The sequence below is a fragment of the Schistocerca nitens genome, chromosome 1 (genome assembly GCF_023898315.1).
Source record: "Schistocerca nitens isolate TAMUIC-IGC-003100 chromosome 1, iqSchNite1.1, whole genome shotgun sequence".
NCBI classification, from domain to species: domain Eukaryota; kingdom Metazoa; phylum Arthropoda; class Insecta; order Orthoptera; family Acrididae; genus Schistocerca; species Schistocerca nitens.
Window position 1 is genome coordinate 619,509,013 of NC_064614.1, and position 576,716 is coordinate 620,085,728.

The 576,716-nt window shown below is 42.4% G+C and overlaps 3 protein-coding genes and 2 non-coding genes across 7 annotated transcripts; 3 read left to right on the forward strand and 2 right to left on the reverse strand.

Moving 5' to 3' along the window:
• The first annotated feature begins 1,568 nt into the window (after window positions 1–1,568).
• LOC126257301 (mesoderm posterior protein 1) lies at window positions 1,569–95,433 on the forward strand. 3 transcript variants are annotated; one of them, XM_049955552.1, is made up of 4 exons: window positions 1,569–1,760; window positions 62,111–62,352; window positions 83,351–83,483; window positions 91,995–95,433. In XM_049955552.1, exons 2-4 carry the CDS (start codon window positions 62,130–62,132, stop codon window positions 92,260–92,262), a joined length of 624 nt encoding a protein of 207 aa, XP_049811509.1. In that variant the 5' UTR covers window positions 1,569–1,760; window positions 62,111–62,129; the 3' UTR covers window positions 92,263–95,433. The 3 variants fall into 3 exon arrangements, with proteins under 3 accessions (XP_049811509.1, XP_049811510.1, XP_049811511.1); XM_049955553.1 differs by having other exon boundaries at window positions 62,144–62,352; XM_049955554.1 differs by having other exon boundaries at window positions 62,147–62,352.
• Window positions 95,434–99,847: 4,414 nt separating this feature from the next.
• On the reverse strand, window positions 99,848–368,384 carry LOC126263161 (pancreatic triacylglycerol lipase-like). The gene is made up of 12 exons (XM_049960238.1): window positions 368,315–368,384; window positions 321,514–321,665; window positions 295,928–296,137; window positions 286,752–286,892; window positions 277,596–277,704; window positions 251,032–251,148; window positions 214,975–215,222; window positions 190,285–190,423; window positions 166,385–166,511; window positions 138,772–139,062; window positions 101,726–101,836; window positions 99,848–99,866 (listed from the first exon to the last, which is right to left on the reverse strand). Exons 3-12 carry the CDS (start codon window positions 295,931–295,933, stop codon window positions 99,848–99,850), a joined length of 1,308 nt encoding a protein of 435 aa, XP_049816195.1. The 5' UTR covers window positions 295,934–296,137; window positions 321,514–321,665; window positions 368,315–368,384.
• Window positions 368,385–374,533: 6,149 nt separating this feature from the next.
• Trnas-cga (transfer RNA serine (anticodon CGA)) lies at window positions 374,534–374,608 on the forward strand. The gene has a single exon. It is a non-coding gene; the product is annotated as a tRNA-Ser (tRNA).
• A 94,190-nt stretch (window positions 374,609–468,798) lies between these two features.
• Trnas-cga (transfer RNA serine (anticodon CGA)) lies at window positions 468,799–468,873 on the reverse strand. Its single transcript has one exon. It is a non-coding gene; the product is annotated as a tRNA-Ser (tRNA).
• Window positions 468,874–546,288: 77,415 nt separating this feature from the next.
• LOC126257337 (electron transfer flavoprotein subunit beta) lies at window positions 546,289–568,907 on the forward strand. The gene is made up of 6 exons (XM_049955555.1): window positions 546,289–546,446; window positions 546,601–546,759; window positions 547,373–547,531; window positions 547,967–548,047; window positions 566,999–567,139; window positions 567,339–568,907. The coding sequence occupies exons 1-6, from the start codon at window positions 546,396–546,398 to the stop codon at window positions 567,507–567,509; spliced, it is 762 nt and encodes a 253-aa protein (XP_049811512.1). The 5' UTR covers window positions 546,289–546,395; the 3' UTR covers window positions 567,510–568,907.
• Window positions 568,908–576,716: the final 7,809 nt, after the last annotated feature.

A 576,716-nucleotide genomic window follows, 5' to 3' on the forward strand; every position in this document is an offset into this window, starting at 1 on the left:
AGTGGCCTATCATGTGCTTACATTAACCTCCGATGTTGCAATATTTATCACTTAAATATGTCACATAGGCAAATGTATTCCTTAAATTTCTTTTTGAGTGTTGCGATTTTTTCCGGCAGTGTAATTATTTGGCCATTTAAATTCGAATCGTCCGCACTTCGGTCGACCCTTAGCCGTACGTTAGCGACTTACGTTATTTTTGCGGGCATACCAAAAATACAATGAACTAAATGAACTGTGCGGCTCATCCCGGCGGAGGTTCGAGTCCTCCCTCAGGCATGGATGTGTGTGTTTGTGCTTAGGATAATTAAGCTTAAATAGAGTGTAAACTTAGGGACTGATGACCTTAGTAGTTAAGTCGCATAAGATTTCACACACATTTCAACATTGGAACTAAATGAAAATGAGACCAGTAGTGGAGAGTCAGGTAGGAGACAAATCGATCAGCCACTTCGACTGATTACCGAAGAGGCAAAGGTTTATATTTCTTTTTTGAGCAGTTATATATATATATATATATATATATATATATATATATATATATATATATATATATATATATATACTGGTAGCAGTTACTTCTGTAAAATATCTGGGAGTATGCGTACAGAACGATTTGAAGTGGAATGATCATACAAAATTAATTGTTGGTAAGGCGGGTACCAGTTTGAGATTCATTGGGAGAGTCCTTAGAAAATGTAGTCCATCAACAAAGGAGGTGGCTTACAAAACACTCGTTCGACCTATACTTGAGTAATGGTCATCAGTGTGGCATCCGTACCAGGTCGGGTTGACAGAGGCGATAGAGAAGGTCCAAAGAAGAGCGGCGCGTTTCGTCACAGGGTTATCTGGTAAGCGTGATAGCGTTATGGAGATGTTTAGCAAACTCAAGTGGCAGACTCTGCAAGAGAAGTGCCCTGCATCGCGGTGTAGCTTGCTGTCCAGGTTTCGAGAGGGTGCGTTTCTGGATGAGGAATCGAATATATTGCTTCCCCCTACTTATATCTCCCGAGGAGATCACGAATTTAAAATCAGAGAGATTCGAGCGCGCACGGAGGCTTTCCGGCAGTCGTTCTTCCCGCGAACCAAACGCGACTGGAACGGCAAAGGGAGGTAATGACAGTGGCACGTAAAGTGCCCTCCGCCTCACACCGTTGGATGGCTTGCGGAGTATAAATGTAGATGTAGAATCGTATTGCAGTTAGCATTTGAACGCAATCGGTAACGTGCGCTACAGTGTGGAGCCGAGCGACCGCTACGGTCGCAGGTTCGAATCCTGCCTCGGGCATGGATGTGTGTGATGTCCTTAGGTTAGTTAGGTTTAAATAGTTCTAAGTTCTAGGCGACTGATGTCCTCAGAAGTTAAGTCGCATAGTGCTCAGAGCCATTTTTGCAACCGGTAACGTGCGCAAGTATTCAGAACCGAATTGGCCATATTTTTGTTTGTACCAGCGGCAGCGTTATTGGACCGTGGTGTCAACAGGCGGGGCAAGCGTCGCGTGTGCGGCTTATTTGCGTGGGAGGCGATTGGCTGAGTGACGGCAGTGGAGGCGCGCGAGCCGCGGCAGGTGAGGCGCCGCGCCGGCTTCCTGCGTGGCAGCTGAGCCGACCGGACGACACACGGCACACGACACGACACGCAGCAGCCACGAGGTGCGACGCCCCGGCCACACCACACGCAGCTGAGGGCGGCGGCGCGCTCCTACCTGCTGCCACACCCCACCTGCCGCTGCCTGGCTGCCCGCGACCGCGCGCTGGAGGTAATCGCTAATTATTTTCATCTGTGGGACATCATTATAGCGACCGTCCAGCGTCTTAACTTGAGCAAATGGAAGCGAACACACACGAAGCAACATTCACTGAAGACTTCGCTAGGGTTGCTTATCATTTGCTTGTATCGGTAAATGAGCGTTTTCAGCGGAGGGAATAAAAGGGAACATGGGAGGATAAGTATCTATATGTGCAAATTCTGTGAAGGCCACGTTTTTTTTTTCTTTTCTTTTTTTTTTTTTTATAAGGTAGCTGTTTACAGCTGTCAAATATTTGAAGAAATGCATCACTGAGCCATGAGCTGTACAAATAAACCTTCATTCTCTACGGCAGTGGTTCCCAACAGGTGGCCGCGGACCCCCATGGGTCCGCGAGCTACGTCAGAGGGGTCCGTAAGATGCTATTAGAATAAAAAATATATTAAATATATTTCGTATGATAACAGATTTTTTGTTTTGGCCGTTCAATATTTTTTCAATAATGAATATATCAATGTTTTTTCTAAGTACCAAAAATAGAAAACGTATAAAAAGACTCTTAATTTGGCTTTTCTAGGTACTTGATACTGTGATATGACAAGGTACCAATCATGCTCGATGAGGGGGTTATCGACAAAACTTTGTTGGGAGCCCCTGATCTACGGGTTTCGGTTAAATAACCATCTTTACAGGAGGCCCTTATTTCAAGTGTTTCCTCAAGTGAAAAGTTTAATTTTTTATTTTCAGACAATTATTATCTGTCCGTCCGTCCGTCCGATGCGAGGTAACTGCGCCGTAGTATGGGGACGCTACACCTAAACAAACATCAGGAAAAGTGGAGAAAAGACTAGTGAAAGGCTTTAATGAACGTGTGATTGCTCCTTACGCGGACAAAGATTTTGCCTTACTCCTTGACAGCTATACAGGAAAAAAGGATCAGGCATTGTACAATTTTAGTGTGGGAGTAGACGTGATTACCATTCCTCCAGGTTGTACACCTCTTGTGCAACAGTTAGATGTGTTTGGTTTTCGGCAAGTGAAATACTTTGTGAAAAGATTCTATGATTTTGCGAAGCTGCACAGGTACACAGAGCAGTATTGTTTACGTTATCGTGTGTTAATTATCAAAGTTCAGGCACTCACACATAATCAACTTCGCTCCCCAAAATTCCAGGACATGTTCAGATTTCCTTGAACATATGCAGGATTTGACGGTCTACACACGGAAAAATTTGAAAACGTTAAAAACATATGTTTTGACAGAGCACAGGGAAAACTGTGCGACTGTGAAACTGTTGCATTCATTTTTTGCAGTTTATGTGACAAACTCTAATGTTTTCATCACTTTTTTGGGAGTGATTATCACATCCACAAGAAAACCTATATCGGGCAAGGAGAAAACTCTTTTTACCCGTTCGCCAAGCGTACAAGTTAGGTAGGTTGACAACATATTCCTGTCATGTGACGCACATGCCGTCACCAGTGTCGTATAGAATATATCAGACGTGTTTTCCTGTGGAGGAATCGGTTGACCTATGACCTTGCCATCAAAGGTTTTCGGTTCCCATTGGAGAGGCACGTCCTTTCGTCTACCAATCGCACGGTTTTGCGGTGCGGTCGCAAAACACAGACACTAAAATTATTACAGTGAACAGAGGCGTCAATGAACGAACGGACAGATCATAACTTTGCGGAAATAAATAACGTTAACTTTTCACTCGAGGGAAGACTTGAACCAAGGGCCTCTCGCTCCGCACCTGCTCACGCTAACCACGGGACCACGGCGCTACTGAGCTTATTTTATCCTTGATGTTGCCTATCTTACACATGAACTGCTCAGTTTGTATATTTTCCTTATTTTTTTCATAGTTCCACACAACTTCTTCCTGTTTTCTCGATTGATCTGTGTTCAGTTTTTCAAGGCCTATCCACTGTGCCAACTTACAACTAAATCTGAGGGGGGTGCGATGGGAAGGTTCCCTTTTTATGAATGTGCAGCAATGACTCCTGCTACTCTTTGAAACTGCAGATTTAAGAGTGTTAGGTGTGGCAGAAATAGCCACTGTCCACTGTAAATTGTGACGACTCTTTGATGAGGGCCGGCCGTTGTGGCCGAGCGGTTCTAGGCGCTTCAGTCTGGAACCGCGCCAACGCTCCGGTCGCAGGTTCGAATTCTGTCTCGGGCGTGGATGTGTGTGATGTCCTTAGGTTAGTTAGGTTTAAGTACTTCTAAGTTCTAGGGGACTGATGACCTCAGATGTAAAGTCCCATAGTGCTCAGAGCCATTTGAACCATTTGAACCTTCATGTGGCGTTGGATTCAACAGATGCAGTTGCTGTGGTTAAATCTTTCATTCGTTATTACATCTTTGGATGACCCGCTCCCGTCTAGATGTATCACTTCTCTCCCCCACCGGTTTAACGGTACGTACGTAAACGGCCACAAAATAAAACTAGAAAACTGAAAGCCGAAAAACGGTTCCGCACATTTCTTCTCTTCAGTTGAAATTTTCATCACAAATACTCCGCATATGTTTTGCTTTTGTTGGTTTACGTTTGACACCAATTGTTATTCACGTTGCAAATAATAGATTTTAAGCTATATTTGTTGATGTTCGTGGCTGATTTGTGAAATTTCCTTAAACAAATATACAGAAAATATTCCCAAATCACTAGAATGTACTGTATATTATTATCGGGTAGTTTCAATTTTTCCAACAACTAATGTATGAGATGTAAATGCTATTGCTTCCACTAATGCAATAAATCCAAGAGAATTGTGGCTCCATGTCAGTAAGGTCGTACAAAAACATCACTTTTTAAAACCAGAAAACGATTTTAAAATTTACGTGAAAGATAGTCAACCTGCACATTTTATGCAGTTTTACGTTGTAAAATTACGCAGAACTGTTAAATTGATTGTGCCAACACTCCAACTTCTGTTTTCCTTCCGTTGGTTTACCGTTTTGGGGTTCTTTTCGTTCACTTTCCCTTTTAAATACCTGTATGATTAAAAACTACAAGGCAGTTCTGGTAAACGGGGCGGCCACAAATCTTTGCTTACAGTCAGTTTTTCCGTGAAGGGCTTCACAAATACTGGACAGCGATTAACGACACGTGTGACACGTAGCTCCATCTGCCGGGAAAAAAGTAATGTCTTTACGGTTCCTTTACAGAGGGCAGTCGTCCTAGAAAATTGGGAGGTAACAACCTGCATCGACTACGATATCAAAGACCATCGGGCCCCATAATCTCCTACCACAAACCGCGCACCCAGTTCCTTTTTGTGTGTGTGTGTGTGTGTGTGTGTCAAAGAGGAATTCTTTGCATAATCTGAAGGTTTTCGGTGGACCAGTAGCAGTTAGTCTGCCTATTCAGATGGCCACGGAGGTGATAAGCCAAGCTTCAGCACTCTTAAAATATGGCGTCGAGACAAGTTCGCTATCCACAATCTTTTTAAGCAACCATTTGCACTAATGAAACCGTTTTCTCCTACCTCTGGAAGCAATGCTTGAAAACATGAAACACAGTACGGCTTCAGGTTTAAGGACTTAAGTACAGAATGACAGGATGTAAGTACTTCGCCTGTCCGCTGTAGCGGAGTCATTTCGAGAGTCTTCTTAAATGAACTAGTCTTAGTTTAATCGTCAACTATACGTACACCTTCATTCACGGAATACAAAGTAATTTACTCGAACAACTCAGAGGAGGACGAAAATACATTCATATCATTTTCAAAGCAACAACTGAAGCTATTGCCGGCCGGTTGGGCCGAGCGGTTCTAGGCGCTTCAGTCTGGAACCGCGCGACCGCTACGGTCGCAGGTTCGAATCCTGCCTCGGGCATGGATGTGTGTGATGTCCTTAGGTTACTTAGGTTTAAGTAGTTCTAAGTTCTAGGGGACTGATGACCTCAGATGTTAAGTCCCATAGTGCTCAGAGCCATTTGAACTGAAGCTATTAAAATCAAGCAAGCCCATCACGTATCTAAGCGAGTGGGAAATCGCAACTTGCTTGGGGAGTGGGCCCGCTTTCGTCTTGCATACACTGTATTTCTTCATGTTTTTATTAACATTTTAACAATTCTTGTCATGTTCAGTTATCATCCCGAGCTGCTGTAAATGTTGGCTGCATTTTGTGGCAAAACTGCTACTCCCTGCAGACCACCAGTATACGTAACCCACACCGTATGTCACTCTGCCAGCGAACAGATTGGGAGAGAACTGTTTGTCCACGTACACACCACAGCTTGTCGTGCCTTATTCTCAGCTAGCCCTAAGCGAGATGTGTACACGAATGAGGCAGAGCATATGGTTTCTTGATAACGACGTCTCCTACATATAAGGACTAGTAACTAACTAAATCGCAAATGTCTTGTGTTTCTATTGGTGGTGATCGGTCTCTGTTATCATAACCATCATCTGACCCCAGTTAATTCACCACACGAGGAACCGGTGATCGGAGCCGCGGCATGTTACCGAAGATAGCTGTCACTAACTACGGTTAATGTTTACGATAATCGAAACCACTCGCCAAATCAAAATCAGATTAAGTTCCAATATATTACCAAACTTTCTTAACGTCTCCCTTTTACCAACGATTCCCATTGAGGTCTGTTAAACATTTCAGTCATAATTTACTATGGACTGCACTGACGCGTTACAAGCCTAACTGTGCATCACTGAATTTTTTCGGTGTTGGTTATCAGAATCATTTTACCCCGGAGTGTGACTATTCCCTTTTTATTGTAGTTGTGGTATAAGGTCGTCATATCTAATTTTATCACAGTGTGGTAATAATTTCCTTTTATTAGATGTTCTGCATAAATGGAGTGGGTACTTCACTCTTCAGCGCCCTTATACGTTCTTAGCACCTGACATTAAAATTTCTTGCCGTCAGCTCAATAAATTTGAATTGCTGCTTCTACATTTTAATTCATATATTCACAAACTATTCTATTTTTCTTACTATTCTGTCAAATGTATTAATTTCTTTTGTATTGTGCTATTTGTCCTGAAGGATACGTTTGTTTCGTGTTTTTGACTATGTTATTAATTTTGTATGTGCATTGCTTGTGGTATGTATGGCGTGCCATTTTCTGTTTGTGCTGGCAGATGAGCTTCCTGCTGTGAGTGTGCATTATCTGTTGCTGTTATCTTTTAGTATATTTGGATAATTTTTATTTTTAGTGTCTGCTGTCTTTATCCACATTGTAGTGCTTGTGTGTAGGCGGTATATTATCTTGCTGTTGTAACCATTGTTTTGTCCTTTGTTCATGATCATGTTTAGCTTTTCTTATTTGTTTAGTGTTCTGCATAGTCTATATGCCACGTACGCCACATATCTGATGGCTCCATTTTTTTTATTGTTAGTGAATTAATGTCTGTGCAGTGTTGTATTCACATAACTCCCCACCCAACCGCATAATGTGGAATTATAGATATTTCCTTACATACCGGCACACAATATCGTAGTACTATGGGTAGAAAACAAGGATTACCAACACCTCTGCTTCAGTATGTAAAGAAACAGGTTGTTTGTTTCTACAATATGCCAAAGACAAACTGTTAACGAACGAATCTCCGTACGAAGTAGAATTGCCGATAACTGGTGTGTTTGTACGTTGTGATTGGTTAACAGAAAATAGTTGTTTTTAAGGCATTAAAGCTTATTTATCTGAACAACGTTTTCCAGTACATAGTGACATTAAATGTTTTCAGTTTTCTTTCAGTAACACATACAAGTTTAACAACAATGCTAAGTTACATACAAAGTTTACGAGCTCAGCCTCAGCAGAGTAGAGTACCCGTCAATGACCGTTAATGACTACAAAAGATAGTGCGCGCTATACAGGGTGTTACAAAAAGGTACGGCCAAACTTTCAGGAAACATTCCTCACACACAAAGAAAGAAAATACGTTATGTGGACATGTGTCCGGAAACGCTTACTATCCATGTTAGAGCTTATTTTATTACTTCTCTTCAAATCACATTAATCATGGAATGGAAACACACAACAACAGAACGTACCAGCGTGACTTCAAACACTTTGTTACAGGAAACGTTCAAAATGTCCTCCGTTAGTGAGGATACATGCATCCACCCTCCGTTGCATGGAATCCCTGATGCGCTGATGCAGCCCTGGAGAATGGCGTATTGTATCACAGCCGTCCACAATACGAGCACGAAGAGTCTCTACATTTGGTACCGGGGTTGCGTAGACATGAGCTTTCAAATGCCCCCATAAATGAAAGTCAAGAGGGTTGAGGTCAGGAGAGCGTGGAGGCCACGGAATTGGTCCGCCTCTACCAATCCATCGGTCACCGAATCTGTTGTTGAGAAGCGTACGAACACTTCGACTGAAATGTGCAGGAGCTCCATCGTGCATGAACCACATGTGTCGTACTTGTAAAGGCACATGTTCTAGCAGCACAGGTAGAATATCCCGTATGAAATCATGATAACGTGCTCCATTGAGCGTAGGTGGAAGAACATGGGGCCCAATCAAGACATCACCAACAATGCCTGCCCAAACGTTCACAGAAAATCTGTGTTGATGACGTGATTGCACAATTGCGTGCGGATTCTCGTCAGCCCACACATGCTGATTGTGAAAATTTACAATTTGATCACGTTGGAATGAAGCCTCATCCGTAAAGAGAACATTTGCACTGACATGAGGATTGACACATTGTTGGATGAACCATTCGCAGAAGTGTACCCGTGGAGGCCAATCAGCTGCTGATAGTGCCTGCACACGCTGTACATGGTGCGGAAACAACTGGTTCTCCCGTAACACTCTCCATACAGTGACGTGGTCAACGTTACCTTGTACAGCAACAACTTCTCTGACGCTGACATTAGGGTTATCGTCAACTGCACGAAGAATTGCCTCGTCCATTGCAGTTGTCCTCGTCTTTCTAGGTCTTCCCCAGTCGCGAGTCATAGGCTGGAATGTTCCGTGCTCCCTAAGACGCCGATCAATTTCTTCGAACGTCTTCCTGTCGGGACACCTTCGTTCTGGAAATCTGTCTCGATACAAACATACCGCGCCACGGCTATTGCCCCGTGCTAATCCGTACATCAAATGGGCATCTGCCAACTCCGCATTTGTAAACATTGCACTGACTGCAAAACCACGTTCGTGATGAACACTAACCTGTTGATCCTACGTACTGATGTGCTTGATGCTAGTACTGTAGAGCAATGAGTCGCATGTCAACACAAGCACCGAAGTCAACATTACCTTCCTTCAATTGGGCCAACTGGCGGTGAATCGAGGAAGTACAGTACATACTGACGAAACTAAAATGAGCTCTAACATGGAAATTAAGCGTTTCCGGACACATGTCCACATAACATCTTTTCTTTATTTGTGTGTGAGGGATGTTTCCTGAAAGTTTGGCCGTACCTTTTTGTAACACCCTGTAGAAGTGGTGAACACACTATCGAAGCATGCGCTGACCAAGAAATGTAGTTTTTTTCGTACACGATTCTCTGCGTTACCAGTTGTTAAGTTGTCGATACGATTATGTTGGGAACATCAGTGTTGTTGAAGCTAGTGTAGTAAAATCTTTGTTTTAAGAGCAAAGAATACATCGCAAACCAAACGTGGCAACATTTGGAACCACTTCTACAAAACACCGCTACTAGAAAAATTCTATCCTTTCAGGCTGGGAAAACGGATGATCCAACACTGTTGGCGCCGCTGCTGTTTTCAAACAATAGAAGCAGTACTGCTAATTAAAATCACCTTTGATGGGTCCTGAACTAAAATGAACGTCTTTATTGACACATGATAAGTGACAGATTGCTGTCAAGTAACGAAAAGTTAATGAAGCTACAAAATTTCAACTTTTCTTTCTTTATTTATTTATTTTACACGACGCAACTTCAAAATTTCTCCTAACTGTGGAAAGTGAACTAAGTCGTAAATCGAGACTTCGTTCGATGGAGAAATGTTTTTGGTTATTATACTGCACCAAAGAGGACTGTGTCTTCTGTAAGTGGTGTGCATTTTTCGCTAAGACAAGTTCGAATAAAGGTACTCGTCAAAATGTTGGAGCCCTGGTAACCTCCTAGTTTTCGAAGTGGAAGCATGCTCTTCAGTATTTCAACTTCCATGCAAGCAACGCTTATCATAAGGCTGCAGTAATCGATGGAGACCGTTTTGTTCACACGATGATGAGAAAGACAATAGGCGTAAAACATTGTCTGGACCAAGGCTGGGTGGTTCAGGAAGAAAAAAATAGAAAATGGACGTCAGGAAATTGCATCAAGGGGACACGAGGACATCGGCCTTGTTGAAGTCTATATACAAGATAACAAGAACATGGGCAACTTTCGCGCCATTCTAAAACATAGCGCGAGAGGTGACGAAAACCTGTGAGCAAGTTTCGAAGAACCTGGTAAACGTGACAAGTACATTAGTGCACCAATCCAAAATCAGATCGTCAGTTGCAGCGATAACCAACTCCTGCGAAATATTATTCAGCGCATTAATGACGCCAAAGGTTCCACGGGTCTTCTGGATGAAACTGATGATGTTGCTAGAATAGACCTACTCTTCCTTTGTGCCCGTTAGATTTCCCCGGATTTGAGGATTCGTGGAATTTTTTCCAGTGTTCAACGTGACTGGCAAATAATTAGGTGAAGGTATAACAGAAAATTTGGTAAAATTTGTCTTGATGTTTCATTTTTACGAAGAAACGGCTATAACAGTGCTGCATCCATGTTCAGAAAATCCCGTAGAGCTCAGGCATTCATACAACAGGAGTACCCTTAACTGTATATTCTCACTGTGCAGCTCATACTTTCAATTTGGTAGTCGTCGACACACGCGAAGTTGTACGTACCATTTTTTTTCACTAGGAACACTGGAAAAGATACATAATTTCTTTGGGTCACCAAAGAGAAGGCATTTAAATGACGCCCTTGAATCATTAACCGACGTTCGAGCAAGGTCTTTGAAACGTACCACATTTAGTAGATGGATTGAGCGTCTTCGCAGTGCACAAGACTTGTGTTGTTTCGGCTGTAGTGAAGATTCAAGAATTTGACAAAAAGACCACACCTCACGACCCCATGATTCTGTTAGCAGTCACCACCAAGGGAGATTTTGTCGTCTGCTCGGTTACACGTTCTGTACAGTTTGCGCTGGGTGAGTCCATCTGTCGTCAACTTCAGCTCCAAGATATGGATTTTGCAAAGCCAATCAACATCGCCAGGGATCTCAAAAGGGAATTGCTGGCCATATCAGAAAACGTTGATTGTACTTTCAGCTGGGTTTTCTTTAGAAGCCAAGGAACTGGCATTGGCCATTGGAGCTGAAATCAAGCAACCACGCATTTCTACAAAGCAAGCACATCGTGCAAATCAGCCTAAAGTGTCTGTCTTCATACCCTTTCTGGACGCCTTCATTAGTTCATTACAGGATCTGTTCTTGACATAGTGCGAACTTTTAACAGCTTTAATTGCCTTCTACCACGAAAAAGTGAAGACATAAGTATCATTGATGGAGCCACGAAAGCCAGTCTGTCTGCGACCGTCAGATCTTTTCCAATATGTTTCGGTCTCTACAGCCCCCGGCAACTCTACCAGTGACAGCGGCAACGAATGAGCCCAGTTTCTCCATCCTGAAGAGAATCAAGACATACCTAAGGAACAGAACTAGCGAGACACGTCTGATTGGGCTCACCATGATGAAACTCAGCTAGAAGAAAGGACTGACGTCCAAACTGTGACAAGTGATATGACAAAACAAGGACACTGCCGTTTTCCTTTTCTCTTTTAAATTTCTAGTAAATGGTACTGCGAACGGCTGAAAGCAAGGGGAAACTACAGCCGTAATTTTTCCCGACGACATGCAGCTTTACTGTATGATTAAATGATGATGGCGTCCTCTTGGGTAAAATATTCCGGAGGTAAAATAGTCCCCCATTCGGATCTCCGGGCGGGGACTACTTAAGAGGATGTCGTTATCAGGAGAATGAAAACTGGCGTTCTACGGGTCGGAGCGTAGAATGTCAGATCCCTTAATCGGGCAGGTAGGTTAGAAAATTTAAAAAGGGAAATGGATAGGTTAATGTTAGATATAGTGGGAATTAGTGAAGTTCGGTGGCAGGAGGAAACAGACTTCTGGTCAGGTGACTACAGGGTTATAAACACAAAATCAAATAGGGGTAATGCAGGAGTAGGTTTAATAATGAATAGGAAAATAGGAATGCGGGTAAGCTACTACAAACAGCATAGTGAACGCATTATTGTGGCCAAGATAGATACGAAGCCCACACCTGCTACAGTAGTACAAGTTTATATGCCAACTAGCTCTGCAGATGACGAAGAAATTGAAGAAATGTATGATGAAATAAAGGAAATTATTCAGATAATGAAGGGAGACGAAAATTTAATAGTCATGGGTGACTGGAATTCGAGTGTAGGAAAAGGGAGAGAAGGAAACATAGTTGGTGAATACGGATTGGGGCTAAGAAATGAAAGAATGGTAGAATTTTGCACAGAGCATAACTTAATCATAGCTAACGCTTGGTTTAAGAATCATGAAAGAAGGTTGTATACATGGAAGAACCCGGGAGATACTAAAAGGTATCAGATAGATTATATAATGGTAAGACAGAGATTTAGGAACCACGTTTTAAATTGTAAGACATTTCCAGGGGCAGATGTGGACTCTGACCACAATCTATTGGTTATGACCTGTAGATTAAAACTGAAGAAACTGCAAAAAGGTGGGAATTTAAGGAGATGGGACCTGGATAAACTGAAAGAACCAGAGGTTGTACAGAGTTTCAGGGAGAGCATAAGGGAACAATTGACAGGAATGGGGGAAAGAAATACAGTAGAAGAAGAATGGGTAGCTTTGAGGGATGAAGTAGTGAAGGCAGCAGAGGATCAAGTAGGTAAAAAGACGAGGTCTAGTAGAAATCCTTGGGTAACAGAAGAAATATTGAATTTAATTGATGAAAGGAGAAAATATAAAAATGCAGTAAATGAAGCAGGCAAAAAGGAATACAAACGTCTCAAAAATGAGATCGACAGGAAGTGCAAAATGGCTAAGCAGGGATGGCTAGAGGACAAATGTAAGGATGTAGAGGCTTATGTCACTAGGGGTAAGATAGATACTGCCTACAGGAAAATTAAAGAGACCTTTGGAGATAAGAGAACGACTTGTATGAATATCAAGAGCTCAGATGGAAACCCAGTTCTAAGGAAGGAAGGGAAAGCAGAAAGGTGGAAGGAGTATATAGAGGGTCTATACAAGGGCGATGTACTTGAGGACAATATTATGGAAATGGAAGAGGATGTAGATGAAGATGAAATGGGAGATACGATACTGCGTGAAGAGTTTGACAGAGCACTGAAAGACCGGAGTCGAAACAAGGCCCCCGGAGTAGACAACATTCCATTGGAACTACTGACGGCCTTGGGAGAGCCAGTCCTGACAAAACTCTACCATCTGGTGAGCAAGATGTATGAAACAGGCGAAATACCCTCAGACTTCAAGAAGAATATAATAATTCCAATCCCAAAGAAAGCAGGTGTTGACAGATGTGAAAATTACCGAACTATCAGTTTCATAAGACACACCTGCAAAATACTAACGCGAATTCTTTACAGACGAATGGAAAAACTAGTACAAGCCGACCTCGGAGAAGATCAGTTTGGATTCCGTAGAAATTTCGGAACACGTGAGGCAATACTGACCTTACGACTCAACTTAGAAGAAAGATTAAGGAAAGGCAAACCTACATTTCTAGCATTTGTAGACTTAGAGAAAGCTTTTGACAATGTTGACTGGAATACTCTTTCAAATTCTAAAGATGGCAGGGGTAAAATACAGGGAGCGAAAGGCTATTTACAATTTGTACAGAAACCAGATGGCAGTTATAAGAGTCGAGGGACTTGAAAGGGAAGCAGTGGTTGGGAAGGGAGTAAGACAGGGTTGTAGCCTCTCCCCGATGTTATTCAATCTGTAAATTGAGCAAGCAGTAAAGGAAACAAAAGAAAAATTCGGAGTAGGTATTAAAATCCATGGAGAAGAAATAAAAAGTTTGAGGTTCGCCGATGACATTGTAATTCTGTCAGAGACAGCAAAGGACTTGGAAGAGCAGTTGTATGGAATGGACAGTGTCTTGAAAGGAGGATATAAGATGAACATCAACAAAAGCAAAACGAGGATAAGGGAATGTAGTCGAATTAAGTCGGGTGATGCTGAGGGAATTAGATTAGGAAATGAGACACTTAAAGTAGTAAAGGAGTTTTGCTATTTGGGGAGCAAAATAGCTGATTATGGTCGAAGTAGAGAGGATATAAAATGTAGACTGGCAATGGGAAGGAAAGCGTTTCTGAAGAAAAGGAATTTGCTAACATCCAGTATAGATTTAAGTGTCAGGAAGTCATTTCTGAAAGTATTTGTATGGAGTGTAGCCATGTATGGAAGTGAAACATGGACGATAAATAGTTTGGACAAGAAGAGAATAGAAGCTTTCGAAATGTGGTGCTACAGAAGAATGCTGAAGATTAGATGGGTAGATCACATAACTAATGAGGAAGTACTGAATAGGATTGGGGAGAAGAGAAGTTTGTGGCACAACTTGACCAGAAGACGGGATCGGTTGGTAGGACATGTTCTGAGGCATCAAGGGATCACCAATTTAGTATTGGAGGGCAGCGTGGAGGGTAAAAATCGTAGAGGGAGACCAAGAGATGAATACACCAAGCAGATTCAGAAGGATGTAGGTTGCAGTAGGTACTGGGAGATGAAGAAGCTTGCACAGGATAGAGTAGCATTGAGAGCTGCATCAAACCAGTCTCAGGACTGAAGACCACAACAACAACAAGAACAGTAAATGGTTCAATCATCTGTTCTACTTATGTGTATTTAATTACCAGAAATGGGCAGACTTTATATTCTTCAAAGTAAATTAACAAGAGATTATAAAAATAGGCAGTTAATAGAATCGGTGCAGAAAATTCTCTTAGCAACTAGATCATGTTTTATTAACATCGTTCAAACCTCGAAACCTTACAAAATTGATCTCATGATGTAATTCCTGACTTCAATAAATCGTTTTCGCAATTTTATTATTGTTTCAACTAAACAAATGTAAAGCAATGATACACCTTATTCTTATAATTTTGCACATTAAATTAGTACGGATCAGTAAATTAGTACGGATCATTAAAATTAATTTTCAGTTTCAGCTGTTGTAAAATGAAAGGTATACCGCCCCACCGAAACAAAATTGTAAATACGTCACTGGTCTTGTGTGTTATCATGCCTGTAGCTATTTCTATTCTGAAAATACTGAAGCTGTGTTGTTTTTGGATTTTGTAATTTTGATGTTGTAAAAGACGTGACTTTTCTTACTCACACAATAAACATAATTAATGTCCTAGAAATGTTGGAAATTATAAACAAAACACGTAAAATGAACTGCCATAAACTGGAACAAATACAGTTTATTTGCCAGTACTGGGTAGTAACAGAACTATTCACGTAAAATAAGGACCCAAAATTATTCCAGTGGGGTCCATAGTTTAATGTCAGACAACAAGTCCAAAGATGTGGGAGCGGTCTTCATATTTCATATGATGTTTCCAAGAAGCCACAGAATCTACACCCAAAATTGTGTCTGTGGACCCATAGTTTAATGTCAGACAACAAATCCAAATATGTGCGAGCGATCTTCATATTTCATATGATGTTAACCCATCACAAGCAGGTTTGTTGGTGCCTAGTCTTCAATACTGAGTACGACTGATACGACGCACGAAGTCCAAAATGGAAAAATAGGAGGATAAAGCTAAAAATAATGGGAATATCTTTGGATTTGTAGGCTGACATAGTTTAATGTCAGACAACAAATCCAAAGATGTGCAGCATTCTTCATATTTCATGATTTCGCAAAATCTATAAATAATGGGTCCTTTGAAAGGGCACTGCCGATTTCCTTCCCAACTATTCAAATTCGAACTATTCCTTGTCACAGTCGGGTCGTTAATCCCTGATTCAGCTAGGTGATTAGTTCCAAGTTCCGTAGATCATATGCACAATAACCACTTATATTGGAAGATTATCAACGACTCTTATAACTATATATTTCACTCTTTGCTGTATCAGAATCAGTTTTAGTTGGAAGGGGAGACCATTTTTCCCTCTAGCATAATATTTATGAATATTTGTGTCAATATCAGACAGCAATATATGAATCAGGAACCACGATTTCTTTCCGCGCGCTGTACGAGATTGGAATAATATAGAATTGTGAAGATAGTTCAATGAACCCTCTGCCAGGAACTTAAATGTGATTTGCAGCGTATCCATGTAGATGTAGATGAGGGAACACTCTGTATTCATATGTGGGAGGATGTTGCTTCTAACCGCCATCCGGTCACTCAGAATTAATTTTTGCATGATTTCCCAAAATCTATAAATGCTGGGATGGGTCCTTTGAAAGGGCACTGCCGATTTCCTTCTCAAATTTTCAAATTCGAATTGTTCCTTGTCGCAGTCGGGTCGTTAACCCCTGATTCAGCTAGTTGATTAGTTGCAAGTTCCGTAGAACATACGCAAAATGACCACTTCTATTGGAAGCTTATCAACGAGTCTTATAACTAAATATTTCACTCTTTCCTGTATCAAAATCAGATTTAGTTGGAAGGGGAGATCATTTTTCCCTCTAGCATAATATTTATGAATATTTGCATCAATATCAGATAGCAATATATTGATGATAATAAATGTCGTTTCTGAATAAATCTACTGTGAAACTGTGGCTAATATTTCCTATTGCTCAAATACAGGTCTCTAAGAGGTACGAGTGTGACGCTCAAAAATAATACTAAGTCATTTCTTTTATGCTATGAACATGTTTTGCCTATGTGTGGAGTTCCTCAGAAACTTATGCCACAGGACGTCAATCAAAATAGGCTAAATATTTTAAGTTTCCGATTTCTATGTCCCCAAAATTCGTAATTATTCTTATGGCAAAAGCAGCTGAAGCTAAAAGTATTTGCCGATCACCGATATGGTTTTTCCCTTTTATGTTTTCGTCAGTATGCATACCCAAGAACTGGCTGGTACACTAGATTAACAAGAGGAGCGGTACTTTTGATAGTTCAGAACAAACTTTTAAATAGCACATTTGTGCAAAAATAGTTCATAACTGTAACAAAAACATCATTTATTTGTTTTTCGTATGGATATTTCTTTACTCGATTTGATAATAACACTTGTTTTACCAACTGAGACATGGTCGCGTGTACAAACAGTGATCCAATAGTGTCAAATGTTTTTTTTTTATTTTACCAATCTTCGATCACACTATCAATTCTTTAGAAGATGACCGGTTTTAGTCCGTAATGACCATCCTCAGATCTTTTTTACACCATGCCCTAAAGTGATAGGGCCATAATGGCATCGTCAAAACATATAAATATAATCAACACAGCATCGTCACATATATCTAAAATATACAAATATAACAAAAAACAAATAACACTTGTATCACCTACCAAAACGACTAATTCTGTCTCCTGGGTAAAATAAAAACGATAGGAACAGTAGCAGTCCCATCAAATAGCCCTGGGATGATGTGGTGTCCGCGTTTGTACTATTCGAACATCATGTTTCTGCATCCTCTTTCGTAAACAGGAAGTAAATGAGGCACATTCATAATGGAATGTTGTGGCTGACGCAATCAAATCGCTTCGAGAAGTGGCAGGATACCCCAACTGGTGCTATTTTATCATATGAAAATTTTGAGTGAACAAATAGTTGCCTCAGTACACAAGTTCTCATGAAATCGAAACTGTGATTTACTATGTGTTCCGTTAGCATACAAGTAGGTTACAGCCCTGCAGCACATTACCTTCACGAAAGGTTTCGAAAAAGTATGTGAGGAGTGAGACAGTCCGGTAGATATTGATCTCTCTGGACCCACTTTTCCTATAAAGAGGCATAATAGTGGCACGTTTTAATCTCTCTGGGTAATACCCTGAATCAGTTATGTACTACATACGCGACTGAGTCGCAAACTTGTTGTATCTCACTGCAGTTGTCATCAACGCCATTTAAACTTTAAAATTTGAGGGCCATTGTGATTGTCCGTATTTCGGAGTGAGATGGGTGAGAAACTTTCATTTGACTATATTTTCCCTGCATTGCTTCTTCTTTTTCTCTCAACTTCCTCCTCATTTTCCTGCAGAACCTAATTATTAAAAATATATGCCCACATGAAACGCATTTTATCATGCTCCCATTAACTGTAATATAAGCAGTGCCGTTTCTTTCGATGTCTATCTTTTAACAATATTCCGTATTGATTTCAATTTATTATATTATCTGTATTAATTTCTAAAGAAACAGAGAGTACTGCGCGATAGTTGGAAAACATTATGTAGAGAAATGCTCAAGGAAACACGTTTGACTGCTAAAAGGGCAATGCTTGAAGCCTTCAGCGACTAACTTACCAGATTCTTATCCCAAGACTTCTCAAGAACGCAAACAAATTCTGGTGATGTGAAAAGGCTGCCAGAGGCACCATAGTTAATGGCCAGACACTGCGGTATGACACAGGGAGTCAAATGAAGAATATCAGACCAAAGTGGAAGTTATGAACTGTTTCCAAACTTCCTTTGCAAAGGAATATCCAGGAGTACTGCCCCTGTATAAGTATCGTTTCACTGCTCAAATGAATGATATGCAGACGAGTGTCAGTGGCATTGGCAGATAGCTAGAACTGAACAAAACCCCAGAACCCAATAGACTGTCTACCAGATACTGTCTCCTATACAGAATTTCTGGTTGAATTATCTTCTATTTTCACAACAACCCTCAAACGAAAAATTATACCAAGAATTAGGCGTATACAAGAGTTAAAAATGTCTACAATAAGGATAGCAGAAGAGATCACAAAACTCCTGGTCACTTCTTTGACCTCCATCTGTCGTAGAATTTTAGAAAATAATATCTCGTGCGGAACGACAACATCCACCCCATTCAACATGGGTTCCCAAAACATCCGCAATTCGAAACCAACCTCGCGCTTTTATAACACTACAATCTGGAAACTGTGGGTCACGCTAATCGCATGGACGTACATTTCTTCTCTTCCGAAAAGTATTTGACAGTCCAATGCTTACTAACGAAAGTATATCACATCGGGTATCAAAAGCTAGAAGCGAGGACGTCGTAGAAGGTAGGACGCAGCATGTTTTCTTGAATGGTCATCAGTGGATGTAAAAATAACGTCACTTGTGCCCTGGGGAAGTGAGATGCGACCTTTTCTCTTCATGTTGTACGTTAGTTACCTGATATACAATATTAATAGTAAGCTAAAACATTTCACAGATGATTGTTATCTACAATGATTTACAATCCGAAAGAAATTGCACAAATAATCAGATTTTGATAATGTGATTCTTGAGTTTCTCCCGGCGTATTTGATAATCAAAATATCCACGGGTGTACTGCCGGTCTATAGTGTCCAACGGGCACAATATTTTGGCAATCATACATGTCGCCATCATCAGGTGAACAGACGGACTGATCTCCTGTGAACGTGCCGGCACGGAGATCCGTACGCTATGGCTGCTTAGAGGGAACTGGCTTCGGTCGCGGCGGCGGCCGATTTAAATACCCTCCGCCCGCGGCGCGCTCCCTCCGCCGTCCGCGCCCCGCGCCACGGTCGCGCGGTGGAACAGATTGCGACGGCGTCTGAGATGACATCGGAGTGATGGCTCTGTCCGCCGTGGTCGTCACAGCTATACGTTTGCTCGATTTACTCTTGATTAACCCAATCGCTGGTTCCCAAGCCTTGCTAAGATTATAGCCACAGTCACGGTTTATGAGGTCGTCATTGGTGAAACGGAGGCTAAATTACCTTTCCTTGACGTCAAGAGAAGGGCTAACGGCACCCTAGGTCATGGGGTGTATCGAAAGACAACGCACACTGATCTGTATTTGCACGAAGACAGCTGCCACCACCCTTCACAAAGAAATGGGGTACTTAAAACTCTAGTACATAGGGCGCGCACTATCTCTGACGCAGAGAGTCTACCCCAGGAATTGGAACATCTGAGAACTGTATTTCGAAAAAATGGGTACTCAGAGTGGCAGATTCAACGTGCTCTCCGCCCAACCACTACAGCACAACCGGTGGAGATGGATGAAATCACGAGGGAGGACGTAGGCGCTGCGTTTATTCCATATACAGGCGCACTCTCGAGGAAAATCGCCCGCATTCTGAAGAAACACTGGGTCGGAACTGTGTTTTGTCCTCCGAATAAAACTCGTGCACTGGTGGGGAGCGCCAAAGATGACCTCGGTTTGAGGAAGGCCGGCGTGTACCAGATTCCGTGTCAATGTGGCAAGTCGTATATTGGTCAGACGATGCGTACCGTCGAGGATCGATGCCGTGAACACAAGAGGCACACTCGACTGATGAATCCGAGCAAGTCGGCGGTCGCTGAACATTGTTTGTCGGAAAATCACGCTATGGAGTATGAACGCACGAGGATTCTGGTACAGACGTCGAGATACTGGGACAGCGTTGTTAGAGAGGCCATCGAAATTCGCACCAATGACGACCTCATAAACCGCGACTGTGGCTATAATCTTAGCAAGGCTTGGGAACCAGCGATCGGGTTAATCAAGAGTACATCGAGCAAACGTTAAGTTGTGACGACCACGGCGGACAGAGCCATCACACCGACGTCATCTCAGACGCCGTCGCAATCTGTTCCATTGCGCGACCGTGGCGCGGGGTGCGGACGGTGGAGGGAGCGCGCGCGGGCGGAGAGTATTTAAATCGCCCGCCGCCGCGACTGAAGCCAGTTCCCTCTGAGCAGCCATAGCGTACGGATCTCCGTGCCGACACGTTCACAGGAGCTCAGTCCGTCAGTTCACCTGATGATGGCGACATGTATGACCGCCGAAATATTGTGCCCGTTGGACACTATAGACCGGCAGTACACCCGTGGATATTTAGATTTTGATAATATTTCAAAGTATTGCAAATTTTGTGAAGCTGGCTTTAAATGTTCAGGAATGCAGAACTGGGCACTACGCAGTACCAAAACTATAATATAAAAGAGACACAGTTGGACACATTCAACTAATACAAATACTTGAATGTAACACTTTGCGGCAATATAAAATGATCAGTAGTAAGTGAGTAAGTGGACTAGGATATGGACTTCGGTGTTTGGTAGGATACTTGGAAAATACCCCAAATATGCCGCGAAATCTACTTACAGTGTGTAAAAAAACCAGGTTTAAGTGAGGAATCTAGGAAGATTCTTCAGCCCATTACGTACCACTGTCTGGACAAATTCACCCAAATTGCAGCTCGCATACAGGTGTACGAGCAATCATTCTTCGAACTTTCCACGGGTGGGAAGAAGCCATAACAAGCTGTACAGTGGAATCCCCTCTTCCAAGCACGTTGCAGTGCTTTCTAGAGAATATATGTAGATGTACGTAAAGGTAGATGAAAATTCTTGTTAAGAAATAAGTTGAATTTATAGTTGGCAATAGGCTCATTGTAAACTTAACTTCAGCCAATATTTTTTAACCTTTTATTGAAACCCTCATTACTTTTCTCTTACTCACAGTCATTATCTTTTTTCTGTTTCTGGTCTGGACATGGAGCTAAGTTCTGTATAGTGCATGAATACATTGTATGAATACATTACCCCAAAGCGTGCAACTGTCTTGAGCTATTCTTGAGTGGAAGTTTTTCGTTGAAAGTAAATTGTAAGTGGCTAATAGCATATTTCGATAATTAGAAAGGTCAGTGTTGGTCGTAATATTCATGGTTTATTGACAGCAAAATCGATTTTCATTCACATAGTGATCATCTTCAGTGTTGTGATCGTTTCATAGCTTTGGTTAGTGATAATAACTTGACACCAGTTCCTATGAGTTTAATTTGTACACCATAGCACTGAAGATGATGACTATGTGATTGAAAATCGATTTTGCTGTCAATAAACCATCAATATTACGACCAACGCTGACCTTCTTTCTAATTTCACGTATATGGTCGTTGTGCACACAGCACTCTATGGAGTCGCCAATCAATATTTAGATAACTTTTCATGTCATATTATTTTAAAAACTTTTCATTGAAGTCACTGAAAATTGACAATCCCTTCTTTATGTATGGGAGATAGCACAGTAAGACATCAACATTTTTTCGTGGAAATTTCCCAGTTGCCCAGTGGTGACCGGTAACAATAGAAATAACTTTAACAAGTACTACATTAATTCACAAGCAGATGCTTCTATATCGTGATCTACACAAAAATTAATTGTTTATATGTTCTTTTTCCAGTTCGCAGTCACTTTCCTTAGGACAGTTGAAACGTCCCCTTATAAAAATTTATGAATGACTGTGCTGATAAACCTCTTACATTATTTGCTTTTCAAACAGCTGAGCAAAACTGAACGTACTCAGACATTACTCTCTTTACTTATTCTGACCAACACTAAACTGACACACAATAATTTTAGCGCAACGCAATCTGACTTTTAATAATCCTACAAAAGAATGGCCCTGACTAACAATAACCTATACCTTTCACGAATCACTTACCTCACAAAAATCTTCGTTACTCAAACTACTGCAATACAGCGAGCACCAACACTGCCACCTAAATAAAAGATTCTAACTACTGAAGGCACTAACTACTGATAGGCATAGCTAGCAAATGAAAGATTTTGATAAAGAACAATCAATGTATTTACCTTAACATTGTTCAAAAGTCATATATATATATATATATATATATATATATATATATATATATATCAGTTCATGACATCCAGTCTTACAAATTTACTGTCTGTGATGGACACGTCCAGATCATCCGCTCTCAAAACTCCGCCATCTCTCTCCCCACATCCACCACTGCTGGCAGCTCACCTGCAACTGCGCAACGCTACGCGCTGTTAACAGGCAACTGCCCAACACTACAATAGCCAACAACAATGCCAACTAGCCACAGACTGCACACAGCACAGCCAGTGATTTTCATACAGAGCGCTACGTGGCGTTACCAATAAAAAAACCTATACAGCCTACTTACACAGTGACAATTGTTACATTGCCTATTATAGACCTACATTGAGGTGCCAAAGTGACGGGGTGCCTCCTAACATCATGTCGGACCTCATTTTGTCCGGTGCGGTGCAGCAGTTCGACGTGGCATGGACTCAACAAGCGTCGGAAGTCACCTGCAAAAATACTGAGCCGTGCTGCCCCTATACCGTCAATAATTGCAAAAGTGTTGCCGGGGCTAGATTTTGTGCGTGGACTGATCTCTCACTATGTCCCATAAATATTCTATGGGATTAGTGTCGGGCGATCTGGGTCACCTAATCATTCACTAGAACTTTCCAGAACATTGTTCAAACAAATCGCGAACATCTGTGGCCCCATGAGATGGTGCATTGTCATCCACAAAAATTCCATTGTTGTTTTTGAACATGAAGTCCATAAAAGGCTGCAAATGGCCTACGGCTAGCCGAAAACAATCGTTTCCAACAAACGATCGGTTCAGTTGGACAAGAGGACCCAGTCCATTCCATGTAAACACAGCCCACACCATTATGGAGTCACTACCAGCTTTCAGAGCCTTGTTGAGTACTTGGGTTCATGACTTCGTGGGTCTGCGCTACACTCGAAATCTACCAGCAGTTCTCACCAACTGAAATCGGAGCTCCCACTGATTTCCAATCGTCTAGCGTCCAACCGATATGGTCACGAGCCTAAGAGAGGCACTGCAGGAGATGTTCTGCCAGCAAAGGTACTCGAAGGGTTCCTCTGATGCCATAGTCCATTAACCCCAAATTTCGCCACACTGTCCTAAAAGATACGATATTCGTACGTCTCACATTTATTTCTGTGGTTATTTCACCCAGTGTTGCTTGTCTGTTAGCACTGGTCTGGGTCGTTAAGTGAAGACCGTCGGCTACTGCGTCGTCCGTGGTGAGAGGTAATCCCAGAAATCTGGTATTCTCGGCACACTCTTGACTCTGTGGATCGCTGAATATTGAATTCCCTAATGATTTCGGAAATTGAATGTCCCAAGCGTCTAGCTCCAACAACCATTCCGCGTTCAAAGCCTTTTAATTGCCGTCGTGAGGCCATAACCACGTCGGGAAAGTTTTCACATAAAATACAAATGACAGTACCTTTTTATCTCTTGTGCACGCGATACTACCGCCATCTGTATATACGCATATCGCTATCCATGACTTTTTTCACCTCATTTTATATTAGTGTACAGATAATTTACAACCACTTACTTCGCTGTTTGCTAGCCTGTGGTTATATGGCCCGAGACAAACAAGGTGCACCACTTCCCTTCGCACACCTGAGATCTTCCAAACAAACTAACAACTCGTTTACTCTCTTTTTAGCCTCCTTTATACTGAGACTAAGCATGTTGATTTCCCCTATCCCTCTATTCTTCTGTGGTAAAGTGACAGTCTCAGCCAATTTAATTTTCGTTAATATCATCTGACTGAGTTTTGTAGTTAACCGAAAATGTTTTCCTTCTTCATTCTGCAAGTGATGAGACTTAATGCGAGCACTGTTGCTTATGTTATTCAAAACGGATAAAGATAATAATCAAAAAGTGCGTACTCGATAAATGTTAGTGAACGTGGAATAATCCTTAAGGTACGTCGTAGCAAGAAGGGTGTGTTTCGATAGCCTAGTGGTTATCTGGCAAAGCCTGGGGTTCGACACCAACGACACACAGTGAAGACCGTCAGTTAAGACTCCTTCTAAGTCTGTCAATGATTTCTTAATGTAGAAAAACGATAGATCAGTTCAAAAGTCGGAGGAAGGCAATAACATATCTTTTCCAATAGGACCATGACTAGCGAAAATGTATTATGTTGAAACCATCCTGCGGATTGTAGCCAGTTTTACTTTAATACTTCATGTAACACACAGAGTTAGGTAGAAGCTTCCACTCGTTGCTTAGAAGTGTTCAGAGGAGCCGAAACAGATGAAATGGTCGTGATGATTACGCAGGATGAATTAAGTGGTATATACAAAGGGAACTACACAAGTCTTGGCGAACAAATAAATTTCCCCGCACTGAGGAAAACAACAGACATACATTTCATTTGAAGGACAGAAGTATACAAGTGTGATTAGACCTTCATAGATTATAGGGTACTTTGAACCCATTGCTTTATAGAAGAAGGAGATTAAGCTCGCTTTCCTGACAGGAACTGTTTGATCCCTTCAACCCCAACCAACCGGACAGGAAGTTGTGTAAAATAAAGCGTTAATTTCAAGTATCAGTCAAGCAACGCCGCGGTCTTCTTGAAATATTTAACTGGTCCGTACTCTACTAATATCCACTATTTTTTGTTTGACATTTCTCTAGAAATTACAGAGTACTTCAGTCCGATTTTTTGCAAGAACTTACTTTAGTTGCCTAGGTACAAAGAATAATTGTACCCTATAAGAAAGCACAGTCAACTGTGAATGACACGTTATTTGGGAGGGGGGGGGGGGGAATTCTATGTGGTGAATGTGAATGTGTACGTACAATATACATAAAAAAATGGTCGTTCTAAAAAGGATTTTGTTCACCAAGTATCAAGTTGCAGAAAATCCGCAACTGTAGTGTTGACTCGTCTGCTGCATTATTGTACACGCCACATCAAGGAGAAAGACGCTTTATCGAAAGTTACTGTGATCAAGAACTGTCGTGGGGTTTAGTATGTAGGAGGTTTTCCACGACCACCTTAAATAGCGATCCACAACAAGATTTGACAGAGCTAAATAGTATCTGTCTTTACTTTATACTGGCGGAAGTCTAGCAGAAAACGTGAGTAGAAAATTTAAAAATCTCACCGGTAAAATCTATGTATGATTATCACTACCACATCGTAGTTTCATAGTTCTGGCGACTGTTTTAACAGCAGCAATGTAAAGCAACCAATGAAAATGTGAGAGACGGCAGATAACGATCGTGTCACTATATGTGACACTCCATTAACATCAAAAACTGTGGTCAGTTACCTTCTGTCTCGATGTGAAACAATGTAAAGTACAGTGTGAATGCGTACAGAAATACTATATCTTAAAAGCTCTAGCGCTCCTGAAAAATGAGTTTTTTATCTCCCGCCTAGACAAATTATCCGAAAATTAGGGCCCCATGAATTATGGCTGGTAAAAGCACCCTGCCACGAAAATAAGAAAAATGAGCTTTTCATATCAATAGAAGAAATTGAAAAATCTAAAAGGATTTCTACAACCGTGCTATGCGTAACAGAACATCTGAAGTCACAGAAATTAAACAGATACACCTTGATCGATACAAGTTAGTATCACGTTATTGTAGACATAATATGATGAAAGAGGGAATAACTGTATACACAAAAAGCGGAATGAAGTCTCAGGCCATACACATCAGTGAATACTGTACTGAACAGCTATTTGAGTGCTGTACTCCAATAACAGACCTGCAACCAGACACAACTGCAGTTCGCTCTATTGGCCCCAGGTATGAAGGGTTTTGAACTTCACTAATCAAGTGGAGGGTACAAGTAAGACTTAATAGAAATGACTGGGAAGTGATTGTATGGTGAGATTTCAAACTGGATTTCATCTCGGGTTGTTCTGATCGAGGGCGCCTAGAGTTGATGTCGAGCTGAAACGGCCTCCATAGTAATATTTCCAACAAGAATAGAAGGATATAATGGGACAGCGATGGTTAATTTATTTTCAAATGCAACCGTCTTTAATTAAATAGATGTGAGTACCATAACAAATGGTCGTAAAATGAAGCAATGAAACATTCCCAGCAATCAGGTTTAAGTATGAAAGCAAAAGTCAAATTTCATAGAATTGTGAATGTTGACTCAGTTACACAACTCAGAGAGAATTAACAGGACAAGGAATGCAAAGACTTTCACCAAGGACACACACTAAAGGAGCAATTTCATTCTTTCCTAAAAATATTGTTATAGCATTATTAATACAGTTGTTCTTTACAGTAGGTCAGGGACGTTTACAGTAGAAGTCTGGAAGAGGGTGGCTAACACCTGAGATCAATGTATCTTTACTACGAAGAGAGTGTTTCATTTAATACAAAGAACTAGCTCAAATCAAGAATTAAAAATGGAGTACAAGCACTATTTCCAAATTCTTCTGTATGTCACCAAAAAGGCAACTACCATGTACTATGCGCACAAAAAATCTAAGAACAAGGCAAGGACTATTTAGAGCATTATTAGGCTTGGAAAGAATGAACTGAGCAAGGTAAACGATACTGAATTCTCAGATGATACCAGTGAGACAGATGGCATGAAATTCAAATCACTGCCGACTTAATTCGACGACTTCTTCATAACAGTAGATAGGCAATAAATATATCATCACCGTTATCACACATCAGTTGTGATAATTCATCTGTTAGAGAGATCACAAAAATCGTTAGGTCACTGAAAGGTAATAACTCCTCTGGCTACAATGCTATCTCATCCAAACTACTAAAATCTTGTTTTATGTTGTTAGTGCCACATGAAAAACTGAAGTAGGCCGTATAAATAACGATATACAGAAAGGGAGACAGGCAGATGGCCTCTAACAGTAGGCCGATCTACGTGCCTCACGTGTTTTCAAATTTTTTTGTAAAAGTAGCTTACAGCAAAACAGTGAATTAAATTTCTGAGAAAAACCTCTTAATATCAGCTTAATTTGAGTTCTACAAGACTTTTATTCTGAGAATATCTCACGGACTCGGAACTGAACAATAAAAATCACACTGATGGTTTTTCTGCGACCATGCCGATACCTTTTGATTGTATGGGTACACAATTTTGCTGGGGAAACGAAATGGTATCTCACTTAATGTCTACCCCTTAGATGAGTAGAAAAGAAATCTGTAAGTCGTACTGGCAAATAATACGACAGGCATAAGATTAAATTATGGTGGAGGGGGGAAGGGAGGTTACATTAAATATAGTGTGAAGGTGGGTTCGGTGCTTGGTCCGCTCCTGTTGTTGGTGTACATAAATGATTTACCGGAAATATTGGAAAGCTCTTCAAAATTACGATTTCCGCTGATGATGCAGTCTGTTGTTACGAGGTGCAACCAGGTCCACACAGACACGGCCAGGAGAATAGTGGAATACGCGTGCGTCTGGGTCACAGACAACGGCTCAACACTTGATCTTACAAAAACTCATGTTACGTAGCTCCAAAGAAATGAAGCTCATTTTTCAGATTCTATAAGTAGAGGCCAAAGGGTGTGCAGTGGATGAGGATCCTTGTGTAAAGTTAAAGGGTGTTCGCATGGGTATGAACTGAATTGCCGCCTGCATGTGTTAAGTTAACCAAAAAGCTCAGTTCTGCCGGCCTCCGAATCGGGAATCATGGGCACGGTTAACCTGGAGAAAATATTTCTGCCATACGTTGCATACCTTCACTCATTTCTGTCTTATGGCATCACCTTCTGAAGGATTTTAGTTAAAGGAAAAAATGTATTTATTAAACAGAAGAGTAGGATAAGAAAACTGCGTAACGATGATAACTAAAACTCTTGCAGAATCCTTTACAGGGTCCAAGAAGCTTCTTACACCTACATGCCAATAAATATATGCCATAACGGTATTTGTGATTAATAACAAGATCAAATTCAGGATTAATTCAGTAATTCACAATCACAAACGAGGTAGAAAAATGGTTCAAATGGCTCTGAGCACTATGGGACTCAACTGCTGAGGTCATTAGTCCCCTAGAACTTAGAACTAGTTAAACCTAACTAACCTAAGGACATCACAAACATCCATGCCCGAGGCAGGATTCGAACCTGCGACCGTAGCGGTCTTGCGGTTCCAGACTGCAGCGCCTTTAACCGCACGGCCACTTCGGCCGGCCAAACGAGGTAGAAAACTGTACATAGATAGCTGATAACTGTCTGTGTAAAGACAGATAAATATTTTCAAGTGTTAGATGAAAACAGCTACTGATTAATGTTGGAGGAGAAGCAGTGGCATTTATCAGAGGAGGGATATTTTCTCCTAAAATACTTACACAGGGCGTATGAAACCTACGTACACACAATTTTAGAGCGATAAAGAGAAACACTTTTTATGTGACAAAAATGTCACAGGTGCACTGTTCACCCGCTAAGGGTCAATAAAAGTTTTGAAGCTAGTAATGTTCAGAAACGGTGTTCAAATTACCCCATGATGAATATTGTTTTAGAGATGTTGCTGAAAATGTCGTCTGTTTACATTAATGTACAACTATCACCTGTTTCTAATGATTGTGTAACGTGCTCCGAACAACCAAGTGACAGAAGAATAATGGGTGCAGCTACAGCCAAACGGGAAACCATCTATTCTGGAGCATCTGTCTGTGTCTCGCACATCAAACGCTTCATCCCCTCGCAAAAAGAGATTGATAGATGTGAGTTCGGGAGAAAGTGGTGGCCACGCTACTGAACACCTCTCCCTCCAGTTGGTCATGTGGTACAGTTCGTACACACAGGGACAGGGAAATGATCATGCAACTATATGGGAGAAAACTAGAAACAAGGAGCGAGGTTCTCACTGATGAAACTGAATTAGAGAGAATATAAAGTGAATAAAAATTCGATACGCCGCTCTTTCCTTTACTCAGGTGCAGGCTACCCTGTGTAAAAGATTCAAGGTTAACAAAATTTAATGCGGCAAGTGAAGTAAATGTAGTACTGAGCTAATTTGGCTGGTATCTCGTGACAGACAACCTCAGGCAGACAGAGAGCAACACCCCCACGTTCAGTAAAAATTTAAATGATAACACATAAAATCAACAAATCAACTTCACCCTTAAAAATCCTTCATAAATTACCTAAAATTATTACTACGTATTGACCGGAAGAATACACAAACAGACGGAAATACACAAACACCTTAAAAAATCATCCGAATGGCTTATTAAACGAACATTCAGACTTGAGAAATAAGTTAAGTCATTATTTTTGCTAATTAGAAAAGGTAACAGACGAGACGTTATCCTCAAGTTAACCCTCCCGCCCCCTCTAACCCATTAGCATTTCAGCCTTTATATTAGGTCTCTATCTCAGTGTACTGATGCTGTTGTCAATTATGTCGTTCCGAAGATCATTACACGGCGCAGAACGAAACAACTGTTAGTTTAATCATAAGTCGGTGCTCATTATAAGTAGCATCCTGGAACATTCTTCTATTAATGGAGTAGAAATATGAACATATGTAAACACTCAATTTTATACCGATTTATATTGCATCAAGAATGATGTTTCGTGTACTGTTACACAAAGGTATTTACGCAAACGACCAAAATATGTTGCACATTGTACTACGTTGATATAGTTTTTATTTATCGAAATACATACAAAGCATGGTACCATGTATTGTAACAATAAGTTAGCTATTGTGAACTGACTCATGAATACCACCACTCACGAAATGTAACTGTAGATACTGAAGCAGGTGTACTCCGGTTTTGTAGTTAGGCCATGATCATTATGTTTTACTACTCCCATCTTCTACGTGACAACGAAGGAATCTCACGTGTTCACGAATGTGTGTTCTACATTCACAATGTTTCTGTGTCAAATATAAGTAATTTATTTTAGTAAATTACCGGAAATAATGTAATTTAAATTATTTTTACCGATGCAACACACATAACGGTTTCTTACCATTCGTTTTGAGAATCCTGAGGTTACCTGCATGCGTGTCATACATTTCCTCAAGTTGTGGTATGTGCTGAAGCACAATGTGAGTAATGTGTAATTTTGTAACGTTACTGCCTTGGGTATGGCATTGTCTAAGCGCAGTTCCGCACATATATCCTGAGTTTACAGTTTCACAGTACGCCGCTTGAGAATGGCCACATGACAGAAATTACAGTAATGGTTTTTATGACTAAATAATTTTATAATCAATGGAGACCATAATGTTCTTTAAAAATATCTGTTACCTATACTGCTGGCTAACTTAGGCAAAAGAAGAGTACTTAGTAGGCATGTTGGACGAAAGTTAGTCTGGAAGTTAACAATATGTAAGAAAACTACGCCTTAGCTTCTCTGGGAAAACCACCAGTAATTCGTGCCGTACGGAGAAGGGACAATCGAAGGCTCGCTAAGGAAATACCTACCGGTATGTTCTTTGAATTTTCCTCGTTAATGGTTGACTTGATGACTTCACATGGCAGCAAGGTCTCAGTCTGGATGTCAGCCTACGAAGCAAGGGCTCTGAAAATGTTCACCAGAACAGGATTGCCAGGAGCAAAAGATAAAGAACGACAGTTTATAATCTCTCAACAGAAGTGAGTTAAAATTTAAACTTCTTTACAGGATCTCCAGCAGCGAAAGCATGAGGCACCGTTGATTATTAATCTGCAACCTAGGTGTTGTGGTGTTAATTGTGAGTAATACGCTCTACGTCGGTACTTATTCTGTTCCTCAGTTTTACAGTTATCATCCATAACAAAAGACGACACAGCACTAAGACTGACTGACTAAGACTAAGACTAGACTAGACTGACAGACAGCACAAACACGTTACATACCTCGCCGATGAAACAAGAGGGAGACCTTTTAAATAGTGGTTGCTGGTGATTTCAATGTGGATTTATTAAAAAGCTCTGTCACTGAACAACTATTGCAGTCAGTAACACTATCATTCAATTTAGTTCCTACTGTGAACTTTGCAACTGGGATATGTAAATGTCCTGAGACTGCTATTGATAATATCTTTGTAAACAAATCTAGGGAAAAATGTCATATCACAAAACCAATTGCAAAGGGCTACCTGATTACGATATGCAGCATCTTGTGTTAAATGTTGAAACTTGTCACAATAAAAAATCTATTAAATCTGAATACAGGAGGGTAATAAATAAGTCAAAAATGGACAAATTCAGGAAATTGCTCAAAAACAGGAACTGGACAGATGGAAAATACGAAGCATTCATTAATAAAGTTACCTCCACTTTATAAAATTGTTTTCCCCAAAGGTAACTCAAATCACATAGAGGATTACACAAGGAATAAAGATATCATACGTGGCAGAAAGTACATTCTATCTACCATCTAGGAACAGCTCTGATGGTAACATTATAATGCATTACAAAGAATACTGCAAAATGTTGAAGCAAGTAATCCAGAAATCGAAGCAACTTTAGCTCTAAAAATAAATGAGACTATGGTAACAAATGCACGTAGTGTTGCAAACCTCTTAAACAAGTACTTCATTTCTGTTACTGACTGTTTGGGGTTGTCAGGTTCGGTGAACAGTGCAATAGAGTATCTGAGACCAGTATCTAAAAATGACTTCACTAAAATGGAAATGACACTCACGTCTCCAAAAGAAGTAGCATCCATCATAAAATACTTAAAATCTAATTAGCACTATCAACGAAGTTAATCAAAGAGTGCTCATGCGAGTTTATTTCTATCTTAAATTATTTGTGTAATCAACCTCTTATCAGCGGAACATTTCCAGACCAGCTAAAATATGCTCAAGTTAAGCCTCTTTACAAGAAGGGGGATAAAGAGATATCTACATCTACATGACTACTCTGCAATTCACATTTAAGTGCTTGGCAGAGGGTTCGTCGAACCACAATCATACTATCTCTCTACCATTCCACTCCCGAACAGCGCGCGGGGAAAACGAACACCTAAACCTTTCTGTTCGAGCTCTGATTTCTCTTATTTTATTTTGATGATCATTCCTACCTATGTAGGTTGGGCTCAACAAAATATTTTCGCATTCGGGAGAGAAAGTTGGTGACTGAAATTTCGTAAATAGATCTCGCCGCGACGAAAAAGTCTTTGCTTTAATGACTTCCATCCAAATTCGCGTATCATATCTGCCACACTCTCTCCCTTACTACGTGATAATACAAAACGAGCTGCCCTTTTTTGCACCCTTTCGATGTCCTCCGTCAATCCCACCTGGTAAGGATCCCACACCGCGCAGCAATATTCTAACAGAGGACGAACGAGTGTAGTGTAAGCTGTCTCTTTAGTGGACTTGTTGCATCTTCAAGTGTCCTACCAATGAAACGCAACCTTTGGCTCGCCTTCCCCACAATATTATCTATGTGGTCTTTCCAACTGAAGTTGTTCGTAATTTTTACACCCAGGTACTTAGTTGAATTGACAGCCTTGAGAATTGTACTATTTATCGAGTAATCGAATTCCAACGGAATTTCTTTTGGAACTCATGTGGATCACCTCACACTTTTCGTTATTTAGCGTCAACTGCCACCTGCCACACCATACAGCAATATTTTCTAAATCGCTTTGCAACTGATACTGGTCTTCGGATGACCTTACTAGACGGTAAATTACAGCATCATCTGCGAACAACCTAAGAGAACTGCTCAGATTGTCACCCAGGTCATTTATATAGATCAGGAACAGCAGATGTCCCAGGACGCTTCCCTGGGGAACACTTGATATCACTTCAGTTTTACTCGATGATTTGCCGTCTATTACTACGAAATGCGACCTTCCTGACAGGAAATCACGAATCCAGTCGCACAACTGAGACGATACCCCATAGGCCCGCAGCTTGATTAGAAATCGCTTGTGAGGAACGGTGTCAAAAGCTTTCCGGAAATCTAGAAATACGGAATCAATTTGAGATCCCCTATCGATAGCGGCCATTACTTCGTGCGAATAAAGAGCTAGCTGCGTTGCACAAGAACGATGTTTTCTGAAACCATTCTGATTACGTATCAATAGATCGTTCCCTTCGAGGTGATTCATAATGTTTAAATACAGTATATGCTCCAAAACCCTACTGCAAACCGACGTCAATGATATAGGTCTGTAGTTAGATGGATTACTCCTACTACCCTTCCTAAACACTGGTGCGAACTGCGCAATTTTCCAATCTGTAAGTACAGACTACAACTATCGACCAATTTCACTTTTGCTGGCTTTCTCAAAAATATTTCAAAAGGATGTGTTCAAGCGTCTCCATAAGCATCTCACTGCAAATGACATATTGTCCAAGTCACAGTTTGGGTTTCTTAAGGGTTCTACTATAGATAAAGCTATTTACACTTACAGTGAGAATGTATTTAATTCATTAGGATAATAAATTAGAGGCTACTGGTATTTCTGTGACCTGTCAAAAGCCTTTGACTGTTTGAACAACACCATACTCTTCAATAAATTAGAATATTATCGTGTCATCGGCAGTGATGCGACATGGTTTGAGTCTTATCTATCTAACAGGAAACAAAGGGTGTCGTTGCGAAATACCTGTGCAGTAAGCAGTCAGTCTTCATCTGATTGGGAATTAATTACATGTGGTGTTTCTCATCTTGTGTCCATTGCTTTTTCTTGTGTGCGTTAATGACCTCTCCTCTGTTACATTGCCAGATGCTAAGTTTTTTTAGTTTGCAGATGATGCAAACATTGCAACAAGTAGCAAGTCAAGTTCAGATTTGGAAATAACTGCTAATCAAATTTCTCTGACATTAATAAACAGTTTAAAGCTAATTCACTGTCATTAAACTTTGAACAGACGCACTATACGCAGTTCAGAACTTGTAAGAGATTTCCTCCCAGCATGTGTATAACATATGAAGACATGCAGATTGCACAGCTTGACTGTTTTAAATTTCTGGGATTACAACTCGATAGTAAATTCTGCTACGAAGGGCATACCACAGAATTGCTTAAGCGCCTAAGCAAGTCTGTATTTGCAATGAGAATGATGTCAGATGTAGGAGACATGAATATGAAAAAACTTGCACACTTTGCTTACTTTCATTGTATTTTGATATACGGGATCACATTATGGGGTAACTCATCTAACCGAGCAAAAGTTTTTAGCGTGCAAAAGCGTGTGATAAGAATCATCTGTGGTGTAAATTCAAGAACATCATGTAGAAACCTGTTCGAGAAACTTTGTACTCTAAACACCTGCTTCTCAGTATATTCATTCCTTAATGAAATTTGTTGTCAGCAATAAAGTTCTGCTTTCCCCCCGTAGCTCAATACATAGTATCGGCACTAGGAATAAGATCAGTCTACATGAAAGGCTAAAATCACTTACCTTGGTCCAAAAATGGGTCCAATATTCAGGAACACACATTTTCAATAAATTGCCAGTAACCATTAAAAACTTGGTTTCATATAAAGCACTGTTTGAACAGAGTTAGAAAGACTTTTTGATAGGCAACGCCTTCTACTCTATAGATGAATATGTGTTAACAGAGACTGTTATGCCAGCTTAAGTAAATGTGTCTGTTATGTTTCAGTTTTGACAGCACTTGGTCGCAACAGTCAAGATTAGGTATTTTGTGTATAATAAATTTATTAATAGTGCATAATAATGTTTCTTTTTGACAGCGTATTAATCCTGTAAATATTAGTTGTTCCAGTTTAGTGTATCGTATTCACCTATCTTGACAATCTCCTGACAAATGATCAGGGTAGTAGGTCTTGTATTCAAAGGTTTTAGGTGTTTTATGTTATACTTTCTGACATGTTCCACATCCACGAGAATCTTCTCATTTTCTGGGTCTATGGAACGGAAACTGAATCTGATTTAATCTTTCCTCAGTATTACGGCATGTGCGACGAACAGCCACGAAATTGGGTTACAACGTTCGGCTTCACATTAGTGGCAAACTGCGGACTCTGCAATCCCTGACAACGTTATGTGTCTTGTGGGACATGGGAAAATGGTTTCAGATCTTCTGAATATATCATTCATTCGTCTGGCAGACACGTACCTATTATCAGTTATTTCCTAACAGGTTTCATATACGGCACACATGAGCGGCACAAACATGAACAGCACATGGATTATCAGTGGTTTGCAATTCTTAGTTTGATAAATCCAAACCATTATTCTGGGAATCTGTAAATGAAGTTATCTTGACGTACCTGCTCAGTATCAGAAAAGTCTCATCTCTTAATCTTCAGTGCCAACAACACAAATAGAACACACTAGAAGCAATAAACTCGCCTACGCTGAACAATTCATCATCTTCTAAATGTTATAACTCTTGTCCTGAGACCACTCTCCCTTGCTTTGTGCTGTCTTCTTCAAATGTTGACAATTTTGGCACTTTGTTAATTCCAGTAGTTTTTCGAATATTTTCTTTCTTAGGCATAAGCTGGTACTTTGTCACAAAATTTTCCTTCGTGTCTATTAGAAGCTTATGGTGTCGAAATAAAAATCCAAAAAGTTTTGTTTTCCCTTTTGAGTAGTTTCTCTGCGCTATCTCTGCTCACTGATCAAATTAAAAACATATTTGTTTGATTATCCTTCTGTCCATCTGCCCCCATTAGCCTTCTCCAAAACGACTTCTCCATTTCGCCTGTATGCACAGTCTGTCTGGCTTCCACAGTGTCCTGATTTCGCAGCCACATAGGAACACTCTCCAGATGAATGTCATGACAAATTGTTCTTTTTCTTTTCTACACAAAATTATTTGTTCATTAGCAGCTCTCATCGTTCGCGCTTACTGTACTAATTTTGTTTTCTGATTTACATGCTGCATCTGCTGTCTTAAAATGCCCAAATAACAGGATTTATGAACTTTTGCTTTTTAAATTCTTTCAGTCTGTACAATTGTACATACAAAAGTCAAATTTCACGAAAGAAAGACGCGGCTGGACTTAGCGCTCGAAGTCTCCCACCCTAAAACGTAACGAGAACTCACTTTGCTCTGACTTAGAGCCATTGCCCTAGAGACAAGCGATGACTGCAACTGTATAGTAAGTCAGCCCGTGCAAGTCGCGCGCGGGCCGTACAACTGTTCAGCAGCCGAAATGCGTCTTCATGCTGTGTTGCTGCACGTCTTTCGTGTCCACTTAGTCGTTACATACGTAAAGGTGCTTATCAATGAAGTTATTAACGTAAAAATAATTTTCATGTTTGGTATTACAGTTAATACACTGACATCACAGCCAAGCGGAAAAAAATAATGCGATCAGTTATAATTCTTGTCGGCGTGCCCACTGACCTAGAACATCATCAACATCACAATCGCCTTCAAGGATTAGGCCTTTTTGCCAGTTCCGCCATCTCTTTAAGGGATATCCTACGTTTCTCTATGCTGTTGGATTATCCTGTGTCGCAGTTTCAGGTATCCTGTGAGTAGACATACGTTGGACATTGTCTTGCGTGTTCAGTCGGTATTTTTCATTTATATTTGTAATGAGTTCACCATCTAGTTCTTGGGTAATATCCGTGTTTCTTTTATGGAGCAATAATGAATATTACACAACAAAGAGGAGGAACTTCTTATCTGATGATTCGACTCGTCGTAAATGATCTGATGTGAGGGTCCAACATTCGCTACCATATAGCAGCAAAGGTAACACTGTTACTTTGGAAAGTTTAACTAATGTTTCCTTCCACACTTAATGTTTCAATGCACATTTTATGGTTCCACACAAGTGTCCGAATCTGGCTAATTTTAGCTGTACAGTGTCTGACTACGGGGATTTAGAAATGCAAGTTAAATATTTAAATTCTCTTATTTGTTCAATTATTTCCATCTACAACAATTTTGGCTCTTACGGGTTCCAGTCATTGAAATGTCACCTCTTTTGTTTTATCTGTCGATACACTTATTCTGTTTTTGGTGACAGTTTCACTCAACTTATGTACTGCAGTTTGAACCTTCTCTTCAGATCCTCCTATTGTAGGCTCGTCATCAACAAATAGCATTTTCATGAAATTAAATCTTAATGTGCCGTTTAATATAATCAACCACTTACGAATATCGTCAATATAAACATTGAAGAACGTGGGGGACAGAGGACAGCCTTTGTCTAATCCCTTGACTAATATCGGAAGATTCTGTCCCATTCCTTATTTTATTATTTTTATACAATGACTGAACTGCCGTATGAGATGTGCTGGAACTCCCATTTCCTTTAGTTATTCCCACATCATATTCCGCTTTAGGATGTGAAACGACTTTTAATAATCAATAAAGACGTAATAAGTTGGTAATCTAAATGGTTCAATTGGCTCTGAGCACTATGGGACTCAACATCTTAGGTCATAAGTCCCCTAGAACTTAGAACTACTTAAACCTAACTAACCTAAGGACATCACACACACCCATGTCCGAGGCAGGATTCGAACCTACGACCGTAGCAGTCGCGCGGTTCCGGACTACGCGCCTAGAACCGCGAGACCACAGCGGCCGGCTGGTAATCTAAATTAACTTCTTTTCTCGTTTACTTGTGCCTAAGAGAAAAGACGATCAGATCATTATCGGCCTTTTCTAAAACTATTTTGTACCTATAACATAAGTGCTCCTACTATTGGTATTAATATATTGTTGATAATTTCAGCACAAAGTTTGTAGCAGGAATTTAACAGACTTATTCCCCTATGATTTGAGCATTATGATCTAACGCCTTTCTTGAAAACAGGACATACCAAAACTTCATTCTATTCACCTGGGATATATCCACTCAGCCAGAAAAAATTCATAGAATTCGAAAGTGTATGCATTAGTTGATCGGATGGATGTTTCATCATCTTCATGTTTATATTATTAGTGCTCGGAGACTTTTTGTTTTTTGTTTCTTGGATCACATTTTGCAGTTCTTCCATTGCTGTCAGACCTACAGAGTCGCTGCTATTGGTGTCTATTTCTGGTAATTCTTTATTATCAGCCCAGAAACATTTAAAGTATTTTAACAATTCCTTTTCATATATTTTATTTAGTTGTAACGTATCTCGTCCTTGTTTATTGAAGCGCTCAATAAATTTGTATTCTCTGAATTGTCTTCCATGAATATCATGTTCTATATAACTCACGTATCGATTCCAACTTCCTCGATTAATTTTTCGTACTTATTTTTTACTAAAGCAGATTTAGTTCTATAATTCTCTCTGTAATTCATATTAATAGGCAATGACAAATAATTCATATTATTAAGCAAACTTTCAGTTTGCTGATACGATCGTACCAGATCGTTATAACCTTTTAGAATACTTCTTATTCGTCATACGTAACGCTTCAGCGGCTGCTTGCGTTATAGCTGCCTTAGTAAGATTCCATTCTCCATTTATGTTGTTACTCAACTGCTTTCACTTGTCGTCATTTTCCTTTTAGTTTCTTTTGACATAATAGTTTGATGTTATATTCCTGGAGCAGGTGCACGTTATAAGTTCTTACATCCGACTGGATGTTTATGCAAGGTTTCTTCCATCTTTTTATAAAAGTTAGGCCTATGCCATATCTTACTAAAAAGTGGTCTGATAATACATCCAAGGTTCTGAAAACTCTTGTGCCATTTATTTTTGCACATGCCTTTTTATTTGCGAGAATATACCTCTAACTGAAACTGTTTCTCGAGGTACATGTGTAAGTATATGGATGTCACGATGTCCAGAAAAGGTGTTTGTTCTTACTAATTCATTTTATGTAGCAAACTCTATTACCTTCACGTTCAGCGTATTTTGACCCCTTGTACCTATTATATCCTTAACGGGTCTCTTACCCACTTGGGCGTTTACGTCTCCCATTAGAAGTACATATATAATCATTCTTATTAATTTTTTGCATAGCGTACTCTAACAGCTCTTAAAATTGATTAGTATTTTCAGCTGTTCCTTCCTCCGGTGCATACAAAGACTATATGGAGACGTATGCGCTGTCAGCTTTAAGACGTATTACTTCATTTATAAAAATGGTTCAAATGGCTCTAAGTACTATGGGACATCTGAGGTCATCAGTCCCCTAGACTTAGAACTACTTAAACCTAAGTAACCTAAGGACACCACACACATCCATGTCCGAGGCAGGATTCGAACCTGCGACCGCAGCAGTAGCGCGGTTCCGCACTAAAGCGCCTAGAACCGCTCGGCCACAGCGTCCGGCACTTCATTTATAGAAGTGTACGAATGTGTTCTGTTCTTTAACGCTTTCCGCAACCAGATGGAAACTTCAGCAGCAGCTCTTTGTCCTTGTGATACTGTGCAATAGGTCATCATATAATTCTGAAATTCGATCGTTCCCTGCAATTTCTGTTTCTTTTTAGTACTGCCAGCATACTGATTTTTGCCTTGCCTCTTTCTTGTTCCAATTCGGTTTCTTTATTTTTTAATTTTTTTAATGTGTCAGACGTCCTACATTGTATGTTGCTATTTTAAACGTTTCTGATGTATGTGATGTGTCCTTACTGTTTACCGTAATTCTTTCATGGCTCAGCATATAATTATATCCGGAGATAAATTTTGCTCGGATTTTTAGTAGTTCGAGAGTCACCCGGCCGCCTGTCAAAAGCTGTGCAGGGTAATGACAGTGGCGGGACTACTACCTTTAAGCTTACGTCTCAGCTCCTATACAGATTGCCTTGTCAACGGCTTCGAGATCTATCCTCCTGTCTTGCTAGTTTTGGTCGGCCCGGATATTTTATTTCTCCAGTGTCTGCCATATCTGGTGACGATCCCCTATCTGCTACCTGGGGAGGCGCCCGATGGGAGACTAACTACCCCACAGCGGCCCAGAACAGTTGACGGCATCTGGGGCGAGTGTGTGCTCCGGAAGCGTGCTAGGCCTGTCACAGGGCTGTCGTAGGACGCCGTGGCCGTGTTGCGCGTGTGGGCAGGAAGCGGCCGCCAGCTAAGCCGCAGGTGGCGTCTGCCGCAGCCGCGCCAGCAAACAGACACAGCTGCGGACGGGCGCCGCTCTCAAAGGCTGCTAATTGTCTCGCGGAAGCCGCCCAGCGCCAAACACCGCACACCTTGACACGCGCCCCAGCGCACTCCGCCACGCTATTCTAATAGCAGTCGCACTTACCCCGTGGTGTATTCATTACAGAAAACTGCGCTGCGAGAGGAGCGTTTTTCTGAAAGCAGGTTGGTTTTATTAGGATTCCAATGGTTCAAATGGCTCTGAGCACTATGGGACTCAACTGCTGAGGTCATTAGTCCCCTAGAACTTAGAACTAGTTAAACCTAACTAACCTAAGGACATCACAAACATCCATGCCCGAGGCAGGATTCGAACCTGCGACCGTAGCGGTCTTGCGGTTCCAGACTGCAGCGCCTTTAACCGCACGGCCACTTCGGCCGGCTAGGATTCCAATACAACATATTATTCCCGACTCTTTTGGCTACAGAGCCCTATTTCTCAACGAAATCTCTGTTGAGTGCGACGGATTTACGCCACCTTACTGGGAGAGCCTGTGTTCCAGCAAAGTACCAGTCCACTGGTCGACGCCGAAATCAACGTCTTGCTGCATCAATAACATCCCTATCATCCACGTATACTGCTTCCCGCGGATTGCGTCCTTCATTGGGCCAAACAGATGGAAGTCCGAAAGTGCGAGATCTGTGCTGTAGGGTGTTCGAGGAAGAATAGTCCGTTGAAGTTTTGTGAACTCTCTAGGAGGCGCAGACTTGTGTGAAACTTTGCGTTGTCGTGGAGAAGGAGAAGTTGCTTGCATTTTTGTGGCAACAAACACGCTGAAGCCTTTTCTTCACTTGCCTGGGGGTAGCGCAACACACTTTGAGCTGATTTTTCGACCATGAGGAAGGACATCAACCAGAACAACCCCTTCAGAGTCCGAGAAGACCGTCGCTATCACTTTACCAGCTGAGGATGCAGCTTTGAACTTCATCTTCGGAAGGGAGGTGGTGTGGTGCCACTCCGTGGATTGCTGTTTTGTTTCCGGTTCGAAGTGATGAACCCACGTTTCGTCGCCTGTGACGATGATCGACAAAAAATTGTCACGATCAGCTACGTAACGCGCAAGCAGTTCCGCACAGATGGCCCTTCGTTGGTCATCTGAACGACGGGTACACAGCTTTGAGTGCCCCAACTGGTGAACGAGTATGTCAGCACTACTAACACACCAGCAGACGTCCAGTTGTGCAGCGAAGTGTTTGACTGTGATCCGTCCATCACCTGGAATGAGATTGTGCGCGCCGGCCGAAGTGGCCGAACGTTTCTGGGCGCTTCAGTCTGGAACCGCGCGACCGCTCCGGTCGCAGGTTCGAATCCTGCCTCGGGCATGGATGTGTGTGATGTCCTTAGGTTAGTTAGGTTTAAGTAGTTCTAAGTTCTAGGGGACTGATGACCTAAGATGTTAAGTCCCATAGTGCTCAGAGCCATTTGAACCATTTTCTTTTTTTTTTTTTTTTGAGATTGTGCGCACTTCTCAACATTCCAGGAGCCACAGCTGTTTGCGGTCGGCCGGCGCTAGGGAGACCGGACAGGTTTGCGCGTCTTTGTTGCAGTGATGACAGAGTCTCGCCCAACGACTCACCGTGATTTTGTTCACTGCCAGGTTGGTGTAGTCATTCTGCAAGCGCCTGATTTTCCACAACAGAACCTCAATGACAATTCTCTACTTGGAACGCACCTCCGTTACATTCGCCATTTTGAAGGCTACATGTAACACTACCACCTATCAGAACTTCAAGAAACTATAACGACTGAAGTATGAATATTCCACGATGTCCCACAATAAATTCCGCATTTTTTAACCTCAATTGGCCGAGGAAAAAACGTGTTACATATTTTATTCAATGCCCCTCGCAATTCGACGTTTCGCATCAGCTCAAGCTGCATGTACCCTCATACGGCGAGAGGTGGGAACCAAATCTTTCCAACAAGATTCGGTTGTCCAGATGCTATGCTGTGAGGAGGCATAATGTTTTTGGCCGTACCGAACTCCACATCTTTGAACACTCACCGGTAGACTTTATTGTGACACGGTTTTCCTTCCACTTGTACATCTTTCCAGGGGTGCATTCGGTACTGACTTCATTTTTATCGATGACAACACGCGACCGCATCCGACAGTGCACGTGAAGCAGCTCTTGGAATGGCAGCTTATTCGACGAATGGACTGGACTGCCCGTTCCTCCTAATTAAATCCCATCGAGCACGTTTGGGAAGCATTGGGCAGAGTTATTGTAGCACGTCCGCATGAACCAACGACCATCCAGCTGTTGTGAACCGCGGTACTGGATGAATGAAACGCCCTCGCACAAGATTCCTTGCCAACCTAGTGGCCAACAATGGAAAACATTGTCGAGTATGCATTGCCACCCGTGGCCGTCACACACCCTATTAATAACCGTGTCCTCTGCCTTTTACAATGTCCGTGTGATCACCATGAATCATGGTGACTTCAGTGTAGTCATTGTCTTTTAATAAACGAGTCATTTCAGTTCACCTAATTACTTTTTTTTTCGTTTATCTTCTGTACCATAGTGTGGTAGTTCTTTCTATGTAAACCCAAGTCGAGGTACGTTACTTGACAGTGAGGCATCATGTGAAAGTCACTTTCGTCCTTAGGTTTTATACACCAGTGTACACAGAGATAACAACAGTCATGGGAATTGACATGCACATATACATATGACGGTAGCATCGCATACACAGATATAAAAGGGTAGTGCATTCTCGGAGAAGTTATTTGAATTCAGGTGATTCATGTGAAAAAGTTTCCGTTTCGGAAATCGTTATGGAGTTCAATATTCCGAGACCCACTGTGTCAAGAGTGTCCCGAGAATACCAAATTTCAGCCCTTACCTCTCACCATGGACAACGCTGTGGGCTACAGATTTTGCTTAACGACCGAGACCAGCGGCGTTTGCGCAGAGTTGTCGGGGCTAACAAACAACCAACGCTGCATGAACTAACAGCAGAAATCAGCGAGGGACGTACAACTAACGTGTGCGTCAGGGCAGTGCGACGAAATTTGGCGTTAATGGGGTATGACAGCGGACGACTCACGCGAGTGCCTTTACCAACAGCACGACATGGCCTGCAACGCCTCTGCTTGGCTCGTGACCATATCGGTTGGACCCTAGACGACTGGAACACCGAGGCCTGGTCAGAAGAGTCCCGATCGCAACTGGTAGGAGCTGAAATAGGGTTCGATTGTGGCGCAGACTCCACGAAACCATGGGCCCAACTTGTCATCAAGGAACTGTGCAAGCTGGTAGTGGCTCCATAATAGCGTGGGCAGTGTTTACGTAGGATGGAATAGGTCCTCTGATCCAACTGAACCGATCATTGACTGGAATGGTTCTTCGTGGACTACATGCCCCTGAAGGACGGTGGATATTATATGGATGACAATGCGTCATGTCAGAATATTCCGGACAATTCGAGAAAATGATCTGGCCACCGAGAGCGTCCGAGCCGGCCGCGGTGGCCGTGCGGTTCTAGGCGCTTCAGTCCGGAACCGCGAGACTGCTGCGGTCGCAGGTTTGAATTCTGCCTCGGGCATGGATGTGTGTGATGTCCTTAGGTTAGTTAGGTTTAAGTAGTTCTATGTTCTAGGGCACTGATGACCTCAGATGTTAAGTCCTATAGTGCTCAGAGTCACTTGAACCATTTGAGACTGCCCGACATGAATTTCATCGAACACTTGTAGGACATAATCGAAGGTCAGTTCATGCACAAAATCCTGCAGCGGTAACGTTTTGCCAATTATTGACGGCTATAGGACAGTACTGCTCGATATTTCTGCCGGGGACCTCCAATGACTTGTTGAGTCCACGCTCTGTCGAGCTGCTGCACTACGCCGGGCGAAAGGAGGTCCGACGCGATATTAGAAGATGCTGTCCCACGAGTTTTGTCACCTAAGAGTAGATTAGTAGCACATCGGGAGCGTAGATTTGTAGACAAAATTTTACATTATTAGTGGCACTAATAAAGTGCCAGATAATCAGTGGCAGTACCAGTGGCAACGCTCGGCGTGCTCGAGGCGCCACGTTAACCTCTTTCAAGCTTCATGTCGATGTCGGATCTCAGACCTGCAGGTTTTTATCTGTGCTGCTCATTTTCTCGAGAAGACGTAAGTGAAGCGCCCACCGCCGTCATGCATGTTGTGACGCACGCGGCTTCACTGCAGTGTGCAGTCACGCCACAGATCGTAAAGGAAAGTGTTATCGGCAGAGTAGGATAAACTACTCTACGTATGAAAATGTTCTGACAAGTGTCGCTAGCGCTTCTTTGGGCCACAGAACAAGATTAAGTAGACGACCGAGACATTATAGCTAAACTGTATTAAAAAAGCATTTTGCAGTTCCATAGGACGTGTGTAGTCTTAAACTGAAGGGGAGAAGGGAAGGACAAAATAAGCTTTACAAAACTAATCTAATTTCATTCTGAAATTTAAAACAAATCAGTAACCAAAATATAGGCAATCCGTTCGAAAGTCCACGACTTTGCGCACCTATGAAATCAAAATCTGCTGCTGGTTAATAATTGTCATGTTACACTATCCTGCATATTATAGTATGCTTGGATACTCCTCGGCGCACTGTAGACAAGGTGGCGCACAGCCCTTAAATTACCCTCCATAGGAACAGGACATGTTCAACAACTGTGCGTGGTACTTTCGCAAAATATGGTGGCTCACCTTCCTGCTGAGAAAATGCATGCCTGAGAAATTCTTTGGCACCGCATTCACGTTCTTCTACGATGATAATCACGGGTTAGCTATTTCCAGAAGTTGTCGGTGTAGAGAACCAGACACAATAGATCGAAGTTCCATTCCAAGTGTTTCGTTGTGATGCAAATCCCTTCCATGAGCATCTTCGATTGACTCCTCAGTATTGCGAGGTCAAAGTAACTCCTGGAAATTGCTGAGCATTCGATCTTTTAACGAATGAGAGGCATGATTATAGATGTGTTGCTTTTGCGCCACAAATGGCGATTCCCATCGGTTCTGTCCGCTCTTCCACTTATTTTCCTTCTCAGCATCGTGCTTCCTCCTGGCAGGATCTCCAGTTGCTCTTGTTTACATCACTGCCTCCTGAAACGTTCTACTGAAGTGACGGAAAACATCTGTTATACTACGGAAAAAGCGTTCAACTTGTACGGGAAAGTTTGTTGCAGAAACATCTAGCAGAATGTCTCGATGTATTTCGACAAAAGGAGGACACACCTTGTAAGGTGGCTATAATTTCGCCCCTTACAAGCACTCATCCACATACTTTGCCGTGAATTACAACCACAATTAGATATCATTTGATGGGTTGTACATCGTATATATTAATATTTAAAGGAGATTGACATTGTCACGTACGCCTTGTAAATAATTGTTAACGCTTATTGCTTGCATGAAATCTGACAGAGTGCCTTCATTATAAAAACGGCGTAATGAATGATTGCCTATACTAGTACAGGTTGGAACGCCAGTGGAGATGAAACGGCAGGCAGAACACAAGCTCTGGGTGGAAGGCCCGCACCAATGTTGATCCTGCTTAAACACAGGAAGTAGCTAGACGGACATCGTGGCACCTGAGCTCTGGAGCACAATAGGGTGACGGCCGGCCGCTATTGTAATAGGGGCCGGAAGGATAACCGGATAATACTTCCGAACTTCGCAAATCTTGGACGCAGGTGAGAGGAACGAAGAAGCGGCATCTCAGAAACCACGCAGGCTGGGTTATTTCCAAGGATTTTTAATCAGAAGCGTAGCATTGTACGAGTGTAGGTTTTTCCTCGCAAACTTCTAGCGCTGGACGACAAAAGACTAACATATGGTTGGTCGGCGTCCGGAAGAATCTGTAGAGAGAGAGAATATTCCGTGGTTTCGGGAATATGATTCGTTTTCGGAATTACATTGGTGGGGATATGAGCCTTGCTGGGAAGCCAGCAATGGAGAGACGAGGTCTTCCGTTGTGAGAGCCAGTGTTTGACGGCCGCTAGATATCAGCTTTTCTTTGTACAGACGGACTTGCTGTCTTTGCTCTCAGTAGAGTTTATAGTTAGAACAGTTAGGAACTGTACTGTTGCGAACCTATACGATTCTGGACTTCACCTCCGGTTGGAAGTCGTCGTTGAGTACGCAGCGTTCAGTAACTGAGAGCACTTCATCTGCCTATACTTACGTTGAGACGGTATCTGAACTCCGTCCTTATGATTGGGAGTTCGCGTTTCTCGTCTGTAGAACACAGAGAGGAGAAGACAGTATTAGAGCCTATTAGTCAGAGGACCGCCTTCTGCCGTCCTAGTGTTTGAAAGAGTTTATTTGTGTCTGGAGTTCTTCCATAGTAGCAGACGAGCACGACAACCATCACTTCGACGCACCGGACGCAGTACATACGGTGATATCGCAAATTACTTCGGCTTATTAGGGCTATAAAAGTTAAGCAGCTGTGATCACGTTAGTTTATCTCCACTAAGGTTCCACACCACCGTAGATCATTTTTTTAAAGTAGTGTCTTCTAGTGTTTGGTAAGAAGATGTCAGTCATTTGGCTTTATTGATATCAGACCGCGCAGTCATAATAAGCAGCAGAGTTGGGCAATTGATCAGTAATTTTACTTAGGAAATGTAAACTTTGTAATATAAAGGTTTTTTAAATCTATAATAAATATATAAGCAGGAACAACGTTTATCATTTAGTGGTTCAAATGGCTCGGAGCACTATGCGACTTAACTTCTGAGGTCATCAGTCGCCTAGAACGTAGAACTAATTAAACCTAACTAACCTAAGGACATCACACACATCCATGCCCGAGGCAGGATTCGAACCTGCGACCGTAACGGTCACGCGGTTCCAGACTGAAGCGCCTTTAACCGCACGGCCACACCGGCCGGCTATCATTTAGTGGGATTAGTTGCCTTCATCATTCATTTATGTTTAGATTGTAATTTGTAGAATTAAGAAATCCTAAGATCTGCTTCAGGGGGTAATCAGACAGGGCCAAATCATCATTTTAGCGTTTATTATTTTCCGTTGCGCACATTCATTTTACACCTGTCTGAAGTAGCATCTTGGAACCTAACATAATGCAGACAGATTGTGCCTTGTACAGATGTTCATCCGACGTCGGCGAACAAGTTGGAAATCCTAATTACGCCGCAGTGGTCTCTAGTGCAGCATTTCACGCACACAAAATTATTCTCCGAATTAAGAGCCTAGTCGTACGGAGTTGAAAATTATTTCAGTTAAAATCAATAAAATAAAAAAAAATAGCGAGCATATTCCAGAGAAACAGACCAAATTACATTTGTCATTGTGATACATTTATTTCGGTCTGAATCAATCAGTCTGATGTGTTACTCTGAGTTATACGTTGCGTTTTCTTATTAACACATCGAACACTAGTTTCTTTGATTCCACGAGCGTGTGCCGTTTTAAGTGCTGAATCTGTCCTTATTTGCGATTTAAAAAAAAGAGTGGTTTCGGAAGCCACATTACGCCGTGTTTCCAATTATATCATGCAGTAGCCAGCCACTTCCCATCTTCGGTTTGCAGTTACATGATTTGACTTCTCCAGCCCGAGTGTCGTTTTAGTATATCAGATTCAAGAAACCTAATACGCACTGCAACCATGTTTTGGATGTTGTAGTATCTCGAACTGGCTTGTTTATGTGTTACAGGATGAAAAATTTGTCTTTTATTGCGAAAGGTATTTTTGTTATATTGATGTTGTGATATGTTAGCGTTTGTGTGAATTAGCATTTTGGTGATTTAATTTTGCTGAGTTTTCTGTTTTCTTTCTATTACTATATGTTCTCACCCTTGCAATTAATAAAAAATCATGGACATTTTATAGGCTTTTCTAGTTCTATATCCTGTTTTATAATTCAATATTCAATGCTTTTTTTAAAGCAGAATACAGCGACCAGATTTTCCACTTTACACACCTGATTTGAGTTTTATATTTTGTCTGTAACAGTGTAGACGACATACGACATGTTACGTACAGTTACTGCTACATGGCTAGGAATTATTTTATAGGACAAACATACTTTGTCCAATTATATATATATATATATATATATATATATATATATATATATATATATATATATACGTTATTTAAGGAAACAGGAAGTCTTCAGCCACATGTGAAACGTCATCCACGACCTGCAACAAATGATGTTCAAGTAGGTGTTTTAGCTGCTGTCGCGGCTAATCTGCAGATCAATAGCAGACAAATTGCGCCAGAATCGGGAATCTCAAAAACGTCGGTGTTGAGAATGCTACATCAACATCGATTGCACCCGTACCATATTTCTATGCACCAGGAATTTCATGGCGACGACTTTGAACGTCGTGTACATTTCTGCCACTGGGCACAAGAGAAATTACGGGACGATGACAGATTTTTTGCACGCGTTCTATTTAGCGACGAAGCGTCATTCACCAACAGCGGTAACGTAAACCGGCATAATATGCACTATTGTTCAACGGAAAATCCACGATGGCTGCGACAAGTGGAACATCAGCGACCTGGCGGGTTAATGTATGGTGCGGCATTATGGAAGGAATTATAATTGGCCCCCATTTAATCGATGGCAATCTAAATGGTGGAATGTATGCTCATTTCCTACGTAATGTTCTACCGATGTTACTACAAGATGTTTCACTGCATGACAGAATGGCGATGTACTTCCATCATGATGGATGTCCGGCACATAGCTCGCGTGCGCTTGAAGCGGTATTAAATAGCATATTTAATGACAGGTGGCCCGCTCGTTCACCGGATCTGACGTCCCGGGATTTCTTTCTGTGGGGAAATTTGAAGGATATTTGCTATCGTGATCCACCGACAACGCCTGACAACATGCATCAGCACATTGTCAATGCATGTGCGAACACTACGGAAGGCGAACAGGCGAACTACTCGCTGTGGAGAGGAATGTCGTTACACGTATTGCCAAAAGCAATGAGGTTGACGGACATCATTTTGAGCATTTATTGCATTAACGTGGTATTTACAGGTAATCACGCTGTAACAGCATGTGTTCTCAGAAATGACAAGTGCATGAAGGTACATGTATCACACTGGAACAACCGAAATAAAATGTTCAAACGTACCTAGGTTCTGTATTTTAATTTAAAAAACCTAGCTGTTGCCAACTGTTCGTCTAATATTGTGAGCCATATGTTTGTGACTATTACAGCGCCATCTATCACAAAGCGAAAAAAGTGGTCCAAATAAAACATTCATATTTCTTTACGTACTACACGAATATGTAATAAAAATGGGGTTCCTGTTTTTAAAAAACTCAGTTGATATCAGTTTGACCTATTGCAGCGCCATCTAGCGGGCCAACCATAGGGCCACCTGGTTTTCCCCTTCAAGCTAGACAAGTTTCGTTCTTTCTAGTTTTTTCGTTTGACGCTTATTTCGTGAGATATTTGGCCTGGTCACGATCAATGGACCAATATATATACAGGGTGTTAGAAAAAGGTACGGCCAAACTTTCAGGAAACATTCCTCACGCACAAAGAAAGAAAATATGTTATGTGGACGTATGTCCGGAAACTCTTACTTTCCATGTTAGAGCTCATTTTATTACTTCTCTTCAAATCACATTAATCATGGAATGGAAACACACAGCAACATAACGTAACACCGTGACTTCAAACACTTTGTTACAGGAAATGTTCAAAATGTCCTCCGTTAGCGAGGATACATACATCCACCCTCCGTCCCATGGAATCCCTGATGCGCTGATGCAGCCCTGGAGAATGGCGTATTGTATCACAGCCGTCCACAATACGAGCACAGAGAGTCTCTACATTTGGTACCGGGGTTGCGTAGACAAGAGCTTTCAAATGCCCCCATAAATGAAAGTCAAGAGGGTTGAGGTCAGGAGAGCGTGGAGGCCATGGAATTGGTCCGCTTCTACCAATCCATCGGTCACCGAATCTGTTGTTGAGAAGCGTACGAACACTTCGACTGAAATGTGCAGGAGCTCCATCGTGCATGAACCACATGTTGTGTCGTACTTGTAAAGGCACATGTTCTAGCAGCACAGGTAGAGTATCCCGTATGAAATCATGATAACGTGCTCCATTGAGCGTAGGTGCAAGAAACTAAAATGAGCTATAACATGGAAATTACGTGTTTCCGGACACATGTCCACATAACATCTTTTCTTTATTTGTGTGTGAGGAATATTTCCTGAAAGTTTGGCCGTACCTTTTTGTAACACCCTGTATAATTTCATGGTTGTGTTTTGAAATTTGTTGAAGAACTTCGAAGAAACTACATGTCCTGGCGTAAAACTAATCATCTTTTCCATATTTTACTTCTTCTTATTTACTGCACTTGCTAACGCCAACTGAGCAGGCACTTCAGCTTATCCTGGACACCATTTTACAGTTTTTTTTATACCTAAACATGTTTCAGCAGTTCATGTGCCACAATCGGTGATATTTGTTTTTTATTTTTTCTTAAAATAAATTATTAAATGTTAATGTCTTGTGTGCTTTAAATGAATGATTGGATAAAATGTTCTTAAATGTACAAAGGAGCGATTATTAAGTGTCAAATACTTTACATTAATTTACATACAGTATACAGTTAAGACTGTCACTGAGTCGAGGTGTTATACATAGTTAAAGTATTCTTAGAAATTTGAAGCTAGGTTACTGAATTTGGACTGCTTCACATGACACTATTAATTGTGCATGCCGGTTGCTTCATATCTACCATGCTACTTGTCATTCACAAACAAAAATGTTTTCTATTTTTCCGTTATGTGTTCATTTGACTGAAAATCGATACACATCGCGTTACTTAGCACGTTACTTAGGGATTTCAAAGTGTTACTGCTCTTTGAAACCAGCTTGTCCACGTTTGTTTGTTTGTTTGTTTGTGTGTGTGTGTGTGTGTGTGTGTGTTTGTGTTTGTGTGTTTGTGTGTGTTTGTGTGATTGTGTGTGTGTGTGTGTGTGTGTGTGTGTGTGTGTGTGTGTGTGTGTTTGTGTGTGTGTGTTTGTTTGTGTGTGTGTGTGTTTGTTTGTGTGTGTGTGTGTTTGTTTGTGTGTGTGTGTGTGTGTGTGTGTGTTTGTGTATGTGTGTGTTTGTGTGTGTGTGTGTGTGTGTGTGTGTGTGTGAGAGAGAGAGAGAGAGAGAGAGAGAGAGGGAGAGAGAATGCATGTCTAAGTGAGGGGTAGAGAGAAACAGAAAGAGAGAGAGAGAGACAATGTACATATAGAGGGAGAGGCAGCTAGTGAGTGGCATGGAGGATGGGGTGGAGAATTTAATATAAAAGGTAACCATATCCTGTTCAGGGAGGGTTATTTATACAGTTAGTCTTTTGTGGCAAATAGCGTTTTATTGCGCCATGATATGCGTCCTTTAGAACTTACCTCTCTTATTTTACTTTTCTTTGGAAGGGGTAATTCCCTTCTTTCGATAATTTCGGATACAAGCTGTTGCTAGTTTTAAGAAGGCTAACCGATCACAAAGTAATCACACATTTCACAAAACGAGTGATTAATTTAACACACATAAACTTATCTGAACAAGAAGGGAACCTGTTAGAAAGGATAGAATCAGTAGTGCACCACTAAACAACGAAGAACTCCATAACACGAACTGAATACATCATAAGCAACAAGAAAGACTGAACACACCTCTATTCAGTCCAAACCGAACCACAGAAATAGTCGGTGAAGAAAGAAAAATATAATCACAGAGAACAAAACCATCATAAGAACAAAACACAAAGACAACCAAACAAAAAAAAAGCTAGAAAAGACCACACAAAAACTAAAGCAGGGTATACCATTATCACAAATTCTGACAAAGCCTACATAGTTGCAATCATGAAAGAGGAATACATTGACAAAACAATGAAACTCATCCAGAAGAACAATACGGAATTAACAAATGATCCTACAAACAGGTGTCAAAGAAACTTACAGAAAACTCTGAAAATCACAGAGATGATCTTCACAGACAGGCAGATAGAAAGAATAGCATGGAAAAATCCCGAGCTCCCCACTCTGAAATCATTACCTAAAATTCAAAAACAAAAAATTCACAGAAGACCTATGATCAACTTGACCAGTGCATTTACCTACCATTTAGCCAAGCAAACACACACGTTGCTACTGACAATATATAAATACGTTGAAAACAAAAGCTCAAAGAATAAAAGTGACGTAATACAAAAAATAAGAAACGGAAATACGCCAAACACAGCAACAATAAACTCATTTCATATAATTTCCATGTACACTCACATTCCAACAGATGAAACCATAATTAACGTAGAATGAAATCTACTGCTACAAGGAAATGCATTTGTGACAAACATGCAAGAAATATCAGATATTCTCAAGCTCATTGCAGTACAAAACAGTCAATAAGATGGAGTGTTTATGGAATCCACAGTCAGTAACCTCCTAGCTGACGTATTCATGAATCATACGGAAAATCAAATCTTTGACAAAACTGGAAAACCGAAGCAGTACAACATAATATATTAGTACAGATACACAGATGATACAATCTGTCTGTCAGTTGAAGTATATACTCTTACAAAAGAACTTCTTCATGATATAATCGCTATCCTTCCACAAACAGTTCATCGTTCAGCCACTGACCAAAGACTTAATTTGTTAGACCTCACCAGACACAAAAGGAAAAACATACGTGAATTCACAATATACTAGAAGCCCATAACTACTAGCAAAAGTATACAAAACCAGTCGAATCACTCTATAACATATATAGAAGCCACTTTTACATACTTTCTACACAGACTGAACAGAACACATATGAACAAACATGCCTACACAATATTATCAAATTACAGCAAAACAGACTACATAGAATGCTGGCTATAATGGATAGACAGTAGATAAAATAAACAATAAACACAGAAATACAAGCTTTATAATTAAGAAACACACACACACACACAGATAAAATTCAACACACAACAACAAATCAGCAGACTGTAAGCAACACGTGGTACATAATGATAAACATGTCGTATACGAGGTGTGCAACGTACTGAAGAGACAAGGACTTAGAATATTATACTGAACTAACAACACAATACAGAACAGATGTGGAAGACAAACCACCGAAACTGATACACTAATGGAATAAGCCAAGATGGTATCTACCATTTAATTTGTAGTTGCTGTCAGTCTGTATATGTGGGCCAGATATGTAGCGATTTTAGAACCAGATGTACAGAAAATCTCAGAGCATTAAAAAGTACTAGCTCCCACACAATATTTGCTGAGCATTGTACAGAGAACAAAGAGACTGTAAGAGTTCGTCAAACTAGCAAAAACGAAAAATTTGCAGTAGAAGAGAATTATCACATCCAAAAAGCAGTAGCCCAAGAGAAGAAAGTAATAAATGAACTTACATCACGGTGCAGTGAAAGACTATTTCCCACATTGGAAGAAGTATAAATAACTTCAATTCAAAAAAGCGTATGGCTACACTCTAAATTAAATTCTCAAACACGTCCACCATACCACTCACTCTACCAGCTTCTGAATCTCTCTCTCTCTCTCTCTCTCTCTCTCTCTCTCTCTCTCGCTCGCTATTCCTCTCTCCTTCTCACTCTCTCACGCACACTCACACACACATGCACAGAAGCTGAAAATCTTAAATGTTAACAACACTTTGAAATCGTGCACAACTCTCCAGGTAAATAGTAAACGGAATAAATAAACATTACATAGGTATAATAACACATGACAGGATCACACTGTAACCCCCAGCATGGATGATGTTGACCATGTGTGCTCACAGCGGGTCCTCCGTGAAGATAGCCATCGCAGATGCTAGACCCCTTATGGATGGACTGATGTTGTGAAGGCACCAAGTAAGCAGCGTCCAGACTCAGCACAGGCAGTGGCCTGCAGCTACTGACAACAGGGTTTGACGGCTGCAGCAAGCTAATTCCTCTCAGATGGCAGATGGTTATAGAACTCTGCTTGTGACTAGCGGCTGGCGATGCCTGCGTAACTGAGAACACGTGTCTGAATTTGGCAATTTTCAGGGTGATTCAGGGGGAATATCACATAATTTGTAAGGTGATTCCACATATGATAATAAAACGAAAACATCCTATGAACATGTGCCTGATTTTAGATCATTACAGAACTGGAGTAAGTACACACATCCCTGAATGATTATGAAGACAAGTGTGAATATTGCTTACCGAAATGCTGCGTATTCGTTATGGTGGGGCAGAATAATGGTGAGACAGATGACTGATCCATCATCCAACAGGTGTTCGAGAAGTCTCCCACCCATCTCAGTCCACTTGTCAACGCATTGGAGGGTATGTTGTGTTGCACATCGATCATCATCTCGGCAGTGCCTGTGATGCGAGCGACAAGTTCTTCATGTGTGTCCACCTTCGTAGCGTACACATCCTCTTTAAACAGCTCGACAAGCAGAAGCCTAGTCGAATTAGGTCAGGTGATCTGGCAGGCCAGTTAATGGGTCAGTCATGACTAATACTACACTGAGGAACTGTGTTATTTGTCTCGTAAAGTGAATCAGGGATCCATCATGTTGCAGGTAGGTATGATGTCATTGCTCTATTATCACATCTTCAAAAAGTGCAGGTAGATGTTCTATCAGGAAATGCGCATATGCCGTGGCTATTATGCGATTTTGCAGAAACACATGTCCTCTTAGGTGGTCATCAATCATACCACACCAGATGTTCAATGAGACCCTAACTTGGGATCTTGTTTGTCTAGTGGCGTGTGGGATCTCCACCGTCGATGTATGAGAACTGAATGTGTTCGTGATATCATTGCATATAAATGTAGCCTCACCTGTAAATGAAGTGTATTTAACAATGCCACTATGTACAGCCACAAAATTGTCATCTGCTTACCGAGTCACCTAGAGACATACGTTGCACACGCTGTACATGGAATGGGTGCAAGCCCTCGAACTGCAACATAAGTCACACTAGCATTTGTGGAATATCAAGCAGACATCTAATGTGCCATGTACTGGTGGTGGGACTCCATTGTACCGTTGTAATGACGTCTTCCACTTCCACAACTGACTGGATGGCCACACATTCTGATGTTATGTGTACACTGGGTGGTGTTCTAGATCCATGTAATGTTTGGAAAACCGTGGTACAGAGGATTCTCTCATCAGGAAAACTCTTTGGTACTCTGTCACAACCGCACAGGCACTGCCATTACAGTACACAAACAACATGTCTGCATACTCTGCATGGTTGAACATACAGTATATGGCATGATGGTATTCATGGACACAATGTACTTGCTCAGTTATACAACACTCATGCACAACACACACATGACTTCACGATTGCTCACCGAAGCAACCATCAATTGCACACTTGCAGCATTTTCCTCACTGCAATGCCACAGTGCTGCCATCTGTTGGAGAACCCCCACACCTGTTGTAGAATGAATCACTCATCTGTCCCATCATTGTTCTGACCACCACTGTGCCTACACAGCATTCCAGTAAGTAATATTCACACTTGTGTTCGTATTCATTCATGAATTTGTGTAGTCTCCAATTCATTCCAGTTCTGTAAAATCGGACACATGTTCACATGACTTTTTTGATTTATTTTGATATGTAGAAACAACTCGCAAATTATGTGACGTTAATCCTGAATTACCCTGTGTGGACTGTTCTAGGTGAGCTAGCGATTCTGAAATGGCAGCTGTCATGCCAACTAAGTTTCAAAAGGCCAGGGGTGCTGAGTCTAATTGTTGGCCAATCTTGGCATCATTTTCCCTAGCTTTACCATCATGTTAGTGCTTCCGTAAGTCTTGTTGGCGCTGTAACGTGCAGCAATATCTCCTTTTAGAGACTATGAGCTGAAATGTCAGCTCATCGAATAGTTGTCTTTGTGTACTGAATGCATGTCCTTGCGACAGGATGCCTTGTTACTTATGCATATTGTGGTGCCCTTCTCATAATGTCGTATCCCTGTTTCAGTCACTAAAACCATTCATTACACCAGCCAAATTGTAGCGTAACGCTCCTCTCCTCTTTCGGAAATCTAGTCCTCTCGATTTTCATCCATTTACATTTCTGGGAATATCAGGCAACACGTTTCACGATTTGACATAAATGTACAACATTCTATTATTTTGATTAGTATAGTTCAGCATGAACCACATTTGTCAGTGGCTGCTTATTAACTAATTACTATTTTCTAATATTTACCCAGTCTTCTGGCAATTGATGCACTGGGTGCTCAAGTGGTTGGGCTGTTTTCCACTCAAAGTAGACACATATTGTAAAAAGTAGAGTCAGAACCACGAAGTATCAGAAATTGAGACACTCGTTAGGAGGACTTTACTTCTTTTGTTCATCAAAAAAATGGTTCAAATGGCTCTGAACACTATGGGACTTAACATCTGAGGTCATCAGTCCGCTAGAACTTAGAACTACTTAAACCTAACTAACCCAAGGACATCACACACATCCATGCCGAAGGCAGGATTCGAACCTGCGACCGTAGCGGTCGCGCGGTTCCAGACTGAAGCGCCTAGAACCGCTCGGCCACACCGGCCGGCTGTTCATCAAAGTATTGCTGCACGTGCTGGAGTGCCTGCCACATGGTAATGCGCCCTATTTGCATTGACATCAGCCCACTCAGTGAATTGAGGTCAGTTTTCAATGTGTTGCTTAGGTAGGTTAGGTTCTGGGCAGGAAGTATGCCCAGCGTTTTATCTAGCCAGCACAACAGTGGCTTTGTCACATTCGTGGAAGTGTTCCCTGTGATAGTATCTGTGAGACAAAAAGCTGCTCCACACATGTCATAAGTTGTGTCATTAACCAATAACCCCCCACCTTGTAGCTCTAGTTGTGCCATTAATCAGTAATCTATCACTTTGTAGTTCTGGTCTCATCTTTTCTTGATCACCCTCAGTATTAGTGTGATAACCATTTTGGATCTAAATATGGAATAGATCTAATGCATGGAAGACCTTTGCAAGTAAGGGTGCAGTGCTTGTATATCCCGTGGGCATCCTCATACTCATGCTTTCCCTAAAACCTGTTGTACCTCACTTACCTCTGTCTGGACTGCTTGGGTCAGTCTTATCGTACCTCACAATGACGACGTTTGTCTGCCAACATTAAAACATAACTTCCCCTTCGTTTGGAGATCAACAGCTTCTCTTGTGTGCATCATCAGATTGTGCCTTGTGTCACAGAGTTTCTTAGTTATGCAGTCATCATTAGCCGTTTGTCACAAGGAGAGGTCTGTCTGTCATCAATAGTTGCAGGCTGTTGTCTGTGCTGACTGTGGAAGCTGCTAACTTGGCGCCTTCACACCCTTGGGACACCCACTGGCTGACTACCATCTGCTGACAGCGACTTTCGTGGAGGGGATCGTTTTCTGTGCGGGCCATCTAGTCGCCCAGCTGTCAGTCCCCAAGCAAGCAAACACTGTCGCTGTACATCGTTCCGTGTGGGGATAGGTTGCCGCTATCCGCCATCTGGCACATGCCGCACACGTCATCCGTGCTGAGTGTCACAGTTTGATGCTATCTGCTTCAACACACAATGAGCAATGGGGGCTGGCCAGCTACCTCGAGACACGCAGTGTCCACCTGCTGTGCACCACGCAACAGCGCTCCTGAGTAAGCGTCGGTGCCGCTGTACCGATAGCAGCGCCTAGCCAGCTGCAGCCATCACCTGAGGGAGAACGCAGCATGTTGTCTTTCTAGTAGACTAATGCTGGCGCAGGCAGACTGCTTTGCCAGCTCTGTCTCCACTGCTATAATTGTTATGGAGCGAAAGAGTAATTCAACCAGCAGTGTTTACATGGCGGTCTGCGACCACATCACTCCCGCCGTGTACTGGGAGGTGAACTGCCATACATCCTGGTCTACCACACCGAGCTTCACCTGCAATGGTAGAGGCTCCACACCCGAGAATCTGCACGGCATAAATAAGGAAGCAAAATCACAAAACCACAAAAACACTTCATACGATAAATAACGTGATATACAAGGTGGGTCACGTAAGACCTAACACATCCTTTATTTCGTGAACGGTTGCACATATCGAAACACGGTTTCTGGTAAATGTTAAAGCGTCGAGGACGACGTATGTTTTTGTTTGATTAATGTTTTTAGCACTGTTATCAACGGAGATATCGAAGCAAGTTCGTTTTCTTGAATGGAACCGTATGCTTTTTATAACTACATTCTATAGCTCCTGAGAAGATAATTAGTGATATAGTGTTTCCTATTGTTGATATTGAAACTTTTCGCAAAAAGTGCGAGAAATGTCTTAGAATGTGAGCTCACCGTGACCGGAAACGGCATTTGGGTGTAAACACTGCCAAGCAGGCGTATCGGACGAGCCTGTGTACTTGTATACCGTAAGGAAGGCCTGCACTTCGAGAATAAAGCTTTACTCCCCCTTGACCCAACTTACAACCAAGATGCGGGTTCATCTACGAATGTTGTATATGGAAATATAATCTAGCGTATCACAAAGTTCGTAGGAAAACTATTTCACATTTGTGTATCCTCACAGATTTACGTGAGCTGAAACAGAGAAATCAACTGCTCATTCTTCAAACATACGTTGCAAAAAGCAACCACTGTATTAAATATTTAAATGTTTGAAGGAAGATTTCACCTGCTTTTTCTTATACGTGGCTTTTGTGCTTCTTAGAGGTAAAATTCATGATGTCGGACAATTGTTTCTACCTACGCTGCTCTAAATTATATCATATGGAATACATTCGTCGAACTAAACATTTTATTGAAAATACTTTAGTGACCACCTGCAAACCGCAAAATAAATATTCTTCTTACCGAACCAACGTTTCATTCTGAACGCAAGCTCGTACAGCTACGTGCAATAACCGCCGTCGAGTTGTCACTGCAATGCAATTTCGTACATAGGTAAATTAAATAAACAGTTTTCTAATAATGATGAGGTTCAAATGGCTCTGCGCACTATGGGACTCAACTGCTGTGGTCATAAGTCCCCTAGAACTTAGAACTACTTAAACCTAACTAACCTAAGGACATCACACACATCCATGCCCGAGGCAAGATTAGAACCAGCGACCGTAGCGGTCGTGCGGTTCCAGACTGTAGCGCCTTTAACCGCTCGGCCACTCCGGCCGGCTGATGATGAGGTAACCACCCAAATTACACTACATAAATTTTGTCTTCCAAAAAATGACCTTATCCTTTATTTAAGCATGTGTTAAAAGTGTTGACCATGGACGGAAAGGCAAATTTGCAATCCCTGTTCGAAAGAACAATGAACAGATGTAATTGCCGTGGATTACTGGTAAAGCAAGCATTGGCACGTAGACGACACATATCGTCTGGCGTAGTTGGGGCTTTTCCATAGACTGCATCTTAGAATGCTCCCCAAAGAAAGAAATCAAGATAATTCAAATCGGGGGACCTTGCAGGCAATTTCACAGCAGAATTTCGTCGTATTCATCGTCCAGGATAGCTCCCATTCAGTATTTGCGTTGCAACACTGTACAAGTGAGCTGGAAACCGTCGTGTTGCAACGACATATACTGTCGAATATCCAGTGGTACCTCTTCTAGAAGAACAGGCATAATGTTCGTCTTAATGTGTGCTCACGAGTGTCCATTTAGAACGCCTGAAATGCAGCCCCTGAGTGTAACTTCCTACGATGCCGCACAATATGTTCACGCACCACGGCCGTTTATGTTGCACCTGACGAAGCCAATGTGGATTTTCGGGTGCCCAGTAGCGCATATTATACAAATTTAGATTAGTGTGGCTAGTAAATGTTGCTTCATCGGTAAAGAGCTAACGATGGTAAAATGTAGGGTCGTCTCCCATTACTGAAGGGCAAACCGACAAAATTCTGTATTACGTTCTAAATCACGGTCATCGACTACTTGATGTAGTGACAGGTGATAATGATGCAAATTCTATAGATGAAAGATGCGAATGACACAAATCTGCCTGGTTCCATATTCCTTGGCAATATGTCTCGTACCACTTTTCGGATTCATTAGCGTTAAAGCCAGAAAATCTTTTTCGTCTTCTCTGTCAGTTGCATTCTTCTTTCTTGTCCTCTTTTTTACGTCCAAGCATCTTGTCCTCACTAGCGTCTTAATAATTCATGCAACTGTTTGGCGCGACGGACATCGGCGATCCGATCCGAACAGATATCCCTATACCGCTGTACACTTTTTACAGCAGTGCTTTTACATTCAACATACAAAGCTAGTATATCCAACTTCTCCTCTTTATTATACATATCTGGACGCAACGAATGTTGAAGCAGAAACGAGTAGCCTGCCTTTTTTTAAGACCGGTTTCAACGTCAACATTAACAAACGCTGTATCACTGTAACTGTCTTCTCAAGATCTATCGAATGCAGTTATAAAAGGTATACGGTATCCGTTTATAAACACGTACTACTTCAACATCTCAGTTGATACCAGCGCTAAGAACATTAACCATACAAAAACATACGTGGCCCTTAACGCTCTAACATTTGCCGAAAACCGCGTTTAGATATGTGTAACTGTTCACGAAATAAAAGGTATGTTACGTTTTAGGTAACTAATCCTGTGCAGCGGTTATGAATCTAAGATCAATCAAAAACCAAAAAATGGAAACGGTTCTTTCTTTGCAAATGACAAGCTGTAGAATTTATGGTGGACTTCTAGTTACCAAAATACAAAATTAATAGTGCTATGTTTGGTATGACAACAAATGTATTATTACGTTATTTCCAAATTTAGTATCCTAGATTTTTACTTAAACCTGATAACTCTCCTTTGTACATATAAAAATACCTTTGTGCCTACAACTCGTATAATCCACGTGAGAGATTAACATGGAATAACTAGAAATAAAGAAACAAGACCCATAAGGATTAGTACATATAGTGCTGAAATATTTTTGGGTGATAACAAAGCTTTATACAACGGTTTCTATAAGGTGGCATTTCTCTGTAAAATACACACAACATCCATTAATTGCAGGTGTAGTCAGAACTGTTGAACATGTTCGTTGGGTTTCAATAAATCTATTACGAACGTCCGTTATTAAAGTTTAGACGAGAAAAATTGAACTTAAGTACCAAACACTGTAAGTACTCCTCTTGACCCGCCAGGTTAGCCAAGAGCGCTAATGCGCTGCTTGCTGGACTCGAGTAGGCGCGCCGGCCCCGGATCGAATCCTTCCGGCGGCTTAACGACGGAGGCCGGTGTGCCGGCCAACCTGGATGTGGTTTTTAGGCGGTTTACCACATCGCACTAGATAAATACTGGGCTGGTCCCCACGTCCAGCCTCAGTTGCATGGCTCGCAGACATCTGAACACATTCACACTATTCCATGGATTACATTAGACACAGACATTTGGGGTACACTAATTCCCTCCTGGGGGGTACGGTGTGGCGACCTTGCCAAATCCGATTAACCATGCCGACCCTACGTCATTACGGGAAAAATCACAAGCAAAAGAAAAAGAAAGAAACTGTAAATACTCCTGTTGTTAATGGTTGGGTGGTTGGTTTGGGGGAGGAGACCAAACAGCGTGGTCATCGGTCTGGTGCTAATACTTGCTCGTCTTACTCGTTCGTCTCTCGGCAGGAAGCTGCCTGACTGACGGATGTTTTGCTGCAGCAGTGCCGGCGAGCTCGCCATGTCCGCCGACTCGGACAGCGGCGGCTACGAGAGGTGCTCGGCGGACGGCGGCGGCCGCGTGCTGGCCATCCGCGCGCCGGCCGCGGTCCGCGCATGCGCGCTGTCGCCCCCCGGCGCGGACCCCGTGCGCATCTCGGCCGTCCCCAACGTCGCCTGGCGGCCGCAAGTCGCCTCGCAGATGGAGAGAGGTCAGTCAGTCAGCATACCGGCTGTGGGCTGCTGGCTGCGCTCCGGTCTTCCCTCACTCTGTTATTTTAGCGTAGCTGAATGTTCGAGGGTTATTCGGAAAGTAAGGAACGATCGCTCGCGAAATGGAAAATACAGTGATAATCTGATCATGCTTTGCACAGATATGTTGGGCACTGTGTCTCGTACGTCCGTCGATCGCATCATGTCGCTCTTTTCAGTTCTGAGCTCGCAGTGAGAACATAAAGATGGCTAGAAATTAGCGTCTCCCGCCAAGTAAACTACTGGCCATTAAAATTGCTACATCACGAAGATGACGTGCTACAGACGCGAAATTTAACCGACAGGAAGAAGATGCTGCGATATGCAAATGATTAGCTTTTCAGAGCATTCACACAAGGTTGACGCCGGTGGCGACACCTACAACGTGCTTACATGAGGAAAGTTTCCAACCGATTTCTTATAAACAAACAGAAGTTGACCGGAGTTGGCTGGTGAAACGTTGTTCTGATGCCTCATGTAGGGAGGAGAAATGCGTACCATCACGTTTCCGACTTTGATAAAGGTCGGATTGTAGCCTATCGCAATTGCGGTTTATCGTATCGCGACTTTGCTGCTCACGTTGGTCGAGATCCAATGACTGTTAGCGGAATATGGAATCGGTGGGTTCAGGAGGGTAATACGGAACGCCGTGCTGGATCCCAAAGGCCTCGTATCACTAGCAGTCGAGATGACAGGCATCTTATCCGCATACCTGTAGCGGATCGTGCAGCCACGTCTCGATCCCTGAGTCAACAGATGGGGATGTTTGCAAGACAACAACCATCTGCACGAACAGTTCGACGACGTTTGCAGCAGCATGGACTATCAGCTCGAAGACCGTGGCTGCTGTTACCCTTGACGCTGCATCACAGACAGGAGCGCCTGCGATGGTGTACTCAACGACGAACCTGGGTGCACGAATGGCAAAACGTCATTTTCTCGGATGAATCCAGGTTCTGTTTACAGCAGCATGATGGTCGCATCCGTGTTTGGCGACATCGCGGTGAACACACATTGGAAGCGTGTATTCGTCATGGCCATACTGGCGTATCACCCGGCGTGATGGTATCAGGTGCCATTGGTTCCACGTCTGGGTCACGTCTTGTTCGCATTGATCGCACTTTGAAAGGTGGACGTTACATTTCAGATGTGTTACGACCCGTGGCTCTACCCTTCATTCGATCCCTGCGAAACCCTACATTTCACCAGGATAATGCACGACCGCATGTTGCAGGTCCTCTATGGGCTTTTCTGGATACAGAAAATGTTCGACTGCTGCCCTGGCCAGCACATTCTCTAGATCTGTCATCAATTGAAAACGTCTGGTCAATGGTGGCCGAGCAACTGGCTCGTCACAATACGCCAGTCACCCCTTTTGATGAACTGTGGAATCGTGTTGGAGCTGCATGGGCAGCTGTACCTGTACACGCCATCCAAGCTCTGTTTGACTCAATGCCAGGCGTGTCAAGGCCGTTATTACAGCCAGAGGTGGTTGCCCTGGGTACTGATTTCTCAGGATCTATGCACCCAAATTGCGTGAAAATGTAGGCACATGTCAGTTCTAGTATAATATATTTGTCCAATGAATACCCGTTTATCATCTGCATTTCTTCTTGGTGTAGCAATTTTAATGGCCAGTAGTGTATGAGGGTCTGGCGAAAGATTTCGCCTGAAGCTATGCAATCCACATAACATAACTGTCATGCAGTTTGTTCTACACGATAATTCTCTCCCGCACTCTGCAGGGGCAATGAAGATGCTCCTGCAGCGTTTTCGATGGGAAGTGTTTGATCACCCACAATACAGCCAGTAATTGGCTACCCCTGAGATTCAGCTCAGCTCAGATGAACTGCTGGCTATGGAGACAATATTTTGACACAGGCAACGAGTTGCAGTCCACAGTAGAAAATCGTCGAAAAGTACTGGCGGCTGTCTTCTACAGGGTAGTCCATTGATCGTGACCGAGCCAAATATCCCACAAAATAAGCGTCAAACGAAAAAACTACAAAGAACGAAAGTTGTCTAGCTTGAAGGGGGAAACCAGATGGCGCTATGGTTGGCCCGTAAGTGGCGCGGCCATAGGTCAAACGGATATCATCTGCGTTTTTTAAAAATAGGAAACCCCTTCGTTATTACATATTAGTGTTGTACGTAAAGAAATATCAATGTTTTAGTTGGACCACCTTTTTCGGTTTGTAGATAGATGGCGCTCTAATAGTCACAACCGTATAAGTACGTGGTACATTACCTGTGTTAAAATGGACCGTTTACCAATTGCGGTAAAGGTCGATATCGTGTTGATGTATGGCTATTGTGATAAAAATGCCTAACGGGCGTGTGCTATGTATGCTGCTCGGTATCCTGGACATCATCCGAGTGTCCGGACCGTTCGCCGGATAGTTACGTTATTTAAGGAAACAGGAAGTTTTCAGCCACATGTGAAACGTCAACCACGACCTGCAACAAATAATGATGCCCAAGTAGGTGTTTTAGCTGCTGTAGCGGCTAATCCTCACATCAGTACCAGACAAATTGCCCCAGAATCAGGAATCTCAAAAACGTCGGTGTTGAGAATGCTACATCAACGTAGATTACACCCGTACCATATTTCTATCAACCAGGAATTGAATGGCTACGACTCTGAACGTCGTGTACAGTTCTGCAACTGGGCACAAGAGAAATTACGGGACGATGACAGATTTTTTGCACGCGTTCTATTTAGCGACGAAGCGTCATTCACCAACATCGGTGACGTAAACCGGCATAATATGCAATGTTGGACAAAGGAAAATCCACGATAGCTGCGACAAGTGGAACGTCAGCGACCTTGGCATGTTAATGTATGGTGCGGCATTATGGGAGGAAGGGTAATTGGCCCCCATTTTATCGATGGCAATCTAAATGGTGGAATTTATGCTGATTTTCTACGTAATGTTCTATCGATGATTTTATAAGATGTTTCACTGCATGACAGAATGGCGATCTACTTCCAACACTATGGATGTCCGGCACATAGCTCGCGTGCGCTTGAAGCGGTATTGAATAGCATATTTTATGACAGGTGGATTGGTCGTCGAAGCACCATACCATGGCCCGCTCGTTCACCGGATCTGACGTCCCCGGATTTCTTTCTGTGGGGAAAGTTGAAGCATACTTGCCATCGTGATCCACCGACAACGCCTGACAACATGTGTCAGCGCGTTGTCAATGCATGTGCAAACATTACGGAAGGCGAACTACTCGCTGTTGAGAGGAATGTCGTTAGACGTATTGCCAAATGCATTGAGGTTGACGTACATCATTCTGAGCATTTATTGCATTAATGTGGTACTTACAGGTAATGAAGCTGTAACAGCATGCGTTCTCAGAAATGATAAGTTCACAAAGGCACATGTATCACATTGGAACAACCAAAATAAAATGTTCAAACGTACCTACGGTCTGTATTTTAATTTAAAAACTCTACTTGTTACCAACTGTTCGTCTAAAATTGTGAGCCATATGTTTGTGACTATTACAGCGCCATCTATCACAAAGTGAAAAAGTTGTCCAACTAAAACAACCATATTTCTTTACGTACTACACGAATATGTAATAAAAAATGGGGGTTCCTATTTAAAAAAACGCAGTTGGTATCCGTTTGACTTATGGCAGCGCCATCTAGCGGGCCAACCATAGCGCCATCTGGTTTCCCCCTTCAAGCTAGACAAGTTTCTTTCTTTGTAGTTTTTTCGTTTGACGCTTATTTCGTGAGATATGTGGCCCGGTAACGACCAATGGACCACCCTGTATAACGAGGGAATTGAAAAGTTGGTACAACGCTACGACTGATGTCTAAGTCTGTGCGGCGACTGTGTTGAGAAGTATCTGGAAAGTGTAGCTAACCGTTGCAAATAAAACGGTTTTGATTTTCACTGTGGCTTCCATTTCGCGGCCTATCGTTCCTTGCTTTCTGAATAGCCATCATAGATACAATGATCAACCGAAGCATTATGACCACCGACCTAGTATGGATCTAAACCCGTCTAGGCGATAGCAGCGCTACCTGGCTAGTAATGACTGCCAGTCAGACACACGCAGGGTGCATATAGTACCAGTGAGCGTGCTGTCTGCGTGTAGAACGGGGAAGGCGCGCGACATATCTGAGTTTGGCGGAGGGCATATTGTGATGGCCTGGAGGATCGGCACGAATATTACGGAAACTGCACGATTTTTCGGGTGCTCGAGGAGTTCCATGGTGAGTATCTTCAACTCGTGACGAAACCAACCTGAAACCACGTACAGAAGTCGTGGGATTGGGCGGCCACCGCTCATTATAGATGTCGGACGTCGTAGGCTGGGCAGACTGTTAAAACCCCGACAGACGGCGAACTGTGGCGGAACTAACAGCAGACTTTAATGCCTGGCAAGGAACAGGTGTGTGTCGACACACAGTGCACCGAACACTCTTAACGACGGACCTCTGCAGCCGACGATCCATGCATGTGCCAATGTTAACACCAGGATATTAGCTACTACAACTGTAAAGGGCGTATGACCATCCGCACTGGACGTTGCCGCATTAGCAGAGCGTTTCATGATATGATGCATCCCGACATCTTCTTCATGACGCCGATGGGAGAGCGAGAATCCGTCGTCTTCCAGGGCAACAGCTCCTTGGTACCTGTACTGCAGGATGGAGACAAGCTGGCGGCGGCCCCATTATACTCTGGGGAACATTCAAGTGGCCATCTGTAGGTCCAGTGGAGCTCGTGAAAGGCACCATGATGGCCAAGGAATATCGTGCACTGGTCTCAGGCCACATACACCCTTTCATGGGGAACATGTTTTCCGACGGCAGTGGAATTTGTCATAAGATAACACTCCATGTCACAAAGCCAGGAGTTTGGTGGAGTGGTTCGTGGAACACAGTGGCGAATTCCAGTTGTTGTGCTGCCCCCCCCCCCCCCAAATTTGCCAGATCTCGAATCCAACGGAACACATCTGGGAGGTGACTGAACGTGTCGTCAGAGCTCATCGCTCCTCTCCCCTGAATTTACGGGAATCAGGTGACTTCCGTGCGCAGATATGGTGTCAGCTCCCTCCAGCGACCTACCAAAGCCTCACAGTCTCCACGCCACGACGTGTCGCTGCTTTCAACCGTTGCAAAGGTGGACATACCGGCTGTTAGGTAGGTGGTGATAATGTTCTGGATGATCAATGTATGAGTCAGCAGAGCAGTTATCGTAAGTGAGGGTAGATGTTATGAATAATGTTCGTGTTTTCGTTGGATGTAACTTACGGAAAGTGATTTAACACTCGTAGATGTTTAATATTATTTTACAAAATAAACTGATTCCAAGCAAACTGCACAGCCACAAACAGCGTTATTTACTATAATCTGATGTAGCAAATACATCAACCAGCTATGATCAAGGACTCATCCCTGTAGACATTCGTAAGACACTGAAGATACATTTGTTGCAATGTTACAGATATATCGACGCTGGCATCAAAAACGCGTCAAGAACCATGAAAAGACTTTCATGGAAACCATAAATTCTATTTCCCGTTTGCTGCACAATTTCCAAATGTTGTGGTCACCAGAATTGATGTCTCACCCATATGGAACCAGCGTGAGGAAACTACGAATGTAAATTGTGATCATAATGTATTTCTGGAAGTATACACATTTCGACACATATTTTTCGCATCACCAACTTAAATCTGGGGACAATCACAATCCAAACCGAGTGATTTTCTTGTCAGTGGGACCACGGCGAGTAACAGTTTGAATGTTTCCATTACGCATAAGATAAATATAGCTACTAATCAGTGCAGCAGCTGCTTACTATTTAGACTTCCAAAGTACCTTCAGTTTTCAACATTTTGTCTTCTGCCCAGCGATGAGCTGCAGGAGGTCTTACTGGAAATCCCTGTTAGTTGTTTTTAGATTGATAGACTGGCATACCTAATCCCTAGCTCATCAGCCTGGACACAGCAAACATCTATTCCTAGATAAATACTGTGGCAGCGCTTAACTACAACAAAGACGTTGGTTGGAACCTAGCTGTTTGTTGGTGGAATCTTTCCGTGGCAGCTAATCACTGAAGCAGTATAGCCCTTGGATTCCACCGCATTTTATTTACATTTGTGACGCCACGTGATCAGGTCACTGCCCTACCCATGACGTCACAAGCCACGCCCCCTTATTTATGATGTCATAATCAAACGTGACAAGCCACGCATCCATTCAATGACGTCACGTTAGTGGGAAATTTTAAAAAACTTGCAAGATGGCGCTGTCAGGCAAGTATTTTTTAATTTTTTAACATCCTTTGAAGACGGAACATTAATCACAGTGCTTAAAAACAGAAGGTGGTGCTTGTTGGAAATCATTTTTAAATCTTTTAAGATCCATGAAAAGTGGAACAGGCGATCACAGCGCTTAAAAATGCAACATGGCAGCGGAGGGAACTCCTTAAAAATCATTAGCATCGATTAAAAATCAAACAATCAATAACACTGCTGTATTTTTTTTACCTAAAATGAAAGAGACTATTAGTATGTAACCCACTATATTCAACAGTATCCAATTATACACCAGTATTTCCACATCAAATGTTATGTAAGCTTCACCTTACAGGGCAGCATGTTCAAAAAAGTACCTGATTGATCTTTTATTAAATCTTTATTACCACATACACATGCACATACACATGCACATACACATGCACATACACATGCACATACACATGCACATACACATACACATACACATACACACACATATACACACACACACATACACATACACATACACATACACACACACACACACACACATGAATTTTGCTATATGCTTATGTGTATTCTCTCTAACAGTATTTGCAACGTGAAAATTACGTAAGCACCTAAGTTTCTGCCTCGTCAGTAAATTAATCTCAGTATCATACCTTGTCTCTCTCTGTAATGGTAACTTGAATAACGCATCTAAATTATAATACTTTACAGAAGGGGATGGGAAGGAAAATTTAACTAAGCAAAATACTCTAAATACAGATTTTATTACAAACAATTACTAATAGTAGCTGTCGTAGTAGTATCATTAGTGAATATTAGACGGACATTTTTGTAACTCAGTGATGCATGCACAGAGGACACCAGCAACAGCAGTGGCAGTGTCAATGACTTACTGACTGACAGCAACTGTTTCGTTTCTACGGCTGTTTCTCCTGTTCATTGATCAAGTCAATACTTTTGCAATCTCCAGAGATGCCATATTCCACCAAACTGACAAGGCAGTACAAGTTGTGTCGTGCCCCAAGAAGCAAAACATTTAGTCGGCGGTTCAGGCTTGCCGATGTCTGCCAAAGAATCATGCATGTTATATTTCGCTGAGCTGAGAGTTAAATGTATTGGCGAGCCGCCCAATAAACTGAAATGCTTTATAGAAATAACAACCATAATTTTGTCAATCATCAGTTATGATAGCGTACATCCATAACGTAAGTACTGTGATAGTTGATTATGGTAAATAATGTAGCGTTATTAACTGCTTGTCGACTCGTCCGGGGCGGAAGCCTCTGCATGTATATCTCTTTCCCCTTAAGACAGACCGGGGATAAAATCTGAGCCCATTTCGATGGGAAGTTGATCCAAAAGCTTACACTTCAAATACTTTTCTACTAACTAGGGCAATACTTCACACTGACGTCCGTGACGGTTCCTAAATTCGCATTTACAGTCATCTTGCAAACGGCTCGTTTACAGACCCACGTTGCTGGAAATAGTTTTACTTTCGTATACTTTCATTCGTGTCAGTTTTCGCTATTAATTACGATACTCGCTGTGTATAGATAACATGTAATAACTTGATATGAAGAAGTCATACCTCAGCTGAGTGGGTCGTTTATGGGGAATATCTTTTGATTGCGCCTGCAAGTAACGAAAATTGAAAACACTTGCTTGATGTTCTGCAACTATTATCTAGTTCACAACTTCGGAAGCTCCTTGTGGATATTGGTGACAAAGCTGTTATCCTTAAGAAAGTAGTGACGGCAGGAGACTGCAAAGAAATGCAGAAAAACCTACAGTGGATCGACTATTAGTGCAGATACTGAGAGTCGACCGTGCACGTGAATAAATAAGTGTTGTACATAATTCGGTGGGAAGGTCTACACAGCATTACTTCATATACGGAGCTGTTATATTTCCATCTGTCTAAAAGTGCTGTAAGCAAAGCTATTAGCCCCTGTTTTCTAAGCAAGATAAGAATTTGCGTTTGGCATATGGGCTGAACATGGCATAGAACTTGAATAAATAAATTCAAGTGTAATTCGATTCTTTGCAACAATTGTCACAGCTCAAATGGCGTATTTTTTATGTTGCACAATAATAAAATAGTGTCACTGTTATTTTGTGGATATTATACCGTAATTTATCGTATTACTAAATTTCTGTATCATTATATTTTGTTGTGGCGACACTGAAAAATGGCTTCCTAATATGTGGCAGTGCATCCACTCTCGAAAATGAATTTGGAGTTATGACATGCAGCAAATTTGCGATTTATCACACTCTGAAATATTTTTCCGGGATGAAATCCTTCCGTTTTTATTTTCTGACGCGACGTTCTAAATCCTCGTTCATATGCAAAATGAAATATTACTTACACACAATCACTCTCCACGTCATATGTACTAATGGTACAGTTTCCAGTTGTAAGTAGTTTTAAATTAGTTATGTCGGTTCGAGTTCTGTATAATAAGAAGAAATCACTCGTATTGTCATATATAAATCTCACCTGTAGTTGCAAATTGCTTGAAATGTATATAAAGTCAACGGATTGACTGGCAGCACACTCCAAAAGTTATCTAGACAGCACTTGTTTTGCAAATATATAGCCAGGCAGTCACTTACGTTGGCCATATAATATTAACCATTTGCAACAATTTGTCCCGAGCGACCGCTACGGTCGCAGGTTCGAATCCTGCCTCGGGCATGGATGTGTGTCATGTCCTTAGGTTAGTTAGGTTTAATTAGTTCTAAGTTCTAGGCGACTGATGACCTTAGAAGTTAAGTCGCATAGTGCTCAGAGCCATTTGAACAATTTGTCTCGATATTTGTCACCACATATAGCTTCTCCTATTAGTTTGATAACAATAATTAGAGCTTGGTGGTACTTATGCATGGAAAGTATTTTTTCTCTTTTGACTCATTTAGATTCTCATCATTGCTGTTACCAATGAATAAATGTGAAAAATAAAGACGTGGAATTTTACAGTTGATCTCTTAGAACAAAAAGTAAACAAACAGCGTATACAAAGGTCATGCAACAATCCTAGTTGGATGTTGGCGGCATGCCCAGTACACTAATAGATATTGCTAGTGCGTGATAGCAGTGGATACTACTAATTGGCTACATCAGCACTGCATCATCACTACCTAGCCTTCAGTGAAAGTCGTAAGAATTTGTAAGAAACCCCCACGGTGCACTGCGTTAGCTACCGCTGTCCAGTAAGCACAGTGGCTGACTTGTAGATTATAGCAAATTATACACAAAAGCATTGCGAGATAGGTTAGCTGCGCTCTGTGAAACATGCACCACCCAGTGATAAAAGCCAGAGTGGGTAGAACAGTGTCAGCACACCAGGGCTAGAACCATGTTATGAGCTACGTGAATGGGTGCTGGGAAAAAGTGCAATATATGCACCACAGAGCAGGTATAAATAATTGTGAATTTTGGGACAGATCGATTCGCATTCCATCAGTACTAACACGACTCCAGGGATACCCAGACAACAAGAATGGGTATCACCAGCTGCAGCGACGTGTTAGAGACCAGGTTTTAGCAGCCACACCTCGCACTAAGCCCACCCTGTGCCGCAGTGCAGCAGACCTGCGTCTGCGCCAGCCGACACCGGCCTCCTACCAGGACACAGTGGGCCGTGTCCCGTACATGGCAGCTTCACTGTCATTGCAGAAGAAGCGAGCCACTGCTGAGGTGACTGCGCATGGGTGTTCAACTGCAGAAGCCAGATGCAGGATGAAGAAGTGCACCACTGACGTCAGCCAATTTGTTGCCCAGCGTAATTTCAGCATTGCAGGCTTCATATACTGTCCCTCTGGGCAGAGGCGAGCCATCTGCTGACCACTGCCAGTTCTTTGTGCCTGAGTGCTTCACATTCTCTGCAGAGAAATGTCCCATCACTCAGCCCCTCACACCCCACCCCCACGGACCACAAAAGAGTGGCGCCAGAGGTCGTGTCCTCCCTCAACAGAGAGGGAGTCAGTAGCTCTGACGTGGTCTCCAGTGGACAGCGGAGGGTGTGCCACGCCTGCTGTGCAACATGCGAGATCCGACGACAGTATCTTCAATGTAGGTAGAGTGAAATTGTTGTTTGTGTTCTGTGGCAGACATGGGTCGAAAATTAAGAGTTATCGTAACAGCAAAGTTACTTCCGTGAGGCCAGAAGAACTGGTTGATGACTTCCTATTTAGTGGCAACTGTAAGGATTAGTGTGGTAGTTACCTGTTTTATGAGACATTATTGTGGCCATATCACAAGACGATGCAGGGACTCCAGATTCCCTATGATTAGACACAATGAATAAATATGGTGGTGTTGTCGATTAAGGATTGTTCTGTTCTTGTTATTGTTGGATTGGTAAAATATGAGTAAGGGTAGGGCAATGGCAGCATCAGGGATGCAAGGTGTCACTGGTCCGGAAGCTGTGCAATCGTTAGTTAATGAAGTAGTACGGTTAAGAACAGAAAATACTTTTGCGAATTATGGACTGACAGCGAGAAATGTGAAGTCGGGACCGTTAAGATCACAGAGTCTGGGAGTAGATCTAGCTCTTGCGAATCTTTCACTCCTTTTTCTGGTAGCTCATCTGAGAATGTGTTCTCGTTCGTGGAGGATCTCGTCTCCTCTGCTGAGATATGACGTTGGTCGGAGACGCAATTGTTGAAAATATCGAAATTACGCCTTTCAGGACAAGAAAAGTTCTTTATATATTGAACTGAGACACTACACGAAAAAGAGACTTTCAAGCAGCTGAAATAAGGATTATTGAAAAGATATAAAAAGCATGATAGTACACAGTTCTTCCATGGGCAGTTAAGTGTGATTCCTAAGAGGTCTAATGCAGCCACAGATAGGATTAGAAAAACTAATGTGTGTGCATCTGAATTAATACAGCACGATGAGGCGAACAAGGTGTTGTTACAGGAAGACGAGCAAAGGGCACTCGGTGCTTTCCTGAGGGGTTTAGTCCCAAAAATATCTAGGGTGGTGCAGACTGGGGCACCTAGGGCTCCCTATTCAGCAGTGAGGCTAGCGATGGAATCTGAGGAAACTGACTTTGCATCAGGAGTAAGAGACAGAGGAAATATGTTTGTAGCGAATGTAAAACATTTCAATTGTAAGTGTGTGGGACATGTGCAGAGACAGTGCTGTCGGCTACTGAAGAACGGGGGTGGTATGAACCATCAGTAGTATCATGAGAACAATAGTTACGGGTGTCTAGGTGGAAATAAATAAGCACTCGTTAATCTCAAAAGGAAACCCCAGAACCACTCAAAGGCGTTCTCAGTAAAAACGAATGCAGGAAATACGAACGCAGAGGGAGACTGTACTATCGCTGGTATAGTAGCTGGAGAAAGGTGTAATTTTCTGTTGGATACAGGGGCACATGTATCAGTGGACTTGATAGATTTAGTGGGTAGAAAGCAATGGGGCACATCGCATTATAATTTGTGTGGGACAGGGGATAACGATATATGACCACTGAGATCGATAATGGTGAATTTTCAATTGAAGGTAACCAAGTTTCGGCAATGTGTAGATGTGGTTAGACTTTCTGCATCATCATCATGCCATAATTGTCCATCGACGACGCGTGGAACTTAGTGGGAAGACATTCCGGCTAGGGGAAGCTGTTGGCAATGTTGATCAGTCACATGGAGTGTCTGGCGTAGTAGGCCATCCAGTTAAATAAAGGCTTAATTCGCTTGATTGCGTGTTGAGTGGCACAAGGAAGTCGTTGTGGGTGAGCGTGGAGCCTGTTTTACAAGTTAATAAGTTGTGTAAAGTGGAACCGCAGGAAGGCAGTGATGTACTGGGTGCAGCATGTTGTCAAATGAGACAAAGTGCTGTACTTGTACAAGAAAAGGTCTGTTATGATTTGTCCCTGCAGTCACGTTGTAATCAGGAAGACGAGCGAAGGCTGAGGGTGAGTTGCCCAGTACACACACACAGACGTCAGTGAGGCAGTGTTACCTGCAAATACATTGCTGTCAAATAGACTTTACAAAGTTTTTAGCTTCTTCAGAATTGCAGAGCGGCCGGGTATGGGACCCACATGCCGCAAAGGAAAGCTGATGTCTCATCAGCGTGTCGTGACGTTCCTACTGCAGATGAGTGAAGAGGATGAGCGTAGAGTGGGCACTGGCAGCAGGCAGAGCAGCCGTGGCCCGCCTGAGTCGGTCTGGTGACCCCGCTCCGCTCCTAACACAGCATTCTCGATGATCACCATGTCCTGTGCTCAGGTGGAGTCTGCTGACACTGCTCCAGGGTTCTGGTTGTCGTGCAAGGAGACACCCCCCCCCCCCCCCCCCTCACACACTGTGTACTGACTAAGACTGCAGCAGATGTTCATGAGTCAGTAAGGAGGCCGCACAAATGCGCTGCAGCTGGTTTATTTGAAGAAGGCAACTTGCAGAATATCTGCAATGACCCAGTGGAGAAGGAGGGCTGGGCGTCTGTCGGTCTTCTCATCTGTGATGATCCTCTGGGCAGCCGTGGCAGTCCACAGCTTTGGCATGCATCAGGTGTGGCTGTGCTGCTGCTGAAGTCAGCTAGCAGGTAGCAGGTTGGCCAGCCAATGTGTGAACTGCCTATGAGTTCTTGGTAATGTGCTATCTCGTAAAAACAATAGAATACTATTATGCATTATTTGCGTTCACTTTGTGTTACAGTCACAGACGCTGTGTAGTGAAAACGACTATCTGTAATTATATGTTACTATATGCCGCCGTTCTTCCTCAGTTCCTGTTTCAGTGCTGTTTATGTTCTAGATGACTGAATTTTTAAATTTATCTTTAACCAAATAAAATTCACCTCATTATTTTAGATATTTCAGTTAACTTAAAACTTCTGATGTGGAAGACCACGTAACTCATAACAAAATAATCATAAGTCAGTAAACGGTTATTTCTTTGTTGACCACTGAAAATGCCTGAAACGATTAGGGGAACATAGTTGGTTAAAAACAATAATAATAATTCAGCTGAAAAGACCCGTAAGAGCTATCATTATCCGTAATATGAACAGACTATCTAAAGCTTTCTTATGTTGTGGACTGCATCTTATTATTTTATTGTGGCGCTTGTGTGATGTGTGTTTGGGAAAAAATGTTGTAGACGTCGTTAGCCACCATCAAATTCTTGTAATTCTAAGAACGACAGTTACTGATAGCCTTAAAATTTGAGTTAGTTAAGCATATCGGGTAAGCTTTTGAACTAACTAACAAATACGTCAAAAATTAGATGACTTCTATATTATTTTTCAAAATTAATCTAGTATTCAGACCACGCAAAATAAACAGTGCTCGTATTTCTTCAGCTACGTATTCTTGAACATCATATACATTACCTCTTCCATTTGTACCTGCGACATTAGCGGAGAGTGGCCAAAACTGCATAACGAAGAGGTTCACGAACTCTATTCAAGCCCTGACATAATCAGTATTATTAAATCACGTGGGCTGCGATGGGCGGGTCACGTAGCTCGAATGCATGAGGGCAGGACAGCGCACAGAGTACTGGTAGGGTACTTAGAGGGAAAACGTCCTGTGGGGAGACGGAGGAGTAGATGGGAGGACAATGTGAAGGCTGATTTGAGGAGCCTAGGTATTGAAAGTGAATGGAAGGAAATAGCCCAAGACAGGGACAATGGCGAAAATACGTTGCTGCGGTAATGAACTCTCGAGTCCGGTATGACCAGTGTGTGTGTGTGTGTGTGTGTGTGTGTGTGTGTGTGTGTGTGTGTGTGTTGCGTATTTGTACCTATGCTTAGCTGTTGATAAAACGGACTACCATTCACGTGCTGCTTCACATAGCAGTTACAGTTATTTGCGAGCATACAAGAAAGAAACTGCTCATTGTTTCGTTACAACGCGACTTCTTCTTACGTATCCATTTCATACCTGAATTTTTTCTGCAGGAAGAAAACTTTTTCTTTATGCTCTAATGCTCTTAGGTGATTTTTTAATGATTTTAGAAGCATGATATATACAAATATATGTATCCGTTTTCAATACATACTTTGACCATTTGGCTTCTTTTTATGTACTAATATAAATAATTTTGAAATATTTGCTGTTGTAATAAATTAACTGATAGTTGAATAATTACCATCCAAAATAACAATAATAATATTCAGTTATACAGTGGAGTATAACTAACCCACAGCTCTCGTGAATTCTGGCGGCCACAAGCTGCTGCGCACTGTTACATTCACTTGCTGGCATTTTTATTGTGATGTCCAACAGGTAGAGCACTTGTGCATGATGAAAAGGCTGAACATTCACAGATGTGCACATGAGGTTTCCATTGAGGAGAAGTATTTCTGTTACAGCTGATATATACTAAATATTAATGTATACAATTGTAGCCAGAGGGTCTGAAACGGTTAATGAATTGCGTTCCACTCTTCCTGCACACCCACTTCCCTTTTGGTTTGTGAGTACAGATCTCACTTAAGGTTGTGTAAAGATGTCTAAACGTTTCAGAGACCCTAGAATTGTATCTCGTCAGTACAACCGTGTTTATCCTTGCTAAAGGGGAAGCTTAGACAAGTTGTATTTGATAACTTTTGACACTCACGTCTTCGAAATCAGCAATAATATTCAAAGAAAAGTTTCTGAAGTTAAATTTTCACGGAATTTGTAACAGATAGAGCCCAATAAAAATTCCTATAATAATGCTTTCCGGAAATGTTGCCGTAATTTTTACTGTCTTTCATTTGTTTTATTATTGAAGTTAAATACTGTCTTGAGCATGCTGTTAGAATTATGGTTTGCCGGCCGAAGTGGCCGTGCGGTTAAAGGTGCTGCAGTCTGGAACCGCAAGACCGCTACGGTCGCAGGTTTGAATCCTGCCTCGGGCATGGATGTTTGTGATGTCCTTAGGTTAGTTAGGTTTAACTAGTTCTAAGTTCTAGGGGACTAATGACCTCAGCAGTTGAGTCCCATAGTGCTCAGAGCCATTTGAACCATTTGAAGAATTATGGTTTTTGTATCTAGTAATTCAGTTACAGAATAAAAATCATTTTCTCTGTTCAATTTCATGTACTGTTCCTAATGTTCGTGCATGTGTAGTAGACTGCGTTCTGATGGTTATGACATTATCAAAAGGAGTTCTTTTCGATTCATCAGTATCAGACTGGAGTTCACAACAATAATAGAAGTGGATATAATATTGGACCCTGTTGTGTACCTTTAGTGATTTGTACCTGTAACTGATGTACCTTAACTGATGGAGCTGCCTAACATGATTTCCTACTTCCTGTTACTTAATTATGAAGTGAAGAAACCATGAAATATTTCTTCAGTATCGGAAATTTCACTTTCACCATATAAATGATGTTTTATCCAGCCAGATACCTTAGACAATAGAGAACTTCGAATTGGTGACATTTCATCTTTTACATATTTGGTTTTGTGTTCGTTGAATTGCTAGAATTCACGTCCAGGAGAATAGCCCTTCTGAAATAAAAGTTATCTGTGACTCAGAATCTTGCTGTTGAAGCTATGCTGAACTGTTATTTAGTACATTAATTTTTCAAAAATACCCTCTGACAATGATACATAATGTGTACTACTGAGTATAACAGATACGTCAGATGAATCTGTTTCATCATTTTGTTTGAAATATTACGAACCTTTACTTTTTAGAAAGTACGTAATTTCTTTAGAAGTTGGGCTGACATAAAAACGAATACATCAGTTTTCTATGTTGCATGTGTTCCAAAATATTGGAAATGTTCACTATATTTGTGCTATCGTGAGTTAGTCTGTCACTTCCAACAATAGCTGAGGCATTCTGTTCCTTTAAAAGCATAATCATTCCCTACCTGTTGTTAGTAAAGTGACATTATCACATCAGTCACTTAGTTACTGTTGTTTCGTATGTGTTACATTAATTTAATAAAACGTCATATTCCGTGATTGCGTAAATCTGTTACTGCAAATAAATATATATTTTAACTTTTCAGCGAATCACTAGAGATACTCTGTATATTCCTGCCTCCATGGGCACTCGGAGGCAATACGAAAAGTACCGAACCGAGAACTGATATGGTACCGATATCAAGAAATTTTATTTTTGTTATGTTTGTATACCCCCCCCATGAACCATGGACCTTGCCGTTGGTGGGGAGGCTTGCGTGCCTCAGCGATACAGATAGCCGTACCGTAGGTACAACCACAACGGAGGGGTATCTGTTGAGAGGCCAGACAAACGTGTGGTTCCTGAAGAGGGGCAGCAGCCTTTTCAGTAGTTGCAAGGGCAACAGTCTGGATGATTGACTGATCTGGCCTTGTAACAATAACCAAAACGGCCTTGCTGTGCTGGTACTGCGAACGGCTGAAAGCAAGGGGAAACTACGGCCGTAATTTTTCCCGAGGGCATGCAGCTTTACTGTATGATTAAATGATGATGGCGTCCTCTTGGGTAAAATATTCCGGAGGTAAAATAGTCCCCCATTCGGATCTCCGGGCGGGGACTACTCAAGAGGATGTCGTTATCAGGAGAAAGAAAACTGGCGTTCTACGGATCGGAGCGTGGAATGTCAGGTCCCTTAATCGGGCAGGTAGGTTAGAAAATTTGAAAAGGGAAATGGATAGGTTAAAGTTAGATATAGTGGGAATTAGTGAAGTTCGGTGGCAGGAGGAACAAGACTTCTGGTCAGGTGACTACAGGGTTATAAACACAAAGTCAAATAGGGGTAATGCAGGAGTAGGTTTAATAATGAATAGGAAAATAGGAATGCGGGTAAGCTACTACAAACAGCTTAGTGAACGCATTATTGTGGCCAAGATAGATACGAAGCCCACACCTACTACAGTAGTACAAGTTTATATGCCAACTAGCTCTGCAGATGACGAAGAAATTGAAGAAATGTATGATGAAATAAAAGAAATTATTCAGATTGTGAAGGGAGACGAAAATTTAATAGTTATGGGTGACTGGAATTCGAGTGTAGGAAAAGGGAGAGAAGGAAACGTAGTAGGTGAATATGGATTGGGGCTAAGAAATGAAAGAGGAAGCCGCCTGGTAGAATTTTGCACAGAGCACAATTTAATCATAGCTAACACTTGGTTTAAGAATCATGATAGAAGGTTGTATACATGGAAGAACCCTGGAGATACTAAAAGGTATCAGATTGATTATATAATGGTAAGACAGAGATTTAGGAACCAGGTTTTAAATTGTAAGACATTTCCAGGGGCAGATGTGGATTCTGACCACAATCTATTGGTTATGACCTGTAGATTAAAACTGAAGAAACTGCAAAAAGGTGGGAATTTAAGGAGATGGGACCTGGATAAACTGAAAGAACCAGAGGTTGTACAGAGTTTCAGGGAGAGCATAAGGGAACAACTGACAGGAATGGGGGAAAGAAATACAGTAGAAGAAGAATGGGTAGCTTTGAGGGATGAAGTAGTGAAGGCAGCAGAGGATCAAGTAGGTAAAAAGACGAGGGCTACTAGAAATCCTTGGGTAACAGAAGAAATATTGAATTTAATTGATGAAAGGAGAAAATATAAAAATGCAGTAAATGAAGCAGGCAAAAAGGAATACAAACGTCTCAAAAATGAGATCGACAGGAAGTGCAAAATGGCTAAGCAGGGATGGCTAGAGGACAAATGTAAGGATGTAGAGGCTTATCTTACTAGGGGTAAGATAGATACTGCCTACAGGAAAATTAAAGAGACCTTTGGAGATAAGAGAACCACTTGTATGAACATCAAGAGCTCAGATGGAAACCCAGTTCTAAGCAAAGAAGGGAAAGCAGAAAGGTGGAAGGAGTATATAGAGGGTCTATACAAGGGCGATGTACTTGAGGACAATATTATGGAAATGGAAGAGGATGTAGATGAAGATGAAATGGGAGATACGATACTGCGTGAAGAGTTTGACAGAGCACTGAAAGACCTGAGTCGAAACAAGGCCCCCGGAGTAGACAACATTCCATTGGAACTACTGACGGCCTTGGGAGAGCCAGTCCTGACAAAACTCTACCATCTGGTGAGCAAGATGTATGAAACAGGTGAAATACCCTCAGACTTCAAGAAGAATATAATAATTCCAATCCCTAAGAAAGCAGGTGTTGACAGATGTGAGAATTACCGAACAATCAGTTTAATAAGCCACAGCTGCAAAATACTAACACGAATTCTTTACAGACGAATGGAAAAACTAGTAGAAGCCGACCTCGGGGAAGATCAGTTTGGATTCCGTAGAAATACTGGGACACGTGAGGCAATACTGACCTTACGACTTATCTTAGAAGAAAGATTAAGGAAAGGCAAACCTACGTTACTAGCATTTGTAGACTTAGAGAAAGCTTTTGACAATGTTGACTGGAATACTCTCTTTCAAATTCTAAAGGTGGCAGGGGTAAAATACAGGGAGCGAAAGGCTATTTACAATTTGTACAGAAACCAGATGGCAGTTATAAGAGTCGAGGGGCATGAAAGGGAAGCAGTGGTTGGGAAGGGAGTAAGACAGGGTTGTAGCCTCTCCCCGATGTTATTCAATCTGTATATTGAGCAAGCAGTAAAGGAAACAAAAGAAAAATTCGGAGTAGGTATTAAAATCCAAGGAGAAGAAATAAAAACTTTGAGGTTCGCCGATGACATTGTAATTCTGTCAGAGACAGCAAAGGACTTGGAAGAGCAGTTGAATGGAATGGATGGTGTCTTGAAGGGAGGATATAAGATGAACATCAACAAAAGCAAAACGAGGATAATGGAATGTAGTAGAATTAAGTCGGGTGATGTTGAGGGTATTAGATTAGGAAATGAGACACTTGAAGTAGTAAAGGAGTTTTGCTATTTGGGGAGCAAAATAACTGATGATGGTCAAAGTAGAGAGGATATAAAATGTAGACTGGCAATGGCAAGGAAAGCGTTTCTGAAGAAGAGAAATTTGTTAACATCGAGTATAGATTTAAGTGTCAGGAAGTCATTTCTGAAAGTATTTGTATGGAGTGTAGCCATGTATGGAAGTGAAACATGGACGATAAATAGTTTGGACAAGAAGAGAATAGAAGCTTTCGAAATGTGGTGCTACAGAAGAATGCTGAAGATTAGATGGGTAGATCACATAACTAATGAGGAGGTACTGAACAGGATTGGGGAGAAGAGGAGTTTGTGGCACAACTTGACCAGAAGAAGGGATCGGTTGGTAGGACATGTTCTGAGGCATCAAGGGATCACCAATTTAGTATTGGAGGGCAGCGTGGAGGGTAAAAATCGTAGGGGGAGACCAAGAGATGCATACACTAAGCAGATTCAGAAGGATGTAGGTTGCAGTAGGTACTGGGAGATGAAGAAGCTTGCACATGATAGAGTAGCATGGAGAGCTGCATCAAACCAGTCTCAGGACTGAAGACCACAACAACAACAACATGTTTGTATACGTTGCGCATAAAAGTAATTCAAATGTTACTCTGGTTTGTGACATAGTTTCCTTTATGCTGTTATTCAAAGTAACAGTGTAGTGTGTCTGTAGTTCAAATGAATGTACTAGAACGTAGTGTAGAAACAAAAATATATTTTTAACATTTTATTGGCAACAGAAATCAATCTAAAGGTGGTGTTTTTGACAACAATCTACTTGAAGGGCGTCTGTAAACTCTTACCAGAGAGGTAAACACTGAGCGCAGTATGATACTCCTATTGTAAGATCAGTAAATATAACGTACATACAGCTGACGACATGGGTACATCAGACGCACGAGTATGGCACATATTAAACCAAAATTCGCTATGATGGAGTTTTATGGTAAATATGAGACAAATTTGTTGACCGTTGAGCAAAATAAAATGCGAAAGTTAATTTCGCAGCAAAGAAAAACTCTGATGATATGTTGCTGTGAATACTATAGGGTCACCACTTGACGCCGGAGATGCAACAACAGTCAGAGCCTTGGGTATAAGTGATGTCGGTTATATATGCTGGATAGATTTTGGCCAGTGTTTACTGGGGTACTTTTTATTGATTATCGTGCATAATAATTTACGAATAATACGCGAATGTCCTGGGCTAAGTTATGGCGAAGGCAAAAGATTTAGACTACACAAGAAAAAAGCCGTATTTCACGCCCAAGATAAAACTGCCCGCAAAATGAGAATAATGAAGGATGATGTCGACAATACATCGTTAGAAGAACCAACGCATTCACCAGATTTGGCACCCTCTGATTTGCCGGCCGGTGTGGCCGTGCGGTTCTAGGCGCTACAGTCTGGAACCGCGTGACCACTACGGTCGCAGGTTCGAATCCTGCCTCGGGCATGGATGTGTGTGATGTCCTTAGGTTAGTTAGGTTTAAGTAGTTCTAAGTTCTAGGGGACTGATGACCACAGCTGTTAAGTCCCATAGTGCTCAGAGCCATTTTGAACCCTTTGATTTCTGTCTGTACTCACATATGACTGAATAAATGTTGGACGAAGTGCATTACCCAGAATATTTTACTTAACTAACGGGTTCCTAGGCCTGCAACTTCTCATTCTGCTCTCATATTGTTTCCATAGAAACTGTACTCTAAGACTGCCAAATTATATTTGTTATATTTTGTACGGTATGTTCGTTCTTGTAATCTTACTAAGTCTTTTGCCTTTTTAGTGTATATGTGCCTCCAAAGAGTGAGCGGAAATTTATAAACCCCTTTTTACATTGTTGTAGATTACAAGAAGTCTGCATGCGATAGAGAGAGAACGCGCATGCGTGACATGAACCGAGCCTTCGACCTGCTGCGGGAGCGACTGCCAACGTGCAAGCCGCAGGGCAAGAAACTCTCCAAGATAGAGTCCCTCAGGTACGTGGCAGCAAGCACACAATGCAGCGTCAACACGTGAGTTTGTTGGATAAAATATTTTTAGGAATTAGATCCCGCCCGGCTAGCCGCACGCGTTAGCATCCACTTCCGGGATTCAGGGAGTCGCGCCGGTCCCGGATCGAATCCGAGCGGCCCATTAATGACGAGAGCCAGCGTGCGGACAGCCTGGACTTGGTTCTTAGGTGGTTTCCCACATTCGTCTAGGTGAAAATTTGGCTGGTACCCACGTCCCGCCCCAGTTACGCGATTTGTAAACATTTTGCAAACATCCGCACAGTTTCACATCGGATAACACTAGACGCAGAGTTGAAGTAAACAAATTCCATCCCAGAGGAGGAGGTGGTGGATGGAAGGGTGGTGGGGAGGGTGTGGGGGAAGAAGGAGTGGCGAAAACTAGAGGTCTTTCCAGCAGCCTCGACAGAATCCAATTTGGTTGCCCTGAAGAGCACCGTTGCAAAGAGGGCCGAAGCGTTGGTTCTATAACTGTTTTTAATTTTTCAAAAAGACACAGCTCAGTACACAAAAGGAATTTATTCAGACTGAGCCCAGCCGAGGAAGCCCGTGGACTTGTAGTAGGAACTGATGATCTACAGGTAGGTGTCATAAGTGAGATGTGATGGACAGATATTAGCGGTTTAACATTCCGTGGAAGCGGTTTAACATTCCGTGGAAGACGGGATGATTAGAGGCGGAGCACTTGTTCGGATTTGGAATTCTGTTTAAGCGATTCAGAGAAAAATGCAGAAAATCTATAACTGGATGCTCGGATAGTGATTTAAATGCGACTGCAGAACCTCTCTCAGTATACGTGAGATGTTGCTAACGACAGTCAAGTGCGAATTACAGAGCAGAAAAATTTCCACATTAAGTATGTTCAATGAAATTCTTTACAAGTGGCAGTTCCACTCACTATGGCCAGTGTTGAAAGAACACATGGAGAAAACTTCCTCTTTTAATATGTTCAGTGTCTGTAATATAGCAGAATAGCCTTTAGGACCTATCTTGCTCCATGCGTACCCAGTAAGATTTCCGGTTCGTCTCCTGTTCGAAGTGCCATAGTGTTAAAAATAAATAAATAAAGACTTGAGTTACATCCACGAGGAACGGTGTTCACATTATTATTCAGTAAAAGAGTTAGTTTTTGTGTGGGATCCGGAAATTAGAGACAGGATTTGTTCTCGCTCGAGATTTCTCGAGAAAACGTCGTTAGTCCTGCGCCCTCTAAAAGTTCACATGAAACAACTCTACCGTGAAGCATCTGACGAGACAAAGTGGACCTTAATCAAGACACTTTTAGAGGGCTTGTTTTCAATTCACAGTTTCTTCCTAGGACTTTCAAGATAGCACGCACGCTGTTCATTCGATATTAATGTGCATTGGAAGCTGAGAATACAATGTGACAGATTTCCCTAGTCAATTTATTTCATAGTGATATGCAAACCCGCCGCGAGCGGATTTCTGGGAGAAAAATGTCGGGAAGCAGTGAGAAAATACGATATGAAGTAGTTCTTTAGGGAGATAGATGATTTGATAGATGCTGACAAAAATGGTTCAAATGGCTCTGAGCACTATGGGACTCAACTGCTGTGGTCATAAGTCCCCTAGAACTTAGAACTACTTAAACCTAACTAACCTAAGGACAGCACACAACACCCAGCCATCACGAGGCAGAGAAAATCCCTGACCCCGCCGGGAATCGAACCCGGGAACCCGGGCGTGGGATGCGAGAACGCTACCGCACGACCACGAGATGCGGGCTAGATGCTGACTAGAAACGTTTTATTGAACGGTAAATTGAAATCCATTTGCGATAAAGAAACAAAAGCAGTCGTACAAATAAACGTTTACAAGGCAGGGTACGCTCAACATGACGTCAGAGTACTGAAGCCCCACTACTTATTAAACATAGATTTGCACCATTATACTACTCGTATTCACAACTTTGTAACTTGAACTTGAAGAAAGCTTACATTACAGTTGGGAAGCACCAAGCAGAAGGCATTTAAATGGATATTTCAGAGTAAGAATTGAGCCCCAGTCTACATGATTACAGCATGTACTCGAAATGTGAGCCACCCATCATAAACGTGGATCCATTACATTGTACGTCCCTTCACCATAAGTGAGATGTATGAGTTCTCAGTTCCTCGTTGTCGCATTCCAAGGCACTCTCAGAGGAGAAAACTAAACCGAAGTGGCAAAATTTATGGGATAGCGATATGCACGTATGCAGATGGGGGTAGTACCGCGTACCCAAGGCGTAACAGGGCAGTGCATTGGCGGAGCTGTCATTTGGGCTCAAGTGATTCGTGTGAAAGGGTGTCTGACGCGATTACGGCCGCACGACACGAATTAACAGACTTTGGACGCGCACTCGTAGTTGGGGCTAGACGCATGGGCCATTCTATTTCGGAAAAATCGTTTGGAAGTTCAGTATTCCGAGATCTGCAGTGTCAAGAATGTGCCGAGAATACCAAATTCCAGGCATTACCTCTCACCACGGAGAATCCAGAGGTCAACACCCTTCACTTAACGACCGAAAGTAGTGGCGTTTGCGTAGAATTGTCAGTGCTAACAGACAAGCAACACTGCGTGAAATAACTGCAGAAATCAATGGGGGACGCACGACGAACGTAACCTTCAGGACAGTGAAGTGAAATCGGGAGTGAACGGGCTATGCCGGCAGGCGGTCGACGCGAGTGCCTTTGCTAAGAGCACGACATCGCCTGAGGAGCCTCTTCCTGGCTCGTGACCGTATCGGCTCGACGCTAGACAACTGGAAAACGGTGGCCTGGTCAGATGAGTCCATATTTCAGTTGGTAAGAGCTGATGAAGGGTTCCATTGTCCGCAGACCCCACGAAAAATGGCTCTGAGCACCATGGGACTTAACACCTGAAGTCATCAGTCCCCTAGAACTTAGAACTACTTAAACCTAACTAACCTAAGGACATGACACACATCCATGCCCGAGGCAGGATTCGAACCCGCGACCGCAGCAGTCGCACGATTCCAGACCACCAAGAAAAATGGACCCAAGTTGCCAAGAAGGCACTGTGCAAGCTGTGTGTATCCATAATGGTGTGGACAGTGAACCGAACACTGACTGGAATTGGCTATGTTCGGCTATTTGCAGAGTATCTGCAGCCATTCATTGATTTAATGTTCCCAAACAACGATGGAACTTTTGTGGATGGCAATGCACCATGTCAACAGGTCACAACTATTCGCGATTGGTTTGAAGAACATTCTGTACAATTCAAGGGAATGATTTTTCCACCCAGATCGTCCTACATGGGACATAATGGAGGGGTCAGTACGTGCACAAAATCATACACTGCCGACACTTTCGTAGTTATGGGACGTCCATAGAGGCAGCAGGGCTCAATATTTCTGCGTGGGGCTTCCAACGACTTGTTGAGTCCGTGCCACGTCGATTTGCTGCAATACGCCGCCCACAAGCAGGTCCGATACGATATTGGGAGGTATCCCACGACTTTTGTCTCCTCAGTGTCTGATGTGGAAACCACTATCACAATGCCAACGAACAGTATTCTTCCCATCACTTGATACCATAGGAAGAAATATTAACTGAGAATTTTGTTCGCAGAAAATTCTCAGGACTCAGGATAGGGGCATCAACAGGACCATCAGTTTACATGACACGCTCAACAGAAAATACGAAAGTTTCGTTAAAATATACAAGACAGCATTCAGTTCCCATTCCATCTAAAAATTAATGCAAAATCTGCTTTACGGATGAGGGTCCGAGAGTTTACATACACGTCCAAAAAGTTCCTAGGATGATCTTATTCCTGGTGTACAAGCGCCGTCAGCGCAGCAACTACTGTGCTATCTTGAACTAAGAACTGTAAACAACATGTCTGCATTAGAGCAGCCAGTTGCGAGCAGCCACTGTTAATTACTGGGCGTGCTATCGTAGTGTGTCAACGTTGTGCGTCACGAATCGCAGTGGAGCAACATCTTTGTGTCAGTGTCCAAGACATTTTCTAGAATGTTTTCAGGAAGGAAAAAGTTTAGCAAAATTTCTCCGGTACACTTTGACTCCCGAACAAAAACAACGATGCATCGACAGCTGCCGCAACTTGAGTGAAATGCAAAACACAGACCTTATTGTTGCGTAAAAATATTATCACGGGTGACGAGCCTTGTTATCAATGCAACCGACCACAATAGGACAAAATGCAGAAAGGGTCAACGCTTTGACGACATAACCGATATTCAAGCCAATGTGACACGCGAGTCGAACACATTCCGAAGAAGCACTTTTCTAACAGTTCCGCACAGCTGTATGAACATTTTGTGCCTTTCACTCAAGTGAGACGTGACTACGAGGAACACCTGAAGCATTAAAGTCACCATTCTAAGTTTTCCAAAGTTTTTATTATTCCAGCCTTAAAAGCTTTTTGGACGGACGGGGTACACGAGATCTCTTACTGTAGTTTTGCACACTGCCTCCTAATATAGACCATGGTTATCAAGCCCTTTTGCTGTTTCAGGGTACAGAATCGTGGTTAACAAATGAAGAGACTTAGTGTCTATGACGCCGTGTTGTTTAGTAAAACAATTCATGAATATTTGTCTGTATGCTTTCCCTTGCTTTATCAGAAGTGGTTTCATATCTATCTTTCAATGAAACCGTTCTTTCCACGTGATTTTTTCATACGCTTAAATATTTACAAGTTTTACTTGTTTCTCTTGTTTCAATTATAATAAATACAGTGTTGCCCAGAGGTTGCGAAAAATACTTAGATATATTTTAGAGCTATATAACAGACTAATTGTATCGGAAGACTTTTACAACTTTTGTGAAAAATAGCATATGAATTTTGCTTTGATTCAAGGGTAGAAGGTGTTTTGTTGCGGACACCTGGCCTGTCTGCTGGAGACCCGTGTGAACTTGCGCTGCTGGATAAGGCTGGGCGGCGATGACGAACAAACACAGCGTGTTTGAAATAGGCACTACATGACGCAGACGGTCAACTCTTATTTCGGCCTGACAAATGTCATCAAGTTCTCCTAAAATACTGCGATTAATATAGACATACCTTCAATTACAAAACCAATACCAAATGAGGCTGCCCTCTGCCCAGTACCAACAGCGCCTGCAAAGTACACTGTTCGTTGAGAATTGCAACAAGAGAGTGCTCAACGATTCAGACTTTGATTACAAGAAAGACGCCCATTTTCTGAAAAATAACGAAAAACCGTGAAAACCTACATTAAAAAGAGTAAACACCATGTCAGATATCTACAACTTGTTTGGTTGTGTAATGTTTTAGAGAATGTTTCGTACTCTTTCCCTTCCATGAAGAAAGTTGCATCTTTCTATTCTCTGGTGCATACTTAGAACCAAATATACACGACTAAGATTGGCATGTTACGAAATGGACCGTAGATCGAAGATATTGTGGAGAATGCCGTTAATCTCAAAAAGAAGAAAGCAACTGACTGTGATAAAATATCAGCTGAACCTCTAAAGGCCTTATGAAGTAGGGAAATAGCTGTAATAAACAACTTCACCAATAGAATATACTGACGAGAGCAGTTTGCGTGAACATATAGTTAAAACATTTCTAGTTCCCTTACTAAAGAAATATAACACCAAAAAATGCAAAGATTAACGAATGTTTACCATAAGTAGTGTTTTGCTCGAAAAGTTGAAAAGAAAAACTGAAGATAATGTGGTAGTGGGTCGCTTTGGCTTGATGAGAGAAACAGGAACACGAGATGGTATTGAATGTTTGATGCTAGGACAAAAACTACTAGATGGTTACACGAATACGTACATAAATTATGTTGATTGGGAAAAAGCGTTTGGCAGAGCGGACTGGAGTATCTTTTTGTGAAGAACTTAAAGGATGATGGTGTGGCTCTATGCAAGACGTATAGTGATAGCAGACATTAGCACTGAGTAAGCGGGGGGGACATGTACTGGAAGTTGTTTGCCAACAACGCTTTTCAATATTTATGCTGAGCAACTAATAAAAAAAGCGTTAGGAACAGCAAGAGGCACAGTAGTAGATGGAGAAATGATAAAGCCAGTTAAGTATGCAGGTGGTCAGAAAGTGTGGGCTCAGAGGAAGAACTACAGTTATAAAGCAAAGGGTGGTAAAAGCCGGAAAAACGAATGATTATAAATATGGGAAAGAACAAAGTGGTGAGACTCGGCCAATACACTGTCCACGCACATTAATCTGACCACATTTCAGAAGTCTGAATAACCACTGTTGCATTTGGGGGACCACTGCGAAATATGCAGGAATGGAGTCAATGAGGTTCTAAAAGGTACCGAGAGGGATTTGTAGCCATATCGACTCCAGAGCTGTGGCCAGCTGCCGTGGGTTTCTCATTTGAGGATCCATGGAGCGAGCAGCCTGATCAAGGTGGTCCACAGATTCTCGAGTGGATTTAAATCCGGGCAGTTACGTGACCAGGGGAGTACCCTAAACTGCGGCCCATGATCTGTCGCGGGGCGCCGCCCTTCCCCCACCACCGGCCGCGGACCGCTCGGAAGCGCCCAGACGGAGGCTGCGGGAGAGGGATTATATAAAGTCGGTATCCATCAGAGACCAGACAGACACCAAGAACGCCTGAAGATGGCAAGAAGTCGGCTTGCCGAAATATCGCGCCTTTTGGACGACGCTACGTGGCTGAATACCCGAGAAATTTTCAAGATTTCTGTACGCCGGGAAAACCTCAGATCACACATTCTGATTCTCTTCGAACCACGAACGTACACTGCGAGCTCCGTGACACATTGCATTGTCCTGTTGGTAGATTCTATCATGCCGAGGAAAAAAAGCTTTGTGAAGGGGTGGACATGGTACTTAAGAACAGATGCATGCTTGTGGTGATCCATTGTGCTTTCCAGAACGACTACATCACCCAACGTATGCCACGAAAACATGTCCCAGACCATAATACACCTACACTGGCTCGTATCCTTCTGACGATTGTAGCAGGTATTTGCTTCCAGACTTTTCACGCCGTACGTCCCAACAGCTATCTGTCCGATACAGCATAAAATGTGATTAACTTGAACAGCGCTCCCGTCGTCACGTCCAGTTGCGAGAGATGACGTGCAAATTTTTGTCTTCGTCGTCAATGAACAGCAGTCATCATGGCTGCGTGAACTGGGCGCCTGCTGCAGAGGCCCGCATGAAAAGAAGTTTACCGAATGCCCGTTGAGGAGACACTGTTGGTAGCTCCTCGGTTCGTCTGGCATTCAGATGCCCAACAGTTGCATCCATGTTCGGCCGTACGCAACTCCGCAAGCATCGTTCACCTTTGTCGTCTAAGATCTATGGTGCACCAGAGTTGTCTTGGCGCCAGTTTTGGATACCACCATTTTGCTGTGCTCGGTATACTTTAACCATAGCGGCAGCCGAATAGTTTACAAACTTACCCGTTTCGGAAATGCTTCCACCTTCGGCCTGAAAGGCAATGTTCGTGCACCTTTGGACGTCGGATAAATTGCTCTGTTTCTGCATTGCAACAGTGACTGCACTGAAACTTCCTGGCAGATTAAAACTGAGTGCCGGAACGAGATTCGAACTCTGGACATTTGCCTTTCGTGGGCAAGTGCTCTACGAACTGAGCTACCCAAGCACGACTCACACTCGTCCTCAAAGCTTCACTTCTGCCAGTACCTCGTCTCCTACCTTCCAAACTTTACAGGAGCTCTCCTGCGATCCTTGCGATCCTGAAAGAAAGGATATTGCGGAGACATGGCAAAGGTCCCGAGTTCGAGTATCGGTCCGGCACACAGTTTTAATCTGCCAGGAAGTTTCATATCAGGGCACACTCCGCTGCTGAGTGAAAATGTCATTCTGAATGACTGCACAGTTTTCCGCTTCCTTCCAACATGCTTTATGTGCCCTCCACAGCTAGTGCTGCAACCTACCCTCAGTGAATGGTTGTTTCACCTTGATTTCGACCATAGGTATTGGTCACATTAATGAGACTGGGCCGTGTATGAAGCTTTCGTGAAAATATCATTGGAAGCAAAGATCTCGGAACAATCAAGTTTTTTTAAGTACTAGGAAACTTGGTCGTTGAAGGAAGGCAAAGAGGGAGAGGAAGTGGAAGAGTAGTTGTGCTGGATGACACTGAAAGCAGATCAAGAAAGAAGCAGAGAGTGTGCAGATACGTAGAACTGAACAGCTATCGTAGATGTGGTTTGAAAGTCACTGGATCAGAAGACTTATTTGTTCTACCAGCCGGAGTGGCCGAGCGGTTCTAGGCGCTACAGTCAGGAACCACGCGACCGCTACGGTCGCAGGTTCGAATCCTGCCTCCGACATGGATGTGTGTGATGTCCTTAGGTTAGTTAGGTTTAAGTAGTTCTAGGTACTAGGGGACTGATGACCTCAGAAGTTAAGTCCCATAGTGCTCAGAGTCATTTCAACCATTTAATTTATGCTATAAAAGGGAGTGGCGTTGTGAGTGTGTTCTCTGGTGTGTGTCAGGCTGGCGATCCGCTACATCCGGCACCTGCAGGCGCTGCTAGAGGAACCACTGCCGCCGCCAGAGCCCGCGGGCCTCAGCTTGGGGGTGGGCCTGGGCCTGTCGCCGCAGCCCGCCCCCGCCGCCGCCCCCGCTCCCGTCGGCTGCTACTGCCCGGACCCCTCGTGCCAGCCGCCCCCGCACGCCTTCGGCTACGGCTACTACCTGCCCTCGGAGATGGCTGCCCTTCACCAGCCCACCGTCGACTACTCGTTCCTGCAGCACTACTGATCGCCGCGCCGCCACCTCACCGACCGACGCTGCTGGCGCGCGGACAAAGACAGGACCTGAATGCCAGCAGTTCTCGGACTCCATCCCCCCCTCCCCGTCTCCTTGTCTGTCTCATTGCTACTACTAGTCGTCAGCGTTTCATAAAACCCATTTATTCCACACACAAGGTTAAGGAAGATTTTGCGACAATGTCATCCGTAGTTAACTATGGAACAGATTCGTATCTAACTGTTTTGTGACAAGTGAGTGTTTAGTATTTTTAAGATACATATAGGCATATACGACGCATCAGTGACAGAAACTGGATGTATCTACCACATGAACAGTCCTCACTAACTATCAATTCCTTTGTTGCTTTGCCTTACAATACACTGTCATTTCTAGAGTTTATTATCACAGGATACGAGTTACAATTTATCGTCTAAAGTTGTGAGTCTGTTCTCATAACTCTAATGCTTTCAGAGTCCGTCCTTAGACGCATTCCACAACTTTTCTTTCTTATTTCAGTCGTACAAGGAAGACTATAGCTGGCAGACCTAAGAAAAGACAACGATGAGATTACGCGTCCTAAGGTCCAACTGATCATGAATTACGACAATCCCAACGAAGGTTACTGCAACGGAATAGAGTATGGTCCAGCAGAACAACCTAGATAACTTCAACTTGCGATGAGTGGTTTCATCTGTTAAAATATATAAGAAAATCATACCGCTCGGACAAAAATTAGTTTCCTCTTACGTCAAAACAGATAACAGGTACTTACGTTGCACCATTTTTTTGACCCTCATACAGTATTTAATGCGTTTGTTTTACAACATAGTAGGAAATATTTTCCACAGCCCCACAGTAATTTCAGAGAAAATGTTGTTAATTCATCAGCTAGACATACTTCTCATTCATGTTTCCATCGGATAACAAGCCTTATTAGTTTACGCTTTATTTAGGAGGTGCAAATAAAAATCTAATCATTCGTAATTACGGTAACGCCGATTCGGGAACAGAAACAGAATGGGATGTAATGGCTGCCACAAAATAGAAATCTATTTGTACGAGGGCCGTTCAGAAAGTAACCTCCGGTTTATTTAAAAAATACACCAAGTTAAATAAAAATATTTTAATATATACATCTTACAACTACATCTTTGCACTATTTTTCTACATAGTCTCCATAGCGATTGAGGCACTTATCGTATCTCTTCACAAGCTTTGAAATTCCTTCTGCATAAAAATCACCCGCTTGTGCCTGGAGCCAGCCTGTGACCGCATCTTTGAGCTCTTCGTCGTCATCAAACCGCTGTGACCCGAGCCATTTCTTCAAATGCATGAAGAGGTGATAATCACTTGGCGCCAGGTCTGGGCTGTAAGGTGGATGGTTGATAACGTCCTATTGAAGGACTCAAGAAGGGCCGTTGTTCTGCGAGCAGAGTGAGGACGGGCGTTATCGTGCAAAAAAACGATACCGGAAGTCAGCATACCACGGCGTTTGTTCTGTATAGCCCGTCGTAACTTTTTTATTGTTTCACAGTACACGTCTTGATTAATGGTCGTACCACGTTCCATGAATTCAACCAACAACACCCCTTTGGCATCCCAAAACACCGTTGCCATCAGTTTTCTGGCAGAAAAATCTTGCGAGGCTTTTCTTGGTTTGGTAGGCGAATTTGAATGTGCCCACATCTTCGATTGTTCTTTTGTCTCAGGGTTCACGTACTTAATCCAGGTTTCGTCACCGGTCACGATTCTGTTTAACAATGGTTCTCCTTCGTCCTCATAACGTGACAGAAAGTCTAATGCAGAGGCCATTCTTTGAGTTTTGTGGTGGTCGGTAAGAATTTTGGGCACCCATCGTGCACAGAACTTACGGTAACCCAATCTTGCTGTCACTATCTCGTACAAGAGAGTCTTAGAAATCTGTGGAAAACCAGTAGACAACTCCGACATTGAGAAACGTCGATTTTCACGAACTTTTGCATCAACTGTCTGAACGAGTTCGTCAGTCACCAATGATGGTCTACCACTCCTCTCTTCATCATGAACGTTTTCTCGTCCACTTTTAAGTAAACGTACCCATTCACGGACAAATTCTTCACTCGTAACTCTTGGTCCGTACACGGCACAAAGCTCACGATGAATAGCTGCTGCAGAATATCCTTTGGCTGTAAAAAACCTTATGACAGCACGCACTTCACATTTGGCGGGGTTTTCTATTGCAGCACACATTTCAAACTGCCACAAAAACTAAACTAGCGCAGGTACGACGTTCACTCGACCACGGCTTGATGCCGACTGACCTGTTGAGTGCGTGAACGCACAGATGGCGTCGCTACTCCCTCCACAAACCGCACTGTGACCAATCGGAGGTTACTTTCTGAACCGCCCTCGTAATTCTTCTTTCCGTTTATAATTTCTTTTCCTTTTGTATTCCACATGAAAGTAGTCAGAAAGTCGAAATATACCTTATAGGTGCCAACCAACCAATATACAGATTCCCATTGCACATATACATTGCCTATACGTTGCGAGAATCGTGTTTACACGAAGCATCTGAAATAGATGGACCACTTCTATACAGTAGTATAACTCTAGTCAGAGGGCAACACATACGTAAAGCATAACCTGGATCGCTAGCGTATACTTTTATCGACTGACAACGACGTAGTCATAATAAGGGAAAGCTGAGGTTCTCATTCAGCACTGGAACTTCAGTGTTGCATCTAACGATTGAGAACGCCCCAGATCGAACCCATAAGCTGCTAGTAAACTTTGCATAGAGTTATTTTCTACAGAATTATCTCTTCACAGCAACGGATATATTTCTGTTCCATTTCACATTAGATCCGTGGGTGGCACAATGCTTAGATATTCCTACAAGTGGCTATCCAAAAATGCATGAAACTAGTCACTTTACTCGTGTGTGCAGTCGAAAGAGGATTTTGTTTGCGTAGTCCATAATTATTTATACCTTGCAGTGATTCTTGTTCTTGTAGAATATAATCACTAGTCTTAACTACCAATGTGGTTCTGAAAATGCAGAAGCACTTACAATAAACATGTAATACATGTACTTCTATTTACTTACGTAAGTTATCAACTCAAAATAAAATATATTGCAACATAAAATTGTTTTCTACTGTGGTCAAGAATTGCACTATGACAACACGCTAAAGTGTATATCGTTTCATACATAATTAGGAGAATAAAATGCATCCGTCGAAGAATTAGTATAATGCTCAATTTTTTCAGCACTTCATCTGAGCTCTCTGGTTGCACTGAAGTAAGGGAAAACAGATATAACACAGTAAATTTTCTAAATACTTTACGCACACATCTCAATGAGGGATCGCTCTACAGGATTTGAATCCATCACCGCTGATCTCCCGTTCATACTTTTACATTTTATACACAATCTATCTCTTGACACATAGTTTATTTGAATGCTGAGTTGTATTCGGTAGCTCCGAGTGAAAAGCCAACCGCTTGCAACAAAATTTTACTTTTACGGGGTTTCGTCAACGCCTATGGGCATCTTCACTAGAAAATCCACAATTGCATGTTGATTTTCTGGAGAAGACACTCATAGTCAGTGTCGAAAGACAGTGAAAGTAAAATATTGTTGCAGCCGTTGACTGTGTTATACTTATGATATTCTTGAACTTTAGCTGCCTCACAGCCGTGTTTGAAGTCGCTGTACATATACTGAAATAATCACTATTACTATACACAGTACTGTAATTACACGTTCTCTTGGTAATTTTCAGTATAAGACAGATGTTACAAAATTTTTGGATTGTGCACTTAATAGATATTTCACCGAAAATTCTTTGGTAGCAATGTATGAACATGTCATTTGTTATATGAAGGAGTTAAAAACGTCTAGCGTATAGCTGATCTCCTGTTCGAGCAGTGGAAACGTAGCTATCTGTGTGTTCTGCTTTTATCAACACTGACTTCGACTATCCGGAAACCACGTATATGGTTCACAAAAAAATAAAAAAGTTTATAAACAGATGAAGATACGAATGATGATGGGAACGCAAGCAGTTAGTTCAGAGGAGATCAAATTATAAAATTATTGGTTTTTGTTCGGTTATGAGGCATCATGTGGAAAGTCGAGCAAAACGATTTTGCAGAGATAAATAAAAAGCTAGATTTTTTTGTGTAGTCAGTAAACGACGCAGTTATCTTGCATACGTCGATAATATATTATTAGGGTACGAACAGCACAGCGAGAGAGCAGATGGCAGAGTTATCAGCCAAACATTAAAAACTACACTCATGCTCATAAATTAAGGATAATGTTGATACATGGTGAAACAAAGCTCTGGTGGGCGGTTTGAGGGTTTAAATCACCTCGGGGTATGACCATGCGGTGCATTTGACCTGCGGTCGTCGCATGGTGGCGCTGGCTGCAGTCCACATACGAAGAGGTGTGTTGGTGCATGTCAAAGTACGGTGCAGCGAGTAAGTGTGGAGACGTTTTCAGACGTGATAATGGTGACTGTGTGTTGAAAATGGTTCATAGAACACATTCTGATGACGTCATGAGGGTAGAATACTAGGGCAAACACAACAGGTCGTAGCAAGGGCCCTCCGTGTGCCACAAAGTGTGATCTCAAGATTATGGCAACGATTCCAGCAGACAGAAAACGTGTCCAGGCGCTACAGTACGGGACGTACACTGTGTACAACACCACAAGAAGACCGATAGCTCACCATCAGTGCCCGCAGACGGCCACGGAGTACTGCAGGTAGCCTTGCTCGGGACCTCATCGCAGCCACTGGAACAGTTGTCTGCAGACACACAGTCTACAGACGACTAAACAAACATGGTTTATCCGCCAAGAGACCTGGAAGGTGCATTCCACTGCCCTTGGTCACAGGAGAGCCCCTAAAGCCTGGTGTTAAGAACACAGTACATGGTCATTGGAACAGTGGTCCCAGGTTATGTTCACGGACGAGTCCAGGTATAGTCTGAACATTGATTCTCGGCGGGTTTTTATCTGGCGTGAACCAGGAACCAGATACCAACCCCTTAATGTCCTTGAAAGGGACCTTTATGGGGGTCGTGGTTTGATGGTGTGGGGTGGGATTATGATTGGTGCACCTACGTCCCTGCATGTCTTTGACAGAGGAACTGTAACAGGTCCGGTGTACCAGTATGTCCGTCTTTCCAGGGGTACAGTGGGTCCCACCTTCCTCCTGATGGATGATAACGCACGGCCCCATTGAGCTGCCATCGTGGAGGAATACCTTGAAACAGAAGATATCAGGTGAATGGAGTGGCCTGCCTGTTCTACAGACCTAAACCCCATCGAGCACGTCTGGGATGCTCTCGGTCAAATGTATCGCTGCACGTCTTCAAACCCCTACGACACTTCAGGAGCTCCGACAGGCACTAGTGCAAGAATGGGAGACTATACCCCAGCAGCTGCTCGACCACCTGATCCAGAGTATGCCAACGCGTTTTTCGGCCTGTGTACGTGTGCATGGTGATCATATCCCATACTGATGTCGTGGTACATACGCAGGAAACAGTGGCGTTTTGTAGCACTTGTGTTCCGGGACGGTTTTCTCAACTTATCACCAATACCGTGGACTTACAGATCTGTGTCGTGTGTGTTTCCTATGTGCCTGGGCTATTAGGGCAAGTTTTGTGTAGTGCCACGTTATGTGGCACCACATTCCGCAATTATCCTTAATTTATGAGCATGAGTGTAGTTCCAAATATCTTTGGTATTTCTATGAACTGGAATGGAGTATAGCTTATTGCTTCAACTGCCCAGATGTTCAGGAAGCACTTCACAGAACACTTCAAAACCGCTTCGAGTGTTCAAAGAAAGGGAAAACGGTAGCATGATAGCGAAAATAGTGTCATATCTACGAGGAAGGAGACAGACGAAATCCGAAACTGCTTTTGGCTCTTCGCCTCCTATTGAAAGCTCCTCTGAAAAGAGTCAGACAGCACGGAGGAACTACACAAAGGCTCCAAAGTGACCAAGTTGAGACAGGTGCTGGTAGAGACGACGTGGCTTGTTTCTCACGGCGCGCCCTGTGGAAGTGGAAGAAACAGCCGTGGCGAGTGTGCCCGCGGTAACTCGCGGCTGGCTGCTGTTACCCAGGAGCACGCTTCGGCTGCAGGTAAACGTCTCAAGTTTTGTGTCTTGGAAAGGTTTGCCGTTGAGGGAACTGAAGAACCACGGCTATCACATGTATGTTGCTGATCTGACATGGAGAGGAGAGGCCTGCCTCAGGTCATGGGCCGCAGTCGAGCTGCAGACAGACGATGGTGCCTACGTGGCGACCCTTCCTATTTAAGAAAAATTATAAGAATAAACTCTCGTGGAAGCAATTTACAATTAAATAAACATCTATTTCGCTCCGTAAATAAAGTAAGAGGTCGCAACAAAGCATTTTAAAGTCCAGCTTTTTCTGAAAGGACGGTAGTTTCGCTGTGTTCATTTTGTACATACGTTTCTGTAGTTGTGCTGCTCAGAAAAACAGAAGTGTGTGTCGTAAAAGAAGCCGTTTTAACACATTCTTCCACTTTTGGTAACGTAGCTAAGGCGATTATCGATGCCTGTCACAGCGTCGTGTGTCAGTCGCGCGGCGCTCATGGTTGTAAACATTAATCCGTGTCCAAGTCTGCCATTGTGTAATGTGAAAAGAAACGATACTGTGAGATAAAACAGTATATTTTTTTAAGAAGTATGATTATAAGCTTGGGAATAAAATGTAACTAGTGCTAAGTCGTGTAAATCACGTACAATCTGAAAAAGCCGGGAATATGCTCTGTACGCGTCTTAACGATAATAAAGGCTAATACGACTTCACTGACACAGCCAGTGCCACTACGAATCCAAATTCCTAAGAATGCTCGAATGAACAAGATGAAAGATATTAGAAGAAATAAACGTACTAAGATCAGTCGTAGACAAAGAGAAAATAAGGCATAAAATAATGATAATGTGGTAACAGAAAGGTGCAGGGGGTTAACAGGTGCCAGACGGGAAAGACCCATTACAGAAGTTAGCAAGACTCGGTAACATTGTGTGACCAGAGCAATAAAACGTATGGAAAAGAAATTTCGTACAGGAGGTTATGAGTAAAGAACAAAAATGACGATGAGCGATAATGGGATGTTACCGAATAGCAGATGTGATGATGGTGGTAATACGGTTGGGGTAGCCGCACAACAGCAAGGTCCCAGCACCCCGAAGATTAAATACACGGCGCACCCGAATACAGGGACACGATACATGCTACGTGCGACCAAGCGAAATGTGTGCCTGGCGTAATAAGGGATGGTTTTCGAACTAAATGCTGCCATGAATCGGGTACATTCAAAAGTGTTGAACGATAAGAATTTCGGGCAGCAACAAAAATAAAGCAGTTGGTTGGATATCAATGTACACTTGCATACCCTCATTCTTTTTCAATACTTCATCTTGCATTCACTAATACCAAGCTACCAATGCTCCTTGCAAACTTGTTTCCCATCTTTCTGAAGGAGAATGCTTTGAAACATTTCCCAAAAGTTATCGGGAAATATGACAAAGTTGAAATGTAAAGGTGTCCCATGCTCCAGTCACTGGTTACCAAGAAGCCTAAAACAAAACATATGCCTGTCTTATGGAATGATACACAGTAAATCAATTTGACGATGGAGGCTGAAACCTCCGAGAAGCATAGTGAAAATAAAAACATCGTGACTGACGGAACTACGTGCTAAATTTCAGTATAACAGAAGGAACTTGGAAAAACTATTTCAAATGTGCCTACATACTGCTTTTCAGGGTACTAGTTTTTGTGATAGCAAATAGACAGTCAGAAGGCGTGGTACAACGGACAGAGCCTGGCGCGAGAACTCGAGTTGGCGGAGTTCGTACCACAGTAGTCGATTCTGGTAGGCTTGCCTATCAATTTTCGCACATTTCTGCCTCATTTTTATTAAAAGTTCGATCGCAAATGTTGACGTTTTATCACTCATTTTCAAGAGCTTCCGAATGCTGTTAAAAAAGTGCGTCATCGCAATTTTAACTTTTTTCTGTATTTCGGTGGATACAAGAGTTAAGAGTGGTCTGAAAAACAAAATAGTGGAAATAAGAAAGATATAGTAATTGATAAGGAAGAATTAAAAGTAATTGTTGACGCCAGTGATGTAAACCTCTGGGTGCCCAAAGAATCAAAATAAATGTTGACATAGAATTGGATCCCCCTGTCGCAAGAGTCACTAGTACAATTAAGAAGCTTATTTTACATTTGAACCACAGTGTAACGGAAGTAATGCATGGAAACTTCGTAAAGACTACATTCGTGGCAGAATTGCTGTTTTGATGCAAAGAAGAGGCTTCGTTGATGCTAGGAGCACAAGAAGTAGCCTCCCGACGAATGTAAATGTACAGATTTTTAAAAATGTATTCCACCAATCTTCGAAGCATTGTGGAGATAGTCTCGAGAGACAGATTGAGGACAGAAATCCGAGTCCGGAAACGTCACCCAAAGAGTTACTTACATAGCGTCGACGTTAGAGGGGAAAATCTACCGCTAGGTCATGTCTTCGGCAAAAAATATGAGTTGTAACACTGAAGACTTCATGCCGAACTCATTGCAATGGCCCTGACAATGTTCATTAGGGCAGGTTGCGTCCGTCCCCGGTAGCTGAGTGGTCAGCGCGACAATCCTAAGGGCCCGGGTTCGATCCCCGGCTGGGCCGGAGATTTTCTCCGCTCAGGGACTGGGTGTTTGGTTGTCCTACTCATCATCATTTCATCCCCATCGACGCGCAAGTCGCCGAAGTGGCGTCAAATCGAAAGACTTGCACCCGGCGAAAGGTCTACCTGACGGGAGGCCCTAGTCACACGACCCAAAAAAAAAAGTCAGATTGCGTCTGACGCATCGGCAGCCATCACGAAAATACTACAGAGACTGCTACGCGCAGTGATGGCAGAGACGTCAGCGTTACAACTCATTCACCGCCGAAGGGGTGGCCTATTTATGTGCGCTTTTCCACCCTAATTAGGTGCATCTCTACGTGGTATCATTTGACGAAAACATTTTTTATTTCCTCAACAGGGGTGAAAGTCTTTCGTGAGTTTATTGTTTAGTGAGCCACACCCACCAACCGAGATTACCGAAGGAAAGTCACAATAGCAGAAGGTCGTAAACAATATTGACCTCGAAGAAAGTTATTTACATGACGCATAGCACACCAGAATCGGAAAGGAATGCACGACCAGTGATTTTGTCGACGATAAAGAGTCTGTGTGGCGCTGCAGAGCTGGGAGCGCGTAGTCAGAAGGGCGGGCGCGGCAGCGGCCTGTGGAGCGGCGGGGCGCCCGCGGCCGGCGGCTGCAGCACGTTGGGCGGCGGCGGCAGCGGCTGCAGCGGCGGCAGCCCCCGGCCGCGCACCTTCAGCGTGTGCTGCGGCAGCTGCGCCAGCGCCGCGGCCCGCGGGTGCTTCCGCGGTCGCTGCTGCTGCCGCCCCTCGCAGCCCACAGCCAGCGTGGCCGACGAGCGCGAGTCGATCTCCACCACGTCCTGCCCGCCCTCGGGGCACAGCTCGTTGTCCACCTCCCTGCAGGCAAAAGGGCCGCCACGCCTTATCGGTGATTTGGCTGGAATGCAGGATCTCATCGTTCGAGATTGTATCGTCAACATGCAAGAGCTGGAATAAGGGCTGAAACAATACCCATCATTGCACATGATGAACCATTATTGCATAAACTAACCAAAATACACTACTGGCCATTAAAATTGCTACACCAAGAAGAAATGCAGATGATAAACGGGTATTCATTGGACAAATATATTGTACTAGAACTGACATGTGATTACATTTTCAAGCAATTTGGGTGCATAGATCCTGAGAAATCAGTACCCAGAACAACCACCTCTGGCCGTAATAACGACCTTGATACGCATGGGCATTCAGTCCGAGCTTGGATGGCGTGTACAGGAACAGCTGCCCATGCAGCTTAAACACGATACCACAGTTCATCAAGAGTAGTGACTGGCGTATTGTGACGAGCCAGTTGCTCGGCCATCAATTGGTGAGAGATCTGGAGAATGTGCTGGCCAGGGCAGCAGTCGAATATTTTCTGTATCCAGAAAGGCCCGTACAGGACCTGCAACATGCGGTCGTGCATTATCCTGCTGAAATGTAGGGTTTCGCAATGATAGAATGAAGGGTAGAGCCCGGATGTAACGTCCACTGTTCAAAGTGCCGTCAATGCGAACAGGAGATGACCGAGACGTGTAACCAATGGCACTCCATACCATCATGCCGGTTGATACGCCAGTATGGCGGTGACGAATACACGCTTCCAATGTGCGTTCACCGCGATGTCGCCAAACACGTATGCGACCATCGTGATGCTGTAAACATAACCTGGATTCATCCGAAAAAATGACGTTTTGCCATACGTGCACCCAGGTTCGTCGTTGAGTACACCATCGTAAGCGCTCCTGTCTGTGATACAGCGTCAAGGGTAACCACAGCCATGGTCTCCGAGCTGATAGTCCATGCTGCTGCAAACGTCGTCGAACTGTTCGTGCAGATGGTTGTTGTCTTGCAAACGTCGCCATCTATTGACTCAGGGATCGAGACGTGGCTGCACGATCCGTTACAGCCATGCGAATAAGATGCCTGTCACCTCGACTGCTACTGATATGAGGCCGTTGGGATTCAGCACTGCGTTTCGTATTACCCTCCTGAACCCACCGACTCCATATTCTGCTAACAGTAATTGGATCTCGACCAACTCGAGCAGCAAAGTCGCGATACCATAAACCGCAATCGCGATAGGCTACAATCCGATCGTTATCAAAGTCGGAAACGCGATGGTACGCATTTCTCCTCCCAGCACGAGGCATCACAACAACGTTTCACCAGGCAACGCCGATCAACTGCTGTTGGTGTATGAGAAATCGGTTGGAAACTTTCCTCATGTCAGCACGTGGTAGGTGTCGCCACCGGCGCCAACCTTGTGTGAATGCTCTGAAAAGCTATTCATTTGCATATCACAGCATCTTCTTCCTGTCGGTTAAATATCGCGACTGTAACACGTCATCTTCGTGGAGATAGCTGACTCGCAGCAAAGGTTGGAGGGACTGCGACATACCGATCACGTGTCCATCAAATTGTACATCGCTTCTCGTACGGCCTCGTAGGCAGCGGTCGGCCAGTCAGACTGGGCATAAAGCCTGATCCGTGAGTGATGGTAGTGCATAAACGGAGGAGAACGTCAGATTCACCACGAAGAGTTAACCCCACCCTATAAAATATTAGACACCTCATCGAATGGGTGCACTTGTCGCGTTGGAGCACCATAGAAGGTTGTAATGTCACACTCCATCCCTGGCAGTGAAGTGTGTATGTGACATTTGGTGGTACGGAATCAGTGGAGTATGGAGACGTGACAGAATGACGGAAGGGAGTTATTATTTTTGCACATCGTGACTACACCATGCATGAAGATTCACAAATCATTCCTGTATCATCACGGACTGTCTAACGCAGGGATAGTAGAGAAATCGGCATGCGAGCAATATTCTTCCTCGCATGCCGTAGCTCTCGTCTGGCTGCACATTTCCACCACTCCCACACCACACCGTCTGAGCGTGAGGAAGGTGAAGAAGGAAACTGCAAAAGTGCCGCATTTAAAAGACAATACAGCCACACTGCACACAACTGTATTTCTTGTCAACAGCATACGAAGTGTGTTCAGCAAGTAATGCAACACATTTTTTTCTGAAAGCTGGCTGGTTTTATTCAGGACCAATAAACCACATTATTCCCCACTGTTTTGGCTACAAAACCCTACTTTTCAACACAGCCTCCGCTCAATGCGACAGCCTTACGCCACCTTACTGGGAGGGCATATATGTCCGCACGGTAAAACTCTACAGGCTAGCTTTAGAGCCACCGAATTGCTATATCAATAAATTCCCTACCAACTATGTACTGCTTGCCGTCAAATGCATTCTTCGTTGGGACAAACGAATGTAAGTCGAAAGGTGTGAGATCTGGGCTGTAGGGCGCCTGAAGAAGAACAGTCCAGTGAAGTTTTGTGAGCTCTTTTTGGATGTGGAGACTTGCACGAGGCCATACGTTCTAAGTGGAGAAGGAGAAATTCGTTTGGCTTTTTGTGGTGACAAACATGCTGAAGTCGTTTCTTCAATTTTCTGAGAGTAGCACAGTACGCTTATGAGCTTATCGTTTCACCATGAGGGAGGACATCAAAGCGAATAACCCCTTCAGAGTCCAGAAGACCGTTGCCATGCCTTTACCAGCCGAGGGTGCGGGTTTGAACTTCTTCTTCAGAGGAGAGGTGGTGTGACGACACTCCATGGATTGCACTTTTCTTTGCGGTTCGAAGTGATGAATCAACGTTTCGTCGCCTATGACGACATTCGACAAAACATTATCACTATCAGTCTTGTTGCTCACAAGCAATTTCGCACATATGGTCCTTTGTTGCTCTTTGTGGTCTTCTGTTAGGCGGGGAGAAACCCACTGGGCACACACCTTTGAGTACTCCAACTGATGGACAAAAGTGTCCTCACTAACGACAGAGACGTTCAGTTGTGCGACGAACTGTTTAATTGTGATCCGTCGATCATCTCGAATGAAAGCGTTCACATACTGCGACATTTCAGGAGCCACACATGTGCATTGTTGGCTTGCATAGGGCTTGCACGACCTTGTTGCAATGATGATAGACGCCTCGCCCAGCGACTCACCACGCTTTTCTTTGCTGCCAGGTCTCCGTCGATTTTCCGTAGCGCCAACTAGTATCTGCGATGCTCAGGTTTTCCGCCAAAAGAAAATGAATGACAGCTCCCTGTTTGGAATGCACTACTGTCGCAGAAGCCGTTCTGAAGGCCCCTTACAGCGCCACCACTTATCGGAACTTCATGAAACTACAGTAGCTGAAGCGAAAATATGGTCCGATGTCCCACAGAAAATTCCGCATTCTTTCAACCGAAAATGGCCGAGAAAAAAAAGTGGTGTATTAAGTATTGAACGCCCCTCGTAGATCACAACTAAAACAGGTTCTCAGGATTATTGAATTATTTTCGGCACGCTGAAGACATATTGTAATTTTTATCTGGTACAGAATGTAGGAGTACAGAAAGACACAGACAGTTCACAGATTTTCGCACGTGACCATGACTTATATGCTTTCATAATCGAAAAAAGCTGTTTTTGACACACATATGTTGATCGAAATATTGTATGACTTTTGCAACCTCATTTTCGAGACGTGGAATTCTTTCCAAAGACAGTTTTAATGTAAAATAATTTGACTTTTAACTGAAATCACGTTGCAGATCAATCATTTCCATCTGCACATGCACTTGGGCGCTTTGAACTGAAGCGGTAAATTGTCTTGAAAATAGCTCGAAATCAGATATAAGATTAGCTGAGTCCTCAAAACATTTAGAAAACTATCGTAATTCTTTCAAGACCACAATGTTTTCGTCAGACCTTGCCCTTTCTGTAGCACCATTGATCTTAGGGAAATGCCAAGCTGTTTTTTTTTTCAGAATTTTTACCTTCGACAAACCGATTTCCTAAAAATGCATCTCGATCAAATCAGAATTTTATTCCCCTTACTATTTTTTACAATGGGCAATGGACAGTCCACTTAAAAATCGAAATATGTAATCCAGTCAGGATGCTCTGATTTCCATTCACGCTCTCTTTTTCCGTTCATAAACTCAACAACAGCGGGTTTTAAATCGAAATATAGTTCCAGACATACCTCTTGCCTTAACTAGCGTACTTGGCTGTAATATATAAACTCTACTCACTCTTCGTTCTATTCCATCGAAAACTGTTGCAACTGACAGTGGGATGGGGCGTGCGACACCAGAAAATTTACTATTCATCCCACCAATTTCGTCATTTGTTCTACGTCTGCAAATTTAGCTCAATGTACTTTTTGATATACAGAATAGTGAATTCCTAGTATACATCGATGTAATTTTTTTTTCTCTTCCGTAGTCAACTAATTCTTTACTTTCTTTCTGCACTGCCGGCCGAAGTGGCCGTGCGGTTAAAGGCGCTGCAGTCTGGAACCGCAAGACCGCTACGGTCGCAGGTTCGAATCCTGCCTCGGGCATGGATGTTTGTGATGTCCTTAGGTTAGTTAGGTTTAACTAGTTCTAAGTTCTAGGGGACTAATGACCTCAGCAGTTGAGTCCCATAGTGCTCAGAGCCATTTGAACCATTTGAACCATCTTTCTGCACTGTTTTTTAATGTCGTTCAGTAGCAATTTATACTACTGCAAAGTAGATATTGAGCATTCTCACCCCTCTCTTCTGTCATTCCCATTAATTTTAAAGGCTTCTGACTACAGAATGCTAGACTGCCTCTTTTTGCACCGCAGCCACTGGAAAAATGAACTTCTTTTATACAATGCACGAATAGCGAAGGCTAAGCAAGGCTGACATCACGACCCTGCCGAATTGACGAAAGTCGTGCCGACCGAAAAATGATCCACGTGTCTGTAAGCAATAATGTGAGACTTGCAGTCATGCAACACGGCGAAGGAAAAGTGACCGGAAAAAGATACTAACCAACGAGTGTCGTGCACTGTCTATGACCATCACTTTCAAACGCGATAAGAACTGCTACTGTAAATGAAAACGGTGCCTTCTGTATCACTTTCCGAGTGAATATTGCAAAGGAGTCTGCAGAAAGTCGACATTCTGAGTCTGGAGCCTCGCAAAACGTCATTTCTTACAGCGACATATAGAATTCCACGTCTTCAGTAGGTCAACCAACACTGAAGCTGGAAATCAGCTAATTGAAGGCGTGTGGTATGGTATCACGAGTCGCAGTTGTTCCTCTCGAAGCGAGAGGTGCATTCAAGTTCTAAGGCCTCTGATTTATTTTCTCCCGACTGGAAAGAGATAGAAACATGCGCATTGTTTTAAAATGAGGCCGTGTTCATTGTCAATACGTCCCAGAGATGGCAGCACCGGACGGCAGATGGAATTTTACCGCCAGCGGCGAGAATGACAACTGTTTTAAATACTTAAAATGGCGACGTTTTCCTTACTTGAACAGCGTGCAATCATTCGTTTTCTGAATTTGCGTGGTATGAAACCAATTTAAATTCATCGACAGTTGAAGGAGACATGTGGTGATGGAGTTATGGATGTGTCGAAAGTGCGTTCGTGGGTGCGACAGTTTAATGAATGCAGAACATCGTGTGACAACAAACCGAAACAACCTCGGGCTCGCACAAGCCGGTCTGACGACATGATCGAGAAAGTGGAGAGAATTGTTTTGGGGATCGCCGAATGATTGTTGAACAGATCGCCTCCAGAGTTGGCATTTCTGTGGGTTCTGTGCACACAATCCTGCATGACAACCTGAAAATGCGAAAAGTGTCATCCAGGTGGGTGCCACGAATGCTGACGGACGACCACATGGCTGCCCGTATGGCATGTTGCCAAGCAATGTTGACGCGCAACGACAGCATGAATGGGACTTTCTTTTCGTCGGTTGTGACAATGGATGAGACGTGGATGCCATTTTTCAATCCAGAAACAAAGCGCCAGTCAGCTCAATGGAAGATTCACCGCCACCAAAAACATTTCGGGTAACCGCCAGTGCTGAAAAAATGATGGTGCCCATGTTCTGGGACAGCGAGGGCGTAATCCTTACCCATTGCGTACCAGAGGGCACTACGGTAACAGGTGCATCCTACGAAAATGTTTTGAAGAACAAATTCCGTCCTGCACTGCAACAAAAACGTCCGGGAAAGGCTGCGCATGTGCTGTTTCACCAAGACAACGCACCCGCACATCGAGCTAACGTTACGCAGCAGTTTCTTCGTGATAACAACTTTGAAGTGATTCCTCATGCTCCCTACTCACCTGACCTGGCTCCTAGTGACTTTTGGCTTTTTGCAACAATGAAAGACACTCTCTGTGGCCGCACATTCACCAGCCGTGCTGCTATTGCCTCAGCGATTTTCCAGTGGTCAAAACAGACTACTAAAGAAGCCTTCACCGCTGCCATGGAATCATGGCGTCAGCGTTGTGAAAAATGTGTACGTCTGCAGGGCGATTACGTCGAGAAGTAACGCCAGTTTAATCGATTTCGGGTGAGTAGTTAATTAGAAAAAAAATCAGAGGCTTTAGAACTTGAATGCACCTCGTATTTCAGGGATTTTCCGCGCCATGACGTGGGCCCCTTCATTCACGTTACCATGAACATGAACCAGGACGTTGATTTCAACACTGTCGGTTATCAATTGTTTCTCTTTTTTCCACATTTTTATAATAAGTATATTTCAGACACTCCCATCTTCCAAGAAGACAACAACCGTGTTCACAGGGCTGATTGCAAACGTTCATGGTTCGAAGAACACTCACGCATCCTGGTGGTAATGGTAAGTTCCTATGGACCAAACTGCTGAGGTCATCGGTCCCTAGGCTTACAACTACTTAATATAACTTCAGTTAACTTACGCTAAGGACAACACACACCCATTCCCAAGGGAGGACTCGAACCTCCGACAGGGGGAAGCCGCGCGATACATGAGAAGGCGCCCTAGACCGCGTGGCTAACCCGCAACCTGTCGCAATATTCGCTGGGAAAGGGATATAAACGCACCTGAATTAATGTACAGCAACAATTTATGTCTTGTTTCAAACCGATTGTTATCGGTAAGGCACGACATTCATCTCTGATCCCTGTCAGTTAGCATCTTTTTACGATCATTGTTCTTACGCTACGTGCGAGTGATTTATTGTTCGTAGTAGATAAGTTGTACAATCCACAGTGATTCACCAAGAAATTGTAAAATTTCATACACATTGTTGGTCACGTCCAAGTCGTAATGCAATAGGTCCTTTTTGCCATTCTGCCACTTCTCCACTTTTATCCATCTTACTGCGCTGATTCCGTACAACCAACTGGCACAGTCACAACAAGTCACTAACGTGACTTACGTCAGCGAGGGAGAATGACATGGCTGCACAGTGACAAGATATACACCATCTTTGTGGAGCTCCAGTGCGACCAGTATAACTACCCGTGACTATATATATACAGAGTAGTCCATTGATAGTGATCTGGCCAAATATCTCACGATCAATGGACCACCCTGAGTGAGTGTGTGTGTGTGTGTGTGTGTGTGTGTGTGTGTGTGTGTATGTATGTGTGTGTGTAGTATTTCATAATACGCATTTTATGATTGCTAATTCCTAAGACCAACAAGCGGAGGAACAGTTGCGTGGTTGCAAACATGGCTGTTATCTGACAGCCAGCTGCGTAAGTTGTTGATACTTTGTGTGACAATGGGCAATTCCAAGGTCGCTCTTCATATTCTTGTGTATCAAAGCAGGTAGCTGTCACGAAGTAAAATGTTTCTAGCGACATCTGTTGTTACATTATCATATGTAGCAAAACTCAAACAAAGTTGAAGATGACACTAAACGTCACCACTTTAGAAGGCAGGAAAAAGTGGGTTTAACCTCCTGTCGACGATAACACCATTAAAGACGGAGCACAAGCTCGCATATGACTTGGAGAAGCGAGGAGATTAGTCGTTTTCTGAGTCATATACGCTTTCGGCATCTAAACGAAAGCGCGATGTGACTTCTCTTCTGGTAGCCAAGCAACGCTCTGCCCCGCGAGCTGCCAGGTGGCACGTGCACCGTCTGGTGCGTCGGCTTAACGCCTCTCTAGATAGACTCGGCCTCAGCCTTTGCTTACCACCAGCAAGAGGAGGGCAGTCGAGCAGCTACGATTGGTGGTTGTGTGTTACCTGACGGCTGCAAACACCTGCCTGAACCGGGTCGTAATCTGAGCAGAAGTCAGGGTTGCCAAATTCATTTGGCTGGGAAACATGGCGTTCGAGTTGCAATACAGCTTTGGGTTCATCCTGCTTGTTGTTACCTGCAGAAACACGGGAAGAGTAGGGAAGCGTATGGTCTTGTTTGGTGAGCATCTTATTCTGTGCTGTAGGGTGCTTGTACTCTGTGCTTCAGGCGACCCGCTCGCTAAGACGTTTTTATTGGTAGTTACGTTCGTGAATTTGTTTTTACCTTACGCTTATGTGCGAGTGTGTCGCCTTTCCGCTTTGTGCATGGTGGATAATTTACGAAGATTATGACTTGTTCCTGTTCAGCGTTCAGACAAGGACTGTTTTCTCACCTTAATTCGGCCCACTGTGGTGTTTTGGTTCTGTTTGTACTTGCAAGCCTTCTATGAAATTATCAGTAGCACAGGTGATACTATTTACTAAGAATTTTATCCGTTTATGTTACAAATATTCTTGTCCTGATGGAACATTTTTGTAACGTTCGCATAATGTGGTGTCTTGTTCCTGGAATGTTTCGCTGCTTGTGTTCGTTTCCAGTTCATTGTCCATGAAGTATAATTGAAATTTTTTTGGTTGATAGTCATTTAGTGGCAATAGGGAATATACGTTGTGGAAATCTGCTACAGTACCATAAATGTAGTGGGAAATGCAGCTTACTCAGAGACTAGTGTTGCGCCAAAAGATATCATTTGAAAGCCTAACGCTGTACAGGTAATTTTTTAATCCAGTATAGGTGAGACGTTCAGTCAATGGAGGAAGCATCTGATCAAGTTTTACTTTACTGTTCCTATAGCATTGACCAGGAGGTTCTGTTGCAGACTTCTTGGCCCATATTGAACACACAGTGCATCCAGTTCTCCAAATGTAATAGATTCACGCAGTGAGTAATCTTTATGTGGCTCACAGTGAAAGCCTCCCATAGCTGTGATGAGAACTGCCTGCTTGTCTGACAGTCTTTCAGCGCTTGCAGTCGCTCCTCGCGCTGTTGTGCAATCTCTGAGGCTCTGGGTACAGTCACACTGTTTGACAGTCTCGGAGGCTCTGCTTGTGGAAGCAGCAGCGTGCAGCATACTCTTTCCTGGGCACTTTAGTGTCTGTGGTCGAGTTTACGTTTACAAGCAGTTGGACCTGGTCAAATTCATTACGTTACCTTCCTGTCATTTTCCTAGTCGTAGGTGGTGTAATATCACAATACTACAGGAGAAAGCTTATGGTATTACCTCACAATTATGTCCGTAGATGAGGTCTGTTGAGATGTCGGATAGGAGTCCTGGCTTTACCTCTTTCATGTATATGGCGTGATACTGTCATCTTCCTGGAGGAAGCGCCATATACAGCTGTAGCGCAAAATACACCAGTGGTGCAGGTAGTGGACTCCAACAGCAGACTCATTCAGGGTAATAAATCAGTTGTTTATTACTGTCCATGTAATCATGCTCTCTTGGGGGCATCATATGAGTGTGAAGTGAACAAGCTTGCAGCATGGTACAATCTTACACACAAGACGCATGGTGCCACATATGACAGTGTTGTGAATGCGTTAGCTTTGATGGCCGATAAAGCAGGCCACTACTATTTCCACACTACTGGTCTGTCATAGCAGGGCGACCTACATAGCAGGAGCTGGAAACAACATTCCTTCCCCCATCTCACCGCTCAGTATAGATTAGCACAGTTGTGAGAGAGTGAGGGTGGAGAAGAATAGTGAGAGAGGGAGACAATGTGGTGAACAGAGAAAGGGAGATGAGGTGATAGGCAGAGAGGGGGAGAAGGAGATGGACAGAGGGGCTGTGGAGGAGGATGAGATGGACAGAGACAGGGGCTGCCTTCGTGTTTGCAGCTGAAAAACCATTTGTTGCCCCTGGTGTCTAGGCTGCCCTGCAAACTAGGTTGATATGGCAGGCTGATACTATTCTCATAGACCCAGGCACAGCAACGTGTTTGACAGGGGGTGAAAGAACACATTTTTGTCTGATATTTCCAACCTATGGAGCTAGGATGCAATAAACTCCACAATGGTCATAAATGTGAAGTTTGCTGTTTTCTTTGCCAAATTTGGTTGGAATCGATCCATGGGTCTGGAAGCAGAGCTTAGACATATGATCAGCTGCTTTATATTTATACTAGCATTTTCCTTGTAGCTCACGCATGTTCTTGTTGGGCATGTATATTGCACACATTTCCTCCTCATTTCACACTTGATCCATCTCCTCCTCCTCTACTCATTTCCTCCCTCCCTATCTCTCCCTCCACTATCTATGTTCATACCCTTATCTCATTTCTGCCTATCTCCTTGCCCAGATCTCTACCCATCTCCTCTTCACCCCTGTCTCTGCCTTTCACCTCTCTGGCCATTTCTTCCTCATCTTCTCTGCCCATCTGTTCTCACCTTCCTCGCCATTCCCTCCTGCCCCCATCTCTCTGACCATCTCCTCCTACCACCTCCCTCTCTGCCTATATCCCCTTCTGTCCTGTCTCTGTCCATCTACTCTTCCTCCTCCATCTCTCTATTTCCATCGCCACTCCCTTCTCTCTCTGTCCATCTCATAATCTCACATCTTCCTGTTGATCTCCGCTTCATCCCTCTTTTTCTCTTCATCACTTCCTGCCCACTACCTCTGTTTATCTCCCACTAACTCCTCTAATTATCAGTGAGCTCCTGCCCTCCTCCTCCTCCTATTTGTTTCCTGCTGCCTCCCTCTCCCTACCCATCTCCATCTAACCTCTCTCCCACTCTCCTTATTTTCCACTTACCCTAAGTCCATCCGCTTTCCCCCTTATCCCTATCAAGCTCCTCCTCCCCCTCTCCCTAAAGATCTCTTCCTCCTTCCCTCTCCTTATCGATCTCCTCCTTCCCCTCTCTTTGTCGTCCAATCTGTATCCTCTCTGTCTGTCCCCTCTTGTCCTCTCTCTTGGTCTATCCTATCCTCCCTCTTCTCTCCCTACCCATCTTGCTCTTCTCGACTCCATCTGTCCAACCCCTCTTCTGTCTGACATAACCTTCACCAGGTATGACCATCAGCATGTGAGGCCTCTGCACAACAGGTCGATGAAACAGGCTCATACTACTCACATAACACAACTGTCATGCAGGGCAGCCTACATGTCAAAGTCTTGAAAATTGCCTTTTACCCATGACATTTCGGTGTCCATGCAAAGTAGAGCGATAAAGCCTGCCAATACTACCCCAAAATAACATGTGCGTTGTGTGTAGAGCATGCTATGTAGTGGGGGCTAAGGAATCTCTGCTCATTTACAGCTACAAGATTATGAGACTCATAGTGATGATACTTGCAAAGTATGCTTCTTGTACGCATAATTTGGTTAAAACCGAACAAGGGGTTTGGGAGGAGATTCTAGATAGTGGCAGGCAGGCGTGTTTCTATATCTGAAAGACGATATTTATTCAAATTTCCCGCCAGTCACATAAGAGCGGAGCTAGTAACGCCTCTATGAGGATACAAAGCAGACTTACTTTAAATATATGCTGTAACGGTCATGAGCGTTAGTTATCTTGAAGCTGGACATGGTGAGATGATATTAGTCAATAATGCCTTTAAGGCGACAAAGACGCCATCATTAATACCTCACTTAATTTCAACGAGGTCGTGTAATAGGACTATGAGAAGCTGGATGTTCCTTCTGCGATATTGTAGAAGCACTTGGCAGGAATCTAGCGACTGTACATGACTGCTAGCAGTGGTGGTCACAATGCAAAAGTTATGGTGTTATAAAACAGCAGACACAACAGGCTCCCTGTTTTTATCTCATCAACACACAAAGCGGAGTGTATCAATTCTATATCGATCATGTACCCACAGCCACTCGAAATCTGAATACTCAGTCAATGAAATACAAGAACTAGAAAACGTTTTAGATATTATAAATATACCACAACTTTAATTGGAAACCTAACTGCTTGGAATTTATGAAACTCCTTGTTTCAGCTACATTTATTGCAAATGATTATTGTTACAGCTGACTAATAAATAAAGGCACATCTCCATTCATCGATAAGTTATGGAGTTTTTTTAGGGGGAGGAGAAACTGAAGTTATAGAAATATTATTTTTAGAATACAAAATTGTGTTATAAGCATTATATGTTTTGTAATTCTAGAAGACCCCGAGGAAATCTGTTCAAAAACCTTGAACTTACACATCTGCTTCACAATATGCACAAATTCTTAAAGATGTCGTAGAGTTAAAATTTGTATGAAAAGGAGTCAAATACATAGACGCAGATATATTTAACAATCTGATAATGCTGTGAAGTTTAACAGTGAATTAAAGAACATGCTGTTTACTCACTCCTTCTACTCCATGGAAAAGTATCTTCAAAAGGAGTCTTAAAATTTATATTTTAGTTCTTATTGCGATTAATATTATAACTGTAAGGCAATAAAATTGCAGATTGTGGACATTTCACTTATTACACTTAAACAAACTGTACATTGTTGACTTTTTCAGCATTTCAGACGTGTCTCTCTCCTTGAGCCACGAAAAGCGATTATTGTAATTTATTAGCAGGAACCAGTTCACAAAGAAGGCTTGGTTGCGTTACTTGAACATTAAGCAATAATTATCAAGGACATGTTTTACTGAAAATTTCTCAGACGTCGAATTACCCATCATTTGTCTGGGTGTAAACAACAATGAAATGGGAGAGTATTGGAAATACCCTTCTACCGATCGACTAAGAAATTGTACTATACTATACTGCTCCTGTGTACAAAACGTCTTATTTAAATTGCGTGGAATTTGGACTTTAAAAACTACAAAGTCTTACATTTAAGGCTCTTGTTTGCTTGTCACCGATCAAAATATTGCAAGAATTCCATGTGTTTAGTACATCAAACAAATAGTAGGTGAGATTCTGGTAGTGTACACAAAGAGTGTAAGAGGGCAGTAACCGAGGGCTATATTCATCGGAAAACACGTAACATAGTGATCGAAAATCGTTAAAGAGGATTGTTACAAAGAACTGTCTGACTAGTGTAGTGCATGTGACAACAAAAGTCAAAACATAGGCTAAAGAATAGAAAAATTTCAGCCAATGAGGGCGTTCCGCGATTGCTTTTCTGTTACTATAAAAGCACGAAGGAGAATTTGTTGATCTGAATGGCAGTATAATCATCTCTGTTGTTCAGAATACCGATATGACATACTCATTACTCTCAGTGAGTACTAAATAGTACTAGAGGATAAGGTGCACGTCCTGGTACATAGGTCTTTCGTTAACAATGTTGTTATTTTCCTAGATTAGATGTAGATCCGACAATTACAGATTTCTGCTGTGATCTTCCGAAATCTTCAGATCTATAAATAAGGAAACAAAACCATGCAAAACTAAAAAACGTACAATAAAGTTATAGTAAGGAAGATTAATATTTCATACCATATGAAACCTTGTAGAAAAATAGGTTCATGCGATGAATTACTGCTTAACGTAACTTGAAGAACAGGTTGTTTAAATACATATAACATAATAAAATTCTAGTGATAAAACTGTATTGCACATGCACCTGCGATCGGAAAGGCATACATTAATGGACATTAATAAACATTTGAATATTCTGTATAGAGTCAGAAAGTATACATTTTCGGATGTCTTCTTAGAAAAACTACAAAGTGGCCACCTTTCTAAAACAAAAGCAGTTAAAGTACGTAGTAAGAGATGGAAGGGAAGAGGGGGAGGGGGGGGTGGGATATCTCACAGGCAATGTTACAAACATGACAGCAATTTTGGAAGGGACTCGTAATTTTTTAATGGGAAGGGGGCAAGGTTCATTTGAACATTACACCAGAAAAATAATGATGCCTCTCATTTGAGCATATCCTAATTGATTCTCGAGTTACGATTGATATTTCTTCCTTACCGTTCAAGCAAAACCTGATGGCGTTAACATAATAGAGAGTAGCACGTGTGCTATCACAACTTCAACCAACGAAGCCTAGACAGCCCGCTCATTGCCCACAGCGCGCCATATTCTGGGAAACTGTCTGTTGTAAATAAACAGAAATCTAGATGACCTAAAAGGGCTGCAGATGAATCAACATTATTCGCCGTTCTGCCAGCGCTCAGTAAGAGATCAGAGTCCAGAAATTGCCGCTTCTTGCAGGACAATGGGGTTAGCTATAAATCAATAATGAGGATGTTGTGCAAACGTAAAAGACATCCTTTAAAAATTTGAATGTTGAAACATCTCACCGAGGGCTAACCAGATCATTGGGTTCAGTCTGTAGAACTGGCGACACGCAAGCTGAAGAAAAACTATCACGTACTGTTTACAGATTTCTATGTGTACAGGGAGCCAAATAAACAGAATTACAGATATTGCTCAGAAGTAAACCTCCACTGGATGGATCCATCGATTGTAGTTTGCGCATCGGCATTGAAAGTTTGGACCAGAACATAATATTTCTCATTTGTTGAGACCTTCGTCATTAATAGTACAATAACAACTGTGAGTTCTGCAGTTGTTAGACGGAGATGTGCTGCCTTCGTTGCCGTCTGCAGGAGGGACATTTCCAACTTTCTTTCAGTACAACAGCGTTCTGTCTAATCATGATGCAGCTGTCCAGTCATATCTGGATATCCTGCTTCCGGAGATTAGTAGATTGTAGACAACCGGTAGAGAGACCTCCACTTTCCGCGGATTTAGGCCCTTAAATTTTTATCCTTGAGGACATGCGATGGAAAAATTGTATGCAGTGAAGAGCAGATATCTTGATATCTCAGGAAGCGAAGTGTTGATGTTCGTGCTCGCATCTTTGTAGATGTGCTGTTTAAAGTCTATGAGGAATGGGTGAAGAGGATAACAAGTTTACAACGTGCTGAAGAACACGGCGAGAACACCCTGTAGCCTTTAAGTGTTATCACCTGCATTTGTCGTGTTGTGTACAAAAAGCGATATAACTCGAGAATGAATAAGAAAGATGAAAGATACCATTGCTTTTTGTACGATTCTCTATTGGTTCCATAAGTTACACGACCCCATTTCGATTTGGAAATCATTAGTCGTATCCAAGAGGGCGTCTTTGTAAATGACCGCATTGTTGGTAACACAGAGTCGCAGCTCCCGCCCCCTTACCTCTGCTCCCACGCCTCCACCGAAAGTCTCATACTATTTGACTTCATAATTCTGTTTGTTCACCTGTTTTTGTTCTAGAATGTAGCTTGAATTCACGGAAATAGTATCGGCAGCAATTGAGAGATTGGTACCGAATAAATTAACAAACGACGAAGCTGATCCTCCATGGTACACAAAACGGGTCAGAACATTGTTGCAGAAACAACGAAACAAACACGCCAAATTTAAACAGACGCAAAATCCCGTAGATAGGTGATTTTGTACAGAAGCTTGAAATTTAGCGCGGACTTCAATGCGAGATGCTTGTAACAGTTTCCACAACGAAACTTTGTCTCGCAACCTGGCAGAAAAAAATGCAAAGAGATTGCGAGGTGTCAGGGCTAGCAGTGTATTTAACACTAAATTCTTCTAGAATCTTCATATGGAAATGATGCTCTAGCCCCCCCCCCCCCCCTCCCCTTTTTCTAACTCAGACTTCTGCTGTTGCATATGGATTAAGAAGAAACGCGAACTGACTGTAATCGACCCTGCAGGTGGAGTAGTAAAGAGTTTGACACCTGAAATAATTTAATATGGTAGAAATTAATTTGATAAAGTTTCATTAACATAGTGAGAAATGAAAGGGTTGCTTTACCGATCCACAGAATGAAAGTTCTGTCCAAAATAAACAATTTGATTTATTATGACTAAACTCAAAATAATAAACAAAACACATGAAACATTTACAATACGTCAAATTGGATACTCAAATAAATGCTGTGAAGGTGAAGTTGTCCATAAACTAGATTGTGACATTTATGACCAAGTGGTATGTGGAGCCAATTCCTTGCAACTCAAATCTTAAGAGAAACACCCAGCCAACCCAACATTAAATGCTGCTACTGTAGTGAGAACTCAGACAATGAACACCTAAGACAGAACCACGTTAGAAACGACGGGAACAGGCGCGCTCTGCTGAACTCTGATTATCACGTAGCTAAATTCCCTAATCTGCCAGTGCTGCAGACATACATTACCAAGCTGTCTTCTTAAATGCAAGGACACGATCTGGCATACCGGAGGCGATGGCTGGTTGCTCCGACATCCTGTGGTGGTGATGAGCATATCCCGAAACAAATTATACTGGACTGGTTGTTCCAGACTAAAGACTTCCTAGCAACACAAATGCGCCTCTGAGGGAGACGAAGGTGGCACGCTACACAATCACTGACAGTACAGTGATTGATTTTAACAATCGAAGTCACACAGTAACTCCGATACAGTCAACTTTAGCCAAAACAGTTCAAGACGAACAACCTAGGCCGCTTGTACACAGAACGCTCAGTTGCCATCTGTACTCGGAAAGTTATGCTTCATCAAATAGTTACAATTAAATGAAAGTATATTAGACAGCTAACGGAAGGCAGGCTGTCCAGGGCAGCGAGAGCTCAGTCTTGTAACCTACTCCGACCGAAAGGCGAGAGCCGACTCCCTCAAGAGCACTCGTACAAGCCGAACACAGAACATTCCCGCCCCCTCGACAGTGGCCGTGGTTAAACGTGCCAATCAGCAACTCGAAAACCGGCGGAAAATTCCACTCTATTGCCGAACCACTACTATTCCACCAATGGACACACTTGGCGCCAATTTCTGAGGCCGATTTTGCTACGTCACGGAGCTATCCCCTGAGAAAGCCAATCACAGTAATGATTTTGCAGAAAACGCAGGAATTTGCCCGCCAAGACTGCCTGGGAACACAAGTCATTCCCACGCCTCGCTGGTAGCCCGTCAGAAAGTGTTTTCACTAACTTTCTGCCAAGTAACGGTATCTCTAGCCCCACCCGTTCCTACAGGCCCCTGTGGGCGTGTCGCCCCCGCTCTTATGACAATGTCGGCGTGTGGACAGCATTCACTCGACTCCCTCACACCGGTCGGCATAATCCTTTCAAGATCAGCAGAACCTGCCTGTCACCGGACCACCTGGGTGATGAGAGACACTGCGTGGGAACTCCGTGTGTGAAGGAATAGCAACTTTTCTCCGCATGCAATTAGAGAGGAAAATATTCATATCTTCTGAGTTCTCAATACTAGCCTTGTAATGACCATACTCGGCTATACTTCCCCAAATCGAATTACTCAGAGTAAGATAGAAATATGAGAAGGGGGCTCATGCCACCTCTCAAGATTCTGGTCGTATGTGAAGTACGTTAGTGGCAAGAAACAATCAATGCCTTCTATGCGCAATAGCAATGGTGATACTATCGAAGACAGTGCTGCCAAAACAGAGTTACTAAACACAGCCTTCCGAAATGCCTCCACAAAAGAAGACGATGTAAATATTCCAGAATTCGAATGAAGAACAGCTGCCAACCTGAGTAACATAGAAGTAAATATCCTCAGAGTAGTGAAGCAACTTAAATCACTTAATAAGAGCAAGTCTTCTGGTCCAGACTGTATACCAATTAGATTCCTTTCAGAGTACGCTGATGCATTAGCTCCATCATTGACAATCATATGCAACTGCTCGCTCAACGAAAGATCCGTGCCCAAAGACTGGAAAGTTGCACACGTCACACCAATACTCAAGAAAGATAGTAGGAGTAATCCACTTAATTACAGACCCAGATCATTAACGTCGATATGCAGCAGGCTTCTGAAACATATATTGTGTTTGAACATTATGAATTACTTCGAAACAAACTGTCTATTGACACAGAGTCAACATGGGTTTAGATAACATCTTACTTGGGAAACACAACTAGCTCATTACTCGCATGAAGTGTTGAGTGCTATTGACAAGGGATTTGAGATCGATTCCGTATTTATGGATTTCCAGAAAGCTTTTGACACTGTACCACACAAGTGGCTTATAGTGGAATTACGTGCTTATGGAATATCGTTTCAGTTATGTGACTGGATTTGTGACTTCCTGTCAGAGAGGGCACAGTTCATAGTCATTGACAGAAAGTCATCGAGTACAACAGAAGGGATTTCTGGCGTTCCCCAAGGTACTGTTATAGGCCCTTTGCTGATCCTTATCTATATAAACGATTTGGGAGACAATCTGAGCAGCTGTCTTTGGTTGTTTTCAGATGACGCTGTCGTTTATCGACTAGTAAGTCATCAGAGGATCAAAACAAATTGCAAAATGATTTAGAAAAAATATCTGAATGGTGCGAAATTTGGCAGTTGACCCTAAATAACGAAAAGTGTGAGGTCATCTACATGAGTGCTAGAAGGAATCCGTTAAACTTCGGTTACACGATAAATTAGTCAAATATAAAGGCCGTAAATTCAACTAAATACCTAGGAATTACAATTACGAACAACTTAAATTGGAAGGAACACATAGAAAATGTTGTGGGGAAGGCTAACCAAAGACTGCGTTTTATTGGCATAAAACTCAGAAAATATAACAGATCTACTAAGGAGATTAGGCTCGTCCGTCCTCTTTTAGAGTACTGCTGCGCGGTGTGGGATCCTTGCCAGATAGGACTGACGGAGTACATCGAAAAAGTTCAAACATGGGCAGCGTGTTTTCTACACTCCTGGAAATGGAAAAAAGAACACATTGACACCGGTGTGTCAGACCCACCATACTTGCTCCGGACACTGCGAGAGGGCTGTACAAGGAATGATCACACGCACGGCACAGCGGACACACCAGGACCCGCGGTGTTGGCCGTCGAATGGCGCTAGCTGCGCAGCATTTGTGCACCGCCGCCGTCAGTGTCAGCCGGTTTGCCGTGCCATACGGAGCTCCATCGCAGTCTTTAACACTGGTAGCATGCCGCGACAGCGTGGACGTGAACCGTATGTGCAGTTGACGGACTTTGAGCGAGGGCGTATAGTGGGCATGCGGGAGGCCGGGTGGACGTACCGCCGAATTGCTCAACACGTGGGGCGTGAGGTCTCCACAGTACATCGATGTTGTCGCCAGTGGTCGGCGGAAGGTGCACGTGCCCGTCGACCTGGGACCGGACCGCAGCGACGCACGGATGCACGCCAAGACCGTAGGATCCTACGCAGTGCCGTAGGGGACCGTACCGCCACTTCCCAGCAAATTAGGGACACTGTTGCTCCTGGGGTATCGGCGAGGACCATTCGCAACCGTCTCCATGAAGCTGGGCTACGGTCCCGCACACCGTTAGGCCGTCTTCCGCTCACGCCCCAACATCGTGCAGCCCGCCTCCAGTGGTGTCACGACAGGCGTGAATGGAGGGACGAATGGAGACGTGTCGTCTTCAGCGATGAGAGTCGCTTCTGCCTTGGTGCCAATGATGGTCGTATGCGTGTTTGGCGCCGTGCAGGTGAGCGCCACAATCAGGACTGCATACGACCGAGGCACACAGGGCCAACACCCGGCATCATGGTGTGGGGAGCGATCTCCTACACTGGCCGTACACCACTGGTGATCGTCGAGGGGACACTGAATAGTGCACGGTACATCCAAACCGTCATCGAACCCATCGTTCTACCATTCCTAGACCGGCAAGGGAACTTGCTGTTCCAACAGGACAATGCACGTCCGCATGTATCCCGTGCCACCCAACGTGCTCTAGAAGGTGTAAGTCAACTACCCTGGCCAGCAAGATCTCCGGATCTGTCCCCCATTGAGCATGTTTGGGATTGGATGAAGCGTCGTCTCACGCGGTCTGCACGTCCAGCACGAACGCTGGTCCAACTGAGGCGCCAGGTGGAAATGGTATGGCAAGCCGTTCCACAGGACTACATCCAGCATCTCTACGATCGTCTCCATGGGAGAATAGCAGCCTGCATTGCTGCGAAAGGTGGATATACACTGTACTAGTGCCGACATTGTGCATGCTCTGTTGCCTGTGTCTATGTGCCTGTGGTTCTGTCAGTGTGATCATGTGATGTATCGTGTGGTGTCACTGCCAGACACCACACTTGCTAGGTGGTAGCTTAAATCGGCCGCGGTCCATTAGTACATGTCGGACCCCCGTGTCGCCACTGTGTAATCGCAGACCGAGCGCCACCACACGGCAGGTCTCGAGAGACGTACGAGAACTCGTCCCACTTGTACGACGACGTTGCTAGCGACTACACGTACGAAGCCTTTTCTCTCATTTGCCGAGAGACAGAATAGCCTTCAGCTAAGTCCATGGCTACGACCTAGCAAGGCGCCATTAGCCTTAAATAGCTTGTATTTAAAGAGCCTCACTTGTATCGCCACAATCTCCAGATGTCTCATCTGGAACGATGTATACAAGGACGGATTAAAAGTTAAGTAGTCCAGAAGCTACGTACTTTTCTTTATAGCATTCATTAAGTGTCCTGTTTCAGACCTCACTCCATCCTTCGTGAGTTAGCGCGTGCATCTTGGCCGCCTCTTTCAATTAGTGTGCGTAGTGTTGGCAAGTCTGCCGACACTACATATCTGACCCCAGGAATGTGTCAATAAAGTTTCCCCTTCCTGGGACAATGAATTCACGGTGTTCTTATTTCAATTTCCAGGAGTGTATTATCGCGAAAAATGTGAGAGAGCGTCATTAAAATGATATAGGATTTAGGCGGGACATAATTAAAACATAGGCGTTCTTCGTTGCGACGGAATCTTCTCATGAAATCCCAATCACCAACTTTCTCCTCCGAATGCGAAAATATTTTGTTGACACCGACCTGCATAGGGAGAAACGATCACCACGATAAAATAAGGGAAATCAGAGCGCGTACGGAAAGATATAGGTGTTCGCTCTTTCCGCTCGCTAAACGAATTTGGAATAATAGAGAATTGTGAAGATGGTTTGATGAACCCTCTGCCAGGCAATTAAATGTGCTTTGCAGAGTATCCGTGCAGATGAAGATGTAGGTGTAGAAACGTGGTTCCACATCTATGGAGCACACTATAGAGAATTATTTAGTGAACAAGAAGGCAGTCGCATTGTTGTAGTACTTTATATACGAAACGAGCAAAGTAGCGACCGTATTTTTAATATTTACGAGGGTCTGCTTCATTAAATCTCGCGTACCTACTGACCGACTTATCAGCTGCATGCTGTTGCTGCTGCCTCCCTGAGACGCTCGCCCACACTGTTACGGTTCCCTGATATACACAACTGGTCAGGACTCAAGTGGACGCGTACACGCCTTGTGAAAAGTTGTACAGCCTGGTGGACGACGAATTACTTAAGTACTTCAAAAGTAGTTCAAATGGCTCTGAGCACTATGGGACTTAACATCTGAGGTCATCAGTCCCCTAGAACTTAGAACTACTTAAACCTAACTAACCTAAGGACATCACACACATCCATGGCCGAGGCAGGATTCGAAACTGCGACCGTAGCAGCCGCATGGTTCCGGGATGAAGCGCCTAGAACCTCTCGGCCACAGAGGCCGGCATCTGTTTTGCATCCCCATAAAAGCGCTACTAGCACCACTCTTATGTGAGTGACGCGAAATTTGAATATACATAATCTTTCAAATGTAGAAGCACGCCTACCAACTTTCGTTCATGTCTTACAACTCTTTCTTGGCGTCGTGCTTCTTTTTTCCGTCACTGCAGATACACTACTGGCCATTAAAATTGCTACACCAAGAAGAAATGCAGATGATAAACGGGTATTCATTGGACAAATATATTATACTAGAACTGACATGTGCTTACATTTTCACGCAATTTGGGTGCATAGATCCTAAGAAATCAGTACCCAGAACAACCACCTCTGGCCGTAATAACGGCCGTCATACGCCTGGGCATTGAGTCAACCACAGTTCATCAAGAGTAGTGACTGGCGTATTGTGACGAGCCAGTTGCTCGGCCACCATTGACCAGACGATTTCAATTGGTGAGAGATCTGGAGAATGTGCTGGCCAGGGCAGCAGTCGAACGTTTTCTGTATCCAGGAAGGCCCCTACAGGACGTGCAACATGCGGTCGTGCATTATCCTGCTGAAATGTAGGGTTTCTCAGGGATCGAATGAAGGGTAGAGCCACGGGTCGCAACACAACTGAAATGTAAAGTCCACTGTTGAAAGTGCCATCAATGGGAACAAGAGGTGACCGAGACGTGTAATCAATGGCACACCATACCATCATGCCGGGTGATACGTCAGTATGGCGATGACGAATACACGCTCCCAATGTGCGTTCACCATGATGTGGCCAAACACGGATGCGACCATCATGATGCTGCAAACTGAACCTGGATTCATCCGAAAAAATGACGTTTTGCCATTCGTGCACCCAGGTTCGTCGTTGAGTATACCATCGCAGGCGCTCCTGTCTGTGACGCAGCGTCAAGAGTAAACGCAGCCATGGTCTCCGAGCTGATAGACCATGCTGCTGTAAACGTATTCGAACTGTTCGTGCAGATGGTTGTTGTCTTGCAAACGTCCCCATCTGTTGACTCAGGGATCGAGACGTGGCTGCACGATCCGTTACAGCCATGCGGATAAAATGCCTGTCATCTCGACTGCTAGTGATACGACGCCGTTGGGATCCAGCACGGCGTTCCGTATTTCCCTCCGGAACCCACCTATTCCATATTCTGCTAACAGTAATTGGATCTCGACCAACGCGAGCAGAAAAGTCGCAATACTAAAAACCGCAATCGCGATAGGCTACAATCCGACCTTTATAAAAGTCGTAAACGTGATGGTACGCATTTCTCCTCCTTACACGAGGCATCACAACGTTTCACCAGGCAACGCCGGTCAACTGCTGTTTTTGTATGAGAAATCGGTTGGAAACTTTCCTCACGTCAGCACGTTGTAGGTGTCGCCACCGGGGCTAACTTTGTGTGAATGCTCTGAAAAGCTAATCATTTGCATATCACAGCATCTTCTTCCTGTCGGTTAAATTTCGCGTCTGTAGCACGTCGTCTTCGTGGTGTAGCAATTTTAATGGCCAGTAGTGCATCAGTATTGGACAGATACTTGGAACACGCGTTACCATGTTCTACACATTTTAACCTGTATTAAAGGCAAATATCTGCACATTTAGAATCAATATGGGCTAGATGTTCGTGATTAATCTAAAAGGGACTCAGCGGCGCTGCAGATTGCAGTTGATGATCACAACCAGGGGCGTGCCTCACATTTTGCATTGATAGAGAAACTCGCAGCAACGACGACAGACTGGTAGCCATGATTCAGTCTAGGACATCCCTATACATGAATTACGGTCAATCAAGCCACTCTGGCTGTTTGATTTTGACTGTGTATTGTACCTGTACTTTCTTGTTGTCATATTTGGTTTTCATTCAGTTTTTTACGCTCAACAAGTTGGATTTGTTTACAGATTGTGTATTAGTATCAGCAGCACTTTCACATGGAGGTCCATATGTTGCCAAGGTTTTGTCAACTATGCTGCAGAAGTTTCATTGAGAAGTCCTTGCATATCCTTCGATACTGTCCCGATCTCTCCATATTTGAATTTAAATTTTTGGTGCCCTGAAGAAAGACTTTCATGGTCATCGATTTGCTTTGGACGGAAAGGTGTATGCCTGGGTACTATCATGATTCCATAGGCCACTAATAACGTTTTTTCACGAAGGCATTGCCCTCCGTGTCTCATAGTGGAATAACAGTATCAACAGTTCCAGCGGTTACTTTTGAAATAATAAACATTTTACTTACTCTTTCGACATCTGTCTCGTGTTTATTTCACTTCTACTTCTACGTTACCGAATAACTTCTTTCAAAACAGAATTGTACGTTAGGGATAAACCAAATATCATAGTGCTGTTCTAAATAGAGTGCCTTATACTCACGAGGATTAGGGTGGGGGGGGGGGGGGAGGGCTGCTTTCCACTGAGTAATATATTTACCGACTCTTTGGCTCACTTTCTTTACATTGGCCACTCGGGTAAACTAAGGTCAATGACTTAGCGATGTCATCGTCCTATCAGTGATGTCATCAGTGACACCATTGCCCTTATCAATGACGTCATCGTCCTTATCCGAGGGAAACGCGACTCCTTTTTACCTCTCCCCCTAATTATCTCCACCAAAACATAGCACTGTATTAAAAATGAAACAACCAATGAAAACTACAAGCCTGCAGAAATAGACCTGCTGTGTTAATGGAACATTGAAAACCGTCTCCCCCCCCCCCTTTCTCTCTTCCACATGTCCACCTTCCTTTTCATCATCCAATCATAGCACAGTATTAAAATGAAGAAAGTCGAAGATGATATAAACAGACGATTTGTGCTTTATACCCTATTCATCACCTCTTCCCATTCAATCAGAGCATAGAATTAGAAAATAGCCCATTTGTGCTAGTGGGAATTGAAAGCCCACTGCCTCTTCCCTCCCGTTCCCTCACCCTATCAGCAACCAGTCATTAGCGTTAAAAAAAATCGAAGATGACGAAAATAGACCGTTATTGTATTTTACATGCTTCTTCCTTCTAGTCAGTCAGAGAGTAGTATGCAGGAAAAAATTATGTACCCTCAACTACTGATGCCAAGACATGTGCCATTTCTTTGATATGTATTCATGATTCCTGAAAGATATTTACATACCTATGTATTTAATCAAAGTATTATTATTATTATAGTGAATCATAAAGATGGTGTCAACTTATAATATTTTCTTTGAACACACACATACACACAAACACGCACACACACACACACACACACACACTGTGTACTGTTCCACCTCCATTGCCTCTCATCCAATAAGAGTCTAATATTAAAATGAAAGAGCCAATTACAATGTACCTCCATTTGTACTCAAAAATATCGGAAAGACCTCAATTAATTATCAAAATAAAATATGTTGAACGCTTCTCTCGCTTTCCCTCCAGTCAGAGCCATTTACACTGCAGCCCCATCTGGCTGTGCTCAAATATCCATCTCCTCATTTCCAGTCAGAGCCTATTAATGAAATGAAAAAGCCAGTTGCAATGTGTCCCTGCCTTGGCTGTGCTTCGACGTGTACAAGATGTTTATCAATAAATACGTCAAACTATATGAATTATTTAAAAAAGTAACTGACTATGTTTTCATTAGTTACTTCCAAAAAATCGTTTATGGACTCGCTCATCAGTTGCATTGGTAAATCTCATTCAAAGCTATGGAGTATTGGTACGAGTATATAACATACACTCTATAAATAATTAAAAACCCAAGTTTGCTTATAAAATGTATCTAATGAATTAGTTAAATGTAGCTGTCGAATATGAGTTTTATTTTAAATCCTATTCTGCAGACCCTCAAAAATGCGAAATAGAATCAGCTCCTATTTTATGTTCCCAGTGATTTACTGTCACCAACAGAAGGCTGCACACTTAAAAAGTCAAATGTCCGTTCTTTGTATCACTGGTTTCTTATAGTCACCAACAGATGTCTGTAGCAATAAAAACCTTAAAAGTTCGGCCTATGCACAACACTTGATGTAAGACACAACAAAGAGTTAAATTAATTATTTTCCATATATATGATGCTTGTAAATGTCAAAACATTCTTTCCAAATTTAAAAGGGATGCAAAAATATGTCTGTAACACAGAAAAAGGACGGTGTCAAAGTCAAGTACCATAATGTTAATTTCCATGTATACATATAGTCGTCAAATTAGTTGCTAAAACATCATTATCAACTCTAAATCAAGGTCTCTGATGCTACTTCCATGCCTAAATAGTTAAAAATAGCAGTTGACATTAGAAGTTAGACCTAAAGAATCGATGTCATAAGACTAACCTGACCAATACTATAACTGTAGAAAATGCGTTAGTATTGAAACATATGAATTGTTCTCATTCATATTTTTTAGGAGGGGTAATGATAATGCATCACTGCAAAAATATAGTCAATGATACACAGTCTAAGTCGATGGTACTGATTGACAATAATTGATTTTATTATAAGTCACTCAGGCCTACTGGACATTATGCACAATAACAACATTCGATTATGTTTGCAATCATAACTAAGTTGCCAAAGCTTTCTAAAAGGTTTATATAGTGAATAAACTAATAGATAACACCATCCTCTAAGAAAAACACGTGGTACACACATAATAATCAAAAGATAAACAAATACTATTTTAGGAAGAAAGGAAGGAGGTATGCAGGTTTACGATTTCAGAAGGAAAGAATATGTCTGATTTTAGGAAGGACTAACGGGTTTTATTGTAGTATATAGCTTAGGCTGCAGGACGACATGCTTTCTTTATACACGCTGAGGAGACGAGCAAATGCAGTAACGAAAGTTGTGACATCTCCAAAGACGACAGAGTCGACATCTTGAAAAAAAAAGTGATTTATTATTTATCATTAGCGTAAGGTACCACACTCGCAAGCTCTACAGAACTTCAAACGAAATACGAGTATTTCCCTTTATAAGTTGTCAGCATAACTTATTAAAACACAGGTAGCTTGCATATTTATCATAATATGCAAGATCTCAACGAAGCTTTGAACAAAATAAAGTTTTATCATATGTAAAATTTTTCACACCCTGAAAGCACGAAGGAGCTTCATATAAAATATTTCACACCCAATATCGTCTGTATTACTTATTAAATTACACAAAACACTAAATTCATCTAGAGCACTACTGCAGATCTAACTTACAGTTTCTAGTGACACAATAGTAATTTCAGATCCAGTGACTGACATGCATCTGATGTTAGAGCACTATTTAGGACCCAATAAAACATAAAGCACAACAGTTATTTTACAAAGTGTCCACCATTCACCCTGGTGTCATCATTCCCCTCCTATGTGTCCACCCTTCCCCTCTTAAGCGTACAACATATCTCCTAGGTTTCTATCAGCCATTAACACGTAACATGTAATGCCTAATGCAGAATGCCTTAAATATTTCTGCAGCTAAAATAGTTTGTATTACTTATTAAAACACATACAATGTTAAATTCGTCAAGATGACTATTGCAGATCTAACTTAAAGCCTCTAGTGACACAGTACTATTAAAGATCCAGTAGCTGCAACGACCTTGTGTTAGAATACTATTTAAGATACCTAAGTGTCCACGATTCCCCCTAGGTTTCCACCTAGCAACAGCTGACGCCTAACACCCAATGCCTAACACAGTTACTTAACAGGGTGTCCACCATTGCCCTAGGTGTCCAATATTCCCCTCATAGGTGTCTACCATACACCTCCAAGATGTCAGCTAGGTATCCACCAAGTAACATCTCATGGCTAACACTTAAAAGATAATGTCTGATGGCTAAATCCTAATGGCTAATGCGTAACACCTAACAGCTACTGCCTAATGGCGGTCTAACACCTATCAGCTAATGCTCAATGGGTAATGCCTTATGGTTAACACCTAATACAAAATGGCAAATGCTTAGTGCCTAGTACTGGAAACTTCTCTTTAGAATGAAAGTAGCACAAATATCACTCACATATGCTAATGAGGATTAATAGTACCACAAACCAGTCTCCAAAGTAACAGTACGTGCAGTGGATGTCAACTATAGGTGGAGGCAAATAAGTATATTTTTCAGACATTTTAGAATATTCTGACACTTGACAAGCATCATATACGTTACTTGATATTTGCAACAATTTAAGCATGGAAATGGCATTGGTGTACTTACTTTAGGAGTTGTGTCAAAGACACTTACGTGACGGCTGTGTGTGAAAGCAGAAAATAATATTACGATACTGAACAGAAACATTTCACTTTCTTTTGATTGCTAAAATTTTTGTAGCCATTTTCGATTTGGAAAGACTGTTGTGACATTTGACAAGCATCACTGATGTGGAAAATAATTAATTTTAGGCACTGCTGTGTCTTAAACGAAAAACTGCACAGAGCTGGAACTTTTAACGTTTCTCACCAGACATCTGTTGGTGACAGTAAGTAACTCCTGGTACGAAGATCAAACACATAACTTCATTAAATTACAGACATCTGTTAGTGACAGTGATCAACTGGGACACAAAATAGCAGATGACTTTATTTTGCGTTTTCCTGGGTTTGCAGAATAGTATTTAGAGTAAAACTCTTGTTCAACAACTATGTATTACTAATTTGTTAATTATATTCTACAAACAAATGTTTGTTTTTGTTTATTTATAGAGAATAGCTATGAGTGAAATTTACCGAAGTGATTGGTGAGCAAATTCATAAACAACTCTTTGGGAGTCTGTAATGACGTAGTTCGTCATTTTTTCGTAATTCAGATATTTTGACGTATTTTTTGATAAATATCTAAAAAACTTTTGAGTATAGCCCAGATGAGTGCTACACTCTGGTTGGCTTTTTCATTTCAGAACTAGACTGCGACTGGAGATGGGTAGGGGTGGTGGAACACTGCATGTGTGTGTGTGTGTGTGTGAGAGAGAGAGAGAGAGAGTCATTTAAGTAAATAATGCATATATCTGACCTTTGAATTATTTTAATACTACACGAGAAGTATATTTATCTGCACAGTCTTCTTTCAGTTCCACACAAATGACGATATTTGTGTGACTGATAATAATAATGCCGGCCGCGGTGGTCTAGCGGTTCTAGGCGCTCAGTCAGGAACCGCGCGACTGCTACGGTCGCAGGTTCGAATCCTGCCTCGGGCATGGATGTGTGTGATGTCCTTAGGTTAGTTAGGTTTAAGTAGTTCTAAGTTCTAGGGGACTTATGACCACAGATGTTGAGTCCCATAGTGCTCAGAGCCATTTGAACCATTTTTTTATAATAATAATATTTACACTGATTAAATGCAGATCTATGTAAATATTTTTTTGGAAAAAAGGAATATCTTTCAAGCATGTAATGCATAACTTCGGTTTTGTAGTTAGACTAATTAATTTTTTCCTCTACATCTGGTATGTTATTTTAATACGTCTCTAATTATTGGAAGGAGGATGGGTTTGAGGATAAAGCAGAATATTGGACTATTTCCATAATCTACAATTTTTAATAATGCACTTTTATTAGTTGGCGATAAGGGAAGGAGGAGGAAGTTTCTAATTCTCCACTAGCATAACTAGGCTATTTTCTAATACTATGCTCCAGTTGTCCAGTTGGCTGAAAAGAGGAGATGGAGGAAGTATATAGCACAAATTATCTGTTTCCTTCATCCTCAATTACTTTTCATTTTTATACTGGGCTATGATTGGTTGGACATAAGGACGAAAAATGGAGAGGAAAAAAGGAGGAGAGGGATTCAATTATCCAGTAAAACAAATGAGATATTTCCATCATCTTGGACTTTTTTGGTTGTTTTATATTTAACACTGTGTTTTGATTTGGCAATGATAAATTTGGGTAGGGGGAAAGGGGCATGGCTTCCCACAGATAATAATGATGATGTCACTGATATGGATGATGGCGCCGCTAGGTCTTTGACTTCATTATACCTGGGTTGCCAATGTAAACAAAGTGTGTCAGTGAGCTGGTAGCCTTAATATTCCTTTGATTTCTCTAAATTACTTCAACCACATGCTGCGATGCTTCCTACAATAAGACCACAGCTGACTACCAGCCCCATTCTTGTCAAAGTAAAACTTGAGCCATTAATTCAACATCACTGACAATCCAGTATCTTCAGGCGTTCATGTTTTGTCTACGAACCCACATGCCTGTGCAAGGAAAAAGTATTTTAGTAAGCTATTTCAGCATGTGAGGATCCTATATTTACCTATGTCGATAAATTTATCATACTTCCTGACTGTGGTCGTAAATGTATCCATCTGCTTCATAACAGGGTGCATATTACGTCACCGGTTAACTGAGTCCAGTATTCCAGAGTAATCACTGCCCAATGACAATCCTTTCAGTAGTAGTGATTGTTGTTGTTTGCCAAAAGAGCGTAGTGTGGTAGTCAGTGCAAGATAGACAGTGGAATTCAGACGGTCAGCGATCTGGCATTGCTTGGACGTATGTATTTGCTAATCTACTTCTGGTATTATTCTTTGCACCCCATTCTGATTGCTTTTAAGCTTTCGTGTGAAACGATCAATGTCGTATAGTGGCACGCGGAATATTGCTAAAACCAAGTGTATTTAAAAGTGTTTAAAATGATTAATGATTTCGGTAATAAACCATACAGTCTGTACTCCCCTAAAATTACTGTTCTTAATCGAACCCATCGTTATGTGCCTCTTCAAACTATCAGTAAATGAAATAAGTAAATAGTTAACATCTTGGAGTGAAGAGAGGCAGCATTTCCTATAAAAAAAACTATGTAAATAGGATAAAACTGGCTATCCAAGCATGCTCACAAATTAGGTATTTGGGATTGGTACGATTTAATAACGTGTTTGATGATTATGTTAGCTTGTATATTTAAATTCTTTACCTCAGTATGAATGTGGCCCAGTTTCCACCTTTGTGCATCGATATGGCTCATACTTTCCCAATGAGATGTGGAAACTTTCCCAGTTCTGCTCTGGACCTCACAGATGACCCTTGAACTTATAGCAAATACTGTAAATCCAATTCTCAGCACTCTTACTAAATTTGGTGAAAGTTCTGAGTGGTCCTTCAACTTGAAACATGTTGCAACTGGGGCAATGAATGTAAGTACTATACTGTAAGTCGAGTTTTAGTGGTTACCTAATGCTGTTATATACTGTAATATCTAAAGATCTAGAGATGCCCACACCTGTCAAGGAATCAGTCAAAATACTCGTAAATCAAATAATGCACAGTCTGTGAGTGTATCTTAATTATATTAATTGTTATCATACACGCATACATGCCAACTACAGAGTCATATGCCAATGAAACTGATGAAACGGATGATCATATAAATGAACTCTTGAAATAAATCAAAGGAGGTGAAAATTTAATTACAATTGGAGACTGTAATGTGGTCGTACGCGAAGTCAAGGAACAAAGAATAATGGGTAATTTTGTTCATGACAAGTGAAAGGAGTGGGGTGAAAGCTTAAGAATTTTGCATGGTGGGCTCGAGTTAGTCATTTCGAATACTCTTTTAGAGAACTACTTGAAAAGATATTATAAACGGAAGACTCCAGGGGATCGTACAAAATAACATATTCGGTACATTTTAGTAGAATAAGGTCCTAGAATTCAAGGTAAGAGATACAAAAGTTATCCAGATGCTGAAGTTGACAGTGACGATTAGTACTAATGAAATTTCGATTTTAATTTAAGAAATTAAGCAGAAAGCAACTGAGAAATTGGAGCTCAGAGGAAGTTGAAGGAACTGCATATTCAGTGTTATAACAGCAAATGACAGAGTAAATAACATATAAAGCAGTTACTGGTGTAAAACACCGATGGAAGACAGTTAAAAGTGGTGCAAATGCAGCAAAAAGAATAGTAATAGCAACGAAAAAGAGAAAAGAATGATCATCTTAGACAATACTTGAGATGCTGAAATTAATTCTAGTACAAAAGACAAAAATGTAAAATTATAGGAAATGAACAGCAAAAATAAAAGTCACTCAGAAATTACATTATCTGGAAATCAATAAAAGGTAAAGAAAAATGGAGGGACGATATCATTAGACAGATACAAAACTAAAACAGGATAGATGCTGCGCACTGATTAACAATCTCTTTAAGGAACACAGAGTAAGGAGCACAATTATTACATCTGAACAGGTTAATCTGGTAATTGAAACAGAAACTAAGGCGATAAGATGGACTTGGAGGAACATTATAGGAAAAATTAAGACAACTGAAAGGAGGACACAGTGCAAGAAGGTGACACAGGAAAAACAACACATCTTTCTGAAATTGAAAAAGCTTTCCACGAACTCTAGTGGAACTAATCCCTAGGTCTGGATGGAAAACTAGCGGAGCTCTTGTGCACATCAGACCGTAGGGCGAAGCAGAAACTATACAAATTCCTGATAGAAACTTCTGTAGCTGCGGAAGATCCACTATACTCTGAAAAGAGTAAGATTGTTGCATTTCCGAAGAAACCAAGTGCAGATGTGAAAATTACCACCCACACAGACTAGTGTTACATTCACCAAAATTACCCACAAGAGTACTCCATCGAATGGGAAAACTGAAAATAGATTAGGAATGGAACAATTTGATTTTAGGACAGGCGATGCATTAGAGAGACTGTGCTTGGTAATTGGTAATCGAGGGTAGACTTAATAAAAACAGGAGGAGATTCTAGGAGGCTTTTGATAATGTGAACTGGGATAAAACGTTTTCCGTTTTCAGGGAGAGTTGTATCAACTACAGAGATAGAAGGGGAGACCACCCTCTCTGCAGTAGCTATCATGATAGAATGATACAAGAGGCAAAAATCAGAAAAAAGTTGCCCATCATCAACACTGATATTTATTTTGTGTATAGAAGAGGAAACGAGGAAGGTAGGGGGCTGTCTCAATGTAGGAGTTATTTTGCCGTGAACATGAATAACATACGATTTGTTGAATGACGTGTCAGTAGTCATTATAAGTGGGCAGGAATGAAATTGAGTACTTAATGAAATGGAACATGTGCTGATAGCTGCAATATGCACACAAATAAAAATAAATAGAAACAAATTAAACAGTGCAACAAGTTTAACATGCTGGATTGCTAAATGTTAAATTTTTGCAAGAGTTTCTTGAGGAGATAGACGAATTTTTCCACATTTGGAGTAGAATAGATTAAGTAGGACGATCTAAGAAATACAACAGTAGTAAAAATTCAAAAAGACAAAGGACCTTTCTTAAAAAGGAACAGCGACTAAGAAACAGCTACTAGCATCCAAAATATAAACCTTGTGAAGAAAAAAATTCGTGAAGAGGTATGTTTGGAGAATAGCTGTGTTTGAGTCAAAAGGTAGAAAAATGGGACAAATACTGCATAAATGTGATTAAGCTTTTTGAAAAAGTAATTGATTGATCACCTAGGGAACGAAGATTTGCTTTAAGTAGTAAACAAGGAAAAAAGTCTAACAAAATACGTAATGAACTGAGGAAGTGCTAAAAGGAAAAAAATTGTAGGCGCAGGACTAGATACAAGTACAAGGCGGATCTTTGGTGATATAGACTCAAACAGTTCTGACGAAACGAAGAGGATATTGTGGCTGCACCACGATTTGTCCACAGTCAGACGGATGATAGGTATTAGGAAAGTGACCTGTAAACTTCAGTAACACATAGCGAAATGCTGGGGACAACCATTAGCTGTCTCATTGTCAGTGTGGTAAGTGAACCAAAGTTTGTAGTTCAGGCTATAGATCGACACCTGTTGTAAGGCCCACAAGCAACTGCAACTACTGCAATGCATTAAGTGTAACTGGTGGACCACACCATCCGCACGTTAGCAACATGCACTACACCTGTGCATTCTGTGATTTTGCAACTACGCGCGAGAGGCAGCTGGTGCGTGAGCGCCGTGTGACCATATGCTCAAAGTATGCTGCTGTGTCTTTTGGCAAGGTAGCATCGGTCATCTTCGGCAACTTCTCGCAGGCTATGCAAAGTCTATTTGCCCTCTCTCGCATGATATACAGCCAAATGAAGTCTACATAAATCGTCGCTTGCCTGCAATGCTCTGAGAGGGGAATGGGAGACTGTATCAAACAAGCTTGAGGTCGATATACAAAGCAACTCATTAGCAGTACTGATGGCCAATATTTTATACAACCTTTCTACTATGTCATTGTATCTATTACTCTCATTTACAGAATGTAAGAAACCTATGTAAAAAAAATTAGAGTGTACGGGGGAGATAAAAAGAAACGCTTGTCTTATTTGACAAAAATGTCACAGCAACACCGTTTCTCCACTAGGGTTTCTCGAAATTTTGACACTAGAGATGGGGCTGAAATTGCCACGAGATGAATACTGTTAGCTGTTCCTGAAAATGTCACCCACCCATTTACATTAATGCACAGCCAGCATCATTATGCTCAAATCAGCTAGGTGTTCGATGGATAATGGGGGCATCTTCATTCATGAAACATCTGGTTGTTTTGAGTGTGTTAGGCAATCATTAGCATATACATCCCAGATGTGCGTTAATGTAGAATAATATCACCTTACAGTTTCATTACCAAATGGCGTCATTTGTAACACACTGTTACCTTCTATGTTTGTAAATAAGGCTCTTTACACATTACGTTAGCTGGTGCGACAGTGCTTGCACCTCCATGTTGTTAGGGTTGTTATGCTTCAACAGTGGTACTGTCCTAAATTTTACTTTTACAATGTCAGAAAGGTAATGAATATTAGAGACTGTGGTAAAAGAAAGAGTCCCACAAGATCGAAACTGGTACTTCTACTTTATACTAGTGTTATAATAAATCCTATTAAAGAGAAAGCAGCAGAAGAGTTAGTGAATGATATATTCGAAAGAATTATTGAGTGTTTGTCTGAAAATTGAATCTACCTAAATTTTTTTACAAAACAGGACATTCAGTTCTGTACAATAAATAGGACACACTAACAATTAATGTAGCACGTGAGCAGGAGTCTGTAAGTAGAGTAGAATGCTCCACATTTTTTGGTGTACATATTGATGAAAACTTGATCTGGAGAAGCATATTACTGAGCTTCTCAAACGATTAAGTTTGCCTACTTTTGCTCTTCACATAATTGCTAATCTTGTAAAGAAACATATCAACTTTCTGATATATTTTGCATACTTCACAAAAATGTCCTAAGAATAATTTTCTGGGGTAACTCGTCACTTAGAAAGAGAGTATTGATCACACAAGAGTGAGCAGTAAGAGTAACATGTGGTGATCTGCCAGGGACGTCATGCAGGTACTTCTTCAAGAAGCTAGGCTTTTTAACTGCGTCGTCACAATACATATTTTCGCCAATGAAATTCGTCACAAATAATCCATCACAATTTGAGAAAATCAATGATGTACATCCTACTACACTAGAGAGAAAAATGATCTCTGTTACCCATTTTTAAAGCTGTCATTGTCTCAGAGAGGAGTTCAATAAGCAGTAACAAACATTTTTAACCATTTGCTCAGAAACATAAAATGTCTGCCAGATAGCTAAGCAAGTTTTAAAATCAAATTTAAAATCATTTCTTAATTTGTGAATGAATCTTCTCATTTTGATAAGATCGAAGAGGCGATCTGTTCTATTTGCTAAAAAGATTCAACACCCTAGATAGTATAAATATTTCTCTATTTGAGACAACCAGTATCGACAGTCTTTGCTGTCAGCTTCAGGTTTGTAACAAATTCCATATACATTGAGTACATATCATGAGTTAAGACCTAATATTTGAGATAAAAGTTTTAGTTTGGCATTACAAAAAAACGTAAGTGAAACTGTACATCACATAAGTTAAAAATCTTTTTCTTACGAAACGTCTTCAATTTATGTTGGACCTCACGTGAAGTTATCTTGTGAATAAAAATCAGCACATTATAAAATGTATATCATAGCTAAAATATTTTAAAACATAAAGCACCTTGTGCAAATGGCCTTATCTATATATAAACAGCTCAAAGATGCTTGTTACATCACAAAAACACAGTACGCAGTAGCACATCTGTTTACACAAGCTGGACATATTTTAAACATTGAAAATCTACTTTAAAAGGCGTATAAGGTACAATTGACACATAGTATTGCAAAGAAAACATTTGTGTAGAGTGTTACAACCACTAGATGGCTCTTTACATCGCTACCATGTAGCAGATCGTAAATAATTCTATTTTTACATTTAAAATGAACTACGTTTGTGAGTGACGTTGCAGAATACTGTCAATTACAAAACCGTATTTGTGAGATTTAAAAATATGTTTGAATTGTAAGTAAACTATAGTTTTGTAATCGTTACTATTCTTAAGGGCCACTCACTAGCCTTGTTAATTTTAAGTGTGAAAAGAGAATTATTTATTGTCTATTACATGGTACCGACATAAGAGCCATCTAGTGGCTGTAACATGCTATACAGCCGGCCGGAGTGGCCGAGCGGTTCTAGGCCCTACAGTCTGTAACCGCGCGACCACTACGGTCGCAGGTTCGAATCCTGCCTCGGGCATGGATGTGCGTGATATCCTTAGGTTAGTTAGGTTTAAGTAGTTCTAAGTTCTAGGAGACTGATGACCTCAGAAGTTAAGTCCCATAGTGCTCAGCGCCAGCCATCTGTTATCTTTTCAATATTATCTGTCAGTTCTACCTTATTCGCCGTTTAAAGTAGATTTTCAGTATTTAAGACATATACAGCTTATGTAAACAGATGTGCTCCTGTGTACTTTTTTTTTTATCTATCAAGGATCTGTGAATGGCCATTTACACCAGGTATCACAAACCTTTTATGATGTGCTGATTTTTATCCACATCATGACAACTTGACGTGAGGTCCAACGTAAAATAAACACGTTTCATAACCAAAAATATTTTAAGGTACGTAAATGTGCAGTTCCACTTCCGTTTTTGTAACGCCAAACCAAAACTTTTATCTCAAATATCAGGTCTTAACTCATGTTGTGAGACATATTCCGTGCGTATACACACTGTTACAGACAACAAGACGAAAGCAAAGTCCGTCGATACCGGTTGTCTTGAAAAAATATTTATGCGATCTAGGCTGTTGAATGTAATTTGTTTATACATTTGAGGAAGGTAACGCGTCACAGACGAAAACAGCATTGTAAAGTAAAACTAACGATTGTGCTTCTGTTATTATGAAGAAAGAACCACGTGAAGAACGAACGGGTGGCTGGGGCGCCGGACTCCGGCCGTTACTCACCGCAGGGGGTGCGGGAAGGTGCGCACCACGATGCGCGCCACGGACAGCGGGTCTGCGCAGCGAAAGAAGCAGGGGATGAGGCGGCGCAGCGGCGACCGGTCGACGCTCTCCCATCGCAGCGCCGCCGACAGCACGCGCTGCCCCGTGAAGTTGCGCGCCCAGGCGACCAGCAGCAGCGGCTGGCGCGGCGGCACCTCTCGCGGGCCCGTCGTCGCCGCCGCCGTCGCCACCGCCACGCGCCGCAGCGGGTTCGGCAGGCGGATGCCCACCAGGGGCAGAGGGCCCGTCAGGCTGCAGCACCACACAGCCACAGCTGCTGCATTTCCGTCTTCACTGCAGGCGCGATTACACTGTAGTCATTCTACGAGCAATCTTCACTCCGGACACTGGTGTATCTGGTGATGTTCTCCACAATATACTACGCAAGTACCTTCTTCTACTGCAACCTATAGCCACTTTAAACCACGAGAGACGTTCAATAAGTAATGCAACGCGCGCGCGCACACACACACACACACACATATATATATATATACACTCCTGGAAATTGAAATAAGAACACCGTGAATTCATTGTCCCAGGAAGGGGAAACTTTATTGACACATTCCTGGGGTCAGATACATCACATGATCACACTGACAGAACCACAGGCACATAGACACAGGCAACAGAGCATGCACAATGTCGGCACTAGTACAGTGTATATCCACCTTTCGCAGCAATGCAGGCTGCTATTCTCCCATGGAGACGATCGTAGAGATGCTGGATGTAGTCCTGTGGAACGGCTTGCCATGCCATTTCCACCTGGCTCCTCAGTTGGACCAGCGTTCGTGCTGGACGTGCAGACCGCGTGAGACGACGCTTCATCTAGTCCCAAACATGCTCAATGGGGGACAGATCCGGAGATCTTGCTGGCCAGGGTAGTTGACTTACACCTTCTAGAGCACGTTGGGTGGCACGGGATACATGCGGACGTGCATTGTCCTGTTGGAACAGCAAGTTCCCTTGCCGGTCTAGGAATGGTAGAACGATGGGTTCGATGACGGTTTGGATGTACCGTGCACTATTCAGTGTCCCCTCGACGATCAACAGTGGTGTACGGCCAGTGTAGGAGATCGCTCCCCACACCATGATGCCGGGTGTTGGCCCTGTGTGCCTCGGTCGTATGCAGTCCTGATTGTGGCGCTCACCTGCACGGCGCCAAACACGCATACGACCATCATTGGCACCAAGGCAGAAGCGACTCTCATCGCTGAAGACGACACGTCTCCATTCGTCCCTCCATTCACGCCTGTCGCGACACCACTGGAGGCGGGCTGCACGATGTTGGGGCGTGAGCGGAAGACGGCCTAACGGTGTGCGGGACCGTAGCCCAGCTTCATGGAGACGGTTGCGAATGGTCCTCGCCGATACCCCAGGAGCAACAGTGTCCCTAATTTGCTGGGAAGTGGCGGTGCGGTCCCCTACGGCACTGCGTAGGATCCTACGGTCTTGGCGTGCATCCGTGCGTCGCTGCGGTCCGGTCCCAGGTCGACGGGCACGTGCACCTTCCGCCGACCACTGGCGACAACATCGATGTACTGTGGAGACCTCACGCCCCACGTGTTGAGCAATTCGGCGGTACGTCCACCCGGCCTCCCGCATGCCCACTATACGCCCTCGCTCAAAGTCCGTCAACTGCACATACGGTTCACGTCCACGCTGTCGCGGCATGCTACCAGTGTTAAAGACTGCGATGGAGCTCCGTATGCCACGGCAAACTGGCTGACACTGACGGCGGCGGTGCACAAATGCTGCGCAGCTAGCGCCATTCGACGGCCAACACCGCGGTTCCTGGTGTGTCCGCTGTGCCGTGCGTGTCATCATTGCTTGTACAGCCCTCTCGCAGTGTCCGGAGCAAGTATGGTGGGTCTGACACACCGGTGTCAATGTGTTCTTTTTTCCATTTCCAGGAATATATATATATATATATATATATATATATATATATATATATATATATATATATATATATATATACCGGGTGATCAAAAAGTCAGTATAAATTTGAAAACTGAATAAATCACGGATCAATGTAGACAGAGAGGTACAAATTGACACAAATGCTTGGAATGACATGGGGTTTTATTAGAACCAAAAAAAAAAAAAAATACAAAAGTTCACAAAATGTCCAACAGATGGCGCTTCATCTGACCAGAATAGCAATAATTAGCATAACAAAGTAATGTAATGTTGATGCATTAAGTTGTTCTGAAAGCGGTGCTGATATTCAAGACAATAAAAGCGGGTTAAAAGCTGTGAGCTCTCTGGGGAAGTTAACCTTGCATACTGAGCAACTGTTTCAGCAGGTATCCAGTCTGGCTTACCAAATTCCCAACCAGACTAACATTAATTATAATCTTTTAATAGTCATCTTACGACAACCGGATATATATATATATATATATATATATATATATATATATATATATATATATATATATATATATATAAAGAGAATTTAAATAAAAAGAAATAAATCAGTTTATATTTGGACATTTATTTTAACATTGATCATTGTTCCGTTAAAATTTCAGCATATTAAACTTGATTCATAACTAAACTGGTGCCTTATTTAGGATTGTGAAAATGTGAGTTTGTAATCTTACGGAACACATCAAATATGGAGCCAAGATTGGAAGACTGCATACAACACTGCATTCATAAAATAACACACGAAGAGCGTTGAAACATTTGCAAGAGGAAATTAACCACAACCAACCAATTCAATTTTCACCCAAAGAAATTAAGGTCGTAGCGCAATCCTGTCCGTCATGAAATTACCACACACTGGTATACTAAATTCATACTAATTGTCTGTGAAATCTTCTCGAAATAAATAGCTGAGGGCTACTTTGATGATTACACCACATGCTTCACGTGGTCAACTTGGTTTACACAAGGAGTGTAACTCCACAATAATTTTGATAATTAAAATAAATTACATCAAAACGCAATTTACAAAAGAAAAACCTCGAACTGGTTACTGTCGTCATACTATTAACTTGATGGGTCAAACAATTATATAAGCACGTGGTACTGGTCTCACAAAGTACACCCCACGTGGTTTGAACATAAAGAAAAGTTGCTATATTGAAAAATATTGTCAAGACGAGACGTTATAATCTCACGCACATTCGCATTTAAGATTGATGATCTTAGTTAGAGTTGAGGATCATCAACGCGTGGTTCCACTTTATTCACAAAGTAGTGACAAAGCAACTACTAGAAGATATTCTGAACTTCACACTAGAATTACACTGCGTTGCAATTTAAGATAACATTAGATATTTTAGATCTAAACCTGAAATGAAGGTGATTAAATTTTCAGTTAGGCTGAACTTAAGAAATCCAGTGTCCTACGGACTTAGCAGAGACGCGCTTAGCCGGAGATCTTACCACTTCAGACAGACTGGCCTGGGCATCTACCGAGGGTACCTCACAGATACAAACGGAAGTGACCAGAGAGGCAGATTCCTATACCAATTGACAAGGGGCGGACAGGACCATACCAAGAATAGGAACCTCTTTGCTTTTAGAAAGCGTAGCTACCTGTTCCGACGTTGGTCCTACTATCTCTAGCAGACACGCTTGTCTGCTACCATCAAGCATGCAACTAGAAATATATTTGCTCATTCATCCTTTCACACAGAAGGGAAGGGGGATGACAGTATCTTATCATATACAGTATATAAAAGAAAGCTGATGTAGGTTCCGTATGAGTCTGTGTGACATGAATTACATATAAACTGTGTTTTAAAGTGTAGTAGTCTGACATATCGTTCTTGTTTATATGTAAAAGTAACGTGTTCCACTGCTCAGTCTCCTCTCAGACAGAGTCAGAAACACCACAGTAAATTTCGAAGAGGAATTTATGCCGTAAATGACAACAGATTCAACAGATTAACATGAAAGGAATCCAACAGAGACCTATCAGTAAGACAAAGCAAAGATGATGTTCTTTACAGGAAATGCTCAATATGTCCACCATCATTCCTCAACAATAGCTGTAGTCGAGGAATAATGTAGTGAACAGCATTGTAAAGCATGTCCAGAGTTATGGGGAGGCATTGGCGTCGGATGTTGTCTTTCAGCATCCCTACAGATGTCGGTCGATCACGATACACTTGCGACTTCAGATAACCCCAAAGCTAATAATCGCACGGACTGAGGTCTGGGGACCTGGGAGGCCAAGCATGACGAAAGTGGCGGCTGAGCACACAGTCATCACCACACGACGCGCGCAAGAGATCTTTCACGCGTCTAGCAAGATGGAGTGGAGCGCCAACCTGCATAAACATCGTACGTTCCAGCAGGTATTTATCAGCCAGGTTGGGGATGATGCGATTCTGTAACATATCAGCGTACCTCTCACCCGTCACGGTAGCAGTTACAAAACCAGAATCACGCATTTCCTCGAAGAAAAAAGGCCCGATAACGCTAGATGTGGTAAATCCAACCCACACCGTGACTTTCTCGTCGTGCAATTGAATTTCCACGACAGTTCTAGGATTTTCGGTAGCCCACGTTCTGCAGTTGTGGGAGTTGACAGACCCTCGGAGCGTGAAAAGGGCTTCGTCGGTCCACAACACGTTACTCGGCCAATCGTCATCTACCGCCATCTTTTGAAACGCCCACACCGCAAATACCCTTCGCTTCACTAAATCGCCAGGTAACAGTTCATGATGCCGATGGATTTTGTACGGATAGCATCGGATGATACGCCTCAGTGGCAACCAAACAGTAGTGTATGGAATGCCGGTGTGATGTGCGACTGCCCGAGCACTGACTTCCCCGTGCATAGACGAACCCGCTACAGTCTCCATTTCTTCCTGAACTGTCTCAGCAGCATTACGCCTTGTGCTCGGTCGGCCACTACGGGGTCTATCGTCTAAACAACCCGTGGCTTCGAACTTCGAAATCATTTTCGCCGCAGCTGAATTTGTCAACGGACCTTTACCCATTCGAATCCCCTTCCTCTGGCGATAGGATCGTAACGCTGAACTAGCACATTCCCCATTCTGATAATACATCTCACTAAAAGCGCCTTTCCAGGTAATGTCAACATGCTGCGACTGCTGGCGCATCTGATTCTCTCTCTCATTACAGCTCCTTTTATACACGATTGTCATGCGCAGTCACTGACGTTTTGGTGTCCAGCGCCCTCTGTCGGACATTTTGTGACCTTTCTTTTTTTGGTTCTAATAAAACCCCATGTCATTCCAAGCATGTGTGTCAATTTTACCTCTCTATCTACATTACTCCGTGTGGTTTATTAAGTTTTGAAATTTATATTGACTTTTTGATCACTCGGTATGTACCTATATAGATGGTCTGTATAAAGGAAACAGACACGAGGATAATATTATGGATAAAAGAGGAAGTAAACAGAGTTTAGATGGGAGATGTAATACGATGAGAAGAATTTGAGAGAGCACTGAAAGATTCAAATGAAAACAAAGCCCCCTGAAGCAGATGACATTCTCTCAGAAATATTGAGATCCGTGGGAGAGCCAGTCGAGAAGAAACTTTTTCACTTGGTGTGCAAGATATGTGAGACAAGGGAAATACCCTCAGACTTCAAAAAGAACTGAATAATTCTATTTGCAAAGCAGGCAGGTGCTGACAAGTATGAATGCTACTGTATCATACGTTTTGAATAAACGGACACAAATTATCTGCAGAAGAATTTAAAACTGTTAGAAGACTGAGTTATGGAGAATTGTAGGAGCACGTGAGGATATATCCACCCTATATATTATCTTAGAAGAAATGTTTTACAGATTTACAGAAACTTTTGACAATGTTGATTGGACTACACACTTTAAAATTTTGATGGCAGTAGTGATGAAATGAGGGAGTGGAAGTTAGTAACAATTTCTGTATAAACCATACTGCAGCTGTTAGAGTTGAAGGGCATGGAATGGAAGCAATAGTTAAGAATGGAGTGTGACAGGATGTCTCCAATGTTATCAAATCTGAACATTGAGAAGGCAGTAAAGAAAACTAAGGAAAAGTTTGAAAAGCGATTTGAAGATATGGTGAATAAATTAACAAATGGAAAGTCTGTTGATGACATTCTGAATATGTCAGAGATGGCAGTTTTAATTTTTAAATTTAGTAAAACATGCCTATAGTACAATATGTAGAGCAAAATTTGTAGAATGCATGTGCAGGTGAAAGAGATGGCCTGATCGCTTTTATCTCGCCAGGTTAAAAAAAAAATCAAAAAACAAATAAGTGCCCATGGAAGTAATCAAATCAAATGGCTAGTCTCATGAAAAGAGATGTAAGAGGAACATCAACAAAAGTACAAGAAGGGTAGTGGAATCTAGTCGAATTAAACCACACAATGCTGAGGAACTAGATTAGGAAATTAAATATTAAATGTAGATTAGTTTAGCTGTTTGAGCAGAAAAACAATTAAAAATGGTCAATGTAGAAAGGATATAAAATGCAAACTGGAAATAGCAAGAAAAGCGTTTCCGAAAAAGTGGGATCTGTTAACACATAACATATATTTAAGTGTTAGGAAGTCTTTTCTGAAAGTATTTATCTATAGTGTTGCCTTGTGATGAAGTGAAATGTTTTTACCTTCTATAGTTTCCTCTAGGGCCATGGAAGTTATTACCTGGCATTTTAACTCAAGTCCTATCAGCCTGTCCTTTCGTTTTCCCTACTTCAACATTTATGCAGGAAAACCTCCTTCTTCTTTACCTAATCAGTCCACCTAACTTCTCTAACACTACATCTCAGACACTTCGATTCTCTTCTATTCTCTTTTTCTCGTGGCCCATGATTCACTACCATATAATTCTGTTCTCCTAAGGTATATTCCCAGAAATTTCTGCTTCAAATTAAGGTAGATGTTTCATATTAGCAGAATCCTTTTGGCCAGAAATGCTCTCTTTGCCCATGTTAATCTACTTTTTTTATGTCCTATTTGCATCCTCTGTCATGTTTTATTTTGATGTGCGATTTAAAACTGCCCCTGCGTACATATTGTACCACAAAATTTCGGGAGAACTGCCGGATGTTTGTAACTTCCTGCCACAATATTTCGGCGCAGAGTCTTTTGGCCATCTTCAGGCGATACTGGCGAAAACACAAAAAAATGGTTCAAATGGCTCTGAGCACTATGGGACTTATTATCTATGGTCATCAGTCCCCTAGAACTTAGAACTACTTAAATCTAATTAACCTAAGGACATCACACAACACCCAGTCATCACGAGGCAGAGAAAATCCCTGAGGCGAAAACACACTGAGCTCTGGTATTTAGAATCGGTAGCAAGACTGTCTACGTTGTCTTGGGACTGGGTGGATGGTGTGACATGGGCCAAAGCAAACTGGAGCCACGACAAGGCTACGACGAGGCCAGTAGATGCTGGAGGAAGTTCCTACTCGACGATCCGTTATCAATTTGACGGGGAAACCTATAGATGATGCGACTACGTCTGTGTTAGCAAGACCTCTCAATTTTGCTCCCACACCTGTTTCACCACCACTACTGGACTTCGTCAGTTCCATCGAAGAAGCTGTGTGCCGTCTTGCTACAGATGAAGCTGAGGAAGTGCGCCGGAGTCTTGTCGTGTGTTGACAAGAGCTACACCGCCGAAGAACAACGTCTCGTCTATGGAAAAGGCAGCCCTCCGGAACTTGCAAGCAGACCCGGATACAGTGGTACTTAAATCTGACAACGGTAACGCTACTGTTTTAATGCTACAGGAGGACTATATTAATAAGATTAATGTTTTATTAAGCGACTCAACATATCGCAAAATCGATAAGGATCCTACTATCCGAGTGTTGAGTAAAACAGCAGAAGTTCTGACTAACAGTTTCCTTACCTAAGGAGGTAATTAAGAAACTGAAATCCAATAGTTCAGTTGCACCTAGGCTATGTGGATTGCCAAAGATCCACAAGGATAACGTGCCATTACGTCCATTTGTGAGTAATAATGGAGCAGCCGCCTACGACTTAACATAGTCTTCGCTCAAACCAGTGGTAGGAAAGTGTTCACATCACGTAAAGAATTCTAGTGATTTCATCGGCAGACTTAAGGTATTGCAGCTGCAGAATTACGACTTGTTGGTCAGTTTTGATGCAGTTTCGCTTTTTACAAAAGTACCTCTTGTGGACTCACTACATACATTTTTTATTTAACAACGAGTTTTATGAGCAATCAGACGGTGTTGCCATGGGCAGTCCTATGTCTCCCCTGGTGGCCAATCTTTTTATGGAAGATTTTGAGGTGCCAACACACGCCTCAGCCACTTTTAAATCAACAGTATTTTGGCGATATGTTGATGATAATTTTGTAGTTTGGCCTCATGGTTTGGATCGTCTGCGAGAGTTCCTACAACATCTGAACTCCATACACGAAAACATAAAATTTACTATGGAGTTGGAGAAGGAGGGTAGCCTGCCGTTTTTAGACGTTTTGGTTGGACGTCAGAGCGATGGCATACTTGGTCATTCAGTATATACAAAGCCCAGTCACACAGACCTTTACTTGCAAGCCGCTAGTTGCCACCATCCGGCACAAACTATGGGTGTTTTGAAGACATTGATTCACCGAGCCCACGTCATCTCTGACACCGATAGTTTGCAAACTGAACTGGAGCACCTGCAGACTGTATTTCTGAATAATGAGTATTCATTCCAGCAAGTGGAAAGAGCAAACCTGTAAACGACGGAGCAAATAAGAGGAAGAGGCCTTTAAAACGACTGCCTATTTACCATATATTTGTTTCAGCACAGATAGGCAGAATACTAAGAAAACATAAAGTAAAGCAATCTTTCGCCTTCCTGCAAAAATTTCGTCGCTGTTGGGATCTATTAAAGACGACCTAGAGCTGCACCAGGCAGGCGTTTACAGGAATCCGTGTGAATGCTGCAAATCTTACATAGGGAAAACGACGCGTACTGAGCAGGGTCGCATTGTAAAACATCAGCGGCATATTCGCCTTCTTCAGCCTTGTATGTCTGCCATCGCGGAACATTGTATTTCCACTGGTCATGTCATGAATTACAGTGAGACTAAAGTTGTGGCCCATACGTCTAATGTTTGGACTTCTATTATTAATGAATCCGTGGAAATACGACTGCCTGAAAATGAGTCACTTATTAATCGAGACACCGGTTTTCAGTTGAATTTGCCATGGAATCCAGTCGTTAAAAAACTTCGTGTCCTCCGTAGCCGGCGTAGTTCTGTGATGGAACCGCGGGAAGACAATCGAATTGATATCGATGCGGCGAGTTTTCACCACGGAGACCGCGCGGCGCAGCAGAATCGAACGCGCTCAAGTGGCGCACGCGCAGCGCCAAGTGGATTCACCACGCATGTGCCGGCGGGACCTTAAATACCAGAGCTCAATGCGTTTTCTCCAGTATAACCTGAAGATGGTCAGAAGACTCTGGGCCGAAATATTGTGGCAGGAAGTTACAAACAACCGGCAGCTCTAACAATATTTTATTTTGCTTACATTCTTAATTTCATCTGCTCTTTGGGCACAATTTGAGTTTATCGCTAATCTCATTTCTGCTGCTTCTCACTAGTTTCATCTTCCTTTGGTTTACTCTCAATCCACATTTTGCACTCACTAGACTGTTCATTCCGGTCAACAGGTCTTCCAATACTTCTTCACAGGCCGGCGATACTTGCACAAAATCTGATCAGTTTTGTGTGTTAAGCCATTATAATTGAAGTGTTCTACTGTTGTGTGCTTCCATGATATATCACAAATGTTGCAGTGTCTGTTAAATTTTGTAACCAACTTTTTGAGGACAGTGATTTGTGTTTCAGTGTGGAATTAGTTATCGTCGTTTGGACAAGCAGCATGTGCATCGAGCAACCTGTTTGTCTGGCATACAGCTGGAGAGTCACCCTTGGCACTGTGTCGCACTGGTGCTGTGAGAGAGTGGGCTGAGCACACACGTGATGACACGCGCGTTACTGGGGCTGAGGTGGAGCGGTGGCAGACAAAGGGAAGTAAATTGCTCTGCAACCAAGAATGGGAAGTTTTTTCCAAGCTGGTACACACAGGAGCTGTCTGCAGGAACTTTCACCGTGAGCTGCTGTGTGAATACAAAAAGTCAGTGGAGTGGTGGTGCCGTTTCCTGGGGCCAGGAGACAGAGATCCCATTGGGGAGGGAGAAAGGTGCTTCTGCATCTCGAGAGGAGCACTAGCTAGGTGATTTAGTAGCCGACAGCTGAATCTTCGTGGTTAAGTTTATTAATATAGTGTACAGTGCAATGTGTGTGTATGTTAACAAGTAATATAACGTATGGAAAGACAATGGTCACAGTGTGACACGTTACAGTTGTTGTGTGACGATCCTCTAGGCATGCAAAATTGTTTTCTAAAGGCAATATCCATTTGGATTTTGTTAATTACACATTGTGAGTGTCATTAATTGGTATTTTTTGTTGTAAAGAAAGCGATTTTTGTTTTTGTTATGCTATAAGTGTGGCTAATTCGTACGTAGAAAGTTATATCTATATGTTTTAAGGTACAGAAGATTGTACTGTTATACATGCATAGGCAGTCATGTATGTAGTTGGTAGCAGTTTGTCGTAGTGACTAGTTGGTGACGCAAGTGGTCATAGACCGATGTTGTGCTGTGTGCTGTATGGTGACTTTAATTAAGTCTAAGAGCGGTCTTAGGGTCCTATGGTTAGTTACAGAAGTTATAATTTTTGTTTTTGCTGTCCATGGCCAAGGACCATATACTGTAATTATTATTGTTGTTGCCCAATTCTGTGTACTGTGGCAAAAATTATCTTAATTTTGTTTCACTGATTTTTTTCAGTTTTTTGAAGAAATTTTAATTGTTTCCTTCTCGGTTGAGTTCTGCTTTCAGGAACGGTACTGGGCTTCAAATTAAGTTCTAATGTAAAGAAGATTTTATGTTCAATAAAATAAGTTTTAAATTTATCTGACATCTGCACAACACCCAGTCTGAGCCCCACTCCATCCAAATCCTATGCTACAGTTAGTAACAGAACATGGTTGCTTAATTGTTTATTAAGCAATAGGTCGAATTAACTATACTGTGCCAATGAGGAAGTGAGGAGATTGGCATATTATCTGTTGCCAACATGAGTGAACGAATTGAAATGTCTAATATAAGGAAGATATTGCAACAAGGAGTTATTTGCCATTCTGCACCACCTTATTAATCTCCCGTATTTATTGTGCCTAAACTGCCTGGAAAATTGAAACCCATAGTTGATTAGTGAGAACTTAATAACTAGGTAGTCCACTGCATCAGTCCGTTGCCGGACTTGCATACCGGTTTTGGATGGTTAACAGATGCCTTTTTTTTTACCTCATTGGTTCTACGAGACATACTACCAATTCCTCCCGGCCGGGGTGACCTGAGATGTTAAGTCCCATAGTGCTCAGAGCCATTTGAACCATTTTGAACCAATTCCATTGGATGAAGAATCAAAACGTGCCACATTTGCCATCAACTATAGTTTGTTTCAGTTTAATACCCTGTCTTTTGAAGTCGCCATTGGCACAAGGTTGTTACTGATGCTCTTTGATACGTTGTTTCTGAAATCAAGTTCAAATTCATGTTCTACCATTATGTGGACGATGTGATTTTCAGTAAAAATTGGCAGGAGCATATGGAAGACTTGAGGAAAGTATTCAAACCTTTAGAAAGATAGAATGCACAGGCAAACCTAAAATGATGAGGGTTTGGCTCCCTCACATGTCGTTTTTATAGCATGTTGCGTCACTGAGGGGAAATCAGAACTGATCTTGAATGTAGCAAGGCCATGAGAGAATACACCTGTATTACTTCAAAAGTACCCAGAAAGAAATGGGATCGAGCATGTCCTTGCAGACGGCTTGAGCCACATGCTTCACTGGCGAACAGGTCAGGGTAGTAAAATACAGGGAGTGGGTCATATTTTGGGGGAATTACTGCTTTTTTAATATAACTGCCAAGGATTAGGAAGAGGATGAGTCTTTGAGAGCAAGTGAACAGAAAGAGGAGAAGTGATTCTGTAAGGAATGGTATCCTGTTTGAAATACTTGGCGTAGTACTCAGCCCAGGACAGTGGTACCTCCGCGAGTTGTACCTATCTTACTTGCCTATTTTCACCAATTTCCAGTGACAGGGCGATTTTCAAAACATATACCATAATACACAAAGAGATCACATGGAAGAGTGTGGATGGAAATATTAGGACTGTGTTCTGAAAGTGCAAAACCTGTTCTATTAGCAAGTTGACAAGGGATATTAAACATTATATATTGGCTTCTTAACCTGTAGAACGTCAGATGGAGAAGTTTTATGTCGATTTTGCGGATCAGTTTCCCAGATAACAGGAGGAACACAAGTCGCTCTGCCTATGTGTGGATACCTTTTCAAGGTTTTCTTGGTTGTTTCCTATTAGATCGTCGACCACACAATTTGTGATGTACTGGTTGGAAGAGAGTTTTCGATACCTTTGGTCCTTGCCGAGTCTTACTTTATGATCATGCCGTGGTATTTGCCTCCAAAACCTTCAAGGAGTTGGTGTAGGCTTGGGAATCAGGCATTCTTTTACTGTAATGTGTCACCCAAACCCTCTTTCGCGGAGAGAGTAAGCCATAACTTAAAAACAGCCTTGACTGCTTATCACCGCTCCAGCCACGCTATGGGGAACACTACCTATGTGCTATAGTGAGCGACGTCCACATTTTTGTGGTTAAATAATCCAGTGTACGCTACAGTGCACAATGCAAGTGATACAATGGGCGTATTGATTAACAAATAATTTTACGTACAGAAAATGAATGGTTATAGTGCCACATATTACGGTTCTTGAGTGACGGCACACTGAGCATGCGAATGTGTTCTCTAAAGGTGACAGTCATTGTAATTTTGTTAATTACCCATCATGAGTGTCAGTCATTTGTATGTTTTATTCTAAAGAAGGTGATGCTGCTTCTATTACATTGTGAAGGTCATTGATTTGGTTTATGCCATTTTTACGAAAGAGGTTATCTTGTTACTTCGCTCTGTGATATGTTTTATAATGCAGGAAATTGTACTGAGGAATGAATCTGCTTATGTAGTCATAAAGGTAGTTGGTAGAGTGTTTCATACTGACTTGTCGGTGATGGAAGTAGCTGTAGAACAGTATTTAGCTGTATGTTATGTGGGTGATCTGTATTAGACTGAGAATCGTCTTAATGTTCTATGCCTAATTTCAGAAGCTATAATTCCTACAACTCTTTCCTCACAGTGGACAAGGACCATGTATTGTAATTACTATTGTAGTTTCATTATAATGAGCTGGGCAAAGTTGATTTTAATTCTGTTTAGTTACATTGAAGTCATTGTAATAATTATTCTCGTATTTGAGCCCCGCTTTCAAGAAATATACTGGGCTGAAAATTAAGTTCTTTTTAATTGTTAGTGTTTGATTGTCCAGGAGATTTTACTTGTGATAAATTCGTTGTTAAACTGAGTCTATGCCTGGAAAACCAGCAGATGGAGTCCTGTAATGTTAGAAGCAACATTTCACATGTACATATTGTTTACTGCCGGTGAGATTGGATCTGAATCATTTTCTGGCCGTTGCAAAGGACGGCTGAAATAAGCAGAGGGGAGCTCGGTAGCGAACCGTAACGAGAGCTTGGGTAGTAGCAGTCAGCAGTCTGGAATTCGCAGCTCGTTAAGAGCCCCCAGCGTGCTTAAGCTCGCGAGCAAAACGGTGAGAGAATGTTACCCCCGATATGCGAATATTTAAAATGTTCACAAAAACAGTAAAAATATTTCCGGACTAACTACAGCAATTATAATTACACTGTTGAACTTGCAATAAAAGGATGAGTCCAATAAAGTGTTCACTACTCACGGAAATACCAATATAAGGGATGTTATTAATGCATATACAGGGTGAATCACCCAAAACAGCCGGCCGAAGTGGCCGTGCGGTTAAAGGCGCTGCAGTCTGGAACCGCAAGACCGCTACGGTCGCAGGTTCGAATCCTGCCTCGGGCATGGACGTTTGTGATGTCCTTAGGTTAGTTAGGTTTAACTAGTTCTAAGTTCTAGGGGACTAATGACCTCAGCAGTTGAGTCCCATAGTGCTCAGAGCCATTTGACCCATCACCCAAAACTTGAACCGCAAATATTGCGTAAGTGGAAAGTGCTATTGAAGTGTGGTTTCCACAGAATGGATTGGTAGTCAATCGACAGATTGTAATAATAGTTAAAAAGCGTATTTTTTGTGCAAACATACAGTTCTTTAAAGGGAGCAATACCCATCGACATTAAAAAAATGAAAAATATGGTAAACTATAATGCCGGTGGTGTTTGTTGCAGGATTCTTGTATGAATCGTTTACAAGGTATCGTATTTTGTGAAGTTGCCACACTGAGACTTGTACAATGCCTGTGGTAGTACACACTAAAGAGCAACACAGGTGCACACAATAGTTACTGGAATTCTGACCAGTAGCGAGACAACTGACCATCACGGGTTGTGTTCAAAAAGACAGCAGAAATATATGCTTCATGCCTGATATGGAATGAGCGCTGCGCACCTGCTAGGGTTTCAGCAAAGATATCTGAGAAGGCTGCAGTAACACGTCCTTGCATATCACTGCGTGTAGTTGGTATGTTCTTGTAGATAGCGTTTTTCAGATTTCCCCACAGCGAAAAGTTTACAGGTGCCAAATCTGGGGGCACCAAATCTGGGGAATGGAATAGCCAACGTACACATCCTCTGCGTAGAGTCGAACAATCTGGAAACAGTTAGTGATGACATGCTGTAGCACTTTGTGCACTGTGGGGTTGACAGCCATCATGTTGCTACCACAGGTTCTACATAGTTTGCACAGGACTGCCTAACAGCATCTGCGGAATATGGTCTTTTAGAAAGTTGCGATACTTGTGCGCGTTCAGGGCCCATGAGCTGATGGTTCACTATCCCACACCACACATTTATACTCCATGTACGCTGACGTTCGACCTGTCGAGGGCAACGTGGATTATTAACAGGATAATAGTGCATATTTCGGTAGTCTACTTGGCCATGATTCGTAAATGTGGCATCTTCAGTAAACAAGATTCATAATACATTTGGAGCATCCTGTCGTAATGCCCATTCTCATTAATTGTTTCCATGCAGCTCTTGATGAAGTGTCGTAGGGATGGAAACTATCTCGATGGACAATGCGACTCATGCCACATTCTTACGCAATTGCGTGGAAGCTAACGTGTGTAACTGCAATAGTAGTAAGAACATTAATTTCCCTCTCTTCTGTCACCGCTTGTTTCCTTCTGTCGCGTTATCTAGGTGTTACACTACCACTTTCACATAAATGTCTGAAGAGGTTGGTAAATAACTGCCGATATGGTTGACGTCTATTGGAATATCTTCACGTGTAAATTATCAAGAACAAATTACATTCCTCCTGTTCTCTCCATACAGCATCATGAGCACGTCGGCTTTTTCTGCGTTGGTAAATCCTATTGGCCACTCTTGACATACTGTTTGGACTGTCACACGCTAACTGATTAGCAAGTCACACCACACTCAAGGAACACACAAGCACACTGCAAGCAAACATAAGAACATTGTACCTAGCAGCTATGTAGGTAGAATGGCACAAGCAGGAGTCAGTGTGGAAACTTCTCAAAATACGATAGCTATTAAAGAACTCACGTAACAAACACAACTGATATTCTGATTTAACCCTACATTTCGTCTGTTAACACCAGTAGGCACTGCTCCATTTCAAAAAGTGTATGTTTCCATAACAATACACCTTATCAAATCTGTTGACTGGTTAATAATATGAACCCCTTACTACCACTCCAGTTTATGAAAACCACTCATCAATAGCACTTTCTGTTTCTGCAATATTTGTGGTGTAAGTTTTAGGTGATCCACCTTGTATACTTTAATTGTTTAGATTAAAACTATTCACAATTACACACACTTTTCATAAGAAAATAACATGCCTTCTAAAAGAGAATGACGACAGGTACAGAATGCCCCAATGTGACATATTTTTCAAGAAAAGAGGAATTGGTTATAAATAAAATATCATATAACTGTTAAGGAGTACCGAAAAAGGAAGTTCTCGACAGCTACACGAAAGAATAGCCTCTACATAAATTATTGACACCATTAGCTTTTATTGTTTGTCTATTAATAAGAAAATTTGGTAACATTGTAAGAATGTTAGTTGGCCGGTGTTGTACTGCAGGGTGATGACGTAGTAAGTTGCGAGCATCACTAGGTTTCGATTTGTAGTATCAAAAACTTATCTAAAATGTATTTTCAACTATGCATAAGTTTAGTATGTATATTAAAGGGATGCAAAAGAATTATACAATATATCTTGTTTGTCTAATGTGACATAAATAATTTCAGTGGTGCCTTAGAAGTTAAGACCTGACATGACTACAGTGATAGTCTTGTGACAGAGTTGAGAGTGGAACGAGCAGAGCATGTTAGAGGTTTCTCCGTGGCTGTCCTTGGTCTGGGTAAGAGCTCATGTAGCCTAAAAGCTGCTTATGATAACGCCATGTGCTCATAGTTGGACTTAATCATTTATATGTGTTGGTGAACACATCTTAACATTTCTATCTCATATTTCTTCAACGTATATCCATAATGCCAAACTACAAGATGCATGGCAGAAATATCTTAAATAGTCATTCCAACAGCTGTTGGTTTTCTGTAATCTACCTCAGTCAACAGCAATTACATTTTCCATTAATATGACAATGCTTTCGAAACTGATTCTTCAGATTTAAAGCACGAACACCATATCAATCCTCCCATCTCGTTAGTAGCTTCACATGTCTCATTTTTCACAACTTTTGCATAGTTTTACCACAACATCATTAGTCACTAATTTCAGATCATTGTTTTCAGTTCCTTGCAGACCTTGCAGAATCTCCACGAAGGGAAAACGGGCAAAAATTGAGATCTAAGTAGATTCCTTCTCAACTAAAATTAAAACATTTTATTCTCTACCAGCAGTAACAAATGTTCTTTATTTGTTTTAATTTGTAACACCCCACCCGTCACCTATCTGGTTTTGGTGTGTGTTCAACCCAGGTAATTGACTAACAGATCAACAGAGAGTGCAAAAGTGCCGCAATGTCGGATAACGCAAAGAAACTGCGATGGCAGTGTTGCATTAATTGATTCAGAATTGATCCCTTTTAATTAAAAAGGGGTGCACATTGACGTTATATTCAGCTATTGAACACCAGATGCAAATGTTGAACATAATATTAATTAAGAAAGTGACTTGGGATTTCAACTGCTTGATTGAAAACAGATGCAGTCGATTAGCACAGATTTATTTTAACTCACGACCTTCAATCATCACATTACATGACTCTCCTAACAGGCAGTGGTAATAAATTGCGTTTGTGTGGAGTAAAGCGCGATTAATCAAAAGTAATTCCTATCGACTGACCTAGGCGTAATGCGAAGTGCGAGAAGAATTCTACGATACACGGCCCATGAAACCCTCGTGGAAACTTTGCCGACGTGATCCAACAAATTAATCAGTGGCCAGAGCGGGCGCAATATCGCCGAATTCAGCGTGGTGGAGCGGTGTGGACGTCGGCCGACCTCATGGTGCTGCAAGGCTGCACTCGTCTATTCACTCCTAGCTATCTTACTCAGTACATAGCTGAAACAAAACTTTCTATCTCCAAGCTCAATCGTTCCATTTGCTAAGTCCTAAATTGCAGACATGCTCACTCTTTGTCAGGCAAGCTGAGTAAAGAACGCCACATCCGCACTCTAGGCAAACTGGGAATGGAAGACTTCTACGGGGACTTCTCCCAGTTCGCTCTTTGCCTCGGTTTCCCCTCCAGCAAAATCACTTACTCCAATTGCAGCGCAAGTCGCGTTAATTATGCGTCGCTTCCCAGCGCCGACCAATGCCTGCTCTGGGAAGTGAACAAATTCCCCCAAAATTTCCCTTCCTCTCAACTTCTGCTATTTAGCTCCTCCCAGGCCACACATCAAGGTTAGCGTCTGCAGAAAACACCAATTTTTCCGGAATTCTGACTCCCAGGAGAGTACTTCAAATCCCTTGGTCCTATGTTCCCATCAGAGGCCGTCGTATTACGTTCTGTTGCTCTTCACCTGATTTACTTCAGACTCTGCAGACCGTGAATTCAGTGTGAAGTTGCTATAGTCACGAACACGCATATTTTGGCCTCTGTTGACTGCTCCACCGTAGCTTTGCATGGCTTTCTCTCATATTTCACTGAAAACGGGACGACGGACATTTATCAACAGGCATACAAGTTCTCCGTCTGCTTCCCAGTACACCAGCATGGGGTCAACCACGCTCACTGTCACTCATCTTAAGGCAGCTGGAGGCTGCGCCCCGTTACCACTTTCTCAGAGCTTGAGCCGCCCTAAGCTGCCTATTGTCGCTTCCCTTTGCCACTCCCCAGCCGGCCACGGTCACTCGAATACTTCCCTGGGATGAACTAGCCTCCAGTAAATCGACGCGTTTCCACAAAGTTTTCATGTTGTGTGAATTACTTTAAAACCATCACCTGACATTAATTATACCAATACGTCCATACTATACCTTCTACAAGATGCATTGTGCCTTGTCAGTCATTTTTGTTCAGCCCCACTGTTCGCTCAACGTGAGTTAGGTAATCTTTAATGACTTCATGTAAGGGGCACAGTTCTTGCCATCTTACAAATTAACCTAATCTAAGCCTATATAGTTCCTCAAACTCCCGGTAGCTATCAACTCCTACACCTGATAATGGGCCAATTGTGATTAATTACCTAAAGCTGTAACACTCCCCTATAAAAATTGGAAAGAACCGCTCAGTACTACTTGCTCATGCGTGGATATGGAGTTAAACATTCTTGCAACATTTCTCTAATTTCTGTAAAGTTCTCGATCAACGTGATTCACTAACTCCCGACTACAGTAATGTGAAACGTCAACTGCGTCAACTGCGCCACAAGAGCTTATGACTCATCTGATACACCTCGAATACATCATCTGACACTTAAATTTCACAAGGTCCAAGCAACTCCAGGTATTCTTTATGTATAAAGGCCTGACATGTAGACAGACACTTGACTCAGAAATAAGTTTTCTCACTTTTTACTACTCCTCACCAAACCCCCACCCCGTTTCTCCTTTTAGGAGTATTACTCTGAATATCGCTGCCTCCTCTGAGGACTCCACGGCTATTTCTAATTTAATAGCGTGGACAAATAACACGTTATCTTTTAGGAGTTTTCCACACATGGAGCACTTCATTCAGCGAGCACTGACTGTGTTAGGAAAAACCAATTCATTAGAAACAGTCCGGCATATAAAGTAGAATGACGCTCACAGAAACTCCTCCCGACGCTGGCTCTTGCATATTTAGCAGACGTGAGTGCACTGCACAGCCTTCAATTTGGATATACTAAAAATATTTCAAATACCTACCCAAATTACAATCCGAATCGGTTGATTACACCTTCGAACCCTCCTATCAACAGGTTTGGAAATGATAAATTGATCTTCACCTTCGTGAGGCGACAGTTTGAGGGATGTCCTTTATAATCTCTCATCTCCCATGTACTCTGTTTCTATGCAGCTTTCTCTCGAGACACTTTCTTTGCTATTATATGTGAGACACACTGATCGACTTCTGCATATCCACGGCTGATCGGCTGCACAAATGTATCTGTCTGAGGTCTTTGAGGCGAGAGTAACTTCAACTTCTGTCTAGCGAGGTCATGGTCGTCACATGTGGCTCGCTTGTCTTGAAGGAAAATAAGACGTTTTGCTTCAGTCTGTTTCGCTAGGGTTGCTCTGTAGTGAAGGTGTGGTTTGCTCGAATGTGACATGATGCGGTAATGAGCCTGGTTGCATTAACATCTGCTGAGACAAAAGGAGGAAGCCATCTATAAAACCGCAGTGGGTTTGTATTGGCTAGGTGATAATAACAAGCACATACAGTTGACCTCTAAGCAACTATTCTGCAACGCCTGCCGAGTTGTATTGGAATAGTGTACTGCTCATCCAAGGTTATCGCATGAGCAGCAGAGTGACACTTGCGGTTACGATCAATGTGGGGCAATTCCGTCATGTGTACGCAGTGTTTCTGATTCGTGATCGGGTTTAGCAAGCTGGTATTTCATTCACCAAAAGCGTTTGCATCTTACATGCTTTTTCACATCTACTTTATGGAATAAGTCTTTGCATCACGATGCTGAGGGCTACATAAATCGTGCAACATTTATCTCTTTGCTTTCTGTAGAATTCTTGTGCTTTTTGGGATCAGCAGACTTTATAATATCGGTATCCGCAGCTGAAGATATGCATTCTTAAAAAATAAAGGATAAACATCTGTTATATGATCCTTTATAGTACCACCGCTTTCACAACGTTACAGTTGTATCTATAGCTACATCTAAATAAAGAAGAGTTGGACATGACGGAATCAAAAATTATAAAACATTATGAAATTATTTTGAAAATTTACAATGGCAGTAATCTAGGGAGAAGAATATACCACATACAAAGGACGTAACTGACAGAAGAAAATCTAAATATAGTAGTCGACTGAGTTATTTTCAGTCATTTATAGGTCAAAGTTGAGCCAATTGGATGTCCCATCATTCACAGCAAAATTGCAGTAACTCGTCACAATAGTGAGAACAGTCAAAACAGGCGGAATGAAGAAGATGAGCAATGAAATTGTAAAACGAGAAAAAAAGGGGGCTTATAGATGGGGGCGATGGACTGTTCTCACCAACAAACATCAGACCCATTCCGTGAAGACTTTAAAATAACAGGTCTTATTTTGCACCTTTTTACTGTTACTTTATTCATTCTGCTTTTATTCTGCTGCCCCCTATTGGTGTTTTCCACGATGTCCTGTCTTTTATCACGATTTGTGTTTAACTTCGGTTTCAACAATAAGTCCCCCTTTTTTGTAGTTTTACAATTTTATAGCTCCTTTTATAGCTGATTTCGTTCTATGGCCATCTTCTTCATTCCGCCTGTTTTGACTTTCGTCACTACTGTGACCTATTATTACAGGCTGACTGGGAATGATGGGACTTCCAATGCACTCAAATTTTGACTGTAAATCTTCTGACAGAGTTTACCAGGGGAACATTCACACATGTGCTGATCTGAAGCGCAGCGTATCAAGAGAGGTAGCCAGCATACCTATGGACATGCTTCGTTCTGCTGAACCGAGTGGAATCCTGCACTTTCAGAATCTTCTTGAAACTGATGGTCGCCGTATTGAGCCCATTTTGAAGCAGTAATGGTACCGGTATATAATGGTATGATATACCGTAGCAGCACATTAAAAGTGTTTCAGCTGAATTGATTCTGCATCATTTCTCTTCCCCATGTACTTGACATTAATGCTACCAAGGCTGTTACTCGTCCGGTAATTAGTTTCCGTGTTATAACGTGTTAAACAGGGAAAGTTAAATTATAACCACCCGATATTTAAGGATAAGATATTTAAGGAAAATCAAACAGACTTAACATTGTTTTCGACAAAGCCATAGCTGTAGGAAAGGCTGTGTTAGATATTTCCAAGGCACTTCTTGGAGATTTGAATTATAGGCATATGTTGTAGAAATTTGAGACAAAAAACGTTAAAACATGTTACACCGACACAGAAAACTTTATATATCATGTAATTACCTTAGAAATTAATGATGTCATTAAAGTGATGTGCATAGAATGTTTGACACTGTGGCGATCCTGAAAATAATATTTCATACGTCTATAGTAACAGAACGGATATACTGAAAGATTAATGTTTGGGTGACATTATTACAGAATTCATTGGTCAGAAAACAAAAATCATCCATCCCAAAGAAACAAAGTGAGTAACGCACAAAGCAAAAGACGTTGCATTGACTGATTGTTACGTCGGTTCTTGGTTGAATATTTTATACACTGTGAATAAAACATAATATGGCGTAATATTCTACATTATTTATTATTTGTTACAAGAACCGGTTTTCCGCAGTTACGACATCATCAGGTACAAAGATAAGAATGTGGTGCAGAGAAATTTTGTTGGATCAAAGATTTTAAACTAGTGCATGTACAGAGTATCTCTCTTTCCAGAGATAAAAAATGTAATGTTAGAATTAGGAATAAAACAAGAGGGATTATTTAAGTGTAAATGTTATTTAAGATTATTTAACTGAAATAAATCATGTGACAAATTAACTAATGAACTATAGACAAATTACAACAGTTGTACACAGAAGAAAATAATTTAACAGAAGCTTTGGTGACATATTACCAAGATGTGTCTGACAAAATAATCTTGTCTAAATAGGTCCTAAGCTACAAACAGATTAGACATAACAGTCATATTAAGCACGTGAGTGAAGCAGGTGTGATTATATGAATTAAATTTTTTTTTACACAAGACAAAAATTATAGTACCTAAAATAAAGAAAACTGAGCTTTTCAGTAAGATGAGCAATTTACAACAGGGCCTGGATGGGATTATGAGTAGTATCTGCAGTTACAATTGCCAAGTACTGTTTGGTCATTCAGTGCTAAGCCTGGGTCGATAGAGACATGTTTATTAATTTCCATTATTTCTAGACAGCTCTTCCTTCCTCTATGTATGTGATATAATACTACACGCTTCACCTTCTAACTATGGCCTTCTTTAAATAGATGGTCTGCAAAAGTAGTCTCCTTTTCTAAGATTCCAACTTCTTGTTCCTTCCAACGGATACATACTGCCCTGCCAGACTGGTCAGTATAGAATTCGGCACAATTGCATGTAATTTTATATATTGCACTCTTTAATAAAGCTAGTGTGCAGTCTTTACCATTAGCAAAAAAGTGTCCAACAGTGTTGGGCACATAAAATGATATTTTTACGTTCCTGGATTAAAGCTTTCTGTCTGCATCCAGTGAGACTTTTCCTCGGTATGGAATTGAGCACCATTTATTGCATTCTTGAGGTGATGGGTCAAGGACACGGTATAGAAGAGAGTACACCTGTTGTTTCTGATTTTTGTGCACTATGGAATCCACTAAGGTAGGAGGATAGCCAGTCTTTAATGCTGTTTGTCTGATTGTATTTAATTCCATTTGGAAGTTGTCTTCACTTATGGGGATAGATATTAGGCGATGTATAATAGAATGAAAGGCAGCATGTTTATGGGTGACTGGGTGTTGAGAACCGGCCAGTATTACTATATCTGTGGTGATAGGTTTCCTGGAGATCTTGAAAGTATGAATATGGTCATTGATGCCTATGGTTGGATTTAGACAATTTATGTAGTTAGCCCCAAACTCTATTGTGAATTTTATACTGTTGTCTTCAGAATTTAGTTGCTTGAGGAAGTTTTTTAAATTGTCTGGTGGTTCATGTCCATGAGCACAACACATCATCTACACATCTAAAACAGTACCAAACCTTGGAAGAAAGTGTATTACTTTCCAAAAACTGTGTTTCATGATTTCAGCAAGGACTGGATTGAGGAGGGGATCCCATAGCTAGGCTATCCAACTGTTTGTGTATCTTGTCACTGAAACGGTAATACATTTATATTAGACAAGTTTCTGTATCTAACCTTATGTCATCTGTGACAACTGTGTTACTTCGTGATTTATCTAGTAAGTCTGTGAGAATGTTAGGCACTCCTGAACAGGTATATTAGTGAATAAGTTGCTAACATCAAAAGAACCAGCTCGGTACTAGCGGTATTTGCATCTCTTTTATCTTGTTCACAGAGACAACTGAATTAAGGATACAATGACTAGGACTGAACTTGGTTTTGGTCTTGATAAGGTCATTTAACACTAGCTAATTTGTAACGTGGTGCTGAGACTGAAGATAGCAAAGGACGCATTAGGGAGTTAGAGGGCCATAAAGTCTGGGTGCTGGAGGATTTATAATTGTGGGGAAGTAGGTGTCGGAGTCTGATATTATATTTTTACACAGTTTGATAACACTATTAACTTTAACGTTATAGGATTGTTTGGGGTCTTAATGTATATGGTGGAAGTTTGTGGCATTTAGGAAATCTTCTACTTTGTTGCCATAGTCACATTTGTTCACTAAGACAACAGCATTTCCTTTGTCTGATCGGACTGCTAAAACATCACTGTCAATCATTTTCTTCTTGAAAATGTTTACTACTTGTTGCTCTTTAGGTTGTGGGGCATTATAAACGAGGTTACGAGTAGATACTTCCAGTTCATGGGCTACGAGATGTTTAGTGGAGATGTCCTCACCTAATGCACATTCTGAGTATATTTTTATTATTTCCAGTTGTTTTTCGCAGACTTTTTGTGGTGGAGCATATTTGGAGCCTGTACTCAGTATACTGAGTTCTTCGTCCGAAAGATTATTTACGCGATCTAAAAACTTAAACTTCTGAATTGTTTTTGAAAATTGTTTACCACTGAATGGTTTACTAACTTTAGCCTTCTGTTGTCCACCGTATTATTTTCTTGTGTCACTTCACTGTCCGATGTACTGAAAACAGCTACGTGTAAAATGGCCGAATTACGTTTGTGCGTTAATTTCAGGTGTGTACATGGGTGATCACGAATGTTGTGCCACGATTTCATTTCTTCTTTGGTCCTTGTTTTTTGTGCGTCGTCTACTGCCTTTTTAGAAGCAGTAGTCTTCGATTTTAGTCTTACACACGCACCTCTACTGCGTTTTCTGTTGAAATTAGACTGAAAGAGACGGGGAGTAAGATTTTTTTTTCTTAGGCAGGGAAGTTTCTTATTGTCGTGACAGGACGCTGTCGTGCGGAACTGCAGCAGGACAAAAATTTTGTCAGGTTGGCCGTAATTCAGAAACACCTGAAGCTGAGAGTTGGTGGAGTCAACTACTAATGTTTGCTGAATAGGAAAGTCCTGTATTTACTACTAATTCTGTCAAGTTTAGTGTTCTTTGCAGTTCCCTTGATTGTTGAACAAACACTTTCTATACATCCATTATGCAAGATTTTATTCATATTTTTTGTGATGTGACAGTAACTGTACATTAAATAAGTCAATCCATTTGCATGGCAAAGGATACTTCCCATTGTACCATTTATTAGGGCTTCTGTCTATTTCATTCGAGTACGGGGCTGCGACAAAACAGACTTAGATGCATCTGATTCCGTTGAAATTAGTTTGCTCTTATCCTTCCAGCCTCTATGCGAGTGACAGGTGTGTTGTAGTACATTCATAAGTACCTTACTTAGAGTTTCTTCTTGAAAGTTTTAGAGTAGGCTTCCGCGGAATAACTGGCGTCTATCTTTTGGTGTCTTCCCCTTCAGATTTTCAGCATTCCGGTGACACTGTGTCATGGGTTAAACAAACCTGTGACAATCCGTGCTGTCCTTCTTTGTATAAGTGCAGTATCCCTTGTTAGCGCTATCTGATACGGTTTACCCACGTTTGAGAAGTATTCTAGGATGGGTCACCCAAGTGTTTTCTAAGCAATCTGCTTTGTACAATAACTGCATTTTGCCAGTATCCTACTAATGAACTGCTGCCTCCATCAGCTTTATATATGGCTGAGCCTATGTGCTCTTTCCATTTCATATCCCCACAAGTTGTTATTCGCAGGTATTTGTATGAACTGACTGATTCCACTTGTGACTCATCCATTTGTTCGCTGTATAGAATTAACATAACGCAGCCAGTAGTAATATTTGATGGAGTTAGAGAGGAACGGTAACTAACATACATTGGCACACCAAAGTGATTACGAAATGTCCTATGTGCCGCAACGATTCATTCTACGCAACTGGCCATTAAAATTGCTACACCAAGAAGAAATGCAGATGATAAACGGGTATTCATTGGACAATTATATTATACTAGAACTGACATGTGATTACATTTTCACGAAATTTGGGTGCATAGATCCTGAGAAATCAGTACCCAGAACAACCACCTCTGGCCGTAATAGCGGCCTTGATAAGCCTGGGCATTGAGTCAAACAGAGCTTGGATGGCGTGTACAGGTACAGCTGCCCATGCAGCTTCAACACGATACCACAGTTCATCAGGAGTAGTGACTGGCGTATTGTGACGAGCCAGTTGCTCGGCCCCCATTGACCAGACGTTTTCAGTTGGGGAGAGATCTGGAGAATGTGCTGGCCAGGACAGCAGTCGAACTTTTTCTGTATCCAGAAAGGCCCGTACAGGACCAGCAACATGCGGTCGTGCATTATCCTGCTGAAATGTAGGGTTTCGCAGGGATAGAATCAAGGGTAGAGCCACGAGTCGTAACACATCTGAAATGTAATGTCCACTGTTCAAAGTGCCGTCAATGCGAACAAGAGGTGACCGAGACCTGTAACCAATGGCACCCCATACCATCACTACGGGTGGTACGCCAGTATGGCGATGACGAATACACGCTTCCAATGTGCGTTCACCGCGATGTCGCCAAACACGGATGCGACCATCATGATGCTGTAAACAGATCCTGGATTCATCCGAAAAAAATGAAGTTTTGCCATTCGTGCACCCAGGTTCGTCGTTGAGTACACCATCGCAGGCGCTCCTGTCTGTGATGCAGCGTCAAGGGTAACCGCAGCCATGGTCTCCATGCTGCTGCAAACGCCGTCGAATTATTCGTGCAGATGGTTGTAGTCTTGCAAACGTCCCCATCTGCTGACTCAGGGATCTAGACGTGGCTGCACGGTCCGTTACAGCCATGCGGATAAGATGCTAGTGATACGAGGCCGTTGGGATCCAGCACGGCGTTCCGTATTACCCTCCTGAACCCACCGATTCCATATTCTGCTAACAGTCATTGGATCTCGACCAACGCGAGTAGCAATGTCGCGATACGATAAATCGCAATCGCGATAGACTATAATCCGACCTTTATCAAAGTCGGAAACGTGATGGTACGCATTTCTGCTCCTCACACGAGGCGTCACAACAACGTTTCGCCAGGCAACGCCGGTCAATTGCTGTTTGTGTATGAGAAATCGGTTGGAAACTTTCCTCATGTCAGCACGTTGTAGGTGTCGCCACCAGCGCCAACCTTGTGTGAATGCTCTGAAAAGATAATCATTTGCATATCACGGCATCTTCTTCCTGGCAGTTAAATTTCGCGTCTGTAGCACGTCATCTTCGTGGGGTAGCAATTTTAATGGTCAGTAGTGTATTATCTAATTTATCGGTTCTCAATAACTAGTGCTGAAACTATAGATTCACTGTGATAGCTGTAGTAGTCAATATTTATATGCTTTAACAATGTTTACACTCTCAGTCTTACTGTTATAGCTTTAGCAGAAACATGATCACCATTGGAATAGAAAAGAGGAAGGAGGTGGGAGGCTTAGACACCTTTGCTGCCACCTCCTCCCCTTACCGTAGCATCCTAATGGCTACTGATGACCATGCTGTAGTGCATCGCGATCTAAGGAGCAATACCCACATTACACTGCAAAATCACTTACCACATTCACACGAATCATACACACATGTAACTTAGCACGCTGAGGAGAGGAAGGCCTTACTTCAGTCAACCAGGGTGTCTCACGAACATGCACAAAACGATCACAGTGAGTCGGCAAGCAGGATACTGACTCGTCATTCTCAGTGAGGGGGAGTTCCTTGACGAGGCCGCTAATCCCACGCAGCTCCACGGAGAGGTGGCCCCAGTGCGACGTGTTGTGTATGTCCGCCGGGAAGATCCTCACGGCGTACGGGTGTTCTGCACAACAAGAAGACGCTTGGATGAGCGAATGCGTATTTCGCCACTGGTAGCAGTTACTTCTGTAAAATATCTGGGAGTATGCGTACGGGACGATTTGAAGTGCAACGATCACATAAAATTAATTGTTGGTAAGGCGGGTGCCAGGTTGAGATTCATTGGAAGAGTCCATAGAAAATGTAGTCCATCAATAAAGAAGGTGGCTTACAAAACACTCGTTCAACCTGTACTTGAGTATTGCTCATCAGTGTGGGATCCGTACCAGGTCGGGTTGACAGAGGAGGTAGAGAAGATCCAAAGAAGAGCTGCGCGTTTCGTCACAGGATTATTTGGTAAGCGTGATAGCGTTACGGAGATGGTGCAAACTCAAGTGGCAGACTCTGCAAGTGAGGCGCTCTGCATCGTGGTGTAGCTTGCTGTCCGGGTTTCGAGAGGGTGCGTTTCTGGATGAAGTTTCGAATATATTGCTCCCCCTACTTATACCTCCCGAGGAGATCACGAATGTAAAATTAGAGAGATTCGAACGCGCACGGAGGCTTTTCGGCAGTCGTTCTTCCCGCAAACCATACGCAACTGGAACAGAAAAGGGAGGTAATGACAGTGGCACGTAAAGAGCCCTCCGCCACACAGCGCTGGGTGGCTTGCGGAGTATAAATGTAGATGTAGACGACATCAAAGTAACACCAACGAGAAGAACGAAACCACAGCCCGATTTCCGAGGAAGTTTGCTCAGCGGAAGAGACTTCATAATATCCCTAGATACGCGATTCTGAGGAAAACTTTGTGATCCGTGTTCGATACCCTATTATTAATTATACTTCTGTTTTTCATTTGGCTACCGGTGTATATAGACGATTACTCCTCGAATATTTTCTATTGTATTTCTATTGTATATTAAAATAACGGTGTCCTGGTGCATGAATTTTGAAAAGAAGAAAAGAAACAATAAATCCTTGAGACAATTACTTGAAAGTGTTTTCGGCGAAATTCCTGTAGTCCATTTTGATATATAGTTAATCACAAGCGCCAATTTTCACTGAAGTTATCCGCCGTGCGTGGATTACCGCGAAATCATTGCCAACGCATGAGATCTTCACCAGTGTTGATGACATTTGTTTCACGAGTAAGATTCATACGAAGAAATGTCACTGAGGCAAACCTGCCTTCACGTGATACTCAGGGGGTGTTCGGAATTTCTGTGTTTCGATGTTTTTCCGATCGGTATCAAATGGTTCAAATGGCTCTCAGCACTATGGGACTTAACATCTGTGGTCATCAGTCCCCTAGAACTTAGAACTACTTAAACCTAACTAACCTAAGGACATCACACACATCCATGCCCGTGGCAGGATTCGAACCTGCGACCGTAGCGGTCACGCGGTTCCAGACTGAAGCGCCTAGAACCACACGGCCACAGCGGACGCCCAATCGGTATCATTCAAGGGAATGGACTAAATCTTCCTATGGAATAAATGAAGGAATAAAATATAAGAACTAATATAAGAATTGAGATAAAAAGGTAATATAAGAACAAGAGAGTTTAAAAAGATTGTAACCCTAGAAAATATCATACCCACATATGTTACATATTAAATGTGTGACACTTATTGTGAAACCCAGTCGTAATTTTACATTTTACATAACGCCCTTCTATCCCCTAACTTGATAAGAAACATTCGTGTAATAACCTTCTATGGCCATGAGAAAATAAATCTACATCTACGTGATTACTCTGCAATTCACATTTAAGTGCTTGGCAGAGGGTTCACCGAACTACAATCATACTTTCTCTCCACCATTCCACTCCCGAACAGCGCGCGGGAAAAACGACCACCTAAACCTTTCTGTTCGAGCTCTGATTTCTCTTATTTTATTTTGATGATCATTCCTACCTATGTAGGTTGGGCTCAACAAAATATTTTCGCATTCGGAAGAGAAAGTTGGTGACTGAAATTTCGTAAATAGATCTCGCCGCGACGAAAAACGTCTTTGCTTTAATGACATCCATCCCAACTCTCGTATCATATCTGCCACAATCTCTCCCCTATTACGTGATAATACAAAACGAGCTGCCCTTTTTTGCACCCTTTCGATGTCGTCCGTCAATCCCACCTGGTAAGGATCCCACACCGCGCAGCAATATTCTAACAGAGTACGAACGAGTGTAGTGTAAGCTGTCTCTTTAGTGGACTTGTTGCATCTTTTAAGTGTCCTACTAATGAAACGCAACCTTTGGCTCGCCTTCCCCACAATATTATCTATGTGGTCTTTCCAACTGAAGTTGTTCGTAATTTTAACACCCAGGTACTTAGTTGAATTGACAGCCTTGAGAATTGTACTATTTATCGAGTAATGAAATTCCAACGGATTTCTTTTGGAACTCATGTGGATCACCTCACACTTTTCGTTATTTAGCGTCAACTGCCACCTGCCACACCATACAGCAATCTTTTCTAAATCCCTTTGCAACTGATACTGGTCTTCGGATGACCTTACTAGACGGAAAATTACAGCATCATCTGCGAACAACCTAAGAGAACTGCTCAGATTGTCACCCAGGTCATTTATATAGATCAGGAACAGCAGAGGTCCCAGGACGCTTCCGTGGGGAACACCTGATATCACTTCAGTTTTACTTGCTGATTTGCCGTCTATTACTACGAACTGCGACCTTCCTGACAGGAAATCACGAATCCAGTCGCACAACTGAGACGATACCCCATAGTCCCGCAGCTTGATTATAAGTCGCTTGTGAGGAACGGTGTCAAAAGCTTTCCGGAAATCTAGAAATACGGAATCAACTTCAGATCCCCTGTCGATAGCGGCCATTACTTCGTGCGAATAAAGAGCTAGCTGCGTTGCACAAGAACGATGTTTTCTGAAACCATGCTGATTACGTATCAGTAGATCGTTCCCTTAGAGGTGATTCATAATGTTTGAATACAGTATATGCTCCAAAACCCTACTGCAAACCGACGTCAATGATATAGGTCTGTAGTTCGATGGATTACTACTACTACCCATCTTAAACACTGGTGCGACCTGCGCAATTTTCCAATCTGTAGGTACAGATCTATCGGTGAGCGAAAGGTTGTATATGATTGCTAAGTAGGGAGCTATTGTATCAGCGTAATCTGAAAGGAACCTAATCCGTATACAATCTGGACCTGAAGACTTGCCCGTATCAAGCGATTTGAGTTGCTTCGCAACCCCTAAGATATCTACTTCTAAGAAAGTCATGCTATTAGCTGTTCGTGTTTCAAATTCTGGAATATTCCATTCGTCTTCCCTGGTGAAGGAATTTCGGAAAACTGCATTCAATAACTCCGCTTTAGCGGCACAGTCGTCGGTAACAGTACCATCGGCACTGCGCAGCGAAGGTATTGACTGCGTCTTGCCGCTTGTGTACTTTACATACGAGCAGAGTTTCTTCGGATTTTCTACCAAATTTCGGGACAATGTTTCGTTGTGGAACCTATTAAAGGCATCTCGCATTGAAGTCCGTGCCAAATTTCGCGCGTCTGTAAATTTTAGCCAATCTTCGACATTTCGCGTTCTTCTGAACTTCGCATGCTTTTTCCGTTGCCTCTGCAACAGCGTTCGGACCTGTTTTGTGTACCATGGGGGATCAGTTCCATCTCTTACCAATTTATGAGGTATAAATCTCTCAATTGCCGTTGCTACTATATCTTTGAATTTGAGCCACATCTCGTCTACATTTGCATAGTCAGCTCGGAAGGAATGGAGATTGTCTCTTTGGGAAGGCTTCTAGTGAAACAAAAATAATCTGTTTTCGAACACGGGTTGCAAAACTGAGCTGGCCACTGCGGTGCCATTCGGCCTGAGATTACTGCAAGCTAAGCGCTATCTGAATTACGTCGAAAACTATGGGGGTCGTTTTTCACAAACGGTTGAGTATCTGCGGATAAGTCGAAACATGTGTTCACTAATTTTAACTCCTCTTGCGCTGACCGAAGTTTCTGGGGAGTCGGATTGTGGCACTTGCGCGTTCTTCTAGTAAGTGGTTCTCTCTGAATTCATGTGAGATTGTTAAGTAACTGATTAGGGAAGTAGCGTGTTACAGTGAACATGAAACAAAACAACTGGGTGGAATCTTGTGCAAGCAGAATTTAAGAGCCTATTGCAATATGCTGATATCGACACAACGGATCTATACTTGGAGGGAAGGAAGGTTGGATTTGCGTCCCGTCGACATCTATGGAAACAGCGCACAAGCTCGGATTGTGTCAACGACAGGGAAGGAAATCAGCAGTGCCCTTTCAAAAGAACCCTTCCGGCGTTTGCCTGGAGCGATTTACGATAATCACGGAAAACTTAAATCTGGATGGACAAACGCGGGTTTGAACCTTCGTCCTCTGGAATGCGAGTCCAATGTGCTAATCATTGCACTATCTCGCTCAGTATCTGTATTTCGCGTTTCATGAATAGCGAAGTCTCTCAAGTAAGGAAACAAGCTTGACGAACTTCAACATATTGTACAATATTTTCTAATAATCTATGGTTTTCCCCTACAACTAGTTAATTCACCCAGCTCAGTTGCTGGAAGAAGACGACAGAGTATCGCCTCAAATAGGACCATGGCCACTAAAGCTGATGACAGCTTTACCTAACGTCAAGGTATAAACATTTTGTTTTCATGTTCACAATGTTTAGAGAGCTATATGTAGCAAATGTGAGATCACTCCTGTGAAGAGCTTTTCTGTAATTCGTCGAATATCTTAACATAAAATTTTTACACTATCTGCAGATAGAAGGTTAAAAACTGGCCCAAACATGTAATTTTAAAGGCTGAAGAAGATCCTAATATTAAAGTTGCCTTTGTACACAAATACATAGAGTTACTGTAAATTTTGTCAAAAAGTCATTGAAACTCTCAGATTGTGAAGCGTTTCAAGAAAGTCACGATCATTTGAAATAGCAGAGTGCATACAATTGTTTAGTTAGGAATAAGTAAAAAACTAAAAGACCATGTCTAGAAATCTGTAGGTATAGGAATTTTCCATGCAAGCAAAGCAGTGACTTATTTAAAAACTGAGTCCTAAATTTCCAATGGAACGGAAACCGGCAGACGTGATGTATCTGTACATACAAACAAATAATTACAATTTCAAAACAACTGGATGATTCGTCCAAGAGAAAGAGCTTCACAAATCAAGCAAGTCAGTAACGTGTTGGCCCATCTCTGGCCCTTATGCAAGCAGTTATTAAGCTTGGCATTGATCGACACGTTGTTGAATATACTAATATGGATACGCAACCGTCTAGAACGAAATTAGATTATATTAATACCTTCAGCTGTTGACAGGCGTTGATATATATCAACGGGGACAGGTGAAAATATGTGCCCCGAACGGGAATCGAACCCGGGATCTCCTGCTTACATGGCAGACGCTCTATCCAACAGAGCCACGGAGGACATAGTGCACAGTGGGAGTGGAGGGACTCTCTCGCCGACGCCTCCCGCGAGACCCACATTCTCACCTTGTATGTCCACACACTACATTCGTAGTGCCCCAGATCCTGTCCAATTGGCGGGTTAGAGGGTCAAAACTCCGAGTCTGTTGGAGGGTCCAGCCCATAATACTACGAACGTTCTATATTTGGGAGAGATCGGCAGCCCTGATGGTCAAGGTAGGGTTTTAAATGCCAAGCCGAATAACTGCTTGCATAAGGGTCAGAGATGGACCGACACATTACTGATTTCCTTAGTTTGTGAAGTTTTAGAATAAATCATCACATTTTTTTTAAACTCTGAGGATTTGTTTATCTGTACATATACACTACTGGCCATTAAATTTGCTACACCAAGAATAAACGCAGATGATAAACGGGTATTCATTGGACAAATATATTATTCTAGAACTGACATCTGATTACATTTTCACGAAATTTGGGTGCATAGATCCTGAGAAATCAATACCCAGAACAACCACCTCTGGCCGTAATAACGGCCTTGATACGCCTGGGCATTGAATCAAACAGAGCTTGGACGGCTTGTACAGCTACACCTGCCCATGCAGCTTCAACAGGATACCACAGTTCATCAAGAGTAGTGACTGGCGTATTGTTACGAGCCAGTTGCTCGGCCACCATTGACCAGACGTTTTCAATTGGTGAGAGATCTGGAGAATGTACTGGCCAGGGCATCAGTCGAACATTTTCAGTATCCAGAAAGGCCCGTACAGGACCTGCAACATGCGGTCGTGCATTATCCTACTGAAATGTAGGGTTTCGCAGGGATCGAATTATCGGTAGTGCCACGGGTCGCAACACATCTGAAATGTAACGTCCACTATTCAAAGTGACGTCAGTGCGAACAAGAGGTGACCGAGACGTGTACCCAATGTCACCCCATACCATCACGCCAGGTGATACGCCAGTATGGCGATGACGAATACACGCTTCCGATGTGCGTTAACCGCGATGTCGCCAAACCCGGATGCGGCCATCACGATGCTGTAAACAGGACCTGGATTCATCCGAAAAAATTACGTTTTGCCATTCGTGCACCCAGGTTCGTCGTTGAGTACACCATCGCAGCCGCTACTGTCTGTGATGCAGCGTCAAGGGTAACCGCAGCCATGGTCTCCGAGCTGATAGTCCATGCTGCTGCAAACGTCGTCGAACTGTTCGTGCAGATGGTTGTTATCTTGCAAACCATCTGTTGACTCAGAGATCGAGACGTGGCTACACGATCCGTTACAGCCATGCGGATAAGATGCCTGTCATCTCAACTGCTAGTGATACGAGAGCGTTGGGATCCAGCACGGCGTTCCGTATTACCCTCCTGAACCCACCGATTCCATATTCTGCTAACAGTCATTGTATGTCGACCAACGCGAGGAACAATGTCGCCATACGATAAAATGCAATTGCGAAAGGCTACAATCGGACCTTTATCAAAGTCGGAAACGTTATGGTACGTATTTCTCCTCCTTACACGAGGCATCACAACAACGTTTCACCAGGCAACGCCTCGTCAACTGCTGTTTGTGTATGAGAAATCGGTTGGAAACTTTCTTCATGTCAGCACGTTGTAGGTGTCGCCACCGGCGCCAACCTTGTGTGAATGCTCTGAAAAGCTAATCATTTGCATAACACAGCATCTTCTTCCCGTCGGTTAAATTACGAGTTTGTAGCACGTCATCTTCGTGGTGTAGCAATTTTAATGGCCAGTAGTGTACATCACATCTTCCGATTTCTGTCCCACTCTGACGATTCCTTTGTGGTGCATCGTTTATTTATTTTTTTCTCATTTAGTGTACACTGTCCGCTAGACCAAGTTCGATCCAGAGAGAAGAAGCTACGATTGAACAGCCAATCGTTATCGCTAAACAGGAGTGAGAAGTGCGTTCTCATCTCTGGTCAAATTTGGTGTAGCTTTCTTGATGTCAGAAATCGTTGGCACGCCTGAAAACAACAGGAAATGCAATATCCATTTGCCTTCAATCTACCAGTGGTCCTCCAGGACGTTTCATCTGATAAATGATGCCTCGTCGCCATTTGCCAAGGAGGGTGATCCTGCTCTTTCCTCTCAGCTTCACGATACTATTTGCCTATTCACAAACACAACCATTCCTTAGGTACAGGTGGTGCAAGTGGCTCTGAGCACTATGGGACTTAACATCTTAGGTCATCAGTCCCCTAGAACTTAGAACTACTTAAACCTAACTAACCTAAAGACATCACACACATCCATGCCCGAGGCAGGAATCGAACCTGCGACCGTAGCAGTCCCGCGGTTCCGGACTGCAGCTCCTAGAACCGCACGGCCACCGCGGCCGGCTTAGGTACAGGTAACGAAATCATCTGGATGTAAGCAGACTGCAATGCTGCTGGCTTATTTGTACTAGTCTACTACTATGTTTACGCTTCACTGTCAAATAAGTTTATTTTCACAGTGTTTATATTTTTTGTGATTTTTCCGTAATTCGCGGAAGTCACTTTTATTTTTGTTGTCTATCCAGCTGTTCCATGCAGTTGTAAACGCAGTTATTATGTCGTTCAGCACTTATAGAGGACTTTCAGATGTCACGATTGTTCCTCCACCTGCCTCATCTTTTTGTCTTTTGTCCTCGCACTCCGGCATCTCAGATACTACCTGCATCATCACAGACGGTTATGAAATACTCAGAAAGATCTAGGCGAGGTATTTTAATAAAGATTTGGGCATCTTTCATGTTATTGAACAGTTCTTGTTAGATGCAGATCTATTCGTGAAGGGTATAAGCGCAATTTTGCAACATTGGGTACACAGCGCATCGCTAAGTTCCGTCAGTAACAGTGAGGCAGGAAATCGCCAGCGATATTTTTGCACCCAAAACTATATCACATGTCTACAATAGCATGCCCTTTTTGTGACAAGGCTATGTGTGACAATGTGTTTAAGACTGCCTGCATCTGCACACTCCTCGAGCAATATCTCGGAGAGAACACTCTTGTCGTGGGAGACGTTTCTTCTGCGAATCAACGTCTGTACTTTAAAACAGCGTTCATCACCGAGAATTTCATAATAATTTTCACAAAGTTTCTTCGCCAATAATAATAACAATATATTCGGCTGAACGCAACCAAATGCCGGCCGGAGTGGCCGAGCGGTTCTAGGCGCTACAGTCCGGAACCGCGCGACCGCTGCGTCGCAGTTTCGAATCCTGCCTCGGGCATGGATGTGTGTAATGTCCTTAGGTTACATAGGTTTAAGTAGTTCTAAGTTCTAGGGGACTGATGACCTCAGACGTTAAGTCCCATAGTGCTCAGAGCCATTGAACAATTTTGAACGTAACCAATCACCATGTTTAATGTTTTGAAGTAGAAATTCCGGTGAAAATTTTGTGTACAATACTCAACAGTTCGGAGGACATTGTCAAACACAGAAAGTATTCACTTTCTATACGAGTGGCGTTAGTTCTTTCGCACACGTCCGAAAGGACTCACCGGTCATATAGATATACAGTGACGGGTAAAAAATTTCGACACCAAAAGGTAATTAATGTAGACTAATGAAATTTCGGGAATACATTTGTCTAGGTAAAATATGTAAGTGATTGACATTGCAAGCTCACAGGTTAATGTAAGCGCGGGATAAGCCGCTGCAAGTGTAAAATGCTGGTACATTAACAGGTGTAACCGCCAGAATATTGAATGCAAGCATGAAAACGTGCATGCATTGTCCACTCCGATAGTTGAGTGGTCAGTGGAACGAACTGTTACGCCAAGGGCCTCGGGCTCGATTCTCGGCTAGGTCGGTGATTTTCCTCCAGTCAGGGACTGGGTGTTGTGTTATCTTTATCATCATCATCATCTTATCCCCATCGACGCGCAGGTCGCCGAAGTGGCGTCAACTCAAAAGACTTGCACCAGGCGACCGGTCTATCCAACGGGAGCTTTAGCCACACGACATTTCCATTTCCGCGCAAGCATTGTGTTGTACGTGTGCTGGATACCAGTTTATGTTATGAACTTCCATGCCTGTTGCACTTCCTCGGTCAGTGCTAGTACGTTTAATACTGTCTGTGGGTGACGCTGAAGTTGTCGTCCGGTGATGTCCTATATGCTCTCCATTGAAGACAAATCTGGTAACAGAGCAGGCCAAGGCAACATGTCGACACTCTTAGGGCATGTTGGGTTACAGTAGCGGTATGTGGACGAGCGTTATCATGTTGGAGAACAAATCCTGGAATGCGGTTGATGAATGGCAGTACAGTAGGTCGAATCACCAGACTGAAGAACAGATTTGCAGACAGGGTGCATGGGATAACGAGGAGAGTACTCTCGCTGTCATACGAAATCGCACGCCAGACCGTAACTCCAGGAGTAGGTCCCGTGTGTCTAGCACGCAGACAAATTGGTTGCAGGCCCTCAACTTGCCCCCTTCTAACCAACACACGGCGACCACTGGCACCGAGGCACAACCAGCTTTCATCAGAAAACACAACAGACCTCCTTCCTCCCCTCTAACGGGCTGTCACTTGACACAACTTAAGTCGAAAATGACAGTGGTTTGGGATCAGTGAAACGCACGCTACAGGGCGTCAGGCTCGGAGCTGTCCTCGAAGTAACCGATTTGTAACAGTTCGTTGAATCACTGTGGTGCCACCTGCTGCTAAAATTGCTGCTGCAGATGCAGTATGCAGCGCCAGAGCCATACGCTGTACACAATGGTCTTCCCTCTCGGTAGTTCGGAGCACGGTCTTCTTTTGACCGTACATTCTCGAAACCACCGCTTCCAGCAAGCATCTACATTCCTGCCAAGTCCTTCTGAAGTATTGCAGAAGGAACATCCAGCTTTTCGCAGCTCTACTACGCGAACTCGTTCAAACTCAATGAGGTGTTGATAATGGCTTCTTTGTCGCCTAGACACTGGAATGGGGGAGGGGTCAAAATGATCCCTGTAATACATTTTTCTTCAATGTCGTATCCAAATCGTTCATGAAATCATTTGACTTTTCTTCATTTTTTTCCTCTCATTGTAATGTTTTATTACGATGCACAAAACATTTATATTTTCTTGGTTGTTTCGTTCGATAAGCCTAGACCAGTGGAAGAGATCACTTTGAAACCGCGGTAATTTGTCTTCTGAATATACACTCCTGGAAATTGAAATAAGAACACCGTGAATTCATTGTCCCAGGAAGGGGAAACTTTATTGACACATTCCTGGGGTCAGATACATCACATGATCACACTGACAGAACCACAGGCACATAGACACAGGCAACAGAGCATGCACAATTTCGGCACTAGTACAGTGTATATCCACCTTTCGCAGCAATGCAGGCTGCTATTCTCCCATGGAGACGATCGTAGAGATGCTGGATGTAGTCCTGTGGAACGGCTTGCCATGCCATTTCCACCTGGCGCCTCAGTTGGACCAGCGTTCGTACTGGACGTGCAGACCGCGTGAGACGACGCTTCATCCAGTCCCAAACATGCTCAATGGGGGACAGATCCGGAGATCTTGCTGGCCAGGGTAGTTGACTTAAACCTTCTAGAGCACGTTGGGTGGCACGGGATACATGCGGACGTGCATTGTCCTGTTGGAACAGCAAGTTCCCTTGCCGGTCTAGGAATGGTAGAACGATGGGTTCGATGACGGTTTGGATGTACCGTGCACTATTCAGTGTCCCCTCGACGATCACCTGTGGTGTACGGCCAGTGTAGGAGATCGCTCCCCACACCATGATGCCGGGTGTTGGCCCTGTGTGCCTCGGTCGTATGCAGTCCTGATTGTGGCGCTCACCTGCACGGCGCCAAACACGCATACGACCATCATTGGCACCAAGGCAGAAGCGACTCTCATCGCTGAAGACGACACGTCTCCATTCGTCCCTCCATTCACGCCTGTCGCGACACCACTGGAGGCGGGCTGCACGATGTTGGGGCGTGAGCGGAAGACGGCCTAACGGTGTGCGGGACCGTAGCCCAGCTTCATGGAGACGGTTGCGAATGGTCCTCGCCGATACCCCAGGAGCAACAGTGTCCCTAATTTGCTGGGAAGTGGCGGTGTGGTCCCCTACGGCACTGCGTAGGATCCTACGGTCTTGGCGTGCATCCGTGCGTCGCTGCGGTCCGGTCCCAGGTCGAAGGGCACGTGCACCTTCCGCCGACCACTGGCGACAACATCGATGTACTGTGGAGACCTCACGCCCCACGTGTTGAGCAATTTGGCGGTACGTCCACCCGGCCTCCCGCATGCCCACTATACGCCCTCGCTCAAAGTCCGTCAACTGCACATACGGTTCACGTCCACGCTGTCGCGGCATGCTACCAGTGTTAAAGACTGCGATGGAGCTCCGTATGCCACGGCAAACTGGCTGACACTGACGGCGGCGGTGCACAAATGCTGCGCAGCTAGCGCCATTCGACGGCCAACACCGCGGTTCCTGGTGTGTCCGCTGTGCCGTGCGTGTGATCATTGCTTGTACAACCCTCTCGCAGTGTCCGGAGCAAGTATGGTGGGTCTGACACACCGGTGTCAATGTGTTCTTTTTTCCATTTCCAGGAGTGTATGTAAATAGTCCAGCAATGAAGTAGCAACAATCAACAATAATACAGAGGTGTTGCTGCTCATTGTTGTGCCTTGGTACGTGCACATTCCAATCTTCCACAGTTTATTGTATGATTCAGATTATATGCATTGTCCATGAAAAGTTTTTATAACACATCATCATGGACTTTCTGGTGAATAAACGTTACGTCTCTTGGAGAATTCCGACGTTGAATCGGAAATTGACTTAATTGATGAAAATGAGGATCTTATACGAGATATGTGAAGACGAAGACATTATGAACGAGAAGGGATTAGCGGAGGAGGATTCAGATACTGATTTACTGATCTACGTAAATCATCGTCTCGTCCATTACAGCAGGTCCAGCTGAATGCCTCTACAATGATGGTCAGTGGGGAAGGAACCAAGTGGGAGAACGCCAATTTTTCATCTTGTGGAAGGAAGACAACTGTGCACATTCTAAAGGAGAGGAGGTCCCGCTACTTGGGCTTTCCAACGAGTTGATGACTCCGTCATCAGTGCTTTTCATCTTATTTTTGACGAAGCAGTGTTATTCTCATGAAGAAATACACAGAATGAGATGCTGGAAAAGTACCAAAAATCAATGATTGGACTGTGTCACTTGAGGAATTGGAAAAACTGATAGCCAACATACATGCTCAGGATCTCATTTGTCCAAGACCTATATCTGCAAATGAACTTTGTTCGCATTCCTTGGGGACTGCTGCTATCGAAGACGTTATGTCAAGGGTCAGATTTCAGAAGCTTCTCAAATTTCTCAGTTTAGATGAAAAATCAGCTAAATCTGAACCCCTACCAGCCAATAAATTCACTTTTCTACCTAAAAATTCGGGAAAGTTCACGGGAAACATTATTCGCTATTACCAAACTGGAGAAAATATTGTCATAGACTGGCAACTATTACCTAGAAAGCAATATACAGATTCATTCAATCCTTGGCCAAAATATGTTATCTCAAGTTTTGGATTTCTGCTGATGTGGCGACAAAGTATATATCTAATGCTTTCCCGTACCTCAGAAAAGAGGACACGCACAGAGAGAAGCAACTAGTCAGACGTTACGTGTCTCTCTTCTAAATGGAAGATACGTGATGACAGACAACTTCTTCACCTCTCTTCAACTTGCTAAGAAACTTAAAGAAAAGAAAACTTCATTAGCTGGTACCATGAACAAGACCCGTAATGAAATCCTTGATGAGGTAAAAAGCCACTTGCTGAAATACACTCCACCACTGTCTTGCCCCATACTAGTAACACAGACCGCACCATAACTGTTTACCAAAGAAACAAGAATAAATATGTCATTCTTCTCAATGCACTGTATGCTGAAGTAGCAATTAGCACACAAGGCAAGACGAAACTGAAAAAATAACATTCTATAAGGAGCGATCAAAAAGTTTCTGCTCGAAGACCACACTAATCCATTGCCTAAATATCGGTGCTTTTATACCCGCATCGTTGTCGCGTTGGGTTGCATGCAATCTGCCCTCAAACGGTAACCTTTTGATCGTCCTTTATACACTCCTGGAAATTGAAATAAGAACACCGTGAATTCATTGTCCCAGGAAGGGGAAACTTTATTGACACATTCCTGGGGTCAGATACATCACATGATCACACTGACAGAACCACAGGCACATAGACACAGGCAACAGAGCATGCACAATGTCGGCACTAGTACAGTGTATATCCACCTTTCGCAGCAATGCAGGCTGCTATTCTCCCATGGAGACGATAGTAGAGATGCTGGATGTAGTCCTGTGGAACGGCTTACCATGCCATTTCCACCTGGCGCCTCAGTTGGACCAGCGTTCGTGCTGGACGTGCAGACCGCGTGAGACGACGCTTCATCCAGTCCCAAACATGCTCAATGGGGGACAGATCCGGAGATCTTGCTGGCCAGGGTAGTTGACTTAAACCTTCTAGAGCACGTTGGGTGGCACGGGATACATGCGGACGTGCATTGTCCTGTTGGAACAGCAAGTTCCCTTGCCGGTCTAGGAATGGTAGAACGATGGGTTCGATGACGGTTTGGATGTACCGTGCACTATTCAGTGTCCCCTCGACGATCACCTGTGGTGTACGGCCAGTGTAGGAGATCGCTCCCCACACCATGATGCCGGGTGTTGGCCCTGTGTGCCTCGGTCGTATGCAGTCCTGATTGTGGCGCTCACCTGCACGGCGCCAAACACGCATACGACCATCATTGGCACCAAGGCAGAAGCGACTCTCATCGCTGAAGACGACACGTCTCCATTCGTCCCTCCATTCACGCCTGTCGCGACACCACTGGAGGCGGGCTGCACGATGTTGGGGCGTGAGCGGAAGACGGCCTAACGGTGTGCGGGACCGTAGCCCAGCTTCATGGAGACGGTTGCGAATGGTCCTCGCCGATACCCCAGGAGCAACAGTGTCCCTAATTTGCTGGGAAGTGGCGGTGTGGTCCCCTACGGCACTGCGTAGGATCCTACGGTCTTGGCGTGCATCCGTGCGTCGCTGCGGTCCGGTCCCAGGTCGAAGGGCACGTGCACCTTCCGCCGACCACTGGCGACAACATCGATGTACTGTGGAGACCTCACGCCCCACGTGTTGAGCAATTTGGCGGTACGTCCACCGGGCCTCCCGCATGCCCACTATACGCCCTCGCTCAAAGTCCGTCAACTGCACATACGGTTCACGTCCACGCTGTCGCGGCATGCTACCAGTGTTAAAGACTGCGATGGAGCTTCGTATGCCACGGCAAACTGGCTGACACTGACGGCGGCGGTGCACAAATGCTGCGCAGCTAGCGCCATTCGACGGCCAACACCGCGGTTCCTGGTGTGTCCGCTGTGCCGTGCGTGTGATCATTGCTTGTACAGCCCTCTTGCAGTGTCCGGAGCAAGTATGGTGGGTCTGACACACCGGTGTCAATGTGTTATTTTTTCCATTTCCAGGAGTGTATAATGCAACAAAGTACGGGATGAGCGTCGTTGATCAAATAACCATAAATATATAGTATAAGGGTGCAATGTAGGAGATGGCCATGCTTATTTTCTACAACATCTTGAAAAATGCCAATAAACGCTTCTTTCATCTACCAGATATTAATTAACAAGAAAATGGAAAGGAAGAAGTTCATACTTAAGCTGGTGAGTAAACTAAAAGGAACAAAAGAGCAGTAAGAAAAACAGACTAAAGAAGGAAATATGGGACCAAAATCGTCTATAAATTGGATGTAGTGGCCAGTCAACCGCTGCAAAGACAATACCAGTGAAAATTTTGCCAAGTGCCATAAAGCCCTGAGCGGATAATGAGCGCATAAAGCCCAAATCACCTGTGCTAACAGACTGTAGCAGATTTTAATGTGTAAAAAGTACAACAAAGCCCTGAACAGAACACATGCGAGTGTAACATCGGCCACATATACATTAAAATAAATTGCGTTAAAGCAAACCTGATTTGCGCGTGCGACTGGTGCGAAATTGGAATAGACGTCATCTTTCAAATGTAGAAGCACGCCTACCAACTTTCGTTTATGTCGTACAACTCCATCCTGGTGCTGGAATTTTTTTCCGTCAGTGTATATGCGCTGTGAAGGCTAATACGATCATTCAGTGCAGAGCACTCTTCGGCCGACATCATGCGGGACTTTGCGTGATGCAATGAGCAATCAGCGTAACAAGGGGTAAGGGACACTATTTTGACAGTGTGCGGCAAATGTGAATGTGGATGGAGTGGGGAGATATGCTTTGTCAGTCCGTGCAGTTAGGTATAACCACTGTGCCGAGGGGGCCTAGATGGTTAACCCATCTCCTTACTTGGCAGGAAACCCTGGTTCGAATCAAAGCCGTGGTAGAAATTTTCATCTATCACCAATGAATTCTTTCATAGTTCGAATGCGGCAGACATCAAAATTTCTGTTTTCTGAACACACAGAAAGTATATATTATGCATTACGGTCACCAGCCACAGTCATCCATGTTCGTTCTGTAACTTTTCTATTGGTGATAACAAAACTAGCGTTAGGTCATCATCTCGGTCTTTTCTTATCTCTTGAAATCCAGTTCTCTACATGTGTTCTCCACATCCAGTTATTTTTGTTACTATGGTAGCTACTTCTATTCCAGTTGAATACGTCATCTACTTGGTTCTCCCATGTCTCCCAACATGCATCTCATCATTGCTGACTAGCTAACCCTTAGTTTTTAATAGCTTTCAGCATAATTTTCCATTTCAGGCTGCCAAAAGTCAAACCTGACTACACAGACCGATTGTAAACTTTCGTTTCAAATACTTTAGAAACTTAGTATTGAAAACTGTATATAGTTTACCAAAAATCACTACAGATCAGTATAAACTTTCTGTTTTTTCTCTACTGTCCTGAATACATCCACTGGTATTGCGACTTCATTGTTAATTTGAACAATTTTGGTTTTGATATATTGATTAAGCATCATTTTGAGACTTCTTCTAATTGATTTTGGGCCTTCTTTCAGATTTACTCTACTAAGGTTTCTTCAAATGTTTTAAGTTTATCGTAGCAGGAAACAAGAAGGAAAATATCGACAGAAAAAGAAATTAGTTTAGATTTTCATGGATGTAAGTTCCGTCTTTGCAACTAAATGAATGGCACTTTGTTTTTTGTCCTGTACGTTTCGATTCTTTTATGAAACTACTGGTGCTGCTGATCTTCGTTGAATCTGACAGACGCCATCTCTCTGACATTAGCATCACTTGTTGATGCTGGATCAGCCAAACTAATGAGCGGTAGTGGTAACTTCTTGAACCGCGAGTTACCCTCTTTCCTTTGTTATAAGCTACACAACTCTCAAATTGTAGAAGAAATCATTTAAACTTGCTATTCGAGGGCAGTTCGGTTCCAATGATTGGAATGCAGATGTAGGCAACAATAGATGTAAAAATATTTCCTTAGTTTGTTTTAATAACTGCGTTATCCACCAAAAATATCATCTTTGGTTTGGAAGATTTTTTATTGTTCGCTAAATTTATTTTGTACCTTCGTTTTTTAATATTATGTGCTCTGTTTAATTATTTTCCAAATAGTGGAGAAGTGAGGTGTAAGCAACCAAATCGTGATACAACATTATACAACACAGGTTGACTAAATGGTATATCTAGACAACTGTTCAGTTGCGACCTGTTGTACATCCCTTGCCGTTGGCACATTTTTAAGCTAGGTTTGAGGAGCATTTTAGAGTCATGTGGCTAACTTCTGATCCGGAGATAGCACTTTTCAAGAGATTTAGAGAAACGTGATCAAAGAAGTTTATATACATTCTATCACCAAAATAAATCAGCACGGATGGGACTAAAATCGGTAGATGTGATGTACATGTACACACAAGCAAATGCTTATAATTTCAGAAGGAATTCGATGATTTATTCAAGAATACTAACTTCACAAATTGAACAAGTCAATATCACGTTGGTTCACCTCTGGCGCTTATGCAAGTAATCATTCGGCTTGGCATTTATTGACAGAGTTCTCGAATGTCTTCCTGAGAGATATCGTGTCAAATTCTGTCCAACTGACGTATTAGGCCGTCAAAATCACGAGCTGGTTTGAAGGACCTGCCCATAATTCTCCAAACGTTCTCAATTGGAGAGAAATCTGGCTACCTAGTTGGCAAACGTAGAATTCGGCAAGCACGAAAACAAGCAGTAGAAGATCTCGTCGTGTGCGGGCTGGCATTATCTTGCTGAAATTTAAGCTCAGGATGGCTTGACGTAAAAGACAACGAAACGGCTCGTTCAATATCGTCGACGTATCGCTGTGCTGTAAGGATTCCGCGGATGACAGTCAAAGGGCACCACTGTGAAATGAAATGACACGCTGAACGATCAGTCCTGGCTGTCGGGTAGTATGGCGGGCGACACTCGTGTTGGTGTCACACCGCTGTCTGGGTCGTCTCCACACACGTCTTCGCTGCTGATAGGGACTCAGTTCGAAACGAGAATCGTCACTCAAGACGATCCCACTCCACTCACTGAGATTCCAGGCCGAATGTTCCCAACACCACTGCAGACGGGATTGTTAGTGTAGATAGGTGAATAGTAATCGGTGTGAGGGCGCCGTGAGCTCAGCCCCATTTCTATGAGCCTCCTAGTAATGGTCTCTTGAAGCACCAATTGCACTTCAGATCGATTGTTCGGTCCTCACGTTATGTCGTCTCTCCAGGTAGATAGCTTCCTTCTTAGCTCTGTGTTCGTCCACGGTTTACTCATTCTTGCCAACATCGTCGAGTAGTGGCATTGTTCCTACTGAAAACGTCGAGTGATACGCCAATTACTTCAGCTGGGTTTTTTGTGTCCAACTACACGTCCCCTCTCAAATGCTGACATCTGCGTACATTGTTTACGCGCCTGTCTGCGAGTCATATTTATTGTCCAGCTGAGTACACGGAATGCTATTCATGGGGACTTAATGGACAGGTATCGAAATATAACACACCACATGTCATAAAGAAAGCGTGTAAACCGTCTGAGGATGAATCACAACGATTCGAAACCGGTAACGGTATTCTTTGAATAAAGGAACTGGAAGTAAATTTGTGGCCCGTTACTGTCCAAACACCATCAACATTTGTCTTCAAACAACAGCCACGGTCTCAATCATGTCATCATATGACAAAATTACATATCCCCTGATTACCAGCCTTGCCAACCGAGCGGTGAAACTGCGTTGCAGCATCACATATTCATCCATTGACTTGCGAGTGTATTTGGTAGCAATGCAGTGTCTTAAAATCTACAGCTATACCCTGCAAACACCGTGAAGTGCATGGCAGAGGATGCTTCCCATTGTACCAGTTATTAGGGTTTCTGTCCTGTCCATTCAAATACGGTGCAACCTGAGGAGCGATTGCCTAAAACGTCTGTTCTATGCGTGCTGTAATTAGTCGAGTCTTGTCAGTCTTCTCTTCGCGAGCTTTACTGGAGCAGTGGATAGGAGGATGCTGTACATTCTCACATTTCCCATTTAAAGCTATTTATTGCAACTTCTTCGTATACGTTCCGTATCCCCTGTTATGCCCATTTGGTACGGGTTGCACACACCTGAATATTATTCTACGGAGGGTCAAACGAGTATATTGTAAGGAGCCTCCTCCGTAAACTACCGAGCGAGGTGGCGCAGTGGTTAGCACACTGGACTCGCATTCGGGAGGACGACGGTTCAATCCCGTCTCCGGCCATCCTGATTTAGGTTTTCCGTGATTTCCCTAAATCGCTTCAGGCAAATGCCGGGATGGTTCCTTTGAAAGGGCACGGCCGATTTCCTTCCCCATCCTTCCCTCACCCGAGCTTGCGCTCCGTCTCTAATGACCTCGTTGTCGACGGGACGTTAAACACTAATCTCCTCCTCCTCCTCCCTCCGTAAACTGATCGCATTTTCCTTGCATCCTGCAAATGAAACGAAGTCTGTCACCTAGTTAGGACTGAGTTCAGGTGATCATTCCATTTCACATCCCTACAAACTGTTACGCTCAGGTATTTGTATGAGTCGAACGATTGTAAATGTGATTCACTGATATTGTAGTCGGATAACACTACATTTTTTCGTTTGGAGAAATTACACAATTCCACATTTTTAACACCTTGTAGAAAACTTTCTTCAGAGTATTTTCTGTCAACACCAACTAACTTAATGGAAATCCTTCAACATGGAAGGATGATCCTGATTACAAAAGCGGGACTTAAAAATAACAGAAAATAGTTGTTGTAAACGGTGTTGCGGAGAATAGGCATCAAACTCAATCAGTGTAACAATATTCTCACAAAAGGTGAAACCAAGGTACAATTTGTTTTACAGACACCTGAGGGTGTGAAAAATATCCAAGTGCTTCTAAATTCCCTTTTATAAGAAACTCATGTTTAACATATTTTGGTGCAACTTATGTTTCGATTCCACAGTAGTTGCAAATAAAAACCACGAACATTACTTAAAATATAAATTTTTCATGTTTCTTGGAAATTTCTGAAAAATACTGTTTGGAACTTTTTGTTCAAGGTTTTGGAACTTTTATTCAGATTTTTCGTCGTGGCCTTCATGCGTCCCCATAAATTTGTCCTGTGTTAGTAACGTCAAGGAATATGGCTTAGGAATTGTCTGATTGAGCAGAAGTTGTGCTTAACTTGTTTTTTCTTACGTGGAACAAAATTGGGGGAAGGATGTAACAAAATTTTATCCTTCGAAAAAGTTCTCATGGCGACTTTAACAATCTGATGATATGTATTGAGCTAATTAGAAAAGGTCTTCTTCCTTTTTTTTCCAACAGAAAAGATCAAGGTCTTCCAGATTTTTGTTCCACTCTGAAAGCCTTGCATTTATGGACAATTTGTGTGAATTCGTCTGTGTTATTATTTATATCTTTCCGCATTATTTGTTTGTTGCAGATCCTTCGTGCATTCTTGATTAGGTATCGCTTTTTTGTGCGGAAGGCGAGCATGTTGGGAAGTTACATATCCTCTTATTCAACTGTTCATTGTCCTTCATGTTCATATACCCAAAGAACAGGTTCTAGGCGCTTCAGTCCGGAACCACGCTGCTGCTACGGTCGCAGGTTCGAATCCTGCCTCGGGCATCGATGTGTGTGATGTCCTTAGGTTAGTTAGGTTCAAGTAGTACTAACTCTAGGGGACTGATGACCTCAGATGTTAAGTCCCATAGTGCTTAGAGCCATTTGAACCATTTTTTGAAACACGTGCACACCGACCCACCTGCTGCCAAACGTTTTCTTTGTGTAGTGTCGGCAGACTTGCCAACACTACGCACACTAATTGAAAGAGGCGGCCAAGATGCACGCGCTAACTCACGAAGGACGGAATGAGGTCTGAAACAGGATACGTAATGAATGTTATAAAGAAAAGTACGTAGCTCCTGGAATAACTGTTAATCCATCCTTTGTATACATCGTTCTTGATGAGACATCTGGAGATTGTGGCGATACAAGTGAGACTCTTTAGATACAAGCTATCTAAGGCTAATGGCGCCTTGCTAGGTCGTAGCCATGGACTTAGCTGAAGGCTATTCTAACTGTCTCTCGGCAAATGAGAGAAAGGCTTCGTCAGTGTAGTCGCTAGCAACGTCGTCGTACAACTGGGGCGAGTGCTAGTAAGTCTCTCGAGACCTGCCTTGTGGTGGCGCTCGGTCTGCGATCCTGACAGTGGCGACACGCGGGTCCGACATGTACTAATGGACCGCGGCCGATTTAAGCTACCCCCTAGCAAGTTTGGTGTCTAGCGGTGACACCACACTTTGTATCTTCTGCTCTCTTTTCATCGACATAATGTGCACAGTCGAGGTCTGTGATGTATATAACCCTTCTTACTTGATAATAGTGCCACAGTGTCTTAACCTGGCTACAAGTCTATGTGCCTTCTTGTTAGTAAGGTTTTTCAGCAGACGGCGGGCCCTGTCTCATTTTGAGACACTAGGGCTGAGACCATCTTCTTCCAGTACCGTTCTCCTGTATCACCTGAACTTAATATTTCAATTTCTTGACCTGTCGATTTCTCCAAAGTCAATGTCCATCCATTTTGGTACATGACTGAAGTCGTAGGAAATCTATAGATAAAATATGCCCCTTCTTTTATGTGACTGAGTATTCAGTTGATAATATGATTCTCCTGCTTAAGACTGGTATACCATTGGCAACAGCCAGACAGTTTTCGTACACTTCAGTTAAAACTTCCGGGCTCAGAGGCCGTGGTCGATGTGTAAAATTTCCACCTGACGTTTCGTCTCCATCTGCGGGAGACATCTTCTGAGGTCGTCCGGCTACGAAATTTTACACATCGACCACGACCTCTCAGCCCGGAAATTTTAACTGAAGACAACACCGGCCGTGAAAGCCTACATTGTAAGTTTACGTACAGTTCTTTGAGTTCGGAACTCAACCATTTCGTTCTTGGCTTAGTATCTTTTCTCGTCCCCGGAAAATGTTTTCCAAACCATAACGAGTTTTGTTCTGGATTTGTTCGGATATTTCAGTAGACAGTACTACTTTCGAGATGTGTTCTCAGAATGTCTTGTAGCACGTTGTTGGATAAGTGGTGCACTCTTAACTCTTCCAGAATGCTAAAGAATGGTGCCCATCAAGTGAGTCATACACTTCTTTAAAATAAAACAAAAAATTATCATATAGGCCTACACTCTGACTGCCTTGTATCCTTCGATGTTTTCAAATTGAAAATCTGTTCTAGATAGAAACGACCTTTTCTGGAACCACCTCCTATTCGCAGAATCGATTTACGAGGTGATTCTAAGTAGGAAAGCAAAAATTGGGTAGGCACATAACTCGACCTCGGCTATCTAATGGGTCGCAGTTCTCAGTTCTGGAGAGGTTGACATCCACAAAATTTCGTCATATCTGGTCATGACATAAGATGTAAATAGATGATGATGATATTCATTCACTTTCTCTTAATATGACGACAGATTTTGAAGTGAAACCAGGAAGTTTGAAGATATAGTGCCATTCTATTGGCGCTGCTGAGACAATGTTCGATTTATCAGCAAAACAAGAATTTCACGAAATCGTCTTTCGTCTCAGAGTTGTACTACGGATTGGATAACAAAATTTCTCTATCTGGGCGAGTATTATCACAGGGCTGAAAACTAAAAATAAAAATGAAAAAAGATTGGTAGCTCGTGCACGTTCTTCCATTTGATTTATTTATCGCTTCTAAGCTCTACACAGGTGTAGGTAAGGCTAAATTTCATAGGTGCGCGTAAGACTTCTAATACTATCAGTATTATGAAAAGGATAGCTGCTACTCACCAAAAAGACTATCAGTAAGTAAGCTTTCGGCCACGAAGGCCTTCATCGGAAATAGACAACAAACACACACACACACTCACGTAAACGCATCTAACAAACACACACACACTCACGTAAACGCATCTCACACACACACATGACCAGTCTCTGGCTGCTGGTCTGGGCTCAGCATCCAGGGACTGCTGTCATGTGTGTGTGGGTTGGCTTTGCCTGTGTGTGTGTGTGTGTGTGTGTGTGTGTGTGTGTGTGTGTGTGTGTGTGTTGTCTCTTTCCGATGAAGGCCTTGTTGGCCGAAAGCATAATTTCTGACAGTCTTTTCGTTGTGCCTATCTGCGACTGAGCATCTCCGCTAGATGGTGAATAGCAACTATCCTTTTCATAATATTCACATTATTCAGTATTGGATTTTCCAATATTTGACTATACTATGTAAGGCTACTACTAGATACTCTGAAATAATAGAACGCCAACGTCGATGAAAAAATATCAGAGCTCTTCGTCTGTCAAGCGACAATGTTCTGGGACGCACTGAAAACCTCTCAGCAGTGTGTTGCACGGTGTAGTTATGTGACACTGTAAATGGTAACACACTGTCACATTTATGGATTTGACTGTTCAGCAATGACTCATCCTTGTTACTGTTTGAGAAGAGTAGAGACTATCTCAATACATGGTTTATACCGTTTCTTTCTATTTATTCTCCCAATCATCCAAAAAACATAAACATAGCAGCAGCCTTCACTCATCAATGCAGTACAGGCTACATTGAGAAATGAAGAAAGATTCGACCTCAGAATTTATGTATGTCCCCAAACACAGTTTACGATAAATTAATGGCAAAGATCGCGTTTATAAACATACATCAGTTACACAGAACGCGAGAAGTACTTCCAGTGAAGCCAGTGCTGCATTAATGTCACTGAGGATCTGGTATACATACGGCAGAAGGGCGGCTCGTTTGCGGTCGTCAGGAAGAAGCTTGAGTTCCGGGAGAAGCCCTCAGCTGGCATGAACTTGTCCGCGTCCATTCCCATGACAGCACATCGCTCCATGTTGTTGCCACATGAAATACACTGGCCCTGCAACAGGAGAATCGCGTCTTCCGGTAGGTTTACTTCCTTTGTCATTCATACATGCATACACTGACGGGAAAAAAATCGCAACACCAAAAAGTAATTAATACAGAGTAATGAAATTTCTGGAATGCATTTGTACAGGTAGCATATTTAAGTGATTAACATTGCAAGGCCACAGGTTAATGTAAGTGTGAGATAAGACAGTGCAGGTGTGAAATGCTGGTACAATAATAACCGGTGTTAACGCCACAGTGTTGTATGCACGCATGCCGACATGTATGCATTGAAACTTCCTGGCAGATTAAAATTGTGTGCCGGACCGAGACTCGAACTCAGGTAGAAGACGAGGTACTGGCGGAAGTAAAATTGTGAGGAGGGGTCGTGAGTCGTACTTGGGTAGCTCAGTTGACAGAGCACTTTCCCGCGAAAGCAAAAGTCCCGAGTTCGTGTCTCGGTCCGTCACACAATTTTAATCTGCCAGAAAGTTTCAAAATCAGTGCACACTCCGGTGCAGAGTGAAAATTTCATTCAGATGTATGCATTGAGTTGTACTGATGCCGTATGTCAGTTTGTGGGATGGAGTTTCACGACTGTTGCACTTGGTCGGTCGATATATGGACGGCTAATACTGTTTATGGATGAAACTGGAATTGTCGTCCGATGATGTCCCGTATGTACTCGATTGGAGACAGATCTGGTGATCGAGCAGACCAAGGCAACATGTCGATACTCTGTATAGCATGCTGAGTTACAACAGCGGTATGCGGGCGAGTGCTATCCTGTTGGAAAACACCCCCTGGAATGCTGTTAATGAATGGCGGGACAACAGCTCGAATCACCAGACTCATTTGCAGTTAAGGTGCATGGGGTAACCACGGGAGTGCTCCTGCTGTCGTATGAGTTTGCACCCCACATAATAACTCCAGTGTGGGTCTAATTTATCTAGCACACAGGCAGGTTGGTTACAGGCCCTCAACTGGCTTCCTTCTGACAAACACACAGCCGTCACTGGCATAAAGGCAGAACCAGGTTTCATTAGAAAAGAAATAGACCTCCACCCTAGCCTCCAATGAGCTCTCACTTGACACAATGAAGTCGAAAATGGTGGTGGTTTGGGGTCAGTGGAATGCAAGATACAGGGCGTGTGGCTCGGAGCTTTTCGACAGTTCGTTGTGTCACTGTGGTGCCAATGTCTGCTCACATTACTGCTGCAAATACAATACGAACCACGAGGACCATACGCCGAACAAGATTGGCTCCCCTCTCGACGGTGCCACGTGGCCGTCCGGACCCCGGTCTTCTTGCGATAGTACTTTCTCCTGATCACCGCTGCCAGCAGCCACTTACAGTGATTAAATTCCTGCCAAGTTTTCCTGCAATAACGAAGAAAGAATATCCAGCTTCTCGTAGCCCTATTACACAACCTCGTTCAAACTCAGTGAGGTGCTGATGATGGCGTCTCCGACATTTTGAAGGCATTCTTGACTAATGTCAACTCGTCATGTCCAGTCTCAAAGGTAACTAATGCTTACGACCGTTATAGCATATATTTAAAGTAAACCTGATCCGCATCCTCATCGTGGCACTACTAGCTAGATTAATTGAGTTATGAAACAAAGTATCTGCTCAAGCACCAATGCAACACTTTTATTGTAGTTATTTACTGTGCAAGTAAAATTTTGCAAATAAAAGTTCAATGGTTTACCATTAAGGATCTCTGTGTCCGAGCAAACCTGTCCCATGGTTAAACCTCTACCAGCGTATCACAAATGTATCCGCAAACGAGCTGTTTGCGAGATAATTGCGGACCTCAGTATGAAAGATGGCTCTAACTAGAGGGTGTCTGGGGAGTAGGGACGAATATTAAAGTGCTATAAAACCTGAAAAACTTATTTAAAATGTATTTTTTTTCCAAACACATTAAGTAACTTCTCCCTTTCCTGTATGAAAAAGTATATCCTCCATATGACCACACAAGGCCGCGCGGTAACGAGAAATGCTTTCATTGAAGTTCTCGATGATCAGTTCATAAACATCCGGTGGGATGCCAGTTGTAACATTCTCAATTTCATCCTTCATTTGGTGATTTGTGGTTTGTTCGCGTACTCTTTTGATTTCACAAATCTCCACAAAGATCGCATGATCTGGCAGGCCATTCCTGGTTGCCAGGCAAAGACATAACTTTTTGAGGAAACTTTTCATTGAGCAGAGCAATCGTGTCACGGTATGTGTGACTGTTAGTCCCCATCGTTTACAAGCATCCAGTATATATAAAGTGCTGGAACAGTGGGTATTTCCTGTCAAGGTCGACCATGGGTGAGCCCAATTAGAAGGATGACGTAATCGGAAGTTCGCATTTCAAACACATTTCTACTAACTAGTGTATTATTTCATAAAGAATTCAGTGGCAGATCGTAATCACACATTCACAGTTATATCGCAAACCCATCATTCGCTCATCTGTACTTATCGAAATGTTTTTATTTCTATTTTTGCAAATTTTCTCCCCTGTCTGTTTTTGGAATTAAATATGACACATCTTGTATAGTGGCTGCCTAAGATAACGTGGCCATTCCTGCCACACTCATATCTCCGAGACCAACGAAAAAGACACAACGTCGAGGCCACGCTTTGCAGACCGAAGGGTGGCAGGACAACACAGAAACACGGCGCACGAGAACGGGACCCCTAGCGCTCGGGACAGTCCTTGTGGACAAATGTCTTGAATACTATGCTTCTGAATGCGTGTCGTGTGCATCTGGCACAGCAGTGATGTCTTAGGATAGCAATACGGCACAGTGAATATATTTAGATAATGCTAATGCGAGGCCGGATCATTGGCAGATCACAGGCTGGCCACAGTAAGCGCGACCTGTATCCAACTCTATACCCTACAAACCACTGTGTCGTTCACGGCAGCCCATAGTTCCATACAGTCGTAATCACGGATACTAGAATACACGGTAGAGGTTACGTGCAGGCGAGCTGCGAGCTGTGACGTCACCATAAATTATCTCGCCACGCCGCATTGCACTGAAGCTTGTAGGCACACAGGGCGCACGTGTTTAACTCATACGTACATATGAGTGTTTTCGACATTTCCTATGTTTTAGTGTACTGTTATTATTGTTATCATTATTAAGTTTTGTATTAGTTAGACTATATTCTTCTATGATCGGTGAAATGCTAGTGTTAAGTTTCCGAAGGACGTCAACCTCTTTCACCATCTTGGAGGGCACTCCTTTTTACCTGGGGGAAGAGACTCACACAGTTTTATACTACGTACCCTATAGTAAGGAGAAACCTCATAGAATGTCACTTTACACTCTAACTGTATTATCAGGTTTCCTTTTCCTATTCTGGGAAGTTATGCTACAACCTTTTTCCTTTTTTTCCTTAGTTTTTCCTTTTGTTCACTTTCAGTTCGCTTACTACTTTTGCATTTTATTCTTGTTGAAAACTTGCATACTGATGAAAGTTCATGTCCTTTCGAAACACATTACAGCAAAGTTCTCCATCCCTGGATAATTCTCATTTATTATGTCCATTAATATTAAAAAGAAACTTCTGGGTTACGGTCAATGTATTGCCATGGGATCGTTGAAATTCCCTTTCCACTTTCAAAGCAAATTCTACAAACTTTTCAGTTTGTTTCATTATAGATCCACTTGAAATTGTTTGAAACCAGTTCTTTCAAATGGTTCAAATGGCTCTGAGCACTATGGGACTCAACTGCTGAGGTCATTAGTCCCCTAGAACTTAGAACTAGATAAACCTAACTAACCTAAGGACATCACAAACATCCATGCCCGAGGCAGGATTCGAACCTGCGACCGTAGCGGTCTTGCGGTTCCAGACTGCAGCGCCTTTAACCGCACGGCCACTTCGGCCGGCAAAACCAGTTCTTTCCTGAAACATTTATATGATCAGTTAGTTTACCGTACAAATATGCTACTTCGGTGTGTTTGCAATTAACCCTATAAGCGACATAACCTGCAATCATTTTTGACTGCTCAACATTTTCCTTCAAATCTGGAACATTTTCCCCTTCGTATTTGGTGCAGTTCTCAAAATTTTCTCCCACCTCTCAAATGGACTCTTAAACTTCCTTGTTGACGCATTCACTTTCCTGTAGACAATAAGTGTCTTGCTGCTTCTATACTCGTAGTTCGAGTTTCTTCCGATATATTAGTAGTTAACGTATCATATTTTTTCCCATTCTTTGATGTACTACCTGATTGGATTTTGCTCGCATTAAGGCTCAAAATCAAAGCTTAATTTTTTTGGTGGTAGACAAAGAGTGGTCACAGATAGGCAACGTGAAGATGCAGCCTTTGCAATATTTTCACAAGACGGTTAGTACACGGTGCTTTCACAACCACTTTTGTTGATGGTCATAAAAAAGGCCCTTAATAGCTTCTTGAACACGTTTTAATTTCAGTAACTCAGTGCTACATCGACAGACGATGCGTCAAATCTTTATTCTTATGCCTAAGGTCTTTTATTTATGTTTCCATAATTTCAAATTATTGACGTGAGCACGCAATGTCGCATCACAGCAGTGCTTGTTTTCACCGTTAAAGTCTCATCAAGTACCAATTTCTTCATTAGTTGTTAGTATATTTACCTGTCAAATATCTTTATCTTTACAGCAGCTTCGTTTCTGTGCCCAGTAACTTCTCTCATTATTAGGCTCATTACTACGCTAGAGGATTGTAGGTTTAGAGCTGCAGCAGCATCAGTCTTCAACTTGCGTTTCGAAGGAATATTCGACAGTCCACTTTTGAAATCGCTTTCGTAATCGGAATCAGTAAAATGTGTTGAGCAGACATGAACATTTTCAACTGAAAACGAATCTGCACGTTTACAGTTATCCATTTTTGTTTCGTCTCATTGTTTTTAGGAAATATATGAGACTTAATTCCTGACCTACTTAGTTGTCTGCTCTGCTTAGTGCAACTGGTGACCGCGCAGACAGCCGTTGTTTTTCACTTAAAAACTTACTCTAAAAAATCCGTGAGTAAACTGATAATTACAGCGTAACTCTGTATTGAATCACCAGTCACTAACAAAAATTCACACTGCCGTAAACAACCTTGTTGTCGCTAGTGAACCAATTACAACACAAAACGTTGTCGCAATTTCGGGCTACAGAGCGCTGGTTGGGTTCACTCTGAAGTTAGCGGCTCCTCGTGGTACCTACCGTGTATTCCAGTATCCGTGGTCGTAATAAACAAAGATAAATCAAAGCTCGCATGCAGGTATTTACTTATTCGTTCTTTCGTGTGCTATTCGAGAGTGGAAAGGTCGAGAAATGCTATGGAAGTGGTTCTGTGAACCCTCTGCAGCACCTTCATGTAAACTGCAGCGTATTAATTTAAATGTTGTAAATGTAGGTGCTTTTACTTATCATATTCCATTTTCATGAGGACACCAAAGGACCGTTACGCATAGAATAACATTTATGTGAAACTTGATGAGAATCTATTTCTTTTTCTTCTATTTTCAACACTGAACTAACTTTTCTTTGTGTATCACACTGCTTTTCCCTGTCTTCATTTCTTTCTACTATTATCGCTCTAACATTCAGATGGATACCTACACGCTACTCTACAGGAAATTTTCCGTTGGCATTTTTTCCGCTCTATCAGTTGCGTGTCACTTTACTTTGACAGAAAAAGAGACATCGGTTTTCGTTATTTCAGTTTCGACTGACTTTACTTTTCTCTTTACACCTATGACATTAGTATATGACAAACAGTACAACTTTACATGTATAAAAAGTATCTATTATTACTACCAGCATCCTGATTTTTCTGCAGCAACAACCACTGCTGAAGATTCTTACTAATACCAATACGATCACGGAAAAGTTAGTCACTGATCCTTGCAGAATAGTAAAAAGTATGCTACCTTGTGTGAACTCAGTGTTCGTCTTTAGTGTAGTCTAAAATGAACACATACACAGCCTTTTCACTGCTACCGGAATATATCTCGTTTTTCTGTACGCTTCGTACCAGATCGGCCACGCTGCCAGTTCCAGCAATATCCTGCTGCCCCCAAATAGCAAGGCGAAAGACCAGAGCGCATAACCTATCATTCAATGATTCTTCTAGTTCCTTTTAGGTACGCTTGTGGGCATCTCCCTCACTCTTCCCCTACTGGATCAAGCAATCGTAGAGATATCGGGCTTCCTTTTGTTTACAGACCTCACTCGTCTCTGCTGTGGTGTCTGTTGGCTACAGTTAAGCCTTGCTTTTCCTGAGATAGCATCATCTAGAAATTTAGAGTATCAAAGTGGTCTTTTACTGTACGTCGTAAACAGTTTTACTCCTTACAGCCTGCTTACCACTCCATGCCATATCACCAAGTAATGGACATTACCATTGGACATGAACTGCAAGGACGATTTCACCACAGCCGCACCTGATCGTTGCCCTTTTATCAATTGTATTCAAATATATAGTGTGTGTCCCATGCCCGGAAACGTAGTGAACCGGTCCCATACTTGGCTCAAAATGTGTTATCTGAAGTCTCTCGTGTACATAAGGAAGAAACAGAAGCACTTTGCATCATGTACCTGAGGAATTCCATCTCCGCTGCCATTCCTCAAGTATTAAATTCTTTTTTTACTCACGGATTTGTTGCTCGTTCCCCAGAGCTTCGCCCGTTTTTCCGTGTTATTTTTTGTTCAGTCAACAAATGGAAACATTTTTATGATTTGTATTTCCTAGGAGCACTAGCCTATTAATATAGTTAGGACGTCTGTAGATGTACTACTGAAGGCTCCATTGCATCTTAGCTGAATTCCTTGCTGTACGTCCCGCAAAAGAAGATTGAGGATGTGTTAAATGACGATCAGTTCGGCTTTAGGAAAGATAAAGGAAGCAGAGGGGCAGTTCTGACATTGTGGTTGATAATGGAAGCAGGATAAAGAAAAATCAAGACACGTTCATAGGATTTGTCAACCTGGAAAAAGTGTTCGACAATGTCAAATGGTGCAAGATGTTCTAAATTCTGAGAAAAATAGGGATAAGCTATAGATAAGTCGGGTAATACACAATGCGTACAAGAACTAATAGGGAATAATATGCACAAGAATCAATAGCGCACAATAAGAGTGGATGACCAAAAACGAAGTACTCGGATTAAAAACTGTAAAAGGATGAACTCTATTGCCGCTTCTGTTCAGTCTACACATCGAATAAGCAATGATGGAAATAAAAGGAAAATTCGAGAGTGGGATTAAATTTCAAAGTGAAAGGATATCAATGACAAGATTCTCTGACGACATTGCTATACTGAGTGAAAATGAAGAAGAAGTATAGGATCTGCCGAATAAAATGGTTAGTCTAATGAGTAGAAAATATCAACTGAGAGCAAATCGAAGAAAGACGAAAGTAATGAGAAGCAGCAGATATGAGAATAGCGAGAAACGAAACATCTCGTTTAGCGATCACAGAGTAGACGAAGTTAAGGAATTCTGCTACCTGTTTTTGCTGTGCTCTTCAATCCAGAGACTGGTTTGATGCACCTCTCAATGCTACTCTATCCTGCGCAAGACTCTTCATCTCCGAATAACTACTGCAACATACATCCTTCCGAATCTGCTTACTGTATTCCTCTCCTAGTCTCCCTCTATAATTTTTACCCTCCACGCTGCCCTCCAGTACTAAATTGGTGATCCCTTGATGCCTCAGAACGTGTCCTGCCAACCGATACACTCTTCTAGTCAACTTGTGCCAAAAATTACTCTTCTCCCCAACTCTATTCAGCACCTCCTCATAAACCATGGACATTGCCATTGATGGGCAGGCTTGCGTGCCTCAGCGATACAGATAGCCGTACCGTAGGTGCAACCATAACGGAGGGGTATCTGTTGAGAGGCCAGAAAAATGTGTGGTTCCTGAAGGGGGCAGCTGCCTTTTCAGTAGTTGCAGGGGCAACAGTCTGGTTGATTGACTTATCTGGCCTTGTAACACTAACCAAAACGGCCTTGCTGTTCTGGTACTGCGAACGGCTGAAAGCAAGGGAAAACTACAACCGTAATTTTTCCCGATGGAGTACAGCTTTACTGTGTGGTTAAATGATGATGGCGTCCTCTTGGGTAAAATATTGCGGAGGTAAAGTAGTCCCCCATTCGGATCTCCGGGCGGGGACTATTCAAGAGGATGTTGTTGTCAGGAGAAAGAAAACTGGCGTTCTACGGATCGGAGTGTGGAATGTCAAATCCCTTAATCGGGCAGGTACATTAGAAAATTTAAAAAGGCAAATGGATAGGTTAAAGTTAGATATAGTGGGAATTAGTGAAGTTCGGTGGCAGGAGGAACAAGACTTCTGGTCAGGTGACTACAGGGTTATAAACACAAAATCAAATAGGGGTAATGCAGGAGTAGGTTTAATAATGAATAAAAAAAATAGGAGTGCGGGTAAGCTACTACAATCAGCATAGTGAACGCATTATTGTGGCCAAGATAGGCACGAAGCCCACGCCTACCACAGTAGTACAAGTTTATATGCCAACTAGCTCTGCAGATAATGAAGAAATTGATGAAATGTATGATGAGATAAAGAAATTATTCAGGTAGTGAAGGGAGACAATTTAATAGTCATGGGTGAATAGAATTCGGCAGTAGGAAAAGGGAGAGAAGGAAACGTAGTAGGTGAATATGGATTGGGGGTAAGAAATGAAAGAGGAAGCTGTCTGGTAGAATTTTGCACAGAGCACAACTTAATCATAGCTAACACTTGGTTCAAGAATCATAAAACAAGGTTGTATACGTGGAAGAAGCCTGGAGATACTGACAGGTTTCAAATAGATTATATAATGGTAAGACAGAGATTTAGGAACCAGGTTTTAAATTGTAAGACATTTCCAGGGGCGTATGTGGACTCTGACCACAATCTGTAGATTAAAACTGAAGAAACTGCAAAAAAGTGGGAATTTAAGGAGATGGGACCCCGATAAACTGACTAAACCAGATGCTGTACAGAGTTTCAGGGAGAGCATAATGGGAGAAACAAATACAGTAGAAGAAGAATGGGTAGCTTTGAGGGATGAAGTAGTGAAGGCGGCAGAGTATCAAGTAGGTAAAAAGACGATGGCTAGTAGAAATCCTTGAGTAAAAGAAGAATATTGTATTAGTCGATGAAAGGAGAAAACATAAAAATGCAGTAAATGAAACAGGCAAAAAGGAATACAAACGTCTCAAATATAAGATCGACGGGAAGTGCAAAATGGCTAAACAGGGATGGCTAGAGGACAAATGTAAGGATGTAGAGGTATGTCTCACTAGGGGTAAGATAGATACTGCCTACAGGAAAATTAAAGAGACCTTTGGAGAAAAGAGAACCACTTGTATGAATATCAAGAGCTCAGATGGAAACCCAGTTATAAGCAAACAAGGGAAAGCAGAAAGGTGGAAGGAGTATATAGAGGGACGATACAAGGGCGATTTACTCGAGGGCAATGTTATAGAAAGGGAAGAGAATGTAAATGAAGATGAAATTGGAAATACGATACTGCGTGAAGAGTTTGACAGAGCACTGAAGGACCTGAGTCGAAACAAGGCCCCAGGAGTAGACAACATTCCATTAGAACTACTGACGGCCTTGGGAGAGCCAGTTCTAACAAAACTCTACCATCTGGTGAGCAAAATGTATGATACAAGCGAAATACCCTTAGACTTCAAGAAGAATATAATAATTCCAATCCCAAAGAAAGCAGGCGTTGATAGATGTGAAAATTCCCGAACTATCAGTTTAATAAGTCACGGCTGCAAAATACTAACGCGAATTCTTTAGAGATGAATGGAAGAACTGGTAGAAGCCGACCTCGGGGAAGATCAGTTTGGATTCCGTAGAAATATGGGAACACGTGAGGCAATACCGACCCTACGACTTATCTTAGAAGCTAGACTCAGAAAAGGCAAACCAACGTTTCTAGCATTTGTAGACTTGGAGAAAGCTTTTGACAATGTTGACTGGAACACTTTCTTTCAAATTTTGAAGGTGGCAGGGGTAAAACACAGGGAGCGAAAAGCTATTTACAATTTGTACAGAAACCAGATGGCAGTTATAAGAGCCGAGGAACATGTAAGGGAAGCTGTGGTTGAGAAGGGAGTGAGACAGGGTTGTAGCCTCTCCCCGATGTTATTCAATCTGTATATTGAGCAAGCAGTAAAGAAAACAAAAGAAAAATTCGGAGTAGGTATTAAAATCCTTGCAGAAGAAATAAAAACTTTGAGGTTCGCCGATGACATTGTAATTCTGTCAGAGACAGCAAAGGACTTGGAAGAGCAGTTGAACGGAATGGACAGTGCCTTGAAAGGAGGATATAAGATGAACATCAACAAAAGCAAAACGAGGATAATGGAATGTAGTCGAATTAAGTTGGGTGATGCTGAGTGAATTAGATTAGGAAATTAGACACTTAAAGTAGTAAAGGAGTTTTGCTATTTGGAGAGCAAAATAACTGAGGATATAAAATGTAGACTGGCAACGGTAAGGAAAGCTTTTCTGAAGAAGAGAAATTTGTTAACATCGAGTATAAATTTAAGTGTCAGGAAGTCGTTTCTGAAAGTATTTGTATGGACTGTAGCCATGCATGGAAGTGAGACATGGACGATATGTTGTTTGGACAAGAAGAGAATAGAAGCTTTCGAAATGTGGTGCTACAGAAGAATGCTGAAGATTAGATGGGTAGATTACATAACTAATAAGGACGTATTGGACAGAATCGGGGAGAAGACCAGTTTGTGGCACAACTTGACTAGAAGAAGGGATCTGTTGGTAGGTCATGTTATGAGACATCAAGGGGTCAGCAATTTAGTATTGGAGGGCAGCGTGGAGGGTAAAAATCGTAGAGGGTGACAAAGAGATGAATACAGTAAGCAGATTCAGAGAGATGTAGGTTGCAGTAGGCACTGGGAGATGAAGAAGCTTGCACAAGATAGAGTAGCATGGAGAGCTGCATCAAACCAGTCTCAGGACTGAAGATCACAACAACAACAATAACAAATTCCTCATTAGTTACGTGGTCTACCCATATAATCTTCAGCATTCTTCTGTAGCACCACATGTCGAAAGCTTCTATTCTCTTCTTGTCTAAACTAGTCATCGTCCATTTTCACTTCCATACATGGCTACACTCCATACAAATACTTTCAGAAAAGACTTCCTGACATTGAAATCTGTACTCGATGTAAACAAATTTCTGTTCTTCTGAAACGCTTTCCTTGCCATTGCTAGTCTTTACTTTTCATGCAGGTAGTATCCATCTTACCCCTAGTGATACATTTCTTCTCTAGGCATCCCTGCTTAGCCATTTTGTACTTCCTGTCGCTCTCATTTTTGAAACGTTTGCATTCCTTTTCGCCTTCTTCATTTACTGCATTTTTATATTTCCTCCTTTCGTCAATTAAATTCAGTATCTTTTGTTACCCAAGGGGTTTCTACTAGCCCTCGTCTTTTTACCTACTTGATCCTGTGCTGCCTTCACTATTTCACCTCTCAGAGCCACCCATTCTTCTTCTACTATATTCTTGCCCCTTTTCCTTTCATTCGTTACCTAATGCTCTCTCTCTGAAACTCTCTACTGCCTCTGATTCTTTCAGTTCGTCCAGGTCCCATCTCCTTGAATTCATACCTTTTGCAGTTCCCCTGATTTCCAGTAACCCACGATTGACAGCCCAAGGAGGACGTTTAAAAGCAGACTAGCGCTGGCAGAGAGGCATCCCTGTCCAAGAGAAATCTACTAGTACCAATCATAGACCTCAACTGTAGGAAGAAATTTCTGAGAATGTCCGTGAAAGAAAAGAAGATAGCTAATCGTTCCAGTTGCAAATCAGAGGCGGTGGTACACTCTGTAAGTCCTTAAGTAGTTCTTTATATGATCAGAGTATATTTCATAAATAATTTACATGTAAGCATTATTTTGAATATCGTCGCTATGTACTTTGTCTTGCAATATCGTATCTATTAATAATGATGCACTTTTCAGAGATTAAAAATAATGGTCGTGTTAATGCGGCTATAGTAGGTTTTTAAGAAAATAAGTTCCGTCACCTGCCACAACGTCAGCGTACAAAAGTGCCAGAACTGCACAATGGTTAAAGTGGTAGTTTTGTAACACTGTAGGTAGCGCTTTAGAATCATCCACATCTCAAGAATTTAATTCACTGGAAAGAATGAATATAGGGGGACAACGTCTATTGTTGCGTTCAAAGTATACGTAATAACGTGTATTGTCGTTGTTGTGCCTTCAGTCGAAAGACTGGTTTGATACAGATCTCCATGCTGATGGATACTGTGCATGCCCCTTCATCTCACAGTAATTACTGCAAGTCACATCCTTCTGAATCTGCTTACCGTATTCGTCTCTTGGTCTCCCTCTACAATTATTACGCTCCACATCTCCCTCCAATACTAAAATGGCCAACTCTTGATGTCTCAGAACTTGTCCTGTCAACAAATTCCTTCCTCTAGTTATGTTGTACCACAAACGTTTTTCTCCCTAATTCTATTCAGTACCTCATTATTAGTTACGTGATCTACCTATCTAATTTTCGGCATCCTTCTGTAGCACCACATTTCAAAAGTTTCTATTCTCTTCTAGTCTGAATTGTTTATCGTCCAACTTTAACTTCCATTCTTGACTGCACTCCATATAAATACCTCCAATAAAGACTTGATAACACTTACACCTATATTCGATGTTAACATATTTCTCTTCTTCAGAAACACATTTTGGCCGGCCGAAGTGGCCGTGCGGTTAAAGGCGCTGCAGTCTGGAACCGCGAGACCGCTCCGGTCGCAGGTTCGAATCCTGCCTCGGGCATGGATGTTTGTGATGTCCTTAGGTTAGTTAGGTTTAACTAGTTCTAAGTTCTAGGGGACTAATGACCTCAGTAGTTGAGTCCCATAGTGCTCAGAGCCATTTGAACCATTTGAAGAAACACATTTTACATCCTCCCTGATTCGGCCATCATCAGTAATAATACTACCCAAATAGCAAACTCATCTACTACTTTTAGAGTCTTATTTTATAATGTTATTCCCTCAGAATCGCCTGATTTAGTTCTACTACTTTCCATTATCCTTGTTTTGCTTCTGTTGAAGTTCATCTTATGTCCACCTTTCAAGACACTGTGCATTCCATTCAGTTGCTATTTCCAGTCCTTTATTGTCTCTGACACAATGACAGTGCCATCGGCAAACCTCAAGGTTTTTATTTCTTCTATCTGAACTTTACTTTCTTTTCCAAGTTTTTTTTTTTCCTGCTTGCTCTGTGTACAGACTGAATAACATCTGAGATAGGCTATAATCCCGTCTCTCTCCCTTCTCAACAACTGTTTCCCTTTCATGCCCCTGGACTTTACAACTGCCTTCTGGTTTTTGTGTAAGTTTGGTCCCCGTATTTTACCCCTCCTACCTTTAGGGTTTCGAAGATGTTACTCCAGCAAACACTACCAGAAGCTTTCCCTAAGTCTACAAGTGCTATCCTCTAACATAAATCGTATGGTCAGTATTGCCTCGCGTGTTCCTACATTTCTCTGGAATCCAGACTGATCTTCCAAGAAGTCGGCTTCTACCAGTTTTTCCATTCTTGTTAGTACTTTGCAACCATGACTTATTAAATTGATAATTCGGTAACATTCAGGACTGTCAGCACGTGCTTTCTATGGAACAGGAATTATTCTATTCTTCTGAAAATCTGAAGGTATTTCACCTGTCTCATATTATTTGCACACCTAGTGGAATAGTTTTGTCAGGGCTGGCTGTCCCAAGGCTATCAGTAGTTGTGACGAAATATTGACTATTCCAAGGGCCTTGTTTCGACTTAGGCCTTTCACTGCTTTGTGAAATCCATCTCGCAGTATCATAATTTATGTCCCATCTCATCTCTTCCCTTTCTATAATATTGGCTTCAAGTTCATTTCCCTTGTATAATATATTCCGTCTACCTTTCGGCTTTCCTTCCTTTGCGTAGTACGGGTTTTCCATCTGAGCTCGTGATACTCATACAGCTGTTTTCCTGTCCTCCACCTCCGCAGTGAAGTGGGAGATTTGATGTTTCACCGGATTCCTAATATTCATGGTACAATCGTGAAATGGTCGCACGGGAATATCCTCACTTCATCGCTACCTCGGAGACGCTGTTTCCCACCCCTCGTGCGCCGACTATAATATCACGTTCCAACTCACTTAAATCTTGGTACCTGCAATTGTAGCAGCAGTATCTAACAACTGCGCCAGACACTTTTTGTCCCATATAGGCATTGCCGACCGCAAGGCCGTATTTTGCCTGTTTACATATCTCTGTATTTGAATACGCATTCCTATACCAGTTTCTTTGGCACTTCAGTGTAAATGTCGAATGAAATCGACTCTACAGAATTTTGAAGAACTTAAGTACATACCAGGTAACATCATTATATGCATTGACAAGTACGTCGAATAATGCCCGTACAAATGGCAAGCGAAACATGTGCTGTCTTACACAAGAAGTAGACCTGACCAGTAGCTGACTACAGCGATAGCATCAAGGTAACGCTAACGGAGCCATACCGTAAGCTCGTATCGCCATAAGGTAGCATTTCTGTTGACGTGTAAAATGGAAATATTAATATCAAATAATAAATGCTCAGTCAGCACTAATGTGCAAGAAGGTCAATTGTAAAATGCAGTATAATAGTACAAGGCACACCATTTACGACAATTTCATACAGGAGCTCATTGGGTAAGATTTGTTCAAAATTTCAATAGGGGACATCACAGTTAATGCAAAATAAAACAAAGTTAATTAAAATAGTTAATTCGTTTTTACCAGCACAGCTGTGCAAGAGAGTAAACAGTAAAACTGAATGCAATAGTACAGGTTTCGTTAAATAAATATACTGTTACATGTCGTCTTTACGTTTTCAATATGACTTATGAAAACAGTTCATTGATAAAATTAGACGTGGTAATTAAGATTTTCATCAAACAAAGAGAATGTTAAACGAAAGGGTGGTTGGATGGGGACTCATTATTTTTTCCTAATCACAAGTAAACCATTGAAAAAATTAAAGAACAACCCACGATTGCTCGAGATCTGCTCATATGTTAAAAGTTCTCACATATATTTGTTTCAAAATGAATGATAGTAAATCTATACCATTGTTGAACTTCTATTATTTTATTTTAATATTTCCATTTTACACGTCACGAGAAGTCCTGCCATCCAGTGATACGAGCTTACGTTAAGGCTCCATCAGCGGTGTCTCGACGCTCTCACTGTAGTCAGCTACTGGTTAGGTCTACTCGTGTATACGACAGCGCACGTTTTGCTTGACATTTGTACGGGTATTTTTCAGCGTACTTGTCAGTGCATATATTGATCTTATATGATATGTACTTATGTCCTTCAGAGTTGAGTAAAATTAATTTCATTGAAAATTTATGTAATCTCATCTCTTTGGTTTGGCTGTATTGCATGATATTATTATTTGCACTTATTTTTCATCAGCTCACCTGATGGTGGGCTATGACCGAAACGCATCATGAGCGTAATAAAGGATTCAACACCATCTGGATGCGTATTACTTAGATGACTTACTGGCATTTTTAAATTCACTTTCATAATTACTATGAACAATATAAGGAACTATCGACTCTGCGACAACTTCACAGATCTTGCACCTTATACTGGACCCGAAAGCTAACAAAGAAAAAAAATGGTTCAAATGGTTCTGAGCACTATGGGACTCAACTTCTGAGGTCATTAGTCCCCTAGAACTTAGAACTAGTTAAGCCTAACCAACCTAAGGACATCACACACATCCATGCCCGAGGCAGGATTCGAACCTGCGACCGTAGCGGTCTCGCGGTTCCAGACTGCAGCGCCTAGAACCGCACGGCCACTTCGGCCGGCGCTAACAAAGAAACTTTAAGACAGTTATTTAGTATGTGGATCCATTTTAAAAGTGCTAGCATAAACTAGTGATTATATTCGGACAAGATATAGCTAGGAATACTGCGTTAGATTTTTACGATAAACGATGCACGTAATTCGCGCAGAGTCCTCAGAACAGCACTAACGACTTCATCTTATGAACAACAAATGACACAAAATTAAAACAATGTACAGTGGAACAAAAGATTATTATTTCACAGAAATTACACTCGGTAATGTATGAACACAGAGGTGGAAATATCTTCGGAAAAAAGGTCTTCCGAGCGAAATAAATAGTAATTCATTACAAAACTGCATCCCATAGAGGACAAATTTCGAGACACAAGTAAACACAAAAAATCAGAAAATTTATCAAGTCGACTGTGATTACCGCAAGGCGACGTACGTTTACTAAACAATTATAAGCTTCGTAAAACGATAGTGACACTTGAGAAAACTACAAGCAAATGAACCGGTGAAATAACTGTTCCTGATCACGAGAATTTGCGCCACTGTCTCTGATTAAATTTCAAACATCTGCACAGCGTCTCCTGATTTCAGGGCATGTCACACTATTGATGTTGGTTCATCTGTTGGATGCGGACGTTCAGTCTGGTGGTTACACTGGTGTTATGTAGGCTGTGAGCTGGCACAGCGTCTCATTTTCTCTAACACATCATCATACAACAAAAACATGACATTATACTTAGCACATACGAGGTGCGACAATAAAGTAATGAGACTGATTTTGTTTGCAAGATGTGGCAACCCTGCAGGCTTGCGTAGTCACAATATCTTTGACCTTGGTCTATAATCTGCTTCTAGTCCAAGTGGCACATCGATGTAACTGCTCAGTCGTGAGTTGTGCTGTATTAACATGTGTTTGTGTCTCTCGTCACGGAAATGGAACCGCATAATATTGTGCAACAGCATGTCATTTCTTTTGGCGTTAAATTGGGTGAAAACGCGACGACAACCTACAGTAAGTTTCAGAAGGCTTTTGGAGAGGAGGTTATGTCAAAAGCTCAAGTTTTTTGTTGGCATAAAATGTTTAGTGAAGGCAGAACGAATGTTGAAGATGAAGACCGCAATGGACGACCATCAACCTCACGCACAAATGTCAACTTGGCCAGGGTGCGTGAACTCGTACGATTTGATCGAAGATTATCCGTGAAAATGATTGCAGGAGAACTGAACATCAATCGAGAAACAGTTCGTCTAATAATAACTAAAGATCTTGGTATGAGAAAGATTGGATTCTGCATCACGAAAATACGCCATCCCATACTGCTCTGTCAATACAGAAATTTTTAACCTCAAAACAAACTTCAGTACTACCACAGCCACCTTATTCACCAGATATCGCTCAGTGCGACTTTTTTCTATCTCCAAGAGTCAAAACGGCGGTCAAGGGACACCATTTTCAAATAACACAATATGTCCAAAAAGCTGTGACGAGGGTCTTGGAGGATATTACAGAAGATGAGTTCCAGAAATGTTACCCTCAATGGCAAAAGCGCTGGAAAAAGTGGTCGCAATCAGAAGGGAACTACTTTGAAGGAGACAACACTAAACTTGACTAAAACCGTAATCAACATTTTTTTCACATCAGTCTCATTACTTTATGGTAGCACCTTGTATTCATCACAAGCACCTAGTAGGAAGTGATATACCTAACATACAATACTCGTAGACCGTGTCCCAGTAATCTTTTTTAGTATTCAGACTAGTATTTTAAGAGATTTTCAAATGGTTTCTCACATAAATTGTGTTAAGTTGCACACAGTACATTCAACACTTCCAGCGGATTTCCAATGGTATTGCCTTTTGAGATTGAACATCAGATGGACTGCGAAACATGGAGCTCAGTATCACCCCAAGTAAGATGAACATAGATACTTTATGGAAGCCTCTTGAGAGTAGAACTGTCTTGCTTAGAATAGTGCAAACACGGATAAATGGAAGATGTGCTGTTCTTGATTTCGGTCACTCTATATTTCTGAGATCGCAGTTTATAGCTTAACATAAGCAGAGCGAATGTCTTGCATCCACAGGAGTTGCAAATAGCTCTAGACACGATCTATAATAGATCAACAAAAGTCTTATCAGTGTGATTCAGTTGGTAGAGTACCAGCGGTTGTTATAGTAGTATATTTATTCGACAGATTCAAACAGGCAGTCCCTTAGCGAAATCATTAAGATTGTTGTCGGCACTCCATGCCAGGGTGGTTAAATAAAGATGCAAGTGCATATTTCTCCTAGTATTGTCCCACTACGCATGACAGTAACAAGAGTTTGATAACCATACTTGATGAACCAGTGAGCTACACAGTTTAAAAGTTATGGTCAGTGGTCTTCTCCTGGCAACCAGAGAGCTTCCTGCCATTTTACACTTGGAGTAAGTTAATGTCTCGCCATTTTAAACTTAGGGTAATCCAGCTCATGGTTTCTAAACTGAAGTTACGGGATGGGGAGAGTTTGTTTAGATCTCTATTTACACTAATAATAAATCTGTAAAAACGTAGAGTTCGTACACTGAAACTGCTGTTGCAGCCTTCAGTCCAAAGATTGGTTTGATGCTACTCTATGCTACTCTATCATGTGCAAGCCTCTTCATCTTCGAATAACTACGTCAACCTTCACCCTTCTGAGTCTTATTACTGTATTTATCTCTTGGACTCCCTCAACAATTTTAACCTCAGACACTTCCCTCCAAATCTACATTGTTGATCCTCGATGTCGGAGAATGTCTATCAACCGATCCCTTCTTTTAGTCAAGTTTTGTTACGAATTTCTTGTCACCCCAGTTCAACTCAATACCTCCTCATTAGTTATGTGACCTAACCAAGTAATCTTCAGCAGTATTCTGTAGCATCATATTTCGAAAGCTTCTATTCTCTTCTTGTCCAAACTGTTTATCGTCCACGTTTCACTTCAATACAAGGCTACACTCTGAACAAATACCTTCACCAAAGAATACCGAACATCTAAGTCTATATTCCATTATAACAAATTTCTCTTCTTCAGAAACGCTTTCCTTTTCATTGCCATTCTACATTTCATATACTACTTAGGCCATCATCAGTTATTTTTCTGCCCAAATAGCAAAACCTATCTACTACCTTAAGTGTCTAGTTTCCTAATCTGATTTCATCAGCATCACCCAGTTTAATGCCACTACATACCATTATCCCTGTCTTGCTTTTTTTTATATTCATCATATATCCTCCTTTCAAGGCACTGTCCATTCCGTTCAACTGCTCTTCCAAGTCTTTTTGCTGTATCTGACAGAATTGCAATGTCATCGGCAAATCTCAAGGTTTTTATTTCTTTTCCCTGGACTTTAATTCCCACTCCAAATTTTTGTTTGGTTTCCTTTCCTGCTTGCTCAGAGTTCAGATTGAATAACATCGGTGATTAGTTACAACCCTGTCTCACTCCCTTCCCATCCACTGCTTCCCTTTCATGCCCCTCGACTCTTATGACTGCCATCTGGTTTCTGTACAAATTGTAAATAGCCTTTCGCTCCCTGTATTTTACCCCTGCTACCTCCAGAATCTCAAAGGGTGAATTCCAGTCATCATTGACAAAAGCTTTCTGTAGGCCTACAAATACTATAAACGTAGATTTGTCTGTTCTTAACCTATCTTCTAAGATAAGTCGTAGGGTCAGTATTGCCTCACGTGTTCCTACATTTCACCGGAATCCACGTTCATCTAACACTGGCCTCGCATTCGGGAGGACGACGGTTCAATCCCGCGTTCGGCCATCCTGATTTAGGTTCTCCGTGATTTCCCTAAATCGCTCCAGGCAAATGCCGGGATGGTCCCTTTGAAAGGGCACGGCCGACTTCCTTCCTGTCCTTCCCTAATCCGATGGGACCGATGACCTCGCTGTTTGGTCTCTCCCCCAAAACTACCCAACCCCACGTTTATCTTCCCCGAGGTCGGCTTCTACCAGTTTGTCCATTCTTCTGCAAGCAACTCGTGTCAGTATTTTGCAACCATGACTTATTAAACTGATAGTTCATTAATTTTGACTATTGTCAGCAACTGCTTTTTGTCGATTCGAATTATAACATTCTTCTTAAGTCCGAGGGGTTTTCGCCTGTCTCATACATCTTGCTCACCAGATGGATGAATTTTTTCATCGCTGGGTCTCCAAGGCTACCAGTAGTATGTCTACTCCTGATGTGTTGTTTCAGAGCTCTGGCAAATTCTTCTCCCAGGACCATATCTCTCATTTCATTTTCATCTACATCCACTTCTGTTTCTATAATATAGCCTTCGATTTATCTATCTTGCATAAACCTACTATATACTTCTTCCACCTTTTAGCTTTCCCTTCTTTGCGTAGGACTAGTTTTCCATCTCAGCTCTTGACATTCGTATAGCTGCCACACTTTTCTCTCAAATGTCTCTTTCATTTTCCTGTAGTCGGTATCTATCTTTCCCCTCGAGAAATATGCTTCTGAATACTTGCATTTGTTCTCTAGTCATTCGTGCTTATCCATTTTCTGCTTCCTGACAATCTCATTTTTTAAACGTTTATATTCCCTTTCACTTGCTTCATTTTCTGCATTTTTATATTTTCTCCCTTCATCAGTTAAATTCAATATCTCTTGTGTGATCCAAGGATTTCTACTAGCCCTTATCTTTTTACCTATTTGATCCTCTGCTACTTTCACTATTTCATCCCTTAAAACTACCCATTCGTCTTCTTCTGTATTCCTTTCATCTGTTCTAGTCAACCGTTTCTGTCTCTGAAACTCTCGACAATCTCTCGTTCTTTAACTTATCCAGATACCAGCTCCTTAATTTCTTACTGTTTGCAATTTCTTCAGTTTTAATCTGCCGTTCATAACCAATAAATTGTGGTCAGAGTCCACATCTGCCCCTGGAATCGTCATGCAATTTAAAATCTGTTTCCTAAAGCTCTGTCTTACCACTATATAATCAATCTGAAACCTTCCAGTGTCTCCAGGTCTATTTCACGTATAGAACCTTCTTTTGCGATTCATTAACCAAGTGCGTGCGATGATTAAATTATGCTCTGTGCAAACTTGTATCAGGCGGCTTCCCCTTTCATTCCTTTCCCTGAGTCCATATTCACCTACCAACTTTTACTTCTCTTCCTTTTCCTTCTATCGAATTCCAGTCCCCAATCACAATTAAATTTTCATCCCCTTTAAGTATCAGCATAATTTCTTTCATCTCATCATACATTTCTTAAATCTCTAGCTCTGCCTGTATGAGTGTGAATAATAACAGACATATATAGCCCGTGACAGGACGATTCTTATGGACTGTATATATAAACGACCTAGAGGAAGAAGCTTCATGAGGTTGTTCGTGTATGATGCTGTTACATAAAAGAAATTGCAACGCTAGAGAAGTGTAACGAAATGCAGAAACACCTGCAGATCGACGCTGGGAGAAGGGGTCTGCAGATGATCCTCTGCACAAATAAATGTAACATTTTGCACATAAATTGTTGGAAATACCCATTATTGTTTGATTAACGATTGCAGAATAATATTGGATGTGTTCACATGTGTTAAAAATCTGCGCACGGAGCGTAAAGTGGAACAATCACGAAAAACTAATCACAAGAAAGATACAGGCCAGGGTGTGATTCACTGGAAAATCCTCAGGAAGTGCAGTCCACCAACGAAGGAGGGCGCTTACAAAGCTAACACCGATCGATGCTCGAATATTGCTCGTCAGCATAATACACATACCAGTCAGGATTGACAGAAGAAGCACAGAAAAGCCAAAGAAGAGCAACACGCTACGTGACAGGTTCGTTTAGTAAACTCGAAAACTTCATGAAAATCCTCATCGAACTCCACTGATAGACGCTATAAGAGAGGTGTTGTGATTTACGTTGCGGTCCACTGTTAAAATTCCGTGATAGTATTTTCCTTGAAGAGTCAACCAAAACATTGCTTCCTTCAATGTATATTTCCCAAAAGACCCTAAAGGTAAAATTACAGAGTTTCGAGCTGAAACGAAGGGTTATCAACAATCTTTCTTCTTGTATACTATTTGCGACTAGACCAGGAACCACGGAAAGTGAGAGTGGTGCACAAGATAACCCCCGCCGCACTCCATAAGGTGGTTTTCTGAGTATAGACGAAGAAGTACTAGACTTTTAGTTTTGCCTTTCGTTTGGTGGTTCATACCTTTTCTTCAAGGAAAGCAGAAGCCAAACGACGTGTAGCGTGTATTCCACTAGCCCTAAACCGCCGCCATTTGACAATTAAGTGGTGTCAAGCGAGAGCTCATTGGAGGGCAGGGTAGAGGCCTGATGTGTTTTTTAATGAAAGCTGGTTCTGCCTCTGTGCCAGTGATGGCTGTGTGTTGTTTAGAAGGGGACAAGTTGAGGCCTGCAACCAGTCTGTGAACGGACGCCCAGAGTTATGATCTGAGATGCCACTTCGTGTAACAGCAGGAGCACTCTCGTGGTTGTCGCACGCACCCTGACTGAAAATTTGTACGTCGGTCTGGTGATTCGACCTGTTGTGCTGCCAGTAACGGACAGCATTCCATCCGGTGTTTTCCAACGGGATAACGCTCGCCCACATACCGCAGTTGTAACCCAACATACGAGTTGACATGTTGCCTCGGACTTCTCGATCACCAGATCTGTTTCCAGTCGAGCACATATGGGACATCATCGAACGACAACTCCAGAATCATCCACAACCATCATTAACCATCCCTGTATTGACCGACCAAGTGCAACATACATGAAACTCCATCCCACAAGCTGAAATCCGGCACCAGAACAACACAATGCATGCACGTTTCTATGCTTGCTTCCAACTTTCTGGCTGTTACACCGGTTGTTAATGTACCAGCATTTCGAATTTGTAATGTCTTATCTCTCTCTTACATTTACCCTTTCAGACCCTCTAGCTACAGTTGTGTACATTATCTTTTACTGTGTCTTAGGTGCAACAGAAGGTGCATAATTGTAATGCTGAATCTTTTCATCATGACCAAGTACTGCCAAGTGTTTGAATGAAAAAATTAGAAAGTGAATGTAGCAGTGCGCGGCACCTCGTGACCACCAGAAAACAGCGCTGTTGTTGGTTCGCTGTATTGCATTGTGTAATTGAATATTTTTGTTTTTATTTTGCATGTTAATTGTTGAATGATCATTTTACTATTTATTACAATAGAGAGAATTACATAATTAGTTATTTTAGTCCACAAAATGAAGCAAGAGTACAAAGTACGTTTTGATAAGGGGTTCACATTTTTGTATAAATCTTGCGTATAAAATCATTAAAAAATCAGACCTGAAATGGTTAACCTGTAGTCTTGCAATGCTAATCATTTAAATACACTACTGGCCATTAAAATTGCTACACCAAGAAGAAATGCAGATGATAAACGGGTATTCATTGGACAATTATATTATACTGGAGTTGACATGTGATTACATTTTCACGCGATTTGGGTGCATAGATCCTGAAAAATCAGTACGCAGAAAAGCGACCTCTAGCCGTAATAACGGCCTTGATTCGCCTGGGCATTGAGTCAAACAGAGCTTGGATGGCGTGTACAGGTACAGCTGCCCAAGCAGCTTCAACACGATACCACATTTCATCAAGAGTAGTGACTGGCGTATTGTGACAAGCCAGTTGCTCGGTCACCATTGACCAGACGTTTTCAGTTGGTGAGAGATCTGGAGAATGTGCTGGCCAGGGCAGCAGTCGAACATTTTCTGTATCCAAAAAGGCCCGTGCAGGACCTACAACATGCGGTCGGACGTTACCCTGCTGAAATGTAGGGTTTCGCAGGGATGACGTTTTGCCATTCGTGCACCCAGGTTCGTCGTTGAGTACACCATCGCAGGCGCTCCTGTCTGTGATGCAGCGTCAAGGGTAACAGCAGCCACGGTCTCCGAGCTGATAGTCCATGCTGCTGCAAACGTCGTCCAACTGTTCGTGCAGATGGTTGTTGTCTTGCAAACGTCCCCATCTGATGACTCAGGGATCGAGACGTGGCTGCACGATCCGTTACAGCCATGCGGATAAGATGCCTGTCATCTCGACTGCTAGTGATACGAGGCCGTTGGGATCCAGCACGGCGTTCCGTATTACCCTCCTGAACCCACCGATTCCATATTCTGCTAACAGTCATTGGACCTTGACCAAAGCGAGCAGCAATGTCGCGATACGATAAGCCGCAATCGCAATAGGCTACAGTCCGACCTTTATCAAAGTCGGAAACGTGATGGTACGCATTTCTCCTCTTTACACGAGGCATCACAACAACGTTTCACCAGGCAACGCCAGTCAACTGCTGTTTGTGTATGAGAAATCGGTTGGAAACACTCCTCATGTCAGCACGTTGTAGGTGTCGCCAGCGGCGCCCACCTTGTGTGAATGCTCTGAAAATCTAATCATTTTCATATCACAGCATCTTCTTCCTGTCGGTTAAATTTCGCATCTGTAGCACGTCATCTTCGTGGTGTAGCAATTTTAATGGCCAGTAGTGTATGTTACCTAGACAAATTTACTCCCGAAATTTCATTACTTTACATTATCTTCTTTTAGTGTCGTGATTGTTTTCTGTCAGTGCATTCGGGTGTAGGAAGAGCGGCTCACCAAGTGCAAGGCCATGTAGGAGGCGCAGCGGAAGGCGAGGAAGCGGCAGTGCGAGTTGATGGACTCGGTGAAGAGGCGGGGCGCGCGCGAGTGCGAGCACACGGTGAAGTCGGCGGCGGCCGACACGACGCCCCTGACTCCCTTTCTGAGCGCCGCCTCCGGCACCTTCCACAGCTCGCAGCCCGGCTGGTAGCGGCCCGCGTTCGGGAAGAAGTCCAGGTGGCCCACCGGCTGCCGCATGCCCAGGCCTGCGGCAGTCAGCACGCAGCCGCAGTGAATTAACGACGAGGCTGCCACTGCGTCACCGGTCAACTGGTAACACTTCCACCACTTAATTGCTCCTGTTGTAATATTCAGTGTTAGTCTGTCCTGTGCAAGCATCTTCATCCTTGCATGGCAGCTGCCACAAACATCCATTCAGAGTTGCTTACTGTATTCAAACCTTTGTCTCCACGATAACTTTTGCCGCCCCCCCCCCCCCCCCCCACATACACACTTGTTTCTACTATCAAACTGACAGTTCCATGGTAGAGTACGTGCAGAATATGGTGGCCAATGCACACTGACCAGTTTTCGTCCAAATCGCTGAGCGAGTTCAGTCGTTTGTTCAGAAGAGGAGGCCGACATTATTTGCCGGATTCCAACGGTCGGCGACGATTGTGTCGGGACGAACGCCCTGCAGTCTTTCTAAAACGATTTTACAAAAAGTATTACATAGAGAAAATTCATTTTTGCGTTACTTAAAGCTCCATATATCAGCTTCATAATGACGTGCCCTTCATTTCGTTAATGGTCTGTGTTATTTGCATTTAAGTAAGACATTTCGCGAAATTCCAAAAAGTTTGCAAAGAAAAATAAAGGTTACTATGATTTTGCGTTTGGTGTACATAACATGATATGAGACTTAGGTACCATTTTTCTTTAGACTTCAGTGGAAGTTTCTGTCACTAATCTCGAGAAAACTGAACTGTTGTAGCATACTCATTTGCGATAGCACGGCCGGCCGAAGTGGCCGTGCGGTTAAAGGCGCTGCAGTCTGGAACCGCAAGACCGCTACGGTCGTAAGTTCGAATCCTGCCTCGGGTATGGATGTTTGTGATGTCCTTAGGTTAGTTAGGTTTAACTAGTTCTAAGTTCTAGGGGACTAATGACCTCAGCAGTTGAGTCCCATAGTGCTCAGAGCCATTTTTTTGCGATAGCACGCGGCAGCAATAAGGCCAGAATGAGATACCAACAGCATTCCTTATATTGCATAAAGGGTTTGAGATATCAAAATGAGATTTTGGCAAATGACAGGACGCTAAAAGGAGAGTATTTTTCCAGATGTTTGTTATGTAAAACTTCATTATCTGCCGCGTTATTTATCTAACATCAGATTTTTTCAATGAAATAATGTAATTTTTAAGGGCTATCGATAGCTGTTGAAACGAGAAATGTCGGTTTTGGAACAACATAAGTGGAGATATTACTCGTTTATTTTTGTTCAGATAATGTGCTTTCTCATAAGCTAGTGACCTTACATTTGCTCAGTTCCTCACTTAATAAACTTAATAAACCACTATTTCAGAATTTTCTCGTAGTTGCGTCTCCAAAAAATGTTAGTTAGACGATATTGTGTAAACTCCGCCGTGTTTTGTCACAAGAAGCATATTTTAACATGACAACAAGAGAAATGTAGATTTTAGTAAAATTTGCCACTCATGACCCTTCTCTGAAAAATATAAATAGTTAACAAGCCATATGAAAACAAATCGCTGGTTTTTAGATACTAACGAAAGCAGAGATAAAAGTAGATCTTGCAGAATGGTCACCATGCAGGTGTGGGCGTCGAGGGACTGCACTTAACATTTACAAAAAGTGTGATCGTAGGTTTTAGTTTAGAACGGCACTTCCCCTTCGGCGCTCGGCATTTCCCTGACAGAGCCGCCACTACTGCTCTTGCCACACGTGCCCTGCTGGTTGCGCATCTACCGGCCACGTTATTCTCCGTGCACATTACCCCACGACGTGTCCTATCAACCACTTCTTTCCCCTAGTGAAGATCTGTCGAAAATTTCTTTTCTCTCACATTTTCATTCAGTACCTCTTTATTACCTATCTGATACACTCATCTGTTCTCCAGTATTCTTCTGTGACACCACATTTCAAAACCTTACATTCTATTCTTCTCTGAACTGTTTACCTCCCACTTTCCACTTCTGCATAAGGTTACACTTCAGACAAATATTATAATAAAAGGTTTCCTGACATATAAGTTTGTATTCAGTGTCAACAAAGTCGTCTCTTTCGGAAACGTTTTTCTTACTATTGCCGATGTCAATTCTATGTGCTCTCTGCTTCTTTCACCGTTACTTGTTTTACTGGCCGAAAAGCGAGACTTGTCTCATTGCTTACCGTTATTCCCTCAAAATCGCTTCATTTAATGCAGAACACGCCATTATCGTTGTTTAACTCTCGTTGATGTTCATCTTAAAAACTCCTTCAAGACACTATCCCCTCCATTTACCTGATTTTCGACTTCCTTTGCCTTCCTTGTGTAATGACGCAGTTAATTCGACCTTTTTATACATAATTTCTTTTCTCTTGCTCAATTTATTACACAATTCACTTTAAAACATCAAACTATATGCCAAATGTATTATAAAAGTAACTACCAGTACCACCGGTCTTGTGCAGTTTTTGTACTGTCTGTGCAAAATTTTTATTTTATTTTTACTTTTCAGTGGTAAAGACTTAAAATGTTAAGCAAATATTAGAAATTATAGTATGAAAGGCAATACTTTTTGTTTCTAAGTATTTTGTTAACGTTTGAGAGAGAACTACGCTATGTATCGAAAATACATTATTTCTTATGAGCAACAGGACTACCAGGTTATGAGTAGCTGAGAGAGACTGTGAACAACAGTGATGTGTAACGACGGTGCTCAGCATAAGATTCAGTGTCTGATCAAACGTATATGGACACAAATTAGCATCTGATACTATGGTGTCTGTCCACCTTCACCTTTATGATGATTTGATGTCTGTTGGGGACACTGTAATGAGGTGTCAGTCTCTGGAGGAATGACAGTACATTCTTCCTCAACAGCCAAAACTGGGAAAGGTATTGATGTTGGACGCTGGAGTCTGGAGCGAAAGCGATATTCTAACTCATCCCATAAGTGTTCCACTGGTTTCAGGTCAAAACTGTGGGCAGGTCAGTCCATTTCAGCAGTGTTATTGCCCACAAACCGTTACCTCACAGATGCTGCTCTATGACAAGGTGCTCTCTCATGCTGATGCAAACTGTCACTTATCTGAACTTTTCCTCTAGTGTACGTAATACACAGAGCTATGAAATGTCTTGATATCATTCCGCATTTAGCCTTTTCATAAGTGCAATAGTGGGACAACACTCCAACCACGAAAAACACCCCTCTGACTGTAACACAACATCCTCCATATTTCACAGTTAGTAGTACACATGATGGCTAGTAACGTTCTCCAGGTTCTTTCGTGAGTTTGTGCATGGCGCACACGGGGCCCCGAGCTAATGCAACCCATTCTGCCTTCCTGGGCTGCATTTCCTACGCTGTGCCCCTCCCTCCTCATCCTCACTCCTTTCCCGCTGCCCCCTCCTCCCTCTCTCTCGGTTTTCTTATTTACGTCGACCTGGCTATCCATCTCGTTCCCTGTACTCCTGACGATTTTTCTCTTTCATCCTATCTGGCGTTTTTGGTCCTCCTTTGGGTTTGACCTCCACTTCTAAATTTTCTACCTTTATCGTAAGCTATTTTTGGAAAAACTTCCTCCCTAGCGTCTTCGGCGTCGATTCCGCTCCCGTTCTTCCTCCCGCTCTGAGAGCTGTTTTCTCAGGATGGAGCAGGATAAGGTACGATTGTGGACGGGGCCGTAATCAGTTAACTCTCGCTTGCACAACAAATACGTAAACTTTATTTAAACAAAATAAAATTTTAAAACAATCTCTTAAAAAAACACAATTGACTATATGACGGCTGAAGGCCTTATCACAGAAAAAAAAAATTCCACAATTTTGGGGCAGAAGGCCACCAACAATAGCCTCAAACAACAAACTGCTGAAGGCCAGAATTAGAAGTCAGAAGAACAATTCCCAATAGCATATAATATACTACTGACCATTAAAATTGCTACACCACGAAGATGACGTGATACAGACGCGAAATTTAACCGACAGGAAGAATATGCTGTGATATGAAAATGATTAGATTTTCAGAGCATTCACACAACGTGCTGACATGAGGAAAGTTTCCAACCAATTTCTCATACACAAACAGCAGTTGACCAGCGTTGCCTGGTGAAACGTTGTTGTGATGTCTCGTGTAAGGAGGAGAAATGCGTACCATCACGATTCCGACTTTGATAAAGGTCGGATTGTAGCCTATCGCGATTGCGGTTTGTCGTATCGCGACGTTGCTGCTCGCGTTGGTCGAGATCCAATGACTGTTAGCAGAATATGGAATCGGTGGGTTCAGTAGGGTAATACGGAACACCGTGGTGGATCCCAACGGCCTCGTATCACTAGCAGTCGAGATAACAGGCATCTTATGCGCATGACTGTAACGGATCGTGCAGCCACGTCTCGATCCCTGAGTCAACAGATGGGGACGTTTGCAAGACAACAACCATCTGCACGAACAGTTCGACGACGTTTGCAGCAGCATGGACTATCGGCGCGGAGACCGTGGCTGCTGTTACCCTTGACGCTGCATCACAGACAGGAGCGCCTGCGATGGTGTACTCAACGACGAACCTGGGTGCACGAATGGCAAAACGTCATTTTTTCGGATGAATCCAGGTTCTGTTTACAGCATCATGATGGTCGCATCCATGATTGGCGACATCGCGGTGAACGCACATTGGAAGTTGTATTCGTCATCGCGATATTGGCGTATCATCCGGCGTGATGGTATGTGGTGCCATTGGTTACACGTCTCGGTCACCTCTTGTTCGCATTGACGGCACTTTCAACAGTGGACGTTACATTTCAGATGTGTTACGACCCGTGGCTCTACCCCTCATCCGATCCCTGCGAAACCCTACGTTTGAGCAGGATAACGCACGACTGCATGTTGCAGGTCCTGTACGGGCCTTTCTGGATACATAAAATGTTCGACTGCTGCCCTGGCCAGCACATTCTCCAGATCTCTCCCCAACTGAAAACGTCTGGTCAATGGGGGCCGAGCAACTGGCTCGTCACAATACGCCAGTCACTACTCCTGATGAACTGTGGTATCGTGTTGAAGCTGCATGGGCAGCTGTACCTGTACACGCCATCCAAGCTCTGTTTGACTCAATGCCCAGGCGTATCAAGGCCGCTATTACGGCCAGAGGTGGTTGTTCTGGGTACTGATTTCTCAGGATCTATGCACCCAAATTCGTGAAAATGTAATCACATGTCAGTTCTAGTATAATATATTTGTCCAATGAATACCCGTTTATCATATGCATTTCTTCTTGGTGTAGCAATTTTAATAGCCAGTAATGTAAAATAAATACTTCATTTTAAAACAAACTGTAACACAGCTGAAGGCCTCATTACGAGTATAAAATAAGTGAAATTATTACTCGGCTGAAGGCCACAAACAATTTAAAATAATAAGGCCTGAATTAAAAATCAGGAAAACAATTCCCAATAGCACTTTTAAAATAAATATCATGCTTTTAAAACAAGTTTGCTTAAAAAACTTACAATAACGTGACTGAAGGCCTTATCACGAAAGAAGTGAAATTATTGCTCGGTTGAAGGCCGCACCAACAATAATTAGAAAATTACAAATATCCTTAAAACAAACATCACAATCTAAGGAATCAGGACAAGCGGTCCTCAACAAGTGTTCCAAGGGTCGGCCTGGGAAGGTAACTTAAACATAAGGTAAGGTGAGACAGGCAGCCAAGAGTTGTACTCACATAACACGCTGGCAATCAAACTGGGGGCAGCTTAAGCACCGACCGACCGACTAACCAATCCGCCTAACGTCCGATCACCAGTACAACGATGGAATATTTTTAGGCAAGGGCGATGAGACAGCCAGCACTACGTCTTCAGGAAACACCCAAGGCCGAAGGATACACTAGAACCATAGTAGACCTCCCAAAAAATATGCACAGTACAATACAAGAGGCTGTCGAACTACACTCCGCGTCGGACAGCATCAACACGACGAGGAAAGGTACACTGCTGGAAAAGTACGCTAACCTCTAGGGCAGGTAAAGCGTTAGCGGCCACAAGGCAGAAAATATCGCTGGTTGCACTTCACTAATAAGAATAATACTAAATTCAATGATGAATAACAAATAGAGAAAGACGGCTGCAATATTTCACCGCCTCGAAACACTTCACTCGTTGCCGCCAGGCTCAGCGGCTCTGGGAGCAACAATCCACCGACCAAGGGCGAGATCTCAGAATAGTCGAGGTTGCATTAGCAGTTAACTCTTCACTCAACGTAAACGTCCAGGGTTCGGTGTACAACGAAGTCGTTGCTCTTGCAGCTACCCCTCTTCGATACGGCAGTGGCAGCACACTGCCAGCAGCCCCGACTTGCCCTCATGCTGCACGGACCTGCTCGCTGCTGCACCCCAACCGAACCGATGTCCGTTCACAACTTCTTATCCACACAAGCGACCCGGAAATACCAGCTGTTGCTCTGAAAATAGTACCACACTACTCGTATCGATAAGCGCTGCTGGTGCCACTCATGGGCAGGCAAGCCAGCAACTTAGTGATGCCAGTAAATCGAATAAGAAACGAAATGCCATAACCGCAATGACAAGGTGCCAAGCAATAAAAGCATGAACACGAGCCGCACACGGCTCACGCTCTTCCTTCCTCGCCAGAGACCCGCTCCGCCCCGCTACGTCACCAACACGTGTAGCCAATCCGTGTGGTGGGGCTTTTGTGTGCCCATACCACTGACAACACAGGGATTCCACTACTGATACCTGAGCTGTTGCCTCCTCATGTATGCCAAGGAGTGGTTGCTTGTCATCCTTGAGCTTCAGAACACCCGGAAAAGGCTGCTGTGACAGATGGCCCTTGCTGTGGCTGGGTGGCGTCCATGGGGGGAGCCACTGATCAGAGTGGATGGTATCAGGACGGATGCTTGGCGCATGAAGCGTATCAAGCTGCAAAAATCTGGCCTTAAGAATAGTAGCAGGTCATTTAATGAGGCTTCTTATGACCCTGCAGCCTTCCCTTCCCTGGTTACACCCTGGGAGGAGAGCCACGCTCGCCATCTTGGGATGAAACTCTTTTCCCAATACCGGCCTGTACTAGGACAAATGGGGACACATTAGCCAACACAAAACTGTTGTTTTTTGTGGAGAATATCGAGAACAGTTTTGGCGAAGTAAAGTCTGTCATTAAGATGTGGTCAGGCTCCCTGCTGGTCAAAGCTTCTTGTGCTGCCCAGTCTGCAGCTCTTTGCGCTTGGGGTCGTCTTAGCGATGCCCCAGTTTCTATTACTCCTCACCAATCTCTTAATGTGGTCCAGAGAGTGAATTTTCATAGGGACCTCATCCTGAAAACTGATTAGGAACTCTCGGCTAATCTTCAGCGATGCAGCATGCTTTTTGTTCGAGGGTGTAGAAGGGTCATGAAGACAACGACAGTGATACCAGTGCCTTTATTTTGGATTTCGAGGGGACACCCTCCCAGAGAAAGTCAAGATTATACTGAGGCTCGCCAAAAATATGACCGACTCCACCCAGTGTCGATATTTTGCCTCTGTTATATCCTTTCCCCTCCTACCTCTTCCAGACCCCTGCCCATTCCCTTCTCCTTTCACCCCCCTTCCCTATGAGTCCAATGCCCTCACCACTCCCCTTCCCTGGCCGAAACATGCTCCATTCTTTGGCATCTCCGGTGATAGGGCACCCCCCAACCCACCCCCCGAGAGCCCCTCCTGCTCCCCAGCATTCCTCAGGCCAGGGGACTGCTACTACAACTCGGCCACTGGACGCACTGTCTGTATGCCCCAAGCTCACCTGCTCTCTTTCAGTCCCAGATCTTGCAGAAGCCTGCTCTCCCTCTGTGCCCTGCCCTCCTCAACCTCGAAAAGATAAGAAGGACAAGGCCCTGCCAGTGCCACCAGTGGAGCCATCTTCCCCTTGGAACCTGAGTCTGCCGTCTTATTTATGAGTATCACACCATCCTCGTCGGTGACAGCCACTTACCCAGTGATATGACCTCCCTCGGCTTCCTTATGGCTATCATGGACTTTCACCACATGATAATCCAGTGGTATTGCAGTGGATGTTATCGTCACCTACTGGAAATACAACTACTCATTTCCTCTTATTCTGCATTCTGTATTGCTTTTCATGAAATGCACTTCCTTGATGATGTCTGCAACGTTTCGCAGCTATTGGGCATTCTGTTGGAACCATGCTGGCCCCAAAATAGCAACTCGAGGGGTCTGCACTTTGGTTCTCACCAGTGTCATTAGTGACTGGAACCCCCAACGTACAAACCTTGAAGCAACAGCGGTACGAGCGTGTACGACCCCAGCAATCACCATCTGCAATGTCTATGTCCTTCCAAGTAGGCCACCTTCTGATGTTGACCTGCCTACCTTAATACAACAACTCCCACCCGCTTATTTCCTCCTTGGAACTTCAATGCAGGTCACCTTGGGAATGGGACTTTGACAAGTAGGGGTCTTCTAATTCACCGACTTATTACGTACTTGGATTTGTGTCTGCTCAATGATGGTTCCCCTACCCACTTCAGTGCCACTCGTGGCACCTTTTCTGCTACCGCCTTACGATCTCCTCCCCTGCTCTTGTGGCTTTCCTAAGTTGGTCAACCCATGATGATATTTGTGTCAGTGACCACTTTCTGCTGATTCTATCGTTCCCCTGCCGTCGTCAAGCAGATGGATCAACAAATTATGCATTCTCCAGAACCAGTTCGCCTTATATATGTCTGCTGTGCACTTCAACGCCTCTCTGTCGTACAAGACGACTCTGACACTACTCTCCACGCTGCTGGCGCTGCTATCCCACTATCTACAGGTTCCCCTCGTTGTCGATTGGCACTGTGGTGGACAAAGGACATAGCAGACGCTACCCAGGATAGCCAACAGCCGCTGCGACGATTCAAACGACACCCTTCACCGACCAACCTTATCAGTTTTAAGCATTACTGTGCTAAGACATGCAACGTTATTAAGCAGAGAAAAAGGAATGCTGGGAGCGCTATGTTTCCTCCTTGAGGACGTAAGCCTCTTTATCACAGGATTGGTAGAAGCTGCATAGCCTTCTGCGGTGCCAGCGACTATCAACTGCCCAGGGTCTTATCCTACAGGGTGCTCTCTATAGTGATCCATCGTTCCTTGCAGAACACCTCACGACACACTATGTGACAGCATAGGCGTACTCTTCATATCCTACTATGTTTCTCTGGCATAAATGATGAGTTGTAGAAATCCCCTCCCCCCTATTCCAACTGGCACCAAGCTGGAGCCTGTAATGAACCCTTCACTGAATGTGAATTCTTGCAGGCTCGTACCTCTTCACGTGACACTGCCCAGGCTTGGATTCCATCCACAACAAGATGATTGAACACTTCGACGTTACCCAAAGGAAACATTTACTCACAGTCTTCAACCGCATTTGGCTCATAGGTGCCTCCCCTCACATTGTCGAGACAGCATCGTTATTCCCATCCTTAAGTCCAGGAAAAACCCAAGGTCTCTCGACAGCTACTCATAGATTGGCCTGACCATCATACTTTGTAAACTGCTAGAGAGGATAGCTTCAGATTATGTTGGGTACTCGAATCTCAGGGCCTTTAGTCCCCTTATTGGAGAGAAGGACTATTTACAACTTACCATTTACTCAGACTGGAAACAGCAATCCAACAGGCTTTTACTAAGCGCCGACACCATATCGCGGTCTTCTTTGACCTACATGAGGCATACGACATGGCTTGGCACTGTCACGTTACCCTCCATGACTGGGACTTTCACTGCCCCCTTCCAATTTTTGTCCGCGAGTTCTTATCCCCCCCGGCTTTTCAAGGTTTGAGTTGGGACTTCACTCAGCATCCCTCAGATTCAAAAGAACGGTAACCCACAGGGTTCTGTGTTAAGTGTCACACTCTTATCATCGCCATCAATAGGCCTGTAACCTCTGTTGGGCCTCTGCTTAACCCAGCGTTGTATGTCGACGATTTTTGCACCTGTTGCAGCTCCCACTCAGTAGCTTCTGCTGAATGCCAGCTCCAAGGCACCATCCAAAGGGCCTCTTCGTGGGCCCTTTCCCATGGCTTCCAGTATTTTCCCTCCAAAATGAGGGTTACGCATTTTTGCCATTGACCCACAGTACACCCCAATCCAGAACCTTATTTAGGCAACCAATGGCTAGACGTCATAGCACAGTCCCATTTCTTGGGCCTTCTTCTTGATAAAAAGATGATGTGGGTGCCCATATTCACCACATGAAGACTACCTGCATCAGAATCTTAATGCTCTCTGCCTCCTGGCCCACGTATCTTGGGGTACACACCACACTACTCTTCTCCATCTTTACTCCACTAAGGTTTTGTCCAGACTAGATTATGGTTGTCAGGTTTATGACATGGCAGCTCCTTCCACGCTGAAACTACCTGGCCCTGTTCATCATTATGGGGAACATCTGGCTGTCAGTGTCTTTTGCACTAGTCCTGTTGACAGTCTCCTCGCAGAAGTGGAGATTCTCGTTCTACAAGTAGGATGGAGCCATTTCCTGGTTTCTTAAGTAATCGCTATTCGATGATTCCCTGACTGTCCCATGTATCCCATCCTCTTTGCAAATGAGGGATATCTCCCTCCTGATACCCGCCCTCAGGTGGGATTGTGGTTGGGAATGCATCTCACTTCCCTCTGTTGGGATCTCCATTTCGACTTATTGGAAAGTGTCCCATGTATTTCCACCTGTTCACGCCTTGGATGGTGTCTCGACCACGAATTAGGACCGACCTATTCTAGAGTCCTAAAGTCTCTGGCGCCCCTATGATATTCCAGCATCCTGTACGTTGCGTCCTTCAAGAATTCCAGGGGCCTTCCACCTTCTATGCTAATGGTTGTAAAACGAGAGATACGGTGAGATACACCCTTACGTCTCCTACTGGTATGGAACACCATTTACTGCTGGGATCATGTAGTGTGTTCACAGTAGAGCTGCTAGCCATTAAGAGGGCCCTCCATTTTGTTACTCAGGCCTCCCTCCATGGTGTTTTAATGCATATTGGCTCAATGAGCAGGTTGCAGACTAGAGACTGATGCAACTCTGGTCGTGTTTGGTCTCTGCTATCCATGACCTTCTATGTGCCCTTTTCTGTGTAGCCCGCTCAGTTGTCTTTGTTTGGATCCTAAGTCGTGTGGCCATCCCAGGGAATGAACTGGCTAACCGTTTGGCTAGAGAGGCAGATACTTATCCCCCCCTCCCCCCCCCCCATTCCATTTTTTGGTTACAGGTGCGGATATGCAGCAACACATCAGATCTCTCTTTGCCCAAGAGTGGAATGACATCTGGTGCAGTACTGCTCTCAGTAATAAACTCCACACAATCAAGGAGATTACCACAGTTTCGCACTCTGCCTTCTGCTCCTCTCAGGAGGAGTCCACTGTCTTACGCCGTCTACACATCGGTCGTACTAGGTTCACCCATTGTTTCCTCTTGCGTAACGATCCACCCCACAGTGTTGTTGTGCAACCAGACTGATGGTACATTATGCATTTGTGGAATGTCCCTTTATTTTGGCCCTTCGAACTAAGTACAGCTTTCCAGATACATTGTTTTAATATTAGCAGATGATTCATGGATGGCTGAACTTGTCCTCAGTTTCCTTTATCAAAGTGGTTTTTATTTTCAGTTATGAGGTATTGCTTTCCTCCTGGAGCAGGGGGAATATAATTTTTGCGGGAATGACGAAATTTGGAGGGAATTTCAAAAATTATTGTAATTTCTTTGTCCCTGGGATGTGCTGACGTTCCACCACATTCCCTACAACATAAATTGGAGGTAAATGCAAAATGACGGTTCCATTTCCGGGAATCTAACCCTGGTCCTTCTGGCCAGAAAGCCCAAGTGCTCCCACCAATACATGCAAACTGCCCAGATGCATGATGTGAAGGTTAGATTAGTGTACTTTATTTATTTTGATTGGGAAACTGAAGGAACGATCGGTCATAATTACATAATTAATCACAAAGGCCTCTCCTAATTACAACTCTATGCATAGTGTTACACAAGGAGTGCCTGAAATCGCAATACAGCTGAAAAATTGACTATGTTATACAACTGGTGTTATCCTGCTGGGAAAAAATTTCGCAGTACTACTTGAAACTAGTTGTAGATGTTCTCAAACTCTACCCTTCACCTACAAGCTGGCTGGACAAAGGCTACAGTGGAAGGTACTACTGTATCTTCATTTTTTTATGGGAAATAAGATGCTAGTGTTTGACTGCGAGGAGTTCAATAAGAGTATTCCTTAAGTATTAAGGACAATAATCAATGTAAGATAGTAGACCAATGCCACATACATCACCTTCAATAGTCTTCGGAGAGGGTTGGGGGGGGGGGGGGGGGATCGAGAGGCGTGGTGTTTGGACGAGATTACAGTATTATCCTACATATGAGCAAAAGTACCTAACATCAGACCAGGACTTCTTTGCGCAATGGGAATGCTACCAGAGCTGTGGTGATGCTGCTGTCAACAGCAGTAAGACTGTTACATCTGCCTTGGCTACTGATCGTAGTACTTGCTCCCTCGTAAGAAGTTCCTGCTTCTTTGTGTGTATTTTCGTGCGTATCAGCTGTCGAAAATATTCATGTCGGTTTTCCTCGCGCTATTTCTTAGTGAAACATAGCTACATCCATCAAAACCAATACTACTTTCAATAATAGTCACGACTGACATAGGAAGTGTAATTGAGGGTAGGTACATTTGTGCCTTAAAAAGATGTATAAAATACATTAATTTTCTAAGAGACAGAACAGCAGTCCTCTGACTTCGTTCTAAATGGTTTATAAGCAGCTCAGCAGCAGACAGACACTGACGATGCCTCCTTGGACACCAGAATAGTGTAGAAGGAAGTAGTTTTATCACTTTAAAGTTTTTCACTGTAGTGATTGAGATTGGACAAAATGTTGGACAAAATGTATCCTGCATTAGAATATTAAGAGCGTTGCATTCTGCATGACTAATATTTCGGAAAAAATATGGCTTTAACAATATAGAATTTTTAGGTGCAGAACTGCATAGCCGTAGGCATATGTTTTTATGCTCTATGATCATTTCACTCATGCTGGTACCGTCCTGGTACTGACTCCAGACACTGGAATAATACTTCAGAATTGATAGCTTAGTTGATTTACATCAAATGTTTCAAACTCCATCCGCCTGGAGCTCCATTATGTATAGACCACATGTTTCTTCTTAACCATCACTGCAACACTCTCATGTGTAATATACACCGATAAGAGATGCTACTCTCCTTGACATGCACACAGCTGAAGAGGTATTGTGCATTTGGTTGGGTGCTGTAGGTAAGATTGGTGCAGAATCGTCTTCATTGAACAGCAGTTATGGACTCAGCTAGCCCTGTTGCTTCACGAGCTATGGAATGTAGTGGGTGTAGGATCTTCATATTTCTGGTCAGTAGCAGGTTAAATTGGAGACCGTGTTTCAGAGACGATTGGTCAGGGACAATGTGTGAGGGATCTGTCAATCTCCAACTTAATCCTACGAATGCAAAAACGCTCTGAGACATCCATGGGGGAAGATTGCCAGGCGTAATCGTAAATTTTGCACTATGATCGATGTGCTGGAAAAATGTAGATAATCTAATTGCATCAGTATAGGATGCTGTTTGGAATACTTTGCCGTATATAGCCGAATGGTCGCGCTGCAAGGTCATCTATCTGCATTTTCAGTCTAGTATATGGTGTATATCTGACCAAATGGATGTACTGCACAGTCATCTATCTGCATTCGCAATCTGCTGTGCACATTACAGTACAGCGTCCCATATCAATGGTGTCTTTCCCACTCCATCTGTCCACTGGTATGATGTTGATTACCACATAATGATTGACTGACACTACTTGGTTGGGATGGAGAGAGCCTTGGCAGAACACCAGATATTTGCTACTTGTCACTGTGGAACAAAGGATTAAATGGTCAACACAGGAACAATAATCATGTACATGACTCCAAAATGAAGATACAATGCTCTTTGAAATAGAACACCAAGCCATCCGCTACCCTTCACTGTGAAAGAAGAGATTAACTGTATAGGTCATCACCTTCAGATGGCTATTGGAAACGCTCAGCAATGCCGCAAACTCTTGTAATTTCCTTATGTTGCTATGTCTTCCATATTTTTTTCAATGAGAAACATCGCCTCTGTGCTTTATTTCTACCGTCCTGTGTGTTGTGGGAGCTGCATAGTTAACACCATGCACTGTTCAGCTTTCTGTGAGAGCCAAAGGACCTAAACTTGTTAATGCCAGTTTAGCACCTGACACAGACTTCGAAGACATGGTAGAAAAACAAATTGTACGGTGGTGTACAAAGCTGTAGTCATACACTGCTCAGATGTATTGCAGCCAAAAGACAAAGTATTAAGCTGCTTATGAAGTAATAATACAGGAACCTTCTCTTGTGATTGATAGTCTGTTGGATATGGTCATACTCCAGTACAATCGACACAGGTCTGTGTAAGTGACTTGGACCACTGGCCACCTGCACCAATGGAGTGATAAGTGTATATGTAAGATGTTCGATGTCAACATGCAGACGGTATTTGTTCTGCAGACTGGAGACAGTATACCACTGTCACGAGAAGGATCTTTTTGTGGACCATCAGCAGCATCTACATCTACATCTACATCCATACTCCGCAAGCCACCCGACGGCGTGTGGCGGAGGGTACCCTGAGTACATCTATCGGTTCTCCCTTCTATTCCAGTCTCGTATTGTTCGTGGAAAGAAGGATTGTCGGTATGCTTCTGTGTGGGCTCTAATCTCTCTGATTTTATCCTCATGGTCTCTTCGCGAGATATACGTAGGAGGGAGCAATATACTGCTTGACTCTTAGGTGAAGGTATGTTCTCGAAACTTTAACAAAAGCCCGTACCGAGCTACTGAGCGTCTCTCCTGCAGAGTCTTCCACTGGAGTTTATATATCATCTCCGTAACGCTTTCGCGATTATTAAATGATCCTGTAACGAAGCGCGCTGCTCTCCGTTGGATCTTCTCTATCTCTTCTATCAATCCTATCTGGTACGGATCCCACACTGTTGAGCAGTATTCAAGCAGTGGGCGAACAAGCGTACTGTAACCTACTTCCTTTGTTTTCCGATTGCATTTCCTTAGGATTCTTCCAATGAACCTCAGTCTGGCATCCGCTTTACAGTCGATCAACTTTATATGATCATTCCATTTTAAATCACTCCTAATGCGTACTCCCAGATAATTTATGGAATTAACTGCTTCCAGTTGCTGACCTGCTATTTTGTAGTTAAATGATAAGGGAACTATCTTTCTATGTATTCGCAGCACATTACACTTGTCTACATTGAGACTCAATTGCCACTCCCTGCACCATGCGTCTATTCGCTGCAGATCCTCCTGCATTTCAGTACAATTTTCCATTGTTACAACCTCTCGATACACCACAGCATCATCTGCAAAAAGCCTCAGTGAACTTCCGATGTCATCCACAAGGTCATTTATGTATATTGTGAATAGCAACGGTCCTATTACACTCCCCTGCGGCACACCTAAAATCACTCTTACTTCGGGAGACTTCTCTCCATTGAGAATGACATACTGCGTTCTGTTGTCTAGGAACTCTTCAATCCAATCACACAATTGGTCTGATAGTCCATATGCTCTTACTTTGTTCATTAAACGACTGTGGGGAACTGTATCGAACGCCTTGCGGAAGTCAAGAAACACGGCATCTACCTGTGAACCCGTGTCTATTGCTCTCTGAGTCTCGTGGACGAATAGCGCGAGCTGGGTTTCACACGACCGTCTTTTTCGAAACCCATGCTGATTCCTACAGAGTAGATTTCTAGTCTCCAGAAAAGTCATACTCGAACATAATACGTGTTCCAAAATTCTACAACTGATCGACGTTAGAGATATAGGTCTATAGTTCTGCACATCTTTTCGACGTCCCTTCTTGAAAACGGGGATGACCTGTGCCCTTTTCCAATCCTTTGGAACGCTACGCTATTCTAGAGACCTACGGTACACCGCTGCAAGAAGAGGGGCAAGTTCCTTCGCGTACTCTGTGTAAAATCGAACTGGTATCCCATCAGGTCCAGCGGCCTTTCCTCTTTTGAGCGATTTTAATTGTTTCTCTATCCCTCTGTCGTCTATTTCGATATCTACCATTTTGTCATCTGTGCGACAATCTAGAGAAGGAACTACAGTGCCGTCTTCCTCTGTGAAACAGCTTTGGAAAAAGACATTTAGTATTTCGGCCTTTAGTCTGTCATCCTCTGTTTCAGTACCATTTTGGTCACAGAGTGTCTGGACAGTTTGTTTTGAGCCACCTACCGCTGTGGCATAAGACCAAAATTTCTTAGGATTTTCTGCCAAGTCAGTACATAGAACTTTACTTTCGAATTCATTGAACGCCTCTCGCATAGCCCTCCTCACACTACATTTCGCTCCGCCTCTATCCCTACCTATGGTGAGGAGACGGAAGGATGAAGGGTGGTAATAGAGAGAGTAAGATTGCATCTGCGATGGTTAGTTCATGACCATCACCAAGGAGGACACAGCTGCAACTGTCAGTCCTCTGCAATCTTCTGGGGTCTGTTTTTGGGATCGTTGTTTTATTACAATGATTTTTCCCAATCCCTAGCACATGTGTTGCATTATGACTTGTTAACCACGAGTGCTGGTTTCTCTTTTCACGACAATTTCTATGTGTAATTAGAACAGTGAAGCATTTTCCATCAGCTGTGGTAGCATGTCTTAGCCTCGATTACCTGGGCTGCAGGGTGACTGTGGAGCAGGCGCCTGTAGCGAATTCTAATGTAAAACAGCGATAGATACAGTTCTCAGTTGTAGGCTTAAATGTAATACACTTATTAAACTCCTCTCTGCCCAACACCAGCATTTCATCAGTTGAACATGTTTACCACAAAAAAATTAAAGATGGTGCCTTCCACTTCAGCCATTTTCCAGCCAGTTTGTAGACGAAAGGTAGAGTTTGAGAACATCTGCCAGTAGTTTCGAGTGCTATTGTAAATTTTTTTCCCAGCAGCATAACACCAGTTGTATGATTTTTCAGCAGTATTGCGATTTTAGGCACTCTTCGTGTAGCACTATGCATATAGTTGTGTAATCAGGCACGATCTTTACGATTAATTACATAATTACAACCAATCTTTACTTCAGTTTCCCAACCAAAATAAATAAAGTGCACTAACCTAACCTTTCTCTCGTGGATTTGGACATTTTCCATGTGTTGAGGGGTGCACTTTGGCTTTTCATCTAGAAGGACCAAGGTTCGAGTCCCAGAAAGGGCATCGCCATTCTGAGTTTCCCATCAGTTTCTGTGGGAGGGGTGGGACATCAGCACAGCTCTGGGAGAAAGAAATTCCAACCCTTTTTGAAATTCCCACCATTTTTGAAATTCCAATCAAAATGCATCATTCCATCAAAATTCAAAATTCCCACCAATAGGGTAGGTGTCGGAAGGGGAGGGTGTGGGATGGGAATGGAGGAGGGAGTGGGGAGCCCAAGTGCTAATTGGGAAAACACATGACATCATGTGGTGGTGGACGTGGAAGTGGGTCAGGGAGGTGGAGGTGGGGATAATTAATTCATCGATTTAATTAATTTGAATATGACTTTGATATTAAAAGTGTCCTAGCACCACCATTTTCCTACTACTGCCATTTAGTCTCATAACCCTCTTAATCATTCAATCAATCAGTCTTTCACCAAACTCAAACCCCTCCATTGGACTGCCACAGGGTGTAGCATGATTTTTCACTCCAAGTCACTCATTTCTAGTCATTCACTATCCAGTGGCGTCGCTCTTTACATCAGCTTGAGCATCACTAAGCATTTACTACAGAAATGTATGCCTCATAAGACGCTGCTCGACTGCCATACCCATTCTTTTTAATTCCCCACGCACAGTCTTTATGGTAGCTGGACCACTGGTAACAGCTTGGAACTCACGAGTAATTCCTCCCGCTGATTCCATGTGACATAACGCAACCATCCCCTGCAGTGCTCGACAGTCCCTGTCTGTCAGAACAATATGTCTTCTTGATCTTGGTTTATCTGTGGCTGTTCCTTCGCGTTTCCACTTCGCAATCGCATCACTGAAATGTCCCGATGAGTTTGTTACTCAGGTGACGTTAACAACTGGTCCACGTTCGAAATCTCTGAGCACTCCTCACCGACCCATTCTGATGTTACTGTTCCTCCTCTGACAACATAATAATCCCCGCCTTCTGTTTTACTGGCTGGTTCGCTCTACATCTAGTGGTCAATTCCGCATCACGTAGTAGGATTTCCAGATACTTTTGACCAGACAGAGTACATGGATCGTCATTAATAAGCGGCAACATGTTGAGAGGAGGAGGAAGCTGTTTAATGCCGTGAAGCAATAGCCGCAAAATTTTGTCAGAGCCTTTGGGGTAGATACAGAGAGAGGAAAAAGCCAGTCCATCACTAAAATTACGTCATCTATTTTGACAATGCTTATGTCCAGCTACACAGGTAAGTGCAACGAACATTAAGTGCAGAACTTGATATTTCTTGAACTATTTCAATTTTCAAAGTAAACTGCTGCAAGTGATGAAAGCATAACTCAAAGTTTTGCAGTGAACACATAGTGCGTAGTGGGGCGATCAGACTGTTGTAGAAATAATCCAAAAGCCAAGATCGCTTAAATACTGTTTACTGGTTATGATGCGGCAATGGTGGACAGGTTGTATACAAAAATTAAAAAAAGCAAGGATAAAAAGGAAAGGCCATCTAACAATAGTACGGGTAAAAAGTATGTTCCAATGACATAGCAAGGGCCGGTTTCTGGCAAAATAGACCGACAGTTTCGTAAGTCCGGCGTGGTCCTGGCATTTTGCACAAAAAATAGTTTGCGCTCGAAACTTAAGCATACGACTGAAGACAGCACTGATAAATTGAGAAACACAGGGCTATACAGATTACAATGTGGCAGGTGTGAAGGCTTTTATGTGGGGCAAACAGGGAGATCGTTTTTTACGCTTTTTCGTGAGCACACTAGTGCCCACAATAACACCGCTTTGGGTGACCATCCGCGAGACTCGAACCATAAAATTACTGACATGCAACAGTGTATGAAAATCTTGCATAAAGCACCTAAAGGAAGCAAACTCAACGTTTTGGAAAACATCGAAATTTACAAAAACAGAAAGAGGTTTCCAAGTAAACTGTTGAACGACCAATTACAATCGGAGGACCATAATTTCTTTGACATATTTGATGCGGTGCTCTAGAGATCCTGTGTGGCCTATTCACACACCATGAAGGGTGTTATGTATCTATTATGCTCGGAAAACCACCTATAGAATACTGATAATGTCATTATTCGGTCACATTTTTTGCAGGGCGTGGCCCGCCATGTTAAGGTAAATGCTTGTTATGAGGTTTGACGCGTAGTTGGTCATCCTCGCCAGTAAATCTTCGCTTGATGATTACCATTGCCCGCCAAATGTGTCTTCGTCACGTTTCTATATTCCACAGATATATTTGTGTATGGCCTGCTAGAATGGGTGTTTTCTTGGTATCGTAGTAATATGGTTTTCCATTACTCCCCATTGGGTGAGCTGAATGGACGGAACGAGAGGCATGTCGATGGGAGCGCATGTGGAGTGCCTGTGCATCCTGTTCCCGTGCCCCCTCGGTTTGTTTCTGACCTGGCACTCCTTACTTTCATGTGCCTATGCAGGTATTCATAGTGCGTTCTACGTTCATAATGAGTGTATAGATGGTGAGAGCCTTTTATAGCAAGTTAGTACTGTTTTGGCGCTTACAATATCTAAGACCGTAGTGCCCATACAGGTAAAGCCCAGCATACAGGTTTTAATCACTCGTCACATTATGTCTAAGTCGCGTTATTGCTTTTTTTTTTCTTTATTGTTATTTGACACCTGACAATAAGGTGGGCTGGCAGCAGCACACTACGCTGCTCTTCAACCACAAGTTGTACAGAGAAAATGCAATGGAGACACAGAGAACAAAGTGGGGGGGAGGGGGTAAAAAACAGTAGACACAGAAACAAAGAACACGAAGCCGTTCACAATCGACGACAAAAACACTAAAAACTGACGGTGCTGCAGGCAAACACTGATGACTTAGACGGCACAGGTGAACGAAGGAGCGTAACGGCGAAACACTAAACACAAACACGATGGCACACACCCGAGAAACTGATGGCGATGATCTCCGGTGCGCGAATGTTCACTTAGCGTGTGCGAGTCCGGGGATCTGCCAAGAGGGGAAGAAGGTGGCGGGGGGGGAGAGCAAAGATGCCAAGGGCAGAGGAGATGGGGGGGGGAGGAATGAAGGTATGGGGAGGGGAAGCCCGGGGGAGGAGGGGGGAGAGAGGGAGGAGGGAGGGAAGGGGGAGAGAAGGGAGAGAGGGTGCCCATAGGAACAAAGACAAGAAGAGGGAGGGAGTATCAAAGTTGGTAGGATGGGTAGATGGAGGGGAGGAGGGCATCATCAGGGAGGGGGAGCTGGCGGAAGCCACCTTGGGAGAGGGGTCGTGTTATGAACAGCTTACTATGTGTATATTCCTGACTTCCGTGTATGAATAAGGGTAAATTATAATATGTAGTTTTGTATGTCGCTAATAGGGATAATGCCTTTGCTTCAGATGTTTTTACATATGTATAGTATGTGAAAGTATTCTTTGCGTGGGTATCTGATTAGCAATAATAGTAAAATTGTATTATAGTAGTAATGAGTGGTTATATCCTGGGACTGTGTGTGCACTCCTTGGACAGCGCTATCAGGTGGCCGGTTGTGAACCACTAGAATCGCAGCAGGTATACCTGTGCAGAATAGGGCAGTGTGATGCCGACCGTTTTTAGTGGAGCAGCAGTCATGTACCAAATAGTTTTATCTTGTGGCTGCGGTTTTACATATCTTGTGGAAAAGAATGGCCATGAGAGCAGTTGTCTTTTTATTTTTTGTGACAATGATTTTGTATCAGCTGGTCTGCCTCATGTATCGTTATATCCGAATGGTTTACAAATGTTAATCTACGTTCAGATCTGATGATGGCACCTTTAGTGTGTTGAAACCGGTTATCCAGTAAACAGTATTTAAGCGATCTTGGCTTTTGGATTATTTCTATTAGTCAAAGTTTTAATGGATATTTTACCCATTACGGTAAAGTTAGATTTGTCTTCAAATATTAGAACTGTGGTTGAAACAATTAACTGATGCATTGAAATGAAATGGGAATTTTTAGTAGCGTCTTTTAAATTCATAATTATCTTTGACAGTAACATTTATTTTTGGGACACCACTAAATAATTCTGATAGCATTTCCTATTTAAAAGTAACCAGTCATTGCACAGTATTGTTCTAGTCACAATATTTCCTGATATTATGCTCTTTTCAAACATTTGTAATGCTACTTTTGTGCATGCTTAATAACATCGTAGTTTGCATCAGTGTACGTGTGAATGCTTTTCTGCAGCCATGTCAAGTTACTTGTTATGTAAATGCAGTGCTGACAGGTGTTACTACAATCTGACAACATCTCCGAGAACCTTTGCTGTACCCTATGATTTATTTGACTCATTGATTTTGAAAAACAGGTACGTGAAGATTCAGTGCCAGTGCTACGTGAGCTAGAAATTTTATGACACTATGCTGAGTGCCTGATTCCCTGTATTCAATATTCCTTGCTAGAGAGTGTATTAAAGAACCTATGGACATGTCACACGTGATGGTCTTACAATTTCAGCAGCAAATCTCACAGGTTTTATTTTTTCTCCCTGAACATTAAATTCCCTTCAAACATTCTTCTCTTTCTTTACCGCTTGCTCAATGTATAGACTAAAAAACATCGTGGATTGACTACAACCAAGGTTAGCATACATCCTGTCTCACTCAGTTCTCTAATATTGTACCCGTTTCATAGCCTCCGACTTATCACTGCTTTCTAGTTTCTGTACAAACTGTAGTCAACCTTTCGCTCCCTATATTTTATCCCTGCTATCTTCAGGACTTCAGTGAATAAATACCACTCAATATCGTCAAAAGCTTTATCTAAATCTAAACGTATAAATGTTTGCTTTTCTTCACTATCATCTAAGGTAAATAGTAGGGTTAGTATAAACTCTCCTGTTCCTATATTTCTCTGGAACCAAAACGACCTTCCCCGAGGCCGGCTTCTTCCAGTATTTCCATTCGCTTTAAACAATACAATGTCTATCCTCAGAGTGGGCTGGACCTAGCAATACCGGAAGCAAACTGACTCTTGTTGTAACGATATTGTGATGCGTGACGTCAGACGATAGCCATCAGAAATGGAAAGGAACAATGGCAGTGTTTTACTTCTTAATTTATTTTTTAAATGTAGGTTGTGGCGACATACTGGCCTGCAGCATAGCGCGAGATATATAGATTCGAATGAAGATGATGGTTTGGTTCCGTGTCATGTGTATAACAGTAAATCTTGTTCTGGCACGTATTTAACAAGTACTGGATGTGGATAAACGACCTATGACCGCCATTTTTATTTCGTCGTGGATCAAATCAGGTAAGTGGAAAGGGCTGGGTCAACATTTTTTCCTCTGTAAGATACTGTTGTGTAATATATTCATGGAGTTCAATTGTAGAAGACAATTGAATATTTGACTAACACAGCCAGTGCGTTGTACTGGACAGTGAACGGTCAACAGAAACAAGGTAACATTGGATGTGCCCCTAGGAAGCATCATAGGACATATATTGTTCTCAATACGCATAAACAACTTATTCTATAGGGTCAGCAGCTGACAAGAAAGTAACGTCGTTGTTCGACCGTAAAGAAACACAGAAAGATTGGGACAAAAGTTCCACTTGATGTAGCGAATGAAGAGACTTCTCGATCACGAAATGCGGGTTATCAGTCCCCCAAATGCGACAATTTTGCTTATTGACGAACCCATCCAAATGCAACTGAGCTTCGTCGATAAATCAAACCACACAGCATATAGCAATTCCCATCATGCTCTGCGACCGACCGTGCAGTTTGAACGTCCTAACGCAAACCTTTCAGAAGATATGACGATTTTATTTCTTACAGTGCAATAATTGTCACCCTGTATGTTCTGTTTCTTTTCTTACACCTTACTCCTATTTTTCTCTGAATATCGAACATCTTACATCATTTTACATTGCCGTACGTTTTATCTAGATCGACATGTGCAGTCTTGCTTCTGTTACTGAGCGCAACTTCAGAACTGCCGCTTTGGTGCTCTTACCTTGCAGAAAAGTAAACTGAGCCTCACGTAACATATCATTTTTCACCATTTTTTGTATATTATTATTGTTAGAAACTTGGACGCATGAACTGTGAAGTTGATTGAGTGATAGTTCCTTCGTTCGCAGCTCGTGGTCGTGCGGTAGCGTTCTCGCTTCCCACGCCCGGGTTCCCGGGTTCGATTCCCGGCGGGGTCAGGGATTTTCTCTGCCTCGTGATGACTGGGTGTTGTGTGCTGTCCTTAGGTTAGTTAGGTTTAAGTAGTTCTCAGTTCTAGGGGACTGATGACCATAGCTGTTAAGTCCCATAGCGCTCAGAGCCATTTGAACCATTTGATATTCCCTCAATTTTCTGTCTTTGCTCTCTTCAGGATTATGTGATGATATTTTTCCGAAAGTATGATGGTATGTCTCCAGACTCACCATCTTGGATAGTCGCTTCGTTGCCACATTCCCCAGCCTACATCTACATCTAGATCTATACTCCTCAAGCATCCTTATGGTGTGTGGCGAAGAGTACTTTGTGTGCCACTGTCACTTCCCCCTTTCCCGCTCCAGTCCCTCTAATTTTATCTTCATGGTGCTTTCACGAGATATACGCAGGAGGAAGCAATGTATTGGTACGCTCTCTGACTTTAACAGCAAACTGCACCGTGGAGTACGACGCGTGTCTTACGTTGTCTGCTACTGGAGTTGGCTGAGCGTCTCCGTCACCCTTTCGTGCTTACTAAATGAACCGGTAACGAAACGCGCTACTATTCTTGTAGTCATCTCTGTTTTCTCTATCAGTCCTGTATGGTACGTATCTCAAACTGACGAGTACTATTCAAATCTCGGTCGAACGCGGTTGCACTACCTCCACTGTCTATGCACTACCCTCAGACTGGCATCTGCCTTACCTGCGATTAATTTTATGTGGTCTTTTTACTACTAACTACTCCGTACGCGTACTCTTGAATATCTTACGGATGTGATTGCTTCCGGTGATTGTTCTGCCACTGAAATCAGAGACGTCGAGGAGTTAACGCAGCGCGATTTACTGGACCGATCCGTTCAGTGGAGGTAATAGTGGATTGCGACACTGTGGTTTATTGTGAAGTATTGAGGTTTCATACTGAAGTTATAAAAATAGTGGGATAACAGTATGGGAGAGGTATAGAGTACACAAGGTATAAAAGGGCAATAGATTGGTGGAGTTGTCGTTTGTACTCAGGTGATTCACATGAAATGGGTTCCGACTAGATTATTGCTGCACTAAGGCAATGACTAGTCTATGACTGCGGAATGGTACTTGGAGCTAGACGCATAGAACATTCCAATTCGGATATTTTCAGGCAATTAGATATCCCGAAATCCAAAGTGTCAAGAGACTGTCGAGAACACCAGATTTCAGCCATTGCCCCTCATCACGGGCACCGCAGAGGCCAAAGGCCTTCACTTAAAGACCGAGAGCAGCGGCGTTTGCGTAGAGTTGGCATTGCTAACCGGCAAGCAACACTGCGTGAAAAAGCAGCAGAAATCAATGTAGGATGTACAACGAACGTATCCGTTAGGACATTGCGGCGAAACTTGCTATTAATGGGCTATGGCAGCAGACGACCGACGCGAGTGCCTTTGCTAGCAGCATTTCATCACCTGTAGCGTCTCTCCTGGGCTCGTGACCACATCAGTTGGAACCTAGACGACTGGAAAACCGTGACTTGGTCAGATGGGTCCAGATTTTAGTTGGTAAGAGCCGATGGTAGAGTTTGGGTTTGGACAGCCCCCACGAAGTCATGGATCCAAGTTGTCAAGAAGGCACTGTGCAAGCTGGTGATGGATCTGTTAATGGGCTGTGCTTACATGGAATGGGCTTGGTCCTCTGGTCGAACTGAACCGATCAGTGACTGGAAATGGTTATATTCCGTTACTTGGAGATCATTTACAGGCATTCATGGACTTAATGTTCTCCAACAACGATGGAATTCTTATGGATGACTAGGGTCTATGTCACCGGACTACAGTTGTTCGCGATTGGTTTGTACATTCTGGACAGTTCGAGCAAAAGATGTGCCCACCCAGATCGCCCGATATGAATCCCACCGAACATTTATGGAACGTAATGGAGAGACCAGTAAGTACATAAAATCCTGCACCTGCAACAGTTTCGCAATTATGGAGGCCTATAGAGGCAGTATGGCTCAATATTTCTTCAGGGGACTTCGAACGACTTGTTGATACCACGTCACGTATACTTGCTGCACTTGCCGGGTGAATTTGGACTAACACGGTATTAGAAGGTACCCCGTGACTTTTGTCGCCTCTGTGTATAATGAAGATAATGTGTTAAGTTTACGATTACTTTATATTATGGGAGTTCTTGAGGTATTATGTGTTTCGTTGAAGTACTGGGTGTACGATGATAAAGTTTATAAATGACCTCGGTCATTATGTCTGAAAATGAGGTCACAGCGATGCTAACACTGACTCCCCTCTTTTGTAAATAGTTTTCCTTTTCTCATAGTGATAAGGTAACGGGGTAGTGTGCTTGCCTATACGGAAGATCGAACAAATCGAGAAGTGGCTGATTTTAATTCTCAGCGCGTGATATTGTTTCTGTAGGACAACGCAGGGCGTGGTTCTACAGAGAATTTTATTCAGGTTTTTCCTGTTAATTAGGTGACTGTGTATATCAGACATTTGTGAAAAGTTAGTAGTGTTAGGGTAGGTGTATTACTTGGTGGAAACGGCTAGTAAGGTTACACTGTGTGGTGTTTCCTGAATTCCTACACTCTTATCCCTACGATATGGTGTTGCCAAAATGGACGAGTCACAGCTATAGGCTGAAAGAGAGTTATGTACTCCTCGGTGAGACAGCTTTCTGAGTAGTGCAGACCGGGACGGAATGGCCCGCCTAGCGTTTGGAGCAAATTTTTGAGATCTCAGTGATAAGAAAAAAAATTAAGAAGAATTGGGAACCGTTTATTTATACATTTTTATATTACAGTTTGCAAATGAAGAGAACATAAAATAATATGTTTCTTTTGCGTACCAATAAACGAAGAAAGTATCTTTTTACTTTTAATTTCTTTGATGATACATCTCACAAATGAGCGGAGCTCCATCGACCTCACTGTCTATGTCAGCTCATACCATATCATAGCCATAACAACAGTACGCGACTCAGTTGCGGCTTCTGGTTTCCTGAACGCTAATCAGTGCAGTTCTATCATATTCGTATGAAAATGTCGCTCTTGCACATCCTTAACATATTTAACAAGTTATAACTCTTACTCCTTATTGAAAACACAACGATACTTTTCGTACGATCTGTCATTTGTTGAAAAGAGATTGTTCTTTTTATTTTTTATGTATCGTCTTAAAGTTGTCAAAGGCACGACAAACTGTTTCTATACTTTTTCGTGGTTCATTGTTTTATTAACTATCGATTCAACAGCTTGTTCCATATTTTTCGTGGACCTATTTTACCTTTCCGTTTTCCATACATAATGACGTACCATCGGCAAACGAAAAAGAGAAAACATGCGGTATATTTCGTCAAATGGAGAGCAAAAGGTGACAGGGGAAGAACGAACTATACCAGTAGATCACATCGCCCCAAACGCATATCGATTGAGTAAATATGCAGTAACTACCGTAAAGTATTTTTTTCTCAACTGCGTTGTACACAAAGATAGCTAAGAACAAGCTGATTGAACTGATTTAGGTGAACTAAACGTTTATTGTGAAAAGAAAAGTATGACAGACTTACCTCAGTTGGGAACGGACGAATTCGCTCACTTTAATGGGCAGACTACTTAACACCGCTCGACAACATCTGCAACCTTATTAAACCATACAAACATTTGTTTGGTAAACACTTGTCAATCTGAGCACATTCTAACGCTTCTAGGCGAAATTAGACCTCTGAGGCCGTTCTGACTCGGTAGTCCATTCCGCTTCAGTTCAGTCTCCCCTACAGCTGGGAGCAGCGAGTGGACCATGAAAAGGGATCTAAGTGTGAAGAACTGAAGTGAGATATAGCAGAATTTTTGAATATGTTTGACATAAATGAAAACCACCTATTCCTTTATGTCTCCCTCTACTAAAATATTCTCTAACTATATCTTGATTTTCAAGAATGAAGTCATCAAAAACTACAACTGAGTTAACTTCAATTCATTTAATAGAATAATTTCATCATTATTTTCAATAAAATTACGAAATTTTTATTAATTAATTTGTCAATTTTTCTCATTTTTTTATAAGTTCTTAATGTTTCAGCTGATATAAGCTTTTAGAATAAACATACAACTGTTTAATTTTTTCCCATTTCAACCACCTGGGAGCTAGAATATAATTATCAATCATTAATGTTGTTTTTCCACAACGACTTGGTCCAATGATTGCACATTGAATTAAATTTGGTAAAAGATTACCATGTCTGTTTTTAACTTCGTTTGCTGAATTCTTATTCTTTGTTCCAGATCTATCATTTATTTACATAATTCTTACTAACATAAATGAGTAGATTATTTCAAATAAGTATTATTCTTCTATTCTGAAAAATGTTTAACTGATCCAATAGTGTTTCACTAACTGGTTTTCATTCATAATTTTTAATTCCACATATTACACCAAAAAAGACAAACTTTACTTTGATGGAGAAACAACAGAGATTCCAAATGGTCCACATAGTTTGAATAATTTATAAAAATGTATTCATTTAAAAAATAAAAATATACATATTAAAGCAGATGAAATTTTAGATAGAGCTGTCTTTCAAACTGATGTAAAATTATACATGGACATAAAAGAAAATAATATTGCAAGTGTGTTAGGATTTAATAATCAAATTATTGACGGGAAGAAAAAACTGTTCTTAAATATGTTCTTAAAATTACTTCATGCAAATTAAATAATAGAAATTTTAATTTGGCTTATGATCATTTTCATAGAGAAACTAATATTATTGCTTCATTTAAACCAAATGCTGAATTTGGTGGTAGCAAAATACTTTATGAACCAAATCATCTTATAAAAATTCCAGTTCTTGATACTGTTCTAAATTTATAGTAAACTGACGAAAATGACAATTTAATTTACTTTAATGGTGCTTATGTAACAGTTGATTTAAAAATGAATTTTTCAGTTAATAAATAATGAACCAAATCAAAAGTTATTAATTTCACTCAATTCCTGTTAATGAGAAAACAAAACATAATTTCAATCTTCCTAACAAGGACACAGAAATTAATATTAATATTGGTGATAGTTGGGTTCATCCGATTTTTCACAACTTTACATAACTTTTGATGTTATTCTCACAGATGGAAATGCTTTTTCTGCATATAACAGAAAATCATATTTTTAACTAATTGATAATTGTATTTTAAATATGTTTGATGTTACTACAATTAAAAAAGAAATATCATTGAACCTAGATCGAACATAATTTTATTTCTTCTCCAAACCTTATTCATGTAATTTCTTCCCTTTCGAATGAATCAAGTATGGAAGAATGTATTCTTAACAATGGAAATATTAAAACTATTCAGACTGAAGTTCTTTATCCATTAGAATTATTTGGTGGATTTTTTAAAGATAATTTCTTTAAAATCTTTGAAGGTGATTTAACTATTATTTTTAGTTGTAGTTCAAGAAAAGATTAGGAAGATTCTACTCTTCATTGGACTACAGAAAATGATAATTCTACTCTTCCAAAGGAAGGCAAAATACTTGAAAAAGTATGCAAATTCATGTTCCTGTTGTTAAATATAAACCAGAGTATTCACTTGAATTAGAACAAGAAAGACTCAACAATCCAAAAATTCCAATTTCTTTATTCAAACTTCAAACAATTGAATTTGATGGCTAACTGGGAAAAAGAAATTTAGAACTAATATTACTAATTATTATAATGATACATAAATTGATATATCTTACTTTATATTTATTGTTCTCCAAACTAATAGAAAAAATAACACAGGCCAACAAAAAATTTTTTTGAAATACCTTTTTTACTTTGATAGCTGATCTTTATAGATTTTTATGATCTGAATCCAATTCAAGCAATAGTTTTTTGTATCACCCATAGTTTTGGAACAATATGCTTATTATTATATAGTATAAAAATCATATGCTATATATTAAATGAGGAAATTAATGAAATGCTTTGTTACAACATAAGCATGGTTTGTATTTACAGGAAGCTACTTAAAAGAATGATATGTGTGAATAGAGGTTTCACTTGTCAGCTGGGATAGGTTTGTATTTTCTTTCTCTTTTTTCTTTGAAGCTTCTTGTACAGTTTTTTGTATGATGAGTCGCTTGCTGAACTTCTTGATGAAGTGACCAACAGTAGTCCCCCATCATGTTGGTGTTCCAACAGTCTTGGTTGCGTTTGTCCTTCACTTTAATGTCCTAGTGAAAACGCTCTCCTTGCTCCTCACTAGCATCTCCCATATTGCCAGGGAAGTGATCAAGGTGACTGTTCAAAAAGTAGACTTTCAGGCTCATTAAACATCCTAAAGTTTTAAACTTCTTTAACATTGTAGCTATAATAGAAACATATTCTGGGTCTTTCTCATGTCCTAAGAACTTTGTTACGACTTGCTTGAATGATACTCATGCTTCTTTCTCATTTAAGGTCATTGTAGATTCAAAGTTAACATCAAACATCAATTTTCTGAAAGGTGTGGAAACTTTTGGCAGAGATACTTAAAACATGGTCCATCTTTAGGCAAAGCCTTTACAAACTGTTTCAGTAGGCCTAACTTCATATGTAGAGGTAGCAGGAGTACCTTTTTTGGACCTGCAAGATTTTTGCATAGAATGTCCTTCTTGACAGGTTTTAAAGACTCCCTCACGGGCCAGTTCGTTCTGCAACAATATTGATCCCTAGCTCTACTGTTCCATTCACATAGGAAATATGGAAATTTGGTAAATCCACCTTGGTGACCAAGGAGCATGAATGATACTTTTAGATTGCCGCCATATATCATCCAACCATGAGCAGAATAGCCTATTTTATTTAATAATATTTCGAGGTTTTCATAGCTTTTTTTCATATGTACAGAATGTCAAACAGGTATAGAGGCATACATGTTACCACTGTGTAATAAAACAGCCTTTAAACTAGTTTTGGATGAATCCATAAACAGTCTCCAGTGTTCTTTTTTGTATTCAATATGAAACTCATTCATCAGACCAGGAATGTCTGAACAGTACACTAAATCACCTTCTAGTTGAAAAAACTTGGAAAATTGCTGCTCTCTATTTCTATACAAGTATATGCTGGTTCCAGCTGCCAATAATTTCTTTTCTTATAATCTAGAGCCAAGCAATTCAGCTTTTTCTTTTGTTATGCCCAGATCCCTAACCAAATCGTTAAGCTCAGACTGAGTAAACAATTTGGGCTCTAGACTTTCTGTATTACAATGGAATTCATCATCATCTGGTTCATCTAAATCAGATTGTACATCAGAAAATACATCTGTTGGAATAAAATTTAAATCATCTGGAGGTTCAGGAACTGCAAATTTACACCATGCACTACTAGGCATATGGCAGATGAAAGGTTAGGGTAGCTTATTACCTTCCTGTTTTTCGAATTATGACTTGTAATATCAACACTGCAAAAGTAGCAATCATCAGAATGATTTCTTGGCTCCCTACATATCATAGGAACAGCAAATCTAAAGGCTTTTTTCTCCTTTTTAGACCATTTTCTCAGATCTTCAATGCACACATAACATACTTCATGCAGCAACCGAGATTTATCTCGATCACGAAGTTTAGATCCAAAGTATGATAGATAAACCTTTTTCACAAAGTCTGTAATGTTACATTGGTGATTTTTAATCACAAATTCACCACAAGTACAACAAAAACTCTCAGCAGAGTTTTTACAACCACGATTAGACATTGTACTGAGCACATGTACAGGAAACGTGAAAGTGAGGTTAGGTTGACACCATCTGTTAACATAAAAATAGACTCGTCCTTTTCTTCGCCAGCAAATATTTTCCAGCAGTGCTACCAATGGCATCTACATTCATTACATCTCCTATTAAAATTATTTGAACTATATAAATTCTTTAAAAAATCGCTAAATTTAATAAATTGAGCTGTAAAATGTGAAGAAATGGTGGGTGATACAGTTTTTAAGTATCACATTGGGATTTCCCCACCTTAAAAACATAAGAATTACACATTTTCCACAAAAACATTTTTCCACTGTTGGCCTGTGAACTCAGTTAATTGATTCTTCTTTATTTGATCATGTTAAATTACAAAATATCTATGTTAAAAATGGAAGAAATGAAGTTTCCCCACAAGAATTATGGAATCTTGATCCACCAAACAGTGTTTCAAAGCTTATGAATCCTTTAGAGATTTTAAGAGAATAACTCAGTTAAATAATGACGTAAATGTAAGTCCATTCAATTTAATCAAAATTATTCATTCTATGTAATTAATTTGACTAGAAGAATGAATGTTTTAACTACTAAAAAAGCAACAATGAAATTATGTGCACCATTTAACAAGAATATTCAAAATGATACTATTGCATTTTTATTATGTATATGTAAAAATAATTTAACTTATGATTCACATCATAGAATGCTTACTGAAAATTTCGATTAATTAAAAAAATTAAAGAAGATAAGATAAAAACTGAAAACTTTAATTCTTCAAAAATTAAAAGTTACCCTCTTTGTACATTTTAATTTTTTTCATTCTTTAAATTTTTTCTTTACAAATAAAAATTGTCCACAAATGGTAGCACTGAAAATCTGTTAAGTGTACATATCGATTATATTAATGGTTGTTCAGAAGTGTTCACTAAGTTATCAGAACTTAAAACAATATAAATGTTATATAATTTCAAAAGCTGAACTTTTACCTACTAAATTTTGGGATAACATTTTATTACTTTGTGATGAAAAATGTAAAATTACTCTTCCCGATCATTATACTAAAATCTTCAAAATGATGTTGATAAAATAGATAAACTTGTAAATTTACATTTTGTTTATTGAGGTAAAGAAGTAAATAAAGCTTGACCTATTCATGTTATCGAATTTGAATAAATTTTAAAAATTTTGATGTTTTCTTTTCATTAAACTAAGATTTCCTCTACTATAATTTCCTAAGTTTTTTAATTAGCTGTGCTTTGTTTGCCATGTTTGTTTCAATTGTATTTATGTGACATTTAGTTTATCAGTACATGCAAATGAGATTTTTTGTTTGGGGAAACTTCAATCTTAAATTGTTGGTCAGAATCCTGCTAATTTAGTTTTTCGGTACAGGCAAATGAGATTTTTTGGGACTCGCTTCTCAGGTGGGATAGACTAAAATTTTAACTGTGAAATTAAATTCTTGGTCGGCATTCTGGAAATTTGACTCGGAAATGCTCTTTGTTCCAGAACTCTCTCAGACACACTACTCCAGTGAGGACTGTCTACAATATTAATATATGTGAAACCATTTAATGCTACCAATGTTTGTGGATATAGACTCATCAGAAAATATCTGTTAGAAGGTAGAGACTTTGTTACTTATATTGATCATGCCCCTGTAACATATGGATTCAAGCAGAAGAATGAGACAGCAACGTCAATCTAATTATGTTATCTCCAATATATTTCATAGTTTACAACACATTTGCGACATATTTCTCGTAAAGCAAATTTTGTAGCTGATAGCTGTTTCTAGGCTTGAAGAATTGGTTCCAATTAACCATGAACAGATAGCCCAAGCACAAGAAGCTGATAGCTGTTTCTAGGCTTGAAGAATTGGTACAATTAACTATGACAGATAGCCCAAGCACAAGAAAAGGACGAAGAGCTTCATCAACTGCAATCTGGCAACAATACTTCGCTTGAATTAAAATACTATTTGACTCAGACAGGAATGCAATTGTGGTGTGATGTCTCGACTCAAAATATTCGACCTTATATTCATGAACAATTTCATTACACTATTTTTCAACCTTATCATAATTTGGGTCATACAGGTATCAAGACAATTGTAAAAATGATTACCTCAAGATGTGTCTGGATGAATATGAAAAGGGCCATTGCAAATTGGTCACGAGCATGTAATGCTTCTCAAAAAAAAACAAGATATCACGACATGTGCATTCACCAATTGGGAACTTTCCCGACACAGATGAACGTTTTAAAGTAATTCATCTGGATTTGATAGGGCCAATACCTCCTTCTGATGAATATACATATTGCTTAACATGCATCGATAGAGTTACGAATTGGACAGAGGTAATACCACTTCAGGATATACAGGCAGAAGCTGTAGCTCAAGCTTTCTTCAATTGTTGGATTACTAGATTGGCACACCTTATCAAATAGCAACCGATCGCGGAAGACAATTTAATTCTGAGCTATTTCAAGCACTGTCAAAATATGTGGTTGTAATCAAACTCAGATCACTGCATATCATCCTCAATCCAATGGAAAAATAGAAAGATTTCATCGCACACTTAAAGCAGCAATTTTGTTCACATTCAACTACAAAATCGACTCAAAGAATACCTGTAATCCTTGTTGGTCTTCGTTGCTCAATCAGAGAAAACACGAATGTTACGATAGCAGAAATGGTTTATGGTTCACCCATCAGGATACCTGATAATTTTTTTCAAGAAGTCGGAACAAAAAGTGATTCAGACTTACCCCAATTTGTTTCACAACTAAAACAATATATGAACTAGCTGAAACCTGTGCAAATAACTCACAAAGTAAAACAGACACCATTGGTATACAAGGACCTCAGCACGTCAACGCACGTATTTATAAGGGCTGACAGAGTTAAAAAAGTCGTTAGAACCTCTATATGAAGGCTCATACGAAATCGTGGAAAGAACACCAAAATTTTCAAAATTAACGACCAAGTAAAAAACATTTCCTTCGACCGATTGAAACCTGCATATTTGCTGAACGAAGACGTTAGATTGCCGGAAGATACTCCAGTTTCACCACCACCCCAGGACATACAACTTGAAGATAAAAAACCACAAACATCAAGAACGGGTCACGCAATTCGATTTCCCTCAAGACTAGTGGACGTGGTAAAGTGAATTGTGACTGTCTTACTGAGAAGGGGGTGATGTGGGAGCAGGTTGCTCTTCCATATAGTGTTTTGGTGTGTTAGTGAGTGTTTTGACATCGATAATGTTGGCTTCAGAGCTAAATGTTCTGTGATATCACAAGAGACAAAAGAAGATTGTTTTTGAGAGTTGTAAAATGTATCGTTGCCTAAGCAACACGCCGATTCACGTCTTATAAAATGTTATAACAAAGAAGTTTTAAGTTCTTATTTGGGTGTTTGTTTACCTGTGTTAGACACCACCGGCACTCTCATATATCTTCCTGTCTTCTGTCCGCTTCTTTCCTGTTTTCTTCTCGTTGGGCGTTTGCCGAAATTTCTGTTTTCTGATTTTTTTTCCCGTGTCCATGTCTTATGAGGAGATGTTCAGTCTCTTGGGGTCTTCCATGGTTTCTTTTACCCATTTCGTTTTCACTGTATTAGTTCTCACTATTTAAAAATTTTCTTGGTAAATCTATTTTCGTTCAACTTATGTACGTGTCTGTAGAACTTTGCCATTCTTTTCGTGATGTTGTTTCTAATGAAGAAACCCTCACCATCTTGTGAAACGACCTCTGCAGCTCCAAAGATTTGCTGGAAGGACAATTATTGTTATCTTAACGCTTTAGTGATGGTTCAGAATTGCGTTCACGTAAGCTACCATGTTTGCTAGGCATACATCATTCGTAAAGGATATTTTTACCAGTGGTTTACAACCTCCGCAAGTAAGCTACTGACTCTGTCCCCATCGCAAAATTTCTTGCAGAAAATTAACGGGGAACGATGTCAGAGCAGGTGGGAACATGTGTGATAATTTCTCACCAAAATGAGTGCTATGGTGACATTGCAAATAAGCGAACGTTCAGATTATGTAGAACGGTGACCAGCATAATTTCAAACAACGGAGCCGACTACTTCATTTACCTTCTCCTTGATTAGCTCTTAAGCTGTACCTTCTTGCTCGAATGTTACTTACTGTTTTCTTTCATTACTTGTTGTCTTCGTTCTCTCACGGCCTTTTTTTTTCTGCAGATACAGTTGTACAACTTTTATGCGTAACAACGTCTTTTGTGACTAATAAAAGTATTTCGTTCTCTTTTAAACCACCGTCAGAGGTCACAGTACCCAAACGCGTTTGATTATATTTTTAAAGCATTTTCAATGGTCAGTATAACAATAATACAGCGACCACTGAAGATGCTTTATAATAAAGCGAAACGCTTTCAGTCTTAAGATTTCTTACAAAGGGACGCTTCTTCCCGCTGCTTTTGGCCCCTCAACCTAAAACCATGTAACTCGTTTTTGTGATTATCCCCTTACTTTTTAGTATGTTGACCTAGTATTCTCTAACATGAAAGTGGTGAAAAGCTACTTTAAATCACGTTGTGTAGAACTACGTGTAAAAGTAAATGTAATTTCGACTGTTTAACTGAAAGAGAGATGAAGAAGGTTTCACAGTTTCTCACCGTTGCCGAGAATGGACTGCGAGTCGGTGTGGATGACGTCTACGAAGTCGGCGTCGCTGGGGTCCAGCCGTACGAACTCCGGCATGTACGTGTAGGACGGATCTGCCGGGTCCAGACCTGAAACCACGCCACGCACCGCTCAGGTCCCAGAGGTCTTTACTCACTTACATCACGAAGGAACAGGACTACATGTGGAACACTTGGAAGACTTAATACACGACATGTGCTTTATAACTGCATGGTGACAATGGCGTACAGTTCGTTGTATTTTATCTGACTGTTAGCGAGGTTAGTCTTAGTAAATAAATCATTACCGTAAGTGTTAAGTATAATGCAAAACACGAGAGGTCTGCCTATAGGTCAAGACATTTCCTGCAAGAAGGCAATTCTAAGGAATTATCTTAGTTTTTAAATTTATGTACCACGAGGTTTGCCTGGAAAGTAATGCACCGCATTTTTTTTCATGAACAATTCCTTATGAACTTAATGAGAATTACACCCACACGAAATAATGGTGTTTTATCTACACACCCTATTTTTCCACGTAATCTCCGTCCCGTTCTGTGGCCTTCTTCCAGCGCGAAACAAGGGTGTGTGTGCCCTGTCGGTACCAAACCCTGTCCTGGTGACGGATCGTCCTCAAAATGTCTTCCACGAATGACATCCTTTAATGGCGAATGCCAACATCAATTCGCTGCAAGATGTCAGGTGTGACAACCGTGGGTGGTCTTCCTGACCGCTGCAAATCGTGGAGCTCCACCGAACCGCCTTCTGATGACGACACCCTCCGTGCCTAGCGACTAACTGTACTTCTGTCGACAGCAGATGCTCCATAGACTTTGCCCAAGCGTTTGTGAATATTCCCCACCGTTTCTTTCTCTGCAGGGACAAATTCAATGACGGCACGTTGATTGTAACGTGCATCACGTACAGACGTCATTTTGAAACCGTCCTGCACCTACGCTTATCTGTCGGAAGTGACGGTAACTTGGCGCGCTCACTCAAGGACACTTCAGATAATACAAACGTAACGTTCAGCATTCGTAGCATTGTTTTCAGCTGAGAAAAAAAATGAGGTGCATTACTTTCTGGGCAACCCTCTTAGCATTTCACTGCTGACTATACTACTATCATTTCACACCTAATCCAAATTACAAATAATAAATATCTCAATTCTTCATTAGAGAAAAGTTGCAAAAAATAATAGATTTAGTATCATAAATATTATTAAGCGCTGTAGTTTATTTACTTTACAGTAAATACTACAAATGATTTCCCTGGAGGCAGTTGTCTTGAAACTATCTTAAAATTAATGCTTATGCACAACACAGTACTTACCAAGTCCACTTTCTGTTTGTTTTCTTCTATAACAATGTTTTGCTAACATACCAGTTCTCGATATATCCTACAAACATAAGACATCTGTCGTTTCTCCTTCTCTCCTGACCCCATCGTCGATGGAAAGTTAAATCCTACACTTCCTATATAATACGAAGGGCGTTCAGAAAGTAAGCTCCGATCGGTCGCGAAATGGAAACGACTATGAAAATCCGATAAAGCTTTGCACAGATGTGTTGGGTAGTGTCTCTAGTATAACCCCAATTAGCATCACGTCGCTCTTCTCATTTCTGAGCTCGCAGTGAGTGCGTAAAGATGTCTAGAAAATAGTGTCTGCCGCCAAGTACGAGGGCCTGGTGAGAAATTTCGCCTGAAGCTATGCAGCTAACATTACATAACTGTCGTGCTGTTTCTTCTTCAAGACAATTCTCAGCCGCATTCTGCAGGGGCAATGAAGATGCTCCTGCATCGTTTTCAAATGGAAATGTGAGATTACCCACAATACAGTCCGCAATTGTCTCCCCCTGAGTTTCATCTCTGGTCACATGAACCGCTGTCTTTGAAGACAACATTTTGACACAGACAACGAGGTGTAGGCCAGCGTGGAGAATTGGCGGAAAGCACTGGCGGCTGCCTTCTATGATGAGGCTATTGAAAAGTTGGTACAACGCTATGACAAAAGTCTAAGTCAGAACGGCGACTACGTAGAGAAGTAGCTGAAAGGTGTAGCTAATTGTTACAAGTAAAACATTTCTGATGTTCACTGTGGTTTCAATTTGGCAATCGATCGGAGCTTACTTTCTGAACAGGCCTCGTATCTGCAGTTCGTCTAGTGCTGAAGATGATGGTTCGAACGTTTCTGGCTTTTCATCAGGATGGTCGTGTCTGAGTGGCTCGTTCCCCGTGATGCACTGAGCGTTGCTTAGTCACATTGCGTGCGTCAAAATCCACGCCCTCGTTTGCGTCCGTGAGCGTTCGCAGCCGGTTATTTGTGTCTCACGTCTCCTCTGCCACCAGAGAATGTGCCAAAGAAGCGCAACCTTCATTTTTACCGCTGCTTGACTTCAATCGTCTCCTTAATGAGACTTTCACAGAACCTAGGTATCTGTGCCTAGGTATAGATATTGTCGTAAGTTAGACGGAGGTGACAAAAGTCATGTGTTACCTCCTGATATCGTGTTGGACCTCCTTCTGCCCGGCATAGTGCATCAGCTAGATGTGGCATGTACTCAACAAGCCGTTGGAAGTCCCATGCAGAAACATCGAGCCATACTGCCTCTAAAGCTGTCTATAACTGCAAAAGTGTTGTCGGTGCACAATTTTGTGTATGTTTCATAAATGTACTTTCGGATTCATGTCGGGCAATCTAGGTTGTCAAACCATTCGCTCGAAGCGTCCAGAATGTTCTTCAAACTAATCGCGAACGATTGTGGTCTGGTGACATCGTTATTTGGGAAAATGAACGCCATGCATGACTGCAAATGAAGGGCTTATTTCAACAGTGCTACAAGTCCATTACCTCCACTTTCCTATCTATAATGCTTCTGACATTAATGGTCCAAACAAACAGAGAGAAAGGTTCATCTCTAGCAAGAATCCATATCCTTGAATATTTCTGGTATCTCAACTACAGATTTTTCAGAGCTCATTTAACTTAGGCCATAAAATTTTTAACGTTCCACCTAACAAATTCGCAATTTAAATTATAAATTATAAATAACTGCTTTAATAAATAATATTCAATTTGATTACGATGATAAATAAATTTATTTATTGCATCAGAGGTTTTATTCGTTGTATCATTCTTTTGAGCTTTTTTTTAGTAGAACACTAGCATCAGTAGAATAACGTCTTATCTATCGACAGTCGTTAGACACTTTTTAGTTAAAGATTGATTTCCTCGGTCCAGTTTTTCACAGTAAAGATGTACATTTACAGTCTGTCCAGGTTTCAGTGCTTCGACATGAATGATTCCGCAAATACTCCATCAAATACCTTTTTGACGTGTAAGCCTGGCTTAGTAGTGCTTCTTGGTTATTCATTCAGAGAGAGCTACTGCCTTTTGCGTTTTAGAATAACATCGAGTCCCATTTTTCATCTCCAGTGTTCCAGCGATCAAAAAATGTTTCTGCAGTGTGCCGCTGAAGCAATAAGTTGCATGTGGTGAATCGGTTAGCTTTTTTGTCTTTACCAATCTGCTGTATATTTTCTTGCATGGTCGACCAAAGTTGGTAACGTGCTTTTGTCAGTTTCTCGATTGTCGAACATGGCTTTCCTTCCACTTCCACCCTTAATATTTAATTGTCCAAAGTTGTCAGTTTTCCTGATCAGTACAAGCGGAAAGATGAAAATTACCAGATTCAAACTTAGAAAATCACCTTTGACATTTACGAACGTCTAATGCATTTGGACAAACATCACAATTAATGTATTCGGTAGCAACTGTTGTGTTACTACCCTACCGAACCTAAAAAAGTGTACCCCTTCTGGTATTTGCCTGGTCATCTTACCATAAATATCAAAAACATCAACATTTAATTATTTACGAGTAAACGAATAACTCTAGCCTAAAATATCTTTGACATGACTCTGAAGCTGATTAATGACAAACTAATGTCGACATATGCCGAAACGACATTACCTTCTGGTCCTCCTAGAAGTAAGTATTAGTACCGATGATGAATAAAAAGAATTCTGTCGATAATACATAATATGGTTAACTAACGATTTGATCTTTTTCCTCACAGACGAGGCGCAACTGACGCAGCAGCAGCGATCGCGCAACACGGAAACAGTGTTATTTAACCACACACACAGTTTAATAAATATGATACTAAATGCGTCAGTGTGAGTATAAGATGGCTCGTGAATTCTACCCAACGTTGCCCGAAAACTCACGATTTAGCGACGCCCTGGACAAGTGTACAGCTTGTATAACATCGCAGTCTTGATAACAATATATGATTGAATAAATGATCTCTAGCCTGGAAACCATGCGTTTCCGGACATAAGTTCATTAGACCTTTCTTGTTCTGTATCCTCTCATCGATCAATCCCTAGAGTCTGTACACAGTGGAAAAAATCACGCGTATACAGAAAACATAAACCTCATACCTTGACATGAGTGTTAACAAGTACATCATACGTGGCAGTGGTATTCTCAATACATTGCCAGTTGAATATCAGATCCCCGGATAAATTATTTTGGACCTGGAACGGTGATGAAAAAGCATCCATCTTGTGGTAATAAAGGATTTAAGATACTAGACAATGCCTGCTAGGAGCATGATATTTCCTATGCTACAAATAAAGAATATCATGCTGTAGATCGAATAATTGCTGATAAAGCGAAGCAAATACGCAGGAGAAAGGACGCAGGCGTAGGAAAACACAGTGAAGCAGTTGTAGTTCACAGAGCAATGCGGGCCAAATTTAATTTGAGTTGTGGAATAAATTTCAAGCAAATTATAAATATTGTTCGTCATACCCTAAAGAAAAAACCATAAATGTTTTTAAAAAAATTACATCCAGTCAGCAGTGGCAGCGGCTAAAAGTGCCTGAAGTGAAAAAGAAGAAAGAGCCATTTTAAAACCCGTAGGGTTCTACTAATACCTAGAACATCGGGAGAAATCACTCCGTTTCTAATCCCAGCACTGACCAGATTGTCAGTTATGGCAGCTGGCCACATGAGGTGCTGCCATAGCCCAAACTAAAAAAATACACAGAATGTAGGGGAATAACTACAGGAGTCTGAAAGGCATAATAGAATGAGCGAGGCTGTCGCTATCAGAAAAGGATTGCTGACTCAACTTATAAATTTCACCAGTATTATTCTCCAACACCTGGCTCCTCGAGAAATATAAAATCACCCTTACTATATTATCAGATAGACCGCTTACCTACATAAATCTAATAAAACTCGTCAAGAAACTCGAACTAACAACATTTCATGGAGTGTTTATGCAGAATACATTGCCAAACACAATGTGGAAATGCTAAGAATATGAAATTGTTACGTCAGATGTTATACAAGGATATGCACTCACTGGGTTGCATATGTTAAAAAATCAAAATACCATCCCCTACTTTCACTCGTTTGGCTATATGAGACCACTTTACCTACAAGGACCATGTGTTTACAATTTTAGACGCTACCATGACTTCAATTCATATCTTTGTGATCATCTCTGTCTAATGTTTCTCTGATGGATGCATAAATGTTTCTCTGATGGATGCATAAAAACAAGCTGTAAGCATATTACTGTGGCAGTTGAGTTTTAGTTGTGACGTCGTACACTCTATTAAGAGCTTACTACGTTTCCCCAACAGAACCAAGCAAGCGGAGTGGAGCATTGCATGTATCAGTCTGGAAATATATACGCAACTACATAGCTAACATCACTGAGGCGATCAATAAACTACATCTAGGAGGTAGTAAAGTTGTTGAAATACCTCCTAGTTCATACGATGTTAATGATTTAGAAACGTACATAAAGCAATTTGTACAAGGCTTTGAGCTCTGCGCTAACATTAAAATGCTTAAAATGGAGATAAAAACAGCAAAATCTGTCAGAAGACTTTAGACAAGAAGATTTATTAGGACTGTTAGTGCACTTCTCGAGGAACCACGTGTTGGAGCATAATACTGACGAAATTTATGAGTTGAATCAGCAAGTCGATATTCTACCTGTTAGCACAATTCGCATTGAGTATATCTTCACAACAAATTCGTACCTTAATGATAGATTAATTCATAGAACCCTACGGAATTTTTCCTACAGTGGGTCAAGGCTACATAAATGGGAAGAGTCCAGCAATCCAATATACCAGCCAGTGACAATTCAGACATAATATCATATGGAGTTGAATATCATACATCAGAACAGGAATCTTGTCGAGTTATGAGATGAAGAAATAATAGTACATCGTTATCTGAAGTAGCAGCATGCGTATAAAGTATAAATACAACACATTCATGCATCGATCAGAAGACGAGTTCATAGTGGAAGCAAACACAATAACATATGAGAATTACGAGTTTCTTAAATCGATACAAGTGAAACCTCACAATGACGTCACTCACTATAAAAACTCCAGTTCAATATGACAACTGGATCGATTGTTAGGAATATTTCTCCCACAAACCTATGGCTTCGATGACCTTTAATAATAACAACAAGATAAGAATTAGCCTTCAACAACAAGATGAGTTGACACATCCAAGCAACAGTTTCCTGCTTTTGGGAGGAAGATTTGTCCTCACAAAGAAAATGTAATGAATTCCCCTTTCTGGTTTAAGCAATATCATACGAACTTTATATCTGTAGTTTCGAGCTCAACCGCACAGGAAATGTTGGAATCACATCAACTTTGGACCTGAATGCATTAGGAAATGCTGGATGGTTCATAGTTCATGCGACATGACCGTTTTAGTGTCTGTATCCAACTCAAAATGTTAATGGGTTTCTCTGAGGATAATAAGTAGTTCATTATGAATGCCAGACAGTAACTGATTCTAGCACAATGTACTACAGACAATAACTCATACATTCAAGGAGTGTCATCAGAAGAGACTAAAACTGTGCTGGATAAATTGGTGTTAAAAGTACCCCTGTGTCAGTATCAGAATAAAAGCATCTTAAAAATAACGCTTTTGTTGCTTGTGGCTGCTTGGCTGCTTCAATACCGCGAAACACCATGTACAGTCTTACACTGCGGTGTGCAAAAGGATTGAAGGACTTTTCTGTGGGGAACAGCGTCTCAGGACTTGTTGAGACGGTGAAATAGGAAATTGAGAAAGTTTTGCAGCAAATGCTGGTGCTGGATATAAATAAGTTGGTCTGATCAATTCCTCTACATTTCAGCCTGAGCATCATTGACAACTGCATTGTGAATATGAAGCATCAGTCTGGCAGTTCTAGTGGTGATGGCATGGGTAGCCACCCTCATTTGTCAGATGACCTTGACATACCGTAAAAACTCTTTGATGACCAAAGCATGCTTTCCTCATGAATAATTCACAGGCTTGTAAGTAGACATGTTTATCTATTTATGTATGTATGTTGTACATAAATTTTTTAAGTCGTTTAGGTAATCTAAATATCTTTAAATATGTTGTGAGCGAGATAACAGCATGTCGTCACTGCACCTTGATGATGTAACCACGGCCACAACAGGCCATGACGCCATTTTGTACTCAGATCTCAAGAGTTTTCAGTCACAGTGTATGCGAGCAAATGTGTCCTATTGACTATGAGATATTACAATCATAGGCCATGATACTGTTTTCCAATTAAAGCTCATAGTGAACGATGCCCATCATTGAGGAGCAGATGCGTGAGTCTTATTATTACTACTTTTATCAACAGTACTAAGGATTTCCGCTTACATAGAATGCTTATGATGTGTCCATCTTTTTAGAAGTACTTGATGACAAGGTAGCCACAGATATGAGTGCTTTATTGAATGAAAAAATATCAGAATATACATGCCACATGATGCAGATAACAAGTGGCTAAAATCACATATTAATGGTGGTGAGCCTCACTGTATCAGAAATAATTACTATTATTTCTTTCCTTTCTCAGACGTTATGTCTGGTTAAAAATGGAAAGTGACGCGGGCCTTGATCAAGCATGACTTCCTTTTAAGTGTACGGTATATGTTACATTGCATTTAGGAACTTTCGGTTAATTGAACATGTATCAATAATTACAGATTTCTGTTTTTGTATATGTAAGTTTGGATGTAACTGTATTGCGTTGATGTACTGGTGGATATTGTGTGGTATGATTCCTGTAGTTGATAGTATAATTGGTAAAATGTCAACTTTATCCTGATGCCACATGTCCTTGATTTCCTCAGCCAGTTGGATGTATTTTTCAATTTTTTCTCCTGTTTTCTTCTGTATATTTGTTGTATTGGGTATGGATATTTCGATTAGTTGTGTTAATTTCTTCTTTTTATTGGTGATTATGATGTCAGGTTTGTTATGTGGTGGTGTTTTATCTGTTATAATGGTTCTGTTCCAGTATAATTTGTATTCATCATTCTCCAGTACATTTTCTCGTGCATACTTGTATGTGGGAACGTGTTGTTTTATTAGTTTATGTTGTATGGCAAGTTGTTGATGAATTATTTTTGTACATTGTCGTCTTCTGGTGTATTCTGTATTTGCTAGTATTGTACATCCGCTTGTAATGTGATCTACTGTTTCCATTTGTTGTTTGCGAAGTCTGGATTTATCTGTTGTGGTATTGGGATCTTTAATAATATGCTTGCTGTAATATCTGTTGTTTATTGTTTGATCCAATATTGCAATCATGAATCCTTCTGTCTCACTGTATATACTGCCTTTTCTTAGCCATTTGTTGGATGCGTCTTGATTGATGTGTGGCTGTGTTAGATGATATGGGTGCTTGCCATGTAGTGTTTTCTTTTTCCGATTTACGTTCTTCGTGTCTGTTGATGTTACGTGATCTAAAGGGTTGTAGAAGTGGTTATGAAATTGCAGTGGTGTAGCCAATGTATTTATATGAGTGATTGCTTTGTGTATTTTGCTAGTTTCTGGTCGTTCTATAAAGAATTTTCTTAAATTGTCTACCTGTCCATAATGTAGGTTTTTTATGTCGATAAATCCCCTTCCTCCTTCCTTTCTGCTTAATGTGAATCTTTCCGTTGCTGAATGTATGTGATGTATTCTGTATTCGTGGTATTGTGATCATGTAAGTGTATTGAGTGCTTCTAGTTCTGTGTTACTCCATTTCACTACTCCAAATGAGTAGGTCAATATTGGTATAGCACAAGTATTTATAGCTTTTGTCTTGTTTCTTGCTGTCAATTCTGTTCTCAGTATTTTTGTTAGTCTTTGTCTATATTTTTCTTTTGGTTCTTCTTTAATATTTGTATTATCTATTCCAATTTTTTGTCTGTATCCTAGATATTTAAATCCATGTTTTTTCCATCGCTTCTATGCAGTCGCTGTGGGTATCCAATATGAAATCTTCTTGTTAAGTGTGTTTTCCCTTGACTTTGCTATTTTTCTTACATTTGTCTGTTCCAAAAGCCATATTTATGTCATTGCTGAATACTTCCGTTATCTTTAGTAATTGGTTGAGTTGGTGATTTGTTGCTGCCAGTAGTTTTAGATCATCCATGTATAGCAAATGAGTGATTTTGTGTTGGTATGTTCCAGTAATATTGTATCCATAATTTGTATTATTTAGCATGTTGGATAGTGTGTACAGAGTAAGGCCTAACCAGAAAGGACTTAACGAGTCTCCTTGCTATATTCCACACTTAATCTGTATTGGCTGTGATGTGATATTATTTGAATTTGTTTGGATATTAAGTGTGGTTTCCCAATTTTTCATTACTATGTTTAGGAACTGTATCAATTTAGGATCTACTTTGTATATTTCCAATATTTGTAGTAACCATGAGTGGGGTACACTATCAAAAGCTTTTTGGTAATCAATGTATGCGTAGTGTAGCGACCTTTGTTTAGTTTTAGCTTGATATCTCACCTCTGCATCTATTATAAGTTGCTCTTTAGATCCTCGTGCTCCTTTGCAACAGACTTTTTGTTCTTCATTTATAATTTTCTTCTGTGTTGTATGTGTCATTAATTTCCATGTAATGACTGAAGTTAATATTTTGTATATTGTTGGTAGGCATGTTATAGGGCGATATTTAGCTGGATTTGCTGTGTCTGCTTGATCTTTAGGTTTCAGATAAGTTATTCCATGTGTAAGTGTATCAGGGAATGTGTATGGGTCTGCAATGTAACTGTTAAATAATTTAGTTAGATGTGAATGTGTTGAGGTGAACTTCTTTAGCCAGAAATTTACTATTTTATCTTTTCCAGGGGCTTTCCAATTGTGAGTAGAATTTATTACTTGGGTGACTTCATGTTGCAAAATTATCACTTCAGGCATTTGTGGTATCATCTTGTATGTGTCTGTTTCTGCTTGTATCCACCATGCATGCCTGTTATGCTGTACCAGGTTTGACCATATGTTGCTCCAGAAGTGTTCCATGTCTGTTATGTTTGGTTCATTGTCTATTTTAATGTGTGTGTTATCTATTGTCTGGTAAAATTTCTTTTGGTTTGTGTTGAATGTTTGGTTTTGGTTCCTTCTATTTTCACTTTTTTTGTATCTTCTAAGTCATTTGGCCAATGCTTGTAATTTCTGCTTCTTTTCATCTAATTGCTCTATCGCTTCTTGTTGTGAGATTTTACCTAACCATTTTCGTTTTTTGTCTGACATTTCATTTCTTATAAATTGTGTTAGCTGCCCAATGTCTTTTCTCAGTTTTTCTATTCTGATCTGTAGCCTGTGTTGCCATGCTGGTTTTGTGGGTTTCTTCTGTGTGTTGGTTGGTTCTGATCTCTGCCTAGTGTGTATATTTAGTGTAGTGAGTGCTCCTATATAAACCAGTAGTTGTAACTCTTCCATAGTTGTATTTTCATTTATTTTTTGTGTATGATTGTGTCGATAATTGTTATTGTTCTTTCGACTTGTGGGTTATTTGGTGATCTATGCAAGAATGGGCTAATGTCTATATTTGTGTCTTTGTATTCTATATATGTCAGCTGAAATTTGTCTTCTATATCTAACATGTGTGTAAGCAGCTGCAGCAGCAAGTCGTATACTCCTAGCACACTCATTTCTTACATAGTTTAATTCTTAATTTCTTTGCGTGTTTTTGGTACTTGCATTGTTGGATACAAAAATTTCGGGCGTATTATAGTATTTGAGAGTTGTAGCATCGCGTTTTAGTACCTGAATAGTGTAAATTCGCGTAGTCGTTTGTCTTCTGTTTTTGTTTTGAACGGCCAGTGTCGGTTGGTCACAGTGTGCTCCCTGCCGCCGTTGGATAAGCAGCTGCAGCAGTAAGTCGTATACTCCTAGCTCACTCATTTCTTACATAGTTTAATTCTTAATTTCTTTGCGTGTTTTTGGTACTTGCATTGTTTGATACATAAATTTCGGGCGTATTATAGTATTTGAGAGTTGTAGCATCGCGTTTTAGTACCTGAATAGTGTAAAATCGCGTAGTCTCCTTCCGCTGTCGAGCAGTGTGTCAGCAGTGCGCAAGTAGCAGCATTACTGCATTTACTAGGCAATCTTGTATTTTAATAACCGTTTAAATTTTGTCGATTTGTTTGCGCTCTCTGTAGATTAGTTCAGACGTTCTTTGCAAAACAGTTTTTAGCATGGATAGGGACTGCAACTGCTGTGTTCGGATGCAGGCTGAGTTGGCATCCCTTCGCTCCCAGCTTCAGGCGGTGTTGGCTTCGGTCACACAGCTTGAGGCTGTTGCCAATGGGCATCACTGTGGGGGTCCGGATGGGGGTTTGCCGGGGACGGCCAGCTCGTCCCACGCATCCCCCGATCGGACTACGACTGTGGTTGCCCGGGATACTGCTCGCATTGAGGCTGATCCCTCACCTGTGGTAGAGTGGGAGGTCGTCTCAAGGTGTGACAGGGGGCGAAAGACATTCCGGAGGGCTGAACGGAAGGCCTCTCCAGTTTGTCTGACGAACCGGTTTCAGGCTCTGTCTCAGGCTGATACTGATCTTCGGCCTGACATGGCTGCTTGTCCTGTTCCAGAAGTTGCCCCTCAGTCTGCAAGATCCGGGCGGTCGCAGAGGGTGGGCTTACTGGTAGTTGGGAGCTCCAACGTCAGGCGCGTAATGGGGCCCCTTAGGGAAATGGCAGCAAGAGAGGGGAAGAAAACCAATGTGCACTCCGTGTGCATACCGGGGGGAGTCATTCCAGATGTGGAAAGGGTCCTTCCGGATGCCATGAAGGGTACAGGGTGCACCCATCTGCAGGTGGTCGCTCATGTCGGCACCAATGATGTGTGTCGCTATGGATCGGAGGAAATCCTCTCTGGCTTCCGGCGGCTATCTGATTTGGTGAAGACTGCCAGTCTCGCTAGCGGGATGAAAGCAGAGCTCACCATCTGCAGCATCGTCGACAGGACTGACTGCGGACCTTTGGTACAGAGCCGAGTGGAGGGTCTGAATCAGAGGCTAAGACGGTTCTGCGACCATGTGGGCTGCAGATTCCTCGACTTGCGCCATAGGGTGGTGGGGTTTCGGGTTCCGCTGGATAGGTCAGGAGTCCACTACACGCAACAAGCGGCTACACGGGTAGCAGGGGTTGTGTGGCGCGGGCTGGGCGGTTTTTTAGGTTAGATGGCCTTGGGCAAGTACAGAAAGGGCAACAGCCTCAACGGGTGCGGGGCAAAGTCAGGACATGCGGGGACCAAGCAGCAATCGGTATTGTAATTGTCAACTGTCGAAGCTGCGTTGGTAAAGTACCGGAACTTCAAGCGCTGATAGAAAGCACCGAAGCTGAAATCGTTATAGGTACAGAAAGCTGGCTTAAGCCAGAGATAAATTCTGCCGAAGTTTTTACAAAGGTGCAGACGGTGTTTAGGAAGGATGGATTGCATGCAACCGGTGGTGGAGTGTTTGTCGCTGTTAGTAGTAGTTTATCCTGTAGTGAAGTAGAAGTGGATAGTTCCTGTGAATTATTATGGGTGGAGGTGACACTCAACAACCGAGCTAGGTTAATAATTGGCTCCTTTTACCGACCTCCCGACTCAGCAGCGTTAGTGGCAGAACAACTGAGAGAAAATTTGGAATACATTTCACATAAATTTCCTCAGCATGTTATAGTCTTAGGTGGAGATTTCAATTTACCAGATATAGACTGGGACACTCAGATGTTTAGGACGGGTGGTAGGGACAGAGCATCGAGTGACATTATACTGAGTGCACTATCCGTAAATTACCTCGAGCAATTAAACAGAGAACCGACTCGTGGAGATAACATCTTGGACCTACTGATAACAAACAGACCCGAACTTTTCGACTCTGTAAGTGCAGAACAGGGAATCAGTGATCATAAGGCCGTTGCAGCATCCCTTAATATGGGAGTTAATAGGAATATAAAAAAAGGGAGGAAGGTTTATCTGTTTAGCAAGAGTAATAGAAGGCAGATTTCAGACTACCTAACAGATCAAAACGAAAATTTCTGTTCCGACACTGACAATGTTGAGTGTTTATGGAAAAAGTTCAAGGCAATCGTAAAATGCGTTTTAGACAGGTACGTGCCGAGTAAAACTGTGAGGGACGGGAAAAACCCACCGTGGTACAACAACAAAGTTAGGAAACTACTGCGAAAGCAAAGAGAGCTTCACTCCAAGTTTAAACGCAGCCAAAACCTCTCAGACAAACAGAAGCTAAGCGATGTCAAAGTTAGCGTAAGGAGGGCTATGCGAGAAGCGTTCAGTGAATTCGAAAGTAAAATTCTATGTACAGACTTGACAGAAAATCCTAGGAAGTTCTGGTCTTACGTTAAATCAGTAAGTGGCTCGAAACAGCATATCCAGACACTCCGGGATGATGATGGCATTGAAACAGAGGATGACACGCGTAAAGCTGAAATACTAAACACCTTTTTCCAAAGCTGTTTCACAGAGGAAGACCGCACTGCAGTTCCTTCTCTAAATCCTCGCACAAACGAAAAAATGGCTGACATCGAAATAAGTGTCCAAGGAATAGAAAAGCAACTGGAATCACTCAACAGAGGAAAGTCCACTGGACCTGACGGGATACCAATTCGATTCTACACAGAGTACGCGAAAGAACTTGCCCCCCTTCTAACAGCCGTGTACCGCAAGTCTCTAGAGGAACGGAGGGTTCCAAATGATTGGAAAAGAGCACAGGTAGTCCCAGTCTTCAAGAAGGGTCGTCGAGCATATGCGCAAAACTATAGACCTATATCTCTGACGTCGATCTGTTGTAGAATTTTAGAACATGTTTTTTGCTCGAGTATCATGTCATTTTTGGAAACCCAGAATCTACTATGTAGGAATCAACATGGATTCCGGAAACAGCGATCGTGTGAGACCCAACTCGCGTTATTTGTTCATGAGACCCAGAAAATATTAGATACAGGCTCCCAGGTAGATGCTGTTTTTCTTGACTTCCGGAAGGCGTTCGATACAGTTCCGCACTGTCGCCTGATAAACAAAGTAAGAGCCTACGGAATATCAGACCAGCTGTGTGGCTGGATTGAAGAGTTTTTAGCAAACAGAACACAGCATGTTGTTATCAATGGAGAGACGTCTACAGACCTTAAAGTAACCTCTGGCGTGCCACAGGGGAGTGTTATGGGACCATTGCTTTTCACAATATATATATAAATGACCTAGTAGATAGTGTCGGAAGTTCCATGCGGCTTTTCGCGGATGATGCTGTAGTATACAGAGAAGTTGCAGCATTAGAAAATTGTAGCGAAATGCAGGAAGATCTGCAGCGGATAGGCACTTGGTGCAGGGAGTGGCAACTGTCCCTTAACATAGACAAATGTAATGTATTGCGAATACATAGAAAGAAGGATCCTTTATTGTATGATTATATGATAGCGGAACAAACACTGGTAGCAGTTACTTCTGTAAAATATCTGGGAGTAAGCGTGCGGAACGATTTGAAGTGGAATGATCATATAAAATTAATTGTTGGTAAGGCGGGTACCAGGTTGAGATTCATTGGGAGAGTGCTTAGAAAATGTAGTCCAGCAACAAAGGAGGTGGCTTACAAAACACTCGTTCGACCTATACTTGAGTATTGCTCATCAGTGTGGGATCCGTACCAGATCGGGTTGACGGAGGAGATAGAGAAGATCCAAAGAAGAATGGCACGTTTCGTCACAGGGTTATTTGGTAACCGTGATAGCGTTACGGAGATGTTTAATAAACTCAAGTGGCAGACTCTGCAAGAGAGGCGCTCTGCATCGCGGTGTAGCTTGCTCGCCAGGTTTCGAGAGGGTGCGTTTCTGGATGAGGTATCGAATATATTGCTTCCCCCTACTTATACCTCTCGAGGAGATCACGAATGTAAAATTAGAGAGATTAGAGCGCGCACGGAGGCTTTCAGACAGTCGTTCTTCCCGCGAACCATACGCGACTGGAACAGGAAAGGGAGGTAATGACAGTGGCACGTAAAGTGCCCTCCGCCACACACCGTTGGGTGGCTTGCGGAGTATAAATGTAGATGTAGATTTAGATGTGTGTCACATCGTGTTTTATTTGTGCTTGTTCTGGTGGCTGTCTTAAGATTTCGTTTTCCTCTGATTGTTTGATTGATGCGTATTGTTCTTCGTTTGTTTGCTCTGGGATGTTTGAGTCCATTACTGTATTTTCTTCTTCTGATTGCACATTATTTTGTTCCAGTATTTGTTGTACTTGCTGTTTGAGTTTTATAATTCTGACTGGGGTATCCTGTTATTTTTGATTATTACACGGATCTGATCAGCTAGTCGTTGTTCTGTTAAAAATTTTAATTCTGGGTATCTGGTAATAAATGTTATGTATACTTGCGATCTGTATCCAGTTGTGTTGGTTCCTAGGTTTGTTGCTTGGTAATAACAGAACATGAGGTGTCGGTTAACTTCATCTGACCATCTCATCCTCTGTCTTTGTTTTCCTTCTAGGGTGGTTGCAGGAAGCATATCCTGCAAAACACTTCTATTTGGATTTAAATCATTTACCAGTTGGGTAGCAGTGTCGTTACCATTGTGGGCGGGCATAGGGTTCAAGCGTCGTCCCCGACCATGACGGCGCTTGTCCGAGGCTTCTTTAGTTCTGTCCTGAACCAACTAATCACACTAAAAGGGGGGTTAGCCCTATTAGTGGTTTGTTCTTTTCGTCGCCTTTTACGACTGGCTGAACGTACCAGAGGTCTATTCTTTTCTCGGGCCTCCACAGGGATTATTATTATTATTATTGCTGGTTATATAATTCTATTGTATGTGTGTGTGAGAGAGATACTTATCAATCTCACTTCTTCCTTTGCAGAAGTGTTGGAACTGTCTGGCGACAGGCTTAGCACATCACAGCTGGACCTGCCAATGATGTGCTGATCACCACCCCAAACTGGGCTGTCAAACTAGCAGCTGCAAACACCGCATGCACTAGCACCATCGCCATGGCCTGGGTCATCACCCTCGCCATGGTCACTTCTTGTGATCCTGTCACCACAGCTGCAAACACCACTTCTGGCAACAATCTCACCCCAGTCCAGAGTATCGTCCTTTCCACAGTCACTGTGTGCAGTGCCATCACTCCAGTATGAACTGTCATACTCACATAGGCCGTCAACTCCAGCAGGTTTGCTGTGGTTACCGTGTACTACCCAGTCATCGCAGCCTAGACTATTACATCTGCCACATTCTTTGTGCAATAGGTTGCCACTACTGCCACGACATCAACCTGTGTCTAATAGCAATAGCTGTCACCAAACCTCCTCTGTTATGGATAACCAGGCAAATTATGCAGCTGCATTGGACTACTCTATGGTTGCTGGAGCTTTCAGGGGAATTATCTTGCAGTGCCACATGGTTAATACTAGTGCAGGCTGTCAAGATCCTGCTACCTTCCTTCATGCTTGCCAAGCATTGTTTGAAAGGGAGATCCCTGAAGTCCTCAATGACCTGTAGTATACAGCCATTAGGTCTACTATGAACTGACGCATCACCCAAATAAGGTATTAATGCTGTGGAGAAAAGCACTGTCGAAATTTGGAGGATTCAGTGTCATTGGGTGGGCCAATTGCAGAGTGGTATGGAAATTTTACTGAGAGCGTCGTATGAGCCATTTTTCTTATATACAGGAGAGAAGGTTTCGTAAGGTGCTCAGCAGTGTACTCCATCTTGATATGCACTCCCAAGTTTTTGATCCAGTTAATGGAAGACAGTTTTATCCCTCTTCCTGCAGATAATGTTGCCAAACAACATGTATTAATGTCCAGAATACTGACGATAGGATTAAATATTGCTTCTCGTTGTTGTTGCTGGTATGCAACGGAAATTAAACAAAACATGCTCAGTGTCTGGATGCATACCAAACGTTTAATCTCTCTACTTTTAATTGCATCTCATTCCTCATCACAGTCCCAGACCTACCAAAATCCGTGAGGCAAAACCCTGATTATTCAGTTCATTTACATAGTCTGCAGGAACTTACAAGTTCACGTGGATTTACTGCTATTCTCCAAGGGTGAGAGGCGTCACTACATCTGGATCAATAACATTTTCTGTCTACTCTCCTCTGAACGGAATAGAAATAAAGGGACAAGGCATTTCTGCTACAGATGCCTTCGCTCTTCCACTAACCGTAAGTATTTAGAAAGACATCTAACTGACTGCTTGAGCAAGGAACTTGTACTTGTGAAAATGCCCACATAATCATAGTCAGCTTCAAAATGTATGTATTAAAGATGTTACTACGAATAGTATCAGTTTGTACTTTTTTTTAGCAGAGTGTTCTGGAAATCTATTTCTTTATTTCTTCTCACTCAGAGTTGCAGGCAGCCTGATTATGAACAAATTCAGAGCGGTGGTCGTCGTTCATCTGAAGGACTGCAGAAGACCAGAGACTGAATTGAGTTCTTGTAAAGGCAAAAAGAGAAATTACAAAAACAAGACAATCGCACAACGCCAAAAGAAACATATATCGAAGCATCGAAAGAAGTACTAGCTAGTTCTTCACCGAGGGAGGCTGCTAACAAATATGGAATAAATGTCATTACATTACAGCAATCCTGCCGAAAATGAGAACTGATTCTGCTGATAATAATATTGAATGTTACACATTGTTCTAGAGTTTAATAGTTAAAAAAGTTGTTTCATTTAAAGTAATTGAGTGAATGTTTTAATATGAATTAATATGAATTAATGAGATTCTCAGTTTCAGGACCTTGTCCAGTTGCACCTAATTTTGTATACAAAATATCTGGCTGGGTTTTCTCAGACAAGAATACAGTCACAGTGTATTCAGATTAAAGAACAACAGAAATTCTTCTACTTCCATGTTGCAAAACATGAGGTCTTTGGGTGATGGTGGAAGTGCAATACACACTGCAAGACTGCCAGCATTGGAGAAGGGAGAAATATATCCAATCTCGAGCGCAAGACACATCAGCACCAAATGTGGAGTGGCACTGCTGGCCTACCTGAAGGAGAACAAGGTATATCTACCAACAGGATTCACAGCTCTCAGCAAAGATGAATTTGACTTTCTCAGCAGTAGAAGCACGTGCATGATATACCATGGAAGAATGAACAACACGGACACATTTGATTACGAAATAATGATACGACCAAACGTTTTTGCCTACTTCTATACTGTGTAAAAATATAGTCTGAGTCATAAGGTATGACATAGTGAGAGTATTTTTGTAGTGTAGAAGAAATGTAACAATTTAATCTCTGATTATTCCTTCTTGTATGTAAATTTTCACAGTTAACCACGTGGGTTTCCGACTTTCTTGGAATGATATAAATTTTATACCTCGAGTATTTTTAGTTAGGTTTTTTGTTTCCTTCCCTGTTACCTCTGTTGTATATTACAAAGATAGAGATGGAATTTACTGACGATTAAGCGTACAGTATTTGATACAAAATGCACTAACTATGAGATATTACAGTATTTTGTCAGAAAAAATGGTTGGGATATAATAACAGAGAGAGAGAAATGAAATATGACATAAACATTGACTCAGAGAGATGAAACGTACTGATTTGGTAAATAATATAGTAATTCTTGCCGCTGTGTGTTTGTGTGTGTGTGTGTGTGTGTGTGTGGCGAATATCTTTGCCATTTAACATGAACTTGTCACTTTCATGCATTGTTTTACTACTATGCTGTGACTGAATGGCTGGAGAGGCAGAGGGGAGGGGGAAATGGGGCGTAGCTTGTTTCTTCTTTAACTTCTCATGCTGGCTCAAGTGGGCTAGTTTTATCATCTTGGATTTTTCATTGGTTGTTTCGTTTTATTACTATACACTCATTTCCTGATAAGTGGTAAGGGAGGGGAGGGAGTGTGGCTTGTGTTTTTAATTTTCGCACTAGCACAGTTGGGTCAGTTGCACCACTTGGATTTTTGATAGGTTGTTTCATTTTAATATTATGCTGTGGAGGGTAGAGGAAGGGGGAGGGGGGATGGGAGGGTTTGGATGAGGTGAGGTGGGAGGAGAGAGGTGGTGTGGAGGGCATATGGATTGATGAAGTTATGCATTCAAGATCATTGCCCTCCCTCTGTGGCTAGAAAATCCCAGTGCATAGGTCAAAGTGGGCCAGAATGCCCATAGGCGTGCTTACTATTTACGTTCCTAGATTTTTCTGGAGTTTTTGGAATATCTAGATAAACAATATATTTTTTGTAGCACCAAGGAAAAAAGTGCGGAATGTCAGTAGAACAAACAAATCAATCCACGCATCTCCATGACCATTCAATTTGGTAAATACCTTTTGTTTGGGAATATGTGCACAAATGGCGTTATATGGTGGACATTCATCTTGTTAATACCATGTAGGCATTCTGGTTCTTAGCAGCACTTCATCCAGAACACATGGAAAAATTCGTGGAGAAAGTTGGGATAGGTGACCATTGATGAAATAAGGGCCAATGATTGTGGTACCAAGCATCCTACAACAGACATTAACTCTCCTTGATTCTGCAAGTCATTTCCATGCAATTCATGGCGTAAGTGTAAATGTTACACACAGAATTCATGATGCGTTAGATTGCGACGTGCACTGGTCTTAGGAATGCCAATCTCGGGTTCAAGTTGTCACTATCTCAGGAGAGGATTCATTGCAACAGAAGGAAGAGCAGTAACTTCTGCGGCTGCCTCTGAGCAAGTTCTGCGACGATATGATTGTTTGGACTGAAGCTTCTCATTTCCTGCACCGTTGCAACAAGACGAGAAAATGTCCATTGGGAAAGTGGGTTCTTCCCAGGATACTGCTCTCTGTCGAGTTCCTCTTTCTGATTAGCATTACGTTTACCTTCAATCACAACAAAACAGAAGTAATAATGATGCAGTTCTTAATGAAGGGCTGCCTTTACTGTAAACAACATATTGTTTAAAAGTACAGTATTGTGCTACTTGTACCTTACATTCTCCACAGATGAGTAGCGTTTCTACCCTCTCTTCATTGGTTTACAATGTACTCACGCAAACATTCAACTGATGATGGTTGACTGAATGACCAATGTGCCTTGTGTTTCCATTTGTTTATTGTCAACTACAGCAAGTGGACGAGTTATGTTACTCTGAGTAACTACAGAGTCAAAATCAACTTTGTGTTACATTTTTATTAATCTCGTGTTTACGTGAATGGTACACTTTGTGCTAAGTCTTTGTGCAGGTCTCGAGGAACGGAAGCAGATTTCTGAATGAAAATATAGGGTGCTATTTAAAAACGACGTACTGTTGCTCATATCTACTTAACGAACAAAGTTTCAAGAAAGTCAGTAATGTTACTTTAGCTTGATTCTTTTTCTTCCTTCTTCTGAGCAAATAGTTATTTGGGGGTACCAAGGTAAATGCGACACCCTGTATATCTATTTATGGTGCAGGATTTTAAAATTCTGAAGCCTAGCAGATGATATACTAGTTGCAGAACAATAAAGCGATTAGCAGCTTTGTGGTCGTCGTTCTCCTAAAAATGTCTTTCATGAAACCTTTGAAGCACAGATTAAATAAGATTTTGTGAAACTGGAAGCAGTTTAAATGTATTTTGTAAAATAGTGTTGATAGTTAGAGACCAAATGAAGTATGAAATGATGAGGTGTCACAAATAATAGGCGATGAAAGGAGTTTGTGGAAAATCCTTTACAAGAAGAGTCAGGGTTGTGGAACATGTTCTGTATTATTCAGGAGTAATTAACTTTATGACGGAAGTAGCAATACAGGGGAAAACTATGTTTGCAGATAAATACTTTAAAAAAACTAAATAGGTAACGGGGGATGTAGGACGCATTTGCCTCGTACGGATGAAAACGTCTGCACGAGCTACGTGAGATGGAGAGTAGAGCCAAGTTTAAAAAACGGGGGATCCGCATATTCAGAAATTAAAAGTTAAGTCGTAACACATTTCTCACGTAGTAGGCACTAATTTACAACACATACTCTCAGTGGCTGTCGACTTTGTAAATTAGCTCACAAGTTGTCAGAACTGCATTTTGTTTAGAGTTGATGTAGCACGACTAATTCAAGCTGAACCTAACTTAACAGTAATTCTGAAAGCCAGGCTGAAATATAAAATTGGGAAATGAAGAGCAAAATATCTCTTTTGCATCGCAGATCCCTCCCTCTCCTTACTCTTGCATCAACTGACTAAATACTCATGACCATAAATAAAAAACGATGTAGTACACACACACACACACCATGCATGGATCTTTAGACAAAATGAACGATGAATCTAAAGGACATGTTGCCAAAACTACACACCAAAAGTACACATTCGTACGTTTATTTAGAGAAATGTTAACAAACATTTACGTGTAATATTGATGCAATATTGAGTCGTGTGTAAAATCTGGAGCCCCCGTCCCCATGAAGCAAGGACCTTGCCGCAGGTGGGGTGGCTTGCGTGTCTCAGCAATACAGATAGCCGTATCTGTAGCCTTTTCAGTAGTTGCAGGACAAGAGTCTGGCGTTCTAACATAAAAAATGGCCTTGCTGTGCTTGTAATGCACACGGCTGAAAGCAAGCCGTAATTGTTCCCGAAAGCATGCAGCTTTACTGTATAATTAAATGATGATGGCGTCTACTTGGGTAAAATATTCCGGAGGTGAAATAGTCCTCCCATTCGGGTCTCCAGGCGGGAACTGCTCGGAAAGATGTTGTCATCAGGAGTAACGAAACTAGTGTTCTACAGATCGGACCGTGCAATGTTATATCCCTTACTCGAATGGATAGGTTGAAGTTAGATATAGTGCGGATTGGTGGAGTTCCTTGGCGGGAGGAACAGGACTTCTGGTCTGGTGAATACAGAGTTATAAATACCAAATCGATTAGGGATAATGGAAGGATGAGTTTAATAATGAATAACAAAATAGGAGTGCGGATTTGCTACAATGAACAGAATAGTAAACGCCTTATGGTAAACAATGTGGACATGAAGCCTACACGTACCGCAGTAGTAAAAATTTGTATGCCATCTAGCTCCGCAGATGACGAACAGATTGAAGAAATGTATGATTAGATAAAAGAAATTATTGAGATAGTTAAGTGAGACGAAAATTTAATTGTGATTTAGGACTGGAATTCAATAACACGAAAGTCAAGAGAAGAAAAATTGTAGGTCATTGTGGACCGGAGGAAACGAATGAAATAGGAAGCTGCGTGGTAGAATTTTATGCAGTGCATAATTCAGTCATTGCTAACACTTGGTTTAAGAATCATGAAAGAAGGTTGCATACGTGGAAGAGACCTGGAGGCACCGGAAGTTTTCAGATTGATTATATAACGGTAAGGCAGAAACTTGGGAACCAGGTTTCAAACTATAAAACATTTTCCAGGGGAAGATGTGGACTCTGAGCACTATTTATTGGTTGTGAATTGTAGATTGAAACTGGAGAAAGTTTCAAAAAAAGTAGGAAATTAAGTGATGGAACGTGGATAACTTGAAAGAACCCGAGGTTGCTGAGAGTTTCAGAGGCAGCAATAGGCACGGTTGACTAGAACAGGGGAAAAAATACGGTAGAAGGCAATTGGGTAGCTTTGAGATACGCAATAGTGAAGGCAGCAGAGGAGCAAATGAGTAAAAAAACGAGGCCCTGCAAAAATTCAAGGGTAACAAAGGAAATACTGAATTCAACTGATGAAATGAGAAAATGTAAAAATGCAGTTAACGAAGCAGACGAAAGGGAATACACATGTCTAAAAAATTAGGTTGACGGGAAGCGCAAAATGGCTAAGTAGACAGGCCAGAGAACAAGTGTAGGGATTTGGAAGCATATTTCACTAGGGGAAAATTAGATACCGCCTACAGGAAAACTGAAGAGACTTTTGGAGAAAAGAGCAGGAGCTGCATGAATATCAGGAGCTCAAACGGAAAACCAGTGTTAAGCAAAGAAGGGAAAGCTGAAAAGTCGAAGGAGTATATTACTGAGGGTCTATACAAGGAAGATAAACTTGAAGACAGTATTATATAAGTGAAAGAGGACGTAGATGAAGATGAGGTCAAGATGTGATACTGCGAGAAGAATTTGATAGAGCTCTGAAACGTGTAAGTCTAAACAAGGACCCTGGAAAAAACGTCATTCGATCAGAGCTACTGATAGCCTTGTCATCCATGACAAAATTCTTCCATTCGGTGTGCAAGATGTGTGAGGCAGGTGAAATACCCTCAGACTTCAAGAAAAATGTAGTTCCATTTCCAAATAAAGCGGTTGCTGAGAGGCGTGAATGTTGATGAAGATCATTTTAGTAAGTCATGCTTGAAAAATACTAAAACGAATTCCTTATAGACGAATGGAAAAACTGGTTGAAGCCGACCTCGGGGAAGATCAGTTTGGTTCGGAGAAATGTAGGAAAATACGAGGCAATACTGACCCTACGCCTTATCTTAGAAGATAGGCTATGGAAAGGCAAACCTACGTTCACAGCATTTGCAGACCTGGAGAAACCTTTTTACAGTGTTGACTGGAATATTCTTTCTGAAATTCAGGAAGTGGCAGGGTTAAAATACTGAGAGCGAAAGGCTATTTAAAACTTGTACAGAAAGCAGACGGAATTTATAGGAGTCGAGAGGCATGAAAGGGAAGCAGTGCTTGAGAAGGTAGTCAGGCAGGGTTGTAGCCTATTTCCGATATTATTCAAACTGTACACTGAGCAAGCAGTAAAGGAAACCAGAGAAAAACTTGGAGAAGGAATTCAGGGAGAAGAAATTAAAACTTTGAGTTTTGCTGATGACATTGCACTTTCGTCAGAGACAGCAAACAACTTGGAAGAGCAGTTGAATGGCAAGGAAAATGCAGTCGAATTAAATAAGGCAAGCACAGGGAATTAGGTAAGGAAACGAGACTCTTAGAGAAGCAAATGTGTGTTGCTTTATGGGCAGAGAAGTAATTGATGATGGCCGAAGTAGAAAGGACATAAAAAGTAGACTGTCAACGGCAAGAAAAGCGTTTCTGAAGAAGAGATAATTTCTAACATTGATTGAAGATTTAAGTGTTAGGAAATATATGAAAATGAAATATGGACGATTACCAGTTTATATAAAAAGAGAACGGAAGCTTTTGAAGTGTGGTGCTACATAAGAATTCTGAAGATTCGATGGGTAGATCTAACCAGTCCTCGGACTGAAGACTACAACTACAACAATATCTGGAGATTCGTAATACTGCCTGTTAAAAACAAACAGTCCAGTGCCAAAGACAGGGATACCTGGAAAAAATGCATGCATGCAGCCTACAAGCAGAAAATAGGTGGAAACACAGTGAGTAAATAACCACACTTTAATAGCTTACTAAACGAACTACGCTGCCTGTTAAAAAGAAACGTAGCACGCAGAAGAGGAAGAGGAAACAAAATGAAACTTTCATGGATTGAGGGATTAAGTGATGTTATTTCAGTGATTAGAAAACTGGGTCAAATTTACAAAGAATTTGGCATTATAAGGCCACTTATCAGTATGACGTAGCACCCACTTGGGCCTGGATGGATGCACTTACTCATATGGAAAAGCTGCCTTAAAGGCTTTTGTATGCTCTCCTGAGGCTTCTGGCTCACAACTGTTGTAATGGGTTCATGACATCCTTGATACTGGCACTGGGATGGACTTGACGCCCCAGCTGATCCTTGACATGGTCATTTGGGGTCAGGCAGGCCCGGGTGGCCGAGCGGTTCTAGGCGCTACAGTCTGAAACCGCGCGATCGCTACGGTCGCAGGTTCGAATCCTGCCTCGGGCATGGATGTGTGTGATGTCCTTAGGTTAGTTAGGTTTAAGTAGTTCTAAGTTCTAAGGGACTGATGACCTCAGAAGTTAAGTCCCATAGTGCTCAGAGCCATTTGAACCATTTTGTTGGGGTCAGACCTGGGGATCCTGTTGGCCACGGTAGTACCTCAACATCATGCAAAAAGTTTATGGAGACACGAGCCTTGTGTGGAAGAAAAGTGTCGTGTTGAAAGAGGACACCACGATACTGTCGCAGGAGAGATGATACATGAGGACACGGGACGTCCATTGCGCTGTGAGAGTTCCCCCAGTTTACTATGAGCCGTCGCCTGAAGGCATGTCCGATGTCTCCCCAAGCCATGACGTCATGGTGCCCCTCCAAAACAAAGTAGAATGGGACCTCTCCCCATGTTGCTACCATGGTTTCTCAGGGTAGCTCATCACTGAAAACAATTCACCTGCAGTGTATGCTTCCTGGTCACATCGCCGCTGCAAACCCAGTCGTTTGTACTGTGGTGTTACCGGCAGACGGTGCGTGGGATGATAATTCCATAGTCCGACTGCCGCTAGTCCCCACAAATTTTTCAGGATAACACAGTGTTGCGGGGACTCATTACTTGTGTTCGGATGGCAGACGAGCATGTGAAGAGGTTAGAGTCTATTTAGTGCTCGATACAGCAATTCTCCTCCCTTGTTGTCCGACCGGAATCTCGACGACTATTGTGCCTGCCCTCACATTCCAACACCAGTCCACTGCCTTATCCCAATGCCTCTGGATATTGCGGCTTCGATCAGCTGGCCACATGTAGACCAACAATGAGGCCCCTTTCAAACTCTGTCAGGTGCTGATAATGCTTCCTCACAAACGTAATAAACGCTAAGTTAATAGTAGAAAGAACTTAAGGAAGCAGTCGAGGAAAGCTCCTAAGAGACGAAGGGAGTAAGTCGTTTGACATTTCCTGAGATACAAAGGATAGATGACCTGGCATTCTAAGGAGCGGGACAAGGGAAAATCTTTAAGTGATGTGGAGTGAATTACTCAGGATTCGGAGAGTTTTCTCAGAGCACCGAAAAACAGAAAGCACCGAAGTAAATTTGGATTATAACAACTAATACCAGATACGTGTTAGAAAGGACTAAGACTGTGATTGGTGTAAAGAGCTACCTTGAGATATTTTGGTAGGTTCCGTCACCGACACACATCATTTCTCCTGACGGCTTACAGCCATGACGAATTTCACACTAAGTTGTTGCGTCACTTTGAAAACACAGGAGAACGCTGAGTGGTTGTTAGGGATCGGGGATATAACCACGTTGTTCAACAGACAGAATTTGAAAGAAACATGAGCACTCGGGATAGCTTCGATTACAAGGCACCGTGACTTGGAGGAAAAAGATCGTCAGCTATGACTGAAGGTTGAAAGCAAGCAAACTCGTAAAAAAGCCTGACCTGTGATGCGGCCGACGCCGGGCACGTGCTGGCCCACGTAGCCGCACGTGTGGGCGCCCAGAGAGTGGCCCACCAGGTGCACGTCAGACCCCCTCAGGCCGCACTTCACCTGCCAACACAGACACACACAGCTGCACATTCCGAAGTATCCACCCTACTGACACCACCCGGCTGCCTTCGCCTATGAAAACATCGAAACGGCACACATTAACCACTAATCGTAAAGCAATATGGGCAACTTGCGTGTCTTGATAAGACTTCCAGTTATTCTCACGACATCACGCGTTTCACCAACTCACAACCAGGCTGGTATCTTCCTAACCTCGACCTCGGGCTATGCTGTACATCAGTCTGTCACCACAAAAAAAAAAAAAAAAAAAATGGTACTAAAAACCCAAACAAATATTGCTCGTGTTGTGTTCTATCACTGGTTGCACACATATGAAGTCATATGGAAGAATAGTATTATTTCACGAGCCGAAGCCGACGTCGAGTGTCGGTAGGTTCAACTCATTCGTAGGTTCTCCTACGTATAGCTAACCCGCCGGACCGGTTATTAGGTCGGAGGAAGCCAATCGCATACTGCCTCGAAAAACAGCGTGTTATGTAACGTACTGTGCTGTTCAAACCGACCTTTAGTTTTCAATTATCGACAAATGTTCATCTTGAGTATAAATTAACGTAAACTCACACTTTCATTAGTATTTTATTTTTCTTCTCCACCCTGCACACTTCTATTCCTTTCTCGTACGGTCTTCGTTTTTGTTCTAATGTTTACCTTCACTGTTACTTTCCCTATCAAATAGCTACTTCGGTATTGTTTCAGAATATCCAATCAACCCTCCACTTCTTCTGATGACAGCTTTCAGAAATTCCATTCCACATCTGTTCCTTGCAACACCTCAGCATTTAAACTTACCTTTTCCTCCTGTAACATTTTAGATGCTTCCAATTAACTTTCTCTGGCTTTAATCCAGTTTATTCCGATACTCCATGACACATAGTCGAACAATAGCCTTAAATACTAGAGTCACATTCGTGAGAAAAGATGTTAAAATTCCAGTCCAGCTACATCGGCTTCGTCTTTACAGCCACACCTAAATACACTCCTGGAAATGGAAAAAAGAACACATTGACACCGGTGTGTCAGACCCACCATACTTGCTCCGGACACTGCGAGAGGGCTGTACAAGCAATGATCACACGCACGGCACAGCGGACACACCAGGAACCGCGGTGTTGGCCGTCGAATGGCGCTAGCTGCGCAGAATTTGTGCACCGCCGCCGTCAGTGTCAGCCAGTTTGCCGTGGCATACGGAGCTCCATCGCAGTCTTTAACACTGGTAGCATGCCGCGACAGCGTGGACGTGAACCGTATGTGCAGTTGACGGACTTTGAGCGAGGGCGTATAGTGGGCATGCGGGAGGCCGGGTGGACGTACCTCCGAATTGCTCAACACGTGGCGCGTGAGGTCTCCACAGTACATCGATGTTGTCGCCAGTGGTCGGCGGAAGGTGCACGTGCCCGTCGACCTGGGACCGGACCGCAGCGACGCGCGGATGCACGCCAAGACCGTAGGATCCTATGCAGTGCCGTAGGGGACCGCACCGCCACTTCCCAGCAAATTAGGGACACTGTTGCTCCTGGGGTATCGGCGAGGACCATTCGCAACCGTCTCCATGAAGCTGGGCTACGGTCCCGCACACCGTTAGGCCGTCTTCCGCTCACGCCCCAAGATCGTGCAGCCCGCCTCCAGTGGTGTCGCGACAGGCGTGAATGGAGGGACGAATGGAGACGTGTCGTCTTCAGCGATGAGAGTCGCTTCTGCCTTGGTGCCAATGATGGTCGTATGCGTGTTTGGCGCCGTGCAGGTGAGCGCCACAATCAGGACTGCATACGACCGAGGCACACAGGGCCAACACCCGGCATCATGGTGTGGGGAGCGATCTCCTACACTGGCCGTACACCACTGGTGATCGTCGAGGGGACACTGAATAGTGCACGGTACATCCAAACCGTCATCGAACCCATCGTTCTACCATTCCTAGACCGGCAAGGGAACTTGCTGTTCCAACAGGACAATGCACGTCCGCATGTATCCCGTGCCACCCAACGTGCTCTAGAAGGTGTAAGTCAACTACCCTGGCCAGCAAGATCTCCGGATCTGTCCCCCATTGAGCATGTTTGGGACTGGATGAAGCGTCGTCTCACGCGGTCTGCACGTCCAGCACGAACGCTGGTCCAACTGAGGCGCCAGGTGGAAATGGCATGGCAAGCCGTTCCACAGGACTACATCCAGCATCTCTACGATCGTCTCCATGGGAGAATAGCAGCCTGCATTGCTGCGAAAGGTGGATATACACTGTACTAGTGCCGACATTGTGCATGCTGTGTTGCCTGTGTCTATGTGCCTGTGGTTCTGTCAGTGTGATCATGTGATGTATCTGACCCCAGGAATGTGTCAATAAAGTTTCCCCTTCCTGGGACAATGAATTCACGATGTTCTTATTTCAATTTCCAGGAGTGTATTTGAGGCGAATTTACACTTTTTATTGCTCCCTATGTACTGATCCAACTCTAATGGTGACCATGTCGACCAGACAGTAAAATCCAAACCACCTCTTCCTGCAGGCACTATGAATGTTGACCGGAATCATACGCAGACTTCTTAAATTGTGTCCAACGCTTGCTTCCCACTTAGCTCTCTACAACTACTGCACTGTCTTTATCAGATACTGACGTTTTCCACACAACTTCTCCCACATATACATTCGACACATATACTGAATACCCTCAGCCCCTTTTCCCTCCGTCTATCTGTCCACTCCATCCTCCAACCTATAACCTTCTGTCTCTTCCTCGCCACTCTCTCTGTCTCTTCGTCTCCTCCTCCCCTCTCTTTGTCCAATTCCGCCACCCTTCTCTCTGACCATGTCTTCCTTAACTCCCTCTGACCATCTCGTCCTTCCCCTCTCTGTTTCCTTCTCCGCCTCCCACTCTCCCTTTTCCACTTGCCCATTACCCCTCTACACTTTCCATTTGACTCATGCAATCCCCCTCCCCCTCTCTCTCCGTTGATTTCCTACTCGCCCTCACCCTGTCCATCCTCCCCTATGTCAATCTCATCCTGTCTGCAGCCATGCTCATTGTCATATGCAGTCCCTGCAATATGTTCAATAAAGCAGACCAGTATTACTCCCACTACATGCCTGACATATAGGGCAGACTACACATCAGGGGCTTGAAAATCATTTATTTTCCTCTGTCATACAAAGCTGGTAGAGAAAATAGGCCGATACTACTCCAAAAAGCATGTCACGTAGGGCAGCCTATATGCCAGAGGCTTGAAAAATGCGTTTCTGCCATATCTGCGCTCATTTTGGACCTAGGAGATTATAGAACATACAATGCTGATACTCGTGCGGTCTGCTGTTCCTGTGCCAAATCTGGTTGAAATCGATCCAGGGTTTGGGAGGAGATACCAGACATACAAACATACACTCTGCTTTACACAGATCACAAAGTAATAATCTTATTTAACAGTGTGTGTGAGTCACTCTATTCGCATCGGAATTCAGAATATTATGATACCCTTTATATTCTCAAAGCTCCTTTGTGCCCACTGATGCCATTATGATATGCCAGTTTTTGTTATTTTTCCTTCCATTACGATGAGAAACACAGTGTCTCTTCAGTCTTTCTGTTGTTATATCATTAACATCTATGCATATGAGACATGAAATAAATTATTAAGGGTCTGTCACATAACTTTTTTCTTCTAGTGTAAGGACTATGACTGTTTGAAAACCTGATGGAACCTCCATCTAAAACCTTCCTAAATAAAAGTTTTCTTTTCTAAAACCACTGTTGAATGATCTCCTGCAAACTTTTCAATACTGTATGCTCGTAGAATTTTGAACGTAACTTTGTGTCACCAGCATCTCCAACATCAACTGGTTTCTCTCTCCGTCTCAAGGCATTGTTTTGACGTTAATTCTGTTGTGAACTACATATCTGTAAGTGTGTACAGTCAATGTACTGCTGTAATCTGCAAACAAAATGTTATAAAATGGCCCAGTTAACGGAGTTCGCGTAGGCGACTTATCTTTAATGAAAGGTTGTCGCCTTGACTGCTTTGGCTATCTGAATATGCTTTTCATCTGACCCAAATTCTCAACTTATTGCATACTACTTAGTATTGTCCCTGTCCATTTTCCTTCTTTGCTCGTATTATTTCCTGTATTCGGCCTAGAGGTTTGGACGCTATCGTGCGTCTATACTGACGATATCATAGCATTCAAGGTTACAGACATACTACACATGATGGTCAGAAAAATGCCGCAAAGCTTGTAGGATGTTGTGGGGAATGTTGTGCTGAAAAACAACTGTTAAGAAAAAATTCGGTGGGTTGCGTTGTTATCGACTTCATGATGATCGACGTTAGCCAGTCAGGCCATTGTGCATGCAAAGTCAAGTGACCCACCAGATTCAATTAGTGTTAGTTTTTATCATATCATAGAGGATGCCACAGTGCCAGATAACTAGGAAACGGTGCAACATGCCAAATTATTTTCTTAACGATTATTGCTGAGGACAACCTACCCTGCAGCACCCTTACAAGCTTTACAGACTGTTTCTGACCACCCTGTATATATGTCATGTGTTCTGTCACACATGTCCTGCTGAACTGACAACAGTAGTATTGCAAAGCCAGCACCACCCCACTCTGCATTGTTGCCATATTCATTCAAGACGGAATGGGGCACCACCCCACTCTTCGTGGTTATCAGATTTATAATCCCCCCCCCCTTAACCTATTGTTCTGTTCCATGTTACACCTTTTCTTAGCTTTAATATATTGTTCAGTTCTCACCCCACTCTACATTTCCAAATTTATAACCCCCTTTAGCCTACTGGTCAGTTAAGTAGCTCTACATCTCACCACCTCGGCCTCTGGGAAATTCCCAGCCTTCTTCCCTCCCAGAAACCCTGAACAAGTTTTGATATCAAATTAATTGACTAATTATTTAAATTTATCGAAAATTAGTGGGAAATAGCTCTTCTGCTTTACAACATCATGGATTTTCCTTGCACAGTTATGTCAAAATCCTTACTGCCTGCGCTGGGATTCGGTCCCACAATGCTTCAGTTCTTCAGCCCTTCTGGAAATACTGACACACGTTTGATTAATATAAATGTCTCATCAAACTGAATGCAGTGTATGGAATACTGTTTATTTAAACAATTTGTGGAAATCAAGGCAGTGTGAGGAATATGTAACAATTTGTAGCATTATTTTTTCTGATCTCACGAAGAATACTATCAACACAAAACACTCACCATTTTCATTTATTTCTGCAAATACAATACTTGCACTGCAGCTGCACCGCAAGTGGGCCATGCCACACCACATGCTTCAAAACTGTAGTCAGGCTGCACACCAAAGAGCCATTCACTGGGCTCCACCAAACAAAAGCAGCTGTTGCTGACATCTCTTTGATACCAGACTCACTTCCTACTTCTGCGCCCCCCCCCCTCTCTCTCTCTCCCCTTCCCTCCCTCTCCATCCATCCTCGTCCCTATCCCCTGTCACCTATCATGCATACGTGGTGATTATTGTTGGTGCTTATCTCTGTTCTCACTCTTCAGTTGCTATGGAACAAAAGCATTCCAGACGAATTAGGTAGCTTCTGTCATGTGCTACCAGAAACCACAATAATCTCTCCTTTGTACTGGACAAAGTAGGGGCTACCTGGGAAAACGCCAGATCTTCAGAAAACGCTGGGCTGCAGATGTTTTGGAAACAGTTCCCTTACTCTCTCAAATTGATTGACTAATTAATTAAAATCTTTTTAAACCACTATGGAAATATTAAGTTCATTCTCTCTGGAGAAGAAGACGGAGGACGAAATGTCTACTGTACGATAAGACAGTAACAACAACAAATACCACAGCAAGACAGAGTCCACTGGGTTGTATTGAGAAACAATAAACACAACGCACTTAAACCATGATCTAATCCATAGCAGTTATCATGATGAAATGCTGGAAATTGCGAATACTTCCGCAGGCCACTGCCTCTGTTTGTCTTCATAAACACATCTCCTAGCATCTGTACTCTGGTCAGTTAACATGGGGGAATAATCGTTCAGCCCGCCGCTGTGACCGAGCGGTTCTAGGCGCTTCAGTCCGGAACCGCAGTGCTGTTGCGGTCGCAGGTTCGAATCCTGCCTCGGGTATCGATGTGTGTGATGTCCTTAGGTTAGTTAGGTTTAAGTAGTTCTAAGTCTAGGGGACTGAAGACCTCGGATATTAAGTCCCATAGTGCTTAGAGCCATTTGAACCATTTGAATAATCGTTGAGTTCAAACACTCGCCATATAGAATATTCTCAAAGCCCACATAAAAATCAGAGAATACTCGCTACACACACGATCGCGAAGGCTGCCCAAAACACGCTGAGTACATTAGTTCACTATTCACCAGCCCTAAGCACACAGTTAGGTCAACTGCACGCTCGTAGCCCGTCTGCCTTGTTGAGGAGGATCGGTAGTAGCTAGTGCCTTAAGCCAGAAATGTCAATTTGTTCCAACCACCGGCTACCTCCACCACACACCCAGACATAAAGCAGAATCGTCCTAGGAAACCAGCCACCTATTTGTCAGTGTAATTACAGTTAAGTAGTACGATCACAGCGTCGAACTGGTGACATTCGATGATGAGTCAAGAATCGGAAATACTTCCTCCTGACGACACTGGTACTGGAAATATCAATTTCCCACATAATTCTACATCCTCCCTACGACTGAATATGATCTTTTATTTAAAATCTTCCATACCCCTTACAGCTATGGATGCAATGAATTCACAGTTTTCCATATCAAATCTATACATCCACCCACATCATTTTCTATACACATGCCAGAACACTGACCACAGTAATTTCATGTTCCAACAGGATAACAATTCCAACTATCATTTATGTGTGTAGCATCTGGAAAAGCTACAGTATGTCCACACGCACATCACCTATACTCAGGCCTCAGGCCACTGAAGCTTTGCACTTGACATACACGTTTCAAGCTGTCATCGTAACGGGTGGCCGAACCGCACAATAACCCTGGGTTCGGCGGCGGTGGGGTGGGTGGACTGCTGTGGCCTGTCGTGGGGTTGTAAACCGCTGAGGGCTACGGTGGGACGAAGCCTCTCTGTTGGTTCTAGGTCCCTGGTTCAATACACAACACACAAGCTTTCTGACTGACCCAAATTCTGAACTTAACATACATCGTCAAGTAGCCTCCCTGTCGAGTTCACTCATTTCCTCGCAGCATTTCCTGTACTCCTGCAAGAGGTTCGCACCCTTGTGTGCATTTGCACTGAAGATATTTGCATTATATCTGCATCTACACACATACTCCGCAAGCCACCATACGCTGCATCGTGAATGATACCCTGCACCACTAGTAGGCATGCAGAAGCTGTCAAACGTACAGATATACTACACTCGTGTAGTGTCTGTTCTGCAGAACATGTCATGATACTAAAGTGAGTGTTTGTCGTGAACGTCACGCTGTTATTTACTAAATATTTTTGCATGATAAGTAAGTGTGTTTTTGTAGTGATAGTGAATGTAAATGTGTGACCCTTCTTTATAGATTCCAGCCTAGTATGAAAGCAGTACTTTTCAGTAGTAAGACCTAATTCCTTTATGGTCCTATTGCGCATACAGTTGACCAGAATCTGAGAATTTTAAACTGTTACTCACACTTATCCATTATGATAAATACAAATATCTTGCATGTAGATTGTAGTGATCTTCCAATTCTTCTCGGCATGCAGCTTACCCAAAGCACTGGTGCTTTCTGGCTGAGTGTGACAGCATTGGCAGAAAAAGATGCTGTTATGGGAAAAAGTGGTCTCTTCGGTAAAGATTCCGGCATGGGTAGAAGAATAAGATGAACGATTCTTTTGTTCACCCCACTGTTCTTTTGTTGACCCAGCTGCTAATTAAATTGGGTCTCGTCAAAAACTTTGTGAAAACAGTAGGTAAAACTACACACGGATTTATGAACTTCCGAGAGAATTTGGCAAGGATCAGAAAAGCAAATATGAAGAGAGAAACATTTCTAGGCCTAAAAATGATGGATTTAATGTGTAATGAATATTTTATGTAATTGTTAAGTCATATTTAAAGAATGGCACAACTATCTTTGAAAAGTTTTTGCAAGAACCTTTTAGGCAACCACAGGGCAGAGAACTATCGCGTTATTTTGCAAACACTATTGAGATCATACTATCTTATGGGATGTAGTGCGTCATTTAAAATGCATTTCTGTATGATCATTTGGACTTATTACCAGGTACGCTTGCCGTCTTTACTGACGAACATATGGAACGGGTTCGCCAGGGAATTTCTCAAATGGAAGAATGTGATCGAGGCAAGTGGAGTACTACACCGTAGTCCGACTACCGCCGGTCCTGAGGAAGCGAATGTCCTGAGGCAAACAGTCGCATGAAATCGCTAAGAAAATATTTTGAGGTATGATTCTTTACTTTCCCCTACTCCAGTTTTGATCATTCCCTTGACTCGTTTGTGAACTGATGTCTTAAAAAAATGTATTCTTGCGTTATCGTGTCATTTTTCCAGATACGAGTAAATAGGCTTTATAGCATTGACAAAAACCATTATTATATTAAAACTGAAGCCAATACAAAAATTAGATTTGGATTCAGTGGCACATTATTTTTCCAGACGTGGTGCATATTATTTCTGTAACCAAGGAAAGATTTATTTTTGTTGGCCAGTGTGTTTGCAATTTGCAGTGGAATATGTACGGTTCTGAAACTTCCTCGCAGGTTAAAACAATGTGTTAGAACTGGAGTGATATCTCATCAGGTTATGGCGCAGAGCTTCTACGATGTTTCGAAGGTAGGAGGGAGGTACTGGCGGAAGTCGTGAAGGCGGCTTGTGAGTCGTGCTTGCATAGCTCAGTCGGTAGAGCATTTGCCCGCAGAAGACAAAGATTCCAGGTTCGGGTCCTGTCCTACAAGTAATTTTAATCTGCCAGGAAGTTTCAGGTGTTTCGCGTTCCAGTCTTGATTAACGTAAAGGTGCAACTATTTCCGAGCAGAAAGAGTACTGTGGGCTATGGCTGACCACGAGGTGTTTGATCAGGGCGGCTATCTCGAGCGCCACGACGCGGATGTCCTGCGTCGCCTGGAAGTAGTTCACCTCGCCGTCCCACTGCACGATGAACACGTTGCTCGGCTCGCGCTTCAGGAACTCCGCCGCCATCTCCTGCGGAAAGAAACAGCAGTCAACAGCTGTCAGTTTCACTACTCCTCAATCTTGCGCAGTTCATTACACATTGCTAACGTAGGGGTTGCAGCGGCGAAGACGGAAAGTACTTTACCAGCTTTCGTTACAAACAACAAAAATACTGCCTTCTCGTCTTTTCTGTTGAGAAATAACACTTTATCATGACTTCTTTGAATATCGACAGATCACGATTTGAAACTAAACTGAAGCACTCGCATAAGTTCGCACTTGAGTCGGCTTAGAGCCAAGAGGGGCAGGAAATGGACGAATAAGCCTTAAGAATCCAAAATAAACAGCTTTAAAGTGAATACTGTGTTGCTCCACTCCATATGGTCTAGCATGCACCTCCGTGCTACACTGTCCATGAGGTGTCTGGGATACTGCCTGCCCCATTCTTCGATGGTGACCTTCTTCCGTTCAATCAGTATGTTCAAATGGTTCAAATGGCTCTGAGCACAATGGGACTTAACATCTGTGGTCATTAGTCCCCTAGAACTTAGAACTACTTAAACCTAACTAACCTAAGGACATCACACACATCCATGCTCAATCAGTATGTGAGGAAGCTTCCTGTGACTATGCAATGCAGCTTTCAACTCGTACAAAGAATACTCAGCAAGGTTAATCTTAGTAGTTCCATTTAGATGAATCCTGCCTCGTGCTGGAAAGTGTTTACTGCGGTGGGTGCAGTTTGATCGTATATTATCGCATGGAAAGACGAACCAGTCGCCGAAATGTTGACTGTAGCTTTGGACCGTAACTTGGAAGATCCTCCCTCGATACTGCAGAGCCCTCAAATTATTATCGACAGCGATGAGAGTCGTCTGCCATCTGCACACAATATCAGAGAAAAACATGAAAGAACCCGAATGGGAATGAGATTTTTACTCTGCAGCGGAGTGTGCGCTGGTATGAAACCTCCTGGCAGATTAAAACTGTGTGACGACCCGAGACTCGAAGACGGGACCTTTGCATTTCGCAGGCAAATGCTCTGCCAACTGAGCTGCCCACGCACGACTCACAACTCGTCCTCACAGCCTGAACTCTGCCAGTACCACGGCCCCTACCTCCCAAGCTTCTCATAAGCTCTTCTGTGAACCTTGCACAACTAGCACTCCTAGAAGAAGGTAGGAGGCAGGGTACTGACAGAATTGAAGCTGTGAGGACCTGCCGTGAGTGGTGCTTGGCAGAGCACTTGCCCCCGAAAGGGAAGGTCCCGAGTTCGAGTCTCGGTCTGGCACAGTTTTAATCTGCCAGGAAGTTTCATGAAAGAACCACCTCCCACCCGAATCCATAGACTGTTGGCCTGACACTTTCATTGTTACTTGGCCCACTCCACAATCTTCTACAACAATCAACATACATCTGAAACATCTTGCCCTTATCAGCGAAGGCAATCCTGCACCGTTAATATGGTTCCATTCCACGTGTTTCCTTGCCCAATTACTTCCTTTAAAAGGTGCTCGGGAATTTGTACTTTTTTTCATAGTGGTCGCCTACAAGCCAAAAAGGTCCTGTGGAGATGATCCATACTGTCAAGGTCAACACAACCCACAATGCTCAGATGAAACAGTGAAAGGTCATTACACTGTAGACACTCATCACATTTCTAGTTAATAAGTTAATTAATTAAAATAATGAAGGAGAGAAATAATCTGGTGCGATGATGTGTAGAATTTTATCGCCATGCACATGGTAGATCATGGGATATTTCAATTTTAATTAAGAACTGCAGTTAGAATTCTGGGGGCCGTGCAGAGGCAGGTAGCTTCCACAGTCGAATTGGTGGGCTGGAGGACGCCCAAGGAAGCCACGTCGTCATGGCAGGCTTCAGAGCGCGTTTAAGGAAAGTTTTGAAGAACTGATGTAAGGATACAAAAACGCACAGGACAGATATCCCTTGGATTTCAGAAGATGGACGAGTCCAAGGAATGGACGACTGCGGATAGAAAATACTCCAGCAGTAAAACGCGTTTTCATAAGAATAATAGTGAAGCGAATTTTTTTATCAAAGATAGTTCCTAAAGTGTTACCACTGGAGGAACCGATGTAGGACTCTACTATTTTGGCAGAAAAGTAATTGATATAGTGGCTTGTCTGATGTCGATTCAAAAGTTAAAAGTAGGACTGACAGACCATTGTGCTGAGTAGAGCATGTCGAGATTTGACAGAGATAAGACCCATATCAGATGAGAGCCCAATTTAGTTACATCATATGCTTTGTATCTGTTTATTTCTTGTTAAATGAACAATGGCATACATTCACGTAGACAGTCCTTTTAATAGATGTGCTGGTGACAATATCTACAGGCCTAGATGGATGTGGTTTAACTGAACAATTCTAATCGCGCGTCAAACATCATCAGACGACCAACTGTCAGTAAGTGGGATGCAGCTAATTATTCATTTGTGTACTGGTTCGGTGTTGCTCCACATTGTCGACAATGGCCACGTAGTCAAGACTGGAAGGATTAGCGTAGTTTGTGTTCTGGAAAAATCGTCTGCCTTATTGCCAGCAGATTCCAAAACTCTCCTCATGGGTCGTGTTTAGGTCCCTCGTGGCAGAACAGCAAAGTGATGGTAATGTTATGACCGAGTAGGCTTTCGACACCGTTCCTCACAAGCGTCTTCTAATCAAAAAGCGTGCCTACGGAGTATCGCCTCAGTTGTGCGACTGGATTCGTGATTTCCTGTCAGAAAGGTCACATTTCGTAGTAATAGACGGAAAGTCATCGAGTGAAACAGAAGTAATAGCTGGCGTTCCCCAAGGAACTGTTATAGGTCCTCTATTGTTCCTGACATAGGAGACAATCTGACTAGCCGTCTTAGATTGTTTGCAGATGATGCTGTCATTTACCGTCTTTTAAAGTCATCAGATGATCAAAACGACTTGCAAAATGATTTAGATAAGATATATGTATGGTGCGAAAAGTGGCAATTGACCCTGAATAAAGAAAAGTGCGAAGTTATTCACATGAGTTCTACAAGAAATCAGCTAAATTTCGATTACGCCATATGTCACACAAATCTTAGGGCTAACAATTCAACTAAATACTTAGGGATTACAATTACAAATAACCTAAATTGGAACGATCACATAGATATTATTGTGGGTAGATCAAACCAAAGACTGCGATTCATTGGCAGAACACTGAGAAGGTACAACAGGTCTACCAAAGTGACTGCTTACACTACGCATGTCCGCCCTATTCTGGAGTACTGCTGTGCGGTGTGGGATCCGCATCAGGTGGGACTGACGGATGACATCGAAAAAGTACAAAGAAGGGCAGCTCGTTTTGTATTATCGCGAAATAGGGGAGATACGTGAATTGGAGTGGCAATCATTAAACCAAAGGCGTTTTTCGTTGGGACGGGATCTTCTCATGAAATTTCAACCACCAGTTTTCTCCTCCGATTGCAAAAACATTCTGTTGGCACCCACCTACATAGGGAGAAATGATCATCACGATAAAATAAGAGAAATCAGGGCTCGCACGGAAAAATTTAAGTGCTCGTTTCTCCCGCGTGCCGTTCGAAAGTGGAACGGTAGAGAGACAGCATGAAGGTGTTTCATTGAACCCTCTGCCAGGCTCTTTATTGTGAGTAGCAGAGTAATCACGTAGATGTAGATGTAGCTAAATTCGGCAGGGTATAGTTGTTACGTCAGTAGGAATTAGTTTCTGTCTCGTAACCTCCCTAAATTCTGCTGAGTGCTAGTGTCTACTTTGCATTAATGCTGTAAATTCTGTACACCAAGTTAACTGGAAGACAAAGGGCCTCGGAAATGTGATGAATTTTATCATATTAAGTTGTTTTTGTAGTTAGGAAGGTTTAGTTAGGTGCACAGACGGGTGTAGGGCTTAACTACAGCTGCATCATAAGTAAGGACAAACGAGGGACGCGGTATCTAGTGGTGGGTCTGTATTGAGAGAAAATCCTGCACAGCTGTTAGGTCACTGCTTACCGCCACACGCAGGTTGTTCCATATTGTCTTGCAGAAGTGACGTGGAGCTCCTTGAGTGCGAGGTCGCATAGGGGCAAAGATGTTTATGGCATTCGACGCCGCACATATTGTCGACCATGCAAGAGCAATATTGGCTGCTAACGGCAAAAGGGGGCGAGACTGGGAGGGGGGAGCGTATTGAAATGTTGAGCACAGCATGAGGCTACCGAGTGTAGTTGAGTTGCTTAGTCGACGTGTAACTCACAACAGTGTTACAGTGCTAGAAGTGCTGATACAAAGCAGAGCAATGACAACAATAAACAAAACAAACACTGCATTATATCTACACCAACACTTGCTGAAGTTGAAATTTCGTCAGAAGGGAACCCGAGGAATTTCGCAGAGTGAGAGAAAAGTGGCAGATGAAATATTAGCGTTTCTGCAAGATGAGTCAGTGGAAAGTGGGGTGTCCTATACGCTCAACTGTACGGGCAACGTACCTGAGGATTACAATGCTGATGATACGTACTTCACAAGTGAAAGTGATATTGAAACAGGTGTCGAGCCATGTACTTCATCGTATCGGAAAGGGAGCCACAAATCGCATCTCCAGTGAAACGTAGTAAAGGATAATCATTGTCCAGGGGCCGTCCGGTGTGGCCGAGCGGTTCTAGGCGCTACAGTCTGGAACCGCGCGACCACTACTGTCGCAGGTTCGAATCCTGCCTTGGGCATGGATGTGTGTGATGTCCTTAGGTTAGTTCGGTTTAAGTAGTTCTAAGTTCTAGGGGACTGATCTCCACAGCAGTTAAGTCCCATTGTGCTCAGAGCCATTTGAACCATTGTCCATGGAACGGGTACTAAACATAATTATGTCCATGAAAGATCATCTGGAGTATAGTAAAAAGAAAGTTATGAACAGATTCAGAAGAAGTCTGCACCAGTATGACCATGTAGTGCATAAGGAAAACTATGAATATTCAAGGGACGACCAGGCGCTCTTGTTACAGAAACTGGTGTTTGCGCATTTCGAGGATTGTCTATACAATTTGCAGGATGTGCTTGATAGTTAAGCACAACAAACTGCGCACAGCATAGATTACAATGACGTCAAGGGAAGCCGTGGATGGTTGCATAGCTTCAAACAGTGCTACAGAATTGGAAGACATAAGAGAACGAAATTTCAAACAAAGCATCAACTTGACGATGCTCAACAAACTGCGGAATCGGCTTGAAAATTTGCACATGAGATAGACAAACTCATTACATCGTTCAGTAAGGAATTTGTTTCCAACTCCGACCAATCAGGATTTAAAGAGGAAATGCAAATAAAAGGAAATTAGGGGTATCAAGAGAGGTGAATCAAAATCAAGTAACATCTGTACCTTAACACACGCGTATAGAATTATGCCATCTGTTAATCTGGATGCCAAATTAGCTGCAAAGCTATTTATTGTGCTGTGAGAAGTTGGGGGTGCTCTGTCCCCTACGATTACTTCTCGTGTGCGTGATCCAGAAAAGGCAATAGGGAATACTTACGTCGTAGCAAGCAAGAGTGGGAAAACTGGCCTAAGAGAACTACAACTATGGTATGAGCACTGCTCTTGACCAATAGGTGGTAAATATATCTTGCTCTTGCTTGATTCCTAGGCTACGTATAAAGCGTGTAACATTGCAGTTCATACCATCTGGACCATTGGACAAATTCAGCCTCAGTATGTTTATTTCTTCTGTGCCTACAAAATTCTGCATCCACACCTTACAGAATGTCCAGTTTCACGATAATCTCCACGACAGACTGTTTCGCATTCGGTTGCATGCCATCACATTCCATCAGTTCCCATCACCCCCTTACACGAATATCATTCTACATGCACTCTTTAAGTGTGGCTACCTAACTGAACGTCCTGCACAGTTTGTAACTCCCAAGGGCTCCGCCTCCGATCTTGATGGTGCGAACCTTTGTGATCACTATGGCGCGTTCTTTTTCATTCGGTGTCCATGATGCAAGTTAATGTTTGATTTGAACATTTCTTGAATGTTGACGATTTACATTTTGCGAAGTGTAATACATACGTCCCAGAGATGGTTAATCTCTGCACCTTCCGGACACATTTTTTGTCGCCCTACTGATGCACATGGTGAGCCATTAGCAGCTAATATTTTTCCTGTCATAACTGTTATAACAACTCGCGGTTCTAGGCGCTCAGTCCGGAATCGCGCGAGTGCTACCGTCGCAGGTTCGAATCCTGCCTCGGGCATGGATGTGTGTGTTGTCCTTAGGTTAGTTAGGTTTAAGTAGTTCTAAGTTCTAGGGGACTGATGATCACAGATGTTAAGTCCCATAGAGCTCAGAGCCATTTGTTATAACAATACTTTCAGATGACCCCTACTAAAGCCTGAGCCTGCAACCTCGGACCCAAAGGGTTCCTTTTGAGTTTTTGGCTGGTCCTGCCTCTTAGTGTAAACCGATGCATTTAAATTGCCAGAACAAAGCATCCGAGGAGGTTTGTGCAAGGCTAGTTTTATTTTTATTAGTCTCAAATTGGTAAGCCGTAATAAACTGTGAGGAAATCAACCATGTTTCATAGTAGGCTTCTAAAAGGCAGTGCGCAGTTGTATTGAATTCTCTTTAGACTGCGTACAAATCATAAATTCTAGATAGCGGTCATCAGTCGATGTCATTAGTCACGGACAACCGCTATGAATGTACTCCTATTCAGAGGGTAATTACCAGTGCGGGCAATCCTTCTTGCCGTCAAATGACAATGCGTGATATATGTATGCTTCAAACGACACTTCGAAGGATGTTGGTTGATTGAACAATGGACGCAAGTTACGTTGGCCCGTTTATTATGGAGACAAAGCGCGATCTGTTCAACTGCTTTGAGAATGTAGATCTAATTTTACATCCATTACAGACGTGGTTCTGCGTAGTTATTTCAAAAAGATGTTGAGAAAGTTTACAATAAAAACACAAGCAATGCATTTCATGTGTGTTATGTAAAACTCTTTCAGGAGTTTATAACATTTAGCTAAACCGTAGCCATACCGCAGCCATAATGCAGCCGTAACGTAATTCTACCCACGCATAGAGAAAATACACTACTGGTCATTAAAATTGCTACACCACGAAGATGACGTGCTACAGACGCGAAATTTAACCGATAGGAAGCAGATGCTGTGATATGCAAATGATTAGCTTTTCAGAGCTTTCACACAACGTTGGCGCAGGTGGCAACAACTACAAAGTGCTGACATGAGGAAAGTTTCCAGCCGATTTCTCATACACAAACAGCAATTGACCGGCGTTGCCTGGTGAAACGTTGTTGTGATGCCTCGTGAAAGGAGGAGAAATGCGTACCATCACGTTCCCGACTTTGATAAAGGTCGGATTGTAGCCTATGGCGATTGCGGTTCATCGTATCGCGACATTGCTGCTCGCGTTGGTCGAGATCCAATGACTGTTAGCAGAATATGGAATCGGTGGGTTCAGGGGGGTAATACGGAACGCTGTGCTGGATCCCAACGGCCTCGTATCACTAGCAGTCGGGATGACAGGCATCTTAATCCGCATGGCTGTAACGGATCGTGCAGCCACATCTCGATCCCTGAGTCAACAGATGGGGACGTTTGCAAGACAACAACCATTTGCACGAACAGTTCGACGACGTTTGCAGCAGCATGGACTATCAGCTCGGAGACCATGGCTGCGGTTACCCTTGACGCTGCATCACAGACAGGAGCGCCTGCGATGGTGTACTCAACGACGAACCTGGGTACACGAATGGCAAAACGTCATTTTTTCGGATGAAGCCAGGTTCTGTTTACAACATCATGATGGTCGCAACCGTGTTTGGCGACATCGCGGTGAACGCAAATTGGAAGCGTTTAATCGTCATCGCCATACTGGCGTATGGCCCGGCATGATGGTATGGGGTGCCATTGGTTACACGTCTCGGTCACCTCTTGTTCGCATTGACGGCACTTTAAACAGTGGACGTTACATTTTAGATGTGTTACGACCCGTGGTTCTACCCTTCATTCTATCCCTGCGAAACCCTAAATTTCAGCAGGATAATGCACGACCGCACATTGCAGGTCCTTTACGGGCCTTTCTGGATACATAAAATGTTCGACTGCTGCCCTGGCCAGCACATTCTCCAGATCTCTCACCAATTGAAAACGTTTGGTCAATGGTGGCCGAGCAACTGGCTCGTCACAATACGCCAGTCACTACTCTTGATGAACTGTGGTATCGTGTTGAAGCTGCATGGGCAGCTGTACCTGTACACGCCATCCAAGCTCTGTTTGACTCAATGCCCAGGCGTATCAAGGCCGTTATTACGGCCAGAGGTGGTTGTTCTGGGTACTGATTTCTCAGGATCTATGCACCCTAATTGCGTGAAAATGTAATCAAATGTCAGTTCTAGTATAATATATTTGTCCAATGAATAGCCGTTCATCATCTGCATTTCTTCTTGGTGTAGCAAATGGCCAGTAGTGTATTACGGTTATGACACTGAGTTTCATAATTCTCTTAAGACAGGCCGTCATCACACTCTTTTACACTGTTATAGCAATGTTCAAACCATAGTTTCACCTAATAGTAATGTCGTGGTGCTTGCACTCTGCAGCTGTGCATCTGCACGACGTATACACGGACCCTCTCTGCACACTAAAGACTATTGTAACGTAATCGGCAACTAAACTAAAACCGCGGCGCAAATACCGAGTTGCACTTAACAGTGTGAGCACATAATTTGAAATGTTCAAAGAAGGATAAGGCTGCGAGGGAACGATAGTAAAATTACGGTAGACTGTTTTATTGTGCATAAGTTTTAAAACAGGCACACTCTGCTGCTGAGTGAAAGGTTCATTATGAAAGCAGTAGTGTAGTCTTAATATTCAGTGAGGTCTATAAATGGCTGTTTCTCAAGTGAAGGTGGTACCCGGGAACCAATACAGAGCGCAAAAGAACAGGTGTATTACAAGGACAGGAAGACTTAGACGGCGGCAATAAACCAGGTAGAAGCAGATGGCCACACAAACAGCGATCGTGGTCGCTCACCTTCATCCAGGTGGAGAGGGCGCCCCTCCAGCCGTGCACGATTATCCTGGTGGGCAGCGAGCAGTCCACGTTCTCGTACAGTGCCTCTGGCGATGCCCAGTTGATCTCCAGCTTGGACTTCTCCTCTGTCTTGGCCGTCGTAGTGGGAGCGGCGGTAGCGCCGTCTCTTTCTGCAGGCGGATTCAGTAGTAGCGGCCAGACTCGGACACCCTGTGTATTGAACGACAAACGCATTTGCTTCAAACTTCCATCATTTCAGCCAACTGCACAAGATGAAGTACCACAACAGGGACTTTACATTTCATGAAATGTATAACTGCGAATACGGCACATTTTATTGGAAACAAATGAAAATCTGTGCCGGATCGGGACTCGAATACGCACTACCCAATTTACGTGGGCGGTCGCGTTAACCTTATTATCCGAGCACGCTTCACGGGCAGACACAAACTACCATACGTCGCTGTGCCTGCTACCCACAGTGCTCGATCGGTTATGTGATTCTCGCACAGCGAGAGATTTATTTAGTTTCCTGGTCAGGTTGGCTTGACTTTGGCATGAAATACACTGACGGGAAAAAACCGCAATCCCGAAGCACGATTTGAGTATAGTAATGAAATTTCTGGAATTCTTTTGGCTAGGTAACATATTTAAGTGATCAACAAGGTATGATCGCGAGATAAGTTATTGCAAATGTGAAATGCTTGTACATTAATAAACAGTGTAACCGCCAGGATGTTGAATGCAAGCATGCAAACGTGCATACATTATGCCGCACATGTGCTAGGTATCAGCCAGCCGGGGTAGCCGAGCGGTTCTAGCGCTACAGTCTGGAGCTGCGAGACCGCTACGGTCGCAGGTTCGAATCCTGCCTCGGGCATGGATGTGTATGAAGTCCTTAGGTTAGTTAGGTTTAAGTAGTTCTATGTTCTAGGGACTGATGACCTTAGAAGTTAAGTCCCATAGTGCTCAGAGCCATTTGTGCCAGGTGTCAGATTGTGGGATGGAGTCCCGTGCTTGTTTCACTTGGCTGATCAATAGAGTGACGGTTAGGGCTGTTTGTGGATGATGCTGGAGTTGTCATCAGATGATGCCCCATGTGTGCTCGAGTGGAGGCAGATGTGGTGATCGACCAGGCCAAGGCAACATGTTGACACTCTGTAGAGCACGTCGGGTTACAACAGCGGTATGTGGGCGAGCATTATCCTCTTGGAAAACACCCTCTGGAATATTGTTCATGCCGCGCGGGATTAGCCTAGCGATCTCAGGCGCTGCAGTCATGGACTGTGCGGCTGGTCCCGGCGGAGGTTCGAGTCCTCCCTCGGGAATGGGTGTGTGTGTTTGTCTTAGGATAATTTAGGTTAAGTAGTATGTAAGCTTAGGGACACATGACCTTAGCAGTTAAGTCCCATAAGATTTCACACACATTTGAAGAACATTTGAATATTGTTCATGAATGTCAGCACAACAGATCGTATCACCAGACTGAAGTCAGGGTGCGTGGGACATCCTCGAGAGTGCTCCTGCTGTCATACGAAACTGCACCCCAGACCATAGCTCCAGGTGTACATCGAGTGTGTCTAGCACGCAGACACGTTGGTTTCGGGCCCTCAACTAGCGTCCTCCTAACAAAATACGACCATCACTGGCACCGAGGCAGAACCGACATTCATCAGAATACACAGCATACCTCCACCTGCCCTCCAATGAGCTCTCGCTTGACACCGCTGAAGTCGCAAATGGCGGTGGTCTGAGGTCAGTGGAATGCACGTTACAGGGCGTCTGGCTCGGACGCAGCTGCAGTACGATGTGCCAGAGCCATCCGACGAATACTACGGTCTTCCCTCTCGATAGTGGCACGTAGCCGCCCGGAGCACAGTCTTCTTGCGACCGTACATTCTCGTCACCACCGCCGCCACCAGTCATGTACAGTTTCTACATTCCTGTCAAGTCTTTTTGCAATATCGCACAAGGAACATCCAGCTTCTTGTAGCTCTGTCATACGAGTTCGTTCAAACTCTGTGAGGTGTTGATAACGGAGTCTTTGTCGCCTTGAAGTTACTCTTGACTTACATCAACACACCACGTCCAGTAGCAAAGATAAATAATCCTTTCGACGGCTACAGTGTATATTTAAAGTAAACCTGATTTGCATCCTCGTAGTCGCGCTACTAGCGCCACTCTCATGCAACTGACGTGAATGTAAACAGACATCATCTTCCAAATGGAGAAACACGTCTACCAACTTTCCTTTATGTCACACAACTCCTTCGTGGTGTTGCGATTTTTTTTTTTCCATCTGTGTACTTCAGTGCAGTGTCTGTAAAGTTCGATGTAATTTTCCTTCGCACATGCATGCATGTCGGAAGATACAGATACATTAGGCAAACTGTGAAATGATTATTTTGAAAGGACTTGGGTGAATTCCTTCCTCATCCTTCTATAGTATGGGCTTGTGCCCCGCCTCTAATTACTTCGTTGTCGAAACACGCTGAATACGGCTCCTTTTTATTTTGTGACTCCACTGCTAAGATCTCTTCGTCGAGTATTTTGCGAAATCAGTGCACTTTCTTGTTGAGAACGTCTTCTTGTTGTAAAGTGCCGTGAAAGCATGCAAGTATCTACACTTACATTCACGGTTCATATCGCTGGGATCTTAAACCACTGTCAGTCACTACCTTCCCTGTCCCACTCGCAAATGCAGCTAGGAAAAAGCAATTGTCAATAAGCTCCCGTACGAAACCTTGACTTCTCTCGTCTTCAGAGTCCTTGCAGGATACGTCTCTTAGTGACAGTAGGATCGTTTTGTAATCTATCACAAATGCCAGTTCTCCAAACTTTCCTAACAGTGTTTCCAGAAAAGAATTTCTTCTTCTCTCCTAGGTACCCTATTTGAGTTCACGCCATGTTTCCTTAATACTAGCGTATTAAGAACGGGAAAGGAAGATTAGGATCTAACGTCTCGTCGACATCAAGTTCATCAGACACGTAGCAAAAGCTGGAGTAATTCAAGGATGGGGAAGGAAATCGATCGTGCCTTTGCAAAGGAACCATCCCAACATTTGCCTGGAGCGATTTGGGGAACTCACGGAAAACCTAATCAGTGTAGCTGGACACAGATTTGAACCGTCATCCTCCCTAATGCGAGTTCAGTGTGATAACCAGTGCACCACCTCGCTCGGTCCTCGCGTGCCGATCGAACACACCAGGAACAAATCTGGCAGCACTTCTCTGAATTGCTCCGATGTCTTCTTTTAATCTGACGTCAGCGGTATCCTAAACACTAGAGCAATACTCAAGTACGGGTCTAACAAGTGTTCTGTATGCTGCCCCCTTTATAGATGAGCTACACGTTCCTATAATTCTCCCAAAACATCGAAATCGACCATTCGCTTTCGCTACAACCAATCTTAGGCGCTAATTTTATTTCATGTCACTTTCTAACATTACACGTAGATATAATGGACTGTCAAATTAAAGTGAGACAGATGGAAAAAGGTATGTAAATGGTTTATTTTCTCAAAACTAATAACCATAGCTGTTTATGCATTTAGCCCACTGTGAAACATAACAGTCAATGCCTTCATGGAATAATGTTTGCAGTTGCCTAAGGAACCATGATTTTACCGAGACTGCATCCCTTCGTCCGAAGCAAATCAAAAGCGGGGTGGAAGAGAATTTTGAGGGAAGCTGGTTCTTGGCCGCCACACGACTCGATCGCATACTTTGCTGCACTTGTCGCAGGGTAATTTAATTCGTAGTTTCACTTGTCTGGCCATCGTGACAAACAATTTTTTTTTTGATCGGTCTCCATGGCGGAGCCCATCTCCATGCAATGGAACTGACAATGAGTAGCAGCTGTCAGCAGCACGCCGCCTTGCGCAATACTATCGGTAATATGCGCAGCTCTGCCCTATAGGGTTTCATTTGAATTTTTAGGAGCCCAAAATTTGAATTGAGGTTTCTCAGTGGTAGCATCCGTAGAACCACTTTGCCTTCTTAGGTGATTTCGTGGTACGGCTTCCGATTACCCTCTTGTTTAAGGATATTATACATTTCACCTGTTCTTTTTGCTTCCCCTTCGCATAATAGAGAACCACACTAGATTCCATGCAGTGTCGTCTGTAAAGTTTCTTGCCAACACCTCTACCAAGCGAGGACTATTTACAAATTTGGTTTACGTTAATATACATGAATGTTCTTTGTATAAATTCATGATCAATTTTGTGTTCCATTAAAACTTTTGGATGGCATTTATCTGTTAACAGTCACACTCACCGGAATCCGTCCCAATCATCATTTTGGGAGGAAAACTTTGATCAATTAATGTATGAAAAATTATATAAGATGCTTGCCACCGCACGTAAGATTTATATCTGGGCCATTATAAGATTCCGTTACATACCTTACGCAGATTCAATATAAGCACAAGTCGGAGTGTTTTGCATAACATCGTGATTCAGCCCCATAACCTGCATATCAGTTATGGGTCGCACGATAGCAAACACGTGGCTAGTTTCCATATTTGTGACCCTTCCCTTAGGATTCGTACCACACGGATCACAATGATACACTTTATGTTCTTTTCCTCTCCTTCATTAATTACCTAACTTATTTTTTTTAATCCACATTAGATTAAATCTGGGGGCGCCTGTGTGCTACTTCTTATGTTTCCTTTATCTTTTCTTTAGCGAGTTACCTTCCATGGTGACTCAAGGGTTTGTGATTTCTCCACCACATCCATGAAGATTGTCATATATCAGCATTGTGAACAGTGTCATTAACTTGTATCAGATTTCTGTTTGGGTAGGTGTTATTCTTAGAGAAGAAAAGTTTCTTTGATTATTGTCTCAAGAAAAGAATGGTAGATTATTATATCCGTTCTGTGTTATTCCACTAACTACAGCCAATTCCGAATAAAGAATGTAATCTTTAACGGCCATCAACAGCTGATGAAACGGAAAATGCTATGAGTATTGTAACAACATAAGTGAAGTCATTACACATTTATTTTGTACCGACGATGTGCTTTATCACACGATACTGGCCTTACTTTTCCTTAGTTTCCCACTTCATAAACGTAGTAAACCACTGTTCCAGAATTCTCTCGCAGTTGCGTCTGTAAAACATGTTAGTGAGGTGAGACTATGTAAACGCCTCTGAGTTTGGCAAAAGAAGCAAATTTTAACATGGCAACAAGAAAAACGTGCAGGTTTTACTCAAAATTCCCCCTCATGACACTTCTCTGAAAGCTACAAATGGTTAACAAACTAGGCGAAAATAAATTGCTGCCTTTCCGGTACCTCAAAAAACAGGTGACAGATCTTTCTGAATGGTCACCATGAAAATTTGGGTGTGATGGTGCCCTATCGAATATTTACATAAGATGTGAGTGTAGGCTTCGGTTTAGAATGGCACTTCCCCTCCAGCACTCAGCATTTCCCCTACATCCCCCACCACTACCACTCTCCCCACACGTGCCCTGCTGCTGCGCATCTACCACTACATTATTCGGTGTACACCATGACAGTTAGCGATAAATAATGCTAGGGCAGCACGTGCCAGAGCCACTCCCGTCGCGTGACAGACAGCTTTTGACATGAATCGGGCGACTTTCACTGTGCAACGAACTTCATTTATCGCGTAACGAAACGAGCGATTCGCTGCCATGCCGCATATGCTAAACAAACTGCTACGAACTTTGAAGTTTCACCTACAATCCGAATAAGGTCGAATAATTTCCAATAAAATTAACATTGATAGTATTTTTTCTAACCAGTTGTGAAAGGATACACAGGTTATCAGTAATGTGTTGTTCACTAGCGAAATATTTTGTGGCTGTACATAGTGATGAAAATACAGAGACATATAACATTTTCTACCACTTTTGATGTGATGAAGAGGCTGTTAGGATGGTAGTTGTGTTGACTGGAAAGAAGAGTAATGGGTATTTTGATAAGTGATTTTCTGGAAATTGCTGTGAGGTAGTTAAGTTTATTTTACTGAAATGAAATATTTATGATTATAGCTATGAGGTGTTGTTTATGTGGAAATAAGTGGACGAAAACAGAGCAAGGAATTATTATTTGAAGTGTATACTGAGATGAAGATAGTAAATGTGATTAATGTTGCAAACGGATAATGAGATTTATGTTGTTTGTATACGAGAGATGATAATTATAAAATTTATGATGCATACTATAATAGAATAAGGCAATGGTTATGATTATTCATGTACAGAAAATGTAAATGAGTAATGGTTAGAGCATAGGGACATTGTTTCTTGTTATAGTCAACTGTTATGCCATGTGGACGCTTGATTATAACTGTATAAGATACGTTTTTTAAAAGATGTGGCTAGATGACAATAATAAATGAAGGTAATGTGACTTGAGACAACACACTTACTTCGTTAATGTGGAGTTTATAATTATCTGATGAAAATTATTCAAGCTTTTTACTAAACATACAGTATCATTTTCTTTAACAGAACAACATCATATGTAACAGTTAAGCAAGTTTTACAGTAATTCGAGAAGTGTACATTTTTGTCTCTGTTTCTGCATGAAAAATGTTTTCCAGTGATTTGCCTCACCATTGATTGCTACTCTGTATTGTGACACTCTCTTTTAACATATGGTATCTCACTGAACTTTTTGTAACTTGTCTTTGTGTAGTGTCTATTTTCTTGCTTATATTCACAAATGACATTTTTTTTATTTGTATATACCTACATGCAAACAAAATTTAACTTCTGCTGAATCCCGTAGAACTAATTTGGCTTTTCTCTGTCTAACAGATAAACTTTTCATATTTGTGAAACGATACCATAACAATATTGTCAAACAGTTTAGGTGTTTGAGAAATATTGGAAGTGAAGATGACATGTATAGGCAATACACTCAGAACGAGGGGAAAAATCACTAATAGAAAGGAGATGCAGGAAGTATGATGATGATTTTTTACTTTTCAGCTATATTTTTCTTTTTGTTTTGCCAGGACATAGGATAGGGTTCTTACATATATTTTTTTCTATGAACATATGTGACATTGCAGACTGCCTTCTAGCATTTACATATGGTGCAACATAATAAAATGCATTGCTTTAGTTTAAACAATTTTCTGGTTGAGTTTACTTGTTACATTTATGTTATTTATTGCGATTTTTTTTTCTAATGCATGTTCCCTGTATAAATTGTTACTACAGGATTCAGTGCTGTTGATATAATAATTATGTTAAGTGTAGCAGTGTAGTCAGCTCTGTAGAATCAAGAAAAATGTGTAGCAAGTCATGAAAGATGTGTCTGGAGACGGCAAACAGAAAAAGGTAAGAGGGAAACTTGTACAACATATACATCAGCAAGAAAATAGTTGTTGTTGTTGTTGTGGTCTCCTGTCCTGTTTGATGCAGCTCTCCATGCTACTCTATCCTGTGCAAGCTTCTTCATCTCCCAGTACCCACTGCAGACTACATCCATCTGAATCCGCTTAGGGGATTCATCTCTTAGCCTCCCTCTACGATTTTTACCCTCCACGCCACCCTACAATACTAAACTGGTGAACCCTCGATGTCTCAGAACATGTCCTACAAACCGATCCCTTCTTCTAGTCAAGTTGTGCCACAAACTCCTCTTCTCCCCAATTCTATTCAATACCTCCTCATTAGTTATGTGATCTACCCATCTAATCTTCAGCATTCTTCTGTAGCACCACATTTCGAAAGCTTCTGTTCCCTTCTTGTCTATACTATTTATCGTCCACGTTTCAGTTCAATACATGGCTACACTCCACACAAATACTTTCAGAAACAACTTCCTGACACTTAAATCAATACTCGATGTTAACAAATTTCTCTTCTTCACAAACGTTTTCCTTGCCATTGCCAGTCTACATTTTATATCCTCTCTACTTCGACCACCATCAGTTATTTTGCTCCCAAAATAGCAAAACTCCTTTACTACTTTAAGTGTCTCACTTGATAATCTAATTCCCTCAGCATCACTCGACTTAATTCGACTACATTCCATTATCCTCGTTTTCCTTTTGTTGATGTTCATCTCATACCCTTCTTTCAAGACACTGTCCATCCTATTCAATTACTCTTCCAAGCCCTTGGCTGTCTCTGACAGAATTACAATGTCATCAGCGAACCTCAAAGTTTTTATTTCTTCACCATGGATTTTAATACCTACACCGAACTTTTCATTTTTTTCCTTTATCGCTTGCTCAATATACAGATTGAATAACATCAGGGATAGGCTACAACCCTGTCTCACTCCCTTCCCAACCACTGCTTCCCTTTCATACGCCCTCGCTCTTATAACTGCCATCTGCTTTCTGTACAAATTGTAAATAGCCTTTCGCTCCCTGTATTTTACCCCTGCCACCTTCAGAATTTGAAAGATAGTATTCCAATCAACATTGTCAAAAGCTTCCTCTACGTCTACAAATGCTAGAAACGTAGGTTTGTCTTTCCTTAATCTTTCTTCTAAGATAAGTCGTAGGGTCAGTATTGCCTCACGTGTTCCAACATTTCTACGGAATCCAAACTGATCTTCCCAGAGGTCGGCTTCTATCAGTTTTTCCATTCGTCTGTAAAGAATTCGCGTTAGTAATTCGCAGCTGCGACTTATTAAACTGATAGTTCGGTCATTTTCACATCTGTCAACACCTGATTTCTTTGGGATTGGAATTGTTATATTTTTCTTGAAGTCTGAGGGTATTTCGACTGTCTCATACATCTTGCTCACCAGATGGTAGAGTTTTGTCAGGACTGGCTCTCCCAAGGCTGTCAGTAGTTCTAATGGAATGTTGTCTACTCCCAGGGCCTTGTTTCGACTTAGGTCTTTCAGTACTCTGTCAAACTCTTCATGCAGTATCATATCTCCCATTTCATCTACATCTACATCCTCTTCCATTTCCATAATATTGTCCTCAAGTACATCACCCTTGCACAGACAGAATTAGGTTTCTGTCTAAGCTCTTGATATTCCTACAATTGGTTCTCTTTTCTCCAAAGGTCTCTTTAATTTTTCTGTAGGCTGTATCTATCTATCTTACCCCTAGTGAGATAAGCCTCTACATCCTTACATTTGTTCTCTAGCCACCCCTGCTTAACCATTTTGCACTGCCTGTCGATATCATTTTTGAGACGTTTGTATTCCTTTTTGCCTACTTCATTTACTGCATTTTTATATTTTCTCCTTTCATCAATTAAATTCATTACTTCTTCTGTTACCTCTGCTGCCTTCGCTATTTCATCCCTCAAAGCTACCCATTCTTCTTCTACTGTATTTCTTTCCCCATTCCTGTCAATTGTTCCCTTATGCTCTCCCTGAAACTCTGTACAACCTCTTGTTCTTTCAGTTTATCCAGGTCCCATCTCCTTAAATTCCCACCTTTTTGCAGTTTCTTGAGTTTTAATCTACAGCTCATAACCAATAGATTGTGGTCAGAGTCCACATCTGCCCCTGGAAATGTCTTACAATTTAAAACCTGGTTCCTAAATCTCTGTCTTACCATTATATAATTTATCTGATACATTCCAGTACCTCCAGGCTTCATCCCTGTATACAACCTTCTTTCATGATTCTTGAACCAAGAGTTAGCTATCATTAAGTTGTGCTCTGTGCAAAATTCTACCAGGCGGCTTCCTCTTTCATTCACCTATTACGTTTCCTTCTCTTCCTTTTCCTACTATCGAATTCCAGTCACCCATGACTATTAAATTTTCGTCTCCCTTCAGTACCTGAATAATTTCTTTTATCTCATCATACATTTCACCAATTTCTTCGTCATCTGCAGAGCTAGTTTCTATATAAACTTGTACTGCTGTAGTTTACGTGGGCTTCGTGTCTATCTTGGCCACAACAATGCCTTCACTATGCTGTTTGTAGTAGCTTACCCGTACTCCTATTTTGTTATTCATTATTAAACCTCGTCCTGCATTACCCCTATTTGATTTTGTATTTTTAACCCTGTATTCACCTGACCAGAAGTCTTGTGTCCTCCTACCATCGAACTTCACTAATTCCCACTATATCTAACTTTAACCTATCCATTTCCCTTTTTAAATTTTCTAACCTACCTGCCCGATTAAGGGATCTTACATTCCACGCTCCAATCCGTAGAATGCCAGTTTTCTTTCTCCTGATAACAACTTAATCATAGCTAACACTTGGTTTAAGAATCATGAAAGTAGGTTGTATACATGGAAGAACCCTGGAGATACTAAACTGTATCAGATAGATTATATACTGATAAGACAGAGATTTAGGAACCAGGTTTTAAATTGTAAGACATTTCCAGGGGCAGATGTGGACTCTGACCACAATCTATTGGTTATGAACTGTAGATTAAAACTGAAGAAACTGCAAAAAGGTGGGAATAGTTACAAAGATGAATTTGTGATGAAATGATTAGGTAGGATACGTATCAGATAAGAAATGATAAAGTTCAGCCTATATGAGAAATGGTTAGGTAGGGCAGTGGAGCTAAAAAATATGAACTTAAAAGCATACATGAATTGTATGACAGAAAAAAACAAAGAGATAAAGTAAATAGTGGTATTTGTTGGAAGTTTGATGAAATTACGAGTAAAATGATTGGGAGGTATAATAGTAGACAGACGTTTGACTGACTGCATAAAGTATTCTTTGATGGGACCAAGATTTTTCTTATTGTATATTTGTGTTCTCCTTATCTGTATGCGTGACCACTATCCCCATGTGTTTATTTCTTGTGTGTGATCATTGTCCTTATATGTCTATTTCTACATATGTTTGTGTATTTTATTGACTTTATGTATACATATTTATTTGAATATATTTAGAATTTTCTGTAGGTCATTCTGTACACGTGTATTAATTGCCTCTTATCATGCCTATTACTTTACACTGCTTCATATAAGTTACTTGTCTGATGTTTCTTTAATTCATTAGTAAAACCATGATGCCATTTTTTCTTCTTTTTATCCATAGAAATCTGTTGTAACCACTATAGTACATGTGCAATCCATATTCACAACTACATAAAATCTTATTACTCCTATCTTAAAATAAGTAACTGAATATTGTAAATGTATAAACTGTACTGATTGTCCATTCACCACAAATGATTGGGACTTGTCAGGGCAGAAGAAATATGTCTGTTTCTTATATACTGAAATATTCTCTGCCAAATGTTGGCATACATTGCTGATACTAGCTGCAGTTGAGTTTTATGAGGGACTCATAATTACTAAAAGATGGCGTTGGAGTTATCAATGGATTTATAGTATGCTTCAAGCAGATATTACTACGTATTTTACTCTTTGTGCATTTGTGGAGCTGTCAGCTGAGAACTGCTTAGTCTCACTGAGTCTGCTTCCACATAACTTCACACAACGGTGTCATAACTGCAATGAGCTAGAGAAAGTTTGGTCATTTGTGACAAGGACACTCTTCCAACTACTTTCCTCATGCAAATTACATCTGTCATATGCGACTGTGCTCCAGAAATGTAGGCCTTGTGTGATATAGACACCCTAATCTACTTCCTGTGTCCTACAAAAACAGTGTAGATCACCAGTACTTCTAAGTACAATACATAATGTGACATCTATGTGGACGTGTGTCAGAACGCTCTCACAGATATCACAGAACATGGTAACCTATCTGTGATGAGTTCTATTCATTACTTCAATCACATCTTCTTGAATTTTGTAAATAGTCATTACTTTTAGTTCGTTAACTCATATTCTTGTAAAGCTATTTTTCTCTTTGTATTTGTAGCATATTTTGTATGTTTCTATCCATAATGTTTAGACTTTTTTCCTCGTCCCATTCCTACCTGAAATGACCTTCGTACAAAATTCTATTCAGGGAAGGTAGAGGATATGTAAGATAGGCATATCATTTTGATTTTTATAAATTATCAATGTGCACGTCAGAGAGACAGAACGCTATGTTACTGTTAATTTTTGGTCTTGTTGTAGCCCAGTCTTTGCCTCTGTGCAATCTGATACAGTCTTATAGTGTGGTAGGTGACGGACGTATTCAGTAGTCCTGTGTTCACATGTGGTTGTATCTGTTAGATGAAGAAAGATTTATTGTCAAAGGCAGCAAGGATGAATATATATATTGGAAGGTGAAAAGAATATCAATTTTGAATAACATTATTATCTTTGTAAACTACAAGTTTGAGGTAAGATTGCAGCACTTCATGGCTACTTTGTTGAAATGATTATTGTCATCTAGTTAACTTGCTCCAAACTGAGAGAAAGACTGGCCCACTTTACTGAGTCATGCATTAAGATATCAACTGACTAAGCTGTTTGGTTTTTATAGACATCCTCTGTTAACACTGATCCCTTTAAAATTATTGTATTTTTCAGGGCAGTGTTATGTGCGAAGGCTATGTGAAATTTTACTCTGTCTTTTTGAATGAATGCTTCATTCTAAAATCGTTCTCTAGGAATATCATTTCATACGAATAGTTAATCTCCCCATCACACTGTTTAAAAAAGCTGTATCATTACGCATTACCACATTGCACCATATGGTACACAACAGTCTGAATATTGTTTGGAAATTTTGTTTAAGAAATCTAGCTTTGACCCAGCTCTCCATGCTTCTCTATCCTGTGCAAGCTTCTTCATCTCCAAGTAACTACTACACACTACATCCTTCTGAATGTGCTTAGTGTATTCCTCTCACAGTCTTAAGTGTCAGGAAGACTTTTCTAAATGTATTTGTATGGAGTGTAGCCATGTACAGATGTGAAACATGGTCAATAAATAGTTTAGACATGAAGAGAATAGAATAGAAATGTGGTGCTACAGAAGAATGCTGAAGATTAGATGGGTAGATCACGTAACAGTGAGAAGGTACTGAATAGAATTGGGGAGAAGAGGAATTTGTGGCACAACTTGACTAGAAGAAAGGTTCGGTTGGTAGGACATGTTCTGAGGCGTCAAGGGATCACCAATTTAGTATTGGAGGGTTGTGTGGAGGGTAAAAGTCGTAGAGGGAGACCAAGAGATGAATACACTAAGCATTATGGGACACTGGCATTATGGGACTCCTCCACAGGGAAGGCTGGTAAGAAGGGTCGGTTCTACATGGCCAGATGTAAGCCGCCTGTAACAGCCTATGTGTCTAGCCCTCCCATTGAACACTGGCCTGGCGGCACTGCACGAAGTATCCGCCTCAGGGTGATGACTGAACTGAAGTAACGACTATGCAGCGGAACCAATCAGGGCACGCCTCACTAGTCAATTTGTGCACATGGCTAATAGCGTACCACATGGGAAATGCACACATCGACATGTGATACAGACAGTAATCAACGCAGAAGTGAGCCATCTGTTCCACAGTGGATCCCCATCGAAGAGCTGCCTAGTGGTCGTGTGACGAGAGTCTGTGCAGTTGACAGCCACATCGTTGCTAATGCTCTCCAGCAGTTGTCATACATGTGACCATGTGCCATCTCCTATCTCCTCTCTCTCTGTCACCACACCCATGAGACAACACTCACATTTTACCTGAACAAACCACATTACACTCAAGACTCTGCATGTAACAAATGTATTGTGTTGAACTATCTGTGTGGAACTTTCTTTACATTACAGTCATTATGCCAGTCGTTTGATTGTTGCAACAACTAAAAAATAACCCAGTGTCAGCTCATATGTATATACATAGTATACTCACGTGTACAATCAGCAATGGCCCATTCTTACTGTATTATATTTTCTAGTGTGTCCTACACTAACCAATTCAGCGTTTTTCTCATTGCAGCAAGACAGTCGTCATTTGCATTTTATCTCTTTCTGTTTGTATGTATTTAAAACGTTTATAAAGTGTATGTGTTAGTAATATATTCAATTCTTTTTTCTGATAAACTCTTTGATTATTTTGATAGATAAATACAATTCTGCGCCAGATATCTTTAGCTCACCGATACTAGTGATTTGTTTTCCATTACAAGTAGATCATACATTATTTAATGAACACTAGACTTTGGTCTTTTTTGCCTTGTAAACTCTGCATTGTTTTATTCATTTAATGATTAAATGTCTTTTCTTTGTTCATATTCTCCATAAAATACATGGATACTCAATGTTTTCATAAATATGATGAACTTTGCTCTGATTGTTATATGGTCTTATAGATGTTAACACTGACATACAAGACATTCACTTTTTGTAATAATGTGCATTTCTACATACATCATCCTCTATTCGCTTTGAGCTAATCTCCTTTCCAGCATTATGCGTTTTACTATTTTACATTGTTCTACTTTTATGATGTGTATGTCTGGGGTATGACTCTTGCCCTATACATTTTTCGAATGAGTTATGTGATTGGACATTAGTTGAACTTTAATTGATTATACACTAAACATTTGTTGTTCTGGGACCCAATTTGTGTGTGGTACTTTCATTAGACAGAGATACAACTAGACTGTTTGTTGGTTCCCATTTTTTCTTTGTGGGTCACTTTTTCTTACTGGCATGAGTAGGCATTTTGACATTGTAATTTGTTATTCTGCACATTAATTGTAAGAATCTCAATCCAGTCTGGCACACATACTTCAACTATCTTAGGCAGCAGCCTGGTATCCAGTTGTCCAAATGTATGTAATGAATGGTGTCTCAGAAGATGTCTCCCTGTTGTCTGCCTTAATTGTAATGAATGGATAGAGGATTGGAAATTCTTTCCTCTCTTGCTCTGTTTCCTTATTGAACCCTTTCGTTCTTTTGGGCGTGTTCTGAAATGTTTTGGGTACGTGTGACCTCTTTCTTGCTATTGTGCCATACCATCCCCATTTCTGCAGTGAGGCACATACTCTGAATAAAAAATCTCGTGTTAGTGGGGTAGTAATGCAGAATGGTAAGCCCTCAGGCCCCCTTATTAAAGCCCATCATCCAGCGTCTCTTGTGTATCTCAAACCTGAATTTGTACACATGCAAAATAATGTCATTTCACTACCATATTACACTGTCGTACAAAGCAGTTAATCGAATGCTATGTACTGGCATGTATATGGTCGGGAGTAGGATGCATTCATATCATAATTCTGTTCATGTAGGAGACGAGTCTTAATTTTTTGGGTCTGAGGAGCCCAACCGTCCACAGTAGAAAGTGGTAGGAAACATTTGGTCACATGGCTCTCTCTTTTCATGGCCGGTCTTAGCGGCCAGAGCGATGAGCGTTTGTTATTTTTACAATGGTTGGGGGTCGCTTTCTCTTGAAAGCCTCGTGTTTTAGGCAGGAGGACGTCAGCTCAGCGTCACAGCTGTGTTATGTTTGGGATATCCAGCAGAATGCGGCCACATGTCTCATCCCAATTATCATATTCCATTGGTACCAGTCGCCAGAAACCTTCCCTCATGAAGTCCTGTCGAAGTCTATGATTGGTTGCTTGACTGTTACACTAGAAAACGTTCGTATTCAACGTTGCGAATTGGCGAAAAGTAAAGGTCTTGACGCCTAAGTTGATTGAGTGCGATATTGAACACCTGGGCGAATTTGCTACAGGGAAATAACTGATGAAAGCTTCGTTTATTGAAGACGAATGGGCGATTTCTGCCCCAGCGGAGCGGTCACTCTCTGGCCGCTGGGCGGAGGAGGATATCGAGGGGAGATGGTTCCTGGCCGCCATAGCACTCGGTCATGTCTTCGCCGCAGAGTAATTTCATTCACAGTTTCACTTGTCCAGCTCACCTAAAAACCTTTTTCTGGAGCTAACCCTTTGACCAGCATCCAAGCCGAATCCCATCTCCGTGCAGCAGAGTCAACTTTGAGTAGCAGCCATCATCAGCACACCGCTTTGCTCCGTACTGTCGGTAACATACGCAGATCCAACCTGTAGGGTTTTAGTCGATTTTTCAGCCCCCAAAATTCGAAATGAGGTTTCCCAGCAACCTTAGAACCACTTTCCCCCCTTAGGTGATATCATGATACAGCATCCGATTACCGACTTGTTTATCGATGTCATAAATTTCGCCTGTTCTCTTTGCTTCCCCTTTACGTAGTAGAGAAGCGCACTAGATTCCGTAGAGTGCCATTTGTGCAAGTTCTTGCAACCACTTCTATCAAGTAAGAACTGTTTACACATTCGGTTTACGTTCATATATATGAGTGTTCCGTCTACAAATTTATCTGTTAAACAGTCACACTCATTAGATACCTATCCCATCATCATTTCTGGACGAGAACTTTGATCACTTAATTTAATGAATAAATTATATATGAGAGTCTAACCACCCACATAGGATTTATATCAAGGCCATATCTTTTCAGGTCTTGATGTCTTTTTCTCGTTGGACGAGATAAGAGTATTTTTTAATTTTTCTGGTCAAATTCTTTACCTGACGATAAAAATGGCTTTTGTCCCACTCGACCCACACCAAAAATGTTATTTTTTTTCTAAACGCTTGGCCATTTGGAGCTCCCACTTCTCTCACTATATTTCTGTCCAAGCTCTACATGTACCATAAACGTGGACAAAGTTGGTGATGACGAGTAGAAGCGTCCAGAAACGTCCAGAAATGGGAAATAGTTATTCTTTCTCATCTCCATCGTGGGATTATGGCAGAAAAGTTCTATTTTTACCCAAATACAAGTATATCGCTACATACCGATATCAAAATAATCGAGTAATGAGAGAGAACGAAAACACAAAATCTCGTTGTCCAGAATCGAAATACATTTATATACTGAAAAGGGTAGCTTGCAACTGTTATTTTCACACCTGGTGCATTTCATAGGTTGACCTTACCAATGAGAAGTGGACTGTGTATGCTGTATTTTATTGTACCCTTTCGGGCAATCTGCAGACATACGACGCCCTCAAGAAGAAATTGGAAAATAGAAAAAATTTTAAATTTTCATTTTTAATGTTTCTCTTGGTAGGTAGAGAAAAAGTGACGATAGTGTCTCGTAACGATATCGACGACAGTCACTTAATGCTAGATAAAATTAAATCTATTTGATAGGAGTGAACAAGATAGCGTGAATTCACAGGGAACGAGGTCCTTTGAAATGTGGAGATCGTCTTGGAGCATGTGGGGGGAGGGGGAGGCATTTGAGAGATCGAACAGATTAGCTCATATGTTCATAGAGTGGTTCAAACATTTTTGACACCACACAGGCAGGTGGCACGTCGGATATCTTAGTGTAAATGACTATTATTTTGTTGTTGTTGTTGTTGTTGTTGTGGTCTTCAGTCCAGAGACCGGTTTGATGCAGCTCTCCATGCTACTCTATCCTGTGCAAGCCTATTCATTCCCTGTACCTACTGCAACCTACATCCTTTTGAATCTGCTTAGTGTATTCATCTCTTGGTCTCACTCAACGATTTTTACCCTCCACGCTGCCCTCCAATACTAAACTGGTGATCCTTTGATGCCTCAAAACATGTCCTACCAACCGATCCCTTCTTCTGATCAAAGTGTGCCACGAATTTCTCTTCTCCCTAATTCTATTCAATACCTCATCATTAGTTATGTGATCTACCCATCTAGTCTTCAGCATTCTTCTGTAGTACCACATTTCGAAAGCTTCTATTCTCTTCTTGTCTAAACTATTTATCGTCCATGTTTCACTTCCATACATGGCTACACTCCATACAAACACTTTCAGAAACGACTTCCTAACACTTAAATCTCTACCCAATGTTAACAAATTTCTCTTCTTCAGAAACGCTTTCCTTGCCATCGCCAATCTACATTTTATATCCTCTCTACTTCGACCATCATCAGTTATTTTGCTCCCCAAATAACAAAACTCCTTTACTACTTTAAGTGTCTCGTAATCTAATTCCCTCATCATCACCCGACTTAATTCGACTACATTCCATTATCCTCGTTTTGCTTTTGTTGATGTTCATCTTATATCCTCCTTTCAAGACACTGGCCATTCCATTCAACTGCTCTTACATGTCCTTTGCTGTTTCTGACAGAATTACAATGTCATCGGCGAACCTCCAAGTTTTTATTTCTTCTCCATGGATTTTAATACCTACTCCGAATTTTTCTTTTGTTACTTTACTGCTTGCTCAATATACAGATTGAATAACATCGGGGATAGGCTACAACCCTGTCGCACTCCCTTCCCAACCACTGCTTCCCATTCACGTCCCTCGACTCTTATAACTGCCATTTGGTTTCTGTACAAATTGTAAATAGCCTCTCGTTCCCTATATTTGACCCCTGCCACCTTCAGAATTCGAAAGAGAGTATTCAAATCAGCACTGTCAAAAGCTTTCTCTAAATCTACAAATGCTAGAAACGTAGGTTTGCCTTTCCTTAATTTATCTTCTAAGATAGGTCGTAGGTCAGTATTGCCTCACGTGTCTCAGCATTTCTACGGAATCCAAACTGATCTTCCCCAAGGTCGGCTTCTACCAGTTTTTCCATTCGTCTCTAAAGAATTCGTGTTAGTATTTTGCAGCCGTGTTAAACTGATAGTTCAGTAATTTTCACATGTATCAACACATGATTCTTTGGGATTGGAATTATTACATTCTTCTTGTAGTCTGAGGGAATTTCCCCTGTCTCATACATCTTGCTCACCAGATGGTAGTTTTGTCAGGGCTAGCTCTCCCAAGTCTATCAGTAGTTCTAATGGAATGTTGTCTACTCCCAGGGCCTTGTTTCGGCTTAGGTCTTTCAGTGCTCTGTCAAACTCTTCACACAGTATCATATCTACCATTTCATCTTCATCTACATCCTCTTCCATTTCCATAATATTGTCCTCAAGTACATCGCCCTTGTATAAACCCTCTATATACTCCTTCCACCTACCTGCTTTCTCTTCTTTGCTTAGAACTGCGTTTCTATCTGAGCTCTTGATATTCATACAAGTGGTTCTCTTTTCTCCAAAAGTCTCTTTAATTTTCCTGTAGGCAGTATATATCTTACCCCTAGTGAGATATGCCTCTACATCCTTACATTTGTCCTCTAGCCATCCCTGCTTACCCGTTTTGCACTTCCTGTCGATCTCATTTTTGCATCATTTACTGCATTTGTATATTTTCTCCTTTCATCGATTAAATTCAATATATCTTCTCTTACCCAAGGATTTCTACTAGCCCTTGTCTTTTTACCTACTTGTTCCTCTACTGCTTTCACTATTTCATCCCTCAGAGCTACCCATTCTTCTTCTACTATATTTCTTTCCCCCATTAATGTCTATCGTTCCCTAATGTTCTCTCTGAAACTCTCTACAACATCTGGTTCTGTCAGCTTATCCAGGTCCCATCTCCTTAAATTCCCAACTTTTTGCAGTTCCTTCAGTTTTAATCTACAGTTCATAACCAATAGATTGTGGTCAGAGTCCACATCTGCCCCTGGAAATGTCTTGCAGTTTAAAACCTAGTTCCTAAATCTCTGTCTTACCATTATATAATTTATCTGATACATTCCAGTATCTCCAGGCTTCTTTCATGTATACAACCTTGTTTCATGATTCTTGAACCAAGTGTTAGCTATGATTAAGTTATGCTCTGTGCAAAATTCTACCAGGTGGCTTCCTCTTTCATTTCTGCCCCCATACCATATTCACCTACTACGTTTCCTTCTCTTCCTTTTCCTACTATTGAGTTCCAGTCACCCATGACTATTAATATTTCGCAAACATACTGACGATTAATTTCATCCCAGTGTAGCCATCCTGCTACCAGAATACAATTATCAATCATTAACTTCGTTTTTCCAGAACAGCTTGGTCTTATGATTGTGCATTGAATAGAATATGGTAAAAGTTTACCATGTTTATTCTTTGATTTCTTCACTGGAATTATTTTAGTTTCCCAATCAGGTTTCATTTAATTGAAGTTGAGTGACAAGTCATCTGTTCTCAAAAAATGAATGGCTGTACCTATATGAGAAAGTTATAATAAGGGTGTTTTAGTTGATTTTTATCCAACTTTTTAGCTCCAAATAATACATCGAAAAATAATAAATTGTATTGTGATGGAGAAAAGATCGAAATTTCTGTTGGTCAATGTAGTTTTAAAAACTTGTAAAAATTTATTCATTCAAAAAAATTTAACACATTAAAGCTGATCAAATTTTAAATAGAGTGAATATTGAGAGTGATGTTAAATCGTACATGGACAAAAGGGTAGTATTGGACAAATTTGAGGTTTTAGTGGTCTAATTCTTGAATCCAATAAAGAGACCAGAGGTAAAATTGTTCCTAAAATTCTTGCATTTGAGTTAATTAATACAAATTTCAATCTAGTTAATGGGACATTTGTAAAACATACCGATCATTTGCATTGAGAAACTAATATTATTTCTTCATTCAAGCATAATGTTGAATTTGGTGGACCAATAATTCATGAACCAAATTATACTGTATATTTTCCAATTTTTGATCCTATTCAAGATTTAGAAAATGCAGTCACCGATGAAAATGATAATTTGATTGACTTTACTGGTGCCTGATTAACAGTTGTTTTAGAAATATTTTAGTCAGAGATTAAAGTTACAGACTAAAGTCAGCTATTTGGTGATGCAAAAATCTGCTTTTGCTCAGGCTTAATACAATTTTTTCATTAATAAATCATGAACGAAATGGAGACTTATCAGTTTTACTCATTCCCTGTGAATGAGAAAAGTAAAAATAATTTAAATGTACCCAACAAGAATACAGAAATTAGTATAAATATTGATGATGGATGGTGACACCCTAACTATGCATAATTATACATGTTCTTTAGTATTACTGGAGCTGATGGTACAGATGATCCAGCATACATGGAAAGTGAAATAAAAAATCGAACAATAATTATGTGCAGAACTGTTTGGTTTTATAACCATTATGAAAGGTCATTATTTTTATCTTGAATTGAGAATCCTCTTTTTTCTTCATGAGTTCTGTTGAATTTGACTTCCTCTGTTACTGATAAGAAATGTTCGAAGGTCATATCCTTACTAATGAAAAAACGAAGAATAAGAGAGCTGAAGCACTTTATCCACTTTGAATACTTGGTGGATTTCTTAAAGATTATAGGGAAATTACGTGCAAAGATAATTAGACTGCAATTTTTACTTGGACTTTAAGTGCTGGAGATGTTATTTGGCGATGGTCTGATGTCAACCAAGCTGAAGTTGAAATAAAAGACACTCTTCCAAAAGAAGGTAAAATGGTTGTAGAATCTATGGAAATTCGTGTACAGTGGACATGTCATGTTAAAAACTATCTTTCGTTAAGCCACCTATTTGCATGCGAACCAGTCAGCCAAACTCCTCTGTCAGGGTGGTCTGCCCCAAAATGTTCACGTTTGTGGTGCACAATTTTATAGCAGTCAAGACGTATCAGCTCCATCAGTGCTTCACTAACTGCCAGCCCTGACCTCCACCTGCTATTCCACGCTCTGTCCTTTTCCCTTCTGTTTTGGTACAGCGGAAACAGCCATGCTACTGGGCGCAGGTAGGGTCCACCGGCCAGTCACAGTGTGCCAGTGTGCTCACACACAGACAGCTCAGAGAACCGCTCAGATGGAGGGGCCGGGGGGGGGGGGGGGTTGGGAGGGGCGAGGGGATTAGGTCAACTAGTCGGCCTGTGACTGCGCAGCTTTACTCAACAACTTTCCATCGCTTAGAACGCAAACACAAAGGATGCCTTCCTGCAGACCTCAGCCCACACGCAATATACTGGGCCCAGTGGTTTCTACCTGGCTTCTCCTCATTCCCGCCGCAGCAGCGCGTGTGTTTTGAATTGGACTGCAGCCCCCTAATGACCCGACACTGGTTCTCTCCCACCTTCTGCTAGCCTCTGCCCAACATGCATTCAAAGGATTCCCAGTTATCAATTTAAACATTCCTCTGAAATAAGAAACTAATGTCAAATTTTAGTAGATGTATGTGGTAATCATTGGTATTAAGTTTAACTATATTTGCAACCTCATGTCCATCTGGGAATTAATTTAAATTAAGTGAGTTTATAAATTTAATTAATTCTGATCACACTAAGTGGCGGTTTTGAGAGAAACTGTAGCGTAACAGTGACTTCGAGAAAAATATTGAAAAATTACTAAACGGTAATGTTTTATGAGAGGGAGCACGAAATTTCAGCGAATGTATATGTACATAAACACTATTTGAGCATAAAGCTGATTAACAGGAATGGATGGCGAACACAAACAGTATAAGACAGAGGTCAAATTTCGGGTCAATGAAGCTGTCGCAAACCACTGAGAAACCAACCTGCTACCTACAGGTCGATCGTCAGTCCACCACTGTGCTGTAGATCCCTTGACTGTTCAGGCACGCCGGCCGCGCTGACCGAGCGGTTCAAGGCGCTTCAGTCCGGAACCGCGGGACTGCTACGGTCGCAGGTTCGAATCCTGCCTCGGGCATGGATGTGTGTGCTGTCCTTACGTTACCTCGGTTTAAGTAATTCGAAGTTCTAGGGGACTGATGACCTCAGATGTTAAGTCCCATAGTACCCAGAGCCATTTGAACCATTCTTTTGCTCAGGCATACCAGGGTAACGCGATGAACCGGGAGTGTGAAACAACAATGCCACAGTCTGTGAGACTAAACGTTCAGAAGGTCGGGCAGTGTCACAAAATGTGGAACTATCACACTCACTATCCCACTTCAGTAACACATGTTGACGAAAGCGAATAATACTGTATTTTATATTCGGATTAACCACTTTAAGGCCAATGAACTGATCCCTCACTTTCTTTCCTGATGTGTCACTCCACTGAACAAGACAGACCGCTGGAGAGTCTTAAATGTGCAGTGCAAGTCTGTGATCGCGAGGACTGACTTCAGGCGACTGCGCCATCGTTGGACATTGTTATTTTGTTGGTATAATAATAAATGTAATGATCGATTAGCATTCATATTCAGTTGCTGTTTAGTTTGCCTTTTAAAAGCTGTTGTAATGAGACGCTGTTCATTGTATTTGAGATCACACTATTCTGGTGTTGCAACTATGGTTGAAACTTTATTCAGTAAAAGTTTTTATTTATCTAGTGAAAGTACGAACTTAAAACATACAGTCACAACAGTTATCCTCATTTTAGTTATATACTGCGACAGCAGCGCTCAAAATGGACTGAAAGACGCACTTCTGCACAATATTGCATGAGTGTGAATAGTATCGTTGTATTGATTTCTAACATCGTTTTTACAAAAGCGAGTATGAAGTCTCATAAAAATCGCTACTAACTAAAAAGCAGCACCACATTTGTCTTTCTGCTTTTTCCTAAGGACCTTGTAACGTATTGAAACAGAATAGTACAGAATATACAGCTTATTCTCTCGTAAATTACTGATACTACTGGAGAAATGGCTAGATGTGATCTTTTGCAGGAATATGTCGTGTTTGTAGACAACAACGTGAAGTTTTCCTTCACTACTCTCCGTCCGAACAGGCCTCAGAATGCGCAACAGTACCGATCGAACGCAGTGTTATCCTAGGCCGATCGCCATTACTGTATGTGGACATGGAGCGGCATGTGGTCAGCACATCGCTCTCCCGGCCGCTGGTCATGAACGGAACCACTACTTCTCAATCAGGTAGCTCCTCAATTGGTCTCACGCGGACTGTGCGCATGCTACTTGACAAAAGTGAGTGGCAGACCCGAATGGTCACCCATTCAGGTACTAGCGAAGCCCAACAGTGCTTAACTTCGGTGATCTGATGGGAACTGTTGTTACCACTCCAGTAGGCCACTGATGCTTTGCTACACTATAATTCCAGGCAAATCAATGAATGTGGTTTCTATTAAAGTGGAATTCAATACTTACATTATTTAACATATCAAATAAGACAACACAACTGTAGCTGAAAAGAAAATCAGACAGACATGATAAAACAAGTCAAAACAATAAAATAGTTTCCCAACACAGAAGAAATCATTTCCACAATTGTTGTTATATTTGAGCCCCAAACAGCAAGACTCTTAAACACATTCGCTTTTGACGCAAAGTAATTACATTCAAAAATATTCATGTATTAGAAAATCGAGTGAAAGGTAAGAATGTGAGAATTTCTAGACTCCATACAGAATTGTTATCTGTCAAGAAAAAGGCCAATAATAATAAAAACAAACATCACGAATATATGCATTTCATGCATGAAACTTGTGTTTATATTACCTTGCTGTCAGCAGAGTAAGCAGCAGTTATACGATATTCGGAAGTATTTCCTCATGGTTAAGTTGCAGCTCATGTCACTGAATAAGTGAGATTCTGCTGTTTTCACACACATAATTTTAGAACACTTTATTTGGAGCGAGATATTGTGATTTTTATTGCATTTTTTAATTGTCACTCAAGTACAGCAGAGAGCATGCAGCAATGTTTACCATTATTAACCAACAATAAGCTCAAAAGACAGATCTATCTAAAATTATGATCAATGACTTTCTCTTTTAAGATGTACGAAACTGAATCAAGACAGACAATAAAACGGATTTCGAAATTATGATCTGTTAAGAAACTGAAAGACTAATCGACAGATATTGACTAATCAGTGCCAAAATTATTTTCTTGCTATAAAAATTCTCTTTGAAACAAAAAAAACACTCAGTTTAGACTGTATGAACATAGGAACTACAGTAATTTCACCCCATTGATGCCAGAACACACTGAACAAGTAACTGATTATAATGAATTTAGTGAGGATACGACAATATTTCGACAGATTGCTGAAATTAATACATCACACGGAGACTGTGTCTGTAGACATCAGTGGACGGAACCCACCAGGTTCAGCAAATGCAAAAGTAGTCCAAATCTAACCTTTTATATATTTTGCGAATCGAAAATGTTAATACAAACTATTTTATTGCACTAATGACTTGACTGAAGTTGACTGAATAATTAAAATTCCTCAGTACATTGGTAGTCGTGATTACAAAATACTAACAAACATGTTACATTAAATGAACAATTCATGTTTTAACATCGAATTTCGTCAATTTAGTTTGGTGACATCTTTCATGATAATTTGTAAATACACTGAGATCTTCACTAGCTGAAACGTGATTTCTCGCGGCACTTACAATCGGCTTTCGATGCCAGGTTGCGATCGCTCCTTCAAGTAGCTCTTCATTTGGCCTCATGGAGATAGTCATGTTGATCGCTGACCTCAGAGGGGACGAAATCCTTAATTATTGCAACAACAGTTTTCCGAACTTTCGTTGCAGAAAGAGAAAATAGGCACAGAAAGATATTAGAGTGTCGTGTCTTGTGGGTCTTCTCTCCTCAGAATTATCATTGCCAAACCATCGTTCCTTGGAACAGTTACACTTTTTCAAAAAAAATCACGCTAATTTCTTTTATTTTCATTCGAATACACTGTGCCACTAATTTGCTGCAGCGTAATTGCACCTGGAAAGACGAAGCACTCACTTGTCGGTTCCCACATGGTCCATCTGGTGGTTCAGTTACCAAGTGATGCGTACCCAGAGTAAGGTTTGACAATCTGCGAATTTTTTTTTTGCTTTCCCAACATTTGGAGTTTAAAAAAAGTGCTTATTACGTAGGTGCAAAGGTTTCACAAGTTGCACATGAAGCAAACATTAGGACACACACAGAAGGCATTGGAGGTGTGCCTCGCAGTAGTTCGTACCTGCTCCGCCAGATGCCGGGTGTAGAGAGTGATGGTAGCGTTGACCTCCCCCCGCGGCCTCGGCGTCGGATTGAAGACGCGGTAGCGGGGGTGGTACCAATCCCGCGTAGTCGTCACCCTCCCCAGCTGCTCATAGTGAATCGTCTCTGGAACTGCACAAATACCGTGACTACAGGTCAATCACATATTTGTGAATCTAGTTGATAGCGTCATGTCTTGGTCCCAAATTGGCCATGTAGTACAGTGTGGAACGCCCATCGACAGTGTTGGAAGACAGAATTTACTTGTTCAAATATGTCTATTATTTATGTGTGTGACCATTATGTTCCTCCATTAAGGGAAATAGTGCTTCCTGAACATGTGCTGCTTTTGTGGTAGATCTCCTTATCGTCCAGACATTTCATAGTGATGGAACTTTGAATATAGTCTAGGATCCTGTAACAACAGACATCCATTCTATTAATTTATCTGTAAATGAGAGTGACCTTACATCATGTGCTCACAAGACATTATCATCCACAAAGCATACTGGAAAGAACAAAATGCAACAGCATCTCTAATAAGAATACAACACAGCTATAGTATGTAGTGGCATTGCTGTCCCATGAAGTTCTGTGCATAGAATGCAATAAGTGCAACCCTTAAATGGCTTTATCATCGTAGTAGCAACCACGACATTGTAAAGTACACATATAAGACAAAATACAATGACCTCCCACTTTACAGTGTCTTGGTTTACCTACAATGCAACAGTGACTTTGTGTGGCGTGGAATCAATAAATCCTTGCTAGTTGGCCATTTGTGCTCTTACCCAGTATTTATTTAAGCCAAATTTTTGACCTAATTTCTTATGTTACAGTTTATCATTTATAGTCTACTTTATCTTATTTAGAATAATTTATGGCCGATATAAGTAGTGGAAATCAGTATAAGGGCATCGATATTGGCAGGAAAATTAACACTTTTGGTTGGAACAGCTTGCATAGTGTATAAGCAAAAGTATGAGATCCAGTATACTGACAAATGCAGTCGAATGGTATAGCAGTTGATGGCAGCAGTACACTATATAATTAGACATCATCAGTTCAGGTAGGATAGGATGGAACTAGGTATAAAGGCAGTCAGCTCTGTGTGGTGTTAGTGTGTGTGTACATGGTTTTACTGCAGACAGAAATCACGCCTTTAGTCACCTTAAGTAACAATGCCAAGTGGAAAGCAGTAATCATTCGATGAAAAAACACAAATTTGTGCTTACATGGAAATGGAGCACTCTAAACGTCAAATCGCCAAGAAGTTGAACCTTTCAATACAGTGATTGATAGTTTCGTTAGACTGGGTGCACGATATGTGCAGAACTGAAAATATGGACAATGCAGAAAATTATCTGAGGTATCAAAATTATTACTGCTGTGCAAAGCAAGAACCACAAACTAATCTACTCAGTTTGGTGCTGATTTATTGTTGCCAGTCACTACCAGCCGAGGGTTCCAATCAATTATCATTTATTCTAGAGAAGCTGCATGGTCATCAGTGGTATCTGCTTTTTCAAAAATAGTTACTATCTTCATATATAGTTAAATGGCTACCCAGCCATCGACCTTCATCTGTGCGAATGCGCACAGGTTGCCCGAACTCTTACGGGAATCGTCACCTTAGTGGGCGCGAGTAATGAGTGGATGGGCAAAGTATCTATCAGGAACATTATGTATGTAGTTTGTGGACAGTTGGGAATGTGGGTCTCACGGGAAGTGTGTGAGGGATAAGTCCCTGAAGTCGCGCTACTCATCTGTGTCCTCGGTGGCTTAGATGGACAGAGTGTCTCCCATGTAAGCAGGAGTTCCTGGGTTCATGTCCCAGTTGGGGCACACATTTCCAGCTGTCCCCATCGATGTATGTCAACAACAACTATCTGCAGCTGAGGGTTTCAATTAATTATCATTTAACCTACTATCTTCTTATATACTTAAAGAAAAGATGTGGAAGGAACTTGCTGTTCAAGGAAAATATAAATGCATTGACTTAGTTTCTAAATTACTGAGATGAATTTAATAGTACTAAACCATCGACTATAAAAATAAACCCAAAAGACGAAAATAAAGAAACTGAATAAATCAGATAGAAAATTGTTTTAGTAACTAATTTTTTAGATACTGAACCTAAGTACAAAATTATGATAAAGTAAAAACAAGTCAGAAATATTTGAAACTGAGGATGTTAATCATTCGAATCCAATCACACATAAATTGAAAGATTTAAATGGTGAACAGATGAAAGGAAATTTTTATGAACAAGAATTATTGAAAAGGAATTTTTCAGGTGTTTGAATTGTTGAGAAAGTTTTAAATAAGAAAGGTAATAAAGTTTATGTTAAATGGATGGGTTTCAGTAATTTACAAAATAGTTGGGTAAATAAAACAAAAGCACTTTTTATACTATAAGAAAGAAATATTATACATAAATGGAGTTCAATTATTCAAAACGTAAATGTTTGATATTGAATATTATATTCATTATGTTTATTGTTTCATTAAAGAAGATAGAGCATATTTTATACTCAAATAAAGCACTCTGCTGTCACGCCATGAGTAACCTACCGGGATCATCAGACCACCATGTAATCCTAAGAGAAGGATGCAGATAGGAGGGGCGTGGGGTCAGCACACTGCTCTCCTGGTCGTTATGATGGTACTCTTGACCGAAGCCACTACTATTCAGTCGAGTAGCTCCTCAATTGGCATCTCGAGGATTAGTGCACCCCGAAAAATAGCAACAGCGCATGGCGGCCTGCATGGTCACCCAACCAAGTGCCGACCACGCCCGACAGCGCTTAACTTCGTCGATCTCACGGGAACCGGTGTATCCACTGCAGCAAGGCCATTGCCCATATTCAAATAAAGTTTAACAAAAATTTTGTAATGTCAAAATTATTTGAAGATTTAAAATTTGTGTTCCTGGAATCAAATAACGGGATAAGTCAATTATGTTTATTAGATACATTATGAAAATAGTGCTTGGAAAATTAGCTTTATATTCTAACAACGTTTGTAAATTTATTTATATCTTAGGTCAGTAGTTCTCATGAGTAATTACCAAAAATATTGAAATAATTTAGATGGTAATCAAATATTACATTTTTTCATTACATTATATAAATTTACTGAATTTGGTAGAAAATTCTTAAAAATTCTTCACAGTTTGGTTGTGTATTTTGGATAATACCTATTTGATATTGTAAATTATTAATTGTGTTTGAATAACATATTAATCAAAATTAAAATCATTATCATATTATCTTAAAATAACAAAAGTTGATCTTAAATTTTCGTCATTTAATTGAGAAACAACGTGTGGTAATAATGTATTTATTTCTTCATTTCTTTCGTTTTCACTTCTGAAGCATTTTAATTGTTTCTTAGAAATTTAAATGTATCTATCTTAATGTTAATCCATCTTCAACATGTTTACCAACTCCATCAATATCTTTATTAACAATTGTTAATTCTTTAATAAACAGATGAACATCGTAATTTGTTAAATTATGAATATAAACTGGAATAAATTTAGGATTTTGGTAATTAATATTGCAATCTTAATGTGCAGCTTCTCCATATTTTCCTGTTAAATGACAATGATCTCTTACTTTCTTTTCTCCACATTCAAATTCCTTTTTACAAATATCACAAGTTTCTGAATTTTTATAATTAATTATATCTACTATAGTCGAATTCATTCGAACATTTCTTTTATATATTCTAGCTATTTCTCTTGATTATTCTTTTAACATTTCAATGAATCTTTGTACTGCATCTTTAACTTACAAGTAATAGAATTTTCCATCAGAATATTTAACATTACAACTGAATGAAACTGGAAAATGTTTTTGTTATTTGTTAATCTTATTTTTCAGGATTTGATAACAGTTTTTAATATCTTTTAATAAATATTCGAAATCTGCATAAATTACAAAACGAACATATTAACAAATGATTATAATTTTTAAATTCAATTTTTGACTTTAAAAGGGATATATTTTTTTTTACTTTTTTATGTTCTTGTCAATCGATTTCACGAATGTCTGATTTCTCTTGTGAAGAAATGTGTCTTAAACATTTTTAGTTGTTTGCATTCGAATGAAACTAGAAAGATTTTTAATCCAACAATCATGTTAATTATTTTCATTTCGAATTAAAAGAATATTAACATGTGTTTATTTCGTGCATGGTGAAGAGGATATAGAATTAGAACTTCACATGCATACAGATCAACTGCAATATTTGATTTCTTCTCAAATTTTGGAATATCTCATGCAGTATTTTTATATATACTAAATCTTTCTACCTCACCTTCTAAAGGTTATAATGCTGATTTCATTGAACAAATAAAACAGTTTTGACTGTCGTTTTTTACATCAACTGCAGCTTTTTCAACTTTAATTACTTTTGGTAAATCGATGTAAGAAGAACCAAAAATTATTATATCTATTAACATTAAATTCTAAATTATCTATATAAAATAAAGACCAACCAGATTTTTTTCTTTCCATTTCTACCATTTCAGTTAATATTTTATTTGTTTTTTAATACAACTTGATTAGATCTTTTAATGTTAAATTCTTATGTTTCCACTTGTCTTTTAAAAACACTATAAAATTTCATGTTAACTTTAACTGCTCTTCCTGAATTAAAATATTTTTTAATTTGGTGATTATTTCTGCATTAATTTGCTTAAAAAGCTCTTGTGCTTCTACAATATTATCAGTATTGTTAATTCCTCATGGTAATGTGCATGTGTGTCAGTGGAAAAGACCAATAAAAAGGTGTCAGCATGTGGACGTAATGTGCTGTTCCAGTCTCTTCTGTACCTAAGGTCCATCACCGTTCCCTTTGGATCCCTATGTAATTCGGTGCCCTCCGATACACACGATCGAACAGCGGAGGAGTGGTACTCAAGCGTCAACTTTAGGTTACAATATCTCCGGATGTAATTAACATTTTACAATGCAACAAACGGAACTGATTACGTATTTGTTTATATGTTCAGCTGTGCTAACAAAACTAACGGGGTTCCATTTTAAAAAAACCTAGGTTTGTGTTAAAAAACATACCTCCGGGCATTTTTTTATGGTTTGTATTAACCAATTACACTAGCCCCTCTCCTCACATTCGGTCTGTGGAATCGATTCGTCAGTATTTGATGTGGTTTACGAAATATATCCAGCGGTAACGTTAGGTGACTCCTGGAAATTGAAATAAGAACACCGTGAATTCATTGTCCCAGGAAGGGGAAACTTTATTGACACATTCCTGGGGTCAGATACATCACATGATCACACTGACAGAACCACAGGCACATAGACACAGGCAACAGAGCATGCACAATGTCGGCACTAGTACAGTGTATATCCACCTTTCGCAGCAATGCAGGCTGCTATTCTCCCATGGAGACGATCGTAGAGATGCTGGATGTAGTCCTGTGGAACGGCTTGCCATGCCATTTCCACCTGGCGCCTCAGTTGGACCAGCGTTCGTGCTGGACGTGCAGACCGCGTGAGACGACGCTTCATCCAGTCCCAAACATGCTCAATGGGGGACAGATCCGGAGATCTTGCTGGCCAGGGTAGTTGACTTACACCTTCTAGAGCACGTTGGGTGGCACGGGATACATGCGGACGTGCATTGTCCTGTTGGAACAGCAAGTTCCCTTGCCGGTCTAGGAATGGTAGAACGATGGGTTCGATGACGGTTTGGATGTACCATGCACTATTCAGTGTCCCCTCGACGATCACCAGTGGTGTACGGCCAGTGTAGGAGATCGCTCCCCACACCATGATGCCGGGTGTTGGCCCTGTGTGCCTCGGTCGTATGCAGTCCTGATTGTGGCGCTCACCTGCACGGCGCCAAACACGCATACGACCATCATTGGCACCAAGGCAGAAGCGACTCTCATCGCTGAAGACGACACGTCTCCATTCGTCCCTCCATTCACGCCTGTCGCGACACCACTGGAGGCGGGCTGCACGATGTTGGGGCGTGAGCGGAAGACGGCCTAACGGTGTGCGGGACCGTAGCCCAGCTTCATGGAGACGGTTGCGAATGGTCCTCGCCGATACCCCAGGAGCAACAGTGTCCCTAATTTGCTGGGAAGTGGCGGTGCGTTCCCCTACGGCACTGCGTAGGATCCTACGGTCTTGGCGTGCATCCGTGCGTCGCTGCGGTCCGGTCCCAGGTCGACGGGCACGTGCACCTTCCGCCGACCACTGGCGACAACATCGATGTACTGTGGAGACCTCACGCCCCACGTGTTGAGCAATTCGGCGGTACGTCCACCCGGCCTCCCGCATGCCCACTATACGCCCTCGCTCAAAGTCCGTCAACTGCACATACGGTTCACGTCCACGCTGTCGCGGCATGCTACCAGTGTTAAAGACTGCGATGGATCTCCGTATGCCACGGCAAACTGGCTGACACTGACGGCGGCGGTGCACAAATGCTGCGCAGCTAGCGCCATTCGACGGCCAACACCGCGGTTCCTGGTGTGTCCGCTGTGCCGTGCGTGTGATCATTGCTTGTACAGCCCTCTCGCAGTGTCCGGAGCAAGTATGGTGGGTCTGACACACCGGTGTCAATGTGTTCTTTTTTCCATTTCCAGGAGTGTATATATATATATATATATATATATATATATATATATATATATATGTGTGTGTGTGTGTGTGTGTGTGTGTGTGTGTGTGTGTGTGTGTGTGTGTGTGTGTATGTGTGTCGTTATTAAAACACAGCATCCTCTAGATTTATGTCACACTTAATTTATGACTCAATATGGTCACCACAGAATCCACATTAGTGAACCGAGGTTGGCTAATATGAAGCAGAATGTATCACAGACTCTGGTGGATGCGCAGCTGAAACACATTGTTGAAGAACACACAGTTTGTTTCGGATGCTGCTGCAAAAGCATCCAATGATCACTCTCAAACTTAGTCTCAGAAAGTGCTGATTGTGCCATTTGAAGCAGAATCATTTCATTTCTCTGCGAGCAGAGGAACAAATTGGTGACTCCACACAGAGTTTTAGGCATTCTGAAGTACTCACTTACGACCGTGCACATGAGTCAAGTGTTTACTCCTGGAAATTGTGCGAGCAGTTAATCTTGACTGATGAATGGACTCTGTACTTGAGGAACATCGAACGTAGGAGTCTGCAGATGCAACCACACACACTGAAGAAGGCTTCAGAGATTTAAAAATATTGACGTGCACTCAATATATTTTGCAATACATTGCAGCATGTAAGAGTGATACTGTGCAACAGTGTAACACACAGCAGTCCCTGCTACGATTTGGAGACCTTTGGACATGTTAACAACTGATACAGCAACGTCGTGTGAATATGAATACATCAAGAGAGATAGGTGATAGGACTCATCTTTCCAAGTACATTCAGATGACTAGTTTGATTACACATTTCACTTACTCAGTAATTAGTTATATAAACATTCGACACAATTGTTTAACTGAAGAGAAATAATGCAGCAACTGCTTCATTGTTCGCTGTGGAGCCTTGAATTATTTATTGCAGAAATACATAACAGCACTTCCTACTGATGCTCTACAAGAATGTATCTTCTTACTCTTTTCACGTTTATACACTGAAGAACCAAAGAAACTGGTACACTTGCCTAATATCGTGTAGGGCCCCTGCGAGTGCACAGAAGTGCCACAACACAACATGGCATGGACTCGATTAATGTCTGAAGTAGTTCTGGAGGGAATCGACAACCTGAATCCTGCAGGGCTGTCCATAAATCCGAAAGAGTGCGAAGGGGTGGAGATCTGTTCTGAACAGCACAGTGTAAGGCATCCCAGATATGCTCAATAACGTTCATGTCTGGGGAATTTGGTTGCCATCAGAAGTGTTTAAACTCAGAAGAGTGTTCCTGGAGCCACTCTGTAGCAATTCTGGACGTGCAGAGTGTCGTATTGTCGTGTTGGAATTTCATAAGTCCGTCGGAATGCACAATGGACATGAATGGATGCAGGTCATCAGACAGGATGCATACGTATGTGTCACCTTTCAGAGACGTATCTAGACATATCAGCGGTCCCATATCACTCCAACTGTATACACCACACACAATAACAGAGCCTCCACCAGCTTGAACTGTCCCCTGCTGACATGCGGGCTCCATGGATTCATGAGGTTGTCTCCATACCCGGACACGTCCATCTGCTCGATACAATTTGAAATAAGACTCGTCTGACCAGGCAACATGTTTCCAGCCATCAACAGTCCAATGTAGGTGTTGATGGGCCCAGGCGAGGCGTAAAGCTTTGTTTCATCCCATCATCAAGATTTCGTTGAATGGTTCACACGCTGACACTCGCTGTTGACCCAGCAATGAAATCTGTAGCAATGTGCAAAAGGGTTGAACTGTCACGCTGAACGATTCTCTTCAGTTGCCATTGGTCCCGATCTTCCAAGATCTTTTTCCGGCCACAACGATGTACGAGATTTGGTGTTTTACCAGATTCCAGATATTCGCGGTACATTCGTGGAATGGTCGTACCGGAAATTCTCCACTTCATCGCTGCCTCAAAAGTGCTGTGTCACATCGCTCGTGCGCCGACTATAAAGCCAATGGCGGCAAGCGGCAGAGACCACTAGAGGAGGATGGAGGATTACCTTGTAAGTGCAGATTCGAGTCGAAAACTGCAACTCTTGTTTCGCTAAGAATTTCGCAGTATTGAATACATGTTGTCTTATTGTTTCGGCGTACATCCACCGAATCGTTGATGAACGAAGTGCTCAGATGCGTCAGCGGCATCAACAGCAGCAGTTATATCGTCGTAAGTATGTACTTTCTTCTTCATTTTAGTAGCATACGTAATATGTTGCGACCGTAGTGTCTGAGGTGGTTGTAGATTATTTCAAGGGACCAAAACAGATAAATGTAACTTTTTCACAAAGAATTTAGTATTATTGAATACATGTCGGATTGTTTAAGAAATTTTCCAGCGGCTAATTGGTGATCTAGATGCTGAGAAGAAACAGCAGCCGCAGCAATATCGTTGTAAGTAAATATTTTATTTTTTTCATTTTCGTAACATACGTAATGTGTTGCAACCAACGTGTCTGATGTGGTTCTAGATGATTTCGAAGGATCAAAATCGATAACTGCAACTTTTTCTTCTTCTAAGAGTTTCGTTGTAGTGACATTAAACCCATTTTGTCTTACTGTTTCAGTATTTGCCCAACGGATAATTAACCAGCTGGATACGGAGAAGCAGCAACAGCAGCAGCATCAGCATTGTAAGCAATATTCATATTTTTCTTCTTCGTAGGGCTGTGCATACTTAATTTACTGCTGTCTGAAAAAATTTCATTTTATATGTATCATGGTGCATATTCTTTTGTTGTTGTCGTTGACAATTTCCTGGTAGAAGAAGGACAGGGAGGGGTATGTGTCGATGATAAGCAGAAGTTATCGCAGATTACCTGTAAGTGCATATTCTAAAAAATATTTTTTCTCCTAGTTTTTCACGTGTGTTCAGCTTTCATTATTTAAAAAATCAATATGTGCTTTTAGGTTATATCAGTGAGATGGACAGATGGCTCTTCCTCATTTCAGGCGAGGACGAAATGCCACAGTGGGTGGAGGATATAGAGGAAGACCTCCTTTGGCGTGAAGAGGTGACGGATGACCTGAGAGATGCCAGAGTGAAATAGGTAATTTATATACATGCACTCATACTACTTAGAAATAATTGGTGTTCTTTCTTTCGTTGCAGCAGAAGCAGCTCGGGATGTTTGGAACATTGTGCAAAATTATATTCTATATTCTTTCTCTACAGCACCAAAGTCCATTCAATACATGCTAATGAGGGTACTGAGGACCGCTAAGCCTACTCACCAAAGTGGGGCCTGGTGAGGCATGTCGCGCCGGCAAGTTCGCGCTAGTTGCTGCACGTAAAGCTACCGCTGCTGCCGCTGCCGCTGCCCACACCACCACCTCCACCCCAGCTCGACTCTGGCGTCCATGGGCCACCCTCACTCTGGCAAGCAGGTCAGCGCTGCAGCAAAAGCAGCCACAGCCAGGCTGCTTACACTCGCCCGATACCGCAGCATCTCCTCCTCCTCGTCCACCATCTCATCCTCACCGATCTTGCAAAGTACCAAGATACGGCATGTACCACCCGACACCTCGTCACAAGCAGCTTCATCACTTAGTTGTTGTATTCTTTGAAGTAATCGTGTGGCTAGTGGCAGTTTACTCTCCCATCCCCTTAGTGAAGGACATCAGGTTAGTAATACTATACACAGTTAGAATAGTCAATGATTGCAGACGCCTTTGAGAAGCGAATCTTATTCACTAGAATCCGGAATCTGGCAGGAGGGTGCCGTGACCCTGCTGGGATTCTAAGAGTGTGCCTTCCTGTCGTGTAAATGGCTCTCCTCAAGGTTGTTAATGATCTTTGGCATCCCCCCATTAAATGCAGTGCTGTGTATCGAACTGTCGCAGCCCCCCCCCTCCCGCCCCCACAGCCACCTAGCCCCGAAAGTCGCCTGTGGTGTTGAAGAGACAAGTCTCCATTATCTTTTGGGGGACAATGGCATGATAATGCAGAGCACATCAATCTCCAAGTGGTTTCATGATCCACATTGAGAGCTGTAGTGACCCAGTTTTCCGAGAGGAAAGTTAGGTGGTCAACTAAAGCACTCAGCCAAATACTACATCTGGACATCCATACGCATCAATACATCCAATAAATGGAGGGTCCTGCCATATAAAGCTTCCTAAGGATATAGTAGACAAGAAGGCCTGTACCAATGTCGAAAAGAAAACCAACCAGGTTTGTTTTGTTTGGCCAATCCCGGTTTTCGAGAGAAATTACAACCAAAAGGATCATTCGCGGAACGCATCTCGATATGGCAGTAACTTGGAAATTCATAAGTGTATCAAGCTTCCCATCAATATTTAGGACATACGTAAAATTTGAAGCTCAGAATACCGGAATATCAATTCATGTTTAAGGCGTGCAGGAACGCAAGTCAGATGAGCAGAATGAGCAAATAGTGGTCAGTCCTTTCTATCTCTCAAAATTTGCCAGTGAGCATAAGATTCATGTAAATATGCTCTTATTCTCCGATGAGAAAAATAAGGAGAAAGGCAATTATTATTATGTTCGCGTCAAAGGCATGTACCGCCTTCTCGCCTCCCAGATGAATAAACATAAGGGTAAAGAACATATTTGCTTAGGGTGCCTCAGTGCCTCATCCTCAGACAAGTTATTAGCAAACCATCTAGTAGATTGCACTTCCAAGGACCCAGTACATATTGCTATGCCTACAGAGGAAAGCAAACTCATAAAGTTCGCTTATCAACAGGAGCGATGTCCGCTTGCGGTGTACGTCGACTTTAAATGCCTCCTCACTCCCGTGATCTGTTGCGAAGGTGAACCTACAGCTTAAAATACCATCTTTACAGAAAAAGATGTACCATATGCGGCAAAGAAACAAAACAGAGTTAGTCCTTATTTCTGGCCGGCGTAGCTTCGTCTACGTTCGCTTTAATGGTTTTAATTTTGACAGACATAACCTTATGATTATGCGTCTTTATTGTTTTAATTTTTAATCTGTGACATGGCCAGTGTTTGGCTCTCAAAATAATTTAATTTTTGTTCTGAAGAAGATTCCATTACTGGAATCGAAACCTAAGTAAACGAGTAAAAATTACCTTGCAACTGAAGGCTGTAAAAATTGTTTATTTCTATACTTACACGGTTGCTGACGTGCTGCAATATGTTAAAGATTTGTATAATCCTATGCTTCAAGTCTAATCGATACAAATCTTATGTTAGGGATAATCCTGCTCTTTGGCTGATCACTGAACTCGAAACCTTTCATGGGAAGTTGATAAACTTTACAGCGACAACGTTCCCATGGTCAAATCGAAGAATAATGAAGATATGTACAACACAGTGGTTTTCTGTCCTAGTTTTTGGGCTGCCATTAGATGGAAAAACGGAAACTCCTCGCAGGGACTGTTGTAATCTTATGAGGAAGTTCAGTAGCGCAGCTCACAATACATGCAACGTGAAGAACCAGTTACCAAGGCATATATCGATTTTCTTCGATAATTTAAGCGTTTATGATGCTCATTTTCTTGTTCAGCACTTGAATAATTTTGGCAGGGAGAAAGTGTCCTACGTGAGAGCGTTGAGAAATACATTTCGTTCTCCAAACGAATGATGCCGAGAATTACGCTTCGTTTGCTTAACGCACTACGTTTTATGTAGGCACCTCTCCAGACACTCATTGAAACTCTACCTCGGGAGGATATACATATCACTCGAGCTGCATTTCCCGATGAAAAATTTCAACTTGTGACTAAGAACAGGGTGTTCCCACAGGAATATCTGGATAGTATGGCAAAACTCAACGAAACCAGGCTACTTAACTGCATTTTCCAGCAACCTTATAGTAAGAGCAGAGAATGATGAGCGACAAAAATCGAACCCCCGAAAACTGACTTTTTTTTATAAATAAACAACATACCCTTGAATTTACCTCCGTGAGATCCTTCCTCTAAGCCGCAGAGACGCCAATTTCCAGGTAGAAGCGGGGAGGGAGAGAGGGGAGGGGGAGAAGGGGAGTGGGAATGGCGTGGCGCCGAGGAGGGGATCGATTTCCTCAAAAATCCTTTAAGTAAATAAATTATATTCCATACACTGCCTAGAATCCGATAAATTGTTTAAATAAACAATATTTCACATGTCTAAATTGTTTAAACAATATTCCATACACAGCAATCGATTTCCAGATAAATTCTTTAACTAAATAAATAAACTATATTCCATACACTGCAATAAATAATTAAACAATATTCTATACACTGTCTAAATTGCTTAAACAATATTCCATACACTTCAATCGAATTCCCTCCAAAGACCGATCAACTGAGTCTATTTCCCACCAATTTCCAGGAGGGAGGGTGGGAAGTGAGGGGGTTTACCAAAGGGGAAGAAGTTAATTAATTGATCAATTTAATTAAGTAGTCAATCAAAATGATAAGAGTGATAGGTCTATTCCAATAAGTCAGACCTGAAAGTGTACCTGTAGCAGTGAGGGGGAGGGGATGGGTTGGAAGTTTCCTGAGGGGTTGGGAGGAGGGGAGGGGGTGGAGTAACAATAGCATAAGGACCTGTCAATCAAAAGGAAGGATCTCTTAGCATAAGAATAGATTAACGACCTGTCCAAAGGAGAACAATAGCTTAATGACCTGTCAATCAAAGGAGAACAACATTTTTGCCTCGGACTGCATACCTGCCCTTGATGTAGGCAACCCACAATGACGGGTGATGTCCTTGTTGCGCTAATACTCATTCTATCTGTTCTTCTGGAAGAGCTACCACTGAATAAGCGACAATGTACATAGTTCCAACGTGATGGCTGGACAGCTCACTCTTCTCCTTTTGAAACGCAAATGGTGAGTGAAAAGTTTCCATTCGATAGGACGTAATGCAGCAGTACAATGACTGACCAGGTTCCTTACTTGACTCCCTTTTCTTTCCATGACAAGCAATGAAAGATGCAGTGTACCATGAATCCCCAACTACACAGACGACATTTGCCACCGAAATTTAACAGCAAGCAACAGTATATCATCCATTTCACTTTCATCTGTTCAAACTGTCACTCAAACAGCGATATCAAATGTGCCTTGCAGTCGGCAGTACTTTAGCACGTACTTAAGTATAAAACTACGTTTCGATAACAAAGTATTTATTTTGTGGGTGATATGTCATCAATCATTCTGAATAAACTGTTTAGTTTCTTTAGAGTGTATTCCATCTAATTAAAATTTCGAGTATTATTTATAGAAAATGGTGTCTGACTGTAGGTGGTTTATTTTAAAAAGCATTCAGTTATCTCCAGGCAAAGACAGGTTACATATTATTTTGTTTTTCAAATGTAAAAAATTTAGTACAGTAGCTTCGTTTTTCTCTTGAATAGGGCCATTTACTGTTACAAAGTATGAATGACCGAAGTCTGTGTTCCAGCTTTGACAAGTAAGCAGCAACGGGAAGTGTTTAAATGAAAAACTGCCTGACTAAACTGTAGCTGTTTCCACCAAAACCTGGAAACGTACACACATTTGAAACAGTTTTCTAAGCCCCATCGTATTAGGAGACAGCATATGCTGTAGTTCTATACAAACAAATTGTAGATAACTCTGTATCTTAAATTGTGTAGGAAATGGAGTTTTATCCTAGTGGTGTAGGCCTGACTTGCTGCATATAACGACGCAGCCTCGCATGAGAGCTCTGCTTGGCGGTCTCTACAACTCCACAGCCAACGCTGTCCACATTGCTACCCAGTTTTAGTACATTTCTCTGATTCTTTTGCGAAGAGTTTAAACCTGAAAGATAACAACCATTATATCACTGTTCTCGTCTTTTCAAGTGCTTTCAGATGCATTTAAAAAGTATATCATTCTATTTTAAAAAACTATACTTGCTTCCGTATCTCCATTACTATAACAGTTAAAAGATTTTATTACATACCAAAGAACATGCTCTTTAGCTTAAGACCATTTTCCGAAAACTTCCTTCGAAACCTGGAACTGTTCATGTAATAAAAGGGGTATTATGTCTTAAGTGACTCACCCTGCAAATTCTCGATATCTGTGAAAGATGTATATTTATACAAATACATATTTAAACAATGCTATATTAAAGTACAAATATGTGGTGTCATCTCCCATTTATATTGTACGGGAGTCATGTGCTTCCATCATTTAGTGTTATGTTTGGGTGTACTGAGGCCGGTAGAGCTCACGAACCTGATTATATCGGTACGTTTATACTGGACCTACCCAGAATTCCAAGACTCCGTGAGAAACTTAATAGTGTTTCTATTGAATCTTTATATCAGCAGTGTAATAGCTATTATACTGTTTTATCTTTGTTTCAAACATTATTATGCGAAGCAAACTGTGTGTGTTTTGCAACTAGTGGTTGCGCTGCGTCAGTCTCGCCTCGTTCTTTATGTTCAGATGGATACAGACTTTTTCAGCTGTAAAAATAATTTTTATTGCACCCACTGGCCAACAGAGGTGGCGAGGTATCAGTGATAACCAATAACATAATCAGATGTGTAACATAGATTTTCCTCTGTTCCATGAAGTGTGTATCGACTCATCGACAGTGCATCGTATAGGAGCTTAAGTTAGTAATAATTATACTTTGCTTAGTATAGCATCTACAGACCAGCATCTACAGACCAGCATTAGATGCACCACACCACATTCCTGCAATATGTAATGCACACTACAGAGATATTTCAAAAGTTCAGAAAAATTTGTTAATTTTTTCCACATGCTGCTTGAGAGTGGAATGGTCGATATGACTAGGTTTGATATAGGATTTTGACCAGGTTACCGTATATCTCATCGCACATGGGCAGCGTGAACGTATGTGGTAGTAGAGCTAATTACAAAACATATGCATTGTAAAATTGCTATACCTCAAAATCAAATGCAACAAAGGGATTTTGTATATGAATTATGTGAAGTTGATACTGCATAGCCACATGAGAATTTGTAGGAATGTGGAACTAGACAAATGTGCATGTTATAACAATGGAAGCTCTACACAGCTTTCCCAAACTATGTTAGTGTCTATATGAGGACTGTAACGATAATCAAATGCATAACATCTGCATTCCACTATACAGATCGTCTAAGAGGGTACATTCTTCATTTAGCCCTCATCTCTGTTCCATAGAAAATATGGTTGTCAGTAAACCCTCATATTAGTTCTAATTTCTCATCATTGTCATTGCTAGAGACGGATGTGAGAGGATTTTTTATTCCATAGTAAACCTCTCTGTGATGCACTCTCTTGTAGCTTTGACGACAGGAGTGTGTTGTTTAGCATCCTCATATCACTTTAGTGCCAAAAAATAAAAACGATGCATTCTTTTTACCGTTTACTACACCTACAAAGCAACACCATGTCTATGTATACATTTTTGCACCATTGACACTTATTGGGACTGCCCACCTGTGGATCTGGAGTTCCGGTAGTGTTGAACGCTTGATTATTCTGCCCCTGCGCATTTCGTTTTACACTCCTGCAGTATTGCTGCTGCTGTCCAACTGCTCCACATTTCCTACATTGTTGCTGACGAAATTGCTTCTGCAGATGACCCGAACACCCTCGTTTATAATACCTTAGATCACTATACAACACGCTCCTTATGTCCTATACTCCTGAGATTACATCTGTATCTGACCAGACGGTAGACCAGGTAGATCCTTCAAGGTTCCTGTCCATATCCCTTTAGAAAGGCATCTAATACTGTATGTCCCACCTCATGGAATAGCTTTGTTTGCTTTCTCCATTTTTAGTCTTTTCGTATGTATCTGCATTGATTTTCCTAGCTTCTATGGGCAAAATTATTTAATGACTCGTTCTACCTCTGCGACATCCCACTTGGCCTTTCCCAAAAGAGTTTCCAGCCGTTATCCTTCTTACAGGCCTGTACAAAGCCTTCCGCTAGCTGTTAAAATGTAAGCACATTCCTTAACACCTAACAAATGTATATGCTTCCTCTGTCAAACGGAGCTTGATAATGTGCAGTAATTACTCATCTGTCCAGAAATCCAGCCAGGTGGCTACCAATAGGTCATCTACAAATGATAGCACAACCTTCCTTACCCAAAAAGGGGTTACCAAGTTGGCGGCAGCTGAACCTAATAAAGGAGCTGTGGAACTGGATGGAACCCCATCCTCTTCCATAGCAAACTAGCTGCCTGTGCATCTTTGCGTTATCCTTCTCTAACTGCGCTTGCAGCTGCTTCACTGCTATGACCAATTCAATCAGTAAACCATCTACACATCTGCACATACAAGACTACAATACAGATCGCACTTAAATGCCTGTCAGAGGATTCCTTCAACCACCTTCAGACTATTTCTCTATTGTTCGACTCCCTAACAGTTTACTGGAAAAATTAACACTTAAATCTCCCCTTAAGAGCTCTGATTTCTCTTATTATATAACCATGATCGTTTTTCCCTATGTGTGTTGGCGACAATAAAATATTGTCGCATTCAAGGGACAAAGCTGTTGACTGAAATTTCATAAAAAGATATCACCACAACGAGAAACGCCTTCCTTTTGATGGCTACCACCCTAAATCGCATATCATATCCATGACATTCTCTCCCATATGAAACAAAACAATCTCCCATTCTTTGCACTTTTTAGATGTCCTGTCTGGTATGGATCCCCCTATAAAGAACAGATAAGCACAGTGTATCCAGCATCTTTTGCAGAACTGTTGCATCATCTAAGTGTTTGCCAATAAAACCACAGTCCACAACATAAGTGCCAGTATGTGATTCGCGTATATTTTGTAACTGCTATAGAACAAATAAGCTACTACAGTAGTGCCACATGAGTTTTGTACTACACGAAATAATGTATATTTTGATAAACAATGTTGTTGTTGTTGTGGTCTTCAGTTCTGAGACTGGTTTCATGCAGCTCTCCATGCTACTCTATCATGTGCAAGCTTCTTCATCTCCCAGTACCTACTGCAACCTACATCCTTCTGTATCTGCTTGGTGTATTCATCTCTTGGTCTCACTCTACGATTTTTACCCTCGACGCTGCCCTCCAATACTAAATTGGTGATCCCTTGATGCCTCAGAACATGTCCTACCAACCGATCCTTTATTCTAGTCAAGTTGTGCCACAAACGTCTCTTCTCCCCAATCCTATTCAACACCTCCTCATTAGTTATGTGATCTACCCATCTAATCTTCAGCATTCTTCTGTAGCACCACATTTCGAAAGCTTCTATTCTTTTCTTGTCTAAACTATTTATCATCCATGTTTCACTTCCATACACAGCTACTCTCCATACAAATACTTTCAGAAACAACTTCCTGACACTTAAATCTATACTCGATGTTAACAAATTTCTCTTCTTCAGAAACGCTTACCTTCCCATTGCCAGTCTATATTTTATATCCTCTCTACTTCTACCACTGTTAGATATTTTGCTTCACAAATAGCAAAACTCCTTTACTACTTTAAGTGTCTCATTTCCTAATCTAATTCCCTCAGCATCACCCGACTTAATTCGACTACATTCCATTATCCTCGTTTTGCTTTTGCTGATGTTCATCTTATATCCTCCTTTCAAGACACTATCCATTCCATTCAACTGCTCTTCCAAGTCCTTTGCTGTCTCTGGCAGGATTACAATGTCATCGGCGAACCTCAAAGTTTTTATTTCTTCTCCATGGATTTTAATACCTACTCCGAATTTTTCTTTTGTTTCCTTCACTGCTTGGTCAATATACAGATTGAATAACATCGGGGAGAGGCTACAACCCTGTCTCACTCCCTTCCCAACCACTGCTTCCCTTTCATGCCCCTCGACTCTTATAACTGCCATCTGGTCTCTGTACAAATTGTAAATAGCCTTTCGCTCCCTATATTTTACCCCTGCCACCTTCAGAATTTTAAAGAGAGTATTCCAATCAACATTGTCAAAAGCTTTCTCTAAGTCTGCAAATGCTAGAAATGTAGGCTTGCCTTTCCTTAATCTAGCTTCTAACATAAGTCGTAGGTCCAGTATTGCCTCACGTCTTCCAATATTTCTACGGAATCCAAACTGATCTTCCCCGAGGTCGGCTTCTACTAGTTTTTCCATTAGTCTGTAAAGAATTCGCGTTAGTATTTTGCAGCTGTGACTTATTAAACTGATAGTTCGGTAATTTTCACATCTGTCAACACCTGCTTTCTTTGGGATTGGAATTATTATATTCTTCTTGAAGTCTGAGGGTATGTCGCCTGTCTCATACATCTTGTTCACCAGATGGTAGAGTTTTGTCAGGACTGGCTCTCCCAAGGCCGTCAGTAGTTCTAATGGAATGTTGTCTACTCCCGGAGTCTTGTTTCGACTCAGGCCTTTCAGTGCTCTGTCAAACTTTTCACGCATTATCATATCTCCCATTTCATCTTCGTCTACATCTTCTTCCATTTCCATAATATTGTCCTCAAGTACACCGCCCTTGTATAGACCCTCTATGTACTCCTTCCACTTTCCCTTCTTTGTTTGGAACTGGATTTCCATCTGAGCTCTTAATATTCATACAAGTGGTTCTCTTTTCTCCAAAGGTCTCTTTAATTTTCCTGTAGGCAGTATCTATCTTACCCCTAGTGAGAAAAGCCTCTACATCCTTACATTTGTCCTCTAGCCATCCCTGCTTAGCCATTTTGCACTTCCTGTCGATCTCATTTTTGAGACGTTTGTATTCCTTTTTGCGTGCTTCATTTACTGCATTTTTATATTTTCTCCTTTCATCAATTAAATTCAATATGTCTTCTGTTACCCAAGGATTTCTACTAGCCCTCGTCTTTTTACCTATTTGATCCTCTGCTGCCTTCTCTACTTCATCCCTCAAAGCTGCCCATTCCTCTTCTACTGTATTTCTTTCCCCCATTGCTGTCAATTGTTCCCTTATGCTCTCCCTGAAACTCTGTACAACCTCTGGTTCTTTCAGTTTATCCAGGTCCCATCTCCTTAAATTCCCACCTTTTTGCAGTTTCTTCAGTTTTAATCTACAGGTCATAACCAATAGATTGTGGTCAGAGTCCATATCTGCCCCTGGAAATGTCTTACAATTTAAAACCTGGTTCCTAAATCTCTGTCTTACCATTATATAATCTATCTGATACCTTTTAGTATCTCCAGGGTTCTTCCATGTATACAACCTTCTATCATGATTCTTAAACCAAGTGTTAGCTATGATTAAGTTGTGCTCTGTGCAAAATTCTACCAGACGGCTTCCTCTTTCATTTCTTAGCCCCAATCCATATTCACCTACTACGTTTCCTTCTCTCCCTTTTCCTACACTCGAATTCCAGTCACCCATGACTATTAAATTTTCGTCTCCCTTCACTATCTGAATAATTTCTTTTATTTCATCATACAATTCTTCAATTTCTTCGTCATCTGCAGAGCTAGTTGGCATATAAACTTGTACTACTGTAGTAGGCGTGGGCTTCGTATCTATCTTGGCCACAATAATGCGTTCACTATGCTGTTTGTAGTAGCTTACCCGGATTCCTATTTTCCTATTCATTATTAAACCTACTCCTGCATTACCCCTATTTGACTTTGTGTTGATAACCCTGTAGTCACCTGACCAGAAGTCTTGTTCCTCCTGCCACCGAACTTCACTAATTCCCACTATATCTAACTTTAACCTATCCATTTCCCTTTTTAAATTTTCTAACCTAACTGCCCGATTAAGGGATCTGACATTCCACGCTCCGATCCGTAGAATGCCAGTTTTCTTTCTCCTGATAACGACATCCTCTTGACTAGTCCCCGCCCGGAGATCCAAATGGGGGACTATTTTACCTCCGGAATATTTTACCCAAGAGGACGCCATCATCATTTAATCATACAGTAAAGCTGCATGCCCTCGGGAAAAATTACGGCCGTAGTTTCCCCTTGCTTTCAGCCGTTCGCAGTACCAGCACAGCAAGGCCGTTTTGGTTATTCTTACAAGGCCAGATCAGTCAATCATCCAGACTGTTGCCCTGCAACTACTGAAAAGGCTGCTGCCCCTCTTCAGGAACCACACGTTGTCTGGCCTCTCAACAAATACCCCTCCGTTGTGGTTGCACCTATGGTACAGCTATCTGTATCGCTGAGGCACGCAAGCCTCCCCACCAACGGCAAGGTCCATGGTTCCTTTGTGGGACGGGGGGGGGGGTGATAAACAATAGTGAAGACAATTTTATTTTGACACGAGATAAAATTTCCTTTGGTCATGGTCAGAGAGCTTTGTACACACTTGCATGTTATGATAAGCACCTTCTGTTTGATTTCTTTGCATATTGTTACCCTCTACCCCAAAACACCTACTTATGGAGTAAATTTAGCAGAGCATACGTATTAAAGTCCCCCCCCCCCATGAACCATGGACCTTGCCGTTGGTGGGGAGGCTTGCATGCCTCAGCGATACAGATAGCCGTACCGTAGGTACAACCACAATGGAGGGGTATCTGTTGAGAGGCCAGACAAACGTGTGGTTCCTGAAGAGGGGCAGCAGCCTTTTCAGTAGTTGCAAGGGCAACAGTCTGGATGATTGACTGATCTGGCCTTGTAAGAATAACCAAAACGGCCTTGCTGTGCTGGTACTGCAAACGGCTGAAAGCAAGGGAAAACTACGGCCGTAATTTTTCCCGAGGGCATGCAGCTTTACTGTATGATTAAATGATGATGGCGTCCTCTTGGGTAAAATATTCCGGAGGTAAAATAGTCCCCCATTTGGATCTCCGGGCGGGGACTAGTCAAGAGGATGTCGTTATCAGGAGAAAGAAAACTGGCATTCTACGGATCGGAGCGTGGAATGTCAGATCCCTTAATCGGGCAGGTAGGTTAGAAAATTTAAAAAGGGAAATGGATAGGTTAAAGTTAGATATAGTGGGGATTAGTGAAGTTCGGTGGCAGGAGGAACAAGACTTCTGGTCAGGTGACTACAGGGTTATCAACACAAAGTCAAATAGGGGTAATGCAGGAGTAGGTTTAATAATGAATAGGAAAATAGGAATCCGGGTAAGCTACTACAAACAGCATAGTGAACGCATTATTGTGGCCAAGATAGATACGAAGCCCACACCTACTACAGTAGTACAAGTTTATATGCCAACTAGCTCTGCAGATGACGAAGAAATTGAAGAATTGTATGATGAAATAAAAGAAATTATTCAGATAGTGAAGGGAGACGAAAATTTAATAGTCATGGGTGACTGGAATTCGAGTGTAGGAAAAGGGAGAGAAGGAAACGTAGTAGGTGAATATGGATTGGGGCTAAGAAATGAAAGAGGAAGCCCTCTGGTAGAATTTTGCACAGAGCACAACTTAATCATAGCTAACACTTGGTTTAAGAATCATGATAGAAGGTTGTATACATGGAAGAACCCTGGAGATACTAAAAGGTATCAGATAGATTATATAATGGTAAGACAGAGATTTAGGAACCAGGTTTTAAATTGTAAGACATTTCCAGGGGCAGATGTGGACTCTGACCACAATCTATTGGTTATGACCTGTAGATTAAAACTGAAGAAACTGCAAAAAGGTGGGAATTTAAGGAGATGGGACCTGGATAAACTGAAAGAACCAGAGGTTGTACAGAGTTTCAGGGAGAGCATAAGGGAACAATTGACAGCAATGGGGGAAAGAAATACAGTAGAAGAGGAATGGGCAGCTTTGAGGGATGAAGTAGAGAAGGCAGCAGAGGATCAAATAGGTAAGAAGACGAGGGCTAGTAGAAATCCTTGGGTAACAGAAGAAATATTGAATTTAATTGATGAAAGAAGAAAATATAAAAATGCAGTAAATGAAGCACGCAAAAAGGAATACAAACGTCTCAAAAATGAGATCGACAGGAAGTGCAAAATGGCTAAGCAGGGATGGCTAGAGGACAAATGTAAGGATGTAGAGGCTTTTCTCACTAGGGGTAAGATAGATACTGCCTACAGGAAAATTAAAGAGACCTTTGGAGAAAAGAGAACTACTTGTATTAATATTAAGAGCTCAGATGGAAATCCAGTTCCAAACAAAGAAGGAAAAGTGGAAGGAGTACATAGAGGGTCTATACAAGGGCGGTGTACTTGAGGACAATATTATGGAAATGGAAGAAGATGTAGACGAAGATGAAATGGGAGATATGATAATGCGCGAAAAGTTTGACAGAGCACTGAAAGGCCTGAGTCGAAACAAGACTCCGGGAGTAGACAACATTCCATTAGAACTACTGACGGCCTTGGGAGAGCCAGTCCTGACAAAACTCTACCATCTGGTGAACAAGATGTATGAGACAGGCGACATACCCTCAGACTTCAAGAAGAATATAATAATTCCAATCCCAAAGAAAGCAGGTGTTGACAGATGTGAAAATTACCGAACTATCAGTTTAATAAGTCACAGCTGCAAAATACTAACGCGAATTCTTTACAGACTAATGGAAAAACTAGTAGAAGCCGACCTCGGGGAAGATCAGTTTGGATTCCGTAGAAATATTGGAACACGTGAGGCAATACTGACCTTACGACTTACCTTAGAAGAAAGATTAAGGAATGGCAAACCTACGTTTCTAGCATTTGTAGACTTAGAGAAAGCTTTTGACAATGTTGACTGGAATACTCTCTTTCAAATTCTGAAGGTGGCAGGGGTAAAATACAGGGAGCGAAAGGCTATTTACAATTTGTACAGAATCCAGATGGCAGTTATAAGAGTCGAGGGACATGAAAGGGAAGCAGCGGTTGGGAAGGGAGTAAGACAGGGTTGTAGCCTCTCCCCGATGTTATTCAATCTGTATATTGAGCAAGCAGTAAAGGAAACAAAGGAAAAATTCGGAGTAGGTATTAAAATCCATGCAGAAGAAATAAAAACTTTGAGGTTCGCCGATGACATTGTAATTCTGTCAGAGACAGCAAAGGGCTTGGAAGAGCAGTTGAACGGAATGGATGGTGTCTTGAAGGGAGGATATAAGATGAACATCAACAAAAGCAAAACGAGGATAATGGAATGTAGTCGAATTAAGTCGGGTGATGTTGAGGGTATTAGATTAGGAAATGAGACACTTAAAGTAGTAAAGGAGTTTTGCTATTTGGGGAGCAAAATAACCGATGATGGTCGAAGTAGAGAGGATATAAAATGTAGACTGGCAATGGCAAGGAAAGCGTTTCTGAAGAAGAGAAATTTGCTAACATCGAGTATAGATTTAAGTGTCAGGAAGTTATTTCTGAAAGTATTTGTATGGAGTGTAGCCATGTATGGAAGTGAAACGTGGACGATAAATAGTTTGGACAAGAAGAGAATAGAAGCTTTCGAAATGTGGTGCTACAGAAGAATGCTGAAGATTAGATGGGTAGATCACATAACTAATGAGGAGGTACTGAATAGGATTGGGGAGGAGAGGAGTTTGTGGCACAACTTGACAAGAAGAAGCGATCGGTTGGTAGGACATGTTCTGAGGCATCAAGGGATCACCAATTTAGTATTGGAGGGCATCGTGGAGGGTAAAAATCGTAGGGGGAGACCAAGAGATGAATACACTATGCAGATTCAGAAGGATGTAGGTTGCAGTAGGTACTGGGAGCTTGCACAGGATAGAGTAGCATGGAGAGCTGCATGAAACCAGTCTCAGGACTGAAGACCACAACAACAACGTATTAAAGTAACACTTACATTATAGCTTGACAGCTATATTGCATCGTCGCACAGTAAAGTAATGTATACTGCAAATCCCCAATCTATTTGCAACATTTTGACGATTGTGATCCCTCACAGGAATCATTGACTGACTGGCGAAGTGCTCTCAGATGACAAGATCGATGTCCAGGAAATTCAAAATAGTAGCTCTTTCTACTACTGCAAACTGATGTGAGCTATCATGATTGGTAGACAGTATCTGTGTCTGGGAAGGGCTGGGGGTATACAGGTTGTTACAAAAAGGTACCGCAAACTTTCAGGAAACATTCCTCACACACAAAAAAAGAAAATATGTTATGTGGACATGTGTCCGGAAACGCTTACTTTCCATGTTAGAGCTCATTTTATTACTTCTCTTCAAATCACATTAATCATGGAATGGAAACACACAGCAACACAACGTACCAGCGTGACTTCAAACACTTTGTTACAGGAAATGTTCAAAATGTCCTCCGTTAGCGAGGATACATGCATCCACCCTCCGTCGCATGGAATCCCTGATGCGCTGATGCAGCACTGGAGATTGGCGTATTGTATCACAGCCGTCCACAATACGAGCACGAAGAGTCTCTACATTTGGTACCGGGGTTGTGTAGACAAGAGCTTTCAAATGCCCCCATAAATGAAAGTCAAGAGCGTTGAGGTCAGGAGAGCGAGGAGGCCATGGAATTGGTCCGCCTCTACCAATCCATTGGTCACCGAATCTGTTGTTGAGAAGCGTACGAACACTTCAACTGAAATGTGCAGGAGCTCCATCGTGCATGAACTACATGTTGTGTAGTACTTTTAAAGGCACATGTTCTAGCAGCACAGAGTATCCCGTATGAAATCGTGATAACGTGCTCCATTGAGCGTAGGTGGAAGAACATGGGGCCCAATCAAGACATGCCTGCCCAAACGTTCACAGAAAAACTGTGTTGATGACGTGATTGCACAATTGCGTGCGGATTCTCGTCAGCCCACACATGTTGATTGTGAAAATTTACAATTTGATCACGTTGGAATGAAGCCTCATCCGTAAAGAGAACATTTGCACTGAAATGAGGATTGACACATTGTTGGATGAACCATTCGCAGAAGTGTACCCGTGGAGGCCAATCAGCTGCTGACAGTGCCTGCACACGCTGTACATGGTACGGAAACAACTGGTTCTCCCGTAGCACTCTCCATACAGTGACGTGGTCAACGTTACCTTGTACAGCAGCAACATCTCTGACGCTGACATTAGGGTTATCGTCAACTGCACGAAGAATTGCCTCGTCCATTGCAAGTGTCCTCGTCGTTCTAGGTCTTCCTCAGTCGCGAGTCATAGACTGGAATGTTCCGTGCTCCCTAAGACGCCGATCAATTGCTTCGAACGTCTTCCCCTCGGGATACCTTCGTTCTGGAAATCTGTCTCGATACAAACGTACCGTGCCACGGCTATTGCCCCGTGCTAATCCATACATCAAATGGGCATCTGCCAACCCCGCATTTGTAAACATTGCACTGACTGCAAAACCACGTTGGTGATGAACACTAACCTGTTGATGCTACGTACTGATGTGCTTGATGCTAGTACTGTAGAGCAATGAGTCGCATGTCAGCACAAGCACCGAAGTCAACATTACCTTCCTTCAATTGGGCTAACTGGCGGTGAATCGAGGAAGTACAGTACATACTGACGAAACTAAAATGAGCTCTAACATGGAAATTAAGCGTTTCCGGACACATGTCCACATAACATCTTTTCTTTATTTGTGTGTGAGGAATGTTTCCTGAAAGTTTGGCCGTACCTTTCTGTAACACCCTGTATGAACCCAACAGTTTACCAATCTGCTTCGCTGTCAAAGTGATGTTCCTCTCCATAAGCACATTTTACTTTACCACTTGTGGATTGTAATGCATCAGCGTTGGAATAGCGCCAGACATTGACCTTGCTAGCGTAACTGAACTAGAGAATGTGCAACAATGTAGAAATATTCCGTTGAGTCAAATAGAGTAGAGATACTTGCGCAAAAGTCTTCCATAAATTGGAAGTCAAATTACCACCAAATACAACAAACAAGAAGTCAACATCAACGTTTTTCTCCAGCAGCAGCAGCGCCAGCATCACAAGCAGTCACGTTACTACCTCAATAGCAACAGTGTTTGATGGTGCAGCATGAAACTACTTGTCGAGAGACTATACATGGTACATATCTAAAAAAATTACAATGTTACAGACATATGCAGAGTATATGATACAGTGCATTCTGCCACAGATAAAATATACCAATTAACTGATAGTGTTAAAAATGTGTTCAGTGAAATGTTGGAATGTATAACACCACAAAAGATTACATAAAGGTGTTATGACTTAAAGTATGAGTACAGCTGTATTCAGTATTAACAGTGATATGTGGTACAGAGATCAATCTGAGCTTTTTGACAAGTGCTGTTAAACAAAAATGTTATACTAGTAGGGTCAATACGTGATTCATGTGTATTCTTTTTACTGATATTGAACAGTTCAGTTACAAAATTAGTGCTACATGTGTGTTTTGCAAATGAAGTCGTATGTATTTGGTTGAATAATACAATTTTTATTTTTGGCCACTGGATTAAATTTTTCCACCCACGATCAGAGACTTGCAATTGTACTTGCATGTTATGACAAGCAACATGCATTTGTTTTGTACACATACCGTACTCCATACACCAAAACACCTGCTTAGGGAGGAAGCTCCAATGTATGACCACTTTCCATTCCTATTTGCAGTAAATGCAAATATATTGTTTGCCTATGGTGTAGCGACATTTTTCGAGACACTGCTTTCCAAGTAACTTGTAAGCCTTGCTTTCATATTTACAATGGCCTGCTCTTTTCCCAGCGGCAGTTTATATTCTTCCATGGTGGCAATTGTCTGCATCATGCATTCCAGTTCTCGGCTTTTGACTTCGATCTCGTACATTTCCAGCTTTCTTTTTTGTACACATGACGCATTAACTGTACTTAAAGGACTAAATTGTTTAGTAGGGAATGGTATGACCGTTTGACATATGGTTTCTTTTTCTGAAGACTTGTGGAATAACATTTTTTGTGGGAACCAATCCTACCTCTGTAATATCTATATTTGATGGTATCACTGAGAATGATGTACTGAATTCTGAAAAATATGTTTCTCCTGCTTAAACATAACACTTCTGTACAATACTTATAGCGACTTTGTTAGAGTCTGTGTTAACACTCTCCATATAGCTTATAGATAAATAATGAAAACTGTAGGCAGACAGAACATAGTTTGCTAACTTTTCTCGTTCTTGATGACCGGAAGTTTTTCTTGTATGCCAGTGTACTACTGTATTTTCTTATTGCCCTAGTAGACAAGTTGCAGAACAATGTTAAAAACTACACAGCAGATGTTTTATAAGCTTTCTGATAATTACGACACACAGAAATCATTGGCTCAGAGTACCGTGAAGCATACTTTAAATACTCTTTGTTGGGATTTAATTCGGTTAGATAGTCTTCGACAGGGTGAAATACATCGTCCATGCCATAGCGATAAATCACAGTTTCTGATCTGTCAATACCATATTGTTAAGCAAAGAAAAATGTGAAAGTTTCTAGTAGATGCATATCAGGGCACTTCGAGAAATGGTTACCGAAATTTTTTCACTCTTGTGGTATTGATGTTCAAAAATGTTCAAATGTATGTGAAATCTTATGGGACTTAACTGCTAAGGTCATCAGTCCCTAAGCTTACACACTACTTAACCTAAATTATCCTAAGGACAAACCCACACACCCATGCCCGAGGGAGGACTCGAACCTCCGCCGGGACCAGCCGCACAGTCCATGACTGCAGCGCCTCAGACCGCTCGGCTAATCCCGCGCGGCTTGGTATTGATCTGACATAAATTTTATGTTTCCTTTCTCCACAATTGGAGTTCGTCTATGTCAACCAGTCCTATTGTTGTTTACACTAACGTAACCGTTTCCCTTGTAGTCTTCTTCTTGCACACAGAAGCCAGGTTTGATGTTAGGAGCGGAAATATCTCCATTTTGTTAATCATCCTAGCAAAATATGCATTATTGCCTCTATGTAGGAGGAAAGGTAGTTCCATCTTGACGCCATGTCTCTAGAAAGTTCCGTCTTCCCTCTACTAAAGCTGCAGAACAATGTTAAAAACAACACAGCAGATGTTTTGTAAGCTTTATGATAATTTACAACACACAGAAATCATTGGCTCAGAGTGCCATGAAGCATATTTTAAATACTGTATATGCACTTCCATCTCCGTGTTAGATTTAGAGCTAGCATGAAAGTCTCATGGCTACCTTTGCAGATTTCGATTATGTCCCTTGGCTACCATTTTTTGTAAGTGTTGCTTGACACTTTCCGATATGCTTGAATTAGGTTAGAATGGTGTAGTATTCTCACATCGCAAAGCACTTATTAACAGATCATTCAGAATTGTGTACTACAGGCGTAAATATCTTAACAATAGTACTCTGCCGGAAATAAAATGGTTTTAGCTTTATGGAAGACTGTCTACATCGAAAAAGGCTGGTGTTATACAGACTTGTGTCTGACAGTTTTACGTTTTGACAGTAAGTTCATGAGTTTTAAATGTTGGTCAATTTTTTTAGTAGAAAGTGTTAAGATCATGATGAAATTACAGTCATCATATTAAGTGTTAACATTTCTGGGTATTATGTGTTGTGATATAGAATGTTGATGTGCTTACATCACTTTAACAAAAAATAACCATATTCTTGGGGCATATATAATTTATTGTGTTTTGCTAGCTCTACTATAGAATTTGTGACTGTGCTCCTCTAACGCATGTAAACTAGACAGAATACTTTTAAAAAAGACTGTTTTTCTTCTGCATCTGTCATATCCAAAGTATTATGTAATCTAATTATTACCAGAACATTTAGAAGATGTACAAATTGTTACAACTTAAAGTCAAGTGTGGCACGCCAGTCGGAACGAGAGAGCAGAGAAGGCTGTGAAGACGTCAGCCAATTGCTCGCTGACCGACCATAGATATTAGTAGACAGGCCTTGCTGTGCAGAAGCTACAGGGCTGGTGTGGCTCCAACATAAACCACGTGACTGTTGGCAAAACGTGACGGGATTTCAAATCAGCGGTCTGCCATCCTATGTTTGTATCGTATTTTACCCACATTTCTCAACTGACTGCCAAACGCGTCCAAAAAATTACTTTTTTATTTGCGAAAAATTATGTCAGAACTACATTTGACCTGGATTTGTTCACAGTACTATTTATAAAATCTAACAAATACATCGAACGCCCCTTGGGTGGGCAGTGGGACGAAATTACTATAAACTATCAATTAAAGTAAAATGTTGTTAAAATTCTTTTAAACAGTAAGAGTAGGCTCGTGTCAAAACTTTAAATATTGGATTCGCCGCGTTTTGAGCTCTAGTCACTTATAAAAGAAAATGGGATATGGGAATTATGTCAAATTTAGGTGCCAAAATTGTCGATTTAGAGTATCAATTTTAGGTGCACTTCAAAGGTTCAGTTCCTACTATTTTCACAAAAGTTTAAACTATCAGTTTGAAAAAAATGATATTTCAGATGAAAGGTGAGACTTTGAAGTTTCAGAAAATAATTTTGGAGCCTACATTTATTTAATAGTATTAGAAGGTAGAAAAAAATTCTCTTCATGTGTCGACTATAGGTGCTCTTACCTTATTATAGTCTCACTTGTATATACAAAAAGGCGCATAGGTGCAGATGGCTTAAAGTTTTCCGTTTCAGGGCCTGTATCCAAAGCTGCCTTCGGTTTTCGTCCTTAGGGAACCTATGAGTAGGAACGAAAACAGTTATACTTACTTTTGTAATTCTGCCAGAGACAGCAAAAGACTTGGAAGAACAGTTGAACGGAATGGACAATTTCTTGAAAGCAGGATATAAGATGAACATCAACAAAAGCAAAACGAGGATAATGGAATGTAGTCGAATTAAATCAGGTGATGCTGAGTGAATTAGATTAGGAAATGAGGCATTTAAAGTAGTAGATGAGTTTTGCTATTTGGGCAGCAAAATAACTGAGGATGGTCGAAGTAGTAGGATATAAAATGTAGACTAGCGATGGCAAGGAAACCGTTTCTGACGAAGAGAAATTTCTTAACATCGAGTATGGATTTAAGAGTCAGGAAGTCTTTTCTGAAAGTTTTTGTATGGAATGTAGCCATGTATGGATGTGAAACATGGGCGATAAACAGTTTAGATAAGAAGAGAATAGAAGATTTTGAAATTTTGTGCCACAGAAGAATGCTTTAGATGAGGTGGTTAGATCACATAACTTATGAGGAGACACTGAATAGAATTGGGAAGAAGAGGAGTTTATAGCACAACTTGACTAGAAGAAGGGATCGGTTGGTAGGACACGTTCTGAGACATGAAGCTATCACCAATTTAGTACAGGAGGGAAGCGTGGAGGGTAAAAATTGGAGAGAGAGACCAAGCGATGAATTCGGTAAGTAGATGTACGTTGCAGTAGTTACTCGGAGATGAGGAGGCTTGCACTGGATAAAGTGCATGGAGAGGTGCATCAAACCTGTCTTTGGACTAAAGACCACAATAACAACAACAACTTCTAGATGTCTGGAAGCGAAAAGTTGGCGTTCTGTTAATGGTACGTAAGAAGACAATATCTCATTCTGGCGTGCAGGTACAACACACTCTAACCGATGGCGCAGCAACATAGGTGTACAGCAGGAAGAAAATCTTTGTCATCTGACGTCGCTCCAGGGAGGTAAAATCACCCAGGGAATTTCAAACTAATGATCACGTGAGTTGCAGTTTGGAAGGAGGTGTCTCATGACTTTTGTCAAGCAGTATGTAATGTCAAAGTCACATCGATCATTCCTCACTCGAGTAGCACGGGAGAAAAGTTAACAAAGAGTGTATCAATTCCTTTAAACTTTTTGTACTCTTCAAGTTGCTCTACATTGTTTGTTATCACATCGCAGGAAGATACTGATGTAAGAAGTAATGCAGGTCTGCAGATACTATACTAAGAACTTCATAATCATTACCAACTTATGTTCCTATACCATGCACTGTAGACAAGAGAAATATACTCTTCATGGAATGGAGTAAAAATCTGCGTTAAGCAACTGGCCGGTGGATGCAATAAAAATTATTCTTACAGCTAAAAACAATCTCGATGCATTTGTGCATAAAGAATTAGGTGAAATTGGTGCTGTGTGCAACAGCTAGTTGTAAAACACATGCAGGCTGCTTTTCGTTATAACGCTTAAAACAAAGATAAAAACAACAGGAGACGCAATAGATTGTCGATATAAATATTCGGTAGAATCACTCGTAGTTTCGCAAGGTGTCTGGGAGTCTGGACACGTCCAATATAAACTACCAACATTTACAGATTTCATGCACCCTACCGGCCCCAGTACCACAACAAATGATGTTCGCAAAATGTGTCAAATAGGATTACACTATAATATAGTGGGAGATGACATCACCCATCTATACTTTAACAGCGGAATGATAAGTCATCTAGAATCCCATATACATACACATATATCTCACAGAGATCGATCACACATGAAAAAAAGAGTATGCAACTATTCTACACAAATTTTGTCCTCTTTGTGTAGAGCTCTACACAAAAAGACTTTGCTAAGGGGTAGTATGTTGAGGTTCTAGAATGTTAATGATGTCTCATTCTCAGAAATACTACAGACAGATAAGAGGTCAGGTATAAAATCGTTAGAGTGTGTTTAAGTGTAAAACTGGTGGCTGCTTGCTACATATGGTGGTATAGCCAAATACTGCCTCAGTCAGGTAGAGCACTTGCCCGCGAAAGGCAAAGGTCCCGAGTTCGAGTCTCGGTCGGGCACACAGTTTTAATCCGCCAGGAAGTTTCATATCAGCGCACACTCCGCTGCAGAGTGAAAATCTCATTCTGGAAACATCCCCCAGGCTGTGGCTAAGCCATGTCTCCGCAATATCCTTTCTTTCAGGAGTGCTAGTTCTGCATGGTTCGCAGGAGAGCTTCTGTAAAATTTGGAAGGTAGGAGACGAGGTACTGGCAGAAGTAAAGCTGCGAGTACCGGGCCTGAGTCGTGCTTCGGTAGCTCAGTTGGTAGAGCACTTGCCCGCGAAAGGCAAAGGTCCCGAGTTCGAGTCTCGGACGGGCACACAGTTTTAATCTGCCAGGAAGTTTCTTAACCTGGACAGTCTGATAGTGACGTCATAGTGAGTCGGCCATACTGTGTCATAAATTGTTCTAAGCAATGTAAGGCCGGTCATAAATTATAAACATTAAGATAATAAATTAGGCCACAAATTTCGCTTAAGTATATACTGGATAAAATCACAAGGTACATTCTGGGAGAGGAGGGACAGAAGGGGGTGACAAAGGGGGAGGGGGATGAGGAGCTGAGGATGACAGGTGGTGTTTGTTTGCGTAAGATTCATAAATCACTCTGGCCGGAACTGCTCTGATCGCACAGAGCTGGAACCCGACAGGACCCTAGATGCACAGGGCTATCGTAAGCGATTCATTCATTTTGAAATTTATATATTTTGCAAAATACTACAACCTACCGAGTTTGCATCATGCCCACCAGTTGGTATTACGAACGCAGTGGCTGAACAAAATGGCGAAAAGGAATAAAAGAGTTTTTGCGTGTTGGAATATGCGAGGTTTTTATCTATTACAACGATACAGTGTGCTTTCGAAGGAATTATGGAAAAGAACCGCCATGTAAACAGACCGTTGTGCACCGGTATTGACAATTTAGGGACGCTGATTGTCTTTTTAAACAGAAACGCTTCCGTCGACCAAGTGTGGCAGATGCAACCATAAAGAGGGTGAGGGGTAGTTTCATATGTCGTCCAAAAATTCAACGGTTCACACAATCCACAAATTTGGAACACTGTAGAAAGCTGTGTGGAATATTTCGCGACTACGCTTACATTTCAGACCGTACCGTTTGCAGCTCGTGCAAAAATTAAAACCGGAATATTATGCCAGCACCTTCAATTTTGCATCACAATGCAAGAAGTACTTGAGGATGAGCTTTTCGCTTCCAAGCTGATATTCACCAACGAAGCAACATCCCATTTATCTGGAAAGTTTAATCGTCACAATGTGCGAGTGTGGAGCACTGAACATCCCCAAACAACTGCGGAGCGTGAAAGATATTGCCAAAGGTTAATGTTTTCTGTGCAGTGCCATAGACGAATGCGGTTTTCTTCAGTGAGAATTCTGTGATGTATACCTTTTGCATTGACATGTTGCAATTGTGGTTGTTTCCACTGATTCCAAGAATTTCGTCTTCCACCCCTGCATTTGAGCATCGAAGTTCGTTGCTACCTAAACAACGAAATTCTATGTCGCTGGCCTGGGCGTAATGGTGAAGGTGATGTGTCTCTGTTCCCTTGCTTACCCCCACCCGACCTCCTCGTGTTTACATATCGCCACTGCCAAGAACACTTAACAATTTAATAAAACGTTAATGCTTCTGTGATGACGATGTTGCTACAAAAGATATGGAAAGAACTTTACTAGAGCTTCGGCGTATGTCGTGTGATGAGAAGGACACTCGTAGAGTGCAAAACGCAAACATGGAGAGTTTACGGCGATATTCATGCATCGGTCACAGTTGTACAACAATGATTTGGCAAATACATGGTTTTGAGTTATTTGTAGAAGCCCTGTACCTATTGGGTTCATATCAGGAGAATTGGATTGCCAATGTAGCACGATTATGGCCTATTAGCACGAACAGTTGTACTGCTGGGAGATGCCATAAAAATGGTTCAAATGGCTCTGAGCACTATGCGACTTAACTTCTGAGGTCATCAGTCGCCTAGAACTTAGAACTAATTAAACCTAACTAACCTAAGGACATCACACACATCCATGCCCGAGGCAGGATTCGAACCTGTAACCGTAGCGGTCGCTCGGTTCCAGACTGTAGCGCCTAGAACCGCACGGCCACTCCGGCCGGCAGATGCCATCATCGTCTACGAAGACATCAAGCGTGGAGGAATGTGGTCGATAACCAAAAATGTTCACACAGTCAGCAGCTGTAATGGTGCCCGTGATTACTACCATAGGTCCCATGGAAGCCCAAGTAAATGTGCCCCACAGCATAATACTGCCCCACTGGATCTACTTCTACTTACAGGGTGTATCATAATTAATGGCATAAACGCATAGATCTGAAAGTACACGATAGTAGAAGCAAAAAAGTCTCGGTAAACATAGGGTCGAAAATACATACGTTAAGAGCTACTAGCAATTTTTCATCTTCGATACTGTGAAACAAATCTCTTACACTGCAGGCTCTTTGCTTTCCATATTTTGGGAAGTGGTAGTATGGACCAAAACAAGAAAAAATGTCCAGTAAACATGTTCTCTAAAATGCATACGTTAAGAGCTATGAGCACTTTTTCATCTTCGCTACTTTGAAACATAACCCTTCTAATGAACAAATGCTCATAACTTTTAAGGTATGCATTTTAGAGCGCATGTTTACTGGACTTTTTTTTTTGTTTTGCTCCATACTGCCACTTCCCAAAATATGGAAAGCAAAGAGCTTGCAATAGGAGAGATTTGTTTCACAGTATCGAAGATGAAAAATTGCTCGTAACTCTTAAGGTACGCATTTTCGACCTTATGTTTACTGAGACTTTTTTGCTTCTAGTATCGTGTAATTTCAGCTCTATGCATTTACGCCATTAATTATGATACACCCTGTAGATTCCTTGCAAACCACGGTATGGTGCGGCCGGCCTTTGTGACCGAGCGGTTCTAGGCGCTTCAGTCTGGAACCGTACGACCGCTATGGTCGCAGGTTCGAATCCTGCCTGGGGCATGGATGTGTGTGATGTCCTTACGTTAGTTAGATTTAAGTAGTTCTAAGTTCTAGGGGGCTAATGACCTCAGATATCAAGTCCCATAGTGCTCAGAGCCATTTGAACCATTTGAGTACGGTGCGTGGCGGCCGATACCCTATACCACTACTAGTCATTTCCTTTCCTGTTCCACTCTCAAATAGAACCAGGGAAAAACGACTGTCTGTATGCTTCCGTATGAGGCCTAATTTCTCTTATATTATCTTCCTGGTTCTTACGCGCAATGTACGCTGGCGGCAATAGAATCATCCGGCAGTCAGCTTCTAATACCAGTTATCTAAATTTTCTCAATAATTTCTCGGAAAGAACCTCCTTTCCTCTATGGATTCCTATTTGAGTTCCCGAAGCATCTCCGTAATATGTAGGTGTTGTTCGAACCTACCGGTAACAAATCTACCAGCCCGCCTGCCTCTGCCTCTGGCCCTTGTCCATGTTACAGTGCGTGTTTTGGGCAGGGATACACCTGAATGACTGCACATCCAAACATGAACATCGACGTATTGTAACAATCAATGTGATTAATCCGACTAGGTGACATGATTCCAAGAACATACGTGACAATCTCGATGATCATTGCAGTCATGACTTACGACATCGTTTGTTCAGCATGAGAATACGTAGGGATCGTCTGCTGCAGAGTGCTATATTCAACGACCTCCACTGAACGATGTGCTCTGAAACAGATGTGCGTGGTCGAGCTTTGTAACCTGTCGCCACATCTGCTTCAGATCGTGGACATAATAAATCGGTGATAGCGGAATACCACCGTGACTGTGGACAACCTATCAGGTTCCAGAAAGCCCGAGTACTGGCGAAAGAATCGTGGATGCGAGAACACAAAATACGGGAGGCGATCGAAATTATTAAGCAGCCTAACAACATCAACAGAGAAGATGGCTACAAACTCCCGGCGTCCTGGCTGCCGGCCATCCCAGTCCAACGGGCCGCGAGCGGTCGCGGGGCAGAAGTTACACGGGACACGGACGTATCTTCACAAACAGCTGTAGAGCAACCATCAGTCTACTTCCGCGCACACCAGGAGGAAAACTTGCCGAGCGGAAGCCGAACGCTGATTGACGGACAGCTACCAATCGCTGACGACATGGACATCCACGAATAGCCTCTTTCCTTCCATCTTCCCTTACGTCATGACTAGCCAATCACATTAGAGGGCCAATTATTTTACAACAGTGACGTCAGAGATCGATAGTCTGTAATAAATAGAAGCACTTATCCACACGCAAAAACCAGTCATGCCCTGAGGAAGGCCGCTGCAATTCGGCCGAAACGTCGGTTTTAGTTTATTATTGTTGTTTATTTTTAGCAATGACGCGGCGTAATACCCGGAAGAATTTTAATCACTAGACTGTACCTGTCAGTATAGACTTTCTGTTTTGAGTCAATGTGTCCACACTTCGATACCACACCTTATGGGGAGGGGAAAATAAGCATTCAAATGGCTCTGAGCACTATGGGACTTAACATCTATGGTCATCAGTCCCCTAGAACTTAGAACTACTTAAACCTAACTAACCTAAGGACATCACACAACACCCAGTCATCACGAGGCAGAGAAAATCCCTGACCCCGCCGGGAATCGAACCCGGGAACCCGGGCGCGGAAAATAAGCATTAATGGCTTGCTCTTACCACATATTCTTGGAGGTACTAACCAACCTAAAAAAATACGGCTTGTACACTGAGGTGACAAAGATCATGGGATAGCGATATGCACTTATACAAAATGGTTCAAATGGCTCTGAGCACTATGGGACTCAACTGCTGAGATCATAAGTCACCTAGAACTTAGAACTACTTAAACCTAACTAACGTACGGACAACACACACATCCATGCCCGAGGCAGGATTCGAACCTGCGACCGTGGCGGTCGCGCGGTTCCAGACTGTAGCGCCAGAACCGCTCGGCCACCAACGGCCGGCTGCACTTATACAGATGGCAGTAGTATTGAGTACTGAAGGTACAGAGGGTCGGCGCATTGACGGAGCTGTCATTTGCGCTCAGGTGATTCATGTAAAATTGTTTCTGACATGGACGTGATTATGGCCGCACAATGGGAATTGAGAGGGCTTGTTCGCGGAACGTTAGTAGGAGCTAGAGTCCTGGGACATTCCATTTCGGAAATCCTTACGGAATTCAACATTCAGATATCTGCATTGTTAAAGCGTCTGCCAAGAATAACAAATTTCAGGCATTAACAACCACCATGGACAATGCAGTGGCCGACGGCCTTGGCACATCGACCGAGAACAGCGGCGTTTACAGTGCCAACAAACAAGCAACACTGCGTGACATAATAGCACAAATCAATGTGGAACGTACGACGAACGTATCTGTTAAGACAGCGAGGCGAAAGCTGGCGTTATGAGGCTATGGCAGCAGACGACCGACGCGAGTGCCTTTGCTAACTGCGCGACATCACCTGCAGCGTCTCTCCTGGGCTCGTGACCATATCGGTTGGACCCTAGACGATTGGAAAACCATGACCTGGTCAGATGAGTCCCGGTTTCAGTTGGTAAGAGCCGGTTATAGAGTCAGAGTGTGATGCAGGCCCCACAAAGCCAAGGACCCAAGTTGTCAAGAAGACACTGTGCAAGCTGGTGGTGGCTCCATAACGGTGTGGACTGTGTTTAAATGGACCGGATCCTCTGGATGCTCGTCTATTTGGCGACCATTTGCAACCATTCATGGACGTCATGTGACCAAACACAGAGGGAATTTTTGTGCATTACAATGGGCCATGTCGCCGGATGACAGTTATTCGCGATTGGTTTGAAGGACATTTTGGACAATTCGCGTGAATATTTTGGCCATCCAGATCGCCCGACGTGACTCCAATCGAACATTTTTTGGACATAATCGAGAGGTCAATTCGTGCATAAAGTCCTGCACCGGCAACACTTCCGCAGTTATGGACGGCTGTAGAGGCAGCACGGCTCAGTGGGACTTCCAGCGACTTGGATCCCATGCCACATAGAGTTGTTGCACTACGCCAGGCTAAAGCAGACATTAATAGGTATACCACGACATTTGTCACCTCAGTGTGATGGCTATAATTATTAGCCTGAAAAAGACGTAAATACTAACGTAATGTTATTCAGTACATCGTCCTCAGTCACCAATGGAAATGTCTGCTCTAACATGCATTACATCTTGTATAGGACTTATAGTTTAAGCTCATTCTCAATGGCCTTCAACACAAATTTTGTTTCGTAGTACATGTGTATAGGACATATGTGATAATAACTGGAAAAACATTTCTGTACAACACATTTCGCTATTAGTTTCCTACCATTAAAAACAACTTCTTGGCACCATTATGATTACAAACGTTTAGGCTATTTTCGTTATATTTACGATTTTGTCTGATCTTTTCTTCAGATCTGTCTCGCTATACACTGATGAGCCAAAACATTAATACCACTGCCCAACGCGAGATTGAATGCCTCTTGGTGGTGTTGCGAACACGTAACGTAGTAAGGAAATAGTGTAAGCGGAACAGAGACGAATGGGCTGTCGCTAAAACGAAGACACGGGCCGGAAATGAGGAAATCCACTGATACAGGTTGAAGCAGAGGAAACGCATGGATTTCACTATTGAATGACTGGGACACGGCTTGATAAAAGTAATAAAAACAAGCATTAAGTGATAGATTTTTTTGATGCAGTTTTGAAATGTACATACTTTAATTACGTTCGAAAAATAGTGTCTTGGAGATGACGTCCTTCTTGCTGGACACAAATTTAGATCCTCTCCCGAAAGTTACGCATGGCTCTCTCCAACATTTCATTCGGACGGCTTCAATTTCTTGACGAATGGAATTCTTCAGGTCATCGATTGTGCGATGCCGGTCCATGTACACGTTTGATTTTAAATATCCCCACAAAGAGAAGTCGCAAATCGAGAAATCGAGTGAGCTAGGGGACCAGTAAACATCACCAGATCTCGAAATAACGTGTCCTGGGAACATTTTTCGAACCACTTCCATGGGTGTTCTCACCGTGTGAGCTGTGGCACCATCCTGCTGAAACCATATTTCTCTCATATTCACTTGGCGCCTTGCAAGTTCTGGACGAAGAAAGTTGTTTAACATTTTAACGTAACACGCTGATGTCACAGTAACTGCAGTTCCTTCTCCTTCAAAAAAATAGGGTCCAACAATCCCCATGTTTGAAATGCGGCACTACACTGTTACCTTTAAGCTGTGGAGAGGTCTTTGGTGTAATTCATGTGGGTTCTCCGGCGCCCAATACCGACAATTTTGAAGATTGACTTAACCGTCTACATGAAAACGTGCTTCATCACTCATGAAGACTGTAGCATCTGCATCTTCCGTAAAAATTTCGTCCAACACGCGACAAAACTCTCTGCGCTGTACAAACTCCCCTTCACTAAGCTGCTGGACGATCATTATCATGTATGGGTGAAACTTAAGATCATCCTGTAAGATGTGGTGAAGCGAACCTCGTGACATACCCAGTGCTACAGCCTGTCGTCTAGCCGATCGTTTCTACATCTACATGGATACTCTGCAAATCACATTTAAGTGACTGGCAGAGGGTTCATGGAACCACCATGTAACATTTTCTTAAGTGTCCTGCCAATAAAATTCAGTCTTTGGTTAGCCTTCCCCGCTAAATACTAGCTAGAACTGCCATTCTCATTCGGTCTACATTTTTCGGAGTACAAACTGAACGGAGAAGACCAGGTGGTTTCTTTTTCATCACAGATCCAGTATTTCTAAACGCTGCAAGCCATCGGAGTACAGTATTTCGATCAGGCACTGTACCTCGACGTCCAACTCCTAAATTTTGATGGGAAAGACGTTGCACTGTGACTACGGAATCATTGTTTCTAAAGTACTTCTCGACAACGAACACACGATGCTCTACGCACCAACACTCCATAGCGACTGAATCTGCATTGTATGGGCAGGTTGCCAACATTCATTCAAGGTCAATAGCCACTCTCGTCGCCGCGTACTACCGGTTCAAAAAACATGCGTGTATAAGCGGTTCTGACAAAGCGTACTTTGCTGTGGCGCTGCGGCTGTAAACGAGACTGAAACGGAGAAGCTGTTCGCCTGTTGGTGTACTACTATCGTGAGCACCTATGGAAAGTGGTTGAAGTATAGTGAAACAACGAGTAGGCCATACGGTGTTGGACGACCACGTCTCATCACAAAGCATAGAGGTCGGAGGATCCCCCACTATATAGGCCAAGGTGGGCAGCAATCTGTGACAGAGCTGACGGCAGAGTGAAATGCTGGAGCAGGTATACATCTTTCGGAGCACACCGTTTAAAGGCCATTGTTGAACATGGAGCTCCACATCTTACGATCCCCACGTGTTCCTGTGTTGGCCCAGTGACATCGTCAGTTATGATTGCAGTGGGCACAGCAAACCGAGTTTCCACCGTGGATCAATAGAAATGTGTCGCCTGTCCAATGAATCGCATTTTTTGTTACACCAGGTACGTGGTTGGGTTATCCAGGCGAATGGCGGCACGAAATATGTACCGCGACACAGATGCAGGCCGATGAGGGCAGAATTACGCTATGGGGTACACTGAGTTGGGCTTCCATGGGATCTGTGGGGGTAATCGAAGGAATCATGAGAGCAGTGAACTACGTGAACATCATTGTGGACCTCCTGTATCGCCAGCCGGTGTGGCAGAGCGGCCGGCCGGAGTGGCCGTGCGGTTCTAGGCGCTACAGTCCGGAACCGAGCGACCGCTACGGTCGCAGGTTCGAATCCTGCCTCGGGCATGGATATGTGTGACGTCCTTAGGTTAGTTAGGTTTAATTAGTTCTAAGCTCTAGGCGACTAATGACCTCAGAAGTTAAGTCGCGTAGTGCTCAGAGCCATTTGAACCATTTTTGTGGCAGAGCGGTTCTAGGCGCTTCAGTCTGGAACCGCGCGACCGCTGCGTTCGCAGGTTCGAATCCTGCCTCGGGCATGGATGTGTGTGATGTCCTTAGGTTAGTTAGGTTTAAGTAGCTCTAAGTTCTAGGGGACTGATGACCTCAGATGTTAAGTCCCATAGTGTTCAGAGCCATTTGAACCATTTGAACCTCCTGTATCGCTTCATGGTCGAAGTCTCCCCCTACGGCGACGCCATCTTCCAGCAGGATAACCGTCCGCGTTGCAAGGTCGGAATAGTGCTACAGTGGTTTGAGGGGCGCTATGCTGAACTCACATCGATGTCCTGGCCACCAAATGTGCCTGAACCATTGGAACCCATATTGGGCGCCAACGGCGTGCCCATAAACCACCATCCCGCAATTTGCGGGAATTGCTTCACGCGCTTGTAGAACTCATAAAAAGCATAATATCTGTTGTTCTCTCAAAATTTTAGATGGCATGGCGACTGAGACCAAATGTTTCTAAAACCGAGAAAAGCCTGTTCCACCTATCTAATCGCCTTTCAGTTCGGCCCTCTTGCCACAGTCAGATACAACGAAAGCCCAATATACCTGGGAGTCACTCTGGACCGAACTTTAACATACAAACAACATCTTTCCAACTTGGCCAAGAAGATAAAAACACGAGTGAACCTTGTGAGAAAGCTGGCAGGCAGTACATGGGGAGCAACCACATCAGTCCTCCGAAGAGCATCCCTTGCACTGGTATACTCTGGAGCAGAATACTGCGCACCATTTTGCCTCCGAAGCGCCCACGTAGTTGGACACTGAACTCGGTTATGAGAGTAATTAGTGGTACAGTCCGGTCAACACCTACTTGTTGGCTACCAGTGCTTCCAAACATCTGACCACCAGACCTCCGTCGAAAGGCTGCTCCTTACAACCTCTGTCAGCAAGTTTCTGAAAACACATCGATCCCTCTTCATGACGATTTGCTGTCACTGCCCACGAAACGCCTCAAATCTAGAAGACCAGCCTATGAAATGGGAGTCCAAATGCTATCCACAGGATTCGACCAGGACGCAGAGTTGAAACGTGAGTGGCAAGCTACAAGAACCCGAAACCACGAACTTGTAGACAATCCAACAGTTACAGTTCCAGGCTTCCACCAACCAGAGGAGGTGTGCGTGCAGTTAAACAGATATCGGAGTGAAGAGGGTAGGTGTAAATACAACATGCATAAGTGGGGCTTTTCAAGTGACAGTTTGTGTGACCGTGGTGATACCCAACCAATGAGCCACAATGTGAATGAATGTCCAATCAGACGCTTCCCTGGTGACGAGAATCTCCATCAAGCATTCCACGAGGTACTCCGCTGGATCGAGTCCATCAACATCCGAGTGTAGTCTGGGGCGTTTTAAAACTTGTGTACTGTATATAATTTCACATGTTCATTTATATAGAGGGTGTTACAAAAAGGTACGGCCAAACTTTCAGGAAACATTCCTCACACACAAATAAAGAAAAGATGTTATGTGGACATGTGACCGGAAACGCTTAATTTCCGTGTTAGAGCTCATTTTAGTTTCGTCAGTACGTACTGTACTTCCTCGATTCACCCCCAGTTAGCCCAATTGAAGAAAGGTAATGTTTACTTCGGTGCTTGTGTTGACATGTGACTCATTGCTCTACAGTACTAGCATCAAGCACATCAGTACGTAGCATCAACAGATTAGTGTTCATCACCAACGTGATTTTGCAGTCAGTGCAATGTTTACAAATGCGGAGTTGGCAGATGCCCATTTGTTGTATGGATTAGCACGGGGCAATAGCCGTGGCACGGTACGTTTGTATCGAGACAGATTTCCAGAACGAAGGTGTCCCGACGGGAAGACGTTCGAAGCAATTGATCGGCGTCTTAGGGAGCACGGAACATTCCAGTCTATGACTCGCGACTGAGGAAGACCTAGAACGACGAGGACACTTGCAATGGACGAGGCAATTCTTCGTGCAGTTGACGATAACCCTAATGTCAGCGTCAGAGATGTTGCTGCTGTACAAGATAACGTTGACCACGTCACTGTATGGAGAGTGCTACGGGAGAACCAGTTGTTTCCGTACCATGTACAGTGTGTGCAGGCACTGTCAGCAGCTGATTGGCCTCCACGGGTACACTTCTGCGAATGGTTCATCCAACAATGTGTCAATTCTCATTTCAGTGCAAATGTTCTCTTTACGGATGAGGCTTCATTCCAACGTGATCAAATTGTAAATTTTCACAATCAACATGTGTGGGCTGACGAGATTCCTCACGCAATTGTGCAATCACGTCATCGACACATATTTTCTCTTTGGGCAGGCATTGTTGGAAATGTCTTGATTGGGCCCCATGTTCTTCCACCTACGCTCAATGAAGCACGATATCATGATTTCATACGGGATACTCTACCTGTGCTGCTAGAACATGTGAATTTAAAAGTACGACACAACATGTAGTTCATGCACGATGGAGCTCCTGCGCATTTCAGTCGAAGTGTTCGTACGCTTCTCAACAACAGATTCGGTGACCGATGGATTGGTAGAGGCGGACCAATTCCGTGGCCTCCACGCTCTCCTGACCTCAACCCTCTTGACTTTAATTTATGGGGGCATTTGAAAGCTCTTGTCTACGCAACCCCAATACCAAAAGTACGTGCTCCTATTGTGGACGGCTGTGATACAATACGCCATTCTCCAGGGCTGCATCAGCGCATCAGGGATTCCATGCGACGGAGGGTGGATGCATGTATCCTCGCTAACGGAGGACATTTTGAACATTTCCTGTAACAAAGTGTTTGAAGTCACGCTGGTACGTTATGTTGCTGTGTGTTTCCATTCCATGATTAATGTGATTTGAAGAGAAGTAATAAAATGAGCTCTAACATGGAAAGTAAGCGTTTCCGGACACATGTCCACATAACATATTTTCTTTCTTTGTGTGTGAGGAATGTTTCCTGTAAGTTTGGCCGTACCTTTTTGTAACATCCTGTATATATACTATATATAGGGTGTCACCTAGCCGGCCGCGGTGGTCTTGCGGTTCTAGGCGCTGCAGTCCGGAACGGCGGGACTGCTACGGTCGCAGGTTCGAATCCTGCCTCGGGCATGGATGTGTGTGATGTCTTTAGGTTAGTTAGGTTTAAGTAGTTCTAAGTTCTAGGGGACTGATGACATAAGATGTTAAGTCCCATAGTGCTCAGAGCCATTTGAATTTTGAGTCACCTAACATTACCGCTGGATATATTTCGTAAACCACATCAAATACTGACGAATCTATTCCACAGACCGAACGTGAGGAGAGGGGCTAGTGTAATTGGTTAATACAAACCATACAAAAATGCACGGAAGTGTGTTTTTTAACACAAATCTACGTTTTTTTAAATGGAACCCCGTTAGTTTTGTTAGTACATCTGAACATATAAACAAATACGTAATCAGTGCCGTTTGTTGCATTGTAAAATGTTAATTGCATCCGGAGATAGTGTAACCTAAAGTAGACGCTTGAGTACCGCTCCCCCGCTGTTCGATCGTGTGTATCGGAGAGCACCGAATTACGTAGGGATCCAAAGGGAACGGTGATGGACCTTAGGTACAGAAGAGACTGGAACAGCACATTACGTCCACATGCTAACACCTTTTTATTGGTCTTTTCCACTGACGCACATGTACATTACCATGAGGGGTGAGGTACACGTACACACGTGGTTTCCGTTTTCAATTACGGAGTGGAATAGAGTGTGTCCCGACATGTCAGGCCAATAGATGTTCAATGTGGTGGACATCATTTGCTGCACACAATTGCAGTCTCTGGCGTAATGAATGTCGTACACGCCGCAGTACATCTGGTGTAATGTCGCCGCAGGCTGCCACAATACGTTGTTTCATATCCTCTGGGGTTGTAGGCACATCACGGTACACATTCGCCTTTAACGTACCCAACAGAAAGAAGTCCAGAGGTGTAAGACCAGGAGAACGGGCTGGCCAATTTATGCGTCCTCCACGTCCTATGAAACGCCCGTCGAACATCCTGTCAAGGGTCAGCCTAGTGTTAATTGCGGAATGTGCAGGTGCACCATCATGCTGATACCACATACGTCGACGCGTTTCCAGTGGGACATTTTCGAGCAACGTTGGCAGATCATTCTGTAGAAACGCGATGTATGTTGCAGCTGTTTGGGCCCCTGCAATGAAGTGACGACCAATGAGGTGGTCGCCAATGATTCCGCACCATACATTTACAGTCCACGGTCGCTGTCGCTCTACCTGTCTGAGCCAGCGAGGATTGTCCACGGACCAGTAATGCATGTTCCGTAGATTCAGTGCCCCGTGGTTTGTGAAACCCGCTTCATCGGTAAACAGGTAGAACTGCAACGCATTCTCTGTTAATGGCCATTGACAGAATTGCACTCGATGATTAAAGTCATCACCATGTAATTGCTGATGTAGCGACACATGAAACAGGTGAAAGCGGTGACGATGCAGTATGCGCATGACACTACTTTGACTCAGTCCACCGGCTCTCGCAATGTCCCGTGTACTCATGTGTGGGTTCATGGCAACAGCAGCTAACACACCAACTGTACCCCCTTCTCCTGTGACGGGCCTGTTACGGACCCGTTTGTGTGCTACGACCATACCTGTTGCATACAGTTGGCGGTAGATGTTTCGCAATGTGCGGCACGTTGGATGCTCTCTGTCCGGGTACCGTTCTGCATACACCCTGCAGGCTTCAGCTGCATTTCGTCGACACTCGCCATAGATCAGTATCATCTCCGCCTTTTCAGAGTTCGAATACACCATGGTCACAGTTCCTACAACACTACACTATCACAGACGTCTGGTAACACGGTGTACTACGGTTGGTCTGCGTGCGGAGACGAATGCAGAATAACAATAGCAGCAAGCGCTACATGCGTACACTGCGACAGCTAGACCAAATCACAACAGTGCACTACAGCCACACTCGTAAACACGGTCGTCATCGTAAACATGTCCCTACAGATGCTGCTCGCCGACCGTGGCCCGTGTTTGTTACAACACGCAACTGAACGTCGGAGGTTTCAAGCGTCAACTTTAGGTTATAATATCTCCGGATGTAATTAACATTTTACAATGCAACAAACGGCACTGATTACGTATTTGTTTATATGTTCAGATGTGCTAACAAAACTAACGGGGTTCCATTTAAAAAACGTAGGTTTGTGTTAAAAAACATACTTCCGTGCATTTTTGTATGGTTTGTATTAAACAATTGCACCAGCCCCTCTCCTCACGTTCGGTCTGTGGAATCGATTCGTCAGTATTTGATGTTGTTTACGAAATATTTCCAGCGGTAACGTTAGGTGACTCACCCTGTATATATTTCTTTGTTTTGCTAAATGTGTATTACTGTAATTGATGCATACGATAATAATAATAATAATATCTGTTGTACTGTGTTTGAAAAGTGGAACAACACGCTATTAAACAGGTAATCATGTTTTGATTCATCGGTGTACATCTGTAGTTAGATGTCTAGTAGAGTCCACGATGTCTTATTGTAGACATTTGTGTAATGGGCAGTAGTGAACTTTGAGCCTGGCCTTTAAATTTCTAATCTAACCTGGTCCAGATCTCGTTGAGACAATGGAAAGGGACCAGTAGGAGAGCAGACAGATGTGGGAGGCAGCTTACTGGGAGCGTCGAAGCGCGCCGCAACAGCCTGCGTGGCGGGCAGCAGCGCGAGCGCCGGCAGGAGCAGGCAGACGGCCGGCAGCGCGCACGGCGGCAGCCACGGGTTCCGACACGGCAGCCACGCTCCGCACCCGCTGCTGGGCGCCGCGCGGCTCCAGCGGGCTGGCGTCGCCTGAAACCGGAAACAACGCCCGCTCCCTCAGCTCTGCGGTTTCTTTTGCGTTTACTGTCTTCCTCAAACCTGTTTACACGCTTCTGTCGTACATCGACATCTGTAAAGTGTGTGGTTCAAATGGCTCTGAGCACTATGGGACTTAACATCTGAGGTCATCAGTCCCCTAGAACTTAGAACTACTTAAACCTAACTAACCTAAGGACATCACACACATCCATGCCCGAGTCAGGATTCGAACCTGCGGCCGTAGCGGTCGCGCAGTTCCAGACTGTAGCGCCTAGAACCGCTCGGCCACTCCAGCCAGCTGTAAAGTGTGTGGCAGAAGGTGTGTATTGTATTAGTGTCATTTCACAGTGCTGGAAGAAAGATCGGTATGAGCCCAAAATTTCCTAATTTTGACGTCTTCGACATTACGCTGTATTTTTCGTTTTTTTCCTTTATTGAGTTTCGATTCCTCTCGAAGGGGGCGGGCTGGCAGCAGCGTAGTACACCGCTCCTCAGCCTACAGAGTTTGTTTTAAAAAGATGAAGATAATAAATAATAAAAGCAGGCGATAAAATCAGTGACTTAAATGGTAAAATGGCGAAAAATCGTGGAACTTAAAACATAAAACAAATGGTTGATGATGCTAATCGAATACATGTGAAGTAGACAGGTAAAATAATAGACAATTAAAAAACACGGCGACAGTCTGGTTTCTGTTCGCAAGAGATATAAAATTTACACCCAGCGACAGAATGATTTCTGTTCGCAACACTTTGGAAAGACGAACAACACAGAACATTCACTTGAACACTGCACTAAAAAGTTGGCACAAATATGACATACCACAGCCGAGGGCAGACGGGGGGAACCTGGACAGATGAAAGAAAAGGGGGGGGGGGGGTAAGAGAGTAAAAACGAAGTGGGGGGAGGGGGGAAAGGAGCTGATGGAGGACGAGGACCCATAAGAAGGGGGGTGGGGGGTGCTGGGCAGACGCGAGAGGGAGAGGGGAAAGAAGGCAGAGAAGGGGAATACAAAAGGACTTATGGGGGGGGGGCGAGAAGGGAGGCCGAGAGAGGTTAGGTGGAGAGAAAACAGGATGGAAGGGGGGAAGAGGGAGCCCAGGGGAAAGGAGGGGGGTGAGGATCAGAGTTGATAGGAGGGATAAACGGAGGGAGAGAGGGCATCTCATCCAGGTGGGGAAGTTGACGGAAGCCACCTTGGGAAATGAGATGAAGGGTGTAGAGATGGATGGTAGGGGGGACACAACAGTAAAGGCGTGGCAGAGGGCGGGGATTGGAGAGGGAAGGAGCAACCAAGGGCTGAGGGGGATCAAGGCGGCGGGAGGTGTAGAGTATGCAGATATGTTCGAGGAAATGGAGCAGATGGGGAAAAGAATGAGGTTGTAGAGGATCCGCATGGGGGACTACGCTGTATGTATGCCTGAGTATATCTTTACAAGTTTTCGAAATTAGGCTCTCGCAATTTTGTGAATAAGGCTCTCCAGTTTGAACATCGCCGATATGGTAGCGTCTCCTACTGCAATTTGTTGATCATTTGTGTGTTGGTTTCAAGTTCTTTCAGACATATCCGAAAAAAGAACAGACACGACATATATACAGTGCCACAAAAAATTAGTACACCAGCAAAGGCGACGTCGATTTTGATCCGATGACGGCTTATGCCACCTGGTGGATGGTAGATGTACTGATAATGGTTTCATCGTCGTCCGCCAAAAGATAGCGTAGTGGCGTAGCTAACAGAGTGCCATCTGTGTCTACCCTTTAATAGTGAAAGCTCAGTGTGGGCAGACGTGTGAAGCTAGCAGGCAACCATGCCATGGACATGCACTCGTGTTCCCTGTAACTTAGTGAGTATGAAAAGGGTCAAATTGTGGCCTTCCGAGTGGCGGGATGGTTCTTTCGGAGAATTGCCACACATGTTGGCGTGAGTTGTGCTACGATGATGGTGTCAGTGGTCCCGCGAACAGTCTCATACCCACAGAAGACGTTCTGGACGTGCACGCATCACAGACGCACGCCAGGATCTTCGCATTATAAGGACAGTAGTCGCAGATCGTACAGCTATCACAGCACATGAAACTTCTTTATTTAAATGTGTGTGTCAGTACTTAAATTTCAGAATGACTGAGAAGATGAAACTTCTACGTTATTTGATTCTGAAACAGCTGAGTACAACTGAACGTACTGAGCCTACTTTCTCTTTACTTTTTCTTATGATGTCAAGACTGACCCGCATATTCTACCGCAATACAATCTGACTGCTCAAAAAAAATTACAACCTGACTTCAAATAATTAATTCAATAAATGGCCCTGACTAAAAATAAATCTGATCAGTAACCTATACATATCATTTCAGAAGCAGCCGACTTACATAGCCTTCCTGCTCCCCAGAAAACAAATTTACTAATTATTTTGGGCAGTGGGCAGGATCAATTTAAGTGGGCTGGTTCTGTGTTGGCAGCGCTGTGTATCTTTTGCATTGGATCTCTGACTGCGCTTTCTTTGTAAGAGACTCTGTGGCTGGTTGGACTCGTTGTTGGAAGTTAATCGTCAGTAGTGTTGGGCAGTTGGAAGTTAGTCGCCAGCAGTGATGGAAGTACTGCTGGGCAATTGGAAGTGAACAGCCAGCAGTGATGGATGTTAAATGTGAGAAGTTAGCATTGATGGAGGGTAGAAGTCTGAAGTGTCAGCGTAGGCTAACGATCTGTACATGTTCGACATGGAGATTGAATATTATTCATGATTATATCCTTTGTACTAGATTTCAATGACGATTTATATTCGTGTTCGAACTGGATGTCCCATTATTAAGGTAAAAAATACATTATTTGGTTTGCAACAAAATCTTTCCTTTGCTAACCACATGCCTATTAGTAGTTAGTGGCTTTAGTAGTTAGAATCTTTTATTTAGCTGCCATTATTGACGCTTGCTGTATTGCAGTAGTTCGCGTTATGAAAATTTTGTGATGTAAGTGCTTAATGAAATGTATAGGTTATTCTTAAGATATCTTTTTAGTCAGGGCCATTCTTTTGAATTAATTATTTGAAGTCAGGTTATGTATATATATTGTTTTTGAGCAGATTGCGTTGCGCTAGAATATTGTGGGTCAGTGTCGACATGATATGAAAAAGTAAAGAGAAAGTAGGCTCAGTACGTTCAGTTTTACTCAGCTGTTTCAGAATCAGTTAACATAGAAGTTTCATCTTCTCAGTCATTCTGCAATTTAAGTTCTGACACACACATTTAAATAAAGAAGTTTCACACAGATAAGACGGCTTGTGAGCCCGGACGTGTCAGCACTAACTGTTGCGAACCGGTTATTAGCAGTGGTACTATATTCACGCACACCTCTAGCCCATCTTCCACTCACGCCACATCATCGACGTACATGACTCGACTGGTGCTGTCAGAGAACCACTTGTAAGATGGAATGGCGCGCCGTGGTCTTGAGCGATAAAGCAGATTCTGCCTGCACGCAAATAATGATCACTTGCGCGTACGACATAGATCTGGTGAGCGCCGACTCGTAGAGTGCACTCGTCCAAGACAAACCAACCCCCCCCCCAGGCCTTATGATCTAGGAGGCAATAATCTAAAATTCTTGTTTCTAGGGGGGACGCTAACCAAAGTTTGGTACGTGCAGAATGTTATTAACCCATTCTTTTGCCATTCTTGCAAAAGGAAGGTGACGGGTTGCTCCAACAGGATAATGCTCGCCCACATACTGCCTGTGAAACTCACACGTGCTCTGCAAGACGTGCAGGAACTCGCTGGCCAGCACTATCTCTGAACTTGTATGCAGTAGAGCACGTGCGGGATATGATGGGACGAGAAGTGGCTCTTGTGACTCATCAGCCAACAACTCTTAGACACCTAAAACAGTATTCGACATCTGCGCCTGCACTGCTGCCCATGGCTGTTACATCAGATACTAATATGGGTGTCTCAGCGTGGGTCGATACCTGGTACCTCAGAACCACTTGTGTTATTTATCTGTAAATGTAATCATTTCATTTAATCTATGTGCACTGTTGCAACAATAAATCTTGAGCAAATTGGAAACCTCTAATATGGTGCACTAATTTTTCCCTGTTGTGTATAATTGTGAAAACAGCAGGTGATCCCTTCAATACAGATGCTCACCAAGCTCGAACTCTTACGGGAACCACGGAGATACCACAGGTAATGGGGCTAATATACAGGGGCACTAAGTCAGCAGTGTGTGGTATAAGCTGTGTATCTGGGTCTGATAGGAGGCGTGCTAAAGTAGTCCGTGCGATTGTCGTGACCACTGTGTCCAGATGGTGAAGTGGTCAGGACATCTGCCTAGTAAGCAGGAGACCCGGGTTCGAATTCCAGTCCAGCACCTATTTTCAACTTGCCCCAGTAATATAAGTCAAGGCCTACTGACAGCTAAGGTCTTTAATTCCTTTGTGTCTTCACTGCAACGAAAAGTGCAGCTCTTCTGTGACTTAATCATATCTCTTGCTTCACGATAGACTGGTAAAGGCTTGAACGCTTCATCTGCATGGCGAAACTGCATGAGCGGCTCTCATTCCCCGTCACTCGTTCTTCGCGCAGCTCAGCTTCACTCAGCTGGCAGCTAACGCACTCACCTTCACACACGCGAGCACTCGCAAAGTGTCACGCGACAGGTGCGTGCCTCTACCAACTGCCGAGGAAATACGGCGGATGACGACAGCACGACACTGCGTGAGGTGTACTGTCGACTGCGTGAAGCACATCGCACCTACGCACTCTGCGCCTTCACAACCTATATGCAAGTTGGCACAGTTACATGAGATTTAGGTGACTGATCACGCCGAGTAAGTGGCTGAGTCATTACACGGGGTAGTATCCATCGTCTGACGTAACGTCTGCTGACCTATGCGAAGTTTGCACACCGTGTTTCACCTAATCTCTAGTGCACCGAAGCCGAGTGAATAGCACACAGATTAGCGGTGCGTGCGCTTGCACTACTCTGGTCAAGGCCCTAGGCTGGCGAACAGAACTCAAGGATTCGTCGAACAAACGTTTTGTGGGTTATAATATTCATGTGCAAACTGTACTTGCTTGGAATTCCTCTAGTAAATGCGAGTCTGACATCACTCCAGCTAGATTAATGTGGCCATTACACTTTAAATCGCGACGGACTGAAGCTTCTAGATTCACAAAGCTCATAACTGATTGATTTATTTACTAGACAAGAGACAGAGGGTGGCCAGCCTTTTTGTAGATAACTTCTGACAGTACCTCGTCTCCTACCTTCCAAACTTTACAGAAGCTCTCCTGCGAAACTTGCAGAACTAGCACTCCTGAAAGAAAGGATATTGCGGAGACATGGCTTAGCCACAGCCTAGGGGATGTTTCCAGAATGAGATTTTCACTCTGCAGCGGAGTGTGCGCTGATATGAAACTTCCTGGCAGATTAAAACTGTGTGCCCGACCGAGACTCGAACTCGGGACCTTTGCCTTTCGCGGGCAAGTGCTCTACCAACTGAGCTACCGAAGCACGACTCACGCCCGGTGCTCACAGCTTTACTTCTGACAGTACCTCGTCTCCTACCTTCCAAACTTTATAGAAGCTCTCCTGCGAAACTTGCAGAACTAGCACTCCTGAAAGAAAGGATATTGCGGAGACATGGCTTAGCCACAGCCTGGGGGATGTTTCCAGAATGAGATTTTCACTCTGCAGCGGAGTGTGCGCTGATATGAAACTTCCTGGCAGATTAAAACTGTGTGCCCGAGCGAGACTCGAACTCGGGACCTTTGCCTTTCGCGGGCAAGTGCTCTACCAACTGAGCTACCGAAGCACGACTCACGCCCGGTGCTCACAGCTTTACTTCTGACAGTACCTCGTCTCCTACCTTCCAAACTTTACAGAAGCTCTCCTGCGAAACTTGCAGAACTAGCACTCCTGAAAGAAAGGATATTGCGGAGACATGGCTTAGCCACAGCCTAGGCTTCTGTAAAGTTTGGAAGGTAGGAGACGACGTACTGTCAGAAGTAAAGCTGTGAGCAGCGGGCGTGAGTCGTGCTTCGGTAGCTCAGTTGGTAGAGCACTTGCCCGCGAAAGGCAAAGGTCCCGAGTTCGAGTCTCGGTCGGGCGCACAGTTTTAATCTGCCAGGAAGTTTCATATCAGCGCACATTCCGCTGCAGAGTGAAAATCTCATTCTTTTTGTAGATAATTTAGAGGAGAGAGCGATTGAATCAGCTGCCGTTAAAGTAACTATATTTTGGAGGTATGTGGACGATATTTTCATAGTGTGACCTCATGGAGAAAGATGGTGTGCGTGGAACCCCATCGTCTCCACGATTTGTTCTAATCGAAGACTACAGAGTGCGCCAATGGCCACGCTGAGTGGTTACACAGAGTACAGCAGAGCTCCGCGGTTCCACCAGCGAGGGCGCTGCCGCCCTGAAGTGTGTCTGTCAATCTGAATTTTGACGCATGCGCGAAGTACTCGCAGCGCGCTGTATAGGGCGGAACGGAGCAAGTCTTCGTCAGTCTTCGATGGCTCACCTGAAGATGACTGGCAGATGCCAAGTCGAAATATCGTGCAATCAACTAAACGACGACCAGCTGCAAGCTCGAAATTTGTTTGAACATTCAGTAAGTCAGGAAAATTTTAAAATTCATAAGTGAACTGACGTTACCAGCGAAGATATAGAAAATCGGGACTGACTGGTCCAAGCACTTACAGAACTTCATTTAAGAACATAATAGAATATGAATGAAATTTGGTGCGCTGATAGGCTAAATAACTCTCAAACATGTGACAATATGTGACGCTTGTAGACAACGATGCAATGGTAATAGGTAAACAGCTCTTTCATAGTCTACCATGTTCTTAAATGAAGCATTGTAAGCGCCCGGACCAGTCAGTCCAGAATTTCTATACCTTTGATGAAAACGTCAGTTTACTTGCTCCATTCCATTGTTTACATAGCTGAATCAGGCTAATACATGTAAAATGCTGTAGGACTCAAATCAATTAACGTCTGAAATGTAAAAGGAAGTGCGAGTTAATTTCCACACATACACATGTTTGCCAAATTATTGCCCAAAATTTTAAAGTAAGTGCCAAATGGTAGATTTCAACACCAAATAAAACCTGACATTTGATAACGTAGCCCTAAAAATTCGATGTCATAAAACTACCCTGAACAGGCTTATAGCTGCAAAAGAAGAAGTGTTAGCTAAGCAGGCAAGCAGACAGACTGAATGTAACTAATTTAGCCTACTCACAAAACAACCTCAAATAAAATATTCCTGCATTGTTAAATGGTTCTCGAGCACCGTTTTTAGGAGGGACAAAGGTAAAGTATCACGTTATTCACCGGAAACAATATAAATGGCGTTATTGGTTGCCAGTTATTGCTGTTATTACAAATCACACACTACTGAAGGCCATGTGCAGTAGCAGTAGTGCAGTTAGACCATGCTGGTAAAACATAACAAAGACGCAGATTAATTATTTTCTATGTCTATCATGTTGAAAAAATTCAAAATTTCCTGAAAAATACTTAGCCACTGAAAATAGTACAATGTTTACGTTGGTACCTGAGTTTAATACATGAAAAAATACTATAAGACTCAAATCAATTAAGGTGAGGTTACATATGTCTGTACTGTAAAAGAATGTGTGAGTTAATATCCACATATTAACATATTTGCCGTATTAGTGTCATAAAGCTCTGAAGTATGTGTCCCAATGGTAGATATCAATGACTAAACTGACATTTCAGCATTGGGAGCTAATAATTTGATGTCGTAAAACTACCCTGACCCGGCTTATAACTGCAGAGAAATACGTGCTAGCTAAGCACGCAAATAGACAGCCTGGCTGTAATCAATTGAGCGTAATCTTGATGTAAATCACAACACACAGTCAAAGTACATATTCCCACATTTAAAAAAGATCTGAAGCGCCATTTTAGGAAGGACAAAGACAATACAACATGTTATTCACTAGAAAAAATTTAAACGAAACTATTCATCGGCAGTTACCGCTATTTTTACAAATGACACAGGCTACTGAAGGATCTCTAAAAGTTTTATAGACTGTATTTGTCCGATATTGTTAGTGATAACATTCTAAAAAATCGGTGTAGCAGCGCAAAAAGTGCGAAAAGCGATGTTCATGTGGCAGCAGTATCTAAACACATAAAGTGTGTATTTAGTCTGCACACCTGCATTTCCCAAACTATGGCTGGCGAAAATGAAGATTTGTAACAACTACTTCATCACAAACACATACACAAGACAGTTGTCTTATTAGGGAACGAAGGAAGGAAGGAATAAGGTGTTTTTATTACCAAAATATTACTTGGAATATTAGAGAACAAGCACTGCTTGCAAACACATGACCAAAGACGGTAACAGTGGGAAGTGTGACATTTCCAACAGCAATATCAAAATCGATATCTCGAAAAAGCTACTCATCATGTATTCTAAGATCTCTCACACTTTGCAAGCACAAATTAAATATTTTCCAATGTAAATTGTCTGTTTAACCTATTAAAATACATTTTTATGGTAATATAAGCTAAATCGCTACGAAAATTCGATTTCGTATGGTTTGCAATCACAAAGAGCCATTGTAATATACCTAACACCTAACGGAAGGCATTGTATGACCATTCTTCATTGCTACGAATGCTACACAGATGTCGCAACACGTATTAAGGTGATGTTTTCTCATAACTTACTGATATGTAGATGTAGATATGTAAGTTGTGATGTTGTGAAAAATTAGTAGTAAACAACCAGAAATAACGTGTGTGTATCTACCAGCCCGTGATGTTGCCTCAGCTTTAATAAACGCTTAATAACAAGCACCTGTGGTTGCACCTCTGGTCTAGGGGTACCTGGCGCAGTCCGGCTCTCGCAGCCGAGCGAAGCAGACGTGCAGTGTGTGCTTTCTGCCAGCAGCGCGGGCCCGTTCGCCTTGTTTACTTCCTTCGGCTGACACTACGTGACGCCGTAGCGCTAAGATCATGGCAAACCAATACAGAAGATTAACCTTGAAATTCTCCTTTCGGAACAACTTTACCAGACCAAAGACCAGACCAAAGTCGAACGCTTTTTAAAAGAGAAGATCCCAGCTGCCGACATTGTCGGGATCCACTTTTCGATCGTCATCAGCACGGTTTATGTAAAACTCATAAACGAAGATACATGCGCCAAGGTGCTTCGTGAGACGAAATAAGAACTCCGTTTCTGCCACGCAGACGGCAATGTTGACAACGTCGAGGTCGGCCATGTCGCACTGGGACTGTGGACTATCCACATATTCGAACAACCATTTGAACTCCCTGCGGCAGATGCTGTGGCGGCGCTCCGCCCATACGGCACGGTACACGAACACGTGGCTGAAAAATGGACCCAGTTTAAGACGTATCCAGCGCTCAATGGAGTACAAGTGCGCATTGACCTCCAACGACACGTACCGTCCTACCTACAGATAGGAGGGTGCCGGGCCATAGTTATTTATTACGGCCAGCCGAAAACGTGTTCCGGATGCGGCAAGGAAGGTCACCTTCGGTCCGAGTGCCTCCAACGTCGGATCACAAAACTCCCACCGACGGAAGTTGCACCTCCACAGACGAAGACTATTCTCCCCGTGACTTGCGCGGCGGTGCTCAAGACGTTCTCACCAAAACAGACACAGCCGTCCGATTTAGCGGTACAGGAATCACCTTCCACGGACAGCAACTTGGATGATCAGCCGGCCTGGCCAGTGGCGGAAAATAGTACGATGACGCTGGAGCTACCGAACACGACAGACACTGACTACAGTAAGATGGGAATTGATTCACTTATCGCACCGACCGAAGCATTTGTCCTGGCGACGCGTGAGTCAGTGCTTTCTTCTGACAATGAAGGCTACGTACGGAAACAGCGATCACCGAAATACCGCGCCGTCGTAGGACCGCGTCGGGACACATGTCTGAACACGGCGGTTCCCATTCGGCCGGGGAAGAACAACTGACCGCTCAAGAAGCCAACCGCGAGGCTGAGGCCGTTTCCACTGACTCCAACCTTGCAACATGCAGCGTTCGACTACCAGGCCCTTCAAACAAACAGTGAGCAGCAGGAAGGTACCAGTGCTGGCAGCGAAGTCACTCAGTCCCTTCCTATCAAATATTTCGAACCTATGGAACATGAACAGACATCCGCACCCGCTTCATGAGCCGAGGACGTCGAGACACAAGATCCCGATCCGGGGCCAGCTGAGGCGCCGCCGGATCGTGCAGCATAAGCAGCACAAGGAGGACCGCGTTCGGCGTCGGGAGTGACATCACTTCCGATGTTCGCTTCTCTCCAACATCGACATGGACAACCTCGCCCAACCAACGCGTCGCCAGGCTTACCGCCTGGCGACAATCAACATGATGAGCTCTCCTGCCAAGATCCAACTTTTTAAAGGAACAATACGAGCCACTGAAGTTGATTTTGCTTTCTTGTAAGAAGTGAAAACGACCGCACCCCCGAACTGTTATGGTTACGCAACATTTGTGACGCCCGGTGGCCCTGCACTGACGTCACGTATCTTCCATCTGCGCGAGGAATAGCACTTACGGCGCTCAACACCCGATTCATTAATCTTTACTCGCCGTCGGGTACCACCAGATGTCACGACCGCGCCATATTCTACTCCACGTATGTCGCCACCCTTTTTCTCGGATGGTACGAAAACAGCGTCTTCTCCGGCGACTTTAGTTGCGTACACTGCATGCCCTGTCCGGAACTGGGTGCGATGATCCAAGAACTTCAAATGTGCGACACGTGGGAAAATGTCCACAGTAATCGCTCTGGCCACACTCATCTTACTAGTCATTCGGCCAGCCGACTAGATCGCATGTATGTGTCGCAAGGCCTCACACAAGGAGTGGTGGCCGCCGAACTATGGCATCAGGCCTTTCCGATCATAGTGCCTGTATCTGCACTATACATCTCCTCCACCAACAAGTCTGGTGCAGCAATGGCATTTGGAAGCTTTAATATCACTCACCTCCAGGATCTGCATTGCCGTCGGCAAATTGAAGCAACATGGACTGATTGTCAACGCCGCCACTCTCGATACACTTCGACTCTGGAGTGGTGGCTCATCTGTACGAAACCGGCCATCCGCAGGACACTTATTCAGTTTGTCAAAGATATGGCTGCGTAGCATCTTCAGACTCTATATTTTTACTACGCGACACTCAGAGACCTCGATACCTTACCCTCTTCAACGGAAACACAACATGACCAATGCAGAATCAAGCCTCACATACTATCATTGACTAAGCGCCGACTAGAAGGTGCCACCGTCCGCTCGCGACGACACGACCGAACGGCCGCAGAGGAACCCACTATGCACCACGTTGTGGCGGATATGCGCCGACATCAAAAATGGTTCAAATGTCCCTGGGCACTATGGGACTTAACTGCTGAGGTCATCAGTCCCCTAGAATTTAGAACTACTTCAACCTAACTAACCTGAGGACATCACACACACCCATGCCCGAGGCAGGATTCGAACCTGCGATCGTAGCGGTCGCGCGGTTGTCATGGGAGGCATAAATGCAGTTGTAGGGGAAGGAGTAGAAGTAAAGGTTACAGGAGAATATGGGCTTGGGACAAGGAATGAGAGAGGAGAAAGATTAATTGAGTTCTGTAACAAATTTCAGGCTTTTGACAATGTTGACTGGAATACTCTCTTTCAAATTCTGAAGGTGGCAGGGGTAAAATACAGGGGGCGAAAGGCTATTTACAATTTGTACAGAAACCAGATGGCAGTTATAAGAATCGAGGGCATGAAAGGGATCAGTGGTTGGGAAGCGATGTTGGGAAGCGATGTTATTCAATCTGTACATTGAGCAAGCAGTAAAGGAAACGAAAGTAGGAATTAAAATCCACGGAAAAGAAATAAAAACTTTGAGGTTCGCCGATGACATTGTAATTCTGTCAGAGACAGCAAAAGACCTGGAAGAGCAGTTGAACGGAATGGACAATGTCTTGAAAGGAGGATATAAGATGAACATCAACAAAAGCAAAACGAGGATAATGGAATGTAGTCGAATTAAGTCGGGTGATGCTGAGGGAATTAGATTAGGAAATGAGACACTTAAAGTAGTAGACGAGTTTTTCTATTTGGGGAGCAAAATAATTGATGACGGTTGAAGTAGAGAGGATATAAAATGTAGACTGGCAATGGCAAGAAATGTGTTTCTGAAGAAGAGAAATTCGTTAACATCGAGTACAGATTTAAGTGTCAGGAAGTCGTTTCTGAAAGTATTTGTATGGAGTGTAGCCCTGTATGGAAATGAAACATGGACGATAAACAGTTTAGACAAGAAGATCATAGAAGCTTTCGAAGTATGGTGCTACAGAAGAATTCCGAAGATTAGATGGGTAAATCACTTAACTAATGAGGAGGTATTGAATAGAATTGGGGAGGAGATGAGTTTGTGACACAACTTGACTAGAAGAAGGGATCGGTTGGTAGGACATGTTCTGAGGCATCAAGAGATCACCAATTTAGTATTGGAGGGCAGCGTGGAGTGTAAAAATCGTAGAGGGAAACCAGGAGATGAATACACTAAACAGATTCAGAAGGATGTAGGGTGCAATAGTTACTAGGAGATGAACAAGCGTGCACAGGATAGAGTAGCATAGAGAGCTGCATCAGACCACTCTCTGGACTGAAGACCACAACAACAAATTTCAGCTAGTAATAACGAATACTCTGATCAAGGATCATAAAAGAAGGAGATATAATTGGAAAAGGCCGGGTGGTCCTCGAAGATTTTAGTTAGATTACATCATGGTCCCTACCCCCATGAACCATGGACCTTGCCGTTGGTGGGGAGGCTTGCGTGCCTCAGCGGTACAGATGACCGTATCGTAGGTGCAACCAAAACGGAGGGGTATCTGTTGAGAGGCCAGAAAACGTGTGGTTCCTGAAGAGGGGCAGCAGCCTTTTCAGTAGTTGCAGGGGCAACAGTCTGTATGATGGACTGATCTGGCCTTGTAACACTAACCAAAACGGCCTTACTGTGCTGGTACTGCGAACGGCTGAAAGCAAGGGGAAACTACAGCCGTAATTTTTCCCGAGGGCATGCAGCTTTACTGTATGGTAAAATCATGATGGCGTCCTCTTGGGTAAAATATTCCGGAGGTAAAATAGTCCCCCATTCGGATCTCCGGGCGGGGACTACTCAAGAGGACGTCGTTATCAGGAGAAAGAAAACTGACGTTCTACGGAACGGAGCGTGGAACGACAGATCTCTTAGTCGGGCAGTTAGGTTAGAAAATTTAAAAAGGGAAATGGATAGGTTAAAGTTAGATATAGTGGGAATTAGTGAAGTTCGGTGGCAGGAGGAACAAGACTTTTGGTCAGGTGAATACAGGGTTATAAATACAAAATCAAACAGGGGTAATGCAGGAGTAGGTTTAATAATGAATAAAAAAACAGGAGTGCGGTTTAGCTACTACCAACAGCATAGTGAACGCATTATTGTGGCCAAGATAGACACGAAGCTCATGCCTACTACAGTAGTACAAGTTTATATGCCAACTAGCTCTGCAGATGATGAAGAAATTGATGAAATGTATGATGAGATAAAAGAAATTGTTCAGATAGTGAAGGGTGACGAAAATTTAATAGTGATGGGTGACTGGAATTCGAGTGTAGGAAAAGGGAGAGTAGGAAACGTAGTAGGTGAATATGGATTGGGGCTAAGAAATGAAAGAGGAAGCCGCCTGGTAGAATTTTGCACAGAGCACAACTTCATCATAGCTAACACTTGGTTTAAGAATCATGATAGAAGGTTGTATACATGGAAGAACCCTGGAGATACTAAAAGGTATCAGATAGATTATAGAATGGTAAGACAGAGATTTAGGAACCAGGTTTTAAATTGTAAGACATTTCCAGGGGCAGATGTGGACTCTGACCACAATCTATTGGTTATGACCTGTACATTAAAACTGAAGAAACTGCAAAAAGGTGTGTATTTAAGGAGATGGGACCTGGATAAACGGAAAGAACCAGAGGTCGTACAGAGTTTCAGGGAGAGCATAAGGGAACAATTGACAGGAATGGGGGAAAGAAATACAGTAGAAGAAGAATGGGTAGCTTTGAGGGATGAAGTAATGAAGGCAGTAGAGGATCAAGTAGGTAAAAAGACGAGGGCTAGTAGAAATCCTTGGGTAACAGAAGAAATATTGAATTTAATTGATGAAAGGAGAAAATATAAAGACGCAGTAAATGAAGCAGGCGAAAAGGAATACAAACGTCTCAAAAATGAGATCGACAGGACAAATGTATGGATGCAGAGGCTTATCTCACTAGGGGTAAGATGGATACTGCCTACAGGAAAATTAAAGAGACCTTTGGAGAAAAGAGAGCCACTTGTATGAATATCAAGAGCTCAAATGGAAACCCAGTTCTAAGCAAAGAAGGGAAGGCAGAAAGGTGGAAGGAGTATATAGAGGGTTTATACAAGGGCGATGTACTTGAGGACAATATTATGGAAATGGAAGAGGATGTAGATGAAGATGAAATGGGAGATATGATACTGCGTGAAGAGTTTGACATAGCACTGAAAGGCCTGAGTCGAAACAAGGCCCCGGGAATACACAACATTCCATTGGAACTACTGACGGCCTTGGGAGAGCCAGTCCTGACAAAACTCTACCATCTGGTGAGCAAGATGTATGAGACAGGCGAAACACCCTCAGACTTCAAGAAGAATATAATAATTCCAATCCCAAAGAAAGCAGGTGTTGACAGATGCGAAAATTACCGAACTATCAGTTTAATAAGTCACAGCTGCAAAATACTAACGCGAATTCTTTACAGGCGAATGGAAAAACTGGTAGAAGCCGACCACGGCGAAGATCAGTTTGTATTCCGCAGAAATGTTGGAACACGTGAGGCAATACTGACCCTACGACTTATCTTACAAAATAGATTAAGGAAAGGCAAATCTACATTTCTAGCATTTGTAGACTTAGAGAAAGCTTTTGACAATGTTGACTGGAATACTCTCTTTCAAATTCTAAAGGTAGCAGGGGTAAAATACAGGGAGCGAAACGCTATTTACAATTTGTACAGAATCCAGATGGCAGTTATAAGAGTCGAGGAGCATGAAAGGGAAGCAGCGGTTGGGAAGGGAGTGAGACAGGGTTGTAGCCTGTCCCCCATGTTATTCAATCTGTATAATGAGCAAGCAGTAAAGGAACCAAAAGAAAAATTCGGAGTAAGTATTAAAGTCCACGGAGAAGAAATAAAAACGTTGAGGTTCGCCGATGACAACGTAATTCTGTCAGAGACAGCAAAGGACTTGGAAGAGCAGTTGAACGGAATGGACAGTGTCTTGAAAGGAGGATATAAGATGAATATAAACAACAAAAGCAAAACGAGGATAATGGAATGTAGTCGAATTAAATCGGGTGATGCTGAGGGAATTAGATTAGGAAATGAGACAAAGTAGTAAAGGAGTTTTGCTATTTGGGGAGCAAAATAACTGATCGTGGTCGAAGTAGAGAGGATATAAAATGTATACTGGTAATGGCAAGGAAAGCGTTTCTGAAGAAGAGAAATTTGTTAACATCGAGGAGGAGGAGGAGGAGATTAATGTTTAACGTCCCGTCGGCAACGAGGTCATTAGAGACGGAGCGCAAGCTCGGGTGAGGGAAGGATGGGGAAGGAAATCGGCCGTGCCCTTTCAAAGTAACCATCCCGGCATTTGCCTGAAGCGATTTAGGGAAATCACGGAAAACCTAAATCAGGATGGCCGGAGACGGGATTGAACCGTCGTCCTCCTGAATGCGAGTCCAGTGTGCTAACCACTGCGCCACCTCGCTCGGTGTTAACATCGAGTATAGATTTAAGTGTCAGGAAGTCGATTCTGAAAGTATTTGTATGGAGTGTAGCCATGTATGGAAGTGAAACATGGACGATAAATAGTTTGGACAAGAGGAGAATAGAAGCTTTTGAAATGTGGTGCTACAGAAGAATGCTGAAGATTAGATGGGTAGATCACATAACTAATGAGGAGGTATTGAATAGAATTGGGGAGAAGAGGAGTTTGTGGCATAACTTGACAAGAAGAAGGGACCGGTTGGTAGGACATGTTCTGAGGCATCAAGGGATCACCAATTTACCATTGGATGGCAGCGTGGAGGGTAAAAATCGTAGAGGGAGACCAAGAGATGAATACACTAAGCAGGTTCAGAAGGATGTAGGTTGCAATAAGTACCGGGAGATGAAGAAGCTTGCACAGGATAGAGTAGCATGGGGAGCTGCATCAAACCAGTCTCAGGGCTGAAGACAACAACAACAACAACAACAACATGGTCAGACAGAGATTCCGAAATCAGATACTGGACTGTAAGGTGTACCTAGGAGGAGATATACACTCCTGGAAATTGAAATAAGAACACCGTGAATTCATTGTCCCAGGAAGGGGAAACTTTATTGACACATTCCTGGGGTCAGATACATCACATGATCACACTGACATAACCACAGGCACATAGACACAGGCAACAGAGCATGCACAATGTCGGCACTAGTACAGTGTATATCCACCTTTCGCAGCAATGCAGGCTGCTATTCTCCCATGGAGACGATCGTAGAGATGCTGGATGTAGTCCTGTGGAACGGCTTGCCATGCCATTTCCACCTGGCGCCTCAGTTGGACCAGCGTTCGTGCTGGACGTGCAGACCGCGCGAGACGACGCTTCATCCAGTCCCAAACATGCTCAATGGGGGACAGATCCGGAGATCTTGCTGGCCAGGGTAGTTGACTTACACCTTCTAGAGCACGTTGGGTGGCACGGGATACATGCGGACGTGCATTGTCCTGTTGGAACAGCAAGTTCCCTTGCCGGTCTAGGAATGGTAGAACGATGGGTTCGATGACGGTTTGGATGTACCGTGCACTATTCAGTGTCCCCTCGACGATCACCAGTGGTGTACGGCCAGTGTAGGAGATCGCTCCCCACACCATGATGCCGGGTGTTGGCCCTGTGTGCCTCGGTCGTATGCAGTCCTGATTGTGGCGCTCACCTGCACGGCGCCAAACACGCATACGACCATCATTGGCACCAAGGCAGAAGCGACTCTCATCGCTGAAGACGACACGTCTCCATTCGTCCCTCCATTCACGCCTGTCGCGACACCACTGGAGGCGGGCTGCACGATGTTGGGGCGTGAGCGGAAGACGGCCTGACGGTGTGCGGGACCGTAGCCCAGCTTCATGGAGACGGTTGCGAATGGTCCTCGCCGATACCCCAGGAGCAACAGTGTCCCTAATTTGCAGGGAAGTGGCGGTGCGGTCCCCTACGGCACTGCGTAGGATCCTACGGTCTTGGCGTGCATCCGTGCGTCGCTGCGGTCCGGTCCCAGGTCGACGGGCACGTGCACCTTCCGCCGACCACTGGCGACAACATCGATGTACTGTGGAGACCTCACGCCCCACGTGTTGAGCAATTCGGCGGTACGTCCACCCGGCCTCCCGCATGCCCACTATACGCCCTCGCTCAAAGTCCGTCAACTGCACATACGGTTCACGTCTACGCTGTCGCGGCATGCTACCAGTGTTAATGACTGCGATGGAGCTCCGTATGCCACGGCAAACTGGCTAACACTGACGGCGGCGGTGCACAAATGCTGCGCAGCTAGCGCCATTCGACGGCCAACACCGCGGTTCCTGGTGTGTCCGCTGTGCCGTGCGTGTGATCATTGCTTGTACAGCCCTCTCGCAGTGTCCGGAGCAAGTATGGTGGGTCTGACACACCGGTGTCAATGTGTTCTTTTTTCCATTTCCAGGAGTGTAGATATAGATCACAATGTGGTAGTGATGAAGTTTAAGACATTAGACAGAAAGGATCAACACGCAAGGAAGTCGGATACGTAATGACGAGATACGCTTGACGTTCTCAAAGGCTATAGACACAGCAATAAGGAATAGCTCAGTAGGCAGTACAGTTGAAGGGGAATGGGCATATCTAAAAAGGACCGTCACGGTAGTTGGAAAGAAAAACATAGGTGCAAAGAAGGTAATTGAGAAGAAACCGTGGGTAACAGGAGAAATACTTCAGTTGATCTGGGAAACTCAGGAGTACAGAAGTCGCTGAGAAAGTAAGTAAATAGGAAGTGCAGGGAAGCTAAAACAAAATGGCTGCATGAAAAATGCGAAGAAATCGAAAAAGAAATGATTCTTGGAAGGACAGACTTAGCATATAGGAAGGTCAAAATAACCTTCGGTGAAATTAAATGCAAGGGCGATAACATTAAGAGCGCAACGGGAATTCCATCGTTGAATGCAGAGGAGAGAGCGGATTGGTGGAAAGAATACATTGAAAGCCTCTATGAGAGGGAAGATTTGTCTGATGTGATAGAAGAAGAACATGAGTCGACTTAGAAGAGATAGGGGATCCAGTATTAGAATTTAAAAGAGCTTTGGAAGACCTAAGATCAAATAAGGCAGAAGGGGTCGATAACATTCCATCAGAATTTCTAAAATCATTGACGGGAGTGGCAACAAAACGACTATTCATGTTGGTGCGTAGAATGAATGCGACTGGCGACATACCATCTGACTTTCGGAAAAATATCATCCACACAAGACTGCAGGAACTGACAAGTGTGAGAATTATTGCACAATCAGCTTAACAGCTCATGCACCCAAATTGCGGACAAAAATAATATACAGAAGAATTGAAAAGAAAATTGAGGCTGTGCTAGACGACGAGCAGTTTCGATTTAGGAAAGGTAAAGTCACCAGAAAGGCTAGACTAAAGAAAAACCAGGACACGTTCATGGGATTTGCCGTGGAAAAAACGTTTGATAATGTGAAACGGTGCAAAACGTTCGAAATTCTGAGAAAAATGAGGGTAAGCTATAGGGAGAGATGGTTAATATACAATATGTACAAGAGCCAAGAGGGGATAATAAGAGTGAACGACCAAGAACGAAGTGCTCGTATTAAAAAGGGTGTAACACAAGAAGGTAGTCTTTCGTCCCTCCTGTTCAATCTGTACATCGAGGAAGCAATGATGGAAATAAAACAAAGTTTCAGGAGTGGAATTAAAATTCAAGGTGAAAGGATATCAGTGATATGATTCGCTGACGACATTGCTATCCTGAGTGAATGTGAAGAAGAATTACTTGGTCTGCTCCATGGTATGAACATTCTAATGAGTACAGAATATGGGTTGAGAGTAAATCGAAGAAAGACGAAAGTAATGAAAAGTAGCAAAAATGAGAACAGTGAGCAACTTAACATCAGGATTGATGGTCACGAAGTAGATGAACTTAAGGCATTCTGTTACCTAGGCAGTAAAATTACCAATGACGGACGGAGAAAGGACATCGAAAGCAGACTACCACTGTCAAAAAGAGCATTCGTGGCCAGGAGAAGTCAACTACTATCAAACACATGCTTTAATTTGAGGAAGAAATTTCTGAGAATGTACGTCAGGAGTACAGCATTGTATGTTAGTGAAAAAGTGGACTGTGGGAGAACCGGAACAGAAGAGAATCGAAGCATTCGAGATGTTGTGCTACAGACAGAGCTGTAGAGAGCGGAAACTGTAGAGGAAGAGACAGATTGGAATACATCCAGCAAATAACTGAGGACTTATGTTGCAAGTGCTACTCTGAGATGAAGAGATTGGCACAGGAGAGGAATTCGTGGTTGGCTGCATCAAGCCTGTCAGAAGACTGATGGCCAAAAACAAAGCAAGCCCTTAACAACACAGTTGATGTTCAGATCTCCAATTAGCAAAGCTTAAACAAAATGGCTCTAAATATTGCGAAGTTTGGTACCTCAGCATTGCAGTGTGACAGGATGACGGTGACGGTTTTCAGAGACGAAGATATTGACGCCGTATTACACGGAAAACAGAGATGAAATAATGTGATTTCAGCAGCAATAGCCATGAGACATTACCAATCATTTCCAAAGTGACGAATTACATAGGTGAAAAGAAAAATACAAGTCATTCTGTACGTACCTGAAGAGTCTTACACGAGAAATAAACACACTATCCAAGCTGTAGTGGTCTCCAGCCAGGTAATACAACGATCTTTAGCCAAGAAAGACGTAAAAATCCAAGAAAGACGTAAAACGTTTCCTGTAATCACATATCAGATATTATAAAATCTACAAGGTGGTTGCCAATCACGTTACGTGCTCCTGGTTTTATGATTTGTCATATATCATATAAGTTTTACTCTACAACTGGATGTCACCCACGATAAACAATCGACCCTAACTGTCTTATGGTACCGTATAACCCTAGATGTCGCTATATATGCGAGATGTCATCTCCAAGCGAACTTAGCACTTCATCTAGAGAAATCTTAATAGAACTACTGATGCAGGCTGGTTCCATTAATGTAGATTTATAGTGTAGTTTCATGAAGTAGAATGGTATGTGAATAAAACCTAATGGGATAACGAAATTGTAAATACCGCGATCTGTGCGAACTGCGACGGACAGGCCGTAAAATCGACAGTACTTTTCAAACAGTGCCTCCCTCTCTTTAATTTAGGATTTCTGTTGGAGTCAGAGTAGCTTATTATAGCCGTACGTAGATAGAATGTAGGTAATGGTCTGCCTGTATGCCAGCAGACCAACAGCGGAAATGTTTTTAAAACCACACACCGACTGCTCTGTAAGTTATGCCTTAATTGACACGATATGGAGGCAATTAGCACAAAGTAGTGGTACTTCTACGCTGCACTCACTGCGATCAAGTCACAACATAGTATGGCCTGAACCATCGCAACCCAAAGGACTGACAGTAGACTTTCTTTGAATGACTCTAGGACTGTCACAGCAGAATCAGTGGCCGGTAGAAACATCCAGCATTTAATATGTTTCACCTGTACCTGTTATAAGCGACCAGAGAACTTCACCGCCACACTCTACTTCGACTAGTCAATAGAGGCAATGTTTTTGTCAACTGCAATAAACACTCTCCCTCCTATGGCCTCTAATCTGTTTTCCGATATGTTCCATGACTTGCTAAATATCCCAGAGCTTCCCACTCGAATACTTCTACAGTTTACTCATAAAATTTTGACAGTCGAAGTGCCTTTACTCTCAACGTGGTCTGACTTCCCTTGCTGCGTATCAACTGGCGAGTGTTTATCACAGTACCACCTAGCCCAAACAACCCTCATGTGGTCTCCACAAGTACTCTGCTTCCGGAAAATTTGGAAATTTGTGGTAAGTTCCTATGGGGTCCTATGAGGTCATCGGAAGGACAACACACACACACCCACACACACCCATGCCCGAGGAGGGAGGACTCGAACCTCCGACGGGGGCAGCCTCGCGAACTGTGGCAAGGTGCCCTAGATCACGCGGTTACCTCGAACTGCTGCTACCCGAGTAGCTGTAGCTGCTTCGTTTGTGTAGTGCACCCCTGAGCTATCAAGTAGAGTCCTACAAATCCCCAACCGATAACGCAGATCTAGAAATCTGCAGCCAAGACCGTCTCAGAGACGACGAATCCTCTGACTCAGGCCTGTCACTTGGTTCAAAACCAAAGGACCTCGATCAAATCTGGGGACAATGCTGCAAATTATGAGCTCTGCTTGCACCCCACACATCAGGCCAGTAGCCTTTTCCACTCCCACCAGACACCTGTATGAACTGAGAAAGGCCTCAGAACCAATGTGACAGTCGTCGTTGGTGCCAGCATGAACCACAACCTGCAGACGACTTAGACATGCATTCTTTATAGCCGCAGGTAACGCCATCTCCACATTTCAAATGAGGTCCCCAGTCCGGCATACCGAGTGCACATTAGCTTTCATTCCAGCCCTAAATACTGTTTGAATAAGAGGCCCGATACCGCACATAACGTTGGAGCTCCTAATACCTGGCAAACCCCTCCTCCCGCATGTCCACTCGGACTATGATGAAGGAGTGACCACTTTTCCACTCGCAGGGGGAATGGGCAAAGCCAGATGGACAGTTTCCACATTGGCTCTCCGCCTCAAGCCACTCACTCTGCTGTGAGGGTGGATCTACTACATCTCGTACATTGGGAAGAGGGCAGCAGAAACCATGGGCGAAACAAGCGATACCTGACGTGTCCCACGCAACACACCAGATTCTTCGCCACTGCTGCACCCCGAGGCAGCAGCTTCAAAATGACTGACCGTAGCCAAAAGTGTATCTCAGGTTGCACCAGTAGGTCTCACCAGGTATTATTCTGCTGTTTTGAGTCTTCAGGTCTCTGGCTCCAAGGCAGCTTCATACGGTGTAGCAGTGTGCAGCAGTTTCAGATCGGTAATTGTCATGGAACCGTACGAGTTATAGAAATATATATACAGGCGTATCTGACAGACCTGCGCAGAATGGAATTACGTAAAATTCCTTTTCAGAACCAACGCCTTAATATAGTTCAGCTGAAATTGAGGACAAGTGTGGCCTAAATACGGCACACAGAGGTCTATATTAGCATCATGCAATCAGTGGCGTCTTAGTACTAAACAACGACCGAATTAGCTAAATGAAGAGGGTACCGCTACACCGCTAAGGATGAAGAAACTGGTTTTTCATTGTCTTGGCGATTTGAAGCACTGGCATGGAAAGGATGATCCATGGACAGCAGATGCTCTGCGATTACCCAAATGTATGTTTCTCGTTCGTGTAAAGGGCACCGACTTTGTGGATGCTATCTGTTGGACGAAAAACGCGATAATTACAGAAAACGACGTGTTAAGTTTTAAACTTGAGACAGATAATCTGAACTAGGCGGTATCATTTGAACAGCATATGGTTTTTGATGCTTTTCTGAATAAATTTGCTTCCAGAACGAGGTGGGGTAATGTTCCAACCATTTGGACACATTACTAACTGTGTTGCGTGTTGGGAGCCTGTAGCATCTACAGTAAGTTAGAGTATTCATTCAACGTAATTAAAACAGTATCAGTAAACTGTGTATTTATTGCCTTTACATCATGTTAAACTCCATAGTTCACAATTAATATGTATCTTTTATAAAGCACAGTTAACGTTTTCTTTGTAAGTTTACATGTACAGCTATGTACGATTCATAACCCTACCGACAAACTATCTACTAAAAACTGCTATTTGTGCCTGTCTGAATCATATAAAGCAACATCCTGACTATGTGGTACAAATCTGATTTCGAGATTCGCCTTAGCAAACAATATTTACATAGCCAAGAGTATGAGTAACATTACTCTGTGCCAGTTGCTTCCACGTGATGTCAGTGCATAACTTACAGAAAAGTTTAACAGCGTTTCCGCTATTTGTCTGCTGGCGTGCAGGTGGACTATTACCTAGCTACCTGCATACGACTTTCTACCTGCATATAGCTATAAAAAACTACCCTGAGTCCAAAAGAAGTGCTATATTAAAACAAGGGAGGCCTTGTTCCCCATAAAACTGCCGGTGGTACAGTCTGTCCATCGCAGTTTGATACCCTGTCACACAAATCGCGGAATTTGCCGTTTAATTATTCCATTACGTTATTATTCGGCGCCGTTATTTCGTGGAATATACTATGACTCCATTAATTTACATGCAGTGCACCTGGGATTCACATACTATTCTACTTCATGAAACTACACTATAGATCTACAATCACGGAATCAGCCTGCAACATCTCGCATATAGAGCAACACCTAGGGTTGTGCTATACCATAAGACAGTTAGGGTTGATTGTTTAGCGTGGTTGATCTCTAGTTGTAGATTAACTCATATAATGTGTTATATATATCAAATCATAATCCCAGAAGCCAGCAACATTACTGGTATCCGCCTTAAAGATTTTACGAAGTGACCAGACACGTGAATACAGGATAATTTTCACATCTTTCTTGGCTCAAGTGCATGATGTTACATGGCTGGAGCTCGCTACAGAGTGGGTTTTGTGTTTGTTCCCTTTGCAAGACTATTCAGATATGTGCATAATGGCTTGTATCTTTCTTTTCAAGTTCTCTGTTACAGAAAATACACTCCTGGAAATGGAAAAAAGAACACATTGACACCGGTGTGTCAGACCCACCATACTTGCTCCGGACACTGCGAGAGGGCTGTACAAGCAATGATCACACGCACGGCACAGCGGACACACCAGGAACCGCGGTGTTGGCCGTCGAATGGCGCTAGCTGCGCAGCATTTGTGCACCGCCGCCGTCAGTGTCAGCCAGTTTGCCGTGGCATACGGAGCTCCATCGCAGTCATTAACACTGGTAGCATGCCGCGACAGCGTGGACGTGAACCGTATGTGCAGTTGACAGACTTTGAGCGAGGGCGTATAGTGGGCATGCGGGAGGCCGGGTGGACGTACCGCCGAATTGCTCAACACGTGGGGCGTGAGGTCTCCACAGTACATCGATGTTGTCGCCAGTGGTCGGCGGAAGGTGCACGTGCCCGTCGACCTGGGACCGGACCGCAGCGACGCACGGATGCACGCCAAGACCGTAGGATCCTACGCAGTGCCGTAGGGGGCCGCACCGCCACTTCCCAGCAAATTAGGGACACTGTTGCTCCTGGGGTATCGGCGAGGACCATTCGCAACCGTCTCCATGAAGCTGGGCTACGGTCCCGCACACCGTTAGGCTGTCTTCCACTCACGCCCCAACATCGTGCAGCCCGCCTCCAGTGGTGTCGCGACAGGCGTGAATGGAGGGACGAATGGAGACGTGTCGTCTTCAGCGATGAGAGTCGCTTCTGCCTTGGTGCCAATGATGGTCGTATGCGTGTTTGGCGCCGTGCAGGTGAGCGCCACAATCAGGACTGCATACGACCGAGGCACACAGGGCCAACACCCGGCATCATGGTGTGGGGAGCGATCTCCTACACTGGCCGTACACCACTGGTGATCGTCGAGGGGACACTGAATAGTGCACGGTACATCCAAACCGTCATCGAACCCATCGTTCTACCATTCCTAGACCGGCAAGGGAACTTGCTGTTCCAACAGGACAATGCACGTCCGCATGTATCCCGTGCCACCCAACGTGCTCTAGAAGGTGTAAGTCAACTACCCTGGCCAGCAAGATCTCCGGATCTGTCCCCCATTGAGCATGTTTGGGACTGGATGAAGCGTCGTCTCGCGCGGTCTGCACGTCCAGCACGAACGCTGGTCCAACTGAGGCGCCAGGTGGAAATGGCATGGCAAGCCGTTCCACAGGACTACATCCAGCATCTCTACGATCGTCTCCATGGGAGAATAGCAGCCTGCATTGCTGCGAAAGGTGGATATACACTGTACTAGTGCCGACATTGTGCATGCTCTGTTGCCTGTGTCTATGTGCCTGTGGTTCTGTCAGTGTGATCATGTGATGTATCTGACCCCAGGAATGTGTCAATAAAGTTTCCCCTTCCTGGGACAATGAATTCACGGTGTTCTTATTTCAATTTCCAGGAGTGTATAAAACTTTTGCTAATAAAGTGCTTACCTTATTCGAACACTGTTTTCCCCAAAAACTTACCAAGGTTAGAGCTAAGTCTACAAAGAAGCCATGGATTACTCAAGGAATAGGGTTATCTTGTAAAACAAAAAGAAAACTGTATCTGTCAATCCAAAACAGTTCTGATGTTGATGCTGTAGCACATTACAAGAAATACTGCAAAATATTAGACTGTAATACGAACATAAAAGTACATTTAATACACGGAAAAGATAGTCTCATCAGATACCAAAATAAAGACAATATGGGATATAGTGAAGGAGAAGACCAGTAGACCCAGACATGAAGAGGGACAAATAGCATTAAGAGTAAATGATACATTGGTGACATGTGTATAGTGTTGTAGAGCTTTCCAACAAACATTTTATAACTGTTACTGAAAAGATGGGGTTGTGTGGCTCTGTAGATGCTGCTATGGAATACCTCAGACCAGACATTTCAAGTAATTTCCACAATATGAATTTGACCCACTCATGACAGTGCCTCCCCCCTTTAACCGTCCTGCAATTTACCCAGCCAGTTTACCCTTCCCTTTCCTGTCGAGGTGAAGGCCATGCCTAGTATAATTCCACCTATTGAGAGAATCAACAGGAACCACACCAATGTGTGGCCCTGCACCTGACTTAAGCAGCCATTCCAACTCCAAATTAACTCTCTTCACAGAACAGCTCAAATGAGTTCGGTCATGGCGCCCAAGAACAGATACAAACTCAACACTAGTATGCTTCGATGCTGATGCAATCTTTGCCAGGTCACTCTCTATACCGTACCCAGGATCTCTGTCAATACTATTACCTTGCCCACCCACTATAACCACTGTGTCATCCTTAGTGAAATCTTTGCAAAGTGATCCTAAATCCTCAGTCACCTGCTCCAGACCAGCACTAGGTTTAAAAAAATGGTGACATCGTATTCTGATCCTAGTTCATCCTGCAAAAGTTGGCCAACACCTCTTCCATGGGAACTTCTAACAACAACACTTACTCTCTCTTTATTGATTTCCCTACATTCTTGCTGCTGAAAGTTTGTTGTGCCCTGTCTACACCTGCTTCTAGCTGAAGCAACAGGTCAAATCTATTTTCCACATTCACCAAGAAGCTGTCAGACAAAGTTCTAGGTCTGTTCCTCCTGTTGCCACTTCCCATCTCTCTTCACCTTCCTCCCTCCTTAACCTATCAAGATCTCCCCTGGCCTTCGCTAACTCAGCCTGAAGGGCGGAAATTTTCCCCTCCTGTTCTAGTATCTTCCTATCTCTAGTACATATCCTACAAAACCACTGATGAGTGTCATTTACTTCCCCTATTCCCACGCCACTACAGTCACCCACATGGAAAAAACTACAGCAGCCGTCACACCAAAGCCCCGACCTAACAATTCTACGGCAAGTCAAGCACTTTTCACTCATGATAAACGTAATGGTTTATTAATAATACGTCAGTTAAATTACAGATAAACACGAAATTATGATTCCACAAATTTGGCCTATACGCAACTGCGTGTAAACAAAAATAACTGTGCAAAGTTTCTGAAACAACAACTTAAACTTTACGCTACTTTCCGTAAATGTGAGTTAAATAGTGAAGAGGTACGCTACAGTTAAATTGCTGGAGAGAGCAAAGATTTGCTGCGGCAAAACGTAAACAGAAAATACGACTGTAGATGTTTTCGCGTTTTCTGCTATATTAAGTAAAAAAATGAAACTTTTAATGGTACGCTTAAAATACACACTAATACACTTGTTTACCACGTAATCAGTACTAAACTATATGTTTTTATAATCTAAAATGACTTATCTTTACGAGAACACCAAAACTCGCGCTTGTCGCCTGGCTGCAGGACTGCCCATGGAATGTGTCCATCTTCAGAATCTGACAGAAAAGCTTCCGAATCACTAGACGTTCTTCAAATATGAAGCTTTTTCCGCATTGATGTCTTTACACTGCTACAATCAGGTGACGCCATCTTGTGTGTGGCTTTTTCTTACTCTTGCTGAAAAATTCAGCGTGATCTCTTTGAGGCAACAAGAAGCTTGAGTACCTGCGTTGCTAACTGTAGCCTATCATGACAAACTAACAGAGATATTAGATAGTGCTGCACATAGCGACAATGAGGAAACTACCAACTCAGTTAACAGGAACATGTGGCATAGCAAATCTTGCTCTGAGCCCTTCAATTGTCTTTTGAGAAACGTGCTGTGCACTCATTCCAATAGTCCATGACAAAAGACTTACAGCTTCAAATAAAATTTACCAACATGACTGATGAGCCAATCCGAAAACGAAATTTTGGAATTCAGTAATGCAAGCGTAGTTTACGAAGTTTTCGGGTATTCGACACTTTGTCGTATTTGGCTGCCGAATAGGACAGCCGTCGCTTGGGACAAGGGGTGCTCCATGCAAAATCTGCAGAATTGCAAGGGAGCTCTCCCCTTCCCTTCCCTCGATGACCTTGGCGTATCTGATTCCCACTATGGGTGTAGAGATAAGAAATGCTGATGCTGATGCCGCTGCGGGCGAAATATGACACATACAATTGTCTCAGCTTTAATATGACGCCACTAAGCGCGGATGCTGACGTCGGTACTTTTCTGCCCAGAGCTGGCTGTTCTCTTCCAATCAGGTAAACCATATAATTTAGTTAGCGTCAGTTTAAAATTACAGTCAACACGGGTAAATCATTCACAGTCATGTGTTGCATTTCAAGATTAGTATCAGGTTCAGCTTAAGTAAAGCTGAGTTTACATTACGTTTCTTGTCAGACAGTCCTATTCTTATAGAGCAGTGTTACATTTGCATGTGTATCATTTAGTGATCGGAATTTTTTTGCTCAAGTTTCTTATATAGGATCACAGGGAATTTTTTGGGAAACGTTTTTGGATTTTACTCTTTCAAAATTCGTTTTGTAATTTCATGCTGAAAGCTTTTTAATGGATTTCATTTTTGTTAAGAATTGGCATTATAACTTGCAGACCTGCATACTTCTGTTGCCGGTAGTGTAGAATCTTATAACGTCATTATAGTATAAATGTTTGTGGAGATAATGAGGTTACTGGAAGAAAATAATAATAAACAGAAAGAATTTATTAGGTCACAATAGAGACTAGTAAGGCACGGGAAGGAAATAAAAGGAAACGGGAATCAAAACAGGAACAGATAAAATCACTGATACAGAATGTGCCAGTTCAAACTACGAAAGGGATTTATGATGACTCGCAGCCAATAACGAATAGTATTGAGACCAGATCCCATAATAATGAGACAGAATCAACGTCAAAACAAATCAGTGTCAAAATAAAGAACTGTTAGCTATGAAAGACACTGTAGTGCCGAGTACTGTAATCATTCATGTACGTGAACAGAATGAGCAACTCTATACGGCTGTTCACGAAAGAGTTGAACAGGTTGAAGCATTAGAATTACAACAGAAACAGGGAAAGAACAACTGGATATCATTTCTGAGAAAGTTCACGAACTTACTACGAAAATGACAAATTTGTCGACTAGTACAGAGAAGCATTCATACGACAGAAAGAGGAAAATGTAAAGCTTTGAAATAATTTGCGGATGGTTCGATGAAAGTTTACCAACACCAGAAATGAGAAAGAAATATGATACGTGATCAGCTCACAGAAATCGACAGAAAATGTAATCGAGATGGCGATGTTGGCGATTTTGGTCATCCCCAGGCAGACGATTTGAATGAACATGAAAACTCACAGCGCTTGGGTGGAAATTCTCGAAAATAAAACTTCTCTCGCACGCAATTTACGAACGACCGATGGGGCATCACAGAGAGTAAACCAGTATACTGAAGAATGACAATTTCAGTGACAAGCGTTTCCTGACAGTCAAAACTGTCAGTGTTTCGAAATTTTCGTTAAATAATAACAATAATAATGACAAACCCAGGGGTTCGCTACTCTTTAGTAGATGTGTAGAATCCCAAGCTGTTGCAATGTTGTTTCTATCTTTAGCTTTCTGCACTGCTTCCTGCTCTTCTGCTATGCTTTGTATCTGTCGAGAACAACTCTTCAACTATCAAACTATCCAAAGCTTTTTATTCGAAATCTGGGACTATTGATAAAAAGCAATAATGGTATGCTATTGTGGCAATGTATTACCTAAGTTAGTTTTGGGCTATGTAATTTGAACAGTAATAACGAATAAATTGAGTATTTTGTTCCTGTGCAGAAATAATGAACTAAGAAAGCAGTGAATCAATGGTGCATAATAGGTAAGTGGAGCAGAGTAACCAACAAGTAAGACAGTTTTGTTCATGTGTGTTTTTGTGAGTGAGAAGCGATTGGTGAGGGAAGTAGTGATTTCTGATGGTTATGGTGAGGATAGGTATTAAGTAATTATTTCAATGAAGAAGGAATAGGTGAGAATAATACTTGATAATGAAATTCATAAAGTAAAGTGAGAAATGGGATAATGGGACGACTATGAGATAAAGAGAAATAGAGAACAGAAAGAGCATATGTGAGAAAAAGTAGAAAATACTATAGGCAGAAGTTATTAGGGTCCTTTGCATCATGTAAGTCAAAAGAAATCCGTGGAATACAGCAAAATTAAGAGTAAATGTAAAGTCATATTACGTTTCGGCGATCAGTGAACAACGTAGAAAGTAATAATTAATGGCATACATCATAAAAAACTGAAGGATGATTAGTTAACATGAAACATGGAAAAGATATACAGCAACAACAGATTTCAATAGGACAACATCTGGTGTATCCACGTATGACAGAACTGTGTAAATTTCCCAGAAAGACGTGTATTTGCCACACTAAAAACCTTACATACACACAGGACTAAAGGAGTTCACAGTCCCACACATGTGAAACCATTCATTGAGTAAAAAATGTCGTGTGGCACCACAGCCTGATGCAAGTCTTCCAACTGAACGCCATTTTGCTGTTTTCCTTCCTTTTTTACTCACTGAGTAAACAAAATTAACGTTTCCTGTAAATAATTGAAGAACATTTTTCATTCTCCATAATGGTACACAGCTACATTTCCTGCATTTAACTGACTATTATTTGGTTATGGAGCGTGCATTTCTGTAGTCTTACTGTCGTATTTTCAACCTCACGTATTGCATTATAATATAGAGAATATCACTTTTTTAATAATACTTTGTTATGAATTGAATTGACTTTCTGTATATTAAAGGAATATATAAGTCCAAAGAAAATTAAAGAAAAGAATGTATTTAAAGAATGCTACACAGAAAGAAATAAATGCACTTCAATGACGCAAGTAACTAATAAAAAGGATTTTTAAAACGTGCATGTATGAAGAAAACAGAAAAGAAGAAGATACAGAAGCTATTCAGCTTTGTAACATAAGCAATACCTCAGATTTTATTTCTTTCAAATTTAATTTTTTCTGCCATGTCATAGTTAAATCTTTAATGCTACGAGATGACGTTATATGGAAATATTTGCTTGTGATGAAATGCAACAGCCGTTTAAAACCGTTTAATGAAAATGAAATTCAGGGACATAATGGGTTTATGTAAGCTCTAGTATGTGACGCATGCAGCTCTAAGCCTGAAGCAGTATCAGACAGGAGGAAATTAACTTTCATTCTACTTAGTGTACCTGATAAATTTAATATTTCATGAATGATATGTTTTTAGATTTTCTACCTGTGTTGTAATATTGGTAGTTCTGAAGAAGTAAAATCAAATCTGTATAGGTTGATGATATGTATTTAGGTTTTCTACCTGTTTGTGATGTTGATGGTTGTGAAGGAATAAGATGGATAAAATGTGTAGAATGTTACTTGTAATCCGTCTTGATTGCAAAATGTTTATTCATATGACCGGTTTCGATTTCTCTAGAGCCATCTTCAGATGCATGTGAAAGTCGCTGTATTTGGACGGCTTACTCTTGTAACCGAAATATCAGATCTGAAGATGGTTCTAGAGGAACCGAAACTGGTCATATAAATAAACATTTTGCAATCAAAACGGATTACAAGCAACATTGTAAAAACATTGATTGCGGCTATCCTATCAGACATTATGTCTGTTTTTGCAAAAAAAAGTGTAGAAGTTAATGAGTAATATATGGGACTGTGAGATCTACAGAAGAAATATGAAAATGAAAAAAAGATGTTATTTTACAGTTGTTGAATGTGTATGAAACTAAATGTATAAAAAAGCAGAGGTGACATGATAAATAATGAGATATATGATAAACATAAGTCAAAATGAAAGTATAGGAGCTACTGGTATAAGAAGTAATATTTTTATAATGGGAAAAATATAATAAGAAGTAAGGAGGGAAATGGTGATTTTTGTAAGGTTAGTGCACTGAAAGAACATGTTTGATTTTTCCAAGCCCTCTTTCATTTGCATTCTGACTCTATTTTAATAAAAATGATAAACGTGGAACAACAACACAGGTCCTTTATAACATTATTTAATTTTTATTGTTTGGAGTACCATATTTATCTTTTTGTCATTTTCTTTGTTAGCATAGAATGATATTTTAAGATTTTTCCTTGTGACTAATTGATGACTAATGACTTTCCAAGCAACTAATTATTTGATGCATTCAATGAACATTTCATTAGTTAGTCCAACCACAGTTGTTCCCCATCCTCATAGGCGTTTGTAGTTCATTTGCAAAATCCCGATTTATCATGGTGTGATACGTGTGTGACAACTGTGTAATGTATTTTTACTTTCCACCATGAGCAGAATAGTGTTCTTTATTTCTATTGTTGTATAGGTTTCATATTAACGTATGTCTTTTGCTTTACTCATATATCTATTGATTAGGTCATACCTTATGTAATTAAAAGTCTAATTTCATTACTACTGTGTTACGTATTGGAAGTGTAATATTACGTATTGGAAGTGTAATAATATTTTATTACTGTCATAGTCATTCCACTCATACTTTGTTTAGACATTCTCTGTAAGTTTTCCTTTTCCTCTGTTTTACGAACTTTTATGTGAGCATTTATTGTTTACTCCTTGCTGTTTGAAATTAGTATCCTGCAAAATTTTGATTGGTAAACGGGGAGTGGGTAATATAAGTTTTTTGATTTACTTCTGGTGTGCAGTAAAAGTGATGTGAGCTCTGTTCTTTCTTTCGATATGTCATGCTCCATATCTACACTCCTGGAAATTGAAACAAGAACACCGTGAATTCATTGTCCCAGGAAGGGGAAACTTTATTGACACATTCCTGGGGTCAGATACATCACATGATCACACTGACAGAACCACAGGCACATAGACACAGGCAACAGAGCATGCACAATGTCGGCACTAGTACAGTGTATATCCACCTTACGCAGCAATGCAGGCTGCTATTCTCCCATGGAGACGATCGTAGAGATGCTGGATGTAGTCCTGTGGAACGGCTTGCCATGCCATTTCCACCTGGCGCCTCAGTTGGACCAGCGTTCGTGCTGGACGTGCAGACCGCGCGAGACGACGCTTCATCCAGTCCCAAACATGCTCAATGGAGGACAGATCCGGAGATCTTGCTGGCCAGGGTAGTTGACTTACACCTTCTAGAGCACGTTGGGTGGCACGGGATACATGCGGACGTGCATTGTCCTGTTGGAACAGCAAGTTCCCTTGCCGGTCTAGGAATGGTAGAACGATGGGTTCGATGACGGTTTGGATGTACCGTGCACTATTCAGTGTCCCCTCGACGATCACCAGTGGTGTACGGCCAGTGTAGGAGATCGCTCCCCACACCATGATGCCGGGTGTTGGCCCTGTGTGCCTCGGTCGTATGCAGTCCTGATTGTGGCGCTCACCTGCACGGCGCCAAACACGCATACGACCATCATTGGCACCAAGGCAGAAGCGACTCTCATCGCTGAAGACGACACGTCTCCATTCGTCCCTCCATTCACGCCTGTCGCGACACCACTGGAGGCGGGCTGCACGATGTTGGGGCGTGAGCGGAAGACAGCCTAACGGTGTGCGGGACCGTAGCCCAGCTTCATGGAGACGGTTGCGAATGGTCCTCGCCGATACCCCAGGAGCAACAGTGTCCCTAATTTGCTGGGAAGTGGCGGTGCGGTCCCCTACGGCACTGCGTAGGATCCTACGGTCTTGGCGTGCATCCGTGCGTCGCTGCGGTCCGGTCCCAGGTCGACGGGCACGTGCACCTTCCGCCGACCACTGGCGACAACATCGATGTACTGTGGAGACCTCACGCCCCACGTGTTGAGCAATTCGGCGGTACGTCCACCCGACCTCCCGCATGCCCACTATACGCCCTCGCTCAAAGTCCGTCAACTGCACATACGGTTCACGTCCACGCTGTCGCGGCATGCTACCAGTGTTAAAGACTGCGATGGAGCTCCGTATGCCACGGCAAACTGGCTGACACTGACGGCGGCGGTGCACAAATGCTGCGCAGCTAGCGCCATTCGACGGCCAACACCGCGGTTCCTGGTGTGTCCGCTGTGCCGTGCGTGTGATCATTGCTTGTACAGCCCTCTCGCAGTGTCCGGAGCAAGTATGGTGGGTCTGACACACCGGTGTCAATGTGTTCTTTTTTCCATTTATAGGAGTGTATATTCTGGATATTTTTCAAACAGTAGTTTTCAATAGTCGATATGCTGCGATGCAGAGGTTCTGAGTACAACCATTGTCATTGCCAGTAGCACTCTGTGAGAAGTACGTGAGTGAGTATGGTGTTGGTCATGCTGCTGAGTAGTCTGGAAACAGTTTGCATAGCATAGACATAAAGATGCAGAGGATGTTGAATTTTAGAAATTCAAAAGTAATGTGAGAAGTGTGAAGATTATTAGGTAATGTTGCTGTACTGTTTGCGTGTAATTTATGACGTGTTTGAAAAACGGAAGGGTTTAGTAGAATACTTTTTCCTTTATTGGTTCAGATTAGTTTGTGTGATTGTCGAGACGAGATTAAGTAAAATTATCTGTCCATATAGCTTGCACTCAGCAGTTACAGATTTACCACTCTTTTATCATTTCAGTAATTAATTTCATGGCAAGATTGTATTTTTAATGAGGAATAATTTTTGCAAAGAAGGTTATAATTGTTAAGGAAGGAATCAGAGTTCCAATATACATTGATCAGCCAGAAGATTATGACCACTGCTGCTATCGCTATAAACCCGTCCAGGCGATAGAAACCACACCTGACGAGGAGTAACTACTAGTCATACACTCGCACGGTACGTGTAGTATCAGCGAACGTACCGTCCATGTGTAGAATCTGAGTCTGACCGCTGGCAGACTGTAATGGCCCGGAGGCTCAGGAAGACTGCACGACTTGTCAGCTGTTCGAGGAATGCTGTGGAGAGTGTCTTCAATATGTGGCTAAATCAAAGTGAAACCACGGCCAGACATCGGGCTGGGTATTATACTCTGATATCCACAATTAAAGCAACAAACGGAAATTTTTCAAGGTAGCGTTTATTTTTACGCAAAACGGTATAGCAAGTGACAGTAAAGTAGAAATAATGTAAAAAATACAAAACGTAATCAAGTGCAACATGCATAACGTTAGACAAAATGTTCTTCGTTTTTTTTTTTTTGTTTTTTTTCAACTTAACCGATTTTCACACACATTCTGACAACTGGTTAATGTGCTCAGTATGGGGTGTGACCACCAATACAGGCCTGACAACGACGGGACATGCTGCGCATTATGTCATCAGTTTCATGTTGAGGTAATAACGCCCATTCTTCCTGCAGAGCTGCTCACAAGTCTAGGAGAGTGGTTGGTGGATGCTGACGTGATGCAACCCGTCTCCTAGTCCATCCCACATATCCTCTACGGGATTCAAATCGGGTGAGCGAGCAAGCCACGCCAAGTGTGCAATATCTTCCATTTCCAAAAGAACATCAACCATCCGTGCTCTATGAGGTCGAGCATTACCTTCCATCAATACGAAGTCTGGGCCCACAGCACCTCGCAACAACTGCGCATGAGATCCCAAAATCTCCCCATGGTACCTGACAGCAGTTAAATCTTGCTGATTCAACCGTAAAACTTCTTGAAGAGGTATTCGAGTGGTTTACATTATCCCTACGTACACTGTTAGGGATCCTGCTCGATATCGGTCTCTTTCCACAATTTCTGGGTTCCGAAATCGTGCTTCATGTGGCCTCCAGATGTAAATCCGTCGAGAATCACTCTCCAGACCAAATCGGAACTCATCTATGAAAAGGACATTGGCCCACTGTTTGACCGTCGAGGTGGCGTGTTGACGGCCCCACTCTAGATGTTCACTTCTGTGAAGACATGCCAGAGGCAAACAGACAACAGGTCTTCAACATTAAAAGCCACTCTGCTGAAGCCTTCTGTACGCCGTTTGCCTCGATACAAGTCCAGCGGATGTTGCGAGGACAGATGCCAGTTAGAGTGAAGTAGTAAGGCGGTACGACCGTGACCTTACAGCCAAATAACATTCCACTCTTTCTGAGTGACACGTTGTCGGCCCTGTGGTGGGCTCCGGGATACAGTTTCGGTCTCTATAAACTTTGCCTCATCCTAAAAACAACAGAACGATTCACATTAAGCCCTCAGGCCGCATCAGTTTGCGACTCTCCTGCTTCCATTCTTCCTATGGCCCTCTACAGCAGCGAGTCCGTAGGCGTCTTCCCTGTGCCTTACTGCACAGTCTGTGACTGTGTACGCAGCGATTGTGAACGTGGGACCACCTTCCAAACACTGCCGCGCTCGATAGGCTCCCTGACGTCATTGCTGTCGTGGTTGTCCGTTGATCGGAATGCCACATCCCGTGTAGAACACGATAGTAACGACATCTGTTGACAGAGTGTATGATTATATTGTGAATTAGACAGAGGACGAGGAAACAGAAGTTTGTTGCTTTAATTTTAGATACCAGTGTAGATGTCGGACGCCGTAGGCTGGCCGTACTGGTAAAACAGGACAGGCGGCGAACTGTGGAGGAATTAACATCAGAATTCAATGCCGGGCTGAGTACAAGTGTTTCTGAGCACACAGTGTACCAAACACTCCTAACAATGGGCCTTCACAGTTGGTGACCCATGCATGAACTAATGTTAACACGACATTGGCAACAACGACTGAAATGGGCACGTGACCATCGGCACTGGACTTTAGCTCAGTGGCAGAGCTTTGCACGGACTGACGCATCCCGATGCCCTTCAGCATGCCGAAGGGAGAGCACGAATCTGTCGTCTTCCAGGGAACAGCTCCTTCACAACTGTACAGTAGGGTGGAGACAAGCTGGCGGCGGTTCTACGAGGGTTATCCAGAAAGTAAGTTCCGATCGGTCGCGAAATGGATACCTCTGAGAAAATCCGGTAAAGCTTTGCACAGATGTGTTGGGCAGTGTCTCTCGTGTGCCCGTCGATCGTGTCGCGTCGCTCTTTTCAGTTCTGAATGAACAGTAAGCACGTAAAGATGTGTGCGGAATAGCGCCACCCGCCAAGTATGAGGGCCCGGTTAGAGATTTCGCCTGTGTCATGCAGCCCACATAACACAACTGTCGAGCAGTTCCTTCTTCATGTCGATTCTCGGCCGCACACTGCAGATGCAATGAAGACGCTCCTGCAGGGTTTCCGATGAGAAGTGTTTGATTACCCACAATACAGTCCGTAATTGTCTCCCCCTGAGTCTCATCTCTGCTTACAAGAACCGCTGGCTATGAAGATAAAAGTTTTCCACAGACAACCAGCTGCAGACCAGTGCAGATAACTGGCCGAAAGCACAGGCGGGTGCTTTCTATGACGAGGATATTGGGAAGTTGATACAACACTACGACAAAACTCGAAGTTGGAGCGGCGACTATGTAGAGAAGTAGGTGGAAGGTGCACCTAAATGTTGCAAATAAAACGTTTCTGGTTTTCACTGTGGTTTCCATTTCGCGACCGATCGGAACTTACTTTCTGGATAACCCTCATTTTATTGTCCGGGGAACATTCACGTGGGCATTCATGGGTCGTGCAACGCACCATGACGGCCAAGGAGTAACTGGTGGCGCACTATTTACACCCATTCAAGACGATCATGTTTCCCGACGGCAGTGACATTTTTCAACAAAATAATGCGCAATGTCACAAGGCCAGGGGTGTGATGGAGTGGTTCGAGAAACACAGTGGCGAGTTCTAGTTGATGTCCTGGCCCCAACTCTCCAAATCTGAACCCGATCGAACACATCTGGAATGTGATTGAATGTGGCGTCGGAACTCATGAAATTGCGGAAATTAGGTGACTTGTGTGTGCAGATGTGCAGCCAGCTCCCTCTAGCGACCTACGAAGGCCTCATCGCTTCCATTCCACGACGCGTAGCCGCTGTTATCCGTGTCAAAGGTGTACGTACCGGCTATTAGGTAGGTAGTCACGATTTTCCGGCTGATCAGTGTAAGTTTTGGATGCTCTCAATCATTTAGCAAATGCCAGCGACTCATCATGAATTCTATTTTCTGATAATGTGTGTCGCCGCGTTGCACTTTGCGGGACACAGTGATTCAAGCATGATCTGCTTAGAATAGATGCACGACCTTCCATTGAACCTGATCAAGTCTTTTCTTTTATTTACGTGTTTTGCTGCTATGCTATATTTTTACGTTCATCACTTCCAGCAGCACCGAGTTTCCGTTGCCACAGGCAAGCCATATAAATTAGAGCCAGTTTAAAATTACGCTCATGATAGTTAAGCTATTCACAGAAACTCGTTGCACTTCAAAATTAATATCGGGTTCAGGTAGGTAGAGTTGAGTTTAAATTACATTTCTTCTCACACAGTCTCATTCTTACAGAGTAGTGTTACATTTGCGTGTGTATCACATAGAGTTTGGAATTTTGTTTACTTAAGCTGGTTGTCCATGGGAAACATTTTTAGTTATTTATCAAATTTCGTTTTTTTTTTTTTTTATTTCATGAAGCACTCTTATTCTGTTAGTTTTGAATGTTAACCTGCAAGTCACGTGCAGTGACGTCACATATTGTAGCAACGTACATTGCTCTGCACTATACAGAATTTTACAGGATAGTTTCTTTAATATAATTTTAGGTTTTCTGATTATTTTGATAAAGTTTTATTCAAATACAGTTATAGAATTTCAGATACTTTGGCGACTCATTTTGTTATATAGCGTGTAGTTCAGCATTACAGCACAGACACACATGAAGTTATAGATAGGAAAGCAGTTCAGTCGAGTATACTTACAGTTCATAATATTCACTATATTATTTATTTTTATTAAGAAAAGTTACAATGTGTACAAGTCTTGCATCTGTGCGGCCCTATTAGCTTTACGCCTAAACCGGCCGCTATTAATTGTGATCTCTCATGTGGTACAGAATCCTTGCAGTTGCGACGCCTCTGGCGTCCAAAACGGAAACTTGTGTCGCTTGGGCCTTGAACCGGCCCTGACTTCATGCGCCACTGTCACTTCCCTCTCCTGTTCAAGAGGCGAAGTTTGCGCTGGAAGAACGGCTGTTGCTAACACTCCACGTGAGTTCGAATCTTTAGCATTCATTGTCTTATTGCGAGGAACACTGACAGAAAAAGAATCGAAGTATTAAAAAATAAATAATGTAGAGTAATGAAATTTCAGGAATACATTTGTGTAGGTAACATATTTAAGTGATTACCAACGAAAGACCACAGGTTAATGTAAGCGCGACATAAACCATTGGAAATGCTGGTACATTAATAACCGGTGTTAAATGCAAGTATGCAAACATGCATGCATTGTATTGTGCAGGGACCAGATGTCAGTTTGTGGGATATTATTCCATTCTTGTTCCAGTTGGTCAATATAAGTACGGTTAATGCTGGTTTTGGGGACGCTGGAGTTGCCGTTCGATGTATCATATTTCCTCGATCGGAGACAATCTGGTGGTCGAGCAGGTAACATGTCAACACTCGGTAGAGCATGTTGGATTATTACAACAGCGATATGTTGGCGGGCGTTATCCTGTTGGAAAATACCCAGTGGAATGCTGTTCATGAATGACAGCACAGCAGGTCGAATCACCAGACTGACGTACAAAGCCGGCCGGAGTGGCCGTGCGGTTCTAGGCGCTACAGTTGGAGCCGAGCGACCGCTACAGTCGCAGGTTCGAATCCTGCCTCAGGCATGGATGTGTGTGATGTCCTTAGGTTAGTTAGGTTTAATTAGTTCTAAGTTCTAGGCGACTGATGACCTCAGAAGTTAAGTCCCATAGTGCTCAGAGCCATTTGAACCATTTTTTTGGCGTACAAATCTGATGTCAAGGTGCGCTAGATAATCACGAGAGAGCTCATGTTGTCACGAAGTCGCACCCCAGTCCATAACTCCAGGCATAGGTCCGGTGTGTCTAGCATGCAGACAGCTTGTTCACAGGGCCTCAACTGGCCACTTTCTACCAACATACGGGCATCACTGGCACCCAGGCAGAACCAGCCTCGATCAGGAAACACAACAGTCCCCCACCCTGCCCTCCAATAAGCTCTCCCTTTACACCACCGAAGCCGTAAATGGCGGTGATTTGCGGTCAATGGAATGCACGCTACAGAGCGCCTGGCTCGGAACTGTCCTGTATGTAACCGATCTGTAGAAGTTCGTTGTGCCCATGTGGCGCCAACTGATGATCAAATTTCTGCTGCAGTTGCTCTGCTATGCGCTTAAAACGATGGTCTTCCCTCTCGGTAGTGCCACGTGGCCGCCTGGATACCGGCCTCCTTGCAATCGTACATTCCCGTGACCACCGTTGCCAGCAATCGTGTAAAGTTACTAACGCCACTCTTAAGCTACTGGCTTGAAATTTTAATAGAGATCATCTTGCAGATGTAGAAACACGCCTACCAACTTTGTTTTTATGCCACACAACTCCTCCTTGATGTTGCGATTTTTTTTCGTCATTGTACAGGGTGGTTATAATTAAACTTTACCTATTTAACACGTTATAGCACAGAAACTAATTCGCAGTGGTTAGCACACTGGACTCGCATTCGGGAGGACGACGGTTCAATCCCGTCTCCGGCCATCCTGATTTAGGTTTTCCGTGATTTCCCTAAATCGCTTCAGGCAAATGCCGGGATGGTTCCTTTGAAAGGGCACGGCCGATTTCCTTCCCCATCCTTCACTCACCCGAGCATGCGCTCCGTCCTAATGACCTCGTTGTCGACGGGACGTTAAACACTAATCTCCTCCTCCTCCTCCTCCTCAGAAACTAATTACTGTACGAATACCAAACTTGGTAACATTAATGTCCGGAGTATGGGGTGCATGATTTCCATGTGTCACAGCGCCACCGTCCAGTTCCAACAATGGCCACCAGGTACCGTGATCAGTCATCATGATTCACCTGACCAGTCGCAGTGCAGTTGTTGGCTAGTCAACATGAGCTTGAACAAAAGGAGCAGGGCATTATTGGTGAAGCTCTGCTATCAAAACAACAGTAATGCTGCAGCTACGCTTCCAGATTATCGCCAGCTGAAAGGATTATGGAAGGGTCCTCGTTCTCCAATTGCTGCGCGGAGCATGATGAACAAAATGGTTCAAATGTCTCTGAGCACTATGGGACTTAATTTCTGAGGTCATCAGTCCCCTAGAACTTAGAACTACTTAAACCTAACTAACCTAAGGACATCACACACATCCATGCCCGAGGCAGGATTCGAACCTGCGACCGTAGCGGTCGCGCGGTTCCAGACTGTAGCGCCTAGAACCGCTCGGTCACTACATGATGAACAAGTTCGAATCAACTGGAGAACTGGGCGTTGCTCCGGGAAGAGGCTGAGGACAGGTTGCACCACAGGTGGTTGATGAAATCGTTGATGCTAAGGCAGACAATTCTGCAGGCAACTCCCAATCGTCAGACAGTGCGCATATTCTCTCACGACATTTGAATATCCCGTGTTCTAATGTACGGAAGGTGCTTCGAACCTTTCTCAAACGGTATCCGTACAAGATCCATATCGTACACAGCTTGCCCACAGGACGCACAACGACGTGTTGACTTCGCCCTCCATTTTCACGCAAGGATTGAAGTTGGCGAGGGCTGGCCCTGGACCATCCTATCGGCAGACGAAGCTCATTTTTCTCTGACGGATGAGGTGAATACACAGAATTTCCGAGGGTGGAGATCTTCACCTCCACTCACTGTGCATGAAGTTCCTGTGTATGGTAAACGTGTCACCGTACCGCGTGGCTTCACGGCTACGTTCATCATTCGCCCATTCTTTTTTGAACAGGTTGGCGCTCAAGCACCAAAGACATGCAATGTGACTGGTCAGCGTTACTGCAATAAGCTTCACCAGCATGTCATACCCGCCCTACAGGAGAAAGACACATTGAACTCGACAGTTTTCATGCAAGATGGGGCTCCACTGCACATCGCTCTTAAAGTTCACCTGCTTCTCCGAGACACATTTGGAAACGATCGAATTAAAATCGGTTCGTTTCCAAATGCTTGTCCGAAACGATCACTTGATCTCACTCCCTGTGATTTCTGGTTGTGTGGCTACCTGAGGGGCAGGATTTACCAGGGGAACATTCACACACGTACTGATCTGAAGCGCAGCGTATCAACAGAGATAGCCAGTATACCTAAGTACATGCTTCGTTCTGCTGCGCAGAATGGAATCCTGCGCTTTCAGAGTCTTCTGGACACTGATGGACGCAATATTGAGCCCCTTTTGTAGCAGTAGTGGTACCGGTATGTAATGGTATGATATACCGTAGCAGCACATCGAAAGTGTTTCAATTGGACTGATTCTGCATTATTTCTCTTCCCCATGTCCTTGACATTAATGGTACCAAGTCTGATACTCGTCCGGTAATTAGTTTCAGTGTTATAACGTGTTAAATAAGGAAAGTTTAATTATAACCAGCCGGTACATGTAGAAAAGAGTAAAGTGTAATTTGACGGTTCTACAAGTGGATACTCTTGAAATTTCAACAGTAAACCATACCGTGGTGAACGACACATTTCTTGTAAAGTCTACCACTAGAGTTCGATGACTACATCCGTGACGTTTTCGCACTTACTTCTTTCGGAAAAAGAAAATGAAATGCACGGCTGCCTAAATTTCAATACTGATAGGATCTGTTCTTTTCTTTCTTCACGCTCTCGTCAAGCACAAAAAAGGCGATCCTGCCCATCTGCAGCTACAATCTGATTTAGATTGAACTGTATTATGGCTAGTTCAAACTCAAAACTCATCGCCGAGATTTTCATCTAGTTCCAGTATATTTTTCTAATGTCTTTATTTTCGGAGCACTGTATATATAATTGCGATCAGCCTATGAGAGTTTGATTTAGTCACGTTGGAAGTGCGGCCTTTATTACTGACCTGCACAAAAAGCAACTAACTTTGATTCCCAAGGCGGGTATAGATGAACGGAACTATTAGGCCTGACGTCCTTGTTGAATCTTCTTTACATATGCAATAATCGGCTTTTCATCGCTATACTGTATTGTTTCTGACGTATATCACGAACTGTTATTGACGTTTTCCGTTGCGCTAAGTGCCTTTCCTATGCTATGCAAAGTGACATCAGAATTTGTTTCCAAGCATTTACGTTTCAGTTCCGTCCATTTCCACTATCCAAGGGACGAACATATTCTAATGCGCCAGTACAAATTATAGAGTTCAGTGCAGATTGAGAGTGAGAGCGTCAGTGACAGAGAAAGGAGTGGACGAGAAGGCGGAAAAGAGAAGAAAACGAAGCACATCGCAAACATTGCTTCGATACATGCTTGCTCCAAGATGGTATGCTGGACAAAAATAGTCATTAAGATCTACGCTGTAGAAAATGTGTTCTTCTTTAATTTAGTACAGAATGATATTACCCGAAAAATCCATTATTTTCAAATTATGACCACAGAACATGAAGAAATTCTGATTTGTCATGTTTCTTTCGTTTATAAAGATATCCGGAGAGAATTCGAGGTACATACAGCAAACCCGTAATCAGCACCTCAGAAGTCATAGACGTGCAAATTTCAAGAGCTTATCCAAAACTTTCCACTGAGACCCCTTACTGTACATCACATGATTCTCTAGTTAGGAATCTAGGGCAATCCACAAAGTTATTATTCCAGTACGGAAAAAATCCTAATCCCTAATCTTCCTTCCTGTCTTCCAATACGGAAAGCGTAAGAGAATTCTCAAGTCCAAGCTCTAGCGTGAGCGTAAATTTGTAATCATTTTTTTCCAGGTTTCGTAGACGAGTGTTGCGACTTAGCGAGTGCGTGCATGATACGCAGGCGGAAGCCACGTTTCACGTCGTGGAGATATTACTTGGCTGGGGGTGACATCCCCATGGACTATCATCTTAACGCTGATCGGGAGATTAGTGTGTTTCAGTGATCCACTGACCTATGCTGGCAGCATGATTCTCCCTACTTGATCGTAGGTGGTTGACAGCCACATCGACGCTTACCTAAGTCTGACACTACTTCCTGCTTACTTGTGTCAAGCTTCTTCTGTTTTTTTTTTTTTTCTTTTCTGTCTCCCTTGGCCAACTCTCGTTTTTTCCTCCAATGGTATTAGGCTTCGAGGCCCGAGGGTGTCTCATTTTCCTACTCTGTCTCCAACACCGGCGACAATGGAGAGGATGGACCTCGGTACAGCGGCGGAATTCTGATTAAGACAAGGATTGGACGGCAATCGGTATAAAGGAAGAAAACCTTGATTAAAAATTATCTAGTCCTCCAAGTTGAGGGTTGAGGCACTGGGCCTGCCCCACACCTCTCGGAAAAATTCAGCGTGCAAAAAATCCAATAGTAAAATCTCGGAATCATTTCAGAATTAAGCAGAATCGACCCAGCAAACGAAAACGGTAGATGAACTTTGGTACATGCAACGTCCAGTGCATCGCAAATAAGAAAACAGAAATATTCAAATAAATCCATCGAAACAATGACGACATAATAACACGAACACAAACAAAAAAGATAGGTAAGGGAGTAGATGATTATATTCATACTTACAGTCGAGTGAAAAAGTATGTTGGGCAAAGAAGAGGATATCGGTTGCGGTACATAAAAAGTGGAACCAATGCATTAAGAAATTAGACTGTGTGAACGAATGTCTGATGTGTGTGCATGCGACGCTGAAAGGATACAGCATAGCGCTCAATACAGGATATGCACCCACAAATAAAGCTGCTGATGTTAAGAAGAAGAATTTCTTTAATGATTCGACAAACTTCGTAGATGGCATTAGCAATAGTCCGCGCCGATAGCTGAGTGGTCAGCGAGACGGGTTGCCGTCCTACGGACCCGGTTCGATTCCCGGCTGGGTCGGGGATTTTCTCCGCTCAGGGACTGGGTCTTGTGCTGTCTTCATCATAATTTCATCGCCATCCGGCGCGCAGGTCGCCCAATGTGGCGTCGAATGTAATAAGACCTGCACCAAGGCGGCCGGACCTGCCCCGCAAGGGGCCTCCCGGCCAATGACGCCAACAGCTCATTTCCATTAACAATAGGGAGAAGCTGTTTTTTTAGGAGATTTTAATGGACCAGTGGGTAATCATACTTCTAGCAAGGTTGTAGGCAAATTTGTGGAGGATATTGTGAATGATAATGGAGACAGGCTGTTAGAAATGTGTGGACAGTACAGTCTTAAGAGATGGAATGGCTTTTTTCAACACAGAGAGATCCATAAATATGTCTAGACACAGCCTATAAGGAAGTTACAACCTATAATTGACTTGTTATAGAAAAATAAAGTAATCGTACAAAGGTGGATGATAGCAGAGTCTACAGGGGAGCAGGATGTGGATCTGATAATTTCCTGCTCCGTTGTGCACTTTGGTTCCCCTTCCCGAAAATCAGTATGTGCCGAAACTATTGCAATGAGAATGGAGAGAAACTGGACCAGCTACAGTGTATCTTAAGTTTACTGCAGGATCCTGGCCTTATTATACAAGCTTATATTGATTGGGAACCTACATTGGACTGATGATACAATATTGGAAGTAGCGTATAAGGTAATTGTGAGACCTATTCATGAAGTTGTCTTTGAAATTCTTGGAGTAGTTGAGAACAAGTAAGGTAACTTTAAAAGTGATTGGTGGGATGACGCTATTACTGCAAAGGCGAAGGAGAAAGAGGAGGTTTATAAAAGATGGCTTATGAGCAGTAAGACTGATGACAGAAGTAGATATGGAAGACTGAGGAGAGAGGCAAAGTAACCAGTAAATACGGCAAAAAATGCTATGTGGGACTTCGAATGCGAAGAAATTAATGAGTGTATAGGGAGTTCAAAGTCCAAAGAAGCATGGAAGGTAATAAAACAGATAACAACAAATGACAGAAATAGTATAAATTTACAGTTGATAAGCCTAGGTAACAAAACAATTACTAGGGACAGAAAGCTGTTTGAAAACAACCAAGCAGTTTCGTTATTTAATAGTAAAGTTTGCAGTGGACATTTGGGGCTAGGAAGCCATGTGCAGCTATTAGGAAGAGGAACAACTCTTCTTCTCGCACTGGTGTGCAGACAAGGCTTTTGGCAAAGAGGCTTAAAAACTGCCTGCCTGATCTACCTGTTAGGGGCCTCTGGCCACGGCAGGGACAGGGGTGCACGAGAGAAACTGGTCGCAGGACCGGTGTCCAGACATTTGCAACGCCGGACATTTGCCACGGTTTTACCTGCTCCGAAGGGTCGGTCCCTTGTCTCCCCTCCCCCTCCTCTTCCTCTTCCTGCTCACCCGCCCGCCCAGTTTGCTTTCGAAGTTCCTAACGTGACCATCAGTATGGAAGTTATTACAACGAACAAGGGCAGGCCTCCTGCTCATTACAAAGGTTATGCGAGTTTTAAACAGAGGGAATCTAAAGAAGGTGTTCTTACATGGATCTACTTATGCCGAAAAGCGGATAATTGCAAGGGAAAGCTGCTTTCGAGGAAAGGTGAAGTATTGAGCGTATTAGAACATCTCTGTGGACCACCTGACGATGCAGCTCTGGAAGAGAGACAGCAAGTGCAAAGAGCAAAGAGAAGGTCTCGAGAACAAACTACACAGTTATCGGAGATATACGCGGATGAAATGGGAAATCTACATAACAAAGTTTATGACTTTGTTATAGTTATGCCTAATTCAGTCGTCAATGGTCAAGAGTGGGGGAACCAACAAGAGCCTAAGAATTATGAAATTAATCTTCATGAAGATCTATTAAAAATGAGAGATGGCAGTAGTTTTCTTCTGGAAGACGATAGATTAGAGGTGAGAATAATGATTTTTAGTGGAAGCAAAGGAAAAGAAAGTTTAAAAACATGTTCCCATTTTTTTATGGATGAAACATTTAAGAGATGCAGCAAACAGTTTGCACAGATCTACACCATACACGTAGACTTAGGAGGCTCGATTAAAGAAACAAACATTCTTCCTACTGTATTTGCACTGCTCCCTAATAAGAAGAAAGACACATAGGTTTGTCTGTTTCGTCTCATGAAACAGACAGTCTCTGAGTGGTGTCCTAAACAAGTAAAGGTGGACTTTGAGGCAGCTGCGATATCGGCCATTCGTCAAGTTATTCCCACAACTGAAATAAATGGATTCTATTTCCATATGACGAAGAGTTTATGGAGAAGAATTCGAGTTCTCGATCTAACTGAGGAGTAGCGCTAGAACGAGGACTTAAGACTTCACGTCAGCATGTGTGCAGCGCTGGCAGTTGTAAAACCGGAGAACGTAAGCAATGGATGGATTGAGATTCATGCAGAAGCTCCTGATAACGGAAGGTTCTCTCAATTTTTTGACTGTGGATAACTGGCTAGAGAATGAGGATATCGCAATACAAATGTGGGACTGTTACGGAAAAAGTCACCGAACGACGAATGCTGTTGAAGCGTGGCACAACAAAATAAATACACTCCTGGAAATTGAAATAAGAACACCGTGAATTCATTGTACCAGGAAGGGGAAACTTTATTGACACATTCCTGGGGTCAGATACATCACATGATCACACTGACAGAACCACAGGCACATAGACACAGGCAACAGAGCATGCACAATGTCGGCACTAGTACAGTGTATATCCACCTTTCGCAGCAATGCACGCTGCTATTCTCCCATGGAGACGATCGTAGAGATGCTGGATGTAGTCCTGTGGAACGGCTTGCCATGCCATTTCCACCTGGCGCCTCAGTTGGACCAGCGTTCGTGCTGGACGTGCAGACCGCGTGAGACGACGCTTCATCCAGTCCCAAACATGCTCAATGGGGGACAGATCCGGAGATCTTGCTGGCCAGGGTAGTTGACTTACACCTTCTAGAGCACGTTGGGTGGCACGGGATACATGCGGACGTGCATTGTCCTGTTGGAACAGCAAGTTCCCTTGCCGGTCTAGGAATGGTAGAACGATGGGTTCGATGACGGTTTGGATGTACCGTGCACTATTCAGTGTCCCCTCGACGATCACCAGTGGTGTACGGCCAGTGTAGGAGATCGCTCCCCACACCATGATGCCGGGTGTTGGCCCTGTGTGCCTCGGTCGTATGCAGTCCTGATTGTGGCGCTCACCTGCACGGCGCCAAACACGCATACGACCATCATTGGCACTAAGGCAGAAGCGACTCTCATCGCTGAAGACGACACGTCTCCATTCGTCCCTCCATTCACGCCTGTCGCGACACCACTGGAGGCGGGCTGCACGATGTTGGGGCGTGAGCGGAAGACGGCCTAACGGTGTGCGGGACCGTAGCCCAGCTTCATGGAGACGGTTGCGAATGGTCCTCGCCGATACCCCAGGAGCAACAGTGTCCCTAATTTGCTGGGAAGTGGCGGTGCGGTCCCCTACGGCACTGCGTAAGATCCTACGGTCTTGGCGTGCATCCGTGCGTCGCTGCGGTCCGGTCCCAGGTCGACGGGCACGTGCACCTTCCGCCGACCACTGGCGACAACATCGATGTACTGTGGAGACCTCACGCCCCACGTGTTGAGCAATTCGGCGGTACGTCCACCCGGCCTCCCGCATGCCCACTATACGCCCTCGCTCAAAGTCCGTCAACTGCACATACGGTTCACGTCCACGCTGTCGCGGCATGCTACCAGTGTTAAAGACTGCGATGGAGCTCCGTATGCCACGGCAAACTGGCTGACACTGACGGCGGCGGTGCACAAATGCTGCGCAGCTAGCGCCATTCGACGGCCAACACCGCGGTTCCTGGTGTGTCCGCTGTGCCGCGCGTGTGATCATTGCTTGTACAGCCCTCTCGCAGTGTCCGGAGCAAGTATGGTGGGTCTGACACACCGGTGTCAATGTGTTCTTTTTTTCCATTTCCAGGAGTGTATTACAGGTACCGCACATAGCTACTCTACAGATGCTCGCACCACGACCGTCACCTGAGACAGCGCTACCCATTGAAAAAGGGGACAGTACTGCTGCTCCATCTCATCACTTGTTCTCAGTAGCACGAACGTTGTATAGCTTCTGTGCAGAATAAATCCACGAAATTTATTCAGCATTAGATAATTTCAAATTGTGTTATCCTTGTCTTAAGACAGAGTAAACATATTAAACAGATAAAACTTAGTCTTCGCCAACGAACTGCCACCCAGTGGAGTGATAATAATTTGTTGTGTCTATTTGTGTTGCCAACAGTTCGTGATTTATTTGCCATCTCGCTTAACTTGTTTTGTAGCCTTATTTCATTATCTAGTAATTTTTATAAAAGATTCATCCCATGTTGTTATATTAATCTCCCATCAATAATTGACTAGAATAATGACAAGACCATATTTCACTAAATTATTATTATTCGAGGTTTATTTAGGATTCTGGTGAAAGTGATAACTTTCAATGCAGGCTAGCAACAATAAGTACCATCAGAGAGCAGAATCAGTTTAGCAGACACAAGGCCATGTAAATGAGGTGTCGTGTGGCTAGGGCCTCCCGTCGCGAAGACCTGTCGCTTGGTGCAAGTCTTTTTAGGTGACGCCACTTCTGCGACTCGCGCGTCGATAGGGATGATATGGTGATGAAGACAACCCAGTACCCAGTCCCTGAGCGGAGGAAAACTCCCGACACAGCCAGGAATCGAACCCGGGTCACTTTGCACGGCATTCCGCCGCGCTGGCCACTCAGTTATCGGGGCGGACGCAGGACCAGGTAGACAAGAGGAAGGCTTACAAGTTAAAGTGACTGCTGTCAGGGCGTATGCTGAAAGTCGCCTGTAGCCTTCAAAGCAAACCGAAAGACCAGCATAGCCCTGCAAGATACAGCGCAAAAACATGGGAATTGGAGTAGGTCATGACATCTTGTTCTCCCTAAATTTCACCGATTATCAGATCATTATCGTCGAGGACGAAGAGGATGTGTCTTATATGTTAAGAAAGCTTAAAGAAGAATTTGAGCAGTGGGGTATGTAAATTAACTTTACAAAGCCTGAAAACTTGGTTTGTCGGAGATATAAGAAGAGATCTCGTTGTGGATGATGAATCTACAGTCAAGTGTAGCTGTTCATATAAATGTTTACGGACAGTCATTTAAGATAAAGGTGGAAGCAGTGAGGAAATCAAGCACAGAAAATAAAAGGGAAAGCTGGTAATTAAGCAGATACACCCCATGATTTCGAATGAAACGACATCAAAAAATCTGAAAAGGAGGATATACGAAATTATAGTTGACAGTATTGCTCTATATGGTGCTGATCAATGACAAGAAATTAAAGGCAATGGAAATGGAGTTCTGGAGACCAAGTTGCGGTGTGACAAGAACAGATAAAGTAAGAGATGAAGAGGTACGAGAATAGATGGAAGTTAAAAGATATTGCGGACACCACTGAAAATGAACGTCTAACATGGTATGGAGATCTTAGCAGAATTCCACAGGAAAGACGGTACTCTAAAATGTGGCACTGGAGACCTCTACGACGCAGAAAGAGAGGAAGACCGTGGCTACATTGGAACAATGGAATGAGTTGTGCGATGCAGGACAGAGCCATAGAAGAAGTGGATTGGCAGGGAAGAAGGAGAGGGAAAGGGATGCGAGAGACACCGCATGGTGCAAAAAACCGGGCAGAAAGAGAGAGAAATGAAGTGACACTGGAAAGAAGCGATGGACTTGGTGACGTTTAATTAAAGCAAATAAAACTTAAATCGAACTTTTCCGGTGGAAATATCAAGTGTAATTACTGATTCCTAACCAATAACTACCACTTTGTTAACGGTATAATAGATGGTAGATGAAGATAGTAGGATGAAAAAGTGTCTTGTGGTGGCCATTTTCGCAGCAGTTGTATATAAATTACAATAATTCAAAATAAAAAAGCCTTTTGCATGGTTAGCACACTGGTCTTGCGTTCGGGAGGACGTCGGTTCAATCCCGCGTCCGGCCATCCTGATTTAGGTTTCCCGTGATTTCCCTAAATCGCTACAGGCAAATGCCGGGATGGTTCCTTTGAAAGGGCACGGCCGACTTCCTTCCCTAATCCGATGACACCGATGACTTCGCTGTTTGGTCTCCTCCCCCCAAACAACACACCCACTCTTTTGCATAGTGCACAATGAATTTTCTTATTTAATTTGTGCACCCAAATGAGATTTGCCTTAGTCACAAGACATCTCAGTGGGTGTCCTGAAATATTACACAATTTTTTCGTTAACACGTACAGGTTATCGTTTGTGTACATATAGGTTACAGATTTCAATGAACTAATTTTAAATCTGTAACCTACCTACGCAAACGAAAACCTACATGCACTAACAAAAAAAATCATGTAGTATTTCAGGACACACGCAGAAGATGCCTTGTAACTAAGGCAAAACGTGTCTGCGTGAACAAGTTAAATAAAAAAACTTAATGTACAGCATGCAAAATTCGTTTTTTCTTTTGAGCTACTGTAATTTATCTAGTGAGGTTAATATTCAGTCAATATTGATGTCATTGTAGGTGGAACACTGGTTAATTTCAGGAACAGTACCGTTTACCTGATTTCGGAAAACTAAATCTGGATGGCCAAATGGAGATCAGGAACCAGCTATTTCCGAATACTTGTCCAGTACGTTGCCTCTAGGTGGCCTCCTAGGAACCAAAGTGAATAGAAGATGAAACCTCATCAACTAGCTCCCTACAATGTCGTGGTCAGTCTCAGACAATAAAATTTATTAAGAAGACATTTGAAACATATAAGCTCAGAAGGTCAACCCTAAGTGAAACACTTCGGCTTTCACGGAAAGAACGCACTTTACCCCGATTTTATTAAACGTCACCAAGTTCGTGACTCATAGCCTTGTCCGGCTATGAGTTTGGGCTAAATTAGTGTGCACTTCAATTTTAAAGCTGAAGTTAAGGTTCAGCAATCACTACACCAATTTTACGGCCTTCAAATCAGGTTCACTTGCGCAAAAATATTTTTATTAGAGAAACGCAGTAACGATATATCTAAAATTGGAAGTCTCAAAGTGGGACTTGAATCCGCGGTATCCGCATACCAGGCGTCGACATCTAACTAGCGAAGTTCTGATACCGAAGACAGTTATAATTTGTTTCTCAAAAGTGGACAGCCCTTTTCACTATAACAGCATAGTTAATAAGCGGTAAGCTTACCCCTTGCTGCCACAGAAGCTTCAAACAACTGGCGTGATGTAGCTGACGACCTGTGTTGGCAGTGGGAGCAGTTCCGGAAAAAGAGCTGTGCAGAATAGTCCTTGGTAGTGTGTTGCGGACTTCGGTTTAGCTCTCAGTCCATATCTGCCTTTTCGAAGGAAGAAGTACTCCTTGCCTAGACTAATATCGCAGCATTAGTTTATGGCGAAATCGTATCATTTACATTTTTCACGTTTTTCTTTCTTTCGATTACACTCAACTTTTCGGCGCTGGTGTGGCGTTCTCAGCGAGAATCGGAGCTCGGACTCATGAATGTGATGAGTGCTGTTCGCGTAGCAACATCCCTCACTCTTCTGCTGGTCCTGATAACTAATGAGCCGGCCGGAGTGGCCGAGCGGTTCAAGGCGCTACAGTCTGGAACCGCGCGACCGCTACGGTCGCAGGTTCGAATCCTGCCTCGGCATGGATGTGTGTGATGTCCTTAGGTTAGTTAGGTTTAAGTAGTTCTAAGTTCTAGGGGACTTATGACCTCAGCAGTTGAGTCCCATAGTGCTCAGAGCCATTTGAACCATTTTTTTTGGTAACTAATGTGGTCTCGTACTTACCGTGATGCGCATGTCAGAACGACGCGCAAACCGCTTCCTCGCCAGCCGCGCACGCGAACTGCACCACACTGAAGCCAGTAGCTTTCCATTGGCCAAAAACTCGAACAACACAACAGGCCTTTTCCTGGCCAGCTATTGTGACGTCAGATATCGCAAGTGGATGTTGTCCGCCACTCGGACGCGGTCCGTAGTTCCGCACAACACGGACAGATGAGAGCGCGATGCACATCACGCGAAGATGTAATTCCTCGCTCTTTCCGTTTTTACATGGTTTAGCGTGTTTCTTTCGTCAATTCTGGATGAGAAGACAGCTTCCGACATACTGAAATTGTATTTGACCTTAACTAATTTGTATATCATGGTTTCGATGGATACTATTGTGGATGCTGATCTAATGAACCTCGTTGGAAAAGCGACGCGCCGGCCGGTGTGGCCGAGCGGTTCTAGGCTCTACAGTCTGGAACCGCGCGACCGCTACGGGCGCAGGTTCGAATCCTGCCTCGGGCATGGATGTATGTGATGTCCTTAGGTTAGTTAGGTTTAAGTAGTTCTAGGGGACTGATGAACTCAGAAGTTAAGTCCCATAGTGCTCAGGATGGGATGGATATGGTGTTATGGGCGCTCAACAGTGTAGTCTTTAGCGCCCGAACGGAAACAACAACGGACGAGTGTTAGTGCTCAGAGCTAAAAACGACGCCTTACAGGGGTCAGAAGCTTATATAGCGCCATTTCAAACGTTTTGGTGCATGTTCCTGAATCTTCTTTAACATTTTAGACTGACAGACAAAGGAGTTGTCTTTTTCCGAAAGCCTGTACTCCTGCATAATTTTCATTTAGATCACTAAATGGTGGTAACCTAGTGCTACACCAACCTCATGTTGTTGGTGTGATTACTGCTAATGAGAGCAAATACATTTTCTGGTACAAAAAACGGGTCTCTCTCTACAGTGCACAGTGCAGTGAAGGAATGAGAGACCGTTAATTACGACCAGTCCTTTCGAAAGGTTTGTTTACTTCGACAGTCTCGTTAGTACTATTCAAAGGAACTATGTATTGCCGCCAAGTTTCAGCATCTCCCTTCCTATAATTTTCATATACAGACCGCACTGCATGAAACGCAACACTTCGAATAAAGTCTCTCGACAAACTATTAGTCGAGCACTTAATACTGCAGGCTGCTCGCTTAGAAACACTGTAGCAGGTGTAGGACTCGTACCAGGCTCTCCATCACTGATGTATGGCAGTGAATTGTGAAAGTGCCAGTCGGTGCTATGAAATCAGAGCAGTAAGACTGGTCAACGTGGAGACGCGCCAGAACGACAGGAAGGAGCTATAGTTTTTCGACGTGCTCAGGATTACTCCGTGAATGAAGTTGTCGGATTTGTTGGTATACAAAAGCAGTTCAGTAAGTAATGCGGTAGATTTTCTTCTCTGCCAATTTCGATTGAAAAAGGCAGAATTTGTTGCGGGACATACTGAAATACTCCCGCTTTAGCCCGTAGTTTCACGAAGCCCGATTAGTAGCGGCGCTATACGTAATTTTCAAAATGGCGTCTATAACGGAAAGCTGTCATTGAATTTCTATTGGCGGAAAACCAGAGTATTGTAGGTAGTCATAGGCGCTTGCATAACGTCTACGGAGACCTGGCAGAGAACAAAAGCATGGTGAGTCGTTGGAGAGCGTCGATCATCATCGCACCAATTAAGGCAAACCTATCCCGTATCCCACGTGCCGCCCGGCGCCACGCACCTGTGACTCATGCAATGTTGTAACGTGCGGACAGTCTCATTCGGGGTGATCGACGGATCTCAATCGCAGACCTCGCTACACTACTCGACGTCTCTGTCTGCAGTGCTGACACACTTGTACACCACTTCGGATACTCAGAGGTGTGTGCCTGTTGGATTTCTTGCCCTCTATTACTTGCCGCCTAAAAGAAGAGTGTGTGTGTGTTTCTGAATTCCTAAGGGACCAAACTGCTGAGGTCATCGGTCCCTAGACTTACGCACTACTTAAACCAACTTATGCTAAAAACAAGACACACATCCATGCCCGAGGGAGGACTCGAACCTTCGGCGGGAGGGGCCGCGCAGTCCGAGACATGGCGCCTCAAACCGCGAGGCCACTCCGCTCGGCTTAACAGAAGACCATAAAGAGCAATGAAGGACCATCTTTGAGGAAATGCTTGCGCTTTACGAGACAGCGTGACATTTTTTTGTCGAACATCGTCACAGGCGACGAAAGATGGCTTCACTATTTCAAACCAGAGAAACAGCAATTGATGGAGTGCACCAAACCACGTCTGCTCTGAAGAAAAAGTTCAAAGCCACACCGTCAGTCGGTTAAGTCATGGTGACGCTCTGTTTGATGCCCTGCTTCATGGAGCAACGATCAACTCTGAAGTGTACTGAACTACCCTGAGTATGCGCGCCCGGCTAGCTGCGCAGTCTAAGGCCCAGCGCACACTGCACGCAGCAGAGGCAGAGCCGCTTTTGTAGGGCACGCTTTCCAATGGGGCACAGCATACTGCACGCAGCCGAGGCGCAGGGGAGGGTTAGCTGGTAAGCCCTCTGTCCCTCTGTCCGAGCCGCACAGTTTTCCTCTGCCTGCGGCCCGAGGGGCCCGTTATCTCAGATCCCATCTCTGTCAGCGGTTCGCACCACCACAGAGGTGGTCTGTGGCACCGCGCTGCGCTCGGCCAGTAGTGACTTTCCAGCAGCAGTGTGTGCGTCTGCGACAGTACCTCACTTTCGTTCTTGTACGAAGTTTCTTAGTTATGGAACACCTCATTCAGTTAGTTCAGGACAACCCAGTGCTGTACGACACCAGTCATCTGGACTACATACGGAGTAAATTGAAGGACGAAATATGGAAGAAGGTTGCAGAGGAATTACATTACAGCAATTGTAAGTATTATTTATTAATTGATTTATTTATTTTATATGCATTTTCACAATATACATGTAATATTAATGACATAAGTCGTTCTCTTTAGTATTGGCCTCTTTTTATAGCTGCATACTGCCATTGAACAGAAGCCTCTGGTGAATTAAAACACTCATTAAATTTTTCTCTTGTAAGAAAAGCTTCACTCGTGTTTCTGCACCTACTTGGAGCAGGCGACAGAAGCTGGTTGGTACTCAGTGGTCCCATGTCGTCCTCCTCGGCGAGATCATTTGACGTAATGTTATCAGTCCTCAAGTAACTATGAAGTACACATGTAGCTGTCACAATTCTATCTACAGTCTCTAGTTTACACTCAAAAGGCCGTTTAAACACACGAATTCGGGAACTCAAGATACCAAATGCACACTCTACAGTTTGACGAGCACGAGATAGTCTGTAATTATAAACTTTATTTTTCTCATTGCCAGTAACTCTGCATTTAGGGTACGGTCGCATTAAGTTTTTTAATAATGGAAATGCCTCATCACCTACGAAAACGTAAGGGGCTCTATTTTGTTGTCCAGGAAGCGATTTATCTCCTGGGATTTTTGAAGTTCCGTCAGTCAGTTTTCTTCCTAATACTGAATTAGAAAAAATATTTCCATCACTAAATCTGTGGTGTCACCGCCAGACACCACACTTGCTAGTACATGTCGGACCCGCGTGTCGCCACTGTCAGTGATCGCAGACCGAGCGCCACCACACGGCAGGTCTCGACAGACGGACTAGCACTCGCCCAGTTGTACGGACGACGTAGCTAGCGATGCACACTGTCGAAGCCTCGCTCATTTGCAGAGCAGATAGTTAGAATAGCCTTCAGCTAAGTCCATGGCTACGACCTAGCAAGGCGCAATTAGCATGTATCTACAGAGTCTCACTTGTATTGTCAAGAGCGATGTACAACAAGGATGGATTAAAGTTAAGTATTCCAGAAGCTACGTACTTTTCTTTATAGCATTCATTACGTATCCTGTTTCAGACCTCTCTAGCCTGCGTGAGTTTAAGCGTGTGCCTTTCGGTTACCCATCACTGTGGACTGGCTGTCTTGTCAGTTCACAACAAAATCTGCCCATTGAACCGACGTCTATAGAGGTAAATCTGTAATGAGCATCGACAGTAGCCATTAATATTACAGAGCAATGCTGTTTATAATTGAAAAATGAGGAACCAGATAATTGAGGTATTCGCAAAATGATATGTTTCCCATCAACAGCTCCAAGACAATTGTAAAACTGCCATTTCCTCTCAAAGTCAGAAGCAATATTTTCCCACATAAATGTTGTTGGCTCAGGTAGATAAATGGGTTGTAGATGCTTCCATATCGCTCCACACACATCATAAACTATCTTCGACACTGTCCTTTGACCCATGCAGTAGCCTAGAGCGATGGTTTTAAACATGTCCCCCGTCGCTAAATATCTAAAATGAAAAAAGACAACAATCCGTTTATGTCGCATAAGCAGAGTGGACAGAAAGTTACTAAGTGTTTCGACATTTATGGTACGTGTACACGAAATCACAGATTGTTTCTGACACTACTTGGGGAATGGGACAAAACTATTCGAAAATGTAGCTGTTCACCTTCCTTATGTCACTTTATACGGAAATATATGAAAAACTAAATTCAGAAATTCCTTGTTGCAGGGGAAACAGCGAAAGAAAATTGGAGAAAACTTAGGGATTGTCATCGAGATGCCCTCCGTAGACAGAAAAAGAAGAGTGGGCAGGCAGCGACCTCAGTCCGCCCATGGCTGTACCAAAATCAGATGGAATTTTTAATTCCATATATGGCCAACAGAGGTACAGTAACAAATATAATGGAAGAGGTAAATGCTACAACGAGCGTTGCAAATGATGGTGGAGGAGATGACGTAACAGACACACAGAGGAACGAAACACAAGACGACTTGAGGACGCCATTGTCAAAGAAGAAGAAGAAAGCAGATGTCAGTAAAATCATTCTTGAAAGTATTAACAGCTACGAAGAGAGAGCTAAGAAAAGAGACATTTTACGCGAAAGATCACTGCATCAAGAAAATGTCGCCTTACACCAATTTTTCATGGCGATGTACCTGTCGACAAGAGATGCCAAAGGCGTACCAAGTGTTGGTAAAGAAAAAAGTGTTTCAGATAGTATCTGAAACGGAGGAGGAAATTTTGACTAAACAGTGGCTCAACATCATTTATCAATATCATCATGCAGCACAGAAAATAGTTCGTCTACCACGTCAATATTTGACTCTCCTGGTACGGAGTTTGAACCTTCAGCACCACATTTACTATAAACAGTGTTATCATGTTCATTATTTTAACAAATTTACAGATGGAAATTGTTTCTCTGAACTTCAATAAATATTGAAGAAAAAATACTTTATTTCAATTGCATACCTTAAACATACAGCTAATTTTTCTTCTGTAGGTATGGGCTCCCGCATGTGACTTGCGCCGGCCGAAGTGACCGTGCGGTTAAAGGCGCTGCAGTCTGGAACCGCAAGACCGCTACGGTCGCAGGTTCGAATCCTGCCTCGGGCATGGATGTTTGTGATGTCCTTAGGTTAGTTAGGTTTAAGTAGTTCTAAGTTCTAGGGGACTACTGACCTCAGAAGTTGAGTCCCATAGTGCTCAGAGCCATTTGAACCATGTGACTTGCTTTTCCTCTTATATCTTGCTCTATCAGTGTATGAACCTCTTCAAACTGCCGTCTGTTCAGTCGGAAGCTTTCCCTGAATACGTGATCAGGAACTTCCGTAGACAACACGTATTCGCCATGTGTTCTTCGCTTTTGCATGTACTTGCTTTTCCATAGAGATCTTTCTCTGTTCTTGTATGCACTGTACAATAAAATAACACTCCTGAGTTCCGAATCAGAATCGGAATCTAACTGCATAGACAGACCCGCGGTGGACATTGCTGGGCGTTCTGTGTTTCGCGAGCGCTGGGCCACCACTGAGCTCTGCCGTGCCTCTGCTGCGTGCAGCGTGCGGCGGGCCTAATGCGCTGCTTCCCGAGCAGAAAGGCGTGCCGGTCCCCTGCACGAATCCGCCCGGCGGATTAGTGTCGAGGTCCGGTGTGCCGGCCAGCCTGTGAATGGTTTTTAAGGCGGTTTCCCGTCTGTCTCGACGAATGCGAGCTGGTTCCCCTTATTCCGCCTCAGTTACACTATGTCGGCTATTGCTGCGCAAATACTGTTGAGCCGTGCTTAGGTTCGCGTTGGTGCTGTTTGTAGGTTTCCGCCATCTCTTAGAGGCCAGACGGTATCGTTTAGTTGGCACGGTTGCAGTTGTTTGTCTTCTTCTCGTGTTGACTGGTGCCACTCCGTTTCGCAAGCGTGTCCTGTCCGCTAGTGGCAGCAGCGGCGGTTATCGGTATGTAGTAACTGTTGTCCTATCTTTGGGGCGACGTGGTGGTTTTTCTGGGTCGTGTGAGTGTGCGAGTTCGGTTGGGGACTCAAGATGAACCAGGTCCGCGCATTGCCACAAGACGCCGGAACCGCTGGCGGCACGCATGGACTGCCGGATGGAAGGGCTGTGGTCACAAGGGTGCACGACCTAGTCGTAAACCGGATCCAGCAAGCTTTAAGTTGAGCGCATTCGTATTCAAGTAGAGAGACCTCCACCATTGCAATATTTCGCGGTTCTCCAGTGATTTGGGTTCGTGTTGCCGCTCGTAGTGTCGCAGAGGCGAAGAGCAGCGAGTGGAGAGCTTGGGGAAGGCGGATCTGATTAGCTTTCCTCGACTTCTTATTACTGTTTACTGCGTTCAACTTGTTACAATTTGTTAAGTCCAGCCGGTCGGTGTGGCCGAGCGGTTCTGGGCGCTTCAGTCTGGAACCGCGCGATCGCTACGGTCGCAGGTTCGAATCCTGCCTCGGGCATGGATGTGTGTGATGTCCTTAGGTTAGTTAGGTTTAAGTAAAGTACTAGGGGACTGATGATCATAGATGTTAAGTTCCATAGTGCTCAGAGCCATTTGAACCATTTTGTTACGCTCAACCAGAGGTAATATTTCTTTCCTGGTGGCCGCTAACGCCCCAGTTACCTGCCCTGGGGGTAAGTGTATGTAACGGCAGTGTACGTTTCGTCGCCTTGCCGCTGCTGTCCGGAAAGACGTGTAGTTTTAACAGCTTTCTTGATTGCAGGCCGGTTGGTGATTCTTCTACTCTGGTGGCAGTGATTCCTTTCTCGTTCTGGGCGCTCGAAAACCAGTATTCTGAGGACGTAGTGCAGACCGCCGGTTCTGGCTTTGGCGTATTGTTCCATCGTTGTATTTAGTTTATCGGACGTCAGGTAGCTTCAGCAAGATTATCATTAGTCATTCGTTAGACTGCCACTAGTCTGAGTTACCATCTTGTGAAGTCATTGCAACTCTTGGCTGCCTATCTCATCGCTCGCGAAAGTGTTTGTTGCCGGGCCTTCTCAGAGTCGATTCCCGGAGCAATGTCTGTAGCCCCTTGGTTCTTGTAAGACATGTGTGTTCTAAAAGCAAGTCTGTAGCTAGTAGTTCAGTGTAACGCTCCTTCAGCCCACGCCTTCTGCGAGTATAGTCTACCTCAGTACCCTTTTAAGGAACGTATGTACTGGTCCTTGTGTTTTATTATTGTATTATTTATTACAATATCTTGTAATACCTACATAAAAGGTTATATATATGTCTAGTTAATAGTTCTGGTCGCCTTCTGGAATAAATCTAGCAGTGCAGTGTTCAGTGGATGTTAAGAGTTGTATTATAAAGTTTACCATCATCTTATTTCACCCGTTTGGTGATCAGTTGCTTGTTTTTTAATTAACCTTTGTTATTGTATTTGCTGTTTTACAGCAGGTTTCTAAATTTTTTATATTATTGCCGTACTTGGCGTGTAAGGCCTTCAGCCGTGATTGTGGTCACTTGCCTTAAAATTCTAATTTGGTATTTTTATTTACGCAGTAAGCCTGTAAAACTTTTATTTACTACCATTCCTGGTGTCTGATTCCTTCTGCTGTGTTTGTGGCGACTTGCCTTTAATATTTCAATACCTGTAATTTGTAGGTTGCAGTGAGTTTTAAACAATTCTTAATTTATTGCCGTCCCTGGCGTGTAAGGCCTTCTGCCCAGATCACAGTGGCTTGCTTTTAAAACATTATCTGCTGTATCTGCTGCGATTTGCTAAATTGTAACTCACTGAAAACACTATTATTGCTCCATTTTTAATGTGTCGTATTTTTATGTATTGTTGAGTCTGGAATTACTGGTTTAAAATAAATTGTGTGTAACTGTAAAAGGCAACCAATAGTAACTGATTATGGCCCCGTCCACAATCGTAACGGAATCCTGCGTTCCCTTGACTACGAGTTTTCAACTGTCTCCACGTACGCGTGCACCATAATTACTCTACCACACAAACATTTGGGGTTACACTCGTCTGGTATGAGACGTTGCAGGGGTGGAAGGGAGGGAGGGTGGGGGGAGGGGGGGAGGTGCAGTGGGAGCCGAACCGCACAATAACCCTGGGTTCGGTGTGGGGCGGCGGTGGGGAGGGTGGATCGCTGTGGCCTGTTGTGAACCACTGAGGGCTATAGCGGGACAAGGCCTCTCCGTCATTTCTAGGTTCCCGGCTTAGTACACACACACACACACACACACACACACACAGTATACTGAAGAAACGACTTAAGCGTGTTCGTCGCCAAAAAAATGCAAACGAAGTTTTTCATGACGACGCAAGGCGTGACACAAATCTGTCCACCCGAGAGCTCACAAAACTTCGTTGGATTGTTCTTCCTCATCCACCTTACAGCCCGTATCACACACCTTCCGACTTCCTTCTGTTTGCCCACTCACTCCGCGATGTGCAGTAAGTGGATGATGGGGCGGTTATTGATGCAGCAAGATGTTAGCTCCGACATCGACCAATAGAGTGATACCAAGCGAGTATGCATCCCGTCCAATGTGTCTACAAGGCATGATGCGCCGCTCGCAGCCATCTAACATGGCGTAAGAAAAGTGGTCATAAAAAGATCCTGTCCGAAAGAAACCGGAGACAAATTTCACTCCCTGTCAATGACAGTCGGAAATTGATGCTTTCAGTGAATGCAAGTCTATTTCAACCAGCTTCCGAGCCAATACTGCGAAGGGAACTGCACCCTGTGGACATTTGGAGTCGGGTACCTCGCAAAACGTCATTACTCACAACGGCGCTTAAAGCTGAACGTGCTCAAAGGTCCGAAGAACACAGAAACTGGAAAATACTTGACTGGAAGCGTGTAGTGTGCTCTGACGAGTTCCGATTTGGCCTTTTTCCGAATGATGCAAGGCGTCAGATGTACCGACGGCTCGATGTGGCGTTTAATCTGCAGTGCGTGGAGGGTGCAGTTCAGGCCGGAGAGGGTTATGTGGTGTTTTGGAGTGTTTTACGTACCAGAATTTGGGCCTAATCATTCAGGCTACCGTGAACGTAAACTAGGATGTATATTTCAGCATACTCGATGAGCAAATGTTGGTGAATATACTGTGGGCACCCCCGTTTTCCATAGCAACAGTTCCTGGTTTGACGTTCACTAGAGCACCCTATCACATTTTGACTGATCCGGCAACTCACCCATTCTTAATTCCACAGAAAATTTGTGAAGGTATCTGGAATACCGAGTGAAAAGTAGTAATCAGCACCTTTGAACCTATAACTGCACAAAATTCAATCAGCAATAAGCTGGATAAGGCATGGCTGAACACATTTATGAACTTTCTTCGTCAAGACCAGAGGCGGTGTTACATCGTCTTAGCGTTATGTCTCCTGAACTAGAATATTTTATTGTCCCATGTGTTCATTTCGTCTACTGAGATGGACACATTAGAGCCATCCGTCTGCTTGACACTCTTCAGATGCACAGCATACGAGTAGCTGCGGATAGTATTCAGGGCTTCGCTACTATAGTCCAACTTTCGTTACAACAAGAGACCACATTTATTCTACGTTATTTCTTTCTATTGCCAACAGTAATTCTTTGTGTTTCTGTATCTCTTTGACTTCCTTGTAGAGACGAAATTAACGCTGACCTTCTTAGCAAAAGCTTTTCTTTCTAACTGGTCTGTTCCCGAAAGGTTACATTCCTTTTGACGTCTACAAACAGAAGGGCTGCAAGAGCAAATCACCTCACCAAGATGTAACTGAAAACAGACGTAACTGATTACCGCATGAGGCAGTTCACTTCTATTCGAATTTTGTGGGCGTGAGCGGCAGTTGAAATACAAAGCTTGTGAAGTTCTGCGGAGTATATTGAGACGCGATAGCATGCAAAATAGCTACGAATGTGTAAAAGGACCGCAGGAGAAAGGGAGGCTACTGTTTATCATCCCGTAGATGTTAATGTCTTTAAGGAAGGACTGGACGAGGGTAGGCAGGACTTTTGGCAGTGTTCTTGTGTATGGAACTGTACCGGCGAATGCTTTAAATTATTGCAGACCACTTCGGAATACTTCAAGCAGAACATTAGGACGAAGATCTGAACTCTGTTCCTCCCTGTAAGACATATCACAAGAAATCTATCAGTGTAACTGTTTATTGTTTAAGTAATGATTCGTAACTGTGGAATACTGACAGAAGTCTATAACTTCTTGTAACCCATCTCACTGCTTACCTGAATATCGAAGATACCGGAAAATATTATGAATCTCTCTCAAAATAAGGCAGTTATTCAGTCTCAATTTGAATTTAAAAAGCATCTCTCCATAGAATATGCTTTCTTCAGTTGCGAATTAGATTATACAAAATGTAAATGACAAATACTGCCAACTGATATTTTCTGCGCCTTGTTAAAATCATTTCATTGTACAGATCATAGTTTTCCCATAGGTAAGTTCAAATATGATCGTATCAGAAATCTTTCTGCCCACTGGTTGTCATTCAGTCTAAGTAAAATTATACAGAATATTTCATTAAGAAAAATAGTGGAGTGTACACAGTGAGATAGCATCTTCAGAATAAGCAATAATCACTACGGTTGTTCCATAGCGATCCAAAAACTGGATCCTCTTGTCTTGATATATACACTCAAAGACAAAAAAAGACGCACCGCGAAGGAATTATCCGAATGGGACGGAAATCGGTAGATGTGGTGTACGTGTACAGACAAAGAAATGAATACTGTTTCAGAAACATTGGAACATTTATTCAAGAGAAAAACTTCACAAAATTTAACAATTCAGTAACTCGTTGGTTCTCCTCTGGCCCTTATGCGAGAGGTTATTCGGCTTGACATTGCTTGACAGAGCTGTTGGATGTCCTGAGGGACGTCGTGCCAAGTTCTGTTCAATTGGCGAGGTAGATTGTCAAAATCCGGAGATGGTTGCAGGGCCCTACCCATTATTCTCCAAACGTTCTCAATTGGGGAGAGTTTCGGAGTGCCCCAGACAAGTCTTTGCTTTTCATCGGATCTCAGTTCGAAGCGGGATTCATCACTGAACACAATTCAGCAATTCACTCAATGAAAATCCACGCCGAAGACGTGTGTGGCTGGAGACGCCCCAAACAGCGGTGGGATACCAACCAACCTGACTGTCGCCAGCCATGCGGCCCAACAGCCAAGGTGCTGGTCTGAAGTGCCATTTCACTTCATACACGTAGTGGACCCCTTTGGTTGTCAGCCGTGACACCCTTGCAGCGGTACGCGGACGACATCAAAAAAATGGCTCTGAGCACTATGGTGCGTAACATCCATGGTCATCAGTCCCTTAGAACTTAGAACTACTTAAATCTAACTAACCTAAGGACAGCACACAACACCCAGTCACCACGAGGCAGTGGGCGATATCCTACACCCCATTGCAAGCAATCCTGGGCTTACATTTCAGCAAGATAACGCCCTTCCACACACGGCGTGAGTTTCTACTGCTCGTCTTCGTGCTTGCCAAACCTTACGCTGGCAAGAAAAGTCGCTGATCTCTCCCAAACTGAGAACCTTTGAAGCATTATAGGCAGGGCCCTCCAATCAGCTCGGGATTTTGAAGATATAGCGTGCCAGTTGGACAGAATTTGGCACGATATCCTCATGAAGACATGCACCATCTCTATCAATCAGTGCCAAACCGAAATCAGCTTGCATTAGTGTCAGAGGTGGTTCGAAGCGTTGTTGACCCGCTCAGTTTGTGAAGCTCTTTCTCTAAGATAATTCATCTAATTTCTTTTGTTTTTGTAGTTATGTGTATGTGCATCACAACTACCGATTTCCGTCCCATTGTGATAGTTCCTTCGTGGTGTGTAGTTTTTTAGTCTTAAATGCAACACTTGGATATCTAGATAGTATATTCCTGAACATATATAAGTAGTTCTCTGCAAATAAACTATCACTGAATTTAAATAAAACACAATACATGCCATTATAAATAATACGTGAGAGTAAATCAATGAGTGAAAGAAAATTTTCTACATTATCAGGTGTTTACATTGATAAAAAAGTGAACTAAAAATGACATGTGACAGGTCTTCTATAATATTATAATTGAAGAGGCCAATGTCAAAAAGTTGACATACTTTGCCTATTTCCATTCACAAATGTCTTATGGCATCATATTGCGGGTTACCTAGCAGTTCTACAAAACATTGTGTATACTGGTATAAAGTCACAACTGCCTTATGAAGTTTGTTGTCAACAATCATGCTTGATTCGAAAACAACAGTAGCATTTTTAAATTTCATATTAAAAGGAAAAATGACTAACAGTGCCCTTCACTCAGCCTTAATAAAGGACAGAAAGGAGGGAAGTATTCGGCTAAAAAGTCTTTGACCACCTACAAGGCGGTGTAAATAAACTGATAGATAGTAAAATTAATTTCAAACATAAATTGAAGTCGTGTCCTCTTGAATATTCGTTCTACTCCTTCATAAGAATTTCTGAATGCCTAATAAAATGGTGTGAGTGTGGAGGGGGGGGGGGGGGGGAGGGGGGTGCAGAGCCGGTTTGGAGGCCGTGCGACACAATCGGCGACTTGGGGCACCAAACTGAGGGGGATCCCGCGAGCCCAAGTGCAAAATGTAAATAGGGTGTATCTTAATTAGTATCGAAGACACTGATATGGATGAAAGTTCGAGATAATAGAAACAAAAACTTTCAAGTGAATAAGGACCTGGGAAAGAGCCATTTGCTAGGTAACTGCGAATATATGTTTACGAGGCACCACACACTTCAATATGAAGTATTGTCCTGATTGGTACAACTGTATCTGAAATGTAAACAAACTTTTAGATTAATTTCCCATCTAACTGCCTAATACTTCCTCCAAGGGTACTTCATCCAAGGGATACCTTAACAAGAAATAAAACTCTGCTTCAGCACATTGCTTGTTACAATTTACTGTCCACTCGTAAGTTAGGAGTTGTTCCACGTGTCGTCTTCATATTTGACGTCAATACTGGACTCCCCCGGATACCGTAAATGTTGACATAGCGGAACAGCTCCCTTTTACAGTTGTGCAACCATATGAGTGGGAGTGCTGTACACTTCATTTCTGAGATGAACCCAGACAGTATTATCTAGAACATTGAGGTTAGGTGATCTTGACGGTTACGATGCAAGTTACGCTCGAACTATCCATCTTGGCCCGCTAGACGTCGTCTAACGTCAGGAGAAAAAAGTGTCTGTGCCCAATCCTGCATAAACTACTTTCCCAACGTTGTACAAAGTAAGCTAGGCCATGGCTGAAATTTTAGCCCAACTAGATGAGAAATTAATCGTAAAGTTTGAATTTCTAGTATGCTTGTACTATCTAGGACAATATTTCATGCTGAAGTCAGTTGCGGTTTGTAACCACACATTCGCAGTTATATAGCACATGGCTCTTTTGTGGACCCATATTTACTGGAACATGTTCTCTTGTGTTGTCACATACTTCCACTGGTGTCAGTTTTCACTACTAATTATGATCCACCCTGTATAAGAATAAAAATTTTATTTAATGTTTATTGATAAAAAGTTGTAAGTTTAATGTAGCTCACGTCTTGATCCAAATACTTCCATGGGACGCAATTTCAGCGCCAGGCGTTTCAGTTCAGATGGTGGGAGATCACCAGTAATCGAGCTTAAGCCCACCGCATGAAAAGCGTGAACACTACAACTCATCTACAGAGATTAAAGTTGTAAAATACTTGTTATTAGATTTTATTAACCTCGGGGTATTTGACCTAAAAAATTGCAACTGCTCTTCATAGCAAACTACCGAACTCTTTGCCAATGCTCCATGATGAGGAATAAATTCACAGACGGAGAATCACGCATCCCAGCCAGTTGTGACGCCTCTTTCTTCCCCCCGCCCCCCCTCCCCCCCACTGCATACCCGACAATGACATCCAAAGAAAGTGGTAGCAACACTTCGTTCCCGACCACACTGTTCAACTGATCTCCGAAACACCTCTTCTTCCATGCTAGTACATTGTCCTGAGTCCGCTTATGCAGCACATTTTTAAAGTTACTCTGTATTTTTACTGTCTTTTGTCCAAGGGACAGCCAGTCTCAGGGGTACTGAGGCTATTTTGTAATTAATCTTAAAAATATTTCACACTTAAATTATCACTGACAGTAATTCTCGTGGACTACGTGGTGGCTCGAATCATCATCTCAGCGTAAAGACAGATTGTTCACGAAACATATGCTGACAGACAAAGTATCTCCAGTCTCACAGCTCAATAGAGAGTGTGGGAAGCGGATCACGTTCTTCCCTCAGGGATGCGCGCAGAGCGTCAGTCGAGATATTCGCTGTCCGAAGCTCGCTGTCCCTCCTTCCCTTCTCCCTCCTAATGACTTCCGGACTCTGTTCCGTAACTGATCGTCTACCATGACCCTTATGACTAGGTGACTGCTTGATCACCAACTTCAGGACGCACCCAACTGTACTCCGGACTGGAAAACAAAACTGAAGTTTACCTGTTAAACTTTTTTTTTTTTTTTTTTTTTTTTTTTTTTTTTTTTTTTGCTATTGTCATTGTATGCCCGCAGATTCTGACAACCATCCAGATTATAGATGTTACCAAATAAGAACTGGTTTCCATGAATATTTCATTCCACGGGTCTTAAGATAAAAGAATATACCTGTCGAACAGACTTGAACCTTTTCCTATTGCAGGTATTACTTCTCCAAGTGCAGTAGATGTGTTAAGCCCATAAAAAGGAAACTGGAAATGGGAAAAGTTGAAATCAAAACAAGTAAATTGGAATATTTGGTGAAAATATTTGCCTTGAGGGGAGAATATAATGTGCTACTGGATTAAGAAAAATCCATTGTACATGTGCAGATAAGGCTAACAAATTACTTTAAATGCAGTCTATGGAATCATCAGGATATGACTGGGAGGGATACAACATAGAGTTTACTATAAATACCAATGGCATATGGCCATACGCTGGATACTTACAGAAAATGATGGCCCCCAAGGGCATTTATTATATTAGAGGATACATGAAAAATCTGTTTCTGATCCTCCATCCCCTCTTGGTTCTGCTTATGGTAAAACGATGTTCATATTGTATCTAAATGTAGAGGTCTCGACATTGCGTATCTAGCAACAGAAATATCCTTCGTAGACATCTTCAACTTTTGTAGTCCTGTCTTCCTCAGTTGCGTTTAATAATACATTCCACATCCAACCACCCCCACAGCCAGAAACTTGCAGCACTAAGACACATGTTACATAGATTAAACAGAATCCCACTCAGCAAGAGAAACTATGAACAAGAAATGAGTACAATCATACAAATAGCTAGGAACAATGGGTATGACACACATGTGGTACACAGGTTCAATCAAAAAATAAAAACATAAATACAAAACAAACACAACATTTCCAGAATACAAAAGAACTCACAAGCTGAAAACTTACAAACACACTCAACAAACACACACAATGACAACACCACACAGAAAAGAACCAGATGGTACACCATGACCTACACACATAAACTAACACACAGAGTTGCAAACATCCTAAAGAGACAGGGCTTCAAAATAGCATATAAGCCTGGGGAAACCCTCCAATCGCACCTAAGCCAACCAGCTGCCAAGAGGGACAAATTCCAACAATCAGGAATATATAAACTTGAATATCAAAGTTGTGATGCAGTATACATAGGCATGACATGCAGGAATTTTGAAACAAGATACAAAGAACATACCAGATTTTGGAAGTATGAAACAAACCATTCCACATTTGCAGAGCATTTAAAACACTATAACCATCATCCTACAAACATGGAACAAGAAATGAAAATAATGAGAATAAGCAACCATGACAAACATCTTATACAAACGCAAGAAAACTTCCACATCCAGAAAGCCATAGCAGAAAACAATCATGTGATAAATGAACACACACACATCAGCACAGGCTCCCTACTACACTTAATAAAGGAAATGATAACATAAAACAAAAAAACTCTTCCCCACACCATCTGGACACACACACACGCACGCACACACAATCACACACACACAGCCAAAAAAAACATTATACCACACCAAAATACAGACACACACACACAAACAGCACAAAAAAATATATCACACCAAAACACACACACACACACACACGCAGACACACACACACACACACACAAACAATTAATGTCACACCAAAACACACACACACACACACACACACACACACACACACACACACACATACACAAGCGCACACACAAATGCATACACCAACAGACCACAGATACTTCAATAATTACACTCATAAGTTTGGCAGTAACATTCGATCTTTGGCAAAAACATTTGACAGTCGGTAACAGAAACCAAAACATTGCAGTAAAACAAGCGGTCAGTTCATAGTGCTGTGGAATGTGGGAAAAAACCGCAAATTGGCGTTCATAAGAAGAACAACACCAACAATGCAACAGGAGCGTAATATGTAAAAAATTGTCCACGCAACCTGTAAGTACAATTCAAAACATTACTACTTAATAGGAAATACCAACCACAATAACTGTTTATAACCTATAGGCACAGTGACAAAAATGTAAATTAAATAGCCAACATATGTACGTATTCCAGGCCACTGATGATGCCTTGCAGAAAATAAAGGCGAAACGCGTATGGCACTAAAATTGTGTTATATTCAGTTGCTATCAGACGGTCCATAAGTAAAAATTATCAATATACTGTAACCCTTCGTAGAGTTTAAAATTTATGGTCTAAACACATTTAATGACCATTTGTTTGCTACTGTGGTAAACTTAAACATCTATATCCAAATTCCACTACAATATACGGAAGAGTTGGCTTCACCCACCCACGAGAATGGGAAATATCTAAGTAATATTATTAAGCCCGATATTAAATGAAAATTTAATTCTTGAATGCTCTCAGCTAGCAGAAGTGTTGCACAGGGTATACACAAGATGTGTTTTCAGCATTGTGCAGGTTCCAATACCAGAGGAGGCAGGCACCAATTACCACATACGCTGCAGTCTGATCATCAGACTCCAGGGGTTGCTATGTCGTTTTAGCTTAACTAAGACGACTTTTCAACAAATAATAGACAGAATTTAGATGTGGAAATAACATTGTGACACTAAGTCTGAGGATCTATTGTGCTGAATATCAAGTGGTTCAAAGATCAAATCACATTTGCGTTTTGGCGTCAAATGTACCTTAGACTGTTAATTTATATCGCTGAAGTCAATAGATTAGCCACAATTGTTTTGTAGTGTTAAAGAACTAAGCTACACTTATTTTCATAATTAATGCAGATAATTCTTGGCTTTCTTTGAATTACTATTTCACTTCGGTATATGTATCGAATCACAGTCATCACAAAGTATATCTTAACCTGTAAGTTAGATCAGTCGCGCGAAGAAATAAGCCATGTGTGCTTCGTAGACTTAAAGAAAAAATCTGTATATATTTTGATAAATAATGCATTCTCTTTTTTTTTGGTTTCTTCGAAGTGTTATTTTACTTTGGTACAAAGATCGAACCACAGTCGTGGCCAAGTGTTATTAAACGTGTAGGTTACACCAACAGTGCCAATAAGTGGGGCACGTGTGTTTTGTATTGTTATAGAACAATAATCAAACAATTTAGGCGTGGGAGCAACATTTTGACATTTAATTCGAGGGTACATTATGCCCTGCACCAGGTAGTACGAAGGCCGAATAACAGTCGTGTTTGGGCAGCAAGTGGGTTACAGAGAAAAAGATGGCCGTTTCTGAGATGCTTACCAACTGGCTGTTTCATTTTTAAGGGAACTAAAATATTGGTTTGTGACTGGGAGAGCAAAAGATGTCTGCGTTGGCATAGAAACTGCCTGACTGGCATGTTTCCAAAATAGTGGTGTACCTATTAGACGTAATGGGAGGGGGAGGGAGGAGGAGTGGGGAAAGGAGGGGGAGGGGAGAGAGGGGACGGAAGGGAGGGGTACAGCTTGTTGTTTCGCGTTTACCCTTGCCCCTGCATGCAGGCAGCCCAAAGGTCAAGGGTCAATTTGGTTCCTGAATGTCAACTACCTTCCTATTGTCAGCATGTTGCCGTATGTTTTACTGAGAAAAATGCAAATAAATAACTAACTAAAGTAACGTTATTCATTGTTCTGAACACTCGAGGATACTGTTCAGTCTTCTGATAGATATATTTAAGTTCTTGAAGACTGAAACAGAAGAAGCTCAAAACGCTACGATAGAACTGTGCACAATGATGTGGAACATACACTCCTGGAAATGGAAAAAAGAACACATTGACACCGGTGTGTCAGACCCACCATACTTGCTCCGGACACTGCGAGATGGCTGTACAAGCAATGATCACACGCACGGCACAGCGGACACACCAGGAACCGCGGTGTTGGCCGTCGAATGGCGCTAGCTGCGCAGCATTTGTGCACCGCCGCCGTCAGTGTCAGCCAGTTTGTCGTGGCATACGGAGCTCCATCGCAGTCTTTAACACTGGTAGCATGCCGCGACAGCGTGGACGTGAACCGTATGTGCAGTTGACGGACTTTGAGCGAGGGCGTATAGTGGGCATGCGGGAGGCCGGGTGGACGTACCGCCGAATTGCTCAACACGTGGGGCGTGAGGTCTCCACAGTACATCGATGTTGTCGCCAGTGGTCGGCGGAAGGTGCACGTGCCCGTCGACCTGGGACCGGACCGCAGCGACGCACGGATGCACGCCAAGACCGTAGGATCCTACGCAGTGCCGTAGGGGACCGCACCGCCACTTCCCAGCAAATTAGGGACACTGTTGCTCCTGGGGTATCGGCGAGGACCACTCGCAACCGTCTCCATGAAGCTGGGCTACGGTCCCGCACACCGTTAGGCCGTCTTCCGCTCACGCCCCAACATCGTGCAGCCCGCCTCCAGTGGTGTCGCGACAGGCGTGAATGGAGGGACGAATGGAGACGTGTCGTCTTCAGCGATGAGAGTCGCTTCTGCCTTGGTGCCAATGATGGTCGTATGCGTGTTTGGCGCCGTGCAGGTGAGCGCCACAATCAAGACTGCATACGACCGAGGCACACAGGGCCAACACCCGGCATCATGGTGTGGGGAGTGATCTCCTACACTGGCCGTACACCACTGGTGATCGTCGAGGGGACACTGAATAGTGCACGGTACATCCAAACCGTCATCGAACCCATCGTTCTACCATTCCTAGACCGGCAAGGGAACTTGCTGTTCCAACAGGACAATGCACGTCCGCATGTATCCCGTGCCACCCAACGTGCTCTAGAAGGTGTAAGTCAACTACCCTGGCCAGCAAGATCTCCGGATCTGTCCCCCATTGAGCATGTTTGGGACTGGATGAAGCGCCGGCCGAAGTGGCCGTGCGGTTAAAGGCGCTGCAGTCTGGAACCGCAAGACCGCTACGGTCGCAGGTTCGAATCCTGCCTCGGGCATGGATGTGTGTGATGTCCTTAGGTTAGTTAGGTTTAACTAGTTCTAAGTTCTAGGGGACTAATGACCTCAGAAGTTGAGTCCCGTAGTGCTCAGAGCCATTTGAACCATTTGATGAAGCGTCGTCTCACGCGGTCTGCACGTCCGGCACGAACGCTGGTCCAACTGAGGCGCCAGGTGGAAATGGCATGGCAAGCCGTTCCACAGGACTACATCCAGCATCTCTACGATCGTCTCCATGGGAGAATAGCAGCCTGCATTGCTGCGAAAGGTGGATATACACTGTACTAGTGCCGACATTGTGCATGCTCTGTTGCCTGTGTCTATGTGCCTGTGGTTCTGTCAGTGTGATCATGTGATGTATCTGACCCCAGGAATGTGTCAATAAAGTTTCCCCTTCCTGGGACAATGAATTCACGGTGTTCTTATTTCAATTTCCAGGAGTGTATAACATTCAGGATATCACTTAAACAGTATGGAGTATTTTGAAGACTCTGTGCGTTTGGTACTAGGAATGATAAGGCTTCATGAGGTTTTAGAAACCTGTAAGTACACACATCAAAAAAAGTTTCGCATCACCTCGATTCCGAGAGGTCCAGAACCTATACAGAAAATTGGCACAGAGATCAACATAAACATCATTTCCGCCCTTTTTTTGTTCATGCATGTTGCATGTTGTACCGTCATACAGCGAGACCTTCAGAAGTGGTGGTCCACATTGCTGTACACACCGGTACCTCTCATATCCAGTAGCACGTCCTCTTGCATTGATACATGTCTGTATTCGTTGTGGCATCCTATCCACAAGTTCATCAAGGCACTGTTGGTCCAGATTGTCCCACTCCTCAACGGCGATTCGGCGTAGATCCCTCAGATTGGATGGTGGGTTACGTCATCCATAAACAGCCCTTTTCAATCTATCCCAGGCGTGTTCGATAGGGTTCATGTCTGGAGAACATGCTGCCCTCTCTAGTCGAGCGATGTCGTTATCCTGAAGGAAGTCATTCACAAGATGTGCACGATGGGAGCACGAATTGTCGTCTATGAAGACGAATGCCTCGCCATATTGCTGCCGATATGGTTGTCGGAGGATGGCATTCACGTATCGTACAGCCGTTACGGCGCCTTCCATGACCACCAGCGGCGTACGTGGGCCCCACATAATGCCACCCCAAAAGAACAGGGAACCTCCACCTTGGTGCACTCAATCGACAGTGTGTCTAAGGCGTTCAGCCTGACCGGGTTGCCTCCAAACACGTCTCTGACGATTGTCTGGCTGAAGGCATATGCGACACTCATCGGTGAAGAGAACGTGATGCCAGTCCTGAGCGGTCCATTCGGCATGTTGTTGAGCCCATCTGCACCGCGCTGCATGGCGTCGTAGTTGCAAAGATGGACCTCGCCATGGACGTTGGGAGTGAAGTTGTGCATCATGCACCCGGTTACGCACAGTTTGAGTAGTAACACGACGTCCTGTGGCTGCACGAAAAGCAAAAGCATGATTCAACATGGCGGCGTTGCTGTCAGGATACCTCCGAGCCATAATCCGTAGGTAGCGGTCATCCACTGCAGCAGTAGCTCTTGGGCGGCCTGAGCAAGGCATGTCATCAACAGTTCCCGTCTCTCTGTATCTCCTCCATATCCGATCCACGTCGCTTTGGTTCACTCCGAGGCGCCTGGACACTTCCCCCGCTGAGAGCCCTTCCTGGCACAGTGTAACAATGCGGATGCGATCGAACCGCGGTATTGACCGTTTAGGCATGGTTGAACTACGGACAACACGAGCCGTGTACCTCCTTCCTGGTGGAATGACGGACCCCCTCCGTCTAATAGGCGCTTCTCATGCATGGTTGTTAACATCTTTGGTCGGGTTTAGTGACATCTCTGATCAGTCAAAGGGACTGTGTCTGTGATACAATATCCATAGTTAACGTCTGTCTTCAGGAGTTCTGGGAACCGGGGTGATGCAAAACTTTTTTTGATGTGTGTATTTGTAATATGACTCTGCAGCAATTTACATGCACTGATTATGCGTGATCTTTGGTATTAAACAGTACGGCACGCTGCAGATTAACAATCTAGGAAACATGGACACGGGAACGAGCGTTTTGCTAGATAGCTGAAAATCTGTGGCTACGAGCCGCCACTGACTTCAATATGAAATACAAATCTAGCTAGCAGAAACACAGTTGAAATTAACTTTCGTGGTTAATCTGCATCTAATTGGGATCAAATTTCACCCATGGCGTACCTTACGTTGTAAAACGTTGGCGAATGTAGTTCATCCATGATGCGGCATGAAGACAGTCTGCTGTTGACATTAAGACGACATCTAACGAGTCGAGATGGATAGTTCGACCACAGCCTGCACCTTCTCCGCCAAGGTCAGCTGACCACTATGCTCTCGGTTTTTCTGTCTAGGATCCTCTCAGAAGTGAAGTGTACAGCACTCCCACTGATACGGTTGAAGAACTGGAAAAACGAATTGCAGTCTCGTCAAATTTACGAGATCATACGTGAGCGCCTGAAAGATTTAGTAACTCACTGTAGAGACGAGTGGAGTGTTATCTCCTAATGTGAGGACGATACATTGCAGCTACATAGATACCAAATAGAACAGGTTTTGACACTGAAGTCTCGGCGCCTTGTAAGCATATGTTCACAGCTGTCTCGCAAATCGCTTGTCTGCGGGTCCATGTTTTCCGGAACGTTTTTGCTTCCGTTATCGTATACTTTCATCTGCGTCAGTTTTTGCTACCAATTGCGAGGCACCATACAAACAAGTGTCGCACTTGAGCGCCTCTAACCCCTATCGGTCTGCTGGCTTAAGCGGCCGCCTGTGTAGCTTGAGCCTAAAACCGACCGTAATCACACACACCCAAACACACACACACACACACACACACACACGTGTATCAATTTCTTTACCTCTCTATGTAGGCGGTCAGTGATTTCTATCGCTGAATAACTCACTCGTTTCTATGTCACATTAAGCCTGAGTGAAGGGCAGTGTAAGCCATTGCTCCTTCTACTATTAAGTTTACAAATGTTACTGTTGTTTTCGAATCGTGATTGATTGCTGACAACAAATTTCATAAGGCAGTAAACGTACCGCGAGGCTGTTGTCAGCATGCTTGTTGTTATAAAAAGCGGCTGTTTAACCTAGAATATGTATTGTTAATGTAAGTAGGAAAAGTAAGTCAAATTTTTGACATTTTGGTCCTCAAAATCTGATATTGTCCGTAACACAAAAGCTTCAGAGCTTACACGCTTAACAAGACCAGTAACGTGTGATTTTCAGTTTACGTTATTACCAATGTAAACACTTAGGAATCTAGAATTTTCTGCTTCATTTATTGATTTTCTGTCGTGTATTACTTCCGATGGCACGAATTGTGTTTCATTTAAATTCGGTGACAGTCAATTTACAAATAACCAGTTATTAACGTTCAAGAATATATCATGTACATATTTAAGTACTGAATTTACTCTGTTAGGCTTGACTATAACACTTGTATCTTTAAAAAATATATATAGATCTGCTCCTTGGATGTATTATGGAAGAGCAATTATATATAGATATCAAGACAAGAGCGGATCCAATAACGATCGCTATGGAAAATCTATAGTGATTAATATCCATTGTAAAGATGATTTTCTATTCTGTATAGTCCCTAAGTATCTTAATGCAGTACTCCGTATTCTTTCAGTTCGATGAAAACCAGTTAGGAACAAGATCTATGACAGGATATTGCTGCAACTTATATTGTTTAATACTGAGAACTCCACAATCAAATGAAATTATTTTGACAAGTCGCAGAATATATCATTTGGCATTGTTTTGTCATCTACATTTCGTACATGCAATCTGACTAAGCATCTTATCTTGAGACAGAAATGTTATGCTTCATATATTCATAATCTTTTCCTGTACTTTTGAGAAGGAGGTAAGCAGTGAGTCTGATTAACAGATGTTATCAACTTCTGTTAATATTTCATAACTAAAAAATCATTACTTAAACAGTAAAAAGATACACTAGTAGGTTCCTTGGGATATGTGTCAGTACAGAGAAACAGGTTTCAGATATTCGTCCTAATATTACGCTTAAACTTTTTCGTAGTTTCCTGCTATTATTTCAAGCGTTCGTCGGTACAGTTCCCTTTTAAAAAAGAACATTGCCAAATTTCCTGCGTATCCTCGTCGAATCCTTTCTTAATGACCAACGATAAACAGTGGCCTCTCATCTTTCCGGGGTGCTTTTGCTCATCCGTAGCTATTTTTAATGCTATCCGGTCCCGTTACACTACGCCGGGCCTTTCGCGGGCAGCTGCGTTGCTCAATGAGCTTCAGAAGCGCCACTCATGAGCCAACCTCTCAGTTTTACTCCCACCAGTAAGCAATCTTCTACCTTCTAAACTTCGCAAAAGTTCTTCTCTGCATCTTTCTCCCACGGCCGGAGGGTGTGGCCGAGCGGTTCTAGGCGCTTCAGTCTGAAACCGCGCGACCGCTACGGTCGCAGGTTCGAATCCTGCTTCGGGCATGGATGTGTGTGATGTCCTTAGGTTAGTTAGGTTTGAGTAGTTCTAAGTTCTAGGGGACTGATGACCTGAGATGTTAAGTCCCATAGTGCTTAGAGCCATTTGAACCTTTTTTTCAAATGAGAACTAGAGAATGCTGCTGACTTACGGAATACTGCTCTGTTGGAGACTTACAATCGCACCAAAAAGTATTGGCACAGTTACATTTTAATGGTTGTAGGTTAAACGAAACACACATTTCAGAGCAGAACCCAGACACGTGCCACCTTACATTACATAGGTTACAAATATGTCCAAATCACCAGTCCGCAAAGTAACATACAGTGTTATGAAAATAAACATTGCTCTTCTGCATCCAAAAAAGTATTGCCACACGCGTATGAATTGGACAGTGTGTTCGTTTTCTCCATTGATGTTCACCTTCTAATAGCTAGTGTGCAACCCTTTAGCATCTATAACAGCACGTCAACGCCTAGGAATGCTTTGTATTAAATTCCGGGTGATATCATGGGTAATTTTCGAGCATTCCTCCAGGAGCATTTTCTCAAAGTCGTTTTTACCGGACGGACACCTTTTTCTAACATGTGTCAATATGAGCCCACAGGTTCTCAATGGGGTTCAAATCAGGGCTCTGAGGTGGCGTTAGAACCCTTCCGGGGGCATTATACAGGAACCACTCCCGGGTTTTCAAATGGTTCAAATGGCTCTGAGCACTATGGGACTTAACTGCTGTGGTCATCAGTCCCCTAGAACTTAGAACTACTTAAACCTAACTAACCCAAGGACATCACACACATCCATGCCCGAGGCAGGATTCGAACCTGCGACCGTAGCGGTCACGCGGTTCCAGATGGTAGCGCCTAGAACCGCACGGCCACTCCGGCCGGCCCCGGTTTTCATGGCGGTATGTTTTGGGTCGTTGTCTTGCTGGAAATGAAACGCCCCAGTAACGCCCAATGTCTGTGCAGTAGCATGTAAATTACCTCGCAACTCGTCGATGTATCTCATATGATACATTGTACCGTGTTACAGCTAGATTTCCAACGCCGGACGCCGCCATACAGCCCCAGACCATGATACCGCCCCCACTGTGTTTGACTGTGGGATGCATGTGTTTGATGTCGAGGTGCGTATTCAGCTTGCGCCAAACTTTCTTTCTTGCATCTAATCCTAACACATTGAACTTCGATTCGTCGCTAAATATCACACTCCATCGGCTTGCTGATGTAGTCCTTGGCAAACTGCAGCCGTTTCTGCCGATTAATTTCCGGCTGTTTCCTGGGAGAACGTCCACGCACGCCAGCCTCATTCAACACATTTCCTATAGTTTGAACACTAATCGTCTTGTCGGACGTTGTCTGAAGAACCTCTGCAATAGTTGCTGCACTTGTAGCAGGTTCGTTCCGAGAAAGTGCGATGATACGGCGACGCTCTCGGGTTGTAAGCACTTTTGGACGTCCAGGACGACACTTATTCATTGTTGTTCCAGTCTCTCTATATTTATGAATGATGGCTCGTACCGTGGTGTAGCTAGCAGACACCTCTACTCCGGTTTGTCGATAGCTTCTCCCTTGTGAATGGAGCAATACCACTCTCTCACGCAACGCCACTGAGTGTTCCTTCTTCTTCGCCTCCATGCTGACCACTATCGCGCAATATAGCAACATACCAGCGACTGGGCCGTCAACAACACGCAGTGTCTATTGCGTTAGCAGATGGCTTTCCGGTACCTGAAAACCCAGCAATATACCGAGAAGCCACGCTCTGTGCCGATACCTTTGGTGTGCAGAGGAGATACATGTTTGTCCTTAACACTGCATTTCTTTGTTAAAGGTAGACACTGTGGGCAGAATTTTAATGTCTGGTATGTGAGGTAGCACGTACGTGTGCTGTGTACCGGAAGGTGCGGCGTTTGTAACCAGCAACGGTAAATACGCACGTGTGCCAATACGTTTTGGTACGATTGTTAGAGTTCTAACACCACTCCGATTCGTATATTAAGGCCTCACGCGTCACAGTGACATAGGCAGAACCTGATTGTGTGATGTTCGTGCAACGCCTGTTCATTGAATATCGAGAACAAGCAGTATATCTGATTGCTGACACCTCAGAGAAAAGAAGGAACAAAGTTTATAAGGAACCCCTTGAGTGCGAGGTCGCAAAAGGCCAACGATGTTTAAGCCATTCGACGCCGCACTTATTGCCTATCAGGCAAGCACAAAATTGGCTCCTAACGGCTACAGGGGCTGTGGAGGGGGAGGGGGGGGGGGCAATTCAATGGTGAACACAGCATGATGCTACGGAGCGTAGTTGAACTGCTTAGCAGACGTGGACGTGTAACTCACAACAGTGCTACACTGCTAGTGGTGTTGATACAAAGCAGAGCAAAGGCAACGATAAACAAAGCAAACACTACATATTTACAATAACAGTTGCCGAAGTTGACATTTCGTCAATTTCGTCAGAAAGGAACCAGAGACTTTCGGAGTGTGGGAAAGAAGTGGTAGATGAAATATTAATGTTTCTACCAGATGAGTCAGTGGAAAGTGAGGTGTCGTACGCACTGGACTATACGGGCAATGTACATGAGGAGTACAATGATGACGACACTTGCTTAACAAGTGAAAATGATGCTGAAACAGATGTCGAACCATATAGTTCATATGCTTGTCGAATAAGGAGGCCAGCCGGTGTGTCCTAGCTGTTCTAGGCACTTCAGTCTGGAACCGCGCGACCGCTACGGTAGCAGGTTCGAATCCTGCCTCGGGCATGGATGTGTGTGATGTCCTTAGTTTAGTTAGGTTTAAGTAGTTCTAAGTCCATGGAACTAGTGACCTCAGGTGTTAAGCCCCATAGTGCTCAGAGACATTTGAACCAATTTTCGAATAGGGGGCCACAAATCCGGTCTCCAATGAAACCTAGTAAAGGACAATGTTGTCCAAACAGCGGATACTAAACATAATTACGTACATGGAAGATCATCCGCGGCACATTAAAAAAACAATTATGAACAGGTTTGAATAAGTCTGCAGCAATATGACCGTGTAGTGCACAAGAAAACTACGGATATTCAAGGGAGGACAAGGCCCCATTGTCACAAAAATTGGTGTCTGTGCGTTTCAAGGATTCCCAGTGCAATATGCAGGATGGGTATGATAGTGACCTACTACGTTAGGCACATCAAATTACGTGCGACATAGATTACAATTGTTTCAAGAGAGGCAGTGGATGGCTGTACAACTTTAAACAGTGCTACAGAATTGGAAGACATAAGATAAAGAAATTTCAAACAAAGAATCAAATTGACGATAGCACAGGAAACTACAGAATTGGCCCGAGAATTTGTATATGAGATATACAAACCTGTCCCATCAATCAGTAAAGGATTTGTTTTCAACTCCGACCAATCGGTATTTGAAAAGGAAATGCATATGAAAGGGACCCTGGAAAATAGTGGTACACCAAGAGAGTTGTATCAAGATCAACCAACATCAATGCCGCAATTCATTCGTATACAATTATGACGATCGTTAATCTGGATAGTAAATTGGCTGGAAAGTTATATACTGTGCTGCAAGAAGTTGGAGGTGCTCTGTTCCCTTTGATTCTTTCTCGTGTGCGTGCTCTTGCAAGGACAGTAGGGAATATTTACGTCACAGCAAGCAAGAGTGGGAAAATGGGTATAAGAGAACAATAGCTATGGTATGAGCACTGTTTTTGGCCAATAGCTGGTCAAAATAATTCGCTTTTGCCTGATTCCTGGTCTGCGTATAAAAATCATACTCCTTTAGAGCAAACTATCCCTCCTGAAAAGTGTGTGCCATTGCAGTTCATATCACTGGAAACGCTAGACAATTTCAGCTTCTAGACGCTTTTTCTTTCCGCACCTGTAAGACATGTTATCACACTATCTGCGGTTGCGCCTTAAAGGATAGCCAGTTTCGCTATAAGCTCCACGACATACTGTTTCGCACTCGGTAGCATGCTATCATATCCCATCACTTCTGACCACCTCGTTACGCCAGTATGATTCTGTATGCATTCTTTAGTAGTGGATAGCTAGCTGAACGTCTTGCACGGTTTGTAATTCCCAAGGAATTCGCCTTCGATCGTGATGGAGAGAACGTTTGTGGTCACTGTAACGCTATGTTGCATTTAGTGTTCATGGTGCAAGCCAATAGTTTGTTTTGAACATTTCCTGATTGTCGACGGTGTCCTTTTTGTGAAGTGTAATACTTAAGTCACTAGAAGGTTGATCTCTGCATCTCCCGGACACTCAATTCTGTCGCCCTCCAGATGGACATGAAGAATCATTAGTAGGTAATATTTTTTCTGTCATAGTTGTTAACACAACACTTTCAAATGAGCCTCACTAAAGACTGAACTTGCGACCTCGCACTCAACGAGTTCCTTGTTAGACTTAAGTCTCGCGCCAGTGATGAGGTAATTAGAGACGCAACAGAGCTTGGGATTAGACTAGGATGATGAAGGAAACAGACTGAACTCTTCAGAGGAACCGTGCCAACAAACGCCCCAATCCATTTATGGAAAGCACGGAAAACCCCAAATCACCGAAGCGAAGGCCCACAGTATTATGTCTCCAAAGTCGTTAGAAAGAGGTTTTCTCACAGGCCTTTCTTGAGTGCCCTAGTTCAGATAAACCAGGCGCCAGCAGAGTGCGCTGAAAGTGAGCTACGTGTAGGCTACGGAGATAGGTGTCTCGTCTGCGGTGTCTATTGAAGTAAAATACGACGGCCTTTCGAATGTAAGTTCCGATCGATAGCGAAATGGAACCATTGTGAAAGTCAAAAATGTTTTATTTGCAAAAATTAACTACATCTTCCACCGACTTCTCTATACAGGGTGGTCCATTGATAGTGACCGGGCCAGATATCTCATGAAATAAGCATCAAACGAAAAAACTGCAAAGAACGAAACTCGTCTAGCTTTAAGGGGGAAACCAGATGGCGCTATGGTTGGCCCAATAGATGGCGCTGCCATTGGTCAAAAGGATATCAACTGCGTTTTTTTTTAAACAGGAACCAACATTTTTTTATTACATATTCGTGTAGTACGTAAAGAAATTTGAATGTTTTAGCTGGACCACTTTTTTCGCTTTGTGATAGATGACGCTGTTATAGTCACAAACGTATAAGTACGTGGTATGATGTAAAATTCCGCCAGTGCGGACGGTATTTGCTTCGTGATACATTACCCGTGTTATAATGCACCGTTTACCAATTGCGGAAAAGGTCGATATCGTGTTGGTGTATGGCTATTGTCATCAAAATGCCCAACGGGCGTGTGCTATCTATGCTGCTCGGTCTCCTGGACGACATCATCCAAGTGTCCAGACCATTCGGCGGATAGTTACGTTATTTAAGGAAACAGGAAGTATTCAGCCACATATGAAACGTCAACCACGACCTACAACAAATGATGATGCCCAAGTAGGTGTTTTAGCTGCTGTCGCGGCTAATCCGCACATCAGTAGCAGACAAATTGCGCGAGAATCGGGAATCTCAAAAAGGTCGGTGTTGAGAATGCTACATCAACATCGATTGCACCCGTACCATATTTCTATGCACCAGGAATTGCATGGCGACGACTTTGAACGTCGTGTACAGTTCTGACACTGAGCACAAGAGAAATTACTGGACGATGACACATTTTTTGCACGCGTTCTATTTAGCCACTAAGCGTCATTCACCAACAGCGGTAACGTAAACCGGCTTAATATGCGCTATTGGGCAACGGAAAATCCACGATGGCTGCGACAAGTGGAACATCAGCGACCTTGGCGTATTAATGTATGGTGCGGCATTATGGGAGGAAGGATAATTGGTCCCCATTATATCCATGGCAATCTAAATGGTGCAAAGTATGCTGATTTCCTGCGTAATGTTCAACCGGTGTTACTACAAGATGTTTCACTGCATGATAGAATGGCGATGTACTTCCAATATGATGGATGTCCGGCACATAGCTCGCGTGCGGTTGATGCGGTATTGAATAGCATATTTCATGACAGGTGGATTGGTCGTCGAAGCATCATACCATGGCCCGCACGTTCACCGGATCTGACGTCCCCGGATTTCTTTCTGTGGGGAAAGTTGAAGGATATTTGCTATCGTGATCCACCGACGCCTGACAACATGCGTCAGCGCATTTTCAGTGCATGTGCGAACATTACGGAAGGAGAACTACTCGCTATTGAGAGGAATATCGTTACACGTATTGCCAAATGCATTGAGGTTGACGGACATCATTTTGAGCATTTATTGCATTAATGTTGTGTTTACAGGTTATCACGCTGTAACAGCATGCGTTCTCAGAAATGATAAGTTCACAAAGGTACATGTATCACATTGGAACAACCGAAATGAAATGTTCAAACGTACCTACGTTCTGTATTTTAATTTAAAAAACCTACCTGTTACCAACTGTTCGTCTAAAATTGTGAGCCATATGTTTGTGACTATTACAGCGCCATCTATCACAAAGCGAAAAAAGTGGTCCAACTAGAACACTCATATTTCTTTTCGTACTACACGAATATGTAATAAAAAATGGGGGTTCCTATTTTAAAAAAATGCAGTTGATATCCGTTTGACGTATGGCAGCGCCATCTAGCGTGCCAACCACAGCGCCATCTGGTTTCCCTCTTCAGGCTAGATAAGTTTCGTTCTTTGTAGTTTTTTCGTTTGACGCTTATTTCGTGAGATATTTGGCCCGGTAACGATCAATGGACTATCCTGTATAGTCACTGCTCCGACTTAGACATTCGCCGTGAAGTTGTAGCAACTTTCCAATACCATCGTCGTAGTTGGCAACTGCCTGTGCTTTCCTCCAATTCTCTACGCTGATCTATAGGTCGTTGTCTGTACCAAAACTTTGTCTTCATAGTCAGCAATTCATGTGAACAGAGATGAAACTCAGCGGGAGCCAATTACGGAATGTATTGTGGGTGATGAAAGGTTTCTCATAGGAAGCGCCGGAGCATCATTTTCATTGTCCCTGCAGAGTGCGGCCGAGAACTGTCACGAAGATGACGATGATGATGATGTTTGGTTTGTGTGGCGCTCAACTGCGCGGTTATCAGTGCCCGTACAAATTTCCAACCTTTGCTCAGCCCAATCTCGCCACGTTCATCGTAACGGAGACCCCATGCTCGGGAAGCGAGAACGGGACCGCGACTCCACGAGCTGCGGACTGTCACGAAGAAGGAACCTATGACAATTGTGTGGGCTGCATGACATCAGGCGAAGTCTCTCGCCAGGTCCTTATACTTGGCGGGTACACTATTTTGTAGGCATCGTTACGTGCTCACCGTGCGCTCAGAACTGAAAAGAGCGACGTGATGCGATTGAGAGGCATACTAGAGACAGTGACGAACACATATGTGCAATGCTTCAGCGGATTTTCACAATGGTTTCCATTTCGTGACAGATCGGAATTTACTTTCCGAATAGTCCTTGTATTGCGTTCACAGCCAACTCAAAGATCTTTTAAAGTCATAGGGGTCAATGTTTATTTTTTGTAAAAGTATCTGTTCTATAATACAGCTCATTTAGTGTTTATTTTGAGTACTAATTTACTTCGTTTTGCTGACGTGTACTTCGTTATTAGGAACAGAGGAAAGGAGAAGTGGGGGCAGAGAGCGCATTTTGAATGCAGTAACCCACTTGGACGTACTCAGTTCAAATTTTGATTACAGGAGAACTTTTATCACCACTTTCTGGCCAGCAGGGTGACTGGAAGGTTGCGTCCCGCGTTAAACTCTGAATCTCTCCACAGCGTCCCACAGAGTTGATATTAGTCCGTCTGTAGGAGGTTACGCGAAGCGGCTGCTTACATAGAGCAGGTGCTGTTACTTGAGAGGAGAGGCCAGCGTGTCCACACCAAGTTCTACGCTCCCCCTCTTACTGCCTCGACACTCATTCGCAGCAATACAGACGCAACACTGTATAGCAGAAGCACTCGTCACAATCATCCACGCAACATACACAGCGTGGTCCACTGATCGTGACCGGGCCAAATATCTCACGAAATAAGCATCAAACGAAAAAACTGCAAAGAACGAAACTCGTCTAGCTTGAAGGGGGAAACCAGATGGCGCTATGGTTGGCCCACTAGATGGCGCTGTCATAGGTCAAACGGATATCAACTGCGTTTTTTTAAACAGGAACCCACATTTATTACTACATATTCGTGTAGTACGTAAAGAACTATAAATGTTTCAGTTGGGACACTTTTTTCGCTTTGTGATAGATCACACTGTAATAGTCACAAGAGTATAAGTACGTGGTATCACGTAAAATTCCGCCAGTGCAGACGGAATTTGCTTCGTAATACATTACCCATGTTAAAATGGACCGTTTACCAATTGCGGAAAAGGTCGATATCGTGTTGATGTATGGCTATTGTGATCAAAATGCCCAACGGGCGTGTGCTATGTATGTTGCTCTGTATCCTGGACGACACCATCCAAGTGTCCAGACCGTTCGCCGGATAGTTACGTTATTTAAGGAAACAGGAAGTGTTCAGCCACATGTGAAACGTCAACCACGACCTGCAACAAATGATGATGCCAAGTAGGTGTTCTAGCTGCTGTCGCGGCTACTCCGCACATCAGTAGCAGACAAATTGCGCGAGAATCGGGAATTTCAAAAACGTCGGTGTTGAGAATGCTGCATCAACATCGATTGCACCCGTACCATATTTCTATACACCAGGAATTGCATGGCGACGACTTTGAACGTCGTGTACAGTTCTGCCACTGGGCACAAGAGAAATTACGGGACGATGACAGATGTTTTGCACGCGCTCTATTTAGCCACGAAGCGTCATTCACCAACAGCGGTAACGTAAACCGGCATAATATGCACTATTGGGAAACGGAAAATCCACGATGGCTGCGACAAGTGGAACATCAGCGACCTTGGCGTGTTAATGTATGGTGCGGCATTATGGGAGGAAGGATAATTAGCCCCCATTTTATCGATGACAAAAAAATGGTTCGAATGGCTCTGAGCACTATGGGACTCAACTTCTGAGGTCATTAGTCCCCTAGAACTTAGAACTAGTTAAACCTAACTAACCTAAGGACATCACACACATCCATGCCCGAGGCAGGATTCGAACCTGCGACCGTAGCGGTCTCGCGTATCGATGACAGTCTAAATGATGCAATGTATGCTGATTTCCTGCGTAATGTTCTACCGATGGTACTACAAGATGTTTCACTGCATGACAGAATGGCGATGTACTTCCAAGATGATGGATGTCCGGCACATAGCTCACGTGCGGCTGAAGCGGTATTGAATAGCATATTTCATGACAGGTGGATTGGTCGTCGAAGCATCATACCATGGCCCGCACATTCACCGGATCTGACGTCCCCGGATTTCTTTCTGTGGGGAAAGTTGAAGGATATTTGCTATCGTGATCCACCGACAACGCCTGACAACATACGTCAGCGCATTGTTAATGCATATGCGAACATTATGTTAGGCGAACTACTCGCTGTTGAGAGGAATGTCATTACACGTATTACCAAATGCATTGAGGTTGACGGACATCATTTTTAGCATTTATTGCATTAATGTCATATTTACAGGTAATCACGCTGTAATAGAATGCGGGCCGGCCGAAGTGGCCGCGCGGTTCTGGCGCTGCAGTCTGGAACCGCGAGACCGCTACGGTCGCAGGTTCGAATCCTGCCTCGGGCATGGATGTGTGTGATGTCCTTAGGTTAGTTAGGTTTAACTAGTTCTAAGTTCTAGGGGACTAATGACCTCAGCAGTTGAGTCCCATAGTGCTCAGAGCCATTTGAACCAATAGGATGCGTTCTCAGAAATGATAAGTTCACAAAGGTACATGTATCACATTGGAACAACCGAAATGAAATGTTCAAACGTACCTACTTTCTGTATTTTAATTTTAAAAAAACCTACCTGTTACCAACTGTTCGTCTAAAATTGTGAGCCATATGTTTGTGACTATTACAGAGCCATCTATCACGAAGCGAAAAAAGTGGTCCATATTTCTTTACGTACTACACGAATATGTAATAATAAACGGCTGTTCCTATTTTAAAAAACGCAGTTGATATCCGTTTGAACTATGGCAGCGCCATCTAGCGTGCCAACCATAGCGCCATCTGGTTTCCCCCTTCAAGCTAGACGAGTTTCGTTCTGTGTAGTTTTTTCGTTTGATGCTTATTTCGTGAGATATTTGGCCCGGTCACTATCAATGGACCACCCTGTATACACTGGACACTTCACACTGAGGAAATTACGGGTTGGAGGTAATGACTATTCATGCACAGGGTGGTCAGAAATAGTCTGAAAAGCTTATAAGGGTGTTGCAGAATAGGTTGTGCTGAGATGTAAGTGTTAAAAAGAAAATCGGTAAGTTGGGCCGTTTCCGAGTTAGTTAGGGTTGAAGTTAGTTCATCAGATTGTCGCATGTGCAAATTAAAACAGCCTGCCAGACACACTGTCACCAAACATGTTCTTCGTTTGGGCTCCTAAAATGGAAAAAAGAGAGCTATACAAAAACAGGATATGGGATGGTAGTAAGCATCTAACCCAAGCCACAGCTAAGCTGTCTCGTGTACTATCTTTTTCGCTGTCTGAGCACCTCACCATAATTGTATCTGGCGGGCCGCTTGAATTTACGCGCACAACGATCTGGTTGACTAACTTCAGTGCTAACTAATTCGGAAATGGCGCAACGTAACGAGTTTTTTTCTTAATAATTATTTCTCAGCACAACCTACCCCGCAAATCTCTTACAAGTTCTTCAGGCTGCTTCTGACCACCCTGTACACTGCCTCCTGCATCACCTTGTGGGTGATCATGGTTAAAAACGTTTGGAGTGTTTGTGCGAAAAATTTTTTGGCAGCAGTTTAAAGTTACGATGCGGCTCTTTAAGCGAGAACGTTTTACAACTTGTTTATTAAATCAACTTGTCATTTGAGTAAACGCTATTAAATAACTGTCTATCATTGGAAAAGAAGCTTCTGTTTGTGCTTGGACATCAAACTGTGCATGTGTACAAGACATACTGAAAGCAAACAAACATTTTCATTTCGCAGTTTTACACAGTTACATGCGAATGAGAAACAACTGCGAGGGCGAGCTTGTAGACACGACTTCACACCTCCTATTCGATTACACAGATACCAGCAAATACCTGATTATTTAAAAACTACCACTCTCATGTACAAAACAGCTTCAAACGTCTGATTAGAAATGAGTTAATGCGTTAAATAACTCATTTTAAGCATGTAAGCGAGGAAAAATTTAGAAAACGTTTGAAATTACGCTTACAGTTTGTTGAGGCTCTCATTATGAAATACTGGATGAATATAATATGGATAATACGCGGTATATTCTAAGTAAAAGCTAGTTTTTCACCCATCTCAGTTTTTATGACGTCATATCTTCTGAACTACGTGTTGTGCCGTGATATAGATTTTAGGTACATTCAGTGATATATCTAGATACTGTCTTCTGAAAATGTTGGGAATAGAGTTAGTAGTAAAGAAGTAATGAATTAAAACCCCATGCCTGATGCTGGAATTTGACTGCATTAGAAGTCAAAATGTAGTAAGCGATAAACGTTTTTCCTTACATCATTTTGTGAGGAGGGGAGGTCGGGGGGCGCGTGCCAGAATAAGTTTCGAAGAGGCTTGAAACTATGTGTAAAGATTGTTGGGAGTTGCTAAGTGCTCTCCTTCTCAAATACTAGATCAATGTAGTCCGGGAATTTGCGCACCATCAATCACGCTGCTTCAAGACACTCAGTTCCCAGCTGTAATACTTGTCTTACTCCCCTAAATTTTTAACATGAGATTATACCTCTTAAAGAGTAGACAATAACAGCATTTTAAAGTTTTAAATTCGGTTAATATCAAAATTCGGTTAATATCAAAAATATTGAAAATCAAATTTTGTTGCCCCTGGAGGTCGTTAGACAGGCAACCCGGACCCTGACGTGGTTTCTGGGATGTCGGCTTAGTAATACAGATTTTGTGTCCAAAGGCCCACCTCTGTGCCCGATGTCGTTAACGTTCGTCTGTGCGGGGGCGTCCGACTCGGAGAGAGAAGAAATTTTCATTCTCAGTATCTGACCGGTAAGGGGTGACGTAAAGCTTCTGGCCACCAGTCTTTGCGCCAAAGCCCTCGATTAAATTTCAAACCTCTCCGAAGTGTCTCATGGGGTAAGTGCATGTTACCCTGCCGACAGTGAACCGTCCGTCGAATGGGGACGTTAAGGTGGAGGGCCCCGCTGGTTGTCTTCGAAAGAAGTAGGCTATGTGCCTTTCTCTCATCATCATACCACGCGAACATGATACCAAACAATACATATATCCATTACACTCACTCAACAGGCACACTTTAGATAGGACTCTTAAACACCGCGTGGAATGGGGCGTTGTGCTTGCAGAAAGACAACCCTTCTCAATTAGATGGCTTAATAGGGATGAGAAAAATCGACCGGTTAAAACCGATACCGGTTCTTTACTTCTGAATAACCAGTATTTTTCGGTATTTGTTTGTTCTCTGTTATAACAGGTGCTTTTGTTAATTTTTTTTCTAATAACCGGATAAAAATCGAAATATCAGTTAGCCAATGCAGCAGAGCCAAAATTTTTGATTTTTAAACAAACCTTTTTTAAAAAAACAGTAATTTTTATTCGTAAAATTTCAATTTCTTTGAAATATTGCGTTATTATAGAAAATAGGAAAAGCAGTCAGTCCTGTTTTAATAACTACGCCGACACAAACGAGCAACAAACATAGGGTACAAAAACTGGTACAGCATTCCTGACCCAGTAATAAACCTGCTACCACATGGCGCGGCCTATTGGATGGTATGCGTGTACGTGCACTGAGCGAGAAGACTTGCCCCATCTGGTCAACACTGCCGTTTCACGCTGTCGTTGTCGGGCATTAGTTGTATTACAGAAAGGCAAAATCCCTAGTCTGGAAATGTGTTACTAGTGAAGTACAGTGTTCCATTTCCTTTAGAAGATTCAGAACGAGACGATCCACAACAAACGTGCGACATCGTATAAGGAGAAGAATTATAACTTACCAATTCATTCATAGTTTACAATAAAAACTGAAAGGAGCTGATCTGCTAACTGTGTCTACGAATTACGTCTTTACGTGCTTGTAGCCCTTGAAAAAGGACATATTAACACTGACTGTTCCTAATGCCCAAATAGCGTTATGATCCTCCATTAGAACACAATTTTTGAGCAGAGTTTCAAGAAAGCAGAATCTGTGGTAAATCATGGTGCTTTTTTGTTGTATTCAACGACTTATCACGTTCGTGAAAAGCAGCGAATGGTGGACCGACCAAATTTTCTTTTATTCGCCTGTTTAATTTACTATTTTGAGCCTATGTATATTGAAACTGAGGGAGTCAAAATTTTTCAATCTTTGTTCGATTTTGTTCTAAGGAACAAAAAAAAATCGGTTATTTCAGAAACTGCGATTATTTCAGAAACTGCGTTGAAAAAAAAAACGATGTAACCGAAAATCGGTTGTTTCATCGATAACCACCATCCTTAGGTTGAACCTACCCCTCGGTTCCCCAGCCAGCAAAACCACGCGACTCTTCCTTTCTACTAAAAGATACACTACAGTCGTTACGTTCAAACTGAGATTTCGATTACCGGGCTCCATACAGCCTGAAGTACCTCAGAGTTTAAAAAGGCACTCTGGAGATCGGCGATGCCTGTCTTATTGGACGGAGCAACTGACAGCTGGTATGCCTCCACTGGCGACGGCAGTGCGCATTGCCTCTTGGTGAGGAGGCAAGCGCCACTAGCTGTCGGCAGTGTGGAACACCTGTGACAATCGCCACGGCTGGGTACTAAGCCTGCACTAAACAGCATCGCGCAAATTTTATTGCCACTCCCAATTTACGACTCTGTACGCTTTTGTGTCGACACGAGGAAGCTGTTCTAACCCAGCGCACGGAGCGAAAAAGTCACCAGCCCTCGAGACAGGCAGCACTCTTCATCGAGTTCCCTCACAATCGACGTAACGTGTCTTGTTGTCATAGACACAACAGATTGTTTCCCCCACACCTTTGTAAGAAAAGAATTGTCTGCTCATTATAAACTGCTGCTCCGAGCACGTAAATTATACCTGGAATGTCTAACAGCTCTACACGTTGTTTTCATGTGGGCACAACTTGGCCGGTCGCTGTGGACGAGCGGTTATAGGCACTTCAGTCCGGAATCGGGCTGCTGCTACGGTCGCAGGTTCGAATCCTGCCTCGGACATGAATGTGTGTGACGTCTTTAGGTTAGTTAGGTTTAAGTAGTTCTAAGTCTGTTGAGGGGCCACACAAACGTGTTGTTCCTGAAGAGGGGCAGCAGCCTTTTCAGTAGTTGCAAGGGCAACAGTCTGGATGATTGACTGATCTGGCCTTGTAACACTAACCAAAACGGCCTTGCTGTGCTGGTACTGCGAACGGCTGAAAGCAAGGGGAAACTACGGCCGTAATTTTTCCCGAGGGCATGCAGCTTTACTGTATGGTTAAATGACGATGGCGTCCTCTTGGGTAAAATATTCCGAAGGTAAAATAGTCCCCCATTCGGATCTCCGGGCGGGGACTACTCAAGAGGATGTCGTTATCAGGAGAAAGAAAACTGGCGAACTACGGGTCGGAGCGTGGAATGTCACATCCCTTAATCGGGCAGGTAGGTTAGAAAATTTAAAAAGGGAAATGGATAGGTTAAAGTTAGATATAGTGGGAATTAGTGAAGTTCGGTGGAAGGAGGAACAAGACTTCTGGTCAGGTGACTACAGGGCTATAAACACAAAATCAAATAGGGGCAATGCAGGAGTAGGTTTAATAATGAATAGGAAAATAGGAATGCGGGTAAGCTACTACAAACAGCATAGTCAACGTACTTTTGTGGCCAAGATAGATACGAAGCCCACGTCTACCACAGTAGTACAACTTTATATGCCAACTAGCTCTGCACATGATGAAGAAATTGAAGAAATGTATGGTGAAATAAAAGAAATTATTCAGATTGTGAAGGGAGACGAAAATTTAAGTCACGGGTGACTGGAATTCGAGAGTAGGAAAAGGGAGAGAAGGAAACGTAGTAGGTGAATATGGTTCAAATGGCTCTGAGCACTATGGGACTCAACTGCTGTGGTCATAAGTCCCCTAGAACTTAGAACTACTTAAACCTAACTAACCTAAGGACAGCACACAACACCCAGCCATCACGAGGCAGAGAAAATCCCTGACCCCGCCGGGAATCGAACCCGGGAACCCGGGCGTGGGAAGCGAGAATGCTACCGCACGACCACGAGATGCGGGCAGGTGAATATGGATTGGGGGTAAGAAATGAAAGAGGAAGCCGTCTGGTAGAATTTTGCACAGAGCACAACTTAATCATAGCTAACACTTGGTTCAACAATCATAAAAGAAGGTTGTATACATGGAAGAATCCTGGAGATACTAGAAGGTATCAGATAGATTATATAATTGTAAGACAGAGATTTAGGAACCAGGTTTTAAATTGTAAGACATTACCAGGGGCAGATGTGGATTCTGACCACAATCTATTGGTTATGACCTGTGGATTAAAACTGAAGAAACTGCAAAAAGGTGGGAATTTAAGGAGATGGGACCTGGATAAACTGACTAAACCAGAGGTTGCACAGAGGTTCAGGGAGAGCATAAGGGAACAATTGACAGGAATGGGGGAAAGAAATACAGTAGAAGAAGAATGGGTAACTTTGAGGGATGAAGTAGTGAAGGCAGCAGAGGATCAAGTAGGTAAAAAGACGAGGGCTAGTAGAAATCCTTGGGTGGCAGAAGAAATACTGAATTTAATTGATGAAAGGAGAAAATATAAAAGTGCAGTAAATGAAGCTGGCAAAAAGGAATACAAACGTCTCAAAAATGAGATCGACAGGAAGTGCAAAATAGCTAAGCAGGGATGGCTAGAGGACAAATGTAAGGATGTAGAGGCTTATCTCACTTGGGGTAAGATAGATACAGCCTACAGGAAAATTAAAGAGACATTTGGAGAAAAGAGAATCACTTCTATGAATATCAAAAGCTCAGATGGAAACCCAGTTCTAAACAAACAAGGGAAAGCAGAAAGGTGGAAGGAGTATATAGAGAGTCTATATGTAGTGGACTGTTAAGGCAGCCAGTCCACAGTGAAGTAGCCGAAAGAGCACGCGTCAACTCACGCCGTCTGGCGTTAAGTCTGGAACAGGATTCGTAATGAATGTGATAAAGAAAAGAACGTAGCTACTAGAACACTTAACTTTTATATCGTCCTTTGGTATACGGCATTCTTGATGATACAAGTGAGACTCTTTAGATTCATGAAGTAACTAATGGCGCCTTGCTAGGTCGTAGCCATGGACTTAGCTGAAGGCTATTCTAACTGTCTCTCGGTAAATGAGAGAAAGGCTTCGTACGTGTAGTCGCTAGCAATGTCGTCCGTACAACTGGGGCGAGTGCTAGTCAGTCTCTCGAGACCTGCCTCGTGGTGGCGCTCGGTCTGCGATCCTGACAGTGGCGACACGCGGGTCCGACATGTACTAATGGACCGCGGCCGATTTAAGCTACCACCTAGCAAGTGTGGTGTCTGGCGGTGACACCACACTATACAAGGGCGATGTACTTGAGGACAATATTATGGAAATGGAAGAGGATGTAGATGAAGATGAAATGGGAGATATAATACTGCGTGAAGAGTTTGATAGAGCACTGAAGGACATGAGTCGAGACAAGGCCCCAGGAGTAGACAGCATTCCATTAGAACTACTGACAGCCTTGGGAGAGCCAGTCCTGACAAAACTCTACCATCTGGTGAGCAAGCTGCATGAAACAGGCGAAATACCCTCAGACTTCAAGAAGAATATAATAATTCCAATCCCAAAAAAAGCAGGTGTTGACAAATATGAAAATTACCGAACTATCAGTTTAATAAGTCACAGCTGCAAAATACTAACGCGGATTCTTTACAGACGAATGGAATATAATAATTACCGAACTACCAGTTTAAGAAGTCACAGCTGCAAAATACTAACGCGGATTCTTTACAGACGAATGGAAAAATGGTTCAAATGGCTCGGAGCACTATGGGACTCAACTGCTGAGGTCATTAGTCCCCTAGAACTTAGAACTAGTTAAACCTAGCTAACCTAAGGACATCACAAACATCCATGCCCGAGGCAGGATTCGAACCTGCGACCGTAGCAGTCTTGCGGTTCCAGACTGCAGCGCCTTTAACCGCACGGCCACTTCGGCCGGCACAGACGAATGGAATATAATAATTCCAATCCCAAAAAAAGCAGGTGTTGACAAATGTGAAAATTACCGAACTATCAGTTTAATAAGTCACAGCTGCAAAATACGAACGCGGATTCTTTACAGACGAATGGAAAAACTAGTAGAAGCCGACCTTGGGGAAGATCAGTTTGGATTCCGTAGAAATGTTGGGACACGTGAGGCAATACTGACCCTACGACTTATCTTAGAAGCTAGATTAAGGAAAGGCAAACCTACGTTTCTAGCATTTGTAGACGTAGAGAAAGCTTTTGACAATGTTCACTGGAATACGCTCTTTCAAATTCTAAAGGTGGCTGGGGTAAAATACAGGGAGGGAAAGGCTATTTACAATTTGTACAGAAACCATATGGCAGTTATAAGAGTCGAGGGACATGAAAGGGAAGCAGTGGTTGGGAAGGGAGTGAGACAGGGTTGTAATCTCTCCCCGATGTCATTCAATCTGTATATTGAGCAAGCAGTGAAGGAAACAAAAGAAAAGTTCGGAGTAGGTATTAAAATCCATGGAGAAGAAATAAAAACTTTGAGGTTCGTCTATAACATTGTAATTCTGTCAGAGACAGCAAAGGACTTGGAAGAGCAGTTGAATGGAATGGACAGTGTCTTGAAAGGAGGTTATAAGATGAACATCAACAAAAGCAAAACGAGGATAATGGAATGTAGTCGAATTAAGTCGGGTGATGCTGAGGGAATTAGATTAGGAAATGAGACACTTAAAGTAGTAAAGGAATTTTGCTATTTGGGGAGCAAAATAACTGATGATGGTCGAAGTAGAGAGGATATAAAATGTAGACTGGCAATGGCAAGGAAAGCGTTTCTGAAGAAGAGAAATTTGTTAACATCTAGTATAGATTTAAGTGTCAGGAAGTCATATCTGAAAGTATTTGTATGGAGTGTAGCCATGTATGGAAGTGAAACATGGACGATAAATAGTTTGGACAAGAAGAGAATAGAAGCATTTGAAATGTGGTGCTACAGAAGAATGCTGAAGATTAGATGGGTAGAACACACAACTAATGAGGAAGTATTGAATAGGATTGGGGAGAAGAGAAGTTTGTGGTGCAACTTGACTAGAAGAAGGGATTGGTTGGTAGGACATGTGTTGAGGCATCAAGGGATCACCAATTTGGTATTTGAGGGCAGCGTGGAGGGTAAAAATCGTAGAGGGAGACCAAGAGATGAATACACTAAGCAGATTCAGAAGGATGTAGGTTGCTGTAGGTACTGGGAGATGAAGAAGCTTGCACAGGATAGAGTAGAATGGAGAGCTGCATCAAACCAGTCTCAGGACTGAAAACCACAACAACAAGTCTAGTGGCCTGATGACCTCTGATGTTATGTCCCATAGTGCTAAGAGCCATTTGAACCTTTTTTTTTTTTTTTTTTTTTTTTTTTTTTGGCGCAACTTGTAACAGCGATCGCTCATTGAGGTGTCTTTACATTTTCCCCCACAAGAGGCTAATTACGTGTTGATAAGCTACTTGACTGGGGGAGCCACCTCCTCAAATCCTCTCAGCACGGCTGACTTTCTGTCGGGCTTGCCTCCCTTCGCCAAAAAGTTGCAGTTTTAGGACGCCTAAAACTCGTGCCTTACCTTCTACCGTCTGCTGCTCTCGAGATGAGCTCACTGTCCAGGGCCTAGGACTTCAACGTGGGGAGTAGCATTCGCTGCCAGAGCTGTTAAATAATCGCAGTAGCGTTATTGAAGTGTTCACTGTCCTGGCCTGTTATGCGATACGATGAACTGCATACCTCATAACTATATCCTCTCGGACCTCCTTTTGCCCGACCTAGTGCAGCAACTCGACGTGTCATGGACCCAACAAATTGTAGGAAGTCCCCTGCAGTGATACTGAGCCATGCTGCCACTATAGCCATCCATAACTGCCAGTGTGTTGACGGTGCAGGAGTTTGTGCACGAACTCTCCTCTCGATTATGTCCCATGAATGTTCGATGGCATTCATGTCGACCGATCTGGGTGGCCTAATCATTCGCTCTAACTATCCAGAATGTTCTTCAAACCAATCACTACCAACTCCAACTGTGGTGCGGTGACATGGCGCATTGTCGTCCATAAAAAACTCGTCGTTGAATGGCTTCAAATGGTCTCCACGCAGCCGGACACAACCATTTCCAGTCAACGATCGGTTCAGTTCGACCATAGAACCCTTTACATTTCGTGTAAACACAGTCCACACCATTATGGATCCACTACCAGCTTTCAGAGCGCTTTCTTGACAACTTGGGCACATAAGCCATGTATCCGTACCACACTCGAACCCTACCATCGGCTCTTACCAACTGAAATCGTGACTCATCATACTAGGCCAGGGTCCAACCGATATGGTCACAAGCCCATAGAGGTGCTGCAGCCGATGTTGAGCTGTTAGCAAAGACCCTCGCCTCGCATGGCTGCTGCCATAGCCCATTAACGTCAGATTTCGCCGCACTGTCCTAACGCATACTTTCGTCGTACATCCCACATCGATTTCTGAGGTTATTTCACGCAGTGTTTCTTGTCTGTTATCACTGACAACTCTACTCAAACGCCGCTGCTCTCGGTGTACGAGTGAAGGCCGTCGGTCATAGTGCCGTCCGTGTTGAGAGGTAATGGCTGAAATTTGGTATTCCCGGCACACTCTTTACCATATGGATCTCGGAATATTGAATCCGCTAACGATTTCTGAAACGGAATATCCCATACGTCTAGCTCCAACTACCATAATGCATTCAAAGTCTGTTAATTCCCGTTGTGCGACCATGATCACCTCGGAAGCCTTTTCACGTGAATCACCTGAGTACAAATGACAGCTCCGCCAATGCACGGCCCTTTTATACACTCCTGGAAACTGAAATAAGAACACCGTGAATTCATTGTCCCAGGAAGGGGAAACTTTATTGACACATTCCTGGGGTCAGATACATCACATGATCACACTGACAGAACCACAGGCACATAGACACAGGCAACAGAGCATGCACAATGTCGGCACTAGTACAGTGTATATCCACCTTTCGCAGCAATGCAGGCTGCTATTCTCCCATGGAGACGATCGTAGATATGCTGGATGTAGTCCTGTGGAACGGCTTGCCATGCCATTTCCACCTGGCGCCTCAGTTGGACCAGCGTTCGTGCTGGACGTGCAGACCGCGTGAGACGACGCTTCATCCAGTCCCAAACATGCTCAATGGGGGACAGATCCGGAGATCTTGCTGGCCAGGGTAGTTGACTTACACCTTCTAGAGCACGTTGGGTGGCACGGGATACATGCGGACGTGCATTGTCCTGTTGGAACAGCAAGTTCCCTTGCCGGTCTAGGAATGGTAGAACGATGGGTTCGATGACGGTTTGGATGTACCGTGCACTATTCAGTGTCCCCTCGACGATCACCAGTGGTATACGGCCAGTGTAGGAGATCGCTCCCCACACCATGATGCCGGGTGTTGGCCCTGTGTGCCTCGGTCGTATGCAGTCCTGATTGTGGCGCTCACCTGCACGGCGCCAAACACGCATACGACCATCATTGGCACCAAGGCAGAAGCGACTCTCATCGCTGAAGACGACACGTCTCCATTCGTCCCTCCATTCACGCCTGTCGCGACACCACTGGAGGCGGGCTGCACGATGTTGGGGCGTGAGCGGAAGACGGCCTAACGGTGTGCGGGACCGTAGCCCAGCTTCATGGAGACGGTTGCGAATGGTCCTCGCCGATACCCCAGGAGCAACAGTGTCCCTAATTTGCTGGGAAGTGGCGGTGCGGCCCCCTACGGCACTGCGTAGGATCCTACGGTCTTGGCGTGCATCCGTGCGTCGCTGCGGTCCGGTCCCAGGTCGACGGGCACGTGCACCTTCCGCCGACCACTGGCGACAACATCGATGTACTGTGGAGACCTCACGCCCCACGTGTTGAGCAATTCGGCGGTACGTCCACCCGGCCTCCCGCATGCCCACTATACGCCCTCGCTCAAAGTCCGTCAACTGCACATACGGTTCACGTCCACGCTGTCGCGGCATGCTACCAGTGTTAAAGACTGCGATGGAGCTCCGTATGCCACGGCAAACTGGCTGACACTGACGGCGGCGGTGCACAAATGCTGCGCAGCTAGCGCCATTCGACGGCCAACACCGCGGGTCCTGGTGTGTCCGCTGTGCCGTGCGTGTGATCATTGCTTGTACAGCCCTCTCGCAGTGTCCGGAGCAAGTATAGTGGGTCTGACACAGCGGTGTCAATGTGTTCTTTTTTCCATTTCCAGGAGTGTACCTTGTGTACGCGACACCACCGCCATCTGTACATGTGCACATTGCTATCCCATGACTTTTGTCACCTCAGTGTAAAGTGGTATGCAATTGAGACTGTCGAATGAACCTGACAAATGACAACTTCCAGAAAACTAAAAAGTACTGAAAATTACCGAAGATTACTTTTAGAAACGATCATTCTTGGTGAGCCTATGTCTTTTAGTGTGGGGAAGGGTTCTGAGGAACAGTAACAAAAGTTGCTACCAAGTAATTATAACAGCGAAACAATGAATCCAGTGTGGGAAGTCACATGGATGGATATGCCCGAACCAAATCAGCACAACGCTAGGGGAGACACGATCGCAGTGAGCGACACTTGGATGCAGGGATTCGTGAGAGACACTTACACTTGATAGCATCACCTCTTGCGAGGCACTTCATTTTTTCCCGAGAGGTCGTGCGTGTGTTTTAATATAGACACACACGACGACGGTTATTGCCCTTTATTGCCGCTAATTCCACTTGGCCGGGGCTTGCACACTTGACTGTTGCTGACAAAGATCCCTCTTCCCCTCGAACACAGTGCGCACACCACGCCCATGGCTGGTGCTGCCTACAGACCAGACATTATAGAGCACTGATAAGCACTGTAGCACTCCAGTGAAAACCCACATGTCAATTTTCAGTTTTTCTTAAAGTAATAACTAAAGTTCAGATAAAGCGACACTGAGATTTTCTTTAATATAATATGCATACTGCTGTTTCTCATTGTAGTACGTGATAGAACGATATTAGCCATATAAAAGTGAGTTTTGTAAAGAGTAACTGCAATCAGTCTTGCAACGGTTCAAAATAATTGTGCTTCAAAACGAAAGCAGTTACAATATATTCTGTTTATGCTTCAGGTGAAGAACCTTAGCTTTTATTTGTCCTTAACTGCAAATGCCACACTCATGTACTATTACTTAAAAATTAATAACTGTAACTAACTTTAACAGGCTTCTCAGTGTTAGGGTAAACAAATACCACTGCTTAAATTAAGTCCAATGTGGGACTAATTAATCCATCTCTAGAAGATATATTAGTATCAGTTACTCTGCGGCCAACGGCCAAAGCCCGTGAGAAACAATTTTTTTCCATTTCAAGAATCAGATTGTAGGTTCCTAAGTTCGTAGCTACAGAGTCTGTCGATTGACCAAGCAAGGAGACACAATGGTTAAAACACTTCCCGTAGGAGCGGTTTTCCATATTTTTTTAAAATCACTTTAGGCGAATGACGACATTTTTACTGACGTCCTTCGCCGTCTTAGCACGATGGTGAGGACTTCATTTCAAATAATCTCTTCGTCAAAGGAGTTCTACACTCTAAACTACATCGCCTCGAGAATGTCGCTGTAAATGCCACTGAAGTTGAGAAACATTACTTGAGGTCAAGTCAAAAAGTCATCATTATTTCTACCTCACGTCCATAGCGAGTCACTCAATACACTGCAAGCACACTCTAAAAAAAAATTTTACCTCCAGAAGGTGTCGTGCTAATACTGTATAACACGACGCCTATCGTAGATAATGGCATGATTTCGGCGGTAAAGAGACTTCGCGACCTTCTTCAGGTTTCCTATTGCCATCTGAAGTCACTCATGATTAGATCTTGTAGAGTTATCATATTACGGGGATGCCCATCGTTAAGTTTCACCCGCTGTTCCAAACAATAATAGACATTCCAGAATGAGATTTTCACTCTGCAGCGGAGCGTGCGCTGATATGAAACTTCCTGGCAGATTAAAACTGTGTGCCGGACCGAGACTCGAACTCGGGACCTTTGCCTTTCGAGAGCAAGTGCTCTACCAACTGAGCTACCCAAGCACGACTCACGCCCCGTCCTCACAGCTTTACTTCTGCCAGTACCTCCTCTCCTTCTTTCCAAACTTTATAGAAGCTCTCCTGCGAATCTTGCAGAACTAGACATTTTCTGCGACATTAAGATTGGCTATTTTGGGGCGCCAGTCTAGGTGCAGTAAGGTGTTCGTCAAACCAGGAACGTATTTATGCAGTCCAATGAAAACTGCTGTTGCCATCTTGGAAGGCAAGAGCAACACTTGGTCACCGATACTGTTGAAACATGTATTCTGTTTCAAGTTCACGATAACCTGTATGAGTGATTCTAAGCCATGGTATGGATGAACAACCACAAAATATCATAGAACTACTGCGTGCTTAAAGTACAATCTCCACACACTGCGGGTGAACACTTTATTGGATCTCCAGTACACTCATTGCGGTGCATCGTTTGATAAGAAACAAAACGTGACTCGTCTGACCACGCTACCCGCCTCTGTTCAGCTGTTGTCCAGTTTCTGCGTTGTTTGGTCCATTGCAGCTTTCTGTAACACCGTCGGCAGTGACCTTTCGCAAGGTACCCACCTGGAACTTTACGCGTGTGGAGGAGAGCGATTTAGCCACTTGGTACGAGGAGAGCAGCATTTCATTGCTTGGCTGGCTATGAGGCCGTAGGACGAGGAAGTCGCGCGGCCATCCCAGGCGACCTCTGGTGCAGATCAGCGTACTAGCAGAATGCAAGCTCATTTATTTACGAAAAAAACTCTGTTTGTAATTGTTGTGATTGATCTGAGTGTGACCGAATATTTATAACATTTCTTTATTTAAATATTGTTGCACTATTTTAGTTTAGTCAGGGATGTATAGGTGATGGATTCTGGGTGGTGAATAGCCGCTATAAGATTTTAAGTTTTGAGGACACTTTACAGTTAGATCTTGAAGCGGACGCTTGGATGTTCGTTCTGGACGAAGGCAGACCTGTCTGTGGTACCGTGTACTTTCTCAAGGGACTTTACATTTCAAGAGATCTGAGTGGACTACAGATTAGGACTCTAATATTTCCCGCTTGTATTACGGATCTGAGGTCAGGCAGAATATGTGTTACTATTCTTTCTGTCGCATGTGTTAATTTGTAAATCATCATGTTGAACCTTGAACTATTCTTAACTGGTCAATATTTCATGTATTGTGATCACGAAATGGTCTTACTTTTCGCGTATGTTTGATGACTATTTGTTTTGGGGATTTTGCTACCAGTCTCGTAACGCTCTCGACGTGACTGCATTTGATAAGTGTATTTCCTGTTTTTATTTTAACAGACTATTGTAAGATCACATCCCCTTTATCTGAGATATCCTCTCTTGAATAAACATTATTCAACATAATTCTTTGTCGTCTACATCAGTTACACACGCTAGAACAGAATGGCATGTTATCAATTATTCATTTAAGTTTTATTTGCCTTTATGTTAATTCCATTAACTCGCAGTTCTAGCCAGTGCACAGACTATTTCACTGCAGGATCACAGTTACAGGTTATTATTTGTAGCGAATAAGCAGCGGGGCATGAAAGCAGACGTGCGTGGCTCGGCACTATGATTACACCGAGCTATTCTTTTTAAATGGAGCAGTCAGTGCATAGCCGAGGTACCTAAAGAACGAGTAACCACAGATTTGCCCGTACGGGATGCTGTTTCAAAGAGCACTACACTACCAGTAACCGTTAGGTTCTGTCGCACAACTCAGAACGTCCATTACGTGCCGTTCACTCCGCAGCCGTCACTGGGAAACTGACTGAGATGGACAGTCTCCCACCGCCAGCAGCGGTTCCTACGAGGAATGAAATCGATTGTCATTGACAGCGCCTCTGATCCCAATCAATTAGAAACTTTTGATGAACACTCTTCTTACGCCGTGATACACGGCTCTGAACGGCACGTCTTTCTTTGTTGCCATCGTGGACAGTCCTCATTTATACAGTAACATATCAGGTAACTCCAGACACTGAGAGACTGCGGAGCACGTCCACATACGATAGCTCACTTCTGCCATACTGTCACGTCGGCACACTTTATTGCACTGACTCCGTGCAACCGACTGGCACACACTGTCATCACTTACGGCAGCGGTGGAGAGCTACATGACCACCTAATACCAGCTCTACACCAAGTGTTCGTGAGGCCCGCGATTCTCAGCTGTTGTTTATAATAATACGCTTCTAGTAACCAACAGCCGAATCTATAAACATCAACTAGCATTAAGAGCTTCTTAAGAATGTATTTCTCATGCTCAATGCCAAACAAAAATACTTACAGAGCCAGGAATATTTTAAGATGTGCTTAATTTTAACTGACTTTGGTGAATTCTGCTGTGAGCTCACTCAGTTAAGTTTTCCCCTTACGTCAGACGCGGAATATCTTATTGTTTGTCTTCCAGTGCTGGCAACTCAGAAGCCTGCGCAGCTAGTACCGATCTGCTGCTGTGGTATAAATGAGAAACGGAAGTAACGTGGATTCGTGAATGTTCTTATAGAGACGACTATCTTCAAAAGTGGTACCTATGAAAGTCTTCTCCACACTATAACGGAAGGCCTTGTGGAGGGCAAAAGGGCAAGAGGCAGACCTAGAAGAAAGTACATCCAGATAATGCAGGACCTAGGATGCGGAAGTTTCACGGAATTGAAGAGGCTGGCCGACAATCGCACTGAATGGAGAGCTGCTGCAAATCAATCTTAGGATTGGCAACTTAAGAAGAAAGATTTGTAGCAAGTTATAAGAAATGAAACTAAGGTCGTTGTCACACAATGCAATGAGTAAAACAAAAATGACATTCAGAACATTGATTTAATACGAGTGATCGGGCCTTATATTGCAAAAAATGGTTCAAAAGGCTCTGAGCACTATGGGACTTAACATCTGAGGTCATCAGTCCCCTAGAACATAAAACTACTTAAACCTAACTAACCTAAGGACATCACACACATCCATGCCCGAGGCAGGATTCGAACCAACTACCGTAGCAGCAGCGCGGTTCCGGACTGAAGCGCCTGGAACCGCTCGGCCACAGCGGCCGTCTCCTTATATTGCAATTACTGTTATTAATTAGTATAACGTACTAATGTATGTAGGTTACCAATTAATATCAAGAGGTATGGTAAAGTGGCCAGGATGGGAAAAAGAGCCCATTGCATAGTTTTTGCCCTGAACAGGGCAGCTGCCTGCCGAGAAGTTGTCAGACTAGTTCTGATGTACTGTATATCGCACTGTTATCAGTTACATTGGCAGACGAAGCTCGTTCTGTTACTTTTTACTAAAAAATTTTGTTTTTGAGTTGTGTGATGTAACTTAAGTCACTTACATTATTCTTTCTACCTCACTTGCATGGAGGGTAACAATTTTTTTTTCCTATATCAATTTGTGGACAATGTCTTTTGGCCTACAAATGTAGTTCCTTGGTATTTGTTTCACTGTGATAGTTCCTCCTGTGGATTACTAATGCCGACATGACCACATTAGTCGTCGTGAAAACTGGCCAAAATGCTCACCCCAGTGAGACTTAATTACTTCCACGAAACCTGCATAAGATGACAAACAACACTGACTTGTAAACCCTTGTATATGCAAAGCTATAATACGCCATTCTATCCCTTTGTGACAATTTGAATAAATGAAGTTACATTATTTGAAACTGTCTCTGTTCTGTTTGGCCTGATACCGAGTGGTTGTAATTAAAATGTAGCTACTCGGGGAGGTCCAGCGTGGGCCGTAATTGTCGTATGCCAGCGAAACTCGGTAAATATGGGGCACTGTAGAATATCTCAGCCGTTCTCTGTGGCCGAACGGTTCTAGGCGCTTCAGTCCGAAACCGCGCTGCTGCTATGGTCGCAGGTTCGAATCCTGCCTCGGGCATGAATGTGTGTGATGTCCTTAGGTTAGATAGGTTTAAGTAGTTCTAAGTCTAGGGGACTGATGACCTCAGAAATTATGTCCCATAATGCTTAGAGCCATTTGAACCATTTTTAGAATATCTCTTCGACGTCTAAAGTGCCCATATTGAACAAATTGTGAAGTGGCGGTTAATAATAAAATCAAAATTATGCCTTTCTGTCTTGTTTCACCGTTCCTGCCCACGTCCCATTCCTAATCGATTACATATTGAAACATTTCTATATGCCTTTCTTGCATTCACAGCGACAATCTTGCTTCACAGCTACAATCTTGCACCTGGTTTTTCCAGTGTAAATCGGTTCCTGATTAACGCATTACAATACGCACCAAGTTTCACTGCCATACAATAATTATAGCCCGCATTGGATATCTGAGAGTAGCTGCAGTTTGATTACTACTGACCAGTACAAAAGACCGATTGAAAACAGTCTGCTGCAGCCGTTTGCCATTCCATCAGATACTAGTACATCAAGGTGGATCTAAAATATGTCCAGAAGTCAGAGCAACAAACATGGGATCTTGTTGCGATGGCACTCACCACGGTTCTCGCTTAGGTACGGAAAACTCGCCACTACGTAAGCCCGCAGAAAAATGCATGTAATTCTAGTACGAGGCGTGTTTTTTAAGTAAGTACCGTTTCGAAAATTAAATAAAGACGTGCTAAGATATCTCAATAATTTCATTTTTACATGAAAGCCTGTACCTTAATCTACTTTTCTACATAATTTCCGTCACTATTGAGACAGTTGTCATAACGTTGTACCAGTTTTTGAATTCCCTCCTCATAGAAGTCTGACGCCTGACTTGTTAACCACTGCACAGTTCTTTGGGACAGAAAAGGAGTATTGCTTGTGCAATTTCTGCCTCGTAATGAGACAATCAATGCAGCAGCTTGCTGTAAGACACTGCACAATCTGCGCCGTTCAATTCAGAAGAAAAGACGTGGCAAGTTGAGCAAGGGCCTCGTTTTGCTGCAAGACAATGCCCGTCCGCATGTGGCGAAACAGGCCAAAGATCTCATCACATCTTTTCGATGGGAAACTCTAGATCATCCTCCTTGGGTTGGTTGTGTTGTTTGTGGGGAAGAGACCAAACAGCGAGGTCATCGGTCACAACGGATTAGGGAAGGATGGGAAAGGAAGTCGGCCGTGCCCTTTCAAAGGAACCATCCCGGCATCTGCCTGGAGCGATTTAGGGAAATCACGGCAAACCTAAATCAGGATAGCCGGACGCGGGGTTGAACCGTCGTCCTCCCGAATGCGAGTCCAGTGTGCTAACCACTGCGCCACCTCGCTCGGTGGGATCATCCTCCGTACAGCCCCGATCTTGCGCCCAGTGACTACCATCCGTTCCTGCACTTGAAGAAACACCTGGGCGGTCAGCGTCTTCAAGACGACGACGAAGTCAAAATAGTGGTGATGCAGTGGTTAACAAGTTAACTTCTATGAGGAGGGTATTCAAAAACTGGTACAACGTTATGACAAGTGCCTCAATATTGACGGAAATTATGTAGAAAAGTAGTAACACAGGCTTTCATGTAAACATAAAATTATTGAGATATCTTAGCACGTCTTTTTTTAATTTCAAGACGGTACTTACTTGAAAAACACGCCTCGAAAATCATTTTCTTTTGCACTTACAAATGTTTGGTGTTGTACTTTATAATATTCTAAATGTGTGAGTGGTAAGCTTCTACGAATAACCGTGATATTGTGAAAATCGAATTTGTGTTTTAGTGGCCACTTTACGTCGCCCGTCCCCCCCGCCCCCGTCCCAACCTTGTCCTATTCATGCCACACGAAATGTCACCCTGCAATGTCGTATTGGCTCTTAAACCAAAACGTTTGACGACCACTGATCTGCAGCGTTTCGAAGACAATTGTACTCTTATACAATGTTGGTCAGTATTTTATCCGTGAGCTTACCCGTATTAAGTTTGAACTGAGAGCATCCTACCGCAAGGATCTGACTCGATAGTGGGCCAGGGAGATGATAATTACTCGCGATCGGCCTGGACATAGGAGCGGCCGGTGCAGTACCTGTGCCAGCGGTGTGGTGAGGGCTGCGGCGGCGGCGTCCGAGTAGGTGGGCGGGTGGTGGCGGAGGTGGCGGCGGCGGCGGCGGCGGCGGCGGCGCGCCACTGGGGCGGTGCTCTGCATCGCCGGCGCCGAACAAAGGGCCGTAACTGCCCGATAAGCGGCGGCCGGCCACGGCAGCGCGCGCCCATAACCGCCACCGTCCGCGCTGCAGCCGCCTCATCGATTAGAGCCGCAAAGGCCGTGACGCCACACCACCACCCGACCTGCCGCCTCAATGACTCCGATCGGTTCCTGTAACAGCTCCTCGGGAGAAATGTGGTACTGAAGCAGCTCGAGGAGGACTAATATTGTCACCGCCGAGCGCATGGAATGACGCAGAAATTTACTGGTACAGTGCGACGTACAATCTGCAGACGAAACGTTCCTTTAAGACACAAAGGAATTACAGACATTCGCTGCGAGGGGGCATCGATTTAAATCGACGGAGAAAGTTGAAATTTGTGACGGACCAGGATTCGAACCTATGGAGGAGGAGGAGGAAATTAGTGTTTAACGTCCCGTCGACAACGAGGTCATTAGAGACGGGGTGCAAGCTCGGGTGAGGGAAGGATGGGGAAGGAAATCGGCCGTGCCCTTTCAAAGGAACCATCCTGGCATTTGCCTGAAACGATTTAGGGAAATCACGGAAAACCTAAATCAGGATGGCCGGAGACGGGATTGAACCGTCGTCCTCCCGAATGCGAGTCCAGTGTGCTAACCACTGCGCCACCTCGATTTGCCGAACCTATGGCTTCTGCTCATTAGGCAGATGCGCTGACCACAGCGTCATCTGGACAACTCCGTCATTCCAGAATGAGATTTTCACTCTGCAGCGAAGTGTGCGCTGATATGAAACTTCCTGGCAGATTAAAACTGTGTGCCGGACCGAGACACGAAATCGAGACCTATGCCTTTCACGGGCAAGTGCTCTACCAACTGAGCTACCCAAGCACGACTCACGCCCCGTCCTCACAGCTTCACTTCTACGAGTACCTCGTCTCCTACCTTCCAAACTTCGCAAAAGCTCTCCTGCATACCTTGCAGAACTAGCACTCCCGGAAGAAAGGATATTGCGGAGACATGGCTTAGCCACAGACTGGGGAATGTTTCCAGAATGAGATTTTAACTCTGCTGCGGATTGTGCGCTGATATAAAACTTCCTGGCAGATTAAAACTGTGTGCCGGACCGAGACTCGAACTCGGGGACCTTTGCCTTTCGCGAGCAAGGGCTCTACGAACTGAGCTACCCAAGCAAGACTCACGCCCCGCCCTCACAGCTTCACTTCTGCCAGTACCTCGTCTCCACCTTCCAAACTTTACGGAATCTCTCCGGCGAACCTTGCAGACCGAGTTCGAGTCTCGGTCCGGCACACAGTTTTAATCTGCCAGGAAGTTTCATATCAGCGCACACTCAGCTGCAGAGTGAAAATCTCCTTCTGGAAACATCCCCCAGGCTGTGGCTAAGCCAAGTCTCCGCAATATCCTTTCTTTCAGCAGTGCCAGTTCTGCAAGGTTCGCAGGAGAGCTTCTGTAAAGTTTGGAAGGTAGGAGACGAGGTACTGGTAGAAGTGAAGCTGTGAGGACGGGGCGTGAGTCGTGCTTGGGTAGCTCAGTTGGTAGAGCACTTGCCCGCGAAAGGCAATGGTGCCGAGTTCGAGTCTCGGTCCGGCACACAGTTTTAATCTGCCAGGAAGTTTCATATCAGCGCACACTCCGCTGCAGAGTGAAAATCTCATTCTGGAAACATCCCCCAGGCTGTGGCTAAGCCATGTTTCCGCAATATCCTTTCTTTCAGCAGTGCTAGTTCTGCAAGGTTCGCAGGAGAGCTTCTGTAAAGTTTGGAAGGTAGGAGACGAGGTAGTGGTAGAAGTGAACCTTTGAGGACGGGGCGTGAGTCGTGCTTGGGTAGCTCAGTTGGTATAGCACTTGCTCGCGAAAGGCAAAGGTCCCGAGTTCGAGTCTCGGTCCGGCACACAGTTTTAATCTGCCAGGAAGTTTCAACTCGGTCATTGCTGATGCACGGACCACCTAGCACGCCTCCCGTCAGTGCCAAATTCTCAACTTACGCACGCATTATTAATGTACTGCCCCTGTCCATTATCCTCATTACTCCCAGCATTTCGTCGATTCCTTAAGAGTCCGAGCGTGGTGTGAATCCGCACTATAGTGACTGTGTCCGAAAGAACAGACACAATTTATATTTAACTAGCTGTTACCCGTAGTTGCGCTCGCATATCAGCAAAGTGAAATGAAATATGCGTACGGTTTTATTGGTTAGGTTCAAATGGCTCTGAGCACTATGGGACTCAACTTCTGAGGTCATTAGTCCCCTAGAACTTAGAACTAGTTAAACCTAACTAACCTAAGGACATCACAAACATCCATGCCCGAGGCAGGATTCGAACCTGCGACCGTAGCGGTCCTGCAGTTCCAGACTGCAGCGCCTTTAACCGCACGGCCACTTCGGCCGGCTATTGGTTAGGAGTCCCCGATCGGGATATTCGGACACTTGCTGTAAGTCTTTTTAGTTAACGCCACTTCGGTGACTTACGCGTCGATAATGATAAAGCGATGATAAGGACAAGACACACACCCGTACCGATCGAAGAACATCTGACCCGGTTCGGAATCGAGCCCGGGACTCCCGTGATCGAAGGTCGGCAACACTAACCAAAAGACCATTAGCTGTTGAAGCAAAGCGATACTTTGGTTTTGATGATTGATGGTGACGATAATAAAATAAAACGTGGGCTTTCAAATATTATCAAACAGCGTTAAAGTGACGAAGAAAGAAAATAAATTATTTAAAGTTCAGTGTAGGCAAATTTTGTAACATTTGTACGTGCGCTAATGTTGTGCGGTTCACGCTTCTACCTGCTTTCCACAGCTGCGGTCGCATATCATAATCAAGAACTGCCTCATTAAAAGCCTCACACAATACACGCGTAAAGCCACGAAGTCTCCCTATTTGTCATACAGCATTTAAAATTCGTCGTTTTTGCGAGTCTTCGCACGTCTCAGAAGCTATAAGAGATGCCTGACGCTTAACGGCTAAAATGCGACAGGACTGTGACTGATATTAGTACAGAACTATGACTTAAACACATTGAGGATTCTATAAGTTTTGTATTCATTATGCTGAATCGTATTATATACACTGAAGCGCCAAAGAAACTGGTATAGGCATTCGTATTCAGTTACAGAGATATATAAACAGGCAGAATACGGCGCTGCCGTCGGCAACGCCTATGTAAGACAACGCGGGTCTGGCGCAGTTGTTAGATCTGTTACTGCTGCTACAATGGCAGGTTATTAACCCTGGAATGCTACCCAAGAGTTTTTGACGATCACTGTTACCCATTCGTCGATTCGACGAACACCACCACTTTTCATCTGTATAATCAACTATAACAGCAGTTTATGTAGATTTGAGCCTTGGAATGTATGTAATACTCGTTTATAATCAATAACAAATCAAAATTTCAAAATAAGTAGGGTTCAAACGAGGACTAGTATGGGGATATAGGTAAAGAACTATTTCAGAAGTAGGTTTGGTTCGATGTTTATTAATGTAAGAGCAAAATTCCTTCTGTCTTTTGGGCAACAATCACTTGAAAATCTGTAAGAAAAGAACAATATAGCTATGTAACAATAAGCATTACAATAGATTCCACTGTAACAATCAGAGTAATACTGTAAGAATAAAAGTAACACATCACTATATAGAGATTTAGAAACAAAAAGAAACACCTATTCTTCAGGGGCTCCTCACCATGCATGTTCGTGAATTGAAGACTAGTAAATAAATGTTTTTAAACGTGTACTTTACATATTACTACAGCCAATCAGTCTCGGTAAATTACGAGTACACATATATATACATCAGAGCTCACAAAGAAGCCAAACAATCTCCACAAAGGATGTGTTTATGATCCCCACAAATATTTTTATTGCACTTTCCGCATATTGATTTTGTCATTCTTCGTTTTTTGTAAGGACAGTATGTACACATTTTTCTACCGCCATTAAGACGACTAGGTTGTTGGATAGGTTGTTGGTGGCTATTATCAGCTGGTTGCATCACATTCAGGCAACTGCATATCATACTGCTGAGCAATCGGGGGATTGGTTGTGTGAGGTGTGAGTCGAATGTGCATCCAAGGCGACATCAATTCCAAGGTATCCACTGCTCCTTTTGTAGAATTATAATTCATTACAATTTGTGGTTTGCCAGTATCTTCATTTATGCTGTTGTCATAATGCATCGTAGAAATAAGAATAACCATTTTATTTTTCCTGGTTGGTTTGAACGAAACTGTGGTGATGTCCTCGGAAAACAAGAAGAAGCTTGATCCAGGGCCACTATTCATGAACTTGGGATCTGTAAAATCCTTCTGTAGTTCTCGCTTATTTTTCTTTATTGTCCCAAGCATAGTTATTCCATGACTGGTGAGTAAGGTCTTTGCAAGAGATATGCTGCTGAACCAGTTGTCACACGTCAAGTTACGGTTAGAAATGCTCAGAGGCTCCACAAGTTTAGTAGTGATGAATTCGCTAAAGGACATTTCTCTTGGGAGCGTTGTTTTGCCGGTGTATATTTCAGCATTGAAAATGTAGCTTGTTGAATGATCGCATATCATGAAAATTTTAACCCCGTACTTATTGGGTTTCGATGCAAGGTACATCTTGAAAGGACAACGGCCTCGAAATTCAACCAGCTGCTCGTCAATAATAACATAAAGGCTTGGTCTGTAGTTGCTTTTACAATTTATAAGGAATGGGTCCCATATGGCAGACAAGAGGGCCAATCTATCTTTCGCTTTTCTGCTCTCGTTTCTTTGTCATCGAATCGCAAGCAATTTATGAGAAACTTGAATCCTGATGATGACATTGCTGTTCGATATATTTCTCCGGACCTCGTTGTATCAAACAGAACGTCAACTGACATGTGATTGTCCTTTTCAGCAGCACTCATCACAAGCAATCCAACCAGGGATTCGAATTCAGCATTTGTTACTTCTTTTGTGAAGCTAGGCGAATCTTTGTATTAAAAACGCTGTGTTTTTATTTCATCGTTGGTGTAAGTAATCATTGCGTCCATCATATTTGAAGTAAACTATAAATGAAAGCACTGACGTGGACTTCGTGCATTTTTCGCGTGACCTGCAGGGCCTGGAGTGAAGTGAATCACAATCCTCTTCGGCGTTTTTCCCGGTTGTTTGATAGGTGTTGTCTTCCAGCTGTAGCCAGCACCTTTCCAGGTACTAAGAATTCCACTCTTCTCGGGTGACACAAGAGGTGATGTAATGGTTGAGCTGTTAGTTTCAGAAACCCTTTTTTATGACGCCCTGTTCGTTTGTTCTTCTGTATGAATTCAGAAGTTGAGGTTGAGGCTTGAATGATGTGGTTTGCAACTTCCTGTTCCACGTCGTCGATGGGTCGACGATTGGTCTCATCTCCATCTGACTCTGAACTCGAGGAAGGCTTATAGTTAGGGTCGGCCTCTTCTGACATGTTCAACAACTCATCTTCAGAGTCCTCTTCCCCCGACGACAGCACGTCGCCCAAATCTTCTTCTAAAAGTGCTCTAATTTCGTCATCATCCAAGCATCTTCTACTCGAAGCCATGTTCTACAGATAAAATGAAGACTGTTGTTATTACTACCAAAATATGTGACGAATTTACTAATGGAACTACACTACTTCTAGTAAATGTGCGCTGTTACTGCTACCCTTTCGTCATATCAACGAAGGAATTTTATTCTGTAATGCTACCCATTAGTCGCTCTGATTAATATGGTTTCTTCTCTTACTGCTACTCATTCGTCGTATCGACGAACCGACATCTAAACTATTGAAGGAAACTCACGAGGGACTGCGTGCCGCCGACTGCTCGTGCCAAGGTCACGTAGACTACTAATCACTCGAGTCATAAATGAGCGCGCACGGCGCTAGGCAGCGGTGCTGTGGCTCAGTACAGTAAACATCCTTGCATGTTCGTCACATCGACGAAGGGTACCATTCTAGGGTTAATATTTAAGTGAGTTGGAACGCGGGGCTATAGTCGGCGCACGAGCGGTGGGACACAGCATCTCCGTACGACCATTTCAAGAGTGTTCCGTGAATATCAGGAATCAGGTAAAACATCAAATCTCCGAAGTCGCTGTGGCTGGAAAGAGATCCTGCACGAACGGGACTGACGACGACTGAAGAGAATCGTTCAACGTGACAGAAGTGCAACCCTTCCGCAAATTGCTGCAGATTTCAATGCTGGGCCATCAACAAGTGTCAGCGTGCGAACCATTGAACTAAACACATCTATATGGGTTTTCGGAGCCGAAGGCTCACTCGTGTATCCTTGATGACTGCAAGACCTGCCTCGCCTGGGTCCGTCAACACCGCCATTGGACTATTGATGACTGGAAACATGTTCCCTGGTCGCACGAGTCTCGTTTCAAATTGTGTCGCGCGAATGGACGTGTACAGGTGGAGACCACCTCATGAATACATGTACCCTGCATGTCAGAAGGGGACTGCTCAAGTGGTGGAGTCCCTGTAATGGTGTGGAGCGTATGCAGCTGGAGTGATATGGGACCTCTGATACGTCAAGATACGACTCTGGCAGGTGGCACATATGTAAGTGTCCTATATTCATCATTTTGATTGGCAGCTCCTTGTGTTGTCCGTGTTTGCAGTTAAAATTGTTGGATGTAAGGTCCGCCAGTTATGCAAAACGCCGTTTTTTTCTCAGTAACCGAACATGTTTCGGCACCACAGTGCCATCATCAGTGGGTTTTCGTTTTTATTTATTCTGTAATGTGAACATTTTTGTTAAATGATTATAAAATTATGTGCTTGCCTCACTAAAACGTAAGTAAAAACGAATATACTCAAGAAAACATCGCGACAAACTAAATTACATTCTAGGAGATACGTTAACTCTCAGCAAAAAACTTTCTCATCAACATCGTTTGGTTGCAGATGACAAGCTACCTGTAGTAATTAATACCCAACTGATCCGGAAAATTCATGCTCACCAAATGTAACGGTATTTACAAAAAGAAACGATCTATTATTTAAACCAAACATTCACGCAATCTACCTTAGCCACGTGATCTCCCGCACATCGCTCCACAGACGATTAAGCCAAAACAAATGACGCCTCTCCCTTCTACATCCCTGTACACTTTCAACTGTATCATTCCTACAACAATACTTATCGACCGCGAAACGCACGTTGATCGCCTCGTTCATTTGCCTCCTGACAGCATCCGCTCTTTCGACGGCCCCTTCCGCTGTCACACGGCGCACGCACGACGTATAAGCGCTACAAACCGGCGCCCGACGCTCTTCAGGCGATAACATGTGCCGGGTGGCACACACAGTTAATGGGACGTGCTACTACGAACGTTGATGTACTAAATAGCGAATGGAGGCGCTAAAAGTGGACGTTGAAGAACACATTCGGGAGGTTCTCGAGATCCCACCGCCGATCTGGAAATGCAGTAGCCAACAGTTTATGCATAGTCTCCATCTGGCCCACCGATCATCTACGCAACAACACAAAATGAAATAGTTGAAAGACAACACATAAAGATCGCACAAAAAACCACTCTGCAAGCTTCCACGGAAACGAATGTAATTTAATGGCTTCAGTTTGTAACCCTTCAGGGATGTCCTCTGGCGCTAATACGAACTGATCCCTCGTGACATGCACACTTATTGATAGCAAAAGTAGATTATTACAGGGAAGACGTAGTATTTGTAATTCCCCTCTGCTTTGCTTATGTTCAAAGGCATAAGTGATTCTTAGAGGCAACCAAAAGAAAATGACAACCTCAGACTGATTAAAATTTTCCATAATTCCTTTCAAGAGTACATCTGAACTTGAATAGTCATGAGTCTCTTGTTCCTTCGTTCTTCCTAAACTCTTTTAATATGCTCGAAATATTCTCTCTTTCGTTATCCGGCCTATTTATTCCCTGTTCTCTTTTCCGTGTGTTTTTGTGGATGGGAGTCACAGGGCATTGTCGCATTCTTAGGATAAAGTTAGCAACCGGAAGATCTCCTCGCATTGTCTTTCACCAACGCTCTCTGCAGCACTGGCACCGATTTATCTGCAGCTGACCAGAAATAGAACGCTAGATTCCACGTTTCGTGTAGGAACAGTGAGAACTGAGGCTGTAAATGCTGTCCCGCAACCATTCGAGAGCACAAGATTTCTCCAGATGCACTAATGTCGAGGAGGTTAGCACCCCTTATCTATGTATGGTAGACATGAATCTGTTGTGACGATATAACAGAAGGTTAAGAACAAGAAATGGGTGGTTTTTTTATGAATGATGGAGCTCCATACAGACTGAATTTGTAGTATTTTACGTAAATCAACTACGCTATCAATTCTAAAGTTGAAACGTCCCCTTAGAAAAATTTATGAATTACTGTGCTGATAAACCTCTTACATTATTTGATTTTCAAACAGCTGAGCACAACTGAACGTACTCAGACATTTCGCTCTTTACCTATTCTGATGAACACTAAACTGACACACAATATTTTTAGTGCAACGCAATCTGACTTTCAATAATCCCTACAAAAGAATGGCCCTGACTAACATTAACCTATACCTTTCACAAATCGCTTACCTCACAAAAATCTTCGTTACTCGAACTACTGCAATACAGCGAGCGTCACTACTGCCAGCTAAATAAAAGATTTTAACTACTGAAGGCACTAACTACTGATAGGCATAGTTAGCAAATGAAACATTTTGATACAGAACAAACAATGTATTTACCTTAATAGTGTTCAAAAGTCATAACATATATAGCAGTTCATGGCATCCAGTCTTACAAATTTACTGTCTCTGATGGACACACGTCCAGATCATTCGCTCTCAAAACTCCGCCATTTCTCTCCCCACATCCACCGCTGCTGGCGGCTCACCTCCAACTGCGCAACGCTACGCGCTGTTAACAGCCAACTGCCCAACACTACAATAGCATCCCCCCTGCGGGTCCGGGGTACGAATAGGCCCGAGGTATTCCTGCCTGTCGTAAGAGGCGACTAAAAGGAGTTTCAACCGTTTCGGCCTTCCATGTGATGGTCCCCCTTGCGGTTTGACCTCCATTTTTCAAAATTCTACAGAAGTACGAGCCTTTTGGGGAAGGACACCTTACGTGGTGCACCACTGGTCCTAAGTGCACTAAGACCTTGGCACTCAGCATTGTACCGGCGTTGTAACCATACCCATTATTCCTCAAATTGGGCCTAAACGCCTGATGGGTTGTACAAGTTACGCCCATAGTGCGTCCCCATCTGCACCTACGATCATGATGGACTTTCCATGGCACCAGAAATCCAGCACGGTAGCCAGCCCGTTGTGGTGGGGTCGTCATGTACCCTCTAGGTTGTAGCCCCCTGACAACACAGGGATCGTACTGCCGATACCTGAGCTGCACCCTCCCTACGTCGGCCAAGGAGTAGATGCCCGTCTCCTTGGGACATCAGGACTCCCAGCAATGGTCATCCTGCCAGGTGGCCCTTGCTGAGGCTGTGTGGCGCCCGTGGGGACAGCCCCTGGTCGGAGTGGGTGGTATCGGGGCGGACGTTTCGCAGATGAAACGTCAACACGTATCAGGTCGCTCTGCGGCCGAGTCTTTCAAAAGAAAAGGTACCGTTCCTAGTTCTGGTTCTCCTGCCCTTTCCCCCTTGGCCACTCCCTGGGAGGAGGGACAGGCCCGCCGGCTTGGGGCGAAGTACTTCCCCCGCTATTTGGTCTGTTCTCGAACTGATGGGGGGACGTTCGCCACCTCCAAGCCCATGTTCTTTGTTCAGCACATTGAGGACATCTTCGGGGAAATCGGGGCTCTCAGCAAGATGCGTTCAGGGTCCGTTCTTATCAAGACCACCTCCGCCACACAGTCGGCGGCGCTCCAGGCGTGCGACCGCCTAGGGGACATCCCAGTGTCCATTGTCCCGCATCTGGCACTAAACAGGACGCAGGGGGTTATTTTTCATCGTGACCTCCTGCTACAATCTGATGAGGAGCTCAGGGGCAACCTGGAGCGCCGAGGCGTGCATTTCGTCCGGCGAGTCCAGCGCGGCCCCAAAGACCGTCGCATCGACACCGGAGCCTTTATCCTCGCCTTCGAGGGGGACGTTCTCCCGGAGAAGGTAAAGGTGATGTGCTACCGGTGCGACGTGCGACCCTACGTCCTGCCTCCTATGCACTGTTTTCGGTGTTTGCGCTTTGGGTACATGTCGTCACGGTGTGAGGCTGAGCCCCTTTGTGGCGATTGTGGACGTCCTCTTCGTGAGGAACATACATGCACCCCACCACCTCGGTGCATTAATTGTCCTGGCATCCACTCGCCTAGATCCTCAGACTGCCCCACATATCAGAAGGAGAAGAAGATACAAGAACTCAAAACTTTGGATCGGCTCTCTTATTCTGAGGCCAGGAAGAAGTATGACTGCCTCCATCCCGTGCCGTTGGCCACTTCGTTTGCCTCAGTTGTGTCCACCCCTTTCGCGGTATCCTCACCCCTATCCTGTCTCCCCTCCGCCTCCTCCGCCCATCAGGGGGCTCTGCCTCCGCCTCCCAAATCCCTCCCTTCCAAATCCTCCTCCCCCGTGGCCCCCGCCCCCTCTGCCCCAGGGGCCACCCTTCCTCCTCCTCCTCTCCCCCCGCCACCTGAGAAGCGATCCTCTTCTCAGGCATCCATCGGGGAAACGTTCCGGACCCCAGCTTCCGAGGTCCGGCATTCCAAAATGGACCCCGCGCGTGAGGACATTCTTCGGGTCCAGCCCACCATCCCTGTGCCTCCTCGGCCTTCCAAAAAGGCCTCCAAGAAGAAGTCTCTGTCCCCCTCTCCGCCCCGGCGCATTTCGTCTGACGCTCCGTCCATGAGTCGCTGCTCCCGGCCGTCCTCAGTTTCGCCGGGACGCTCTGCTGCCAGGCGCTCAGCTGGCCTCTCGTCGGCAAATGATGCTGCCCCTCCTACACAACCAGGGACAGCGGCCGCAGTTGGCGACAACTCGATGGAACCAGATCCACCTCCCGCCGGTTGTAGCGTTGTCCCCTCACAACCTGGCCCTCCGCGGCCGTCAAGGTGACCAGCTCTTCCCCTGTCTCGTTCCCCCAACTTTTTGACTAGCGATGGCCTTGTTACATTGGAACATAAGAGGTATTCGATCTAATCGGGAGGAATTACAACTGCTCCTCTGCCTGCAATGTCCGCTCGTCCTTGGTCTCCAGGAAACCAAGTTGCGCCCGACTGACCGTATTGCCTTTACCCACTATACCTCGGAGCGGTATGACCTCACCCCTGTGGACGGTGTCCCAGCTCATGGTGGGGTCATGTTGCTCATTCGGGACGATGTCTATTACCATCCCATCCCATTGACCACCCCACTCCAGGCAATAGCTGTCCGCATTACTCTTTCTGCTTTTACTTTTTCAGTTTGTACCATCTACACTCCACCGTCATCTGCTGTTAGCCGGGCTGACATGATGCACCTGATCGTTCAGCTTCCCCCGCCGTTTTTATTGTTTGGCGACTTCAATGCCCATCATCCCCTTTGGGGCTCTCCTGCATCCTGTCAAAGAGGTTCACTCTTGGCGGATGTCTTCAACCATCTCAATCTTGTCTGCCTCAATACTGGCGCCCCGACTTTCCTCTCGGACTCTACTCATACCTACTCCCACTTGGACCTCTCGATCTGTTCTACCACTCTTGCCCGTCGGTTCGAGTGGTATGTCCTTTCTGACACCTATTCGAGCGACCACTTCCCCTGTGTCGTTCGTCTCCTGCACCACACCCCATCCCCACGTCCTTCGCGCTGGAACATACCGAAAGCTGACTGGGGACTTTACTCCTCCCTGGCGACCTTTCCGGACCACGATTTTCTCAGTTGTGACAGTCAGGTCGAATACCTCACGGCTGTTATCATCAATGCTGCCGAACGTTCCATTCCTTGTACTACCTCTTCTTCACGTCGCATTTCCGTCCCCTGGTGGAACGAGGCTTGTAGGGACGCTATCCGTGCTCGACGACGTGCTTTACGCACCTTTCGCCGCCATCCTGCGTTGGCGAATTGTATTGAATACAAACGACTCCGAGCGCAATGCCGTAGAGTCATCAAAGAAAGCAAAAAAGCTTGTTGGGCCTCTTTCACCAGCTCCTTTAACAGTTTTACTCCCTCTTCCGTCGTTTGGGGTGGCCTGCGCCGGCTGTCGGGCATTAAGGCCCAATCTTCGGTACCTGGCCTGACCTCAGGTCATGAGGTCCTTGTTGATCCTGTGGCTGTCTCCAACGCCTTTGGCCGCTTTTTCGCGGAGGTTTCAAGCTCCGCCCATTACCACCCTGCCTTCCTTCCCAGGAAAGAGGCAGAAGAGGCTCGGCGACCTTCCTTCCACTCGCTGAATCTGGAAACTTATAATGCCCCCTTTACTATGCGGGAACTCGAACGTGCGCTTGCACTGTCCCGGTCCTCTGCTCCGGGGCCAGATGCCATTCACGTTCAGATGCTGGCACACCTTTCTCCGGCGGGCAAAAGCTTCCTTCTTCGTACCTACAATCGCGTCTGGACCGAAGGTCAGGTCCCCATGCGTTGGCGTGACGCCGTCGTTGTTCCTATACCCAAACCCGGGAAGGATAGACACCTTCCTTCTAGTTACCGCCCCATTTCTCTTACAAGCTGTGTCTGTAAGGTGATGGAGCGCATGGTTAATGCTCGGTTAGTCTGGATTCTTGAATCTCGACGGCTACTTACTAATGTCCAATGTGGCTTTCGTCGCCGCCGGTCCGCTGTTGACCACCTTGTGACGTTGTCGACATACATCATGAACAACTTTTTGCGAAGGCGCCAAACGGTAGCCGTGTTCTTCGACTTGGAGAAGGCTTATGATACCTGTTGGAGAGGAGGTATCCTCCGCACTATGCACAGGTGGGGCCTACGCGGTCGCCTGCCCCTTTTTATTGATTCCTTTTTAACGGATCGAAAGTTTAGGGTACGTGTGGGTTCCGTATTGTCTGACGTCTTCCTCCAGGAGAACGGAGTGCCTCAGGGCTCCGTCTTGAGCGTAGCCCTTTTTGCCATCGCGATCAATCCAATTATGGATTGTATTCCACCTAATGTCTCAGGCTCTCTCTTTGTCGATGACTTCACGATCTACTGCAGTGCCCAGAGAACATGCCTCCTGGAGCGCTGCCTTCAGCGTTGTCTAGACAGCCTCTACTAATGGACCGTGGCAAATGGCTTCCGGTTCTCTGAAGAGAAGACGGTTTGTATCAACTTTTGGCGATATAAAGCGTTCCTTCCGCCATCCTTACATCTCGGTCCCGTTGTTCTCCCATTCATGGAAACAACTAAGTTTCTAGGGCTCACGTTGGACAGGAAACTGTGTTGGTCTCCACATGTCTCTTATTTGGCGGCCCATTGTACATGTTCCCTTAATGTCCTCAGAGTTCTTAGCGGTTCATCTTGGGGAGCGGATCGCACTGTCCTGCTTCGCTTGTATCGGTCCATTGTCCGATTGAAGCTGGATTATGGGAGCTTCGTCTACTCGTCCGCTCGGCCATCCCTCTTAAGCCGGCTCAACTCCATCCACCATCGGGGGATACGGCTTGCGACCGGAGCCTTCTACACTAGTCCTGTCGAGAGTCTTTATGCTGAAGCTGCCGAATTACCATTTACCTACCGGCGCGACGTACTGCTGTGTCGGTATGCCTGCCGGCTGTTGTCTATGCCCGACCACCCCTCTTACCAGTCCTTCTTCGCTGATTCTCTCGACTGTCACTACGGGCTGTATGTGTCTGCCCTGCTGCCCCCCGGAGTCCACTTCCGTCGCCTGCTTCGACAATTGGATTTTACCCTCCCTACCACCTTCAGAGAGGGTGAGAGCCCGACACCACCTTGGCTCCAGGCTCCGGTTCATACTTATCACGACCTCAGCTCACTCCCGAAGGAGGGTACTCCGGCTGCAGTGTATTGCTCACCGTTTGTCGAACTTCGTGCTAGACTTGCCGGTCACACCTTTATTTACACCGATGGCTCCAAAACTGACGATGGTGTCGGCTGTGCCTTTGTCGTCGGGGCCGCCACCTTTAAATACCGGCTCCTCGACCAATGTTCGAGCTTTACGGCCGAGCTTTTTGCTCTCCATCAGGCCGTTCAGTATGCCCGCCGCCACCGCCATTCATCGTATGTACTCTGCTCTGACTCACTCAGTGCTCTTCAGAGCCTTGGAGCTCCCTATCCAGTCCATCCCTTGATTCACCGGATACAGCAGTCCCTCCATTCTTTCGCTGATAATGGTTCTCCTGTCAGCTTTCTGTTGGTTCCCGGACATGTAGGAGTGCCTGGGAATGAGGCTGCGGATGCTGCAGCCAAGGCTGCAGTCCTCCTGCCTCGGCCAGCCTCCCATTGTGTCCCGTCATCTGACGTTCGTGGGGATGTATGTAAGAGGCTTGTGTCGTTGTGGTGGAATGCTTGGTCATCCCTCCAAGGAAACAAGCTCCGGGCAGTAAAACCGCTCCCAACTGCTTGGACAACCTCCTCCCGACCATCTCGGCGAGAGGAGGTCCTTCTGACCAGGTTGCGGATTGGGCATTGCCGGTTTAGCCACCGCTACCTGCTCTCCGGTGACCCAGCCCCGCAGTGCGCTTGTGGTCAGGCATTAACAGTGCGCCATGTTTTATTGTCGTGTCCCCGTTTTAGTCAATTTCGTGTTGTCCTGTCCCTGCCATCTACTTTACCGGATATTTTAGCTCATGACGCTCGAGCAGCTGCTCGTGTTCTTCGTTTTATAACTTTGACTGGCTTGTCCAAAGACATCTAACCTTTTTACTTATTTTATCTGCATCTTTGTCAGGTCTTTCTGGTGTCCCCCCCCCTCTCCTTGAGTTTTACTAGATTCCATGTGCTCTAACAACAGTGACTGGGCGCTAATGACCTCAGTAGTTGAGCGCCCTTAAACCCCACCAAAAAAAAAAAAAACTACAATAGCATATACTCCAACAATGCAAACCAACCACAGCCTTCACACAGCACAGTCAGTGATTTTCATATAGAGCGCTACGTGGCGTTACCAACATAACAACGTAAACAGCCTACATACACAGCCCCCATGCTACATTTTACAAATTGTTTTGGGCAGTGGCCAATACAGATTTGAAAAGGTTTTTTATAATTACAAGAACAAAGAAATCAAATGCACACACTTATTGATATACTGTTGGTCAAAAGCAAAAATTGTTCTCATAAAGACAGTCCTGATCATTTATCACAATAGTAATTACAGTTTTTTTTCAAACTCTCATTAGTAAAAGAAAATGCACACGGAAGTAGTGGATTTCCATGCAGTCTTGAAGAAGTAGTGTTGTCCTTCCAACGTAAAGACTGCTAACTCTTGACATGCAGACAGGTAATGGGCCACAACAGAGCATACCCACAGCAGAGTCAGTCGAAGATGAAGACTATTGGTAGGTAGGTCATCACAGAGCAGACCACTGTAGTCCTGTTAGAGATTGCGGTATTGATGGGCCACCAGAGGTGCAGACCCACTGCAGTCCTGGTAGAAATAATGGTATTGGTGGGCTATCAAAGATGCAGACCAACTGTAGTCCTTGTAGAGACGGCCAGCAACCATCTGTTGCGACTTTGCAGGTGCACAATCACCATCTAAGAGTCTTGTGGACACTATAGCAAGTCCATAAACCAACACTTGTGCACTCACAAAGTTTTTGGAATTGTCCTTAGAACCAGAAATGCTGTTAATCAGTCCCTTGCTGAATTATTAACACATGTCCAAACACTAACAGTCCTCTTTTTTTCACATATTGTGCATATACTATGACCAACAGAAATGTGTGCAGTGAAATGAATGCTTACGAGTTACTTAATTTGATGAACTGGTGTCAATTACAATTTTATAACATGAGAATACAATAACAAAGGTACAAAATACATCATTAAAGAACATAACAATACAGATAACATTTGTAGTAATATGGGCTTTACAAAAGAATAGAAATAGACATATACATCAGTGTTACAGGAATTATGACATAAGTAAATAAATAAAATAATGAGAATAGTTTTTAAACATTAATTTCACACATGAGAATTGAAACAGAACAGAATTAATAATGTGTAAACATCTTTACAAAGAAAATGACATATTATTCGTGCAAATTATATTTGAGGATAACAGTATTCCTCATCATAGTGAATATAACTTAGTATTACAAAAATTCTACAGCATAAATCTTATTAGTTAAACACATAAAGACAGGAAAAACACAAATACACATAGCAGAATAACACAAAAGGAAAGTACAGTGTTCGTTTTCAGTGTAACATTTGGTACTGCAGTCCAACCCAAAACTTCATCCATAGATCTTTCCTCTTATTTCAACATTTGTTTCCACCAAAAAAATCCTATCCAAGCATGCTTTCTGTATTTATATGTTCACTTATTTCTTACCTCATTATTTCTTTTCCATTATCTTACCTCATCATTTATTTCCAAGAAAATCCTACCTAAACCTGTCGTCCCTAAACCCTACTGTTTGGTTCATAACCTCTTTCAAACTAATTATTTCTCACTGTACAATACACATTTTGGCCCAAATCTTTTTCATATAACTTCTCAGTGCATTCTATTCTTATTCTCTATAGTTAGTTTCATATATAGTATCCCCCCCCCTCTTAAGCAAACTTAAATCTACTGAGCTCAGATACATAAACTAAGGGACGAGGCAATGCAGCAGTACAAAAAAATTAACACAAACAGCAATGACAAAAAAAACGCAAATTGGCAAAGCAGGCAGCAGTGTATCTAAATTAGCAAAGCAAATGCAACATTACAACTAATATAAGGCAATGTGCAGCAAACAAGAAAAATAAATCAGTAGTAAAACTGGCTTAACAGAGTAATACAAAGTTAAATTCAGTAGCACTATGCTTGGCAAACAGCAGCAGCAAATCCAATCACTTATACCTAAACATGACAAAGCTCAAGTAGAAAAAATATTACAGTAAAGATAGGAAATGTCTAATAACTATGTCTCATCTTAACACTAGAGTGATGCATCACCTTGAATTACTCTATGAAACAAATTACCCAGTCATTGACAAAAATTATGATTGCAATTTCTGTGAAGGGAAATGTCTTTTTGTGCTCCCTCGTTTTTTTGGAAGTAGATCATAAAATTATTATTTACTGGATCTGTAGGCATAAAATATCTATATTAGTACATCTATTAAATTTTATTTTAACCAATGATGCAGTGCAGCTAGAAACTAGATGTTAACAAAATGAGCAAATATGTAAAGCAAAGCATAAAAATATCATTCAATAGTCATGTGGCATTTCATAAGTTAGTAGAAATTCTCTCAACTCTAGTAGAAAGACACTTGTCATAATCAGGTGTACAGATGAAAGTATCTTTCCAAGTAATGAGCGTGTTGTATTTGCGATGCTTTCTAGAAAGGAATGTCAATAGCGAGGTTAATGGCCTCTTTTTTCTCCACCTAATGGCTTTTTCTCCAGGCAGGTGGGCACCCACAATGCATTACATCAAGGTCACCTAGCTTTCTTACCGAAATATTTACGACAGCTGTTTGCGCTACAGTGACAGTCTCATATAAAAAAATTCACAGATCGAAAAATTACAGTAGAAATGCGTAGAAACCAAATCTTATGAATAGCAGTGTTGTGATACATTCACACATGGACACACAAATCATAACTCTTAAAGTACGATTCTTGGTTTCCAACATCCTTTTTCACAAACCAGAGTCCCTAACTTCTATTCATTATTCATATACATATAAACACGTAATCACATTCCTCATGTATGGTAGCATCATCTTATTGATCATAAACATACCTCAACAGCATAATACACATCGTCATCGTAATAATAACATCATAAAACCTCAGCCAAATCTCAAAAACGTCGTAGCTTTCTGCAATAATTTCAAAACCTAAAAAAAAATCTCTGCTCATTTCAATAGTGTCATCTACCTCAAACGTACTTTAAAAATCATGATCCCATACCAAATACATCATTCAAAGCTCTCATAGTATCACAATGGTTCCAAAAAAATATGAACAGTTCACAAAGTACAGACAAAATACAATTTCATAAGTGTGAAGTTATCCAACTGTGTAACTACGTAAACATCTGTCACTGATGTAGTAAAAAATTGTTTCTCTGTTAAATAATCAGATAGCTGTGTAATTCTGTGTTAGACAAATATGGTACCGGTGTGTAAAGTTGTATAAGCAAATACCATATTAGCTAGGGCTCCTTGTGCTTGCCAAACACATGGTACACAAAGTAGACGTGTACCCCCTGAGGATTAATGTAATTATACCATCAGGTGTTACAGATTACAGTAATGGAATGAAATGTATCACGGAAAACTTTCTTTGTAATTCAAAAATCTTTAAAAATAAATGTTTTAAGTACAAAATTAATCACTCAAATACGAGTACTGCCGCGCTAAATTGTGCGTCTTGTTGTAACATAATCTCTGTCATTACTTAAGGGTAAAAAATGTGCCAAGTGTCGTAATTATCGTCGTCCGTAAGCAAAGTTCTGTGGAAGTCAATGTACTTACCTCATAATAAACAAAAGCGAAATGCTATGCGTATAGATATCGTAGTTATTACGTACAGTACCGTGATCGAGAAAGTACTACACTGTAATGTATTGTTGTGCTACAAAAAAGGCTGTCTCGTTGTAGCTATATCACAAAAGTTACTACTAAAACATGTTTTACTTTCCAGAAGAATTCAGAAAAACTGTGCAGATATAAAAAAGATACACCGCAAAAGCAACAATGTAAATTGTGTCACACATTTGTAGCATCGTGATATAACCGTGTAGCTGTCAAATAAACTAACCACTGTGTCATCTGGTATCTCTCAGAAAGTACTTTAAATCCAGAATGTATTTTCAAGTAAACCAAAATGTTGCATTAAAATCTCATTACCAGTACCAGTATGTGTTCTAAGTATGTAAGGCTTATAGTCGTAACCTAATCGTGAAACTAACAAGCAAGAATGTACACACACAATAGCACTGTGTCCCCTGTTCACTACAACAATGCATTTGTAATTACTTGTCTAAATAAGTTACCTAGGTTCTTGACTGGATAGTTAAATTTAAAACATAGTTGCATGTTAACCGTTTCTAAGTGTGACAAAGAGCACTAGTAACGTGAAATGAAAAATTTTATGGCAAAGATTAAGTTAAAAGCAGATTATCTCTGAATAAACGGTTTTACATGTGAAATGTGGTGCAATCCTTTACTCTTCCTAGTACACACAGTTTCAACTTCAACGCAATTATCATGTGGTATACGTCGGTAAGAAATGCAAAAATTTTTCTCAAGGTTAGCGTCTATGTTATTTTTCTCTGAGCCAGCCGGCGCACGTGGCTGCCTGCAGTGCGAATCATTGTCTGTCTCTTTGTTGGCGCGTGTCGTTATTAGGATTAGGAGACCTAACTCCTACAAATTCACCTTGTCGAGAGGGCCCTGCCCTGTTTGAATCCCGCCAGTTCTGATGAAATTCAGGTCTGTCGTCTTGTCGGTAGTTTACATAGTTTCTTTTTTGTCGGCCATGTGGTGGAGAATTTCTCCTGGAATCGTAACTGCGCAGTGGACTGTTGCGTCTGACGTTATTCTGTCTCCCTTGATAATAATTATTTTGGTTCCCATATTGTCTGTTTCTCTGATTGTCTCTTTGATAGTCATTACTGCGGAGAGGTGATCTTTCCCTGTAATTATTACTACTCTACCAATGGTTGTCATACGGGTGGTATCTGTTTTGGTCACGATTTACGTTGTAAGAATAGCCTTGTCGTGTCCAGTTATTATTTCTTTCATCGCGGAATTGTGACGGATGTGACCTGTAATTGTTGTGTTCCTGTTTTCGCGTCCCGCGATTGTCAGTGTCAATTTCCAATCCTTGTAACAGTCTCTGAAAAGCTTCAATGTCGTCTTTGTAACGTCCTGCCAAAATAATATGTCGTTAATGTTCAGGCAATTTGATTAAGCAAATGCGGATGAGTTCTGAGGGGCTGTATGGGTTTGACAGGTACTGATTCTTGTGCAACATGTCTTTAAAATATTTCACAAGACTGTAAAATTCAGATTGTTCGAAATGTTTCATCATTATGATGCTATGTTTTACTAGGTCGTGTGTAGCTTGAGACCAATATGCTGAGAGGAAGGCATGATAAAATTCTCCTTCACTCTGACAATCGTGAATAACCGATCGCATTCTTACAGCTGGTTCATTCTCTAAATAGCCACACATAAATTCTAATCTGTGCTCTAACGACCAGTTGGGAGGAAAACAATGAGAGAATTGATGAAGCCACGCTTATGGATGAATGTCGTTGCCGGAATTCTTAAATGTTTTGAATATATGTGTAGTAATAAACAGCTTATAGTCAAAATCATCATGTCGGCGAGTCGCATGTCGGTCATTGTTACGTCGTTTCGGCGGTTCCATCTCAAAATTCGGTGTACCTTGCCAATTTCTTTCATAATTTCCGAAGAGCCCTGTGTTATTATTTTCTGGCTGTTCCGTATTTCTATGTTCCTCTTCCCGTATTGGAGCGCGAGTGTCCTCTGAAATATGTAATTCTTGTATTACCTGTGTCAACTGATCTTGTACTTCACGGATTTCTCTTTGGTGTTGCGTATTAATTTGATTCTGGTTTTGTTTGAATTCCCTAATTTGTTCATACTCTTCTGTATCATTAAAGACTGCCGGTCTTGTGTCATTCAGATTATAATCTACCTTCGTAGATAAATTATTTAGCTGATCCGAAAGTTCGACTACTTTCTCTGATAATGAACTAATTTCCTGCATGTGTCTTTCTGAACCAATTTTCAGAGTATCTACTGTGTCCTTTAAGTTTTCCTGAGTTTTTGCAAGTTGCGTAACCAAATCGGTAGATGCAACTGAGTCAATTTTAGCCCGCAAGGTCTCGTGATTTTCATGAACAATTGTTTGCAGTTCTTTTATGGCTGCTTCGTGATTCTGTAATGCATTTTCATGCCAAAAAAAAATAGGTTGAAAATGCTCACAAATTTGTGTTTTTACGTCATTACAGATTTTTTGACATTTCGATTCGATGTTATGTAACTCAGAAGTTAAATCTTCACGTGTTTGTTCAAGAGTGGTGTCTAACTTTTGAAGATTTTGTTCCATTGTGTCTAACTTTTGAAGATTTTGTTCCATTGTGTCTAACTTCCGAAGATTTTGTTCCATTGTGTCTAACTTTTGAAGCTCTTCCTGTGTTTGTCTCTGATTTTGTTCCATCGTGTCTAACTTTTGAAGATTTTGTTCCATTGTGTCTAACTTTTGAAGCTTTCGTCCCATTTGCTATATTAATTGTAATAACAATGCACTGGTGTCTGAAACATGTTCCTCAGTGCTTTTCGGCAGTGAATTTGCACCGGCAACAATCTCATTTTGACAAGCAGAAAATGTGTCTTGACTTATTTGAGAAAACGGTGAGGACCCAAAACCTGAATCTACAGTATTTGCGAGATTGTCTCCTGTCATTTCGGATTCCTGAGGCGAGCTGTTGCTGACCGACCGATCTATAATGCTTCCCTGTTCACTAATTGTTTCACTGTCTACACCATTATTTGCAGCCCGCTTCATTTCCCTATGCACAATTACCAAATTACTACTTTGAACATTAGTTAATTCACTACACGGTGACGCTAACACACTGCTTTCGTCTTCATTGTCATTCCTCAGTTTACTTTGGAGCCTAGTATTACGTTTTTCACACGCCATTATTGTCACAATATTTCACACAATAACACAGGAAAGTATAATTTGAAGAGCAAAATAAGAAAACACATTAACGTAGCATTGAAAATAATATCTCGTTAATTGCAAGCGCAGCTGCGAAATACTTGGTGCAAATCTACATGCATGACACAACTGTTTTACTGTACAACAATGAAAAACTACAACTACAAAGGAAATTCTCTATATAATTACGCGCTAGCAATAAACAATAGCTACACTAATTACAGAAACTACAAGAAAAAACCAGAAGATTCCAGTGAGGTATCCTCGGATAAGGGTCGACATATGAAACGTCCCCTTAGAAAAATTTATGAATTACTGTGCTGATAAACCTCGTTCATTATTTGATTTTCAAACAGCTGAGCACAACTGAACGTACTCAGACATTTAGCTCTTTACCTATTCTGATGAACACTAAATTGACACACAATATTTTTAGCGCAACGCAATCTGACTTTCAATAATCCCTACAAAAGAACGGCCCTGACTAACATTAACCTATACCTTTCACAAATCGCTTACCTCACAAAAATCTTCGTTACTCGAACTACTGCAATACAGCGAGCGTCACTACTGCCAGCTAAATAAAAGATTTTAACTACTGAAGGCACTAACTACTGATAGGCATAGTTAGCAAATGAAACATTTTGATACAGAACAAACAATGTATTTACCTTAATAGTGTTCAAAAGTCATAACAAATATAGCAGTTCATGGCATCCAGTCTTACAAATTTACAGCTTTCCACAGGTGTATAGCCCCCACTATTCACATCCGATCACGGTTCAGAAATTAAACTATGCTCGCATCAGTCCTGTATAAAATGATAGTTAGTATCGGAGAATGTCTCTTACAAAGAAAGAGACAAACGGATGGCAGCGGTGTTTGACATGTGAAATTACACGTCATGCCGCCACTAACGGTAAACTGCACATCTGGTAAGCATATGTATACACGGGGATTGTAGTACCTCACAAACACCTGTCGCTAACGTATTATCACCGTAGTTATGAAACTGAAGACTCTATTTTATGCCCAAGATGCGGCAGAGGAATGGAGTACGTCGCATAAATCTTCGTTCGTCCAGAGGAATGTGTCGAAACAGGATGGATGTCCTCTGATGACCGAGAGGTTTGCTGGTAACGATCGCACATACGCAGTGTTCTAAGTCACACACAGAACACGCAGTCGTATACGAGTCGAACGCAGGTTATGTCACACAACTTATGCATCCCGACACACAACGGAAAAAAATGATTAAATGACCTGCAGCAACATGTCCCCCTCTCTCTCTCTCGAATGAATCATCAGTCTACCATTAAATCCTACCTCTTTAGAACTCCATCTCAGTCGATCACTCCATCCACTCTCTGTCATCCTTTAACGCATATGCAAACAAGTTTAGAGACAGATGGTTCTCTTTTTTCCAGGGAAGCATCAAAGACAGCAGACAACTTGCGTGAATCAATATTATCTCAATAGACATACAGTAGAATGTTGCCTTGACAAAAATAAAAAACTTTTTCCCTAGTTACCGGTGCTTCATTCTCAATGTTTTCCCATAATCCTCTTGCTGTCGCATACTTGTTCCCATGCACTAGAACTGTTCTGCACCAATCAGAAGACATGCAAGTGGTCCCTCAATTTCCCCGCATTTCGGCGTATTTTCCCTCAATTTACACGTATTTTCCGTCATTTTTCGTAATTTTATCCATTTTGTGTCCCTTCTATCCATGTGATCATTACATCACTTCTCATTACGTGTTGTAAAATTGCTTGTATATTTAGTACAGCTGTCAACAACTAGTGCAAATGCACTATTTTGCTGGTCAGGAGGCATAGCAGTTCTGTACTCCAGCCACCTCCAACCACATATCCTACAGTTGCAACACGTTTGCTCTGTTTTCTGTAATTGATCGAACTACCAACTATGATGGTTATTATTACAGTATATCAACGGTGTCTTTTCCATCCCAACTGTCCACTGGTACGCCGTTGACTACCACATACCGATCGACTGACATCGCTTGTTTGAGATGGAGGGAGCAACACCTTCTGGGGATGGCTAACACCGAAACAGTGATCGCGTGCATGGCAGCAATACGAGGAATCAAACGGAACACAGCGCCATCAGCTATCCCGTCACTGTGAATGATGAGTTTAAATGTAGAGATCGTTAATCACCTTCGGATAGCAGTTTGGAAACGCTTCACAATGCCTCAAAACCCTTCCAATTTCCTTGTGTTGTAACTTTTATTTCAATAACCCAGTGTGTGGGGGTGTTGTGGGATCAGCAGCACCAACATGATTTACATCATACGATGTCTAGATTTCTGGGGGAGCCATTGGACCAAAACGTCTTAATGTCAGTTTAGAATCTGACACAAAATGTATGGCAGTGTACAAAGCTTGTTACAGCAGAATAAGTGGTGTGTAAAACAACGAACAGGGACCTTTTCCTGCCACTGATAATCTGTGGGAGATGGTCCTCGCACAGCACAGACGATGAAACTATACATCGGTCCGTTCAAGCGACGTCGATCACTGGCCGCCTGTTCCAATGGATCAATACCTGTGTATTTAGTAGGGTCGCTACACATGCTCGATTCTGGCACGCAGACTGTATTTATATTCGATATATCTGAAGAGAGAGATGCGGTAAAAATATATTGGGTAAAGTTGGTGGAGGTTTTATAGTTCGTAATTTTTCCTCTGTTGGATGGTACTGAATAACGATGACAGAATGTTTGGGTGATAGACGTGAATGGACCCTGATGGACGTGGATCTGCTTCGGACTGCAGTACCTGTATCATACTAAGTTTTCCTAATTTTCCTGATAAGAAACATCACCGCAGCTGTTCGTACTGTCTTTCATACAACGTCGTCTTACAGGAGCAGGCTTCGTTTGGTGCTGACCTTACACATCGTACACGGTTGGCGAAGCTACAACATGTTCCCATTTTCACCGACTGGTCAAAACACGGTCCTGTAACATTAACTCAGCTCACTTTGTTTCGAGACAGGTTGCAGAATGTGGTAGATATATATGGGTAAAATTGATTTCGCTGTCAACTGCGCTGTGTATTACAGTACATCGACTCATATCAGTGGTGTCTCTCCCATCTCAACCGTCCACTGGGTACACTAACGATTACTGCATACAGATTCACTGACACCACTCAGTAGAGATGGAGGGAGCCTTGTAAATGCACCATTCATTCATTAATCTTGGATAGCCCCATCAATTTATATTAGGGGATATCGAGGATATAGCCGTTATCATCAATCAGTATATTTAATAACTTTACGTGCGTATTTTACTTGTAAACGTAGTGTATCTTTAAACGTCTGTATCTGGGGAAGGGATAAAGATATCAAGAAAATGTCCAAGGTTGTTCGAGATCGGGATCTTAGGAATATATCATAAAAATTCCAACCATTGTCTGTGGATAGCCAGCTTGGAATCCTCGGCTAGGTTTTGGCCTGCAGGTGCCGGCGAGAGTGTAGTAGAGTCGTCCATGAACTAATGGTGTTTCCATAAGATCCATCAAGGCCACCGTAGACCACACCAAATGGAAAAAGAATCAACAGAAGTGTGTAATATTTATATTTTGTCCATGTACTGTACAACAGTGCCACTAAGAGGATCCATCTCTTGGGTATACAAACGGTCACTAGCCCAACGGCTATCCATACCACATGACCCTACCTATTTATCACCAATAGAATCCGAGGTTGTTTTACACTTTCAAGCTTCAACGAACCATTGCAATATTTTGCAGCCACATTAAATGATTCAGTCTCTGTGAAACGGTCTTTCGAAACCCGCTGGTCAGTGCGTCACGATGCCTGTTATAGTTTCTATTTTAACTAGGGAGAAATAATATCAACTTTGTAAATTATTAAGGATAATGAAACTCAGAAGGCTTCACTAAGATACGAAGTGACTGGAATGCTGAGCAGTCTATAGAATATGGAAACTTTTCAGACAACGATATTGAAGAAATTTAATGTTACAAATAAATTGTTGCGAAGTGTTGATACCAATATTGGGACTGTAATAAAGTTGTACGATTTCTTACCTGAATATATTCGAGACAATCGTTCTATGTACGTCAAACGTGAAGATGCTGGTATCGAAAAGAAAAAGTTAAGTATGTAAAAACAAGCCACAATAAGGAATAAGTCAAGAAAACTGAACGTGAACCAGTTGTTCGGCCTAATGCACTTCCTCACTCCTCGAAAGACTCAAGAGTTATTTGCGTCATCAATGTCTCAGGAGCAAGTCAACAATCTTGCCGTTCACTCCATGGATTCTGGCATAACACAGCAACTAGATTATGAAGATGTGATTGACGAATTAGCTACAAAGAAAGCAGCCCGTAAAAAGCTTTGTTTGACTTGAGCGTGGTGAGCTGAGTATGCACGTATTTATTATTGTTACTATTATCATTATCAGCAGCAGTTGTGTTATTTCGTTATGTATAGAGGTAAGTTACTTGGTGGTACATTCATGTCGAAATGAGAGGTGGAAGTATTTTTTGGAACATTCATGTCGAAATGAGAGGTGGAAGTATTTTTCTTTGCCTAGGAGCGGCAAATTTTTAAATTCGCCCCTGGTTACGTACTTTGATGAAAAGAACTTGGCTCCCTTAAATTTTTCAGGTCGAGCACTTTCGGGACGCAGCAGCCAAAACCAACCTCATACATCCATTTTTTTTATTAACATAGTACAGGAATATCACATGCACTGACCCCTTTCTCAATGATCCCCCACTTAAGCTTATTTTGAATTAACTTCCCCACAGCTTCCTTATGCTGTTCAGAAATTAATATAGGTTTGTTTTTTAAACTTTACATGTTCTTTAACAGTCAAATAACATTCATAGGTTCTTACTAAACCTGGGTGATCTAAGAAAACATTCTTATGTGTAAACAAAACCTCGTTTAAGTCTTCCTTTTGTTGTTCGTCTAATTCATGAATATCTTCTACTTTCTCCTTAATTTCTACTGCCAGCATATTCTCTGGATCGACCTCCATTTCTTCACTGTATTCGTCATACCCTTCCAAGTCTTTCTTTTTCCTACAATATCTTATGGGAATATTGTCACTTTCCTCATTCATCAGTTTCTTTTTCCTCTAAAATGGTATGGTAATTATTCTCAACTTTACTTCCAAAAATCACGGAATTTCATTAAAATCCAGCTCTCTTTTTATTTATTAAAAAAATCTACCCCAGTCAACATGTGAGCGCTCCAACCGAAAATTATCAGAAAGTTGTTATACAACTGGATGCCATTTATGTAAATGCTAGCCACTTTACAATCGAGATCTAGTTTCCCGTACTCTGTGACTTTACTTCATTTCTCAGTCTTACTCACACCTATTGTCTGCATTGAAAATCATCATCATCAACACGTATCGGAGAACGCAGTGTATAAACAAACCCTTGTCCTCTGTTAATTGGTCTATTTTCCGTAGTAGGGCGCCACATACCGTCTCCTTTATCGTTACGAGAAACGCCCATTCTGTTTACATTAAAGTTGTGACGTGTTACTACGTTTCCCTGAGGCCAAAAGTTCATATTTGCTTGCTCCTCTTCTTGCAATAATATTTCAACCATTTCCAAATAATTAACAAATTTGTTAATGTCGGCTATGGGAGCAGCAATAATTTTGTTACGCCAGATCATAGCAATTCTCCACCTAAACCCATTAATTTGCTTAGGCTCTAATTTCTTCGTCAGGTATGACAGATTAGTAACCCCCTTCAACGTAAATCTTTTAACACTTTCCTTTCTGAGATTAAATTTTTCACCTGCCTGGAAACTATTTTGCAATTCCATTTGTTTCTGTTTACCCTGATATTTTTTGAAAAAGGCTTCGTCAAACTTTTCTAACATTCCGTACTACACAGTAACAATCGCACACTATGTTCTAACGTTTCCCGAGAATTTAGATGTAATAAAACATCTTTTGCAATCAGTCCACACAGCAGGCAAGACATTTTCAAAATTAGTCCAAAATTCTTTTGGATGCATATTTCCACACGGATAAAAGTGTAATAACTTCCTATTTGCAACATGAGCCACTTCAGATGATACTTTTACCAAATTACACCCAACTCTGTTGGTGTCTATTCTAAAGTTATGCTCTACATCAGACAACCTATTTTCATGCTCATGTAGCTTAGATTCTACATTCTCAGCCTGGTTAATCCACTGATCTGAATTGAATTGTATCACTTCCGCATGACTAGAGGCAGCCTTCACATATCTTAAACAATCTTCACTTTCATAATTAATTTTACTGTCTAAAGCTTTGTGATCACTTTCAAACAAATCATACCACAGCAATTTTCTGCTCGACTTTGTGTACATCCTCTTTAACTTGATCTACTCTTTGCTTGCTTCCAATAGCTACCGTTTTAATAATCTCTGTTAATTGACTTAAGACATTTTTTAGGAGTTCCTAAGGTTTTTCTCAACCTGAGAAACCATTTCATCAATCTTAAAGTCAAACAAGCGCAAATCTTTCTCCTACATTTTCTTTAACACAGCACCCTGGTTTTCCAGCTTCAAAATAATTTGAGTTTTAACTTCCGCCCGACAGATTCTAACACAGAGGCTCTAGGTTCGATTCAAAGCACTGCCAGGGATTATTCCTTGGTGGGAGGACTGGACCGAGATGCACTCAGCTTCGTAATGTCAATCAAGAAGCTAACTGACAGAGAGGCAGCGGCTCCAAGGTTGAAACGTCGAGAACCGCCGAGCGTATGGTGTGCTGACCCCATACCCCTCCGTACCGCATCCGATAACGAAGGACAGGATGACACGGTGGTCGGTAGACTATCGCTTGGTCTTCAGCGACTGATCGCGGGGTTTCCTTTTTTCAGTTTTAAACTATTTAAAGCCCACCAGCCAAACTATTAACGCTACCAGATTGTCATTTAAGCTCACTACCTAAACTTTGGTTTGCTTCAGTTTGTTGCTCAATTTTTTTCTCAAGATTACTCGTCTGCTGCTTCATATTTTTATTTATTTCAGTAAAATTTTTAACTTCAGTAAAATTATTTGTGATTGTACCCATAAGTGGAGCAAACATTTCCACTACTTTCTTCACATGCTTCTTCCCGTTTTATATCCTCAATAGGGATCAGACTGTTGTGTACAGAGTTCCGCGTAGTCAGCGCGTACACAACTTTCCCAATAGAGCACGCCCCGCTAAGCACAACAGCGGAGGCGCAGCGCTCGTCCGTCTCCGCACTACGAGATGCCGCTGTCTTAGAGACGGACCAAATTCTGCTTCCGCCGATCCGCGTATTAATATGTAATGCAGCCAATGAGATTGCTGCTAACGTAGATCCTTTTCTCCTCGCGTATCACACTCTCGCAGTGATACCTGAACGCGCGAGGGATTATAACGAGTGTACAGACCTCCGATTAGTCAGTCTGCATTAGTCTGCATTTGTCTGTACCAGTCTATAGTCAAGTTTCAGTCTGCGCCTAATAAGATTATCATATTTCTGTACATAGCCATGAAGATAAATGTGTAGACACTTTGTCAAGTATCAGAGATATGTAAGAATAATATTAACGTACCAAGACCAAAGGAACTTCGGATTGTCAATTGTAAACAGCATCCAGAATCAAGTTACGTAATGTCTATGATTTTTATTCTTTTAATAAATGTGTGTGAAAATTAATCAAGTTCTGTTTAAATTTGGTCACCGTCAATCTGCTACTCTAAGCGTGCAAGTGGCATTTCTATCGTCTGACCTAACGGCAGAAGATAAACACGCCACGATAAGACCACGAGACATATTGTTCACACTCGCCTATTTCGTTAGAGCGACAAGTCAAATAATCTGATGGTGTATGTACCGAAGGTCTTACAGTACGCACACCACACAGACCACGCTTGGCATCTGCTTCCACACTTTCCTATGCATTTACATTAAATGGTCGACATGCAAACAAATGAGTATCACTCAAATTGTACAACAGGTTACTGACAAAATTTAAACTATCCCCCAAAGTAGCATTTGTTGAAACATTTTGTTCGATTTCTACCCCGACAATTGGAGATGACTGAAGTACGTCATGAACTGCAACATCACTGTCTTTTTTCGGGACTGCTTGTCTGTCTGGCACTCACAGTGAACTGAACTTCATCCCCTTCTTTCATATTTACAGAAATGTGACTCTGTTCAATCCTTGCAAACACGCAACACATAAAACAGACGTAACATGTCCTGTTGTCAGCTGTGCGGATCCAAATTTGTCTCTAAGCGATGCCAGCTTCACGGCACCCGTGCGACGCGCCCGTTGCTGCCAGCGCTGCTCTGCTACGCAAGCTGCTATCGCTGAGTCTGTCGCTATCTTTCCCAACTCTATGTTGCGTCCTCCGTCGTCTTAATGTTCGCAATCACTTTTCCCTCGTAAATTTCCAGTCCTTTTGGAATCTAACTTTTTTTTTCACTTTCTCATGCACTGTCTCGTGCTGTCTTTTGCTCACTGTGCTACGCTGTCCTCTTGCTAAACTATTCCCGACTACGGTTACAGTGCTTTACTTGAACCTCGTACAGTTTCGTGATGGCTTTATATTAGCGAAGTTGTCAAATTTCAGGCAAACTTTTTTATTAGCCGTACCTCTGTAACTAAACATTTGCGGACTTATGAATATACGAAATTTTTTCTTTAGTTTTACTTGTAGAATAACATATTACAATATTTGCATATCTTCGTGAATATATATTCACACAAACACAGATAGAATATTATAAATATATTCTAAGTTTTTTGTCTTGAACAGTTAATTGTTCAACAGAGTAAGATGGACATGTTGTAGTCGGCACAAAGACACTAAGTAATTCTTCTATATGTGTACGTAGTGAATTTGAAACATCACAGAGGAAGGTTGAAAGCCATTTTTGACAGAATATGTCCCTCCTGTAAAATTCGGATCATTAATTGCCTTACTGTGAAACATGCGACAGCACGATTGGTATTGATCAGTTTGATTCTAATCACTGTGAATGTGTTGGGATCTTACGTGATTTGTTGTTGTAATTTTTTTTTATAAAAGCACAAGAAGCTTGGTACAAGTATGAGTATAGTTCTGTGAGATTAAGTATGATGTACTCTACACTCTGCGATCCCAATCCTTCCGCAAGAACATACGTACTTGTTTCTGGATATCGGGACAGGATGTGGAAGAGAGGGAGGTATTCTGTATCGAGGCAGAGGTGAAATGGTATTGTTTGGACAATAATTGAATGATTTTCTAGATTCGAGATCTCTCTGTCCCACATATGAGCTGAATTTGTATGTGATTTGGGTTCAGAGTCAGTCTATATGATAAATGCAATCAGTTATGAGACTTTGAACGTATTATCATCCAGGTCACCAGTTCACAATTCATCTTTTCACTGATACATGTGCTCCTCAGAAATAATAAACTTGTGTGGACATGTGATTTCTTACGTGACAGGTAACTCTGAAATCACGAACGCTTCTGAAGTTAGTGTCATGAAGAGAAGAAAATATTTCGATGCACACGAAATGAAGTCGAATTACGAGGGTCGTTCAATATGTAATGCTCCACATTTTTTTTATAAAAAGCTGTTAATAACCATAGACAAACGTCCTTGTTGGTACTTCACATTTGATGTTTGTTCTGTGCACCCATTCTGGTAGATGGCAGAGCCGTAGTACAGCGTCAAAATGGCTTCTACATACGACTCTCGTTACAAGCAGTGTGCTGTTATTGAACTCTTGTGCGCAGAAAAAGAAACCGTGGTGAACATCCATAAACGTTTGTGTGCAGTGTATAGCGATAGGAGTACAGTTTGGCGATGGGTAAAAAAATTTACAGACTCAGGAAATGCAGAAACAAAGCTCCATGATCAGCCATCCTCGAGACGTCCTGTCACAGCCACTGCTCCAGACATGCTGAATCTTTCGGATGCCATTATTCGTGCTGATCGGCGCATCACAACTCGACAATTGGATCTACAGTTGTCCGTCAGCATTGGAAGTGCGTTTGGAAAGACCGACACTCTAGGATATTCAAAGAGGTGCTCACGATGGGTTCCACGAATGCTCACAGCGGACCACAAGATTCAAAGGAAGGCCATTTCATCTTTGTTGGAGCGCTTTGATACCGACAGAGGGGCCTTTCTGGCACGGATCGTTATGGGGGACGAAAGCTGGTTAGACCACTTTGCGCCGGAAACAAAAAGGCAGTCAATGGAGTGGCATCATCCTCGTTCATCACAAAAAAAATAACTTCTAGACAACCCCCTCTGCCAGAAAAGTCATGGTGACAGCCTTCTAGGATTGTGATGGCGTCATTCTGTGGATGTGATGCTAAGAGGGTCAACCATTAATTCAGAGCCATACGCGAAGACTGAATAAACTCAAGAACAGGGGTGGAGAGCACAAGTGGACCTTCGTCTCCGAAAGCCCGTATCGATGTTTCGTTGAATGGTTCGCACGCTGACACTTGTTGATGGCCCAGCATTGAAATCTGCAGGAATTTGCAGAAGGGCTGCACTTCTCTCACACTGAACGATTCTCTTTAGTCGTCGTTGGTCCCGTGTTTCCAGGATCTTTTTCCGGCCGCAACGATGTTTGAGATTTGATGTTTTATCGGATTCCTGATATTCACGGTACACTCGTAAAATGGTCGTACGGGAAAATCCCCGCTTCATCGCTACCGTGGAGATGGAGTGTCCCATTGCTCGTGGGCCGACTATCAACATCACGTTCAAACTCCCTTAACTCTTGATAATCTGTCATTTTAGCAGCAGCAACCGATCTAACAACTGTGTTGTCTTATATAGGCGTTGCCGACCACAGCGCCGTATTCTGAGAGAAAATTTGGAATACATTTCACATAAATTTTCTCAGCATGTTATAGTCTTAGGTGGAGATTTCAATTTACCAGATATAGACTGGGACGCTCAGATGTTTAGGACGGGTGGTAGGGACAGAGCATCGAGTGACATTATACTGAGTGCACTATCCGAAAATTACCTCGAGCAATTAAACAGAGAACCGACTCGTGGAGATAACATCTTGGACCTACTGATAACAAACAGACCCGATCTTTTCGACTCTGTATGTGCAGAACAGGGAATCAGTGATCATAAGGCCGTTGCAGCATCCCTGAATATGGAAGTTAATAGGAATATAAAAAAACGGAGGAAGGTTTATCTGTTTAGCAAGAGTAATAGAAGGCAGATTTCAGACTACCTAACAGATCAAAACAAAAATTTCTGTTCCTACACTGACAATGTTGAGTGTTTATGGAAAACAAGGCAATCGTAAAATGCGCTTTAGACAGGTACGTGCCGAGTAAAACTGTGAGCGACGGGAAAAACCCACCGTGGTACAACAACAAAGTTAGGAAACTACTGCGAAAGCAAAGAGAGCTTCATTCAAAGTTTAAACGCAGCCAAAACCTCTCAGACAAACAGAAGCTAAACGATGTCAAAGTTAGCTTAAGGAGGGCTATGCGTGAAGCGTTCAGTGAATTCGAAAGTAAAATTCTATGTACCGACTTGACAGAAAATCCTAGGAAGTTCTGGTCTTACGTTAAATCAGTAAGTGGCTCGAAACAGCATATCCAGACACTCCGGGATGATGATGGCATTGAAACAGAGGATGACACGCGTAAAGCTGAAATACTAAACACCTTTTTCCAAAGCTGTTTCACAGAGGAAGACCGCACTGCAGTTCCTTCTCTAAATCCTCGCACAAACGAAAAAATGGCTGACATCGAAATAAGTGTCCAAGGAATAGAAAAGCAACTGGAATCACTCAACAGAGGAAAGTCCACTGGACCTGACGGGATACCAATTCGATTCTACACAGAGTACGCGAAAGAACTTGCCCCCCTTCTAACAGCCGTGTACCGCAAGTCTCTAGAGGAACGGAGGGTTCCAAATGAGTGGAAAAGAGCACAGGTAGTCCCAGTCTTCAAGAAGGGTCGTCGAGCAGATGCGCAAAACTATAGACCTATATCTCTGACGTCGATCTGTTGTAGAATTTTAGAACATGTTTTTTGCTCGAGTATCATGTCGTTTTTGGAAACCCAGAATCTACTATGTAGGAATCAACATGGATTCCGGAAACAGCGATCGTGTGCGACCCAACTCGCTTTACTTGTTCATGAGACCCAGAAAATATTAGATACAGGCTCACAGGTAGATGCTATTTTTCTTGACTTCCGGAAGGCGTTCGATACAGTTCCGCACTGTCGCCTGATAAACAAAGTAAGAGCCTACGGAATGTCAGACCAGCTGGGGGGCTGGATTGAAGAGTTTTTAGCAAACAGAACACAGCATGTTGTTCTCAATGGAGAGACGTCTACAGACGTTAAAGTAACCTCTGGCGTGCCACAGGGGAGTGTTATGGGACCATTGCTTTTCACAATATATATAAATGACCTAGTAGATAGTGTCGGAAGTTCCATGCGGCTTTTCGCGGATGATGCTGTAGTATACAGAGAAGTTGCAGCATTAGAAAATTGTAGCGAAATGCAGGAAGATCTGCAGCGGATAGGCACTTGGTGCAGGGAGTGGCAACTGTCCCTTAACATAGACAAATGTAATGTATTGCGAATACATAGAATGAAGGATCCTTTATTGTATGATTATATGATAGTGGAACAAACACTGCTAGCAGTTACTTCTGTAAAATATCTGGGAGTATGCGTGCGGAACGATTTGAAGTGGAATGATCATATAAAATTAATTGTTGGTAAGGCGGGTACCAGGTTGAGATTCATTGGGAGAGTGCTTAGAAAATGTAGTCCATCAACAAAGGAGGTGGCTTACAAAACACTCGTTCGACCTGTACTTGAGTATCGCTCATCAGTGTGGGATCCGTACCAGATCGGGTTGACGGAGGAGATAGAGAAGATCCAAAGAAGAGCGGCGCGTTTCGTCACAGGGTTATTTGGTAACCGTGATAGCGTTACGGAGATGTTTAATAAACTCAAGTGGCAGACTCTGCAAGAGAGGCGCTCTGCATCGCGGTGTAGCTTCCTCGCCAGGTTTCGAGAGGGTGCGTTTCTGGATGAGGTATCGAATATATTGCTTCCCCCTACTTATACCTCCCGAGGAGATCACGAATGTAAAATTAGAGAGATTAGAGCGCGCACGGAGGCTTTCGGACAGTCGTTCTTCCCGCGAACCATACGCGACTGGAACAGGAAAGGGAGGTAATGACAGTGGCACGTAAAGTGCCCTCCGCCACACACCGTTGGGTGGCTTGCGGAGTATAAATGTAGATGTAGATGTACATATCTCTGTATTTGAATACGGATGCCTATACCAGTTTCTTCGGCGCTTCAGTATAAAATCACACTAGTGTATTACGACAAGAAACCTGCGTGTGTGTTATAGGAATTAAATAGGATTCCATGGAAGAAAGACAAAGTAACTCTCACCAAACTGTGTTAGATATTACACACAGATATTACATCAGTAACCAGTCATGATCTGTACAGCAATTCCAACACTTTACTTTAGTGCACTGATAAAAGTATTCATCTGGGGTACCATATGCATCCTGCCACTTGAGCACTGTGTATGAATGAACTTGCTGCTCTGTTAGTTGCGGGTAGAGAGCTGTGTAATCTACATTGTGCATACACTACCTGATCAGAACTAGCTGGTCAGCTACCAGTGGTGTAGGATGTGTCTATTGGCAGATACGGATACTGAATTTAGGTTCTCTGGCACCACTTCTAGTTTATGATAGCCACTCTTTTGGTCTATTGCGGAAAAGTCTTACGCTGCTCTAAATTATCCAAAGTTTCTGTAAAGTTAGGCATGAGACATCCATGTCACTGGCCTACTACTTAAGTACTGCTAACTGGAACAAGATCTATACTTCCTTATTCTGTCTGATGACTTCTTTTGTACAATGTCCACAGTAACTCCCTAAGATCTAGTATTTCCTCTGCCATGCCATCGTTTAATCGCTGGCTTATGAATTTTTCCACAATCGGTTGTACGCGATTGGGGACTCCATACAGTCTTTGATACAACGGTGGCTTATCTCCAGTCAGAAATCTGTGTTGTGTTACAATTGTGTTACAATTATCACCGGCGATGGACCACAAGGATTAGACAAGTGCTTGAGTTCCAACAACAACAAGTTCTCCATAGTTACTCTCTCATCCCCTTTCAAATGCTCCACTTATTACATGTGATGCAGCTCTACTAGCGGCCTGCTTTTGGGTACAGTCCATAGTTGATTTGTCATGCATGTCTACCTTAGTAACTAACAACTCCTTAATCAAGCTTACTTTATTGTGTTATGCATACTGAGTGGGACTCTTACCTCACCATCTATATCCAACACGTGTATGATACTTCTACATACAAAAATCAAGGTGCATCTAATGCACCGTCCTTACCTGGTGGTTCTGCTACATACTACATGTCAACAGGCAGTTCCATCCACATGCTCACCAAATGCATTTTACGGTGCCCTGCATCACTTTATCATGTGAAATTAGCTGTATTGATTTTGCTGTCGTTTAATTGGTTTGTTCTTCATGACGTACACACCTTGTGACAGTACATCACTGGCGACAGTTTCCACCAGCTGGAACAGTGTCTCACCAAGTTCTATATGCGCCGTCCCAGGTCAATTTTAGCATGATGATTAAATAGAAAATATGTCCCAAGGATTGTGCAGTGTCCTTTCCCTAAGTGGGACACAACTTCTACATTCTCCAGAACCATTCTGCCCCAACCTGAAAATCTCAGTAATGCTGAACCTAATGATGACACACCACTGCCCCCAACCCCACGTAATGTATGCCATGGTAGGTTCACATGCTTTTTTCCTGACATATGCATCCATGTGTTCAATAAGAATTTATGCTTCTTGCCATTTACAATGTCTACTAAGCAACATTTCACATCCGCATATGTTTTCATAGCATTGACACTTACTGGAATTTCCCAACAGTGGATTTGGTATTCCCATGGTGTTTAACGTCTGACTATTCCAAAATGGTTCAAATGGCTCTGAGCACTATGGGACTTAACTTCTGAGGTCATCAGTCCCCTAGAACTTAGAACTACTTAAACCTAACTAACCTAAGGACATCACAAACATCCATGCCCGAGGCAGGATTGGAACCTGTGACTGTACCGGTCGCGCGGTTCCAGACTGTAGCGCCTAGAACCGCTCAGCCATCCTGGCCGGCTGACTATTCCACCTGTGCCCATTTCGTCGTCCGTTCCTGCAATCCTGCTGCTGGTTCCCAAGCACACGACGTTTCCTACATTTTGGCTGGCGACACTAATTTAGGGTGTGGATCAAACATCCACATCTATAACACATTACATCAGTAGAGAAGGCACCTATGTTATCCCTTACTCCTGTTACTACATCTGTCTCTCAAGCTCTCTAGCTAACCCAATGGCAGCAGCCAGCTTTCTTGTTTTCCATTCCATACCCTCCTAGATATATCAGGTCGCAGTCTCATTAGAATCGCATGTAACACCTTATGTCTCGCCTCCTGAAGAATATTATTGTTTGTCCCATCACTCTCCATCAAGTCATATGTATTTGCATTAATTTCACTTATTCTGTCCACAAAACTATCTACTGACTCGTTTTGTCTCTGCTGTACCCCATTCAGCTGTTCCCAAAAGAATCTTGAGCTATTCTGCTTCTTATAGCGCTGTACGAGACCTAATCCCATCCTACATAGGGAGAAATGGTCATCGCAGTAAAATAAGAGAAATCAGAGCTCACACGAGAGAATTTGGGCATTCACTTTTTGCCATGTGCTATTCGAGGGAGGAACGACCGAAAAATAGTGTCTGAATCGTATGCCGAGTACATGTATTTTGCTACAATAGTTTTGCTGTAACAGTGATGCATGAAGTGAATTCTCACAGTTTTGTTTACTGATCTGTGACCAAGAATAATGTCAAAAATCCGAAAATAATTTGTTGTTCGAATATATTTTGACACAGAATTCATTTCTTTCGGAACAATGATACTGATTTCAACACAGAATTTGCTGTTTTTTCCTTAGAAGTGCAATCATCAATGGCTTTAGAAATGCTTGTGTGTTCTGACAGGGAGCGTTTCCTTACAACCAAACTGTTCCACCCAAAGTGCAGTGGTCTGAAGTGTTTGCTGTGGTAGGGCAGCCTCTCATGATGTCCATAACAGGACTACGCCCTTGCACACGGACAACTTAGACAGTGACTGTCATTGATGGAGAAATAGACGCCACATCACGGCTCTGTGTGCCGTGTCTGTAGACGTGATACCGGGTGTAGCGATCGATCACGTTACTGCAGACATTCGCGTAACTGAAATACAGTATCGAAATAAGTAAAACATTGCCTTAATCCTAGTATAAAATGCTAGCCTACATCCCCATCACACTACATACAAAAGCAGTAACACCATAACTAAATGTTTAAATAGAAACAACATGACTTAGAGAGTTACAATTAGGTAACTGTCTTACTGATCTCATAAAAAAATCTCTGATATGCATCTTCCTGAGCAAATAACATGGCGGTTGTTGTTGTTGTGGTAGTCTTCAGTTCAGAGACTGGTTTGATGCAGCCCTCCATGCTACTCTATCCTGCGCAAGCTTCTTCATCTCTGAGTAACTACTGCAACCTACATCCTTCTGAATCTGCTTAGGGTATTCATTTCTTGGTCTCCCTCTACTATTTTTATCCTCCACGATACCGTCCAATACTAAATTGGTGATCCCTTGATGCCTTAGAACGGGTCCTACCAACCGGTCCCTTCTTTAATCAGGCTGTGCCACAATTTACTCTTCTCCCCAATTCTATCAGAACCTCTTCATTACTTACGTGATCTACCCATCTAATCTTCAGCATTATTCTGTAGCACCACATTTCGAAAGCTTCTATTCTCTTCTTGTCTAAACCATTTTTCGTCCACGTTTCACTTCCATACATGGCTACACTCCATACAAATACTTTCAGAAAAGAAATCCTGATACTTAAATCTATACTCGATGTTAACAAATTTCTCTTCTTCAGAAACGCTTTTCTTGCCATTGCCAGTTTACGTTTTATATCCTCTCTACTTCGACGATCATCAGTTATTTTGCTCCAAAAACAGCAAAACTCATCTACTACTGTAAGTGTCTCATTTTCTAATCTGATCCCTTCACCATCACCTGAATTCATTCGATTACATTCCATTATCCTCGTTTTACTTTTGTTCATGTTCATCTTACATCTTCCTTTCAAGACAATGTCCATTTCATCAGCTGCACTTCCAGATCCTTTGATCTCTCTGACAGAATTACAATGTCATCGGCAAACATTAAAGTTTTTATTTCTTCTCCATGGATTTTAATTGCTGCTACAAATTTTTCTTTTGTTTCCTTTACTGCTTGCTCAATATACAGATTGAATAACATCAGGGATAGGCTACAACCCTGTCTCACTCCCTTCTCAACCACCGCTTCCCTTTCATGCCCCTCTACTCTTATAACTGCCATCTGGTTTCTGTATAAATTGTAAATAGCCTTTCGCTCCCTGTATTTTACCCCTGCCACCTTTCGAATTTTAGAGAGAGTACTCCAGTCAACATTGTCAAAAGCTTTCTCTAAGTCTACAAATGCTAGAAATGTAGGTTTGCCTTTCCTTAATCTATCTTCTAAGATAAGTCGTAGAGTCAGTATTGCCTCGCGTGTTCCAACATTTCTACGGAATCCAAACTGATCTTCCCCGAGTTTGACTTCTACCAGTTTTTCCATTTGCCTGTAAATAATTCGTGTTAGTATTTTGCAGCCGTGACTTATTGAACTGATAGTTCGGTAATTTTCACATCTGTCGACACTTGCTTTCTTTGGGATTGGAATTATTATATTCTTCTTGAAGTCTGAGGGTATTTCGCCTGTCTCAGCCGGCAGCGGTAGTCTCGCGGTTCTAGGCACGCAGTCCAGAACCGTGCGACTGCTACGGTAGCAGGTTCGAATCCTGCCTCGGGCATGGATGTGTGTGATGTCCTTAGGTTAGTTAGGTTTAAGTAGTTCTAAGTTCTAGGGGACTGATGACCACAGCAGTTGAGTCCCATAGTGCTCAGAGCCATTTGAACCATTTTTTTCGCCTGTCTCATACACCTTGCTCACCAGATGTTAGACTTGTGTCATGGCTGGCTGGCTGGCTGGCTGGCTATCAGTAGCTCTAGTCGAATGTTGTCTATTCCTGGCGCCTTTTATTGACTTAGGTCTTTCAGTGCTCTGTCAAATTCTTCACGCAGTATCATATCTCCCATTTTATCTTCTCCTACGTCCTCTTCCATTTCTATAATGTTGCCCTCAAGTACATCGCCCTTGTATAAACCCTCTATATACTCCTTCCATCTTTCTGCTTTCCCGTCTTTGCTTAGGACTGGTTTTCCATCTTAGCTCTTGATATTCAAACAGGTGGTTCTCTTTTCTCGAAAGGTCCCCTTTAATTTTCCTGCAGGCAGTATCTATCTCACCCCTAGTGATATATGCCTGTACCTCCTTACATTTGTCCTTTAGCCATCCTCGCTTAGCCATTTTGCACTTCCTGCCAATCTCATTTTTAAGACTTTGTATTCCTTTTTGCCTGCTGGCGGCGAAAGTGTTCGCGTGGCGGCAAGGCACCAGCTTTTTGTTGACAGCTCGTGGCGTGAAGGCTCGTCCACACCTGCCTCCGTCCACAGCGCTCGAGGATGTCATGTCGACCAGCTGCCCTACGGTCGGTATGTGGGCCACCGCCCCCTGGAGAGAGCTGCGTCCCCTCCTCACAGGGCTGGAAGACGACCTTGAGGCCCAGCGCACACTGCACGCAGCAGAGGCAGAGCCGCTTTTGTGGAGCACGCTTTCCAATAGGGCACCGCATACTGCACGCAGCCGAGGCGCAGGGCAGGATTAGCTGGGTCAGCCCTCTGTCCCCCTGTCCGAGCCGCACAGTTTTCCTCTGCCTGGGCCCGAGGGGCCCGTTATCTCCGATCCCATCTCTGTCAGCGGTTCGCACCACCACAGAGGTGGTCTGTGGCACCGCGCCGCGCTCGGCCAGTAGTGACTTTCCAGCAGCAGTGTGTGTGTCTGCGACAGTACCTCACTTTCGTTCTTGTACGAAGTTTCTTAGTTATGGAACACCTCATTCAGATAGTTCAGGACAACCCAGTGCTGTACAACACCAGTCATCCGGATTACATGCGGAGTAAATTGAAGGACGAAATATGGAAGAAGGTTGCAGAGGAATTACATTACAGCAATTGTAAGTACTATTTATTAATTGATTTATTTATTTTATATGCATTTTCACAATATACATGTAATATTAATGACATAAGTCGTTCTCTTTAGTATTGGCCTCTTTTTATAGCTGTATACTGCCATTGAACAGAACCTTCTGGTGAATTAAAACACTCATTAAATTTTTCTCTCGTAAGAAACGTTTCACTCGTGTTTCTGCACCTACTTGGAGCAGGCGACAGAAGCTGGTTGGTACTCAGTGGTCCCATGTCGTCCTCCTCGGCGAGATCATTTGACGTAATGTTATCAGTCCTCAAGTAATTATGAAGTACACATGTAGCCGCGCAATTCTATCTACAGTCTCTAGTTTACACTCAAAAGGCCGTTTAAACACACGAAATCGGGAACTCAAGATCCAAATGCACACTCTACAGTTTGACGAGGACGAGACAGTCTGTAATTATAAACTTTATATTTGTCATTGCCGGTAACTCTGCATTTAGGGTACGGTCGCATTAAGTTTTTTAATAATGGAAATGCCTCATCACCTACGAAAACGTAAGGGGCTCTATTTTGTTGTCCAGGAAGCGATTTATCTCCTGGGATTTTTAAAGTTCCGTCAGTCAGTTTTCTTCCTAATACTGAATTAGAAAAAATATTTCCATCACTAAATCTGCCCATTGAACCGACGTCTATAGAGGTAAATCTGTAATGAGCATCGACAGTAGCCATTAATACTACAGAGCAATGCTGTTTGTAATTGAAAAATGAGGAACCAGATAACTGAGGTTTTCGCAAAATGATATGTTTCCCATCAACAGCTCCAAGACAATTGTAAAACTGCCATTTCCTCTCAAAGTCAGAAGCAATATTTTCCCACAAAACTGTTGTTGGCTCAGGTAGATAAATGGCTTGTAGATGCTTCCATATCGCTCCACACACATCATAAACTACGAGATCTTCGACACTGTCCTTTGACCCATGCGGTAGCTTAGAGCGATGGTTTTAAACATGTCCCCCATCGTTAAATACCTAAAATGAAAAAAGACAACAATCCGTTTATGTTGCATAAGCAGAGTGGACAGAAAGTTACTAAGTGTTTCGACATTTATGGTACGTGTACACGAAATCACAGATTGTTTCTGTCACTACTAGGGGAATGGGGCAAAACTATTCGAAAATGTAACTGTTCACCTTTCTTATGTTACTTTATACGGAAATATATGAAAAACTAAATTCAGGAATTCCTTGTTGCAGGGGAAACAGCGAAAGAAAATTGGAGAAAACTTAGGGATTGTCATCGAGATGCCCTCCGTAGACAGAAAAAGAAGAGTGGGCAAGCAGCGACCTCAGTCCGCCCATGGCTGTACCAAAATCAGATGGAATTTTTAGTTCCATATATGGCCAACAGAGGTTCTGTAACAAATATAACGGAAGAGGTAAATGCTACAACGAGGGTTGCAAATGATGGTGGAGGAGATGACATAACAGACACACGGAGGAACGAAACACAAGACGACTTGGGGACGCCATTGTCAAAGAAGAAGAAAGCAGATGTCAGTAAAATCATTCTTGAAAGTATTAACAGCTACGAAGAGAGAGCTAAGAAAAGAGACATTTTACGCGAAAGATCACTGCATCAAGAAAATGACGCCTTACACCAATTTTTCATGTCGATGTACCTATCGACAAAAGAGATGCCAAAGGCGTACCAAGTGTTGGTAAAGAAAAAAGTGTTTCAGATAGTATCTGAAACGGAGGAGGAAATTTTGACTAAATCAGTGGCTCCACATCATTCATCAATACCATCATGCAGCACAGAAAATAGTTCGTCTACCACGTCAATATTTGACTCTCCTGGTACGGAGTTTGAACCTTCAGCACCACATTTACTATAAACAGTGTTACCATGTTAATTATTTTAAGAAATTTACAGATGGAAATTGTTTCTCTGAACTTTAATAAATATTGAGAGAAAAAATACTTTATTTCAATTGCATACCTTAAACATACAGCTAATTTTTCTTCTGTAGGTATGGGCTCCCGCATGTGACTTGGTTTTCCTCTTATGTCTTGCTCTATCAGTGTATGAACCTCTTCAAACTGCCGTCTGTTCAGTCGGAAGCTTTCCCTGAATACGTGATCAGGAACTTCCGTAGACAACGCGTATTCGCCATGTGTTCTTCGTTTTTGCATGTACTTGCTTTTCCATAGAGATCTTTCTCTGTTCTTGTATGCACTGTACAATAAAATAACACTCCTGAGTTCCGAATCAGAATCGGAATCTAAGTCTAACTGCATAGACAGACCCGCGGTGGACATTGCTGGGCGTTCTGTGTTTCGCGAGCGCTGGGCCACCACTGAGCTCTGCCGTTCCTCTGCTGCGTGCAGTGTGCGCTGACCGGCAAAACCCATGTTGCTCTGCTACGCCTCTGCTCTGCCTCTGCTGCGTGCAGTGTGCGGCGGGCCTGACTGTCCTATCTGCCTGGCGCCCCATCTGTCCAGCTGCTGCGGCCGCTCCTGTGTCAACTCCTGCTCCCTGATATGTTGCCATCAACTCAGCTCCCATAGTCTGCACAGTGCTTACATAGAGACTTTAGTGCCATGTTTTTACAAACCGCCAGATATGTTGCCATCAACTCGGCTCCCATAGTCGGCACAATGCTTACATAGTGACTTTAGTACCATGTTTTTACAAATATGTTTACAGCGTAAATACAGATAGAATTATAATGAAATTGTAAAGGATTGCTTTACATGATTACTCCAAGAAAACAAAAAAACAATAAAATGGTTTACAGAACTCTTTTGACAAAAATAAAATTTTATTCTATTCTACAATTCTTATTTGATTTTATTGCACCAATAATTTTAAATGATCAATTTTCTGTGTCTAAAAATTTATAATCTTAAGTTGTGGTGAGGTGTAGTAATGTATGATAGAGTAGTGTTAATTTCCCACAACCTATCATGCACTCAAAGTACTAATCCGGCACTGACTACACATTCACTTTGTAATGTTATTGGGATTTCCGTCGTATGAAAGCTGTGAGTACCCTTGGAAAGGCATTCACCTATCTGTATATTAAATGATCAACTTATGAGATGAGACCTATTCTTTGAAAGACAATTGTTTTATATAATTTACCTAACTGTAAAGATGCGCATCTAGCGCGGACGCTAATACATCGATTGCGCAGTCAAAGAAACATTTTAACAGAAGCTGAACTGAACGTTCCGCTTCGATCTAAATAAAAGATGACAGTAAAACCTTTTGTAGATCTTCAGATTTTATCGTACTTCTGCTTGTAATGTGAAAGCGTAAAGAAAGTCGACTTTAAGCCATAAAAGTGAGCGGTCTTGCCAGCGTGCAGACAACATTATTAATTAATAAAATTCGAGTCATTTATGTTCGATACTGTAAACCGGCGATTTATTGTTATGAAGGTGTAGAACGGTGCAAGAATTGTCTTGAAGGAAGGAGAAAAGTAATAACTGTAATTTGTGACAAAAAACGTGAACCAAGGAGCTAGCACAGGTCAGGCTGAAATCTGATCGCACCATACAGTTAGAAAACTACTTATGTAAGTTATACTGTTTATAAATAAGCCTTAATTGCTTGTGAGAATTGTTTGAATATACGAGGCCTGTTCAGAAAGTAAGCTCCGATTGATTGCCAAATTGAAACCACAGTGAACATCAGAAATGTTTTACTTGTAACAATTAGCTACACCTTTCAGCTACTTCTCTACGTAGTCGCCGTTCTGACTTAGACTTTTGTCATAGCGTTGTACCAACTTTCCAATAGCCTCATCATAGAAGGCAGCCGCCAGTGCTTTCCGCCAATTCTCCACGCTGGCCTACACCTCGTTGTCTGTGTCAAAATGTTGTTTTCAAAGACAGCGGTTCATGTGACCAGAGATGAAACTCAGGGGGAGACAATTGCGGACTGTATTGTGGGTAATCTCACATTTCCATTTGAAAACGATGCAGGAGCATCTTCATTGCCCCTGCAGAATGCGGCTGAGAATTGTCTTGAAGAAGAAACAGCACGACAGTTATGTAATGTTAGCTGCATAGCTTCAGGCGAAATTTCTCACCAGGCCCTCGTACTTGGCGGCAGACACTACTTTCTAGACATCTTTACGCACTCACTGCGAGCTCAGAAATGAGAAGAGCGACGTGATGCTAACTGGGGTTATACTAGAGACACTACCCAACACATCTGTGCAAAGCTTTATCGGATTTTCATAGTCGTTTCCATTTCGCGACCGATCGGAGCTTACTTTCTGAACGCCCCTCGTATTTAGTGTTTACCAGATTTCTTATTCTATTCTTTTCCTTTTTTTTTACCTCCATGTCATATTATTTTGTAAATATCAAACAGCCTTTACTACAGCAGAGAATACTGCGGCATCCTGGTCGTAGACAGAAGGCCGCTCCTTGTCTTCTATACAACTCATAGCCGCCCCATTTATTAATGATTTCATTTGCAAATGCAATTTTTTTTGTTCATTGTTAAAGGTCCCTTAGGTGATTATAAATTTCATACTGATTACTTAAAGAAATCCTGGTTGTTCTTTTCCAAATAATAAAAGTCTTTGCGTAATCGAAAACTAGCCTCCTTCTGACAACGATCAGGAGCCGACCAGAAGACGGACGTCTTCGACCGCTTTCGTGGTTCCTGTGGCAAAGCTGTGCCAAACTGGGAACACGACATTCTAGTATGAAACATAATTAGCAGATTAAAATTGAAAGAATTGAAATATATTTAACTTATTTGTTTTTTTTTTTTTCTTTTATGATACTAGAACTTCAGTCATTCTAATTCCATTTAAGTCTGCTACTTATTCACGCAACCCAACTACTATAAAAGATATTCGAACTACTAGACTTCCCATTACTTTTTTCGTTATGGTGGCACTAACGCTTATGTATCGCGTGAATCTCGCTGAGTGCCGAGGTCACGAGTCTGCTCTCTCTCTCTCCTATGTGCCAAAACAACCGCTGCAAAACTCTCTTTTTCGTCAAACTGCCACAAAATTTTCTCAGGTTGGTGTATAAATTTTCCACTCCAGCTCCTGGAACAAACATAAAAAAGCATAAGATATTATCGACATTTGACTGCAAAGCTACATTTCTTCCGTTCTTCTCTTTCTCACAAATTGATGGTGTGCCTCGCTCACTCTGCAAAAACGTACCCAAGTGACTCGCACATTCCTTTCTAATGTCACAAGTACAAACTCTCGCCCAAGATCTACCACTCAGGCGCTCGCGAACTACTCGCGAAAGCGCACACGAATATCATCGCACAATAGTACGGAAAACCACATGCGAAAACCACAAGTGAATAACCACAATGAACAACAATCGCATAAGACGCGATAGGTCATCAGTGTAACCACACTCGAATAAAACATCCCATTCGCGAGGAATATCGCACCAAAGGCGACATCCATAGACAAAAAACAAACCACAAATACATCGCGCCACTGGTGATGACAATAATCAGCCCACAGCGAAGACACATTCTGCTGGGCAATGGTGACAAACCACCACGAAACACACAAGAAAGTCAACACGCCTCTCGACCATCCTGCAAAATACCTTCATGGGTCTCTCAAACTAATCTCAACGACTCCCCTCTCACACACTATACCACAACTTGTATACCGGATCGTACAAGGGCGTTTACTGCAGTGCACACACAATAAACAGAAGAAATATGATTGTAGCTCTAAGATGTTACGAGAAGAATTCCGTCCCCAATACTCATGCATTTGTTTCGGACTCCAAGACATAAAATTCTATAGTTGTTGTGACACCTGATTCTGTCGTTCCGTGTAAACTGCAAAACTGCTATGAGAACATATTAACCCACGCGATGTAGGACTCGAATAAACAACGAAATTTCCGTCGTGAAAGCGGCACATTTCTACTCTAAACAATTGTAAGTAGTCAGCTCTGGGATGACCAACTGTACCTCTATAAACTTGATACATGTTACGAAGAACTACTTGCACAGTGAAATTCTAACAATGCCTCACTCTTACGACTCGCAGTAATGGGAGAAGTTCCTATGCTAACTACCATGGTGGAAATTAAAAAATTCTAAAGAAATGATTGTTGTGTTTAAAACTATCATAACTAAACAAAACTTATGCTACTATGCTTATGTTCGGCTGTCACCGACCATTAAACTATCTGTGGCTTGTACAGAATAAGAATCTTCCAACAATGTTTCTTCTAGATCGTCATATCTACGCGTAATACCATTAATGAGGCTAGGTCCGAGTTCAGTTGCAGATGTGTTTTGTGCCTCTTCTGCATATTCTACTAGTCATTGACGTTGGTTGACATTTCCTCGAGCCCCTCGTCCTAGGTTCGGTCCCCGAATCTCATTGTCCTCGGCTTGACCTCCACTTCTGTTTCCAGCGTTGTTTATTCGCATCCATCTTCTATTTTCATTGAGACCGGATTCATGGTTGCGCCACCCGTTGTTTTGCGGTCCGTAGCCTTCATTCCTCCTTCCATTCCAGCCTCTGCTGCGTAGTACATTTCAGTCTCTCCGTTGTTCAAATTCATTGCTCCCAAAATTTCCCGACCGTGAATGGTTTCCGTAAGGCGTTCCATTTCGTTCATTTCCGTTCCTATTATTCCATTATGTTGTGAACTCGACTGAGGGCCTGCGACTTATCTGTCAGACTATCCTCAGTGTTCTCTGATATTCTCTGCTCGGAAAGCGTACTCTAATTCGTAACACCTAACAGCCAATACTTGTTGATATGCTGACGGAAGTTTGGTGTAACAGTGACGTATGATTTCACCGGTAGAGCATGGTGCGTCAAAATACTGGTTCTTGTCAATCGTTTCAATCATTGCATCAAGGAACTTAACTGGGCTTTTGTATCCAGAACTCCCGAAATCTTTGCTAGCAATCATCTCGTATTTTAAGCGCTCTTGCGTCTCCTTGGACAAGTAGATATTTAGGAAGCAGTCCTTGAACTCCTGGTAAATTCTACACGTCGCTGATATTCCATGCATTTTCTTCGCAACTGACTCTTGCAAGTGTCCGCAAATAAAGTCTAATTTGTATTTTAAAGGCCAATTTGGAGGTAAAGAGAGGTCAACATGTGATATACAAGTGCGTTGGAAGGTAAAGTTACCCTCACCTCGGGAAATTTCGAATTTTCGGTATTTTAAGAAGTGTTGAAAATCAAATGGCGTTCCGTCGACAACTTCCTTCCAACGGAAAATATTAGTCCTTTGGATGTCCTCGTTCGACGTCCCCTCATTTGTGCTCCCTCTACGGCTTCGAGAAAATGAGACGTTCATCTCACCATGTCCTCTCCTCGCTGCTAACGGTATGCAATTATCCGTCCCGTCCGAATTTGTTTCTGGTTCTGTTGCGTTCGCGCTTGGCCGCATTTGAAATTGTTTCCTTAGCACCTCCTCCAATTTCTTCTACATACGCGTGTTGATCGTTTCCTTTTGAGATTTGAACGAAAAGAGAGTCCGGACCTCTTGCCCACTGGAGTTGCAATTGTCACGTCCGAACCAGTCCCTAATTTGCGCAGCTCTGACTCTGAATTGTCTATGGCCTCTGTCACATGGCCCGGGTTCCCGGGTTCGATTCCCGGCGGGGTCAGGGATTTTCTCTGCCTCGTGATGACTGGGTGTTGTGTGACGTCCATAGGTTAGTTAGGTCTAAGTAGTTCTAAGTTCTAGGGGACTGATGACCATAGATGTTAAGTCCCATAGTGCTCAGAGCCATCTGTCACATGAAGATCCATGGCTTCACGTATTTTCGTGTCGATGCGCTGTTCCGCGTCATTTTGCCGCTTTTCCAAGCTTTCGACCTTCCTGTTCAAATTAACTACTGCCTCTTGTCCTTGCTGTTCTGTGCGTTTACTCGCTTTCGATGCTTCAGCTGCTACTCGTCTGGCGAAACTTGCTACTGTATTGGCGCTCTCTGCCGTCTTAGCTTCATGTGCAATCTTTAAACCTTTCATTGCTTAGTTGTTTGTTTTACATAGGTTTTCCTGGAGTTTATTTGTCTTTGACTTGTGTTTCGCTCGCATCTGAGTTACCTGAACACCGATATTTTTGAAGTCCGTCCTCGTCTCATTAATTTTCTCCTCCAGTTTCTTCTCCATACCCATTAAAAATGCCACCACATTCAAGTCCTCTTCCTTTTCCTCAGTATCGTGATTGACCGAACTCATACTTGATTTCTACGGTGTTGTATCCGCATCATTGCGTTCTGATACCGTCCTGTCTTCTCTGTCCTGATTTCTACTAATCACCTCTGCTTCGATATGAAGGGCTTATTTCAATAGTGGTGCAAGTCCATTTTTGTTTATATTGAGATACAGAGTCCTAAAGTTACATGAGCGCTGAAAAATCTGCAGCTGAGATACCAGAAATATTCAAGCATATGGCTTCTTGCTAGAGATGAACCTTTCTTTCTGTTTGCTTGGCTCACTGATTTCAGAAGCATTATAGACAGAATAGTGGAGGTAATGGACTTGTACCACTATTGAAATAAGCCCTTCATATGTTGTGGTACGCTCACATCATCTATCACACGCGATCTGACACTGTCCGCTCCCTCAAGAAAAGCCATACCGCTTCCGTCTCCCTGATTTCCTTGTTGCACGTCATCGTTGTTGCTAACAGCGTTCAACAGCAACGCCTCTCTACATTCAGACCGTGTCTCCAAAGTTTCATAGCGCTCTTCCTCCACGACGTACGCTTTATTTTGCCACTCCCAGTCTACTTGTCTTCCACTGCTTCTCGTCATCATTCAAATTCTCTATCAACAACAAACTTCAGTAATCCGTGCAAAATGTGGACAGCCGTATTATCTAACTCACAAGATGCACGCAGTACAATACAATATCATCATCATCATCATCATCATTTAAGACTGATTATGCCTTTCAGCGTTCAGTCTGGAGCATAGTCCCCCTTATAAAATTCCTTCATGATCCCCTATTCAGTGCTAACATTGATGCCTCTTCTGATGTTAAGCCTATTACTTCAAAATCATTCTTAACCGAATCCAGGTACCTTCTCCTTGGTCTGCCCCGACTCCTCCTACCCTCTACTGCTGAACCCATGAGTCTCTTGGGTAACCTTGCTTCTCCCATGCGTGTAACATGACACCACCATCTAAGCCTGTTCGCCCTGACTGCTACATGTATAGCGTTCATTCCCAGTTTTTCTTTGATTTCCTCATTGTGGACACCCTCCTGCCATTGTTCCCATCTACTAGTACCTGCAATCATCCTAGCTACTTTCATATCCGTAACCTCAACCTTGTTGATAAGGTAACCTGAATCCACCCAGCTTTCGCTCCCATATAACCAAGTTTGTCGAAAGATTGAACGGTGCACAGATAACTTAGTCTTGGTACTGACTTCCTTCTTGCAGAAGAGAGTAGATCGTAGCTGAGCGCTCACTGCATTAGCTTTGCTACACCTCGCTTCCAGTTCTTTCACTATGTTGCCATCCTGTGAGAATATGCATCCTAAGTACTTGAAACCGTCCACCTGTTCTAACTTTTTTCCTCCTATTTGGCACTCAATCCGTTTATATCTCTTTCCCACTGACATTACTTTCGTTTTGGAGATGCTAATCTTCATACCATAGTCCTTACATTTCTGATCTAGCTCTGAAATATTACTTTGCAAACTTTCAATCGAATCTGCCATCACAACTATGTCATCGGCATATGCAAGACTGCTTATTTTGTGTTCACATATCTTAATCTCACCCAGCCAGTCTATTGTTTTCAACATATGATCCATAAATAATATGAACAACAGTGGAGACAGGTTGCAGCCTTCTCTTACCCCTGAAACTACTCTGAACCATGAACTCAATTTACCGTCAACTCTAACTGCTGCCTGACTATCCATGTAAAGACCTTTAATTGCTTGCAAAAGTTTGCCTCCTATTCCATAATCTCGTAGAACAGACAATAACTTCCTCCTAGGAACCCGGTCATATGCCTTTTCTAGATCTATAAAGCATAGATACAATTCCCTGTTCCACTCATAACACTTCTCCATTATTTGCCGTAAGCTAAAGATCTGGTCCTGACAACCTCTAAGAGGCCTAAACCCACACTGATTTTCATCCAATTGGTCCTCAACTAATACTCGCACTTTCCTTTCAACAATACCTGAGAAGATTTTGCCCACAACGCTGATTAAAGAGATACCTCTGTAGTTGTTACAATCTTTTCTGTTTCCATGTTTAAAGATTGGTGTTATTACTGCTTTTGTCCAGTCTGATGGAACCTGTCCCGACTCCCAGGCAATTTCAATTATCCTGTGTAGCCATTTAAGACCTGACATTCCAATGTATTTGATGAGTTCCGACTTAATTTCATCCACCCCAGCTGCTTTATTCCACTGCAATCTATTCACCATTTTCTCCACTTCCTCAAATGTGATCCTATTTCCATCATCGTTCCTATCCCATTGTACCTCGAAATCTGAAACATTACTGATCGTATTTTCACCTACATTGAACAACTCTTCAAAATATTCCCTCCATCTGCCCAAGGAATCCACAGGATTCACCAGCAGTTTTCCTGACCTGTCCAAAATACTTGTCATTTCTTTCTTACCTCCCTTTCGAAGACTGCTAATTACACTCCAGAATGGTTTTCCAGCAGCTTGACCCAAAGTCTCCAACCTGTTTCCAAAGTCTTCCCAAGATTTCTTCTTGGATGCTGCAATTATCTGTTTGGCTTTGTTTCTTTCTTCAACATAACTTTCTCTGTCTACCTGAGTTCCAGTATGTAGCCATTTTTGATACACCTTCTTTTTCCTTTTACAGGCTGCCTTGACTGTGTCATTCCACCAAGCTGTTTGCTTCATCCTACCTTTACACACTACTGTTCCAAGACGTTCTTTAGCCACTTCTAGTACTGTGTCCCTGTACGTTGTCCATTCCTTTTCCAATTACTGTAATTGACTACATTCAACTAACTGATACCTTTCTGAGATCACTGTTATGTACTTGTGCCTGATTTCCTTATCCTGAAGTTTCTCCACTCTTATCCTCCTACATATGGACCTGACCTCTTGCACTTTCGGCCTCACAATCCCAATTTCACTGCATATTAAATAATGATCAGTGTCATCAAAGAATCCCCTGAATACACGTCTGTCCCTCACAGCCTTCCTGAATTCCTGATCTGTTATTATATAGTCAATGACAGATCTGGTTCCCCTGCCTTCCCTAGTATACCGGTGATTGTTCTTATGTTTAAAAAAGGAGTTTGTGATTAGTAAGCCCATACTGGCACAGAAATCCAAGAGTTCTTTCCCGTTCCTATTGGCCTCCATATCCTCTCCAAATTTACCCATAACCTTTTCATAGCCTTCTGTTCGATTTTCAATCCTGGCATTAAAATCACCCATGAGAGATCAGCATGCAGATCGTTTACCAAGTCACTGAACTGTTGTGTTATTTCAGTTTTAAAAGCATCAAGAGTTTGGTTTTGCTGTTCAAGTAATTACCTTTCTGTATCTATGTTTTATTTTTAAAACTAATTAAATTTTTCGTTAGTACTGATCTTGAGTGTTTGTTTTTGCTCTTCTTTATACTCGTTCATAAAATCATTGAAGCTTTGTTTAAAGTATAGTTGTAACATTTACATCATGATCAGGGTTTCTGGTGTGCTCAATGCACCCTGTCGAGTCACGTTAGCATTAGGTGTAAGTTTGGCAGGCAAATAATGATTTAATAAATCCCACACTGTTGCACTTTACATTTTCACCAGGGGAAAAAATACTCCCTGGAGAAAATAGTGACCCTGTTGTGAGGTAACGGGCGATTTGTGGCGCCCTGGAAATATGAAGGAGACATGCCAGGAGTGCCAAAGATGGCGGACTTTGTGAAACATTAATGGCAGACATTTCACAGTTCGTATAGAAATTAATAGTAGCCAGATCAATCCTGATACCTCAAAAGGAAGCATGTACATTACAATTATTTGCAAAATGATTCTGATGGTGTAATCATATTTTCAACATCTTTATTAGTTTAAAGTTTAGTATCTGACGATAAATTATACAAGTAACACCCAGCAATGAATTTCCAAAATCTAAACGGCTAATCCGATTTTGTCGATCGACGTGTCCTTAGAAAGCTATTAGTGTAGACCTAAATTGGCACCAATTACAGACATGTAACTTGAATAGTTATTGGAGGTCAAAGTGGCCGATTACTATCGATCGCGTCAGGCTACAAGTACTCCACAGTTACACGAAAAAATGGTAGCAGCATACTTATAAATATATTTATGTGCGTTGGCTTGGAGGCATGATGGGAGCGCTATCGCCAATCACAGCGTTCGTTACTAAGGGAGACGACTACCGAAGTGAATGGACGGGGAGTTCGGAGGAATGCGGCACGAGAAAGAGTCGCACGGGACATGGAGAATTCAGGAGAGTACGGCGTGGCGGACACAGTCGCCAGGGACACTTGGTGAGTGTGGAGCGGTTGGCGCGTGGTCGCGAGAGGTAGAAATACTTCGGAGTGCAGACTTGTGAACTTGTGAGATTTCCGAGGTTTCGAAAGTGCAGACGTAGTATGCGCTTGGAAGTGAATATCTCGCGACCTATGTTGTTGTTCATAACTAATTACGTGAAGTAGGAATCTATTGTTTCCCTGCGATTCAACTCATATTTTATTTAACTGCTGGACCATCGACACCAATAAGTGTTTTGCAGAAATATACCGCATTCTCAAAAGTACTTCTACTATTGTACTCATCATTTAAAGTCGTTAAGATAGTACCTGCAGATTTTATTTAATTGCAATCTTTCATGTATAAATTCCTACGTTACATTCGCAATTACCGAGTGATAGGAACCTTTGATCATTCGATTCATGTCTATATTCATATCGTATACTGTAGACTCAGCAGTATTTGGCTTGTAATGTGGCATCTACGTATCCCAGCCCCTAGACAACGAAACCAGTCAAAACTTTTAATATTTCAACTCTGAGTCTGAGGGTACGTAACTGACGGCCACCTCACATCACCTCATTTCATCATGATTTGAAAGCCTGCACTATCATCATTGTTGAAAGGTCACTGTCGGATTCCCTTCATGTTAATTTTTTTAATCTGTTGTTATTTACGGCATACAATCCACTTCAGAATTTGCTGTGGTGTTTCTGACTCCATCTGAGAGGAGACTGAGCAGTGAAACCCTCGATAGAAGCCCATGGCAGTCGGTCCGTGGCGAGCGTCTGCAGTGGTAAGATCTCCGGATAAGCGCGTCTCTGCTAAGTCCGTAGGACTTAATTTCAGCTTAACTGAAAATTTAATCACCTTTATTTCAGGTTTAGATCTATAATATCTTATGTTATCTTAAACTGCAACACAGTGTAATTCGAGTGTGAAGTTCAGAACATCTTCCAGTAGTTGCTTTGTCACTACTGTGTGAGTAAAGTGGAACCACGTGTTGATGATCTGTAACTCTAACTAAGATCATTAATCTTAAATGCGAGTGTGCGTAAGATTATAATGTCTCGTCTTGACAATATTTTTCTATATAACAACTTTTCTTTATGTTCAACCCACGTGGGGTGTACTTTGTGAGACCAGTACCACGTGCGTTTGACCCATCAGGTTAATAGTAAGACGATAGTAACCAGTTCAAGGTTTTTCTTTTGTAAATTGCGTTTCGATGTAATTTATTTTAATTATCACAATTATTGTGGAGTTATACTCTTTCTGTAAACCAAGTTGACCACGTGAAGCATGTGGTGTAATCATCAAAGTAGCCCTCAGCTATTCTTTTCGGGAAGATTTCACAAAGAGTTAGTATGAATTTAGTATACCAGTGTGTGGTAATTTCATGACAGACAGGATTGCGCTACAAACGTAACTTCTTTAGGTGAAAATTGAATCGGTTGGTTGTGGTTAATTTCCTCTTGCATATGTTTCAACGTTCTTCGGGTGTTATTTTATGAATGCAGTGTTGTATGCAGTCTCCCAATCTTGGCTCCATACTTGATGTATTCCGTAAGATTACAAACTCACATTTTCACAATCCTAAATAAGGCACCAGTTTAGTTATGAATCAAGTTTAATATGCTGAAATTTTAACGGAACAATGATTAATGTTAAAATAAATGTCCCAATATAAACTGATTTATTTCTTTTTATTAAAATTCTCGGTTGTCGTAAGATGACTATTAAAATATTATAATTAATGTTAGTCTGGTTGGGAATTTGGCAAGCTAGACTGGATACCTGGGGAAACAGTTGCTCAGTAATGCAAGGTTAACTTCACCAGATAGCTCAAGGCTTTTAACCCGCTTTTATTGTCTTGAATATCAGCACCGCTTTCAGAACAACTTAATGCATCAACTTTATACATGGCGACCCTGTTCTGTGATTCCGCTAGACTCTGTAATCTCTGAAACGTTCGATTGCGAGCGTTGTATAATCTTAATTTTTTTCCCCTGCAGCGCTCAAACAACTTCGGCGTTGTTTCTGAGCAGACTTTCAAAATATTCACGGCGTTGTTGAGCGGCGTTGTGTTGTTTGTCTTCTTGTTTTGTTTTCTATATTTGTGTGTTTTGTATGTCTGTGTTTTTGTTCTCGCTTGTAAATTGCTCTGACTTCGATCGAAGATATAAAATTGTTTTGCATGTGAAAAAGTGCGTACTAGGTTGGGTACCTTTCGTGTGACTGTCGTAATTTTTGGAGGATACATTTGTTCTGATGAGTGTGTTGTGTACCGGGTATAAATTGCGTAACCAAGCTAAAAGTAGGCGGTCCAACAACTTAAGCAACATGGACCAAGAGGATAATTTGATTTCGAATATTAATGCGTCGGACGGTTCCGAAAATGCAATGGGGAATACTTCAGAGGAAATGCAAAACGGGACGAATAGGCTCACAGCAGAGCCAGAAACAAAATTGATTTGGCAGAACTCGTAAAATCCTTATTGCATCAAAATAAAGAAAACGCAGAGAAATCAGGAAAATCGTTCCAAGAACAAAAAGAATCATCCGAAAAATCGATCCGAGAACTAGGCGAACAAATAGACGAAAAACTAATCCAGCAGACAAATAAAATCGACAAGTCGATGCAGAGAGTGTCCGATGATATCTCACAAAGAGTAAACAATCTGGCAAGTGAAATAAAAAGTGATATTATGAAAGAATTAGGCCGTACATTTGAACAAATCAATGATCGTCTGCAAGCCTTAATACAGCGCAAGCGTAGTCGCGATTCGGAATCGAAAGAGAGCGAGGAACAGCTACTTAGGAATTTCCAAGTGCTGAGAGAAGAATGCCAAAGGGAACATCAGCAGGTACTCTCCAGGGTCCAGGAGGCGGAAACGCATTGTCCTGCGTCCGTTAGCAACACAGTAGCGGACAACAGTCAAGCGATTCACGCACTCGATCAGCAAGTAGAACAATTGAAGCAGACTGGGGCGGAGGACAACAGACAAATACATGATAAGATTGCGGCATTAGCGGACATCGTATGCACGATGAAGGTGATGAAAAGCGATAACGATACTACAACGGTAGAGGTCGCAGAGACCGAAGAAGTGCGTTCGTTTCTTAGATTTCAGAAGGGACAGTTCGAAGTGAACAGGTGGCACAGAACTGTAACAGCCGAATTACAAGAACGCGTGGCACATCTGGAAAGCCGCATGGGGTGTGATTCCGAACTCGCCAATAGCACTAAAAAGAGCCTTACGAACAGTGCAGAGAGGGACTCCGGCCACGAGGGAGATTTTGACGGCAGGGAAGAATGTATTTTGAGGGGCAGACATGATAAAAATAGAAACATTCAAAGGCCCCACCAGGAGGAAATGCGGGGATTTGATTTCAAACATTTCCTTACAGTGAGAAGGTTTGAGATACTTAGAAATTCGCAAAAAGGAATACATCCACGAGCATGGCTCGAGCAATTTGAATTCTGTCTTCCCTCCAACTGGGCAAGATAGAATGAATATATGTGTGGCTATTTGGAAGGCGAACCGGCGATTCGCATGAGGTCGGCAGCGCGACACTGCAACTCCACTCGGGAGTTTCGACAAGCCTTTCTGTCCTCCTATTGGTCGGAAGCGGCACAAGATAGGGTCAAGCATGGCATAATTATGCTGCCAAATTTGAACCAGTCTGGTTTCGGCAGCCCAGCACGCCTATTCGACCATATACTGCAGGCGAATCAATTTCTATACGATTCATATGGCCCTGCGGGACTAATTAGGATATGCATCACCAAATTGCCGATGAACTTGCGCCACGTCATTCTTGCGGGACGATGCAAAGAGGATGTGGCAACGTTTAAGACACTTCTCCAAGAGTTGGAATATAATACAGGAGAATGCCCGCCTAATCAGGCACAAAGTTATTACGGGGCACAGCAGCGCGATCGCAGTCGTGGCCGTAGTACTAATCAACGGCGTGACTGGTCGTCGCGACGCGAACGGAACAATAATCGGGACCGGGTGTATGGAAACTGGGGTAACAGTCGCGAACATAGGTGGAACAACGGAAATGATCGAGGACGTGGACAAGATCGTGAACGCAACAGTTACTGCAACCAGAATCGATACTACGATGAACACGGTGGGAATAGGATTGTAGGCTTAGCACCACATCATGTTGAAATTCGGCCGGCTAACCCAAGGCATAATCCAGCAAATGGAAATGAACAAAATCGGCAATGACAAATGATCAGCGCAGAAGGCGCCCAATCGGAACAAATGAGTGACATGGCAAATGAGTACATACGGTGTATAGAGAGGAGAATGAATTGATTAGTTTACATTTGTGACATACGCATTTTGAATAATATGTTGGTAAAAATAATGATAAAGATGTTTCTATGTGATTGATTGAAGTGATGTTTGTAGTTTTTTTTCTTTCCTTGTGCAATTAGGATTTAGGTTGGTTCAGATGTGAAGATAAAAGGTTTCTTTGTGAACAAGTGAAATGCTGTTTATGATTTTTTTGAGTAAATTGAAAAGAGTCGCTCCTGAGGGAAGCAAGACCTGTGTTGAATTAATGCAAAACTCAGGGGAATATCCGATCTGTGGGTATCATGGGTCTGACAATCCCAGGTCCTCAGCTGTTAGTAGCCTTGTTTCCGATTTTCTGTTTTCAGTGCTACTATTTGTCTATTACTATTCTATATCTGTCAGTATAAATGAGGATCTCTTACTATAGTATGCGTGCTGTATGAAAATTTTAAGATAGGAGAACTCTGAGAAAGGAATGAGTAAGTTTAGAATTTTGAAAACAGGATGCAATAATACGATTGTTTAACCAATGGCTTCAGAATATGTTATGATCTCTTAATATTGATGAAATATGTCTCTTTTGTTCTTTACAGCTGAGTACATAAAGCCCTATCTGTGGATTTCGTAAGTGGATTGATTCCCTTCAAGGTGAAAGAAGAATTGTGATTTGTGTAATTTACGTGGCCCTGAAATATTATTGTGGTAGTCAAATGATGAGCAGTTTTCCAGCAAATGGAGAATGGAACAGAAATATGGATCATTTTTGTAGTCTTGATTGATGTTGAGCCAGAGCCTGAAAAATTATTCTCCGTTAATACTTGTCCTAGAAAAGTGACGTTTATGTGTTTTGCTGATGCTGTGAACTTTACAGCTTACTGTTTTCGCTGGTGAGGGATGCACTGCAGCCTATATGAATTGAACTCACGAAATTTCGCTCTTGAAGGTAGAGGAAGATTAAATAATTTTGATTATGTGACCGAAGGAAAGCTTGGTTTAATTTAATAAGGATGAAGCAAAACATTTGTCATTTAAACTACAGGAGGATTCGGATCTATTGTGTTAGTTGTAAGTTCAATAGCATGTTAAGATAAAACTGTTTTACAGAATAGAGGAGACCACAATTTTGCCATTCATGAGAAATGAATCCAGAATACCCACCATAGGAGAAATAATTGATTTGGAAGCGAAAGGTAACTTAAAGAAGGAACGATATGGGAGCAAAATGGGTAAGACAATGTAGTATAACCTGTATGATGAAAATATTTTTACCCTTCTCAGAGTCATCTGTGTGATTAATTCTTGTGATAACGTAATTTTAGATGAAATTGTCTTACTGTTTTATGTATAAACATATGAGTATGATAAATGTATAATTGCGAGTCTCTTATCAGGTGTGTCAACCGGTATAAATGTTTTGGCATGTAAATAACCATTGTTCTTTTTACTATGTATGTTTAAGGAAAGTTTCTCCATATTTATCATGTGACAAGACATGTACCGTGAGCGTCAAGAAGAGAACGAATTAGAACAATGTTGTAGTGGTATAAGCACTGTGTTGAAGTAGCATTGAAGTAGCTTGTTGGATTAACTAGTAGTGGATTGAAGTAAAATTTTGAGTAATTCATGTTTATGGGTAGTTAGTTTGTGGAACAGATAAGAGGTGTGCATGTGTGTGTGTAAATAACATTTGAACCCTATTCTGTCCTGACCTATACGTGCACAAGGCATAATCCTATTCATTTTAGTGAATTAATAAGTAGCGTTTGATTTATTAAAACGGAAGTGAATTGTTTAAATTTGAAGCATACCACATTAGTGATGTGGATTTAGATATTATATTGTCAGTTCATTTAATTTTTATACTGTCAAGTCATTTCACTTTTATTTTTTTATATTGTCAAGTCATTTAACTTTTAATCTTACATTGTCGATTCATGTAACTTTTTTATTTGCAAACAAAAAATTAAGTCTCACTTTTATTATTAAAAATTGTGAAAGACAATACTAAGTGGTATTATGTATGACATTTTGTAATCACATAACTATGATGAACAATTTCTGTGAATGCAGTTGAGAACGTGAAAGCGAACCGGCTAAACTCTTATGAGACAGCGGGACCAGCAAGGAGGACTAGTTGTAAACAGGCAGGACACACTGTCAGCCGGGCCACTTCTGGAGTGCGCTCGACAACAAAAGAAGGGTGCGGGGCAAACACTTTCCCTTGCACCCGGAGTTAATGGCCGGTCGCACCAGTGCGACCCTTCGTGGAGGAGATGACCTGAGACGGCCGAGCAGTCCACCGCGCGGAAATACATCTGCTGGTAACGCACTGCACACACACGACCATGACGAGACGGCCACAGGGAAACGACAGAAGACAGAGGATAAAGGGGCATGGAGCCTTTTGACAGGTACTGTCCAGAGAAACTTGCAGACTTCAACGACGCCTGTCAACATTTCTTGGCGGAAGCCCATTGTCAAGCGACAGTAAATCATGGTTCGGTGTTCTCTGGTTGCTAAGGGTGGCAGAAAGAAGAGCCACTAAGTGTCATCCTTGCCCAGGAATATCAAACCGGCGAGCCAATTGAGGATAACTCAAGAATTTAACAACACAAGGGGCATGGAGTTTTTGACACGTACTGTCCAGAGAAACTCGCCGACTTCAATGTCGCCTATCAACATTTCCTGGCGGATGCCCACTATCAAGCGAAAGTAAATCATGGTTCGATGTTCTCTGGTCGCTAAGTGTGGCACAAAGAAGAGCCATTAAGTGTCATCCTTGCTCAGGAATATCAACCTGGCGAATCAAACGAGGATACCACACGAATTTGACAACACAAACATGGAACCAAATCAAGATGTACGTGACACGGGCTACTAAGAGAAATTTCATGAGAGGGCAGAGACGGCGGGATTGCATGTAACAAATGGACAAAAATCCCTACTGACAGCTGCGGCGACAAGACCCCCTCCCCCTTCTTATAGTGTGCCTTGGAACAGTGGAACTACTGAGTGTGCCAGTGAACAGTGATTATATGGTTCTTAGTCCAATGCATATATGTGTGTTTCATTCGGAGAAACTTTGACTCGTGTATTTTGCAGAGGTTTGATTTAATGGTTTTTTTTATCAGACTGACTCCTGTGTTTTATAGGTGTTCTATTTTTTGTTTCTTTGACTCTCGTATTTTGCAGGTGTTTTATTTATTGGTGTTTTTTTAGACATTAACTATTGTACTTTCAGAACTATTTTATTTATCAATGTTTGTTTTTGTGTGATGCATTAGATTTGTGATATTTTGTTTCATAAATTCGTTCCTGTGGCATTGTTTCGTTTATCAGTCAGATAGCTATTCATTCTCAATGGACTGTGATCGATTAGCCTTTGCATGGGGCATATTTATAGTGAGGAACCTCATAAGGGTAACAATCACATATACCGAGTGAGGTGGCGCAGTGGTTAGCACACTGGACTCACATTCAGGAGGACGACGGTTCAATCCTACGTCCGGCCATCCTGATTTAGGTTTTCCGTGATTTCCCTAAATCGTTCCAGACAAATGCCGGGATGGTTCCTTTGAAAGGGCATGGCCAACTTCCTTCCCCATCCTTCCCTACTCCGATGAGACCGATGACCTCACTGTTTGGTCTCTTCCCCCAAGCAATCCAATCCAAAAACAATCACATAATTAATTGTAGTTTCAGTATAATGACATAGTGATCATTGTTTGCTAACTAACTGGAATATAGTAGAGTGATTAAATTAGTGCCACAAAATTATTTTAATTCTACAAATTATTAGTTTATAAGATATAGAATTTTTTTGAGATAACCACTTCATTGTCTTGAAAGGAGAATATAAGATGAACATCAACAAAAGCAAAACGAGGAATATGGAATGTAGTCGAATTAAGTCGGGTGATGCTGAGGGAATTAGATTAGGAAATGAGACACTTAAAGTAGTAAAGGAGTTTTGCTATTTGGGGAGCAAAATAACTGATGATGGTCGAAGTAGAGAGGATATAAAATGTAGACTGGCAATGGCAAGGAAAGCGTTTCTGAAGAAGAGAAATTTGTTAACATCGAGTATAGATTTAAGTGTCAGGAAGTCATTTCTGAAAGTATTTGTATGGAGTGTAGCCATGTATGGAGGTGAAACATGGACGATAAATAGTTTGGACAAGAAGAGAATAGAAGCGTTCGAAATGTGGTGCTACAGAAGAATGCTGAAGATTAGATGGGTAGATCACATAACTAATGAGGAGGTATTGAATAGAATTGGGGAGAAGAGGAGTTTGTGGCACAACTTGACGAGAAGAAGGGATCGGTTGGTAGGACATGTTCTGAGGCATCAAGGGATCACAAATTTAGCATTGGAGAGCAGCGTGGAGGGTAAAAATCGTAGAGGGAGACCAAGAGATGAATACACTAAGCAGATTCAGAAGGATGTAGGTTGCAGTAGGTACTGGGAGATGAAGAAACTTGCACAGGCTAGGGTAGCATGGAGAGCTGCATCAAACCAGTCTCAGGACTGAAGACCACAACAACAACAACAACCACTTCATAAAACATGTTTTTCCTCTTGTTATCATTTCTCTTTGCTTTTACGAATTGTGCATTGTAATGTTCTGCTTTATAATACTGATGTTATTCTCATGTTTTTTTTATTGCTGTGGCACCTTTGCTATTTTCATAAATTTTACTTGCTAATAAACAGTCATAAATTTTCCTGTGATCAGTTGGCTCTTGCAATGAACAAATACTGTTGAACTCAATAAGGGTAACAACCAGAAATTGTTTTCATATTAATGACACAGGGACCATTGTTTTTACTTGCTGACCAAATTAGGTCCTCACTATCTTTTAAATAGGTGTCACAACCGAGTGAGGTGGCGCAGTGGTTAGCACACTGGACTCGCATTCGGGAGGACGATGGTTCAATCCCGTCTCCGTCCATCCTGATATAGGTTTTCCGTGATTTCCCTAAATCGCTTCAGGCAAATGCCGGGATGGTTCCTTTGAAAGGGCACGGCCGATTTCCTTCCCCATCCTTCCCTCACCCGAGCTTGCGCTCCGTCTCTAATGACCTCGTTGTCAATGGGAAGTTAAACACTAATATCCTCCTCCGGTGTCACAGATTGGTTTTTTTTTCTCTTTAAAATTGGTAGATTCTAAAGATGTGTTGAAATTATTGTGTTTTAGCAAATAGCTGGTGACCTTTAGCTGTTTATTTACATTTTTTGGTTTAAATTGGGTGTGAGAAGCCTGATTGGCAATGTCCTAGCATGGCCAGCAAATTCCCTGCACAGTCGTTTCCCGGAGCGTTGGGATTATGGAAGGTATCTGTTGGATTCCTTTCATGTTAATTTCTAAAATCTGTTGTCATTTATGGCATACAATCCACTTCCGAATTGACGGTGGTGTTTCTGACTCCATCTGGGAGGAGACAGAGCAGTGAAACATGTTACTTTTACACATAAACAAGAACGATCTGTCACACTACTACACTTTAAAACACAGTTTATGTGTAATTCATGTCACACAGTCTCATATGGAACCTACATGCGCTTTTTTTATATAGTGTATATGATAAGATACTGTCATCCCCCTTCCCTTCTGTGTGAAAGAATGAATGAGCAAATGTATTTCTAGTTGCATGCTTGATGGTAGCAGACAAGCCTGTCTGCTAGAGAACAGTAGGACCAACGTCAGAACAGGTAGCTACGCTTTCTAAAAGCTAAGAGGTTTCTATTCTTAGTATGGTCCTGTCTGTCCCTTGTCATGTTGGTATCGGAAGCTGCCTCTCTGGTCACTTCCGTTTGTATCTGGGAAGCACCCTCGATAGAAGCCCATGGCAGTCAGTCCGTGGCAAGCGTCTGAAGTGGTAAGATCTCCGGATAAGCACGTCTCTGCTAAGTCCGTAGGACAATGGATTTCTTAATTTCAGCTTAACTGAAAATTTAATCACCTTTATTTCAGGTTTAAATCTATAATATCTTATGTTATCTTAAACTGCAACACAGTGTAATTCGAGTGTGAAGTTCAGAATATCTTCCAGTAGTTGCTTTGTCACTACTGTGTGAGTAAAGTGGAACCACGTGTTGATGATCTGTAACTCTAACTAAGATCATTAATCTTAAATGCGAGTGTGCATAAGATTATAATGTCTCGCCTGGCAATATTTTTCTATATAGCAACTTTTCTTTATGTTCAACCCACGTGGGGTGTACTTTGTGAGACCAGTACCATGTGCGTTTGACCCATCAGGTTAATAGTAAGACGATAGTAACCAGTTCAAGGTTTTTCTTTTGTAAATTGCGTTTCGATGTAATTTATTTTAATTATCACAATTATTGTGGAGTTATACTCCAAAGTAGCCCTCAGCTATTCTTTTCGGGAAGATTTCGCAGAGAGTTTGTATGAATTTAGTATACCAGTGTGTGGTTATTTCATGATGGACAGGATTGCGCTACAAACGTAACTTCTTTAGGTGAAAATTGAATCGGTTGGTTGTGGTTAATTTCCTCTTGCATGTGTTTCAACGTTCTTCATGTGTTATTTTATGAATGCAGTGTTGTATGCAATCTCCCAATCTTGGCTCCATATTTGATGTGTTCCATAAGATTACAAACTCATATTTTCACAATCCTAAATAAGACACCAGTTTAGTTATGAATCAAGTTTAATATGCTGAAATTTTAACGGAACAATGATCAATGTTAAAATAAATGTACCAATATAAATTGATTTATTTCTTTTTATTTAAATTCTCTTTATATATATATATATATATATATATCACCGGTTGTCGTAAGATGACTATTAAAATATTATAATTAATGTTAGTCTGGTTGGGAATTTGGTAAGCTAGACTGGATACCTGGGGAAACAGTTGCTCAGTAATGCAAGGTTAACTTCCCCAGATAGCTCACTGCTTTTAACCCGCTTTTATTGTCTTGAATATTAGCACTGCTTTCAGAACAACTTAATGCATCAACTTTACAAAAAAAAATGGCTCTGAGCACTATGGGACTCAACTGCTGTGGTCATAGAACTTAGAACTTAGAACTTAGAACTACTTAAACCTAACTAACCTAAGGACATCACACACATCCATGCCCGAGGCAGGATTCGAACCTGCGACCGTAGTGTCGTGCGGTTCCAGACTGTAGCACCTTTAACCGCTCGGCCACTCCGGCCGGCTTTCAACTCTACATTGTATAATTTCGAATGGTAATGTTACTGTCATCTGTGTACATGTTAATTGAAAAATGTGGTCGGTCGTCGTCACTGCGACTGACAATTTCAGTTTCGATTTCATTTGTTGCCACAGCCATTTCAGCAACATCTTGTGCCTGGCTATCTGACAATGGACTGGCAACAATGTGCCTATTGTGTGTACTCTTTTTCTAATCTTTTTACAAAATGACGAAATAAATCAATACTTTCAAAAATGAAATGTTCTGTTTGTAATAGTGAGGATACTACTACGAAATCTATACAGTGGTGCCTTGCTAACATGTATCAAAACACATTTTGACCTAATTCAACTGTGTGCACATATATCTCTCCCTGAAATTAATTTTCTATACAAATGCCTACGTATTTTACGAGAATGCTTTAATTTGGAAATTGGATTACGAAAAATACTACGATCCCTATTTGCAGAGACGCTACTAAGCTCAGCCATGCATGCAATTGATCATGAATTTTCCTACCTTTTCGTTGTCTTTCCCGGTCCTTTTGCACATCGTGTGATTTCCATCCTCGTTGTGATAACATAGTATCCTATTCATGAAACAGAGAAAGACAACAATTATTATAATAGAAAATTTACAAAATTAAATAATCATTTTAAATTACTGCAAACGTGCTAACTCTCTCGCGATGGCGACGCCATAATGTAGATCGCCAGATATAGCAGTTGGGGAGAGAGATAATGTGGATCGTGCACAGCTGTGGTAATTATTGTTAAGCCAAACCAAAAGTTGTCTGCCCAGAAACGCGTGCAGGCATAGATGCATGCATGTTAGGAAGGTTGTATCGGTTCTGGAATATTGAATAAATGTTAATTCCTTTTAGTTTCGGTGTGGGACTTAGTAATTATCTTTTCTCCCCAACGATGTACAACAATACTGGCGTGGCTGAGGCAGCTATTCTCTATTCGTGTTGACTTCATCTCTGAAAATGTCCATTCTAAATTACAAATACATGTAGTTCCAGGTGAAGGAAATTAGTAACTAGTTTGGTAGCAGAATGAAAACTTGCGACTTCCACATATTATAAATTTTACTTAACACAATACTAAGAGAACACAATTACATATGTCTTTCTCCCACCATCTCAAAAGACCGACAGACACCGAGATCGGTGAAAAAAACAAAAGAGTTACACAAAATAATTGGTATTTTGATCTTCAATTTCCTGTTAGCTTACGGAGATACCTCCCTACGATATCTTTCCCACTTGGGTACGGAAAGAATATTTATTTATATGTATGGATCATTTAAAGATCCTACACGAAAGACATCTTAGAGGTAGTTTAGGGCTCATAAGACAATGATGATGAGGACTTTAAAATGAAACTAACGTTGCAGTTTCTGCCCCACTACATCAGAAACGCAAAAATCGTTAAAACACGCGCATTTCTTTGGAAAAATTAATTAAACGATGGACAATATCGAACAGTAAGACGAAAATTTAACACTGACAAAGCCACTTCAATAACAGTAACAGAGTTTTTCATAGCGATATACTCCATATATACTTCACATAGACTTTCAAATCGCAACATGTACGTCATTCGACGCCTTTATGTTTCAGAATGCGTCTAGGTTTCTCGGGAAGGAAGTTTTGACAGTGATGCGGAGAGGGGAAGGGGAGAGACTGTGTAGTCATCTGGCAACATTAAAAGGTAACCCACTTAAGCTATGTTCATTCGTGTCACAGTTGTGATGTTTCTACTTCTGTAGCTACCTATCTGTAATTTTATTATTATTATTATTGTTTTGAACTACCGAGAACCACGCGAAATTTTCTCCTTTCTTTCCAGTAGTTTTTCATATTTTCCCTACATTTTTTTCTATTCTTTCTAGTGTCCATATCAAATCTGTCTTTTTCTTTGTTTTCTCCTGGAAGCACATAAAAATTTTTACTTTTGTTCTAAACTTTTCTCTTTCCCCTATTTCTTACCCATTATTTCCAATTCCTTAAATCTGTTTTACCTTCTTTGGCGCTCATCACTGACTTTTTTGGGTTTGTTTCAGAAAAGTTAAAAACTCTTTTTTGCTCTTTTTTCGTCTTTTGTAAACTTCGTTATTACTTCTTCGTTTCTTTTTCTCGTTGTAACATTTTGGTAGGTTAGAAAATTTAAAAAGGGAAATGGATAGGTTAAAGTTAGATATAGTGGGAATTAGTGAAGTTCGGTGGCAGGAGGAACAAGACTTTTGGTCAGGTGATTACAGGGTTATAAATACAAAATCAAATAGGGGTAATGCAGGAGTAGGTTTAATAATGAATAAAAAAATAGGAGTGCGGGTTAGCTACTACAAACAGCATAGTGAACGCATTATTGTGGCCAAGATAGACACAAAACCCATGCCTACTACAGTAGTACAAGTTTATATGCCAACTAGCTCTGCAGATGATGAAGAAATTGATGAAATGTATGACGAGATAAAAGCAATTATTCAGGTAGTGAAGGGAGACGAAAATTTAATAGTCATGGGTGACTGGAATTCGTTAGTAGGAAAAGGGAGAGAAGAAAACATAGTAAGTGAATATAGATTGGGGGGAAGAAATGAAAGAGGAAGCCGCCTTGTAGAATTTTGCACAGAGCATAACGTAATCATAGCTAACACTTGGTTCAAGAATCATAAAAGAAGGTTGTATACCTGGAAGAATCCTGGAGATACTAAAAGGTATCAGATAGATTATATAATGGTAAGACAGAGATTTAGGAACCAGGTCTTAAATTGTAAGACATTTCCAGGGGCAGATGTGGACTCTGACCACAATCTATTGGTTATGAACTCCAGATTGAAACTGAAGAAACTGCAAAAAGGTGGGAATTTAAGGAGATGGGACCTGGATAAACTGAAAGAACCAGAGGTTGTAGAGAGCTTCAGGGAGAGCATTAGGGAACAATTGACAGGAATGGGGGAAAGAAATACAGTAGAAGAAGAATGGGTAGTTCTGAGGGATGAAGTAGTGAAGGCAGCAGAGGATCAAGTAGGTAAAAAGACGAGGGCTAATAGAAATCCTTGGGTAACACAAGAAATATTGAATTTAATTGATGAAAGGAGAAAATACCTGTATAAAAATGCAGTAAATGAAGCAGGCAAAAAGGAATACGAACATCTCAAAAATGAGATCGACAGGAAGTGCAAAATGGCTAAGCAGGGATGGCTAGAGGACAAATGTAAGGATGTAGAGGCTTGTCTCACTAGGGGTAAGATAGATACTGCCTAGAGGAAAATTAAAGAGACCTTTGGAGAGAAGAGAACCACTTGCATGAACATCAAGAGCTCAGATGAAAACCCAGTTCTAAGCAAAGAAAAGTGGAAGGAGTATATAGAGGGTTTATACAAGAGCGATGTACTTGAGGACAATATTATGGAAATGGAAGAGGATGTAGATGAAGATGAAATGGGAGATAAGATACTGCGTGAAGAGTTTGACAGAACACTGAAAGACCTGAGTCGAAACAAGGCCCCGGGAGTAGACAACATTCCATTAGAACTACTGATGGCCTTGGGAGAGCCAGTCATGACAAAACTCTACCATCTGGTGAGCAAGATGTATGAGACAGGCGAAATACCCACAGACTTCAAGAAGAATATAATAATTCCAATCCCAAAGAAAGCAGGTATTGACAGATGTGAAAATTACCGAACTATCAGTTTAATAAGCCACAGCTGCAAAATACTAACGCGAATTCTTTACAGACGAATGGAAAAACTGGTATAAGCGGATCTCGGGGAAGATCAGTTTGGATTCCATAGAAATGTTGGAACACGTGAGGCAATACTAACCTTACGACTTATCTTAGAAGAAAGATTAAGAAAAGGCAAACCTACGTTTCTAGCATTTGTAGACTTAGAGAAAGCTTTTGACAACGTTAACTGGAATACTCTCTTTCAAATTCTGAAGGTGGCAGGGGTAAAATACAGGGAGCGAAAGGCTATTTACAATTTGTACAGAAACCAGATGGCAGTTATAAGAGTCGAGGGGTATGAAAGGGAAGCAGTGGTTGGGAAGGGAGTGAGACAGGGTTGTAATCTCTCCCCAATGTCATCCAATCTGTATATTGAGCAAGCAGTAAAGGAAACAAAAGAAAAATTCGGAGTAGGTATTAAAATTCATGGAGAAGAAGTAAAAACTTTGAGGTTCGCCGATGACATTGTAATTCTGTCAGAGACGGCAAAGGACTTGGAAGAGCAGTTGAACGGAATGGACAGTGTCTTGAAAGGAGGATATAAGATGAACATCAACAAAAGCAAAACGAGGATAATGGAATGTAGTCAAATTAAATCGGGTGATGCTGAGGGGATTAGATTAGGAAATGAGACACTTAAAGTAGTAAAGGAGTTTTGCTATTTAGGGAGTAAAATAACTGAGGATGGTCGAAGTAGAGAGGATATAAAATGTAGACTGGCAATGGCAAGGAAATCGTTTCTGAAGAAGAGAAATTTGTTAACATCGAGTATAGATTTAAGTGTCAGGAAGTCGTTTCTGAAAGTATTTGTATGGAGTGTAGTCATGTATGGAAGTGAAACATGGACGGTAACCAGTTTGGACAAGAAGAGAATAGAAGCTTTCGAAATGTGGTGCTACAGAAGAATGCTGAAGATAAGGTGGGTAGATCACGTAACTAATGAGGAGGTATTGAATAGGATTGGGGAGAAGAGAAGTTTGTGGCACAACTTGACTAGAAGAAGGGATCGGTTGGTAGGACTTGTTTTGAGGCATCAAGGGATCACAAATTTAGCATTGGAGGGCAGCGTGGAGGGCAAAAATCGTAGAGGGAGACCAAGAGATGAATACACTAAGCAGATTCAGAAGGATGTAGGTTGCAGTAGGTACTGGGAGATGAAGAAGCTTGCACAGGATAGAGTAGCATGGAGAGCTGCATCAAACCAGTCTCAGGACTGAAGACCACAACAACAACATTTTGGTCTCAAGATTTTCTTGGTTATTTTCGTTTCCTTCTTTTATAGTCCACTTTACTGGTGTGCTGTATTCAAAAGAGGCATTTTGAAACATAAAGGCGTCTAAGGACATTACTCTGGTGCTGGTGTTTAGCAATTATGGAAATACATTTCTTGTTATACATGTTTTTGTTAATTTAAAAACTGCTTCCATTTTCCTTGCCCTTGCTAAGTTAGCTTCTTTATCCAAAGCTTTTGGTTGTATTACATTTTTAGATGTTCAAATTTTGTAGCTTTTTTGTTCTTCCATAATTAGGTGTCATGCACTTTAGTGCCTCCTTCACTCCATTCTTTTTTAAAGACATACATAGGCCTGCTATTGAATCTGTCTTTTGTAAGAGTTTTATCTGTACTGCTACATTATCTATAGATTCAGCTAAGATGGGAAGATCGTCTTCAACAGCTAAACAATCCGGTCTCAGATTATCTCCATTTCTCCAAATTATAATTTTTAAAATTCTTTCTTATTCTGTTCTTCTGGCGCAGCAGGCAACAAAATCAGGGCGAAGTGTCGCGAATGTTACACCAGATGATGCCTCTGTGCATCTTGCATAAGGTTTCCACACACAATAGCTTTCAAATGCCACCTCAAATAAAAATCTGGTGGGTTTAAGTCTGGAAGGTGTAGAGGCCAAGGAATTGGTCCACAGATTCCGTGACATATCTATTGGTAGAGATTGACTAGTTCCTTGGCGTCCACGCTATTCAGACCTAGATCCATGACTTTTATTTGTGGGAGGGTTGGAAGCTCTTGTGTACGAAACCGCGGTAGAAGATATACGGAGTCTTCGTGCCCGTATTGTGGTAGGCACTTAGGCAGTGAAACAATAGGCCTACGCAATTGTCCAGGGTTACATTAGCGCATCAGGGATTCAATGTTGTTAGTTTCTCAATTCAGATACAATACTCAGAGTATTTGTATCATGGATGGCATAACATCATTTTCACTATTCGGCACTGGGCTACGAATTGACGTTACGTGACTTCCAGTGTGTACGCACATTTACGTCTCGTTGACGTGTGTGTCGGTCCGTTAACATCTAGTGTGAATCGATCTTTACAAGTACAAAATGTAGCCAAATGGGACCAAATATGAATCAGTCAATCAAACTCAACCACATCCATAGACTGGCGCACATTTTCATCATTGTGGAGAGTAAAGATCGTTGATTATTTTTATGTTCAATGGCTGTCATTTGTAAATACTATGCTTGTGCTAAATGCGCATTGCTCGAACAACAAGTCGCAGGCGATCTTTGTTTTACTTGCTGCAACGTAAACAGGCGGAACATCTGTGAAAGGCGTGCATTTGAAACAGTGAGCAGTGGTGAGGAGCTTTGGGGTTAAAGGTTTTAAGTCCTTAAGTAGGTGGTGCTTTTGTAATAAAATGGCACGGGTTTTGGTTGGTGTGAAGCGCGTTATAGATTATGCTGTTAAGGTGTGTAATTATAATTTCTGTTCTCAATTTCTTTAATCGAAATGTTTGTAGAAAGTTCCTATATATTTTAAGTTCTCCGAACATATGAAAAGAAAGAAACTTACATAATCAGTCCGCTCACACATATAAAAGCATTTCTATTTTACATTTTCAGATTCGTGTAAAACCAGATAAAACAGGCGTTGTTACAGATGGAGTCAAACACTCCATGAATCCATTTGATGAAATCGCCGTGGAGGAGGCGGTTCGAATGAAAGAAAAAAAATTAGCCTCAGAAATAGTTGCTGTTTCTTGTGGACCAGCCCAAGCGCAAGTAAAATAATTCGTAAATTTCCTGTAAGATTATGGGACTCAAAACAATGTAGTGCAAACGTGTTTAGGTATCCAAGTTCTGATTGTTTCTGCACGACTTTTCTTGCACTAGGCCCACTCATTTCGAATTTTGTAGACGTAATATGTTAACAACTTGCTGTAGTTCAGAAAGTACCCCTTGATTTAAAGTCTTATGCAAATCATAATGACTTGCTGCCAACTGAGTCTGACGATAATTTAAACTGCATGTGTATTTCGAAAATTTATCAATGGACTGCCAAAGAATGTACTGTGTTGGCTTTTGTTATCAATCTGGTATTCGTCCTAGGAATAAAGGAGTCTATTAGAATTTTTGGCAATAGATTTGAATATATTATTAAAAAGAAACTGCAGTTAGTGCATAAAAGATTAACACTTTTCCCTTGTGGATATGTGTTTCCAGTCCGTGTAGTTCCATCAATGTAAAGTAAATGGTACATTGTTATAGGAACTGAAAATGTCTTGAAGCTGATAATATTACATATACGTAGGTGACATTCCACTAGTATAAAAGTATCTACATTGAAGTTAATTCCCATAATAAATCATAGACAAAACAGTATTTTTCTTTATAGGAAACCTTGAGAACAGCTCTTGCGATGGGAGTGGACCGTGGTATCCACGTTGAAATCTCAGGTCCTGAATATGAGACTCTGCAACCCATTCATGTGTCCCAGATTCTTGCCAAAATTGCAAAAGATGAGAAAGCTGATCTAGTTATTGTTGGCAAACAGGTAAGTTTCATTTAGGAAATTTGTAAAAAACCTTTTCTTCCTGTACTGAGATAACTGTGTATTCTAGCCTTTAAGCAAACTATACCTTAGTTGACAGTCAAGTATTTAACTTGTAGTTAAATCTGTGAGGTAAGTAGGTATGTGGACATGGTCCTGACTTGACACTGAATTCGATTCTGCTTTTGAATGAAAGTTAGCCTCATTAGGTATCTGCTTTCAGGTTCACCTCAGTAAACATGAAAACAGTACTGCTAATTTTCTATGTAACTATACAGGTTATCAGTAATGTCAACAGAGAATGTCATCTTTAAGTATAGTGCCATTTCTTGGCACTACAGACATTTTTTTTTCCTGTGGAGATTTCCAGTAATAACTTTTATTTTGTTTTTCAATGTATGAGTATTATCAGAAAGATAAAAAACACAAATGTTACAGGCAATTGATGACGACTCAAACCAGACAGCACAAATGACGGCAGCCTTCTTGGACTGGCCACAGGGAACCTTCATATCCAAGGTAGAGGTAACCTTTCCCCGGGATGTTTTTCAAATTGATGTTTATGTGCAACATCATATATCTCGTGCACAACTGTTCTCATTCATTTGCTGTGAACACAAACATTAGTTGAGTCTGGTGTGGTTAAATGTCATGATTAGACTAATTATTCGTTGATGATTTGGTAATTTATATGTAAATCGCTGAAGGCTATGTGGGACTAAAACTATGGCTGTTTCACTGTATTTTTGAATCCTTATGGCAAATGTTTATATGGGAAATAATCAAAAACGACATATGTTCCTCTGGTTGTCCTTGATTACTAGTTAACCTACTGCCTGAAAGATAACCAGAAATAAATTCTCCACAGTAAATTATTCTCCAATTGAGTCTGAATAATCATACTAGTGCGGTTCCTTGATACAGGCTTTATTTCTCTGTGCAGGGCCTGAACACTCAGTACTAGGTTGGATTCTCATATCCAATATTCTGGCATAGTATTCAAATAACTGTTCAATATAATGCTTCAAAACTATTCTCAAATCATACCAGTCGCGTTTTCAGCTGTAACTTTATGTATTCTGTAGCTCTGCCTTTTGGAATAGACTGACTTCACTTAAAATCTGAGACGATGTAGTGAAATCACAGGAACTGGTTACTGCCAGGTGTTAGGACTTGTGCTTCATTCAGTTGTTCATTAGTATATATGTTTATTAAGTGATGTTGGTATGGACAGAGAATATCAGCACACTATTATTGGGTATAAATGATATTTCACTGGCAGAAGTAGATTGTTTTTAATGAGGAGGTAGACACCCCTGTTTAAAGCATATGATATGGCAGTGAATGAATATAAATAATGTGTGAAATATTTAACCCCAGCAGTACAATAAACTAACCGGGCAACTACCAGAAGTAGGGCGTTTTGGGTTGGACCAAACTACATACGTGACAGTCAGAATAATACCACCATTTCAGAAAAAATACTAATCCACAAAATCAAGCACACAAGATTTTCAACACTCAGCACAACCAATAAATGCAGAAGCAAAAACCATTGGTGTCATAAATTTCACTTGACCTGTATAGCTGGTATGAAGTGCTTGGTACCATGAACCCATACACAGCTTCGGAACCCGATACTGCAAATTTTACTTGATCTGTATGGCATCTAAAACAAAGCCCTCGGTACCAAAACATAACACACTCAAAGCATCAAACCAGTTATTCTGACCTTCACTTACCCTGTCTGTTGAAAACAGAACAAATCAAAACTTCCATAACTAATACCAAAAATACCCTGATCAACAATAGTAAACCAATGTCCATGATACCTTCCAATCACAATCCAACAGAGCTGCCAAATAATAAAAACCCCAAAATTCATGAAAACATGCCTCAGCAGTATCAGTATGCACAAACAACACACATACCAAACATACTACAGCAAAAAGCAGAACTGTAAAAAAATACTTACCAACCATCATCACATAAATCTGGACTGGACACACACGCGCACACACACACACACACGCACACGCACACGCACACGCACACGCACACGCACACACACACGCACACACACACGCACACACACACACACACACACACACACACACACAGAGAGAGAGAGAGAGAGAGAGAGAGAGAGAGAGAGAGAGAGATAGGATCAAAATAACTGTAGTAGCTTGATTGTAGACAGCCTGTCTTCACCCATTGCAGCAAGCAGTGATATACTCAAAAATTTGTCATATCTGTGACAGCCAACTGAAAAAAATATTATATCTCTGATGATACGAAACATACACCACTAATAATTCCAAACAAAAACATGAATCCATCAGCCACAATACCCAACATCAGAATAACTCACTAGCAAATTGGCACCTAGTCTTCCAATAACATCCTGACACACTCAGCATGTGTCAAATCATTCTCTGAAATATCTAACAGGCAACTTTGAAACATAGACATGCAGCACACGGAAGGGGCACCAAATACAATACATCGTCAACAAAAGTGACCTGACTGGCGGAATCAGTTGGCCAACTTTTCTCATTCTGTGCTGTTTAGTTACAAAATATCAAGCCATATTTTCAGAAGCTGCACTTTCAGTATTAATAGTAGTCTCTTCAGAATTCCAACATTTTTGTGTTGGAATACATATATCAATGGGAGCAGGACAATCAATTTGACTTAGGAATTACAAATGTTTCAGAGAATGATCACAAAGTAACAGTGAACTAGCCTAATAACACAACAGCCTGAATAACATAAGGATAATTATGATTTTTCGTATAGTTTTTGGATTGTATTGTGAAGAAAACCATTGAAGGCTGTTGAACAAGTAAACTGAGATTTGTGGTACAGGTTGTCTGTTTTGGCTCATAACATCACTGTTGCATTGTCATGCCATCCTTGAACTCTATCCTTCAGTATTATGTGGTGTGCTCTTTAGTATAGAATCTCAATATTACAGTGTTGCTTTTGAGTGTTGTTATTGTGTGATTGGACTGGTGCAGTGTTGCCAGGTGTTAATATTACTTTTTTCTTGTACTGCTGTTTTGTGTTGGAGCTTTGTTAATGAGTTACTGTGTCGTGCTGCCATGACTGTCTCTGTGTGTGTGTGTGTGTGTGTGTGTGTGTGTGTGTGTGTGTGTGTGTGTTTGACTAAGTGTCAAACATTGTCTTCTGACCCAGAAATACAGTTGCAGTATAGTTTGGTCACATGGAAACACGCACACGCAATCACACTGTAGGATACAGAAATACATTGAGCTGATACCCAGCCTGTTGCACTGGATTGATATTTCATTGAGGGTGTATAAAATTTTTACCAGATAGAATTTTTCATACATAGCAGAATCACATACAAAAGGTGTCGGATGGCAACTAAAATTATCATGTAAGTCATTGACATAGAACATGAGTAGCAGTAGGGAGAGGAGGGGGTTCTATGTCTTTGGCATTTGATCAACCACCTGTGCCATTAGGTCATGCCAGATGGTAAGTACCTGAGAGATGTCCTAGCTTCATACATGTTCGGTGGGCCTTGGGTTCCTGAGCTGCAGATTATGTGCCAGCAATTCTCTTAAATGGGAGCTTTGTGTCTGCTTTGGTATGCATGTGTCCTTGTGTCAACAGATGTGGATGCAATCCAGGAATTGGACTTCATTGTTTTGAATCTAGAGGGCCAGCCAAGTATGTTCAAGGGACGAGGAGGTGTTGGCGCAATAGAGATGACTGTAACAAAACCAGATGGCAGCAGCTAAGATTGAAGGGTGGCAAGTACTCCAGTAAATGACATCCAGTGACTGTGATGCCATTGTTATTGTAGTGGAAAGTGCTAACAGGGCGAAAAGTAGATTGGAAGTGTTTCGTTTCCTTCATTGCAGCACACTTCTGGTGTGCGTAAACTTGAGTTTACAGTTTTTCCTTTACTTTCTACCTGCATTTACTCATTCTACCATTGGAACTTCAATTCTTTTGCCTTTCCCTTTACTGGTAGAAACACCACAAACCATACTGCGAAGCATCTACCATAATACAGAATTCTAAAAACAAAGATGATGTGACTTACCAAACGAAAGTGCTGGCAGGTCGATAGACACACAAACAAACACAAACATACACACAAAATTCAAGCTTTCGCAACCAACGGTTGCTTCGTCAGGAAAGAGGGAAAGACGAAAGGATGTGGGTTTTAAGGGAGAGGGTAAGGAGTCATTCCAATCCCGGGAGCGGAAAGACTTACCTTAGGGGGGAAAAAAAGGACGGGTATACACTCACGCGCGCGCACACACACATATCCATCCACACATATACAGACACAAGCAGACAAATTCAAAGGCAAAGAGTTTGGGCAGAGATGTCAGTCGAGGCGGAAGTGCAGAGGCAAAGATGTTGAATGACAGGTGAGCTATGAGTGGCGGCAACTTGAAATTAGCGGAGATTGAGGCCTGGTGGATAACGGGAAGAGAGGATATATTGAAGGGCAAGTTCCCATCTCCGGAGTTCAGATAGGTTGGTGTTAGTGGGAAGTACCCAGATAACCCGGACGGTGTAACACTGTGCCAAAATGTGCTGGCCGTGCACCAAGGCATGATTAGCCACAGGGTGATCCTCATTACCAACAAACACTGTCTGCCTGTGTCCATTCATGCGAATGGACAGTTTGTTGCTGGTCATTCCCACATAGAATGCGTCACAGTGTAGGCAGGTCAGTTGGTAAATCACATGGGTGCTTTCACACTTGGCTCTGCCTTTGATCTTGTACACCTTCCGGGTTACAGGACTGGAGTAGGTGGTGGTGGGAGGGTGCATGGGACAGGTTTTACACCGGTGGCGGTTACAAGGGTAGGAGCCAGAGGGTAGGGAAGGTGATTTGGGGATTTCATAGGGATGAACTAAGAGGTTACGAAGGTTAGGTGGATGGCGGAAAGCCACTCTTGGTGGAGTGGGGAGGATTTCATGAAGGATGGATCTCATTTCAGGGCAGGATTTGAGGAAGTCTTATTCCTGCTGGAGAGTCTGATCCAGTCCCGGAAAGTATCCTGTCACAAGTGGGGCACTTTTGTGGTTCTTCTGTGGGAGGTTCTGGGTTTGAGGGGATGAGGAAGTGGCTCTGGTTATTTGCTTCTGTACCAGGTCGGGAGGGTAGTTGCGGGATGCAAAAGCTGTTGTCAGGTTGTTGGTGTAATGGTTCAGGGATTCCGGACTGGAGCAGATTCGTTTGCCACAAAGACCTCGGCTGTAGGGAAGGGACCGTTTGATGTGGAATGGGTGGCAGCTGTCATAATGGAGGTACTGTTGCTTGTTGGTGGGTTTGATGTGGATGGCTGTGTGAAGCTGGCCATTGGACAGATGGAGGTCAACGTCAAGGAAAGTGGCATGGGATTTGGAGTAGGACCAGGTGAATCTGATGGAAGCAAAGGAGTTGAGGTTGGAGAGGAAATTCTGGAGTTCTTCTTCACTGAGTGTCCAGATCATGAAGATGTCATCAATAAATCTATACCAAACTTTGGGTTGGCAGGCCTGTGTAACCAAGAAGGCTTCCTCTAAGCGACCCATAAATAGGTTGGCGTACGACGGGGCCATCCTGGTACCCATGGCTGTTCCCTTTAATTTTTGGTATGTCTGGCCTTCAAAAGTGAAGAAGTTGTGGGTCAGGATGAAGCCGGCTAAGGTAATGAGGAAAGAGGTTTTAGGTAGGGTGGCAGGTGATCAGCGTGAAAGGAAGTGCTCCATCGCAGCAAGGCCCTGGGCGTGCGGAATATTTTTGTATAAGGAAGTGGCATCAATGGTTACAAGGATGGTTTCCGGGGGTAACAGATTGGGTAAGGATTCCAGGCGTTCGAGAAAGTGGTTGGTGTCTTTGATGAAGGATGGGAGACTGCATGTAATGGGTTGAAGGTGTTGATCTACGTAGGCAGAGATACGTTCTGTGGGGGCTTGGTAACCAGCTACAATGGGGTGGCCGGGATGATTGGGTTTGTGAATTTTAGGAAGAAGGTAGGGGTGTTAGTCGGGTCAGGAGGTTGATGGAGTCGGGTGAAACGTTTTTTAGGGGGCCTAAGGTTCTGAGGATTCCTTGAAGCTCCGCCTGGACATCAGGAATGGGATTACCTTGGCAAACTTTGTATGTGGTGTTGTCCGAAAGCTGACGCAGTCCCTCAGCCACATACTCCCGACGATCAAGTACCACGGTCATGGAACCCTTGTCCGCCGGAAGAATGACGATGGATCGGTCAGCCTTCAGATCACGGATAGCTTGGGCTTCAGCAGTGGTGATGTTGGGAGTAGGATTAAGGATTTTTAAGGAGGATTGAGAGGCAAGGCTGGAAGTTGGAAATTCCTGGAAGGTTTGGAGAGGGTGATTTTGAGGAAGAGGAGGTGGGTCTCGCTGTGACGGAGGACAGAACTGTTCCAGGCAGGGTTCAATTTGGATAGTGTCTTGGGGAGTTGGATCATTAGGAGTAGGATTAGGATCATTTTTCTTCGTGGCAAAGTGATATTTCCAGCAGAGATTATGAGTGTAGGACAGTAAATCTTTGACGAGGGCTGTTTGGTTGAATCTGGGAGTGGGGCTGAAGGTGAGGCCTTTGGATAGGACAGAGGTTTCGGATTGGGAGAGAGGTTTGGAGGAAAGGTTAACTACTGAATTAGGGTGTTGTGGTTCCAGATTATGGTGATTGGAATTTTGAGGTTTTGGAGGGAGTGGAGCTGGAAGTGAGAGATTGAGTAGATGGGAGAGACTGGGTTTGTGTGCAATGAGAGGAGGTTGAGGTTTGCTGGGAAGGTTGTGAAGGGTGAGTGAGTTGCCTTTCCGGAGGTGGGAAACCAGGACATTGGATAGTTTTTTGAGGTGGAGGGTGGCATGCTGTTCTAATTTGCGGTTGGCCTGTAGGAGGATGCTCTGAACAGCCGGTGTGGATATGGGACCACCACCTACTCCAGTCCTGTAACCCGGAAGGTGTACACGATTAAAGTTTAATATTTTTTGTGTGTGATCTAAAATTTAAAAACCTCTCTCACACCGGCCTGATTTAGCTTCACTGATCAGGATAGTAAAACATGCGTATATTAAGGGAATTTTCATTGACAAAGCAGACTTATCACATTCACACAGTTCAATACTGTTCTATCCTGATTAAATTGAGCTTAACTTAAATTCCATAAGGCAGTGAAGCAATTTCGAAGTCTCAGTGCGACGAAAATTGTCAGTCGATCTCCTGGAAACATTTGTAATAATTATTAACGTTCGGTGATCATGTGGGGAATACCGGAGATCTGCTGGTAAGACCGTGTTAGCCTATTTATTTGAAGTAACTGGATATCTTGAGCATACAAAACGGCAGGTTCGTCCAGTGTAAATCAGACGTTCTCCACTGATCCTGTGCAACACAGCGTAGTAAGCAGACACTGTCAATAATAAACAGTTAAATAATACGCGAACACACTTACTTTAGTTCATGTATTAAATTCCTTCTCATACACAATCTCATCAAGATGGCGACTAGCCCAACAACACATACATATACATCCTCCTTTCACGACTAATCGGCAAGAAGTCCTCCTCCTTTTCATAAGAGAAAACATAGATAGCAGAGAAGCTATTCCATGGAGTAAATGGGCACTCCAAGGAATAATTGAGCTTGAAACTACTTTGCATTGATAATCGGTAAGATAAGAAGAGATATTTCAAGATATGTACTGAGTTATATAATTTATAAAATTTCTGAAAATATCGCGGAGAGACCGCTGCAAGAGACATTACAAAAGGCAGAGCCACGTGTGAAAGCACCCACATGATTCACCAACTGACCTGCCTACACTGTGATGCATTCTATGTGGGAATGACCAGCAACAAACTGTCCATTCGCCTGAATGGACACAGGCAGACAGTGTTTGTTGGTAATGAGGATCACCCTGTGGCTAAACATGTCTTGGTGCATGGCCAGCACATCTTGGCACAGTGTTACACCGTCCGGGTTATCTGGATACTTCCCACTAACACCAACCTATCCTAACTCCGGAGATGGGAACGTGTCCTTCAATATATCCTCTCTTCCCGTTATCCACCATGCCACAATCTCCGCCACTCATAGCTCACATGTCATTCAACAACATCTTTGCCTCTGCACTTCTGCCTCGACTGACATCTCTGCCCAAACTCTTTGCCCTTGAATATGTCTGCTTATATATATATATATATATATATATATATATATATATATATATAACAGAGGGAAACATTCCACGTCCTTAGATATATATATGTGTGTGTGTGTGTGTGTGTGTGTGTGTGTGTGTGTGTGTGTACCCGTCCTTTTTTCCCCCTAAGGTAAGTCTTTCCGCTCCTGGGATTGGAATGACTCCTTACCCTCTCCCTTAAAACCCACATCCTTTCGTCCTTCCCTCTTTCCTGATGAAGCAACCGTTGGTTGCGAAAGCTTGAATGTTGTGTGTGTGTTTGTGTGTCTATCAACCTGCCAGCGCTTTCGTTTGGTAAGCCACATCATCTTTGTTTTTAGATATATTTTTCCCACGTGGAATGTTTCCCTCTATTATAATACAGAATTCTTTATTCTCTGGGTATCCTAATACCTGTGATCTATTAAGCTCCTGTTAAATTTGTAATCTTCTTGACATTTTCCACTCAGACTAATGAGTCTTTAATTTTAGTAATGAATGAAGCATAGTAGCATTAATTATACTGCTTTGGACATTATCTGTGACTTGTATCGTAGTTGAGTCAGGCCAAATACATGTTTAACTAAGGATAAACCCCAGAAATTTAATCTTGGCACAACTGAAATGTGCACTGGAGAATTTTCTCAGTTCACTTTTCCAGCAGATTTTTCTAAAAGTGGTATATGGTCCTTCCAATCTTAGGATAGAACCAGTTCATCTTCCGTATAGACAGGTACTTTTCCTAATGACTTGTCTCCAGAAGCAAGGTTTGAGCCAGTTATCAGCCCATACCCTTATCCCAAAAGTTAGGACTTCAAAATAACATTTGCTTTCAGAAAGGAAAGCCAGGGTTTCCTAAACTTCACCACTAATGATACCTGCCAGTAACCTGCAGTTAAATCAAGCATACTCAAGTATTTGGCATTATGGAGTCTTACTAATATTTCTTCCATAGGAATGGTTCTAGACAGTTGAAACCACATCACATCTGTCATTATTTAAATAATGGCCATGTCTCATGTGTAGAGCATGTCATGGATTCCAGTATACAACACAGGGCTTTTAGAAGCAAACATACTAATAACAAGTGTAAACAGAACAGTACTGAAGAGTAGTAGTATAAGTATTAAAATTGAACAAAATATTGAGTTGGTCAAAGCATTTAGTTGCTCGCACAAAAATTGCTATAGATCAGTTACCAGGTTAAATAGCAAACAAAAACTGTGACAAAGTGGTGCAGGTTTTCGATAAATATTTGTGTAATAATAAAAGGGGAGGAAGAAGAGGAGAATAGAGATGCCATTAAAAAATAAAATGTAAAGGAAGCACTCGTTTTAAAAGCTGATAAGGCAAATTTGGTTGTTATGTGTATCAGTGATTATATTGCTAAAACAATTTTTTGTTGACAATGAGATTAGTAAAATTGACAGGGACCCTACAGCAATATTCAAAGACAAAATGAGGGTATTTATTAAAAACTGTAATTTCCTACTTACAAACAGCAAAAAATGTCACTCATAGTTACGAATCCTGTTGCCCCGAAATTAGCCCAGGGTGCCTTTTGAGTCAAAAATTAAATTCCATTTGAATGGCTGAATATGTCTCCTCCAAAAAATCTATCCTAAAAAATATTTCTGATCTCCTAGAGTCAGTTAAAAAATGACGCAAACCTTTCTTCATTAGATATCACTATCTTATACACCAGCATCCCAATTGGTGGAACTACTGAACTGATCAGAAAGAATTTAAGTTAAAACAGGAGTTCTCTCACAGTTACTTTATTTTACTTTTAATGATAGATTCTATAAACAAGCTCAAGGGTTTTCAATGGGATGTTGCTTACCTGAAAAATAAGCCGATATCTTCATGGAGTCAAGCAGCAGTAGTTGGCAGACACATAAACAGCTACAGGCAAGTAACGGATATTGTGACTTTTAAGAGTTCTAACCAGGAACGAATTTTATAATATGTGTGCTTTATAGTTCAGTTTCTAGAGTTTTTGTGTGTTAATTTAATATCTTACAACCACAGTTCTTGTTTGCATCAGAAAGTAAACAGATTTTGTGACACAAGGCTGTCCCCAATCGGGCCGATTATTTAGTTTCACTTGAGTGCTTCGGTAGTTAGGTTTTTGAACCCCTGTGTATTAATCTAATTTATTATACACAGTTCCTGCATTTTCATCAGGTTTTACGGCAGAGTTGTACAGCACGTGCCAATAGTCCGTTTGTCTGCATAGTTTAGTTTTCCACGGTCTGTAGTATGGACAGGGACTGTAATTGTTGTGTGTGAATGCGAGCAGAGTTGGTGACACTTTACTCTCAGCTTCAGGCAGTGATGGCTTCAGTTACACAGCTTGAGACATCCAGCATGTCAGAGTCCTTCGATCAGCCCTCACCAGTGGCCAGCCTAGTTACTGCTCGCACTGAGGTTGAGCCCTCACCTGTGGTAGAGTGGGAGGTATGCGGCGAAAGACTTCCCAGGCGGCTGCATGTAAGGCATCCACGGTTTGTCTGACAAACCGGTTCCAGGTACTGTATGTGGCTGACACTGTTGCTGAGCCAGATGCTGTCGCCTGTCCTGTTTCAGAGGAAACCTCTCAGCCTGCAAGATCCAGACAATCACAGAAGGTGTGATTATTGATGGTTGGGAGCTCCAACATTAGGTGCGCTATGGGGCCCCTTAGGGACATGACTGCCAAGAATGGGAAGAAATCCAATGTGCGCTTTGTTTCCATATGGGGTGGAGTCATTCCATATGTGGAATGGGTCCTCGCAGACCCCATGAAGAGCACGGGTTGCAGCCAACTGCAGGTGGTTGCTCACGTCTGTGTCACTTTGGATCAGAAGAGATTTTCCTTTGGTTTAGAGTGGCTAACAGAAGTAGTAAAGGCTGCCAGTCATGCTTGCAAGATGAAAGCAGAGCTGACCATTTTCAGCATAGTCGACAGGGCCAATTGCGGCCCTATGATACAGAGCCAAGTGGAGGATCTGAATCAGAGGCTCAGACAGTTCTGAGACCGTGTAGGCTGTAGATTCCTCGACTTGCGTCAGAGGGTGGTTGGGATTTGGATTCTGCTGAATAAGTCAGGTGTCCACTGTACGCATGAGGTGGCTACACAGGTAGCAGGGGCTGTGTGGTGTGGACAGGGTGGTTTATTAGTGTAGAGGGTCTCTGGGGAAAACACAAGAAGGGCTTCAGTCACAAAAGGCCGAACACAGGAAGAACGTAGATACAGGAACCATCTGTATGACAGTTGTAAATTGTCGTAGGTGTGTTGGGAAAATGCCAGAGCTCCAAATGCTAATAGAAAGGACTGTTGCTCAAATTGTTACAGGCACTGAACGCTGGCTAAAGCCGGATATAAGCTCAGCCAAAATTTTTGCGAATGGCCTAACGGTGTTCCGAAAGGATACACTAAAAACAGTTGGCGGTGGTGTGTTTGTTGCTGTCAGAAGTAGTTTCTCATTATGAAATTGAATTAGATTTTGACTTTGAGGTAGTGTGGGCAGGGGTCATTGTTGGCAACTGGAATAAAATAATAATTGGATCCTTTTACTAACATCCCAATTCAGATGATACAGTTTCTGAAAGGTTCAAAGAAAACTTGAGTTTGATTTCACACATGTACCCGATTCATACGATAATAGTAGGTGGTGACTTTAATTTACCCTTGATATGTTGGGGAAAATACATGTTTAATTCCAGAGGTATGCATAAAACATCATCCGAAATTGTGCTAAATGCATTCTCTGAAAATTATTTCGAGCAGTTTAAGAGCCCACGCAAATAGTGAGCGCAGCTGCTATGGTCGTGGGTTCTAATCCTGCTTCGGGCATGGATGTGTGTGATGTCTTTAGGTTAGTTAGGTTTAAGTAGTTCTAAGTTCTAGGGGATTGATGACTTCAGATGTTAAGTCCCATAGTGCTCAGAGCCATTTGAATAGTGAACAGTTGTGAAAACACACTTGACCTCAGCAACAAATAATGTTGAGTTAAAAATAAGCATCAAAACGGATACAGGGATTAGTGAACACAGGGCTGTTGTGGTGAGACTTAATATTGTAACCCCCAAATCCTCCAAAATAAACGAAAAATATGCCTATTCAAAAAAGCAGACAAAAATTCATTTGATGCCTACCTGGGAGACAATCTCCACTCCCCCCAAATTAAAAATATAAGTGTAGACCAGATGTGTCTTGAATTCAAAGAAATAGTATCGGCAGCAGTTGAGAGATTTATACCAAATAAATTAACAAACAACGGAGCTGATCCTCCTTGATACACAAAACGGATCAGAACACTGTTGCAGAAACAACGAAGTAAACATGAAAAATTTAAACAGACTCAGAATCCCCGAGATTGGCGATCTTTTACAGAAGTTCAAAATTTAGTGCGCACTTCAATGCGAGATGCTTATAATAGTTTCCACAATGAAACTTTCTCTCAAAACCTAACAGAAAATCCAAAGAGACTCTGGTTGTATGTGAAGTATTAGCGGCAGGAAACTGTCAACGCCTTCTCTGGGTGATAGCAATGGAGATACTGCTCAAGACAGTGCCGCCAGAGCAGAGTTACTAAACACAGCCTTCCAAAAAGCCTTCACAAAAGAAGACTAAGTAAATATTCCAGAATTCGAATCAATAACAGCTGCCAAAATGAGTAACGTAGAAGTAAATATCCTCGGAGTAGTGAAGCAACTTAAATCGCATAACAAAAAAGTTTTCTGGTACAGACTGTACCAGTTAGGTTCCTTTCAGAGTATGCTGATGCATTAGCTCCATACTTATCATACACATCTGTTCGCTCGACTTAAGATCCGTATCCAAAGACTGTAGAGTTGCACAGGTCACACCAATATTCAAGAAAGGTGGTAGAAGTAATCCACTTCATTTCAGACCCATATCGTTAACTTCAATATGCAGCAGGATTCTGGAACATATGTTGTGTTCGAACATTATTAATTACCTCGAAGAAAATGGTCCATTGACACAGTCAGCAGTGGTTTAGAAAACATCGCTCTTGTGAAACACAACTAGCTCTTTATTTGCATGAAGTGTTGAGTGCTATTGACAAAAGATTTCAAATTGATTCCGTATTGCTGGATTTCCAGAAAGCTTTTGATACAGTACCACACAAGGGGCTTGTAGTGAAATAGAAGGCTTACGGAGTATCGTCTCAGTTATGTTACTGGATTTGTGATTTCCTGTCAGAGAGGTCACAGTTTGTAGTAATTAACGGAAAGTGATCAAGTGAAACAAGTGACTTCTGGCGTTCCCCAAGGTAGTGTTATAAGCCCTTTGCTGTTTCTTATCTATATAAACGATTTGGGAGACAATCTGAGCAGCCGTCTTTGGTTGTTTGCAGATGACACTGTCGTTTATTGACTAATGAAGTCGTCAGAAGATCAAAACAAACTGCAAAAGATTTAGAAGAAATATTAGAATGGTGCGAAAAGTGGCAGTTTGACCATAAATAACGAAAAGTGTGAGGTAATCCACATGAGTTCTAAAAGGAACTCGTTAAACTTTGGTTACACAATAAATCAGTCAAATCTAAAAGCTGTAAATTCAACTAAATACCTAGGAATTAAATTATGAATGACTTAAATTGGCAGGAACACAGAAAATGTTGTGGGGAAGCTAAACAAACACTGTTTTATTAGCAGGACGCTTACAAAATGTATCGGATCTACTAAGGAGACTGCCTACACTACACTTGTCCATCCTCTATTAGAATACTACTGTGCGGTGTGGCATCCTTACCAGATAGGACTGATGGAGTATATTGAAAAAGTTCAAAGGAGGTCAGTATGTTTTGTATTATCGGGAAATATTGGAGAGAGTGTCACAGAAGTGATACAGGATTTGGGCTGGACAGCATTAAAAGAAAGGTGTTTTCCGTTGCGACAGAATCTTGTCACAAAACTCCAGTTGCCAACGCTCTCCTCCGAATGCGAAAATATTTTGTTGACACCGACCTGCATAGAGAGAAACGATCACTACTTTAAAATGAGAGCTCGTATGGAAAGATATAGGTGTTCGTTCGTCCTGCACACTATACGAGATTGGAATAATAGAGAATTGTGAAGGTGGTTTGATGAACCCACTGCCAGGCTGTTAAAGGTGATTTGCTTTTTACGTATACAGGAAGCAAACTTCCACAGATTCTATCATTCATGAAACATCCTTCCACCCCTATAAGTTATAAGTATGCATACTTCCATAGTGTGATTTGCAGGTTGCTAAGAACCATGTCTGCTGTAAACTTTAACAATGAAGTAAATACACGGAAATTGCTAGCTGTGGGTAATGGATACCAAACGCAGCTAGTTGACAAAATTGTATGGAAAAAGAAAGAAGCTAAAGCATATAGAGTGAATCAAAAAATTACTCTAACTAAAGCGAAAAGAATTTTTAACAAAGATATTCATATGTTTTCTGTACGTAGTAGTATCTCAGACAAAATAAGCAATGTATTTAGAAAAAGTAAATTGACGTTGGCCTTCCGAACTCATAATAGGATTGCAACAATACTGCAAAAGAACATAGATGTAAAACGGTCAGTGTATCACAGGCCATGTGTTTACAAAATTAACTGCCAACAATGTGAAAAGTTTTACATAGGCCGAACTGGGCAGAAACTAAAGACAAGGTTTCTTAAACACAATAATCTTTTAAACACTTCAGCTCTAGGTTTCCACATTAAAGCTTGTAACCACACAATAGGTATTGCTGATAAGAATATGAAAACACTGCATCAAGCAGAAAAGGGTTAAGTATAAACCTTCTGGAGGAAATTGATATCTTTTGTAACTTTTAAAAAACATTCAAATGATGTTCTCAATTAACAAAAATATTTGAAAAATAAGGCTTTCTTAGAGAATTTTTCTGATGTTTTTCACTTATCTGGTTCAATTATATAACCTGTCTCCTCAAATTCTACTACTACTCCCCTCCCTGTCACCCCCTCAAGCTAGTCTTCATGATAAACCTTAAGGCTTAGTTTTATAATATGAAAAGATTGCCTGACATAAATGTGACAAGTTTTATGTAGTACATTGTCAACAATCGATGCTAATGACACTATTATTGCACACAATTTTCTTATAACCCCTGTTAGGTTTCCTCATTACACAACTGCAATACAGATGGATTGTATTATAGGTTGTTACCCACATAAAATGTTTATAACTTCTCTCTTGTTATTTTTCATTTAGTATCTTGCACACTCAGTAATCCTATTTTGAACTTTATTGTATCCAACATGGACTTCGGGTCAATAAGTTGTCTTTTGCTTGAAGTATGGTCTTACTCCCAAGATGTATTTCTCATTTTAATGAACAATAGATCATTTTTGTTGTTTACGCAACCTTCATGTATTGATATATTAGATAAGTCATCTGTAGCCCAAGGTGTACTTTCCGTTTAATGTTTTTTTTAAGTCTTTACATATGCAAGTACATATTTTGCGTAACAATCACTTGCCTGAATTAGGTGAAGAATTTTTTTCTATTTGCCTCTCAAAATATATACTCAGTGGCTGAGCCTCTAATGCCTTTTAGCTAAAAGTTTTACATTGGTTAAAGATTGTTACTCATCACTACCACCATTATATACATGTTTTGTCAACATTCCTTAAAGCAAAATTTGCGCACATGGTTGTTTATACTGTGGTTATTTATCCCCATCCCCTTCTTTGTGGTATTAGTATTACGGACATACTAGACTTCTAAGCATTTTAACGAAACCTCATTTACATACCATCTTCGCCATTAAATATAGTCGATATTTTTCAGTGATTGTTCACTACTGTCTTACAAGCATATGAATGCCGAGTGACATTTAAACCTATTTCTGAACACTGTATTGTAGTTTGTTTTTATGTTATGGATACTATTTTCATCCCCCCCCCCCCCCCATGAACCATGGACCTTGCCGTTGGTGGGGAGGCTTGCGTGCCTCAGCGATACAGATAGCCGTACCGTAGGTACAACCACAACGGAGGGGTATCTGTTGAGAGGCCAGACAAACGTGTGGTTCCTGAAGAGGGGCAGCAGCCTTTTCAGTAGTTGCAAGGGCAACAGTCTGGATGATTGACTGATCTGGCCTTGTAACAATAACCAAAACGGCCTTGCTGTGCTGGTACTGCGAACGGCTGAAAGCAAGGGGAAACTACGGCCGTAATTTTTCCCGAGGGCATGCAGCTTTACTGTATGATTAAATGATGATGGCGTCCTCTTGGGTAAAATATTCCGGAGGTAAAATAGTCCCCCATTCGGATCTCCGGGCGGGGACTACTCAAGAGGATGTCGTTATCAGGAGAAAGAAAACCGGCGTTCTACGGATCGGAGCGTGGAATGTCAGATCCCTTAATCGGGCAGGTAGGTTAGAAAATTTGAAAAGGGAAATGGATAGGTTAAAGTTAGATATAGTGGGAATTAGTGAAGTTCGGTGGCAGGAGGAAAAAGACTTCTGGGCAGGTGACTACAGGGTTATAAACACAAAATCAAATAGGGGTAATGCAGGAGTAGGTTTAATAATGAATAGGAAAATAGGAACGCGGGTAAGCTACTACAAACAGCTTAGTGAACGCATTATTGTGGCCAAGATAGATACGAAGCCCACACCTACTACAGTAGTACAAGTTTATATGCCAACTAGCTCTGCAGATGACGAAGAAATTGAAGAAATGTATGATGAAATAAAAGAAATTATTCAGATAGTGAAGGGAGACGAAAATTTAATAGTCATGGGTGACTGGAATTAGTGTGTAGGAAAAGGGAGAGAAGGAAACGTAGTAGGTGAATATAGACTGGGGCAAAGAAATGAAAGAGGAAGCCGCCTAGTAGAATTTTGCACAGAGCACAACTTAATCATAGCTAACACTTGGTTTAAGAATCGTGATAGAAGGTTGTATACATGGAAGAACCCTGGAGATACTAAAAGGTATCAGATAGATTATATAATGGTAAGACAGAGATTTAGGAACCAGGTTTTAAATTGTAAGACATTTCCAGGGGCAGATGTGGACTCTGACCACAATCTATTGGTTATGACCTGTAGATTAAAACTGAAGAAACTGCAAAAAGGTGGGAATTTAACGAGATGGGACCTGGATAAACTGAAAGAACCAGAGGTTGTTCAGAGTTTCAGGCAGAACATAAGGGAACAATTGACAGGAATGGGGGAAAGAAATACAGTTGAAGAAGAATGGGTAGCTTTGAGGGATGAAGTAGTGAAGGCAGCAGAGGATCAAGTAGGTAAAAAGACGAGGGCTAGTAGAAATCCTTGGGTAACAGAAGAAATATTGAATTTAATTGATGAAAGGAGAAAATATAAAAATGCAGTAAATGAAGCGGGCAAAAAGAGATACAAATGTCTCAAAAATGAGATCGACAGGAAGTGCAAAATGGCTAAGCAGGGATGGCTAGAGGACAAATGTAAGGATGTAGAGGCTTATCTCACTAGGGGTAAGATAGCTACTGCCTACAGGAAAATTAGAGATCTTTGGAGATAAGAGAACCACTTGTATGAACATCAAGAGCTCAGATGGAAACCTAGTTCTAAGCAAAGAAGGGAAGGCAGAAAGGTGGAAGGAGTATATAGAGGGTCTATACAAGGGCGATGTACTTGAGGACAATATTATGGAAATGGAAGAGGATGTAGATGAAGATGAAATGGGAGATACGATACTGCGTGAAGAGTTTGACAGAGCACTGAAAGACCTGAGTCGAAACAAGGCCCCCGGAGTAGACAACATTCCATTGGAACTACTGACGGCCTTGGGAGAGCCAGTCCTGACAAAACTCTACCAGCTGGTGAGCAAGATGTATGAAACAGGCGAAATACCCTCAGACTTCAAGAAGAATATAATAATTCCAATCCCAAAGAAAGCAGGTGTTGACAGATGTGAAAATTACCGAACAATCAGTAGAAATGTTGGAACACGTGAGGCAATACTGACCCTACGACTTACCTTAGAAGAAAGATTAATGAATGGCAAACCTACATTTCTAGCATTTGTAGACTTAGAGAAAGATTTTGATAATGTTGATTGGAATACTCTTTCAAACTCTGAAGGTGACAGGGGTAAAATACAGAGAGCGAGTGGCTATTTACAATTTGTACAGAAACCAGATGGCAGTTATAAGAGTCGAGGGGTATGAAAGGGAAGCGGTGGTTGGGAAGGGAGAGAGACAGGGTTGTAGCCTTTCCCCGATGTTATTCAATCTGTATATTGAGCAAGCAATAGAGGAAACAAAAGAAAAGTTTGGAGTAGGTATTAAAATCCATGGAGAAGAAATAAAAACTTTGAGGTTTGCTGATGACATTGTAATTCTGTCAGACAGCAAAGGACCTGGAAGATTAGTTGAAGGCAATGGACAGTGTCTTGAAGGGAGGGTATAAGATGAACATCAACAAAAGAAAAACGAGGATAATGGACTGTAGTCGAATTAAGTCGGGTGATGCTGAGGGAATTAGATTAGGAAATGAGACAGTTAAAGTAGTAAAGGAGTGTTGCTATTTGGGTAGCAAAGTAACTGATGATGGTCGAAGTGGAGAGGATATAAAATGTAGACTGGCAATGGGAAGGAAAGCGTTTCTGAAGAAGAGAAATTTGTTAACATCGAGTATAGATTTGTCAGGAAGTCATTTCTGAAAGTATTTGTATGGAGTGTAGCCATGTATGGAAGTGAAACATGGAAAATAAATAATTTGGACAAGAAGAGAATAGAAGCTTTCGAAATGTGGTGCTACAGAAGAATGTTGAAGATCAGATGGGTAAATCACCGAACTAATGATGAGGTATTGAATAGATTTGGGGAGAACAGAGCTTGTGGCACAACTTGACTAGAAGAAGGGATTGGTTGGTAGGACATGTTCTGAGACATTGAGGGATCACCAATTTAGTATTGGAGGGTAGTGTGGAGCGTAAAAATCATAAAGGGAGACCAAGAGATGAATACACTTAGCAGATTCAGAAGGATGTAGGTTGCAGTAAGTAATGGGAGATGAAGAAGCTTGCACAGGATAGAGTAGCATTGAGATCTGCATCAAACCAGTCTCAGGACTGAAGACGACGACGACATCATCATCATCATCCACTGATAATTCTATCTGTGGGTTCCACTGAACCTGTCAGACCCTTTCTCAGCGCTATATTCGCACTTTAGGCTGTAAGCTCTGCAGTGTTGTTCTTTTTAAAGATGTTAAAAATGATTTTAAGTCCCTTGATGAAAATATATCTTCCTAACATTTAAATGGTTGCACTTTTTCAGATTGAAAAGACAAATGGTGAATTAAAACTGACCAGAGAAATTGATGGTGGTCTTGAAATGATCAAAATAAAGATGCCAGCTGTCCTCAGTGCTGATTTGAGGTTAAATGAACCTAGATACGCAACACTGCCAAACATTATGGTATGTAACAGTTTTTGTATCTCATGGTTTGTCAATTTTTACAATATACTTAAAGTTCATAATACTTAACTGCAAATGGAAATATTGATTACAATTATTATAAAAGACGGGAGAAGCTGATGTGTTCTGTTCATGTATTTTAGTGTTTAATATTATTAATCTTTTAGTTTTGTTTTTGTAAACAAATGTTTGTTTTCAGAAAGCAAAAAAGAAACCTATTAAGAAATTATCACCAAAGGATCTTGGTGTTGATACTGCAGCACGAATTGAGGTTGTGAGTGTGGAAGACCCACCAGTTAGACAGGCAGGTTCCATCCTAGCTGATGTTGATGAATTGGTCACAAAACTTAAGGAGGGAGGACATGTATAACCTGTTTCATTATTATTATTATTATTATTATTATTATTATTATGTAAATGAACCTGCAATGCAAATGTGGCAGTACTGTAGCAATTACTGCATTCTGCACATTGTCATTCTTTGTGTTTACATTTTTGTTGAAAATGCTTTTACAATTAAAATATAGAAAAACATGTTCAGTAAAGCTCAATTTGGGGACATTCTGTCCTTAAAAAAAAGATGGAACATATAAAATCAGTAAGAATTAATAACAATTTCATCAAATAGAGAAGTTGATTTAGTCCTGCAGTTAATGTGGTCTAAATCAAAAGTTCTTTTTCTTTAGTTTTTCACGTATTATCTGTTATATGGAGACACCATAAATTCAGCATTTGTAGAATGTTTGTCATTGTACAAAAATGTTTTGTGTATATATTTTCTCCTACTTCTGTTCTGGTGTCAAAAATTTCATTTTGCTATGAGTTGTGTATTCATAAGCACAGTGTAAAAGTATCGTGTTTGCATCTTATCACTGTCCCTGTCATCTGTTCTCTAGAAATGTCCAATTTTCTTAACTGACATAAGTTAACTGAAATAAGAGGTTAGTTTTTGGTTTGACATTTTTTGCAGGTATTTCATTGGATATTATGTCAACCTACATGGCTTGTGGCAGATACTGTTTAAAATTTCCTTGCTCTGTAACACTCGGCTTAATTTCTTGAATTGAAAAATGCTTGCAAAATCCACATTTTGTCCCTGTAGTATAGTTTAACATTGCTGTTCATACTGCATTCTAAAGTCATGACTGAAAGTCTTTGTAATCAGTTTTCTGTGTCTGCTATACATCAATAATTGTTCCTCATTATTGTATTTTATGTTGGATTTGTCTTATTGAGGGCCAGCTGATTTAAAGGTTAGTCATTATTATTGGACCATAAGTTCAAATGGTTTCTTAGTCACTGTCAGCATAGCTGACAGCCTCAACGTGCCAGTACACCTTTCATACCTACTGAGCAATCTGGCAAAAGGAAGGGTCTGGCTGCCCGGCAAAGTTTCATAACCGCATAAACTTCACTGAAATGGTAGGTTCATACTGGAAGCAATTCAGAGACCGGAGCACACTCAGGAAGCTATGCAGAAGCATATTTTTTTTTAAAAGTAAATGTGTAGCATTAATATTATAACATGTTTAGTTCAATATGTAATTAAAGCTTTACACATGTATTTCTTACTGTTTTCTTAATGTCTGAAGTTCCTGAACTAGTCAACACTGTTCACAACTAAGGTGTGGGTTATACGTTCAGGTTCTGTGGTGCTCAAGTATATACACAAATGTATGTTTATAATATGGAATCAATGGGATTTATCATGTTTATAAATTTTATACCAGTGTACTATTTTTGTTAAATAAAAGATCTGTAGGTGATATTTCCATTTTTTCACTAATCATCATAGAACTAAAAGAAATATGAACCATCAACAATATTCATGGTATGATGATGATGATGATGATGATGATTATGGCATTTTTGAAGGCTTTTTTCTGTGCATTTTAGCTGTAAGTAAAGCACTTACTGGGTTACTGCTTCAAAGGTGCTTTACCTAACAGTCATGGCACGTGATGACTTTTGTTTTCAGTACTGGCAGACATACATGATTCATTTGCTAATCATGTAACTCATTAATTATTACACAGAACTGCAGTTTATCATACTATTCTAAGGAGGACCCCGTTTCCAGAGCCATACCCCTTCCACCTGCCCTTCTCCGACTACACCTGGACTTGGCGTAATCGGTAATGTGAATCATGAATTTTATTATCTACAAATTTATTGAAACAGACCATTAACGCAGTTGGTCATTGCAAACAAAAACTTACTGGTTTAGGCACTGATAACACAGTGTTGTTATGTCCAAGAAGTGTTAAGTTGGCATGTGATGATTCATATTTTAAAACTAAAATAGTTCCAGTGGAAGAACAGAGGCAACTGCTGAAACTAAGGAGCAGGTCACAGTAGTTAAGCCAGTACTAACCCCGAGACACACAATATTTTGTCGGTAATCGTGATGTAACTTAATTCTTTCTTTAAATACTGTCAGTGTTTAATGTTTCATCTTTTGAATGACAGAGATTTGTTTCGTTAATTAAACGAATTTTTGCATTGCTTACATTAAGCACCCACAGTGATTGAATACATTTAAAGCATTTTCAAGTTTTAATAATTTGTGACCATAAGGATATCAGAAACAGGTCATTTAATGTGTTACTGGTAGTAAATGTACCTAATTCAACGAAATATGTTTCACGAAGAAAACGGCATTGTTATGAGGTAAAAGATGAAACTTGAGGTGCTTATAATTTTTTATGCTGCTGCAGGCACATTCATAAGTAGCAGTAATTGATACTTACATACTTCACAGCAAGAAATCCACGCCATCGTCTTTGCTGTCCTGATTAGGTGAATCAGACTCTGCAAGATTTGTGACAAATGGTTCCACAGCCGTGTCCCTGGCAATTTCCCTGTTGTAATCATCATCTTGCAGTTTTTCTGCGTGTCTTACACAAGCTGCCCATGCAGATGTTGAGATGCTGTCTATTGCCTCATCTGCAATTTTGAATGTACTGTTCTTTTCCGCAATATACCGGGTGATCAAAAAGTCAGTATAAATTTGAAAACTAATAAACCACAGAATAATGTAGATAGAGAGGTAAAAATTTACACACATGCTTGGAATTACATGGGGTTTTACTAGAACCAAAAAAATTGCGAGACGCATGAAAGATCTCTTGCGCGTGTCGTTTGGTAGTGATTGTGTGCTCAGCTGCCACTTTCATCATGCTTGGCCTCCCAGGTCCCCAGACCTCAGTCCGTGCGATTATTGGCTTTGGGGTTACCTGAAGTCGCAAGTGTATCGTGATCGACCGACAACTCTAGGGATGCTGAAAGACATCATCAGACGCCAGTGTCTCACCATAACTCTGGACATGCTTCACAGTGCTGTTCACAACATTATTCCTCGGCTACAGCTATTCTTGAGGAATGATGGTGGACATATTGAGCATTTCCTGTAAAGAACATCATCTTTGCTTTGTCTTACTTTGTTATGCTAATTATTGCTAATCTGATCAGATGAAGCGCCATCTGTCGGACATTTTGTGAACTTTTGTATTTTTTTGGTTCTAATAAAACCCCATGTCATTCCAAGCATGTGTGTCAATTTGTACCTCTCTATCTACATTATTCCGTGATTTATTCGGTTTTCAAATTTATACTGACTTTTTGATCACCCGGTATGCTTTCACTTGAGCCCATACCAGCTCGATTGGGTTGCAATGGTATGGGGGAATCTAACGATATGGTGTTCATACTGCAGTTTCATCTGCCGCATAAACTCTGTATGCAGGCTTGTGTTGATTGACGATAACAAGCAACTCTGCTCTATTCTACACCTACATCTACGTGATTACTCTGCTATTCATAATAAAGTGCCTGGCAGAGGGTTCAATGAACCACCTTCAAGCTGTCTCTCTACTGTTCCACTCTCGAACAGCACGCGGGAAAAACGAGCACTTACATTTTTCTGAGAAAGCCCTGATTTCTCTTATGTTATCGTGATGATCGTTTCTCCCTATGTAGGTGGGTGCCAACAGAATGTTTTCACAATCTGAGTAGATAACTGGTGATTGAAATTTCATGAGAAGATCCCGTCGCAACAAAAAACGCCTTTGTTTTAATGATTGCCACTCCAATTCACGTATCATGTCTAGTTACACTATCTCCCCTATTTTGTGATAATACAAAACGAGCTGCCATTCTTTGTACTTTTTCGATGTCATCCGTCAGTTCCACTTGATGCGGATCCCACACCGCACAGCAATACTCCAGAATAGGGCGGAAAAGCGTGGTGTAAGCAGTCTCTTTAGTAGACCTGTTGCACCTTGTAAGTGTCTTGTCAATGAATCGCAGTCTTTGGTTTGCTCTACCCACAATATTATCTATGTGATCGTTCCAATTTAGGTTATTTGTAATTGTAATCCCTAAGTATTTAGTTGAATTTACAGCCTTCAGATTTGTGTGACTTATCATGTAATCGTAATGTAGCTGATTTCTTTTAGTACTCGTGTGAATAACTTCACACTTTTCCTTATTCAGCGTCAATTGCCACTTTTCGCACCATACAGATATCTTATCTAAATCATTTTTCAAGTCGTTTTAATCATCTGATGACTTTACAAGATGGTAAATGATAGCATCATCTGCAAACAATCTAAGACAGCTACTCAGATTGTCTTCTATGTCATTAATATAGACCAGGAACAATAGAGGGCCTATAACACTTCCTTGGGGAACGCCGGATATTACTTCTGTTTTACTCAATGACTTTCCGTCTATTACTATGACCTTTGACAGGAAATCACGAATCCAGTCGCACAACTGAGACGATACTCCATAGGCACGCAGTTTGGTTAGAAGACGCTTGTGAGGAACGGTGTCGAAAGCCTTCTGGAAATCTAAAAGTATGGAATCAATTTGACATCCCCTGTCGATAGCACTTATTACTTCGTGAGTATAAAGATCTAGTTGTGTTTCACAAGAACGATATTTTCTGAAACAATGCTGACTGTGTCAATAAATCATTTTCTTCTAGGTACTTCATAATGTTCGAATACAGTATATGTTCCAAAACTCTACTGCAAATCAATGTTAGTGATATAGGCCTGTAATTCAGCGCATTACTCCTACTTCCCTCTTTCGGTATTGGTGTGACTTAAGCAATTTTCCAGTCCTTATGTATGGATTTTTCCGTGAATGAGTGGTTGTATATAATTGCTAAATATGGAGCTATTTTATTAGCATACTCTGAGAGGAACCTGACTGGTATACAATCTGGACCGGAGGCCTTGCCTTTATTAAGTGATCTAAGCTGCTTCGTTACTCCGAGGATATCTACTTCTATATTTCTCATCTTGGCAATTGTTCTTGATTGGAATTCAGGAATATTTACTTTGTCTTCTTTGGTGAAGGAGTTTGCAATGAGTTATGAGGTATTCCGTTAGATGACAGCCATGCAATAATGTCTGCCTGTGTGGAGTTTGTATTAGGAGCTTTGTTCACTTGCACTGAGTGGATGCTCGCATTGTCCACGGCTATAACTGAACACTCAGTAATATGTGGCAATAATTGTTGTGTAGACCACTTTTTGAAGATGCCGTATATCATTTCAGTGGTAAACTTCAGAGTTCTTAGCTTTAGGCGCCTTAATCAGCTTACCCTGGGGAATAAAGCCAGTATCTGCTGATCCGACATGAAGCACTATAATTCTGTTACCCTTACCAACAGGAACTTTTAATCCACTGTACCCATGACTCATTTTCCAGCACGTAGCCCTTGTGTGGTTCTGATTAATGAAAGTTTCATCTAAGTAATAAATTCAAAATGTGCCAGCTTCTCTGATCTTCTGCATTGTTCTCAAAAACAGTCATTGCAGCTACAATGTTGCTACATTCCATTAATAATTTTCTACCATCGTTCATTTTCTGATACCTAAGCCCCATGTTTTTCAGTATCCTCAACATGGTCCATTTGCTTCCATTACAATTTTCAGCTTCTTTCATATGCGAAACTAGTTTCTGTGCTGCAGCATACATGCTGAACACTATGCACTGCAAAACGTTGGTATCTGCTTCATTCGTACGTGGCAGTTTGTTTACTCATGGCGATTTGTTGTGATGACTTGCTCAGCGGGGGTGAGGCTTGGTCACAGTGGACATTGGTTATTACAATAATGGCAGGAGATAGGAGCAGTGAATGTTCAGTTGTACTGGTGTGGGCAGGCTCCACATAACAGCTGATCTCTGGCTCAGCTGTCTTAGCCCAGTTCATTGGCTTCTCTCAATCTTGCATATCCTTTGCTCAACCTCTCAGTTGCACGAGTATGATTCTAAGAAGAGGATTTCAAACTACCAGTCATAGATGGACTAACTGCTTCTGCAGGTTCAAAAAAGGGCTATTGGCCTATCACAGATACAGTTAAACCCTCAACACTAGAATCACCACACACCAAGTACCACTTTTTGTGCATTATTCTGTTGTGACTGGGTGGGCTGTGTGTCTCCTGTGGACGTAAACCATAAACAAAACAGCACTCCATGGAGTGGTGCCACAGTGCCTCTCCTCCGAAGAAAAAGTAAAAGCCGCACCCTTACCCAGTAAAATCATGGCGAGGGTCTTCAAGGACTCTGAAGACAATATTCTGTTTGATGTCCTCCATCATGGTGCAATGATCTACTCTGAAGTGTGATGTGCAACCCTAAAGAAACTGATGAAACGACTTCACGTCTCCTTCTCCATGACTATGCAAGACCTCTGAAACTAATGTTGCATCACAATTGTACAAAACTTCATTACACTGTTCTTCCATATCCACCCTACGGCCCAGATTTCGCACCTTCCAACCTTCATCTGTTTGGCCTACTGAAGGATGCACTCTGTGGGAAGCAGTACATGGATGATGGGGAGGTTGTTGATGCAGCAAAACATTGGCTCCATTGTTGACCGGTAGTGTGTTACTATGCGGGCATAAGGGCCCTCTCAGTAAGGTGGCATAAGCTGTCAAACTGAAAGGAGGTGACATTAAAAAATGGGGTTTTGTAGCCAAAAAAGTGGGAATAATATTATGTATTGGAAGCCTGAATAAACCCAACCTGCTTTCAGAAAAGAGTCTTGCATTACTTATAGAATATCCCTTATCCTCAACTATTTAAATTAGTCGTAATGCTACACTGCTGACAACCAGAACAGAGCAAAACCTCTTTGTCACAGAAAAGCAGAGTTAGCCAACTTACACAGACAGAAATTGGAATGTAACCTTGCTGTTCTGTGGTGGGACTAAGCCCAGAAGACATGGTACCTTCCATACGATCTGTCACCCTGATATTATCCTGGATACCTTTTATCTTAATTATTTTCTCATGTGGTCGCTGGTCTTGAATTCTTGTCTTGAATTCTCCTGATGCAGTGGACCTGCTACACAGTACCACCAACTCTTGTCGTGTGACTTCTCTGCCTGCAGAGGGTCAAGGGCTGGACGAGAGTTTCAAATTACTCAAGCTATTAAATAATGTAAACATCTTTCAGTAACTCTTGTGATTTTGTTGATCCGATACAATAATTACAACACAGAGTGAACAGCTCTCTTGTTAATCAATACATCAGAGCATCACCTCTTAACAGATCTTTCAGCTATTTTTCTCAGGTACTGTCATTGTCAGCACGCTTTCTCTGGCTTCCAAAAAACCACAGCGCCAAAGCATAAGGGCCCCTCCACAGCACAAGGAGATGTTTAGTCGCAGTCGCTCTTTGGTGGTGTTCTGTAATCGTGTGTCTCACTCTGGCTCTGTACATCTGTCAAACCAGCTTGTGCACAGTGGGAAGTTCGCTACGTATTATCTACCTAAACAATGTTTTCACATGAACATCTTTCATCTGATTGCAAGGAAGAGGTGTAACATGCTTTTCTGGGTGAACAACCTGTTTCACCACAGATCCTCCACTAAGACGAAAGATGTCATGTGAAAAAACTTATTTAGCTAATACAATCATTTTATAACCTTCAACTGTTGTTAAATTTTTGCTGTTATCCATGTTAAGGTCTCTTAAGACAAAGCTCCTTTTACAGTCACATAATCAAATAAAAAAATCTGATAATACCTCTTGTCTCAGATTTCACTTTCTGATTATTGTGGATTAGCAGTAGTAAACATCATACTAAGTAGTTTTTATTATTATTGTTATTATTATTATTAGAAAGACCCATTTCAGGTTACTTGAGAGTAAGGTATTGTGTCTTTTCGATAAGTTCATTTCTCTTTCAACATAACTTTTTCAAATTACTAGCAAATACCCACTTCACTGTTTCGCCTTTTCTTATGCCTTACAACCATCCAATTGCTTTGTATATACATTGTTACATTTTTGTAGGTAAGAAGACTTGTGAGAAATATTTGTCCTATTTGATTGGGCTTGATCATTATTTCATGACTTTTACTCAAAGGTGATTTGCTTTTCACTGTTATTAAATAATTGCCTATAACAGCACAAGGTTCTCAAATTTATTAAAATAGAAAACTTTTAAATCTTTATTTGCCTTGAGGAGTTGCATGCTGACATTTCATTTCACTCTACTCCACTTTCCCTAATTTCAAATCTGATTTGTGGTAAGTGAACATCTATGGAAATGAAAATTTAAGGGATCATTGTACAGGTAAGTCTATTTGCTTTTGATTATTTTGGATAATACTTCTTTAGTGTTACTCATAGTTACATTACAGCATCCTGGCTTTGCAAATGCTTCACTTACACCTTCCTCAGTAGGCTGATACTGTGTACACACATTGTCATCTTAGCATTTTGCGTGTCCATTTCTTTTACCCATTCATACAAAAACAGTTCAGGTCATTCCCTCTATGGATTCATTTGACCTAGAGATAAGCCATCCCTTCCACAGAGCCATGTACCCATTATTCTCCACCACATTCATTATATGGTACATGTTATTTCTTCCATGAATTCAACTGACAAAGGATTAGATCACCCCTTCTCTGGTTCATCAATCCTTCCTCTCTCCCATATCTACATAAAATTGGGTCCACCCCATCTTAATATTTTTAACTGTATGCTCAGCTTCTGACCTTTTCTTTTATAGCTCCCAATAGTGAAATTTCTCTGTAGACTATTGGCCCTACCTGGTCTCTTCAAAAATGTATTTCCTAATTCCTTCTTTGAATTCTGCAGTACAGAGTCTTGTTTCATGTTATCCTTTCTGTTTTTATTTTCCCCATTTATTATGCATAACATTCTATTTCTTGCACTTGTTGTCAAAGGCAGTTCACCAAAGATCTGTTTATTGTTACCAAACTACTATGTTTATATTTGTTGATCATCAAAGCATTCACATTTCCCTCACAAAAAAAAATCATGAAAAAGTGCAGTTTGGGATGACTGGGACCCAATGGTTCTATCTTTCTTGTTCTTCGTATTTTTATAAAAATGCTCAAACATGTGGGAATTCCTAAGGGACCAAACTGCTGAGGTCCTACATAAACTAACTTATGGTAAGAACAACACACACACAAACCCATGCCCAAGGGAGGACTCGAACCTCCGGCAGGACATATTTTTATACCAATACATGCTGTATATATGATAAGCTAGCTTCTCACTTGCTGCTGAGAAT

What these genes read in the sequence shown, in the direction of transcription:
- LOC126257301 (XM_049955552.1), top strand. Translation starts at nt 62,130, where the DNA reads ATGTTTTGCTGCAGCAGTGCCGGCGAGCTCGCCATGTCCGCCGACTCG. An exon ending in CGCCTCGCAGATGGAGAGAG is followed by an intron (nt 62,353 to 83,350) that starts GTCAGTCAGTCA and finishes ACATTGTTGTAG; the next exon opens with ATTACAAGAAGTCTGCATGC. An exon ending in TCCAAGATAGAGTCCCTCAG is followed by an intron (nt 83,484 to 91,994) that starts GTACGTGGCAGC and finishes GGTGTGTGTCAG; the next exon opens with GCTGGCGATCCGCTACATCC.
- LOC126257337 (XM_049955555.1), top strand. Translation starts at nt 546,396, where the DNA reads ATGGCACGGGTTTTGGTTGGTGTGAAGCGCGTTATAGATTATGCTGTT. An exon ending in GTGGACCAGCCCAAGCGCAA is followed by an intron (nt 546,760 to 547,372) that starts GTAAAATAATTC and finishes TTTTCTTTATAG; the next exon opens with GAAACCTTGAGAACAGCTCT. An exon ending in TAGTTATTGTTGGCAAACAG is followed by an intron (nt 547,532 to 547,966) that starts GTAAGTTTCATT and finishes CAAATGTTACAG; the next exon opens with GCAATTGATGACGACTCAAA.
- LOC126263161 (XM_049960238.1), bottom strand. An exon ending in GCAGTCCATTCTCGGCAACG is followed by an intron (nt 215,223 to 251,031) that starts GTGAGAAACTGT and finishes TGACTGCCGCAG; the next exon opens with GCCTGGGCATGCGGCAGCCG. An exon ending in ACCTTCCCGCACCCCCTGCG is followed by an intron (nt 101,837 to 138,771) that starts GTGAGTAACGGC and finishes TTTTGCCTGCAG; the next exon opens with GGAGGTGGACAACGAGCTGT.